Below are 455994 nucleotides of genomic sequence, written 5' to 3'. Positions count from 1 at the left end.
TATTAACCTTGGCACCTAACACAGTTGAGTATTCACGTATATTTGTTATGAATTTGCATGGTTTACATGGCATAGGTTTACATGGCCTCTTTTGCTCCCTTTAGTTCCAAGTCTGTACTGAGAGATGACAGTATTGCATAGTGATTTGGAATTCAGACAGACCGCTGCTACTAATTAGCTTTGTGGTCTTAAGCAAATCATGTAAAATGGGACAAAAACCTACCTCAAACGGTTGTTATGTGGGTTAAAAGATACTACATTTGTACTCATCAAGCGAACATCGCATGCTGACTTTCTGCCAGCCTGTGTTGGTAACAACCAGGATACAGCAGGAAGTAAGAGAGCTAAAGGGCCCCCTCTCATTGACGTGTTTAAATTAATATAACACTTCTCATTGGCAGTGTATACATAAACAATACATTTACAGCACAGGTACCTACCTAATAGATGCTCGATAAATGATAATTTGCATTATTATCTCCAGTCCTTCCTCTCTTCTGTGCTCCAGACCACGGTATCCAGTGTCTCTTCTCAGAGGCATTCAATATATCCAAGGTTCATTTTCTTCCCCCAAACACATTCTTGCCTCCTGTGGTCCCAATTTTGGCCAATGGTGACACCTCATTTACAGTTATTAGAGCTAGAACCTCATCCTTTTCCTTTCTTTAAAAAAAATTTTTTAAAACTACTTCGTTGAGATTTAATACGTATACCATAGAATTCACCCATTCAATGGATACAGTTCAGAGAAAGACAAGTATTACATAATATCACTTATATGCAGAATCTAGAAAATAATACAAATGAACTTATTTACAAAACAGAAACAGACTCTCAGATATAGAAAACAAATTTATGGTTACCAAAAGGGAAGCGGTGGGAGGGATAAATTAGGAGTATGGGATCAACAGATAACATGACAATATATAAAATAGATAAGCAACAAAGATTTACTGTACAGCACAGGAAACTTTATTCAATATCTCGTAATAACCTATAATGGAAAAGTTTTAAATATATATATATAACTGAATGACTTTGCTGTACACCTGAACCTAACACAATATTGTAAATCAACTATAATTCAGTTTTTAAAAAGGGTACAATTCAGTAGTTTTTAGCATATTCACAGAGTTGTGCCAATATCCCCATAATCACTTTTAGAACATTTTATAACCCCAAAAGAAACCCTCTACCCATTAGTAGTCACTCCCTTTTTCCCCCAATCCCCCCACCCAACCCTAGGCAACCACTAATCTTATTTTGTGTCTCTATAGATTGGCCTGTTTTAGACACTTCATAAATATGGAGTCATACAATACACGGTCTTTTGTGACTGGCATCTTCCACTTAGCATAATGTTTTCGTGGTTCATCTATGTTGTATCAATACTTTATTTCTTTTTGTTGCTGAGTAATATTTCATTACATGGATATACCACATTTATTTATCCGTCACTTCATGGATATTTGAGTTTACACTTTTTGCCTCCTATGAATAGTGCTACCCTGAGTGTTTGTATACAAGCTTTGCCGGAGACATGTTTTCATTTCTCTTGAGTAGGTACCTAAGAGTGGAATTATGGAAACTCTATGTTTAACCATTTGAAGAAGTACTAGACTGTTTTTCAGAGGGGCTATACCATTGTATACTCCCATCAGCAATGAGTGAGTTTCACGTTCTCCACATCCTTGACAACACATTATTGATCTGTCTTATTGATTATAACCACCCTATGAGTATGAAGTGGTATGTTGTGGTTTTGATTTGCATTTCTTAGTGGCTAATGATGTTGAGCATCTTTTTATGTGCTTGCTGGCCATTTGTATATTGTCTTTGAAAAAATGTCTACTCAGATCCTTTGCCCTTTTTTTTTTTTTTTTTTTTTTTTGCGGTACGCGGGCCTCTCACCGTTGTGGCCTCTCCCGCTGCGGAGCACAGGCTCCGGACGCACGGGCTCAGCGGCCACGGCTCACGGGCCCAGCCGCTTCGCGGCATGTGGGATCCTTCCGGACCAGGGCACGAACCCGTGTCCCCTGCATCGGCAGGCGGACTCTCAACCACTGCGCCACCAGGGAAGCCCTGCCCATTTTTAAATTGAGTTATTTATCTTTTCATTGTTGGTTGTAAGTGTTCTTTACATATTCTGAATACAAGCCTCTTATCAGATACATAATTTGGAAATATAGTTTCCCATTTGTGTGTTGTCCTTTCGCTTGCTTAAGGGTATCAAAATTTTAAAGTTTTAAATGTTGACTCACCCTTTTCTTAAGTTCTCCCCTCCCCTACATCTAATTAGTCACAAATTTTCGCCGATTCTGCCTTAGAGATATCTCTGAAATGTACCCCACCCCCACTGCCGCATACACCCCCCGCCCCCCGTATTATTTCTCACCTGAATGGAAGCAGTAGCCTCCAACTCCTATTCTCTTCTCTACATCCTCCACAGCCCACCCAGTTGATCCTCCCGCTGCCTCCAGGATCTTCCTGAAACACAAAGTGAGCAGGTCAAACTGTTGCAGGAAGGGGGACCCCTTTCAGGGCCCGAGAGCGGGCTCTTGTTGAACACTCAGAAATGAATTGTCCGAGGAGACACACGTGCTGTCAAAGCAGGAGACTTTATGGGGAAGGGGCGCCCGGGGAGAGCCGTGGGGTAAGGGAGCCCTGGAGTACTGCTCTGCCACGTGTCTCGCAGTCTCGGGTTTTATGGTGATGGGGTTAGTTTCCGGGTCGTCTCTGGCCAATCGTTCTGACTCAGGGTCCTTACTGGTGGTGCCCACATCGCTCAGCCAGGGTGGATTCCAGCGAGGAAGATTCTCTGAGGTTGGGAGGACATACAGACTGGTGTCTCCTTTTGACCTTTCCTGAATTCTTCCAGTTGGTGGTGGCTTGCTAGTTCTGTGTTCCTTACCAGGAGCTTCTGTTTAAGAGAACTCGTGCAAATGGTTACTGTGGTGCCTGTCCAGGGTGGGCGGTTTCAGTCAGTGTTTCCCTTAACGAAACCTCTGTTGGGCCAACATTCCTTATGGAGCAGTTCTCAACTCCACCAATAAGAAGTTCTGGAACATTTAAAAAATTCAGATTGCAAGTCCATAATCTGGGCACAATAAATCAGAATCTCTAGGGAAGGAGCCTGGGAATCTATTTTTAGTAAGCCTCCAGGTGATTCTTATTCTCAAAATAGTTTGATCTAGAACAATTGTTCTAAACTAGGGATGATTTTGTCCCCCTGGGGACATTTGGCATTGTCTGGAGAAATGATCATAGTATTTGTCATTAATAACTCACTTGTATTATGCTTTGTCGATACTGTGGATGAAATTTTTTTTTAATATATTTTCAAACTGGTCATTTATAATATAATTAATTATAATTAATTAATTATATTTAATTCTGTATATTTCTTTTATACCTGACCATTTAATTGATCTTTTAAAATAGTTTTTAATTCTTTCGTTGTTTTTGCCATTAATGAAATAGTATTTTCTCTCTCTCTTTTCCAGTTTTGATACTTATTACATTGCATGTCTTATTGCTGTAGCCAGAATTTTCCAAGGAAATTAAATAATATTGACAATATATGATACTCTGGGCTAGTTTCTGACAAATGCTGATTTATTTGGAATAAACACCTTTAAAAAAATGATGTTAAGGAAGGAACTTGTATTTTTACATTTAGTTTTTATTAGAAATGGCTATGAGTTATATGACTGACTTTTCCCCATCTTTGAAGATCATTCCTGAGATCATTTTCAGATTTGATCCACAGTTGTAAAGTAGTATATCAGTAGATTTACTTATATTGCATTTTTCTTGCATTACTTAATGTAGCTATGGTGAGTTTTTATTTCATTACGTGATTTAATTACATCTGCTACTATTCTATTTTAGGTTTCTTTATCTATATCTACTTGATATAGCCCAATTCATCAGTAGTATCAAATGAACTTACATTAAATGATTCTAAACTCCCAATTTACCTATGGCAAAGGTTCTTCTCCCTTCCCCTCCCTTCCATGATAATTCCGGGGGACTTACTTACTCAGGCCAAAGGATACTTATCTTCAAAGAGAGAAAACCAGTACATCAGCCAAATCGGCAGAAGAGTCTCTGCTATTCATTCTGCTGTTGGTTGCGTTGCTCCAGCTGTCAGCGTCCTGGCAGTCCTATCCATGTTTGCTTTCTGCTCCAGCAGTAGTTCCTCTGCCCAGTGGTAGGGCTGGTATTCAGACACTCCCCTACTACCAGCAGCAAGGAAGCTGGGAGGACTAAAGTCTACCCCTGAACCGAATCCTTCCCCTCTCCTCTCCAGGTCCCAAGTTCCACCTGCGTGAAGTTGATCAGATACAGGAATACCCATTGCCTTGCCCCTTGGGCCCAGAGACAATTCCAAAAGTTAGGGGTTTTTTTTAACATATAAATTTATTTATTTATTTATTGGCTGCATTGGGTCTTCGTTGCCACGTGTGGGCTTTCTCTAGTTGCGGCGAGCAGGGGCTACTCTTCGTTGTGGTGCACGGGCTTCTCATTGTGGTGTCTTCTCTTATTGCGGAGCATGGGCTCTAGGTGCGTGGGCTTCAGTAGTTGTGGCACGCGGGCTCAGTAGTTGTGGCACATGGGCCTAGGTGCTCTGCGGCATGTGGAATCTTCTCGGAGCAGCGCTCGAACCCATGTCCCCTGCATTGGCAGGCGGACTCCCAACCACTGTGCCGCCAGGGAAGCCCTCCAGTATTATTCTTGATAACCTTCTCAGTCTCTGCTTGACTTACTGATGGAGTCAGGTTTTTCACTCCATGTTTTATCAATTTTGACAATATATGTTTTTATAGAAAACGGTTTACTTCATTGAGATTTTCAAGTTTGCCAGTATATGCTTGTACTGTGAGTACTCCAGGGCTCATGTGGGTTGCCTCCAAGCACTAGGATGTAAAATTGTCTGCTGAGAACTGAACTGCAAACCCAACTCATTAGGACTATAGTAGAAATGTTAAAAGATTTTAGTTTGTGGACCTCTTTGAGGGTCTGATAAAGGCTATGGATTCTCTCCTTAGAAAACTGTGCAAACTAGGTATAAGGAAAATTATTTTAGGGAGTTCCTATACCTATCTATGGACCATGGACCTATGTCCATGGACTTCATAGTTAAAGAGAGAGTGGCCCCAGGCCTTCCATTGTTAATGTAGCCTTTTCCAATGCACTAACCTATCTGAAACAAGCATGTGTCAGTTATAAGTGGGGGAGAGTCCGTCACCATAGAAGCAGAGACAAAGTAGAGGCAGAGATGCAGTCGTTGGCAGTACCCATCTCAGCACTGTCCGGGGCGTAGTTTCAGCGGCTGGATTTCATATATGCTGGTCTAGCTGGCAAGACCATCCTTGTAAGGGGATGCGTTCATCTGGTTTCCATTCTCTACAAGGCTATTTTGATTACGAAGTGTCCATATCTGACTTCCTTTGTTAGGAGTTAATATGATTGGGCTGTTTTCTAGCCTCAGTTATATTTCTCATTTTTCAATTTGCAAATTGATGCTTGGATTTATGTATCAATCTTACAAACTTGGCTAATGCGAGTCCCTCTATGAGAAATGAATCTGATGACAAAACCAGTGTTCTGAGATGCAAGACTGAGGGCCTGAGGTAACCACACGAGGATAGGGAATGCCACCCCATGAAGCCGCTCAGGGGATGTGCTACAGGCCTCACCCAGGCAGGGCATCCTAACAACATTAGGATGGCCAAGCTAAGCATTCATTCTCTAGACATAGAACTCTCTTAAACCTATCTGTAGATCCCTTTTCTTCGCTCTAATTGTAATGGCTCCCACTTCTTGACTAAAGTTCAGAGGATTATCATTTTTTCATCATCACTTTAAAAATGTACCATCTTATATTTATTTATCAATTCTCTTTTTTTATAGTTTCTAATTAATTTAAATATTTAATTACTTTCTTCCTAATAGTTTTATAGGATACTTCCCCTTCCCCTAAAATCATAAAGTGTCTGTTTTCTTATTATCTCTCTTGTACAGAAGCCTTTATGATGGTGAATTTACCTCTGAGCTGTGTCTCTTCCGTATGGAGGTCCCGCACTGTTTGATTTCCATGTTGGCTTTGTTTCTTCTACACTAGGCTCCTCTCATTTGTATTTTCAGAATTTTACTTCTTTTAGCCTATCTTAGTCTGCATAACTGTCTAGAAGAGCAGAAGGACACATGACAACTAAATGCAATGTGCTATCCTGGGTGGGATCTTGGAACAAATAAAGGACATTAAGTGAAAACTAAGGAAATCTCAATAAAGTATGACTTCAGTTAATAATAATGTATCAGTATTGGTTCATTAATTGTGACAAATGTACCATAAGTAATAGTTGATAGTAGGGGAAACTGGGTGCTCTGTACTATCTTCGTAACTTTTCTGTAAATCTAAAAACTATTCTAAAATAATTAAAAAAAAAAAAAACAACCCAACAACTCTCAGTAACCCCTCAAACACTCATCAGAACCTGTTTCCTCTCATGTGTCAGTGACCTGCCTTGGCTGGGCCCTGGGCCAATAGACCCCACCCCTGGCCACTTCTAAGGTGTATCCTTTTCAGTGAGCAAGACAAATGGATTCCCAGCCATTGCTGGGAACCCACCACTGATATGCAGAAGACAGGATGCTGGATATTTTCCTTTTTTTTAATTTTAATTTTTAATATATTTTCTGTTTGCCTCTTTGGATACACTTTTTTCATATTTCCCCCCAACTTTGTGCCCTGAGAGGCTGACCCACATAGACTGCCTCAGAGAGCATCCTTGTCCTTTGGCTTCCAACTGGAAACACTGGCAGGAGATGGGAGGGAGGAAGGATCGTGAGGTCGGGTTATTGATTCTTGGTTCTACTCCTGCTGGGTCACAGAAAGTTAATGATATTCTTCTACCAAAGTCCACAGCTCCTGTCATGTGACCTGTTCCATTCAGCTACTCATCCAGGTTCCCATAACAGCCCTTTCCCGTTTCTCTTATCAGCCTGCAGCACAGCCTTCACTCAGCACTACGGGTGTTGCCCTTAGAGGTAGCGCCTGGCAACCTCACCGGTGCCTGGATACCATGTAGATGTGCGTTTGCTCCCTTGTCTGTCTGTCAAATCAATGAGTCAGTCAATGAATCACAAAGTATTAAAGTTGCAAGAGACCCTGGCGACAAAACAGCTCAGTGGTTAGAACGCTGGGCACAGTGCTGGGCTCAAATTGTGGCTCCTTCACTTACCAGGTGAGTGATGTGGAGCAAGTTGTTTAAGTTCCGTGAGCTTCAATTCCTTATCTTTAAAGTGGAGTTAATTATATTTTCTTCATTAGGTTGATTAAATGAAAAACATTTTATGCAAAGGACTAAGCACAGTGTCTGCCACAAAAATACTCAGTAAACAGTAATTATAAATGTTATCTAATTAGTTATCTAACCCAGCCGTGGCTAAAATTAGATGGCCTCTTGCAATAGATAAATGAGTAAGGACACACACAGACAGTTAGCAAGCAACTAAAAGGAATTGCCCAGCAAAGTTGTAAACATGTTCAACCTAACTTAGGAAGCAAAGAAATGCAAAGTAAAACAATAGGAAGAGACCATGTCTTGCCTCCAGAATTAGGGAATTGCTTTAATGATATGTAAAGCTGGAAAGGACACAATGAAACAAGGACTCTCAATCATGCAGTTTGGGGCTCCAAAATACCAGAACACAATAGTTTTCAAAATTTAAAATGCACCTGTCTCTGTCCCAGTAATTGTGCTTTTTGTAGTCTAGACCACAGAAACTCACACAAAAAAGTGTGAATAAAGAAGTTTCTAACACCATTGTTTGTATTGATAATAACAACAGAGACAGCTGTTAGGCAGATAGGTAGGTAGGTAGGCAGGTAGATAGATAGGTAGGTAGGTAGGTAGATAGGTAGGTAGATATAAAACTACCTAAGTATCCATCCATAAGGGAACGTCTGACTAAGTTTTGTTCAGCCGTCCTATGGATGGCTAGGTAGCTGTTGAATACAGTCAAGTTCATCTCCAGGTTGTCCACTGCACGAGAGAGCCCACTGAAGTCTCTTCTTGTTCACCTACTACACCAATTCCTGCCTCCTTCCCAACTCTGAATCTAGAGATTCACACACATTCCCCATCTGGAGATAGAGTGTGCACCATTTGGAGGCCCAAGGACCCTGGTGTCCAGGGAGTTCAGGGTATATGTGGGTGACGGTGTGGGTGCTGTGGGTACACAGCCAGGCTGCTGTGCACCCTGGGCAGAGTGGATCAGATTGTGCAGTAATACCCTAACAAAAATATTTTATTTGAGGAAGGAGTGCTTTTTCTAAATCTGGTAAAGGGTAAAGGCAGTTCAAAGCTAGTGAAGGCCCTGTTGACTTCTGTGTGTATGGCAAAAACAAGTTGCAGAGCAATAGGTACAGTGTGATTCCAATTAAGTAAATATGTACATATATGTCAATGCACAGAAAAGACTGTCACTAGGGGCTACTGCTGGACAGAAATATGGGTGGGGAGGGAAGGAAGGAGACTGAGATTTTGCTCTTTTTTCTTTGTACTTTGAATTTTTTATAGTTTGAATGTACTCACATATTGCTTCTGTAATTTAAAAACTAAGTTAAAATCAAGAATAACAACAACGGGACTTCCCTGGTGGAGCAGTGGTTAAGAATCCGCCTGCCAATGCAGGGTACACGGGTTTGAGCCCTGGTCTGGGAAGATCCCACATGCCGTGGAGCAACTAAGCCCATCTGCCGCAGTTACTGAGCCTGCACCCTAGAGCCTGCGAGCCACAACTACTGAGCCTGCGAGCTACAACTACTGAGCCCGTGTGCCATGACTACTGAAGCCCATGCGCCTAGAGTCCATGCTCCACAACGAGAGAAGCTACCACAATGAGAAGCCCGCACACCACAACGAAGAATAGTCCTTGCTCGCCGCAACTAGAGAAAGCCCGTGCAGCAACGAAGACCCAACGCAGCCAAAAATAAATAAATTAAAAAGAAAGAATAACAACAACAACAAAGAAATGCTAAGTGAGTTTCAATAACTATATCCGTTCAGTTGAATATTTCAGTTTACAGAGAGTCCGTAAACTACCTGTGGAAGTTAAGTGAATAAAGCAAGAGAGAAAGTTGAGTATGAAAATATTTCAATAATATATAAGTGAAAAAGGCAAGTCACAGAGCAGTACTATGTTAAGGTCATATTTATGTTAAAATATAGACACATGTATACATACAAATAAAATAAGTACCTGAAAAGACATATCACATTGAAAATAGTGTCTTATTTCTGAGGGATGGATTTGAGTGGTAAGAGGAAACTTACTTCTGAAGTATTTAAATTTCTTATAATGAATATATATTTCATTTTAAAAACTAAATTAAACAATGTGTACCTTATATATGTATGTATCTATCTATATATACATACACATATGCATGCCTAGGAAGATAGATGGGAAATGTTCATAGTTTTCTCTGAGTAATGAGTAATGGGATTGTGGATGACTTTTACTTTTGGCTTTTTTTTCCCCCTTAAATATTTATTTATTTATTTATTTGGCTCCACCGGTCTTAGTTGCCACGTGCGGGACCCTTTTTATATATATATAAATTTATTTATTTAGGCTGCGTTGGGTCTTCGTTGCTGTGCGTGGGCTTTCTCTGGTTGCGGTGAGCAGGGGCTACTCTTTGTTGCGGTGCGCGGGCTTCTCTTTGAGGGGGCTTCTCTTGTTGTGGAGCACAGGCTCTAGGCGCGTGGGCTTCAGTAGTGTGGCACACGGGCTCAGTAGTCATGGAACGTGAGCTCTAGAGCGCAGGCTCAGTACTTGTGGCACACGGGCTGAGTTGCTCTGCAGCATGTGGGATCTTCCTGGACCAGGGCTCAAACCCGTGTCCCCTGCATTGGCAGGTGGATTCTCAACCACTGTGCCACCAGGGAAGCCCCCACGTGTGGGATCTTCATTGCAGCATGTGGGCTCTTAGTTGTGGCATGCGGATCTAGTTCCCTGACCAGGGATCAAACCTGGGTCCCCTGCATTGGGAGCGTGGAGTCTTAGCTACTGGACCACCAGGGAAGTCTCCTATTGGCTTTCTTTTTTTTTTTTTTTAATTAATTAATTAATTTTTAGCTGTGTTAGGTCTTCGTTGCTGCACATGGGCTTTCTCTAGCTGCAGCGAGCGGGGGCTACTCTTCGTTGCGGTGCACAGGCTTCTCATTGCAGTGGCTTCTCTTGTTGTGGAAGATAGGCTCTAGGTGCACGGGCTCAGTAGTTGTAGCTCTCAGGCTCAGTAGTTGTGGCTTGCAGACTCTAGAGCACAGGCTCAGTAGTTGTGGCACATGGGCTTAGTTGCTCCGTGGCATGTGGGATATTCCCGGACCAGGGCTCGAACCCGTGTCCCCTGCATTGGCAGGCAAATTCTTAACTACTGCGCCACCAGGGAAGTCCCCCTGCTGACCTTCTTTTTTCGTGTATTTTTCATATTTTCACCAATGACCTTGTATTTTATAATCTGAAAATAATTTTTTAAAAAACCAAAAGGTTAAAAAAAAGAAAAACCTAATAAAACGATACAGTATGATAACTGGTTGATGAAAGTAAACACAGAGGCCTCCGTGGAAGTGTCCATTAGCTGTGGCCTGGCCGCCGGCCTCTCCACACTGAGCACGTTTTACTCCCTCAAAGCTCCAGTTATTAGGAGCTCCATGTTAATTTATATCCTGACAGAGGCGATTTTCCTCGTCAAGCTGTGGTTTAAAGGAAGGGGTCGCAGACCCTCCCTATAGGATTTACAACCTAAGGCCATCCCTATGAAACCGAGTCTTACAGGAGCCCTTGCCAGGGGGTCGTGCAAGGGTCTCAAGTGTAGGTGGTAACCAGTGCCACCCAATCAGGCCGGCCAGCTGCCACATGAAGGCTCAGTGGTGGATCAGAGCAGTGGTTCTCAAACTCTAGTGTGTGTCAGAATCCCCTGGAGAGCTAACACAGCCCACTGAGACCCAGGCTCCTGGAAGGAGAAAAGGCTCTGGGCCTTTGTGTTTTTATCATGTTCTCTGGATGGTTCTGATCCAAAGTTTGAAAACCGCTGGGTTAATGCCTTGCTAGTCAAGTGTGGTCTGTGGAGAGGGCACATCAGCATCATCTGAGAGCCTGTCGGAAATGCATCACCTCTGAGTCCTCTAGGACCTGGTGGAGATCAGTGTTGCCATTTTAATAAGATCTCCAGAGGATTTTTACGCATCTTACACTTTAAGAAGCACTGGTTTGGATCACAGACTGACTGGGCAGTACATGGGCCCCCAGAACAAGGCTCCAGGCCCAAAGGAGAGACCATAGCTGAGCTGGACCAGCCAACAGGACAGGACAGGGTCACCCATCTGAATTGACAGGGATGGACAAGGAGCTCCCTGGTGGGGAGAGGAAGGAGTGATCTTTTACTCAAGGAAATGGATCCTGGGTCTGGAGCAGCAAAGAAATCTCGGGGAGCAACACAGGCTGGACCACGGCCAGAGGCCAATTACAGTAGACCCCATGGGGACTTCCCTGGTGGTCAGTGGTTGACTCCTCGCTCCTAATACAGGGGCCACGGGTTTGATCCCTGGTCTGGGAACTGAGAGCCTGCGTGCTGCACAGCACAGTCAAAACAAACAAAAGCAATAGACCCTATGCACTCACCCCATTTGCAGGGCCTCTCACTGGCTCTCTGTGCACTTTGCCCAGGTTTCCTGCTCAGGCCAGCAGCTGCCTGAATCCTGAGCCCTCAAACGTTGCTCTTTCTCAGCCCCAGACTCAGCTGGCATATTCGATGGTAAAATCCAGAGTCTCTGTTCTGCAGGTGCTGGTAATCCAGCTTGCACTCACTAGTAGTTGCTCCAAGAAACTTGAAGACCCCACTCCTGCCCCTGGGCCCCTGGGCCCCTGGCCCCTGGGTCCCACCCAAGCATTGGGAGTCTGGGGTGGAGAGTGTATTTGGGAAGCCCCAGGTAGTCCCGGTAGACAGCCTCTTGTACTGGACGCCATCTGCCCAGGGTTCCTCCTTTCGTCCTGCAGGCCGACACAGTAAGATCTCCACTGCTACTTGATGCGGGTCACTGCGCTATCCCTGTGGTTCTATATCTCACCTACAACTTGGAAAAGAGTCCCTTTGTCAATAAGTCTTCCTCGCATTATTCTAATGAGCGAGCCGCCTGTTGGGACCCTGATTAATACAGTCGGGGCTGGGCATGTCCTTTGGGAGAGCTGTTACTCCAAACACAACGGTGCCCACTAAGCTCACCTAGGAGCTCAACACTGGAGTACGGCATGTATAAGGGGCTGGTTTCCATGTAAGAGATGAGTATGGAGGGAAAACGCGCTGTCAGTGGGCACGACCCAACCAGTCACTAGACACCGGAAAGGGAGTGAACATGGCAGATTTAAGCAAAGGCTAAAGGCCGTTTCTCTGCAGAGAGCAGCAAGATTCCTTTCCCGCACAGGTGGGAGGCTGGGTTCCTTCCAGCTCGGAGGTAGTGAGTCTAGAAATAGTCCCGTACTCCTCCCACACCCTCCTCACAGCTCTCCAGGGACCCAGCCGCTAGCTGGTGGGGAAAGCGTTGATTGGGAAGGAGAGGAGGAAGGACTGACACTTCCCATGGTGCCTCGTTTCCACCGCATCAGCTGCCTGACTGTAACTGACCCTGAGAGTGCCGCTGGGTGGGGTGGGACAGAACCCACGGGAGTTGCCAGCTCAGAGGTTCAGAAAAGTCAGCGTACAGATTTCCCTGTACGGGGAGGCATAGGGTAAAACATGGGATCCTAGTCCAGGCAGCTGCCAGACTTCAGACTGTTGGCAACTGGGCAACCCACGCCCTGAGATCAGCCCAGGAGGTGGAAGCCCTGGCCCTGAGCCATGGGACGCTGGCAGCAACAAGGCGAGGCCCCTTCAGGGTGGGAGGGGACAGAGTGCTTGTCAGATATCGGCCAAGGGGCCCGGGCAGCCCTGAAGAGTCCCTGTGGAGTGGGAAAATGAGAGGGGGCTGGGTTCCAGGCAACATGGGTGCTCTAGGCTGGTCCCTGGGGTCTGGAGGTCCTGTGTCCAAATGGCCACAGGGGAGACCTGAGAAGGGGGGCCTGTGACCTGGGCCAAGGGCTTCCTCTAAGCCCCACTGAGTGGAGAAACCCAGGCTACTCTGAACTCTTTCACCATTGGCCCCTGCTCCGTGGAGCTAGCTGCTAAGATAGAGGAGAGAGGAACGAACAAGAAGCAGCAGGATCTCCACCCTTCCTCGCGATCGATCTCAAAGCCGCCCTTCCTGCCTCCCCACCGGGACTGACTCAGCAGACGAGGTGTGGCTGAGTCAGCAGGCAGCAGGTTTCAATGGCTTGGAGCCTGGGAGCTGGGGCTGGCAGGGCGCCAGATCAGAGAGGCAGGTGCTAACCCCAAGATCCTCTGTGCAGCAGTTCCCGCCTCTCCCTCTGTGAGCCCCAGACCAGCTGCCCTGGGACGTGTGCAGACCAGCATGTGCAGCAAAGGGTACAGAGTGTAGGGTGATGATCAACTGTCCTGGTTTACCCAGGACTGAAGGGCTTCCCGGGACAGTGCTAACACTGAACTAGGGGACCTCCCTGGTGGTCCAGTGATTAAGACCCCATGCTTCCAATGCAGGGGGCATGGGTTTGATCCCTGGTCAGGGAACTAAGATTCCACATGCCGTGCGGCACGGCCAAAAAATTTAAAAAACAAACAAAAAAACTGAGTCGGTCCTGGGGAAACTGGGACAGTTGGTCACTCTAGTATAGAGTGATGAGGCCCAGGGATTGAGGTCCTTGGGCAGCTGAGAATGAGGGGTGGCTGCACACAAAGTGAGTAATTGCTGGCCCCGAGGTGAAATCCCTAGGCTTGAGCCCTGGAAACCTGAACAATGCAGGGTTGGTGTTTGTTCCCAGATGCTCTGAAGGACCACACAGCTGGGTGTGTGGGAAACAGTTAGTGGCATTTCTGACCCACATTCCTCCAATTCTGGTTCATTAGTCATTCTTATACGTGAGGAAATGAAGTCAGAAAAAAACATTGAAGATAAAATCGTACATTACGTTGATTTGGGTGTCTTTTCCCAGTGACCCCTGGGTGCTTTGTTCTCTTATCAGCCTGAATTGTGCGTGTTTGTTCTTTGGCTGTGCTCCCTACCAGATTCTTCAGAATCTTGAGTCTGAAGATTTAATATCTAGCATATTTAATAGAGACTCAGTAAATGCTTAATGAGTAATTACATGAAGATGCAATTTAGTTGTTGCAGAACCTAGGAGCCCAAAGGACAGGATGACGTGATGAAGCTGATCATTTTGAAAGATGGCAAGTCAAAACGAGAGGACCGGAATAGACACTGTAGGAAGTTTGGGTTCAAGCAAGCAAACAGGAAGCATTCAGACAACAACCTCACAGTCATCCATGGGGCCTGGTGTTGCTAGATTTCCCGCCAAAGGTTCTGTTTGTTTAGGGTCCTCCCCACCAGCTGGTCTAACTGCCAGGTCTTCTGCCAGCTGTTCATTCCGCCAACACACATTTGCTGGATCCTACTAAGAGGGCAGTGGGCAGGGCACTAGCAGCGTGCTGAGGCTAATAGAAAAGGGAGCTCCCTTGGTGGGGTGCAAGTGTCCCACAGGAATTCAGCCCAGACAGACAGACAGACAGACACACACACACACACACACACACACACAGCTGTAATGCAGTAGAGAAGCTGTGAAGTGTCAGGTGTGGGTGTTTCGTTTTTGAAGGCCATGGCATGACCTGGCAGGTGTAAGTCAGAACGTCTCGAGCAGCCAGAAGGAGGCCATCACCAGTGACTTGGGCCTGCCCCGTGTCTCCCACACCTGTGTCCTTGTTCACCTGTGCTGCTTCTGGGCTTGTCTCCAGATGTGGCTCTTAAATGCCACTGGCATATGTGTGCTTTCAACCTCTTTTGTGCCACCTGATGCCTGCAGCTGACTCATGTTTTACTCACAACGGACTCCACCCTCTCCTGCCCCCACTGACTTTGATGCTTGGTGTTTGCCTCCTATGCCTATGAACTCATTAAATGTTTATGCAGTGCTTCCTCTGTGCAGGCAGTGGACTGGGTGCTGGGCAGTGCTGGTAAACAAGACAAGTGCCTGTGGAGCTCATTATTAGCGGGGAGGAGGAAGACAGTTACCAGTCAGTAACACACTGTGTACTAAGTGCTATGATGGGTGTAAGCACCTGTGGACCTAGGCTGGAGTAGGGGTTGGAGTTGGGCAAACCTGGAGCAGGGAGAGGAGGAGGCCGAAGCTCTGTTTCTTGGTTGTACCTCGTGCCATGCATTTCAGCTTAATATCTTGTCCATCCGTCCCCTGTTACCCATCCCTTCCCTTACCCACTCTTTCACTGGTTCATTTGCAAACTGTTGAAACCCTATTATATGCCAGATACTCTGCTAGGTCCGGGGAGCATGGTGATAAAAAAGACTGGTTCCTGTGCTGCCTTGGACTTACAGGTTCCCAAACGTGTCTTGATCCCCCCTGCCTCAGAACCTTCACACTCACTGTTACCTCTGCTTGCAAGATCGTAGTCCTATTCCACTCAACCCCCACCCCTGCCGGTTTGCCTTCTCCATCCTTTAGACCTCAGCTCAGAGGTCATCTCCACGGGGAAGGCTTCCTTGGCCCCTTGACCAGTTTTAGGCCCCATTATGATACTCTCAGAACAACGTGTCATTTTCTTTCATAGCACCTATTCATTATTTATTAGTGAGACTATTTCATTAATGTTGGTCCTCCCAGTCATCTCTGTCAGAGACTCATTTATTGTAGTATTTACACTATTTAGCACAGGATGATGCATGTAATAAATGGAAATTAAACGGATAGATGGGTGGATGATTGGATGGATGGATGGATGGATGGGTGGATCTTTGGATGGATGGTCGGATAGATGGATGGATGGACGAGAGTTGAGGTGGAATGAAGGCAGGGACCAACTAGGAGACTGACCCAATAGTCAGGGCAGGAAAAAGATGAGAATCAGTGAGTAGGCCAAGGCAGCCCAAGGGGGAACAGTGAGGAGAGGACTGATAGGAGAAAATCTGCAGGATTTGGTCTCTGGTTGAATTTCAGGAGGGAAACAGAGAGAGGAATGCAAGGTGACAACCAGGGTTCTGACTGAGGACCGGGGAGATGGACAACAAAAGAGAGCAAGTTTGGAGGTATTGGATAAAGACGATGACCTCCTGAATTTGAGGTATCTCTTGAGTCAATGAAGTGGAAGTTTTTAATTTTGGCCACTGTGAAAGTTAGGATAATACAGTAGGTCCCCTACATATGAACCTTCAACTTGCAAATTTTCAAAGGTGTGAACATGCCCAGAGAAAGGACAAAGAGAGACAAGAGGAAGAAGAAGTAACTGAAGAACCAAAGAGATTCGCGACGCAGGAAATGGGAAGGGGATTTTCTGTATTTGAGGAGGCACTGTCAGTTTTTGAGGCACAGGACCTGGACGTAGAACGGTACACGAAGGTTGCACAACGCAGCCATTCAGAATGCAATCCAGTGCTACCCTGTCATCTATGACGAGAAAAAAAGAGCTGCTACCCAGACATCACTGGATCGTTTTTTCAAGAGGGTAGATAGAATTGAATCCAGCGAGGAACCAGAACCTGTGCCATCCACGTCAGGTATGAGTGAAATTGCAGCTCGCCCTCCGTCTCCTGTTGCTGACGATCCTTCAGCTCTACCATCTCCCACCTCCTCGCCCTCCTCCAGTCAACTCTTCTTGCCTGTTCACTAGATGTCAGCCCCTGCATGCCAGCTGTTGTACTGTACTACAGTACTTTTCAAGGTACTGTGCTTTAAGAGTCAAAATGTTTTCTTTATTTTTTGTGTTTGTTTTTTTTATGTATTGTTTGTGTGAAGAGTATTATAAACCTATGACAGTACAGTACTATATAGCTGATTGTGTTAGTTGGGTACCTAGGCTAACTCTGTTGGACTTAACGAACAAACTGGACTGATGAATGTGCTCTCGGAACGGAACTCGTTTGTATGTAGGGGACTTACTGTACTAGCTGCTCTAAGAAATGAACTCCACGATATCAGTGGCCTAAAATAATAAAAGTTTTTATTAAAAAACCTTTTTCTTGGTCCACATGATGTTCCAGTGCAGGTATTCAGGGTCAGCATGGTGACATGGTGGTTTAGGGACTCAGCATCCTTCCATCTTGTGGCTCCACCATCTCCCAGGGCCTTAGACCTAAAGGAGGGAGAAAGTGAAGAACACATACCTACTTCTTACCCACCTTGGCTTGAAAGTGCCACCTAGCACCCAAACCCTCTTCCAAACTTTATGAAGCAGAGCCTACCTCCCACCATAAAGCGAAAAATCAAGACTTGCCTTCTCAGACTTACTTGAGTCAAAAGCATGGGCACACAACCTAGGCTCTGGCACTCAGACATTTCTCACCCCCCGGACTTTGATTTGTAAGTTAACTCAAAGAAGCAGCAGCTGAGCAGAATCCATTCAGGTGAGCGAGGCGGTGGCCGGTGTTGAGAGGCTGTGGTGGCAGCTGTCATAGCTGCAGTATCCACTATTCAGCGTCCGTGAGATCAGTGGCTCAAGACGCTGTGCCTGTGTCCTCTGGTGGCTGTTCTATGGCTTGACCTTTGACACTGTTCTCTGCTGTGTTGCCTGGTTGTCCTTTCAGAGATTCCATGAGCTCTTTAATATCTTTTTTTTTTTGCCATGCGGCATGTGGGATCTTAGTTCCCCAACCAGGGATCGAACCCACGCCCCCTGCATTAGAAGCGCGAAGTCTCAACCGCTGGACCAGGGAAGTCTCTCTTTGGTATCTTTTTAAATGAAGGTTTTTTTCTGCATACACATGCCAGAGGTGTTTTCTGTTGCTTGCAGCTAGACACTGGGTCTCATACAGACTGCGTGTAAATGTGCAGATAGCAGTTTGGATACACAGGTGGAGAGCTCTTGGGAGATCTGGGCCAGAGATATCCGTGGAAGGGTGTGAAGACATAGGAGGGGATAAGATCGCTCTGGGAATCCGTGTCATGGCAATGGAAGAGGGCCTGGCCTGGAGACTTGACAAAGGAGCAGAGGAGAAGGGACTCCCGAGGGAAATGCGAAGGAACCAAGTGTTCAGCTCTGTTCCTAGCGCACTGTGGCCCTGCTGGAGTTTGCTGTTTTGGGAAATCAATTCCTAGTCTGACAAAATGAATCACTTGATTTTTCAAGCCTTGTTCTTTTTCAGGTGATTTTCTGCAGATTTTTTAAAAATAAATTTATTTATTTTTGTCTGCGTTGGGTCTTCGTTGCTGTGCACGGGCTTTCTCTAGTTGCGGCGAGCGGGAGCTACTCTTCGTTGCATTGCACGGGCTTCTCATTGTGGTGGCTTCTCTTGTTGCAGAGATCGAACCCCTGTCCTCCTGTGCATTGGCAGGCAGATTCTTAACCACTGTGCCACCAGGGAAGTCCCTCTGCTGCTTCTTTAATGACGGTCTTCTTAAGGCCACCCCAGAAGACTTCTGCCATTATAATGATAATTACAACACCCACACATCCAGAGTGGTAACGTCAAATAGGTGGCATCTGTGATGCCCTTCAAATGCCAACAATCTCTGGTAATCACAACAGGCATTGCTGCCAGTCAACAGCACTGTTTCCCGGTGAGCCCAGACACAGCCTCAGAATCCTTCTCAACCCACTTCTCCAGGCAGTGCTAATAAATTCATGGGAGTTGGCTCATGAGATGAAGCCTACTTGCTAGCTCAGGTCAATAGTTTTTCAGTGTACACAGTGTTTTTATATATTATTATCTTGTTTCCTTTTCTCAACAGCTTTATGAAGTAGTCGCTACCAGGCCTGTTTTATAGGTGAGAAAATTGCTGTCTCATGAAGTTAAATGACTTGCCCAAAATTACACATAGAAATCATGGGAGAGACAGGATTTGAACTCAGAGATCTTGATGTAAATCCTGAGGATGCCGATAAGGTATTCCTCACCTGTGTGTCTTATGGGTTACAGGGATTTTTTTTTTTAATGCATTTCAGGGGACAGAAAATGTCAAGACCAGTTGCTAAGCCTCTTGAGCTGGCCCAGCAGAAAATAATGGCTCATCTAGCTGGGAAATGTGATCTTCTGCTAGATAAGCAGCTATAATCTTAAGTTGGATTTTGCGCAAATGTTAGGTTCTACGTTCTAAAAAGCCATGTATATGCCAACAGAGGGTAGAGGACAGTCATCTTTAAATGTCCAGGAAGGTGGGCCTTGAGCATCTGGAAAATTGGATCATGGGGAGTACAGCCATAGCCACTGAGATTTAGGGACAGAGAATTTTGTCCAATAATTCACAGTTTTAAAACAGTAAGCATGCTCGGTGCTTTAAAAACATATACTAGGCCCAGTGAAAGGTACCAGACCATGTGCGGTGGACACATGGATTAATAGACACACACACCCACTCTAAATGAGAGGCCGGAGCTAAAAATGGCATTTCCCAGACTCCCCTGCCCCTAGAGTACAGGACGTGAATTACTTTCTACCAACCAGATGGCCGTGCATGTGACGTTGGATTATGTCAGGAGGAAAGTGGGACGGATTGTGGGAGAGGCGGCATGGATCTGGTGGCTGCTGGTGGTGGCTTCCTGATTTAGGAAGCAGCTTCTCGGAGATGCCTGCTTCTGAAGCTGCTTAGTCGTGCACGAGCGGAAGGTCCCATGGCTGCACGGTTCTGTGTTGTGGTCTGGGGAGTGCTTCCTGGAGCCTCCTGCTGGTGTCTGTTCCTTGAGACCCTCCACTGATTCTGTGATCTGTCTTTAACCCTGCGTAAAGCTGTCTGTTCAAACTAGCTGGGGTGGATTCTGTGGCCCACAACCTAGAACTCTGACCAACACCCCGCCACCCCCGGGAGGAATGCATCTGCGGGTGGCCGGGTTCTTCCTGGTAACTCACAGGCCTTCCCATAGGCACCTTCTGCGCGTGGAGCAGGCGTGCTGCCCTCCCCAGAGCGTGTCACTGCTCTGGTTCCAGCTGAATGGGTGTCCTTTTCTGAAGCAGAAGCCCAGGTGCCCTGGGAGTTATACAAGCTTCTAGTTGGGAAGGTGGTTACTGGTCCTAATATCCCTGGTAGAAAGGAAACGAGAAGGAAGAAGTGTCTGTCCGGCTTCTAGAAAGAAAGCAGAGAGCTGTGCTCGTTCCTACTGTCCCATGGTTGGGTATAGAGTATGTGTGTGTGTGTGTGTGTGTGTGTGTGTGTGTGTGTGTGTGTGTGTGTGTGCGCGCGCGTGCGTGTGTGAGAATAACTGAAGGACCAGTCCTCTGGGGGAATTCCTTCAAATTAAATACTCAGCTTGCCCCTTGAATTTGTCACATCTCCTATTTGCTGTACTCTGATGCTCTGACCTCTTGGGGCCCAGCTGACTCTGGAGAGACTGCTCTTCCTGGGATTAGCCAGTTCCTAGAGATGTAAGCAACTCACCTGGGAGTGTACCTTTCAACTGCAAACCAACCAATCCAGATCCCACACCCCCAACTACCTCCTCTACTGGGCTCTTCTGCTCCAGCCATGATCTACCTGCCCTAATCACCCGAGGACCGAGGCCCCACTAAGGCAACTAAGGACAGCCCCAAATATGCCCAGAATCCAATGAGATTATTCAAACTAACCAATCCTCAGCCTTCTTACCTTGCCTCACCTGTTACTTACTGAGGAAACCTCAGTGAAGGCTCTTGTCCACACTTCCCCCTCACTGCCTCTGACACCTGGCCGACACTGGGGCTTCCCTTTGTGCCCCCATGGTTTGCCATGCCCCCTTCTCTTGGGATCTGTGGGTTTAACAAACTATTTTTTCAATGGTAGTCATCTCCTGATCTGTTGGCCTTGCCATACCTAAAAAAATAATAAAGCCTAGATTTTAAAAACACTTCTCTGCAGTACCTGATAGGCGGTTGGTAAGGTTAAGAGTAGAAGGGAAACTAAGAGACAGTAAGTTCTGTGGGGTTCATGAAGACTACTGACATTTTCACGGGTGGTCCAATGGGGAATCCATTGAACTGGAAGGAGCACGCTGGACTGGGTGTGTCTACTTGGCAGATACTCAGAAATGTAGTTTGCACTTTAGCTGTAATTTTATTTGTTGTCTTTCTGAACTCCCTTTTGGATTTTGAATGAAGCAATATGGAAGCAACCAGCAAAATAACTCATTTAAGTACATCTTTAAAAAAAAAAGCTAAGATAAAGAAAGACTTTGGGGGACTTCCCTGGTGGCGCAGTGGTTAAGAACCCGCCTGCCAATGCAGGGGACACGGGTTCGAGCCCTGGTCCAGGAAGATCCCACATGCCGCAGAGCCACTAAGCCTGTGCGCCGCAACTACTGAGCCTGCGCTCTAGAGCCTGTGAGCCACAACTACTGGGCCCTCGCGCCACAACTGCTGAAGCCCATGCGCCTAGAGCCCGTGCTCTGCAACAAGAGAAGCCACAGCAATGAGAAGCCTGCGCATCACAACGAAGAGTAGCCCCCGCTTGCCACAACTAGAGAAAGCCCGCGTGCAGCAACGAAGACCCAACTCAGCCAAAAAAAAATAATAATAAAATTCATTAAAAAAAAAAAAAAAGACTTTGGAAAGGCTAAACCAAGCAAATTAGGACTTTGGAACAGTATTGGGGGATTAAGCTGAGAGGGTCAGCGCATGGTCAACATGTGATATCACATGTCCTACACAAGGAAGGTTGTCCAGTTCGTATACTCCATTTCAAGGAATGCAAGTAAGGATTGGCTTGAACTCCATGGAATTTCTAGTATGAAACTGTATTTATATTAAGTGGAAAGTGACTCTTTGCACATAAATTGGTATAATAAAAAGAACTACACGAAAATAAATAAATAAATACAAACACTCCTCTATTCATTCATCCATCCGTTTAAAGAATATCTTCTTAGGCCTCTTAAGTGCCAATCACGATGCTTGGGCTCAAGAATCCAGTGAGGAGCAAATCAGATGCTGTTGTTGCCTTTGTTAAGTGTAATTAGGGCAACAGACATGAAACAAAGAGTCACATCAATCAATGTATAATTACAGAATATCACAAAATGTATGAAGAAAAAAATTACAGAGTATTACGTGAGCATAAAGGAGCAGGATGTGGCTTCTAAACTGAAACCTGAAGCACGGGCCAGGCGAAGAGTGGAGGAGAAGACCACAAAAGGAGAGGGAATAGCATGTGCAGAGACCCAGAGGCAGGAAAGAGGGCGTGTTTGAGGAGAGGAGAGAGGGTTAGGGTGGCCAAAGCATCATGAGTGAGAAGTAGAAGGCATCAGATGGTTCCAGAGAGGCTGGCAGGACTAGATTCTGCAAAGCTTCAAAGGACAGCTTAAGGATTTCGGAGTTCTTCCTAAAAGTAATGACTTACCTTTGAAGGGTTTGGGGCAAAGAGTTATCTAGTATACTATTTTTTTTTTTTTTTTTGCGGTACACGGGTCTCTCACCGCTGTGGCCTCTCCCGTTGCGGAGCACAGGCTCCGGACGCGCAGGCTTAGCGGCCATGGCTCATGGGCCTAGCCGCTCCGCGGCATGTGGGATCTTCCCGGACCGGGGCACGAACCCTTGTCCCCTGCATCGGCAGGCGGACTCTCAACCACTGCGCCACCAGGGAAGCCCTAGTTTACTTTTTTAACAGATCACTTGACTGCTTTGGATGGAGTGTAGGGAGGAAAAAATGGGAGCAGGAAGAAGAGTAGGGAGATACGTACAAAGATGCAGAGTGCCCTGAACTGGGGTGAGGACAGGAGAGATCAAGAAAAGGGAGGCATTTGAAATGTGCTTGGATGAGGATTGACAGGACTTGGTGATGGGTTGAAGGTGGGAGTGATGGAGAGCGGGGAGTGGAGGCTGTGCTGCAGCTCAGTCTAGACCTTGGCCTTCTGGGGCCGTCAGATCCTGAGCAGAAGGGAGGTGGGGCCTCTGACTGTCGGCCTAAACAGCCTGTTTCTCCCGTGTAACCAGCTCTACCCTTACGGGAGAACAGGCCCTGGAGAGCCCCAGGCCCAGCTCCTGAGTCCAGCTTCTCTCTCTAGGGCTCACACACCTGGCAGAGGTGTGAAAGCGTCTATTGCTCCGCTTCCCTGCCTGTCTCTGGAACCTGTGCCACAAGAGGACTCGGACCTGGGACTTTACCTCTGCTGCCCTGACCCCAGCAGAACTGAAGTACCAGAGGGAAGAGGGAGCCGCAGGGTGATAGGACACACTTGTTCTCCTCCCGACCCCCCACCCGCCAGATGCCTTAAAGGAGTCGTCTGGCCTTTTGGAGGGGTGCGGGGCAGGGTAGAACAACTTTTCCGGGACTCATGAAACAGTTTTCCTCCCAGAGAGCACCATGCAAGTAATTGTGTTTTTTAAAAACTGACACCCCACCCCACCCCACCCCCACCTACCAACTTTCCTACCCCCTGCCACCCCTGACTTGGAGAACTGGTTTTTCTGTTGCTAAAGAAACCAGATTGGCTGCTTTTTTAAAAAATCAAATGATCTGAGGTAAAATTTACATACAATAAAATGCACCCATTTTAAGTATACAATTTCATGTGGGGTTTTTTTGTTTTTCCGTTCAGTGGGTTTTTACAAGTTTTGAAACCCATGTAACCACCAGCCAGCACAATCAAGATACAGAATATTTCCGTCACCTCAAACAGTTCCCTTATGCCCCTGTGCAGTCAATTCCTGGACCCCAGCCCCAGGAAACCACTGATTTGCCTTCTCTGCCGTTATAAGATTAGTTTTGCCTGTTCAGGAATTTCCTGTGAAAGAATCAGATGGCACAGAAAATCGCACACAAAAAAGAATTTTTGTGTGTCTGTCTTCTTTTACTTAGCATAACGTTTTGAAAACGTTTCCCTGGTGTTGCACGTATTGGCAATCCGTTTTTATCGCTCATCAGTGTTCCATTGCATGGATGTTCCATTTCTTTTATCTGTTCCCCTGTTGATGGATATTTGGGTTGTTTCTGATTTGGGGCTGTTATGAATAAAGCTGCTGTGAACATTTGAGTACACGTCTTCGTGTGGATATAGTTTGATTTCTCTTGAGTGAAATACCAGACAGTGGAATTGTGAGGTTGTATGGTCAATTTGTGTTTAACTTTATAAGAAACTACCAAACTCTTTTCCAAAATGACCGTTCTGTTTTACAGTTCCACCAGGAGTGTATGAGGCCCCAACTTTTCTGTATCCTTGCCATATTTGGTGTTGTCAATCTTTTTTGTTTGTTTCTTTTTTTTTTTAACTTTTTCTTTTATATTGGAGTATAGTTGATTAACAAAGTTGTGTTAGTTTCAGGTGTACAGCAAAGTGATTCAGTTATACATATACATGTATCTATGCTTTTTTCAAAATCTTTTCCCATTTAGGTTGTTACATAACATTGAGCAGAGTTCCCTGTGCTATACAGTAGGTCCTTGATGGTTATCCATTTTAAATACAGCAGAGTGTGCATGTCACTCCCAAACTCCCTAACTATCCCTTCCCCCCACCCTTACCCCCCGGTAACCATAAGTTCCTTCTCTAAGTCTGTTTCTGTTTTGTAAGTTCTTTTGTATCATTTCTTTTTAGATTCCACTTATAAGTGATATCATACGATATTTCTCTTTCTCTGACTTACTTCACTCAGTACGATAATCTCTAGGTCCATCCATGTTGCTGCAAATGGCATTATTTCATTCTTTTTAATGGCTGAGTAATATTCCATTGTATGTATGTACCACATCTTCTTTATCCATTCCTCTGTTGATGGACATTTAGGTTGCTTCCATGTCTTGGCTATTGTAAATAGTGCTGCAATGAACATAGGGGTGTGCATGTAACCTTTTGGACCATGTTTTTCTTTTTTGTTTCTTTTATTTCAGCCATTCTAGAGGATATTGAGAGGTAATCTCTCAACGTGTTTTATTTTCATTTTTCTTCTAGTTTTATTGAGGTACAGTGGACAAATTAGTAATATATTTAAAGTGTACAATGTGATGATTTGATATACATGTATCTTGTGAAATAAATGAGTCCCACAATCAAGTTGATTAGCACCTCCATCACCTCACAGAGTTGTCTTTTTTTTTTTTTTCTTTTTTGGTGAGAATGCTTAAAATCTACTTTCAGCAACTTGCAAGTATAAAATATTGTAGTATTAACTATAGTCACCATGTTATACGTTAGATCCCCAGAACTTATTCTTCTTATAACTGGAAGTTTGTAACCTTTGACAAACAAGTTTATCTCCCTGTTTTCCCCAGCTCCTGGCAACCACCAATCTACTCTCTGTTTCTATGAATTTGATTTTTTTTTTTTAGATTCCACATATAAGTGAGATCATACATTATTTGTTTTTCTCTGACTTATTTTACTTAGAATAATGCCCTCAAGACCTGTCCATGTGGTTGCAAAAGGCAGGATTTCCTTCCTTTTTTATGGCTGAATAACATTCCATTGTATGTATGTACCACATTTTCTTTATCCCTCAATGGACATTTCGATTGTTTCCGTGTCTTAGCGTTTGTGAATAAATAGTACAATGAACATGGGAGTGCAGATGTCTCTTCCACATAGTGATATCATTCCCTTTGGATATATACCCAGAAGTGGGATTGCTGGATCATATGGTAGTTCTATTTTTAAACTTTTTGAGGAACCTCCATACTGTTTTTCATAGTGGCTGCACTAGTTTACATTCCCAGCAACAGTGTATGAGGGTTCCCTTTTCTCTGCCTCCTTGCCAACTCTCTCAATGTGGTTTTAATTTGCATTTCCATACCAATTAATGATGTTGAGCTTCTGTTCATGTGCTAATTGGCCATTTATCCATTGTGAAATGCCTTTTTAAATCTTGCGCTCATTTTTAAAAGTTGTGCTGTCATTTTATGAGTTCTTTGTATATTCTGGATACAAGTCTTTTGTCAGATACATGTATTCTGTTTACTTTTTCTCCCAGTCTGCTATTTGTCATCTCATTTTCTTAATAATGTCCTTTGAAAATTTTAATTTTGGTGAAGCCCAGTTTCTCATTTTTTTTCTTTGTTTATGTGACTGGACGGCTTCCTTGTGAAGCAATCAGGATCTGCCTGATAGGAACTCTAGGCCTCTTGTAAGAAAAAAAATGAGAGAAAAAGGACTTTTGGTCTACAGGGATAAAGAAATGTGGGTGGGAATTTGGAGGATTCTGGGGGAGGAAGGAAGAATTATGAGGGAGGTTTCAGACGCCAGGACCTTGAACCAAGATAGAGGAAACAATAATAATAGTAGCTAGTATTTATTGAGTGTTTACTATGTTCCAGACCCTGTTGTAGGATCTTGTTTTAAAATTAATTTTGATTGGGGTATAGTCGCCTTACAATATTGTGTTACTTTCTTGCTGTACAGTAAAGTGAATCAATTATATGTATACATTTATCCCCTCTTTTTTAGATTTCCTTCCCATTTAGGTCACCACAGAGCACTGAGTATAGTTCCCTGTGCTATACAGCAGGTTCTCATTAGTTATCTATTTTATACATATTAGTGTATGTATGTCAATCCCAGTCTCCCAATTCATCCCACCCCCTCTCCCGCCTTGGTATCCATATGTTTGTTCTCTACATCTGTGTCTCTATTTCTGTTTTGCAAATAAGTTCACCTGTACAATTTTTCCAGATTCCACATATAAGCGATATTATATGATATTTGTTTTTCTCTTTCTAACTTACTTCACATAATAATAGTACCTAGTATTTATTGAGTGCTTGCTGTGTTCCAGGCCCTGTTGTAAGATCTTCATGTGTATTAATCATGAAATCTTTACAACAACCCTGTAGAATACGTACTATTATTATCCCTATTTTACAGATAGATAGGGAAATTGAGTCACAAGGTAATTAAGTAACTTGCCCAGGATCGTGCAGCTAATAAGTAGCAGAGCCAGGATTTGAACCCATCCAGACTGGCCCATGGCTCTTAACCACCATGCTTTCCTATGACTGCTCAAGCAGGGCTGGTATAAGGCAAGTAGGCTGAAAAATTCTGCCACAGTGGTACTGTTTGAGTGTCCGTTGGTATCCTCACCAGAGTACCACCCAGGGTTCTGTATCAATGAGCTGCTCAGTCATCACATAAGGGAGGGAGCTGACCTAAATTTCTGGTTCCCCCAGATTCAAGGCAACATTTGGTGCCACACAAAAATAGAGGGTGGGGAGACCAAAGCCCTCTGATGCTGCTTGTTGACCTGCCCCCCAGGAGTGTTCTTGTGGGATTTTACCTCTCACCTCCCACATTCCGAAGTCCATTCCCATCCTTGCCGGGGATCTCCCTCAGTCCCAGATATCCCCCCTCTGTTTGCATCTCCCGTCTCTACCTTTACCTCCAGCCTTTTTATACCATTTGGTCGATTGGCCCCATTTGTTCTCCAGTTCTGAGGGACCTCCTCCAGAATCCCACTACCCCCTGCTCACCCCCCACTGACTGGGGGCTGGGAGGAGTGGGGGAATGCGGGATATATTCTGTGCTTCCACTTCTGCAGGTGGAGTTGCTGGCCACTCTTTATAAATATGTGAGAACATACAGTGTAAACATATTTTAAAAGATTACTTGAAGGACTTCCCTGGTGGCACAGTGGCTAAGAATCCGCCTGCCAACGCAGGGGACACGGGTTCAATCTGTGGTCTGGGAAGATCCCACATGCCGCGGAGCAGCTAAGCCTGTGCACCGCAACTACTGAGCCTGCGTTCTAGAACCCACGAGCCACAACTACTGAGCCCACGTGCCGCAACTACTGAAGCCCGCATACTCTAGGGCTTGTGCTCTGCAACAATAGAAGCCACTGCAGTGAGAAGCCTGCGCACTGCAATGCAGAGTAGCCCCCGCTCGCTGCAACTAGAGAAAGCCTGTGTGCAGTAACGAAGACCCAAGACAGCCAAAAAATAAGGATTACTTGAAGAGACACAACTTTTTCCCCACACTTTTTTTTTTTTTTTTTTTTTGCTGTACGCAGGCCTGTCACTGTTGTAGCCTCTCCCGTTGGGGAGCACAGGCTCCGGACGCGCAGGCTCAGCGGCCATGGCTCACGGGACCAGCCGCTTCGCGGCATGCAGGATCTTCCCGGACCGGGGCACGAACCCATGTCCCCTGCATTGGCAGGCGGACTCTCAACCACTGCGCCACCAGGGAAGCCCTCCCACACTTTTTTAAGCCGTGGGAAAAACCTGTATAGTTTGAGATTCTTATAGTATGAGGATAGTTTCTGGCTTCTTCAACCTAGAAAGAATAGCTGTGTCTAAGCATTTGCCGATAAATAGTTGACAATAAGAGAGACTAGAAAATGGGAACTGAAAAATTATACTGTATAATTAAAATATGGCTCTGTCCAAAGACCTGGGTTTAAAAAAAAAAGACTTTAAGAGGTCCAAATCCAGCAAACAGTTAGATGTAATGGAGCCTGAAGGGCTTAAAATGAGAGAGATGAGCTATTGAAAATATTAATGAATTCAAGGCTTTGATAAAGTTTGAAGCTAAGATGAACTTTTAATTGAACTCACCTTTGGTGAGGTTTAAGCGAGACCCCTAGGCCACTATAAGCCATATGTTTCATGAAGATTTATTCTTAATGGAAGAACTCTAACTCTCAATGCAGACACTTTTTTTAAATTTAATAGTTTTAAATTATATTCTTTTCATTGCATGGTAATTATACATGACCGAGTTTCATTTTGAGCCACTTAATGCCTCATCTTCCTAACTGTCATGCAAAATGTATTCGTGCATCACATTAGGATGGCCAGCTTTTGAACTATAGTTACCTCACCTCCGGGTTTTTTTTTTTTTTGTGACGTGGTTGAATATGGAGCAATTAACTCCAGCTAGATGAAGTAGGTCAAAAGGGCCAAGAACCTGCAACTAGATGTGCCCATTGGGCTCTTGGTGTGGAAACCAGACAGCACGTTGTCAAGAGGTGTGGATGGGTCCAGGTGAATGGTTGGCCTCTAGGAACAAGGGTATAGCATGGATGGAGGGATTCATATCCCTGTGTACATAATAACATGCCTCTCTCCCAACATTTCAATATCATTTACTCATGTCACCCCAATATCCTGACTTTCCAGAGCATGGAAGGAATGTATTGGCAAAATAATATAATTGGACATAAAACAAGATAGAGTATGTTATCGGCTATGAAGCTGGATTCCCATGTTTTCTTCTTCTGCTATAAGGTGAACGTCCCATTTTTGCCATTCAATCAGTATAAAGACTAAAAGCAAAGATGCACTCTGAGTATTAGCTTTTGCCCAGGAGGTCCTGCAAGAAGTGGCGGGAGGGGACTTCCCTGGTGGTCCAGTGGTTAAGACTACACACTCCCAATGCAGGGGGCCTGGGTTCCATCCCTAGTCAGGGAACTAGATCCCACATGCATGCTGCAACTAAGAGCCCTCATGCTGCAACTAAATACCCCGTGTGCTGCAACTAAGACCTGGCGCAGCCTAAATAAATAAATAAAAGAAATGGCAGGACTCCTCACCTCAGCACAGGGAATGGGACAGGAATGGGAAAGTAGGAGACGGCACGAGCTGGAGACCCAGGCAGAATCCACAGCTTCTCGGAGAGCTGAGGCCCAGGCAAAGAGATTCAGGTCCCTGTGACACGGGGACTCTGGGTTATACGATCAGCAGCCAGACTGCCTTGTTGCTGAAGGCCCTCAATGCCCCTGGGGCCCCCTAAGTCTTGTCTAGGAGCCTGGGGCAGATGGGAGTCAGAGAGCCACAGAGAGGAAAGGAGGAGAGCAGGGAGCATGACAGGTGCTGATGTGCTCACGAGGGACAGTCAACATGACATGGCTTCCTACCCATCTTCCTTAGCTCACCTTCAGCTGGCTTGAAGAATGTTTGTTTATACTTAGTTTCCTTACCCGTCTAATGATGGGGAGAGGAGGCTTTCCAAGATTTCAGCCGACACAAGAACTTTGTATCAAGGAGCTGGAAGTGCAAGAGAGTGCTGAGGGAGGAGGGATTGAGGAAATTCACCTGCATGGCCCCAGGCCGTGGGCACCTCTGTAAGACTCTTCACTGGTCCTTTTGACACCACCATCCACAGAGTAAAATCTCTGCAAACAGTCTGGCCTTCGCGTATTTAGTATTTTGTAGCAGCTGGGACCTGCCCCCCACCCCCACCCCGTGAGATCGCCTCATTCCACTAATGATTATAGTGGCTTAATTCTTCTGCCATCCTTGGGGCCCAGCCTCCGTAATGATGGGAAGTGGAGGCGTGGAGCCCGTCAGTCGGCGAAGTCTGCCGTGTTTGAGGAACCCTTACCAGACGCAGAGTGCTCTCTAGGTTGTTGGGAATGGCAGGGGCCGGGGTGGCAAAGAAGCCAAAGTCTCCTCTTCGGGAGCCCCCTCCTTGGACCACAAGGCAAGCGTTGCACAGACTTGAGGAGTCTGATGTTGGTGCGTGGAGCACGCTATCATGCTCTGTGCCTCCTGAGTAAAGTTCCATGTCCTTACCATATTAAAAAAAAAAGCTTCACACTTACAGGAGAAGATAATGGAAGGAGATACTGCGTCCTCCAGGAGGTGGAGCTTTGTGCAGAATAGAGTCCCCTCCTTACCGCAGCACACGCCAGGCTGGACCCCTTGCCCTTGAGTGGAGAACAGCCTCACAGGCTTACGTGGCGGCAGTATTCAGGGTCCTTCATCGTCCGGTCTCGAATTGTCCTTCTGGCTTCATCTGCCATTGCTCCCTTCTTTGTTGTGGGGCCACCAGACAACCCTACTGCCCCACTATGGCGTGGGCCCTGCGGGCCCGTATCTTTCCGATGCTCTTCTCCCTTCTCTGCCTGGTGAAGTCTTCTATACTCTTTTTTCCCCGCAGTAATTTTTGTCTCATCTTAAAAAATATTGTGAAATGTGACACACACAGAAAAGTGTAAAAACCATAAATTCACAGCTCTGTGAATTATTATAAAGCAAATATCCAAGTAACAACACCCAGATCAAGAAAGAGAACATTCTCAATCCGCCAGCGTCGCCTCCTCCCACTTCTACTCCCCTCCCCCAAAGGCTCTTCTAATTACAATCCTCTCTCTCCATCATTCTGATGTTTATGCAAACGTCCCTGCGTTTTCTTTTTTCTTTTCACCACATAGGAATGCAACCCTAAATTCTACCGTTTAGTTTTGCCTTTTTTGAATGCTATATAAATGGAATCATACAGAATGTACTCTTGGTGTTTTGTTTCTTTGCCTTAATTTTGTCCTTGTGAAATGCATCCAGGTTGCTGTGCGTAGCTGTAGGTAGTTCACTTACAATGTTGTATAGATTTCCTTTGTATAAATACACCACAAATCGTTTATCCACTCTGCTGTGATAGACATTTGGATTATTTCTAATTTTTGGTGATTATGAATAATGCTGCTGTGAACATTCTTTTGCATCTCTCCTGTTCTATATAGGCCTTCATTTCTGCTGGATACAAACCTTGGAGTGGAAGTTTTGGATCTTAGGATATGCATGTTGTCAGCTTTAACAAATCCAGCAAACTGGTGATTGTATCAATTTATGTTCCCATCAGCAGTTTATGAGAGCAGTGGCTGCTTTATATCTGTACCAACACTTGGTATTGTTGGTCTTTTAAATTTTAGCCATTCTGGTGGGGGTAAATGGATTTAATTTGCATTTCTCTGAAGATTAGTGAGATTGAACACCTTTATATCTATTTATTGGCCATTTAGTATTCTCTATTGCAAAGTTCTTATTCAAGTCTTTCACTAATTTTTTTACTGTGTACTCTTTCCTTATTCTGGAGATATATATATATATATATATGTATATGTATATATGTATACATATATATTTAAAATATACATGTATGTATATATGTGCCTTCATATACACATACATATATATAAAATAAACACATAATAGAATACATGTATATTTTATTCACATACGTATGTATATACGTACATATATAAATGTATATAGTACATATATAAATGTATGTTAAATTATCTCTATATAATATATACACATATACATATATGTATATATAATCAGTTCTTTATGTAATGTGAATGTGATGCTTTTTGTCTGTTACATGTATTGCAAATCTCTCTACCACTCAGAGGCTTGTCATTCTCTTAACAGAATCCTTTGATAAAGAGAAGTTTTTAAATTTTATGTGGTCGAACTTATCAGTCTTTTCCTTACTGTTAGTGCTTTAATTTTCTACTTAGGAAATACTTGTCATGAACATATTTTTCTAGTATCTAATAGGAACTTTAAAATATTTTAAATTGAGATATAACATGCATAAAGTATATACAGTACTGGAGCTCAATGAATTTTTACAGATGTATATACCCGTGTAACCACCACTCAGATCAGGATAGAAATTTACGGCAAACCAAAAGACTTTCCAGCGCCTTTTCCAATCACTTATAACCTCCTCCCTAAGAGAGCCACTGTTCTAAATCTGTTTATCTTTTCTCCTGTTGTTGGATATCTGAGTTGTTTCAGTTTTTGACTATTATAAATAAGTTGCTATGAACATTCTTATACACATTTTTTGTGGACATAGCACAGATTTCTCTTATATATAGATAGATAGATACACACACACACACACACACACACACACACACACACTTAGGAAAAGAATAGTCAGGTCATGGTGTTGACATATGTGTAGATATCACCAGACCTTTTCCAAAGCGATACACCAGCTTACACCCACAAAAGCAATGTAAGAGAGTACCAGTTGCTCCACATCCTCACCAACACTTGGTATTGTCATTCATTTTAATTTTAGCCATTCTTCTTCACGGCTAGTAGTATCATATTATAGTTGAATTCACATTTCCTTAACAAGTAACGATGTGGAATGCCTTTTTATATATTTATTGGTCATTTGTATATCCTCTTTTATGAAGTTCCTTATCAAATCCTTTGTCTATTAAAAAAAATCGGGTTGATTTTTTTTCTTATTGATTTGTGGAAGTTCTTTATATACTGTAGTTATGAGTCCTCTGTTGGGTATATGCTTTGCAAATATTTTTTTCCAGTCCATGGTTTGTCTTTCACTGTCTTAATAGTGCCTTTTAATTCAGAGAAGTTTTAAATTTTAATGAAGTATAATTTATCAATTATTTATTATGAATAGAGCTTTTTGTGTCCTGTTTAAGAACTATTTGCCTACCCTGAGGTCTTGAAAATATTCTCCTGTGTTTTCTTCTAGAAGCTTTATTATTTTACCTTTCACACTTAGGTTCATGATTCAGCTCAAATTACTTTTGTGTGTGATATGAGGTAAGAGTTAAAATTCTCTTTTTCCCCACCATGTACAGTATCCACTTTACCCACTACTATTTAATGAAAAGATCATCTGTTCCCTCATTGAATTGTAAGTCAAGGGATTATATGTATGGGTTAATTTTTTCCAACTTTATTGAGGCATAATTGACAAATAAAATTTGCATGTATTTACAGTGTACAATGTGATGTCTTGATATATGTGTACATTGTGAAGTGATTACCACAATCAAGCTTATTAACATATCCATTACCTTCCATATTTAATCTTTTTTGTGGTAAGAACATTTAAGATCTACTCTCAGTAAATTTCAAGTATACAATACAATATTATTAACTATAGTCATTATGCCTACATTAGAACTTCAAAACTTAATCCTGCACACTGAAACTTTGTACACTTTGATGAGCATCTCCCCATTTCCCCCACCTACCCCAGCCCCTGGCAACAATCATTCTACTCTTTGTTTCTTATCTAAAAGACAGAAGATAGCAAGTGTTGGTAAGGATGTGGAGAAAAGGGAACTCTTGTACACTGTTGGTGGGAATGTAAATTGGTGCAGCCATTATGGAAAACAGTGTGGAGGCTCCTCAAAAAATTAAAAATAAAACTACCTTATGATCCAGCAATCCCACTTCTGGGGGGAATTTATATCCAAAGGAAATGAACTCAATATCTTGAAGAGATATCTGCACTCCCATGTTTATTGTAGCATTATTTACAATAGCCAAGACATGGAAACAACCTAAGTGTCCATCAGTGATGAATGGATAAGGAAAATATGGCATATGCATACAATGGAATATTATTCAGCCTTATAAAAGTAGGAAATCCTGTCATTTGTGACAACATGGATGAACCTGGAGGACATTATGCTAAATGAATAAGCCAAGCACAGAGAGACAAATATTGCATGAACTAACTTATATGCAGAATCTAAAAAAGTCAAACTCATAGAAGCATATGGATCTACTTCTAGACTCTATTCTGTTCTGTTGGTCTATTTCCCTATCCTTGTCCTAAAATCACACTGTCCTAAACTAATGTAGCTTTATAGTAAGGGTTGAAATGTGGTAACTCAAGTTTTCCAGCTTTTCTTTTTCAACATTGTCTTGGCTATTTAGGTCCTTTACATTTCCATACAAACATTTTGGAATCAACTTGTCAATTACTACAATAAGCAGTTGAAAATTTTTTTTCAAGATTACATTGAATAGACTTCTTTAACAGATAGTCTTCCAGTCCATAAACACATTGTATCTCTCCATTTATTTAAGTTTTCTTCAGTTTCTCCTAATGTTTAATAGTTTTCTGCAGAGGTTTTGTACATCTTTTCTTAAATTATTGCTATATTGATATTTTTGAACGCTAATGCAGATCATGTCTTTTTAAAAGTCTCTTATTATGGAAATAAGTTCAACATATGCAAAATAAACAGCACAGTTTAATGAACTCCCATCATACAGCTTTAATGCGACTCAACATCCTGCCTTTCTTGTTTCAAGTATACCTCTGCTCACCACCCACCTCCACTCAATTATCATTTTATTATAGTTTTTTATTCCTGATGTAAAATGTATATACATTGAAATGCACATGTCTCAGCAGTACAAATTTTACAAAGGGATATTCTTGTGTAAAACAGAGCCACGTCTAAATGTAGAACATTTCTACCCCAGAAAATTCCCTCATACCCTCTCCCAGTCAATCTTCCCCAGACTCCAGAGCAACCACTCTTGTGATATCTTTTTCACTTTAGAGTAGATCTGCCCATGTTAGAATCCCATATAAATGAAATTATACACTACAAACTCTTTTGTGTCCAGCTTCCTTCTCTCAGCAAATATCTGTTAAATTCCTCCACTTTGTTGCATGTACCAGTAGTTCATTACTTCTTATTGCTGATTAGTTTTACATTGTATGTATGGATAAACACTCTGTTTATACATTCTTCTGTTGATGGACATTTGGGTTGTTTCCCTTGTTTGGTTAGAATGGATAAAGCTGCTATGAACATTCTTGCACCAGCCTGTGACGTGGACATATGCTTTCATTTTTCTTGTGTCAATACCTGGGGGTGGAATTCCTGGGTCAAAGGGTTTCCCCTCCCTAACATTTTATTATGAAAAGTTTCAAGCATATGCAAAAATCAAAAGTCTTTTATAGTCAGTGAAAACTTGTGTATCCATCGAAACTTATATACCTATTCTACCATTAACTTTGTACTCTACCGGCTTTATCACATAACAATCCATCTTTTCATCACTCTGTCCATTGATTAACCTATTTTATTTTAGTCAATTTTCAAGTTAACTGCAGAGATCAGTACAGTCCTTCCGGATAGTTCAGCATACACATTATTAACTAGAATTTAATATTTGCTTATAGTTTTTCATTTGGATGTAAAATTTACAGTCAGTTAAGGGCACACGAGATTCTTCATGATGCATGTACACTTGCTCAATTTTGATAATGCATATGTCACCCGAACCCCTATCGAGATATAGAATATTGCCATCACCCCAGAATGTTCTTTTACAACCTTTGCATTCAGTCCCCACTTTTGTCCCTTAGAGACAACCACTTTTTTTTCCACTGTAGCTTAGTTTTGACTGTTCTAGAATTTCATATAAATGGGATGATACAGTATTTACTTTTTTGTAAGGTTTTTTTTCACTTAGCATAACGTTTCTGAGATCCATCCCTCTTGTTGCCCGTATCAGTAGTTCATTCTTTTTTTTTTTATTATTATTACTGAGTAGTATTCCATTTATGTATGTACTACAGTTCGTTTTTTCAGCATTCTGTTGATGGGCAACTGATCTGTTTCCAGATTGGGGCTATTATGTAAAAATCTGCTAAGAATATTCATTATAAAATTTTGTATAGAGCATGTATTTTCATTTTTCTTGAGTAAATTCCTGAGTAGAATTGGATGTCATATGGCAAGTGTACTTTTAACCCTAAAAGAAAATGCCAAACTGTTTTCCGAAGTGGTTGTACCATTTTACATTTCTACCAGCAAGTCATGAGAATTCCGGTTGCTTCACCTCCTCACCAACATTTGGTAAATGCTATGTTGTGTGTGTGTGTGGTAAAGTATACATAACATAAAATTTATTATTAGTTATATTTAATATATTCACAGTGCTGTGCAACCATCACTACTATTAAGTTCGAGAACATTTTTGTTACCCCAAAAGGAAATCCTGTACCCACGAAGCAGTCACTTTCCATTCTCCCCTCCCTCCAGTCCCTGGCAGTCGCTAAAATGGACATACAATACGTGGCCCTTTTGTGCCTGACTTCTTTCACTCAGCATAATGTCTTCAAGGTTCATCATGTCGTAGCCCGTATCAATGCTTCGATCCTTTGTGTGACTGAATAATATTCCATTATATGGATATACCACACGTTGTCTATCCATTCATCAGCTGATGGATGTTTGGATCGTTTCCACCCTTTGGCTATTGTGAATAGTGCTGCTGTGTCCACATTTTTGTTTGCACACCTGTTTTCAGTTCTTTCAAGTATGTACCTAGAAGTGGAATCGCTTGGTCATATAATAATTCTGTGTCAGCTGCAGGTATTTTTTTGTAGATATTCTTTATTAGATCAAGGAAATTCTATTACTAGTGTGTTACCTTTTTAAAATTCAAAATACATATTGTGTTTTATCAAAAGTTTTTCTGCACTTCCTGACTTGATCCTACCATTTCCCTTTTTATGTCAATTTGGAAAATTATACTGAATAACTTTAAAAATACTAAACAACTTTTGAATTCTGGAGTCAGCCCAACTTTGTCATGATGTCCATACGTCAGAAGAGCTTGTAGCATCTAAGCAGTACCACTGAGAACCAGTAACTGGCCCTCTGGGAGAAATGGCCCCAAATGCTGTCTTCCTATCTCACTCCTGCCTCGCTCCTGGTGAGCAGGTGTTCAGGTCGGCCTCAGGGGAGCTAGTCTAAATCACTTAGTGCACCATCACTGGACGTGGAGATCCTACTCCTATATATTCTTCAAAGTCTATGCAAATGCCATGGTAACAGGGAAGAGCCAAATCCGACTACATGTTGGATCTGTTTCTTCTACTTTAACCTTTGCTTTCTGCTGCTTTTGTTCACTAAAAGGATACATAATGGCCTGCCTCGGGGAACCCTGCCCCTCTGCCTGAATGTTAAACCAAAGTGCCTTTGTTCAGGGAAGCATCCTGACCCTGTCCACCTGTGGATGGCTGCAAGAAAGAAGAAATTAACACATCCTCTCTGGGAGGCTGGCCATTCCAGGGTATATTTCAAAAACTCATGGCCTTTTTACTTTACTTCCTCATCTCCTCCCACTCTCTTTGCTGTAAAAGAAACTGGCATCCAAACCCCGAATAAAGTCGTACTCCTTTGCCTCAACAGCTCGTCTCCGATTAATTGGGCTGTCATGCGGCGATCAGAGCGAGCTTGGACTGGGTAACACCATCTCCTCTTTAAAATCCTTCCCTATTTCATGTTCTGTGTGATCGCCCCTTCCCCTACTGTCTCCTTTACCAGATTCTAAGCCCTTTGAAGGGAGGGGCACATCGTGGTTATCTTCAGGTTTATAGTTCCTGTCATTATATAGTATGTGTTCCATGCATGTCTAGGGAATGAGTGAATAAATCTTTCAAGAGAAACATAAAGCAGAACAGAAAAAGCCCTAGAGGTCACTAGGTCTTGCAGTGAGCTTTTTTCTTTTTTAAAGCAACAGAACCCTTTTTCCAATTGAACTCCTATGCAGAGCCCACCACTAAGACATACAAATGGAGGTGCTCTGATGGAGGTGGGGGGCGTTGGGGGAAAGCATAGCGCTCGGATCCTTTTATTTATTTATTTTTAAAATTTTATATTTTGGCTGTGCAGCACACGGGCTCTTAGTTCCCTGACCAGGGGGATTGAACCCGCCCCCACCCCCCCTCCTCGCACTGGAAGCATGGAGTCTTAACTACTGGACAGCCAGGGTAGTCCCAGAGCCCGGATCCTGTAACTCCCCCTCTCCCCGCCAGGAGTCCTCCAGGCACATCTCTCCTGAGCTGTAGACCCGCTGGACCACCTCCCTTGAATATTCCGTCGGTGCCTCCAGCATGTCCTGGGCGGGTCTCATCCTCTCCACCGAACATGCCCTCCTTCTTGGGTTTCTTACCTCAGCAAGTGTGTCCTTGACCTCCTTAACGCCTCCAGCTTCCTCACTGCCTTGTTGCTAGTCACTGTGGGTCTGCTTCTTGAACGCCTCTCATTCATCTTTTCCTCTCCATCCTCATGATCTTTACCTTAATTTGGGTCCCAAGCATGTCTCTCCTAGTTACACAAGCATTGCAGAATTACAAAAGCATCCTCCCCAGCCTCTATCATTTCCAATCCTCTCCCAGCCAAACTCTCCTCTGTTCCTGAAATGTTCTTTCTCAAATGCAAATCTGACTGAGTCAGTGCCTTGCTTTAAGCCCCACTATCCACAGGATAAGTACTACTCCTGTTAGCCCCTGACCACGGCTCACCTTTCTTCCCCTGGTTGTTGGGCTCTGGTTTATATTGAAGTTGCAGTTACCCCGAACTTCTGTTCCCTTTCCCGCCCCATCTCTCCATGCCTCCTTCTCAGCCTGGCAAACTCCTACACATGCTAAAGTGTCAGCTCCGTTGTCACCTCGTCGGAAGGCTTTCCTTCTCACCCTGTGTTCCCCTGTATCAGAGCACTTGGCCCAGGGGATTACGATCATCGTGCACTTGGCTGTCTCCTTCACTAGACTGGGAACAGCTCAAGGGCCAACATCTTCCCTGCCAAATCTCCGGTGCCTACCAAAGGGCTGTCACAGACAAGGGATTTCTTAAAATACAAGGGACGTGTATTGCAAACAAAACAGACGTAGCCACACTGACTTGCAGGTGCTTCGCCATGAGGAGTTGCTATTGCCGCTTGCCAGGGGCCTCTGAGTTTTCTCAGTCCAGGCCAAACCTGTGGTAACGGGGACAGCAGCGCTTTCCACTCCGATATTAAACAGAGAGGCAAAGGCTTCTGTTCCTCTGCTGCAGTCCTACCTGGAAACACGAGGTGGCGCTCTGCGGAGGCCTACGGAGGTAGGTTCCGGGTGATCAGCCTGCCCAGCCCAGCAACAGGGGAGCCCCGATTATCCAGAATCAGTGGCAAGACTGACACTTCACCTGTTATGATGAATAGAGCTAACAGATGTTTGCATATATTCATCTATGTGCATATATGAATTTAAGAAAAACTTATAAGTAGCATTTTATCTACGTATGTTGGAATCAGTGCTGGGTTTTACTCCTGGCTCTGCTGCTTCTGGCTGGGTGAACTGTCAAGTTCTGGGTGTCAGATTCCTCCCCTGTGGAATAGAGATAATACTCTGTGAGCTTTAAACGAAATGACGTTTGCAAGGTTCCTGGCATCATTCCTGGCACATGCTAGATGGTTGAGGAATATTCATTTTCCCTTTTAAACGTTTTGTATCACCTTCTATGCCTCCTTGACACTGATTGCTTTCTATTTTTTTTTTTTTTTTTTGTAGCTTCTATACCTGTCTTGTTGCTACTTATTCTGGTCTGGGAACTCCCTGAGGGCAGGACTTGTCTGATTTTTCTTTAACTTCAGCACCCAGCTCAGAGCTAGGTACCTAGCGGGTATTCAGTAAATATTCCATGAAAGGAGGATGACTAAATACAGCAGTCCTCTCCTCATGCCCCCACCCCAGGGTCCTCTTCCTGGGCCAGATAAAAACCTAAGTTATTTAGGTCTAGCGGTGGCTGTTTTTGCATAAAACACACAATTGAGAAAATCTGGTAAAATCTGAGCTGGTACTTTTGCTGCCAGTGATCCCAGAGGCTTGTCTGCCTGCACGCGCCATCTGGAGAGTCTGGAAAGCCTGCCTGCAATCCTGTTAGAAAAGCGGCCCTCCTGGGCTGTGAAGAGGCGTGCAGCTCCTCAAGGTAGACACAGGATCACCTGTTGTGGGCAGAGCCAGCAGGCAGCACGTGCCACCCTGGCTTGGCAGGCAGAGAGGACACAGAGCCAGAGACGGTGGGTGGGCTGGGGTTCCTCTCCTTCTGTTTGGGGGTCTGTTTGAGTCCCAGTAATCCTGCCAGCCCTTCTATTCCTGGGGGAATAGGTCAGGCATCTCCCTGGGAGTCGTTTCCTAGGCCTGGGAGGAGCAGTACATTCCTTGGGGCTTGCCAGCCCAGCCAGGTTGGCAAAGGAGAGAGACCCCAAGTTCCTTCTGGCTGAGGGAAGAACTGAGCAGGTGACCCTAAACTACAAACAGTTCAGCAGGGAGGAGCTCCACTGGGAGCCTTCCTTAAAATCCCTAACTTGGCCAAGGATTTGAATTTTCCCCTGTTTGTGACTTTTTTCTTTATGTATGTGATAGTTCATCTCTTAAGAAATGGGAAGTGGGAATAGAAGATTCTGGAAATTCCCCAAGCTTTTCTAATGCTGGAGCAGTATGGCTGTTGAAGCTCTCTGTTGCAGGGATGGAGATGGGGACAACAAAGATGACAATGGGAGGGAGTTTCCTTTGGAAGGTACCTTTTGTTAGGAATGGTTACTTCTTGAGGGTGCCAGAAAGTAAAGGTCATAAAGACCCTCAAATGCAATGGAGCTTCTATTAAAAAACAAAAAAACCCTTTTTTCAGCATGGAAAAAAAAAGGTTTTTTTTTTGTTTTTTAGGCCACACCATGTGGGATGCGGGATCTTAGTTCCCCATCCAGGGATTGAACCCGTGCCCCCTGCATTGGAAGCACAGAGTCTTAACCACTGGGTCGCCAAGGAAGTTCCAGCATGGAAAAACTTTAACATACACAAGATAAAGAGAATAGAGAGCCCCAACGTGCCCCTCACCCAGCTTCACAAATTTCCAACATTTTGCCCAGCTTGTTTCATCCTTTCCCAACTTTTTTTTCCTTTTTGTTAGAGTAGAAGCTACTCAACTTATTTTAGAAGGCTAATAAGCCCTTATAAGGATCTAAGATAAGGATCGAAGGACTTATGGAGCTGGGAGGGAATCTGGAAATGTTTTGGGGACTTCCCTGGTGGTCCAGTGGTTAAGACTCCGTGCTTCCAGTGCAGGGGGCACGGGTTCTATCCCTGGTCACAGAACTAAGAGCCCGCAACCCGCATGCCGCATGGCATGGCCAAAAAATAAATAAATAAATAAAGTTTTGGTCCAACTTTCTTAGGTTACAGGTGGAAAAACTGAAGCCGAATGAGGAAAATGGGACAAGAAACCAGGCCTCAGAACTCCCAGCATCATAGACTCTTCCAGCTCCAAGCAATGAAAGGCCACAGAACATTGCAGCAAAATCTCTTGTGTAGGAGGGAAAATGTCAGGAGAACTCGGAAAGACCCCACGCTCCTTAGAAGCGCAGTGAAGCGGCTCACACTGATACGGCGCTTCTGAGTTTGTGAAACACCTTCATTCTGATTAGTGCATTTGATCCCCCCAACATCTATGACGGTAGGTATTATCATTGTAAACCCACAGGAAATTCTGGAAGGTAAAGGGATTTAAGTTAGTGGCAGAGCCAGGACTAACACCCAGGTCTCAGAACGTCTTTTCCTGCCCAGGGCCTTTCTCTCAGCTGGGCTGTGTCCCCGCTGGAAGGGGGTGTGCTTTACTGCTGGGCCCCCTGCTCTCTGGACCCCGATGGCCTTGGGCCTCCAAGCGCTAATTACAGCCTCACCCTGAAGAAAAACCACAGAGATGGTGGCTTTTGAAGGGAGGGATCTGTTCTCTTTTATAAGATCTGCTCATGGCTGGTGCCACTGTGGCTTCTGACTCAGACCAGGGTGCAGGGAGTTCCCCGTCAAGCAGGAGCATCTTCCTGCTTCCTGGTTTGGCTCAAGGTGATATAAGCAGAGCAAGGGGAAGAGCATTCCAGAAGGCTTTGGGCATGTGAGACTACAGGTTTGATCTGGAGTGAGTCTTCTCCCTCACTGCCAGTTGGGCAGCATCTTGAGGGGCAGGGGAGGGGTAGCACCATAGCCCTTCAGGTAAAGGGAGGACCCTTTCTGGGGGCTGAAAAAGTCAAGCCAGCCCTGTCTATACTGTCCTGCAAAAATATTGGGCTGGCCAAAAAGTTCGTTCAGGTGTTTCCGTAACCTCTTAAGGAAAACCCAAACAAACTTTTAGGCCAAGCAAATACTATAATACATTCACATGTGCTCTAAGCCCCAAATGCCTACCTTTCAAAGTCTTGGGGCAGAAGCAGAGCCAGCAGAGGAGGACCCTTAGGGGGTGGAGGAGCCCTGTGCTGACTGAGGGCTTCCTGAGGGCAAAGTCCTGCGTGAAGTCCTTTCGTGCTGCTCTTTGCAGACGGGGAAGGCGAATCATCCTCAGAACACACCTGTTATTGCTAGTATTCAGTTAGGAGATGTCTCCGAGATCACGGAGTTGGAGAGTGGCCGAGCTGGGATCAGAGCTCTGTTCTCTCTGGCTCTTCCCACCCTTGCCACCTGGCCCCCGAAGGCAGAACGTAGATCCCCCTTCCTGTCTGCCTCAGCTCCCGGGGAACAAGGCTGTGCCACCACTGCTGCTTGAACATGTGCCCAGGGCTGCCATCCTTGTCTGTCTCCTCCTGATGCTGTCTCCCGGGGCCCCGCCAGCACTCACATGGCCCTCTTGGCCCACCCGTCTCTACCTCTGACCTCCATCACCACTTCTCTTAGGACAGCTTCTTCTCTGTTTATTTAGTTATTATTTTTTTTTTTTGCAAAAGCTTTCTTTATGAACCACATGACTCTGATTAAACCACTGAGATTCTTTAGGCCTCAGTTCCCTCTATCATCTGTAAAATGAGACGTTTGGACCTAAGGACACCTTTTCCAGTTCCCTTCCCTCTCTGCCATTCTGTGATTCTCAGAGAGAAGCCCCTCGCCTCTTCTCTGTTACTTTAGCCCAAAGTTTCACGTATATTTGCCAAGACTTTTAAATTACCAAGCGACAGATGCTCAGTGAACGTGATAAATTGGATTATCGTTGCCAATTGTTCACTCCTTCCCTGTAATGAAGTCATAAATCCACACCTTTTTTCCAGAAGGCTTTACAAAACTTCCCACTAGAGTAGGCAGAGTATATTTCCCTGTCTCGTTGGGATTTGGCTAAGCTAATAGAATGTTAGCAGATGTGACGTGAGTAGAGGTTTTATTTTATTTTATTTTTTAATTTTTATTGGAGTTTAGTTGCTTTACAATGTTGTGTTGGTTTCTGCTGTACAGCAAAAGTGAATGTCATACATACACATATATCCCCTTTTTTTTAAGATTTCCTTCCCATTCAGGTCACCACAGAGCACTGAGTAGAGTTTCCTGTGCTATACAGCAGGTTCTCATTAGTTATCTATTTTATACATAGTAGTGTATATATGTCAATCCCATTCTCCCAATTCATTGCACTCCCCCTTACCCCCTTGGTATCCATACATTTCTTCTCTACATCTGTTACTCTATTTCTGCTTTGCTAATAAGTTCATCTGTACCATTTTTCTAGATTCCACATATATGTGTTAATATACAATATTTGTTTTTCTCTTTCTGACTTACTTCACTCTGTGTGACAATCTCTAGGTCCATCCATGTCTCTGCAAATGAGACCGTTTCATTCCTTTTTATGCCTGAGTAATATTCCATTGTATATATGTACCACATCTTCATCCATTCATCTGTCAGTGGACATTTAGGTTGCTTCCATGTCCTGGCCACAGCTATATAGGACACACCTTTCTCATGACAGATAGCAGAAGCCCAAGAGGCCACACCAAACTCCGAAGCACGTTTAAAACCTCTACTCGCTACAGCACTATTTACGATAGTATGTAGCTGCTGGTCCCAGAATAAGAGGCATGTGGAGCTAACAGGCATGTGGACTCCCCCCCTCAACACCTTGATGACACCATTTGAGCCCCCGAATCCAGCTATACCTGCACTAGATATATCAATAAAATTCTCTGTTTTGTTTAAGTCAGTTTAGTCAGCCATTGCTGTAATAATGCTGTGTAACAAACAATTCCCACATCTTAATGGCCAAAAAAGAGAATTCTGTTGGTTGACGTAACTGAAAAGTCCAGCAGGGTATCTGGCACAGGTCTGGCTGGATGCAGGGGCTGAAATGGTGTCATTGAGGCTCTGTCACTCTCCAGATCTCAAACAGGCTTTCTCCACTCATTCGTGGATTCAATCAACAAATACTGATGGAGTGCCCACTATGTTCCAGATGCTGAGGTTACAGTGGTGAAAAGAGAGGCCTCTGCCCTTGGAATGCTTATGTTTTAGTGGGAGAGACAGACAATAAAAACGGAAGCAAACAAATAAGTAATCTAGTGCCAGGTAGTGATAAGAGCTATAAAGTAAATAAGGTGAGGAAGAAAACCATGCAAATACCTGGAGGGGAGGATTCCAAGTAGCACAGGACCATGAGTGCAAGGGCCCTGAGGGGCAGGATGTGCACAGTGTGTGCCAGGTGTGGTCGGAGTGAGCTGAGCAGTCGGAAGGGAGACTGGAACTAGGCAGGAAGGGGAGTGGCCAGATGGCCTGGACTATTGGAGGTATGGTACAGAGTTTAGAATCTTGTTCCGGTGTTAAAGGAAGCCATAACAGGGTTTCAAACAGGAGAGTGTCATAAATTATAATACATGTGTATTTTAAACCTTGACCCTACATAAAACCTGTTAAAGTGCCAGTTGTTTTTTTTTTTCAACACAAACTATTTAGTAAATAGACTTTAAAGTCTGCTTTGAAGTAATGAGGTTGATATCTTAAAGTTCAATATGGTTTCATTTGCCTAATGGTAATCAAGTATTTAATCTTTAGTTTGAGGGTTAATCAAACTAGGTTATGGGTCTCCCCTCTTATAGCCAGGATTGCTGATGGTACAGTTACAGAAAAGTCATCAAAAGTCAGCCTGCTTGCAAAAGCCAAACACTGTCAACACTTTCCCAAAGTTTCATAACAATCTAGCTTTTGCCTTAGATACCTCATGTCCTAAGTGACACCACTAGTAACACCACAGGCTGGTTTCGAGGTAGTTTCAGAGATGCCAATAATGGACATTTTCCCCATTATGGTCAATTCATGGTCTAGCTTCTTAATACATTTAAAGTAGCTCTGTGTATGTGTGTGTGTGCATGCATGTGAGAGGGAGTGGGGAAGGAAAAAGAGAATCAGTGAAATAAAAGCATGTCTTCTGTTATTTTATAAGGTAAAAGAATTATCTGTTGAACTTGACATCATTTTCATCTGCTCTTACTTTCCTACACTCCAAAAAGTTAGTCTTCTTTTCCAATGAACATATTCTTCGTAAAGTCAAATGAATATGATCCAGTAATTCCACTTATGGATATACTATATCCAAAAGATTTGAAAGCAAGGATTCAAACAAATATTTATACACCAATATTCATAGTAGCATTATTGACAATAGCCAGAAAGTGGAAGCAACCTAACTGTCCATTGACAAGTGAATAAACAAAATGTGGTATGTACACGCAGTGGCATATTCAGCCCTAAAAAGTAAAGACATTCTGACACATACAACAACATGGATGAAACTTGAGGACATTACAGTAAGTGAAATAAGCCAGCCACAAAAGGACAAATATTGCATGATTTCACTTAGATGAGGCAATTCAAATTCATAGAAATAGGAAGTAGAGTTGTGGTTGCCAGGGTCTGGGTGGGGAGGGAAGACGGGTGTGGAGTTTTAGTTTGGGATGATGGAAACATTCTGGTAACAATTGCACAATAATGTGAATGTTGTTAATACCACTGAACTGTATTCTTAAATATGGTTACGATGATAAATTTTATGTTATGCATGTTTTACCACATACACACGAAAGTCAAACGGATCTTCTGCTCCAAAATCTTTCTAAAACCCAGGTCTAGCATAAGTCTGTCTGCTACAGACGCCAGCTACTGCCTCATTAAAGTGCAGTTCATTCCAATAAACCTCAAGGCAAGGCCTCAGGAGCTCTCATTCCATCTTTTTTTTTTTTTTTTTTTTTTTTGCGGTACACGGGCCTCTCACTGTTGTGGCCTCTCCCACTGCGGAGCACAGGCTCCGGACGCGCAGGCTCAGCGGCCATGGCTCACGGGCCCAGCCGCTCCGCGGCATGTGGGATCTTCCCGGACCGGGGCACGAACCTGCGTCCCCTGCATCGGCAGGCGGACTCTCAACCACTGCGCCACCAGGGATGCCCCTCTCATTCCATCTTAATAGCGCTGACAATTATTTCTTTGTATAAACAAGTGTTTAAATATTAGGTAAGCAAAGTCACTTGTGTAAACCTCATTGCTGCTAGGAAATTCACTGGAAGATGTGATCGCAGGCATGGATCCTCATTTCTTGAGGCGCAATGTTAGTGCAGAAGCTCCTCCACAGTCACCAAGGTACAACCCATTCTCCATGGCAGCTTCTTTGTCCCCAGCCAGGCCCAGACGGCCTTTTTACACAGGGCATCATTTCAGTAGCCTTGAAGAGCAAGGCCTCCTCTTTCCAATCTTTAATGCAAGTGTCAATGAGGAAAATCTACGTGTCAGAATGCAAGTTGTCCATGTCACTTTAAAAGCCATAGAAACACCACACTTCTGTAATTCATACTTTTGGTCTAAATCAGCACACCACATTTTTATATCCACCTCCATCACTTGCTGCAATGAAAGCTGGAAACTCTGATACAAAAATCTCTCTCCACAGCCTTCAAGGTTTCTGGTGCTAAATGTCCTTGTAGAGAGCTACCTCCTCAAGGAGGTGTCTAAGAGGATGCCTCGGCCTTCTGGTACCCCTGCCAGGTACCGTGCTATTCGATGGGAAAGATGGTGCGATTTTCTCTCAGAAGTTCATCTTCCACACAGGTGGCAGGTACTTTTGTTTCAGTGAACTCAAAAAACTCCTGGAAGATCTTCCTCTTGTTCTCACTTCTTATCTGCCAGGCTGAGCCTCTTCAAGGGAGAAAGGTGACCTGCTATAGCTGGTGGTTAGGTGATAGTGGCAAGCCTGGTGTGGACAGAGAGAGTGATGACTCGAGAGATGGTGGGGCGGGGGTGAGTGCAAAGTGAGTGAAGGGAACTGGTGGTGCTGAGAAGTATAGACTGCAGGGCAAGAGTGGAAGCAGAGACATCAGTTGGGGGACTGCTGTGTTTTTTAGGCAAGAAATGATGGAGGTTTGCACTAGGTTTGGTGGCAGTGGATGTGGTGAGACATGGTCAGATTGGGGAGATATTTTGAAGGTAGAGTTCTGAGGCTGCGCTGATACATTGGACGTGGAGTGTGTGGTCGAAAGAGAAGACAAGCATGGTCCCAAGTGTTCTGGACTGAGTGGATGGTGAGGCCGTTTGCTGAGATGAGGACTACAGCAGGAGGGGTAGGTTAGGGGGCATGTGGGAAACTCAAAACTTGATTCCAACATGATGATGTGAAATGCCTGTTAGATATTCAAGTGCAGATGTTAGGTAGGCAGTTGGGTATATGAGTCTGCAGTTCAGAGGAAAGGCATGCTGGAGAGATAGACTGGGTGGGAAGAAGAATTCCCAGAATTCTACTTTCTGGGTCAGACCACACCACTCCACCCCTGCCACACCTACACTGAGAGGTGTGAAAGAGAGAGTCTGGAAGGCTCTTTGGTGCCCTCCACTTCCGCACTGGCCGGAGGGAAGACGGTCATGCCTCAACAAGGACAGTTGGGGTGGAATCGTGAGGATAAAGGGTTAGTTGGAGTGAGTTCAAGGGAGAATAGGATGGGAGGAAATGGAGACAGAAAGTATAGAAAATTCTTTTGAGGAGGAGAAAAATGTGGTAGTAATTGTAGGTAGACGGGAGTCAAGGGGGGCTTTTTTCTTTTTCCTTTAAGATGAGAGGAATTCCTAAATGTTGATCTTGCTGATGAGAATGATCCAGTAGGGAGGAATAGATTTGCTGGTTCAGGAGACTGTGGAGGTAACTGAGGGAGCAAATCCTAGGCAAGAAGGGGCAGGAGCTAGTGCCTTCACTGTCAGGGGGCAGAGGAAACAGGAGGAGAAGGCCAAGGACAGTCCTCCCCAGACCACATGGAATCGTACCTCCAGCAAAGTGCAGTCCCATGAACTTCAGGAATGGAGGTCACGAGACCACCGTCCCATGCTGGGAAGGGAGAAACCCCTGACACTCACTATGCCTCCACCTCGTGGCAGCCACTGTTCACCCCACTCTACTAGGAACAGAGTTTCTCAGGAAACTTTAATCCTGACCGTTTTTCAAGAATGTTCTCAGTCGAGCCAAAGCCTGTTCTTCTCCTGATGGCACTGTGTTGGGGAAATACATTTGTTCTGAAGCCCTTCCACGAAACAACTCTAACTTTGACAAAAAGAAGAATTTACTGGAAGCATTCTGAGAGTCTCAGATACCTAAACGTGGGATGGAACGATTGCAACCAGGGACTGGAAGGCACTAGGACCCTCTCCCCACTCGTCAGCTCCCCTCCTTTCTGCACAGGGACTTCATTCACTTTTACCAACCGCCTTTCCAAAGAGAGAAGCATGGCCACTTCCCAGCCTCCTCTGGGAAGTCCTTTCTTTCTTCTCCAGACTGAACTTTGATGTCATTTAGTCTTGTGGCACTTATTCTGCATTTGAATTTTCCGGTGGTTTGTGTCATATCCCCTTACACCTGTGTTAATGAAACAAAACCCCTGCATACGCATCCCCAGACCCAGCGCGGGGCCAGGTGTGTGGTGGGCACTCAGTAAAGTTGGTTGAGCAGTTGGCCGAGTGAGCGGCTGTTGGCCGTCTGCACTTTGCTCTTTGGGGAAATCTGAATTCTTGCGTCTCCAACAGAGAATTGCCCTTAAGGGGCCCAGTTTCACTTGCTCTTACCGAGCACACTTCTGCTTCCTTCATTTGCCTTGTGTCTTATTGCCATTCCATTTAGGGCAGTGGAAAGTCCGAGGCCCTCTGCCCAAGTCACTTGAAGGTCCTATTCAAATAGGGTTTTCTCTTGTACTTCCCCCAAGATGACATTTGGGGAAAGAAGAGATAATTTTACTTTCGCTTTGCCAAGTAAAACTTAACCGAAATACTAATATAGCTTCAGCCACAGTATCAGTCTAATTGTGAAGTAGGCCATTTGTCAAATACTCAACATTACTGGCCATGATAATAATAGGATCCAGTCAACATGTGTCTTGCACGTGTCAGTCCCTGTGCTGGGCCTGCTGAAGAAATCAAAGATGAATAGGCAGCTCTCTTCCTAGGAGAGCTGCCAGCCAAGGGCACCAGACAGCACCACAGCTGCCGTATAAGACACGCCAGATGTGTTATTGCTCGGGCGCAGGGTCCCGTGGAAACACACACTGAGATCTCTCTCGGCTCAGGTGAGTAGGGAAGGTTTGGTTTGACTGGGCCTTGAAGATGGAGAAGGTTCGGCAACACACGGATGAAAGAGGAAAGCCGCTGCCGTGGGAGACAGCAGGAAGAACAAATTCCTGGAGCAAGGAGAGCACGCCACAGAGTCAGGGCAGGGGGCAGGACTGGGGTGAGGTGAGGTCGAGTCAGAGCACGAAGACCCTTCGAGGAGTTTGGGCTCCTCTTCAGAGACAGCAGGAAGCCCTTGGAGGATCCTGATCTGGGGAGCGGGATGAGCAGTGGGTATTCAAGTGAGATCCAGAGAGGGTGAGGAAAGATGGTCTGAGCACACACCTGTCCACACAGGTGTGCAGAAGGGATGAGGGACAAATCAGTGCAGGAGGACATGTTGCACTCAGACATTCTGTCTTATGTGGGCCCATTTATAATTGCCACCTCCCCCTGGCTTCAGCACCCCCTACTCTTTTTCCTCCTCCATCTCCTTTGTGGCCTCTATAACCTTAGTCAAAACCCCACCCCACAAGCCGCATCTGGTGATACCTCTCATCTTCCCTCCCTGCCTCTCAGCTCCCTTGGTCCACAGCTGGTTGTTCTCTCCAGGGCCCAGTTTCAGCCTTGTTCCCAAAGACAACAGGAGAACTGGGGGAAGTCCCACCTGCTTATATTGCTCCTAGGACTTCCAGGAAATTCGTCTCCTCCGATAGGAACCAAGCTCCCACCGGGAGCCCTGTCTCGCTGGGCTACTGGCTTTTCGTGACAGGGAGGGGACTTGCCTCCACTGTGTTTTCTGATTATCGAGGCTTGGCTCCACCAGACCAAGGGAGATGACGGGGCGGGGTGGGGGGGGCACCCAGGTGGCTTCTATTTTCCCCCCTCCCTTTTGTGTTACAATGGTGTTCCCACTGAAGACTGTTGCTCTCTGCAGAGAATTTGCCCCAGCCGGAGCCTTGGAAAAGGGAAGCAGTCATGATAAGCTCAGAGGAGCTAAAGAGTAAACCACGGTGGGAGTTCCCCTGGGCCACCTCCTCCGAAGCAGCCAAAAGCCAAGCAAGTTTCCGCCCAAGGTCTGCCTTTGGGGAAAAGAGAAGTTGACCTCGGCAGCCTCTCCCTGAGGTCATGCACGCAGTCCTCGAGCCAGTCATCAGCCAGGGTGGCCTCAGGCTTCTTCCCTCATATTCCCCATCAAAACTTAACCTTTGTCAGTCATTGCTTTCTGCTTCTTGGTCAGAGCAGGAGGTGGGCTCATGGCATGATGAGATCTCTGCCATCAGGAAGGAGATTAAATGAGGTCTTCTCCAGGCAATCGTGCCTCAACCCACTTAGAAGACTTCTGGCTTCCGAGGATCTAATCCAGAGGATTCTCAGCCCTGCAGTAACCTGATGGTTGTAGAGGTGGGCAGGATCACCCCAAAATTAGAATTGCCTCCCTGATTTTCCAATCCAAAGGATTGTATGAGGATGATATTGGTTACGTTGTACACGAACATGATTGTGTCTATAAGTGACTTTGCACGTGAGTTGCACATTGTGGCCATTTTAAAACATGTCTGCAAATTCTTGACACTCTTCTTATCAAAAAAAGTGTCTGTGTTTCCTTTCCTTGAATTTGAGCAGGCATGTAATGGCTTCTACCACTAGAATATGATAGAAATGATACTCTGTGAGTTCTAAACTGGGTCATAAGAGACCACTCGGCTCCTACATTTGTCACTGGAATGCTTGCTCTTAGGATCTTCAGCCACCATGTGAGAAGTATGACCAATTTGAGATTGCCACACTGGAGAGACCACGCAGAGAGATCCTGAGACTACGCGAAGAGAGCTGCCCGGCCAAACCCAGCTGTTCTAGCCGCAGCTGTTGAGACATTCCAGCTAAACCCCAGACATCGTGGAGCAGAGACCAGTTATCCCTCCTGAGCCCGGCCCACGTTTCACATTCATGAGCAAAACAGATGATTATTGTCTGAAGCCACTAAGTGTTGGAAGCCGATTTGTTAGAAAGCATTTAGAAAGCAATAGACAACATACGTGTATGGATGTGGCAATTCATGTAAACACCATGGCTAGACACGAGGTTGTAGTTCACATATATGTTTGTGATAATAATTGCAACATTGCAGCCCCCAGTACTTTACAACTGGAAGAAGTTGTTAATTAGTTCTTAGGAGGCTTCATACTCTTCCTATTCTTCTTTTCATGACAAACACTAGTAATTCCCTCAGCCCTAGCCAAGACGCCATGCTTCTTCAGTAGAAACTTCTGGCAAAATGAGTACAGTATGGAGAACACTTTCATCAGGACATAGGTGCTTACTAGGTGTGCACAGATTTGGGAAATCATATTCTACTGTCAACCCCCCTCCCCCATCCATCTGCACCCCTCAGTCCACAGTAGATCAGTGTCATATGTGTGCACTTCCAGACTCTCAGAAGCATGGCTCCATGGCCTTAGGATGGGTTCCAGGAAGGATCCCCATATTTGAAGCTATACCTCTGCAACTTCCTCTAATTATTCACTCTGCAGTTCCTTTGATGCAGTTCCCTATAATGTGGCATAGTTTCTTCTAGATTAAAAATTCTTTAGGGGCAGAAAGTTTTCTCCAGCATTTAACACAAACCCCAGTACTCAGTAGCAGCTTAGTGTGTGTTTATGGAATAATTAAGTACACATATGGTAGAGACATGGTTGGACACAGGGTCATGGTTGGACCTAGAGACTGTCATACAGAGTGAATTAAGTCAGAAAGAGAAAAACAAATATCATATAATACCACTTATATGTGGGATGTAGAGAAATGGTACAGATGAACCGGTTTGCAAGGCAGAAACAGAGGCACAGATGTAGAGAACAAGCGGATGGACACCAAGGGGAGAAAGGGAGGGGGTGGGATGAATTGGGAGATTGGGACTGACATATATACACTAATATGTATAAAATAGATAACTAATGAGAACCTGCTGTATAGCACAGGGAACTCTACTTCACTTTGCTGTACAGTAGAAACTAACACAACATTGTAAAACAACTATACCTCAAAAAAAAAAATGTACACATATGGTTTCCAGACCCCACCCATTCTGGCTGACTCCCTCAGACTGTACTCAGGTGAACCCCTGATTTCATACAAAGCTCCTCATGGGGACAGAGCTGCTCAGGAGATAGGGAACCATGTGCTGGTCCTTAATGGCCTAGATACAGGACCCTGGTGAATGCAGACTCAGGTGACAGTGGCATTGAGAAAGGATACCTCCCTTTATCCCCCGCCTGGTTCCTGGTCAGCTACTTGTCTCTGTCCCACACTTTGCTCCACGGCAACACACCCCCACTCCAGTCTCTGCACTTTATATACAAATAATTCTTTTTGGAAAAGACTTTGTCTTTCTTCCACCTATCCTTGAAAAGTGAGTATTTGGAAATGCTCCAAGATAAACTAAAGCAGGCTACCATACTTCAGAATTTTTAAAATAATTCCTTTTCAGATCCAGAAGGTCAGGAATATAGAGCCTTTAACGTAGTTGGCCCCAGTTGTGACATCAGTGCATTTCATTTGTTCAACAAAGATCAACTACCTGGCTTCCCTGGGTCCAGGCTTCGACACTGGCAAGAGAGAGAAAAAAGGTAGACCCTGACCTTGGAAGGCTTAATTGCCACTCTTAAACCACGTGCTTATACTACTTTTCCAGAAATGCTCATCACCATGGGAATGTAATGGTGGGAGAAAATAAATTTTCCCATCCCTGTGGTGGTTCTTACGATGCTTGGAGGAGAGGAAGCCGCCTGCCCTTGGCTTCCTGTGAACCCACGGGCATCCTCTAGGAGGGGAGGGGGCGACTTCCCCAGGGGACATCCTGGAGAAGTGGCTTGACCACGTGTCTGTACGCTCCCTTGTTCTATACAGGTCCCATGTCAGTTTAGAACTCCATGGAGAAAATGCCAAGAGAGGATTAGATGTGTGAGAGATTTAGTGGGGGGAAATGCCTGTGGGGGGGGGACGGGGAGGGAGGTGGAAGAGGCTGGGAGAGCTGTCAGACCACAGCGCAGGGCTGACCTGGCAGAAGAAGAGCCAGGAGGAAGGAAGATTGGGCAAGAAGAGCCTCAGGCTGGAGTGCAGTCTAAGCAAGGCTTCACAAAGCTGATGGCAAGTCACTGAATCAAAGTCACCTTTCGAAGGAGGCTGACCTACAGGAATCGCTCTTCCTATTCCTGCCTTGCCCAGTCATTGACCTGGGACTGCCTGTGGGTAGCGCGGCCTCAGTGCAGAGGCGGGTAGGCAGTAGATTCAGGGCCCGGCACCTGGGGCCCTTAGTCAATTACATTCTCGTGGTATGAGGTCTGAGAGGTGCGTTTTCATGGCCCACAAGTTCCTATGAACCAGCACCCTAAGCACCATCTCTCCCTTCCTTCTCTGGAGATAATTCAGAACTACAAGTTAAATGGATTTTTTTTTCCCTATTTGCAGCTCTTCAGAGACACTGATGCAAAGAATCAAAGTTACTCCATAAGTGGATAGAAAACAAAAAAGTGAATTCCGTTTCTCAAGGGACCCTGCATCATCTCCTCTTTCTCCCACCCACTACTCCTGCCTACTAGCGAGACTGGCTCCTCAGTCGACAGTAAGACGCAGCCAGCAGACAGGGATATGGTTCCCTAACTGCCTTAATTGCCAGGTACTCTGGTGAAGAGACTTGAAATCCGCCCCCAAACCCCCAGTGCTCTTCTTAGCCAGTAATTTCACCACGTCTGCCAGCTGTTTCCCAGAATTGGTGCCAAAGCTAAATAAATGGCAGATTTGCATTTCACTTGAAACTGTGCACTTAGGAAGTTATGCCTTTCCCGGGAAGCCCGATTTCTCATTAGTCCGTAAAAGAATGATGGGGAACCAGGGCCGATTAGGCCCCCACATTGCACCAGGTGTGGTTGTAGGCGCTACAGGGGTCATCTGTTTCATACCTCACCCCTCTGAGGTCAATGTGTATGGTCGCATTTTACAAACCCGGGGCACATAGTAAGGGAGCAGGGATTTGGGGAGGACCGAGGCTGGGTCCTCTGACTCCAAGTCTAGTGTTCTTTCTGGCTCCTAATTTCTATCCACACATTGGACAATTTGGCTGACTTAAGAGGAATTAGAGGGGGACTTCCCTGGTGGTCCAGTGGGTAAGACTCTGAGCTCCCAATGCAGGGAGCCCAGGTTCGATCCCTGGTCCGGGAACTAGATCCTGCGTGCATTCCGCCAACTAAGAGTTTGCATGCCACAACTAAAGATCCCACGAGCCGCAGCTAAGAAGTCCGCATGCCGCATCTAAGACCCAGTGCAGCCTAAATAAATAATTTTTTTTTTTTAAAAAAAGAGGAATTAGAGGTATTGGCTTATAGCAGGTTTTTGTCTTCTATCAGAAGTTCTTGGGTTGTAAAGATTAACGTATTTGAATTACTGTGAGTAAAATGCTGTCAAGAGAGCTTGGAACACCGTGATCACACCTTTAGTGGCTGTGACCACAACTGCCACGAGGATGATGATCCACCTGAAAGTCTAGATCAGGAAATCTATCCTAGGTAAATTCCTTTGGGTTAAGGAGTCCTTTCTAATCAACCTCTTCTATAATCCTGGTGCTCGGGAGTAGAATATCAAGCTACTAATTTCCTAGTGTGACTTTTTAGAGGATCTCTTACATTTAGGGCAGCCATAGATACTAGATTGTTTTGACAGGAGACTGGACTTAGGAAATGAATAACAGAAAGGAAAGGGATGGAGAAGCTTGAACCCCTTTAGTTTTTTTAAATAAATTTATTTATTTTATTTATTCATTTTTGGCTGTGTTGGGTCTTCATTGCTGAGTGGGGGCTTTCTCTAGTTGTGGTGAGTGGGGTCTACTCTTTTTTGCGGTTCACCGGCTCTAGGCGTGTGGGCTTCAGTAGTTGCAGCACGCGGGCTCAGCAGTTGTGGCTCGCAGGCTTAGTTGCTCTGTGGCATGTGGGATCTTCCCGGACCAGGGATCAAACCCCTGTCCCCTGCATTGGCAGCATATTCTTAACCACTGCACCACCAGGGAAGTTCCTAAAATGATCCATTTTAAAGTGAACAATTTAGTGACGTTTAGTATCTTCACAATGGTGTGCAGCCACCACCTCTATGTGGTTCCAAAACGTTTTCATCACAAAATAAAAGCCTGTACCTACTAAGCAGTTACTCCCCTCTCCTCTTAGCCTCCGGCAATCACCAAGTTGCTTTCTGTCTCTGGATTTACTTATTCTGGATATTTCACATAAATGGAATCATACAATATGTGACCTCTTACGTTTGGCTTCTTTCACTTGGCATCATGATTCTGAGGTTCATCCATGCTGTAACATGTATCCGCACTTCCTTTCTATGGCGGAATAATCTTCCACAATTTGTTTATCTCACCATCTGCAGATGGACATTTGGGTTGTTTCCACCTTTTGGCTATTTTAAGTGATGCTGCTGTGAACATTCGTGTGTAAGGATTTGTGTGAGTCCCTGTTTTCAGTTCTTTTGGGCATATACTTATAAGTGGAATTTCTGGGTCATAAGGTAATTCTACATTTACTTTCTTTTTTTTTTTTTCTTTTTGGCCGCGCTGCACAGCATGTGGGATCTTAGTTCCCCAGCCAGGGGTGGAACCCGTGCCCCCAGCAGTGGAAGCGGAATCTTAATCACTCGAGTGCCAGGAAAGTCCCTATAGTATTTAACTTCTTGAGGAACTGCTAAACTTTTCACAGGGGTTGCACTGTTTTACAATCCTGCTAGCAGTGTATAAGGGTTCTAATTTCTCCACATCCTTGAATTTAAAACTTTAAATGCTGCATTAGGGCTTCCCTGGTGGCGCAGTGGTTGAGAGTCCGCCTGCCGATGCAGGGGACACGGGTTCGTGCCCCCGTCCGGGAAGATCCCACATGCCGCGGAGCGGCTGGGCCCGTGAGCCATGGCCGCTGAGACTGCGCGTCCGGAGCCTGTGCTCCGCAATGGGAGAGGCCACAACAGTGAGAGGCCCGCGTACCCCCCCCAAAAAAAACCAACCAAAAAAACCTGCATTAATCACTTACAGGATGAGGAAGTGGCCTCTCTTTGAAACATTTTCTTCTTTCACATGTTAAACTTTCTCTTTCACACAGAGCCTACGTATGAAAGTGACAAGGAGGAAGGATACTATCAAGTGATGCAAACAGAAATTCCACCAGCCTCCAGATACCATGTGTCATATTACGCGAAGCTGCGTGAGTTTGTGCTTCAGACTGCCTTGGTCACTTCCAGGTGAACAAGCTCAAGACTTTGCTCTCCAGCAGGAAGAAGATGACCGACAGCGAGTTTGGCTATATTCACATGCTGGCCCAGGACTACCTGAAGTACGTCTTGCAGATACCGCAACCTGGATCTGGTCCAAGCAAAACATCCAGGGTGTTACAAGACGTTGCTTTCTCAGTCCAAAACGAAGTTGAAAAGAATTTGAAACCATGCTTGGACAATATTGATGTTGTGTCCATAGACACCGCCAGAACAATATTCAACCAAGTGATGGAAAGGGAATTTGAAGATGGCATCGTTAACTGGGGAAGGATTGTGACCATATTTGCATTTGAAGGCATTCTCATCAAGAAACTTCTAGGAAGGCGAATTGCCCCAGATGTGGACACTTACAAGGAGATTTCTTACTTTGTTGCAGAGTTCATAACCAAAAACACAGGAGAATGGATAAGGCAGAATGGAGGCTGGGTATGTGTGATGGAAATATTCTTCGTTGTTCTTTACTTTGAAATAGGAATTGACAGTTTCCTTGCTGATTAAAAAAAAAAAAAACTACGTAAGGATTATATTTTCCTTGGGTAGTTTGTTTTAAAAGTTTTAAAATTTTAAAATAAAATTTCTAGCTCATTTCCAATGAATCTTAAAACTTTATAGTTGGAAAACTCTTGTGGTTTCAGTTTTTATTCCTAACCATGTAAATTGCAGGAGTGAGTTTTGGGGATTAATAAAAGATGCACCTCTCTAATGCATCTTTAGAGTCAGAGTCTAGTCTGAGACCTAGCTCTTGTTAGCGTTGTCATGACAATGTAGAATTAGTACAGAAAGAGTTGGTATTAGATGCTGTTATATTTAGATATTATGTTACAAAAGACAGGTGTAAATTTTTGCAAGTTCATTGCTTACAAATTGATTCTTTTTTCAGTTTTCTAATATGACAAATTCTGGCTGGTAAAGCTTGGTGACTAAAAAAAAAATAATGTACTGCACCACCAGCAAGAAACTATTCAAGAATCTCCAAATAAAAATTCACTTTATTATCAGTGTCTCGAAAAGCTAAGATCGTGCAGGGAGCCTATATTACAACTCATATTGGTAAGGGGCCTTTCCCAGCTGGACCTATATGCTTTTCTTTATATCCCAATACACTGAATACTTATTTTTTACAGCACTTATGTCCTCTCTTCAACACAAACCCTGGCCTCCCCTCTTCCCAGAGCTATCCACTGGTATCAATTCTTTTACATGCAAAACATGCCTGTTGAACATATCCATAGAAAATATACTCAGCACTTCTTTGTAAAAACAATTGTTATAAATTATTAAATACTATGTAACAATACTAATATAATACTAAATAATTTATAGCATTTATAAATTATTTGTATAAATTGTACATGGTATTCTTTTTTTTTCATCCAAGGGCACTTTATTTTTTAAAATTTATTTATTTTTATTTATTTTTGGCTGTATTAGGTCTCTGTTGCTGTGTGCAGGCTTTCTCTAGTTGGGGTGAGCAGGGGCTACTCTTCGTTGTGGTGTGTGGGCTTCTCATTGCAGTGGCTTCTCCTGTTGCAGAGCACGGGCTCTAGGCGCATGGGCTTCACTAGTTGTGGCACAGGGGTTCAGTAGTTGTGGCTCGCGGGCTCTAGAGCGCAGGCTCAGTAGCTGTGGTGCATGGGCTTAGTTGTTCCACGTTAATAAGTATTTAAAAGAGTACTACAGGGACTTCCCTGGCCGTCCAAGGTTAATGAAGACAACGAGCTTCCACTGCAGGGGGCTCAGTCGCAGCATATTCAAAAAAAAAAAAAAAAAGTACTACATACATATACGCTGTTGTATGTAAATGCTGTTGAATGGTTATTTCTAGCTGATGGATATTTATTTAGTTCCAGAGCTATCACAAACAATACTTCATTGAATATCTTTAATCATGTCTTCCCTTGTGTGTGTGTTTTTCTAGGATGGATATTGGGACATAGAATTGCTAGGTCATGGTGTAAACACTTTTTAAAATTTACTAGATTCTTGTCCTCCAAAGTGGTTCTACCAAGTCATGCTCCCGTCACAGCTTGTTCAAATATCCCACACTTCCTCCCTTCCCGGCTGACTAACATTAGGTTATAGTAGTCTGTCATAGTTTCCCTATTCCGCTGGCTTAAAAATATATACCTAATTTACCTTGTTTTAATTCTTGTTTCCTTGATTACTAGTGAGGTTAAACATCTTTTCATATTGAGCGTCTTTACATATGTTTATTGACCATTTGTAATTCTTATTCAGAGAACTGCCTATTTATATCCTTTGCTGTTTTCCTATTATTTTGTCTTTTTCTCACTGATTCGTAGGAATTCTTGGAATATTCTGGACACAAATTATTTTTATATATGTGGTAGATATCTTCTAATTTGTTGTCTTTTAAAACTATAGATGTCTTCGGTGCTTATGTCTTAAACGTTGATGAAATCTTTTACTTGATGTTTTTTGCATTTTGTTGAGGTCTTTCTGCATAACGTTAGGGCTTACTGCAGCCACTCCCCTTTCTCCATCACCTTTTCTTCCTGGAACTCAGCCTGACTTGGGGCTAGACAAAGCATGTGAGATATTTGGTCGTGTTTTTTTCTGGTTGCTGTGGAAAGTTATACTGAAGGACGGGTGGAAATTTCAGCTATTACGCTGTGTAGGTTTCAAGTGAAGGCAGAAGTTTGTTAGCACGGAGGCCCACGTATGAGCATCCTAGTTTACAAGCTCTGCATGAGTTTGCACTGTATTTGGAACACCCAGAAAATGAATAAACGTTACTGAAAATTTTAACTTCTTAATAAATTTTGTAAGCTCCTGGAACTCATAATTGGTGGAGGGTGTGGAATTGTCTCTGAGAAAGTCTAGAAGTGTACTCATCTTTTGGGGGTGGTACAGGTGTAAGTGTGCGTGAGTATGGCAGGATATAAACACACATGTGCCCCCCACACACACATCAGCCTTCACCAAGTCCTTATGTAGGTTTTAAGCTCTTGACTTTTCCACTTGAACAGCTTAGACAGAATAGAAATGCCCTTTAAGATGTCATTTCAAAGCAACCTCAATAGTCCTTTCCCAGCTCATAGGAGACACTGAATCTGTTCAAGACGGGCAGTGCTTTTTTGAATCAGTACAGACCAGCATGGCAAACCAGTATCTTCTTTGTATACTGATGTGGACAAATCTGCTCGAATGAATGAACCTACTCTTGACTGACTTACTTCCAGGGAAAGGGTACAATCCCATGCCTGTGCTAGTGGAGTCAGGTGGCCCATAGGAAGAGAGGAAGATGAGGAGGCATTTTACAACGTCATCAAGAAGCAAGCACCAACGTCTGACTTTCTACCATCCTGGAAAACTCTCCAAAAAAATCACTGATCTCTTGTCCTGTCCACAGTCATTCATATGTGCTTGTCATTGGCTCCAGATTAAAGATGCATGCCTATAATGAGAGATGAGAGGGGCATTTCACCTACACCTAGAGAGTACCCATATTTAATTAAATTTTAAGTGTGCCCAGAGATTTTATGAAAACTTTTGGATCAAGAATGTGGTAGGTGAGGACAGCAGAGATAATAAGAGCACCAACTCTGAATCAGACGGACCTGAGTTCATTTCATGCTTACTACCTGTGTGACGTAAACAAGTTATTTAACTTCCCTAAACCTCATGTGTAAAATGGGGACACTATTGCCGTCTATCTCCCAGGACTGGTGTAAGGATTAAATCAATTAATATTATATATAAAGCACCCAGAACACAGTTTCTACAAATAAGAACTCAATACAAGCTTAGAGCTATTGTTATGATTAGTAGTAGTATTGCCTAACTTCCCTGAATAGATTTAATCTCCAGAAATTATATCATCAACTATAGTTAGATATTAGCCACCATCTAAAACAGATGCCCTAAAGGTTAAAAAATAAGACCAGTGTATCAAAAATGGGGTCATAATCTCATAAATTAGATTATTTATGACATTAAGTGAGTTACTTTCCTTCCTTTCTTCCTCCCCTTTTTCCTTCCCTCCCTCCCTTTCTCCCTTCTTTTCTTTCTTTCCTTTTTTCTTTGCTGCTTCTCATCTCGCTTTCTATTCCTCTTCCACATTTACCGTTATTTCCTCCTGTCCCTCTGCCAATTTGACGTGCTGAAAACGAATAGGCTCTCATAGATCTCACAGGAGAGCTAGTGCTATTTGTTTTTTATCAGTCTTTGGCATTCATGAGGAAAGGCTGGTTCTTAAAAACCATTAGAATGTGCCTGGGATGAAATTCATCTCACCCCTTGGGATTGCCTTTCCTTTGCAGCTAGGTGGCTTTCTTACTTTTGCCCTCTTCAGTTAAGCATTCTCCTGTGCCTGTGCCGGTTGAGTGGAAAGGACACTCAGCCCTCAGCTCCACACGGGAGGAATCATGTCTACCTAATGCACCACCGAATACTGCATGCTTGGCCCAGGGCCTATGGTATAGAAGGTAGCCAACAAATATTTGTTGATGGAGTGATTGAATGAACTAGCATAGAAACTGAGATTTGAACTCTGGTTTTCCCATTCACTAGAAGTGTGATCTTGAGTGAGTTTCAGAAGTAACTTGAAACTCAGATTCCTAATGTAATAAATATAATAAATATTATATTATGTTATATGTAATATATAATGAAGACAGTAATACGTACCTTAGAAGGGAAGTTAAAAGATTAAAGGACATTTCTGTAAGAGTGCTTTGTAAACTGTCAGATATTAATACAACTATGAAGGTTATATGGGAAATTCCAGAAAGTTTAAATATGTAATTCTTAAAACTACTCTAATACCAAAAGAAAGCCCCTTTTGAAAGTAGGGATGTACAGTCAGAATTGGTGCTTTCCAAGTGAGCAGTATATTAAAGTCTGAGTCATAAGAGTTAGGCAAAGTAGGTTGTATTTTTTTATGATCGTCTTGCTTTGAATAATGGTCTGGTGAAGGCAAATAAAAGGACACACAGGCATGTAGACGACTGACTAAGTATTCAATCCGGCAAAGGCATCTCCAAAAGGCGTAAAGATCTAGCAGCAATGAAATACAATCTCAAGAATTCTTACATATCCTTTGATTAAATAGATTTGGGGGCCAGATTCGTCTTGTATTTCTTTTGAATTTTAACTTGAGATTTAAAAATCATTTAATGAAAACTAAGGTGAAACATAGTTCAAGTCTTCCTGTGGGTCCTTCAGGAAACCTAAGTTCAGCTCTCTAACTTTGGGAGTCACCCGTGACCCCTTTCCCTCATACCCTCTGTCCAACTCATCAGCAAATTCTGTTGGGGGCACCTTTGAAATACTGCATATCCAGTGCCTCCAGGCAACTTTCCTCTCTCACTTGACTATGTCAAGAGCCTCCTATCAGTGTCCCTACTTCCATGCTTGCCCTGCGATGGTCTGTTCTCCACATAGCAGTCAGAGTGATTTTTTAAACAACTTGCCTCACTTATTCCATGTTAACACTTTCAGTGTCTACAGAATATCCCTCCAGTTTTAGGCATCATAATTTACTTAAGCCACTCCCAACTGTTAGACATTTGGGTTGGTTTCTGTTTTCCCTTCTTAGAAATAATGCTTCAATACTGAACATGAAGATGGTTTTCCCCCCACATTTTAGAAGACCACCTCATGATCACTTTCTAACACTAGAATGATTGGTTCATATATGAGTATAATTACACCACTTATACATATTGGAATACATATTGCTTTCAGAAGGTTTGTATCAATGGGACAATGTCACAACTTTACCAGCATTGGGCGGAACCATTAGATATAATTTTGAGGGTTTAATAGGCTTAAGATTACAAGGTCAATTTAATAGGTCTAAAAAACAATAACATATATTAAAATGTGAATTTATTTAACTGCTAGTAATGTGGAATTTTTTCCCATATACTTTTTTAAAGACAATTCTGTTTTTTTATACAGCAGGTTCTTATTAGTTATCTATTTTATACGTATTAGAGTATATATGGCAATCCCAACCTCCCAATTCATCCCACCCCCTCTTCCCCCCATATACTTGTTAATGATTTACATTTCTCTTTTTAACAGCGTTTGCCTTTTTTTTTTTTTTTTTTTTTTTTTTGGTACGCGGGCCTCTCACCGCTGTGGCCTCTCCCGCTGCGGAGCCGCCGCGGAGCACAGGCTCCGGACGCGCAGGCCCAGCGGCCATGGCCCACGGGCCCAGCCGCTCCGCAGCATGAGGGACCCTCCCGGACCGGGGCACGAACCCGCGTCCCCTGCACCGGCAGGCGGACCCCCAACCACCGTGCCACCAGGGAAGCCCAGCCTTTGCCTTTTTTAACTATTAAGGGCTTGATGATTTTTCTCTTACATTTCAACGAACTCTTTCATGGCAAATGTAAATAGTCTCCTGGTCTGTTGTTCTTATTTTAGTTTCTTATCGTTTTAAAAAAACTTTCATCTTCATATTGCTGAATTTGTCAGTTTTTTCCTTTGTTCACGCTTTAATATTTATTCATTTATTTATTTATTTTGGCTGCGCCTGGTCTTAGTTGTCGCATGCGGGTTTCTTAGTTGTGACATGCATGCGGGATCTAGTTCCCCGACCAGGGATCGAACCCGGGCCCCCTGCATTGGAAGCACGGAGTCTTACCACTGGACCACCAGGGAAGTCCCTCCTTTGTTCATGCTTTAGTTTAGAACTTTAATATATATGAGGATGACATATTATCTGCCTAATTGTAATAGATGGTGATCATTGTAACAATAATAAAAATCATTTTAGAGTGCCCCATTAACACGGGGTTTGTGAAAATTCTAGGAAGGCGAGCACTGAAGTGCATGCACACCTAGAATGTACGGGAAATGTGTGAGTGTGTAAGGGCAGGGGACAGAGGAAGAAGAGAAGGGGCAGTCTGTCTCCTCTGTTAGCATGTGACAGCATGCATCTCCCAGCATGACTCCACACTTCACACAGAGGCTTAGTGGATGCTGGCTTTCTTGCTCAGTCTTTTCAATGGAAAATCCACCTGACTGGTGTTTGTCTGCACTGCCAGTGATGCTCAAAGACAATTCCAAGGCACTACAGAGTTCTCTGTCAAAGAAATATGCTTGGTTTACATTTTGGTGTTAGTCACACTAGACTGTGAACTACTTGAAGGCATTTGTAACCCCCAGAAATGGAACTTGCTGGAGGTAGAGCAAATGTTTACAGGACGAACATTAAAAAAAAATTATTTTAACTATTTTCTAATCTTCTTGGTGGTGGTTTGAAAATTTACGGAGTGCAAAGAACGGTGTCTGCATCCCAGTAGAGGTCCAAGCACTAAGAAGTCAGGTAACCTTATGTAACTTATTTTTTTCTGGACCTCAGTTTCCTCATTTGTGAAAATAAGAGAGGGCATTAGGCCGGGTGATCTCATAGGTACTTTTCAGTGAGGATGCTCTATAAGAATAGATTATAAATTAATTACACACAGTGTCCGGTTTATACTCTTATTTTAAAAAAAAACATGTCTAATCAAAAAGAGAATGAACTGTCATGGAAACCACAATGTTCTCACAGGCTCAGAGGCACTGATTTAATCTCGCTTTCCTGTTGAGTCCTTATGACTCTCAGCACAATGGGGTTTACAAATATAAATGCATATTTCAATACCAGACATTTGAAAGAAAAAGAGGGAAAAAGAAGATAGATTTTCTGTCCTCTAGAGCTATGCCATCCAGTAGAGCACTTGGCTGTCACTTGTGACCCTTGAACAGTTGCAGTGTGGCTGGTCTGAATTAAGAGATGCCCTGAGTACAAACACACATTGGGTTTTAAAGATTCAGTACAAAAAAAAGTAAAATATCTTGTTTCCATATTGATGACATATTGAAATCGTAACAGTTTATTTATTTACTCATTCATTCATTCATTTATTTTTGGCTGTGAGGCAGGCATGCGGGATCCTAGTTCGGCAAGCAGGGATCGAACCCACGCCCCCTGCAGTGGAAGTGCAGAGTCTTAACCACTAGACCGCTAGGGAACTCCCCAAATCACAACATTTTAGATGAACTAAATATATTTGAAAAATTAATTTTGCCTCTTTTTACTTTTAAAAATGTGGCTACTGGGAATTCCCTGGCGACCCAGTGGTTAGGACTCTGCGCTTTCACTGCAGAAGGTGTGGGTTCAATCCCTGGTTGGGGAACTAAGATCCCGCAAAAAAAAAAAAAAATGTGGCTATTAAAAAAAATTACATAGGAAGCTCGCACTATATTTTTATTGGACAGTGCTGTCTGGAATGGGAGATAGAGAATGATAGAGAATGATAATAGGATGAATAGAATAAAACTGGTGAAAGTACAGAGAAGATTGACTACCTGCATTATTTAAATGAAAGTTTCTTTGCTTTTCATTCCAGCAAACTTAGTCTCCACTAATTGTTAAAATGTTAAATTTGTTCTCTCATAGGAAAATGGCTTTGTAAAGAAGTTTGAACCCAAATCTGACTGGCTGACTTTTCTGGAAGTTACAGGAAAGATCTGTGAAATATTATGTCTCCTGAAGCAGTACTATTGACCAAAAAGGACACTCCATATTGTGAAATCTGCCTAATTTTCTTGAATCGTACACGAAGCATTTGCCAACACTTACTTCTACTTCTAAACAAATAACTTTGATGATATAACTTGACATTCCAGAGTTATGGGAATTTTGTCCCTATTTTAATGAATAAATTGTATGTATTTGTTTCTATACGTAATTTGTGTCCTGCCTGTGGGTCCAACAAAAGGGTAAAGCTCAATACAGGGTACAGAGATTGAATTAAGAGAATGATGACCAGGAAGGTGATGTCTTCGGCAGATTTTCTTAAGGGTGTGTCCATTACCCAAAAATCATTTTCGGTGTCACCAGTCTAGACTGATGATGAGTGAGGTCTGCTTCCCATGTACCTCTGGGCTCCAAGCTTTCTGGAGTCCCCAGTGCCCCTAGATGCTTACGTAGGGTTTTCCACCAATGCCCTCTCTGCCACACTTTAGAGTTGCCATGTAAAGTTGACGAATATGGCAACCAGATATGGAGGAGACTCTGGGATAGTCTGAACAAAGACAGGTAAACGATTCAACATTGGGCCACTGTTAAACTCTCTATTTAAAAATTTCACAAAGTAGAAAATTATGTCATTTATTAGCCCCTGTGTTCTGATTTTTAGGTCAGCAAATCTGGTTGCGATATGGGAGCACAGTACCCTGTTCTCGACTTTCCCACTCTTCCTTTTCCTCCCTCAATACAATATCTGCCCCACTGGGGCTTGCTTTTCCTTTCCTAGGAAGTTGTTGATTGATCCAATAAAGAAACCAGAGCGTTGCCTCCCCAGCAACCCCCTTCAGGCTATGGGCATTTTCACAGGGGCTTTCAGTTAATTCATGCTTTACCTCTCATAGTGATTCTTAACGGTGGGGATTAGGACTCTGGGGCAAGCTAGCAGGGAAATATTTTTGACAAAAGTAGCTTTGGTTACTTATCAAATCACATCTGAGAGGCAACTACCTAGGCCACCTGGGCTTGTGTCTGCAGGAGGCAGGGAGCATTTTCTTCTTCCTCCTTCAGCCAAGTGCCTCCCCTCCCCCTTCTGAAATGTGTTACGTTTTAATTCATTTTTGCATTAATCAGAGCTAAGTGGTGGGAATGAATAGTCATGAACGGACATAAACAGGAAGCATGTGTAACGGTACTGCTACCTGGAATACACTTGCACAAGAAACCACAAACCCTGGCTTTTACACTGCCATGATCTATTTAACAAAGTGACACTGGGATATCACTGACCGTTTCTGTTTCTGGCTTGGTTGGTGACCTGGTCTTTCAAAGTGCAGCTCACTGTGTGTTCTGTTTAGCACTCTGCTTAAAAGAAAAAAGACTTTTATGAACCTCAACTCCTACCTCAAGCCAAACACAAAAATGAAAGTGAAAACAGATCACAGACCTAAATGTTAACTATAAAACTCCAAGAGGAAAACACAGGAGAAAATCTTCACAACCTTGGAGTAGGCAAAGATTTCTTAGCTACAACACAAAAAACCTGAACCAGAAAAGAAAAAAAATGGTAATTTAGAAATCACCAAAATTTTGAAATTCTTTTAAAAAGACACAGTTAAGCACTCAAAGAGAGGGTATGTGAATTATATTTCAATAAAGCTGTTTAAAAAAAAATCTCAAAGCAAGCCATGGAATGAGAGATAATATATGTCACATTATTATCTGACAAAGGACTTGTATCCAGAATAAATATAATACTCGTACAATTCGATAACAACAAGACCATCAACCTAATTTAAAAATTGGCAAAAGGGCTTCCCTGGTGGCGCAGTGGTTGAGAGTCCGCCTGCCGATGCAGGGGACACGGGTTCGTGCCCCGGTCTGGGAAGATCCCACATGCCGCGGAGCGGCTGGGCCCGTGAGCCATGGCCGCTGAGCCTGAGCGTCCGGAGCCTGTGCTCCGCAATGGGAGAGGCCACAACAGTGAGAGGCCTGCGTACCACAAAAAAAAAAATTGGCAAAAAATTGGAACACACTTCACACACAAAAGTAGATGGTCAACAGACATGGAAAAGATGCTGGACACCATTAATCATGAGGGAGATGCAAATTAAAACCACAATGAGACCACTGCACATCTTCCAGGATGGCTAAAATAAAAAAGACTAATAATACCACCCTTGAGGAAGATGTGGAATAACTGGAACTCTCATCCACCCCTGGTGATAATGGTAAACTGTACAACTGCTTTGGAAAACAGATTGGCAACTTCTCATATAGTTAAACACATACTTGCTGTAGGACCCAGCAACTCCACTCTTAGGTATTTATTCAAAAGAAATAAAAACATAGGGACTTCCCTGGTGGAGCAGTGGTTAAGAAGCCACCTGCCAATGCAGGGGACATGGGTTTGAGCCTTGGTTCAGGAAGATCCCACATGCCATGGAGCAACTAAGCCCATGCGCCACAACTACTGAGCCTGCGCTCCTGAGCCCACGAGCCACAACTACTGAAGTCCGTGTGCCTAGAGCCTGTGCTCTGCAACAAGAGAAGCCACTGCAACGAGAAGCTAGCGCACTGCAACGAAGAGTAGCCCCTGTTCACTGCAATTAAAGAAAGCCCGCATGCAGCAATGAAGATCCAACACAGCCAAAAATAAATAAATAAATAAATTTATTGAAAAAAAAATCACTTCCTTACTCTATGGCCCTACAATTTGTTCCAGGCCCATCTTGTTCCTGCCTCAACTCTAGAATCAAGAAGCCCGGGTTGTTTATCAGAGAATATTTAGAAATCAAGATCTGGATGCTAGATTTCATTGCTACTGCAGTGTCACTGCTTCTGGCCCTCTCCCAAACAGAGCTAGGAAATACATGTGTGCTTTTAACATACATATCTCTATTTATTTCTGTATCTATCCATTTGTTTATATATTTAAAATCATGGGTTCATACTGACACTTCGTTTTTTTTTTGGAGTATAGTTGATTTACAATGTTGTGTTAGTTTCAATACTGACACTTCTAATTATCCAGCACCACAGGGTTCATTCCCCAATTCCCTCTTTCTTTATGTGTAACTTGTTTTTCCAACAAGGAGAAACCTGACTCATTATCCATAATATCTTTCCTTATTTGTTCAATTCTAGAATAAAGTTGCTTCACAATTGTTAATATACACCCCTGTGAAAAATAAACGTACCAACTAGAGTGCAATATTTGTATAAAGTTATTTTTGTCTTTGGCCTTACAGTATACAGTCAAAATACTGTTTTCCAAACTTACTTAACTTAGTTTTTTTTCTTCTCCACCCACTTGTTGTGGTTATGCTAATCACTGACAATACAGTTCAGTTTGTTCGTCCCTGCTTGTATTCTATTTTGGCTTCTCTCCACACCCTTCTTGTATGTATAACATTATAAGGGTTCCCATTTCCCCACACCCTTGTCAACATTTATCTCTTGTTTTTTTGACTATAGCCACCCTAGTAAGAAGTGGTATCTCTCTGTGGTTTTGATTTGGATTTCTCTAATGACTAATGGTGATCTTTTTAAGTGCTTATTGGTCATTTGGATATCTGATGTGGAGAAATGTCTATTCAAGTCCTTTGTGCATTTTTAAATTGGATTATATATATATTTTTTTAATTGTTGAGTTTGAGTTCTTTATATATTTTAGATACAAGTCCCTTGTCAGATATATGACTTGTGTGAATATTCTGTCCCAGTCTGTAGGCTGTCTTTTCATTTTCTTGATAGTGTCCTTTGATGCACAGATGTTTTTAATTTTGATGAAGTCCAATTTACTTTTCCTTTCTTGCTTGTGGTTTTGGTGTTATAAGAAACCACTGCCGAAGCCAAGGTGATGAAGATTTATGCCTATGTTTTCTTCCAAGAGTTTCATTTTAGCTCTTATATTTAGGTCTTTGATCTACTTAGAGTTAACTTTTGCATGTAGACATTTAGTTGTCCCAGCATCATTTGTTAGAAAAGACTATTCTTTACCTATAGAATTATCTTGGTACTTTTGTCAAAAAAAAAAAAAAATCGACTATAAATGTAAAGGCTTATTTCTGGACTCTCAATTCTATGACATTTTCCTATCTATCTTTAAGCAAATACCATACTGTCTTGATTACTGTAACTTTTGAAGTTGGAAAGTGTGAGTTTTCCAACTCTGTTCTTCTTTTTCAAGGTTGTTTTGGTTATTCTGGGTTCCTTGCATTTCCATATGAATTTTAGGATTGGCTTATTGATTTCTGCAAAAAGGCCAAGTTTGATAGGGACTGCATTGATTCTATAGATTAATTTGTGGAGTACTGCTATCTTAAAAATACTAAGTCTTCCGATCTATAAACATGAGCTGTCCTTTCACTTATACAGGTTTTCTTTCTTTCAACAATGCTATGTTGCTTTCAGAAGTTTAACTCTCCCTTTGTTAAATTTATTCCTAAGTATTTTATTTTTCTAATGCTCTTGTAAATGGAATTGTTTTTTAAATGTCAGATTATTCATTGTTAGCATATAGAAATCTGTATTAGAGTTCTTCAGAGAAACTGAACCAGTAGGATATATATCTTATATCTTATTATATATACCTGATAATATATCTCCTATTAATATTATTTCCTGATATATGTGTATGCATGTGTATATATATATATATATGTATGTATTGATACAGAACAAATAGACAATATCTATCTATAAAGAGAATATAAAGAATTGGCTTATGTGATTATGGAGGCTAGTAAGTCTGTTCTATGTCTCCTTCTGTTCTTTCTATCCTATTCCACTGGTCCACTGTATATTCAAGTGGCAGTACCACACTGTATATTCAAGTGGCAGTACCACACTGCTTATTTTCTCTAAACTTCCAACAATTTCAGTTTATTTTCTTTACCCACCGAATTATTAACTTTCTCACCTTTTCATCAGATTACTGAGCCTTTCTCCACGCCTAGTTATTCCCTTGAGCTACTATCCTCTCTCCTCCCAATCCAGGTCACATGCCCTGCAAGAGAAAAAAATTCTTGGTGTCTCCACTTCCTCAAGTCTTCAGTTTCTGAAGGAATAGAACTTTCTCTTTTTTTTAAATTTCATTTTATTTTTTTGGCCATGCGGCATGTGGGGTCTCAGTTCCCCCACCAGGGATGAACCCGCACCCCCTGCTTTGGAAGCGTTGTCTTAACCACTGGACCGCCAGGGAAGTCCCGAAACAGAACTTTTATAGTAGGAGCAAGTTCCAGTTATTCTACAGTGAAAATATTGTTCGACCTTGAGCCTGTAATGAACTAACTTTCAGTCCTGAGTTCTCCAGAGGTGAACAGAAGAGACATGCTGATAGTAAGAGAAAATCACTTGCTTCATCAAGCATCTGTCCCGACCATCGGCAGTAAACCAGCTCCCTCCCAGCTACTGGAAAAGAAAAAGAGGAAGGCGTTATTACAGACAAAAAAAAGTCATCTTCCCTTTAGCTAACAGGTCTGTGTATCGTGTAAATTTCTCTATTCGGCCTGCCTTTGCCTTTTCAGGCCCCAGAGAGCCCCAGTACTACACGACACGTGGCACCCAGGGAATCCTGAGTCTTTATATAACTCCTTCCAGTAGTACCGCCGGCCCAGGGAGGTCAGGCGTGCAGATCTGTCACGGCTGCCCTCGACTTGCTGGGGGAGGGGCGTACATTGACCGCGAAGCCTGCACGTAGTTCGGGTACCAAGGGCGGGAGGCGTGGTGCGCCCGGCGACCCGGAAGCGGGGGGCCAGCGGACCCAGCGGCCTGCTGACGGGACCCGGATCGCACCCGCGAGATGGCGGCGGCGGCCGTGAGCAGCGCCAAGCGGAGCCTGCGGGCCGAGCTGAAGCGGCGTCTGCGGGCGCTGAGCGCCGAGGAGCGGCTGCGCCAGTCCCGCCTCTTAGCCCAGAAGGTGGGAGAACGCGACAACAGCCACCGTAACGCCGGACCCGGAAGCCTCCAGGCCTGCGTATGTGCGCAGGCGCAAGCCTCCGGCGCGCGCACGTCCGCCCGGCGCGCGCACGTCCGCCCGGCGCGCGCACGTCCGCCCGGCGCGCGCACGTCCGCCCGGCGCGCGCACGTCCGCCCGGCGCGCGCACGTCCGCCCGGCGCGCGCACGTCCGCCCGGCGCGCGCACGTCCGCCCGGCGCGCGCACGTCCTCTGAGGGCGCGCAGTGTTCCTCTGAGGGCGTGCAGTGTTCCCCTCAGAGCGCGCAAGTCCAGTTGTGGGTGTTGGAACGCTGTTGGGTTCAGTGTTCGCGCCGTGGAGAGTTATGGGGTTTGTGAGGGAGAGGATGGAAGTGGGTGACAGACTGCTGAGGTAAGAGCAGCGTGAGAGCAGAAAGATCTGGAGGGGGAGACGGGCGGACACCTGAGCGCCAGTGTGCCTTCAGTGAGTCTTAAGAGTCTTAATGAATTACAGGGGACTTCCCCCCGGCGGTCCGGTGGTTAGGACTCAGCGCTCCCACTGCAGGGGGCGCGGGTTGGCCCCCTGGTCGGGGAACTAAGATCGCACATGCCACGCAGCGCGACCAAAAAAAAAAAAAAAAAAAAAAAATAGAGTCCAGTCATTGCAGTAAATTGAACAGAGAAAGATGCAATTACTTCAGACGAGGGAGCCCAAAATGGGGTGCAGAGATGCTCAAGGATGGAAGCCCTTCAGTGAGCCTGTGGAGGGCAGAGCCCTGTCTTCGTAGCCTCAGGGCCTAGCCTTCTCATCACTCAGTAGGTGAACATTAAATGCTTTTTTGAATTAATGAAAGAACTGATTCTCATACTTAGGCTGCCCAAGAAGATAGGAAGCAGAAGAGAGAAATTAGGGGAATGAGTCCAGTTTCGTGCCTGTTGGTTATAATACCTCGATTTTGTTACTTTCGGAGACTGACTTGTTATATACTACCTTGTAGTATAATACAAGTTCATGTAATGCCAGTTTTCGTATCAGTAAATTGGCGGACAGATCCTGTCCGGAAGGCACGTGTTTGGGAGACTGGTTTTTGTTGGACGCACGAAGGAAAAAAAATTGATGTCCCGTGAATAAGTAAATGTTAGTAATTCTAAGTCAAACTAATGATCCCTCTTCCCCAGCATCCTGTCTCTGACATAGATACCAATGTTATATTCGGAAATTAGCATGGGAGTTCTTTTCCTTGATGTCCCTTGAAATTAGATATGCCGTAAGAATTTCTTAATTATCCTTCACTAGTCTATCATCCATTAGTTTCTCAAATTCAAGGTTCCTATGGGTTAAAGCAGTAAAGCAAATACAAGCGTTTCATTCCCCTCTCCATATACATAGGTGTGCGGGAGGGGATCTATGCAGATGTTAGCTTATTTATTCAAACTCAGTACTTTTAGCTATATGAGGAAGGCATTAGTTACTTTAGTAGATGTAGAGAAGTATAGGGTCTTATCCTTACTCTCTAGGTGCTTAAAGTTTAGCTAATTAATTCACATATATTGAACTCATACTGTGGGCCATACTTTGCCATGTAGTGGGTTGTAGGAATGAAAAAGATAGGCTTATTGGACTTCCCTCGTGGTCCAGTGGTTAAGACTGCGCTCCCAATGCAGGGGGCCCGGGTTCGATCACTGGTCAGGGAACTAGATCCTGCATGCTGCAACTAAGAGCCCATATGCCGCAACTAAAAGATCCCACGTGCTGCAACTAAAGACCCAGCGCAGCCAAATAAATAAATATTAGGGTAGGATTGTTACTCTGAAGGAGCAGAGAGTCTTCAAGAGGAAACAGACATGTGAATAAAGAATTGCAGTGCTTTGAGATACAGGGTAAAGGTAAACACCAAAGCTGTAGAAACCTAGCTTAGGGGAGGGGGAATCAGAAGGCTTTCTTTCTGTAGGGAGAAGTTTGAGAAATATTTTGTAGTACAAGATGAAGTTTGTCAGGTGAAGGGAAGATAGGGTGGGTGAACATGTGCAGGAATATTTTGGCAAGAGAAGGAAAGACAATTTAACATGGGTTTTGGAACTCTTTAGCTCTGGATTTAATCTGGCCCCACTGTGTTTTAGCTGCATATGGCCTTGGACAAGTCCTCTAATCTTTCTGAGCCTCTGGTTCCTTATCTGTAAAAGGATAATGTCGTCCTTGAAGACCTATTGTGAAGGTTAAAACAGTGTGTTAAGGGATGCATAGAGTGCTTCACATATTTTTGATATATCGTTTAGGAAGAGAATATTGGCAGCATTTTTGGAAAATGAGTTGGGGGTGGAAGAATGAGAAAAAAATACATGGAGACCAGTAAGGGGCTGTTGTGATAATTTGGGTGAGAGGTAATAAAGATGTAAACGAGGGCATGGGCAGTGAAGGTGAGGGGGAAAAGCAGGTGAATGGGAGACTATGTAGTGAGAATCAGCGGGACTTGGCAATTAACTGGATGGAGATTAGAGAGTACTGGAAAAGGGGAGCCACCTATGATTCCAAACTTTAGAGCTGCGGATAAAGGGTTTTGAACATTACTAGGCACAAGGAAGGTAAGAGTTGGAGCAGATTTTGGAGGGGCATGGGGACAATAAAGGTGAGTTCAGTTTGGTTTGTCTATAGTAGATTAGAATTAAAAAAAACTCCAGGTGGGAATAGTAGCCATATAGAGACAGAACCACTGATATCAGTAGATTGACAACTGAGAGCGGGCATCAGAGAGAGAAAAATTCAAAAGCAGACCCATGACTCCCAGTAATAAACACATTTTACTCCATACAAATAAATGTACTCATATAAGAAATCTGTTTCACAACCAGGTGTTTGACAACTCTTACTATATACAACAAACTTTAATATTTTCTATTTCATTTGCTGATTGTAACCCACTGTTGACTTCATGACCAACCAATGGATCAAGGCCCAAAATATCAACATACTGGGACTAGAACAATGTTTTGCCATAGTGCATGTTCAATACAGTAAAGGTATTAAATGATGCCTTTCTCCCAATAATTTAAAAAAAGGCAAATTTATTCTTATTGACACAGCACTTTTTTAATAATTTAGAAGTTTATCAGAAAAGTAATGTATGGTAAAGAAATTATACTTTATGCCATATCTTGACTCCTCAACAAAGTTGAGGAAATTAGTGCCAAGTACTCATTTTGTTTTCCATTCTATCTGCCAATTTGTGACACCTTTATCGTTATATTTACATTGCCAAGTTTTTATAATATTTGTGCTCTGTTCTGTAACTGTAATAAGTCTACTGAGCATTTTCTGTGCCTGATTTCCAAACTTGAAATTCAAGTAAATAGTATTTACAGTATTGTGGTTATATATATAGTGTTCACTACAGAACCAAATTGTAATATTGAATGTGTAAGAAAAGGATATACAATTCAATGTCACTAGACGTGTGTGGCTAGGAGGGGAATATTTCAAGTGTTAATATCAAATACTTTCTTTTTTCTTATGCTTTATAATTGCTCGAAATTACGGCATTCTTAATTTTCCTATTTGGTGTATAAATTTCTAATTTAGCTCTCTGTTCAAGTTTCCGATTGCCTTTGTTTTTCCTTTTTGGCAAAGTAAGAATATGCCTTATCAATAGATTCTTTTTCATTTTGTTTGTTAAAATAAATCCACTTTCTTCTTGAAAGCACTCTCGTCCACTGCTCCCTCTGGTCTGGTTGACTTTGAGTCTGTGCTATAGCCATTGCCCTGGGGTTCCTCTTTCTCTGCTTTTAAGTTACGGCTGTTTTTTGAATCCAGTATCTTCTCTCTTAGACCTCTTCCTTCCTTCTTCTTTTTCTTTATTTTCTTTCTTTATTTTTGGCTGCGTTGGGTCTTCGTTGCTGTGTGCAGGCTTTATCTAGTTGTGGTGAGCGGGGGCTACTCTTTGTTGGGGTGCGCGGGCTTCTCATTGTGGGGGCTTCTCTTGTTTCAGAGCATGGGCTCTAGCCGCGTGGGCTTCAGTAGTTGTGGCTCGCGAGCTCTAGAGCGCAGGCTCAGTAGTTGTGCGCATGAGCTTAGTTGCTCTGCGGCATGTGGGATTTTCCCGGACCAGGGCTCGAACCTGTGTCCCCTGCATTGGCAGGCAGATTCTTAACCACTGAGCCACCAGGGAAGCCCCTTTTGTTGTTGTTGTTATCTTATTAGATTGTATTCTCAAGTAACTTTTGGGGAGAAAATATCTATGAGGGTAAACTCTTTAATACTTTATACATTAGGAAATGTTTTTACCTGATTGAGAGTTTGAATTTCAAGTTTAAAATTATTTTTCCTTGTTCTGCTCAGCATCCATGACCTCCATTCAATCTGAAGACTGGTATCTTTACCTATTATGTCTTTGATTACTTCTTTTCCTTTCTGCAATTCCTGTTAATCAAATAGTAAAAATCCTAGATTGATCTTCTATGTCTCTTAATATTTTTTTTTTTTTTTTTTTTTTTTTTTTTGTGGTAAGCGGGCCTCTCACTGTTGTGGCCTCTCCCGTTGCGGAGCACAGGCTCCGGACGCGCAGGCTCAGCAGCCATGGCTCACAGGCCCAGCCGCTCTGCGGCATGTGGGATCTTCCCGGACCGGGGCACGAACCCGCATCCCCTGCATCGGCCGGCGGACTCTCAACCACTGCGCCACCAGGGAAGCCCTCTTAATATTTTTTATTTTCCCCACGTCTTTGTCTTTTTCCCCTACTTGAGGCTTTCTCCTGAATTGTTTTAATTTTGGTAATGTTAATTTTAATTTCCAGGTATTTTTTAATTCTCTGATTGCTTTCTTTCCAAAGCAGCCTGTTGTTGTTTTATAGATGCATCTATCTTCTTGAACTTGTCTGAGAAAACTAATTAGAATTTTTAAAAATCCATGTTCTCTGAATTATAATGATCTCACTTTCCTGCTGGATCACTCCACCCACCTCTTCTTTTATTTTCATTTATTTATTTATTTATTTTTATTGGAGTATAGTTGCTTTACACTGCTGTGTCAGTTTCTGCTGTACAGCAAAGTGAATCAGCCATGCTTATACATATATCCTCTTTTTTGGATTTCCTTCCCATTTAGGTCACCACAGAGCACTGAGTAAAGTTCCCTGTGCTATATAGTAGGTTCTCCTTAGTTATCTGTTGCATACATAGTAGTGTATATATGTCAACCCCAATCTCCCAATTCCTCCCACCCCCTCCCCCTTTCCCCCTTGGTATCCATATGTTTGTTCTCTACATCTGTGTCTCTGTTTCTGCTTTGCAAATAAGTTCATCTGTACCATTTTTATAGATTCCACATATATGCATTAATTTGTTTTTCTCTTTTTGCCTTACTTTGTATGATAGTCTCTAGGTCCATCCACATCTCTGCAAATGGCACAATTTCGTTCCTTTTTACGGTTGAGTAATATTCCATTGTATATATGTACCACATTTTCTTTATCCATTCCTCTGTTGATGGACATTTAGGTTGCTTCCATGTCCTGGCTCTTGTAAATAGTGCTACAATGAACATTGGGGTGCATGTGTCTTTTTGAATTATGGTTTTCTCTGGGTATATGCCCAGGAGTGGGACTGCTGGATCATATAGTAGTTCTATTTTTAGTTTTTTAAGGTGCTCTTCTCCATAGTGGCTGTATCAATTCCCCTTTTAAAAAATCCTTCTAATTTGTGTTTTGGCTTTCTAAAATGTTTGATGAACCATTACTGTCTGTACATATTTATGAAGGAAGGTGTGATAACTAATGGGGATTTCCTTTGCTTTTTTAGTCACTTTGGAATTCCATGGGAAGAATGGATTCTGTCTGACCTACACCCATGTTCCCCAAGTGTTGTGATCTGCTACTCTTTTGTCTGTAAATACTGTCCCATCCACTCTGTCTTGCAGAAACTAGTCAAATCTCTATCCTCTTGTTATCAGGGCTATCATGGCTTTCTTTTTTGTGTGCTTTTTTACTGTCATATAAGTGAGATTTGAGGAAGAAAGAAAGATAAGTGTGTATACATAGTCTCACACTGAATTTTAACTGATGTTTATTACTGCTTATTCAGCTTCTGATTTACTGTGTTCTGCTTTAAACAGAACAAGATAGACATTTAACTTTCCCAGAAAGTACTTGGGTGCCAAAAGCCTCAGATCTGCCCAACGTCTGGGTTTCACAGTTCCATTTGCTTTGCCCGCTTCAGGCCTGATAATAGCTATGTAACTGCTCGGAAAGGTAGAGTTAACTTCCTTCATTAGCACTGGTTTGGTGTGCTCTATTTACTTAACTTCTGTGTCCCTTTTTATTAGGAATAACTTGACTTTCTGTGCCTGTGTCTTTCTGGCACTCATATTTATGTCACTTAAAAAAAATAAATTTATTTATTTATTTTTGGCTGCGTTGGGTCTTCGTTGCTGCATGTGGGCTTTCTCTAGTTGTGGCGAGCTGGGGCTACTCTTTGTTGTGGTGCGTCAGCTTCTCATTGTGGTGGCTTCTCTTATTGCGGAGCACAGGCTCTAGGCACACGGGCTTCAGTAGTTGTGGCACATGGGCTCACTTGTTGTGGCTCGCAGGCTCTAGAGCGCAGGCTCAGTAGTTGTGGTGCACAGGCTTAGTTGCTCTGTGGCATGTGGGATCTTCCCGGACCAGGGCTCGAACCCGTGTCCCCTGCATTGGCAGGTGGATTCTTAACCACTGCACCACCAGGAAAGCCCTATAAGTCACTTCTGCAGTAACTTTTCCTTCTTAGCTCGGAGAACGGGGAAGAACAGAAAAGGAAGAAAATAAAAAGAGCTAACTTCTGAGACTGGGGAAGTTCTGAAATTATTAAAATTTCTAATGTGAGCAAAGCTCAGCCCGTTTCTTCTGCCTCATGAATGATTAACCTGAGTACAAAGGGAGTACTTTCCCTGGCGGTCCAGTGGTTAAGACTCTGTGCTTCCACTGCAGGGTTCACGGGTCCAATCCCTAGGCGGGGAACTAAGATCACGCACGCCAGCACGGCCAAAAAATTAATTAATTAATTAATTAAACTGAGCAAAAAGGGATGCTTTCCCCCAGGTGCACCTTCTTTACAACATGGCACTTGCTCTTAGAGGGCCTTTGCCTCTCCAGGATCCCCCTACCTTACGTCTTTGTGAACATTTTAACATTCATTTGAACAGAAGAGCTTATAGCAGATGGGACGGAGGTGGGTAGAGCTAAGAGAACTGTATGGCATGTTGTCTGCCACAGGGAGTTTACAGACTGGCCAGGATGCTACATTTAGGGCACACCAAACAATTAATAATCAAATTATGACAACACATAATTGTTAGGTTGTATAGTGACTCTAAACATAGTAAGGGTTCTCTAGGAGTCAGGAAAAGTTAGGCCTTGAGTTGGGCTTAAATGGGTAGAATTTGGCAGGAGAGAAGGCTGACCATCCAGGGAGTAAAGAAGCTTGTGAGAGCTTCAGAGTTAAAATAAAGAAGAGACAGACTCTCGGGGAAGTGGGTGACAGGATTGAAGTCTGCTAGAACGGGTAGATGGGGTTCAAGCTTGAAATTCCTGATGTAGACAGCAGGGCCTCACAGTGACTTTTTTTTTCTTTTTTTTTTTGCTGTACGCGGGCCTCTCACTGCTGTGACCTCTCCCTTTGTGGAGCACAGGCTCCGGACGCGCAGGCTCAGCGGCCATGGCTCACGGGCCCAGCCGCTCCGCGGCATGTGGGATCTTCCCAGACCGGGGCACGAATCCATGTCCCCTGCATTGGCAGGCGGACTCTCAACCACTGCGCCACCAGGGAAGCCCCTCACAGTGACTTTTTAATGAATTGTCACACTGCCAGAGTAGGTGTGCCAGAGAAGTGTAAAGGGATCAGAGAAGTAAGTGTTGGGTCCAGAAGTTCAAGTCAGGCTTCAGGATGCGTATTATTTGACCTATTATATACTAGTCTGCTGTTTTTGTTTGTTTGTTTTTGGATAAAGAGGTTGGAGAAGGCTGAGAGAAAAGGGAGAAAGCATTAAAACTGTTAAAGGGAGCCACTAGTTTTTAAAAGTATAACCTTGGAAATTATAACCGCCATCATTTCCCATTTAGGTGTTTACCCATAGTCAATATCAAAAGTCCAAAAGAATCTCCATCTTTCTGAGCATGCAAGATGAAATTGAGACAGAAGAGATCATCAAGGACATTTTCCAACAAGGCAAAACCTGCTTTATCCCACGGTACCAGTTCCAGAGCAATCACATGGATATGGTGAAATTAGCATCGCCTGAGGAAATCTCTTCACTTCCCAAAACATCCTGGAATATTCATCAGCCCAGTGAGGTCGAGGTTCGGGAGGAGGCCTTGTCCACAGGTGAGTGTTATGGTATTAGAATCCGCACCTTAGGATGCTCTCAGGCTGTGATGGGTTGTTAGACCTCTGATCCGCTTGTTATGGTTGGGTCAGTGGGGGTCACTTTTCCTACAGGGATGAACTTGTATTTCACTTATATTCCAAGACACCGACCTAACCTAGTTCAGGGTGCGATGCCCTCTGTAAACTGTGAAGTGTCAACTGTAATAGTAAGGTATTAAGGTATTGTTGCCTTTTCACAGACTCCTGCCCTGACCTTGTGGGTTGGATTATACATTTTCCCTGGATAATACTGCATTTCCCATGGTTTCAGTTATGGTCTGTATGGTAATGAGTACCTTATTATTAATGCTATAAGCATTTATATCTCCAGCTCAGACCTGTCAACACCTTGGGTATCACATGGTCATCTCCAACACAACATGTTCCAAACTGAATCATATTGCCTCATGCCCACTATCCTGTGTTTCTCTTAGTGTATAGTACCATCACCACCCATCACCGTGCCAGAAATCTCAAGATCATCCTTGACTCTTCTCTTTCCCTCATGTTCCATGTGTGCCGATTGCTGAGCCCTGATGATTTTACTTACTGAGTTATTTATTGAACCTGTCCACTCCTCTCTAATCCCACTGCTACCACTGCAGTCTAAGCCACCATCTTCCCTTGCTTGGGTTATTATAACAGCCTCCTAACTCTTCTTCCTCTCCTCCCTCTCAGTCTATTATCTATGTAGTAATTGAAACAAGATTTCTGAAATGCAAAGCTGACCATTTCTCTCCCCTGTTTAAAGTCTTTCAGTGACTTTCCGCTGCCCTTAGTTTGAATCAAACATTCCTTAACAAGGCTCTTCCTGATTTGGCCTTGCTATTCTTTCCATTTTTACATCTTTCTACTCCCTCACTTTATAGTCTGAGTTTCAGCCACTCTGAATCTCTCCCAGTTTCCCAACCCCATTTTTAAAAAATTGAAATATAGTTGATTGACAATATTGTGTTAACTTCAAGTATATAGCAAAATGATTCAGTCATATATATATGTATATTTTCCATTATAGATTATTATAAGATATTAAATATAGTTCCCTGTGCTGTACAGTAAATCCTCGTTGCTTATCTATTTTATACATTGTAATTTGTTTCTGTTAATCCCATACTCCTAATTTATCCGCCTTGGTAACCGTAAGTTTGTTTTCTATGTCTATGAGTCTGTTTCTGTTTTGTATATAGATTCATTTGTATTATTTTTTTAGATTCCACATACAAGTGACATCATATAATATTTGATATTATATCCATCCATGTTGCCACAAATAGCAATGTTTCATTCTTTTTTATGGCCAAGTAGTATTCCACTGTGTGTGTGTGTGTGTGTGTGTGTGTGTGTGTGTGTGTACACACACGTACACCACATCTTCTTAAACCAATCACGTGTTGATGGGCCCTTGGGTTGTTTCTATGTCTTGGCCATTGCAGATAGCTTCTGTGAACACTGGAGTGTATGTATCTTTTCAAATTAGGCCAACCCCATTTTGCTTTTTCTACTGCTGGACTTTTATACGTGCTATTCCCTGGCCAACAGCCACTTGGGAGATTTAATCATTATCAAGCAGTCGAAGAGCTGGAAGCAAAACAAGCTAAGGTACTATTTTGTACTACAATGCCTCAAACCTGTCTTAGAGGTATGTAGTTTTGATTAAGACTTAAACAGTTGCAAAGAAATCCCAGTGAAGCTTTATGCAATCTTCTCTCAATTTCTGTTCCTTTTCATTTTTACAACATAACCTGTAAAATCAGTATGACAGCATGGGAAGGGACAGAGTCAAGGTCTCATGGTAGTAGGGGGATTATTTACTTTGCTACTTTTTCTCCTATATTATACAGTCCTGTGCTTTGTTAGATGTTTAGACACCAAAAGTACACTCAGATCTACCTCCTAGACCAGATGAATGCCAACATTATAAAAATTTTAAGACAGTGAAACATAAGGGAATGTAGTGTATCTTGGGAGGTAGCCCAGGCTTATAGATAAGGAAAGATAGGAATTGTGGGCTCTGGCATTGCTCACACTTCATCAGCTACTTCTCCAGACTCACGGGCTTATGGGTGGAGCCCAGGGCACTTTCCTAATTCTGGTTGACCATATTAACATCTCCTTCCATGCTTGCATCACTCTGTGATGTCCTGGCTAATTGAAATGCTACTTGGTATCCTCCAGTAACCAGTTTCTCCAGAGGCAGCCCATTGTCTTTGTAGAACAACTCTGCTCCTTGTAGAATATATTCCTTTGGTTGAGCTAAAATGTGTCACCCTGAACCTTCATGCATTAGTTCTATTTCTGTTTAAGTACGATAGAGGGGAAGAGTAAGGAAGAAGCATGATCTTTCCTCTTAATTTAGCTGTACTTCCTGGTTAGGATAAACTCAGTTCAAACAAGTGAGGTAAATCATTTATATATAGGTTTTAGCACATCATTTGGCACATAGGAGCTATTCAGTAAATGGTAACTATTATTAATTTTAAACAAGGAAGGCAGGATTATTCATTATGCAGTCAACTCAATGCTACCTGAGTGTTTAACATTTTGATAATTTCCAACAAACATTTTCTGAACATCTACTTTGTATCAGACACTGTATTAGCTCTGGGACGATAAGGTCCTGGACTTCAAGGTGCTCACACTCTAGCTGGGGAGACAGAAAACATATGTAAGTAGAACGACTATCCCAACCTGTTGTATATATCAAATATAAGTCAAATGAAAAGAATATTAAGAATATAGAAGTTCAGGGCTTGGCCCTGAATGGAAAAAAGTTCACTCACAAAACTGCTTGTTCATTTTTTTTCTCCTCCATACCATTTATTCATGCTGTATTTGTGGGACGGGTTGCTTTTTCTCCCCATGTGTTTTTCTTTGCAGATGCTTGCAATTGGCATTGCAAAGGGTTAGGGAATTATACCTGTAGTTTCTTGCAATTGCAGCCTGGGAGCTAATGCTCTTTGCTGTTGTTTATAGAATGCTCGATTTGCAGTCTCTGCTGTTTGTTATCTCCCAGCATCACATTCTGCACCGTGGATTTTTGCTCACATCAGCAGTTTAGAATGTGGCATCTTCAGTGCTACAGCATAAATCTAGCCTCATCGTGTTTGTGACAAGCTGACTAGAGCTCAGATTGTTCCCAGTATAGCTTATGTAGCCTGCTTATCTTTCTGGTTCACTCACGTTATGGCAGGTTAGAAAAAAGTGAGCTCTGGTGTCCTCAGTTGCAAATATAAGCAAAAATTTCACATGGGCTATTTTTGTATTATGTATATAGCAAAATAACAGAAGCATAAAAGAAGGGGAGGGGCTGCCTCTTTACTGCATTTGTTCTCAAAGTGAGGGCTGCTTGGGCAATTAGATTAGCCAGCAGTCCTTCCACTGAAAGGCCATAATCTAATTCAACGTGGCTTAAGCAAAAATAGGATTTTATTGGCCCAGAGACTGAAAAATCCGCAGAAGGGCTAGCTTTAGATATGGCCAGATCAGAGTCGTTAGGATCTACTCTCTCTCTGCCTTTTGACTCCGCTTTCATCTATATTGGCTTCATTTCTTGGTGCCACAGGTGGCCGTGGTAGTTCCAGGTTCCACAGCATCTTTACTGCTAACAGTCCCAGCAGAAAAGAGCAAGTCTGTTTTCTAACGGTCCCAGTAAAGTCCTGGTCTTAACTCTTATTGACCCGAATTGGGTCAAGTGGCCATCCTGAAATCAATCACTGTGGCCAAGGACATGGACGAGGCTGAGTGACCTAGGCCTGGGTCTTACTTGTCCATCCCTGAGCCACGCACTGTAACCAGGGAGAAAGGATGTGTTGACTGACTGGACAGGTCCTGTGCCCACCTGTGCGGCCCTACCCAAACCACTGAGCTGAGAGTGGGCTGGGAGTGATTCACCACAGGAAAACGAAGTACGGTTTCCAGAACAAGGGCAATGGATACCGGACAGTCCAAAATCAAATTCACCTATGCTGTCAATCATTTCTGAAATTCTATAGAATATAACAGGCTCTTTGCAGTCATAACTTTGTCAGAGCTGATTTTTTATTTTTGATCTTTCTGGAAGCTCTTTAGGAATTCATACCTATGTGTGGGTGCCTGACACATAACTGAAATAAATAAATGATCATAATGAAGACTTTCTAGTCCTCAACCAAAACATTTAAAAATGACTGAATGGGGCAGTGTCAAGGACAGAATCTTTGAACCTGACATGTGTAACATCCCTCTAGGTTGTTCATGATCAGTACTTTTGGGAGGGTTAGGATTGGTTTATTGAAGTCGTTTCCATTAAATTGAGCTCCTTTCTTTCTTCAGTAGGGTTGCATGGCACCTGCAAGAATATAGTAAAGAGAGTGGGTATGAATTTCATCAAGGCATTTGGCAAAGTTGTGATATCCTTGAGGATAGGGTGGAAAAATTTGGGTTGGATCGTAATACTTTATTCAGAAGATATATCGTGAGTGCTCGTCTGTGGGAGGCGTAATGGGGTATGCAGCAGGGAACAGGGTGGACCTGGTCCCTGCAGTTGTGGAGTTAACCAACCTGTTGTCCTCTGGAGGCAGGTTTGTGCCAGCATATCACAGGGCCCTCTCCTTTGTGCTGTCCTGTTCAGCTTTTTGTTGTCACTTAGATGTCCCACTGTCCCTGGATTTCAGCATGTCAAAATTCATTCTTATTGTGCTCTTTGTGTTTTTCACATTTCTGTTAGTAGCCAGTTTGTAAACATAGACTTATTCTTGTCTCTTTTCTACCCATCCAGTTATCAAGTATTACCAGGTTTTTCTTTGTAATATTTTTATCACCTGTCTTTCTCTAATTCCAGTTTTAGAGGATCCTTTGTCTACAGTTTTGATTCTTCGTATCTGTTCCATTGGAATACACTTCCAGTTGGTTTTCTGGCCATATTGCCTTTCCTAAAGTACCTCTTTTTGTACAGGCCACCTACCCTGTTCAAGCCTGTCCCGGTACCCAGCATAGGTCTGTGTGCCTGAGCAGACTGAGGTTCCTGCTAGCTAACTGTTGCCAAGAGAAGGGATACTGGATAAAATGTAAACATTCAGGCCACTGTCTGGGCCGCTCTGTCTTTTTACCTTGACTCCTTCTTCCGCCTGGTGCAGTTCCTCTACTTCAGCCAAAGTAGTCTGCTGGAAGACAGTATTTCGTAGCAATCGAGAACCCAGACTTGGGAATCAGGTAAGCCTGGATGTGAGTTCTACTTTTGCTACTTTCTAACTATGTGACTTTGGGGAGGTTGTTGAACTCCTCTGAGTGTCAGTCTTGTCACCTGTGAGTGGATGAAGCTACCTCACAGGTCTGTTATGAAGCTTGAATGAAGAGTGCTTGGCATATAGTAGGTGCCCAGTAAAGGGGCTCTTGTTGCTGATGCGGATTCTGTTGTTTTTGCAGTGGTTGAGTTGTCATCTGACAACACACTATATGCATTACTGTGAAATTTGGTTACACCTACTGTTTTTCAAGGCTAGAATGTCTTCGGTGTTCCTTCCAGGTGGTATCTTTTAGTCTAGCGCTTAATGTCATTGCCTTTTGAGTCAGACTGATCTGAATTTGAATCTAAGCTTTACCATTTGGGGAAATTACTCAACATCACAAAGTACACATTTTTCCCTATGAAATCAGGGATAGTTGCAGTGGCCACTCATTGTGCTGTTTAGAGGATAAAGTAAGATGATGTAGGTGAAGTGCCCTGTAGTGAACTGGCTCATGTAGTGAGGGATCAAGAATGGCAGTTACTGTCAACAACAAGCTGTTCTCACCTTCTCTAACCCTTCCTTGACTGCCTCCAGTCCTCAAGTCCCTTTCTTCTCTAATTCTTACTCACCCAGCACTTAACATATATCCACCTGTTGTACAAATTCTCCTAGGGGGTATATTTCTTTTCTTTGCTGAGAGACTTTGTGGTATTGTGATTTATAATAAGAAATACATATTTGGTCTTCATCCCAGTTTCTGGCAGAACTCCTAAAATCTTTGGAATTTCCCAAGTAATAAGAGCCATAAAGGTGTCTTGATATTCATAGCACACCCCTTTCAACCAGACCTGAGTTTATGTTGATGTGGTGACTTTGGAAAGCAACCAGGGGAATCAACTTTTGATTAGAGGGTTGGAATTTTCAGTCTCCCCACCTCACTGACTTCTGGAGAGGGGAGAGGGGCTGGATGTTGAATCAGTCACCAGTGACCAATGATTTAATCAATCATGCCTTTGCAGTGAAGCCTCCATAAAAACCCAAAGGATGGGGTTTGGAGAGCTTCCTGGCTGGCAAGCCTGTGGAGCTGCTGGATGCTGTGCTCCCTTTCCCTGTACCTTGCCTTGTATATCTCCTCCTGAGCTGTATCCTTGTACAGTCAACTGGTAATCTAGTTAGTAAAATGTTTCTCTGAGTCCTGTGAGCTGCTCTAGCAAATTAATCAAGTTAATCCAACCCAAGGAGGGAACCTCCGATGTATAGCCTGTAGGTCAGAAGTACAGGTAACAACCTGGACTTGCCATTGGCATCTGGCATGGGGGTTGCAGGTAGGGCAGGCAGTCTTGTGGGACTGAGCCCTTACCCTGTAGGATCTGACACTGTCCCCAGGTGGATTGTGTCAGAATTGAGTTGAATTGTAGGACACCCAGCTGGATGTCAGAGAATTGCTTGGTGGCCCAGGAGAAAAGCATTGGAGACTTGGATTCTTTATTTATTTTTTCAATTAATTAATTAATTTTTATTTATTTTTGGCTGCATTAGGTCTTCATTGCTGCACGCGGGTGCTCTCTAGTTGCAGCAAGTGGAGCACAGGGCTCTAGGCGCTCAGGCTTCAGCGGTTGTGGCTTATGGGCTCTAGAGCATAGGCTCAGTAGTTGTGGCTTGCGGGCTGTAGAGCACAGGCTCACTAGTTGTGGTGCATGGGCTTAGTTGCTCCACGGCATGTGGGATCCTCCTAGACTAGGGCTCGAACCCGTGTACCCTGCATTGGCAGGCGGATTCTTAATCACTGTGCCATCAGGGAAGCCCCGACTTGGACTCTTTAAGAGCAGAGCCCTTCTCCTAAATCACCTGTACTCTTGGTGCCAGCATCATGTTTTTTTTGTTTGTTTTCTTATTTTTTAAAAAATATTTTTTTTATTTATTTATTTGGTTGCGCCAGGTCTCAGTTGCAGCCGGCGGGCTCTTTTGTTGTGGCTTCATGCAAACTCTTAGTTGCGGCATACGTGTGGGATCAAGTTCCCTGACCAGGGATCAAACCCGGGCCCCCTGCATTGGGAGTGCAGAATCTTAACCACTGTGCCACCAGGGAAGTCCCCCAGCATCATGTTGTTCACATCAGACTTTCAGTGAAAGTGTCTTGAGGTAAAGCCAACACTATTATGAATTCAAAGAATGCTTATATAAATTTATGGATGATCAATATTTTATAGTCATTAAAGGAAAGCTGGACTTAAAAAATAATAAGCATCTACCTAGGGGCACTTTAAAAAGTATATCAGAAATAGTTGTTTTATAAGATGCTGTGACACTTTTATTTGGTATTTGGGAATAAAGGGTTCACGTTAGACCTGGGCTGGAATAACCTTGCAGTTGATCTTCTCCCAGCACTCGCTTTGGGGAAGCTGTAGAGTTAAGATCCAGGTGGAATGTTGTACCTGCCGTGTCTGCTGTGTGCCGTTGCACCTGGGTTGGGAGCTATGAGTTGGTGCCTTGGGTCTCTGAGTCTTGACCCATGTAAAAACCTGGTAGGAACTCACAGGTCTCAAGGGGACCTGCACACACCTTGGCTCTTGATGCACCCCATGTGGATGAGGGAGCAAAAGAAGCTGCATGCTGGGGTAGCTCCTGGGCCCAGGAGGAGGTGGAGATGCTGCTCTGTGTCCTTCTATAATGCCAAGTACGCACAGTCATACCGAGACTGAAGTCTGTTGCATCTCCTGAGTCAGAGTGCCCGGTGAAATGTGTAACAGCCTCTGGGTCCCTGCTGCGTTCATAATCCAGTCTGTGGGCATTAACGTACCACGTTCTTCTGCACACTCCACAGGCCTTCGCAGGAGTTTTGGGTGACCTCTCCCTCAGGACAGTTGAGAACGTTGCCTTCGGAGTTAGGCACTGGGGGAGGTGGAACAAACACTAATGGTCCTCGTTCCATCTTCCTTGTTTTCAGAGGGGATCATGGAAGCCCACAGAGGTCAAGTGACTTCCCCAAGTTCATACAGGCAGTTAATAACAATGCAGTGGTCACCCAGTTCTCCTGTTTTCCACTCCAGTGCCCTTTGAAGTGCCATTTCTTTTCTTAACACCTCATTCATTAATGTTGCTTTACCACCTGGACTTTCCTTCTCTCCTGACAGTATACTGCACCAGAACCATTATTCACGGAACAAGTACTGTTGGTAATTGTATGCATGGGAACATCGTCATATTTTCCCAAGGAAGAACTTGCGCTAAGTCACATGTATCTAAAAGTACACTGGTTGTGAAGTTAAGCTTTTTTTTCAGTCATTTTATATTCAAGTAAATGCACAGGAAGAACAGCCTAGGCTTTCACTTGTAACAGGGCCTTTCATATGAATGATAAGTGTACACATGGTAGGCTTCCTTGGAGCTGTTCCAGGATTGTCTATTTTATCTTTTGCAGCAGGAACTTCAGACTATATTCTCATTTCCGAGAGTGGTGGTTTACTTTTTGTTAACTCCAAGCCCATTAAGATGAAAAGATACTTCCTTAGGGATTATGGCCTGTTATTCTTGCCAAGATGCGTTAGCCTGCCAAATGTTCTGTTCAAACATAGTGATTCATTGAATGTACTGTGGAACACTTAAGTGTCATTAAAAGGACTAACCTAGGTGACTTAAAACTCTCTACCTATAGAACTTCAGGTTTTTAAACTCCTTTTCCAATTCAGTTTTTATTTTATTACCTTTAATCAAGACATTAAAATGTTTATTAGGTTTATATGTGTTTCTGTATATGTTAAATTGAGAGAAGAGGCAGAATTTTAAAAATTATTTATTTATTTGGTTGCGCTAGGTCTTAGTTGCGGCACATGGGCTCCTTAGGTGTGGCAGGCGGGCTCCTCAGTTGCAACTCACAGCCTCCTTAGTTGCAGCTCGTGGGCTCCTTAGTTGTGGCTCGCAGGCTCCTTAGTTGTAGCATGTGAACTCTCAGTTGCAGCATGCATGTGGGATCTAGTTCCCTGACCAGGGATTGAACCCGGGCCCCCTGCATTGAGAGCACAGAGTCTTATCTACTGTGCCACCAAGGAAGTCCCGAGGCAGAATTTTTAAGAGGAGTTTGAATTAGAAAAAAATAAGTTGTTTTTAGTTTCGTCTTCTGATCCTTAAACCTCAGGTCGGAGCGGTGAAAACTGGTTTGTAAATAAATACCACCACGGGTGTCCGTGCCCCACTCCTGCTCTCTTCATCGGCAAGTCCTCTCTCCTTTTCTCTCACTCTGTCCTCAAGGGTTAATGGAACAGTTTTGGGGCTGTTGATGTCCTTTTTTTAAAAAAATATAAATTTATTTATTTATTTTTGGCTGTGTTGGGTCTTCATTGCAGCACACAGGCTTTCTCTAGTTGCGGCGAGCGGGTGAAAACAAAGTTTTCAAGTGGTGGAGTGATACAATCCAGGTGAGTTTTAAGGTCACTTTGGCAGGAACATGAGACAGAGAAGTCAAGTGTTTGGACAGGGGTGGCCAGTTAGGAGGTCACCACAATAACCTAAGATAGAGAATTCAGCCCTGACATTTGCCAAGTGGACAAAGGCAGAACTTCATTTCACTTTACTGGCCCAGCTTCCTTGAAATCATCTCTTGTCCTCAGTTTTCAATGGAGAAAATTCCCTAAGTCACTTCCCTGGAAAGAAGAACAGGTTATAATTCATCATAAAGAAACATCCCAGTCTTGTGGCCTTTCAAAATGCTTTTTTATTTTTTTTGACGTGGACCATTTTTAAAGTCTTTATTGAATTTGTTACACTATTGCTTCTGTTTTATGTTTTGGTTTTTTTGGCCACAAGGCATGTGGGATCTTAGCTCCCCAACCAGGGATCAAACCCACAGCCCCTGCAGTGGAAGGCGAAGTCTTAACCACTGGACCGCCAGGGAAGTCCCCTCAGAATGCTTTAATGAAGAATTTTAAAGGGCTGTTTTCACTGCTGACGGCATTTGAGGAAATAGATCCTCTGGGCTCCTGCCCATAAAACGGATAAGATGGAGGCTATCCCTAACCTGTGGTTAGACATTCTCTAAGACATCAAGAGCCCCACGCTTCCCTGGTGGCGCAGTGGTTAAGAATCCGCCTGCCAATGCAGGGGACACAGGTTTGATCCCTGGTCCGGGAAGATCCCACATGCTGCAGAGCAACTAAGCCCATGCACCACAACCACTGGAGCCTGCCCGCTTTAAGGCCCGTGTGCCACAACTACTGAGTCTGTGTGCTGCCACTACTGAAGCCTGCACGCCTAGAGCCCATGCTCCGCAACAAGAGAATCCACTGCAATGAGAAGCCCGCACGCTGCAACGAAGAGTAGACCCTGCTCGTTGCAACTAGAGAAAGCCCGCGCGGAACAACGAAGACCCAACGCAGCCAAAAAAAAAAAAAATTCTATAAGCCTAATGATTGTATGTTGAATGAATGATTGATAGTAGCTGCAAAGAAATGCGAACATAATCTACCAATGTTTATTTTTTTTATCCTCCTCATCATCTATAAAATCAGGTATGTATTAACTAATTATCCACAAATAAGCAAGCAGAACAAGCCAATATTACTATTGGATGAAGTGGGCAGGGAGCTATGAGATGGAAATTAAACAGAAACAAAAAATGTCTTCCTAACTGCCCATCTCATTACTTTGGTTTAAAGCAAATACACGTAATAATATAAGTGTTCTTTGGGTGTAGTGATGCTGGAAGCCAGAATCACTTGTAAGAAGTCCTGGGATGAATTAGTTTATCTGATTGTCTAGACCAGTTGTTTTCACACTTCAAGCCTGACTCATTGGGACTTTTAAATTCAGTTTAGTAGCATTAAAAAACAAACAAACAAGAAAGACATAGAAAAAAACCTTTTATTTAAGTAAAGATTTGCATGTGTGTCTATGTGTATCTGTGTACGTGTACATGCATGTGTATATGTCTGTGTCTATGTGTATATAAAATGGGTCACGGTGTTTTTCTTACTCTAGGTTCCAGAAAGTTTGAAAGCCACTGGTTTATGCATCTACTTCTCAAAAGGGCGTGTATCTTTTAGTTGGCCCCTGGTGGAATATCAGTGGACTCACTGAACAATAGGACAAACAGTACATTTTCTTCAAGTGTTAATTTTACTTAAACATTTTGGTGAAAACAAATGCAAGTTTTGTTAATTTCTCTAACTTTTAACATGTTTTATATGCTTCAACACTATGTTTCTTAGCACTGAAAACTTCTTAACTATTGTGCTTAATTGTGGATTTTGTTAATGGATATAAACCAACCTTGTTTTTCCATGTAAAGCTCTATGTCTCGAATTCTACCTTATTATCAATTTTGCTACCTCTTTGTGTTTGAATATGCCTTTGACTTTCTCCTGAATCTTTGGTGCCATTGTCTGTGGGCATGCCTCTTGTAAATAGCATACAATTGGATTTTTGTTTTTGCACCCAACTGGGAGTCTTCTTGTATCAGAAGGGTTCAGCCTGTCCTCTTTTTGGTGATAACTGGTGTGTTTGGCGTTCCCTTCTGTTACTTGTTATCTTGGTTTCTGTTTTTGGAAAAAGAATTTTTTTTGCCATTTCTTTTTCCTTTGTATCCTTTTTTCTCTTTAGTACTTCATAGTCAGGTATCCATTTCTATTACTGGTTACATTAACATGTTTTTGAACCTCAAATTCTCATTAGCATTATCAATATAGTATTGATTGACTTTTTTACTCCTGTAAAAGATAAGAAAGTGAATGTGCTTTTTTGTCCTAGATTTTAATAAACATAAACTGGGATTTAAAATCAATAGTAATAATTTTAAAATGTGTATCTATTCTTTAAGGAATTTTTTGACATTTGATTATTTTCTTACTATATTTATAAGGAACAGTCATTTAAAGTCAACTCTAAATTTTCCTAGGTTCATGGTTCATTGCTTCTGCTTTTTAAATCATGTCTTCCTCATTCTTGACATGTATTTTTATTAATTTCTTGGTCAGATGGAGTATTCCTTTAAGTAATTTTTTTCAGTATGATCTGTGGGTGGCATATTTTTGGAATGCTTTTATTTATTTTATTTTTATTTATTTATTTTTTTTGCGGTACGCGGGCCTCTCACTGTTGTGGCCTCTCCCATTGCGGAGCACAGGCTCCAGACGCACAGGCTCAGCGGCCATGGCTCACAGGCCTAGCCGCTCCGCAGCATGTGGGATCTTCCCGGACTGGGGCACGAACCCGTGTCCCCTGCATCGGTAAGTGGACTCTCAACCACTGTGCCACCAGGGAAGCCCTGGAATGCTTTTATTTTTGAGCCTGTGTTTGTATATGCAGTGAATTCTTGAATGGCGTAAGAATTCTTGGGTCACACTTTTTTTTTTTTCACTCAAAATTCTAGACCAGGGGTTGGCAAACATTTTTTGTCAGGTGCCAGATAGTAAATATGTAGGCCGTGGGATCTCTGTAACAACAATTCAGCTGTGCTGTTGTAATATAAAATAGACAATATTTGTATAGGGTATGGCAATGTTTCAGTAATACTTTATTTACAAAAACAGACAGCAGGCCAGATTTGGCCCTGGGGCTGTAATTTCTTGACCTGTTCCAGACAATTGATCCATTTTCTTATGGTATTTAGCGCTGTAGATGAGAAGTCTTGTGTCATATCCATTTTTTCCTTAGTAAGAAACTTGCTTTTTTGTTGCTTGGGTTCTTTTAGGAATTTTTATTATCTTTGAAATTTACAAATTTCATACTCATTAATTTTATGAATTCATTGATACTTAGTGGAATTCCCTGGTGGTCCAGTAGTTAGGGCTCAGTGCTTTGATATTTATATTACCAAATAAACCAGCAACACTCCCCATTCTTTCATTTTTCATGAAAAGATCTACATTTTGAAAAACATACCTAGAAATATCTCTCTCCAAAGCCTGCAAAATACAAGTTATATTTCACTTTGAATCTAAGAAGATTATCTTCTGTGAAGAAGGTGTCTGCTCTATTCAGAAACCCAATAAAGAGCTCCTTCAATGATGACTCATTTTCACATCATAAAATTATAACTGGCAGAAAATTTATTATAACATATTGAAATGGGAGAGAAAAAGTTAATATAAAGTACAAACTATTACATATTTTGTCTTCCTCTCTAATCTCTTTTATTCAATTGAATTGAATACAGTTTCAGTGGAAATTCCTATTTAAGTTTAGAGTGCTTAAAAACAAGCTAGATACTTCGTTCTGCATGCAGCGCCTTGCTTATTGCTTTTATGTCTCCTGGCACTGCGCTACAAATCACAAAGCATTTAGGGAACATTCAGACCTCACTGAAATCATAAATCAAAAATTCCAGAGCGCCCCGTACTGACCTTGGATAGCTGATTACTGGGGCAGCTCGGAACACACACGCACACTCTCTCTCTCTGTCTCTCCTCTCCTCCCCTCTTCTCTGTCCCACATACACTTGTACCAAAGCTTCAACATGTCTTCTCCTATGTTCTCACTAAATTGTAGGTCTGTGTGTTAACTGGAGATACGTCTCCAAGTTGAAGAGTTTGAAGACTTCTATGGATTTAAAATTTTGCCTCTTTAGTGCTGGTTCTTAATCTTCTTATTTAGAAACATAATTTTTAGATTGGACAAGTTACAAGTTCCATAGTTGTGATAGAAGCTTTCATTAGAAAAAGTTCTTAGAACTTTCATTAGGTATGCCCCTCTCCCCACACTTGTTCTAGTTGCTCACTGGTAACTAGGTGTCTTTAATAAATGTGGTTGGAAAACTTCTGTTGGTTTTTCTGACCATCTTACTTTTTCCTACTCATTATACTTTTCACTAATCCACATTAAAAAAACTTAAATATTTCTGAATTTGATGGTTATAACAAGCTTCAAGGGAAAAAGAGACTTAGCTGCAGTATAAATGTAAAAAATTAATAAACACAAGCCTCAGTTAAATAGTCAGGAGACCAGAAACGGGGAGCGCTCATGCCCTGGGGTGATAGCAGAGCCCAGTGGGAAGAATAGACTCCTTTCCTGGCAAGGACTCAGCCAATGAAAGGCATGGACTCTTTGTTTCCTATAGTTCCCCACTTCCAGCTTCCTTTTCCCCTTCCATAAAAGTGTTCTCTTTCCCTTGCCGTGGGGAGACTTGCATGTGGCTCACCATGGTTGCAGAACCCTAATTGCAATTCTCTGCAGATCCTGAATAAACCCGTCTTTGCTGGAGAAATATCTGGCAGTCTATTTATTTTGGGTCACCATAAGAAAAATATCTATCAAAATAATGAATGAAAATGATATTATATATTTGGCATATGTGACATATGGAAATATACATAAAGAGGCACACAGGAAACCTGTGTCCCTTCACCATTTTTAAAAAAGTGGTTTTTTGCTATGCAATCTTATGTCTTTGGAAATTTTACTCCATTGAGAATCTGGCTTTCTACAATCACCTCAACAGTTAATTGATGATGGGAATCAATCAAGAATTGTACTTCATTTGCATAGTTTGCTAACTTTTACATTTCTATTGAGTTGGGAGAGTTAGTGAGGAGCGTGGTGATGATATACCTGCACTACCTTGAATAGAAATATTTAACATCGTCTTAAGCTGTTTCAGAGGAGAGGTGAATTAGACGGAGGCTGGGGAGTGGGGGAAACTGTGGGAAGTAAAATAAATAGTTGATGCACGTGGTTTTGCAGGTTTGCCTTTTTGATACTAAAGGAGTATTTTTTTTTAAATAAATTTATTTATTTATTTTTTGGCTGCGTTGGGTCTTTGTTGCTGCGCGCAGGCTTTCTCTAGTTGCGGCGAGCGGGGGCTACTGTTTGTTGTGGTGTGCGGGCTTCTTGTTGCCGTGGCTTCTCTTGTTGCAGAGCACGGGCTCTAGAGCGCAGGCTCCGTAGTTCTGGCACATGGGCTTAGTTGTTCTGTGGCATGCGAGATCTTCCCGGACCAGGGCTCAAACCCGTGTCCCCTGCATTGGCAGGCGGATTCTTAACCATTGCGTCACCAGGGAAGTCCCAGGAGTATGTTTTTATTATTAGAAGTTCTTGCAGAAAAATGTTCTGGAGGTTGTATGTTTGCATTCACATCCCTGTGTATGCACACTCACTGAGTAGATCACATAGCCCCAGAGTGTTGCCACTGCATAGACCCTGCACACCTAGAGTGCAGTGCTTTATATGGCCTGTGTATCTGTTTTATCAAGCTGCTGTCTGTCACCCCACCACACTGTAGACATATCCACATCAGCTCCCCTTTTGTTTTTGGGTTCTGCCCAGATCCTAACTTCCAACAAGAGGTTTTTTCATTCTGCTGTATCCAGGACTCTTTCTCAGTGCTCTTTTTAAATGCCATTGGGTAACCTCTGGGAAGTGTAGATTCAGACTCTCTGTCAAGGTAAATGTTTGGACAGTATACCTTACAGGTAAAGCTAACATTCACATAAAGAGACAATCATGAGAGACAACGAAGGGAGAACTTAGAGGCTGAAAGGAAACTGTGGAACTCAAAGCAGTGGTCTTCTAGACCTATGATCAGGGCCTCCCTTGGACAAAAACACAAATCCTTTTATTCATGAGGTCTGCCTATATTCCTTCCACTGTATTTATCCTCAGGCATTAGCCTCTCAAAAGCCATCATAGCTGTCACACAGGCAAAAAGTTACCCCTGTTCCTTCTCTTCTTTTTAATTAAACTTCTAAAACTTCAGACTGCAGTGGTTTTTCCTTCTTCACTCCTCTGAAAGAAGTTTAGGTCTGTCGCATATTGGTACTTCTGATGGGCTCTGTTAGAGATTATGTGCCTGAATATTCAGGCCCAGATAGAGAAAGAAGGGAAAAGTTTAAATGTGCTAGTTTATTTTCCTTGATTAGAGATGTAATAAAGTGAGGGGAGCAGGGAGCAAGTGTGTTGTAGGCAACTGCTGGAGAGAACTTTGCCAGTGTATGAAGTTTGTTTTAATTTCCAGTTACAAAATGAATAAGTCACAGGGATGTGATATACAGCATGGTGATTATAGTTAATAATACTGAACTGTATATTCGAAAATAGGTAGGAGAATGGATCTTAGAAGTTCTCCACAAGAAAAAATATTTTGTAACTATGTATGGTAACAGATATTTTTATAATTAATTTTTATTGGAGTATAGTTGCCTTACAATGTTGTGTTAGTTTCTGCTGTACAGCAAAGTGAATCAGCTATAAGTATACATATATCCCCTCTTTTTTGGATTTCCTTTCCATTTAGGTCACCACAGAGCACTGAATAGAGTTCCTTGTGCTATACAGTAGGTTCTCATTAGTTATCTGTTTTATACCTAATAGTGTATATATGTCAATCCCAATCTCCCAACTCATCCCACCCCTCCCTTCTCCCCCAGTATCCGTTCTCTACGTCTGCGTCTCTATTTCTGCTTTGCAAATAAGTTCATCTGTACCATTTTTCTAGATTCCACATATAAGTGATATTATACGATATTTGTTTTTCTCTCTGTAACTTACTTCACTCTGTATGACAGTCTCTAGGTCCATCCACATCTCTGCAAATGGCACAATTTCGTTCCTTTTTATGGCTGAGTAATGGTGACAGATATTCACTGGACTTATGGTGGTGACCATCTTGCAGTATATACGAGCATTGAATCATTACATTTTACATCTGAAACGAATACAATGCTATGCCAATTATACCTAAACTTTAAAAAAAAAGAGTTTGTTTTCTGCATTGTAGTGACAGCCCTAGATTTGAAGGGGCAGAAACTCTATGTCTTGGAGCCTTTGTTAGGAGCTGTGGCTGTACCTACACTTCGCTCAGCACACTGCACCAAGTGTAAGCTGGGATGAGGACCCAGGCATCTTTCTTATTAAATTGACTTTGCACTGGGTGTCCAAGGCCCTAGAAGGGTCAAAGTTTGCTTCCTGGATGCTTGCTGCCCAGAGACCTACCATTACATAACATACATGCTCTTCCTGGCCTGTGACTTGACTGAGGTTCTGCTGTGGTTTCTTCCAGCTGTTCCCAAGGCAGGCTTTTCTTTAATAGGTGATTCATTATCATCTTCTTTTTTTCCTAAATTTTACCTTGTAAAAATACCTCAAAGTTTCTGACATAGACATGGCATCCTTTCCTGGTTTCTAATACTAATAGATATTTTCTCCCAAGTTTATTTTCCTTTGTTCATTTCACTGGAAGTATAGAAAGTCAGATAGGTGTGCTGAGGTCCTTATCTTGAATTTTAAGACTTATTTCTTAATAATGGGAATTTGACAAGTTCAGGTTCGTTTCTACCTTGTCTCCTTGTAGTAGAAGTTGTGTATCTTTTGCAAATCAAGATTTTTCTTTGTGAACTGTGGCAGTTATATTACTGATAACATTTTGGATTTATCCATAAAAGTTGCTACAGGATTTTGTTTTTATGAACCGCTCCCTCGAAGCAAACGAAAACCATATCACAATATTTGGAAATCTGCGTGGACTGAACAAAATATTTTTGTGTTTTTTTTTTTTAACTCTAAGAAACTGTTAAGTGCCAGCCATAAAGACATTCTCTAAATGTCCAAAAGAAGTCAGAATTAGGCAAGTAAAAATCAGAAATGGAGCCCAGTGATCAATTATATAACTTTGCCCTTTTCTTTTTCTTTCTAAAATGTTTTATTTGCTCAATCATTTATGCAGCACATATTTTCTACGCCCTCTATGTGCCAGGCTTTGTGCCAGGAATGAGAGTACTAAGTTGGCATAGCCCGAGGCCTGCTTATAAGGGTCAAGTATCTTAGACTCTACAGGAGGAAACACCATGAGGTGTGTAAAGGACTCTGAGAGCTCAGAGTCTGGAGATTTAATCATAGTGGGCACAGAAGGTGAGGCAGCAGTCTCCCAAGGAACTTTATGTTCAGAAGCAGAGATACTGGTAAATTATGAGTAGCTACCCTTTGAGTGTCTTCGTACATACTAAGCATTATGCTAACTGCTTTTATATATGGAACCTCATTATTCATCATGACAACAATATTGTCAGTTTCACAGATGAGGAAAATGAGTCTCAGAAAGGCCATTATTTGTAGACACGCTGCAGTTAAGAGGCAGAGCCAGGAGTTCCTGCCAGGGCTGCTTTCCCCAAAGGCACGCTCTTTGTGACACAGCACAGTGCCCTTCCTTGCTGCCATTGTGTGCATGGCTGAGAAACCTGTCAGTTAGAATTAGGTTTGGCTGTATATGGCAGAAAACCCTAAAGTGACAGTGGGTTACTTGGAAAAGAAGTCTGGGAGTAGTGTTAGAAGTCTGTGGCTGCCGTGGAAGCCCCACAGTCATCAGGGACAAGTCTTGTTTCATCTGCCACATGGTCCAGCATGGCATCTCAAGCTTTTGCTGTCAGCTCTGCATTCCAGGCACCAGGAGGAAAAAGAGGGTGGTGTGGGAAAAAGAGCACCCCTTGTGTCATCAACCCCATTTGTTAGAGCTTGGGCACGAGGCCGTATGTGGCTGCCAAGGAAGCTGAGAAATACAGTCTTACAGTGGGATTCATGGCCTCCTGAATAAAGTCCTAGTTCTGCCACTAAGAAGGAAGGGGAGAATGGATGTTTAGGTGGGCCCCCAGCAGCCTGTACCATGCTCAGACAGAGGCAGGTTGTGACTCGGTTGGTGGTCGTGGGCTGACCCGAGGCTGGAGGAGCCTGGCAGGTCCACATCACAGAGGGTTGTATGTCATACCTAAGGGGTTGAACTTTGTTCTGTCGGTGCTGGGGAGTTGTTGAAGGACTTCAGTCAGGGGAGTGACATGACCAGTTCTGTGTTTCGGAAAGATTGCTCTGCCAGCTGGGGGGATGAAGGCCAAAGGAGTGAGGCATCAGATGGAATCTGATGGAATAGAATAGATGAGAAATGCTGACCACCTGATTGAAGAGGAGGGGTACATGCAGGTACAGGCGGGATGTAGAGCCTGCTGGCCTTGGTGACTGACTGTCTGAGGACATTGAGGGACAGTCTGGCTTTGCCATCTGCGTGTGAGGCTATTAACTGAGGCAGGGGGAATGCAGGAGGGAGAGCAGGTTTGGTGGGGTTCAGGTAGCAGAGAATGAATCCCAGTTGAGGTTTCTCTGGGGCCTCAGGGAGTTTCTAGGAGATAGCTAGTTGGATGTATAGATCTGAAGGTTAGGAAACAGGAGATAGTGATTCAGGAGTCATCAGAGTATGGTTATGGGGTGAATCCTGAGATTACAGACAGGAGCCTGGTAGCTAGAAGATGAGGCTATGACAAATAGGGCCAGACTAATATTAATTCCTCATTCTAGATGAGGTTTCTAGGTCACATTTTGATTTTGAAATTATTTCTTAGACTAGGATAATTGTAAAAGTGGAGAGAAACTGTAAATATAAATTTGGGAAGGGTTAGTTGAAAGGAGAAAACAGCAATCCTTACGTATATGGAAATGAGTATGAATTATGGGCTAGAATTAAGAGACTACAGTTAAAGGTAGTTTTTTTTGGTACCTCTGCTTTTACTGTAGAAAGGGAAGGATAAAATGATAGAGGCATCAGGACTTCCCTGGTGGTGCAGTGGTTGGGAATCCGCCTGCCAATGCAGGGGACACGGGTTCGAGCCCTGGTCCGGGAAGATCCCATATGTCGCGGAGCAACTAAGCTCGTGCGCCACAACTACTGAGCCTGCGCTCTAGAGCCCGAGAGCCACAACTACTGAAGCCCAAGTTCTCTAGGGCCTGTGTGCCGCAACTACTGAAGCCCGTGTGCTCTAGGGCCCGTGCTCTGCAACAAGAGAAGCCACCACAGTGAGAAGCCTGCCCACCGCAACAAAGAGTAGCCCCTGCTCGCCACAACTAGAGAAAGCCCGTGTGCAGCAACAAAGACCCAACAGAGCCAAAAAAAAAAAGAGTGGGGTTTTGGTCTCAGATGGAGCTGGGTTTGTTTACTGGTCCTCTTGTGTGCTAGCCAAATGGACACGAGTAAACCCCCTCTTTCTAAGTCTCTGTTCCTTCGTTTGAAAATGGGTATCTGTTTCACTGCATTGTTATGAAGACGAAATAAAATTTGTATAAAGCTTTTAGTACAATGCCTAGTACATAGTTAGTGCTTGATGATGAGGAGGATCACGACTCTTTTACATGAAATAGCGATTTCAGTCCTGATTGTAAGGATCACTGGGGGTGGTATGTGCCCAGAGTGCTCTGGGGACCCAGGACAGGGTTCTCTTTGCCCGGAAGTGTTTGGGAAGAGAAGTACTATCTGAGCCGAGTCTTTAAGTGTGAATGGTAGTTTGTTATGAGGTTTTATTGGGAGGAAATATATCCTTTTTAATAAGTTTCTCAAAAAAGTGCATTGCCACAGGAAACCTGACTAGTATATTGAAAGTATACTCAATGTATAAATAGATTGAAAAAGTTGGTTAACAGTCTCTGAAGAAATTCATTTGGGTCATCTTATGAGCCCTACTGCTTGAATTTTTTCAACCTTAGAAATATCTTAGTTTTGATTTATCAATGTTTCTGGTTTTGTTTTGAAGAATTAATCAAAAGAGTAATCCTCAATTTTATTTTAATTTCCTCCTTCAGAAAATTAACAGTGGTTAATATATGTTCATTATGGAAAATGTCAAAATATATAATAAGCTTTTGTATGTTTTTTTATTGAAGTATAGTTGATTTACAATATTATATTAGTTTCAGGTATACAGCATTGTGAATCAGTATTTTTACAGATTATACTCTATGAAACGTTATTACAAGATAATGTCTATAATCCCCTGTGTTATATAAAATATTCTGTTGCTTATCTATTTTATACGTAGTAGTTTGTATGTCTTAATCCCATACCCCTAATTTGCCCCTCCCCCCTTTCCATTCCCCTTTGGTAACTACAAGTTTGTTCTCTGTATCTGGAATCTGTTTCTGTTTTGCACATACATTCATTTGTATTATCTTTGGATCCCATGTATGAGAGACATCATATAATATTTGTCTTTCTCTGACTTATTTCACTAAGCATAATGTTCTCTAGGTCCATCCACGTTGCTGCAAATGGCAGAATTTCATTCCTTTTTATGGCTGAGTAATATTCCATTTTATATATATATATATATATATATATATATATATATAAATACACACACACACACACAAACACACACACACACACACACACACACACACACCCCACATCTTCTTTATCCATTCATCTGTTGATGGGCACTTGGGTTGCTTCCATATCTTGGCTATTGTAAATGTGCTGCTATGAATATTGGTGTGCGTGTATCTTTTCAAATTAGTGTTTTCATTTTTTCTGGATCTATACCCAGGAGTGGAGCTGGATCGTATGGTAGCTCTATTTTTAGTTTTTCGAGAAACCTCCATACTGTTTTCCCTAGTGGCTGTACCAATTTACATTCCCACCAACAGTGTACAAAGTTTCTCTGTATGTTCTTTAATCCTTCCTAATTTGTCTTTTATAAAGTGCTTTTTTGGCCCCATTTCTTTTGGAGAATTTATCTTTTTTTTTTTTTTGTATTCATCATTTTCTTTCTGGTTGGTAACAATTATTTATATATTAAATTTAATCATTAGTCTGTAATGTATGCTACAAATATTTTTATCCATTTTATTATTTTCTTTTTAATTTTGTATATGTTTTTATTTTGGGGGGGGATACAGATATTTTAAAATTTTATTAGTGAAATCTGTCAGTCTTTTCCTTTACTATCTTTACCTTTGGCTTCTTTTTAGGGAATCTTTATTCTTGAGAATCTATAAATTTTCATTTTATCCTATTATTTCATGTTTTTTAATATTAAAGTCTTAATCCTTTTTGAATGTGCATTAATGTATAGAGAAGGAACCTAACTTTTTATTGAAAAAATAGCCAGGGGCTTCCCTGGTGGCACAGTGGTTGGGAGTCCGCCTGCCGATGCAGGGGATACGGTTCGTGCCCCGGTCCGGGGGGATCCCGCGTGCCGTGGAGCGGCTGGGCCCGTGAGCCATGGCCGCTGAGCCTGTGCTTCCGGAGGCTGTGCTTCTCAACCGGAGAGGCCACAGCGGTGGGAGGCCCGCGTACCGCGAAAAAACAAAAACAAAAACAAAAACAAAAACAAAAAAACAAAAAAATAGCCAGGTGTCCTAACACCACTTAGTGAATAATATACCCCTTTCTTGCTGGTATGAAATGGCACCATTTTCATGTATAAATTCTTGTATATGTTTGGGTCTGTTTTTGGACATTTTAGTTCTTTACCAGTGATCTGTTTGCTTATTCTGGCACTAGTGCTATGGTGTTTTGATTAACATAGCTGTATAAAGGTTGTTTAATGTATTTTAATACCTGGTAGAATAAGTCCTAATTATTCTTATTTTTAAAAAACTTAGCTGACTATTCTTAACATTCATTTTTGAGGTTAACTTTAAAAATTATTTTGTCAGTTTCTCCCCTCAGATCCTCTAGAGACCTTGGTTGGAATTGTGTCAGATTTTTAGATTAGTTTGGAGAAAATGGATTTCTTTACATTAGCCTTCTCCTGGAATATGGCATGCTTCCCTAATCAAGACTTTTTCTTTGCTCCTTTATAGATGTTTTTGCTTTTAATCATGTTGTTTCTGCACATTTCTACATAAGTGTATTCCTAATCAATTAATATTGTTGTTGTGAATGGAATTTTTTTCCATTATATATATTTTTTATTTTTTTAAATTTATTTATTTATTTTTTTGCGGTGCACGGGCCTCTCACTGGTGTGGCCTCTCCCGCAGGCTCTGGACACGCAGGCTCAGCGGCCATGGCTCATGGACCCAGCCGCTCTGCAGCATTTGGGATCTTCCCAGACCAGGGCACGAACCCGCGTCCCCTGCATTGGCAGGTGGACTCTCAACCACTGCGCCACCAGGGAAGCTGTATTTTTTTTAATTTTTGAATTTTATTTATTTTTTTATACAGCAGGTTCTTATTAGTCATCAATTATATACACATCAATGTATACATGTCAATACCAATCACTCAATTCATCACACCACCACCCCCACCCCCCTGCCGCTTTCCCCCATTGGTGTCCATATGAATGTTCTCTACATCTGTGCTCAATTTTTGCCCTGCAAACCAGTTCATCTGTACTATTTTTCTACGTTCCACATATATGCGTTAATATACGATATTTGCTTTTCTCTTTCTGACTTACTTCACTCTGTATGACAGTCTCTAGATCCATCCACGTCTCTACAAATGACCCAATTTCGTTCCTTTTTATGGCTGCGTAATATTCCATTGTATATATGTACCACATCTTCTTTATCCATTCATCTGTCAATGGGCATTTAGGTTGCTTCCATGCCCTGGCTATTGTAAATAGTGCTGCAGTGAACATTGGGGTGCATGTGTCTTTTTGAATTATGGTTTTCTCTGGGTATATGCCCAGGAGTGGGATTGCTGGGTCATATGGTAATTCTACTTTTAGTTTTTTAAGGAACCTCCATACTGTTCTCCATAGTGCCTGTATCAATTTACATTCCCACCAGAAGTGCAAGAGGGTTCCCTTTTCTCCGCACGCTCTCCAGCATTTGTTGTTTATAGATTTTCTGATGATGCCCATTCTAACTGGTGTGAGGTGATACCTCATTGTAGTTTTGATTTCCAGTTCTCTAATAATTAGTGATGTTGATCAGCTTTTCATGTGCTTCTTGGCCATCTGTATGTTTTCTGTGGAGAAATGTCTATATAGATCTTCTGCCCATTTTTGGATTGTGTTGTTTTTTTTTTTAATATTGAGCTGCATGAGCTGTTTATGTATTTTGGAGCTTAATCTTTTGTCCGTTGATTCGTTTGCAAATATTTTCTCCCATTCTGAGGGTTGTCTTTTCATCTTGTTTATGGTTTCCTTTGCTGTGCAAAAGCTCTGAAGTTTCACTAGGTCCCATTTGTTTATTTTTGTTTTTATTTCCATTACTCTAGGAGGTGGATCAAAAAAGATCTTGCTGTGATTTATGTCAAAGAGTGTTCTTCCTGTGTTTTCCTCTAAGAGTTTTAGAGTGTCTGGTCTTACATTTAGGTCTTTAATCCATTTTTGAATTTATTTTTGTGTATGGTGTTAGGGAGTGTTCTGATTTCATTCTTTTACATGTAGCTGTCCAGTTTTCCCAGCACCACTAATTGAAGAGACTGTCTTTTCTCCATTGTATATCCTAGCCTCCTTTGTCGTAGATTAGTTGACCATAGGTGCGTGGGTTTATCTCTGGGCTTTCTATCTTGTTCCATTGATCTATGTTTCTGTTTTTGTGCCAGTACTGTACTGTCTTGATTACTGTAGCTTTGTAGTATAGTCTGAAGTCAGGGAGTCTGATTCCTCCAACTCCGTTTTTTTCCCTAAAGACTGCTTTGGCTATTTAGTGTATTTTGTGTCTCCGACAAATTTTAGGATTTTTTGTTCTAGTTCTGTAAAAAATGCCATTGGTAATTTGATAGGGATTGCATTGAATCTGTAGATTGCTTTGGGTAGTAGAGTCATTTTCACAATGTTGATTCTTCCAATCCAAGAGCATGGTATATCTCTCCATCTGTTGGTATCATCTTTAATTTCTTTCATCAGTGTCTTATAGTTTTCTGCATACAGGTCTTTTGTCTCCCTAGGTAGGTTTATTCCTAGGTATTTTATTCTTTTTGTTGCAATGGTAAATGGGAGTGTTTCCTTAATTTCTCTTTCAGATTTTTCATCATTAGTGTATAGGAATGCAAGAGATTTCTGTGCATTAATTTTGTATCCTGCAACTTTACCAAATTCATTGATTAGCCCTAGTAGTTTTCTGGTGGCATCTTTAGGATTCTCTATGTATAGTATCATGTCCTCTGCAAACAGTGACAGTTTTACTTATTCTTTTCCAATTTGTATTCCTTTTATTTCTTTTTCTTCTCTGATTGCCATGGCTAGGACTTCCAAAACTATGTTGAATAATAGTGGTGAGAGTGGACATCCTTGTCTTGTTCCTGATCTTAGAGGAAATGCTTTCGGCTTTTCACCGTTGAGAATGATGTTTGCTTTGGGTTTGTCGTATATGGCCTTTATTATGTTGAGGTAGGTTCCTTCTATGCCCACTTTCTGGAGAGTTTTTATCATAAATGGGTGTTGAATTTTGTCAAAAGCTTTTTCTGCATCTATTGAGATGATCATATGGTTTTTATTCTTCAATTTGTTAATATGGTGTATCACATTGATTTGCGTATTTTGAAGAATCCTTGCATCCCTGGGATAAATCCCACTTGATCATGGTGTATGATCCTTTTAATGTGTTGTTGGATTCTGTTTGCTAGTATTTTGTTGAGAATTTTTGCATCTATATTTATCAGTGATATTGGTCTATAATTTTTTTGTAGTATCTTTGTCTGGTTTTGGTATCAGGGTGATGGTGGCCTCATAGAATGAGTTTGGGAGTGTTTCTTCCTCTGCAACTTTTTGGAACAGTTTGAGAAGGATGGTTTTAGCTCTTCTCTAAATGTATGATAGAATTCACCTGTGAAGCCATCTGGTCCTGGACTTTTGTTTGCTGGAAGATTTTTAATCACAGTTTCAATTTCATTACTTGTGACTAGTCTGTTCATATTTTCTATTTCTTCCTGGTTCAGTCTTGGAAGGTTATACCTTTCTAAGAATTTGTCCATTTTATTGGCATAGAGTTGCTTGTAGTAGTCTCTTGGGATGCTTTGTATTTCTGCGGTGTCTGTTGTAACTTCTTTTTCATTTCTAATTTTATTGATTTGCGTCCTCTCCCTCTTTTTCTTCATGAGTCTGGCTAATGGTTTATCAATTTTGTTTATCTTCTCAAAGAACCAGCTTTTAGTTTTATTTATCTTTGCTATTGTTTTCTTTGTTTCTATATCATTTATTTCTGCTCTGATCTTTATGATTTCTTTCCTTCTACTAACTTTGGGATTTGTTTGTTCTTCTTTCTCTAGTTCCTTTAGGTGTAAGGTTAGATTGTTGATTAGAGATTTTATGTTTCTTGAGGTAGACTTGTATAGCTATAAACTTCCCTCTTAGAACTGCTTTTGCTGCATCCCATAGGTTTTGGATCATCATGTTTTCATTGTCATTTGTCTCTAGGTATTTTTTGATTTCCTCTTTGATTTCTTCAGTGATCTCTTGGTTATTTAGTAATGTATTGTTTATCCTCCATGTGTTTGTGCTTTTTATGGTTTTTTCCCCCGTACTGTAATTGATTTCTAATTTCATAGCATTGTGGTCAGAAAAGATGCCTGATATGATTTCAATTTTCTTAAATTTACTGAGGATTGACTTGTCACCCAAGATGTGATCTATCCTGGAGAATGTTCCATGTGCACTTGAGAAGAAAGTGTAATCTGCTGTTTTTGGATGGAATGTCCTGTAAATATCAATTACATCTATCTGGTCTGTTGTGTCATTTAAAGCTTGTGTTTCCTTATTTATTTTCATTTTGGATGATCTGTCCATTGGTGTAAGTGAGGTGTTAAAGTCCCCCACTATTATTGTGTTACTATCAATTTTGTCTTTTATAGCTGTTAGCAGTTGCCTTATGTATTGAGGTGCTCCTATGTTGGGTGGATATATATTTATAATTGTTATATCTTCTTCTTGGATTGATCCCTTGATCATTTTGTAGTGTCCTTCCTTGACTCTTGTAACATTCTTTATTTTAAAGTCTATTTTACCTGATATGAGTATTGCTATTCCAGCTTTCTTTTGATTTCCATTTGCATGGAATATTTTTTTCCATCCCCTCACTTTCAGTGTGTATGTGTCCCTAGGTCTGAAGTGGGTCTCTTGTAGACAGCATATATATGGGTCTTGTTTTTGTTTCCATTCAGCAAGCCTGTGTCTTTTGGTTGGAGCATTTAATCCATTCACGTTTAAGGTAATTATCAATATGTATGTTCCTATGACCATTTTCTTAATTGTTTTGGTTTGTTTTTGTAGGTCCTTTTCTTCTCTTGTGTTTCCCACTTAGAGGAGTTCCTTTAGCATTCGTTGTAGAGCTGGTTTGGTGGTGCTGAATTCTCTTAGCTTTTGCTTGTCTGTAAAGCTTTTGATTTCTCCATCAAATCTGAATGAGATCCTTGCCGGATAGAGTAATCTTGGTTGTACGTTCTTCTCTTTCATCACTTTAAGTATATCATGCCACTCCCTTCTGGCTTGTAGAGTTTCTGCTGAGAAATCAGCTGTTAACCTTATGGGAGTTCGCTTGTATGTTATTTGTCATTTTTCCCTTGCTGCTTTCAATAATTTTTCTTTGTCTTTAATTTTTGCCGATTTGATTACTGTGTGTCTCGGTGTGTTTCTCCTTGGGTTTATCCTGTATGGGACTCTCTGCACTTTCTGGACTTGCGTAGCTATTTCCTTTCCCATGTTAGGAAAGTTTTCTACTATAATCTCTTCAAATATTTCCTTGGTCCTTTCTCTCTCTCTTCTCCTTCTGGGACCCCTATAATGTGAATGTTGTTGCATTTAATGTTGTCCCAGAGGTCTCTTAGGCTGTCTTCATTTCTTTTCATTCTTTTATCTTTATTCTGTTCTGCAGCAATGAATTTCACCATTCTGTCTTCCTGGTCACTTATCTGTTCTCCTGCCTCAGTTATTCTGCTATTGATTCCTTCTCGTGTAGTTTTCATTTCAGTTATTGTATTGTTCATCTCTCTTTGTTTGTTCTTTAATTCTTCCAGGTCTTTGTTAAACATTTCTTGCATCTTCTCGATCTTTGCCTCCATTCTTTTTCCGAGGTCCTGGATCATCTTCACTATGAATTTTCTGAATTCTTTTTCTGGAAGGTTGCCTATCTCCACTTCATTTAGCTGTTTTTCTGGGGTTTTATCTTGTTCCTTCATCTGGTACATAGCCCTCTGCCTTTTCATTTTGTCTATCTTTCTGTGAATGTGGTTTTTGTTCCACAGGCTGCAGGATTGTAGTTCGTCTTGCTTCTGCTCTCTGCCCTCTGGTGGATGAGGCTATCTAAGAGGCTTGTGCAAGTTCCCTGATGGGAGGGACTGGTGGTCTGTAGAGCTGACTGTTGCTCTGGTGGGCGGAGCTCAGTAAAACTTCAATCTGCTTGACTACTGATGGGTGGGGCTGGTTTCCATCCCTGTTGGTTGTTTGGCCTGAGGCAACCCAACCCTGGAGCCTAACCAGGCTCTTTGGTGGGGCTAATGGTGGACTCTGGGAGGGCTCACGCCAAGGAGTACTTCCCAGAACTTCTGCTGCCAGTGTCCTTGTCCCCATGGTGAGCCACAGCCACCCCCCACCTCTGCAGGAGATCCTCCAACACTAGCAGGTAGATCTGGTTCAGTCTCTTATGGGGTCAATGCTCCTTCCCCTGGGTCCCGGTGTGCACAGACTACTTTGTGTGTGCCCTTGAAGAGTGGAGTCTCTGTTTCCCCTAGTCCTGTCGAAGTCCTGCAATCAAATCCCACTAGCCTTCAAAGTCTGTTTCTCTAGGAATTCCTCCTCCCATTGCCGGATCCCCAGGTTGGGAAGCCTGACGCGGGGCTCAGAACCTTCACTCCAGTGGGTGGACTTCTCTGGTATAAGTGTTCTCCAGTCTGTGAGTCACCCACCCAGCAGTTATGGGATATGATTTTACTGTGATTGTGCCCCTCCTACCGTCTCACTGTGGCTTCTCTTTTGTCTTTGGATGTGGGGTATCTTTTTTGGTGAGTTCCAGTGTCTTCCTGTTGATGATTGTCCAGCAGCTAGTTGTGATTCTGGTGTTCTTGCAAGAGGGAGTGAGAGCACGTCCTTTTACTCCGCCATCTTGGTTCAGGGCCTCCCATGATGAAACTTTTTAAAAAGACCTTTTGGGAAGTCTGAGTTCTTCTGCCAGCACTCAGTAGGTGTTCTGCAGGGGTTGTTCCACATGTAGATGTATTTCTGATGTATTTGTGGGGAGGAAGGTGATCTCCACGTCTTACTGTTCCGCCAACTTGAAGCTCCTCCTCCATTATATTTTCAAGTTGGTTATTTTTGTCATATAGGAAGGCTTAGGAACATAGGCTCAAATTTCCAAATGGTTCTATTTGAACCAGACTTCTGGTTCCAGAAGTCTCTGAAGTAATTTTAAAGTTATTTCCTTCAAAATTTTAAGTTCTATAAAATGAAATTTTAGAAAACTTAATTTCATAAGAAACTTGCATCTTTGATAACATGTTTTCAAAGTGAGGTATCTAAGACTAGGTTTTTAAAGGCTGCTATGTTTTGGATGGGCTGAGTAGTTTCACCAATTTCCAGCAGATGTCAGTGTTTTATAAATTTATTAGTCTGAGGTGGAGGTTTTGTCTCCAGTCTCCCACATTTATATATTCTTTAGTCATTTAATTAGCATACTGGGGATATTTGAACTGGAAGAGATTTTGGAGATCATCTAAGTCTGTCCTTTGATTTTGCAGAAGAAAGAACCAGGTGTAGTAGATGGGAAATGACCTGTCCAAGGTCACACAGTCACACAGAGTGAGGCTGAAACTCAGGTGTTCCTGTTTCTGAAACACCCTCTCTCTGAAAGACTGGTAAAAGATAGCCACCAAAACCACAGAGAAGAAAACGTGTAGAGTCCAGTATAGAAGCTGTATTTGGAAGAAAGGGAAGCAGATGCTCTTCCATTTGTTTGGGTAGGTAAATATTAAAAAATTTTTATGAACAAGATGTTAGATTCTTAGATTATAATAATAATTGGGTGAAATGAACAGAAAACAGTTGGCTTTTGTTACCTGAATGTAGAATTATTGGATGTGAAAGTGACCTTTGATAGAATGTCCGATTCTTCATACTGTAGATATAACATCAGAACTTGTATACGGCCAATGGAATAACTCCCTGCCCACTCTCTGCACAGCCTATTTGATTATGTTTAAGAGAAATGATATAAATCATTCAGTACCCCCTGTATCAGAAAATATTATCCAAGAATCTATAATCTTTTCCAGTAAATACAGCAAGTAATAGAAAAATGTTTTTTTATTCTGTCTTATGAGAATTCAGGGTAAAGAAACCAGGGTAACACTTAAGGGCAGCTTTAGACAAAGTTATGAAGTAGGCAAAGTGACAGTTTCAGAGAAATAGCCTTCCTTTAATCAGCTGACTCTTCCCTATCAATATCTGCTTATAGAAAAATATGGGCCATTTAATCTTCATCACAGAGGTGGAAGCTTCCAGGGTACATATGCTAAGTACCTACCCCTCTGACATCAGCGCTCACTGGATTCTGGAGGAGTGAGAGCCCGTGTGGATTGGTGTGAAGGTGAAGGAAGTACCCATGGACTGAGTCTTAAAGATGGGGTGGGACTTCCACAAAGTACAGAGACTCGAAACATGGGACAAGCCTGTGAAGGCTAGAAAGTGAATCTATCAGGACACTTGGTGAAAAGGTGATTATGTTTAGAGTTTAAGGTCAATGAAACGAAGGTAAGATTGAGGGTAGATTTGGGCTGGTTTGGCTTTAGACTTTTTTTTTTTTTAATTTTATTGGAGTATAGTTGATTTACAATGTTGTGTTAGTTTCAGGTGTACAGCAAAGTGATTCAGTTATACGTATACATATATTCATTCTTTTTTAGATTCTTTTCTCATATAGGGTATCGCAGAATATTGAGTAGAGTTTCCTGTGCCATACAGTAGGTCTTTGTTGATTATCTGTCAGATATAGTAGTGTGTGTGTTCATTCCAAGCTTCTGATTTATCCCTTCCCCTCCAGCATTTCCCCTGTGGTAACCATAAGTGTGTTTTTGATATCTGTAAGTCTGTTTCTGTTTTGTAAATAAATTCATTTGTATCATTTAAAAAAATTAGATATCACATATGAGAGATAATCATATGATATTTGTCTTTCTCTCTCTGACTTACTTCACTTAGTATGATAATCTCTAGGTCTATCCATGTTGCTGCAGATGGCATTATTTCATTCTTTTTCATTGCTGAGTAATATTCCATTGTATGTAAGTACCACATCTTCTTTATGCATTCATCTGTCAATGGACACTTAGGTTGCTTCCATGTCTTGGCTAGTGTAAATAGTGCTGCAGTGAACATTGGGTGCATTTATCTCTTCGGATTATGGTTTTCTCCGGATACATGCCCAGGAGTGGAATCGCTGGATCATATGGTAGTTCTATTTTTAGTTTTTTAAGGAACCTCCATACTGTTCTCCATAGTGGTTGTATCATGGTTTTAGACTTTCTGAGGTGGATGCTTTCCTAAAGGTTTATTGTTTTGAAATAATAAGTAGAAAAAAATAGTACAGAGAGGTCCTAAGTAGCCTTCACCCATTTTCCCTTGATAATAATCTCTTACACAAGTGTAGTACAAGGTCGAAAATGGGACATTGACTTTGTACCATCTACCAACCTTATTCAGGTTTCAACATCTACTCATTTATATGTATGTGTGTGCATATTTCTATGCAGTTTTGTCACATGTATAGATTTGTGTAACCACTACAACTATCAAAATACAGAACAGTTTCTTGACTACAAAGGAACGTATTTGTTTTACCCTTTCTAAAGATTTTTAAAAGCTTCGAAGGAAATCCAATTTTCTATGGCTAGGGAGGGCTAGAACTGTGGTGTCCAGAGTCCTGGGTCTTGTTTGCAGCCCAGAGATCTGGCTGACAAGGGCCCTCTCAGGAGTCCCTTCTGACATATCGTTGGTAGTGTGTAGGAAGAGCAGGCAGTTTTGTAATAAATTTTATAAGGAACGAAACCGCTTAACTAGGAATATTCTATGTCGAGTTTTTTTAAGTGGCAGAAAAGATCTATTTGCTTTCTCCCCTGTCTGTAATCTTGAAGATACTGCCTGCTTGTTCTCCGTGATTTCCCCACCTGCCAGTGGAGTTCTCATTTTCCTGAAGACTCAGCCTGGCTCTCTGAAGCCGCGGATCTTTCCTTTGTTTTCCTCTTAACCATCTTTAAGTGTATAAGTTCAGTAGTGTTAAGTATATTCACATTGTTGTAAAACGGATCTCCAGAACCTTTTCATCTTGCAAAACTGAAACTGTGTCCATTAAACAATCCCCCTTTCCCCCTCCCACCTGCCCCTGGTAACCCCCGTTCTACTTTCTGTTTCTGTGAATTTGACTATTTTAGATACCTCATATAAGTGGAATCATTTAGCATTCACTTTTTTGTGACTGGCTTAATTTATTTATTGATTGTGTCACACAGATATACAGGGAATTGTCCTTAAAATTCTCAGAATCACTAAGCTTTGAATCTAAAGAGATCTGGGAAATTGAAGGTTTCCGTCTATCCATTTTACAGATGAGAAAAATCAGACAACCAGACGTTGCCTGAGGTTAGTGAAAAATCGTAGGAAGTTCTATAATTTCTTCTCAGTTTTGTTGAACTTTTTAAGGTCCATCTGATTATGAACAATGGTGAAAGTATCCCAAACTCAGAGCCAAAGTAAACATATAGAAAATGCCATTTGGATAAAGCTACTGCTAAAGCTACTGTTGATCTATTTTCTGCAAAGCATTTTTGCATATCTGCAATAAAGACAGTTTAATTCTTTTTTTCCAGTAAGGTTTATTTGGTCGATATCTGTGAAGATAGGATAAGCTGAAATATAGTTTTGTTTTGTTTTCTTTCCTTTTTTAACCTATGGTAGATGCTCCAAATAAGGGCTTTGCAAACTTTTTCTGTAAAGGGCCAGATAGTAAATATTTGGGGCTTTATGTGCCAAACAATGTCTGTTGCAACCATTCAGCTCTGCTTTTTTAGTGTGAAAGCAGAGCATGGCTGTGTTCCATTGAAACTTTATTTACAAAAGTAGGCAGCAGGCCAGATTTGGCCCATAGGTCATAGTTTTCCAGCCCCTATAGTAAAGTATTGGGACCTTCACTTTCACTTTTTTGGTCTTTAGCGTCTAACTTGCTGTCTCATATAGGAGACAGTTGTAGTTGTTTATGGTGATGGTGATGATTTAGAAAATAATGTGTATCAAATTATCATTTCCTATTGACATAATTTTAGAGTTATTTCCTATATATCTTGCTAGCCTTATTATAGAATAAAAAGCACTTGAGGAAATAACTAACTTTTTTTTTTTTTGCGGTACGCGGGCCTCTCACTGTTGTGGCCTCTCCCGTTGCGGAGCACAGGCTCCGGACGCGCAGGCTCAGCGGCCATGGCTCACGGGCCCGGCCGCTCCGCGGCATGTGGGATCCTTGCGGACCGGGGCACGAACCCGTGTCCCCTGCATCGGCAGGAGGACTCTCAACCACTGCGCCACCAGGGAAGCCCCATAACTAACGGTAAAAAAAATAAATACATTTATTTATTTTTGGCTGCATTGGGTCTTTGTTGCTGCGTGAGGGCTTTCACTGGTTGCGGCGAACGGGGGCTACTCTTCGTTGCAGAGCATAGGCTTCTCTTTGTGGTGGCTTCTCTTGTTGCGGAGCATGGGCTCTAGGCGCATGGGCTTCAGTAGTTGCAGCATGTGGGCTCAGTAGTTGTGGCAGATGAACTCTAGAGCGCAGGCTCAGTAGTTGTGGCACACAGGCTTAGCTGCTCCGCAGCATGTGGGATCTTCCCGGACCAGGGCTGGAACCCGTGTCCCCTGCATTGGCAGGCAGATTCCTAACCACTGCGCCACCAGGGAAGTCCCAACAGCTTCTTTTCAAAGGATCTCTGTAAAGGGAAAGGCCATTTGTAACAGGCAGGATCCTTTCCATGACATCTATTTCAGAGACTTTGTGTTTCAGAGAGTCCACGTGGCCCCCTGCTTTGCTCAGGGCTCGGGCACTCACTTGTGGATATCTCTGGCCTGCACACAGTTGGCAATAGAGAGTCTACCCACCATTACAGGTGGTTTGGGCTAATTGGAAATCTACGTACCATAACTGTTGGAGTATTAGTGCTGGGACTGTTTTGATTATTCAACAAGAGCTAACTTTCAGAGTTCACAGAAAGAGAATAAGTATTATTCATACCCTAAGTATAATAACAACTAACACTTGCTGAACATTTACTAGAGCTTTTACATACCTGCCTTTATTTATTTATTTAGTCACTCTATCAAAGGAGGTAGTAGTATTATTTCTGTCTTAAGGAGAAGAAACTGAGAATTAAGAGAGAGTAAGTAACTTGATTAATGTTTCTTAGCTAGTAAGTGGTAGTTAGGGGATTCAAACCCAGGCAGTCTCTCTAGAAGCCGGCACACTCAATTGCTGTGCTATATAACCTCCAAGGCTCTTGTCCTTGAAACACTAGAAGCCTCATGTTTTAAAAGGTTTTAGCAGAATTTGGTTATATAGGCACATGGTAAAAAATACGAACTGTCCAAAGGATAGAGTGAAAGTGTAAAGTGTCCTTCCCACCCAAGTAAGTCGTCCTGTTCCCTGATTCCTTTCTCCAGAGCCAACCACTGTTACTGTTTTTTTTTCGGATCCTTCCTGAGATATTCTTATAGGGGTTTACCAATATTTATTATAGGTAAAAGAGTGATCGGTCTTTATAATCCATCTTAGCTCAAATTCTGTCCTGTTGTCCTCGATATTTTTCAGGGCTCTCTGGGTTAGGAAGAGGAGGAGGATGTTGTTGGTAAGATACTCAGCAGCTAAGTCACCAAATACTATTCATGTTTCTTATTTCTTTGCTCTCAGCTTTACCTAGAAGAATCTAAATTTCTATCATCTCCTACTTCCTTCATTTAAATACATAGTCGGTGTTTGCAGGGTTTACAAGCTTGAACTTGGAAACACTTAGATTTTAAATATAAGACACACAGAGATTGTCTTACATTCTGAATACCTCATTAGCTGATTAGTGGAGTGACCTGTCATACCTGGGGATCCTAGGGGAACGGATGCCTCACATGGTGTTGGGTGCTTGTCCCAGTGCTCTTGTGACAAATACAGTCCCTGTATTTTGACATGAATGTTAGTTAGGACCTGTGCTAAAAGAAAGGATCTTATAATAACAACACAGAAATATCAATCATATGATAATCGTGTCTTTAATAGATGGTTTTTACTATAGTGTGTTTGACTCTATATGGAGATTCCCAAGTGGGCAGAATACATTGTGACCAAACATAGCAGAAAGAGTGGAGGTGCATTTACAATGAGATTTTTAAAAATAGCTGTCTGCGTTAGGTGGTTTCATTGAATACTCTTTAAGAGCATTATGGATTTGCAGGGAAAGACATTTTTTGAAAACCCAATTTTTATATATAATCAGAACTTGAGTATATTTTATGACTATGAGCACATAAATGGTTTTGTTTACTAGCTTGTATGCTCTCCACTGTTTTACTATGAAGAGTGTGTTGACTTAAAACAAAATGCACCATGTGAGAGTTGCGAGTTAGGTTGTATTTGGGGCAAAATGAGGACTGCAGCCCAGGAGGCAGCATCTCAGATAGCTCTTAGAAACTGCTCTGAGGGGGCGAGGGAGGAGCCAGGATATATAGGAATTTTTCAACAAAGGGCAGGTAGTCGGGAATGTCAAAAGATTATTGTTAAACAAAGAAAACCAGATATCTGAAGTTAAGAAAATTAGCGCTTTTCTATGTATGGGAAGATGCAAGAGTCTGGGCTCACTGAAATCATTCCTTTGATGTGCACCTCAGCTATCTGGGGGCTGTATCCTGTATTTTCACATCCCGAGTTTCCTCAGGGCTCACCGCAGGGAGTGGCTGCAGTCTGATGGCTGCTAGATGGCTTGTATTCTTTTCAGCCCTGGCTCACCAGCTCACGCTGGAGGGCTGCAATCATTGGTGACTGTGACATCCTTTGTTTATTGATATGGCAGGAAATATTCCATTTATAAATTTTCCATTTATCAAGTGATTCAAGGGGGTCGTGCTTCAATCTGTTCTTTCCGAGGCAGGCATTAATGAATTCAAAGCATGTGGTATTGATTTTTGAGAGTTCTACCATAAGAGCTATTAAGAATTATTGATTCTGTATTTTATTTTAGGGTTTCAGCTTCTTCATGTTTGAGCAGCCTGTTTAATGGAAGCGCCCGTGTCTCTACATGGCCTAAGGAATATGCATGCAGCAATTGATTAAGTTGACATTTGGTATTAATAGCTTAGAGACTCTTTACAGCATAGTATGCTTATCCATTTTAGGTGAAGGCAATTTTGACTGATGTTTCATAGCTAATAAGTGGTAGTGCTGGGATTCAGACCCAGGTAGGCTGTCTCCAAGTCTGCACACGCCACCCCTCTGCTCCACTGTCTCTAAGGCGCTTGCCCTGGTCATGTTTCCTCTGTGCCTTTGCCTAAGGCCACTTGTACTTTTGGCAGTAGGCGCACTGTGTGCTGTCAAATCGTGATCCACCTGGGCAGCCGGCCCTCAGCTTCATTTCTTATAAGCTGAATGCCTTTAAGGAGCAATTTGACCTCTCTGAGCACTGTGTATGTTTCTTCACCTGTGAAGTTTCAGGGGAGAGTAGTAATCCTTGCCCTCCTGCCTCACCAGGTAGATGTACTGAGCAGCTGATTTAATTCATCCTTCTATCCCTGGGGCATAGAATAGTGTCTGACAAATTGTAGACTTAACAAGTGTTAGCTTCTCTGCTTTCTTCTCCTCTTCCAGAAGCTGGATTTTGGATGAGTTAGATGCTGCGTAGGATGGTCTGAACAGGTAACTTCTTTTTTTTTTTTTTCATGCAAGGCTATTTTATTGAAGTGCTCTCTTCTTGCATTAAGCTCAATTAGTATTTTTATAGATTATTGCTCCTGCTCTGCCTTCATATAATCTATTTGTTCTTTTTTTGTTTAACATCTTTATTGGAGTATAATTGCTTTACAGTGTTGTGTCAGTTTCTGCTGTACAACAAAGTGAATCAGCTATATGTATACATATATCCCCATATCCCCTCCCTCTTGCACCTCCCTCCTGCCCTCCCTATCCCACCCCTCTAGGTCGTCCCAGAGCATCAAGCTGATCTCCCTGTGCTATGCAGCAGCTTCCCACTAACTATCTGTTTTACATTTGGTAGTGTATATATGTCAACGCTATTCTCTCACTTCGTCCCAGCTTCCCCTTCCCCTCCTGTGTCCTCAAGTCTGTCCTCTACGACTGCATCTTTACTCTTGCCCTGCCACTAGGTTCATCAGTACCATTTTTTTAGATTCCATATACATGCATTAGCGTATGGTATTTGTTTTTCTCTTTCTGACTTACTTCACTCTGTATGACAGACTTCAGGTCCATCTACCTCACTACAAGTAACTCAGTTTCATTTCTTTTTATGGTTGAGTAATATTCCATTGTATATATGTGCCACATCTTCCTTATCCATTCATCTGTCGATGGACATTTAGGTTGCTTCCACATCCTGGCTATTGTAAATAGTGCTGCAGTGAACATTGTGGTACACGTATCTTTTTGAATTATGCTTTTCTCAGGGTATATGCCCAGTAGTGGGATTGGTAACTTATTATTTTTTAATAAATTTACTTATTTTATTTATTTTTTGGTGCACTGGGTCTTCGTTGCTACACGCAGGCTTTCTCTAGTTGTGGTGAGTGGTGGCTACTCTTTTTTGTGGTGCGTGGTCTTCTCATTGCGGTGGCTTCTCTTGTTGTGGAGCATGAGCTCTAGGTGTATGGGCTTCAGTAGTTGCAGCACATGGGCTCAGTAGTTGTGGCTCTCGGGCTCTAGAGCGCAGGCTCAGTAGTTGTGGCATACGGGCTTAGTTGCTCCACGGCATGTGGGATCTTCCCCGACCAGGGCTTGAACCCGTGTCCCCTGCACTGGCAGGCAGATTCTTAACCACTGTGCCACCAGGGAAGCCCTGGGATTGGTAACTTATTGAATATAGTCAGGGAACTAAGATAAATACGGTCACAAGACATCTCATTCTGTCTTTTACTTTCATTCTTCCCTTCATAGTAAATATAACTGAGCTCAGCATCTCTCTGGGGAAGCACAACAGTTCTGCTCCCAGAGGTAGGGGAAAGGATTCGTGCTACTTAATGGACCATGGGCACCTCGCAGTGTAGGATAAGAGCAGGTCACACTGAACTGCATGGGCAGGGAGGACTAGATGGAAGTTTCACTGAGGTTTGTAAGGACTGTTGTGATTAGACAAATTAATAAAAAGATGAGAAGGATCTTACAGACATGGAAAATAGCGTCACAAGAGCAAAAGTGGGAAGTTGGGGGGTGGACTTGTGGGATAACGAGTCCATCCATTTAGCTAGGATCTCCCAAGTATAACTGAACGGGAGGTACTGTTGGAGAGGTGACTGGGGTGAGAGTGTAGTAGGCTCCGCATACCCAGTTTGATGTTATCTTTAAGAGATCGTTAATGACTAAAAGTCCTGGGGCATGGGGAGTCATGATGAAGGCCACGTTTTAGGATGGATTGGGACCGGCAGTGCCTGGAGGTGGGGTGAGTAGTTGGACTTCTGGGAGAAATGGCACCTTCGGAATCACAAGTGGAGCTGAGGACTCTGGCAATAGTGCAGAGAGGTGCCTGGAGAAGGAGTCCCTGAGTCATGAAGTTCCTGAGGAGGACTTTGTGGGAGACATGGCCATGACACCCGACTTAGAAAGAAGAGAGAGGAGAAAGAAATAGAAGGCTCTGCACAGGACATGTTGAAAGTAGGGTTAGAAAGCTCGTTTAACTGCTGGGCTCTCACACTGACTGTTTTCAGCCTTCTCTTTAGTATTAGGGCAAAGATAGTCCACTGGCTGAGCTGATTATATTCTTCTGAAGAACCCAGGATGGGGAGTCTGAATTCAGAGCATCCTAAGAGGTGTCTGTGGCCCAGCTGCTGCCTCCTTGGCCAGAGTTAAAAAGAATGTTTTGTGAAGGTGAACTGAATCCTCAGTGCCTAGCACAGACTTTCAGTCTCAAGAATAAATAAAGGCCTTTGTAGAATCCTCTTTCCTCATTTTTTTTTTGGTCAGTGAAGATTCTGCAGCTCAGCGTCTGTCCCCATCTCCCCACTTAAAGTATCCTTGCCCTGCTGATTCCCTTGTTGCTGAATCTGATGATATTGTCTTGTCCTCACCTTACTCCCTGGTTGGGGAGCTAAGATCCCACATGCCTCATGGCCAAAAAACCAAAAAAAACATAAAACAGAAGCAGTATTGTAACAAATTCAATAACGACTTTAAAATGGTCCACATAAAAGAAAATCATTAAAATATATATATATATATATATATATATATATATATATATATATATATATATATATATACTCATCTTTCAGGTTGGCCTAGAATTCTATTAAAATTCAAGCATGGAGGATGACTTGGAAAAATTTATGGTCCTCAAGGAAATTTTCGATCTGGTAGGGCAGCCAGAGACATATACAAACAGCTGTAGTACAAGGTAGACTTCCGGGAGAGCTATAATCGGAGTACAGAGAGGAGCAGGAATAGAGGCGGCAGCATTAATTCTAACGCGAGGGATTTGAGAACATTGTTTTCTTAGCTTTCTGTTTCCTTCCTTCATTCTCGTCTGCCAGCTGCCCACAGGTGAATGCTCTGAAGTTGTACCTTCTTTTTCTCGTGTGTTGACTCTGATGGAAATTTTCCTGGCTGTCCTTTTGTTACCTTTGCCTTAAAAAAAAATTATGGTAAATAACACATAACATGAGATCCACCCTCTTAACAGATTTTAAAATATATGGTACAGGCTTGTTAATGTTGTACAGTAGATTTAACTCTTCATTTACTTCTTCCCCCAGCCCCTGGCAACCACCATTTTACTTTCTGCTTCTATGAGTTTGGCTCCTTTCGATACGTTCTGTAAGTGGAATCATGCAGTATTTGTCCTTCTGCAACTGGCTTAGTTTGCTTCACTTAATGTCCTCAAGGTACTTCTACGTTGTAGCGTATGACAGATTTTCCTTTTTTTTCATGGTTGAATAATATTGCATTGTATGTACCACATTTTGTCTATCCAGTTATCTGTTGATGGACATTTAGGTTATTAACAACTCTTGGTTATTGTGAATAATGCTGTAGTGAACATGGGAGTACAAGGACCTCTTCAATACCCTGACTTCAGTTCTTTTGGGTAAATACTCAGAGACGTGATTGCTGGATCATATGGGAGATCTATTTTTAGTTTTTTGAGGAACCTCCATACTGTTTTCTACGGCAGCTGCATCTTTTTATATGCCCAGCAACAATGCACAAATGTTCCAATTTCTCCACATCCTCACCAACATTTATTGTTTTCTGTTTTTTAAAAATATGGCTGTCTTAACAGGTGTGAGGTGATGTCTCATGGAGGTGTTAACTTGCATTTCTCTGATGATTTAATGATGTTGAGCATCTTTTCATATACTTTTTGGTCTTCTTTGCATAAATGTCTATTCAAGTCTTTCATCCATTTTTTTAATTGGGTTACTTGTTTTGGGGTTGTAGGGGTCTCTTTGCCTTTAACTCCTAAATCTTTTTGCCCCTACCTGACGAGCTCCACATGCCTCTGCTACTCCTCAGCCTGGTCCTTCTGCCCTATTCCCTCCTCATCACTCTGCTCCTGCCATTCTTCCCTTGGTTTCTTTTTTTTTTTTTTTTTTTTGCGGTACGCGGGCCTCTCACTGTTGGGGCCTCTCCCGTTGCGGAGCACAGGCTCCGGACGCGCCGGCTCAGCGGCCATGGCTCACGGGCCCAGCCGCTCCGCGGCATGTGGGATCTTCCCGGACCGGGTCACGAACCCATGTCCCCTATTTGGCAGGCGGACTCTCAACCACTGTGCCACCAGGGAAGCCCCTTCCCTTGGTTTCTGAAATACACTCAGATCCAACTCTGGCACATTCTTAAAAACCTAGGTCAAGTCAAAGTTGCCCATGGATCCTTCCCTGACCACCCAGCCATGTCGCTGTCCCTCTGCTGAAGTCTCTAGGACTTCTTGTCCCTAACGCTTTTTGGGCAATTGGCAGGCACTGCTGCCTTACGTTGGAATGGATGTTACACGTGTGCATTTTTTATGTTAACTGAACTCCGTCTCCTGAAGGGCAGGGATGTATCTGTGTATCCCCCAGAGGACTTTACAAAGCACTTTTGCCACACTGTAAAGACGCAAGAAACCTAGGAAAAGCTGTGTGCGTGTGTGTTCTGGGTATAATGACGGAGCTGAACTTTAAGCCCAAGAGTGCTCTGGCAACAGCAGGAGGACTTGGACGAAGCAAAGTCAAGTGCACAAGCCACCATTATTCCCAAGAGAGATGAGCAGGGCAGAGACAGGGAGGAAAGATGAAAGTCAGAGACCAGGGCCTCTTAGCAAGTTGGGATTGGAGTAGGCGAGCAGGTTTCCACAAGAAGGTCAGGACTGTAATCTGAGGCGTGCTCTGCCAGATTTTTGCAGGCAGGGGATTACAGGTGTGTGCTGGGAGCCGGAGAGAAGCTGAGCTCACCTCACGGCTCTGCAGGGAGTCGTAACAGCTGCTACAGTGGGGGCCAGCCTAGCTGGCAGTCTGAATACCTCTACTCTGAACACCCTGTTCCAGAGAATTCATGGCTTCCAACCCTGGTATGTCCTTGCCAGCAATGCTGTATGAGTGGTTAGCCCTTGCTAAGCTGTAGGTCACCCAGAAGCCCCCAGGACAGCCCTCAAAAGGCCAAGGCTCAGTACAGGAAGGCTACAGACAGGCTGCTGCGTTGCGTAAGCGATGTGCCTCTTGAGTAGTGCTGGTGCGTTGTGCTCCCTGCAAGGGGCTGGAGGACCATTCCCTGGACCTCACAAAATCCATGGACATCCTCGTGACCTTTATAGCATTCATCACACCTTTCACTGTGGTCAGCTTTTTATAACTTTCAAGACCCTGCCTTCTACCTTGAGCCCCAGCAGCCAGCTCTGCCCTGATGATGCCATGGCCAGTTCTGGTCCCTGTGTTCCCTGGGAGAGTTCCAGCCAGAGGACCAATTATGGGTCCCCATCTTGTACCTTTGGAATGTTCCTGAGTGGGTCGAAGGTTGCTCTCACATGAATCCAGGGAAGCAGGACAACCCGGCCTTCCCTCTCCAGTAAGAGGGGAAATGAAGAGGGTAAGCTTGGTCCTCTTAACAGCTAACCCTCCTTCTGCTCATCGACTTTGAGAATAGCTCCGTCCTTTCTGGCTTCTTTCTGACCCTCTCCCACTCCTTCAGTTGTCAGTGTCCTGGGACAGTATGTAGGGTCAGCTGTATGCTTAAAGAAAGAAAATTAGAGAAAAAAGAATTCTTAGGCCCTATCCCTGGAGATTCTCTTTAACTAGGTGTGGACGGGGCCTGGGAATCTGGCATTTCTGTACAGGTATACATGAAAGAACGGCTAGGGGATGGATGACGGACTTACTAGTTGCTGAGTAATTTTTACTTCTTTCTTTGTCCAACTCTTTACTGTTAGGATTTTTCTAGAGTGATCATGTATTTCTTTAAAAATCAGAGAAAATGATGTCATTAAAAAACAAAAACCAGATCTGGAAGCGATCAGTCTTTTCCAGACACCATTAACCTTCGTAACTTTATTCCTCATTTCCGCAGGGGGACTTGATCTCATCTTCATGCCGGGTCTTGGGTTTGACAAACACGGCAACCGTTTGGGGCGGGGCAAGGGCTACTACGATGCCTACCTGAAGCGCTGTCTGCAGTCCCAGGATGTGAGGCCCTACACCCTGGCCTTGGCTTTCAAAGAGCAGATTTGCCTTCAGGTCCCCGTGGATGAAAATGACATGAAGGTAGATGAAGTGCTTTACGAAGACTCCTCAGCATCTTAAATCCTGATGACCACAGCCAAATAATCAAGGTTTTATGCCAGAGAAAAGCCAAACATGTGTATTTTCCCTTGTCAGAAATTAGTGGAAATTGCACAATAATGTGAATATGGGCTGTAGTGTTTTCAGTGTAATTGTTAGATACCGAACATGAAACCATTTTAAAAAATCAATAGCAGTGTGTGTAATAGAACATTAATTAAAACGGAGGCTATCACCATATGATTTTCAGCTTAACTTTCTGGTATTAATGTCCCAGGTTGATCTGTTTTATAGTTTAAGTTAAATATTTATGAGGCACTATGCTCCAACTCAGAGCGTGAGGGGAAAATAAACTCATCTGTAATGGACACTTTCATTAAATCCTGTCATGGGCCTGGGTCAGTCTGGCACGCATATGGAGATTCAGCAATTATTAAATGATTTATTGGTGTTTGCTTTGTGTACAAAGTTCTCCAAGAATATTATACCCTTTCATCATGGCTTCACTTACTCAACCTGAAATTTTATGTCTGACAGTTTGTGGCTTTTGATGGTTAAAGGACTGAAACCTTTTCCAATTTAAATATTTTAATTTCGGCCGATTTGTTTCCATCTCTGCTGTTCTGTGTGTCAGTCACTTACGAGTTTAAGATCTGATATCCTGTAAGTTAGAAATTATTTCTGTTTATGGGTGGTATCTGCTTTGGAAATGAAATTTGGGCTGAAGGTTGGCAGATGCCATCACAGCCAGGGAAAGGGAATTTTGTGGGGGGAAGATTTGGTTATAACCAGAGACCCAGGGGGCTTCCTGGGTCCTGCTCTCTCACTCACACCCCACATCCTACCTCTCACCAGGTCCTGTTGATTCTGCTTCTGGAAACCCTCTTATATCTGTTCCCTTCTCTCCTCGCCCTGTCGTGCCTTTTGTCCAGTCTCTCAGCATCTCTAAGCTGAACTGGGCAAGAGCCTCAGCCGTGGCTTCCTTGCCTTCAGTCTGGTCCTCTTCATTTTATTTCTCAAACTACAGTCAAAGTGATCTTATCAAACATGAACCTGATCATGAAGGACCCCTACTTGTCTCTTTCTAGCCTTTCTTCTCCCCATATTCTTCTTCTCTACAACTTATGCAAACGTTCACATAGCTCCCTAAACACTGCCAGCTTCTTCTGCCCTTTGTGCCTTGTAAGTGTGCTTTTCCTCTGGCTGCAGTGCTCTTTCCTCTTTTGTTCATTTGGAAGACTCTTGTTTATCCTTCAAGACTCAGCTCCAATGTCACCTCTTCTATGAAGTCTTCCTGTGTTCCTTCACTTGTTTAAGTGGCCCTGGTCATTGTCCTCCTTATCACATTGTCCTACATGTCAAATATTAATGGCCATGCCTACCCCTTCACCAGACTGTGAGTGCCAAAGAACAGGGATAATCTTTATACTTCCCCCTTTCGGTAGACACACAGACAATGGTGGGTGTTAGATAATTTTTTTAAAAATCCAAGGTACTAGAATTTATTAGATTGCTAATTGTAATTTATATTGACATAAAATTATTTAGCTTAGAAATTAATACTTGTTAGTTTGGAGGAAAGACTTTACTTCTTCGGCATTGTTTTCGACTCCAGAAACATATTTTCTAGTTTGTGAAGAAACAATTTATTTAATGACCTGTGTCTCTCCTCATTTGATACTCTCATCCACATGAACAAATCGGTTTTCTAGAACTGGCCAGCATAAGCGCTACATGTGGCCATTGAACTCTGGACGTGTGGCCAGTCTGAATGGAGAAGTGCTGATTCAGATTTTGACTATCTAGTATGACAATGAGAATTTTTTTTGAATGAGTTAGTTGAATACATTCAGATGTGTTTCATTTGAAACATGCATCCCTGTTCATAATACCGTTTGATTTGGTGTTTTATGCACAAAAGTAAAAACACTTAAAAAATGTCAATTGGGCTAAAATCAAACGTTCACAATATAGTATATACAGTGAGAAATGGGAGGGAGACAGAATTTCTACAAGCTGTGAAACCACATTACTGTACTGGTGAGAAATCTTAAGGGTTACTTCAACCATAAGGTTAAGGTGAAAGTTAACATAGCTGACATGGCTGTTGGTCTGAAGTGGTTAAACAGTAAAATTCCTGGACGGCTGCAGGTCTGGAAACTTTAGAACTTTAACACATTAGAACTTAATCTGTGTTGTTCTTCTGGCAAAGGAGAGCATTGAAAAGCCCCTCCCCAGCTCCTCAAGTGCAAACAGAACACAAAATCAACTGGCCAGAAGACCCAGGGGCTGAGATTCAGGAAAGCCCGAGGGCTGCAGGGTCCCTCGCCTGGAAAGAGGACCTTTCCCTAGTGACCATTAATGGGCAGTGGTCATTGCGCAGAGGGTATAGGAAAGGGGAAAAAGCCCTGACGGTGCAGGTGATGATGACACAAGCAGAGGCTGAGAACAAGGCCTCGAATTCAGGAAGAGAGCCAACATGAAAGAAGAATGATGATGGTCTTAGGTGAGGGGACAGTCCAGGCAGAAGAGAAATAGCAACGAGATCTGAACAGAACAATCCTTAGTATTGGGGAATTGGAAATATATGTATGTCTATAATTGCCTGTTCTATAGAACTGTGCTTAATTTAACCAGAAAGTAAACCATTAACTTTAGTTCATCTAACAGATATCAGTAAGAACAGTACACTAATTACAGAATTCTACTAAGTAAGAGATGGATAACTGTGTCTTACGTCTAGGCGTGGGTGACATGGTGCAGAAGCTTATTGGTTTCTGGTCCCAGTTCTTTTTTTGTTTTTCTTTTTCCTTTCAGAGATCATTGAAATTCAGTTAATTACATTGCATTTAGTCATAAGTTAACATGCTTATTTCCTCCACTTGCCTGTCACCTCCCCAAGGAAGATTTTCTGCCAAGTTCATGGTTTACTTCAGTACCTATCACAGTCCCTAGCACAAAATAAATGGCCAATAAATCCTTGATGAAGGAATGAACCAATGTGTTTGTTGCCCTGAGTGCGTGGTGACCTTGCCGGTTTTTACGTTGGTTGCTATTTGCTGCTGAGATTCTCTCCTTTCAGCATCATCTCAGGGTTGGATTATTCTGGAACACATTTTCTATTACTGCAGTTGTAATTCCTTCCTTGGCCAGTCCATATGTGTGTGTTGCATTATCTGTGCTGTTTGGCCTTGTTAATACATTTCTTCTTTGCATCTTTATGGTCATCTTTCCTCCTATGTCCAGGCAGTCTTAGGCCTCCTGCCCTGTAAGAGTGATCTCTAATCCCTGCAAGCCCCTGCCCCAAATATATGTTTATTTATGTGCTTAAAAATAAGTGGAGAGATGTTCAAAATGGCGGAGGACTGAGATGTGGAGATCACCTTCCTCCTCATAAATACATCAAAAATACATCTACATGCGGAACAACTACAGAACAACTACTGAACGCTAGCAGAAGACATCAGACTTCCCAAAAGGCAAGAAAATCCCCGCATACCTGGGTAGAGCAAAAGAAAAAAAACAGAGACAAAAGGATAGGGACAAGACCTGCACCAGTGGGAGGGAGCTGTGAAGGAAGAAAGGTTTCCACACACTAGGAAGCCCCTTCGCGGGTGGAGACTGCGGGTGGCGGAGTGGGGAAGCTTCGGAGCCGCGGAGGAGAGCACAGCAACAGGGGTGCGGAGCGCAAAGCGGAGAGATTCCCGCACAGAGGATCAGTGCCGACCAGCACTCACCAGCCCGAGAGGCTTGTCTGCTCAGCCGCCCGGACGGGTGGGGCTGGGAGCTGAGGCTCGGGCTTTGGTGGATCCCAGGGAGAGGACTGGGGTTGGCTGCATGAACACAGCCTGATGGGGGCTAGTGCGCCACAGCTAGCTGGGAGAGAGTCCGGGGAAAAAGTTTGGAACTGCCAGAGAGGCGAAAGACCTTGGTTTCGGCGTGCATGAGGAGAGGGGATTCCATCCCAGTGTGCCCACAGAAGGCAGAACACCACCTAAGCAAGCTCCAGAGATGGGCAATAGTAGAGGGAGATCAGCTTGGTGCTCTGTGACCACCTAGAGGGGTGGGATAGGGAGAGTGGGAGGGAGGCAGAAGAGGGAGGAGATATGGGGACATATGTATATGTATAGATGATTCACTTTGTTATACAGCAGAAACTAACACACCATTGTAAAGCAATTATACTCCAATAAAGATGTTAAAAAAATAAGTGGCAAATTTCTTTTTAAATAATAATTATGTATGTTAGGAAACATATACATAAAAGGAAAAGATGAGATCATTGAAACAGTTATATCTATAATTTATAATATAATGTACTCAATTTCTATAAAGGAGAGCAACGTGATGGACGTTTTTTGGAAATTTACTATTTTTGAAAACCTTATTTTAACCCCTTTTGAATGATTCAAAAGTCTGGTTCTAATTTCAGTTTATTTTAGTATTTGGTTTTAAGGGCTTCTATAGCTGAAAAAGATGCCTTCCAGAAATAAGCAGATCCACATGGAAGCAGTACTGCCCTTACACTAAAATTTGCCATTCTGTCAGTTTTGCAAATTTTTTAAAAAGTTGAAATTGGGCGAGTAAGTATCCATATTCTTGAGGTGGATTATTCTTGCATATTAATCAGAAGATGCTGCACATTTACTTTGTTAGTAAATGGGTTTTAAACTCATTGAAACTCCTTGAAAGATTTTAAACTGAGTTAGAAAAATTCTGCTTCCAATTTTTTTAGTTGTGCAGATACGAAAGTGTTTATAGGTGTCAAGCATAGTTTATCGCAACATAATCATATAATGATGAAAATATTTCCAAATAACCGTTTTCAGTATGCTCTCTCCATGTCATGTTTCTTTCTGAAAAAAGCTCCTTTCTGTGTCTTAGATGGTATATGACTTTTACCCTGAAGATTCAAATGAGATGTATTTGGTGTGGAGGTGTGGAATGCAGGGAGATATTTGCTTAGGTAGCAATTTACTGGTGACCATTTATAATCATAGAAAAGTCAAAAAGTTTTGAACACTCAACCTTTGTGTAAAAAAAACGTGCAAAACTCATCTTTTTTTTTTTTTTTAGTGTTTATTTATTTGGTTGCACCAGGTCTTAGTCCAAGCAGGCAGTCTCCTTAGTTGTCACATCTGGGCTCCTTAGTTGCAGCTTCTGGGCTCCTTAGTTGTGGCTCGCCAGCTCCTTAGTTGTGGCACATGGACTCCTTAGTTGTGGCATGCAAACTCTTAGTTACGGCATGCATGTGGGATCTAGTTCCCTGACCAGGGATCGAGCCCAGGCCCCCTGCAGTGGAAGTGCAGAGTCTTAACCACTGGACCACCAGGGAAGTCCCAGCAGTGCTTTCTACATGGTATCCAATAGTATATCTTGACAAATGTGCCCAGATATTTTTACCCCTAAATTGTTTTATGAGTACTTCATCTATATTTCCATGGCAGGAAGAACAAGTGTTTTCTACATGGTATGCTACATTTTGGGTTTTTACTATTAAGGAAGAAAAAAGACATAAACATTTAGGATTATATTTAGGGAACATTGTTTAAAGTATATTAGTTAGTAATTCATGATATTAAATATTACTGAAAACATTATGGAGGTTTGTCTTCACCTTCTGGACCCATAGCTTCTGCTAACCACAGTGGCTTCACACTTTTCAATATATATTTGAAGAGTGAGGTTCATCATTACTATGATGAGCACAGATCCCTGATACAAAATATCTTTGTGATCATTTCAAGTTTGGCGGCTCACTTGCTGGCAAATCTCACTGTTCTTTTTCCTTGTCGTATGGCTGATGAATAGCTTTTACCCGTAGCAGAAGTATATCGGCTGTTGTTGCTCGCTTGTGTTTGCATTATTCGAATTATCTTTGTGCTACTGTTTCTTTGCAAGAATCTTTTTAAGCCACTTTTCCATTTTAAGAGGGTTGGTTTAGTAAAAACTACATAATGTAACACATAAATCCATGTGCCTGGAAATATTAAAATAACACAGTACATCTCAGTATGCTGAAAGGAACGAAACACTTCCTTTCACAGTATCCAACAGCTATTTTCTGGCTTGCATACTAACTGGACATGGGGCCTTCTGATGTGCTGGCAGAGTGAGGGGCCGACGTCAGTCTATGTTTTAAGCTTCAGCAAAACTTAATTCCTTGTCTTTTAAAGATAAAAAATAAATATAACTAGAGATTCTAATTTCTTCCCAAGCCCCAGTGGTTCACCTTGCCCACTCCCTGGGGCGTGTCACCCTGTTTGGAGACCACTGCTCTAAGAACATGTCCTCCCAGCTGGATGGGTACAGGGTTTGGTTCTCTGGTCCCTCCATTAAGAGGCGGCCTGAGCTGCAGGGCACTGACTTCATCTGCCCCTCCTCTCCTTGGCTCTTGTTGACCACATATTTGTATCTGACCTCCCATGACCCTTTCATCTCGCTGGTCCCCTGTGTACCAATACTGGTCTCCTTGTCTTCTGAGTGCTTTTTTGGGGCTCTTCTCTTGCCCATAGTGTTTTGAGTACTAGGAGAAATAATTTCTCTAAGTTAGTCCTTGACAAACAGAGTGCCTTAAAGAACCCTGCCACCTAGGAAACAGCAGATGCCTTTCTTTCGGTTCTTTTCCTCTCAGACTTCGCCTGGCTGACCAGTATCCACTGTTTGGGTGCATCAGAGGACTTCTGAGCCTAAGTAAAAGACGAGGAGCACTTTTTAAGTCCCTCAATTCTCTTTGCATTTCATACCTCTGCCCACCCCGCCAGTTGCAGCTGTTTTTCTTATATGTGTCCCATAAATATCCTACCTATACTTTTTTTTTTCACTTGATCAAGATTTATTTCAAGGCCTGAAAACACTGACTAATCAAAAGTGGCCCTACTGCCATTTCTTATAATATATAAACACTTAATATAAAACTTAAAAAATTGTAGACACCATTAACTAAGTCCTAAACCACACACTATAGGTTTTTCAAAAACAATAGTTATTTAACAAAATGTAAGGTGACAATATCAAAGAATTTTCACACTTAATCAGGATATAATCAGTCACAAGCTACTCAAAGAAACACATCTTTTTTACACCTTCCATGTTTGTTTTTAACTTTGTTTCATAGAACCACTGATAACTGGGGCTTCTTTCAAGTATAGGATTTCTAACATGAAATTACATTTTCTAAGTATTTCTATAAATAAGAAATGAAAAAGACACATACTACATTGTTTGCCATAAATTCATACACCAAAAAGTCAAAACAATCCAACTGAATTTATTCCTGCTTCCCCCTACTCCAACATTAGCTTTAGATGTTTTTCTAAATATTATATAAACAGTTTTGTTAAAATCAGTTCTCTCATTTATGCAGATTAGGGGAAAATGGTTTTATAATGAGTTATCTTTAAAATTACCTTCTAGATAGCACTCTTTAGCCTTAAATTACATTGTGTACACACAGCTACAACAGTTTGCATTTGCTCAGGAAACATATAATTACATTAAAAACAAATAACTTTGTATTTCATAGTTTAGTTGGCTCTTAACTAGTTTCCCTAGGGGGGAAACAAGTATTTTGTGTTGTTTAAGAAACTGGTATATATAAATGAACTGCTAGGTGTTCATTTAAACTTTGGGGAAACCTACAGATGAAGTTTTGGATGTTTTTTCTAAAATGCAAGAGATATGCACTTAATCACTCTTCATATAGTGAAGGGATGGGATGGCAGATACAGACGCAGATGAAACTCTACATTTTGTAAATGTAGAGTTGGATATTCTAAATGGAAAAACTGACACACAATTGTTTACAGAAAACAAAGGTTAAGAAAAATGTTGAAGAATATCTACTCTTAAAGAGGGAAGTGTTATACAACACAAAAATGAGACCTAGAGATTCGAAAAACACTCATTTTACTGTTTTAAAAGAAAAACAAAAAACTAATAGGGAGAGAGTCTAGACCAATTAGAACTGAGGCAGCTGTAACAAAAATGGAACCCAGTACAATGATTTGAGCCCTTAAAGGAAATGACTAATTGAAATGAAATTTCACAAGTCTTTATGTCTATAATAATATATAAATGCACAAAATATCAAAAATACAAAGTCTGGATTTTTCCCCTTAGGTTTGTAATAAACTGTCAAACCTCTGCTTAATATAGTTACTTTTATAACCCTTCTGATTAGCAGAGCATGCTACACAGTACATGCATGCTAAAATTTTACCATGAGAATTATAGTTCTCATCTCAAACTAGTGACTTGCCTGTTACCCATATTTATATATATTTCATTTCCATTAAAAAACACTTAAGACCTTTCAAGTGTACATTTTAATCAGCATATTACATAAAAAAGAATCTTGATTTTTAAAATGAACCTTTTTAGTACTGTAACATGATGGGTTTAATTGAACAGTTGGAACATAATATGGTAACTACATTGTACTGTTTAATTCACAGCTGTAGGAAAATGTTTGATTTTTAAAATATAACCAGGATGAGGCTGTAGAGTTATGAGCAGTAAAATATTAGAAAACAGTGAATGAATAAATAAGATGCCTTTCCATCAGTGGCCATTCATTATTTTGCTTTTACGAACCTGGAAGAAATTGTCTTCTTTGAGTTTCAAATGTTCTGGTAAATCTAGTCGTTTCTTAGCTTCCTCAATATCACCTTGAATTGCTGAAATAAGTGACTCTAAAGAATCAAAGTTCTTTTCTGGTCTGAGGTAGCCGACGACGGCCACATTGAGAAGTTCCCCATAGAAGTCCTCTTTGAAAGTATGCATGATACGAGTTTCCATGGACTTTTTCGTATTCTTATAGTATGGGTTCCATCCTATGCTCATCACCATCTTATGGACGTCTCCACTTCCAACACTGACCCAACCATGGTAAATGCCAGTGGATACATCAGCTGGAAGATTATCTATTACTTGTTTAGGAAAGTTAGCTGTAGGGATGCCCAGCTGCTTGGAGCTGTGACCGAAGCCCCGCACCACCTGGCCGCGGCAGAAGTAGGGCAGGTGCCTCATGACGCCGTCAGCTCGGGGTGCGGGCTGCGGTCCAGTCTGCGCGTCCGGCGGAGCCGCCATCGAGGCGGTGCCAGGACCTCCCGGACCCGCTGGGGGACACGGGCGGGAGCTCCGCAGGCCGGCCGGCGGGGCGAGCGCACAGGCGTACAACGGGCCGAGCGGCACGGACGACATGCCCCGGCGAGACCCTCACGCAGCTGACCGAAAAGAAGGTGTTGGGCGACTCAGAGGCTGCGTCTGGGCTCCGGAACGCCGGCGACCTTGGAAGTCCCTACCTATACTTTTAGTCTTAAAATGATATGTTTAAAAAGTATACTTAAGAAGCAAACAATTGTTTCAGTGGTGAATCAGATCCCAAGGAGTTCACTATTAGAAATGGTGAACATCTGGTTTATCACTGAGAAATAATCTCTTTAGGATTGAAATGCAAAAAGTGTTTGTTATTTCCTCTCATGAAAAGAGAACGAGTACTATATTATTCTGAAGATCTGGGTTGGATACTTGTGGACGTTGATGCTGGAGAATAGATAGATCCTATAAGTTCTAAATATTTGCTGTTCCTCAAATCTAACAAGAAGGTAAGGTAGGCAATGCTACTCCCTGTAGTAATGCTTAATATTGATATAAGACCCAGTGGACAATGGAGATAGCGGTGTGGGGAGGCACATCCTCCACTCCATCCTCCATGCTTCCGTGCGTTATCGTCGTAAAATATATAACTCTACTTATATCGCTTGCCTGCTTAACAGCTTTTGATGGTTCTCTGTTGCCCAAAGAATAAAATGTAAACCCCTGGCTAGCATCTAGGACCCTTTATAACTTTATTACAACCTCCCTTCTTATCTCTCTCTCCCTCTTTCTCTCTCAACACACACACACACACACACACACACACACACACACACACACACACCCCTCATTTCTTCTAGACCAATAATTCTAGTTACATCAGAATCCCATATTCTGGGTAAGAGCTAGATTAGATCATTATACAGTTGGCTATTAGAATGCATCTAGAATAAGAGAGCTGTGTTAACAGCACGTAGTTCAGGAATGGGAGATCTCAATGAGGAATCAAAATGTTTTCAAAAGTGACTTATCGATTGCCTGTGGATCTTCTTTTTTTTTAAATTAATTTATTATTTATTTTGGGGGGCTGCACGGCGAGCAATGTGGGATTTTAGTTCCCCGACCAGGGATCGAAACTGTGCTTCATGCTATGGAAGCGTGGAGTCTTTTTTTTTTTTAACATCTTTATTAGAGTATAATAGCTTTACAGTGGTGTGTCAGTTTCTGCTTTATAACAAAGTGAATCAGTTATACATATACATATGTCCCCATATCTCTTCCCTCTTGCATCTCCCTCCCTCCCACCCTCCCTATCCCACCACTCTAGGTGGTCACAAAACACCGAGCTGATCTCTCTGTGCTATGCAGCTGCTTCCCACTAGCTAGCTATTTTACGTTTGGTAGTGTATATATGTCCATGCCACTCTCTCACTTTGTCCCAGCTTACCCTTCCCCCTCCCCGTATCCTCAAGTCCATTGTCTAGCAGTTCTGCATCTTTATTCCCATCTTGCCCCTAGGTTCTTCTGACCATTTTTTTTTTAGATTCCATATATATGTGTTAGCATACGGTATTTGTTTTTCTCTTTCTGACTTACTTCACTCTGTATGACAGTCTCTAGGTCCATCCGCCTCACTACAAATAACTCAATTTCATTCCTTTTTATGGCTGAGTAATATTCCATTGTATATACGTGCCACATCTTCTTTATGCATTCATCTGCTGATGGACACTTAGGTTGCTTCCGTGTCCTGGCTACTGTAAATAGAGCTGCAATGAACATTTTGGTACATGACTCCTTTTGAATTATGGTTTTCTCAGGGTATCTGCCCAGTAGTGGGATTGCTGGGTTGTATGGTAGTTCTATTTTTAGTTTTTTAAGGAACCTCCATACTGTTCTCCATAGTGGCTGTATCAATTTTCATTCCCACCAACAGTGCAAGAGGGTTCCCTTTTCTCCACACCCTCTCCAGCATTTATTGTTTGTAGATTTTTTGATGATGGCCATCCTGACTGGTGTGAGATGATATCTCATTGTAGTTTTGATTTGCATTTCTCTAATGATTAATGATGTTGACCATTCTTTTATGTGTTTGCTGGCAATCTGTATATATTCTTTGGAGAAATGTCTATTTAGGTCTTCTGCCAATTTATGGATTGGGTTGTTTGTTTTTTTTTTGATATTGAGCTGCATGAGTTGCTTGTATGTTTTGGAGATTAATCCTTTGTCAATTGCTTCATTTGCAAATATTTTCTCCCATTCTGAGGGTTGTCTTTTCGTCTTGTTTATGGTTTCCTTTTCTGTGCAAAAGCTTTTAAGTTTCATTAGGCACCATTTGTTTATTTTTGTTTTTATTTCCATTTCTCTAGGAGGTGGGTCATAAAGGATCTTGCTGTGATTTATGTCATAGAGTGCTCTGCCTATGTTTTCCTCTAAGAGTTTGATGGTGTCTGGCCTTACATTTAGGTCTTTAATCCATTTTGAGTTTATTTTTGTGTATGGTGTTAGGGAGTGTTCTAATTTCATTCTTTTACATGTAGCTGTCCAGTTTTCCCAGCACCACTTATTGAAGAGGCTGTCTTTTCTCCACTGTATATTCTTGCCTCCTTTATTAAAGATAAGGTGACCATATGTGCGTGGGTTTATCTCTGGGCTTTCTATCCTGTTCCATTTATCGATATTTCTGTTTTTGTGCCAGTACCATACTGTCTTGATTACTGTAGCTTTGTAGTATAGTCTGAAGTCAGGGAGCCTGATTCCTCCAGCTCTATTTTTCTTTCTCAAGGTTGCTTTGGCTATTCGGGGTCTTTTGTGTTTCCATATACAAACTGTGAAATTTTTTGTTCTAGATCTGTGAAAAATGCCCTTGGCAGTTTGATAGGGATTGCATTGAATCTGTAGATTGCTTTGCGTAGTAGAGTCATTTTCACAATGTTGATTCTGCCAATCCAAGAACATGGTATATCTCTCCATCTATTTGTATCATCTTTAATTTCTTTCATCAGTGTCTTATAATTTTCTGCATACAGGTCTTTTGTCTCCTTAGGTAGGTTTATTCCTAGATATTTTATTCTTTTTTTTGCAATGGTAAATGGGATTGTTTTCTTAATTTCACTTTCAGATTTTTCATAATTAGTGTATAGGAATGCAAGAGATTTCTGTGCACTAATTTTGTATCCTGCTACTTTACCAAATTCATTGATTAGCTCTAGTAGTTTTCTGGTAGCATCTTTAGGATTTTCTATGTGTAGTATCATGTCATCTGCAAGCAGTGCCAGCTTTACTTCTTCTTTTCCAATTTGGATTCCTTTTATTTCTTTTTCTTCTCTGATTGCTGTGGCTAAAACTTCCAAAACTATGTTGAATAATAGTGGTGAGAGTGGGCAATCCTGTCTTGTTCCTGATCTTAGTGGAAATGCTTTCAGTTTTTCACCATTGTGGATGATGTTAGCTGTGGGTTTGTCATATATGGCCTTTATTATGTTGAGGAAAGTTCCCTCTATGCCTACTTTCTGGAGGGTTTTTGTCATAAATGGGTGTTGAATTTTGTCGAAACCTTTCTCTAGTTCTATTGAGATGATCATATGGTTTTTCTCCTTCAATTAATTAATATGGTGTATCATGTTGATTGATTTGCATATATTGAAGAATCCTTGCATTCCTGGGATAAGCCCTACTTGATCATAGTGTATGATTCTTTTAATGTGCTGTTGGATTCTGTTTGATAGTATTTCGTTGAGGATTTTTGCATCTATGTTCATCAGTGATATTGGCCTGTAGTTTTCTTTGTTTGTGACATCTTTGTCTGGTTTTGGTATCAGAGTGTGTGGCCTCGTAGAATGAGTTTGGGAGTTTCCTCCCTCTGCTATATTTTGGAAGTGTTTGAGAAGGATAGGTGTTAGCTCTTCTCTAAATTTTTGATAGAATTCACCTGTGAAGCCATCTGGTCCTGGGCTTTTGTTTGTTGGAAAATTTTTAATCACAGTTTCAATTTCAGTGCTTGTGATTGGTCTGTCCATATTTTCTATTTTTTCCTGGTTCAGTCTCAGAAGGTTGTGCATTTGTAAGAAATTGTCCATTTCTTCCAGGTTGTCCATTTTATTGGCATAGAGTTGCTTGTAGTGATCTCTCATGATCCTTTGTATTTTTGCAGTGTCAGTTGTTACTTCTCCTTTTTCATTTCTAATTCTATTGATTTCAGTCTTCTCCCTTTTTTTCTTGATAAGTCTGGGTAATGGTTTATCAATTTTGTTTATCTTCTCAAAGAACCAGCTTTTAGTTTTATTGATCTTTGCTATCGTTTCCTTCATTTCTTCTTCATTTATTTCTAATCTGATCTTTATGATTTCTTTCCTTCTGCTAACTTTGGGGGTTTTTTGTTCTTCTTTCTCTAATTGCTTTAGGTGTAAGGTTAGGTTGTTTATTTGAGATGTTTCCTGTTCCTTAAGGTAGGCTTGTATAGCTATAAACTTCCCTCTTAGAACTGCTTTTGCTGCATCCCATAGGTTTTGGGTCACTGTGTTTTCATTGTCATTTATTTTTAGGTATTTTTTTATTTCCTCTTTGATTTCTTCAGTGATCTCTTGGTTATTAAGTAGTGTGTTGTTTAGCCTCCATGTGTTTGTATTTCTTACAGATCTTTTCCTGTAATTGTTACCTAGTCCCATAGCATTGTGGTTGGAAAAGATACTTGATATAATTTCAATTTTCTTAAATTTACTGAGGCTTGATTTATGACTCAAGATATGGTCTATCCTGGAGAATGTTCCATGAGCACTTGTGAAGAATGTGTATTCTGTTGTTTTTGGATGGAATGTCCTATAAATATCATTTAAGTCCTTCTTTTAAAAGTCCTTCATTTAAAGCTTGTGTTTCTTTATTTATTTTCATTTTGTGTGATTTGTCCATTGGTGAAAGTGGGCTGTTAAAGTTCCCTACTATGATTGTGTTACTGTCGTTAGTATTTGCCTTATGTATTGAGGTACTCCTATGTTGGGTGCATAAATATTTACAATTGTTTTATCTTCCTCTTGGATTGATCCCTTGATCATTATATAGTGTCCTTCTTTGTTTCTTGTAATAGTCTGTGTTTTAAAGTCTATTTTGTCTGATATGAGAATTGCTACTCCAGCTTTCTTTTGATTTCCATTTGCATGGAATATCTTTTTCCATCCCCTCACTTTCAGTCTGTATGTGTCCCTAGGTCTGAAGTGGGTCTCTTGTAGACAGCATATATACAGGTCTTGTTTTTGTATCCATTCAGCCAGTCTATGTCTTTTGGTTGGAGCATTTAATCCATTTACATTTAAGGTAATTATTGATATGTATGTTCCTATTACTATTTTCTTAATTGTTTTAGGTTTATTATTGTAGGTCTTTTCCTTCTCTTGTATTTCCTGCCTACAGAAGTTCCTTTAGCATTTGTTGTAAAGCTGGTTTGGTGGTGCTGAATTCTCTTAGCTTTTGCTTGTCTGTAAAGGTTTTAATTTCTCCATCAAATCTTAATGAGATCCTTGCTGGGTAAAGTAATCTTGGTTGTTGGTTTTTCTCTTTCATCACTTTATGTATGTCCTGCCACTCCCTTCTGGCTTGGAGAGTTTCTGCTGAAAGATCAGCTGTTAACCTATGGGGATTCCCTTATGTGTTACTTGTTGCTTTTCCCTTGCTCCTTTTAATATTTGTTCTTTGTATTTAATTTTTTTTTTTTTTTTTTTTTGGTACGTGGGCATCTCACTGTTGTGGCCTCTCCCGTTGCGGAGCACAGGCTCCGGACGTGCAGGCTCAGCGGCCATGGCTCACGGGCCCAGCCGCTCCACGCCTTGTGGGATTTTCTCAGACCGGGGCATGAACCTGTGTCCCCTGCATTGGCAGACAGACTCTCAACCACTGCGCCACCAGGGAAGCCCGGTATTTAATTTTTGATAGTTTGATTAATATATGTCTTGGTGTGTTTCTCCTTGGAGTTATCTTGTATGGGACTCTCTGTGCTTCCTGGACTTGACTAACTATTTTGTTTCCCATATTAGGGAAGTTTTCAACTATAATCTCTTCAAATATTTTCTCAGTCCCTTTCTTTTTCTCTTCTTCTTCTGGGGCCCCTATTATACGAATGTTGGTGCCTTTCATGTTGTCCCAGAGGTCTCTGAGACTGTCCTCAATTCTTTTCATTCTTTTTTCTTTATTCTCTTCTGCAGTAGTTATTTCCACTATTTTATCTTACAGGTCACTTATCCATTCTTCTGCCTCAGTTATTCTGCTGTTGATCCCTTCTGGAGAATTTTTAATTTCATTTATTGTGTTGTTCATCTCTGTTTGCTCTTTAGTTCTTCTAGGTCCTTGTTAAACGTTTCTTGTATTTTCTCCATTCTATTTCCAAGATTTTGGATTATCTTTACTATCATTATTCTGAATTCTTTTTCAGGTAGACTGCCTATTTCCTCTTCATTTGTTAGGTCTGGTGGGTTTTTGCCTTGCTCCTTTATCTGCTGTGTGTTTCTCTGTCTTCTCATTTTGCTTATTTTACCGTGTTTGGGGTCTCCTTTTCACAGGCTGCAGGTTCGTAGTTTCCATTGTTTTTGGTGTCTCTCCCCAGTGGCTAAGGTTGGTTCAGTGGGTTGTGTAGGCTTCCTGGTGGAGGGGACTAGTGCCTGTGTTCTGGTGGATGCGGCTGGATCTTGTCTTTCTGGTGGGCAGGTCCATGTCTGGTGGTGTGTTTTGGGGTGTCTGTGTCCTTATGATTTTAGGCAGCCTCTGTGCTAATGGATGGGGTTATGTTCCTGTCTTGCTAGTTGTTTGGCATAGGATGTCCTGTACTGTAACTTGCTGATCATTGAGTGGAGCTGGGTCTTGGCGTTGAGATGGAGATCTCTGGGAGATTTTCGCCGTTTGATATTACGTGGAGCTGGGAGGTTTCTTGTGGACCAGTGTCCTGAACTTGGCTCTCCCACCTCAGTGGCACAGCTGTGACGCCTGGCTGGAGCACCAAGAGCGTGTCCTCCATGCAGCTTTCTGTCCTCTATTTCCACACAGGCATTGCAGTCTACTTTGATATCTGAATGTTGAGTCTGATCAAGGAAGCTGTAAGTTCCACTTGCATGAGTTCTTTGAGCAGTTTACTTACTCTGGAGCATCAATCCTTGCTGAGACAGGCAGAATCATTCGTCCATGAGCTGGAGATGGCGAAAGGGGGTGCTGGCTTCTCCCACGCTATCCGCAACTTTGTTGGCAGGTCAGCCCTGCCCTGTGGGCGGCAGGCTGGGTGCAGCTGTGTGCCGTGCGAGTCAGCACCGCTGGGCCCGGACGGCCACTGCCAAGGGGTCTGGAGCGCAAGGTTCCTCGGTCCCGGGGTGCACAGTCCGCTCCTCTGTGCTTTGCCTGGTGGGAGGCTCGGAGTTCTCTCGCTCCGGACGCAGGGGCGGGGCGCGCGGCTGTCCCCTCCAGATGCGGGGTGCCCTATTCGCTCCTTCCTCCTCCTGCCCGGGAGGCACATGCATGGGTCTGGTCGCGGCCGCCGCCTCTGCCGTTCGCGGGCTGGCAGAGCGTCCCCGCCCCACCGCGGGTGCAGCCGGGGGCTGGGGTGAAGCGAGAGGGATTCCCCTCTGTGAGTTCGGGCTTCCCCACCCGGCGCGGACCCGGGAATCGGTCCGCTGCCACCGCTCAGGGTGCAAGAAGCACTTCACGGCAGCGCAGCCTGTGCCGCCGGCTCCGGCTGGAGGCGGCGGTGGCGGCGCGGCTCGCACGGGAACTCGAAGCGTGGAGTACTCACCACTGGACCGCTAGGGGAGTCCCGCCTGGGGAATCTTGTTACATGCAGATTCTGATTCAGTAGGTCCACAGTGGGACCTGAAATTCTGCATTTCTAACAAACCTTCAGGTGTTGCTGCTGGTTTGCTGTGCACTCTGAATAGCAAAGCCCTAAGCTGTGCTGTTCAGGGTGGCGGCCCCAGTCGCATGTAGCTCTTTAAATTTACATTGTTTAAAACTGAATAAAATTTAAAATTCACTTCTTTGGTCACACTAGCCACATATCAAGTGCCTACTGTATTGAATAGCACAGGGATGAAACATTTCCAACACCATAGAATGTTCTATTAGACAGCACTGTTTTCTAGAGCACTGTTTTTCAGACTGTTTTCTACAGGTCACCTACAAAATCAGAATCTCTAGGGATAGGGGACTGGAAATTTGCATTGTAAACAAGCACCCCAGGGGGTTCTTATGCATGCTAAAGTTATAGGAAAACTTTTACAGAGTTGTAAAGTCTGATGTTTAGAGATAAGTCTAATGTGGGAATAGGTAAATATCAGAGACAGACATGGAGAAGCAGCTCAGCTTAAATTGGAATGCCCTTCTTGTCAGCCATGGGAAATATGTCCAGTTGTCTACAAGTGCAATAGGTTTCACCTGGTGGAGCTGACCTCTGACACCAAAGCCATGTAGGGTGGAAGAGGTATAAACCGGTCAAGCCAGGAGTGTTCTGCAGGTGTGCAGCCTGTCCCAGATGTGTTCTCTGATCCCACATGCCTCCTGGTCCACCGGGTGCTAACATCTGGTGCGGACTAGAGGCTGCATTCAGTTTCAGGGATGACTCTCAACCCAGGTTAGTACAATCCAGAAATAGTTCTCTTCTTTTTCTTTAGATCTTTTGGATCTCCCTTTTCTGTGCAGGAACATATTTTGGGCAGATCCTCTAGTTTTTGGATCACCTTCAGATATAAAAAGAAGTTCCATTCTCAGGTTTCAAAAAATTCAGTCCAACCTTATATCAAAAGTTTACTTTCTCATCCAACTCCATGCTTGTTTCTTTCTTCCACTTGTGGGGAAGTGGGGAGAGGTCTCGGTGTGGTATTTCACTTCCCTTGCTCCTTTCTTCCGGCGTAGAAAGTTCTGACAATGGAGGAAAAGGACAAAGCTCACCTGAGTGGGTGCTGGTGTAACCTGGCCATCAGTGCCTTCTGCATGCCAAATGCCCACTACGGGCTATCTTTCATAGAGGCACTTTGTGAGAATCTCTGCTGGGACTGTGTGCACCGATCCACTCTCCCGCTGACCTCTGGTAGCCTCCTCCCAGCCCCTGCCCTCCAGAGGCACAGGGAGGGCAAGGAAAATGACACAGCCTTCTCTATAGCTGCAAAGTCCCTTATTTCAAAGAATCGTCTTAATCTCTTATCTTTTCTAATACAACCTGGAGATGGATGACTGTGGTGGCTAGTTGAAGAACCATGCTGGCTACCTTTTACCTGCTGGTAAAGCCGGCATGGATATGTGTGTTGGACACCTCTTGTGCTGCTCCTATGTCCTCTGGGGCTGTGTTTTCCTCCAGCCATTGCTGCAGCAAACTGGCTGCCTACAGGTGAAGACAGCATCTCTCCTCACCTGCAGGGCTTCCCACCCCGGAATGTCCTGTCTGAGTAAGACCCTTGCAAGAGCCCTCTCAGTCACCCTGGCGCATGTGCACACTTTGCAGTACGGGGAAGTCAGCATCCCAAGGGGCAGCGCTTGACCAGTGCAGGTCAGGAGCCCGTCGATGAATTCTCTCCACTTCCAACCTTTGGGCAGACAATTCTGAGTTCTCTTCTGCATTGCTCCTCAGAGGATCACCAGGCTAGTAGCGCTGAACTTCCGTGACCTTTCTCTGCTTCCTCTTCTCAGTCCCCCGTTCCTGTTTCTCGGGCCACTTCCCCAAATATACTTCTGCATGCATTTCCTTGTCCCAGGGTCTGATTTTCAAGGGACCAGGCTAAAACAACATGTCCATCACTTCTCTTTAGAATGTGTAGATACCTGTCACCATTGTCCCTGCCATGGAGACTGCAGAAATTCCAGGGACAAGGAAAAGCCCCATGGAGCAACATTTCACACATGGTAATTGTACATGGATAGCTGACAGGTACAGACTGATCACTGAAGCGGAACTCCATGGTGGTTAGTAGTCTGCACGGCATTCCTGTTGATAGAAGTTCACGTTCTTGTTCTCGTTTTTGAACGTGGGTGATGTACAGTGGACAGATCAACCTTGATTTAGTTGTTGAAGAGAGCTCTCCAAAGGCAGGAGGTAAATTGGAGTCTACTGTCTGAGGTTACTTTGTGTCTGACTCTATCAGCTATGGTCCTTTACTTCAAGCAGAGACCGAACTTAAGTAAGAGCAAAAGAGATATTGGAAGGAGCAGTGGGTGCTGTGATGAGCTGCCTGATCCCCTGTTAGGACTGAAATATGCTTTGCTCCAGCTGCCAGAATGTTGGCTGCTGGCACCTCAGAGCTGAGGCCCTCGCCTGGAATTGCTCTTGGCTAAACAAAGTCATCTTTCCCAAGGTTAGCGCCCCTTCTTGGTGACAACCCATACCCAGTGTCTGGTCATTGTAGAGGTACGAAGGCCTGGCTCCTTGCTTCAAGGCAGGCCGCCACTGAAGGGCCATCCCAGCTGCAGCTCCCATGGGACTGGCTGAGGCCTGTGTGCTGTGCACAGCTGCATTGCAGTTCCAGTTCTCTCCCTGCCCAGTTCTGTTTCTTTCCCTCCCTCAAAGCCTTAGAGCATTCCTCGGTAAACTTCCAGCACACCAATCTCCAACTCACTTTGTTTCCTGGGAAATCTGATACTGGGAGTTCACAGAACTGAAGGAAGAACTAAATGCACGAAGGACAGAAAACAGGGCAGCCCTGGGGATCCTAGTGGCAGAAACTTGTAAATCCTTTAGAGGGATGTCAGGGCATCTCTGCTCAATATTCACATTTCTGGGAGGGAATATATGATGGGCTTGTTAAGGTCAGGAAGAAGGGCCCTGTGATTGCAGCCCCATCAGAACTACATGAAGCAGCAGACAAGAAGGAAACACAGTAAGTGTCTTCTGGACCACGGTATCTGGAGTTTCCTTGGAGGAAGAAGTTGAATATGTTGGCTGAGGACTGGAGCTCTAAACAGAGGGTGCCACGGCTCACAGGTTGCCAAAAACAGGATTGCCCCTGACCCTGGGGCAGGAGCAAGTGGAAATAAAACCCCGGAAACTTTACCCAAAGTCCATCAGGGTGCATCACCGCAATGGGAGACAGGTTTGCTGACTGGTTCTTGCTTGCTGGGTGGCTTCTTATAGGAGGAACAGTGTCCCTCAGGTGGACTGAGAATCCTGGAAGTTCTGCCAGATTTGGTGGAGGGACCCTACCTCTGGGGGATGCATATGTAGCAGGCTTTTAAGGAGTGCTTTCTATGTACCAGGAACCACCAAACATTAACTTTCTTCTTCCTCTTGAGTTCAGAACCAGCTGAGAGACAGACACAGGGCTCAGACAGAGGGTAAGTCAAGTATCAGCTTTGTTTTTTTAAATTTTTATTGGAGTATAGATGATTTACAATGTTGCATTAGTTTCAGGTATACAGCAAAGTGAATCAATTATACATATACATGTATCTACTCTTCTTTTTTCTTTTTTTTTTTTTAAAGAATCTTTTCCCATGTAGGCCATTACAGAGTATTGAGTAGAGTCTCCTGTGCTATACAGCAGGTTACTATTAGTTATCTATTTTATATATATTAGTGTGTATATGTCAGTTCCAATCTCCCAATTTATCCACACCTCCCACACCCCCATTATCCTCTGGTAACTCTAAGTTTGTTTTCTACATCTGTGACTCAGCTTTGTTGATAGTGGGTGGAGGATGGGGCTTGGACGTAGGGCTTCCTAAGACTTGGCTCCTGCCTGGCTGCTCCCGCCCTCATCCTCAGCCAGTCATGAGTACAACTGGCCAGACACCCACAGGCCCTCCGAGCAGGGCAAGAGCTCAGCGTGTGGCAGAGAGCACTTTTTCTATGGGGAGACAGGTCCAAAACAAAGAAACCAGGGAAGGCTGAATCCTTCAAACTCCAAGGTCCTTCTGTGAATCCTAGCAGCCAGTGGGGGGAGGAGGAAAGGAGAGAGGGCAGGAGTATTACTCTGGCTGAAGTCTCCCACCTGAGCCAGGGACACGGAAGTGCAGGACAGCTACTCCCCATGTATGTACATACACTAACATATTCAGGGCCTTGTCCCTCTAGGAGGTAGGACTGTGCCCAATTCACAGAAGAGGAAACTGAGACCAGGATCATATTCCAAATAAGCGGAGGCTCAGAATTTGAACCAAGGCTTCCCTGATTTTAAAGCCCATGCTCTTTTCACCACCCCGTGCCCCCATCTTCATTTAGAATGCTGGAGAAAGGAGGTGCTCCTCGATCTCTTCCTGAACGCTTACAGGGAGCTCTCCTGGGTCCTGGGGCCACCAGCTCAGTTTGGGCTTGGTTGCTTGAGTTCCCTCGAGTACTTGAGTCCACGAAGTTGGGCATGTGGCAGATTGGAAGAGACAGTCACCTGGTGTAAATGGGAAGACTGGGAGAGGGGTCCCTTCATGTGGAGCTGGACTTTGGTCTCCCCTTCAGGACCTACGCCTGGGGGCCAGGCCAGGCTGTCATCATAAGGCCAAAAAGGTGGCTATAGTGGTCTCACCGGGCCTCCCACTGGGGAGCCCTGGGCCCCGTGAGGGCAGCTGCTGTAGCTCAGCCCCTCCAGTTGGGTCTGTAGAAATCAGTTCGTGAAATCAGCTTTTTCCAGGACTGGGCCAGCTGGGGTTTCTCTGTCAGCTCAGATATGCCTTTCTGTTTTGTTCATTTGTTTGTTTTCTCTATTTTTTTGGATGTGCCGCATGGCATGTGGGATCTTAGTTCCCCTACTAGGGATCGAACCCGCGCCCCCTGCAGTGGAACCTTGGAGTCTTAACCACAAGACTGCAGGGAAGTCCTACAGAAATGCCCTTTTGGCTTACTCCTCTCTGACCGCAAAGTGCCAGCACTCAGCCAGTCCTCAGTGGGCTGCTTCCCCCAAGTCTGTGCTTTCTCTCGATTTCCTTAGAAGCCTTTCTGTCATCCACCAAGTGGTTATGTTCCTTGCTTTCCAGTTTCTCTATAGATGGTCCAACCATTACACATCTGCATTCCCTCCCCTTATCTTTCTCTCCTTCCTTCCCATCTCCCTCCCCTCTCATCCCTTTGCTCCCTCTCTTTCCTTCTCTCTCTCCCTCTTTCTTTGTCTCCCTCCAAATCCGTCTCCCATCTCTACGTCTCTCCCTTCCCCTCTCTTCTTCCCCAACACCCTCACTTTGAACCCTAGGGGGACGGGGCTTTCTGCAAAGGAAGGGTCCTTGTCACATGATTATGAGACCTCCAATGTTACCTAGCGGAAAGCAGTACCCTGAGTATGTTCTGCTAGGGACTAAGGGACCATAAAGGAGTCCTGAATATGATGGAAAATCACTGGAAGGTGCTGGACTTGGGGCAGATGCTGCAGGGGTGAAGGTGGGTATCTGTGCCCCCAGAATGAGAGAGCAGGTGACAAAAGGAGAGGGGTTCCATACCTCATTTTAACCTCTTGATAGTTTTGCCCAGACCTAGTCCTGCCAGTGTTATTATCACCTGTAAATGCATTGATTTCTACCATTGAATCCATCCATTTTTTAATTAAGACTTAGATAAAGTTTTAAAAAAAAATCCCATCCACATTAGGCACTAGAAGGGAAATTTCAGAGAATGAGATGATCAGATTTCTAAGCTTATTGAAAACCTATAGATAACTGCATGGCTGCTCATGCCATTTTAAAAAAACAAGTGCGGCTAGGCGAGCCACTTAATAATGTGGGAATTGTCGGTGGTGCGGATTGTGGACAGAGGATGAGCTCACCCTGGGCAGCTGGCATTGGCTGTCGCGGAAATGAACCACTGTGGCATGCTGCAGGCCAGCTGCACGGGGTCACACTGCAGATGGAGCCTCACAGCTTCTTAGGACCTGCCACCGTGCAGCCAGCCACCCTGCAGGCAAAGTGTCCAGGTCTGTCCAAGAGCAGTAGAACCCAAACTCATCCCGTCCGGTGTCAAGCCACACCCTGGAGCTCACTCTTGGATTAGCTATAGGTCTGCAGAGGCATTTAATCCTTACCACAATCCTGAGATACATATTATTACCCCTATTTTCCAGGTGAAGAAAATTGGTGAGCACAGGAGGGAGGGAATTTAAATACAGAACCACAGGATGAAGCAGCAGAGCTAGGGCTGTAGCCCGGGTTTTCCAAGTCCTGGTCATGTGCACCTTCTGCTCTATCAGGCTACTCCACCACCAAAAACAGTCTAGATGAGGAGCAGTTAAAGGAGCCATCTTTTGGCCTCCGCGGTAAATGTGTGAGAGTTGGTAGGTGAAAGGGGCATGTGGAACATAGGAGTTATGAGTATAGACTCTAAAATCAAGCTCTGTGGGTTCAAATCCTGGCTCCCCCACTTAGGAGCTGTGTGACCTTGTATAAGGTACTTAACTTCTCTGTGCCTCTTTATAAAATGGGGAATGGTAATAATATCTACCTTGTAGGTTTGTGGTAAAGGTTAAAAAGATAATGGATAAAGCGTTGAATACAGTGCCTGGCACACAGTAAGTTGGGTAAATGGTATATATAGCTTGAGCCCACTTTTAGAATCAGAGGAAGTCTGTGAAAGTGCCTTGTATAGTGCCTGTCTCATCTAGGTGATCAGGAATTTCCAGTACCTCCCTGCCATCTTTCCTCTGGTTTTGAGTCCTTATAGGCCCTCCCTGCAGTGGACTAGGATGCTGCAGGTACCAGGTTAGAAGAGCTGCATCTCAGAATTGACCCCTGACTATGCAGTACACTAACTGTGACCCTGCAACTCGCCTGGGCTTCATTTTCCTCAGCTATAACATAAAGGGATAAGGACATAGCTAGGTTTGAGCAAGTGTGTTTCGTGAACTTCTACATCACAATCACCTCAATGGATTGTTGAAAATGCACATTCGTGGGCCTTTCTCCGTGTTGACCAAATCAGAATCTCTGATGGTGGGGCTCTAGAACCTACATATGTAAAAAGCACTCCCCACTCTGTGTCCTGGCCCAACTCTCAGGGATTCTGATATAATTGGTCATTAATAAAATAATGAAAGTAAATAATAAAATACATTAATAAATTAAAATTTAATTTAATTTTTATCTCTGGTTGTTGTACAGATTTTTTGTTTCTTTTTGGTTTTTAACAGTTTTACTGGATGTGCCCAGATACGGTTTTCTTTGTACTTATTCTGTTCGGGGTTCATAACACTTCTTTCATCTATGGTTTGATGTCTTTGGTCAGTTTTGGAAAATTCTCAGTCATTATCTCTGTAAAAATTACTTCTGTTCATTTGCTCTTTCCTCTCCAAGACTCCAATTACATGTGTGTTGGACCTGTTTGCCATGTCCCATTTTGTCTTATATACTTGCCTCCCCATCCCTGTTCAATATTTTCCATCTATTTTTTTCTCTCCATTCTTTCAATCCAGATATTCTCTAGTGACTTTGAAGTCTCTAATCCTTTCTTCAGCTGTGCCTAATTCACTATTATACTCATCTATGGAGTTCTTAGTTTCAGTTATATATTTTCAGTTCTAGAATTTTTATTTGATTTTTAAAAATACATTTTAATCCTTTACTAATATTCTCCACCTTGTCCTTCATTTTCTTTTCTTTCTTTTTTTTTCTTTATTTATTAGGATTGCAAAATGGCTACATTCTATCCTATTCTCTATCATTCTATCTTCATTTATTATTAGCTGGAAAACATCTAAAAGGTGCAACTGCCACTCATCAACTATTTGATTAATTGAGGTATAGATTTTACAAGAGGCAGGATAAGTGCTTCAGTCAAACTTACAGATTGGAACTCATTATTAATCCTTATTGTGATGACTAATACTTTTAAAATTAATTTTTATTGGAGTATAGTTGCTTTACAATATTGTGTTAGTTTCTGCTGTACAGCAAAGTGAAATTTGGATTTCTTTATGTCCTTCATTTTCTTGGACATATTACTCACAGTTGTCTTGAAAGCCTATCTGATAATTCCAATATTGGCATCTCCTTGGATCTCTTTCTATGTCTATGTTTTCTCTTGGTTTTTGGCCCTTCACACCTCCTAGGATACTTTGTAATTTGCTTATCGAATGTCAGATATTGTGTATGAACAATTGTGAGATAATTTGAGACTCTGAGAGGATCTACTTTTGCTTTTGGAAGTTAAGGGAGGGGCAGATCATCATAATCCAGTCTGGGTTGAGCAGATTTGAAACTAGGCTTTAGTCTTTGTGAAAAAGGCTCTCTTTCTGGTTAGTCCTTATTCCTAGGTTTCAGATCCTAGTTGAAATCTTGGGGTGTGTACCAGGATACCCCGTCTTGCCCTGAGCCTCCATTTTTCTCCCCCAGTTTGCCGAGACGACAAAAACACTGTTCAACTTCACGCCCTGTTGGCTGCTGGTTTCTATCTTTGTTTCTCCTTCTCTTGGCTTCTTCACTGATCAGTTTCTACAAAACACAACTTCTCAGCTTTTAGGATTTTCTTAAGAATCAGCAAATGCTTCAAGGCCAAACGCTGTGCCCAATGTCAGGTTCACCTCCTGTGATTTCCTTCTCTGAGATCTCAGTGCCTTGAGATCTTGCCACATTTGCTAGCTCTCTGTTGTTTTGTAAACAGAATTTTTGAAAAACGTACTTTTGTTCATAGTTTCTATTTGTTTGCAGTAGAAATGTTGATCTGTATAAGTTAGCGTGCCATAGAACGAAACTCCTTGGTATTGTTTGTCTGATCTTCTCGGGGGTTTTAGTGGGAGAAGCACTGGACAGAATCAACTCCTTGCTAGATCATAAGAACCACCTGAGGCCCTCGTTTAAAAGTCTCATTTCCTGGTCCTGACTTAGGCATACTGAATCACAGTCTCCAGGGGAAAAGACTGGTAATTTGTGGTTCTAACAAGTACTTCTAACAAAGGCACATTTTGGAAACACTGAACAAGTGACTCTAGGGTCCTGAGCACTTTCCAATTGTATTCTGCTTGCCTAAGCTTATTCCAGTTACCCCAGTGACCCTACCTACCTACAAATAACCCCTGTGTATACTGGTGAGAAAGAGCCTGGCAGAGAGGGCAGGGTGCTGCCTTTTTACTACCCCCTCCAAATTACTTTTGCACTCTGCACCTTCAAGAGTGGGAGCTTCCTTTTGCTGAATTATTTCCAATTTCTTCCTTAGACGTTTTAATCAGAGATGAAAAATGACTGGTCTTTTGCCAGCATTTCAGTCTAAGAGGAAGTTATTTGCCTCTTAGAAGTCCATTAATTTGCAATGGCTTTAGCGCAGAAGGCAGTGTGATAATGTAGAAAGGGACCTGCAATCTGGGGATCAGGGATGAGCCCAGGGTACTTTGGTGGCCTAGGAGTTGTGGGCGTCCCTACCACCACCTCTCCTCCCTGCATTAATGTAAGCTCCCTTTGCCTGCTTGACTATATCTGTTTGTCATCCTCCAATTGCCAGTCGTAAGACTAGAGTACAGTGCTGAACTTCACCACTGACATCCTTTTTAACCCTTGCTGGCTCCTCTGCCATCTCCTTGCTGATTCCCTGCCGTTCTGCTGAGTCCCCCAATAACATTTTCCTGCATTAACGTCTTCCCCTTGTTTTCTCTTCCTTAGTTCCTTTTTCTCTCCTTCTTCCCTCCTCTCCTCCTTCTCCTCACACCACTCCCCCTCTTCTTCCTTCTCCCTATTCCAGAATCAGAACAGGGGCTGTAGTATCCTCTCGTGTACCTTCCCTCTATCATTCCTCACCAGAGCTCTCTCCAGAACCACCTCTCAGCAGATGGGAGCTCAGGCAGGAGGATAAAGTTGTCAAATTCCTTTTCTCTGGACTGTATGGTAAGACCAGTTTCCCTAGTTCTCTCTGGCTCAGGAGGTCACGTCCCACTTTGGAGGTCTCTCACTGTCCTAATGCATGGACTATGCAGTAAATGCTACCCACATCAATAGGAAAACAAGGAAATATGCCCAGTGGAAAAAGGGAAAAGGACATGAAAAGGTAATTCATAAAAGAAGAGACACACCATCAACAGATGAATGGATAAGGAAGACGTGGCACATATATACAATGGAATATTACTCAGCCATAAAGAGAAATGAAATTGAGTTATTTGTAGTGAGGTGGATGGACCTAGAGTCTGTCATACAGAGTGAAGCAAGTCAGAAGGAGAAAAACAAATACCATATGTTAACACATATATATGGAATCTAAAAAAAAAAAAAAGAGGTTCTGAAGAAACTAGGGGCAGGACAGGAATAAAGACACAGACGTAGAGAATGGACTTGAGGACACAGGGAGAGGGAAGGGTAAGCTGGGACGAAATGAGAGAGTGGCATGGACATATATACACTACCAAATGTAAAATAGATAGCTAGTGGGAAGCAGCCACATTGCACAGGGAGATCAGCTCTTGCTTTGTGACCACCTAGAGGGGTGGGATAGGGAGGGTGGGAGGGAGACGCAAGAGGGAGGGGATATGGGGATATATGTATATGTAGATCTGATTCACTTTGTTATAAAGCAGAAACTAACACACCATTATAAAGCAATTATACTCCAATAAAGATGTTTAAAAAAATAATTAAACAATGAGACACAAATAGCCACAAATATGTGAGAAATATTTAATTTCATATATCATCGTAGAGCTCCAAGTCAAACCATGGGAGTGCTAAAAACTAATCAGAACAATGATATGAGTTTTGGCTCTGCTGCAGGGAAATGGACACTCTTATATACTGCTGTGAGAGTATAAGTTTTTCAGTCTTTCTGGAAAGCAATTTGGCAAAATGTAACAGATATCCTATAATGTTCCATGACTTTTGACCCTGTATTTTTACTTTCAGGAATTTATCCCAGTGAAATAATGTAAGCTATTTGCCCAGAGATATAAACAAAGATGTTCAGCATGGGGCTGTTTTCATAGTGATAACTTGTGTTATCTGGTGAAATATAGCCACACAATGATGGGGGCACATTTATACCAATCATACACTGCATAGCCGTTTAAAATATTGTTGATGGGGCTTCCCTGGTGGTGCAGTGATTGGGGATCTTCCTGCCGATGCAGGGGACACGGGTTTGTGCCCCGGTCTGGGAGGATCCCACATGCCGCGGAGCGGCTGGGCCCGTGGGCCATGGCCGCTGAGCCTGCGCATCCGGAGCCTGTGCTCCTCAAAGGGAGAGGCCACGGCAGTGAGAGGCCCGCGTACCGCCAAAAAAAAAAAAAAAAAAAAAAAAAAATATATATATATATATATATATATATGTATATATATATATAGTTGATGAATGTTTAAAGAGCAGGAATGTTCAAGTTCTCAGGTTTTAAAAAAAACAGGTTACAAAGCAATATGTCACAATAATTGCATTTTGTGGGGAAAAGACAGCAATTGCATTTTGTAGGAAAAAAAATCAATGGAAGAATATGTACTAAAATGTTAATATGGCTATATCTCTGTTTGTTTTATCATACACAAAAATCAAAGAAACATGATTTATTAAAGACAATAGAAAGAAAGCAGTAATACTGATCACTAGAGTGTAGGAAGAGTGGCTTGCATTCTAGTCCTGAATTTGCCTCCTGTGCTTTGAGAGGCTTAGAGCAGGTCACCTTTGTTCTTTCAGGGGCAGTTTCCTTATCTGTAAAATAGAGGCAGCCCTTGCTCCATGTAATAGCATTCATATGTGTTTAGGACTTTCCTGACTACAGATCCTTTTTTTAATCCACAGTTTGATTTTGTCCTCACAACTGTATCTTGCAGGATTGATCAAAGGAGGTCAACAATTTGTAGGCCATTGGCTATTTTATTATCAGTTGATAAATGAGAAATCCATCATATTTTTATGTGCTGTATTGCAAAGAAAGTCTTCCTAAAGATCACGAAGGGCAAGGCTTTGAAGGAACTAGAATGGCCTGGTGTGGTAGCCGAGTTAAAGCTGGGCAGGATCTGGGTGGCAGATGGTCCACACTGTTGGGTCTGTGGTCAGTTACTAGTTGAGGATGGAGAGGTTGGTAGCAAGCCATGGCCAGGACTGGAGCAGGCCAAAGAGAAGTGTTGGAAAACCTAGAAAGTGATGATGGAGAAAGCTCCTCAGGGTGCAGGGATTGACCCAGGAAAGGTGGTTTCACTGGAGGTCCAGCTCAGGGTCCAGATATAGGACTTGAAGGCCGTAAGAAAAGAGTTGGAGCCAGCCCAGCAGGACGCAACTGGGCAGAGGAGAGGCTGGAGATTTTTAAGGCTGGGAGCAAGCATGGCAGGCCTCACTGGGGAGCCCAGAAACAAAGATCTGACACATGCAGACTTGTGTGCAAGTTGCAAGTCTGCACTTATGCAAAACCAGCAGCAGTGGAGAATGGGTAATAGATGAACCAATCTACAGATAACCTGGAAAAATGAACTCACTTAAGTAAAAATCGAGTGGTTAACCTCCTGCTCACTAACAGGTTGGAGCCTAATCTTTAAAACTGATGTCCCTGATCTCAAGGTGCCTTAGGTGGTAATATGAGCCATGACTGACATGGTATATCTTCTCCATAAATACATTTTCCTCTAACAAAAAAGTATAGCTTTCCTGCCCATGGGGCCACTTTTTGATGCTGAGTGTGTCCTGAACTGAACTCCTCTGTTTATGGAAGAGGCGCAATATGAAACTGCAAATTGACTCTTCTATCACAATCCTTTTAATTACTGCACGTACCCAATTTTATTATCCAATTATGGGCAAGATTAAAGTTCATCAGACTACTTGTTTTATGTGAAATTCCTTCATCTCCAAAAGATCACAGGAACATTAAAGAACAAATGAAACAGTCGGTTGCAGATTACACAGGTTGATTTATCATTGATCTTCCATGAACAGCAAAATGGCTCCGAGATTTCTCCCAGCCTAATAGGCCTATGTGTACAGTGTACTGTATATCTTTTCATTTCAGCCTTGAAGAAAATATGATATATCCCCGGTGGGAGTCATAATTTCACAGAATGTATACTGCTTACGGCTCCACAGTGCCCAGCCAGTTTGTTACAGCAGATGGATGAGAGCTCACTGTTTCATGAAATTGCTTTTGAATATGTGCAGAATGACCTTTTCCCACTCTGTCCCACGGAAATGCATTAACTCATTCTACACGCCATGGAAAAATACGAACCACTCTCCTGCAAGGCCTGGTTGCACATCTTTTTCTATGAAACGTTTCCTGACGTGTTCCCCACCACCAAAAAATGTCATTTCCCTGAAGTTCCCTTCCAGACAGAAAAGGGGAAGGAACAAAGGCATCTACTGGGTGATATTACCAAGGTCACACAGCTGGTAGGTGGTGGTACCAGGATTGTAATTCAGGTCTGGCCGTCTCCAAAGCTCTAGCTACTTCCACACCCCTGCAGCACATTATTTTTACCTGTTCTGTGGCCTTTATCCCCTTTTCCTTTTTATTTGAGCAATTGGAACACATTTTCCAATTCATCCCACTCCCCCCACCCCCTAGTGTCCATTGGGAGATTGGGATTGACATACATACACTACTACATATAAAACAGATAACTAATGAGAACCTACTGTACAGCACAGGGAACTCTACTCAATGCTCTGTGGTGACCGAAATGGGAAGGAAATCCAAAAAAGAGGGGATATATGTATACGTAGAGCTGATTCACTTTGCTGTATAACAAGAAACTAACACAACATTGTAAAGCAACTATACCCCAATAAAAATTAATTTTAAAAAAGATAATTATATGAGGTTATGGAGGTGTTAACTAACCCAACTGTGGTCATCATTTCACAATATATACTTGTATCAAATCACCACTTTGTATAACTTAAACTTATACAATGTCCTACATCATTTACATGTCAATAAACCTAGGAGGGGAAAAGAAAATTAGAGCATCTATGTATTTCCCTTAAGAAATTAGTATTCATTGAAAATCTAATAATATGGATTTATGGTTGCATCTGGGGAGAAATTAAAGGAATGAATAATCTAAAAAAAACCATTGGAACCCATTTTCCTTCTGTCACAGTGGGAGCTCCAGGTATTGCTTTCTGTCCCCTCCTCTGCCAGCAGCTCCTCAAGCATATCTTGCATTTGGAAGATACTCAGTGTATCTTCCTCAGAACAGGATATAAAGTCCCTTTTTTGGTCTTAGGGTAATGTTCGCTCTTTTCGTAGCCAATTCACACTCTCCTTTTGAGATATTAAATACTGACATATAAGGCTAACTGCTATTAACACAGCTTATGCAGATGATCAGGGGATGATAAAGGGAAAAGTACTTGGCTTATTTGTACTAATATTTATATCAAAATAAGAAAGAAATATTCATGAGTATTATAGTCTCATTTTCTACAACTGGTCATAGCTGGCATTTATAATTACCTTCTTTCATTACTCATTCAATATTTCCTTTGCCTTCAGCAGACGCCCTACGTGGTGGATCTAGGCCAGGAATTGGCAAACTTTTTTGTAAAGGGTCAGATAGTAAACATTCAGGCTTTGAGGGTTATAGAGTCTCTCTCTCAGCTACGCAACTCTGTGGTTACAATGCAAAACAGCCATAGACAACACATAAACAAATGGGTGTTACGATAAAACTTTATTTACAAAAATAGGTGGAGAGACAGATTTGGCCTGTGGGCTACATTTTGCTGATTACTGCTTAGGTCATTAGCAGTCCTGCCTGAATTGGGTTGTTGTAATAGTTTTCCAGTTAACAGAGGGGAACTCTTGCAAATTGGGATGATTTAGTTGGCTCTGCAAGTCCTGATAGCTAGAAATGTACATCATATAGGGCTTGCACTGGCTGCATGTCACAGAAAACTTATCTAACAATGGCTTAAACACACAGGAATTTCCTAAAGAAGCCTATTCAGGGCCGGCGCAGCTGCTTAAGGGAGAAAACAAGAGTCTAGGTTTCTTTTGGCCCTCTGCTTTGTCATTCTTGACCTGTGGGTTTTATCCTCATGGTTGCAAGATGGCTGCCTTTCCTCTAGGCATCACTTTCACATCCCAGGCAGGAAGAAGTTAGAAAGGCACAGCCATTTGCCAGGTGAATTGGTTTTGTTATCCCTAAGGTCCCACACAGCAGACTACTGTTGACATATCACTGGCTAGTCAGATTCACCAGGTCACTTCTACCTGCAGTGGAGTTGGGGAGATGTTTTAAATTAGACATATTGACATGCTGAACAAAATCAGGGTTCTATTATTGGAATAGAATATTGAGAGAATCAGTGTTGGATAAGCCGCTAGCAATGTCTATCACAGCTAGGAAGAGAGAGATGATGGGATGGTGGGGGTGGGGGGAGGGCATAAGGACGAGAGCTCAAGGCCACTGGTACCCCAGTTGTACTCATTATAAAGCTGAAGTGTCATGTCAGGAGTTTCTAAACGGTGCTTGAACTATTTTCACCTCTTTCTAAATGGGTCTTCCTTGACTCAGCAAATACCCCAAATGTTTCCTGCTACTCTAATTTGTACCCTCATTTGAATCTCCTTCTTTACAAATACCCAACTCATGAGACCATAGCATTTTCCTTCATTTATAAACAATTCTTTCTGGCTGTTTAGGAAAGAAAAGGAGGATAGTTTAAAAATACATAATTACTCAAAGGCTACATTAATTCTACTCGGATGTCCCAGCAGGGAACTCCATCCGGGAGAATTAATGAATGCCTGACCTACAGAACTGTAATGAAAAAAATGTCACAGGGGACCAACGTTTTGATTTATTGATTAGAAGGGGGTTTTCCATGCTCTTTTGGTTTAATTACACACTCGAGAAGAGGCAAAGCCGACAGAGAGAGACAGAAGAGGCAGAGACTTAAGGGAGCTGAGAGGTTGGAAACTGCTGTGTTGCATTCCCCCTTTTGTAAAGCTGTAGCTATTGGAGCTTGTGGGCAGAGACTCTAAGAAAAGGTGACTTGGGGGAGAAAGCCAAGAAATACATAAAAAGAATCTCTGCTGGTGCTTTGACAAGGAGATTGGTGGATGTAAGCACCATGGTCCGTCCTGTTGAGTGAGCAGGCTGGGTGCCGGGGCAGGTAGGTGCAGAGCGCACCTTATGTGCACACCCATCCTGAGAATCCTGGGATCGTAGCCTGGCTCCCAGAAACCCTTGTCCTGAGCATGTGCTGGGCTTTCCAAGAGCAGTAGTAGAGAGGCCTTTTGGGACTAAGGCCCGATCTGGGGACAAAGGGATCAAGATTTCTCAATTCAGAGGCTTCTCAATCAAGAAACCTCCAAGATTTCTCAACCAAGGCTGCCCTGTGCTCTTGGAGGAATGTCTGAATAACTTGGAAACCATCCTGAGGTAGGTGCTATGCTCTTTTGCGTGTAAGGCTGAGGGTTGCCCTCCTGATGGATGCTAAGCCAGACCTAGGAAGCTTGTCACAGCTTCCTGTTGGGGTGACAGTGCCCTCTGGGATCCTCCGGCTGCTTCTGTGACCTCCTCTCAGTCCCTCCAAAGTGCCAGGTCCTCCCACCTAAGCTGCCACACACGTCCCTCTCCTGGCAGGTGCTCTTTTCCCCTCCCCGCCCCTTTAATCCTAGGCTGTTTTTGATCTCCCTGCTCACCCATCAGAACTCTGATGTCATTTTCTCCAGGAGGCCCCCAAAACTACACCAGGTCAAGGCCTACTGTTACACACTCTCTAGCTTCTGATGGTTTTTTTTTCCAATTGAAAAAATGCTATGTGTTAATATATATGAAACATAAAATTTACCATCTTAACCATTTTTTAAAAAAATATTTATTTATTTGGCTGCATGAGGCCTTAGTTGTGGCATGTGGGATCCTTAGTTGCAGCATGCCAACACTTAGTTGCAGCATGTGGGATCTAGTTCCCTGATCAGGGATCGAACCCTGGCCCCCTACATTGGGAGCGTGGAGCCTTAGCCACTGGGCCACCGGGGAAGTCCCCAACTTAAGCATTTTTAAGTGCACAGTTCAGTGGCATCAAGTACATTCACACTGTTGTGCAACCATCACCACCATCCATCACCAGAACTCTGTTCATCTTGCTAAATGAAACTCTACCCATGAAACACTAACTCCCCATCTCCCTCCTCAGCGCCTGGTAACCACCCTTCTACTTTCTGTCTCTATGAATTTGACTCCTCTAGGGCCCTCATGTAAGTGGAATCATGCAGTATTTGTCCTTTTGTGACTGACATTTCACTTAATGTACTGTTTTCGAGGTGTTTCCATGTTGTAGCAGGTGTCAGAATTTCTTTCCTTTTTAAGGCTGAATAATATTCCCTTGTATATATACCATATTGTTTATCCATTTATCTATTGATGGACACTTGGGTTGATTCCACCTTTTGACTCTTGTGAATAATGCTGCTATGAACTTGGGTGTACAAATATCTATTTAAGATCCTGCTTTCATTTCTTTTGGGTGTATACCCCGGCATGGAAATGCTGGGTCATATGGTAATTCTGTGTTTAATATCTTGAGGAACCCCCATACTGTTTTTCCATAGCAACTGTACCATTTCTACATTCTTACCAACAGTGGACAAAAGTTGCAATTATTCCACATCCTGGTCAACACTTGTTTCTTCCTGGTTTTTTTGATACTAGCCATCTGCATGGGTGTGAGAGGGTATCACATTGTAGTTTTGATTTGCATTTCCCTAATTATTAGAGATGTTGAGCTTTCTGATACATTTTATTTCTAGCGTTTACTGCAATTTGTGATGAAACATTTATTTGTGAGATAACTTGCTTCATGTCCATCTTTCCCATTAGGCCCCGAGTCCTATAAGAGCAGGAGCCATGCCTGGCTTTGCTCACAATTTCATCTACAGAGCCTTGCTCACAGCTTGGCACACAGTAAGCACTTTACCTAAATCTTTTCCTTAATCCTGTGAGGCAGTGTTTACAAATCCCATATAGATGAGGAGGCTCAGAGAAGTTAAGTGACTTACCTGAGGTCACACAGCTGGTAGGGGATGAGCTGGAATTCATACCCACATCTCCCCACTTACAAGCCTTGCTCCTTCTACTAACATTCCTGAGGGAGTACCACACAGCAAGCCCGTTTCAGAGATGGCAGGTGGCCTTCATCTGAGCACCAAGGGCTTTGTCGCAGTTGAGCAGTACTGTGGATTTGCTGTCGGCAGCCTCTCTCCTGGTCTGGATGATGTTTCCTGCCTTCTCTTGTGCTGGTGTAGACTGGATCCTGACTCCAGCTGGTACATGAGGACACACATTAGCCCCCTGTGGAGAGTTTAGTTAAACGACTGCTTAACACTGTTGCCTTGGCATCCATGTTGTGGGCTGAGCCTCCTGCAGGGGCCGTGAGCTGACAAGAGCCCCTCCCTTGAGAGCACGCCCCAGGTAACAGCCCACAGTCACACGTGAGTGTCAGTTCCTGACATGACTTCCCCAAAGGGCTTGGTGATGAACAGTCTCTTGTTCCTCCCAGCTCCTTCCCCTTCTGTGTCCCTTAGATCAGAACCCCACGGAGCTTGCCAAAGCCCTGCTCTCCTGCCTTAGCCTGGGAACCCCAGAAACACTCCACCCTGAACCCTAATAAAGGCACGTGCCCCCGATCTTGCTGCTCACACTGTCTGCACCGTGCCTTGACCTCCCCTTGGGGTCCCTCCAGGTGTGCCACAGACCACCCCCAGGACCTGGGAGGAGTAGACTTCTCTACCTCACCTTCCCTTGTGGCCCTTTGAACCATGGCTTACCATCCAGCACCCCACCCAGGGCTCTACTAATGGATGTTAACAAAGTGTCAACACCCCTTTTCTCCAGCCAGTCTGGCCTTTAGGGGTGTTGAGCCAGACTCCTCACCTTTTCCTGACTGCATTCTTTCTCTACTTTCACCCTCTGGATTCAGGGCACACCCAGTGCCAGCAGGACGCCATCCTTCATGGCTTGTGACAGTTTTCCCCCAGAGCCGGTCCGTTCCACCATCCTGCCTTCCGTGGAGACCTTTGGCTCACCTCCCATGTCCTCCATGGGACTCAGCAGCTGGGACTGTGTCCCTGACCCCAGACCATTGTGTCCACCTTTTGCCCACCTACTCTGGTTGCCGGTTCCATGGTGGCCCAGGGACCGTTGTTGCCAACAGGGCCCTTCCTGCCAGGGGAAGCCTGACCTTCTGTGCCCAAGCAGATGGCACTGGAATGTGGTGAGCTCCCCTCAGGGCAGGGAGAGGAGAGGAGGGTTGGACACAGGGACTGGGTATTACTTGGAGCCACTTCTTCACTGAGATGTACCAGGTGCATCCTAAGAGCTCTGGGGAGAGTGATTGCACTGCAGCCAGATGGGCTCTGAAGGGACCGGCATGGGCCTGTGTCTCGTGGCTGCGGAAGGACCAGGATAGGGATGGAGAGGCCCAGAGGGTGGATGAAGGAGAGCCAAGGAGAGCATCTGTTCTCATTCTTGCTGTCGCTTTTCTAGCCCCTTCCCTTTCACGCTGTTATTTCAACCCCCTTTGTGTAAAGTCATGCAGCTAGTATTGCCGAGTGTCTACTATGCTGCAGAGCAGGTGCTCAGCTCTGGGGCGCTGTGGTCGTGCCTCGTTTGAATTCCAGTCCACCTGGGGAGATGCACTAGGGGGACACACCATCCATCAGACAAGTTGAACGTTCACCCCACAGCGCCCTGAGGGAGCAGGACATGAAGCGGTGGTGAAGGTCCACTGCAGGGCGGTTTGACTCTCGGGGAGCTCAGAGAAGGCTTCCTGGGGAGACCACACCTAAGGAGCAGTCTGAGGGCTGAGCAAGAGTCAAATGGGAGGAGAGGGACGAAGGGTGTCCCAGGCTGGGGAACAGTGTGCGAGGTCTTATTGTCGGAGGGAGAAGAGCGAATTTGAAGGACTCAAGAAAGGTCAGGGTGGTGGAAGTGGAGAGATGGGGTGGTGTGGTGAAAAGTGAGGTGCTCAGTTGACTTCTAAGATAAACTCCAGGGCGGGCAGGGGTTGTAGGACGCTGTTTCTTTTGTGGGCTGAGAGGATGCACGAACAGGGGAGGAAATCAGCCAGTGGTGGGGACCATCAGCATCCCGCTTGTAGTTCATGCTTTTATGGTGCTTACCTGTGCCAGGCATGGCTCTAAGGGTGCTGTGGATTCTCCTTAGGAAAGAATGAGCAAAGGGCAAGGCAGCAGGGTGGATTCACAAAGATCTGCACGGTTTTCTTTGGAGTCATCATAAAGGGAAGTCCAGCAGCTTCACGGGCATGCTTTACATTCCTCCACACTAATTAACGGGGTCATTTTACAAGTCAGTTTGGATAGTCAAAGGCTGGACTGAGGCTGAAATGATTTAATAGATGGGAAAGCCAAGATGGCTTGAATGCTTTGCCTTTTACCTACAATTTTTTTTTTTTTTTTTGCGGTACGCGGGCCTCTCACTGTTGCGGCCTCTCCCGTTGTGGAGCACAGGCTCCGGACGCGCAGGCTCAGCGGCCATGGCTCATGGGCCCAGCCGCTCTGCGGCATGTGGGATCTTCCCGGACCGGGGCACGAACCCGTGTCCCCTGCATCGGCAGGCGGACTCTCAACCACTGCGCCACCAGGGAAGCCCCCATGACTTGTTTTATTAGAGAGCAGAGAAATCGTGAAGCATGCCATTTTCTGCTGCATTCTACCATGTTATTTTTCTTTTTCCTGGGTGAACTGCATGCCTTTTCCTAATATTCTAGCAGACACCTACTAATAGACTACATGAAAAATGTTAGAGTTTTATTTCAGGTCCAATTTTTTCGAGTTTTTTGAAGGGCTTTACAGGAAAGAAGCATGGGTTGTTGTCTCTGTGCGTGACCTTGATGAAAGATGAAAAGCTCTCTCCTTCTAGGAGTCGATGTATGATTTAGGATTCTGGGAGCAAGAAAGCATTCTGCACACAGAGAGGTATCTGGCTAACATCCCACCTGAGTTTCCCAGTCTGTGAAGTGTGAATGACAATATTGTCTACTGCCCAGGGCCACGGTGCGGATTAAATAAGGTGATTCAAGCGAGAACCTAGAGTGGTGGTGAGCGCTCTGTGAACTTGAGCTGTTAATTACATGCATGTTGACATGGGGCACATTCATGGACACTTGCAGGTGCATGTTCATATTGACACAAATGTGCACATGTGTGCATGCACACGCACACACATGCAGGTTTGCTGAAATTCCCAAACTGAAAAGTAGTTTTAGGTGGTTATTCATTTGTTTGTGTGGGGCTTGAATGGAGCAAGGGCGAGTTTGACTAGAAGTAATAAACCCACCATCCAGCCCATCCAACAGACGTCCAGCTACGACCTCAGGTGGCTTCCTGCTGACTCCCAGGCATCTTTGATCTCCCACCCAGGCTTGAGTGACCATGTTGGCCCCTTGGGATCAGAGCAGCCACTCCAGACACTTGAACCATCACCATGACCTGCACTGGCAGTCACGAGGCTGAATGTGGTGGCAAAAGGAGCCGAGGAGCTGTGCCCTCTCAGGCCCCCTCCTGCCCGGATGGACACCAAGGACAACTACCTGGTCTGCTTTGCCTTTGGTCTCTCTGGCCCCTCTGCCTGGGCACCCTCTCCACACCTACCCTCAGGTCCAACATCACCCATATTCCAAGGCCTGCCTCAAAATGCCATCTCCCCCTTCTCACCTCTTCTGAACCTTTTTATTTAGACCTGTCTTATAGATGTTGACATTTCTTTTGTGTGTTGTCCCCACCAGAGCTCCCCTAGGAGGCTGGTCTTCCCTGAAGCCCCACATCAAGCTGGGCCCAGGTAACACAATGACTAGAGCTGCTCCAGGTGTCTTGTCTCCACACAGTAGCTCCCCAAATTCCAGCTGGATCCCGTTCCTCCCTTGCTTTAACCCTTCACTGATCTCCAAGGCACTCAGGATGGGATCCGTAGTCTTTCTTAGGCTGCCTGGTTTGACCCTCCATCCTTCTCCAGCCTCACTTCCCAGCAGGTTCCCTCCCACCAGGCCCCAGACATGTTCTCCAGCACGTGGAGAAAGCCAAGCTCTTCTCTGCCGCGGGGCCCTTGCACATGCTAGGCCATCTGCTTGGAGTTTCCCTCCCCTTCGCCTGGCCACCCCTATGCAGCCTTTAAGTCTGAGCTTAAGTGTCACTTACTCAGAGCAGCCTTCCCTGATGTCCCCTTGTCCTACACGCCGTTCAACTCAGATGACATGTACTTATCATTCATGACATTCATGACTGTATGTAAGTGCATGTTTGTCTTTGTGATGGTTTAAGTCGGGCATCCGTAATAGAACTCCAGGAGGGCAGAGTCTGTCTTGTTTTTTTTTTTTTTTAACATCTTTATTGGCGTATAATTGCTTTACAATGGTGTGTTAGTTTCTGCTTTATAACAAAGTGAATCAGTTATACATATACATATTCCCATATCTCTTCCCTCTTGCGTCTCCCTCCCTCCCACCCTCCTTATCCCACCCCACCAGGCGGTCACAAATCACAGAGCTGATCTCCCTGTGCTATGTGGCTGCTTCCCACTAGCTATCTACCTTACGTTTGGTAGTGTATATATGTCCATGCCTCTCTCTCGCTTTGTCACAGCTCACCCTTCCCCCTCCCCATATCCTCAACTCCATTCTCTAGTAGATCTGTGTCTTTATTCCTGTCTTACCCCTAGGTTCTTCATGACTTTTTTTTTTCTTAAATTCCATATATATGTGTTAGCATACGGTATTTTTCTTTCTCTTTCTGACTTACTTCACTCTGTATGACAGGCTCTAGGTCTATCCACCTCATTACAAATAGCTCAATTTCGTTTCTTTTTATGGCTGAGTAATATTCCATTGTATATATGTGCCACATCTTCTTTATCCATTCTTCCGATGATGGACACTTAGGTTATTTCCATCTCCAGGCCACTGTAAATAGAGCTGCAATGAACATTTTGGTACATGACTCCTTTCGAATTATGGTTTTCTCAGGGTATCTGCCCAGTAGTGGGATTGCTGGGTTTTATGGTAGTTCTATTTTTAGTTTTTTAAGGAACCTCCATACTGTTCTCCACAGTGGCTGTATCAATTTACATTCCCACCAACAGTGCAAGAGGGTTCCCTTTTCTCCACACCCTCTCCAGCATTTATTGTTTCTAGATTTTTTGATGATGGCCATTCTGACTGGTGTGAGATGATATCTCATTGTAGTTTTGATTTGCATTTCTCTAATGATTAATGAAGTTGAGCACTCTTTCATGTGTTTGTTGGCAGTCTGTATATCTTCTTTGGAGAAATGTCTATTTAGGTCTTCTGCCCATTTTTGGATTGGGTTTTTGTTTTTTGCTATTGAGCTGCATGAGCTGCTTATAAATTTTGGAGATTAATCCTTTGTCAGTTGCTTCATTTGCAAATATTTTCTCCCATTCTGAGGGTTGTCTTTTCGTCTTGTTTATGGTTTCCCTTGCTGTGCAAAAGCTTTGAAGTTTCATTAGGTCCCATTTGTTTATTTTTGTTTTCATTTCCATTTCTCTAGGAGGTGGGTCAAAAAGGATCTTGCTGTCATTTATGTCATAGAGTGCTCTGCCTATGTTTTCCTCTAAGAGTTTGATGGTGTCTGGCCTTACATTTAGGTCTTTAATCCATTTTGAGTTTATTTTTGTGTATTGTGTTAGGGAGTGATCTAATGTCATATTTTTACATGTACCTGTCCAGTTTTCCCAGCACCACTTATTGAAGAGGCTGTCTTTTCTCCACTGTTCATCCCTGCCTCCTTTATCAAAGATAAGGTGACCATACGTGTGTGGGTTTATCTCTGGACTTTCTATCCTGTTCCATTGATCGATCTTTCTGTTTTTGTGCCAGTACCATACTGTCTTGATTACTGTAGCTTTGTAGTATAGTCTGAAGTCAGGGAGCCTGATTCCTCCAGCTCCGTTTTTCATTCTCAAGATTACTTTGGCTATTCGGAGTCTTTTGTGTTTCCATACAAATTGTGAAATTTTTTATTCTAGTTCTGTGAAAAATACCCGTGGTAGTTTGATAGGGATTGCATTGAATCTTTAGATTGCTTTGGGCAGTACAGTCATTTTCACAATGTTGATTCTGCCAATCCAAGAACATAGTATACCTCTCCATCTGTTTCTATCATCCTTAATTTCTTTCCTCAGTGTGTTATAATTTTCTGCATACAGGTCTTTTGTCTCCCTAGGTAGGCTTATTCCTAGATATTTTATTCTTTTTGTTGAATGGTAAATGGGAGTGTTTTCTTGATTTCCTTTCAGATTTTTCATAATTAGTGTATAGGAATGCAGAGATTTCTGTGCATTAATTTTGTATCCTGCTACTTTACCAAATTCATTGATTAGCTCTAGTAGTTTTCTGGTAGCATCTTTAGGATTCTCTATGTATAGTATCATGTCATCTGCAAACAGTGACAGCTTTACTTCTTCTTTTCCGACTTGGATTCCTTTTATTTCCTTTTCTTCTCTGATTGCTGTGGCTAAAACTTCCAAAACTACGTTGAATAAGAGTGGTGAGAGTGGGCAACCTTGTCTTGTTCCTGATCTTAGTGGAAATGCTTTCAGTTTTTCACCATTGAGGAGGATGTTGGCTGTGGGTTTGTCATATATGGCCTTTATTATGTTGAGGAAAGTTCCCTCTATGCCTTTCTGGAGGGTTTTTGTCATAAATGGGTGTTGAATTTTGTCAAAAGCTTTCTCTGCATCTATTGAGATGATCATATGTTTTTTCTCCTTCAATTTGTTAATATGGTTCATCACATTGATTGTTTTGCATATATTGAAGAATCCTTGCATTCCTGGAATAAACCCCACTTGATCATAGTGTATGGTCCTTTTAATGTGCTGCTGGATTCTGTTTACTAGTATTTTGTTGAGAATTTTGCATCAATGTTCATCAGTGATATTGGTCTCTTGTTTTCTTTTGTTTTATGACATCTTTGGTTTTGGTGTCAGGGTGTTGGTGGCTTCATAGAATGAGTTTGGGAGTATTCCTCCCTCTGCTATATTTTGGAATAGTTTGAGAAGGATAGGTGTTAGCTCTTCTCTAAATATTTGATAGATTTCACCTGTAAAGCCATCTGGTCCTGGGCTTTTGTATTTTGGAGGATTTTTAATCACAGTTTCAATTTCAGTGCTTTTGATTGGTCTATTTATATTTTCCATTTCTTCCTGGTTCAGTCTCGGAAGGTTGTGCTTTTCTAAGAAATTGTCCATTTCTTCCAGGTTGTCCATTTTATTGGCATATAGTTTCTTGTAGTATTCTCTCATGATCCTTTGTATTTCTGCAGTGTCAGTTGTTACTTCTCTTTTTTCATTTCTAATTCTGTTGATTTTAGTCTTCTCCCTTTTTTTCTTGATGAATCTGGGTAATGGTTTATCAATTTTGTTCATCTTCTCAAAGAACCACCTTTTAGTTTTATTGACCTTTGTTATTGTTTCCATCATTTCTCTTTCATTTATTTCTGAACTGATCTTCATGATTTCTTTCTTTCTACTAACTTTGGGTTTTTTTTCTTTCTGTAATTGCTTTAGGTGTAAGGTTAGTTTGGTTATTTGAGATTATTCTTGCTTCTTGAGGTAGGATTGTATTGCTATGAACTTCCCTCTTAGAACTGCTTTTGCTGCATCCCATAGGTTTTGGGTCATTGTGTTTTCATTGTCATTTATTTTTAGGTATTTTTTTATTTCCTCTTTGATTTCTTCAGTGATCTCTTGGTCATTTATTAGCGTATTGTTTAGCATATTGTTTATTGTATTTTTAAAAGTTTTTTTTCCTGTAATTGATATCTAGTCTCATAGTGTTGTGGTTGGAAAAAATACTTGATACAATGTCAATTTTCTTAAATGTACTGATGCTTGATTTGTGGCCCAAGATATGATCTATCCTGGAGACTGTTCCATTCGTACTTGAGAAGAAAGTGTATTCTGTCATTTTGGATGGAACGTCCTATAAACATCAATTAAGTCTATCTGGTCTGTTGTGTCATTTAAAGCTTGTGTTTCCTTATTTATTTTCATTTTGGATGATCTGTCCATTGGTGAAAGTGGGGTGTTAAAGTCCCCTACTATTATTGTGTTACTGTTGATTTCCCCTTTTATGGCTGTTAGCATTTACCTTATGTATTCAGGTGCTCCTATGTTGGGGGCATAAATATTTGCAATTGTTATATCTTCTTCTTGGATTGATCCCTTGATCATTATGTAGTGTCCTTCTTTGTCTCTTGAAATAGTCCTTATTTTACAGTCTATTTTGTCTGATATGAGTCTTGCTACTCCAGCTTTCTTGTGATTTCCATTTGTATGGAATATCTTTTTCCATCCCCTCACTTTCAGTCCATATGTGTCCCTAGGTCTGAAATGGGTTTCTTGTAGACAGCATATGTATGGGTCTTGTTTTTGTATCCATTCAGCCAGTCTATGTCTTTTAGTTGGAGCATTTAATCCAGTTACATTTAAGGTAATTATCGATATGTATGTTCTTATTACCATTTTCTTAATTGTTTTGGGTTTGTTTTTGTAAGTCTTTTCCTCCTCTTGTATTTCCTGCCTAGAGAAGTTCCTTTAGCATTTTTTGTGAAGCTGGTTTGGTGGTGCTGAATTCTCTTAGGTTCTTCTTGTCTGTAAAGCTTTTAATGTCTCTGTCAAACCTGAATGAGATCCTTGTCGGGTAGAGTACTCTTTGTTGTAGGTTCTTCCCTTTCATCACTTTAAATATGTCCTGCCACTCCCTTCTGGCTTTCAGAGTTCTGCTGAAAGATCAGCTGTTAACCTTATGGGGTTTCCCTTGTATGTTATTTGTTGCTTTTCCCTTGCTGCTCTTAATATTTTTTCTTTGTATTTAATTTTGATAGTTTGATTAACATGTGTCTACTTCTCAATTTTGGGATGATTCATTTTCTATTCAGGTATTCCGGAGCTGCAGGGTACATCAAGTTGATTGTGGGGATTTAATCTGCTGCTCCTGAGGCTGCACAGTGAAATTTCCCTTTCTCTTCTTTGTTCGCACAACTCCTGGGGTTCAGCTTTGGTTTTGGCCCCACCTCTGCATATAGAGGCATCTGTTCCCACCCAGACAGGATGGGGTTAAAGCAGCAGCTGATTAGGGGGCTCTTGCTCAACCAGGCTGGGGGGTGGAAGGGGTACAGTAGTTATAATTGGAATGCGGGGCGAGCCTGCATGACGTTGCAACAGCCTGAGGCGTACAGTGTGTTCTCCTGGGGAAGTTGTCCCTGGATCACGGGACCCTGGCGGTGGCGTGCTGCACAGGCTCCTGGCAGGGAGTGTGGATAGTGACCTGTGCTTGCACACAGGATTCTTGGTGGCTGCAGCAGCAGCGTTAGCATTTCACGCCCGTCTCTGGGGTCCGAACTGATAGCCGTGGCTTGCGCCCATCTCTGAAGCTCATTTAGGCGGTGCTCTGCCTTCTGTGGGCAGATGGGGAAGGACTCCCCTCTCTTTGTGCACCCTGAAACAGTGGTCTTTTGCCTCTCTGGTAGGTCCAGACTTTTTCCAGGACTCCCGGCTAGCTATGCCGCACTAGCCCCCTTCAGGCTGTGTTCACGCAGCCAACACCAGTCCTCTCCCTGGGATTTTATCTCCGAAGCCCGAGCCTCAGCTCCCAGCCCCCACCCGCCCCAGCAGGTGAGCAGACAAGCCTCTCAGGCTAGTGAGTGCTGGTCGGCCCTGATCCTCTGTGCGGGAATCTCTCAGCTTTGCCCTTTACAGCCCTGTTGCTGTGCTCTCCTCCATGGCTCCGAAGCTTCCCCCCTGCCCACCCCCATCTCTGCCAATGAAGGGGCTCCCTAGTGTGTGGAAACTTTTCCTCCTTCACAGCTCCCTTCCAGAGGTGCAGGTCCCGTCCCTATTCTTTTGTCTCTGTTTTTCCTTTTTTCTTTTGCCCTACCCAGGTAAGTGGGGAGTTTTTTGCCTTTTGGGAAGTCTAAAGTCTTCTGCCAGCGTTCAGTAGGTGTTCTGTAGGAGTTGTTCCACATGTAGTTGTATTTTTGATGTATTTGTGTAAGGTGATCTCCACATCTTACTCCTCCACCACCTCGAAGGTCTCCCCTTTCTTTCCTTTGTGCTTGGTACAGTTTAACTTGCTCACATGGTGCTGCATGTGAAGGCCTTGCACCTCTGTTCCACGTCTTCTTTATCCATTCCTCTGTTGATGGACTGCCACAGGTCGTAAGTCAGAATTTCTTTTTTTTTTGGAGTATTGTTTTAGTTTATACTTTACAGCAAAGTGAATCAGCTATACGTATACATATATCCCCTCTTTTTTGGATTTCCTTCTCATTTAGGTCACCACAGAGCACTGAGTAGAGTTCCCTGTGCTATACAGTAGGTTCTCATTAGCTATCTATTTTATACATAGCATCAATGGTGTATATATGTCAATCCCAATCTCCCAATTCATCCCACCCCCCTTTCTGACTTTGTTTCCATATGTTTGTTCTCTACGTCTGTGTCTCTATTTCTGCTTTGTAAATAAGATTGTCTATACCAATTTTTCAGATTCCACATATATGCTTTAATATACGTTATTTGTTTTTCTCTTTCTCACTTACTTCACTCTGCATGGCAGTCTCTATGTCCATCCACGTCTCTACAAATGACCCAATTTCATTCCTTTTTATGACTAATATTCCACTGTATATATGTATCACATCTTCTTTATCCATTCCTCTGCTGACAGACACTTAGGTTGCTTCCATGTCCCAGCTATTGTAAATAGTGCTGCAATGAACATTGGGGTGCATGTGTCTTTTTGAATTATGATTTTGTCTTGGTATATGCCCAGGAGTGGGACTGCTGGGTCAGATGGCAGTTCTATCTTTAGTTTTTAAAGGAATCTCCATTCCTCTGTTGATGGATTACCACAGGTCTTAAGTCAGAATTTGTATCTTGCTGCATAAAGACTGTGCCTCCTCAGCTTTCTCCTTGTGGGTCCTGTACATCTGTCATTGATGGGTTGTATTTCCAAGGCTAAGGTTGTTCATGTGTAGGCTCAGCTTTTCAGATGGTGTTGGCAGGTGGTAGATGGAGTGCAGTAGGGGGTGGGAGGGGAGAGGGGTTGAAGAGATGGAGAGTCTGAGAGCTTGGCATCAGGCTCTGAAGGTTAATCCCAAAATTAGAGGCCTGTAGCCTTCAACTCAGAAAAGAAGATAGCCCCATTCATCCCATTCTTGTGGGATAGAAATCCTACTCTTCCCATGAAAGAAAGGGTTAATTTCTATTGCATCTGGCCAAGGGTCCCCAAAGTATCAGAAAACTAAAAAAGATATAACATAGCCAGAGAGTAGAATCAAGGCCTCTTGATTTATACTCTGATGATAATAATAATCACTATCATAGAAATAAATAGCATTTTTATCATACAATAGCCTACAAAGCACCATCTGTGTAAATCACCTTATTTCACCTAATTTTTTTTTCCTGCTTTCAGGTTCTCTGCTTTCCAGCACTACAAGTGAACCTGTAGAGATGAGAGTCTGCCAGGTCAGCAATATGTTACTATTTTTACCTGATTACTATGTACAGAACATTCAAAGCATGGGTCTGGTCCCTGAAGGATGAATTTACAAAGAATGCATTTAGTATGTTGTCAAACCTGAATTTCAGCTATGCACACCTATTTATAGTGTCAGCCTCCATTTTAAGTTCATTAAGAAGAAAAAATAAATTTATTTAATGCAAAGTTAGTCCACATTTAGGACATAGATGTGAGAATGATTTACTTTTTTATTCTATTTTCTTTTATATATATATATATTTTTGGCTGCATTGGGTCTTCGTTGCTGTGCGTGGGCTTTCTCTAGTTGTGGCCAGCAGGGGCTACTCTTTGTTGTGGTGCACAGAATTCTCACTGCAGTGGCTTCTCTTGTTGTGGAGCACGGGCTCTAGGTGCATGGGCTTCAGTAGTTGCAGCACATGGGCTCAGTAGTTGAGGCGCACGGGCTCTAGGGCACAGGCTCAGTAGATGTGGTGCACAGGCTTAATTGCTCCACGGCATGTGGGATTTTCCCAGACCAGGGATCGAACCTGTGTCCCCTGCATTGGCAGGCAGATTCTTAACCACTGTGCCACCAGGGAAATCAAGAGAATGATTTTCTGTCTGATGTAATTCAATATACTGGCTCCTAACTCACCAAAAGATGGCTGAGGTCTACATGAATATTTACATTTAATCAGACTAAGGCATCCCCTACCATATTTTTGCTGGAGAAAGAGAAGTTAAGAAGAGAAGCTAGTCTAATCTGCATATGAAATCTGGCCAACATAATATGTATTCCTTGTTCATTATCACTTATGTACAATCAGAGGCCAATTTTTCTTTCAAAAGAAGCCCCACAGCTGAGTTTTCAGCTTTTGCCAGGCCTCTCTTGAAAACTATTGTCAAACGAAGGAAAAAGCACTTTTCTATGCATAATTGAGCTTATCTAGAAGTGTTAAGTCTTTGCAGGGCAAATGGGAAGAGTGTGTGTGTGTGTGTGTGTGTGTGTGTGTGTGTGTGTGTGTGTGTGATGGGTAGCAAACTCAAACTGGTATGATTTAGTGAAAGGGCTGATTTATGTCCACTCCTGACCTGAGAACATTAATTGCAATATTCAGACAGGGTTTCTAGTTTATAAGAATATTTGAAATGGGGGTGAGGAGAGAATATTTTGTCTCCACTTTCAGACCTCCTGTCCCTTAGTAGTGGTGGCCTGTGGGTTCACAGGGTGACACAGGGAAAGACAGACTGACTTGGCTCATTGTCTATTAGGGCACTTTATAGACTTTTAGGATGTCTGCTGGCATCATGAGGGCAAACAGCACAGTGTCTCCTGCTTAGTGGAGTACACTTTGATCAAAGTGTCCATAGATTAAAAACCCCATCATTGAAACTAAATGAAGCAAAACAAGATGTAAAATGTACAGTCCTTATCAAAATTCCAGCTGCTATTTTTTTTTTTTTTTTTTTTTTTTTTTTGCATTACGCGGGCCTCTCACTGTTGTGGCCTCTCCCGTTGTGGAGCACAGGCTCCGGACGCGCAGGCTCAGCGGCCATGGCTCACGGGCCCAGCCGCTCCGCGGCATGTGGGATCTTCCCGGACCAGGGCACGAACCCGTGTCCCCTGCATCGGCAGGCAGACTCTCAACCACTGCGCCACCAGGGAAGCCCCAGCTGCTATTTTTGTAGGAATTGACAAGCTGATTTTAAAATTCACATAGAAATGCAAAAATGCACAAAACCTGAAATAGCACACCCTCTCCAAAAAAGTCAGTGGAGAATTCACACTTATCAACTGTAAAACTTACTCCAAAGGTACAGTAATCAAAACAGTGTGATACTAACATAGGGATGAACATATAAATCGATGGGATATAATTGAGGATACAGGAAAAAAGAAGCCCCTCACATTTATGGTCAATTAATATTTGACAAGAGTGCTAAAACAAATAAGGGAACGAATACGTAGTCTTTTCAACAAATGGTGCTGGAACAACTGTATATCCACATGCAAAGAATGAAGTTGGACAGCTACCTTAAAGCATATACAAAAATTAACTTGAAAGGAATCAAAGACTTAAATATAAGAGCCAAAGTTGTAAAACTCTTAGGAAAAAACACAGGAGTAAATCTTCATGATGTTGGATTAAGAAATGGTTTCTTAGATATGAAACCAAAAGCAAATGTGACAAAAGAAAAATAGCTATATTGGACTTTATCAAAATTAAAAATTTTTGTATTTCAGAGGATACTATCAAGAAAGTTAAAAGACAGCCCATAAGATGGAAGAAAATATTTTCAGGTCCTATATCTGTAGGGGGACTGGTATTCAGATCTCTTACAACTCAATAACAAAAAGACAAAATCCCAGTTAAAAATGGCAAAGGATCTGAATAGACATTTCTCCAAATAACATATACAAATTGCCAATAAGCACATGAAAAGATGCTCAACTCACTAATTATTAGGGAAATGCAAATCAAAACCACAGTGAGATACCATGACACAACCACTATTTATTCTGATCAGAATGCTCTTAATAATATTTCTATCTTTGGAATTAATTTAGATTTTCTTTATGACTTAAAATATGGTCTATTTTTATAAATGATCTAAATGTAATTGAAAAGAAGGAATATCCTGTATTATCATGGGACAGGGTTGATATATAGCTATAAGATATACTTCATTGATTATGTATTAAGGTTTTCTTTATCCTTGCTAGATATTTTCTCATTAATCTGTCTAGGTCAGAGGAAGGTGTTTTAAATTCTCTTATTATTAGTATGGATTTGTCTAGTTTTCCTTTTATCTTCTATAGTTTGTGGTTTATTAAAGTTTCTGCTATATTATTTTGTGCACAGAAATTTATGTACAACTTCATTATGCATTATCACTTTTAGCATTATAAAGTATCCTTCTTTGTATTTTTTAATGCTTTTAATCATTTTTTTTTATTCCAGTTGCTTGTTTGTTTATTTATTTATTTTTGACTGCACTGGTTCTTTGTTGCTGTGCGTGGGCTTTCTCTAGTTGCGGTGAGTGGGGGCTACTCTTTGTTGCGGTGCGCAGGCTTCTCACTGCGGTGGCTTCTCTTTGTTGTGCAGCATGGGCTCTAGGCATGCGGGCTTCAGTAGTTGTGAATCGTGGTCTCTAGAGCACAGTCTCAGTAGTTGTGGCGCACGGGCATATTTGCTCCCCGGCATGTGGGATCTTCCTGGACCAGAGCTTGAAGCCATGTCCCCTGCATTGGCGAACGGATTCTTAACCACTGCGCCACAAGGGAAGTCCCAATGCTTTTAAGCTTGAATTATAGATTATTTGACACAAAGATCATAACACCTGCTTTCATTTTATCTTTACCTTAAAATTTTTTTTACCCTTTATTTTAACTTTTCTGAAGTGGTTTTGTGTATGTGTCCCTTAAAAAATCATAAAGTTTCATTGGCTTTGTTAACTGATCTAAAATCTATATATACATATAGATTTTTAAGTGAGTTTAGGTTATTTACATTTATTCATATTAGTGAAGGTTTGGTTTCAGTTGTCATGTTGTTTTGTGTTACATTTACTGTAAACAAATAAAGTTACTTTCTCTTTGGCTTACAAGTACCAAAACCTAAGCAGCAAAACAAAGTAGCTTAAGCAAAGATGTAGGACTTTTTGGAAGGTCACTAGGAAAACTCATAGAATGTAAGGTGGAACTAGAAATCAGGGCAACAGATTAAAGGAACTTTAATAGGGGAGATTGGTTCAAGATGGTGGAGTAGAAGGACATGTGCTCACTCCCTCTTGCAAGAGCACTGTAATCACAACTAACTGCTGAACAATCATTGACAGGAAGACACTGGAACTCACCAAAAAGGATACCCAACTTCCAAAGACAAAGGAGAAGCCACAATGAGACGGTAGGAGGGTCACAATCACAAAAAAATCAAATCTCATAACTGCTGGGTGGGTGACTCACAAACTGGAGAACAATTATACCACAGAATTCCACCCACTGGAATGAAGGTTCTGAGGCTCACATCAGGCTTCCCAACCAGGGGTTCTGGCAACGGGAGGAGGAATTCCCAGAGAATCAGATTTTGAAGCCTAGTGGGGTTTGATTGCAGGACTTCAACAGGACTGGGGGAAACAGAAACTCCACTCTGGGAGGGCACACACAAATTAGTGTGTGCCTCAGGACCCAGAGAGAAGGAGCAGTGACCCCATAGGAGGCTGAACCAGATGTACCTGCTTGTGCTGGAGGGTCTCCTGCAGAGGTTGGGGGTGGCTGTGGCTCACTGTGGGGACAAGGACACTGGCAACAGAGTTCTGGGAAGTACTCCTTGGCGTGAGCCCTCCCAGAGTCCACCATTAGCCCCACCAAAGAGCCTGTAGGCTCCAGTGCTGGGTTGCCTCAGGCCAAACAATCAACAGGGAGAGAACCCAGCCCCACCCATCAGCAGACAAGTGGATTAAAGTTTTACTGAGCCTGACCACCAGAGTAACACCCAGCTCTACCCACCACCAGTCCTTCCCATCAGGAAGCTCGCACAAGCCTCTTAGATAGCCTCATCCACCAGAGGGCAGAGAGCAGAAGCAAGAAGACCTACAATCCTGCAGCCTGTGGAATGAAAACCACATTCACAGAAAGATAGACAAAATGAAAAGGCACAGGACTATGTACCAGATGAAGGAACAAGATAAAACCCCAGAAAAACAACTAAATGAAGTGGAGATAGGCCACCTTCCAGAAAAAGAATTCAGAGTAATGATAGTGAAGATGATCCAGGACCTCAGAAAAAGAATAAAGGCAAAGATCGAGAAGATGCAAGAAATGTTTAACAAAGACCTAGAAGAATTAAAGAACAAACAAACAGAGATGAAAAATACAATACAATAACTGAAATGAAAACTACACTAGAAGGAATCAATAGCAGAATTACTGAGGCAGAAGAACGGATAAGTGACCCGGAAGACAGAATGGTGGAATTCACTGCTGTGGAACAGAAAAAAGAAAAAAGAACAAAAAGAAATGAAGACAGCCTAAGAGACCTCTGGGACAACATTAAACACAACAACATTCGCATTACAGGGGTCCCAGAAGGAGAAGAGAGACAGAAAGGACCTGAGAAAATATTGAAGAGATTATAGTCGAAAACTTCCCTAATATAGGAAGGGAAATAGCCACCCAAGTCCAGGAAACACAGAGAGTCCCAGGCAGGATAAACCCAAGGAGAAACACACTGAGACACATAGTAATCAAATTGACAAAAATTAAAGACAAAGAAAAATTATTAAAAGCAACAAGGGAAAAATGACAAATAATATACAAGGGAACTCCCATAAAGTTAACAGCTGATTTCTCAGCAGAAACTCCACAAGCCAGAAAGGAGTGGAATGACATATTTAAAGTGATGAAAGGGAAGAACCTACAAGCGAGATTACTCTACCTGGCAATGATCTCGTTCAGAGTCGATGGAGAAATCAAAAGCTTTACAGACAAGCAAAAGCTAAGAGAATTCAGCACCACCAAACCAGCTCTACAACAAATGCTAAAGGAACTTCTCTAAGTGGGAAACACAAGAGAAGTAAAAAAAACCCCAAATAATTAAGAAAATGGAAATAGAAACATACATATCAATAATTACCTTAAATGTAAATGGATTAAATGCTCCAACCAAAAGACACAGACTGGCTGAATGGATACAAAAACAAGACCCATCTATATGCTCTCTACAAGAAACCCACTTCAGACCTAGGGACACATACAGACTGAAAGTGAGGGGATGGAAAAAGATATTCCACGCAAATGGAAATCACAAGAAAGCTGGAGTACCAATACTCATATCAGATAAAATAGACTTTAAAATAAAGACTGTCACAAGAGGTAAGGAAGGACACTACAGAATGATCAAGGGATCAATCCAAGAAGAAGATATAACAATTGTAAATATTTATGCACCCCACATAGGAGCACCTCAATACATAAGGCAAATGCTAACAGCTATAAAAGAGGAAATTGACAGTAACACAATAATAGTGGGGGACTTTAACACTTCACTTACACCAATGGACAGATTATCCAGACAGAAAATTAATAAGGAATCGCAAGCTTTAAATGACACAATAGACCAGATAGATTTAATTGATATTTATAGGACATTCCATCCAAAAACAGCAGATTACACCTTCTTCTCAAGTGCACACAGAACATTCTCCAGGATAGAACACATCTTGGGTCACAAATCAAGCCTCAGTAAATTTAAGAAAATTGAAATCATATCAAGCATCTTTTCCAACCACTACGCTATGAGATTAGAAATAGATTACAGGGAAAAAACGCAAAAAACACAAACACATGGAGGCTAAACAATATGCTACTAAATAACCAAGAAATCACTGATGAAATCAGTAGGAAATCAAAAAATAGCTTGAGACAAATGACAATGAAAACATGATGATCCAGAACCTGTGGGATGCAGCAAAAGCAGTTCTAAGAGGGATGATTATAGCAATACAAGCCTACCTCAAGGAACAAGAAAAATCTCTAATTAACAATCTAACCTTACATCTAAAGGAACCAGAGAAAGAAGAACAAACAAAACCCAAAGTTAGTAGAAGGAAAGAAATCATAAAGATCAGAGCAGAAATAAATGAAACAGAAACAAAAAAAAACAATAGCAAAGATTAATAAAACTAAAAGCTGGTTCTTTGAGAAAATAAACAAAATTGATAAACCCTTAGCCAGACTCATCAAGAAAAAGAGGGAGAGGACTCAAATCAATAAAATTAGAAATCAAAAAGAAGTTACAATGGACACCGCAGAAATACAAAGCATCCTAAGAGACTACTACAAGCAACTCTATGCCAATAAAATGAACAACCTGGGAGAAATGAAACAAATTCTTGGAAAGGTATAACCTTCCAAGACTGAACAAGGAAGAAATAGAAAATATGAATAAACCAATCACAAGTAATGAAATTGAAACTGTGATTAAAAATCTTCCAACAAACAAAAGTCCAGGACCAGATGGCTTCACAGGTGAATTCTATCAAACATTTAGAGAAGAGCTAACACCCATCCTTCTCATACTCTTCCCAAAAATTGCAGAGGAAGGAACACTCCCAAACTCATTCTACATGGCCACCATCACCCTGATACCCAAACCAAACAGAGATACTATAAAAAAAGAAAATTACAGATCAATATCACTGATAAGTATAGATGCGAAAATCCTGAACAAAATACTAGCAAACAAAATCCAACACATTAAAAGGATCATATTCCATGATCAAGTGGGGTTTATCCCTGGGATGCAAGGATTTTTCAATATACACAAATCCATCAATGTGATACACCATATTAATAAACTGAAGAATAAAAACCATATGATCATCTCAATAGATGCAGAATAAGCTTTTGACAAAATTCAACACCCATGATGATAAAAACTCTCTAGAAAGTGGGCATAGAGGTAACCTACCTCAAAATGATAAAGGCCATATACAACAAACCCACAGCAAACATCATTCTCAATGATGAAAAGCTGAAAGGATTTCCTCTAACATCAGGAACAACACAAGGATGTCCACTCTTGCCACTATTATTCAACATAGTTTTGAAAGTCCTAGCCACAGCAATCAGAGAAGAAAAAGAGATAAAAAGAACACAAATTGGAAAAGAATAAGTAAAACTGTCACTCTTTGCCGATGACATGATACTATACATAGAGAATCCTAAAGACACTATCAGAAAACTACTAGAGCTAATCAATGAATTTGGTAAAGTAGTAGGATACAAAATTAATGCACAGAAATCTCTTGCATTCTTATACACTAATGATGAAAAATCTGAAAGAGAAATTAAGGAAACACTCCCATTTACCATTCAACAAAAAGAATAAAATACGTAGGAATAAACCTACCTAAGGAGACAAAAGACTTGCAGGAAACTATAAGACACTGATGAAAGAAATTAAGGATGATAGAAACAGATGGAGAGGTATACTATGTTCTTGGATTGGCAGAATCAACATTGTGAAAATGACTGTACTGCCCAAAGCAATCTAAAGATTCAATGCAATCCCTATCAAACTACCAATGGCATTTTTCACAGAACTAGAACAAAAAATTTCACAATTTGTATGGAAACACAAAAGACCCCAAATAGCCAAAGCAATCTTGAGAAAGAAAAACGGAGCTGGAGGAATCAGGCTCCCTGACTTCAGACTATACTACAAAGCTACAGTAATCAAGACAGTATAGTACTGGCACAAAAACAGAAATATAGGTCAGTGGAACAGGATAGAAAGCCCATAGGTAAACCCACACACAGATGGTCACCTTATCTTTGATAAGGGAGGCAAGAGTATACAATGGAGAAAAGACAGCCTCTTCAATAAGTGGTGCTGGGAAAACTGGACAGCTACATGTAAAAGAATGAATAGAACACTTCCTAACACGATACACAAAAATAAACTCAAAATGGATTAAAGACCTAAATGTAAGGCCAGATACTATAAAAACTCTTAGAGGAAAACATAGGAAGAACACTCTTTGACATAAATCACAGGAAGATCTGTTTTGATCCACCTCCTAGAGTAAAGGAAATAAAAACAAAAAGAAATAAATGGGACTTAATGAAACTTAAAAGCTTTTGCAAAGCAAAGGAAGCTACAAACAAGATGAAAAGACAACCCTCAGAATGGGAGAAAATATTTGCTAACAAATCAATGGACAAAGGATTAATCTCCAAAATATATAAATAGCTCATACAGCTCAATATTATAAAAGCAAACAACCAAATCAAAAAATGGGCAGAAGACCTAAATAGACATATCTCCAAAGAAGACATACAGATGGTCAAGAAGCACATGAAAGGCTGTTCAACATCACTAATTATTAGAGAAATGCAAATCAAAACTACAATGAGGTATCACCTCACACTGGTTAGAATGGGCATCATCAGAAAATCTACAAACAACAAATGCTGGAGAGGGTGTGGAGAAAAGGGAACCCTCTTGCACTGTTGGTGGGAATGTAAATTGATATAGGCACTATGGAGAACAGTATGGAGGTTCCTTAAAAAACTAAAAATAGAACTACCATATGACCTAGCAATCCCACTACTGGGCATATACTCAGCGAAAACCACCATAATTCAAAAAAACACATGCACCCCAATGTTCATTGCAGCACTACTTACAATAGCCAGGTCATGGAAGCAACTTAAATGCCCGTCGACAGAAAAATGGATAAAGAAGTTGTGATACATATATACAATGGAATATTACTCTGCTGTAAAAAGGAATGAAATTGGGTCATTTGCAGAGTCGTGGGTGGACCTAGAGAATGTCATACAGAGTGAACTAAGTCAGAAAGAGAAAAACAAGTATCATATATTAATGCATACATGTGGAATCTGGAAAAATGGTGCAGATGAACCAGTTTGCAAGGCAGAAATAGAGACACAGATGTAGCAAACAAATGTATGGACACCAAGGGGGGAAAGCGGGGGGGCAGTGGTGGTGGTGGGATGAATTGGGAGATTGGGATTGACATATATACACTAATATGTATAAAATAGATAACTAATAAGAACCTGCTGTAAAATAATTCAAAAAATCCCACCAACTTTAATAAGCAAATTGACAGAAAACTGGTGTGGAGCATGGCAGAGATGGCAGGGACAGAGAGAATGGCTGGGAGTAAGATTCTGGGTGGGTGGGTAGGGACTCGTGGAAAAGTACCAGGTCCCTACCCACCCACCATTTAATAGTCAAGGAGGGCTGGAGAAGTTTTAAGAAGGCTATCTATGTGCAATTTAAACGTTTAATCTTTTAATTAACACAGAAAATGAGGGTCAAATTATGCTCTCCTCCTATGTTTTTATAGTGGTAAATTATACATAACATAAAATTTACGATCTTCACCATTTTTAAGTAAGCAGTTCAGTGGTATTAAGTACATTCATGATGTTATGCGATGATCACCACCGTCCATCTCCAGAACTCTTCATCCTCCCAAACTAAAACTCTGAATCTGTTAACACTAACTCCCCATTCCCTCCTCTCAAATCCCTGATAATGCCATTCCATTTTATATCACTATGAATTTGACTATTATAGGTACCTACATAAAAGTGGAATCATACATATTTGCCCTTTTGTGTCTGGCTTAGTTCACTTAGCGTACTCTCATAAAGATTCATCCATGTTGTAGCATGTGTCAGAATCTCATTCCTTTTTAAGGTAGAATAGTTAATATTCCATTGTATGTATATACCACATTTTGTTTATTCATTCATCTATTCATCCACTGATGGACATTTGGGTTGTTTCTACCTTTTAGCTATTGTGAATCATATTGCTATCATGGGTGCACAAATATCTGTTCAAGTCCCTGCTTTCAATACTTTTGGGTATATACACAGAAGTGGAATTGCTGGATCACATGGTAATTCTATGTTTCATATTTTGAGGAACCACCATTGTCATGTGCAATTCAAGTTGTTGGCACTTTTGGGCTTTCCAAGACTCCAAACCTTCACATTAATACCTCCTCACATTGATACCTCCTTCTCTCAACACTTTAATGCCATCCATGATACCTCCTTCTCTCAACCTCTGTAGCCAATCCCTCACCATTGATTTTACCTCCAAAATAGCTCCTTCCTCAATCCATCTAGTTCTTCTCCGTCTCCACCATATCCACGGTGGATTGAATGATCTTTATCTCTCTCTGGGTCTCTTCACATCCACCATTGTCTTTCTACAATCTGCTGTTTACACAGCAGCCCCATACAAAAGAGTATATTCCATTTATATGAATTATAAGAGCAGGCAAAACTAGTCTATGGTGAAGGATTTCAGAACAGTGGTAATTGTGGGGAAAGGATCAGGAGGTTGATGAGTTTAAGCAGTGGTCTCTGGGGAGATGAATTGCTCTATATCTCATTTGGATATTGATTATACTGGTGTTTACATTTACATTTCATCAGTCCGTATGCATTTTTTTCTATAGGTAAGTTATATCTCACTAAGAGAAATTCACATCTAACCATGCCTTTCAACACTTTGTCATCCCATCGCCAGGCTCTCCTTTCCACCAACACTGAAAATACTTTAGTGTCTTCTCTCTGCTATCCGGTTAAAGATCACATAGAGTTTTATCCTGGCCTGCATGTCCTGGTCCTCCTACATCTCTTCCCCATCTCTCCTTACACTTATCCTACCTTTCTGCATCCCATCTACCTGGCATTCTTTTGTTTCCTTGGCTCCTTCCTGCTGTAGCGTTTTAGGATATGCTCTTCCCTCTGCCTGAATTCTCTTCTGCCTCTTCCTATTCATCCCTCAGAATTTAGGGATGTCATTCACCCAGCGAAGTCTTCCCTGACTCTCCGAGTTATGAAATGCTTTCAAGCCTCATGGATTGTTCCTTTGGGCTCCGGACGCGCAGGCTCAGCGGCCATGGCTCACGGGCCCAGCCGCTCCGCGGCATGTGGGATCTTCCCGGACTGGGGCACGAACCCGTGTCCCCTGCATCATCAGGCGGACTCTCAACCACTGCGCCACCAGGGAAGCCCCCTTTATTTGATTTTTGTCCCTCTTCTCTGAGTTCAATGTCTGATTTTACTCATCTTTTTATCCCCAGGACCTATCAGAGTTGCCTGGTGCATAATAAATGGTCAATTTGAAAGACTAAAAGACAGACAAATTTAGAAGGAAAGAAAGTAAGTAAGAAAGAAAAAAAAGCAGATATTTTGAGAAAGTCAAGGGAAGAGACTGTTCGGCATTTGAAGGAAAAAACAAATAGAGTGAGATGTGAGTGATACAGAGAAAGCCAGAGGAGCAGGGCATTTGAGTAAAGGTGGCCAACGAGAATGCAAGGCTGCAGGAATTCACAGAAATCTTTTTATTTTATTTTTTAAACTTGAAGTAGAGTTGATTTCCAATGCTGTGCCCATCTCTGCTGTACAGCAAAGGGGCCCAGTTATACACATACAGACATTCTTTTTTTATATTCTTTTCCATTATGGTTTATCACAGGATATTGAATATAGTTCCCTGTGCTATACAGTAGGACCTTGTTGTTGATCCATTCTGTATATAATAATTTGAACTGCTAACCCCAAACTCTCAATCTATCCCTCCCCCATCCCCACCCCCTTGGCAACCACAAGTCTGTTCTCTATGTCTGTAAGTCTGTTTCTGTTTTGTAGATAGGTTCATTTGTGCCATATTTTAGATTCCACATATAAGTGATATCACATGCTATTTGTCTTTCTCTTTCTGACTTACTTCACTTAGTATGTTGATCTCTAGTTGCGTCCATATTGCTGCAAATGGCATTATTTTGTTCTTTTTTATGGCTGAGTAATATTACATTGTATATATGTACCACATCTTCTTTGTCCATTCATCTGTTGATGGACATTTAGGTTGTTTCCATGTTTTGGCTATTGTAAGCCGTGCTGCTATGAACATAGGGGTGCATGTATCTGTTTGAATTATACAATAGTTTTGTCTGGGTATATTCCCAGGAGTAGGATTGCTGGATCATATATGGTAATTCTATTTTTAGTTTTCTGAGGAATCTCCATACTGTTTTCCATAGTGGCTGTACTGACTTATATTCCCACCAACAGTGTAGGAGGGTTTCCTTTTCTCCACATTCTCTCCAGCACTTGTTATTTATAGACTTTTTAATAATGGCCATTCTGACCAGTATGAGGTGATACCTCATTGTAGTTTTGATTTCCATTTCTCTAATAATTAGGGAATTCACAGAAATCTTAAGAGAGGGATTGGATTCCCCTAAGGGCCTGAAAGAGAGACTTTGAGTCAATTTTATCTAAATCTCAAAGGACAAGATGACCCTAAAATGAGGTTACCATGCAGGTGAAGTTTTTAGTACAGAACAGACTCTAAATAAATGTTAATTCCCTTTGCCCCATTCTGTCTCTTCTGGGAAAGGCCTTAAACTGCATCACTGTGGTACCTTCACTCCTCATTTGTCTTTCTTGTCCCACCAGAAACAGAGAGAAAAAAAGAACATGCTACCTGACGTTCTTCCGGACAAAAACTTGCCATGGTTTCTGTCCATCCAGGACAAATCTCAAAAGAACCACATTCATAGTCTCAAAAATGTTTGGGAATCAGATAGGGATATACATCACCATCAGCCAATCACCAACCTTCATAAGCTATTAATTGTTTTAAATCCTTTTCCTTTAAAAAAATCTATGACTGCTTTATGTTGGTCAGTTACTTGCTATCTTCATTTGTTTAACATCTGTCTTCTGTCAGACACTCCTTAACAGAGCTGTACTTTTCTCTGAACAGTTCAATCACAATGGAGTAAAACAGAGTAGCTCTGAAACCAGTTCAGCAATCTCCTCATGCCACTTGTGTAGGTTGTTATGTGTCATTGCTGGTGCCCAGACTGGCAGCCCATTTTAGGGCACAGAGCAAATGTTTGCCAAGTTCTTCCCATAAGTTAGGCCCTTGATCTCACATTAATTTTGTTTTTTTCCCCTCTTTTATTTTTATTTCTTTATTTTTTAAATTAATTTTTATTGGAGTATAGTTGCTTTACAATGTTGTGTTAGTTTCTAGTGTACAGCACAGTGAATCAGCTATACATATACATATATCCCCTCTTTTTTGGATTCCCTTCCCATTTAGGTCACCACAGACCACTGAGTAGAGTTCCCTGTGCTATACAGTCAGTCCTCATTAGTCATCTATTTTATACATAGTAGTGTATATATATCAATCCCATTCTCCCAGTTCATCCCACCCCCTCCTTCCCTCCTCGGTAACCATACATTTGTTCTCTATATCTGTCTGCTTTGCAAATAAGTTCATCTGTACCATTTTTCTAGATTCAATATATAAGCAATATTAAACGGTATTTGTTTTTCTCTTTCTGACTTACTGCACTCTGTATGACAGTCTCTAGGTCCATCCACGTCTCTGCAAATGGCACAGTTTCGTTCCTTTTTATGGCTGAGTAATATTCCATTGTATATATGTACCACATCTTCTTCACATTCACTTTTAAAAGAGGTAGGGCTCTGCTACAGACCTTGATTGTCTAGTCAGTGGTGTCCTTAGGGGACATTTGACAATTCTGCAGACATTTTTCGTTCCCATAACATGGGGAAGGTATCACAGGCAGAGATAGTGGGTAGAGGTTAGGGATGCTGCTAAACAGCTTACAATGGACAAGACAGTCCCCCACAACAAAGAATTATCCAGCCCCAAATATCAGTAATGCTGCTCTAAGGCTTGGAGTGTGCGTGTGCATGTGCATATGAGTGATTGGGGCCAGGAGTCTTGGCAGGCTGGGCTCTCAGGGCTTCAACATGAGTAAGCAGGTAGTACCAGTAAACACTAACTTTGCAGTAAGAGAGATGAAGATATTAAAGAGGAAATTTGAGCTTCGCAAGTCAACATGAAAAAATTTCCTATTCTTAGTGGAAAACATAACACTAAAACTATGAAAACCACCACTGTGGTTTTCCAGGTTTGTGTAGAAAAACAAAACCAATATAATAGTCTGTCCATTCCATCACCCATCTCCATTTGAAGCTAGGAATTCTTTTGTTTAAAGAAATGTCTAGACAATTACATATCAGTTATTTTACCCACTGTGTGGGACATTTTGGTTCTAAAGTAATGATGTTTAATTACTCTCAAGGCACTATGCTAATCTCTGAGTGAGGTGTACTGAAAATTCAGCTGTTGATGCTTAGCAAACATGATTTGCAAGCATTCTCAGTGATGTTATTTCAGACAGAGGCTCATTAAATTCTCAGTGAATAACAGAAACCTCAGTGTAACAGAACCACTTTTCCAATGCTTGATATACTTGGGTATGTGGTTTAATTAAAAATATATCCATTCAGCCTCAAATATCCATATTTGATTTTTCCTTTAAAAGGACCCTAGATTTAGCGATCATCTGTGATAAGGATAGTTATTATATTAACATTTGATCCTGATTGCCCATCGAGCCAAGGGACGTGTCTCTAAATTCACTCATGCCTTTTGCACAGGCATCTAAATATGTGAGAGCAGAGGGTATGGGTTGGAAAACAGGGTGTCCCATCAGACCCTCCCGAGATTTCCCACTGTCATTGGCCTTGTCAGCTTGTCCTTGGGTATTTGATAACCCTCCATGGTTGGCTACTTTGTATCCTGTTTCCTCTGCCTGCAAAGAGAGACTAGGGCCAGGACCACTGCTGTTGTTGATGGAGTTACTCTCTGCTTTTCCACTGCTGCTGCCTTTCTTTATCACTCCCTTCTCTCCCACTCCACGATAGAAATCCTCAAAGCCAGGGAAGCAGGCCTCTAAACATAAGCCCAGCCATCCAACTCAAACTCAGACGGCTTGACTTTGGCAAGTACATTTTGTGATTGGGCTTCATCTTCCAGCTTGCCCAGGACCGCAAGGTGACCTTAATGAGAGAGTCTGGAGGAGTCTCATGCCAGTTAGAGGTTCTGCCTTTTCAGAATTAATCCTAGGTCAGCAAAACACTTCAGCTGCACGCTCATTCAGGTAGACACAGCAATCTCTAGTCAGCCCTCACCTTGACCACCAGCTTTCTAGCCCTTCAATTCTTGTAGATTGTTGCCTGGGTCAATCAACCTTCCTGCTTTTCTCCCCAGTCTAGGACTTATCTCTCCCCACCTCCTGGTTCAGCTCTCACTTCTTGCATTGGACCCAGGATTCTCTCTCTGCATTTTCCTAGCAGGCATTCCACAGATTACAAGAATACTCTCAATCTGGTTCCAGCCAGATTTTCAGCAAGCTCTGATCTCTATGTCTTCTGCCTCTATCCTCTGCCTCCACCAACCTTCCTATAGAATGCACGATTTTATGAATCTCTGTAAACATGTAACCCACATAAGAGCTGGGGTTTCAAGTGGCTCAGTATAAGTCAAAGTCATACTCAGCAAAATATATCCAGCAGCCAAGAGCAGTCTTGAAAAACTGCCAGTATGCTCCTCTCAGTGGAGAGCAACAGGGATCCAGTAACAGGGATCCAGTGAGTCGTCCACAGAAATTGTGTTTTTTTTTTTGAAGTAGAAAAGAGTAGCTTCTTTAAAAAATAAATTTATTTATTTATATATTTATTTATTTATGGCTGCATTGGGTCCTCGTCGCCGTGCGCGGGCTTTCTCTAGTCGCGGTGAGCGGGGGCTACTCTTCATTGTGGTGCGCGGGCTTCTCATTGTGGTGGCTTCTCTTGTTGTGGAGCACAGGCTCTAGGCGAGCAGGCTTCAGTAGTTGTGGGGCATGAGCTCAGTAGTTGTGGCTTGCGGGCTCTAGAGCGCAGGCTCAGTAGTTGTGGTGCACAGGCTTAGTTGCTCCGCAGCATGTGGGATCTTCCTGGACCAGGGCTCAAACCTGTGTCCCCTGCATTGGCAGGCGGATTCTTAACCACTGTGCCACCAGGGAATTCCCTGAAAAGAGTAGCTTTTATTGCTTTGCCAGGCAAAGGGGGCCACAGTGGGCTAAGACTTCAATGCCTTAGTGGGCTAATGCCTTCAAGACTGTGTGACCCACCCTGGAGTGGGTAGTGAGCAGTTTTATAGTGTTCAAAGAGTAGGGCGTGATCAGCTCTTGGACAGTTCTCAGATTGGTTGGCATCAAGGTGAAGTTTCAAGAATCATCAACCTTCTGGCTTCAAACAGTGTAGGGTCTATGTTCTTGTGGTCAGCAGTTTTCGTCGGGTGGAGGTCTGCTTCCCGTAACAACAGCTTAGAAATGTGTGTCAGGCCTTTATCTATATCTTTCAGGGAACTGGGAATTTGGCGATTCTGCTATATGGCAGAATTAGTTTTTACAATATCACCTTTCCTGGAGATGATGTGTAGTTTCTGGAATCTGGAGAGGGGACATGCGTCTAGAGGGCTGTCCAGCAGACTTAGGGGTGGTGATGGCTTCTGGCGGTTGCAAGTCCCAGGCTTTGTACCTAATCCCCAGCTTCGCCTTTGCAGGTAGTCCCTTTATTAGTCTCTCTTCAAATGACCCAGCTCGAATGTGTCATGTGTGTCCTGATACAGAAGTTAATCACATTCTCCTCTGTACCCTCATGGATCTTGTACACACCCTCTGCTCGAGCACATACCACATGGTCTTGTAATAATCTATTTTCAATGCTGGTCTTCCTGAGAAGACTGTGAGTTCCACAGAGCAGGGACAATGTCTTGCTAACCACTCTACCTCTAACCAAGTAACTGTCTGGGGCTGTTTTTGTGAATGTAGGAGGAGATAAGGAGGTCAGCCTCCTCCTGGGCAGATGGGAGAGAGCCCCCTGACAATCCTACCAGGTCCATTCCATGCCTGAGCATGCATCTCCCACAAGGCAGGAACGGGGGAGAAGAGTGATTGAATCATAGGTCTAGGTTCTGGGAGCAGGCTCCTGCCTGACTGTAGCAGTACAGTTAGTGCACAGACCCAGGAGCCAGACTATCTGAGTCTGAAGCCTGACTTTGTGTTTTTTGTTTTTACTAGCTGTGTGACCTTGGGGAAGTTATTTAACCTTTCTGTGCCCAGATTTCTATATCTATAATATGGCCATAAAATAGACCCCACCTCATAAGATTCTTATGTAGATTGTGATAGATACCATATGCTTGGCATATGATGAGTGATTAGTAATTGTTAGCTTAAGAAAGAAATAAATTAACATACTTGGTCCCAGGATAAAAGGTCTGGGATGTCAGGTTAGCTTTATTGCATTACCTTGAATAAATCAGTTAGCTTCTCTGGGGTCTTAACAGCGATTTTGGGGCGAAATTTTACTAATTACTGAACAGTTGTATCAGAGCAAATTATTCCTATATTTTTGCAGGTGGAATCATCCATGTCATATCCCGCCCCCCCCCACCCCGCGTACTGCCAGCCGGAAAAATGGGAACTTACCCCCTGAGAGCGCTGGGAGGTGGCGTCTGCTTTTCTCTCCACTCCTTCTTTGCTCTTCCCGTGGGAGGGGTGACCTGCCTAATAGGTGAGGTTTGGAAAAGTGCCACCGCACAGGTGTGTCGTTGCCTGACCTTCTCCATAGCTCTCTCTATTTTAGAATCTTTCTATCACTGCCTTCTCTCTTCTTCTCTGCCTCCTACACGTGATAAGTAACCAGAGGCAGGCTTTGCCCCTGTGGGGGCGTGGTGGGGTTGGGGATGGCGGAGAGACCTGAGGATATTATTCAGATATTCAGATACTCTGCTTGCAGCTGGAGGGGAAAAAAGAGCACTTTGCCCTTGGGTCCAAGTCCCATTTTCTAATTTTATCCAACTGTACCAGCAATAAAATTTCTGTGTCTGTCTCTCACAATGTGGAATGGAGAGAGGTGTGATTAACTAGCACCCTGAATCTTCACCATATGATGGACTGACTGGGAGCCCCTAACAAGAAGCTGTCAAAAGTCAGTGACCACAGGGAACTCTACTCAGTGCTCTGCAGTGACCTAAATGGGAAGGAAATCCGAAAAGCAGGGGATATATGTACATGTATAGCTGATTCATTTTGCAGTACAGTAGAAGCTAACACAACATTGTAAAGCAACTGTACTCCAATAAAAATTAATTTAAAAAAAGAGATACAAATTTCCAGTTATAAAATAATAAGTCACAGGAATGTAATACATAGCGCAAGGAATATAGGCAATCATACTGTAATAATTTTGTGTGGTGACAGATGGTTACTGGACTTGTTGTGCTGATCATTTTGTTATGTATTTGATTGTTGGATTACTATGTTGTGCACCTGAACCTAACATAATGTTGCACATTAACTATACTTCAATAAAAATGTATATAAAATAGACACGTAACAAAAAAGTCAGTGACCACAATCGTACATGGCAAGATTTGACTGGTGCAGCTGGGTTGAAAGGTTTAGTTAGACTGTTTGCTATTTGTGATCTGCAACGGGCTTACATCATGACTGATGTTTGTACGTGTGTAGTCGCCTTAAATAGATGCCGGCTAAACAAACTTCTTTATTACAAGTGAACCTCGTGGATCAGTTGCTTACCCAAGCAATGCTCTGCCTTGTGTCCATCTTAAGGCAAGATGGGCTGGCCTGGAACCTCCTCTTAGCATGCAGAAGTCTAGTCTCAGGCCGAGGTAGAGAGTCCCGGGAAGATTTTTCTTAGGGAATTGCCTCTGAAAAAGCAGCTTCAGTCCTTGGGAACTTCAGAGTCCCACATGGAGAGGGCAAGGGCTTTGCTTCCTCCTAGATTGCAGAGTAGGGGTAAGACCCTTCATGGTGTTTTTACTCTGGTCCCTGGGGCATAAGGCTCAAGTGCGCGTGCTCTGATTTCTAGCTTTTACAATTTATGTACTGCTGAACATTGAGGGGTAGAAGGTAAATGTATTTTTGCTTGTTTTCCACCTTCATCCTCTTTCTTAGCTCTGGTTAAGGGACTGGTAGCCAGGAGAAATTAAACCCTGCTGGAACAGGGAAAAGGTTGGTGGAAAGGAATGGTTATACTCCCATTGAAATTGAGAAGCTTAACCAAGGCATGGGAAATTAAAAGCTGGAAAGGCACGATTCAGGGTAGAGCATGTAGCAGAGGGCATTGCCTCTATTCAGGGTTCTAGGGGAAGCCCCAGGGCTGAGGGACAGTTGGCCTTCTGCCTGGTTTGGGAAGGGAAGGACTTGGGAGCACAATTACACCCTTAATGAGGGATTCCTTCCACTTGAGTGAATGCTCATTGATGGGGAATTCTAGACAGCCAGTGTAGACGGGCCAGCATCCTTGGCAGGGCTGAAACAAAGAAGGATTTCACTTTCCTCTTGTGATTTTTCGGTTTATCCAAGAGGCCACTACATCTCTACTTGATCATTTGCCGACAATAGCAAAGTGGGTCTGGGTGCCATTGGGCATGGTTCCCTGGGGTAACTGCTCTAGGGTCTGAGGGTGACTATGGTTGAGGGCTGGTGCTGTGATAGTTTTCTGTATCCTATGGACACTTGGAGTCTAAAATGTTGCACCTACAAGAGCTTCAACCACTCCAAAAATAGAGAACCCAGACTTCAAGATGCTGAAAGAAACTTCTCTCCACCCAGACTCTGGGTGAAACCACCATGGCTGGAAATGTCAGATTGAGGGACCAGGAAGAGAAAAATTTGTGAGAATTTGCACAAACTTCAAGTTACAAGGGAAGCGAACTTAAATTTTTGGACTTCAATTTTTCTCAGGAAATAAGAAATGAGAAGGGGTTCAGAATAGTTCCAGCTAGGGCATTATCTATGGGACTGGCATTGTAATTCTTGGAGAAATTCTGTATTGTCACTCGTACTTGTTGTTTTGTCTCCAAGTAGCCTGTTCTAGACAGTGTGACTTGGCATAATTCAAAATTGGAGCTAGACTAGTGAGTGTATTTTTGGCCTAAAGTTCAGGGTGGCCTGTAGTTAATGTGTTGTTGGGCTCCATTCCAGGGTTCTCTGGGGCCTAAAGCTGAACAGCTCATCACCAGTCCCGGAAGAGAGGTTTGTGTCCGCAGTGTGATGCACACAAAGCAGGAGAGGGCCTGTCCCGATGAAAGGCTGGTCTCTTCTGTCCCACCTCACAGGGGATGATAGCACTCCTGGCTGACCACGTGCTTCAGCGTTAAGGCCACAGAACACGTGTGTAAGAGGAACTGACATTTCCACATCAGGAGTTCCTGACCAGCCTCTTCCCTGGGGATCCTGAGTTATGGAGGGGTTGGGGAGAAAGCACCACCCTTACCATCCCAGGGGAGGTGGGATGACTCATCTGACGGTGAGACTAGAAAAGGGCACTGATTCTGCAGAGCCCACTTTCCCCTCTCCTTGGCCCTCTTTCTCCTGGCAGGCTGCAGGCATTCTGGCATGCATCCTCCTCCACGTGATAAGCCCGCTAAGAGTTGTCCAGATATTCTCTCTATGACTAGGAGGGCATTTAATCCACAGGGAGGGAGAAGAAAGCCCGTTTTATCCATGGGTTTAACTAGCAGCCGTCAGACTGACACAGTGGTGCTCATCTGAATTCTGTGGCATCTCTCAGTTGGTTCAGCTCTACAGGGAAGAGGAGTGCTTTCTTAGCACTCTCAATTCCAACACTTCGTACTATTTTCTTTCATGTGGCCACAGGCTTCTCACAAAGCAATGCTAGAATAGATGTGGTGTTCATCCACCCTCAGCCCTTGGTGACCCTCCCAGCACAGAGCACTCCTCTGCTGAGGGGCAAGAACTTGGAGGGCAGGGAAAGCCTGTCTTGTTGATGGGGCTTCCCTAGAGCCCAGCACAGCCGGCATCAAAGACTATCTGTGGAGCTCGATTGTTCCTTGAAATCGCCAAAGTGGGAAATGTACTCGTCTTCCCTGGAAAGACATTGCAAGGCAGTGAAATTCTTCCAAAGGCTTAACCTTAAATTTCTAATTGGTTGATTAATTTTTCTCATTCTGCCAACTCTTAAAGATGTTTTGAGAACTCATTTTCTAATTAGAGAAGGAACTTCACAGATGCAAAAATAAAACAGCTTCTATGCTGTCCAATACAGTAGTCACTAGCCACACTCCCAATTAAGGTGTGCCGTAAAAATAGTATAAAGGAAAGAAAGTAAAATACCTCATATTAATTTTTTCTATTGATTACATGTCGAAATGATAATATTTTGGATCTACTGAGTTAAATAAAAATATATATTAGTAGTACTTATCTTACCTGCCTTTTTTGAACTTCTAAAAAATGTGGCTACTGGAACAGAGCTGTTCCAGGTGCTGCTTATTGTATAGTATTTTCATTCCTTTCCCATCTTGGACCAGGAAGGGAAACCAGAAAGACACTGAGTTGCTGCACATCTTTGAAGAAATCCTTTTCTTTCTCTGGCCTCTCTTTTTAACACCTGTGAAATTAGAGTAGGCCCTGGAAGGTCACTTCCAAATCCCTGTTTCATGACTTATTATAAAAGAAGGGCCAATTGCCCCAAAGGCTCTATCAGCCGGTATTAAAATACTTCATGTCCACTATGGTACAGCTACCTGTCAGTTGTGGGTACTGACCATAAACAGAGAGATGCTGCTTGTGACAGTGTGGGCTAGATGAACATTACCTGTGATGCCACCAGCCAGTATGAAAATCTTGCCAATGATGAATGCCAAACAGCCTTAAAAAGATGAACTGAAAGGGAAGGAGCACACATGTTCATTTCTCTGCTGATTTAGACATTTTATTTTTTTTAACCTCCACCACTGAACTGTATCTTGACAACAATTAGAAGATGAATCAGGACCACACATTCAGGCAAACAGCTAGAAGAGGTGTTTAATACAACACAGGAGAAGGATGCTGTGTTTGAAATGATGACCCTCTGTGCCCTAATCACTGTTTCTACAAATTTAAATATGATACTCAGTACTGGTTATGGAAACAGCAATTTAAGTGACTCAGTTTTTCTTCATCAGACCTTGCTTAACACAGACTCATTGAAGTGGAAATTGAGTTTGTACATAATTATTTACGGTCTGTTGGGTTTTTTAAAAAGGACCTGTTTATAAGAAGACACATAATGGGCTCAGCTGAGCCGGCTTCTGAGACCAGAATCTTTTCTGTTGGTCTCCTCTCATCAACCCCCTGCTAATGTGCTCTGGTAGAGTTACGTCATTCCTCTCATCTGCCCTGCCAGCTGGCCTGATTTCTGGGTTTATGTCCTCACAATGGCCGTCCTTTTCTTTTTTCTACCTGGCATCTTATGTGGACATTTTAGTGGGATAGGGAACCTACCTCCTACTGCAACTGAAAGTGGGGTCTGGTTGCTCGCTGCTCAAAAGCCAATAAAGAGGCAAAGTTGGTGAAAGGAAAGTTTGCTTTGTTTTGGATGCCGGCAACCTGGGTGGGAGGGCAGACTCCTGTCCGAAGGCCGACTCCCCACCCCTGACAATCAGTGGGCAACAGCTTTTGTAGACGGAAGGAGGTGGGCCACATGCAGAAACAGCACAGGCAGCTCTGACAGTCATCTTGAACTTGGTTATCGTGGTCTGATCAGTGTCATCTTGATTGTTTTAGGTACAGTTAATCTTCAGTTCCAGGGTTGGTTTGTTCCCATTTCCTTGAGGCCAGTTCTCGGAATTGTGGCAGCTTGTGTCATGGCTACAGTCTGGTTATCACACAGTTAACGTCTTCCACCTGGTGAGGGTTTCAGTAGCTATAAGGCAGCTCACAGGATATGGCTCAGAATATTATCCATAGCCCTTGAGGAGGAATGTGCAACTGGTTCCAGCAAGGAACCTTTGCCATCTACGTCAGGTGTGAGTGACATTGCAGCTTGCCCTCCGTCTCCTGTTGGCTGACGATCCTTCAGCTCTACCATCTCCCACCTCCTCTCCCTCCTCCAGTCAGTAACTCTTCTTGCCTGTTCACTCGATGCCAGCCCCTGGATGCCAGCTCTTGTACTGTACTACTGTACTTTTCAAGGTACTGCACTGTAAGGGTCAAAATGTTTTCTTTATTATTTGTGTGTGTTTGTTTTTATGTATTATTTGTGTGAAAAGTATTATAAACCTATTACAGTACAGTACAATATAGCTGACTGTATTAGTTGAGGACCTAGTCTAACTTTGTTGGACTTATGAACAGATTGGACTTATGAACACGCTGTCAGAACAGAACTCGTTCGTATGTAGGGGACTTACTCTATGCCTCACCTTTGCACATATTTATTACTTATTTATTAAACATTGTAATCTACATGGAAGTTAGTTCGAACAACTCCCAGTGGCACATGGCCCTCCCCACTCCTTGCCCATGGACTCAGATACAGATACTCTTTGGAGAGTAAGTTCATAAGGATTCTGAATCATTTGAGCTTTTTCCAGGAACAATTGGTATCTCCATTCCTGTACTATACGTATCTACAACTATACAGTGGATTAGAAACACGTTATAAGTGCAGCACAGTGATTGTAAAGACAAAGAAATAGGACCTGAGTGACTTCAATTCTATCATTATATGAATGCCCGGAGAAATGACAAAAGATGTTGGTCCTCACTGCCAGGAGAAGCCAAAAGGGCAATTATTTTCACCAAAAAGCAGGCAATCTTTCTAAAGCAGTGGGTCAAATAGTGTCTCTGTTTGTTATTATCAGCCATTTTTTCTGATCTTTGCAGAAGAAGAAAAACTTCAGAAGATTTTACCAAATGCAATAGACCTTTATGTTGAATTTTCTGGTGATAACATTTTAGTGAAAATTTTCCATCTGAATGTCTCCAGAGTCAGTCCCAAAGAAAAAAAGACACGGACATTATTTTGATTTCTGGAATTTATTGTGAAATTGGATTTTTAATGAATCTCTGTCTAACTTATACTTAAGATTTTTCCTGACTATTTGTATATCTCTTGCTTCATGTGAAAGAAACTTTTTTGACATTAAAATTTATAAAGGGTGTTCTTTTATCAACTACAAGCAAAATAACACGATAAGTCTGGCTATACTGTCTATTGAATGTGAACATGAAAAGAACATCAATTTTTAGAAGTCATTGACAAACGTGCAGATATTAAGCCTTGAAGATGGAAACCATAATGATATTATTCATTACTGTGACAGGCCAATATGTAGGGACAAGTTTTTCTTTTTAAAACTAGATTAACTAAAAAGAAGTAATCTCTTACATTTGAACTTTTTGTGCTTTAATATTTATTTTATTTCATTTTTTATAGGCATGATTGTATATACGCAGTTCAATGACCATTTTTCTCTCTGGCATTTTTTTCCTGGCTATGATTATTTGTTTCATTTCATGTTTATTGCTGAAAATAATTTTGTCCTGTAGAGGATGGGAGTGTTAACAAAATCATTCACTTGGTGTGTCAACTATACCACTGAGCAGAAGACTAAACATTTAAGAATTCATCAGCCCCATGCCTCTAAGCTAAGAGTGGAGGTCTGACAGTGAGAAGCTTTCGGGGAAGTACCACGAGGCAGAGGCTGAGCCTGACTCAGAAGAGGGCAGGCTAGGGTTGATTTCCCACATTGGACAACTGTACAATGGAGACTACCTTCTGAAGAACTTGTGGTGGTCTCCCCTGAGAACCAGCCAGGTGCCTGTTCTGCAGAGGACATGGCTGCCCAGTCAGTACAGCCAAGAGAGCAGATGGGGAGATGGGTAGGATGATAAGAACCTAAAGTTTTAAATAGGATTGGACTTAAAAAAATTATCTAGGGCTACCCTGGTGGCGTAGTGGTTGAGAGTCCGCCTGCCGATGCAGGGGACATGGGTTCGTGCCCCGGTCCGGGAAGATCCCACATGCCGCGGAGCGGTTAGGCCCGTGCGCCATGGCCACTGAGCCTGCGCGTCCGGAGCCTGTGCTCCGCAATGGGAGAGGCCACAACAGTGAGAGGCCTGTGTACCGAAAAAAAAAAAAATTATCTAAAACTGACCAGAAAGCTATAGGTTTTGCCCTCAATGTCATCAGGGTGTTGATAAGAGAAACAGACAAGGCAGAGTTGAAGGTTGCAGTGATTGGAAAGAAACAAAATTTAGGTTTGTGTCCCACTGAGTTCAGGTTATCAAAAAAAAAAAAAAAAAAGAAAGAAAAAAGAAAAAAAACCAGTTACCTGTCTCCAATCATTCATAATAATAGCAAAATATTTTATAATTTTAAGTTGAAAGCAAGATTTGCAGAAATAAATACATTTTGAAATTTATTACTATAAAGTTGAACACAGTGTCTTATAATTTTAAAATAATCCACATCAGGAACTCTGGCTCCTGTTTGTGATGTAGAGAGCTGAAAAGAGAATAATTTCTACACTTATAACCAAAACAACACTTGAAAACCTACAGATTCACGACTTTCTTTGAATCTACCAGAGACTTGAAGCTGTAGGAAAACCAACTGACTTGAATAATAAGGAAGGAGAGATAGGACATATGCACTGGCTTACCTGGGGCAGATGCTTCTGGATATTTGTAAGAATTCAGCTAAGATTTTAAACAAAATGTTAAAGGCAGGTACAGGCTAGTGAGAGAAGATAGAACCTCTGGGGGCTACAGACATAAGGGAAATTAATACTCACTTGAAGCTCTTCTCCAAGGACCTCAGTGGGTGGCCTCAAACAATGGAATATTACTCAGCCATAAAAAGAAACGAAATTGAGCTATTTGTAATGAGGTGGATAGACCTAGAGTCTGTCACACAGAGTGAAGTAAGTCAGAAAGAGAAAGACAAATACCGTATGCTAACACATATATATGGAATTTAAGGGAAAAAAAGTCATGAAGAACCTAGGGGTAAGCCAGGAATAAAGACACAGACCTACTAGAGAATGGACTTGAGGATATGGTTAGTCAGAAACTCTAGATATTGACATACAGTCCAGCCAGAGGGAAAATATTTGCCACAGCAATCATTAGGAGAAGATTTGTGAAAGATTTAGAACCATCTTTGCCCATTGAAAAGCTCTCAGAAGTTTCATATTTGACAGAGTGTTCAACAGAGCAGTTTATGACCCATCTGTGTGGGACAGAGATCTGTAAACCAATTTCTGGGTTAAGAGTGATGACTTCAGTTTTCTTGCTCAGAAACCTTTCTGGGTGTGGGATTTGATCATGAGTTCATCTGAGGTTTGGACAGAGTCAGTGGATACCAGGCATGCCCTCTGTTCTGGGGCCAATAAGTTGAGTAAGTTGACCATGACCTTGGGGTCAAGTTGCAGTATAGGATTCATTTTGAGTACAGAGGCAGCAGATGGGGAGGGTCTGACCAGAGGGTCAACTTCACACTTGGTGTTTCTGAATCTTGGTTTCTTCATCTGTAAGACCATGCAACTTGTAACTGCCCAGTCCTGCCTCTGCTTAACTCACATGGTTGTTGGGAAACAATTAATAGCAAATGAGGGAGGACTCAAACAAATAAATAATGTAGATGAAGGTATTTGTACATGATTAAATGTTATGCAAATTAAATAATTAATTAACTTGTCTTTCTATTCAACAGTTTTTGATGAATAGTTACTCTGAAGATTTAGAGCTAGAATCTAATGAAGGGCCATGAATGCCAGGTGGCAAACTTTAGGATGTAATCTATCTGCAAGTAGTGGGAAACCAGGTTTTTGGTCAGCCAAGTGCCTTAATAAAAATATTCTTTTAAGAATATTCTTTTAAGAAGACAAGCCGGTAGCCATGTGAGAATTGTGACCCTATCAATTCTGTTTTCTGAATTGATCTTGAATTTGTTCCCCTCTCCTGTCCTATAGACACTGCCATAGTTCATTACTTAACATCTCTCATGTGGAATAGGTATTGCAATTATCCCCTAAATGGTCTTCTTGCCTCTAACCTTGTCTACTCTGATTCATTCTCCATGTGTACATGGAGAATTTTATCCGATTATTTATTGGTTTATTGATTGATGGGTGGATTCATTTATTATTTATTGAGCTCTATCATGCACAATGCCTTGGGAACATGGCAGCGATGTTTACTGAAGAGTAGGTCTTGACATATTGCTGCTCTCTTCACCCATACAATAAAGTCAAAACCCCTAGCATGACACACAACACCATTTCTAACCTGGACTCGGTGCCTCTTACCAGCCTCATGGCTTCTCTGCCTTATAACCTCCCTTGTACTCTGTACACAACTACGTTCTTTGGGGGCTGTGGAAAAGACTCTAAGGTAAGGATTGGGTATGAATTCTGGTTTGGAGATGTAATAGTGCGGTGACCTTGGATAAGTCACTTAGGTTCTCAGTTTACTTATTTGTAACTGGGAATTATATTGATAAAACATACCTTAAATGTCTACTGTAAAAATCAATGATATAGGAATGTAAATTGACTAGCACGGTGTCTTATATCAGTTGGTTTGGTTACAAGTAACAGAACACCTGACCGTAGAGGTTTAAACAAATAAATGTATAGAGATTGAAAGTAGTTTTTGATGTTGATTTAGTGGCTCAAAAATGACAGGGCTGAATTCCTGGACCCTCCTCTCATGCTGGTCACCTCATGTTCACAGGATGGTTGCTGTAGTCGCAGACTTTACATCTACATCCAAGGAAAGAAAGGGGAAGGGACAGCACCTGCCATATTACTCTTCTTTTTTTTATCAGGAAAACAAAGCTTTCCTAAACTCCATAGAGCAGATTTTCCATTAGACCATTTTTTTTTCCGGAAGCATATCACATGGCCTTCTTCAGTTGCTAGGGTGGTTGGGAATTTGGAGAGAAAGAGTTTGCAGACTGGTTGAAACAAATCATGATTGATCATTTGGTGATGGGCACATTGCCACTCTGAACAAATTTGGAATTCTGTTAACAAGGAAAAAGAGTGAATGGTATTGACTAACATTACACATTAGTATTTTCCAAACACATTAGTCATTAGTAGCATTACTCATTAGTGTTTTCAAATCTTTCCCCAAGAAATGCCACATGTTCACGTTGCTAAGTATTTGCACATAGTATGTTGTGTGCATACAACACCCTCCTCCTGCATTGTACTCACACAACTTTGTATTGTGCCTTTCCTCGATACATAAGCCATTTTCCATTTTCCCACATATTCTTTGTCATTTAAAAAATATATTTATTTATTTATTTGATTGCGCCGGGTCTTTGTTGCGGCAGGCGGGCTCCTTAGTTGCGGCAGGCGGGCTCTTAGTTGGGGCATGAGAACTCTTAGTTGTGACATGCATGTGGGATCTAGTGCCCTGACCAGGGATCGAACCCGGGCCCCCTGCATTATTGGGAGCAAGGATTCTTAACTGCTGTGTCATCAGGGTAGTCCCCACTGTCATTTTTAAAGGATGCACAGAGAAGATCCATTACCTGGCTGCATCATGATTTACTTAACCATTCCTCTATGGTTGGAAATGTATGTTATTTTCAATTTATTATTATAGGGAGAGGGGAATTTAGTTTTGCTAAGTTTAGTTCTAGTCCACATGTGTTACACAGATTATCTCATTCAAACCTTGAAACATTCCTATGTGGTAGGTATTATTTCCATTTAATAAATGTGGAAATCTAGGTGCTGAGAAATTAGTTTGCCCTAAGTCCTACAACTAGTGAGGAGTAGAATTAGGATTCACAGAGAAGATGATTTAACTGCAAAAGTTGTGCTTTTTGATTGGAATCCACACTGAGATGGACATTTTTGTGCATGTATCAGTCCTGTTCAGATCCTCTTAGCTTCCCCATCTCTATGGCTCTGGGGCATATAGTCCAGCCTGAACTGCCTCTGTGGTGACCACATCCGGATAGACTCTGTCCAACTTCAGTGCACATCCTACTGCACTTCATTGCATGCCCCAGGATCCCTTGTGGAATCTGAGGTGTGAGACACTGAGGGACCTTGTTGGCATCCACACCTGTGCAGCCTGGAAGTATGAAGGAATTAATGCCTCATTGGGGAGACTTTGACCAATGGGAGATGGAAGCTGGGGTATAATTTCTTCACTTCCTCTTGACAGATGGACTCTGCTGATTCATGGTCATTGTACGGCCTTGTTCAAAGCAGTCTTTTTTTTTTTTTTTTTTTTTGCGGTACGCGGGCCTCTCACTGTTCTGGCCTCTCCTGTTGCAGAGCACAGGCTCCGGACACGCAGGCCCAGCGGCCATGGCTCACGAGCCCAGCCATTCCGTGGCATGTGGGATCTTACTGGACCGGGGCACGAACCCGTGTCCCCTGCATCGGCAGGCGGACTCTCAACCACTGCGCCACCAGGGAAGCCCCAAAACAGTCTTGTGAGATCAAATAATCAGTCTTGCTTAACACCAAGCAATGGGTAGCTCCTCGCCCCCCATGTTGGTTCTTTCTCCTTTTCTGCTTCATTCTCCCTTTTTCCCCCACTCCTGCTTCCTTGATAATAAAGGAGTGGTACATAAATGTTTAAAATTTCACCCTGGCTGTCTGAGCAACCCAGGCTGAGACAGTGCATAGAGTTATTTCATTATTTAGGATGATTTCCTTTGTCTAAAAGGGTTCCCACAGTGGGTTTACTGAATTTAAAAGTATGAATATTCCTATGCCTTTGAGAACTTTATAACTAACTTCAAATCTACCCCCACCTACCACCCCGGCCCTTGGCTCACCCAGTAGATGACTATAGCTGGGGAGGAAGAAATTGTCCTCTACCCTTCTATGTTCTTCTGGCTGATCTAAGAATTAAATTAACATGAGACAGATTAACAAGAAAAAATCAAATGAAAGTTTAATAACATGTATACATGGGAAAGATCCAGGAAAGCTGAGCAGCTCGCTAAAATGGCCAAGTCCCCATTTTAAATACCATCTTCAGCAAAAGACAAAAGAGGATGTTGGGGGTAGTGGTTTGTGACTTCAAAGGGGAGGAAAGCAATTGACCAGGAGATTGAAAAGCAAGTGTTTGGTAAACAAATGTTTGCTGCACCAGCAGAGACAGTGGGACACAGAGAGGGATTTTAAGAAACAGACTTTGCTAGGTCCCTCCCTGTCTACCACACCTTGTTCACACTACGGTTACCTGTGGTGACAGCTCCCTTCTGGAACAGGTCCTCTTTTAGGCAGTGAGGGAGAAGGTCAAATTTTCTTCCTGAGTCTTTTTGGCCTTGATTGTTTTCAGCTCCAAATCATCCCATGCCAAAGAGGCATTTTGGTGTGGCAAATTTTGCTCCCCTACATCTCTATGTCTTTGTCAGACTGGCTTCATTCATTATTGAACTAAGGGTGGAGCTAAGATCCTGCTGGCAATGACTTACAAAGAAGGCTGTAAACAGGAACGTTTATGACCACATACAACCAACACTGGTTCAATGTTAATGTGTGGAAAAACATAATCTTTGCTGAAAGGGAATTTTAACCATTTGAGTTTATTTTCCCTAGGGAAAAATACCCTAGGCACACAGCTTTAAGAGTGTGCTGGCCCTTGGTAATTGCGCTAATTACCTGTGAGCTAATTAGGGACCATTATGTATTCAGAAGTGAGATTTGCATCCTTCAAAATTTGCATTTCCAGCGAGAAGCTCATTCTCTATGCATCATAAGGTGAGTGTTCCCTGCTGATTTCCTTTCCTCATATATAAGCCGGGCTCACTCTGGGGCTGCTATAATCTGAAGTCCATTAAGCAGAACCCGAAGAAGCCAGCAAGAGGAAGGAGCCTTCCGGAGCACACAGATGGGTCTGGGATCTATCTCGTTACAGAAACAACTATTTGGAGAGAGAATTCAGACAGCTTTTTCCAGAGGCTGCTTTTGAGTTTGTTCAGTCATAATCAGAGGCTTTCCAGAAGAAACCAAATATCAGACAACTCCCTGAGTAAGAAATGACCATTGCCAGGGCCCTTGTAAGATTCCAAGAGGAGCCTCTGTATTGCCTGGTGAGGCCTGCCACCCCGTGTGTAACAATAAACATGGTGGCGTGGGGAGTTCCCCAGGGTCTGTGAGTTGCTTGCTTCTTCTCTGCTGTGTCCACTGACTTTCACCATGTGTCTCTGAGTTCCTTTTGGTGTTCTCCATGGACTGAAGCCTTCTCATTTCATGCCAGGGTTGTAGTTTGTTTCCGCCTTCCTAGGAGAAGAGAGGGAGAGGAGAAGGAAAAATGGTCTCCTTCCACTGGCCAGCTCTGACCACACATAGTGGGTTGCAGGACTGTAAGCTTCTCAAGATGGACTCTGTCCCCAGGCAGACACCAATACTCATGATGTGAGCCATGGGCTGCTGCCATGGCCAGGGGAGTCTTGAGGTGTGAATCAGAACAAGATCGATATTTTAGCTCAGCAGAAGTTAGTAAACTCTGCACAGTGTAAAGAAAGTTAGATTTGGGTGCTAGGAGGCTTGGGGTCCTAGTTCTACTCTTTATTGACTATGTGATCTTATCCTTTCCCTGGAGTTGTAGTTCCCAAATGGGTAGGTTAGGATTAGAGTTGGAATAGTAGCTATGTGTCATGCATACAATCACTGCTATGTTCTCTGCTCCTGGAAGATGTTGTGGATCAATTACAGATTGATTTTACCTCGAATCCAGGCTTGGCCTCACAATTCTTCTCCGCAGGGCACTCCTGGTAGCCGTGCGAATTGAGATTGGACTTGGCTTGAGATGCAACCTCTTTCCTCAGGGTCAAATGATCCCCAAAGTCCTTTCAACAAACTGCCTGGGAACCAATTGTTTTTAAGTAGGTTAACATGAGAATTGAAATCTGGTTTACTCTAATAATTTGCTTAGTAAAACTCCCCTCCCCCACTGCCCTAATAACCCTCTGTATTAGTTTTCCATTGCTGTGTAACAACTTACCACTAACTTAGCAGCTTAAAACAATGTTTCCTCTCCTTAAAAAACTCCCATTCATAATCTTATAGTTTCTTAGCTCAGAAGTCCTGGCAAGTTCAGCTGGGTTCTGGGCTTAGAGTCTCACCAAGCTAAAATCACGGTGTCTGTGGCCTGGACTCTGATCTGGAGGTTCTAGAAGAAAGTCTGCTTCCAGGCCCCTTCAGGTTGTTGACAGTCCTGAATTCAGTCCCGTGTGTTTATAGAACTGAGTTCCCCGTTTGCTTGCAGGCTATTGGCTGGGAGCTGTTCTCAGCTTCTAGAGGCTGCCTGCATTCCCTGGCACATGACCCCTCTGTCTTCAAAGCCTGCAGTGGTGCATCAGATCTTCCTCATGCTTCAGATCTCTTTGACTTCTCTTCTGCTTTCCTTCTCTGCATCCAGACAGAGAAAGTTGTCTACTTTTAATGGCTCCTGTAATCAGATTAGGCCCATCTGGTTAATGGCTCCTTTTAAAGGCCAGTGGTATCATATGACATAACATAATCACAGGAGTGGTATCTCATTATATTCACAGGTTATGAAGGATTTGGGAGGTCATTTTAGAAATTCTGCCCACCATATCCCCATGCAGAAATATCACAGATTCTATGTGAACAAAGTTAGAATTAATGGGTTTAACATGATGAGGTTCTACTGAATTAAAGATTTTTCTCTGTTCATTCAACAAACAGTGAAATACCTACTAGTACCAGGCACCTGAAGACAGTAGTCTCTGCCTGCAAGAAGTGCACAGTCTCACCCCAAAACCAAAAGTCCAGGACCAGACAGCTTCACTGGTGAATTCTATCAAGCATTCAAAGAACATTAATACCTATCTTTATCAAACTCTTCCAAAAATTAGAAGAGGAGGGATTACTTCCAAACTCATTTTATGAGGCCAGCATTACCCTGATACCAAAACCAGAGAAAGACACCACAAGAAAAGGACATTATAAGGCCAATATCCCTGATGAACATAGATGCAAAAATCCTCAACAAAATATTAGCAAACCGAATTTGACAACACATTAAAAGGATCATACACCACGTTCAAGAGGGATTTATTCCAGGGATGCAAAGATGGTTCAACATCTGCAAATCAATCAATGTGATATACCACATTAACAAAATGAAGGATAAAAATTATATGATCATCTCAGTAGACACAGAAACAGCATTTGACAAAATTCAACATCCATTTATGATAAAACTCTCAACAAAGTGGGTATAGAGGGAATGTACCTCAACATAATAAAGGCCAATATATGGCAAGTCCACAGCGAACTTCATTCTCAATGGTGAAAAGTTGGGAGCTGTTCCTCTAAGGTCAGAAAAAAGACAACGATGCCCACTCTCACCATTTTTGTTCAACACAGTATTGGGAGTCCTAGGTAGAGCAATTAATCAAGAAAAAGAAATAAAAGGCATCCAAATTGGAAAGGAAGATATAAAACTGTCATTATTTGCATATGACATGATATTATATATAGAAAACCCTAAAGACACCACCAAAAACCTGTTAGAACTAATCAGTGAATTCAGTAAAGTTGCAGGCTACAAAACTAATATACAGAAATCTATTTCTATACACTAATAATGAACCATCAGAAAGAAAAATTAGGAAAACAATCCCACTTATAATTGCAACAAAAAGAATAAAATACCTAGAAATAAATTTGGTTTTGTGTTTTTTTTTTGAGGTACACGGGCCTCTCACTGTTGTGGCCTCTCCCATTGCACAGCACAGGCTCTGGACGCGCAGGCCCAGCGGCCATGGCTCACGGGCCCAGCCACTCCGCGGTATGTGGGATCTTCCTGGACCAGGGCACGAACCCGTGTCCCCTGCATCGGCAGATGGACTCTCAACCACTGCGCCACCAGGGAAGCCCATAGAAATAAATTTAACCAAGGAAGTGAGAGACCTGTACACTGAAAAGTATAAGACACTGATGAAAGAAATTGAAGAAGACACAAATAAATGGAAAGATATTCTGTGCTCCTGGATTGGAAGAATTAGTATTGTTAAAATGTCCATACTACCCAAAGCAAGCTGCAGATTCAAGGCAGTCCCTATCAAAATTCCAATGGTGTTTTTCACAGAAATAGAACAAACAATCCTAAAATTTGTATGGAATCACAAAAGACCCTGAATAGCCAAAGCAATCTTGAGAATGAACAAAGCTGAAGCCATCACACTCCCTGATTTCCAACTATATTACAAAGCTATAGTAATCAAAACAGTATGGTATTGGCATAAAAACAGACACATAGATCAGTGGAACAGAATAGCCCAGAATTAACCCACACACAGCTAATTAATTTATGACAAAGGAGCCAAAGAATATACAATGGGGAAAGGACAGTCTCTTCAATAAATGGTATTGGGAAAACTGAACAGCCACATGCAGAAAATGAAACTGGACCACTATCTTGTACCATATACAAAAATGAAATCAAAATGGATTAAACACTTGAATGTAAGACCTGAAACCATAAAATCCTGAGAGAAAACATAAGCAGTAAGCTCCTTGACATCAGTTTTGGCAATGATTTTTTGTGATTTGACTCAAAATACAAAGGCAACAAAAGCAAAAATAAACAGTGGGGCTGCATCAAATTAAAAAGTTTCTGCTCAGCAAAGGAAGCCATCAACAAAATGAAAAGGCAACCTGCTGAATGGGAGAAAATATTTGCAAATGATATGACTGATAAAGGGTTAATATCCAAAATATATAAACAGCTCATACAACTCAGTAGCAAAAAACCAAGCAATCTAATTAAAAATGGGCAGAGGATCTGAATAGACATCTTTCCAAAGATGACAAACAGATGGCCAACAGGTACATGAAAATATGCTCAACATCACTAATCATCAGGGAAATACAAATCAAAACCACAATGAGATATCACTTCACACCTGTTAGAATGGCTTGTCTCAAAAAGACAGGAAATAACAAGTGTTGGCAAAGACATGAAGAAAAGGGTACGTTGTGCATGGCTTGTGGACATGTAAATTGATGCGGCCACTCTGGAAAACAGTATGGAGGTTCCTCAAAAAGTTAAAAATAGAACTACCATATGATCCAGTAATTCCACTTCTGGGTATTTATTCAATGAAAATGAAAACACAAACTCAAAAAGATATATGCATCCCCATGTTCACTGTAGCATTATTTACAATAGCCAATATATAGAGACAACCTAAATGTCCATCAATGGATCAGTGGATAAAGAAAATGTGGCATGTATTAAAAAATGGAATATCATTCAGCCATAAAAAAGTGAAATCTTGTCATATGTGACAAATAGATGGACAAACAGAGCATTATGCTAAGTAAAATAAGTCAGAAAAAGGCAAATACCATGGAATCTCACTTATATGTGGAATCTAACAACAAACAAACAAACAAAAACAAGATAACCAACAAACACAAAAACCGAGCTCACAGATACGGAGAGCAGATTGGTGGCTGCCAATCTGTTGGAGGAATTGGGTGAAGGGGGTCAAAAGGAACAAAATTCCAGTTTTAAAATAAGCAAGTCATGGGGATGTAATGTACAACATGGCAACTATGATTAATAACACTGTATTGCATATTTGAAAGTTGCTAAGAGAGTAGATCTTAAAAGTTCTCATCACAAGAAAAAAATTCTGTAGGTATGTATGCTGATGGATGTTATCTAGACTTATTGTAGTGATCATTTTGCAATACGTACAAATATTGAATCATTATGTTGTACATCTGAAACTAATATAATGTTATATGTCACTGCACAGTCTAGTGGGGGCCAGTAATCACACAATGTTATAGGGTTATTTCAAATAGAGGTGGGTACAAATATATTGATGCCAATGAATTAGAAGTAACCTATTCTGCTTGGAAAAGTGGTGGGGGAGGTGATTATTGGGGAGTTTGCCAAGAATTTGAAATTTTGGTTGAATATCAAAGGATATAGTTCTGCCCCTCAGAATAGTATTTGGCAAGTTCCTTTTCCTTCCAGAATCCCAATTTCTTCATCAGTTTTATTAGAAGTTTAATTAAGATGATCTCTACAGCCTGTTTCACTTCTCTTGTCATCTGAATTCCAGGTAAATGTGTGTGAATGTGCAGGAGATGGGTGGGGATAAAGAGGATAAGAGAACCCCTGGAGGAATGTCTTGCCTGCCTGTCTCAACTTTCAGTGTCATCTGGGTTCCTTTGTCTGGCTCAGCAGGGAGGTCAGAGATGAGGTCTAGCCATCAGTTAGGATGCAGCAGAAGATGGAATTCAAGCTGTCGTAAACAACGAGGGCTATATGACTAGAAATTCAAGGGCGGGGTGATCTTGAGGCTGACGTAATCCAGTGGCACACTTTCTATTTTCCTGTAATCCTCCTGACTCTGCTCTAATCAGGCTAGCAACAGAGCTCTAGACCTCACATGTATGGATGCAGCCACATCCAAAGAAAGAAATGCCTAGCAACCTTTTCTAGAGTCTCACTGGCCCCACTTAGGACGATCGTCAGGACATAGGAAAACCTTGTGCTGATTAAAGTCCTCCAGGGGTCTTGACCCATTCATTGGTAAGAGGATGGGAATACCAGGACTGACAGACCAGTCAGGATGCACCCTCAAACTGCTACACATCGGGGGTTGGGTGGAATCCACTCCCTGGCTCTGAGTCCTGGCTCCTCCCTCACCTCAGGACATTGAGGACATTGCTCGGGGACCAGCAGTCAATCCAGCTTTGCTAAGGCACGGATGATGGAGCAGTTGATGTCATGTGGCTCCTTCAGGTATCAGAATAGTGCATGCAGAAGAGCCTTGAGGAGATGCACAGCTTGCCCCAAGGCAGTGATTAATAGTACAACTTGGGGCACTGTGGCAGTAGGTCAGCGCCTAACAAAACTGCTTGGCAGTTAATACATGGGGTAAAGCTTAGAGGCCGTTTGAGCAATCCTTCGTAAATAGGTCGTGTTCTTAGAATAAAACATAGACAAATGATACTCAGATAAAGATGTCTTTTCTCTTTAAATCAAACCTTCTTTTTACTCAGGCAAAATTAAAAAAAAAAAAAATCTGAGTGCAGAGGCTCTGCCTCTCCCTGCTCTGGTTCTGCACCATTGGTTCAGTCTCATTTCAGAGATGCAGGAATTTATAATTGCTTTTCCAATTGTCACCAAGTCACCTTAATGGCTTCTTACAAATTATTTGTTGTATGAACAACATTGTTGGAAACCAAACTAAAAAGAAAGTAAAGGTTAACCCATGCTCTGATGACTACAACAAATCAGGCTATTTGTATTTATTTGTGCTCTGTTCAAGCTTTTGCCAATGGCCACACAAAATTTCATCATAGGGCAGTCATATTTATATTGGTATATTGTGAGCATATTCTGTGTTTATTGTGTAATTGTCATAACTATGCTTTTTGCTCTATAATGGATTTCTGGAAATGAAAATCGGTGTCTGTCTTTGACACAACCATGCCCTTTCTCTCTACTGCGTCCCACCCAGATCTGGAATTTAATTGAGGTTAATTCCCCCACCCGTTGTTTTATTTTTGTGTCAAGGGAATGTGTGCTCTCAGGGGAAGGAAAGTATGCTGTCCTAAAGCGGCATGAATTGCATGTCTCCAGAGGAACACCAACTTCTGCAGATTTTTTCCTTATAATCTTGCTATTTTAATTACACATATATTTTTCTTGGCTCTATTATTTAGGAGTTATACCCGTATACTTCCCAAAGGAATTGTGTGGTTTAGAGATAGAGACAGTGTGAAGTCTAATTAGAGATTCGTCTTAAAATAAGATTGAGTCCAGACCCAGGGTAAGGAAGTGAGTGTAAGACAGTGCAGGGGGTAGCACATCCCAGGCATTTCTGCCTTTACTCTCCCTCCCCATGGAAGAAATCAGTAATCAATTAGGATGCTCTTTCACATCAAGCTTAGGTACAACCTCAAAAATCTTTCTTAACACTCTCCTTCAGGTGCCATTACCAATCAGTGATAGTTGACTGTGACATGAAATCTATTTACTGTGTCTGGTATTGGGAAAAGTGAACAGAGATAGGAATGAAGAGCGTTTTAACTTTGCCATGGATAAGCCATATAACCAGAGGCATTCGAAGACTGAATTGGGAGGAGATTGGAAGGGAAGATTTGAATTCAGGAGAAAGTTTAGGTGACTCACTTTACAGAAAATTCCAGTAACCTGGAGCAAGCAGAATTGGAAAGTTTATATGAACAATGTCCCTTGAACCGTTCATGGGATAAAAGGTGGACAAGACATTATGGTTGAGACTTTCAGAGGGCATCCTCCATGGACACTTTCTTATTTTCCTAATTTTACCTCCCTGGTCCTCTTTCTATTTCTCCCACAGCCCCCTTTATGAGAGCTCTGTCACCTGATGGCTGCATCCTTCCTCAGAATACATTGCTCTTGCCCTAAACGTTTACTGGCTCCGAAGCAGGGAGTGAAAAGGCCTAGTCCTGTAGGTTGCGGGTGGAGTGGGTAGTTGGCAGGGTAGGGGTGTGGATACGAATGCTTTGTCTGCAGCTTCTCAGCAACTGAGAATACCCAGGCCATTCTCATTATTAGAGGGACACTGTTTTTGTAAAAATGAAGGGAAGATGAAGTGTTGTTGCAAAAATGATCATATTTTAAAGTTTACATTTTACAGGTGAATACTTCTACTACAAAAATGTCCTATAGCTAACACTGTACAGTGGATTTGATGATGGGCTACACGTCTAATGCTCCCTGGTGAAAGCATCATCTCTCTGTCCTATCAGTGTGCTCTGTGACTCTGTCTCACCTGGAGATGACGTCAAAATATGTACCTTTGAGGCCTTTGGGAAGATATATGGCTGAGCGTAGTGGTCCATCTGACATCTCCCGTGATAGACCCTGCCTTAGACCCACACTCTGGTCTCATTTTCTTAGTGATGATGGCATCTGATTCCTTCTTGAAATGCCCAAGATGAAATACTTTATCACATCAAGTATTAATTTTCTTCCAAAGGCCAGTGTAGTCTCTTGTCAGGAACTTGCCTTTCCATTTGCCCTACTTCTTGTGAAACATTAATCTTGATCTCCTTTTGGCTCTCATTCCAAGGAGCCCCCGTATTAATTGAGAAAGTCCTGTCTAAACTATCTGGGATGGATCCTCAAATAGTCTCTATGTAACCAAATTTCTTCCCCAAGAGTAGGGAGATGTTTCAGTGCATCTCACAGCTAGTGACCATCACGTTACTGTCTTTTTCTTTCTTTAGAGTGTATTCTGTGTTCTTCAGTCTTCTCTGAATAGTATCGTAGTGTCATACAGGAGTGGCTTGTGGCATATTCAAAATTCCCATCTGTCCCTATCATGTTCTAACTCTCCTCTAACCACCTAAGTTGTGATGGATGACGGATGTCTTCAAGAATTTCTATCTTGAACTAACCTTGATAACTACTCTGTTACTTGAATAAATAGAAGTCTGATTTATGTTTCATAAATTCCTTAGGCAGATTTTATATACTGTAGTGTTTCATATTCTATTATGTTTTGGACTGTCAACTTTTTTTTTTTTTAATGAGACTTTGGATAATATGTTGGGTTTGGGGATTGTTGTCAGTCAGATGGGTTAGGGTTCTGCTGTGGTAATAGATAACCCCTAAGTCTCACTTGCTTAGAAGAATCAAGTTTTATTTTTTGCTTATGCTACATGTTCGTCCCAGCTTGGCTGGCACACCTTTTCCGTGTCTCATTCAGGAATGGAGACTGACAGAAGCTTCACTGTCATCTGTTGGTTGCTGGTCACCATGGCAGGAAGAAGAAAGGGAACATGGTGAATTGCATACTGGATTTTTTGTTTGTTTTATTTTGTTTTGCTTTTATTCAGTTTTGGGGGGCGGGAGTATAACTGAAGTGTCATAAACTGCATACACTTAAAGTTTATAACTTCTTGCATTTTGACACGTGCAAAATGGATCAAAATGGATGTATGACACCCTCACTACAGTGAAGAAAGTGAACAATTCCATCACCCCAAAAACACTCCTCATCCTCTTTGCCATCCACACCTCCAACCACCTTTGTCCTCAGGCAACAATGACCTACTTCCAGTTACTTTAGATTTATTTGAATGTTCTAGAATTTTTTATAAATGGAATCATACAGCATGTACTCTTTTTTGACTGTCTTCCTTCATCCCAGCAAATGATTTGTAGAAATCATCCATGCTTTGTGTGTATCAGTAGTTCATTCTGTTTCATTGCTGAGTAGTAGTCCATTGTATGGACATACCATAACTTGTTTATCCATTCACCTGTTGATGGAAATTTGTATTGTTTCTAGTTTTGGGCTATTACAAATGGTGAAAAGAACATTTGGGTACAAATCTTTGTGTAGACATATGCTTTTATTTATCTTGGGTACATACCTGGGAGTGGAGGTTGTCCAAAGCGGTATACCAGTTTACATTTTATGAGGGTTTATGAGGCAGTTTATGAGGGTGCCAGTTGCTCCACATTCTCACCAACACTTGGTATTGTCAGTTTCAAACATTTTAACCATTCCATAGGAGGATATCTCACTATAGTTTGATTTGCATTTTCCTAATGACTAATGATGCTGAACTTTTTTTGTGTGTTTGTTGGCCATGTTGTGCAGTGTCCTATGGTGCTATGCTCCTGACTTTGGGCTGGTATGTCAGCTTGGTAGAATGGCCTGTATCCAATTTTTTTTTCCAATGAAGCTATCAGTCCAGGATCTATGTACTATAGCATCAGCTAGCATCCCTTGCCCTGCTTTGTTTGGTCTGAACCAGGTTAGCCCTTTTATTTCTCCCCCGACCTATGACAAATTTATGGGCTCTGTATTAAAGTTGTGCTCCCACTTTCTTAGGACCTGCATCCCCAGGAATATCTGCAGAGTCTTCTTCCTGTTTCTGTCCTGTCTTGCTGATTTCAATGGTAGATTCTTTACTTTAGACCTGACTTTTACTTCTTTGCCTGCCTCCCTTTTCCATTTGACATCTTTGGGCTGCAATTCCAGAGCTACCTTAATCCCAGGGCTCTATTGGCTCAAACTTATGCCACGCCCCAGAGTTGAGTGTGAGCCCCTCCCAATTCTGGCACCATCCAGGTCCCAGAGGTGTGATTCCTAGCCAGAACCCTGGGCAATCTACTGTTCCAGGGGCATCCAGACAGCCTTGAAAAGAAAGTGATATGAAGTAGGACAGTTTGTATGGTATAAAGAATTCATGTGAAAACTATGGTGACATAACACCCATTCTGTTCACCTCAAAAAGCATTAACCAGACGAGTCCTTTTGAAGTTCCTCCCGTATCTCCTGCCAAGCGTGTCCTCTCTTTGAGCAGTCAGTCTGAGACTTAAATCAGTGCAGAGTTTGGAAGGTTATGGCAGATTCTGGATGATACTGGCAAACAACTGGCGAGATAAATTGGTAGGTGTCCTAGCAGGAGAGCCAAGCCTAACAGCTAAGCGTCTGGCAGATTCAGCCACAGAAACGAGAGGAGCTTATAAAGGGAAGTGTAGGGCTCCAGACGGGGGAATGGGTATGGGCAGGCACCAAAACAGCAACTCAGGAATGAAGCCTCGACCTGGAGGTACAAGCTGAGGTAAGTTGACTGGGACTCCAGCAGGAGCTACCTGTGAGTTCCGGCATTTTGTCCAGGCCAGGCCCACAGGACAGGTGATGACACTGATCCTGTGGGTTGGGGAGGGTGGAAGTGGGGGTGTGGACTTCTCCAGCTGTGGGTACTGATGAATGAGTGAAGGGGCCCCAGGCAGAGTGTAATGAAGGAAATCATGTGTTGGCTTATTTATAGAGGACTAAAAATGAAAATCGCTTCCAGATGCAAACACTCACACTCCTACTAAGGAACCCAAGAAAAGAAGCATACAAATGCCGCTTACAGAGACAGCGTCTTTCTAAAGGTCTTAAACTGTGTTATCACATCATGGAAGTCATGGATGAACTCATATTTCTGGACTCTGCCTGGCATGGCCACCCTGCAGTGTGGACAGGGCTAACTTCAGACATTTGGACCTGGGAGGAGACCTGCCCGCATGAGGTGGGAGGGTGGAGGACCAGCTGTAGCCGTTAAGTCAGGGAGGAAGCCCAGTTGGCAAGTAATATACAGTAGCACTTCTCAACTTCCATGTGCATATACCTGTGGATCTTGTTAAAATACAGATTCTGATTCAGTAGATCTGGGGCAGAACCCCAAATTCTGCATCTCTAACAAGCTCCAAGTGATGCCTGGTGCTGCTAGTCTGTGGTCCACAAGTCAAGTAGCAAGAAAATATGGTATTCAGCAGGTGGCAGCAGGTATGAGACATTCAGGCAAAAAATAGTTGTCAGAGTGAAAGGATGATAGGAGCGTTTGTACAGGTGGTGAAGGATAGTAATATGGACAAAAAGCAGTTGGCATTCAGAGATACGCAGCTGCAGTGTGCCTGTGTGGGATGCTGTGAGTGGCAGCTGATGTGGTGTGGAAGAACATCGACCCTGGAACTAGATGACCTGGTGGGATGCCTGGGTCAGTTCATTCCTACCCATCCGATCTTTTTTTTTTTTTTTTTTTAATTTTATTTATTTTTGGCTGTGTTGGGTCTTTGTTGCTGTGCGTGGGCTTCTCATTGTGGTGGCTTCTCTTGTTGTGGAGCACAGGCTCTAGGCACATGGGCTTCAGTAGTTGTGGCACGTGGGCTCAGTAGTTATGGCTGGTGGGCTCTAGAGCACGGGGTCAGTAGTTGTGTTGCACGGGCTTAGTTGCTCCGTGGCATGTGGGATCTTCCCGGACCAGGGCTTAAACCCATGTCCCCTGCGTTGGCAGGTGGATTTCTTAACCACTGTGCCACCAGGGAAGCCCCTACCCCTCTGATCTTGATCAATTTAGTTAGTCTCTCAGGGAACCAGTTTCTACACTGGTCCAACCCTTAATGGATTATTGTGAATATTAAAAAGCCTATCACATGCAAAGACTCTTGGATGGGTCTAGCCATAGGGCGTGAGAATAGGGACTGCTGAGGATGGACAGTAGACAGGAGACAGGTGATTTTACTGTAAACAAATGGAGCAAGTGGAACCCTCAAACTGGGACAGGAGTGGGGCACTTGTCTTTGGGAATGAGGCGACAGCTCCATAACAGCATCAGGTGAAAAGGGCAGGGACATCCTACCATGTGACAGTTTGGGGCTCAGTGCTATGGTGTGGGGCTGGTCCTGATTAAAACCCTCCTGGCCAAGATCAGACTCAGGCTGGTGGCCAAGGCGAGGGTGGGGATCCACAGGCCACTCTAAGGGAGAAGAGGGGCTAACGCAGGAGGCAGGCCAGCCTGAGTCTTCAAAACAGGCTGTCAGCAGAAAGTCCACTGGGCAGGGCCACGGGTCTTTCCTCCCAATGTGGTCACACTTAGCGCTGCTTCTTCACTTTTGACTCCCTATTGTTCTCGGCTGTAAACCATGCTTATGGAATTGATTCTAAGTGACCATCTTGCAAGGTCATTAAAAAACTGTCTGTGCTTTCTGTCTCTTTTCTTCACCTCTGAATGCTTCAACTCACTGTAATTCAGAACCTTCTCTTTTGGTTTTACTGAATCAGCTCTGCAAAAACTTCTTTTTTTAAATTTTTATTTTTTTATACAGCAGGTTCTTATTAGTCATCAATTTTATACACATCAGTGTATACATGTCAATCCCAATCGCCCAATTCATCACACCACCACCCCCACCCCCCACCGCTTTCCCCCCTTGGTGTCCATACGTTTGTTCTCTACATTTGTGTTTCAATTTCTGCCCTGCAAACCAGTTCATCTGTACCATTTTTCTAGGTTCCACATACATGCATTAATATACAATACTTGTTTTTCTCTTTCTGACTTACTTCGCTCTGTATGACAGTCCCTAGATCCATCCCCGTATCAACAAATGACCCAATTTCGTTCCTTTTTTATGGCTGAGTAATATTCCATTGAATATATGTACCACAACTTCTTTATCCATTCATCTGTCAATGGGCATTTAGGTTGCTTCCATGTCCTGGCTATTGTAAATAGTGCTACAGTGAACATTGGAGTGCATGTGTCTTTTTGAGTTATGGTTTTCTCTGGGTATATGCCCAGTAGTGGGATTGTTGGATCATATGGTAATTCTATTTTTAGTTTTTTAAGGAACCTCCATACTGTTCTCCATAGTGGCTGTATCAGTTTACATTCTGACCAACAGTGCAAAAGGGTTCTCTTTTCTCCACACCCTCTCCAGCATTTGTTATTTGTAGATTTTCTGATGATGCCCATTCTAACTGGTGTGAGGTGATACCTCATTGTAGTTTTGGTTTGCATTTCTCTAATAATTAGTGATGTTGAGCAGCTTTTCATGTGCCTCTTGGCCATCTGTATGTCTTCTTTGGAGAAATGTCTATTTAGGTCTTCTGCGCATTTTTGGATTGGGTTGTTTGTTTTTTTAATATTGAGATGCATAAGCTGTTTATATATTTTGGAGATTAATCCTTTGTCCGTTGATTTCGTTTGCAAATACTTTCTCCCATTCTGAGGGTTGTCTTTTCGTCTTGTTTATGGTTTCCTTTGCTGTGCAAAAGCTCTGAAGTTTCATTAGGTCCCTTTTGTTTATTTTTGTTTTTATTTCCATTACTCTAGGAGGTGGATCAAAAAAGATCTTGCTGTGATTTATGTCAAAGAGTGTTCTTCCTATGTTTTCCTCTAAGAGTTTTAGAGTGTCTGGTCTTACATTTAGGCCTCTAATCCTAAATGGTGTTAGGGAGTGCTCTAATTTCATTCTTTTACATATAGCTGTCAAGTTTTCCCAGCACCACTAATTGAAGAGACTGTCTTTTCTGCATTGTATATCCGTGCCTCCTTTGTCATAGATTAGTTGAACATAGGCATGTGGGTTTATCTCTGAGTTTTCTACCTTGTTCCATTGATCTATATTTCTGTTTTTGTGCCAGTACTGTACTGTCTTGATTACTGTAGCTTTGTAGTATAGTCTGAAGTCAGGGAGTCTGATTGCTCCAGCTCTGCTTTTTTCCCTCAAGACTGCTTTGGCGATTTGGGGTCTTTGGGTCTCCATACAAATTTAAAATTTTTTTGCTCTAGTTCTGTAAAAAAATGCCATTGGTAATTTGATAGGGATTGCATTGAATCTGTAGATTGCTTTGGGTAGTATAGTCATTTTCACAATATTGATTCTTCCAATCCAAGAACATGGTATATCTCTCCATCTGTTGGTATCATCTTTAATTTCTTTCAACAGTGTCTTACAGTTTTCTGCATAGAGGTCTTTTGTCTCCCTAGGTAGGTTTATTCCTAGGTATTTTATTCTTTTTGTTGCAGTGGTAAATGGGAGTGTTTCCTTAATTTCTCTTTCAGATTTTTCATCATTAGTATATAGGAATGCAAGAGATTTCTGTGCATTAATTTTCTATCCTGCTACTTTACCAAATTCATTGATTAGCTCTAGTAGTTTTCTGGTAGCATCTTTAGGATACTCTGTGTGTAGTCTTGTGTCATCTGCAAACAGTGAGAGTTTTACTTCTTCTTTTCCAATTTGTATTCCTTTTATTTCTTTTTCTTCCCTGATTGCCGTGGCTAGGACTTCCAAAACTATGTTGAATAACAGTGGTGAGAGTGGACATCCTTGTCTTGTTCCTGATCTTAGAGGAAATGCTTTCAGTTTTTCACCATTGAGAATGATGTTTGCTGTGGGTTTGTCGTATATGGCCTTTATTATGTTGAGGGTGTTGAATTTTGTCGAAAGCTTTTTCTGCATCTATTGAAATGATCATTTGGTTTTTCTTTTGATTTCCATTTGCATGGAATATCTTTTTCCATACCCTCACTTTCAGTCCCTAGGTCTGAGGTAGGTCTCTTGTAGACAGCATATAGATGGGTCTCTTTTTTGTATCCATTTCGCAAGCCTGTGTCTTTTGGTTGGAGCATTTAATCCATTCACGTTTAAGGTAATTATTGATATGTATGTTCCTATGACCATTTTCTTAATTGTTTTGGGTTTGCTTTTGTAGGTCCTTTTCTTCTCTTGTGTTTCCCACTTAGAGAATTTCCTTTAGCATTTGTTGTAGAGCTGGTTTGGTAGTGCTGAATTCTCTTAACTTTGCTTGTCTGTAAAGCTTTTGATTTCTCCATTGAATCTGAATGAGATCCTTGCCAGGTAGAGTAATCTTGGTTGTAGGTTCTTCCCTTTCATCACTTTAAGTATATCATGCCACTCCCTTCTGGCTTGTAGAGTTTCTGCTGAGAAATCAGCTGTTAACCTTATGGGAGTTCCCTTGTGTGTTGTCATTGTTCCCTTGTTGCCTTCAATAATTTTTCTTTCTCTTTGAGTTTTGCCAATTTGATTACTATGTGTCTCAGTGTGTTTCTCCTTGGGTTTATCCTTTATGGGACTCTCTGCACTTCCTGGACTTGGGTGGCTATTTCCTTTCCCATGTTAGGAAAGTTTTCTACTATAATCTCTTCAAATATTTCCTCGGGTCCTTTCTGTCTCTCTTCTCTTTCTGGGACCCCTATAATGCGAATGTTGTTGCGTTTAATATTGTCCCAGAGGTCTCTTAGGCTGTCTTCATTTCTTTTTGTCCTTTTTTCTTTTTTCTGTTCCACAGCAGTGAATTCCACCATTCTGTCTTCCAGGTCACTTATCCGTTCTTCTGCCTCAGTTATTCTGCTATTGATTCCTTCTCGTGTAGTTTTCATTTCAGTTATTTTATTGTTCATCTCTGTTTGTTTGTTCTTTAATTCTTCTAAGTCTTTGTTAAACATTTCTTGCATCTTTTCAATCTTTGCCTCCATTCTTTTTCTGAGGTCCTGGATCATCTTCACTATCATTATTCTGAATTCTTTTTCTGGAAGGTTGCCTATCTCCACTTCATTTAGTTGTTTTTCTGGGGTTTTATCTTGTTCCTTCATCTGGTACATAACCCTCTGCCTTATCTTGTCTTTCTTTCTGTGAATGTGGTTTTTGTTCCACAGGCTGCAGGACTGTAGTTCTTCTTGCTTCTGCTCTGCACAAACTTTCTAATTGTCAAATCCAATCGACACTTTTCAGTTTTTGCACTATTTAGCCTCTAGAAGGCCACTCATATTTGTTGACGAATCCCCTCCATCCTGAGACTTTTCTGCTTTGGATTCCTTGCCATCATTTTCTCCTGGCTCATCACCCTCATTTTTGGGAGACTTCATCTTGTCATCTACACTCTTACTCTTTTTGCAGGTTGACCTTAAATGTTGGGGTTCTCCAATGGGTTCTCTTCTTTCTCTATAGGATGTTTCCTCCTCTTCTTATTCTTTTTTTTTTTTTGAATATTTATTTGGTTGTGCCAGGTCTTAGTTGAGGCAGGTGAGCTCCTTACCTGTGGCTCGCTGGCTCCTTAGTTGTGTCATGCCAACTCTTAGTTGCAGCATGGATGTGGGATCTAGTTCCCTGACCAGGGATTGAACCCAGTCCTCCTACATTGGGGGTTTTAAAGTCAGGAAACTTTTAGTTGTATATGACAGAAACACCACTCAGTTCATTAAAATTAAAAAAAAATTGGCAAAATGCACATAATATGAAATTTACCATCTTAACCATTTTTAAGTGTACAGTTCAGCAGTGTTAAGTACATTTGTATTATTGTGCAACCAAACTCCAGAACTCTGCATCTTGCAAAACTGAAACTTAATACACATTAAACATCTCCTCATTCCCTCCTCCTCCAGCCCCTGCTAACCACCCTTCTACTTTCTGTTTCTGTGATTTTTGGCTACTCTAGGGACCTCGTATCAGTGGAATCACACAGTGTTTGTCGTCTTGTAACTGACTTATTTCATTTCACACCCTCAAGGTTCATCTATGTTGTAACATGTGTGAGAATTTTCTTCCTTTTTAAGACTGAGTAATATTCGATTGCATGTATATGCCATATTTTGTTTATCCATGAGTCCATTTATGGGTACTGGGGTTGCTTCCATATATTAGCTATTGTGAATGATGCTACTGTGAACTTGGGTGTACAACTACCTCTTCAAGACACTGCTTTTAATTTGGGGGGGTTTGTACAGAGAAGTGGGATTCTGGACTACTCAATTTTTTAGTCAAAAACTAGAGGAAAGACTAAAAAGGAAGATGACCCATGGGCACAGAAACAGGGACACTTGGAGGTGAGCTTCCAGCCAGTGGGGTTCCAGGGTGCTGTCTCTTGTTCTGAGTCTTGGCTCTTTCTTGCATATTTTCTCCTGCTAACACTCTCTTTTCATGTGGTGGGAAATTGGCTTCCAAAGGCCTCAGATTCACATCTTCCCAGCATGGAAACCCCCAGCAGAGGGAGAAAATCTCTCCTGAGACTATATCTCAGTACTATACAGCTAAGAAAAAAAAGCTAACCTACTGCAAATGGCAGAGCAGAAAGAGCTTTGTTTTTGCTGATATACTTGAATTGCTCACCAAAACCAGAATTCACTTCCTCCAGCCATCTTGCTATGTGAGATAATTAAATGTTTTCACTGCTTAGGCCTCTGTCATGCATTACTACTTGCAGGAAACATAATATAATTCTATACTGGCTAACCACAACAAAACCTCATCTTAGAAAAGGAAAGAAGGCAAAACAGCATGCTGTGGTCACTGGTCATGCTTTATAGGAAAAACAACAATTCCCTTCTCTGACAGTGGAGTGAGTCATCAGTCATTGTGACTACCTTTCATTTTGTTCTCTAAGAGCTCTCTTGTCTATTGAGGAACAGATTCAGCTGATGTGCTTTTTCTTTTTGCCTGGAATGCAGATGTGATGGCTGGAGTTGCAGCAGTTATTTTGCGTTCATGAGGGAAAGGCCAAGTAAATCTCAGAGACTTCAGCCCTATGATCTTAAAGCTACTGGATCAATGTCAGCAGCCAGCTACCTCTTGCCTTCTTGTTATATAAGAAAAGTGCTGAGTAAATGTTAAGTTCTCTTTGAATTTAACTTTCATCTTTTTGAATTCTCCATCTTAGCAATATGCCTTGATGTTTTGCTTTATAGTTTCCCTCAGATAGTGCCTGGAGAAACATGAAGCAATAGACCTTGGAGATCAGGCCCTTACCTCAGGTAGCACCATCATAGATGGGCTCACCCACCTGTATCTGTCAGCAGGAGAGGTTTGAGAGAAGCCTCATTCTCTGGCTCCGCCTAGGTCTCAGTCTTATCCTCTATGTGTTTTCTCTTCACTTACATGATGTCTGTGCTACATTTATCTTGGGGTGGAGGAGCTGGCTTTGACACTTCCAAAAACAAGGGATTATCTGATGGACAGTGGTATCTCACTACTGACCACAGGCAGAAAGGAGCTCTCCTGAAATATCCGTGTGCCCGTCTCCTTCCGCTTTTGGAAAAGGCAGCTGGACCTAAGGCTTGTGCTTTCCTTGAAGATCTGGAGAAGTGGTCAGCATATCACAACATTTATACCATCCTGAGTAGGTGTGTGTGTGTGTGTGTGTGTGTGTATGTGTGTGTTCCATTTTGTTAAATTAACTTTTTATTTTGAAATAGTTTGAAGTTGACAGGAAAGTTGCAAGAATATAATGTACACTCACTTCACCCAGATTCCCCCATTATTAACATTTTACTGCATATGTGTTATCATTCTTTCTCTGAATCTCTCTTCCCCATACATTTGTGTGTGTGCGTGTGTGTGTGTGTGTGTGTGTGTGTGTGTGTGTGTGTGTATAAATTCATAAGTGCTTTGTGCTCAGTGATTAAAATGTATTTATGGAGAGGTTCTTGGGAAATAAGTAAATATCTTCTTCCTCATCAAACTTTTACACACAGATTTTTGCATCTACTGATGATTCTTGCCCAAATAATTATCACTGTAGTGTTTTCTAATTCCATCATTTCTTCTACCTTTATTAGTTGGCATTCAACTATAAGGTAGAGCTTTCCCTTTATACATTTATTCATTCACTTATTTATATCAATGCAGACTCATGGATTCTTATTTTATTGAAGGGAATCTAATCCATTATTATCATCAGTTATTTTGATGCTCAAATCTTTCCATCTTTGGTGAGTGGGAGACTTTTCAGGCTAGCTTCTATGTCCTTTTGAGATATGCTCATCATTCTTTGAGTACTTCCTGACTTTCTGGCATATCAAGGTGTTCCAGGTTCATCTTGTATTTTCTTTGTGTCAGCCTTGGACTTAGCCATTTCTTCATGGAGTCCTGCTCTGTTTGGTGAAGAATGGTATTTGAAAGCCAAGATCTGGAAGACCTTCTGTGGTCTGGGAGGTCTTGGCCCTCTTAATGGAAAGAGCTAGGAAATATGTATATGTAAGTACATACACATGCACATATATCATATTAGTTTGCTGGAGCTACCCTGGCGAAATACCACAAACTGGGTGGGCTTAAACAACAGAAATTAATTCTCATAATTCCAAGAGGCTGGAAGTCTGAGATCAAGATCTAGGCAGGGTTTGTTCCTTCTGAGGGCTATGAGAGAGAATCTGTTTCATGCTTCTCCCCTCGCTTCTGATGGTTTGTTGGCAATCTTTGGTGGTCCTTGGCATGTAGAAGGATCACTCCACTCTCTGCCTTTCTTTTCTTTTTAAGATTTTTTGATGTGGACCATTTTTAAAGTCTTTATTAAATTTGTTACAATATTGCTTCTGTTTTATGTTTGGTTTTTTTGGTTGCGAAGCACATGGGATCTTAACTCCCTGACCAGGGATCAAACCCGCACCCCCTGCATTGGAAGGCAAAGTCAACCACTGGATTGTCACGGAAGTCCCTCTGCCTTTATTTTCACATGACATTCTCCCTGTGTCTGTCACTGGATCAGGGTCCACTTTAATGACCTAGTTTTAACTTGATTATCACGGTCAAGAGATATGTGACCAAGTAAAGTCACATTCTGAGGTCCTGGGGGGCTAAGACGTTTATCTCTTTTTCTCCATTAAAAATCATAAATTCACACTGATACTCCAATTCCAATCCACTGCTCCAGGATATATTCTAGTCTTTCTCTTTGCCACCTTTCTTCTTTGACAGTGTGCAACCTGGCTCCAGTTACCTGCAATATCGTGACTTATTTACTGAATTGCTTTCATGTAACCAGTCTCCCAGTCCTGGCTCTGTTGCACATAGCAGTTGACCGGCTCCACTGCCTTCTCTCACAGAGTTCGCTTTTACCAAATGACAGCTGAGTTAGTGAGGGGACTCAAGCACCTCTTTCCTACCTCCATGGCTCTTTGAGACCTCCAATTCTCAGACCCTAGAATTATACTTATTTGGAAAGTAACGTTTATATAGTGCTTTGGGATTTCCCAAGAATGTAAGAATATGTTTTATTTAAATTTTGAGCATCATAAAAACACTGTGAGGTTCATTTTCAGCTCCAATCTAGAGATCAAGAAACCAAGACTGATTTAAACTGTGTTGGCAGGACCAGGACAAGTAGCTCAGCCCACGATTACATCACACTATACATGTAACCCTGCACCTGAATATTATTTAGTATAGACGACACCGAACATTCCACATGATTGGAAAAGATATCTTAGGACCTGGGGACCCTAGAGAGAGGGTGCATTTTTCAGGTGTTTCAGTCAGTTCATTACATTTACATGTCTTCTCTCATGTGTGAAATGAATTATCTGGAGTTAACCTTTACCATCGCTAAGCATACATGTTTGTGATTTGTGCAGAATAGGAGAACTTGAGCTCTGTCTTCAAAATGAAATGGAGGTTTTCCCATTTAAAGTCAAGTCCTTCATTTCTAAATGCTGAATAGGATGGCACTTTTAGAAGAATTCCAGATGGTTAAATTAGGAGACTGATAATAAAAAAAAGAGAGAGAGAGAGAGACCAGCCCAAGATTACTCACAGAGCTTGAAGCCTTTTAATTTGGTTATGAATGAAATGCATTTTCATACCTTGTTCTGAAATGATTGCCAACCTCACCGACAGGAAGCCCTTGGGCATGTTATGGTCCCCTTCCCCCCAAGGCCCCTGGCTGCGCATGACTTCCCTTACAAACATTATTATTATTATTTTTGCCAATTCAAATGAAGTTGTTCTGCTTAGAATAAGAGGCTCTACGAAGCATGCCGGTGTTTTCCTATACAGTTTGTCTTTTTGAAGGGGACGAGTCTGTGTGGGTCAGGGAGGAGGCTGGGGGGCTGTGATGTTTCTGCGCCTTGGGCTTTGCAGACAGGGATCCTCCACCAAGGCCCTTCCCCCAGGTTCCTCTCAGGGTCAACGTCCAACACTGGCATTTGGTCACTTCTCTCAGGGAAGGTGAGGCAGTCCCAGGGGCCGCCAGAAACCATCCTCTTACCTAAGATTCTCAGAGATCAGGTTTCTTCCCTCTGTGTGCTGCTGCTGAAGAGGTGTGAAGAAGTGGGGGGGGGGGGGAGGATGAGGAAGGTTTGAAAGGAGGCACCGTCTCTGTGGTTTGGGTTCATAAGGACCCGCTGCAAATGTCCTCAAGGAATCAAGAGGGCTTTGCTCAGATATTCCCACGTGGAGATGATGCCCACGTTGCTTTGGGAGCCTGGCTTCGGCATCCTGAGGTGGCTTCTGAAGCCAAGAGCTTTATGCTGACTTGCGATATGGCCATGGAGTCCCATACAACTAACCCAGGGACCACAGATGACCGGCCCCATTGAAACCTCTAGGGTTCTAGCAGTAGACAGATTTGACTAGGATCCAAGCCCTGATACTTACAAGGGCTGTAGCCTCCGTGAGCATGTACTCCCACTGGAAAAGCTAAATGGCTCCTAGGCTTCCTTGAAAGACTTCTTTCTCATAGTATGGAATGTTCCCTGTTTCTGCACGTGTGCTACACGCAGCTGTCTTCTTCCAAGTAGCAGCTGAAGCCCGGTTCTTCACTGTACTTCGCAAAACAAAATGAACTTTGTCATTCGACTCTGACCACACTGTCTGCAAAAATAGTACCCTGGTGGTCACTGTATCCCTCTGCACTCATCTCCACCTGCAGGTGTGTCCCTGATGGTTTATTACCTGCCACCTGCATTGTCACTCTCAAGGGCAGGAAGACTGCCTGTTTACTCCCTGCTGGGTTCTTCACTCCCTGAATCAGTGCCTGCCTCAGGGGAGGGAATCTTTAGTTATGGGACCAAACTAGGTATGGACGGGGTTTTGTCTGCAGCTCAGGGAAGGGGGGCATATATGGGATTCTGGGGCCACAATAGATGTATAAAGCCAAAGTCAGGGTTTGGGGTGATCCTAGGTGAGCCCTGGAAATATGTCTTATCCTAGCAGGAGAGAGGAAGCTGGGGCTCTTGTGATCACATTCAGTGCTTATGTTTCATCTTCTTGGTATCTGAGCTTCAGCATTTCCTAAAGAGTAGGTGTCAGAGTCTTAGCAGGGCAAGTATGATGTTCAAATCTCCTGGGTCTCTCGAGGGTCAAAGGGTCAAAAGCTGAAGGGAAGGAACAAGGAGAGTGAAATCAGGAGGAAGACGATAATAATAAAGTGTAGCATTTATTTATCATTTATTTTATTTGTTTACTTATTTGTAATGTATAAGCCAGGTGATGTGTTTTAAGTGCGTTCTGTGTATCATCTCCTTTACTCCTTACAAAAATGTTGCGAGGCGTTGTCTCTTATTACCTCCCTTTTGCTGAGAAGGAAACTGAGACACAAAAAGCATAAGTAACTTGCCTGAGTGTTCGTAGTTAGTTAAGGGCTGAGCTTGGTGTCAGTTCCAGGGGGTCTGGCTCCCAGGTTAGACCAACACATGGGCTCTTTCTTTAGATCTCCACATCGAAGGTCCTACTGTCTTCCACCGAGCAGGCACTTTTCTTTGGTGTAAGTGAGTCACTGGGTTTGGCACAGTTGATCATTTGAAATCGCCAAAACTGGTGATGATATTGGTTAAACTAGAACAGTTCTCAAAAATACACATCTCTTGTCCTGCAACGCTCCTGTGTTGAAATGATTGATTTCAAAGCATCCTCGATTCAGAGGCTGTCAGAACCAGGGGCCCCTTAGAGACCTCCTGGTGTGCCCCTTTGCTCCACTGATAGGAAACCGAGGAGGAGAACCCTGCATCTCCCAGACATTCCCTTTGATAGCGTAGTAGGGAGCCCGTATAGCATGGAGGTTAAGAATCCAACCTCTGATCCACCATTTGCCACATTTATGATCTGTGCAAGTTAGTTAAACTCTGTTAGTCTCTGTTTCTGGTAAAATGAAAACGATTGCTCTCAAGCACGATGCAGGTGCCAAGCACAAAGTCAGCACTTGGTACAAGTAGTTTTAGAAACCTGAACTCTTGCTGCTGTTTCATTCCGGTATCCTCAGCATGGTGGTCCCAACATGGCAGACATAGTTTCTGCCACTTAATGCAAGTTGGCAGAAAGGAGTGGCTGGGAATGTCTATTCTAAGAAAAGTTATTTGTTGTTTATTTGAAATATGAAGTTTACTGGCTGTCCTGTATTTTGATTTGCTACGCCAGGCAATGCTACTGCGTATGGACAACCATCCAAATTCAGTCAAAGATGATGATGCCTGCTTCCCTTCATCCTTACTGGTACCAAGTGAGGTTATCACTAGCACTGCTCACTGGTAACCAGCTCTGCTTAGAAGGAAATCTGATCTTCCTGCCCCACTGTGGTTGGGCAGGACCAGATGACGAGTTCTGGCCAGTGAAATGTGAGCAGAAGTGATGTATGTCACTTCTAGGTCAGAGCATTGAATTGTCTGTGTGTGACCTTCTAGAATTCCCCCGACAAAGTAACTGTAGAAGCAGAAGCGGATTTGGAGCCTCCAGCATCTTGCATCCCTGAGTGTCTATAATGAACTGAACATCCCTGCTGACCTGTAATGTACATGTAGCATGAGGAAGAAATAAAACTTAAGTACCATTTGCAGTAGCCGGGACATGGAAGCAACCTAATTGTCCATCGACAGATGAATGGATAAAGAAGATGTGGTACATATATACAATGGAATATTACTCAGCCATAAAAACGAATGAAATTGGGTCATTTGTAGAGATATGGATGGACCTAGAGTCTGTCATACAGAGTGAAGTAAGTCAGAAAGAGAAAAACAAATATCGTATATTAACGCATATATGTGGAATCTAGAAAAATGGTACAGATGAACCTATTTGCAAAACAGATGTAGAGACACAGACGTAGAGAACGGACATGTGGAGACAGGGGGTGGGGAAGGGGAGATGGGATGAATTGGGAGATTGGGATTGACATATATAAACTATCATGTGTAAAATAGATAGCTAGTGGGAACCTGCTATATAGCACAGGGAGCTCAGCTCGGTGCTCTGTGATGACCTAGTTGGGTGGGTTGGGGGAGGGTGGGAGGGAGGTCCAAGAGGGAGGGGATATATGTATACATATAACTGATTCACTTTATTGCACAGCAGAAACTACCACAACATTGTAAAGCAACTATACCCCAATATAAAAAAAAAAAAAATTTAAGCCAGGAGTTGACAAACTGTTGTCCTACAGGCCAAATCTGGCTCATTTCCTGTTCTTTAAATAAAATTTTATTGGAACGGAGCCATATCCATTCATTTATGAATTATCTATGGGGGCTTTTTTTTTGGTATAATGACAGAGTTGAGTAGTTGCAACGGAGACTGTGTGGCTCACAAAGCCTGAAATATTTACTGTCTGGCACTTTACAGAAAACATTTGTTAATCGCTGTTTTCAGTCCCTTACTTTTTGTGGTGGTTATTACAGCATAACTAGCTTCTCCTAATTGCTTTCTTGAGTACAGTTTTTAAAGCTTGCTAAGTTAATGGGTAAAAAAAAAATTAAGGCAACATTGTGCTTAGTTTACATTTCTTTGATTATTACGGGAGTCACACGTTTTCCTGTTTATTGACTGGTTGACTATCTTCTTTGTCTGTTTATGGCCTCCACCATTTTATCATTAGGGGGTTAGTGATTTTCTTATTGATTTGATTGAGTTCTCAAAGGAGAGAGGATATTAATCCTTTGTAATTTACATTTGATTTATTCTACCAACTATTAGCTTAGAAAGGAGACAGTCCTTTTTCTCCAGAAGTCCAATAAATATTTAATTTTATTTGCTCTAGTTTTTGTATTTGATTTAAAAAATTCTTTTTAAAAAATCCACCAGTAATTCATTTTGGTGCAAGGGAGAAGATAGGGTCTTAAATGAATGCTTTTTTCAAATTGCTAATCAATTTTCCAGCACTATATTGATAAACCTTCCCTTTCTCATTGTTTTTTAACACTCCTTTTATAATTTGATAAATTCTTCCATATGACATGGTCTATTTTAAGATTAGTTCTTCTGTTGAATGAACTATGCTGTATATTCTTGCAAAAATTGCTTTTGTTATAACGTTATGTGGAAAAGCAAAATACAAAGATATATATATGTATTATATGTATATATACATATAATACATATATATTTTTTCAACTATACAAGAAAAGAACTTTACACATAGTAAACATAGACTGGAAGAAAACAGTTCTAAAATATTTATAACTACATTGTTTGTATGAAACTGTATTTTATAGTTTTCTCCTTCTTTCCATTTTTCGGTCACTTTCTAATCTTCTCATATACACAAAAAATGGAAAACTTATTTTATGGGAAAAAATTCTTCCTAAAATGGAATGTTGGTTTTCTAATTTCTTTGACTTCTGTTATATTTACCGCTATCTCGAGAGGTTTTGCTATGGTTCTAAAATACTTCCGTACTTTTTAATTTCTACAAGATCCTATTTACCACCATGTAAAGCTGTTATCTTTCCAGCAGCTGCTGTTCATCACCTCCTTATTTATTCAGACAAGAACTCTTTTACCTTTTTGCTAGTTTTTCAGCACTCCATGCTCTATTGAGGTTTAGATCAATGTTGGCAAGAGCTTTGGCACCTGAAGGAGAAACCATGGGTGGCTGGTTGCAGGAGATAGGAACCCCCAGGCCCGATGGCTCCTGATTCCGCCTCCAGTGCTCCAGACTCACCTCCCCAGCCACCTGCCACATAATCTTGACCTACCATGGCCACAGCTTTCCTCATCAGACACACCCTCAGCCTTCCTGTGCTTCCCGCAGCCGCACCAATCTACCTGACCGCCCTCACCAGAGACTGGAAGCTCTCACACTGTTAACATCCCTGGTATTCCTCTCAAAACTCTCCTACCATCTCCATTCCTAGTTCAAGCCTTCATGATCGCTCGGTTGGATTGACAGGGGTCTCCTTTTCTCTGGTCTAACATACTCTTAAAGCCGGCCAGGGTTTTCTGGTAAAATAAAAGTTGAAATCAGGTTCTTTGCTTTAAAACTCCCCATTGTTGATTTTGTGGCCTGACATCCACTCTGCTCTTGCTGATCACATTCAGTACTTATGTTTCATCTTCTTGGTATCTGAGCTTCAGCATTCCCTAAAGAGTAGTGGCTGGGCTTTCCTGGTGGCGTAGTGGTTGAGAGTCCGCCTGCCGATGCAGGGGACGTGGGTTCGTGCCCCGGTCCGGGAAGATCCCACATACCGTGGAGCGGCTGGGCCCATGAGCCATGGCCGGCTGAGCCTGCGTGTCCGGAACCTGTGCTCCGCAACGGGAGAGGCCACAACAGTGAGAGGCCCATGTACCACAGAAAAAAAAAGAAAAAAAAAAGTAGCTAATAATGCTCAGAGCTATTCTTTTTTTATTTTTTTAAACGTGTCCTTTTTTTTTGGCTGTGCCATGCAACATGCGGGATCTTAGTTCCCTGATCAGGGACTGAACCCGTGCGCCCTGCATTGGGAGCTCAGAGTCTTAACCACTGGACCACCAGGGAAGTCCCTCAGAACTATTCTTTACTGAATGTTTTCATGTGCCAGGAGCTGTGCTAAGATCTTCATGTACATTAGCATATGTATTTCTCATAACTCTATGAGGAAGGTATTATTAGTATGTCCATTCTATAGGTGGGGAAACTGAGGCATGGAAAAATTAGTTTTCCAAGGTCCCATGTTTAATAGTAAGTAGAATTGGGAATCATATCCAGATTTCTCTGATTTTGGAGTTCACACTCTTAGACATCAGGCCATATTTCCTCTCCTGCTTCTTTGACTTGACTTGCACTTTCTGGGTGCCCACGCCCTATGCTGACTCAGTAGAAATCCATACCCACTTGGGACTTCCCTGGTGGCACAGTGGTTAAGAATCCACCTGCCAATGCGGGGGACATGGGTTTGAGCCCTGGTCCAGGAAGATCCCACACGCCGTGGAGCAACAAAGCCCGTGTGCCACAACTACTGAGCCTGCACTCTAGAGCCCGTGAGCCACAACTACTGAGCCCGCGTGCCACAACTACTGAAGCCCGCATGCCTAGAGCCCGTGTCTGCAACAAGAGAAGCCACCCCAGTGAGAAGCCCGCGCACCGCAACAAAGAGTAGCTCCCGCTCACCACAACTAGAGAAAGCTCGCGAGCAGCAATGAAGACCCAACACAGCCATAAATAAATAAATAAATTTATGAAAAAGAAAAGAAAGAAAGAAGTCCATTCCCTCATTTCAGCTCCTTTGGAACCCCCAACCCATGAAGCCAATACCCTGGCCATGAGGAGAAAGGGGTTTATTCAGAGATGGAGGTTGGATGAGGGGTCTTCTGAGGGCTCTGAAAGCTTTGGACTAGGTGATTCATGTGATGCTTTTTGGAACATGGTCTGCCATAACAGTGGCCAGTGCATAGGCAGGGTGTCACGGGAAAACAGAAACATCTTTGGGACATCTGACTGTTGGTTGAGTTTTCTGGATTGTGCCACAGCTCTTTATCAGCTTTCTTGCTTCACGATGGCCAGCTGTGCTGTCAGCCGCGTTTTTGCACCTCCCGTGTCATAAGCCACGTCTGTCTGTTGGAGAGGATGGTGGGGTTAGGGGCTTTTCTAGATTTTCTGCTTTCCCCAACTCTGCCTTCAGTGAAGTCAGTCTGTTAGCTTGACCTCAATGATAATATGAGTATTTATACCACGGGAATCACAAAAGCTACAAATCATGGCTTTCTTTTTCTCATAGAGCCAGCTGTAAACTACTTACCAGAACACCACTGGGTACAATCCACTGGTTAAATGCACAGGCTTTATCATCAGACAGGCCTGGGTTTGTGTCCCAGCTACAACACTTCCTAGCTGGATGACTCTCTGAACCTCGGGTTCCTTGTTGGCAAAACGGGGGTGACAATGGCAACACGGTAGGGTTTTCGTGAGGATTAAATGAGATAATGCATGCAGAGTGCTTAGTAGAGTGTCCAACCCATTGTAAACATTCAATAGTTGATAGTAATTATGATAGCTAATTAATGAGAGTAAATAAATGAACAAAGATGAAGTTAGACAGCCATTAAAATGCCTTAAAAGTCCAAATTGAACAATGCCCTTAACCATATATTATGTGCCATGGAGACACAAACTGGAACACAAAGTGTACAGATTTCCAACAGTATGGATGTGCAGGTATAAGTCCTAAAGTTGCTGGGAAGGGGGAGATGTTAAGAGACTGTTTTCAGTGATCAGTTTCTAGGAGTTTAACAGAAGGAATGATTCTTAGTAGTCGTAACTCATAGATCTCAGAGATAGAGTAAAAGGACCATGTAAGAATGAGATTTGAAAGCAGGCAGACCAGGATACCAAGCTAGTTTTATCATTTGGAAGTTCTGTGACTTTGAATGAGATACTTAATTTTGCAGAACTTCAGTTTCTCATTTATAAAATAAGAATAACCTACTTTGTGTTGTAAGAATTACACGAGCTAATGATTTATATGGGAATGACCTTTGCTCTGTTATAAACCATCCCCAAACCATGATTTGCTTCCTTATAATTTTATGGGTTGGCAATCTCGTCAGTTCTACTTCAGATCTTGCCTGAAATCCCTCATGTGACTGTGTCATCTGATGGCTCAGCTGGGGCTGGAGAGTCCAAGATGGCCTCAGGCACACTTCTGGTCATAGGTGTTGGGTGGCAGCTGGGATGGTTTGGTTTTCTTCCACATCCTCCAACAGGCTGGGCTGAGTTTCTTCACAGCACGGTGGTCTCAGGGTTCCAAGAGCAAAACCAGAAACTGCAAAACTTCTTCAGGACAAGATTCCAGACCTTGCATAATATCCCTTCTGCCCCATACTGTTGACCCAAACAAATCACAAGGCCAGTCCAGATTTAAGGAGAGGGATGTCTCATTGCAGAAGGGCTGGGAGCAAGGAAGGGGATTCACTAGGGCCATAATTATAATCACTTCTCGCACCTATTAACATGCGAATGTTCTCAGCCTTCCCCCTTCCTGCTACTTCCTCCTGTCCCAGCTTAATAAAGATAATATTGTCTTTGTCTTTCCAATTTCACCCATTCCCCTTCTTATAATTTCTGCCTTTCTTGTCTGACTCTCTGGGTGTCTGTGATTTAGAATCAGGAGAATGGTTAGAGATGGAGAACCATAAAAACAGGCAGAAAAGGGGAAGAAAAAGGAGAGACCAGAGCCTATCCCAGTGGTGATGGGTTTTCAGTGCATTCTGTGCAGAAGTGGAGGGTGAGGCTGGGTTAAGAGACTGTAGAACTGCAGAGGGTATATGAGAATAGAGATGGGACAAAAAGGAATTTTAAGGAGTTTATTTCAAATGCAAGTAATGAACAGAACTATTTTAAAATTTCTTTTGACTACTGGCTTGCATTTCTTTGAATGTGCCTTTGCCTGGAAATCGGGTTACACAGGGTCTCTGAGTTTATTTGGGTAAAATACGCAAACGCCTCTTCAGTATGTGAGACATAGTGGGTACTGAATAAATGATACATGCTATAACGATCATAATTACTTCTGGCTGCCACTTCCCTTTTTCTTAGGCTAAATATGATGGTTCTATGTTCAGGTACTTCTTGCCTCCATTTTTCCCCAAGAGATATTACTTTTGCAAGACCCAAAGTAAAAATCTGGAGCACTGCTGCAAGACATTAAATTCAGGTACGGCATAAAGGAGTAATTCCACTTTCCCCCTTCTTCATGCATCATTTAAGGCCATAGATCCTGAGGAAACTGTCAAAAATACAAGCAGCACTAGCGGGGAGAAAATTCACAGGCATAGATTTCTGGAACTGCAGAACCACACCTGTCTTGTTCTCATTGTCATGATATGTGAATTTCCAAGGTCCCTGATTTCATATTTTTCTGTATTTTTTTTTCCAGTGGGACCTTCCCTTTTATTTTTCTACTTTGACCATGATATTTCTAGTCATCTTGGGACCATGTAAGGTAGACTTGAAAATCTCCCAGAGGTAAGAATTTTCTCTTAATTTACAAATGAACATTTTAGTAGGAGTTTCTAATTTTATTTTCAATTTATCACCATATGAAATTATTTTATATAAGTATTTATTCTCTCATTTATTTCGTTTTTTCAGCTAGAATATAAGCCCCATGAGGTTTCGGTCTTTATCTGTTTTGTTTACCATGGAATTGCCAGCATTTAGAAAAATATCTGGTGCAATTGATATTTGTTGAGAGACTAATGGATTTTTCTTCCGAAAAAAAAATTTTTTTTTTACATGGGAGACTTCTGGTACTATAAGTATTGTCAGAACATAATGGGCTAGGTATCTCCTGAACTTCATAAATTTGGGAAACAGGGAAATAAGAGTCAAGCATTAAGGTCAATTCACAATAGACCAGAGCAAAAGGTGCAAAGTCGTCTTAAAAAGACACTGTTTTTAGGACTCACAAGATATGATGTAACATGACTGAATGTACTAATATAGATTATAAATATGTCAGAAAAGAAGTTGGACAGTGGTGGAAATGAACATTAAAAGATAGTGGAGAGGTGAACTTGAGCCATTTCCTCCTAAATAAGGGGGAGAAGCAATCCTGGTCATTGAACTTGAGTGTGGCATTCCCACCAAAGGGCTCTCCCTATGGTGAGAAATAGTCCTCAGGTTATCCCAACTGGATGCTGTGGAGGCCTTCAGATTCATTGAGATTCCTTCACCCAATGAATCCTTGAGATTCATTCACCCAATCTCAAGTTCCTGTTCACTGTGCCACCTTCTGATGGACCTGAACTTCCCACCCAGTTCTGCTTTCTGAAAGAAAGTGTGCTGGTCATAATTACCAGAGGTCTCTGGGCCCTACAACTGTTATACTTCTCTTTGTAACATAACTAATTGGAATTCTGGTGTTATACATCATTCTCATCATGTTGATTAATGGGAGTCCAGCCTCAAGAGTCAGACCTATTCTCCACAAACTGGTAGTTATGGGTTTGAGCCTGTACAGCCAAGGGTCAGACCTACATTCTGGGTTATTTACTATAATGAATGTCCCCCTGTGAAAGCTCTGAAGACACAGCCACCACCATCTCTTAGTGATACCATGGTTTTGCCATGGGTCACTCCCCTTTAATCCAAACATATTTAGGAAGAACTGAAATGGTCTTTGTAACAAACATGTGGCATGAACACTGCCTGTCTGGAAAACCACATCCTTATTCTAATGAGTTCAATATTGCTCCAACCATTTCTAATCTTTTCTTTGAGAATGAAATGACCTTCAAGGCCACCTGTGATAATCTGTCTTTGTATCGAATATTTCATTTAAGTTCAATCACTGAGCCGTGACTTGTGCTAGGTTGGGTGCTACTTACTGAGGGATATGATACGTAGCAAGAGCCCCTCAGAGACATTGGGCCCAATGCCTACAATGAGAGCTCCCATCTTGGTTAACTACCAACTCACCTGACTTGACTTCAAATGATACTTTATTGATTCCAGAAGTTAAATCTGCAACCAAAGATCAAAATTTTTCGCCATTTAAGACATTTTAGCAAATCTACCTCAGTCTCAAAGGGCAATTTCTCTCTAATAAATTTATTTTTCCACAGTGGCAGCATCATTAAAATAGGTTTTATAGCTTATCTTCATGTAGTAATACTTTGGAGGGACATAATAATTCAGATATATAACTCTAGGTTCTTTGTTGAAGACAAAGCTTTCCTCAAAAGCCCTGCATGTATATTCATTCTTAACTCAGTTGTTGGACAGTTTTACTATGAACGTTAGCATTTTCTATTCCTAAGCATATTCTGGTTTTCTTACACAGGTGAAAAGAGGTTGTTTTATATTCTTAATCCTGCTTTAAATATTCAAAAGTCATTTTAAAGTTTCTGAAGGGTGGTCATGGAGATAATACTTTTGAGAAGCATTTACCCAGCGGTTCTTAACCCTGGCTGTGCATTAAAATCACCCGGAGATGCTTTGAAACTACCTGGATAATTAAGTCAAAATCGCTGGTGGTAATATCCTCATACCATCAACCTTATGAAGCTGGTGTATTATTCCTATTTTTTTCAGATACTGGATCTCAGAGAGGTTAAGTAAATTGCCAAGGTCACACTCAGATCTCTACTATTGCAACTCCATGTTCTCTGCACAATGTTGCCTCTTTCAATTCTTAATAGAGCAGTTTGACAGGGTAAAGTGCACACTTCCAGTGATTTTGAGGGGGCAGCAGAAAGATAAATTCATAACCACCCATTGTTTGTAAGGTGACTACTTAGATGGCTCCTTGCTAGGAAAAAGCATTGAGAGTTTTTGTGGTGAACGACTGATTATTATTGATGAGCATAGAGAGGGGTGCCGTGTAGAATGCTGGGTTATTAAAGCTTTAGTTTCAGTTCAGGTGAATCATACCAGGAAAATATGAGTTTGTTTGTTAGTACGTCCAATAAAACGGCTGGGATGTAAAGAAATTTGATGTCGAATATTGCAACTGCAAAAACGGAGGATTCAAATCCTGAAGAGGCACTTTTCTGCTGAGTCCTGATGCCTCTGATCCATTTTGGAGCAAGATGTCCCAGGTCTCCTGAGGACATGGACAGGCTCCTGGGCTCTGTGAGTGGGAATTTCAGGTGGGAAGTAGCAAGAATTCTGTATAGAGTCAGGTTGGAAATAGTCATCTGTGATGTAGTGAGAGGTGGAATGCATCTCCAGGTGTGCAGGGATGTTCCTTTAAAAGACAAATTTTGCCATAAATGGCACCTCATTTATTATAATTTTTAAATAGAATTTATTTTGATAAATACTGATAGCAATTTTTTCAAATAAAAAGACCATATCAATTATATGTTCCGCTTAACCTTGACTAACTGTCCGGGTTAGAGTACCATGTTTGTAGGTATAACATTTCCTGATAAGATAGTGAGTACCAAGGAAGCAGATCTCATTCATTCATTTAAAAATGTGTTGTAGGAGAGGCAAACATCTACCTCTACCCATATTAGGTTTTCAGCTTAGATTCCTTAAAAATAAAGGCAGATTAATAAGAGAAAAACTGTTTATTAACTCATGCAGCATACATGGGAGAAAACTGATTGAAGAGTAACTCAAAATAGTGGCTTAGAACTCTGGCTTATGTAGCATCTTCAACAAAGAACAATGAGTTTGAAGAGAAATGACAGGACTAAGGAAAGAAGTTTTAGGCTTCAAAGGGCAGCAAACTGTGGAAGGTAATATATGGGAGGATACTAGTGCAGTTAGGTTTCTTTGCAGATTCTCCTGGTGCTGTCAAGAGTCTGGCTTCAGTAAAAGTAGAATTTATATCCAGGCTTTAGGCAGAAAAAGAGGAGGTTAGAGAGAGCTTTTCATAAGTTTACTGCTTCTTTCTTTCTTTATTTTTGGCTGTGCTGGATCTTGGTAGCTGCGTGTGGGTTTTTCTCCAGTTGCAGCACTGTGGTGCGCGGGCTTCTCATTGCCGTGGCCTCTCGCGTTGCGGAGCACAGGCTCTAGGCATGCGGGCCTCAGCAGTTGTGGCTCGCGGGCTCTAGAGCGCAGGCTCAGTAGCTGTGGCGCACGGGCGCAGCCACTCCGCAGCATGTGGGATCTTCCCGGACCAGGGCTCGAACCCGCGTCCCGTGCGTTGGCAGGCAGGTTCTTAACCACTGCGCCACGTGGGAAGCCCAGTTTACTGCTTCTTAATATGTTTACTGCCAGCTTAAAATAATTTTTATGTTTACTGCTTCTCAATATGTTTACTGCCAGCTTAAAATAATTTTTATGTCAAAGAGACGTATTTTGGGGTGACATATTCTGGTTTCCTTTAGTGTTTTGAGTGTCTACTCTGATCCTACATTGTGCTAGGTGATGGGAAACAGTATTCCAATGACCTGGTCCTTATGCTCATAAACCAGTGAGGGAGACAGACAAATGACCAGTACTTGGGCAGGAGGGACTGGTGGGAAGGAGAATGGATCAAGTATAGGTGCAAGTGCTGGTGACTTTGGCAGCAGGAAGTTGAGGGAAGATGAGTTTCATTTTCTCTGATGGAGGAGGTGAGATGAGGCTAGTTGTCAAATGTCGTGACAGAGTAGAAGGTCAGAGAAAGAACAAGGTTTGAAATAGCAGCTATGGAGAAGAAAGATAGGACAAAGGGAGGCATAACTTGACTTTCAACAATTTTTTTTCTCCTAGTGTTTTTGAGCCAGCAAAGATAAATAAAAGGACTTGAATTCTCTTTATTTTACCAAGAAATCAACAATAACCTTTACGTCTGCTTCTGGAACTCTGTCCCTTGAAACCAAGGTCAAACTGAGAACATTGTACAATGTCTCATAAAAGCAAATGCTCTCAAATAACAGACATTGTATCACCTAAAGGCTTTTGGGTATAAGAACAGGACTGTCTTTTGGGGACACTTTAGTTCTTTAACAAAAAAAAAAGGGAAATCAAACCTTTCACATAGATGATGCACTTAATGAGTACCAGGTGCTCTCATCATTACAGCTGCTTTCTGAGACAGGTGTTACTATCTTCTCCTTTTACAGATGAGGAAACAGAGGCATAGAAGATTTACTCAAGACCAATTATTTTTTAAGGGACAGACCCAGGGTCTGAACTAAGTTCAAAATCTTTCCGTGATAAAATATCCATTCAGTGCATTTGATATGGGGGGTGAGGGGAAATCCCTGGTTTCTATCCTTGTTCTCTCCATCCTGTAAACGTTTTCCTGTAGGTTTAATGAGACATTTTATGATTATATTTCTTTTTTAAAAAATTTATTTATTTTATTTATTATTTTTGGCTGCATTGGGTCTTTGCTGCTGTGTGCGGGCCCTCTCTAGTTGTGGCGAGTGGGGTCCACTCCCCGCCGCGGCACACAGACCTCTCGTTGCAGTGGCTTCTCTTGTTGTGGAGCATGGGCTCTAGATGCACGGGCTTCAGTAGTTGTGGCACATGGGCTCAGCAGTTGTGGCGCACGGGCCCAGCCGCTCTGGCACGTGGGATCTTCCCAGACCAGGGCTCGAACCTGTGTCTCCTGCATTGGCAGGCGGACTCCCAACCACTGCGCCACCAGGGAAGCCCTATGATTATAGTTCTCAACAGTTGATTAAGCATGCATAGATCTGAATATGCTGATGTAAGCTGTTTAAGTCTTAAAAGATTTTCTTGGGAAATATCTCTTCAACTAAAAAAAAAAATGAAAAAAATGATATTGGGACAATTGGCTATCCATATGGAAGGCAATCAAATTAGACCTCTAACTTGCGCCATACATCAACACAAATTCCAGAAGAACGCAAGTGTTAAATGAATAAAGCCACACCATAAAAGTTATAGAAGAAAATGAAGGATTATTTATAACCTGGGGATGGAAAGGCCTTCCCACACAAGATGCAAATTCAGAAGCTGTGAAAGAGAAGATTGATAGACTTGATTACATGTATGAGGAGGTAATTACAGCATTGTTTATAATGGTGAAAAATTAGGAACAATCTAAAGATTCCTTAATAAGGAACTATTTAAATACATTATGGAACGTTTACATCATGGAGGAGTAATGCAGCCTAGCAGTTAAATGCATGGCATTCTGATGCCAGGCTGCCTGAGATTGGATCTCATCTCCACCACTTAACTAGCTATGTGTCATTGGGAAAATTACCTCACTCCCTCAATTTCCTCATCTATAAATTAAGCATAAGGATTTCGTTTATCTCATAGAGTTAGTGTGAGGATTAAATGAATTAATAATGTAAAGCACTTTGAACAGATCCTTACACATAGTTCCCTCTACCTAAGTACTAGCTACTTTATCACAGAGCACTTAAAAAAAAATGAGGTGGGCCAATGTGCAATGATTCAGTATCATCTCAAACTATTATGAAGAAAGCAGGATAATGTATAGAGTGTGGTTTCGTTTCAATAAAAATATGTTCATACTTACATATGTGTGGATGAAAAGGAATAAAGAGAGAGACTATGGAATAAGACGACCCACCAAATTATGAATCGTTGTTATGTCCAGGGAGGGCAGTAGGAGGGTTTGCAAAGGAACAGTCACATTTTATGCTTCGTAATTTCATATTACTTCAGTCTTTTACAAAGAGAATGAGGTTACACACTTTGTGTTAAGGGAAAAAGGAAGAAAGGAAAAAGGAAGAAGGGAGGGAGGGAGGGAAGATGTCTTTTAACTCTCTCTGTTGTCAATATAGGGTAAAACTGATAGCATAAAAGCACAAACACCTATGGCATGGGGCACTGCTCCCCTCTCCTGACACAACTCCTAGTCTTAGAAGTGAACCATGGAGCATAGGACCTGGATGGAAGAGGGAATAAACTAGAAACGGGTAGGGCAAAACCTGTGGTCCAAATAATCTTTATGACTAATAAAAAAATCGAATCTAGACAGCTCACACATAAACCCAGGCATTAATTCATATGGAATATTGAGTTACATTTTGAATAAATCAATTCTTTTTCTAAGACCGTTAATGTTCTTCTTAAAACATCTTTCCAGATTTGTACATGCTTTAAACAAGAAGAGGATCTTTCTCATAAGTTTCTATGCTAGTTACACAGAATAAGATGTGTTGTATGTGTGTGTTTAGTCACTCTGATAGATTGCCTTGGTTAGTCATTTTCTTCATACCTGCATAGAAGAGACATAATTTAGAGACACAAACTCATTAGATGGAAAGAACCCAGGATTGGGAGGCAGGAAACCTGACTAGTTAGTCCTTTTCCCAATTACGACAGTTATTTGTGTGTTCTTGAGCAAATTATGGAGTTCTTTAGCTGTAAAATGCAAAGATTAGACGAGTTCTTATATGATAAATTTGGTCTCTTCCAGTTTCAAAAATTCCAAGATTTGCCATGCATTTTTATTTTCAAAATCAAAAACAAAGCAGTCACTCTTCAGAATTATTGCAATGAGAAACCATCTGCTTCTTATCAGGTTGTCTATTAGGCTTAATTAATAAAAGTATAGTATCAGTGTGGGAGGTGTTGGAGGCGATTATTTAGAAGACTGTTCTTTCCCCAGTGAATGGTCCTGGCACTCTTGTCAAATATTAATAGACATATGGGTGTATTTCTGGACCCTCAATTCTACTCTACTGATCTATATGCCTATCCTGTACCAGTGCCACACTCTCTTGATTACTGTTGCTTTGTAGTAAGTTTTGAAATTGAAATGTATGAGTTCTCCTACATTCTTCTCCTTTTTCAAAATTGTTCTGGCTATCCTGGGTTATTTGCAATTCCATAAGAAATTTAGAAAGAGCTTGTTAACTTACCTAAAGAAGTCAGCTGGGATTCTGACAGGAATTGCTGTGATACTGGAGATCAGTTTGGTACCAGTGTTATATGGGATGCCTTTCCATTTCTTTGGATCTCCTTTAATTTCTTTCAACAATGTTTTCTTGTTTTAGAGTATAAGTTTTTCATTTCCTTTGTTAAATTTATTCCTAAGTATTTCATTCTACTTGACGCTATTGTAAATAGAGCTGCTTTCTTAAATTTATTTTTGGATTGTTCATTGCAAGTGTACAGAAATACAATTGATTTTTGTATATTGATCTGGTATCCTGCAACTTTTCTGAACACATTTATTAGTTATAGCAGGGTTTTTTGTTTTTTTGTTTTTTTTAACATCTTTATTGGGGTATAATTGCTTTACAATGGTGTGTTAGTTTCTGCTGTATAACAAAATGAATCAGTTATATATACACATATGTTCCCATATCTCTTCCCTTTTGCGTCTCCCTCCCTCCCACTCTCCCTATCCCACCCCTCCAGGCTGTCACAAAGCACCGAGCCAATATCCCTGTGCCATGCGGCTGCTTCCCACTAGCTCTCTACCTTACTACGTTTGTTAGTGTGTATATGTCCATTACTCTCTCTCGCCCTGTCACAGCTCACCCTTCCCCCTCCCCATAACCTCAAGAGCAGGGTTTTTTTGATTCTCTAGGATTTTCTTTTTTTTAATTTTAAAAATTATATATGTTACAAATATTTCTTCCCAATTTGTTCCATATATATATATATTTGTTGTTGTTGTTTATCTTTTGGTCATGCCACACGGCATGTGGGATCTTAGTTCCCCGACCAGGGATCGAACCCATGCCCGCTACATTGGAAATGTGGAGTCTTAACCACTGGACCATCAGGAAAGTCCCTCTAGGATTTTCTATATATCATATTATGTCATAGGCAAAAAAATAGTTTTACTTCTCCTTTTCCAATCTGGATGCCCTTTCATTTCTTTTTTTTTCTTTAATAATCCTTTCATTCCTTTTTCTTGCTTAGTTGCCCTGACTAGAACCTCCAGTACAAATGTTGAATACAAATGGTATGAGCGGACCTCTTTGTCTTGTTCCAGATCTTACAGGGAAAGCATTCAGTCTTTCACCACCAAGTATGAAGTTAGCTGTGGGTTTTTTACAGATGCCCTTCATACCTATTTATTTTTTCCCCTTCCTTCCTTCCCCCTTCCTTCCTTCCCCCTTCCGTCCTTCCTTCCTTCCTTCCTTCCCTCTCCCTTCCTCCCTTCCTTTCTTTTTTTGGTGCTAATATAAATGGTATTGTGTTTTTAATTTCAAATTCCAATTTTTCATTGTTGGTATACAGGAAAGCAATTGACATTCCCTCCAGCAATGTATTAGAATTCCAATTTCTAAACATTCCTCACCAAGATTTATTTCCTTGTATCCTATACTAACCTTAGAAGTTAGACAGCGGTGGTTAGTAGCACTTTTTTTTGTTTGTTTGTTTTGCGGTACGCGGGCCTCTCACTGTTGTGGCCTCTTCCGTTGCGGAGCACAGGCTCCGGACGCGCAGGCTCAGCAGCCATGGCTCACGGGCCCAGCCGCTCCGCGGCATGTGGGATCTTCCTGGACCGGGGCACGAACCCGTGCTCCCTGCATCGGCAGGCGGACTCTCAACCACTGTGCCACCAGGGAAGCGCGAGACAATCTATTTTGATATAGTGTTTTTTTTATTATCATGTGCTTTGAATACAGTTTCATCAAGCCTTGGAACTATGAGTTTGTTTTATTAAATATATGTAAAACGTCTGCCATATAATCTGTTTGGCAAAGTTAATCCTCACTGTAAAACCAGTCAGTCAGAAAGTTCTTACTGTCCGTTGTGACAAACATCTGATGTTTTTTTCAATTCAGTCAAACATGCTAATGAGGATCTCAAGGGCTATTATAAATACCACTGGAAAAAAATTATAGAACCCATCTTGTGGGATAGATAATAAAAGCAGAAAAGTCAGGATTAAAATGCTGCAGAACTAATGTAATTAATTCATCCATTTTATAATGTTATAAAAAGAAGATCATAAATCGATATGCAGTTTCTCCTTACTGAATTTGCAATCTGGCAATGTTATATGTACGCAAAAGGACATTTATGAAACAAGTCTGGTAAATGTGTATGTGTCTGTGTATCAAACATTGGTTTTCTGCTTTGAAAAATAATTAAATGAGTTAAATATAAAGATGAGAAATAACTCCACTAATTTTATGAGACAGCATGACCCCACTTTCTCCTTACACGTTAACTGAGAGAGAAAGCTAAACACCACTAAAAACTAATCAGTCTAGAAGTTATGATACAATTTTTTTTTTTTTTTTTGCTGTTAGGAGATGGAAAATACTACAGATTTTTATGTTGAAATACAACGTGAGTTGAGGACTACTTGGGGAACCCAATTTTGATGCCCCACTGGTCTGAAGAGACCCAGAGCAGGGTAGAGGGACTCTCCAGGGCCTGATGGGGGGACGGCACCGGATCTCATGGAAGACATCGGCCAGTAGCAGCTTTGAGTGAGGTGGCTGAGCCTCCGAGCTGGAGGAATGAGAGGCAGCAAGGGTGTGGAGGCTGGAGCCTGGCCCCTGAGGACAGGTGGCGCCTGGCCCAGCATCTCCTCCCCAATTCCCTCTGCAGGGTTTTCTTTTGCTGCTTGATTATCTTCTGCATATCTTCTTTTCTTAACAATGACTCTAAACTTCCTGCCTTCATCTCTCCCTGTTTTCCTCATACTGGGTGTTCTCAGTTCAGTTTGAGGTTTTCTGTCAGTCTGCAGCTTCAGTGGCTGGCCAGCTGCCCGTGAACTTGGTCCAGAGCCTGGAACCCATGCTTTTTTTTTCTTTAACATCTGTATTGGAGTATAATTGCTTTACAATGATGTGTTAGTTTCTGCTTTATAACAAAGTGATTCAGTTATACGTATACATATGTCCCCATATCTCCATCCTCTTGCGTCTCCCTCCCTCCCACCCTCCTATTCCACCCCTCCAGGTGGTCACAAAGCACCGAGCTGATCTCCCTGTGCTATGCGGCTGCTTCCCACTAGCTATCTATTTTACGTTTGGTAGTGTATTTATGCTGGAACCCATTCTTATTCTCTTCCACCGCGCCATTCCAGAGAGGGATTCATCTTACATGGGTGGCTGTCTCCCAGCAGGTTCAGAGTCTTAGAGACCTCTCTGCTCCTGCCACCCCTCTTCAGAAGGTACGAGTGTCTCCCACGCCCCCCAGGCCCCCAATCTCCCAGATCAGTGCAGCCGTGTGCTCTGCAGGCTTAGCTCACCCACACCATTTCTCCCTTACAAATACAAACTACATCGTATGGTCCAGTTACACATGCGTGGCCAGATTTCCTTTTCTTTTCCCCTTCTCCTCGTCTTCCCCCTCCCCCTCCCCTGCCACCCATGTCCTCCTCTTCCTCCGTCCCCTCCCCTTTCCTTCCTTCTTCTCCTCCTTCTTCTTCATCGTCCAGTCCCTAGGGCCCTGACTGGCCTCTGTGCTCTCACCGCCGCCCTTTATGGTGTAGTCCAGAGCCTGTAAACCAGAGGCCAAGTGCCCAAAATTGCAGACAGCTTTGTGCCCACAGAATATTGATCCTCACGGTATTTACATTGACTAAAAATTCATCACCAATCTTTGAAAACATGGAATCTCACCTTAAAATCAAAACTTCTTCTGACTTTTGAAGAATCAGATTTGCCAACATTGGGCCACGTTCTGCCAGCAGGAGCTGAGCACCAGCTGCTCTTTAGCCAGGGCACAGTCTCCACCGCCCCTCACCGTGCCCGAGAGGCTGACCCCAAGGTCAGCAGCGCTGTGCGGTGCTGCGGCCCCTCCCATGGCCTGCTGTCCTCTGTGGTCTCACCACCCAGCCTCTATAGCATTCGTGGTTACAACCTTTGATTCCACACACAGTGAAGAGATTCGCTGCTCCTGGAATTTATCCTGTGATTGTGCTCATCTCCAGGCCCTTGGCTGTGCTGTCTTTCTTCCTGCTTGAATCTTCATTTTCCCCTCTTCACCTGGCTGGCTCCCACCCATGCTCTTAGACGTCGCTTCCGTAGAAAGCCTGCCTTGGTCCTCTGGTATTGGGTTAACTGCCCTCCCCGAGTCCTTTCATCCTGCTGTGAACTCATCTCTGTCACTCTGTATTATCAGGTCTGTCTTCTCCCCCACCAGATTTTGGGCATCTTTACGGTAGGGACATGTCTTGTTGACCTTCAGGCCAGGGGCTGGCAAACTATGGTCCACAGGGGAAATCTAGCCTGTGGCCTGTTTGCGTACAGCCCTCATGCTAGGCATGGTTTTTACATTTTTCAAGAGTGGCAAAAAAACAAAACAGTATACGTGAGAGAGACTCTATATGGCCTGCGAAGCCTAAAATATTCATTATCGGAACCTTTACAGAAAAGGTTTGTTGATCCCTGTTCTAGCTTACCATCTGGCACCGCTTATGTACTGAATAAATGTTACTGAATAGACAGCTAGTGTCTATTCACTATTACACGGATACATGGTATCCGTAGTAATACACATGTACTTGAGATTCTAAATTGAGTGGAGAGATAAGGATATTGTATAGCTTATCAGTATATGGTTACTTAAGCTCAGTTTTTACCTGTGCCACTGGAAGCATATCCCACTGCACTTCCCTTCCCCACGTAAGAGCTACTCCTCACAGGAGACATTTGTATCTGTCTGTCTCTCGTATATATATACAATCGGAGAGAGAGGGAGAGATTAAGAAACAGCACATTTTATTAAATGACATGATTTAGCCCTTGCCCACCTCTCTGACAAACTGTACCACATTCATCAATTTACATTATTTATACTAGCCAGCTTTCTGTTTCTCTCACACTCAGCCATCCCAAGTCTGTTCTAGCCACAGGACCTTTACACTTCCTGTTCCCTCTGCATGGAGCGCTCTTCCTCCAGATCACTGTACAGCTCGCTTTTCTTCAACATTCAGGTTGCAGCTCAGACATCATCTAGTCAGAGAAGCTTCCCTCCATCGCATGACCCTGTTTTATCTTTTTCAAAGCACAGTTCACCATCTGAAGTTTTCTTATTTCTTTGTTTATTTATTTATCCTCTCTCTCTCAATTTCTTTCCCCACAAAGAATGTAAGCTTTATTAAAGTAGACCCAGAGTTTGCCTTGCTTAGCTGCTATATTCCCAGCACTTAGACCTGTGTCTCGCATGTGACACATTCTCAATAATAGATTCTAAAAAATTCAATTAGATAGGAAAAACTAAGTGCATGACATTCATGTCAGCTTCTTTTCTGCAAAGCTATTCAAGGACTGACCCTGAGAGTCAAGCCTCTGACTCAAGAAAAATGAAAACGTCATGTGGCCAAGGTCCATTGTGTTAAAGCCTGGCTGATTGTTGAAGTGTGAGTCTTGTCACTGGAGAAAACAGGTGTCTTTGAGAATAAGCCACACGTGCAGATGTGAGACAAGGCCATGTCCCACTTGGCAGGAAATCCTGAGAGCCCAGGTTACAGAACAGCAGGAATGAGGTTCCCGGGGGGAAGCTCTGAATTAAAGAGCAGTGCTGGCTGGCAGCCTGGCAGGCTGCACGTTCTCAGGACAAGCATCAAACCCACTAGCAGATAAACAGCATTAAATGAAATGAAAAGGGGTGGTAACATTTGCTGGTCAGCTAGGGCATGAAGCATTTTCAGGCCCCTTAAAGGCATGTGGGGTAGGGGGAGGGAGGGGGGAGGGGGGCTACTTTGATCGTTGACTTAGAGTCACCCCTCCCTCCAAGGCTGACTCCAATTCAAACCCTGTGTCTCCTTTGTTAAAATAGGAAAATGATTTTGCCTAATTGAAAACTCTTTTGTTCTCATTGTTCTCCAGAAACAAATTTCTGAGAAAAATATTTTTCCAATAGAAGACCTGTAAAGGTGGGTAAGAGTATATAGAATCTCATTCAAGGAATGGAGAGTTGTGGTCAGTTGGTGCTCATTTAAATGACTTTTAGATATTTAGCACCAAAGAGAGTATAGGTTAATTGAGAAAACACGCCCTCAGTGCATCTAATGCAGTTTACTCCCTCCTTCCTGAAATGCTTTCTTACTTGGTTTCTGACACTCTACACTCTCCTGGTTTTCCTCTTACCTCACTGCCAGCTCTGTCTCTGTCTTCTTAGCTTGATCCTCCTTTTCTTCACCACCTCTACATGTTGGAGTGTCCCGAGGTGTAGTTCTTAGATCTTTGCTCCCTTCTCCCTGCGTTTACTTCGCTAGATAATCTCATCAAGTTTTGTGGCTTTAAAAAGACTCTCGATAAACCAACGATTTCCAAATTTACCTCCTCAGCCCATCCCTCTTTTCTGATCTCCAAATTTGAAAATGCAACTGTTTTCTCTATACCGGCAACTCAAGCGTCCCATAGATATCACAAACACCGCGTTTCCGAAACAATTCTTTATTTACTTTCCCCCACAAATCTGGTCCCACCTGGAGACATCCCTTCTTTCCCATTTCCATAAATGGCACACCATTCACATCACTGTTTAGGTCAAAAATCAAGACATCTTTCTCAATTCCCTTCTTTCTTTTATATCCCGTTACGGGTTGACTTGTGTTTGCCCCCCATTCCCTGCCCTCCTTCTCCCCACAAGAGAGATGTTGAAATCCTAACTACTACAAGTACCTCATATTGGGGAGGGGAAATTTCTACCTCTACCCCTCTTGTGTTCTTGTGGCTGGACTACTAATAAAATTGACGCAAGACATTAACGAGAGAAAAAAAACAAATTGTAATTCCTGCGCACACAGGTCTCATAGAAATGGGACCTAAGAAGTGGCCAAAGCAGGCAGCGTTTATACTTTTTAGACAAAGAAATAATAAATTTGTGAGGAATTGACAAGACAAAGAAACTTTGAGTGGTTAAGTAGTGAAGAATCTAAACTGAGTTTGGGCTTGGGAGAGTATATTAAAGGCATAACAAGGTTTGTTTATACAGGGTTCTCTGCGCCAGTTCCCCACCTCTGGCAATAAGGGTGTCCTTCTACCTCCAGGTACAGGGAGAGCACCTTTCACATGAGAGATTTATTTCCCGCTTTCAGGGAGGCAGAGAGGCAGGTCAAAGTGTCCCTCTTATACCACTTGTTTCTTAAGTAACTTTAATTTAAAATAATCAATATGCCACTGAAGCAAATTTGGGGGCAGCCTGCCCTGGGCACCAACACTCAGAATGTGACTTTACTTGGAAATTGGTTCCTTGCAGATGTGCTTAATTAAGATGAGGTCATACTGGAGTAGGGTGGACCCTAATCCAATATGACTGGTGTCCTTGTGAGAAGACAGCCATGTGGAGACAGACACAGGGGAAAAACCATGTGACAGTGAAGGCAGAGATTGGAGTGATACAACGGCAAGCCAAGGAATGCCAAAGGTTTCTGGCAAACCACCAGAAGCTACGAAGAGGCAAAGAAGGATTCCCTTACAGGTTTCAGAGGGACACCTTGATTTCAGATCTCTAGCCTCCATCCAATACTAGGAGATGATCAATTACTGTTGTTAAGCCATCCAGCTTATAGTACTTTGCTGCTACAGCCCTGGGACACTAATACACACCCCACGGTCCACCCACCCGCAGGTCTTCTTGGCTCTACCTTCCAAAGGTAGACTGAATCTGGCACCTCTGACCTCTATCACCACACTCCAGCCCATGCCTTGGTCCTCTCTCTTCTAGACTGCTGCAGTAACCTGATAACTAGCCTCCCTGCTTCTACTCTTGCCCAAGCCCACCACAGACTATTTTCCGTATTTCAGTTAGAGTGCTCTTTTCAAAAAGCAAACCAGGTCATGTCACTCCCTTGCTCAGGACCTGCCAATGGCTTCTCATTGCATATGGACAAAAATCTAAATGCCTTACCCAGGCTTATAAGGCTCTGCCTCATCTGGCCTCCAGCTTCTTCTCATCTCCCGCCCCTTCCCCTATTGCTCACTCAGGTCCCACCACATTGGCCTCCTTGCTCTTCCTATTATACCCCAGCCGACTCTAGCCTTGGGGCATCTGCACTTGCAGTTCTCTCTGCCTGGAATACTCTTTCCCCATATTTTCATGGTTTACTTCTTTACCTCATTCAAGTTCCTTCTCTTTCCCACAGAGAAGCTGTCTATGCCTATCTGATCTTAATTAGCCCCCTAACACTTTACCTTGCTTTGTTTCTCTTCCTAGCACACACCTCCACCTGAAATTATATTTATTAATTGCAGTGTTGAATTGCTAGGGCCTGAACACAGTCTTGCATGTGGTCAGTGGTCAGTGAATGAATGAATAGATGAATGAATTCCAGTCTTGTGCCCAAATTCAAATATGAAGTTAAAAAAAGGGCTCTCATGCCGTCATTCCTAATTAAAGTTTTCCTCAGTTTAGAGGGAAATTTTAGGAATGATTATCTCTTGTGGTGAGGAAACATTTGCCTGAAGTTTGGAATTTCTTCGAATTCTCGTCGATTCCTCTTTGTTCTGTTAAATACAAGTAAAATTACATTAAATATCTCTGATTTTAATAACACAAGTAGCACAATCTCAGTTTCTATATGGCAAAAGGAGCAGTATTTGAACTGGTCACCAATACGGATGAGACTTACATGGGGGGATGGATTTAGGGGAGATGTTGGGGGTTTGTTTTCTTTTTATATTTTTAGTTATCTAGGTATTACTTGAATGTTTATAATTAGTATATATAATTCAAATAAGATGATATGATCATTAGTCTTCAAAAAACCTTTCCAACAAGATTTTAATGACAGTGTGTCACAAAATCAAATGTAAAACAGTAAGGGTTGTGCTTGAACAAGCTGACGTAAGCACCTGCAGTCTTAAGGAGGAAACATAGGGATGGTTTCATTTTATAGGATGTAGGAGAATCAGAAATTACTTTCTTCACTCAGACCCGTATTTCACATCCAGGCAAGCTGGGACTGTCTTTGACTATTAAGCACATAGATCTATAGAATTATGAAGTGGGAAAAATTTTCCCAGAAGTCTGTGAATTTCAATCCCATGCATTTCCAAAGAGACTTTATTATTTTTTCCTTCTTATTTTATTTTAAAACTTTTATACAATTTTTAAAGTTTACACTCCATGTACGGTCATTACAAGGTATCGGCTATATTCCCCACGATGTACAATACATCTTGGAGCCTATCTTACACCCAACGGTTTGTACCTCCCAAGCGCCCAGCCCTTTCTCGCCTTCCCCACAATTGGTAACCACTGGTTTGTCCTCTATATCTGCGAGCCTGCTTCTTTTTTGTTGTATTCACTAGTTTGTTGCATTTTTTTTTTAAGATTCCACATGTAAGTGACATCATACAATATTGAAAGGGACTTTAAAATCTGCCTTTTGGAACTTTGTTCCCATAAAGATGGTTTGGATTTGACTTCTTCTCAGACGCAGTCTTCTTGGGGGGAGGCCTTTGGAGGGACACAAGGCGCCCTTGGAGCCACGTGGAGGTTTAGTGCCTCTGCCTGGTGGTTGTTTGGGAAGCTCCAGCAGGAACTGGGGGTTAAGAATGGGGAGAGGAGAGGGAGAAGAAGAGGCCTCCAGGCAGAATCAACAGTGGGAGTGAAGAAATGAAGCCCTAGAAGTTTATGGTCTATTCCAGGAACGCCAAATAATCTCAGCTTGTGTGGGCAGCTCAGGGAATGGGAGAGAAGGAAGAGAGATGAAGCTGGACACACCAGGAGGGATCCTGAACGCCGAGCCAGAGACTTTACGTTTTGTTCTGGAGGCCGTGAGCACACCCTAAAGAGAGAATGATACAAGACCTAGGTTTCAGAAAGAGCCCTCTGGTAACCGAATGGGGGGGCAAACGTTGACGTTTTCCCCTCTTAGGGTTTTCAGCTGGGTCTGATTATTAAACGGACATCCGACGGGAGAAAGCCTGCAAATTGATATTGTTCTAGTGACAAGGGAGCCCTCAACTGGAACAGAGACCCAAAGAAATGGCAGAAGCGACAGGGTTTTATAGTAGCTTGTAAAAAAGGGGCAATTGTGGAAAAGTAACTCAAGTATGTGGGAGGCTAAGGGGAGATCAGAATTGTTTTCACAACGTCTGTTTGTTTAGAATTCTCTGGGTCTCAACTTCTCGTCCTTGATGATAAGAATGTTACTTTCTTTTTGGTATAGGGAGGACATCTTTCATGTAGGAATTTCATCTCCTGCCTTCAGGAATAAAATGGAGGGTCAGAGTGCTTTTCTTGCATGTGCTTTTTCTCAAATGCCCTTAACCCCAAATAATCAATATGCTAAAGTGGTATATTTGGGGGTGACATTCTCCGGCCTCTCTCAGCTGCATGGAGAAGGGAAAAGGCCCGAAGGAGACCAGATGCAGGGCAAACTGGTCAGGAGGCTGCTGCAATGATGCAGGGAAGAGAGGATGAGGTCCAGAGCTTAGGGCCATGGGGGTGAGAAAGGTAGGAGGGGTCTGCAGATGTGAGACTGCAAAAGTATCAGTAGAAGTGATTGGATATGGCAGAGGTGGGGAGGAGATAAGAAAGAAAGGAATCAAAAGATGGCCCTGAGAGTTGCAGCTTGAACGATATGTCAGCAGGGCTGACCTAAGAATTTTATAAAATGATCCAACAGTTACTATATAAGGAATGAGTTCCTGGTACATAAAATCTGTAAATGTTCTTTTCCTGCATGAAAAGTTTCATGTTTTTCGAGACCTGTTACTCCCAATATACAGATGGGAAACCGGCTGGGGAGAATGTCCTTGCTAGCTATTCCTGGGCAACGTGGTCTTATACCAGGTGCCACCTCTCAGCCCCAACTAGGAGGGCCGCTTCAGGAAACATCCACAGAACTCCAGAGGCAAGTATTGTACAGCAATCCTCTCAGGCATTCATAGAAAGTTGCAGGTTTCCTTTGTAAACTTTTCAGTGACACCGTTGAGATTCAGCTAAGCCATGCGGTGCCCATAAGTTTTTAAGCCAAGTTGTGAAATGTGAACTGTTGGTCTCTATTCCCCAGGAAGAGACTGTTATCGGTAAAAACAGATGTGGTAGTTGCAACATTTAGATGAGATACCAGTTTCTGCTAAAAGGCCCCTGGAATCACTATTCCTTTTGATTCTGGAAGTGCACACCAGTGAGAAAGCTTTGCGGTAATTTCTCAGGGGACTTTGCATGAGCGAGTGAGTGTTCCATGTTGAAGACTTAAGAAGAACCTCCCAACTCCTTGAGCCCCTGTCTCAGAGCAGAGAAATCAACCAAGGCTCTGCACCAACCTTGACTATGTTTGAGTATTTTGGCCAGTCCGTATCGGATTTTTTTCAAAGTGGCCTCAAAGTGAGGTTTACCCAGACCGACTAACCTGATCTCCAAGAATTCCATGGTCTTCGGAGGGTCAGTTCTGGCGGCCTGATCGTTGCTCCTGTGATTCTTTCCATCTGGAAACTCGCCTCTCCCTTCTCACTGCCTATTTGGATCCTTCCCAACCTCAAAACCCGTCTCATAAACTCCATTTCTTGTGAAAACTTCTCCGCTTGGAATTTATCCATTTCTTCCCTGGACTTATTAGAGTTGTGTGTATATGCCCAAGATAGCCTTTACTAGTGTGCCCTGCTACCAAGAATTACCAGGGGGTAACTGGACTTGAAGCCTTGAAGGGAGGGACTGTGAATTCACTTCTGTTTAGGAATTTCTGTACCCCATGCCGTTCCTCTCCACGGTGGCCAACACAGTGCCTTGCAAAACAACATCTATTTTGTTGAGACCTTAGTCTGATTTTACATGCAAAAGCTCATGTAATTCTCAAAACAATTCAAGGAAGTAGATGCTGTTTTTATCTTCATTGTACCTACTCTTTGATCCAGCAATTCCATTCATAAGAATGCATCCTATATCTATCTTTGCACATATGAAACTGATTCATGTACAAGGTTATTCATTCCAGCACTAATTGTAATGAAGAGTAGACATTTAACCAGAGGACGGATTAAACAAAATATGGCAAATATATACAATGGAATACTCCCGTGGGTATTGAGACGACTTTGGCATATAGTATGTAAAGGTCTGCAAGACGTATTTTCATTTATTTATTTATTAAACTCTTTTATTTTGCACTGATAAGGCTTTCACAGAGAGCTGTTGATGTACACCCACTTTAACATTAATTCTATTCAACAGATTTCCTGGGCAGTTGCACTGCAGTTTGGCTGTACTTCTAATTGTTTAATGAAACATCCACCTGAATATACCATAAATACCTCAAAATCTAACACGCCAAGAATGGCTTCATTTCTTCAGCACTGAAAACTACTCCTTCTCACCTGATCTCTGTCTCTGTGAACAGCTTGACCCTTCAATTTATATTTCTAAATGAAAAACAAATTATATAGGTGTTATATATATTAGTTTTTCTGTAAAAAAAATAATGTATTTTTGCATATATTTGTTGATCTGTGCATAGATTATCTCTGAAAGGATATACAAGAAGTTGACGACACTTGTTCTCTCTGGGGAGAGGAACTCAGAGCCAGGCTGCCTGAGGTCAATACCCTTTTGGTCTGACATGGTCCTCACACCTCCACCTGGGGGTCATCCATCCTCAATGTACTGATATCTCCCCACCTTGAACTGGAACCACACCACTACTCACGGTGGCTTCAGGTGCTTTATTTTTACATCTAAAAGAGGTTGCGCTAGAGAAATTTGTGTGAGAGAATCATTCTGTAATTTAGCAAAATGCTAAAATTCCTCCTTTTGAAATAAAACCTAAAACGCTGAGACTATGCAGCAGCATATTAAAGTACAAAGGCAGTGGTACGTTCTGTGTTCATAGACACTTCTAAGCTAATCATAGGACAGTGTTTAATTATGATCTGCGCAAGCCTGAACCTCTCGGATGTCTGTGGAAAGTGAAAGGAACCCCTTTGTGCACCCCTGGGTCCCTTCCTGCCTGCCACCATGTTTCCTCTTGTGCTCAAGGGCTGGTGTCCGTGAAGCTTTCCTCTGCAGGCGCTCCAGCTGAGCTGTCAGCCTCCTGGGCTTTAATGCATAGCGATGGCTGCTATTTTTGTTATTTTCCATCTCTTTGATGTCGGTCCATTGCCCCTCCTGCCGGTTGCCCTTCTCTGGTCTTTAGTATTTTAATTAATGTTGTTTAATGATACTCGGCCTCCTGAGGCTTTTAAAGGGATGAATTCAATGGCACAGACTCGATGAATGAATTCTCCAGTCTTCTGCTCACTTGTTACCCAGAGCTTCACACCCAGGGGCACACCCGATCATTTCCAAGGCATCAATAATTCCAAAAGAGAGTTCTTTTAGGAAGAAAGGCCTGACAAATGACTAACTTTTATTTCGTGGTTCCAGTTAATTCACCTCATTAGCGACATCCATGGAACATAGGTTAACCAAATGCAGCCTAGTAGCCATGATGCCTTCCAGGAAGAGTCACGTTCAGCCGTATCCAGCCGTGGCCCTGTGTCTCATCTTTTTCCCTTCAAAGAACACACGTGTGACACACCGTGCCGCACACTACACCGCCATTCCGTTCCCCGGCTCCCCTCCCTCCTCGTGGTGACGAGGGTGTTCTTTCAGCATCTGTGGGTCAGCTCTCCTCTGTAGAACCTGCTCTCTGTCCTGACCTTTTGGAGCTACAGTGGTGTCCTCGGAGCCTCTGGCCTAACGGGGCTTCACGTCTCGGGGTCCCCTGGGATTTCTCCCTGTCCTCAGCCTAAGTGGCCTCTCCTTCTGCTTTGATTCCACCTCAAATTTGTCATCTCTTTTCTTTAGACTGTACCCAATCCCATGCTCCTTTGTCTCTTCACAGCTATCCGCTTGGCTCAGGCTTGAGTTGCCCCGCGGTTAAACTATTACAATCACTGGTTCCCTGGTCCAGCCCCTCCCTGTAAACATCCCCCAACCTGAAATCCTGTACTGTTGATACCGAGCAGGGCCCTGTGGGGCTCCTGGGCACAAAAGCCTTTCTGTGTCTCCCATTTCTTGATTACAGAATATAGGCTTCATTCAGCCTCCATGACCTTCCCTGGGTTCCAACGGGCAGATTCAAGCACTTGTTAATTAGGGAAGGGAGGGGATGTGGGACCAGGGAGAAACAAACAGTCAAGAGAAACAATAGTGCAGACTTGGGGCAGAGTCCTGGTGCCCCTCCAAGGGATACACACAGCAGTATCTCCCAGCTGTTTTGCAGATGCTAAAACCCCCACCAGGTGGGAGAAGTTAGCCGTTAATGATGGTGTGCTGCCCACAAGCATGTAGACCCCAGACCAGTTGGAACCAGAAGGTTGATGATGCTGACACCCGGTTACCTCACCACCAACCAATCAGAAGAAGGTCCATGAGCTGATCACTACCCTCTCCAAGCTGGGACACACAGTTTTGAGGGCATTAGCCCGCCGTGGCCCCCTTTGCCTGGTGAAGCAATAAAGCTATTCTTTTCTACTTCACCCAAAACTCTGTCTGAGATTTAATTTGGTGTCGGGGAACAGAGGCCAGATTCAGCTTCGCTGTTCCTATTACCCAGAAGATACATGCTCGCTGAGCAAATGAACACTGCCCTGAAAACTACTACTATGGAAAGTCATTGATTCTGTGGAAATAAACACAGACGGCCCGAATGGAACCAAGCAAAGGCTATTTTTTCTGAACTTGCCGCCGTAGGGGAATCAGCCTCATCCCTTGCGTTTGGCAGAGACTCAAACGCGGGCAGAGGAGTGGATATCTTTGGAGTGGGCAATAGGGAAGGCTTCAGGTGTGCCCTGAGGGGAGGCTGTTGGCGTGGGGATGCGGGAGAAGCGTGGCATCCTCTGTGATCAGTTAGGGGTTCATATCGGGCCTTCCCCAGTTGGTACTAAGTTGGAAGTGGAGGCAAAAATGAGAGAAGCTGTCGGTTATTGCTCAAGCCTTGAGCGTCTGGGGCTGACTGTTATGCCACAGGTTGTGAGTCAGCGCTGTTTTGGTACAGGGTCTGGCCATTGTCTCTTTGTACGTTCAGCCTCTCAATTCTGAAAGGCACCTTTTCCTCCCATATTTCAACATATCTGAACTTAGGTTATTTCTGATATTGTACAACATGGCGTTATTAAATTGACACGGTTTTTTTTCTTTCTTTGTAGTTCATAAAATAATGGTGCATTTAAAAACGAATGACACCTTAGATCTGACCAAACAGAACATTGTGGGGGAAAACTATGATAGATTTTGCCCTCTCAAGAGTTCACAACATAGCAAAGGAGAAAAGATATCCAGGAAAAAGTGATATTGCAATATGCATTTTAGGCAACCTTATGTGATTCATTATGAAAGCATTGACCCAGACAATTGAAATCGTGGAGGTGGAAGAGAATTAGGATCTGAGTCTTAAAGACAAGGAATTGCAGAAGCAGGAATAGCAGTGACTTACAGAGTGCCTACTGTGAGCCAGACATTATTCTAGATGAAATACATAAGTTATCTTCAGTATAACAAAATGAATTTGGAAATCCAGAGAAAAGGGAAAGGAGGAGGAATTCTTTCAGGAACAAACAACAGAAGCACTAATAGTACCATAAGTAATAAAGGTTTTAATTCTCTCACATTACAGGGAGTCCAAAGAGAGGCTGTCCGAGGATGGTGTAGGGGCTTCATGATGTTGTGAGGGTCTACCTCTCTTCTGTTCTTGCTGTCGGGTTGCTCAGCTGTCTTTAATGTGAGAGCTTGTCCCCCATATGGCTACCAGATGGCTTCTGTAGCCCCAGGCATCACAGCTACCTTCAAGGTGGGAAGGTGCATGGAGGAACAGTACCATCTGCATCTACTCAGTTAATAAGGAGAGCCAAATCTTTCTTGAGTGCTTCTAGCAGATTCCCCTTAAGTTGCATTGTCCGGAGCTAGGAGACATGTCAACTTCTACCTTTTAAGGGTGCTGGGAAGTCATGTGTTTGGCAAATGGAACAAGAGTGGAATGCTGGGATTAGGTCAAATCACCATTAATCGCCAGGTCTGGGAAACTGCTGTTCCAAACAAAATTGGGGTTCTGGGTCTGAGTCAGGAAGACGGGAAGAATATCTGTTGTACAGGCAACTAAGAGTGACTTCCATTTTATGCGAGGCAGGGACCCACCACTCCTTCTCTATTCATGCATCTACTGATGGGCACTTAGGTTGCTTCAATATCTTGGCTATTGTAAATAATACTGCAACACGTATATCTCTTCTAATTAATGCTTTCATTTTCTTCAGATAAATACCTAGGAGTGGGATTGCTGGATCCTATGGTAGTCCTATTTTAATTGTTTGAGGAGTCGCCATACTATTTTCCATTGGCGGCTGCACCAGTTTACATTCCCACCAGCAGTGTACAAGGGTTCTTTTTCTCCACATCCTTGCTAACAGTTACTTGTTGTCTTTTTTATGACAGCCATTCTGACAGGTGTGAGGGGATATCTCATTATGGTTTTGACTTGCATTTCCCTGAAGATCAGTGATCCTGAGCATCTTTTAATGCACCTGTTGTCCATCTGTATGTCTTCTTTGAAAAAAATGTCTATTCAGATCCTTTGCCTATTTTTTAAACAGGTTGTTTGCTTTTTCGATGCTAAGCTGTATGGGTTCTTTGTATATTTTGGATATTAATTCCTTATCAGATATATTATTTGTAAATATTTTCTCCCATTCTGTAGGCAGCCTTTTCATTTTGTTGATAGTTTTCTTCACTGTGCAAAAGGCTTTTAGTTTGATGTAGTCCCATTTGTTTATTTTTGCTTTTGTTTCCCTTGCCTGAGGAGACATATTCAAAAAATATTACTAACATTGATGTCAAAAAGTGTACTGCCTATGTTTTCTTCTAGAAACTTTATGGTTTCAGGTCTTACATATAAGTCTTTAATCCATTTTGAATTTATTTTTGTTCATGATGTAAGAAAGTGGTCCAGTATGATTCTTGTGCATGTAGCTGTCCAGTTTTCCCAACACCATTTATTGAAGAGGCTGTCTTTTCTTCATTGTATATTCTTGCCTCTTTTGTTGTAGATTAATTGCCCATATGAGTGTGGGCAATTATTTCTGGGTTCTCTATTCTGTTCCGTTGATCTATGTGTCTATTTAGGGCCAGTACCATACTGTTTTGATTATTGTAGTTTTGTAGCATAGTTTGAAATCAGGGAATGTGATGCCTTCAGGTTTGTTCTTTTTCTCAAGATTGTTTTGGTTATTAGGGGTCTTTTGTGTTTCCATACAAATTTTAGAATTACTTGTTCTGGAATATACACCCTTTTGAAAGGGTACATTAGCTACTCAGATCCAATGGATTGGTTCCATGCAAAAATGTGGCTGCAAAAGAGCGGAGTCCCAACCACTGTCAGGGAATTCCACCGTCTGGCCTTTTATAGAAAAGTTTTGCTGACCCATGTAGCAGAGCAACATGGAAGGTAGAGCCAGCACATCCCTCTTCAAATCCTGGCTCTGGAACTTACTAGTTGGGGTGCTGAGAGGACCACAGTGGACCTTGTTTCCTCACCTGTGGATCTGGGATAATAAGCTCTCCACACATAGCCTGTGAGGATCAGTGGATAATAAACGTGAAAGCCCTTTGCAAACGGCGGGCTGCTGTGTCAATGGTAAGGACTTCCATTTCTCCCTTTCTGTTGGGCTTTTTTTTTTTTTTTTTTTCTGTTGGGCTTTTAGGATTGCTCCAGTTCCTTAATTTTGTCTTCTCCGGTTATTTCTTTGACTGTGACTAGAGCTATTAAAACCTGCAATTTGCAGGCAGTGCTAATGCTAATTTTCTACTCAACCTACCTTTCTGTAGGCTGTCAAATGACAAGGATATTTTTAAATAAGCATGAATTATGTAAAAGAATTGGTTCATGAATGAAGCCCACAATCATATTCTACTCCAAGAGTTTAGAAATTTCCAGTTTATATATTCTCCTTTCAATGGAGAATATTGCCCATGACTCATAACTATATTTAGATTCTGCATGTACCTTCTTTGGCCAAATACTCTCTTTGGTTATAGCAGCAATTGTGTGTATGTTTTTAGGAAGAGAGCCTCTGAGAACTCACAGGAGGGTGTGCTGACCTGGGTCATTAGCCAGACCCCAGGCGTGCTGGCTGCTCAGCAGCTGAGCTGGTGAGTATAAGAAACAAGGAATCTGATGTGGCAGGGCTTGCAGGGAACAAATAGTCCAGATGATGGGGTACAGACTATCGTGTATACAGGTTTAGTTTCGGGCATAGCTTCTCTGCTCAGGACTGAGACATTTGTAGAGGCCGCACATATTGCTGGAGGTTTGCAAACTGATGGCCCCTGGGGCTGAACAAAGCCTGCAGACTTGCTTTGTTTGACTTACTTGGTGGAGCGCCTGTATTTTTTTTTTTTTTTTGCGGTACACGGGCCCCTCACTGTTGTGGCCTTCCCCGTCGCGGAGCACAGGCTCCGGACGCGCAAGCTCAGCGGCCATGGCTCACGGGCCCAGCCGCTCTGCGGCGTGTGGGATCCTCCCGGACCGGGGCACAAACCTGCGTCACCTGCATCGGCAGGCAGACTCTCAACCACTGCGCCACCAGGGAAGCCCGCGCCTGTATTTTTATACATTATTTAAATGTCTTTAGGTGAACTCCTGATTTATCCCTCCCCTCCACCTTTCCCCTGTGGTAACCATAAGTTTGTTTTCTATGTCTGTGAGTCTGTGTCTGTTTTGTAAATAACTTCATTCGTATCATTTTTTTAGATTCCACATATAAGTGATATCATGTGATATTTGTCTGACTTACTTCACTTAGTATGGTAATCTCTAGGTCCCTCCGTGTTGCTGCAAATGGCAGTATTTCGTTCTTTTTTACGGCTGTGCACTACTATATATATGATAGATAATCAACAAGCACCTACCATATAGCGCAGGGAACTCTACTCAGTACTCTGTAATAACCTATATGGGAAAAATATCTGAAAAAGAATGGATATGTGTAAATTATAACTGAATCACTTTGCTGTACACCTGAAACTAATACAACACTGTAAATCAACTATACTCCAATATAAAATAAAATATTTTTTTAAATGTCTTTAGGTGAAGATGCTTGTTCCATCTCAGCTCCCGACCTCTTAACTCCCTAATATATTGTATATAGCTGCTGGAACCTCTGCAAACTTTGGGTTTGCAACACGTCACTAAGTAACGGCAGTCTTCATTGTCAGGTCGATGACATCATGGCCTCATTGGTTCCAGTGAGCCCCTGGGAGCCCAGGACAGACCCTGACCCCTTCTCTTCCCATTTATTCGGGGAGAAGGTTTGTTAAAGCCAGATAAGGAGTCGGGGCTCCAGACGAATGGACAGAGGTTCAGCAAAGGGCTGTAATATCTGCAAGGGAACCAAAGCGTGTGCAAGAGTCGAGGGAGGCCCAAAGAGCCAGAAGGAGCAGTAGAAGAGGAATAATGTTGGCGCCTCTCCGGTGGGCCCACAGCTACCCCACGAGGCACGCTGGGCACTGGACGGAGACAGGACCCTTGTTTCCAAGTGCCCCCTGCTGCTGGAGCTGACCTGCTGCCTCCTGCTAGGTCTGGCCTGGATTCTCTTGGGAACCCAGGCAGGCTAAAGCTGTACCCTCAGTTGAGAGGGTTAGAAATTTGCAAATGTTGGCGGCAGGACTGCATCCTGCTTGGGATTGATTTTCCCATTCCCATTCTTCATCTTCCTGCCCTAGCTTTTCACTTAGCAAGAAATAAAAATTGACTGCATGTGTATGTGTGTAAAGGCTCGATTATCATTTGCAAATTTGCTAGACTTCCAGCCTGAGGATCCTTTGCACCACTGGAGATGATGGACATCCATCTTTTGTTCCTAATTTTATTAGGAAAGTGACAAATGCAGGAGTTTCTTTTTTTAAAAAATAATTTTTATCGGAGTATAGTTGCTTTACAATTGTGTTGTGTTGTGTTACTTTCTACTGTACAGCAAAGTGAATCAGCTCTATGTATACCATTTATCCACTTTTTTGGGAATGTCCTTCCCATTTAGGTCACCACAGAGCACTGAGTAGAGTTCCCTGTGCTATACAGCAGCTTCTCATTAGTTATCTATTTTATACATAGCATCAATAGTGTATATATGTCAATCCCAATCTCCCAATTCATCCCACCTTCCTTTTCCCCCCTGAATGCAGGAGTTTCATAACCCCTTTTTTTGTGTGTGCACTGGACCCCTCTGGCAGTCAGGTGAAGTTTATGGACCCCCTTCTCTGAATCAAGAGTTTAAATGTATAAAATAAAATACATAGGACTGCAAAGGAAACTATTAAACTAGTTATTGAAATATTACTACTGCACTAAATACTAGATACAGTGGCAGGTCTAATAAATACCATGATTTCAAAGCAATGAGAGGCATAAATACTATTTTGAGAAACCTGCAACAACTGTAGTATGATATGAAAATATCTGTGATTTCTATTAGTGACAAAGTCATAGGTAATTCTAATACCACGGTGGTTTATTACCTACATTCATAATTGCAGGAAAAGCTAAATTTCTGTTGGAGGTTAGTGAAAATAAAGGTGTAATTATTTTACCCATCTAATGCATAGATTAACAAATATGATTGAGAATCCTTGCTAGTGATTTCTCTTTAAGTCAGATGGCAGTTTTAGGCTGAGGTCTGGGCATCATTTTCAGGAAACATCCCTCAGTTTTTATTTTACTGAGTGTTTTTAAGATGGGTATTAAATTTTCTTTTCAGAATCTATAGAGATGACTTTTTAAAATTTGTTCTATTAATATGATGAATTGTGTTAATGGGTTTCTAATATTGAATTCTCCTTCCTGAGATCTGTCTTCCTAGATTCTCTACCCCGGTAATATCCAAACCCCCTTTCTCCTTCAGCCCATGCATGCCTGTCCTGATCAATTTGTGTTACATTCCTAGCTGTTTCTCCCTGGTGCAGGGCTCTCTCCTTCCCTTGAGATTTCTGACTGCCCCATCCCTCCAGAACTTCTGTCCTAATCTTTGGACAACTCACCTATACCCTAGAACCTAGGAGGCTACTCCCGTTTTGACTAGTGTTCTCATATTAGCTAGTAGGGTCTTCATCTGAGGGTTCCGTCCTTTTGGAGGTGAGTACTGGTAGGTAATTTCTGGATTTCTTATTTCTTAGTCCATCCATGTGCCCCTGGGTTGCTCCCACACAGCTGTAAGACTCTTGATGTTGTTGGCTTACCCCCAGCTGCCCACATTCTGAAGTTCTTGGGAATATGTTATCAGCTAGTTTTTTGTTGTTTTTGTTTTTTGGTCTGTGCCACGGCTTGCGGGAATCTTAATTCCCCAACCAGGGATTGAACCCGGGCCCCCAGCAGTGAAAGCAGAGTCCTAACCACTGGACCACCAGGGAATTCCCGTTATCAGCTAGTTTTAAGATGTTGCCTATGGCTTTTCTTTTGTTTTTATAGAGGGATTGGGGGAGATATATATTTAAGCGGCATCTTGCTAGCAGGAGAGATCTTCAGTTACCATTTTAAATCCTTTAACTGTTCATTGGTCTACTTATTTCCCCTCTGTCAACTTTGCCATTTAAATTTTTTTCCAGAAATGTGTTCATTTCATGTTTGTTTTCAAAGTTATCTCTCATTATATTTTAAATCTCTGCTGCTGTGTGTAATTATTTCCCCCTTTTTATTCTTGTTTTGTTCACTTCATCCTTTTTCTTTCTCTCTCTCTGTCTCTCTCATGGTCAGTTTCACCAGAAGTCTTTCAACCCAGTAGCTTTACTGGATAATTAATTAATTGTCTCTACTATTTTCTAGTTCTCTCTCTGCATTAATCTTTATTATTTCCATCCTGCTTTTTTTTTCTTTTTCTAGCTTCTTGAGTTGAATGATTTGTCTATTACTTCAACTTTTCTTGTTTTCTTATAAAAGTACTTAAAACTAAAAATGCCCTTTTGCTTTATCCATATCTCACAAATTTTGACATATAATATTCAGTCATTCAGCAATAAGTATTTCACAATTTCCCTTATGATTTTGTTTTGTTTAATAGTATACTTCTAAACTTGCAGATATATAGGTTTTAAGAAAATAAAATACAGCTTCTGTTCTTTATTCTTAATTTTATTACATTATGGTCAGGGAACATCCTCAATTCTTTGAATTTATTGGAGCTTCCTGCACAGCCTAAAATGCACCATCTACCAAATCTATGTGGGTTCAAAAGAATGCTACATTTCTGTTGGGAATAAACTTCTCTACATATTTAAAAAAATTTAAGTATACTCATCATGTTATTCAAATATTCTGTATCTTTGCTTATTTCTTAGTCTCTTGAGCAATCAGTTTCTGAGAGAGAAATGTTACAATCTCCTATTAGAATGGTTGATTTATTTCTCCTCATATTTCTATTAGTTGTTGCACTGTTGTACATATTCTTTGGGTATCTTGTTAGGTACATGTATCATCTTCATCTATTTTTTCTTTTACCTGTGTATAATAGAAAGCTTTGTTTCTTATCATGTTTACCTCTAAATTCTGTTTTGTCTGATACTGAACTTGCTTTCTCAGCTGGGTTCATCTTTGCCTGGTATCTTTTCCCCACTCCTTTTTGTATCATTTTGTTAAAAATGTGTCTGTTGGAGACCATATGTTGCTGAATGTTATGTTTTATTGCTCCTCTTTCTCTTTTTCTTTCTTAAATTCAATATGAGAGCTTCTTGGTTGGGTCAGTTTACTCCATTTGCATTTATTGTAATTAATGTAAGAGTAGTAGAACTTTTTCTGCCCCCCTGTCTTTTCTATTTATTTATGTATTTATTTATTCTATTGAACATTCTCTTCTGCTGACTTTAAAATTATACATTCCCCTTTTATTCCTATTCTGTTGTTCTGATGCTTGTTCCTTTTTATCTTTGGAAACTCCTAGGATTGTGTGTGTGTGTGTCCTTTAATTTTACCACAATGTCTAACCGTGTATTTTCCCCCTCCTGCCTATTCTGTTCCATACTCTTAAGAGTCATCTATATCAAGAATTTACATAGTTGAATTCTGGGAAATTTTTAGTCAGTAGATTTTCCTTTCCTCCATTTGTTTCTTTCACCATTTCAGGCTGCTGTTAGGCAATAGCTGATACTTTAATTTCTATTCTTCATAATTGTGGTGGTTTTAAAAACATAGCTCCAAAATTCTTTGATCCCGAGAGGTGAGGTCTATGTCCTTTCCACTTGAATCTGAACTCTGTAACTGCTTGACCAACAGAATGAAATGAAAACAATGCTGTGCCAGTTTTGAGCTTTAACCCTTTCATCTCTTTATCGTCATTTTTGGGATCGAAAGGGTTGAAGTCAACAGAGTGTTCAATCTGCCATGTTTAATGTTCATTGGAAGTCTCTTCCTGGTCAATTTTCCTTCTTTATAATGATAACTTTCACCTGAAATTTTACTTTAAAAATTTTGACCCCGTTAGATTTTAAACATGTCTGTTTTCACCAGTACATAATTGAAGTAAAAAATCCAACTGATAGTCTCTAAGTTAAATATATGGGTTTAATTTGTTTACATTTTCTCTGATTTCTGTACAGTATACTTATTTCTTCTATCTTATTTTCTATTTTCTATAGTGTGATTTATTTATTTGTTTCTCCTTTCCTGCCTTCTCTTGGATTAGTAAAGTTTTCTTTGTCCCCCATCTCTCCCTTTCTTTCTCTCCCTTTTGCTAATGTGTAAATTATGCCTTGCATTTCTTTTTCCTTAAAATTTTAACTTATATCCAAAAATTGATTTTTTTTCCTCAAAGTTTAAAATAGGTAACTGTAGGGCTTCCCTGGTGGCGCAGTGGTTGAGAGTCCGCCTGCCGATGCAGGGGACACGGGTTCGTGCCCCGGTCCGGGAAGATCCCACATGCCGCGGAGCGGCTAGGCCCGTGAGCCATGGCCGCTGAGCCTGCGCGTCCGGAGCCTGTGCTCCGCAACGGGAGAGGCCACAACAGTGAAAGGCCCGCGTACTGCAAAAAAAAATAAATAAATAAAATAAAAAATAAAAATAGGTAACTGTAACTTCCATTATCTTTTTGATAATATTGACCATAGTTTTCTTAGAGGCTTTTCTTTTTTTTTTTTACAAAATTGCTTTATTATCTTAAATTTCCCAGGACTGAATGATCTCTAAGTTGTGGTAAATGTCTGTCTTTTATGGCATCGGTTGTCCTGATGTGTCTTGCAATTTTAGTCTGTGGTTCATGGGGAGGAACCATTCTTGGCCTTTTCTGTTCTTTGTCTCCTACTCACCTTCTTTATGGCTAGAAGCTTTATAGTGACCTCAGCTTTGCAGCTCAAAACCTGGACTTATGTTAGAAGCTTGAAGCTCTTATTTCACGAGGACATTTCAGATCTAGTTCTGGAACTGATGGGTAGCTTGGTCCAAGTCGTGCCTGAGTAAATGGCTAATCCCTCCTGCTAACTTGGGCAACAGCTTAATGGAGAATACAGCCAGGGAGCTGGGCCAGCTTCTTTGAACCTTTGCTCGTGGGTAAGGGAGCCCCGCCTCATTGTATTCCAGCTCCTGATTTCACAAGCCCGGCTTGACATCAGCCCCCTACTGAAGTTGAATATGGGCTACTTCTGTCTATTAATGGCCTTGGAGCCCAGAAGGTCCACAGCTCTAGCCCTGCCCAAGGCTCTGTATTAACCTCCTATTTCTGGTCCATCAGGATGTTTATCACTTTTTTTTTTTTAATACAACAATGTTTAAGATTGAGCATTGCTTCAGTTTGGAGCAGAGGATTGTGTTTTGTGTCTTACAGTGCAAACTCACAGCACCATCTGGAACAGAGTTGAAACTTGGAAATTTTTATACTCTTTGGCTCACCAATTAAAAATCTAGGAATTTATCCTAAGGACACAATTGGATAATATGTGTACAGTGACATTCATTAGTTTTTTTACAATCATAGTGAAAAGCTGGAAACAACCTATATGTCCACCAGTAAGGGATTCAATAATTTATGGCATATCACTAAATTATGATATAGTAATTCCATAGAATAACCCTCTAATTAGAGACTCTAATTTGGTAGCTTTGGCCCTCATTTTTCTTTCTTTTTTTTTTTGTCTGCATTGGGTCTTTGTTGTGGTACACAGGCTACTCATTGCAGTGGCTTCTCTTGTGGAGCACGGGCTCTAGGCGCGCAGGCTTCAGTAGTTGTGGCACATGGGCTCATAGTTGTGGCACATGGGCTTAGTTGCTCCGTGGCATGTGGGATCTTCTTAAACCAGGGCTTGAACCCATGTCCCCTGCATTGGCAGGAGGATTCTTAATCACTGTGCCATCAGGGAAGTCCCAGCCCTCGTATTTTTTTAAATAAAAGATCAATAGATGTTCTTATTTGCCTACAAGATTAAGAACCACTGATAGGAGAACGTCTAATATTCTGGAAAGTAAATTATTTTTAATTCCAGGATCGCAGTTTGTTTGTTTTTTTAAGATTTTTTTTGATGTGGACCATTTTTAAAGTCTTTATTGAATTTGTTACAATATTGCTTCTGTTTTATGTTTTGGTTTTTTGGTCACGAGGCATGACCTTAGCTCCCCGAGCAGGGATTGAACCCTCACCCCCTGCATTGGAAGGCAACGTCTTAACCACTGGACCACTAGGGAAGTCACCAGCAGGATCACATTTTGCATAGGGACCTTCTAAGCCAGGGGTTGCCAAACTATGGCCCAAAGACCAAATCAAGCCCACTGTCTACTTTTGTTGGCCTATGGGCTAGGAATGGATTTTACATTTTGAAATGGTTAAAAAAAAAAAAAAAGGCAAAGAGAGAATAATGTTTCATGATATATGAAAATTATATGAAATTCAAATATTGTAAACTAGCTCCACCCATTCATTTGCATATTGTCTATGGCTGCTTTCTTGCAGCAGTGGAATTGAGTAGTTGCGAGAGACTGTGCTCTCTGGTATCAACTATTTACTATCTCCCCTTTACACAAAGTTGGTGACCCTGTTCTAAACTATTTCTCTCTCTTGCCACTGACTTGACAGTAGCTGTGTAGTCATTGGTGCAGGGGTATGCGTGTGTAGGGGGAAGATCATTTTTCCTTAGTTTGTAGCTGAAAATAGTTCATCCTGCTCTGAAGTCTGAATATGTTTCCCTTTATTCCACAAAATTCAAAATAGATGCACCCAAAGAAGGTTCAGAAAATGATTACCAGGATGCTTAGAAGAAGTAAGGCAGCATTCTGCTTTTGTTGTTTTGATTAAACCACCCAAGGAGGAATTGGACAGAAAGAATAGGTTTCAAACTGAAGGTAGTGTTGTCCTGTTGGTGGGCCATCCAGCTTTCCATACCAGAGGGAAGAGCTTTTAAAGCGACGTGTGATCAGAGCTGCAGGTTCCTTCAAGTTCCACTTGTAGAAGCTGCAGCGTTGCATAAAAGGACGATTCTGGAATGACTTGTTTGTCATTCAAGCTACTTGTTTGTCTCATTTATGTTGGAACTTTGCTCTTGGTATCGGACATTGGGCATGGTCTTTGTATGGGCTCTCGCTAGCTTTTCTTCCCCAGGCCACATGGTTTCAGCACCCTGCCTGCTTCATCTCTACCCTGGTCCTGTCTCAACATCACTACCCTCCCAGTATCAGGGCCCCATGAGCCTTCCCATGTGTCCTTCAGGGGGAAACTGAAAACTAAGGAGCTGCTAGAATGTAAGATACAGGATGTTAGAGGTGAAAACGCCACAGTGATCTCTCAGAAAGGGGGTTGCAAGACAGAAGAGAGCTGCAGTGCAGATCCAGATCAATGCTTTTAAAAGGCAGGAAATAATCAGCAGCAGAACTGCAGATGGAAATGCATTTTGAAGCTCACACTAATGGGATATCAGCAGGACCCATGGACACCATAGTGATGAGTACTGTTATTGAAAGCCTGAGACACAGAGTCTGGGGGGGGGATGGGAGGTTGAGAGAGGGAAGGAGAGGGATGGAGATGGGGAGGGATGGCACAGAAAAAAGAAGTCTTGGGGGATGTAGTACCTTGTATGAGAAATAGGAGTGGAGATGGAGGAGTTTGGAGTCTGATATAGGAACCAACAGAGTTCTCCCTCACCTCCGCTTTGTTCTTTGTCACCAGGGGAAGTAATACACACCCCCAGGGCTGCTGTGAAGCATACAGCAGACCCTCCCTGTGTTAGCCTCTTCTTCCACCTGCCAGATCACAGCTTGTGACATATGATGACCAGGACTTTTGCAGAGCCTGTGGAATCTTGGGCTGAGTCCATCAACTCTGTAAAGTCTGACTTCAGTCATGTATGCCTTACTGGAAGGTACCAGAAATGACATTCTTGGGTGTCAGTGACCTCTTCCATGCAATGGGTCAAGAGAGAGGCATTTTTCAAAGCAGAAATAGAGACACAGATGTAGAGAACAGATGTATGGATACCAGATGGGGAAGTGGGGGTGGGATGGATTGGGAGATTGGGATCGACATATATACACTGCTATGTATAAAATAGATAACTAACGAGAACCTGCTATATAGCACAGGAAACTGTACTCAGTGTTCTGCGGTGACCTAAATGGGAAGGAAATCCAAAAAAGAGGGGATATATGTATATATATAGCTGATTCACTGTGCTGTACAGCAGAAACTAACACAACATTGTAAGGCAACTCTACTCCAATAAAAATTAATTTAAAAATTAAAAAAAAGAGACAGAGGCATTTTTCTTTCATTTGCTTCTTATGTAGGGGACTCAGATGTCCCTGCATGCTATTAAGGCTGGCTGAGGGATTACCCAAGGAGCACGTGCAAACTAAATTGTTACTAAGTGAGAATGAAAGCATTATGGCATATCACAGGGATCACATCTCTGTTGCTAAACACACAGCCTCATCTTCCACAGCTACCCATCCATGCTTCCCAGATTCAGAGGTGCAAACAAAGTCCCCTCTTCATCTGTGGTATGCAAAGGCCACTGGTGCCTAAACAATATCATTGCCAGTGTTTTCCAATAAGGCTTTGGATGTGGAGAACATCCCAGACAGCTTCACTCTCTCAACAGGGGCCCCTCTTCTGTGTGAGCCATCTCCCATACCTTCTTGGGAGGGTGTCTCCCCCACTCCACTGTGGCCAGCTCAAGATCACTTCCTGCCGGGAGCCTTGCCTGACCTCCCAGGGCCAGCACACCCTCCTCTGGGCTCCCAGCACCCGCTGGGATTGATTCCCTCACGGCAACTGGCACGCTGGATTGTGATGCCCCGATTTTGTGTTCCTCTCTTCCTCTAGTTTCTGAGCTCCTTGAGGACAAGGACTATATTTTATTTGTCATCTTATCCAATCCCTGGGCCATGAGCCGCTACTGGTCCGCAGCCTGTTAGGAGCCAGTCCGCACAGCAGGAGGTGAACGGCGGGCGAGAGAAGCTTCATCTGCCATCCCCATCGCTCCCCATTGCTCGCATTTCCGCCTGAAACATCACCCCTCCATCCAGGGAAAAATTGTCTTCCGTGAAACCGGTCCCTCGTGCCCAAAAGTTTGGAGACCGCTGCTCTAGAGCAGTGCAGTGGAGTCACCAGAGTCTAAGTTGGCAGGTGTGGGGTGGGGCTGAGATGCTGTGTTTCTACTGAGCTCCCAGGTGATGCTGAGGCTGCTGGCCGGGGGAGCCTGCTCCGGGTAGCAAAGTCTCAATGCCCAACAGTGCCCAGGCTAAAGCAGGATCTCATTCAGTGTTTGTTAACAGCATAAACGTTCTGGGATCAAGTGAGATATCACATATACTTTGAGAACTGTAAAGCATTTATGAACATATTAGGAACAGAGGTGGCTGTGTGTATATACATATATATTTAAAAATAAATAGACATGCTACCATGCTTTTAGCTGCTAGAATAGCAGCTGAAAAGGAAAAGCTACAGACTAGTTATCTACATGGATTAAAACAAAAAACAGAGAACAAAAACTGGCCGACATTTTTTTGGTCTTTCATTAGCTGATTGAATTGGCTTTGTATTGTGGCCCTGGAGACTGGAGTGTATTTGGACCTAGTCTGTGTATCGTATGTTTCTATGTATGGAGAGCGGTATTTCATTTCCGTTCAATTTTAAAGACGCAGTCCTCTTTAAAATCGATGCGAAGTTACTCCACTTCAAGAAATAAGGGAAACAGAGATGAGTCCTGTAAAGTGACTGGAACATGTTCAGTTGTCATTTGAATCCCCTGCTCTTGCCCATCCACTCAGGTGAATTTAAAATCGGCAGATGGGTCCGGATTTTCAGCTGGGGTTACTGCCGAACAATTCACACAGTAGGAGAATCTGAACAGAAAAGATCATCAATGGCTCCTTCCTTGGGCCCCTCCTCCCTCTAGTGTCTGAGGACTGGACATAGTCAAGGTCTCTGAGGCTGAACGGAAGCCCCAACCGAGGGTCCCACCCCGCCATTGTTCTTCCAATGGGAAGCTGGTATTTCTCTATTGGCTGATGCTTTCGGCATGGGTTAGTACCTAGGTTGGTGGAGTTGAACAAATTGTCCCAGATGGTAAAATCCTATTGACAGAATTCAGCCCCACCAGAGGGGCTGTTCGAACACCAGTAGGCTTCAACACGCAGCATCTCAGTTTGGCTTTGAGATGGTAAACTCCGGGGTCAGCTTCCTTGGATTCACATTCTGGCTCTGCCACTGGCTTTGGATGAGTTATTTAAATGTTCTCTTCCTCAGTTTCCTCATCTGTAAATGAGGGCAGCCCATAACTCACCACCTGATAGGATAGCTATGAAGAATGATTGAAATAATCGATACAAACCGCTCGGCACAGTGCCTGGCATAGTAAACTCAGTCCGTATTCACTATTTTTATTACTATTTGGATTTCGGCTGCTTGGGTGTGCAGCTCAGATGTGTATAGCTGCTGCCTGCCAGGAGCTGAATTAATCAGGATGTTTTCAGCGGGGAGCAGAACACTTGATCCACAGTGGCTTATGCAATAAAGACATTTATTATCTCACATAATGAGAAGTTTAACCTAGGACAGGCTCCAGGGTTGGTTGATTCAATGTCCCAGTGTTGTTATCAAGGACACACTGTCTCTGTCTCTCCTCTCTACCAACCCCGGTGAGCAGGTGGCTGGATCTTTGGGCTGGTTCCCCTGGTGGGTACAGGAGGGTGGCAGCAGCCTTCAGGACAACATATATTCTTTCTTGTTCACAGCCAGCTACAGAGTTTGAGAGACCTCTCCCTATACCACAGGACATTCACACTTCCCTTCAGTCTGATTAGGTCTTGTTGTCCTGAACCAATAAAACTGCCAAGGGGCTGACACATTACTCAGCTTAGATGAGGCACGCCAGAGTTACCCAAATAGAAGAATCACCTGCAGAGCTCATGAAGTTCAGATTCCCAGGCCCAGTGAGTCTGACTCACTAGGGATGGGGCCCAGGCATATGCATTCCAATGAGCACTCTAAAGGATTTCCGTGTAAAGTGAAATGTTGAGCTTGGGCTCATCAGGGTCCATCTCTGGAGCTAAGCATGAGTTGGATCTGGAAGCACAGAGCAGTGTGGGTAGATTCCAGAACAAATCATGCTCCGCCAGGAAGGAAGAAGGCGGGAATGGCAAAAAAAAAGCACCCTCTGTAGCATGTGGGAAAGATCAAGGATCTAGGGCCCAGGTACTGGAGTCCACTGGCTCGTGGAATAATTTGGCAATGCCAAAGGCCTTTCACTCATTCATTCATTCAGCGTCTCTTATTGGACACTTCCTAAGGCCTGATGTGGTGCTAACCAGTGTACTTACTGCAGTGAATAAGCTGCGCACTGTCTGGTGGGGCACGTAGACATGTGAAAATAAAAGGGGAGGGGCCAGCCCTGGTGTTTCCCAGATGCACGGATGACCGTGAGTGTGGGCTAAAGGAAGAAGTTACCTGCACACATTCTTTTCTCTGACAAAGGGCCTCCGGAACAGAAAGAGTCGATGAGCTGGTGCACCCTCCAACTGTTCTGTCTTTTCTTTTCCAAAGATGGATCACCTCAGAGAAACCAGGAGGGCAGAGTTCTTATGTCACGGAGACAAAAGCAGAAAGGCCAAGAGTTCTGTCCTTGACCCTGGGGAGAGGACTCAGCTCCCGACAGTGGTGGGGAGATGCGAGGTGATGGGAGTGGAAGTGCTTTGCAGACTGTGAGCTCCTCTGCACACCTGACGGATGGTTATTGTTGAAACAGAGCGTCCTCTTGTCTTGCTCCATTTTATAAGCCTGACTCGTATGTGGGAGTTGAGAAATATAGAGAAGAGAGCCCAAATGTGTATTAAAGACATTTTTCATCCTCCTCGGGTCTGAAAGTGTCCTCCCCAAGAGAGACAGCCAGCACCACAGGTTTAGTAATGAGAGTAACAATAATTATGACATTTATGGCTCCTGAATGCTTTATATCTTCAAAGCGCTCTTACATGAATTATCTCATTTGATGTCTGGAAGTGGGTGATGTCTGATGGTGTGACGCTCAGAATCCTTCTGCATGGACTGTCTGACACCTCCTTGTGATTTGCACCCCGCCCCTGGGGGCGCCTAGGTGCTTCCCTCTCTCCCCCTACCCCACAGACAGCTGCCCATCTCCTCTTTGTGGCTGCTGTTTTGTTTGAAAATAACTTCTTCAAGCTCTCAGCTCAGACAATGTTTCTGACACTGTCTCCTCAACTGATTTCCCTTGACAATTTCAACGCCGTGTCAAATTCATCCCAGGCTAGAGAGAAATGAACTAGGGGTATATTTAATGTGAAAAGAGACTCTGAGTATAAGACACCCACTTTTGCTAAAAATCCGTTTAGCAAATGATGTTTGACAAGAGGGAAAGGGAGAAACACTGCCTTGCGTCCTTTAAACATTCTCCTTTCCTAGAAGGTGCTTGGAGCTGTTTCCTTTAAAGCTTCAAATCTCCTGGGAGACAACTGCTCTGTCGGGGTGCCCCTCCCCGTGTGATTCTGTACAGGATGTTTTGCTTCCTGTTTCCAACCCATCTGTCTTTGTTTCACTGCAGAAACCAGGGCACCAAATCTGGAGGCTTCTGGCATGAGACTTCCCTCCACACCTCTTGGTACCTGTGAAATGCCAAATGGACCTGCTCGTCAGGTGACGGAGCAGGTCTAGATGCTGCTGTCTCAGGAAGGGTCAGGACAGCAATCAGCAATAAGCTGTGCAGCCTGCTTCTAGACCAGAACCTTCATACGGGGCATGAGGAAAGCCGAGCCCAGCTGTCTTCTGTCTCAAGGCTTCTTCTGGTTATGAGGCTGCGTAGTGAATAGGGGAGACACCGTGGCTACGTGCCCACCTGTTTATTGCCCACAGTGAATCTGCTGTGCCCCAAATTTCTAGGTGAGTCTCACTGGACTGGCACTTGTACACAAGAATACAACTTGCGCCTTCCTTGGTTCTCTCTAGTTCCTCCCTAGCGCTCTTCCTGAGAAGTCCCACAGTGCTGCTGACCCCAGGTTCATGGGATCCACACCCCAGTTCCCTATGTCCGTAACAGGCTGGGTGGGGGAATCGTGTTCCAAACAATCCCATTTGGAGCCTGTCCCTCAACTGCTGCCGGCAGCCTCCTGTCTAACTGGTGTTCCTGCATCCGGCGTCTCTCCTATAGTTCCTCCTCCATATCATCATGAGTATAATTTTTATTGATCACAAACCTCATCATTTTACTTTCATGTTTAAAACATTTTGCTGATTCCTCAGGGGCTATAGAATAAAGTCGGAACTCTTTCTCATGGCGTTCAAAGTTACCTTCCCTTGCTTCTACTACCACTACCATGACCACTGTCTTTATCACTACCAACTGTAACTAAATTCATTGTATTCCCAAACCTGCCCCTCCCGCAGCCTGCCCTACTTTATTGAATGGTTCCACTCCATCTGCCTAAATGACAAATCTGTAATCTTGATTCTGTCTTCTTCATCCCTTCCATCAGTCCTGCAGCAAGACCTGGCCTTGCTCTCAGATCCCACTTCTCTTCACCTCCTTGGTAACCACCCTAGTCCCAGGCCCTGGAACCCTGCCCCGGACTACTGCAGTGCTTGCTTACTGGTCCGTGGTCCTGACACTCCGTTCTTCACAGAGCAGCAAGAGTAATCTTTTAAAAACGTAAATCAGATGATAACAACCGCAAGCTCAAAATCCTCCAATGGCTTATTTATTTATTTATTTATTTTTGCAGTACGCGGGCCTGTCACTGCCGCGGCCTCTCCCGTTGCGGAGCACAGGCTCTGGACGCGCAGGCTCAGTGGCCATGGCTCACGGGCCCAGCCACTCCGCGGCACATGGGATCTTCCCGTACCGGGGCACGAACCCGCGTCCCCTGCATCGGCAGGTGGACCCCCAACCACTGCGCCACCAGGGAAGCCCTTTAATACACTCTTAATAGTGCAAGTGTCTAGCAAGCCTGGAAATATTCTGCATCATCTGCCCCTGCCTTCTTCTCTGGTCTTTCCTTCTGCTCCTTTCCATCTTCTCACAGGGCTCTGGCCACTCTGGCCCCCCTTCAGTCTCCTTGACTCACTGAGCTCGGTCCAGCTTGCAGGCTCTGACTGAAGCTGTTACTAATCCTCATCTTTCACAGGATTCACTCGGCCAAGCACGTCATGGAAACCAACAAGTCCCTTCTCTCAGGCCCTTTTCGTCTCATTACCCTGTTTTCATTTTCTTCAAAGCCCTTATCACTATCTAGAGTGTTCTTACTTTTTAATGCATGTGCCCGTGAATTCTCCATGTCCCTTCCCCTGGGATGGAGATGTCTGGTCAGAAAGGATGTGGACTGGCGTTTGGTGTTTGGCACTAGCCCATAAGTGGTAGCTGAGGTCACATAAGGAGACCATACGTCATGAGGAGAGGAAAGGACTGAAAATTCCATGCTGGAGAGCACTGAGATTCGCAGTGTGGAACGAGGAAGGACAGCAGGGGAAGAGCAGTCATTTCAGTGGGAGGTGGCGGCGACTCAGGAACCCAGGGTTCTTCTTCCGTTTCGTGGCTCTGTTCTACATCCAAGCCCCTCTCCGTGCCACCGGTGGAAAGGGAAAGAGGATGGAGCTTTGTGCGTGGGAAACACCTTGCTTCAGCCCAGCTGGCTAGAACTCAGCCACAAGCCCTGCCAAAGCGTAAAGGAGGCTGGGAAATGTGGCCTCTGAACCCCCAGAAGGACAAGGAACTGGGGTATGAGAGTCTGCGGCATGCCCTTTACACAAAGAACCATCTCGACGGACGAGGTTGTATCAGTTGAGACGTACGAATGTTCTGCCTCCTTCAACAGGTGGCTGGTGACAGTCGTGGCTGAGATCTCAGAACTCAGGATGCCTTATCTGACTGCCCCGTGGGCCTACAGGATCTCTGATGTGGCTGTATTCTTTGCATGATCGGGTGAGAGCTTCAAAACTCCTTTCGCTAAAAAGAATCATTGTGTTCTTGGAAGGGGAGCTGAAAACAGATTTCCTCCATTTTAGAGAAACAAAGACAAGACATGATTATTCTGCCTATGAGCCACTCTTCAACGTTCACCCAGGAACAGCAGCTCAGGAGGAGTCATTGAATCCTGCTGAAACTGACTGGGACCTGGGACTTTTCGCTGCAGTGCTGCAGTGCTGGCACCTGGACACACCTCTCCTCCAGCAGCAAAATACAAAGAAACTGTAAGGGACTAAAAATAACTGCGTGCATGCGCAGTTGGGGCAAATTCTGGACAAAAGATACAGAGACACACACACACACAAAAAAACCCCACTGCCACTTCTGAAGAGCCCAGAGCAAAAACTGGGTGTTGGGAGCAAAAGCAGGGTGGTGCGCATGCCCCCTGCACACAACACCACCTAAGGGGCGGGCAGAACACCTAAGCCCCCCCTACCCTCACCCCATATGAGGAACAGGCTCACCCCCCTTCAGGGAGCGGGCAAGCAAGGGAACCTGTTGTTTGTTCTCGTTCCCACCCGCTGCCGCAGAGGGGCCGCAATAAAGCCTTGCCTGAATTTCTTGTCTGGCCTCTAGTCAATTTCTATTGACTGGGTAAGGCCCGAGAACCCTAGTCGATATCACCCTCATGCCTCAGAGTCCTAAAACTGGGAAGAACAAACATGAACGCATGCTCTGGCCAGGCAGGTGAAGTGAAGAAGAGAAAGCAAGCCAGGTGTGAGATGTAGGAGGTGGCGACTGGGTGAGCAATTTGTAAATCATGGAAACTGAGTTTTAAAAATTCAGGGAGGGCGGAGCAAAACATAGCTGCAAGGCACACACCTACCAGTGGGTGACCTCTGCTTTTCCACACCTTCGCCTCTCTCTCTCTCCTTAAGTCCTTGAAACTCAGGCTATTTAAGGCTCACTGAAAGACAGTGGTTTTCTAAGACAGACCAGTAGTTTCTCAGCAGGCAGTCTCCTATGAACACCGCTTCAGACGAGCTCCTCTTGAGCCCGAGAAGATCATTAGCTGAACATCTGGTCCTAGTAGCCCCCAACAGCTGCACCCACGTTCAGTTCAAGCATTGTCCATATGGGTGTCATCAACCTCCAAATTGACCCTCAGGGTCTGGTTGTGAGAGGAGACTGCTAAGTGGTGTGGAAGGAGTTCACAGGGGGTAAATTGAGAGGAAACTCCCATCTGTTTGTGGACCACAGGCTTCTGCGGACCCAGCTGCGTATGACCGGCCCTGAGAACAGTGCAGGCAGACCAGCTTAAGTCCTGAGGTTCACCGTGGGTGTCCACAAGCCCAGCAAACATTGTATGTGATCACCACTGCAGCAAAGTGAGCCCGAGGACAGGGGAACCCAAAAGGGGAACCCAGACGGCAGATGGCAGGAATTATGAGCGTTATTATGGGTGTTGTCTTAGGCAAAAAAAAAAAAACAACAGTAAATGTATAGTCTCTCTTATACTTGAAATGTAAAAATCTACCACCTGATTTTCTTACTATTTTTTTATTGTGGTAAAATACATATAAGATTTACCATTTTAACCGTTTTAAAGTGTACAGTTCCATAGCTTTAATCACATTCGCAATGTGTACAGTCATCATCACTACTTCCAGAACTTTTTCATCACCCCAAACAGAAACTCTGAACCCCTTAAGCAGTAACTCCCTATTCCCTGGAAACCCCGAATTTACTTTTGTCTGTATGGACTTGTCTACTGGGGACATTTCATATGAATGGAATCATATAATTTGTGGTCTCTTCTGAGTTTTGAGAAGCTCACCTTTATAAAATTTCCCTATTTATTCTCACTTGAGAGTGGTGATAGGTTGATCATGGTCATGTCATGGGGATGCAGATAAATGTGTGCAGGTGAGAGGAGAGATGTTACTTCCGGTTGTAAAGGGTCAGGAAAAAGTCCCTAAAGGAGTTGGCACATGTAGTGGATCTTGAAGCAGTCAGGGTGACAGCAGTGATGGCAGTGAGGCAGGTGTGCTTGACGGAGGGAAGAGTGTGAGACCCGACACACTCTTCCCTCCGAGTGTGAGCGAGGGGGAAGATGCAACGCAGGGGCGTATCCTAGTGTGGGGTATGCAAAGGAAAATAGCAGGAAATAATGTTACACAGGTCGTGGGGGCCTTGAGAATCAGATGAGGAACTTGGACTTTATGTTGTAACTTTAAAGGGGGAACCAGTGCAATTTTCTGAGCAACAAAGTGGCAGAATTAGTTATATGAGTCTCATTAGGTGTAAATTGAGTGAATCACTGATCCATAGACCAACCTGGCGCTTCTTCCGGAACCAAAGCTCTCTTCCAGGAACGTTAAAGTTAACGATGGATGGAATTTCTGGGCACTAGGCATGAGGTACTTTATGCAAATGCACAGCCTGACCCATAGTAGGCGCCCGGTGGCAATTCACATCCAAACATTTCTTTCTAATTACCTTGAGGAAGCTTTTAAAAACAGACCACCACCTTCTCAACCCAGTATGATTTGGGTGTCCTTATGAAAAGGGGAAACTTGGACAGACACACACAGGGGACAGTGCCAAGTGACAATGGAAATAGAGGTTGGGGCAACGCAGCTGCAAGACGTAGAAAGCCTGGGATTGCCGTTGACTCCAGCAGCTATAAGGGACAGGCCAGGAACAGATTCTCCCCTGCAAATGTGGGAGAGTAAGGCCCTGCTGACCCCTTGACTTTGGATTTCTAGACTCAGAATTACAAGATAATAAACGTCTGTTGTTTTAAGCCACCCATTTTGTGGTACTTTGTTATAACAGTCCTGGGAAACTAATATGCTAGTCTCTCCTCCTTCCTTCCAGCCCTGGTGCCCTTCCTCCCGTTCAAGTCTCTCCTGAGCGCTGGGTTCTATCCCTCCCAGCTTCTCAGAGATCTCACTCCTTGAAGTAGCTCTCTGACCCTCGGTATTTTCTTTCTTTAAAATAATTTTTATTGGAGTATAGTTGCTTTACAACGTTGTGTTACTTTCTGCTGTACAGCAAAGTGAATCAGCTATGTGTATACATATATCCCCTCTTTTTTGGATTTCCTTCCCATTTAGGTCACCACAGAGCCTTGAGTAGAGTTCCCTGTGCTATATACAGCAGGTTCTCATTAGTTATCTATTTTATACATAGTAGTGTATGTATGTCAATCCCAGTGTCCCAATTCACCCCACCCCTTTGCCCCTTTTGGTATCCATACATTTGTTCTCTACATCTGTGTCTCTATTTGTACTTTACAAATAAGTTCATCTATACAGTTTTTCTAGATTCCACATATAAACAATATTATACGTTATTTGTTTTCCTCTTTCTGACTTCACTCTGTATGACAGTCTCTAGGTCCATCCACGTCTCCACAAATTGCACAATTTCCTTATTTTTTATGGCTGACATTTTATTGTATATATGTACCACATCTTCCTTATCCATTCCCCTGTTGATGGGCATTTAGGTTGCTTCCACATCCTGGCTATTGTAAATAGTGCTGCAGTGAACATTGGGGTGCATGTATCTTTTTGAATTATGGTTTTCTCTGTGTATATTCCCAGGAGTGGGATTGCTGTGACCCTCTGTATTTTCAACTTTCCCTCTCTCCTGACTCTTCCTCTACATCAAATTGTTTCACCCTCTCTCATCTGGAAAGTCTCCCTTAGCCCTCTTCCCTTTATCCATGGCCTTCTTTTACACTTTATTTCAGAATGATACTTCTCAAAAGAGAAGTTGACACTTGTGTCCTTCTCCTCACCCCATCCGTTTTTTGAACCACTTGAATTCAGTGTTTGAGTCCATCTCCAAAATCCTCGTGAAAGTCCTTAATGGTGTCTGCTTGCCAGGTCTCATGGCTGCCTTTCTGGACCTCACTGGACATTGAATACTCTTGATCAATCTCCTAGAAATGCTTTTCTATTTTGACTTATATGAACTCTTTTGGTTTTTTTCTTATCTCTCAGAGTACTATTTTTTTTTTTTGGAAGTTTGCAAGTTTCCCTTCCCTACTCAACATCAATACATTTTGTGATCTCTCTAAAAGTCCTCCAAAGTCTAGGCAGGGCTGCTCACAGACTTGGATTCTGGGGCTACAAATCAGAGAAGGTAGTCTTAATCAAGATGGCCAGCAGAGGGAAAAGACCAGTGAAGTAAGCCTAAGTCTTCTAGGTCCTTAGAAGACAGTCTGAAGTACAGTAGGGCAGATGAGAAGAGACAGGACTGGTAGGTAGGTGAGACTGTACAACCCCAAGTTCATGAGCCAGTGATTCCTTTGTCTCTCCAGCCACAGTGCTGGTCACTAAGTAATTGTTGAATCAATGCATATTGCTTGTTACACAAAGTCAATAGGCAAGTGAGGCAGGTACTCAGTGATGACCAAAGATGAGGCAGAAAAGGCCACAGCTCTCCTTTTGTGGCCATCAGCACCATAGTGTAAGGGTAGACTCAAGTGGCTTAAATAGATGTTACGAGTGAATGTTGCTGGGATTCTGTCCTTAACTCTCACCTCACCAACACACAGACACACAGACACACACACACGGACCAATCTGCACTCTTGTGGCTTTACCCATCATCTATGACTGGCCATCCCCAGCTGTGGCCCTCAATGTCAACATCTGGTTGCCATTTCCTTATTGGAAAAGGCGTTCCACAGACAAATAAGCTTGGGCAACATGAAATGAAGAAGATGTCTTTGTTGCAGGATATCTTGGAAACTTAATATGCTACAGTGCCTTGAGGGTCTCCAAGATGGGGGTATAGTCTAGGATACAGAATACAGTATTCCCAAACTCAGTTACTCAGTCTCCCTTTGTAAGGCACAGGCAATAATATTTTGTGAAAAACTTTAATTCCAGCCCAGCCTTCTTCTCCTGTGATTTGCTCCATACGTCTAGCTGTGTAGATTTCTCCCGTATAATGTTTTGCAGGAACCTCAAAGTAGACACGTTGGAAACCAGCCTCCTTGTTCTTCAGTGCTTTCCTTCAGCCATTCCCATGGAATTGTCCTCCTCCCAGTTACCAGAGACCTGGAACGAGCATCCTTTACTTCTGCTTTCCTCTCCTGTCTGTGTCTATTTTAATCACTGCCTTCACTAATTTAATCTGATTAATAGGTTTCGATTCTTTCTCCTTTGCCTCTCACCTGGTGGCTTCCTAAGTGGTGTTCCTGCCTCCAGACTTACCTTTCTCAAATCTGTTTTCCAGACCTGTGTCTCAATGATCTTTCTATAACACAGAGCAAGTCCCCAGTTACACCCAAGACCCCTCCGCGACTCTTTGCTGCTTCTGGGCTGAAACATCTGCCTATGTTCTTTAGCGCGGTCCCCCTACCCTGTCCCAACCCAGGCAGACCTCCCCAGCCTCTCCCCTCCACGTGCACACTTCAGCGGTTCTGAACTACATATAACCCCCTCCTGCAGGAGGCCTCAGTGATCTTCATTCATCCCTTGACTGTTCCTTCATCCATGTAATCCTTTCCTGTCTCTCAACATGCAGCTCAGGGGGCTGGGAAGTCTTTGTGGTTGGCATTCCACCCCTGGTCAGGTCTAGTGCCACTTCACCACGCTTGTCCCTGGTGCCAACTCTATGCAGTAACGACTACGTAACATTACTCATTTCTGTCTCCAGATAGACTTTGAACCCCTGGAGCTCAGGGACCTTGTCCTAAGTAACCTGTGTGGTCTGCATGCTGGCACTTAGGAGGAACTCAGCCAATGATACTTGTAACTGCTCTGCAGCTCCATGGTGTTACCAAGCCGAGGACCTCCGAGCAGACAGATAGCCATTGGTCTTTCAGATGCCTGGCTTTCACCTTCTGAAATCTGGTCTTTTGCATTGTATTGATACACAGGGAAACGGACAGTGATTTTACTGAGCTAAGAGGATGTGGATATTTCCCACAGGTTGACCCAGTTGAAAGTTGTAACGGCCGGAGGAATCTCTGTTCGTCTACTCAGACCAGACCTGGGCTCCCACTCGTGAGTATTGCCAACAAACGTGTCACTTCCCATTTCCTTAAAAAGCTCCCAAACTCGGGCACAGTTTATAGTCTTGCTTCACTTCTGCTGGAGGAGTTCACCACGGCAGATTCAAGCTGGGGAAATTGCTAACTTGTGTTAAGGTGAAGAAAATCGTTCTGATGTATTTAAACTCGGGAACTGAATCTTCAGGAATCTGAATTGTGATGATTGAATTGATGAATTGATGAATCTGAATTGATGAATCTCAATTCAACAAGCTTTTAGTAAGCACCCATTCTTCACCATGTGCTCAGCCCAACCCCCGGTGGGAGATGGATGCCCAGAAAGGGGTGGGATGTGGTGTCCACCCTCTGAAGCTTGCTATCTAATAGGGAGGCCTACAGGGTGAACTACTACAGACAGTGGAGGGAAGGGGAGTGCAGAGAGAGGAAAGTTCTACAAATGGAAACAACCCATCTGAAGGTTCTGCATGGTACAAGATACTGTGTAGGGAAGTTAGGGATAAACGGGCTCTTTTAAACCCGTTAACGACCAGGATTCTTGCCTTCCCCAATCAGTAGAAATTGACTAGAGGCCAGACAAGAAATTCAGGCAAGGCTTTACTGGGACCCCTTGTGCAGCAGGGAGGAGTGAGAGCAAACAACAGGTTCCCTTGATTGCTCGCTCCCTGAGGGGGGGCAAGCTTGTTTTTTATATGGGGTGAGGGTAGGTGTGTGTCCAGGGGTCGGGCCAGGGGGTGACTTAGGTGTTCTGCGACCCCTTAGGTGTGTTTTGTGCAGGGGACATGCACAGTACTCTGCTTTTGCTCCCGACACCCAGTTTTTGCTCCGGGCTCTTCAGAAGTGGCAGTAGCATTTTGTTGTTTTTTTTTTTTTGGTCTCTTTGTATCTTTTGTCCAGAATTTGCCCCAACTGCGCATGCAGTCAGTTACTTTTAGTCCCGTACAATTTCTTTGTATTTTGTTGCTCGTGGAGAGGGGTGTCCATGTGCAAGCACTGCAGCACTGCAGCACTGCAGCAAAAGGTCCCAGATCCCAGCAAAGGGCCCCAGGTCCCAGCTTATCTCAAACTCATCTCAAGGGCACAGCTAGTGACAAGAGAGCAGGCCAGAGAAAGTGAGCATTTTAACATTTTATCCATCTCAGGGGTGTGGTCCCCCTTAGAATCTCAGGGTGTGATGCAGATCTCAAGATTGGATTCAGGGGCAGTAATTATATGAAGCTTATGTGCCGCCCCCCACCCCGCTATCTCAAGCTTCTCTTCCTACAGCTCCCATTCATATGGCTCATACAATACCATCCTTTTCTGCTGATGTATCATGTCTGCAGTGCTTGGAATATGGTTCTCTCGAAGATATAGAGCCAGCCGCTGGCAGCAGCAAACGGCCCCTCCCCAGGGTACTGTGAAATGTGGTTGCATATTTGTTGAGACAATATATTACCCATTGTCCTTAACTGTACCCAGAGACATGCAAACCCGTCCCCAACAGGTTTATTTTTCTGTTAAACAAGACGGCAGTGAAACATGGTATAAAGCAGAAGAGGATCTCCCTTCTTTGTCTAAATGGCTCCAGAAAGCGATTGTTGGGGAGCTTTTCCTGAACCCCCAAGGAAGAGATGGACTTGACCTTCAGAGGCCTTAGCATGAAGATCCATGTTGACACCTTGGTCTCATACATAATTCAAATTAAAACACCACAGAACCATAAAAGCTGTGAGAGAAAGTCCCCCCAAATTCTGATTTTTCCTTTTATGATAATTCAAAGTTCCTTTTTGGAAATATCCATATTCTTTAAAAAATTATTTTCTCCATTTTTTTTACGTCTCTGCCTTGCCCATCTGCTTAGTAGACCTCGTGGGAAACCCAGTCCTGTGGGTGTGCTGACATAGTGCCTATAGCAGAGGGAGCGCTTAACTCTCCTCTCAGGAAGGACCCACCTCTGTGTCTGCAGGAGCAGACAGTGAACCCATCCACTTCCGGAACTGTGTTTCTTCAGAATGGGTGCTGGGGACAGGGCCTGGCTCATGAGGGGTTGGGGGAGACTTGCCTAGGCAAGTGGATACCTCAGCCCCCAAGGCTAATGGAAAGGGAAGATGAGTTCGGATTCTGCAGGACTGGAGCCTGGGAGCATCGTCCGGGCTGTAAGCGGCCCTTGGAGAGAAATCAAGGTTTATTAGATAATGATTTGGGGTTGATTTTGACCTATCCCTGGCTGGCACGGCCATTTCTGTGTGTGCGTGTGTGTGTGTGTGTGGTAGGGGTGCTCCGGTGGGTGGGGCGTAAGGACAGAAGGTGCTGTGTCATCATGGACATCTTGTTGCCGGGTGAATGGACCATTCAGAGCAGCACCCAGCAGCTGGAAGTTCTGAGGTCAGGGCTCAGCATCCTGGTCCCCACCCAGCCTAACAGTTATCAGCTGGGGACGCCAGGCAAGGGAATGGAGGTATCATTTGTGTTGGACTCAGAAATGAAGGTGAGGGTCAGGGAAAGACTCTGACCTGATGGACATAGGATGTCCAGGGCTCTCCTCAGGTGCTAAATCTTTGGCCACAAGGGTAAGGCTATGTCCTCCTCTCAGGTGGAGCTGTGGTTCCTGATCCTAACGTGCCCTGGCCTCTAGGGGAAGCTCAAGACTCCACATGAGTAGCCCCTGGAGAGTAAAACTGACGGGTCAAAGGCAAGGTCACGTGATTGGAGCATACTCTTAGGGGCAGAGCGTTCACAGAGAAGATTTTTAAATTCTATTTCTTTTTAGATTGTTTCACTCTCATTTGCCAATGCCCAGTGTTCTTGATCTCTCATTTGCTATCAGAGACAAAAAGGGGGCAAATGTCATATCCCATGCCCTAGTAGAGATGTCTGCAATAGGAGGTCAGAGTCTCCAGCAGACCAGGGAAGACAGATGCTGATAAAAGCTACAACTCTGGTGACAGAGTCTTGCCCCGTGCAGAAGGTCTGAAGCCCAAGGAATTTTAAAGGCAGCTATTTTCAATGGTGGCCTGTAAACGCACATCTTAAATAGCAGATCTTGCATATGACCCAACATTGAATCTATTAAAATGGCAACTGCAGGCTTATTGCTAAAACCTTTACTGATGCTGCTTTGGCTTTAAAAAAAAAAAAAAAGCCTTGTGTGGTAGCCACAGTGCAGAATTCCAGTCCCCTATCAGTAACATCTGCTGATTCTGCCTTCTGAGCAAAGTAATCCATGCCCCCCTCCCCTGGAGGCTACAGTGGAGAAAAGGAAGCATGCAGGTTGGGAGGCTATGTGACCTCAAATGCCATAGAATGCACTTCACCCCTGCTGGCAAGCATGGAGAAAGCCTCCAAGGGGACCCCTTGCTCTGCCATTTTGTAGCCTTACTGCACTGCTTCTAATGACTGAATTTCCCAGCGGGTCTGTATGAGTCATAGGTCCCGAGGTGAGGCGCCCACCAACTCTGACGACGCTCCTGGCTGTGGGAACAGCCGTCAGAGACAGTGTCCAGCCAGGTGTCTGGAAGACGATTTATAATATGTACTTGAGCAGCCTGGTGATATTTTATGAATCATAATGTCAGGTAATCTAACAGTAATATATTTGCAATAGGGCTCACAATTTTCAATTTTTAAATAAACATTTTAGGGGTTGACTTTGGATTCCTTTTTTAAAAAAAAAACATTATTCTCTAGGGAATTTCTTCTGTTTTATTTCTTTTTTAACCAACATTGCAATTGTAATCTATGCACCTATAAGGAATTCCAAGCAGATCTCATTCCACAGAGACAGGGACTATTATTCTTGTTTTGGATCTGGGGGGGGGGGGGAAATGAATATTTCAAATGGCATATCTGTAGGTAATCAATGAGTAAGATTTTTGATTGTTTTGTTTTTCACATTTTTAAGATGCCTCCTGCATGCTTTGAATTGCAAAGTCTTTTCGCAAATGCTGTTGCCTTTAACTTCCTCGTCAAAACATTTCCGTGCAATAGATATTATCTTTATTTTATGGATGAGGAAATCAGCTAGGAAGTTTCAGAAAGAGGCAGCTTTCCTTTTTTCTCTTTCCCACCAGCATACTCTTTCATGTACTTCTTCATCCATTCCTTTGATCGGCCAATCATCTCTGAGTGTCTGTCTTCTATGCTCCCAGCCTTGAGTTAAACGTCGGGAATGGAATCCAGAGGCAATAACATAGTGTTTGCCTTTGAGGACCTCCTCACCGGATGGAGAAGTCAGATGGCCAGTCAAGAATGTCAGTTTAATATGCTAAGATAATTGAGAATCATTTTTTAATTTAAAACTGTTATTCAGTACACATTCATTGAGCACTTATATAATTCCATAAGAGACGCTAGAGAGATAAAGGTGAATAAGACATGGACCCCTCTGTTAAGTATCCCAGTCTAGACCAAGAGGGGCGTAGAGAGGCAATACATCTTCTACTGCAAACTCATGTGTGCAAGAAATATACCTCTGTGTCCATGAGTCAACTTAGTTCTGTTTTGGCTCATGTTGTGGGAGAGCCGAGGAAACTTAACCTCAGTCAAGGGTATTTAACAATGAGAGAGTCTTCTAGATAGGCAAGGGGCAGAGGAATGGCCAAAAAGAAGGAAGTGTGGAAAGTCTCAGAAAAGTGGGAGCCACGGGTCCAGAGAATTGCAGATGTTTCTGCAGCAGTATGCAGAGGCAGAGCTGGAGTAGAGGTGGGAGCAGATGGGGAGGAAACAGCTGACAGTGTCTGAAACACAGAGAATCCGAGAAGAGGGGGCCAGAAAATGTCTTCAGGTTTGTTAGTAACAGACCACTGGTGGCTTTAGGTCTATAACAATGTCTGCCCAGCAACCTTCATCACAGCTTCTCCACAGCCCCCATTATACCTGTGAAGGTACATCGAAAATAGAGATTCACTCCCCCTACGCCTAGGGCTGACAGACATACCTGTGTCTGAATCTGGGTGGAGCTCTACTAATCGCCGAGTCAGTAGAGCTGGGTCAAGGGACCCCCACCAGGATTCCCATGGAAGTCCTGGGCTATGCGGCATGATGCCAAGGCCACCTGAAGGCTCATGGAAAGATGGTACCCAGCTGCCTCCTGTATCTTTCTCTTGATCCAGTGACCAGGGATTGTGCCACCTAGAAAACTGCCCACGGCCCGCGTGATATATGAAGTGTTCCGGCTCTTGTTTCCTCATGGGCTGCCCGCTACTTCTGCTTTATTGACAGCAAACTCCCAGAAAAGAACCCTGTGGTAAGTAGGAAAGGAAGTGACACATCATATCGCAGGAAGTGCAATTCCTGAAAGAGTGGGAAACCTCTGAAAGCAGTCAGTGTATGCTAGGAACAGGAATTTCAAAGTTCCCCCAGTCCGTGATATTAGAGAAATGGCATCCAGGGTTGAAGTTTCACTAGAGTTCCAGTAGATAGACGTTGTCTGGAATCTGGGAACTACACTGGGATCTGCACATGTCCATTTATCTTCGACTGTGATCTAAGGAAGGCATTTGGCTATTTCAAAAGGAGACAGAAAGTCAGATCAAGGGCAGTCTTCCCACCTTGTTTGCTTACAACCATCTTCTTTGCTAACGATCATATCTTGCCTGTCCCACTCCTTCAACAAACGGGTACCTACTTCATCTCAGGGATGCTGTCTGTTCCTGGGATACAGAGATGAGCAGGTTACAGGTCTGCCCTAGAGGATCCCACGGCCTAGTGAGGGGGGTGACAAGGGGAGAGATGAACGCACTAGGGCATGAGAGTGCCACATGGATGGAAATGGGTTCTACCAAAAAAAGCCTTGCAAAATAAAGGATGGGGAACGGCATCTGAGAGACACAGAGGAAGACCCCTCTGACGATGATCTGCTATAAAATCCAGAAAAGAAATTGCACAAGAGTCTCTGGCAAATTCAACCCGAGGTAGAACTGCAGTATCATCAAGGCTTTGAGGCAAGAGCCCCATCTGAGGCCCTAGCAAATGCCAGGGGATTAGGGGAGGCTGAGCTGAACATTCTGGCTTCATGTTTCAGGCAGCACCCACTGCTCAGGCCCTCTCTTGACCCTGTTGAACTATTTGTAATTCCCTAGAAAGGCCTTGCTTTTGTCTCATCTCTAGGATTGTCAATAGGTACCCTCCCCCTCCACCACCACCACTGACTCCTTCCTGGCCCATCTCTGAAATTACAGGTCAGACGTCACTAACTTTGGGTTACCATGGCTCCTGGGACTTCTTTCCATCTATTTCTAGTAGACCACACAGTTTACTGCACATTGATAGTTTTGTTTTTTTAATTTGTCTATCTTCCTTGTTAGACTTTGTTCTTCTTACTAGCAAAGGATGCCTTTTATATTTGTTACAGCCGCTCTCTGTGGTCATGCCAAACCCTTCACGTGCAGTAGCTCATGTATGGTCACATGGTCCTATGTCCACTCCTACCCTAGATTCAGAAGCTGAGACAGAGAGAGAGCAAGCAGCTTTCCCTTTCAGAGAGTTGCCAAGGGATGGAGCCAGATTTTAAACCCGTGTTCCATGGACTGCAAAGCCTGTTTTCTTTGCCACGAAGCTTCCCCCTTTCAGGAGGGTCTCAGACGTTACAGAGGGGACTGTTTTGGAGTCAGTGGGCACAGAGACCAGCCAGGCATGGAAACCTTGTGGGGCTGACGTGGATGTGGGGGACAGCTGGGCTGGAGATAGAGGTCTGTGGAGCTTATTTCTGGAACAAGGGTTTCCCTCTCATTCCTCTGGGTCAGGCAAGGAGAGAAAAACCCCATCCTACTTCCTAAGCTCCAGGAGTTGTGAGGCCAGGAGATTCTTAGTTCAGGAAACACATCTGGATCTGAATGCTGATTCTGGGGCTCAGGGGTCCTGCTAAGGTTGATAACATGGTCCCTAATATTGTTGGGGTCCTCTGAAGGAGTTCAGGAGCTCCCAGTCCTGGACTTGAGTAGCACAAGAGTTCAAGGTCTCGGGAAGACTTTACATGCCTGTTATTGCCCTTAAAGACATCGTTTCTTAATTTCTCCACACGGAGTCTTTGCCTGTCCCACTCCTTCAACAAATGGGTACCTACTTCATCTCAGGGGCTCTGTTCGTGGGATACAGAGATGAGCAGGATACAGTTCTGCCATGGAGGAGCCCACAGCCTAGTGAGGGGGATGACAAAGGAAGAGATGAACACACTAGGGCATGAAAATGCCACATGGGTGGAAGTCCTGGGCTCTGTGGAATCCCCGAGGAATCCCCACACGTGTGGAATCATGCGTCCCAGCTTGGATGCAGGCAGGGATGTGATAGTAGGAGATCAAGGACAGCTTCCTAGGGTAGTGAGTAAACTGAATCTTGGAAAAATATGATTTGATCCAGAAAAGAAGTCAGAGAATCAGAGACATGGAAGTGAGAGGGAGCCAGTATCTCATCATAGCTGAAATTTGAGAAGTATTCTGGAGACTGGTTGGAAATGAGGCTCTGCTTTGATTGAAGGGAGTCTAGGATGCCTGGTTAAGATCCCAGAAGTTCCCTGAATGCAGTCAGCTCCTTTTCTTTCCTCTGAGATCCTGCTGGACTTGAACCAGTGTCCACCCTCTAGCTTAGCCCAAATTCCCATCAATAGAGCCCTGGCTCTAAGAAAACCTGTCTTATCTTGCACAGATTCTTAATTTTTTCTGCATTGTGGACTCCTACAGCAGTCTCATGAGGCTATGGACTTTTTTTTTTTTTTTTTTGGAAATGTGAGAGTATTTTCTAAACTTTTTATTTTGAAATAATTTTAGATTTACAGAAAGGTTGCAAAGGTAGTAAAAGAATTCATGTATGCCCTTCCCAGATTCCCCTACTGTTAACAGCTTACATAGCCATGGTATAGATATCAAACTAAGAAATTAACAAGGCTACATTACTATGAACTAAACTCCAGATGTTACTCAGATTTCATCAGTTTTCCACTAATCGTTTTTCTGTTCCTGGATCCCATCCAGGATACCACATGGCATTTAGTGGAATCAAGTCTTTTGTTTTTTGTTTGTTTTTGTTTTCACTTTAGCTTTCCAGGGCATAGTAGCATGGTCGGGGTTTTTTAAATTTTTTTTATTTAAAACTTTTGTTTTTCTTGACGTATAGTTGATTTACAATGTTGCATTCGTTTCTGCTGTGCAGCGAAGTGATTCAGTTATGCATATGCATACATTCTTTTTTATATTATTTTCCATTATGGGTTTATCACAGGATATTGACTATAGTTCCCTGTGCTATACAGGAGGACCTTGTTGTTTATCCATCCTATATATAATAGTTTACATCTACTAATCCCAAACTCCCAATCCATCCCTCCCCAACTCCCCTTCCCTCTTGGCAACCGCCAGCCTGCTCTATGTCTGTGAGTCTGTTTCTGTTTCATAGATAAGCTCATTTGTGTTATATTTTAGATAGTGGAATCAAGTTTTTAAATGCATAAAATAAAATACAAAGGACTACAGAGTTAACCAAATGTATTAATATATAATTATAGAAATAATAATAATATAATAATATTAATAACAATTAATTAATAAAAATAATAATAATTATGATATGAAGAATATGAGATATAGTCATTTCGTACTTTTTTATTAACCCATTAAATAACGAGGAAATGTGTTTAAAATTCAGGAAAGTTAAAGTTAAGTTTTATTTTTTAAAGACATAATGAACTGGTTGTGGCTTAGCTTGAATTGAACGTTTTACCCTGGGATAATCTTTGACTCACGTCTTTCTCATATTAATCAACCAGCAATTGCAGATAGAGGGAATGATGGAAAGCCACATAGGTGACTAGATCATCCCCTGGGAGTGACCAAATCGCACAACCTCATCAACTTCTACCAGGTGCAGGCGTGCTCAATCATTGGTCGGCTGTGGCCTTTGCAGGCAGGAAGATTGAGATCCAGGGGAGAGTTTAATATCCACCTTAATTTCAAAGTAGTGGGAGTGTAAACTATATTTCTAAATATCTATGACAACTGATTTGCCTTATAAAAGTATCTGTGATTTCTACTGAGGACAAAAGTTACAGGTATTGATAATGAGACTTGTAACCTACATTTAAAATGGAATTAAATGCTAAATTTAAGCTGGAGGTAAGTGAAAATAAAGATATAATTTTTTTTCCCAACCACGTTCACAGATCCCTTGAATTCTTTCCACAGAGTTTCAGGCTATAGAAACTCCTGGAAGGTAAATTAGGTAGCCCAAGGTTAGAGTGAACCCAAACTATGTTTTGTGAAGCTACAATAAAATGTAATTTGAATCAACATTTTAAAACATGGAGAATTCATGTAAATACCCAAATATGAGCTTCTCTTGAAAAATTAGAGCTCTTGCATCACTGGGCTTGCATCACAGCATGGCAGCAGCCGGCTGGGGCTGGTAGAGGCCAATCCTGGATTCGGTTAGGTTGTGGGAAGTCTAGTCTGCCTCAGTCCCACCACTGAGCCGAGGGTCACTTGTCCTTAACCATCTTTCTTTCACTGTGAAGGTTTTCTAACGCTTGCCTCATTTATTTACTTTACTCATTTATTTATTGTTTGGTCCCTATGGGCTCTTATCTTAGAGTTTGGAAGATAAGAGGAAGCTCCCAAGCCCTGAAACATCTTATACATCAGGTCCAGTGCTGGGTGCTTTACTTAGGGTATCTCACTGAGTTAAGAAACCTGGGTCCTACCCTTGACTACATCACAAATTGTCCTTTTGACCATAGGCAAGTCATTCATCACTTCTGGGCCTCATTTTTTCCCATTTGAAAAAGAGAAATTCTGATTTGATGGTTTCTAAGGTCCTTTCCACCCCTCACATTCTTCCAATCCAAATTCTCTACTCCCAGGGGCCACGTCTCACTCCAGGACATAGCTGGTCATGGCACCAAGCACAACACCTGAAACTCAGTTGTTCAATAACTAAGTGATAGATAAATAATCACATTACATTAGAAAAGATAAGAGGTGTTGCGAAGGTGTATTTTTTATTTTAATTAATTAGTTAAATTATTATTATTTTTTTTGGCTGCATTGGGCCTTCGTTGCTGCGCGTGGGCTTTCTCTAGTTGCGGCGAGCCGGGGCTACTCTTCACTGCGGTGCAGTGTGTGGGCTTCTCACTGTGGTGGCCTCTCTTGTTGTGGAGCACAGGCTCTAGGCGTGCGGGCTTCAATAGTTGTGGCTCACAGCCTCTAGAGCACAGGCTCAGTAGTTGTGGTGCACGGACTCAGTTGCTCCGCAGCATGTAGGATCTTCCCAGACCAGGGCTCGAACCTGTGTCCCCTGCATTGGCAGATGGATTCTTAACCACTGAGCCGCCAAGGAAGCCCAAGGTGTATTTTTTAAAGTAAAGTTCTAAGAAAGAAGGGAACTAAAATATATTTTTGAGTACCTGCTATATTCCAGGTCCTGTGCTAAGTAATTTAAGTCCATTATCTTGTCTCAGTATGAATGTGAAAGCTGCAGCCCCAGTAGCTGTATCTGGTTCCCGTAAGGCCTTGGAGGTTTGTTGATTTTTGTCTTCCTGTATCCCTTCCCCTTTCGTTGTGGAATGGTTGATTCTGTCAGTAATGATACCCCATCTCCTTCCCCACCCCCACCATCACCAAGGGATAGACATGTGACCCAAGTGATGCCATTTAGACTCTCTTGCCTGGGAATATGAAGACTGACACAAGGAAAGCAAGCTTCCTAGTATTCCTGCAAAAAAATTCCTTTTAAATTAGAATCAATTCTGTTGCTTGAAGTCAAAGGATCCTGACAGGTAAGTATGGATAAGTACACAAAACTGTGATAAAGGTTTTTATCAAGCTCTGTTCCCTAAAGGAGTAAATGAATTTTTCCATATTCTTTTACCTTAATGCACTTGGAGATAACACGGAAAGAGGCAACTTAGAGTACGGCTATGTCCCAGGACCAGAGGGGAGAAAGCAGCTGGTGTGTGTGTTTGGACTCAGCTTATATGGGATGTATAACTGACTTCTGCCCCTGCCAACCGGCCAGACTATCTATCCACCTCCCTACAGTCCTAAAGGAACAAACAAAAGCATTCCTGAGAGTTCCACATGAATCAATTGCTTTTTGGAACTTATTCTCATACCACTCTCTCTTTCCTCAAGCTGTCATTTCTTTGGTCTTAGGAATAAGAAAAACCAAGTGTTAGAGTGATATATACGAGGGCTTCTGAGTTTAAGGATGGAATTGCTCTCCGTGGTTCCTGCTGAGCTGCCCTGCTCTTAAAATAAGGTCTTTTGGAGAGGGCAGGGCAGGCACAGGAGTGCCTTAATGGTTTTGTCAGTAAGAGCAGCTAAGAGTTAACAAATTCTGTCCACATCTGTAAGAGATCTGAAAAGACATTCTTGCCCTGGAAGAAAGAATTTGAACAGTATTTTTCAATTTTGAGGGAAGATAGTAATAAGACTTTTTTTTCCCCTTGGCTTGATAAATGCTGTTTCTCTCTCTGCTCATACTGTATAATTCAAATGTTGCTGGAGGAACATCCAAGACAAAAACCTTTGCATGGAGACATGGGTGTATACTTTCTTCCCACAACAAACACGCTCATTTGCTTATAAGACATAATGTTTCTGGGCTTCCCTGGTGGCACAGTGGTTAAGAATCCGCCTGTCAATACAGGGAGCACGGGTTCGAGCCCTGGTCCAAGAAGATCCCACATGCCATGGAGCAACTAAGCCCATGCGCCACAACTACTGAGCCTGCACTTTAGAGCCCGTGAGCCACAACTACTGAGCCCACGTGCCACAACTACTGAAGCCCATGCGCCTAGAGCCCCTGCTCCACAACAACAGAAGCCACTGCAATGAGAAGCCCATGCACCGCAACGAAGAGTAGCCTCCACTCGCTGCAACTAGAGAAAGCCTGTGCGTAGCAATGAAGACCCAACACAGCCAAAAATAAATAAATAATAACATTTTAAAAAATGATATAATTTTTCTGAAATATGTAGCCAAGCTTGAAAAAAGGGAGAGAAGTCCCTAGGTTCTAGGAATGAAGGAGGTCACTTGAGCAGATGCAGTGGAAACCCTAAGAGGTAGGGGGACCAGATATAGGTACTGAGGGTTCTAATATTTATACTGGGACAAAACCTGTCCCAGTATAAATATTAGGCATGTTTGAGGCAGTAAACTGTATAAAGAACCTGAACATGCTAGGATTACACTATAAAAAGAAGCAATAGAAATTCTATCCACTAGCCCAGAGAAACTGCAGGCGAGCTTGCTACACACCTGGGGCTCTGAGTAGAAACTGAAGTCCCAAGCCTATACCTTACATGGTATAGGTTATGGGTTTTTACTATCCACCAGATGTGTAAACTGTAAGCATCAAGGATGGACAGAATTCCTGGGGCTCCAACAAAATAAAATATCCTTCTGTAAGATACGTCCAAAATTATGGCATATGGGCCATCTCAGGGAAAAAAACAATATCTAGTAAATATGAGCTCACAATAATAAACTACAAACTGCATAAGGAATTGGATCACTGTGAGGTAAAGCAGATACAACAAAAAAATAGGATTTTTGCCCAAACAATTAGAAATATTAAAACCATTTGAGACCACAAAATAAATTTGTTTAAAGTGATTAAAATAATGGAAGAACTAAACAATACATTAAAAAGTATATAGGAAAAAACAGAACCTACATAGATAAAATACATATATAGTCATTAAATTTACAGTCATTAAACTGAAAAACACACTGGATCAGTTAAATAGCAGTTTAAACAGAGCTAAAGAAAGAATTAGGAAACTGGAAGATAGATCTGAGAAACCCACCTAGAGTATAGCACAGAGTTTAGAGATAGAAAATATGAGACATAAAAGAAAGAAAGAGAAGATTCACATGTATTTAATAGGGGTTCCAGAAAGAGTGGGCAGAGAACATATTTGCAAAAATAGTAGATGAGAAGTTTCCAAGTTAAAGATACAATTCTGTTCATTGAAAAAGTGCATTGATACAGAGCAAGATAAACTCCATAACTAGTCATAGCATAATGAGATGACAGACCAGAAACAACAAAATGTCTTAAAAGCAAAAAAGTCATTAAACTAAAACCAATGCAAAAAACTTCTCATAATTAGAATGACAGAAGACTTCTTTTCAACATCATTAGGGACTATAAAAATTTAAATGTTATTCTTCAAAGTACTGAGGAAAAATAACTGACAACTTATAATCCCAAACCTGGGTAAGTTATTATTCAAGAGAGAGAATATAAGAGAAAAATTTCAAAGTCTGAATAAAAGGTTACTACTTATAGATCATTATTGAAACAAGTACTAAAGAATATAATACAATATGAAAAACACTGGGTGCAAAAGAACATTTGGGATATAAGAAGCTATCTAAATAAGCATTTATTGTCAAACTAATAATATCAAAAAGAACTAATTTTTGGAAGGCTAATAAGAAAGTAGAACTAAAGTAATATAAAATCGTGGTATCCAATGTGGCAGCCACTAGCTACATATGATTATTGAGCATTTGAAATGTGACTAGTACAACTGAGGAACTGAATTATTTATTTTTTAAATTACTTTAAACTTAAAAATTAAAGTAGTATAGAATATTTTTTCATCAAACACATCTTCATTGTTTTGCTAGGACTGCATTTCCTATTCACCATGGTATCATGTAAGATATTATTGTGTTGTCATGTGCGTGTTGGACACATGCCTTGTTTCAGATATAAATACAAAACACACAGACTGACCTGGTTAATATCAAGTATATAAACACCTTGTTTATCTAAGTATCAATGGATAGATTCACTTTAAGTAATTTTTTATGCATGTATGAAGCCTTGTAATGTGTGAGATGATTTTGTGCAGGCAGCATGAATTACAGGATTTGAATCACCTTTCACTGGGAAGTTTCATTCTGTAACAGGGTCTCCTCTGGGCCTGGAGACATCTAATGGCCTGGGAGACCCTTTTGTAAGACTAGTCCTTGTCCCTCTGGCCAAAATTATCCAGGAGCACAACACACAGGCCAAAGGAAATTGACCCCAAGTTCCAGCAACACCTCTTCCTAGCTATGTGGCTTTGGGCAAAGTTTTACTAGCTCTGAGCCTCAGTTTCCTCATCCATGAAGTAGAATGTCCTGATCAAAGTGCTGCGGTAGGAATTAAATGAGATGGTATATATAGAGTACAATGCCCAGTGGCTGGCACACAGTAAGTGCTTAATATGTGCTGAATCTTTTTCTGTTCCCTTTCATTTCCTTGGAGAAAAGCAAACTCATCAGCTAAAGGAAGGGACTGGAATAGACCTGATTCCCCTGTGTTCTTGGTCTGGTTATAGACCCTGGAACAGGCTCCCCCTGATGCGGAACAATGACCAAGCCTGACCCTGTGTCCCTACCCCAGCCCCAGGCTGCACAGGGCCTTTGTTATGGCCTTGGTATACTTTAATTTCCCTTGGATCCCAAAATGGCCATTCCAGACAGGCCTTCTCCCAGCCAGCCACCCCCGGGGATGGCCATATGGAAGCCTGCATTTGTCAAATGACAGATTTAATGAAAAACGAGGCACAGACTCACATGCATTAAAGAAGTAACTGAGCTTTGGGGGCTACATCACACAACAAAACCAGTTCTGTGCAGCCAAGCTCAGTGAGATTGATTTCTTTAAGCCCTTCTTCTTGCTCCGATATATCATCTCAGGAAGTCAATATTGTGGCGTTGCCTTCTGAACAGTACCCTCTTCTGACCTTATATGAATTGTTGGAGGGGAGTCTGGGAAATTTCTCCCATCGAGTCATTTCCTTGTTAATCAGAAGCCAGCTTCTTTGTTGCTTTAATGCAAGAAAGACTCAGCTTGTTGAGCCAGCCAGCCTGGATACTTCTGTCAACATGACATACATAGATCTGAATATGAGATCAACTTTAGGCCCCAAGAGCTGTCTAGGGAGGGAAACTGAAATAATGGGAAAGTCAAGTTTTCGTGCATCGTTTGTCTATTTGTGGTGAAGGTGGTTTGAGAGACAGTAGGGGGAGAGACAGAGAAAGTGTTTAGGCGTAGCCTGGGGGATGGTAGAACAGGGCAAGGCAGATTTACACCTTCCTGGAGGCCGCACGAGGTCTGGAACCAGCTTTGGATGATCTTAACCTTGGCTTTATTTTGTCACACAGAGGAGCCAGATCCGGGGAACACAAGTCACATTAAACCCACGGGAGGGGCTTCCCTGGTGGCGCAGTGGTTAAGAATCCACCTGCCAATGCAGGGGACACAGGTTTGAGCCCTGGTCCGGGAAGATCCCACATGCCGCGGAGCAGCTAAGCCCATGCGCCACAACTACTGAGCCTGTGCTCTAGAGCCCGTGAGCCACAACTACCAAGCCCACCATGCCACAAATAGTGAAGCCCACGCACCTAGAGCCCGTGCTCTGCAATAAGAGAAGCCACCGCAATGAGAAGCCAGCTCACCTCAACGAAGAGTAACCCCTGCTCACCACGACTAGAGAAAGCCCATGCGCAGCAAATGAAGACCCAACGCAGCCAAAAATAAATAATGATAAATAAAATAAATTAAAAAAAACCTTTAGAAACCCATGGGAGGCCAAGTATAGTCCAGCAATGCTTTCTTAATTTGTTATTGGAGAGCCTGGACCAGTGACAGGGAAGGTGTGCTCAGGAGACAGATTGCAAGTCAGAAGGATGCTTGGTATGTGTGAAGTTGGAGCAAAGGGAGCAGGATCTTCTTGTGGAATTGCAGGTTGAGGCTGTGATAAGAGTCTGGAATGTTCTCCTTCTCCTTTGTTTTTTCTTCTATCCTTCCCGCTTCCCTTTTATCGCCCCGCCCTCTCTTCCTCCCTCCATTCAGGGGTTAATGAGCTTTTCATCACGTGTCTGGTCATTGCCAGGCACTGCGAATATACACATCACCGTTTCTATCCCCAGGAGCTCATATACAATCTAATGGGGAGACAGGTAAGGAAACAGAGGATACGGAACACACGTGCTAATAATGGCTTCTTCGCCTTTAAAGCAGGTGGGCTCGGAAGGCTATGGTGAGGATTCACCAAGTTAGCCATGAGCACAGTGCATGGCTCACAAGCACCCAGGAAGAGTTGGCTCCTGTTGTTTTGATCCCTCGTCTTCTTTATCTTGATGAACAAAGAGCTATGGGCACATAGCAGAGGAGAGGGGTGTTCTCCAGGAAGTCAGGAAAGGCTTTCCCTCTGGAGGGAATCAGAGCCGGTGTGGAAGGAAGAGTGGGTCTCCCCTGACTGGAGAGGGGACATGAGGGTCCCAACCAAGAAACCGGAGGCTGGACACTGCCTTCCGTGAGTGACAAGGGACAGTGAGACAGAGGAGGGAGGGGAACAAGGACAAGAATAAAACAGAGATGAGGTCAGATTTTAATGAGCTGTGCGGACTCAGGAACAATGGAGGCTTTTAAACAGTGAAAGCATGATTGGATTTGTAGAAAGTTAGCACTAATGATGGCACGTAGCTAGGGTTAGGTAAGTTGCAAAAAAGACGAATTAGGAGGTACTTTCAATAGAGCAAGCTTCAAGATGATGGGACCCACACCGAGGTTGTATAAACGGAGATGGAAAAGAGATGCTAGATCTATGAGATGTTGAGGAAGCAGATCAATTAGAAAATGATTACTGATGAAACCCTGGAGGTGAATAAAAGGAATGGTTGAGTCTATGCCTTCAGGTGCTTGGAAGGATGGTGGTCTCTTATTTATTATTTATTTATTTATTTATTTTTATTGGAGTGTAGTTGCTTTACAATCTTGTGTTAGTTTCTGCTGTACAACAAAGTGAATCAGCTATACATATACATATATCCCCTCTTTGGGGGATTTCCTTCCCATTTATGTCACCACGGAGCATTGAGTAGAGTTCCCTGTGCTGTACAGCGGGTTCTCATTTGTTGTCTATTTTATACAGAGTATCAGTAGTGTATATGTCAACCCAATCTCCCAATTCATCCCACTCCCCCTTCCCCCGCCCCCAGTATCCATACGTCTGTTCTCTACGTCTGTGTCTCTGTTTCTGCTTTGCAGATAGGTTCATCTGTATCATTCTTCTAGACTACACGTATAAGTGATATTGAACGATATTTGTTTTTCTCTTTCTGACTTACTTCACTCTGTGTGATGGTCTCTAGGTCCAGGATGGTGGTGTCTTTACCCAAGATAGGCACTGAAGGAGAACAGAAGTGTAGGAGGGGAAGGTGATTTCAGCTTGGAGGAGGTTACAGGTGCTAGAGAGACATCAGGTGGAGATGGGGTGACGATTGAACATGCTGCTTGGGGCTTGTCAGTAGGCACTCCTGGAAAGTCCTGGACACTAGAGGAAGTGGAAGACAGACAAACAACTGGGGTTGTTCAGAGAAGAGATCCCAGGTTAGGACACTGAGAGAGTAACACAGAGAGGCAGGAAAGGAAGACGAGAGGGCAGGTGTGATCAAGTAGCACAAAGGCGCAGTGACATGAGGACTGACGAGAGATGACATGTAGTGTCTGGGGTGATGCTTTTCAGATAGGTCTCACTCCTGGATAGATACGGACAAGTACTAGTGACTCATCCAACTTCACTTTTCTTAAATTCCTTATTAGTCAACAAAAGCTTTGTTGGCTGCAATAGAGCTTCTTGTCCACTCTACTGCCTGGCCCAGTGGTGTTTAAACAAAGGTTGAACAATGGGATGTTACAATTTTCAGCCTGACAGCCTGTCTTCCTTGAGGCTGGTTATTAAGATTTCAGAAGCTCCTTCATCCATCCAGGAGCACACTGATCTCACTTTAGGTGGATGGCTTCCATGGAAACTCATCTCATTGATTTGTTAATCATTTCTCTTTGTGCTAATGTCAGCAAGTGACCCGTCCTGGCTCTGTCTCCCCACTCTGGCTCTGATCTTTGTGGGGTGTGGTGACAGGTGGGGTGGGACATGCCCATCCCTGGCTATAAAGGTGGCCATCCCTTCCACACTATTTGTACGGCCTTGTGAGGTAGAGAGAAAATGGTCTCCATATGGAAATCATGTAAGAGGACCGTGCAGCCTGGTTTTAAACCCTGGCTACCCCACGTTTGGCGTGTGGGATGCCTGGAAAGTTATTGAAATGCTCTGAGCCTCCACCACTTCATCTATAAAATGGAAATAAATCCTAACTTATAGGGCTATTGGGGGAATTCAATGAGGTGAGATGAAACGTAGAGCAGAGCAACCAACAGCTTGTAATTATTGAACATTTGGATTGTTTCTAATTGCCATTATGACTATTCTAGAAACAGTTAACTTGTGAAGGAGGCAGTTGAGCTCATTCAGAATCTCTTCCTGAAGGCTCTATTCTTTGACTCATTAAGGTTTTACTTTAAAACAGGGAAAGGGAAGAAAAGTCACATAAGTTTGCATGGGGCTGTGATTATAAATACTGTAAGGGATGATAAGCCTTAGATTGGAAAAGTGAACATGTAGCCTCGGATCCTGTTTCCCACTCAGGGGAGAAAATTGTCCCAGTCTCCTGCCTGTCACTCCCCACCCAAGGACCAGATCAGGTGTCATCCCTCCATCCTTATCTCTTTCCCTCCTTCTCCTACTTCGCTCCTTCCTAACTCCCTCCTTTCCTCTTTACCCCCTCCCTCTAGGGATCCACGCTGGAGAATCTAAGCCGATCACTGGCCCGTCCTGCACTTTGGGTTGAGAAACTGTGGGGTTTGGGGGCTGTTTCTCTGTGAGACTGACCAGTTGTTGACATTTATTTTGACTGCTCTCTGTAATACACCTTTATTACCGTTTTTTGTTTGTTTGGCCACGCTGCACAGCATGTGGGATCTTAGTTCCCCAGCCAGGGATTGAACCCATGCCCCCTGCATTGGAAGCACAGAGTCTTAACCACTGGACAGCCAGGGAAGTCCCTGACCATTCTTCTTTTGAGAATTGTTTGGTCTCGTCTTTTGCCCAATTGACTTCCTATTTAGAGTGTTTGTTTGTAATAGTTTTTTGGTAGTTGTTTTAGTGGGAATAGTTTCTGACATATTTTTCAGAAATTTTCCCTGTTTGCTTTTAAGTGGGCAATATACACATATATACCAAATTTAAAACACTCAGAAGGGATCATAGGGAAAAGAAAGGATCCCTCCCCCTTCCTTGGCCCCCCATCACCTACTGCCCTTCTCTAAAGGCAACTAGTGATACTGGAATCTTATATATCCTACCTGAGATATTGCATGCATATCCAGATTATAGGTACATATATGAATATGTATGTATATGTGTATATATATTAATTATATGTATATATGTGTGTATGTGTGTATATATATGTATATATATATTACACACATGGTATATTGGTTTACACCTAGCTTTTTCACTTAATTAATATCTTGCTGGTCATTCCATATCCGTTTTTAAGTAAATTCTTTTAAATGGAGATGTAATTGACATATAACATTATATTAGTTTCAAGTGTACAATATAATGATTCGATATATGTGTGTTTTGCAAAATGAACACCACAATAAGTCTAGTGAATACCCATCACCACACCTTGACATCCTTGTCAAATATTAGTTGATTATATATGTGTAAGTTTATTTCTGGGCTCTCTATTCTGCTCCATTGATTTATGTGTCTGTTTTTATGCCAGTATCATATGCTTGATTATACTATGAATGTGAATATGAATAATATGCATATGAATATGATTATGAATAAGGTTACAAATTTTCTTTTCTTGTGATGAGAAATTTTAAGATCTACTCCCTAACAAGTTTCAAACAAGCAATAAGGTACTATTAACTACAGTCACCATACTGTACATTACATCCCCAGGACTTATTTATTTTATAACTGGAAGTTTATACCTTTTGACTGACTTCACCCATTTCACCCTTCCCCCCACCATTTCTGGCAACCACCAATCTGTTCTCTGTATCTATGAGTTAGGTTTTTTGTTTTTTTTTTTTAGATTCCATATATAAGTGTGACCATGTGGTGTTTGACTTACCTCGCCTAGCATAATGCCCTCAAGGTTCATCCATGTTGCCACAAATGGCAGAATTTCCTTGTTTATTGTGGCCAAATGGTATCAATATCTCATTTTATACACACACACATACACACACACACAGATATTTTTTCTTTCTGTATTCATTCATCAATAGATGGACACTTAAGTTGTTTCCATGTCTAGACTATTGTAAATAGCGCTGCAATGGACATGAGGGTGTAGATATCTTTTCAAGTTAGTGTTTTCATTTCCTTTGGATAAATACCCAGGAGTGGAGTTGCTGGATCATATGGTGGTTCTATTTTTAATTTTTTGAGGAACCTTCATACTGTTTTCCATAGTGGCTGCACCAACTTACATTCCCACCAACAGTGCACAAGGGTTCCCTTTTCTCCACATCCTCGCCAGCACTTATTATGTCTTTATCTTTTCGATAATAGTCATTCTAACAGGTGTGAGGTGATATCTCATTGTGGTTTTGATTTGCACTTTCCTGATGATTAGTGATGTTGAGTACCTTTTCCTGTACCTATTGGTCATTTTTATGTCCTCTTTGGAAATATATCTCTCCCTCTGTTTATTTTATCTTTGATTTCTTTCATCAGTATTTTATAGTTTTCTGAGTACAGATCTTTTGCCTCCTTAGGTAGGTTTATTCCTACATATTTTATTCCTTTTGTTGTGATGGTAAATGGGAGTGTTTCCTGAATTTCTCTTTCTGATATTTTGTTGTTAGTGTATAGGAATGTAAGAAATTTCTGTGCATTACTTTTGTATCCTGCAACCTTACCAAATTAATTGATTAGTTCTAGTAGTTTTCTGGTGGCATCTTTAGGATTTTCTATGTATAGTATCATGTCATTGGCAAACAGTGACAGTTTTACTTCTTCTTTTCCAATTTGTATTCCTTTTATTTCTTTTCCTTCTCTGATTGCTGTGGCTAGGAATTCCAGTACTATGTTGAATAATAGTGGTGAGAGTGGACATCCTTGTTTTGTCCTGATCTTAGAGGAAATGCTTTCAGTTTTCACTCTTGAGAATGATGTTTGCTGTGGGTTTGTCATATGGCTTTTATTATGTTGAGGTAGGTTCCCTCTATGCCCACTTTCTGGAGAGTTTTTATCATAAATTGGTGTTGAATTTTGTCAAAACCTTTTTCTCCATCTATTTAGATGTTCATATGGTTTTTATTCTTTAATTTGTTAATATGGTGTATCACATTGATTGTTTTGTATATACTGAAGAATCCTTGCATCCCTGGGATAAATCCCACTTGGTCATGGTGTATGATCCTTTTAATGTGTTGTTGAATTCTGTTTGCTAGTATTTTGTTGAGGATTTTTGCATCTATGTTCTTCAGTGATATTGGTCTATAATTTTCTTTTTTTGTGATATCATTGTCTGGTTTTGGTATCAGGGTGATGGTGGCCTCATAGAACGAGTTTGGGAGTGTTCCTCCCTCTGCAATTTTTTGGAAGAGGTTGAGAAGGATATGTGTTAACTCTTCTCTAAATATTTGGTAGAATTCGCCTGTGAAGCCATCTGGTCCTGGACTTTTGTTTGTCATGAGATTTTTAATTACAGTTTCAATTTCATTACCTGTTGGTCTGTTTATATTTTCTAATTCTTTCTGGTTCAATCTTAGAAGGTTGTACTTTTCTAAGAATTTGTCCATTTCTTCCAGGTTGTCCATTTTATTGGCATATAGTTGCTGGTAGTATTCTCTTATAATCTTTTGTATTTCTGCAGTGTCAGTTGTAATCTCTCCTTTTTCATTTCTAATTTTATTGATTTGAGTCCTCTTCCTTTTTTTCTTGATGAGTCTGGGTAAAGGTTTATCAATTTTGTTTATCTTCTCAAAGAAAAAGCTTTTAGTTTTATTGATTTTTGCTATTGTTTTCTTTTCTTCTGTTTCATTTATTTCTGCTCTGATCTTTATGATTTCTTTCCTTCTACTAATTTTGGGTTTTCTTTGCTCTTCTTTTTCTAGTTGTTTAGGTGTAAGGTTACATTGTTTATTTGAGATTTTTCTTGTTTCTTGAGGTGAGCTTGAATTGCTATGAACTTCCCTCTTAGAACTGCTTTCTTTGCATCCCATAGGTTTTGGATTGTTGTGTTTTTGTTGTCATTTGTTTCTATGTATTTTTTAAATTTCTTCTTTGATTTCTTCAGTGATCTCTTGGTTATTTAGTAGCACACTGTTTAGGCTTCATGTATTTGTGTTTTTTACCATTTTTTCCTCTAATTTATTTGTAATCTCATAACGTTGTGGTTGGAAAAGATGCTTCATATGATTTTAATTTTCTTAAATTTTCCAAGGTTTATGAGAAAACCATAATTCAAAAAGAGTCATGTACCAAAATGTTCATTGCAGCTCTATTTACAATAGCCCAGAGATGGAAACAACCTAAGTGCCCATCATCGGATGAATGGATAAAGAAGATGTGGCACATATATACAATGGAATATTACTCAGCCGTAAAAGAAAAGAAATTGAGCTATTTGTAATGAGGTGGAGAGATGTAGAGTCTGTCATACAGAGTGAAGTAAGTCAGAAAGAGAAAGACAAATACTGTATGCTAACACATATATATGGAATTAAAAAAAAATGTCATGAAGAACCTTGGGGTAAGACAGGAATAAAGACACAGACCTACTAGAGAACGGACTTGAGGATATGGGAAGGGGGAAGGGTGAGCTGTGACAAAGCGAGAGAGAGGCATGGACATATATACACTACCAAACGTAAGGTAGATAGCTAGTGGGAAGCAGCCGCATAGCACAGGGAGATCAGCTCGGTGCTTTGTGACCGCCTGGAGGGGTGGGATAGGGAGGGTGGGAGGGAGGGAGATGCAAGAGTGAAGAGATATGGGAACATATGTATAACTGATTCACTTTGTTATAAACCAGAAATTAACACACCATTGTAAAGCAATTATACCCCAATAAAGATGTTAAAAAAATAAATAAATAATGAAACAAATGCAACAAGGTAAAATAAAACCACAACAGGAAAAAGAAAAACAAAATGTGAGGGTGGGGGAACAAGCCAAAAGGAGACAACAATAACAAAGTATAAAGAATAAAATAAAATTAGAAAAATAAAATATTTATTAGAAGAAATAAAAATATAAATGAATCAACAACAATGAATCAACAAGGTAAAACAGAACCCCAATCTAAAAGAGGAAAAAAAAAAAAAGCCTTGTCTATGGTTGTGTGGTTTAGGTGGGGGTGGAACTCATGCAGGGGAGGGGTTTAGGGTGGGGTGGACCTTGCAGGGTCGGGGGTGATGTTTGAGTGTGGGGCGGGGCCTAGGGTCAGGACACAGCAGCCAGAAAAGGCCTTGGGGCGGGGCCTAGGTGGGGAGACGTTCAAGGGGCGGGGCCTCTGCTTAGGACCTGTGTGGAAGGGGAGGGGCAGCACCAGGAAAGGAGGGCCTCTGGAGTTGGAGTTTCCAGGTAAGGCCCTGGGTGAGGGTATGTGGGTGGGGTTTAGGCCCAGTGAGTTGGAGGGGGTCTCCGAGTGTAGATGTAGGGCCCTGGGTGGGGGTGTGGGGCGGGGCTTGGGTTCTGCGTGGCAGGAGGGAGGCTCCGAGGGCAGAGGTTTAGGCCTGGGAGCCCAATAGGCTCCCTGGTGCCTAAGTGGCCAGGGAACGCACTGGCCGTGTTCCCTTCCGTTACTTTACACTCCTCCCCACTGTCTCCCCCAGGGTCTCTCCTGTCCCCACTGGGCCCCTTACCATGGGTGGGTCCTGCTGGGTGTAGGAACTCCTCCCCAAGTGGGCAGGGGAAACCTGGCCCCTGGGAAATTGTCCCCCAATTTCCCCCTTTGGGCGTGGGATCCCTTCCCCTCCCCCTGCCACCCCTCAGGGGCGCCAGTCTCATCCCGCCTCCACTTCTCCTCCCCCCTCAGTCCTCCCCATGCCCCACATCCTACCTGGTCGCTGGGGGTTCTTCCCATCCCCTTAGGTGTCTGTGGTCCCCTACCAGTGCCTGGTAGGTGCCCTAGTTGTGCGGAGACGTGAATTCCGTGTCCTCCTAGTCCGCCATCTTTTTCCACCCCCCCATCTTCTTTTAAAGTAAAACTCAAATCCCACTTTCCCCAAGAAGCCTGTCCTCAGCTCTCTAACCCATTTGCTCTTTCCTTGTACTTTTATTTAGAACCACGTCCCTGAGCTCTAACCACGCCAACAGCCCTCAGTCCCCTTTAGAGAAGACACCTTAGAATTCTTTCTATATTCCCTCTCCCCTCTCCCAGCTGCCCACACAGCGCTGGATACACGGTAGGCGCATTTGGCTGGATGAAATGATCACTCAGACAATTCAACAATTAATGCTTCGTCCCATCACCATGGCTGTGAGAGTCCATTTCCCACTGAAATCCCCACTAGCTTTTGAAGGCGAGCAGAAATCAGAGTGATTTGCCTTTTCCAAGCTCGCCATACTTGTTCCTTTTCCATGATTTATCTTCAGGAATCCAAAGGAGCAGGAGGGACCTGGCTGTTGATTACAAAATGGCTGGGAGACAAGAAGGAAAGGGGTGTAGAAACCTGGCAAACAACCCTCATTGCTGAAATGTCAAACCGACTGAAGTCAAGCCCATTAATCTTGTTTTATTGCAAGATTCAAAATCGCCATGCTACGGCAGCCACAGAATTGATGGATGGGTTTCCCTACGTTCATCTAGCACCTCGGCTGCCTGAGAAACCAGATCTCAGATGAACAGGGAGAGGAAATTAAAATGGCCTTCTGAGGTTCTTCGGTAACTGCTAGTAGGGAAAGATGGGGCATTCAGGGTCTCTGGCAGCCAAGGTGCTTACACTTGGTTTTCACTGCATTTTTTGGTAAGCAAATCAAAGAAACAGCAGTGCTGAAGCCACCATGGTAAATCTTCAGCAACTTCTGCTCCAGTGAGGGGGCGAGAGTGGTCACAACCTGGCTGCCCTGTTGCTTGAGGCCACCAGGCTGTGATCTTGTTTGACTTCTTGCTGATGAAGTAGGTGAAAGATGGTAACGTCTGGCTGTTTTAATTTGCAATTTTTTGATCACTGGGGAGCCTAAATCTTTTTCCATATGTCAGTTTTCTAGTCGGATTTCCTCTTTTGTAAATAACCATTTTCCTTGTGCCCCTAATATAATTCATAATTCAGTTCAGCAGTTCCACATTGATTGTGGGCCTATGTGCCCAGCACATTCAGTGCAAGATACACAGATATATGTATGTTCCATTTCCTAATACAGTGCAGGGATGGGGATGGCGAGAGAGAGAGTCAAAACCAAAGTATCACTTCACTGCAATATGGCTAATAGGGATACTTCCAGAGTATTTTCCCTGGTTTTGCTGTGATTTTTGTTATTTTTAGAGAACATAGAGGTATTTGTATTTTTTATGTTGTGCATCATATATCTTGGAATCGCCTGGTCATTATCTTTGCTCATTCTTTTTCTGTTCTTCTGTTGTTCTTGTCTTTGTTAATTTGTAGAAGCTCTTTAGGTATTTTGGAAATTAATTCTTTGTCTTTAGAAGTGCCACACATATATTTTCTAATCTTTTTATTTAACTTTATTGCATTTTTATCATGCCAAAAAGTGTCATTTTCAGAACATTCTTTAACATCATATATTGATAAAATAACCTCAAAATGGACTAAAGACCTAAAGGTAAGACCCAAACCATAAGACTCTTAGAAGAAAACATAGGCAGAACACTCTTTGACATAAATCGTAGTATTGTTTTTGTGGATCTGTCTCCTAAAGTAAAGGAAATAAAAGTAAACATAAAAAAATGGGACCTAGTCAAACTTACAAGCTTTTGCACAGCAAAGGAAACCATCAGCAAAACTGAAAGACAACCTACTGAAAGGGAGAAAATATTTGCAAGTGATATGACAGATAAAAGGTTAATATTCAAAATACATCAACAGCTCATACAACTCAACAGCAAAAAAACAAACAACTTGATTAAAAAAATGGGCAGAAGATCTGAATATATTTTTCCGAAGAAGACATACAGTTAGCCAACAGGAACATGAAAAGATGCTCAACATCACTAATCATCAGGGTAATGCAAATCAAAACCACAATGAAATATCACCTCACACCTGTCAGAATGGCCATCATCAAAAAGACCAGAAATAACAAATGTTGGTGAGGATGTGGAGAAAAGGGAACCCTTGTGCACTGTTGGTGGGAATGTAAATTGATGCATCCACTGTGGAAAACAGTATGGAGGCTTCTCAAAAACTAATAATAGAACTACCATTTGGCACAGTAATTCCCCTCTTGGATATATAACAAAGAGAGAGAGAGAGAACACTAATTCCAACATGTACATGCACCCCAATGTTCATACCAGCAAATTGCCAAGATGTGGAAGCAACCTAAGTGTCCATCAACAGATGAATGGATAAAGAAGATGTGGTTCATATATACAGTGGAATATTACTCAGCCATAAAAAAGAATGAAATTTTGCCATTTGCAACAATATGGATAGACTTAGAGAGCCTTATGCTAAGTGAATTAAGTCAGTCAGAGAAAAACAAGTACTGTATGATATCTGAAAAATAAAATAAATTAGTGAATATAACAAAAAAGAAGCTGACTCATAGATATAGAGAACAAACTAGTGGTTACCAGTGGGGAGAGGGAAGGGGGAGGGGTAAAATAGGGGTAAAGGGTTCAGAGGTACAAACTACTATGTATAAAATAAACAAGCTACAAGGTATATTGTACAACACAGGGAATATAGCCAGTATTTTATAATAAATATAAGTGGAGTATAACCTTTAAAAATTGTGAATCACCATGTTGTACACCTAAAGCTTGCATAATATTGTCCATCAGTTATACCTCAAATAAAAAAATTGTCATTTTGATGTAGTCAGATTTTAAAATATTTTTCTTTGTGATCAGTGCTTTTTACCTTTAAGAAATAATTCCCTACTCTCAGCCTATAAAATATTCTCTGATGTTTTCTTCTAATCCATTTCAAACTTTTTCTCAGATGTAGAAATTAGAAACAAATAGGATGAATTAAAAAAATTTTTAGTACTTAAGAACTTACGGTGTTGGGTGGAGATTGTAAATGTCCTAAATATTTAGACAGGTTTATCAATAAATCCGTGAGGACCTTTGAGAAATTTTAATGACTTATTCGTGTTTCCTTTTGCTTTTGACCCTGTCTGTTTTAGGGGTGTGTGAGTGTGTGTTGTGTCATCTTTATACATACTCATACCCATACAGACAGTCGCATGCATACACACACACACACACACACACACACACCCCTGAAGAATAACTATCCTTGAAATGGATAAATTTCTTATCCTACAACTATATGTAATATTGCCAATATACTTAAAATTTTTCCTGTACTGTTACTAGAATCTCATTCTCATATTTAATGATCTATTTTGTATTTCTTATATTGTTAAAAGGTTGACCAGAGGCTTGTTCTGATTGTTCTGTTTGCCTTTAAGAGTTGTAGCTTTTAATAACACTGCTATTACTACTACCATTCTTACAGAAACAGTAACTACCACTTCAAACTCTTAAGATTCATTCATCCTTTATCAGTTTTTTACCAGACACTGTGCTTTAAGCTTTACCAGACATTATTGAATTTAACTTTTACAACAACCCTATAAAAATGGCACTGTTACCCATATTTTACAGATGAGAAACATGGGAAAATGGATCACAGAGAAATTAACCAGATATTCCAAGGTTGCAGAGCTGTGTGTGTTGGAGTGAAGACAAGCAACCCAGGTCCATTTGACTTCCCCTTTGGAGCCCTTTAAACCCTACATTTCACTGCTTTTCTCTTTTTTCTTTTCTTCTTATTCCATTGCTTCTTTATTTCAGTTATTTTTCTGGTATTGTTTTATTTCTTTTATTTTCCCTTGATGTGATTTTCTGTTACAAAAGTGTTAAGTTCATTCTCGTTTATTCTCCCATCTCTCCCTGTCTCTTTCTGTCTCTCTCGGTTTCAATTTCCTCTTTGTCTCAGCAACATGCAAGACGTTATCCTTAGTTTCTAGATGTCTGAGTATTTTTTCTTTTTAATATCCATTTGAATTTTTAACTTATTGCATTGTGATCTCAAAGTATTATCTATAAAACTTCTGCCCTTGTGTTTATAGATATGATTTAGTATGCAATCATTTTTTGCTTATAGACCAGGTATGTATACTTCAAAAGAAAAAGTAATCCATTTGTGGATTATGAAACTTAGTATAAGTCTGTTATAGGTACTGCATTTATTGTGTCTTTCGTTTTTTCTATGTCCTTATTTAATCTCTTGTCTACTTGCATCTGTAATAGACTGATAACGGTAAATTACCTTCTCCCTCCCAAAACAACCAAAAAAGCACATTTTTGTTTCATTTCTTGTGCATTTTTATAGTATTTTGCTGTATGTGCTTGCAAGTCTTATGTAAAACTTTTGCTTTTAAGCACTGCGCTGTCCAGAATTCATCTGGCTGTTCCTTGGTTTGAATTTGACAGGCATATTCTGGCCCATGAATTTATTTTTAACTTTTAGAATCTTTCTGCTGCAGAAACATATCTTATGGACAACTTAACGGTAACTTTAAAAAAAATACAATCTTTAGTGAATTCCCTGGTGGTCTAGTGGTTAGGACTCGGCACGCTCACTGCTGTGGCCCGGGTTCAATCCCTGGTCGGGGAACTAAGATCCCACAGGCCGAGAGGCACAGCCAAAAAGAGAAAAATTGTACAATCTTTAAATAGCTTGGTAGGCCACTTACATTCATTTTTATAAACACCACACCATGTTTATCATCTGTCATCCCACTTTATGTCTACTTGTCCTCTGTCTTCTCTTTTGATTTTTGATGTGTGTTTTGATAAACGATTGTTTTATACTTCATTTTCTGTCTTAAAGAATTTTAAAAAGTAACCCTCTAATTTTTAAAAAATAATTTACGATCAATGAGACATTCCATGAACATTCTTACAGCTACAGTCAGCATTTCTAAACTTTCTAAACAAGCACAACTTTTAACTCCCCTTTATAGCCTATGAAAGATGAATTTTACAGGTTTTACTTCTTTTCCTTCGTCCTCCTTTCTCATCCCTTTCTCATCCCGTCGGAACATAGATGGCAGGCTGGGGCCCCACAGCACATGGGGCTGCTGGGGCGGAAGCCAGGATTAAATGTGTCATGAGTCCAGGGAAGGAGGAGGCTGGGCCAGATCTGAAAGCAAGAGCAGGGATGATGCAGCCACCCTCTGGTGTCTCTGGACCCCAGGCTGCCTTTCTTTCATTGTTTCTCCCCCTGTCCAGGCTGAGTCAGTTCCTGAGCTTCCAAGGCCATCCTGCCTGACTCGGCATGCCTGCCACCTTGAAGCATTGGCAAGGCACGGAGACAGAGGCGTGGCCCGTAAAAAATGATTTTCCTTAGGAAGGGAAGGACCATGAATTCTCAAATCTCTGCAAACATGGGATAATTAGGTGGTCCAATGGTTTATGAATTTAATGCAGATAAGTGCAACTTAATGCACGGCGACAAAAAATTTAAATTGCTGATACACATCAATGGCTTCTGATTCCTTGGGAATGTTCGGGAGATGAAAAGGTGTGCTCTGGGCTTTAATAAGAGAGAGAACTGTATAATCTCAGAGCACAAGGGGGTCTTTGAGGCATCAACTTGCCCACAGTGAATCCACACTCTCATCTTCCCATTGGTCTCACCGAACACACAGTCTGCGGCAAAATCGTAGATGTATATTGTTGTCCATTCCATGTGGATACAAACTATTTCCATTCCTATTTTCTGAATGGGATAGGAAAGAACATATTTGCCAAATCAGTGACCACATACCATGTACCTGAAGCCATATTAATCTGTCCTAACAAAGAAACTACAGCTGTGATGAGGGTTATCACTTGCAGTTGTCTCTAGCCATCCTCCAGGATACATGGGCTTTCTGCAGAGGGGCCATACTTAAGAATTACCTGGAGACATGCGGGTGACAACACCTCTGCTCCTACCTGAGGGTAGTACTTATCTCTGCCTCCTTCCCAGGGATGCAATATGATTTCTGATTTATTCTCTTGTCAGGATGGGGTTATTTCAGAGGTTTCCATTTGGCTTTTCCTCTAGACAGCTAGTACCCCACAGGCCAAGGACCCAATGAACTGCTGAGTGTTACAATCCCAATTATGCACTTGGGGACCAGGAAAGTGATCACTGTATGAGTCTGTGGATGTAGCGTACCCTCCATAACCTGGACGTTGGGAAGGGATCTGTTTATTACCTGGCCCCCATATTTCCCTATCAGCAGGGCCATGATGAAGTTTTTGGTCTCTAGGGATCAATGTCAACTGTGACTAACAATCCTTGAAATATCTGGGCGTTCTCCTCTCCTTGGTATACAGCTACCTTAGTACATAGTTGTAGGTTCCTTTGTGAAAGGACAGGAAGATTATTTGATGTGCATACTTGCCAGAATGTTGCGGGATCCTTCCTTTTGGGGACCCAGCCACCTGTTACATCCATGAGTTCTCAGTCTAAAATTTGACTCAGGTACAGAAACCAGGCAAAAGTTGTTGCATTGTACATTGGGGCAACTTCTGTCAACCTACTGGTCATCTAGCCTTGAATTCTGCTGCTGCTATAAGCTGGCCAGTACCTTTGTTTATGGCCCATACATTTGGCCTCTAGAGATTCCATAGTCTATTATGGGTCATGGTCCCATAGCTACTGCTCAGTCCTCACTGGTCATTACAATAATTGCAACTTCTTGGCTTTTGGTGGTTAAGCCCCCATGCCCTGCATAAGCCAAATTCTGTAACAGCCTCTTTTGCTGTCAGCCCTGGCCTACAGAGGAGACCCCTGCTGGACTTAGTGCAGTGGGGGCACATTCCTTCTGGGTTTGGTAAATAGTGTGTTTTCTCGTCTTCGTATAGAACCGAATCCTCTGCTGGAGGTTCCAGTCAAACTGGGCAAAAGGAGAGGTGAAAATGCAATGTACGCTTAACAAGACTTTGCTGCTCTTAGACGGCTCTCTGGAGCAAGCAGTGGTCGTTAGAGTTGCATTCTTTTGGACCCAAATGACCAGGCCTTTATACTCCCACCTCAGTCACAAGGTGAGAGCTGCACAGGGAAGGGCATCTCGGCAAGGCAGGTCTCTGCAGCAGAGGTGGCCCTGGAGGAGCTGACAACCACAGCTGTTTGCTGACTCCTGGCCTTGCAGTTGGGTAGGTCCTTCCTGGAAGGGAGAGTTGGGCAGTGCATCTCGGTGTCTATTACAAACCTCTTCAGCTTTCGTCCCTGATGGTATTTCTGAAGCGCCTCTGGGATGCGGTGATGATGCCTCTGTTGGCCGTTCCCCTGGACTTACGCTGGAAATGTAGAAAAAGTTCTGGGCCCTGAAGGTGTCAGGTCTGAGAGGCACTATTGGAGAAGTTACAGATGTAACAGGGCTTTGAGTTCTGGGAGATAAACCTGGAAAGCTCCCCCGGTTGGTGGGTCCAGGCATGAAAACAGGAACCTTGAAGTTGGAGCAGAAACCATCGAGTCAGGGGACAGTGACATGCTAAGGCAGGTGGGCAGTACTCTGTGGGCGAGGGGAGCCGCAGAAGGGTTCTGAACTTGGGGTGGCGTGTCTGGAGATGTGTTATAGGAAGGGTTTTCCAGCAGCCTATGTGGAGGATGCACTGGTGGAGACTGTTATCGGGGGACCAATTAGGGCAGTTGCCATGGTTCATGGGAGAAATAATGAGCACCTGAACTGAGACAGTGATGGAGGTGGGGGAGGGGTGGAGCAAGGGGAATGATGGGAAGGACATTGGGAGGTAAGGATGCCAGGGCAGGTAGACATCGCACGTCACACGTCTGGGAGCAGCGGGTCATTCATCCCACTCTCCAATTTCTACGTCTGGGCACATCATTTTCACTGGGTCATTTTCCAAAGCATAAAGTTAGGTGAAGTCAAATGAGGGAAAGGAGCTGCAATGTTTCTATCTCAGAGTCAGGGGAATCAAAGAGGACTGGCAGATGGTTGGAATTTCATGGCTGTTTTCACGCTGCTTCTTCCCCTTCTGCTGTCCTCACCCTGGGATCTCCTTCTTTCTCAGGCTCTCAGGCCTTTGCTCTCTGATGAGCCTTTCTTCTGAAACTTGGTTTTCCCCACCTTCTGGGGTCCAAACAGCTGACAGAGGGGGGCCGGGGCCGAATAGATAGCCAAGGTCTTCAGAGGGTCATGTTTAGTTCCTAACCATCCCTAAGCTCCCGGCTCTGGTGGCGTCACATGCCCTGGACTCATGGTTCACACCTGCGTAGAGCCTGCAGCGGCATTGCCCACAGACTCTGGCTGAAGGGCCCCTGGCCCGGGGCCCAGGCTTTACAGGGCCTTGCCCTAGCTCTCCTCTGGCTGTACCTTGCTCTAAGGGGCAATGAAATTGTGACCCCCCCCACCCCACCACATCACTGTTCAAGTATTCAGGACCTCAGAATTCCCTGCCCCGATGGTCCCCAAGTCTGCAACCAGAGTCTGTATTGCTTTTCCCTGCAGCTGTCCCCATGATCCGTGCTCCTCTAGGTTTATGGGGGTGTGGACAGAGTTCCACGTGCAGACAGGGTTGTCTGCATAAGTGTGTGCCAGGCCTCTCCCAGTGCAGGAAGGAGCTGGGGCAGAGGGGAAGGGTGGGGCAGGCACAAGCCAAGGCCCTGTGTCTGCATACTTGTTCTAGACCCTGCGAATATTAGGGGCAGCGCTGCCCTAAAGAAGGGCTTCCCATCTTTAGTGATATGGACATTTCGAGCTGGATAATTTTTTGTTGTGGGAACTGTACTGAACATTGTAGGATTTTTAGCACCATCCCTGGGTCCACCAGACACCAATAACACCGCCCCGATCACAATAATTAAAAACGTCCCAGACATTTCCAAATGACCCCTGGACCGTGGGGAAGGAGGCAGGCAAAATTACCACCAGTTGAGAACCACTGCCCCGGGATGATGAGTTGGGTGTAGTTAGTTTGGGGTCATTCTAGTTCAATAAGACCTAAAATTTCTAATTCAAAGAGACCTTTGGGACTTTGCGTAAACAAGTGACTTAGCAAAAACAGAATCAAAACTATTTTAAACGTGTATCCAAGTTCAATATAAATAATTTCCCTTGGCATATGCAAAGAAGGTATAGTAGTGCCTGCTGTATGTTTTCTGGTTAGGGGTTGCTGTCAGTGCCGTGAACAGCAGCCCCTGTGACCGAGGACTCTGTCCAAGGACATCATCCTGTTTGGCCCCCCACGAACCACTGTGATGTCACGTCTGCTCGTGGCCTCTTGAGCTCCACTTTGGGCTTGTTGAACTGGCTGCAGTGTACAGAGGTCATCCAGCCTCCTGCTGCATCTGGATCCTGACCTGTGACTCAGACCCCAAGGATTCTTCTCCTCAGCCACAGGTCAGCACGGCACAGCCTCTCTTTCTCTGAGAATTGCACAAAACCCCATGGTGCAGAAATGCCTCCCAGCTAGAGCGCTGGTACTAGGATTGCCTGACTCTAGCTACTGATCAGTCTCTGCTTTCTTAGGCAGTTTTAGGCTTCTGGTCAAATGGCTACTAGATAAATCCTTCCCCCGCACCATGTGACTTTCCGTCTAAGCATCCTTTACTAAGGTATCCTAGATGTTCAGATTCTTAGAGACTTGTTGTAGCAACGGCGGAGCCGGATCAAAGGCGTTGACTTTCCCTGGACTGGGCTTGCCCCTTATTGCTTTCTTCTCCTTAGGAGATACTTCTTACTGGTCCTCCCAGATAGCGCCCGGGGTTTACTGTAGCCCTGACTGGAAATACGCACCTTTCCCCGATGGAGGTTCTTCTTGCTTATGGCCCCTTCTGCCTGCCCTGCTGAGTTTTGGGAAAATCATAGCCACCTTCCTTGTGGGTAACAATCTCCATCTCTATTCCCCAGCCCCCAGAAACCATCTATGCTACTTTGAAGGTGGACATTCACCCATTATTTATCATCTCCAGAAGGTAGAGAGTATGTGTGTCCTGGTCACAGACACGACTTCAGTGCCTGGCACACAGAAGGCTCATGGTAGACTCTGATGTGTAGGTTATCTATTGGAGTGAGCCCTTGGAGTCTTATGATGGAATAATGACTATAGCAGTGGTACTGGCTAAAATCACTTTGGGTTTCATCTGCTTTCAGGTCTTTGTAATAGACTTTGGGAGACTCAAAGTAATGAATGCAGTGGCTGGATTTTGAGGCAGTGACCACGTGCAAGAGGAAAACCTCATTGTTTTAACATTTACCTTGTGTGGGCCCTGTTCTAGGTGCTTTACAGACTTGGCCACGTTTAATCTTCATAGCAATTCTACAAGTAGCTTTCACCACCTGCATTTTAGAGACAAAGGAGATTCCGCGGAAGTTGTAAGCACGGTCCTTGTCACAGTATTGGTGGCGGAGTCAAGATGTGAGCTCAGGCCTGTCTAACCAGCCTGTGCTCTTTCTCATCTGTGTTGCTGTTTCCTAGATGAAGTAGAGAGACTTGGAGCAGCTGGGGGCAGACATGGGGTCAATGTCCCCTCAGGGTCCTCACCCCTCAGCGTTGGCAGAGAAAGGGCATCTCCAAGGAAATGGTAGCTGTTCTTTCTATGTAGATAAAGGGGAAGAAGAATGCTATTATTTTTTATTTTTTAAAAGGAACAAATAAGACTGAAGTTGAAGCCAGCAACAATGACCAAGGCCATCACCAGGCAGTCAGGGGGGAAGGTGAATCCTATGAGCGGCTTTGGGTCAGGGATAAGGGAGCTGCATGAATCCACTCTCCTCAGTGGCTTGTCATAAAAGCGTGGCGGTTGGACTGCATCGCCATTTGAAGTGGCTTATCAGTGAACATCTTCTGCTCCTTGGTTTCAATATATATATAAGCTCTACACGAAGAAAAGAATCCAAGTACACAAGTTTACGGATTCAGTCTAGATCCACGTGTCATCACCATGGTTGTCTTGTGCACTTAAGAATCTCACTTTCAGCTCTTTTTAATCTCACATTATTAAAGGAGACATCAAGTGTAATTAGCAGCCCCTCAAAAGCACATCGGCTTTCTCATCCTTGAAGAAAGGTTGTTTAATTAATTTGAGCACACCGAGAATCGAGTTATAGAAGTACAAGCAAGCAAACCCACAAAAGAAAGATCTAAACAGGGGAAACTTCTTCAGTTTAACAGCGAACTTATCCTTTGGTCTTCATAATTAAGAGCCCAAACTCTTGTAGACACCATTTCTTATTTTTTTTTTTTTGGTTTCTCTTTTTTTTTTTATGATAGTTGCTTTACAACGTTGTGTTAGTTTCTGCTGTACAGCAAAGTGAATCAGCTACACGTATACATATATCCCCTCTTTTTTGGATTTCCTTCCCACTTAGGTCACCACAGAGCACTGAGTGGAGTTCCCTGTGCTACACAGTAGGTTCTCATTAGTTATGTATTTTCTACATAGTAGTGTATATATGTCAATCCCAATCTCCCAATTCATCTCCCCCCACGTCCCCCCCTTGGTATCCATACATTTGTTCTCTACGTCTGTTAGAAACCATTTCTTAATGGCCTATTTGGTCCAAGCTCTTACTAGACCCTTGAAATCGGTTTCCTCATCTCATCCTCATGACAGCCCTTGCACAGGAGATGTTATTTTCCCCATTTCCTACAAGAGAGAACTGTGGCTCAGTAACGTGCTTAAGGTCATGGAGTTAGTAAGTAAAGAATCTGGGATCAGGCTTCCCTGGTGACGCAGTGGTTGAGAGTCCGCCTGCCGATGCAGGGGACACGGGTTCGTGCCCCGGTCCAGGAAGATCCCACATGCCGCGGAGCGGCTGGGCCCGTGAGCCATGGCCGCTGAGCCTGTGCGTCCAGAGCCTGTGCTCCGCAACGGGAGAGGCCACAACAGTGAGAGGCCCACTTACCACAAAAACAAAACAAAACAAAAAAGAATCTGGGATCTTGCAAAGTCTGTCTAGTTCCAAAGCCCAGGCGGTCCACACTGTACTTAGCAGCCTCCCTCAAGGTCAAAACTTGGAGACGTTAACTAGACATGTGAGTTGCACAAACTGCTTATCTCTGTGGGACCAACTTCCCCCAGTGTAAATTGGAATAACAGTCTCTGTCTCTACCCGCAAGCGGGGGTTATGAAAATGAAAAACGGGGCAATAGGTGGAGATACGTCTTCAAAAATGGTAAGCCTACCTTATAAGTATACAGATATGCTTTCATTCCATGATCAAAGAGAATTGCATTTCTCTCCACTCCATCTAAGTCTATAAGCATTGCCAAGGCTTCTCAATGTATTTATTTTCTTGTTATTTCATTCAACTGGAAAATATTTCCTTAATCCTCCCTTGCTGCCTGGCAAAGCTTCTCTGTCCTTTCGGCCTGCACTCTGTGGTGCTGACACCTTCAGGAAGCCTTCCCTGACTGCCTTCTCCATTTCCTTCCCAGCCCTGGCCTCTGTCATAGCTCTTGCCACTCTGCACTTTGTCTGTCTTTCCACACATCACTAGACCCAGAGGTCCTCCGGTGCAGGAGCCGTGGTCTCGTGTCTTCTGTCCCCGTGGCAAGGAGTAGGAAATATATTGCAGTGCTCTGAGGAGGTCTGTTGAACCTAACTACATGGCGTGAAACTATCAAGTCTGAGTTTCTGAGACAGACTTCCAGACCTGAACCCAAGAAGCATCAGGGAGAAGCCCCCTGTCCCAAATGAGCCCGAGTGGAGAGTGAGGCTGCAGCTCTGCTCTGCCCTCCTGCTGCTCCCACTGAGCTCACCCAGCTACGGGGGGAAAACCATCCTGAGGGCATTCCTGAGTTGCAGGACTTTCTTTTTTTTTTTTTTTTTTTTTTGCGGTACGCGGGCCTCTCACTGTTGTGGCCTCTCCTGCTGCGGAGCACAGGCTCTGGACGCGCAGGCTCAGCGGCCATGGCTCACGGGCCCAGCCGCTCCACGGGATGTGGGATCTTCCCAGACCAGGGCACGAACCCACGTCCCCTGCATCGGCAGGCGGACTCTCAACCACTGCGCCACCAGGGAAGCCCAGGAGGACTTTCGTTTTTAAAACCAGGACAGTCCCAAGCCAACCATCCCTGGACCTTCAGTGCTCAAGCTTTCAGGTTGTTCATCCTAACCCCAGGCCCAAAGATGACTCTGCTTGAGGGAGGGCTGGCTACTACAGCAGGGAGCCTGTCTGCTATCGCAGCCAGCACACAGAGAGGCCTCCGTCTCACCATTACCGGGTAGCATGGGCACCAGAAATGAGAGCTCCAGCTGTCAGAACCCGAATCCTAGAATCTTCTTAGCCAGACACTCGGATGTCTGCTCCCTGGGAAGGGTTGGCTCCAGAGCTGCTGTTTCAGAGCTGGGAGGGCATCATAGAAGTTCCTCTTCATCGGGATCCAAGAACCAGGAAAGGCTTGTGTGGGGGATGATGGGCTCACAGCAGAGATGGGGACATTCTGGGCTTAGAATGAAGAAAAGTAGATGGTTGCTGGAAGAGGAACTTTGACATGTAAGAGATTTGGGGAGGGGACATTGCGAGAGAAATTCTGAGACTAGAATGATGAAAGGGACCAGCTGCTGAGTTGAGGAGAGAATTCTGAGACCATAACAGGGTTGGGGAGTGGAAGGAGGTCTTGTTTAGAGCTTAATTAGCAAAACAGGAAGTCTGCGAGGGGCAGAGTCAGGGTTGAAGGGATGAAATACGATTGCAAGGGGGTGTCTAAGGGTCCAGCAGAATTATCTCCTTAGAACGGGGTTTCTCAACCTCAACACCACTGGTATTTTAGGCAAGATAATTCTTTATTGTGGGAGGGTGTCCTGTCCTTGTAAAACACTCAGCAGCTTTCATGGCTTCTACCCACTAGATGCCAGCTAGCACCTGCACACTCCCATACATTTCTCCAGACGTTGCAAGTGTCTCCTGGTGGAAGGCGAGAGCAAGAACACCCCTGGTTGAGGACTTCCTGGTGGTCCAGTGGTTAAGACTCTGTGCTTCCACTGCAGAGGGCACGGGTTCAATCCCTGGTTGGGGAATCAAGATCTCACATGCAGCACGGAGCGGCCCAAAAGAAAAACCAACAACAAAAAAAACACCATTGGTTGAGAATAACTGTCTTAGATGGATCGTGGCCACCTTCAACTTTTCGAACTCTTTGCAAGCTCTGGGTATATCACTTGCCAGTTCTGAAGAGGGGGGTGGGACATGGGCATCCTCTTGGAAAACATCCTCCGTAAAAGTTAATGATGGGGGCTTTCTAGCTTCTGTGCTATGCTGAGATAATTAAGGAAGGGTGTGATGGGCACCGTGGCAGCGTTTCCCTGCTGGGAAGACAGTGCCATGCAGATCTGCTTAGATACTTGCTATTCTGAGCGGGGCTTGGTTCAGCCACGGCTTTATTTACAGCTGCAGGTCCCTGGTGAGGCTTTTCGAGAGAGCACATGGGGGCTCTTCTCCAGGAGGGAGCGAGTGTCTCAGAATAAGGGTGGAGCCTACGCTGGCAGAATGAAGCAGCCGGCTGGCTGACGCTTGTTCTACCATGGGGCTAATTTCGGAGGCTGCTTCTTCATTGTGGATCGGGATGGAAAACACTTTGATCACTTTAAGCCTTTGTCCTGGTCATTCTGTTGCATCCGCTTCAGACCCTACTGGTGGGTAAACATTTGATGTCGGTTCTTAAAACAGGGTAGTGCAGAGCAGAGGACAGGAGACCCCCTATCCCTCATCAAAATCTGCATAAAAGTCAGCAAGAAATGCTAGAACATAAAGGAACAGACAAACAGGGATGGTTTGGAAGACAGGAGATGTAATGGAAGCAGAGGTGGCTGTCAGAGCCCCACCTGTGTCTCTTCAGCTCTGGGCATTATGGTCTAGTAGGGCTGATTTCCATCTGCCAGTCTCTGCATCCCTCTGCCTGAGGGCTTTTGTAGATGGCAGAGCCTGGGACAAGCTGGAAGTACTGGAGAATTAGTGCCTTGCTTCAAGGAGCCCTTAACGAATGACTGAAGGCAACTGGGGTATACCCCAGCTCCCTTGCCCCTTCTGGCAATACTCTGACACAAGTATTTTACATTGGCTCTATGGTTCTGGGTTAGGATTAATATCCAGTTTTCTCCTTATCCCAGTAGGGGTTTTGCACGCTAACACACTGTTTACTGGTTACTTTTTCTCCCCTATCTCACTTCCTCCCTCCTATGACTGCATCCTGGAATCACCTCCTAAATAAACTATCTGCACTCACACCCTCAACGTAAAGTCTGTCTTTGAGGAAACCCAAACCAGCACATGGACTGAATGATGATAGACGAAGACCTGGTGTTTACTTGTTCCAAGGCTCTGTCTATACGTAGACAGAAGGGTGCATACGATACGCAACGTCCAATGTGCTGGCACACAGCACATGTTTGGCCACGTGCAAAATTTAATTTCCTTAAGTTTTTTATTTAAGTTTTTGTTTTATGTTTTTTAATTAATTTATTTATTTTTAAAAATTTATTTTATTTTTGGCTGTGTTGGGTCTTCGTTGCTGCGCACGGTCTGTCTCTAGTTGCGGCGAGCAGGGGCTACTCTTCATTGCAATGCACGGGCTTCTCATTGTGGTGGCTTCTCTTGTTGTGAGGCACGGGCTCTAGGCACGCAGGCTTCAGTAGTTGTGGCACACGGGCTCAGTATTTGTGGCTCGTGGGCTCTAGAGCGCAGGCTCAGTAGTTGTGGCGCATGGGCTTAGTTGCTCCGCAGCATGTGGGATCTTCCCAGATCAGGGCTGGAGCCCACATCCCCTTCATTGGCAGGTGGATTCTTAACCACTGCGCCACCAGGGAAGCCCAGATTTCCTTGAGTTTCATTTTGAGGTTGGTTGGCTTGATTTCTCATAGTGAAAGCAAATATAAGCTCTAGATGGCAAAGATTTTGTGTAGATTTGTGCATTCTCATTTGCACTGGCTTTTATGTCCAAACACATTTTAAGGGCTCCCATTTCAGTGTAGACTGGCATACAGTTCTTGCAGCTGTAGTGAAGGCTGACGTCATGGAAATGACCTAAGCCCCTGTTCAGGGGTGACAAACAGCAAGGTTGACTCTGGGTTGAATATTTATCTAGATCCCTGTGGTTGCTGTTGTTTTTAAAGAATTGTTTAGATTTAACATCAGAAACATTATTTTATGTCTCTGAGATTTGAAATTATTTTAAAGTCTTGGGTAATATTTATTAATTCCATTGCCTTTATCAGCTAAGAAGAAAACCTAGTTACACACCTTTTGCAATACACAAGGATTAAAATTATTTAATGATCTCCCTGAGTAACTTTGTGCCAACACTAAGAAGAACCCAGGAGAACACTGCACCTCCACTTACCCACGTCACTTCAGCTATCTCATCACTGACGGATATGGTTGGAGTTTTCAAAACAACCATAATATTTGTTAATTAGTTTCTAATTTAAGAAATGCATGCTTGTCATAGATGTAACCTGGATCTTAGCCAAGAAGGCTGAGATTTAGAGAAAATTAGTTTAACCTTCTAATTCCATATCCATGGGAATTCCAATGCCCGTCTCCAGATTTCTGAAAATTCCCAGGGGCGTAAATTCTCAGTCACATACGGCTCTAGTTTCCTGCTTTTGCTGAACTTTTGTCCTCGTGGGCTTCTTACCTCCCATGGCTGGTCTCTTCCCTGCTCTGCACACTCAAATATGAAATTCATCTCCTGTCCCTGATATCCTGCAAAAACACACAAAGCGTTTATGTATGTCATGGACTTTATCAGATGTTCGTGAAATAGGAGTTCATGTTATACCAAAGCAAACAAGTACAGTAAGCCCCCTACATACGAACCTTCAAGTTGTGAACTTTCAAAGATGCGAACTTGCTTTTGCATGTCCAATCACAAAAGTTAGTTCATGTGTCTGGTGTACATTATCACGTGCGTGCATCCTCTACAAGTGGTTGTGGTTTTGTGTACTTTACTGTCCAGTACTGTATAGAGCACAGTAGTACAGTATCTTTATTTCAAGCCTAGGATGTCCAGAAACAAGAGTGAAACAGCTGGTACTACCGTACTTTTCAAGGTACTGTACTGTAAGATTAAAAATGTTTTCTTTACTTTTTGTGTGTTTGTTTTTTAGGTATCATTTGTGTGAAAAGTATTATAAACCTATTACAGTACAGTATGATATAGCTAATTGTGTTAGTTGGGTACCTAGGCTGAGTTTGCTGGACTTACGAACAAAGTGAACTTATGATTGTGCTCTCGGAATGGAACCCGTTCGTATGTAGGGGACTTACCGTATAAAGATGAGGATGGGACCTACCTGTTCTTTTGGCAACTCTGCCCCAGGAAGTTTTCACTGGCTACTTTTCTCCTGTAATCCTGGTGTCTTTTCACCTGCCATCATACCTGTATCTCTCCCTGCTTCTTTCTCTGTCCTCCACACCTTTGCCCCTTACTCTTAGGACAGGTTGTAGCATCACTTCCCCTCTCCCATGCCCTTCCCTGCAGGAGGATGACGTGCCCTACCCTGTAGAGTGGCTGTGTCACGTGCTTTGGCCAACGACATGTGACACAGGTAATGCGGGTTACATCGGGCAAAAGATTTCAGAGTCAGATCATGGTTCATCAGCTCTTTCTCCTCACACTGATGACTGGCAAGGTTCCAGAAAGAAACTGCTCTGGAAGCCTGGGTCTGGGGTACAGGCAACAGGGAGCTTGTATGCTCAGTGCACTTACCAATTCGAGGAAAATATCCATATTCTCTGGATTTTTCTTATGTGACCAGGCCATCTATGACTAAACATAATTTTTTCCCCTTCATTTCTAATTCCTTTATCTTCTTATTTTAGCGATGGTTTAGAATCTCCTGTGAAGTGTTGAGTAAACTGAGGGTAGCAAGAAACTCTGATACATTATCAGCCTCAGGGGAGGCCTCCATAAGTGTAATGACTGCAGCAGGCTTTTTGTAGATACCTTTTATCAGATTAAGGAAATCCTCTTCTATTCCTAGCTTTCTACATGTTTCTAACATAAGCAGATACTGAATTTCACCAAATACTTTTTCTGTGTGTATTTGAAATGATCATGTGACCTCTCTCCTATTTCTCCATTAAAGTGGTGAATTATAATAATTAATTTTTGAATGTTAAAGCAACCATACATTGCTAAAATAAAAAAAAATTCATATATCACTGGATTTGAACTGCTATATTTTATTTAGGATTTTTGCATCTATATTCATAAAGAGTTTGGCTTATATTTGATTTTTCTTGTAATGTCCTTCTCAGGTTTTCTATCACAGTTTTACTGGCCTCATGAAACGAGTTGGCATTCTTTGGACCCGGGCTTGGAATTTTCTTTCTGTAAGTCTTCCATTTCTTTTGGTTCAGTTTGGGTGAATTGTGTTTTTCTAAGAATTTTTTCTTTTTAAAATTTTAAATTATGACCACAAGATTCTGCAAATAACTTTTACAACTTTTTAATGTTTGTTAGGTCTTTTGTGATATCCTCTCTTTTATTCCTGATATTGACCTGTGCCTTCTCTCTTTTTTCCTTGATTAGCTTTCCTTTGGGAGTAACGGGTGTATTCGTTATGTCTTGCTGCATAACAAATTACCCTAAGTCTCAGTAGCTTCAAACTAGAAGCATTTATTATCTCACACAACTTGTGTGAGGGGGTGGGTCCTGGGGATGACTTAGCTGGCTGTCTGGCTCAGAGTCTCCCTCGAGGTTGCAGTCAAGGTGCCGTCTGAGGTTGCACTCATCTGGGAATGGACCTGAAGGGTCTCCTTCCCCGTTAGCTAAGTCACATGCTTGGCGTGTCATTGCTGATCGTTGGCAGGCGGTTCGGATTCCTCAAGGCTTCTGTTCTTCGCCATGTGAATCTCTCTCTAGGGCTGCTGGAGTGCCTTCACAACATAGTAGGTGACCTCCGCCAGAGATAGGGATCCAAGTGACAGCAAAGTCTTGAAATCACACATCATCAGTTCCACTTACTCCTCTCATTGGAAGAGAGTTAAGAGGTACAGCCCACACACAAAGAGAGCAGGATTAGGGTCCACTTTTGAGAAGATTGTCAGAGAATTTGTGGACACATTTAAAAGCCCCTATAGAAAGATATCGATTTTATTAACGTTTTCAAAGAACCATTATTTTGCTTTGCTGATTCTCTTACAGATTTCGTCCTCTATTTCATGAATTCCTATTATTTGCTGTTTCCTCCTCTCCACATTTCACCAGTGTAACCAAGTTCCTGCAGTAAATTCATTCCATCGGACGCTGATACAGGTCTGATACCCCTTTGAATATTTGGAAAAAACAAAACAAATCAATTATACGCCCCTCATCTCTCACTCACACACACACACACACACACACACACACACACACACACACACATTTTGTTGATTTGTTCGCAGATTCAGGAGGTTTATGAACCATGGTTCTTACATTGGTAGAATGTGAGTTTTAAGATGTTTTTCCAAAGGGATAACTTACGGTGTTGAGTCAGCCACACTCACTCACTCATATTGCCTCCCGTTAACACCAAAAGCTCAGACTTCTGCTGCAGCTGGCCTACCCCAGGGAGCCAGCCTGTGGTCCTGGAACCAAAGTCCTCTCATTCCATACGGGAACCAGAGGCACGACCTTGGCAAATGAGGCTGCCATGTCAAACGTTTGGGCTGGACACCTCAGATATTGCCAGATATTGAGCATTTTGCCCCGAATGCTACTAGCAAAATATTCCTATAAAACGAACATTTTTCAAGGTCAGTCTGTGTCTTTAGGGGCTCAGTGCTTGGACCTCAGCCATGAGGCTCCCCTGACCAATTTGAAAGTGTAGCTTTTTGCTCTGTGTTGGAATAAATGTTCACCTTGCTATAAAACATCGGTTCTCTTTCGGGTCTAAGTAATTTCCCTTCCCTTCTGCTTGCCTACCTTTGAGGTGTTAAGAGCGCGCGTGGCCAGAAGAGTGGTCTTCTGCCCAGTCTGGAAGCTTGGCCAGAGGAACTGGTGTTCTTGTGTACTGAGGTCATCTTTCAAAAGTACCAGACGGTTTTTCGTCCTTCTCACCCAAACGTGACGTTTCCTGGCAGCCATTCCACCACCAAAGTGCCAGGAAAGGGGACGACAGATGCCTCCTAAAAGTACAGGATAGGGGATGTCTCTATCAGGGAAGAAGGAAGGGGAAAGCCCACCCCTTCTGGCCTCAAAAAAACTGCGGGAGGAAGGAGGCTGTCAGAAGCAGGTGAGTAAGTAGGGAAAGAGGTGTGTTCTGACCCTCTCCCAGCTGAAGTGAGGAACCTCCCAGCTAAGCCTCCAGAGGCTTCCTCAGCTCCTGGGGCTGGCGCGGGAGGGCGAGGACAGTGTCCACTTTTTCCTGGTTCCCCCTAGAAGATCCCAGGGATTGATGGCGTTGGCTGGGAGGCTTACTCGGGGAGACGGGTGTTGCTGCCTTGTGGTGAGGGACACTGTAGCTGCGGGCCAGATGGCAGATCATCTCGACCAAGAACTGGCCATGCAGCACAGCTAGACCTCAGGGGACACGCGGTCCTAGAGAGGATTGACTTGGACTCCAGATAGCAGGACTGCCGAGCCCAGACAGAACCAAGGAGGGCAGGCTTCAGCCTCTGGTGCCAGCAGGGCTCCTGTCGATCAGGTGGACAGCGGCATCCTCATACAGACTACAGGAGCCGGAAGGGACCGTGGGCCTGTGGCCCGTGTGGATCCGAGGTCTTTCTCGTCACCTTTAGGTCACACAGACCAGCTCTCTTGTATCAACACCTCCAGATGCCCTCTTGGAGATAAGCGAGGTGAAAAGGGATTAAAAAGTACAAAACGTTTATCCAAAAGAAGCTGAGTTCTCTAAAGAGACTGTTTTACATTATTAGATCAGATTGAATTTCCTTACATCCATCGTGGAAAATGAAGAAGTTATGTTTTCTTTGCAAATCGGAGTGCCGCTGGTAAATTTGCAAACCTGATACGAATTGATGCACAAAGATGATAATTTTAGCTGCTAGAAGCAAGGCTGCAGAGTGGGACTGGTCTGAGCTGAGCTGTTCTCGTGTCCTTCCGCATGGGAATCGGTGTCAGAATGAGGGGGACTAGACTGCATCTGTGGAGAGCGGCTTTTCTTTGGTGGGAAAAATAATTAGCCTGGAGGTAGCTTTCATCCAGTTCTGCTCCAGGCCGATTATTATGAAGGGAATGAGTCATCTCATCAAGAACACACCAAGGACTTCTCTGGCAGTCCAGTGGTTAAGACTCTGCCTTCCAGTGCAGGGGGTGTGGGTTCAATCACTGGTCGGGGAGCTAAGATCCCACATGTCTCACAGCCAAAAATACCAAGGCATAGACCAGAAGCAATATTGTAACGAATTCAATAAAGACTTTAAAAATGGTCCACATCAAAAAAAAAAATCTTAAAAAAGAAAAGAACACCCCAGTTCCTTTCTTAGGACCTTCCTCCCTCCACAGGGCTTGGAATTTGGAAGGAGATGGGTCAAGTTCAAGCTCTGGCTCTGACTGGGTGGGCAAGTCGATAGAGTTTCCTGAGATTCTGTCTATCAAATGGGGATTGAGACATGTGTACCCCTAATCCTCGTGGCTTCAGAAAGAGCTGATGGAGGGTAACAGAAAGTACTTTTTATAAACCGAAAAGTCCTAATCCGGTGCCCATTCCAAGCTTCCAGATGCCTTCCTTTTCCTGCAGTTTCCTTTTTGCATCCTGCATATTCCAGGCTTTTCCTCCGGGCTCTGTTCTGGCCTTCGGCTGAGCAGAGGTTTGTTCCTTTGTATCAGGTCCCGTGCTGGGTCCTGGAGATCTTGAGGCCAATAGATCCAACATCTCCCCTCGAGGAACTTCTTGTCCACTCTCAGGCACTGTCCTGCCTTCTCCTGGCAGGCGACTTTCCCTTTGGATGTTACTGGTTATGAATTCTCCTTGGTAGAATGGGCTTGAAGGTGGGATTCTGTAACTAGAGTAGGCCCTTCAGGAAATGGGTCCAACGTCTGAGATATATGACTCGTCAGTTTTTCAGTAAGTATAATGCCCTAAACCAGGCTCATTTGGAGTGGAATCTGGAGGGCAGTGCCCTGGATCTTAGGATGCGAATAGCGGGCTTGGGTGGCTCACCTGGGTCAGCAGGTGCTGAGTTGGATGGCGAGGGCAGCTTACCCTCTTCTGTCCCAGGGGTCAGCCTTTTTATCACCCACAGGCTTGCCTGTCACTACCTAGCTTCGAGCCCTTCCACCCAGACTTGTTTTCCTGTTGGCATCCTCAACAGATATGGCGCGACCTATTTGGTTGGAAACCCAGAAAAATTCTTTCATTCACTCTCCTAGCACACCCTTTCCTGAAGACCTAGATTTCACAGGGGGCACAAAACTAGGACCAAGTCAGAGAGGGAGACAGCCTGGAAATAAGGTATAGACTCAGGGAACTGTTGATGCTTCCGCCTGAGCCCACAAGGCAGTCTGGAGGCAGAATTCTCTCTTCTTTGGGGGAGTCCATCTTTTTTCTCTTGAGACCTTCAACTGATCAGACGAGGCCCCCCCACACACATTATGGTGGCTAATGTGTTCTACTCAAAGTCCACTGATTTAAGTGTTAATCTCATCTAAAAAAATGCATTCACAGCAGTGTCTGAATCAGTGTTTGGGCAAATATCTGGAAATGGTGACCTAGCCAAGTTGACACGTAGAATTAACCATCACGTAAGTTCAAAGAGGCATGGCTTGGCCAGGGTGGCAAGCCTGGGGCTCTAACACATAAGGAAGGTGTTAATAATGGACATCAATGGGAAGCCACCCTTCCCCCATCACTGCATCATGAAGATTCAAGGAAAGGAAGTACCTTTTGGAGCATAACCTCAAAGCCTGGCTTTACAGAACATTCTGGAAAAGATCTAGAAAACTGAAGCCTAAGATGAGCTTCCTGTTCCCACACTTGGATGAAAATTACTGGGTCATTCTTGTTGCAGTTGGTTGTAGGGTGGATGTTAGCCCACACAGTACTTCTTTTTTTTTTTTTTTTTTTTAATTTCTGCTATGTTTTGACATTTCAATCTATTATCTTTTTTTTTTTTTGCTGCACCACACAGCATGTGGGATCTTAGTTTTCCGACCAGGGATAAAACCCGTACCTCTTGCAGTGGAAGCATGGAGTCTTAACCACTGGACCACCAGGGAAGTCCCAGTACTTCTTTTTGAATTAGAAGAAAGACTCCCTTTCATGGACAAATCAGAAAATAGCCCCTCCTGGGCAGCTGGATTAGAAAAGGGTAACCCTTCTGGGCAGACAAAGGAGCAGGTGCCTACGTTCTCCTGTGGGTGTGGCCTCAGCCATGGAGCAAAGCCTGGTACATGAAGTGCACGCTGGTTTCCCAGAGTGACCTGCTTCCTCAGTTGGGTAACTTTTGTGCACAATGCGACCTGCATTGGTGGTTGGTAGAGAGACGCGCTGATAGTGAAAGGACACCTAGAGGTCGTCTAGTCCACCCACTCCTGTCTTGGAGATGGAAACACTAAGTCCTAGAGATGGACAGAAGGTGACTTCATTCATGCAATACCTCTTTAGCAGGACAACGGTGAGAGGACACAGCAGCTCCCAGAAGGAGAGCCCTCCGTCTTGCCAGCCTGGTCCACCCTACACCAGGCGTGAAGCCAGCAGGAAGGAGAGACGATGACACCCCTCCAAGGACTCCAGGCCTGATGTGGATCCCAACTGTTGACAAAATGCAGGCTGGCGTCAAGGATTTGGGGGGACAGCATCTTTGCTGACGGTTCTTTTCCTCCTCGTATGTGTGTGGTAGTGGACGCATCTCATCTGCGTTGTAAAAGTCAACTGCGTTGACTTGTTTTACAGACCTTCTGAGCACCTACCGTGTCCCTGAGAGTCCAAGGCGAATAAGGCAGAGTCTCTGCCACCAGGAGGTCACCGGATATTCATGGCAGGCACATGAATAGGCAAGAATGGCACAGACTTCCAAGGCGACCCATGGAGCATTGTGGAAGCAATGAGTATGTGCCTTTAGCTGACCCACCCCTGGAGCCAGAGGGGTCCGAGTAACTCGTGCATCAGTCTTTTGAGAAAGAGTTCATCAGAGCAGATGAACGTGTACTCTAGGAAGAGAAGCATAGATTTTTCTCAATTGCTTCCTCTCCCTCTCCCCTTCTCTGTCCCTCTCCCCACCCTTCCCCTCCCCTCTCCTCCTACCCTCTCCTCTCCTCTCTTCTCTTCTTTTCCTTCCTCCCTCCCTCTTTTTCTCCTTTCTTCTCTAAGACACAGATGAAAGAATACTCACCTCTCAAAATCAAGTTTGCCAAAGCAGTGGTCTAATTGGGCCCTGGGAGATTGGTCAAAGGGTGTTGTTTTTCTGGTAGATCCTCACGAATGGAATTCTTATTAGTCTTCCAGTCTCCTTCATTAACATGCATTTTCTCTCCCTCTCTGCATCTTGCTCCCAACTCCAGGGCTGCTGAGCCCAGCCTTTGTCTCTGGGACTCAAATGCCGATAGGCTGTACAGTGAGAATCTTCAAGAGTGTGTGAAGCCAGGCACGCATGTGGTTAGTCAGAAGAAATGGTTGCTGGAAATGCTGGTCCTCAGAATGACATCTGCTGGGTGGCCTCTCAGAGGGTGGGAGCTGCTTCCCTCCCAAGTCAGGCTCTGCCTAAGCGAGGCTTAGTGATGGAAGCTACTGTTTATTACCCACGAACTCTGCGCCAGACCCTGTGTTCCGTGCCTTACCCAAACCACCTCCTCAGCACAACGTGTGGCAGGAAGTGAGCATCCTGGTCCCTACTGACAGATGAGAAGAATGAGGGTGAACAAGGTCCAAGAACATTCCAAGGTCACACGGAGGGTAAATGGCAGAGCCTAGACCTGAATATGGATCTAGGTGACACACTGCCTGTTACAGGTGCAGGCAAAGAATAAAGACAGAGACAGGTACATTCTGCCCCCACCCACCCCACCCTTGGGTGCCCGAGGTGGCACGGAGCAAGACAGTCATGGTTCTGGAACTTTTTCTCCCAAGGGCTCCAGGGGCTCAAGAGAGAACAGGGCACTGCCTGTCCCCAGCCACCACAGCAAGGGTCCCAGGGAAAAACCATGTCTGTGGCAGGGAATAGTCAAGTGGACAGATGACTTTGCCTCTAAGCTGGACCGTTGTTTAGGGACAGGATTGTCCTCCTAGGGAACACCGGCCATCCCAGGTGCTGTGGACTGAATTGCGTCTCCTCCAAAGATGCTGAAGTCCTAACCCCAGCACCTGTCAATGTGACTTTTATTTGGAAACAAGGTCTTTGTAGATGATCCAGTAAAGACGAGGTCATCAGGGTGGACCCTAATCCAGTATGGCTTGTGTTCTTATGAAAAGAAGGAAGTTGGACACAGAGACAAACACACACAGGGAGAACTCTGTGTGAACACAAGAGTGGAGATTGGGGTGATGATTCTACAAGCTAAGGAGCCCCAACGATTGTCAACAAACCAGAAAAAGCTAGAGGAGAGGCATGGAACAGATTCTCCATGACAACCCTCAAAAGGAACCAACACCGCCAAGACCTTGATTTTGGGCTTTTAGCCTCCAGAACTGGGATACAATACATTTCTGTTGTTTAAGCCACCCAGTCTGTGGTACTTTGTTATGACAGCCCTAGGACACTGATACACCAGAGCTCCTGGGGTGTGTGTCCTGCATTCAGCCCTGTAGTCAGACCTGGACTGAGAAACTCCAGGGAGCCCTGGTGCCATCGCCTGACTTGAAAGGACCCAGCATTGCTGTCTGGTGCCAAGAGAGGCCAGAAGGTGCACAGCCATCATCAGGACTGGATCCCTGCTGTGTTAAGTAAGCACTGTAGCTCATCTTCCAAGTGGTGGGGTCCCTGGTTACAAAGAACCAGATGGAAATCCAATTGCACTCTCAAGGCTGCTACAGGGGAAGATGGTGTTTGTGTCCTGTGCTATTCCAGGGATAATTAGCATCAGAAGATTAGATTCATAATGCCCCATTCATTTTCTCCGCTCATCACTGGTGTCTGGTGGAGAATTGGAATTCTTAATCCCGCACGCTCTAAGTGAATGCATATTGAACAGTTTTGACAGCTTGGAAATTTCGTTGCAGGTACTTGATGACTTCCCATGTCAGGATCAATTTGCATCCTTGTTTTTTCAGCTGATTAGGTCCCATCCAATTTTCTTGAGCCAGGGTTTCAGAGAATCTGGCGTCTTCCATCTCTACCATGAAGGGATGCAGGGTGGTGATGGTCCCAGGGAGGCTGGGTTTGAGATCGGATATCCAGAATCACTGAATCCACCAGGACTCCTCTTATGTTTGCTCAAGGAAAAAACAGTGAACTCTCTCCTAAAGAAAATTACACAATGCAGCTTTGGCCCAGAGATTCTGGGAGAAGTCAGCAAGAACATACACAGAGCTTCTAGCTTGGACTACACAGAGGACAGAGGATGAAGAATAAAGGATGAGAGTGTGGGTGTGGCTCCTGTGCACACCCCAGCTCTACCATTTCCCTCTCTATAGGACCTTGGGCCAATTACTTGCACTTCCTAAGTTTTCCTCATCAATAACGTGGGGATCGTTGTAATAGAAACCTTATACGGTTGTTGTGAAGATTAAATGAAATATTACATGTAAAAGTTCTCTGCTTGGTGCCTACAGCATAGTAAGTGTTCAATGAATGTTAACTTTGAAGCAAAGTTCCTCACGGAAAAAAGACAATTCCTCTTCCTTCACCTTCCTCTCCCCGCTCCTGCGTCTCCTCCTTTTTCCCTGTTCTTTATCCTCAGTCAAAGAAAGTCTACAGCACGGTCCAGCAGAAATGCAGGAAGAGCCACATGTGTCGTTTTGTTTTCTAGTAGCTATGTTAAAAAGGTACAAAAAGAAAAAAACAAACTGGAAGATACAGAGAACAGATTGTTGGCTGTCAGAGGTCAGGAGTCGGGGGGAGGTGTGAAATGGGTAAAGGGGTTCAGGAGGTGCAAACTTTCAGTTATAAAATAAGTCCAGGGGATGCAATGCACAGCATGTGACTATAGTTAATGATACTGTATTGCCTATTTGAAAGTTGTTTCAGAGAATAGATCTTAAAAGTTCTTATCACAAGAAGAAGATTATAACTATGTGTGGTGACGGATGTTAATTAGACTTATTGCGATGATCATTTCATAATACATGGAAATATTGAATCATTATGTAGCATACCTAAAACCAATATAATGCTATATGTTAATTATACCTCAATAAAAAAACAGAATTTGGAAAAAAAGGTACAAAGAAACAGGTGAAATTAATTTTAATGACATATTTTATATAAAGCAATATAGTATAGATCATGTAATCAGTGTAAACATTATTAACGGGATACTTTATATTGTATTTCTCCTACTGTGTCTTCACAAGCCAGTGTGTATGCTATGCTAACAGCGCATCTCACTCCGGACTGGCCACGTTTCAAGTGTTCAATGAGCCACGTGGGGCTACTGGTTGGGATACTGGGCAGTACAGCTCTAGACGTGCTGGAGCTTGTGATTCCCCTAGAAATTTTCCACTTGTTCCCATTATCTCAATCTCCTGGCCTTCTTGTGCTGGGGTGACAAGGACACATCATGACTCTCAGGTGAGTCAGGAGCTTCCCTCGGAAGCAGTAGCCAAGGCAGGAAATTCTGTTCCCACTGCAGACACTGCCACCTGGTTTTAGGTGCTCAGTGAGACAACTTAGCCCTTGATAGTCTGGGGATCAAGAGATGAATAACAGGGCTTCCCTGGTGGCGCAGTGGTTGAGAATCCGCCTGCCGATGCAGGGGACACGGGTTCGTGCCCTGGTCTGGGAGGATGCCACATGCCGCGGAGCGGCTGGGCCTGTGAGCCATGGCCGCTGAGCCTGCGCATCCGGAGCCTGTGCTCCGCAACGGGAGAGGCCACAACAGTGAGAGGCCCGCGTACCTCAAAAAAAAAAAAAAAAAAAGAGATGAACACACACCATCCTGACTCTTCATGAATTCATAGTATAGTGGGTGGTCTATGTGCAAAATAATTACTGTTCACTGTCATAAGAGCTGTGATAAAATTTCGTTAAAGTTGTTGATGAAACTTGAGAGAAGGGTGATACATGTAAGATAAAGTTAAAAAATGTAAATTCTATATATGATCATGGCTATTAAAATTCTCTCGGTTGCTAGAAATAGAAACCTTAAGCCAAAGGGTGCCTACTACTACTAAGCATGTTATATGAAGAATTTAGAGGAATTATGCAAATCAAGGAAATCCTAAATCCCAGTCAAGGATGCAGTCAGCTTTCGCAGACACACTGGAGCAGCGTTAAAGATTCAGGCAGATCTTTCTTATGTGTTCTGCTCAGCATGCATTTTTGATACTTCGCTTGCCCTGCAGTCCAGCTTTCTTTCTCTAGTTCACATGAAGGAATTCAGTCACTGGTAATGGCTCCAGAATGTGTCATCCAGACACAGAGAGCAGACAGGCTGATATTTCGATATCTTAATTCGAATTTGAAATTGGTGAGAAAAGACTTTGATTCAGCTTGAATCCAATAGAGCTTGAGCTAGGTAGCCAGGAGACAGGGCAATATCGTGTAAACACGGCTTCCTCTTCTCCATGTAGATGGAGGAGAACAAAGTCCTTTTCCAGAAAAATAAGAGAAGGTGAGTGAATCAAGCAATAGATGTTCACTACATTCTTCCCCTTGACTTCCCAGCATACAGGCTTACACGCATGTGCAAACATACATGCACACATCCTTTTCCCTCATACATGCAAATAGGGCTCTAGCTCGTGTGATTCACCAAATTCCTTTTCCCCTATGGGAGGTGAGCTGAAGTCCCATCTGGCAAGGAAATCTAACACGATGTTGACCCTCTCTTTTCCAGGCTCACAGTCTTTGGGGATTATCCCTTCTTCTACTCATTTTCTTTGTTTTTTTTTTTTTAAGATTTTTTTGATGTGGACCATTTTTAAAGTCTTTATTGAATTTGTTACACTATTGCTTCTGTTTTATGTTTTGGGTTTTTTTGGCCGCGAGGCATGTGGGATCTTAGCTCCCTGACCAGGGATCGAACCCACACCCCCTGCATTGGAAGAAGTCTTAACCACTGGACCACCAGGGAAGTCCCCTTCCACTCATTTTCTTTTGAAGGTGATTTAGAGGAACAAACGAGGCAACGGGAAATCCCAGGATGCCCAGACTCCTCTGGCCTCTCCCAGACATGACATCTCCTAAGCACCGTAACTCTACCGTTTTCTGATCAGGACGCTAACTTTAGCTTTATGATGAACCGGCCAAGTTGACCGCTGCAGTTTAGCAAGGTATATGATTATTTGATCCTCAGCTGCCTCAGATTTCTGGTGATGTCCATAAAAGGCCTTGTTTCACAGAGTCACATACTTTATGCTATTCTCTATCAATTTTTAGAATGGCTATCTTGGACTGGAGTTTGTATCTCTCATCTTGTACCATAAAGTCTAAAGAAGTAACTGAAACATGCTAAAATCCTATGAAATTACTGTTGAATCAAGTCCCAAGAGCAAATAGGCAACAGTTTCACTAATTATGTCACTATTTCATGGAAAAGATTGCCACCTTCCCAGACAAGGATAGGAAAGTGAGCATGTTACTGACCAGAGTTCTTGACCTTCTCAATAAATAGAAATTGATCAGAGGCCAGAAAAGAAATTCAGGCAAGGCTTTATTGGGACCCCTGCTGCAGCAGAGGGGAGCGAGAACAAACACCAGGTTCCCTTGCTCACTAGCTGGGGGGGGGGCGAGCTTGCTCCTTATATGGGGTGAGGGTAGGAGTGTGTCCAGGGGTCGGGCTGGAGGGGTGGCTTAGGTGTTTTGCCCACCCCTTAGGTGGTGTCGTGTGCAGGGGACATGCGCCGTACCCTGCTTTTGTTCCCGCTCTTCAGAAATGGCACTTGGGTTTTTGGTCTTTTTGTATCTTGTTGTCCATAATTCGCCCCTACTGTGCATGCATGCAGTTATTTTAAGTCCCTTATAGTTTCTTTGTATTTTGTTTCTCAAGATGTTTGTCCAGGTGCAAGCACTGCAGCACAGGGTCCCAGGTCCCAGGTCCCAGCCTGTCTCAAGCACATCCTCACTTCTCTCCTCACCACACTCCTTTTAAAATCCTGATAATTGAAAATCTCCACTGCTCGCAGCAACTTCTGCATTAGTTAAGCTTCGTTTGGTCAACAATAGCAGAGATGGACCATGGCTAGCTTAACTTAAAGAGGACATTTGTTGCTATGGCCATGCCTTGAGATGGACAGGGACCAGGGCAGATTCAGTGGTCCTAGTTGGAGGGCTTCATGAGCCTTCACTCTGGAGGACTCTAACATAGCTCAGTTTAAAGGTGCTCAGGTGCTGCGTCTCTCAGTACAAGATTCAGACCCTTGGTAGGGATGATTAATGGCTTAGCTTGAGTCAGATGCCTACCTGTGGCCAGTGAAGCAGAATCACCTAGTACAGACATAGCTGAGGGGTCTGTTCATGTCGATCGGGTCCAGCTCCTGGGGAATGGGCAGTTGTGGTGAGGTCTACATAGACTTAAGAGTTAGATGAGCTTCACATGATTGTTGTTATTTCTCTTCTAAATCTTTACAAGAAACTTTTTGGCTTTTTCCTTCAATTTTCTAACTATAATGTATTTGCGAACACTATAGATATAATCCACTCTATCACTAAATGGAATTCCAAGCTTTCTTCCACTTTCTTTTTTTTTCTTTTTTTTGCGGTATGCGGGCCTCTCACTGTTGTGGCCTCTCCTGTTGCAGAGCACAGGCTCCGGACGCGCAGGCCCAGCGGCCACGGCTCACGGGCCCAGCCGCTCTGCGGCATGTAGGATCCTCCCAGACCGGTGCACGAACCCGTGTCCCCTGCATCGGCAGGCGGACCCTCAACCACTGCGCCACCAGGGAAGCCCCCCTACTTTCTTTTAAGCTTCAACTTCTCCACTCGTGTATTTAATTTATCTGTCTGTCCACAGGAAAATTTTGAGTAGTTTTTGCAAGAAAGTTATCTGAGTGATGGGATGTATGGTCATGTGTTTATCTGTGATGTCATTCTTTGCCTTCTCTCATTAAAAAATTATTGTATTTAGATTTCTTTTCCCCAAAAATGTTCTGCAAAAAACTCTCATTATCTTCTGGAATTTAATATTGTGAAGGAAAAGTCTGAGCCAGCTGATTTTCCTTCTAGGAAACTAATTTCTCTGCCTGTGTACTACTTTGACTTTTTCCATTATCTTTGAAGGTATTTTTGTTGTTGTTGTTATGGTAGTGGGGGGGAGGGATTGGGTTTTTTGTTTGTTTGTTTGTTTGTTTTTTGCAGTACGCAGGCCTCTCACTGTTGTGGCCTCTCTCGTTGCAGAGCACAGGCTCCGGATGCGCAGACTCAGCGGCCATGGCTCACGGACCCAGCCGTTCCGTGGCATGTGGGATCTTCCCGGACCGGGGCACGAACCCGTGTCCCCTGCATCGGCAGGCGGACTCTCAACCACTACACCACCAGGGAAGCCCTGTTTTTGTTTTTTGATTAAAGGAAAACTAGGAAAGTTGGAACAGGTACATTAAGTCCCCCACATATGAACGAGTTGCATTCCCAGAGCACATTCGTAAGTCCAATGTATTTTTAAGTCCAACAAAGTTAGCTTAGGTACCCAGTTAACACAACTGGCTATATAGTACTGTACTGTAATTGGTTTATAATACTTTTCACACAAATAATACATTAAAAAACAAATAAAAAGTAAAGAAAACATTGACTCTTTCAGTACAGTACCTTGCAAAGTACAGTAGTACAGTACAACAGCTGGCATCCAGGGGCTGACATCGAGTGAACAGGAAAGAAGAGTTACTGACTGGAGGACGGAGAGGAGGTGGGAGATGGTAGAGCTGAAGGATCGTCAGCAACAGGAGATGGAGGGCGAGCGGTGATGTCACTCACGCCTGACGTGGATGGCACAGGTTCTGGTTCCTTGCTAGAACTAGATGCACATTTGCATCTTTGAAAGTTTGCAACTTGAAGGTTCATATGTAGGGGACTTACTGTATTAGGTTTTCCTTCCAGAAACCTACAGTAAGAATTTATATGAGTACTAAAAAGACACCGTCAAAACTAAAACCCCGGACAATAAAACAGATTTCCAAAATACTGAGCTCCGAGAAGTCTAGTCTGACAACTTCTACTTTCCCGATGGGCAGTGTGTACATGTGTACATGAATATCAGGGGAAGAGAAGGTGGGTGGAAGATGAGTGGTGGGGTGGCTAGGAGGTGTCAGGAGAGTTTACTGAGAAAAAATGTAAATGAAAGCTGACTTGAGAAATAAAGTATTTCCAAGCAATGTGGAAGGCCTTGTTGAGCTCGGAGGTCACACACCTGTAATGACCCTAATCTGCATGGTTATTCAGTTTTCTCCAACAGTACTCAGAAGCCAAGGTATTGGACTGGAAGAAGCAGGCAGTTGGGTGGATACAGGCTAGTATTTTTCTCAGTAGGTATGAGAAAAGGGCAAGCAGGTCCTCTCACAATAGTGAGAGGCCCACGTACCGCAAAAAAAAAAAAAAAAAAAAAAAAAAAAATAAAGAAGGTTATTAAGAATATTATTGGGACAAGTAAATAATTGGAATATGAGTGGTTAGACTAGATAAAATTATAGCCTCAATGTAAAATTTCTTGAATTTAATATCGGGACTGTGGTTACATAAAAGAATATTGTTATTCTTAGGAAACACACACAAATATCTTAAGGGGGGAAGGGGCATGGTGTCTGCAACTTGGGAGAATACATCTGTAACAAATATTGGAAAAAATCAGTATTCCTAAAAATCAATTCCTAAAAATCAATGCAAATAACCCAATAGAAAAGTGATCATATAATATACACAGTAAATAACAGAAAATATACAATGAAAAGATACTCAACTCTCTCATAAAGAAATACAAGTTAAAACAATAAGACACCATTTTTCACCCATAGAGTGGCAAAATCAAGAGAGTTTGGAAATAATATAAAGTGTTGACACTTAAACAGGAAACGGTAGAACTATAAAATGATACAGCTGCTTTTGAAGAACAGTTCACCCACGACCCATATGTACCCAAAGGGGCAGGTACAGAAATGCTCACTGCAGTCGTGTTTAAAGTGAAAAACTTGAAACAACATAAATGTATATAGGAATATGGGTGGAAACTCAAGTCATTTCATTGAGTGACAAGTTGTAGAATAAAATTATATGTGCTATTAAAATCAATAACAATTAATGTACTACTAAATGATATAATTTTATGGATCTATCAATATATATCAAAATTATGTAAAATCAAGGAAAATGTTCTTACAGGATATGCATCAAACAGGAACTCAGGATGGAGAGGGTGAGGTCTGATCAGTGAGAACATCAGCTTATCTGCAATGTTTTTATTTATTTATTTATTTATTTTTGGCTGCATTGGGTGTTCGTTGTTGCATGTGGGCTTTCTCTAGTTGTGGCGAGCAGGGGGTCTACTCTTTGTTGGGGTGCCGGCTTCTCATTGCGGTGGCTTCTCTTGCTGCAGAGCATGCGCTCTAGGCGTGCGGGCTTCAGTAGTTGTTGCATGCAGCCTCGGTAGTTGTGGCGCACGGGCTTAGTTGTTCCGTGGCATGTAGGATCTTCCTGGACCGGGGCTCGAACCCATGTCCCCTGCATTGGCAGGCGGATTCTTAACCACTGCACCACCAGGGAAGCCCTATCTACAGTGTTTTAATTTTTGAAAAGAGAAATGTATTCCTATACTGCTTGTGTAATTAAGGATTACAAGTGTAATTAAGAATTTCATATATAATTGCACATTAACTTTAAAATGTAGGCAGCAGCCTTTACCTCCCCAAGATCATTTATAAATCAATTTTTGTTTCTGTTTCGTCTGTTAATAAGTCAGATACCACTTACTGGAGGATGGTCCCCTCTGTCATTCTAGCTTCTATTTTTACTCTTCCCTGGCACCTCTGGACCTTCTATTTAAATCTGTAATATTGTGATTTGGAAATTAAATTCAAGTGAGGACAAAACAAAGGTGCTTCTGAATTCAAGTAGCTTGGGTGTTTACCTTTCCCCTGTTCAATTGTGTGTGCACAAGAACCTTCTCTGTCTTAACCCTGTGAGGAAACCGGTGAGAAACCACATGAGGGTATCACTGCGGGGAGTCCACACAATGACACAGTTTGGCAGCTCTGTTCTTTGAGGGACATTGTGAAATAATGATATTTCTCTTCCCAAGCCTGATGACTAGAAAATGTGAGTTTCACGTGGGACCTGCATCTCCCGAAGAATGGATGTGATGTCCTGTATAATTCTTTTTTTTTAAACACCTTTATTGGAGTATAATTGCTTTACAATGTTGTGTTAGTTTCTGCTGTATAACAAGGTGAATCAGCTATATGTATACATATATCCCCATATCCCCTCCCTCTTGTGTCTGCCTCCCACCATCCCTATCCCACCCCTCTAGGTGGTTGCAAAGCAATGAGCTGATCTCCTTGTGCTACGCGGCTGCTTCCCACTAGCCATCCATTTTACATTTGATAGTATATATGTCAATGTTACTCTCTCACTTCGTCCCAGCTTACCCTTCCCCCTCCCCGTGTCCTCAAGTCCATTCTCTACATCTGTGTCTTTATTCCTGTCCTGCCCCTAGCTTCATCAGAACCATTTTTTTTTTAGATTCCATATGTGTATACCCTGAGAAAACCATAATTCAAAAAGAGCCATGTACCACAATGTTCACTGCAGCACTATTTACAATAGCCAGAACATGGAAGCAACCTAAGTGTCCATCGACACATGAATGGATAAAGAAGATGTGGCACCTATATACAATGGAATATTACTCAGCCATAAAAAGAAACAAAACTGAGTTATTTGTAGTGAGGTGGATGGACCTAGAGTCTTAACTTCACTTCATACAAAGTGAATTAAGTCAGAAGGAGAAAAAGAAATACCATATACTAACACATATGTATGGAACCTGTATAATTCTTGATGGACTTAAAATATCCCTGAAAATTCTAAAATAGCATCATGGAATATGAGAATTCAGAGAGAACTTGCTGATTCTCAAATTAAATCATCTTGAGTGTCTTACTGTTGTTGCTTGTTCATATGTTTGTTTTTAATGGAGAAACTGAGGTCCAGAAGAAGGAGGTGATGTCTCAAAGTCACAGAATATTTGAGCACAGTGGAGGGCAGATCCCAGCCCTAATCATCTCCTACAACGTGACCATGGCATTTGTGTGGCATGACGTATGTCATGCACCCATTTTGTAAATTAGACGATGGAGTGAATGGAGGAAAGGAAGTTTCCTGCTTTCTGTTATTATATCTGCCCCACAGGCCATAACAGTATGACATAGTCTAGTTACAGCAGGCATTTCTCCCATGGACATTGCCCGCTTAGGAGAGTGGGGCCGGCAGAGGGTCTAGATTGCCAATATTTGTGACCTGTATCAGGAGGGGCTGATGGCAGGAGACCCTAATGAAAACTGCCAAGATAAGGCATTATCTTCACTGTCAAGCATAGAATTACAAGTAGTGTTTTTCTGGTCATCAGTTACTTATACAGTTTTCCCCAGTCATTCAGAAACTTGGTCCTCTACCTCACCAGGGGACAGGGGAGACTCAGAGCGAGGAACGAATGCTTTTCTGTTCTCACGTGCTTGAGTTTTGCTGCTGTACTCCTCATTCTGAAGGACGAAGTGTGCTAATGACCAAACTTTAAGAGCTGATTCAAGTCTGATGTGTTCCATCTCACCATTAAAAAAAAAAAAAAAAAAAGTGAAGCCCTACAGCCAGGTCCAAAAAGGGAGCTGTACACTACCATATGATCCTGCAACCCCACTTCTGGGCATATACCTGGAGAAAAGCATGGTCCAAAAGGATACATGCACCCCAGTGTTCATAGCAGCACTGTTTACAATAGCCAAGACATGGAAACAACCTAAATGTCCATCAACAGAAGAATGGATGTGGAATATATATATATATATATATATATATATATATATATATATATATATATATATACACACACACACACATATATATATACAATGGAATATTACTCAGCCATTAAAAAAGAATGAAATAATGCCATCTTCAGCAACATGGGGTGGACCTAGAGATTGTCATACTGAGTGAAGTAAGTCAGACAAAGAGAAATATCATATGATGTCGCTTATATGCAGAAGCTAAGAAGAAATGATACAAATGGATTTATTTACAAAACAGAAACAGACTCACAGACTTAGAGAACAAACTTATGGTTACCAGTGGGGAAGGGGGGGGAGGAGGGATAGTTAGGGAGTTTGAGACTGACATATACACACTGTTATGTTTAAAATGGGTAACCAACAAGGACCTACTGCATAGCACAGGGAACTCTGCTCAATATTCTGTAACAACCTAATTGGGAAAAGAATTTGAAAAAGAATAGATACATGTATATGTATAATTGACTCACTTTGTTGTACATCTGAAACTAACACAACATTGTTAATCAATTGTACTCTAATACAAAATAAAAAGTTAAAAAATAAAACAGTGTGCCAGAAGTTAAGATTAAAACAAAACAAAACAAAAAGGTAACCGTACAGGTATAGGTGTGGGCAATGCAACTGAAAGTTAGCCACTGTCCAGCTGTCTGTACATTTAACGAGTAAACATGTGATTGGATTCTGAAGACACCCACATGGTGTGAAAGTGCTGTGGAGTGTGTGTGGTCTGGAAACAGAAAGACCAATGTTCTGACATTTACTGACATATCTGACATTTACTCACTGCTTACCTTTGGTTTTCTAATCTATAGAAGGGCAATAACACAAGGTCACTGCCAATCCTTGGTGAGCTGAAGAAAAGTGATTAGGATGGGAAGAGGACCAAAACCCACCTTGCAGGTTCCTTTAGGAATCAGGTAGGGTGACTTATTTAAAGGACCTAGTGCTTAAGATTTTCATTACGTGGTTAGGACAAGTTATGGTGAAGAGTCCAGTAGAAGCACACAGGCTTGAAATCAAGTTTCACTTAGGTACGTATCAGATATTTAGATTTTCATTTAGGTCATTTACTTAGTTGTATGACCTTCAGCAAATTCCTGCCCCTCTTTGAGTCTCCTCATGGGAAAATGGGGATTAAAGACCAATCTTATGGTACTGTTTAAGGTCCTACTGCAGCTGCATTGAAAGAGATACGGTTCACTAAGTCTGTGAGTCTGTTTCTGTTTTGTAAATAAGTTCATTTGTATCATTTCTTTTTAGATTCTGCATGTAAGCGATATCATATGATATTTCTCTTTCTCTGACACCTCACTCAGTATGACAATCTCTAGATCCATCCATGTTGCTGCAAATGGCATTATCTCATTCTTTTTAATGGGTGAGTAATATTCCATTGTATATATGTACTGGGGGGAGGGTTGGCGGGAAGGGATAGTCAGGGCGTATGGGATTGACATGTACACACTGCTATATTTAACAGGGATAACCAACAAGGACCTACTGTATAGCACAGGGAACTCTGCTCAGTGTTATATGGCAGCCTGGATGGGAGAGGAGTTTGGGGGAGAATGGATACATGTATATGTACGGCTGAGTCGCTTTGCTGGGTACCTGAAAAAACATTGTTAATCGGCTGTACTCCAATATAAAATAAAAGGTTAAAAAAAATAGAAACACAGTTCAAAACAAGAAAGGAAATTGTCTACTCTCCCTACCATATTTTAATCACATCTCCTTAATGCTATTCATCCAAAAATGTATTAATCTGATTGATATTGTTTGAATGTCTTCTAAGTGCCAAGCCTTATTCTGGGTTTGGGGGACAGATCTGTTTATAGGAAGTAATCTTGCCTTTAAGGAGGTTTATATTCCAGCAGGCAATACAGAAAGCTGAGGTGATGATGAGACATTCTATTGGAGTCATCACGACCATCTCTTTCACTAGATAGAGTGCTCCTGGAGGGCAGGGACCATCCAAGCTTTTTCATCTCTATGTCTTCAGTGCCTACCCCAGAGTGAGCAAATAGTATCTAATTGCTGAATTAATAAATATAGGTAATTCTGGACTTATGCCAATAATTGGGCCATATCTTGACCCTGCAATCCCACTCCTGGGCATATATCCAGAGAAAACGATGGCCTGAAAGGATCCATGCACCCCACTGCTCATTGCAGCACAATTTACAATAGCCAAGACATGGGAGCAACCTAAATGTCCATCAGCAGAGGAATGGATGAAGAAGATGTGGTACAGATCCACAACGGAATACTACTCGGCCATAAAAAAGAACAAAATAATGCCATTTGCAGCAACGTGGATGGACCTAGAGATTATCATACTGAGTGAAGTAAGTCAGACAGAGAAAGAGAAATATCATATGATATCCCTTATATGCAGAATCTAAAAAGAAATGATACAAGTGAACTTATTTACAAAACAGAAACAGACTTGCAGACTTAGAGAATGAACTTATGGTTACTGGGGGGATGGGTCGGGGGAAGGGAAAAAGAAAAAGAATTGGGCCATATCTTCCTAGCTAACTGAGCTATTGAGATCTTAGATGAGCCCAGAATTTTGGAACCTAAAAGAACCTCAAAAATCAAGGAGTCCAGTCCCTCATCTATAATTTCAGTTTCTTCTACAATATTCCTACAGTTGATTTCATGAAAACGGGTAAGAGTTCCTAGGAATGGAGGTATCATGAGAAAACAAGATGATGTTATTTTTGCTAAATTTTAGATGTGGTAGAGATGGAGATTTAAGAACCACGGGCTCCAAGGAAGCCTGTGACCCGTCTCAAGCTGACATCTGTTGGTGGTGTTCCTGTCCTTCATTAGTACAGATAATGTGACATGCAATTCAGACTCTGTTACAATGAGCACTACGGCAACCGGAATTTTTGCCTAATGAAACAATTGCCGAGCTTCAACCCACAGCCCTCTGATTCCACACACCAATCATCCCAGCAAACTCAAATAAAAGAATCCGGACAGTTCACTGAAATTCACTGTGATCCTATTTGTCTCAGAATTCAAACCACATTAAGTGGGGATGTGTGACAGTTCATCTGGGCTCCTTTGCTTTGGCTTGCTGTGCGAATCAGGAATTGATACCAGGGCAATATTTAACCCAGTGGAACATGAGTAAATACATGGAAACAACATCCAAGTCCTCCTCAAACTGCTTTGGCAACGGTGAGATTGAGGACAAGTCATGAAAGTGCTAAACACAAATAATTTCAATTCTTTTAAATGCTTGCTGGTTTCAGAGCTCAGCTACTCAATATTTCTCCCATAGCATCAGCATCACAAGAAATTAATATATGTCCTATGGTTGAAGTTTTTCAAGTCTTTCCCATTTTCTCACTCCCTCCTGTTCAGGGACCATGTGAAGCTTTGCGATATGAAGACTCAGGGGAGCTTGGGAGGGCCTCTGGGATTATGGAATCTGTGATTTTAATGCCTCGCATGAGAAGATGAGTTGTTAGGTCCCCATTTCATAGGGACAAAGCCAGATGGCAGAAATTAAGATTTGGGGATTCAGGGAACAGCAACACATGTTTATGCTCTTGAGAATAAGCTTGGGAACATCTGGTAAGGACATGGAATGCATCTTTAGGGGCCAGGGTTATCCTATTCACTAGAATGCAGAAGGGCAAAGTGGACGCTCTGGAGACACAAGCTTGGGTTTGTATCGCAGCTCTGCTCCCTAGACGTTGAGTCCCCTTAGCCTACAGACCTCCCCTGATTGCCTCCCTGTAAGATCACCTGTAAAAGGGAGGAAACTCCAAACTCCCAGGATGTGGGAGGATTGCTGGGAGAAGATGGGCTAATGCATCCACAGCAGCCAGCTGGTGCCTGACACGGACTCCTACTCACTGTGATTCTCTTCCCCCTCAAGGAGCACTTGGGTTTACCCATGTGCACACGGAGTCCCTGGAAACAGTACATTCAAGCAACCAGTCTGGGGGCCCTTTAAAAAAAGAAGCATCTACAGGAACAGTTATGGGAATGATTGATTAACTTTAACCAGTACAATTCATTATGAAGGCCAGGAGGGAAGATATTCCCGTGACAAATTGCTCGGCTGTTTTTTTTTTTTTCTGTCTTTACACGAACACATTTGTCAGCACAAGAGGTGGAGAGAAAAATAAACGAAAGAAGTTCTAATGTCAAAGAGACCTCTGATTGATTTAGTTCTGCATGACTTTCTCATTCAGAATGAGACAAGGTAGTCTGTACATATGAGGATAGCCCTTCCCCAGGACAGGAGAATGGCCAGGTAACCTCAGGAGGTGGCTCCGGAGTATCGTCCGCCCAGCCCTCAGCTTCTGTTCCCCCCCCCCACCTCTTTTTTCAGCAGGGATGCTGGAAGAAAAGAGGGAGGGGGCAAAGATAAATGAAAGTAGTATTTCCTTCTTTGACGATGGCCTGAGTGTATGATGGCTAAGAACTTCAGCTTCAAAGTTGGAGAAATCTGGATTTGAATCAAGTCCAAGTTCAAAGTTGATAGCTGTGTAACTTTGGATCTATTTACAAATCGCTCTGAGCCTCAGTTTCTGCATTTATAAAATGGGCATAACAATACTTGCTTATTAAAGATGGGGTAAATACTGAGTGAGGCAAATGACATGTATCGATGTCTGATATTCTATTCTATCATTCTTCGGCTTCTTTGTATATCGTATGTATCCCCACTCAATTATAATTAGGGTAGGAAAACTATGTGTTTTGTTCACCCCTGTATTCTCAGCATCTAGGACTCTGTCTAGCACATAGCTGGCACTTTATTAAGATTGATTAGATGAATAAAGAGTTTAGCCCAGTGTCGTTATATAGTAAGATCTCAAGGTACGATGGCTTTCAAACATGCAGTGGAGGGGTGAAGGAATCTTTGAGATCTGAGAAGCCAACTTAGATTTTGCTTTGAAAGGCAGCATAGCAGAGTCAACGAGAATGTGAACTCTGATTCCACAACACCTGGGTTTAAATTCCACATCCCCACTTTTTAACCTTGGGTGAGTTACCTGACCCCTCTGGGCCTCTGTCTCCTCAACTGTAAAACTGGGTTGGCAATAACAACAGTACCCACTTCAAAGAATGGTGGTGCACACGAGTGTGATGCTTGGCTCATTGTAAGAGTCTACTGTTCTTAGTTGGTCGTGGATGGAGTGAGCTGACACGAAGAAGGGGCATAACACAGCTGGAATCATCAAATCCCATGGGTCTTGAATGAGCGTCAAAAGTCACGGCCAACTAGAGTTCCAGAGGTGAGACCTGGGGCCTGGGCTGGTGTCAGGTCTGTGTATCCCATCCTGGGACTGAGGTTCACTGCAGTTCCAGTCCCGTGGCAGGTCTGGGGAGGGTCCTTCCCTGTGGACGAGGCCTCCTTAAAGGCACAGGGTCTCACACTGGGGTGGGCACCACGGAGAGCACAAGGTGATCCTCACTCCCAAGGAGGGCTTCTTTGAAAGCTCTTGTCACCTAGCTCACCACCCCGCACTCCGGGACTAAGAGCCTTTTATTACAAGATCCTAGGACACCTTTCCCCTTCTATGCGCGTGTGCCACGGGGGTGAAGACTTGCTCCATGTGTGTCTCTCCTGACAGACTCAGATCATGAGGCCAGGACCTGTGTCTGACTGTTCCCTCCTCTAGGCCCAGCAGCCGGCACTGTCCCTGGCACATCATATGGCTTCAATAAACCGTCTGTAGAAGGAAGGAAGGAAGGAAAGAAGGAAGGAAGGAAGTAAAGAAGGAAGGAGGGAGGGAGGGAATCAGTTTATGGGCAAACAAGGAAAGTCTAGGAACACGCAACATGTTTGGCTGATTTACACTTCCTGGGCCACAAATGTGCCTCTTTGCTCTCTCCCTCTCCCTCTCCCTCTCTCTCTCTCTCTCTCTCTCTCTCTCTCTCCCCCCACCCTCTCTCTCTAATTCGATCCCTGCCGCTTGCATTTCAGTAATAAAACACTTCGGGTATAACCTATGCACCCGGATTTCCCACGCAGACTCAGACACACAGGAGGTGGGTGCACTTGGGTCAGGACGCCCCACAGAAGAGCCCCAGCTGTGACCACAGGCATTTGCAGACCCTGCACGAGGCTGGCTCCCACCTGACGGTGCCCTTCAGACCCGCACAGAACATCCTTGTGCCCAAAGGTCTGGGGCCACTCTGAGGGGAGATAGGGAACCAGGCCGCGAGGAGCCAGAGCCCGAGCCTCGGGAAGTCTGGCCCATAGCTTGCAGCCAGCACTGCAGACAGTGATTTATTTCAGAGGGATGTGTTTGCCTTCCAGCCGCACAGCCAGGGAAGCTTCTCTTCTCCACTGGCCAAGCACGTGCACACCCTCCACCCACACACAGACCCTCACACATACACCCACACATTCACACAAACATAAACACGCTCTCTCACACCCATACACGGAAACCCACACACGCCTTGGGTATGCTAACACGCTCACACGCATACTTACAACCGCATGCGGTGCACACGTGAATTATCCTGGCCAAAGTGAGGGAAGAGAAAAGATGAAGCCGTGTCCTGGCCTTTCACCTCCGCCCTCACGTGTGTGGCCCTCCTTGCTGAGCTCTGAGCCCTTCCCATTAGACAGCTGCTGACGCTGACAGGCCCAGCTGGGCCTTGCGCGCCTTCCCGGTTGGCCAGGCCTCCCTTGGCCAGGTCTCCCCAGTTGCTGGCTGCAGAATTCCTCACACCAGCCCCTTTGGACCGTCCCTTTTCATCCCTCTGTCTTTTTTTTTTTTTTTTTTAATAATAGTCATGAGCATTTATTGAGCTTTTTTTTTTAATATTGTTTTTTATTTTTTTTCTTATTGGGGTATAGTTGCTTTACAATGTTGTGTTAGTTTCTGCTGTACAACGAAGTGAATCAGCTATACGTATACATCTATCCCCTCCCTCTTGGACCTCCCTCCCACCTCGCCCCCATCCCACCCATCTAGGTCATCACAGAGCACCGAGCTGAGCTCCCCGTGCTATACAGCAGGTTCCCACTAGCTATCTGTTTTACACATGATAGCATGTATATGTCGATCCCAGTCTCTCAATTCATCCCCCTCCCCGCCATGTCCATACATCTGTTCCCTAAGTCTGCGTCTCTGTTCTTGCCCTGCAAACAGGTTCATCTGTACCATTTTTCTAGATTCCGTATACATTCGTTAATATATGATATTTGTTTTTCTCTTTCTGACTTACTTCACTCTGTTTGACAATCTCTAGGTTCATCCACGTCTCTACAGATGACCCAGTTTTGTTCCTTTTTATGGTTGAGTAATATTCCATTGTATATATGTACCACATCTTCTTTATCCATTAGAGAAATGCAGATCAAAACTACAATGAGGTATCACCTCACACCAGTCAGAATGGCCATCATCAAGAAATCTACAAACAGTAAGTGCTGAAGAGGGTGTGGAGAAAAGGCAACCCTCTTGCACTGTTGGTAGGAAGGTAAATTGATACAGCCACTATGGAGAAAAGTACGGAGGTTCCTTAAAAAACTAAAAATAGAATTACCATATGACCCAGCAAACCCATGCCCTGAGAAAACCCTAATTCAAAATGACACATGCACCCCAATATTCGCTGCAGCACTATTTACAATAGCCAGGACATGGAAGCAACCTAACTGCCCATCACCTCTCTGTCTTTCCCAGCAAGTGATAAACTCCCTGGCCTCCCTGTCCCCTCCAGCTCTTCTGCCCACTGCCCCCCCCCCCCGCCCCCGTCCCAGCAGGAGATGGGCTGCAGGGCCTGGGGGAAGGAAGGAAGCGCACACACGGGCCTCAGAGTCGACCGACAGGTCCGGTTCTTGCCTGCTCGTTTTCTGTCTGTGTAGATTTGGGCAGGTCTGTCAGCCTGTCCTGATCTTGAATTTCCTCATCTGCAGACCATGACCCCTTGAATCTGGGATCAGTAAGTAAATGAGATATGGAGCAGGACAGACACAGCGGGCGCTCTGTACCTGTTCACGTCTTCACTCTGCTCTCTCTTCCCCAGGTGAATTCCTCCATCTGCACCTGGGTCCCTCTCCTTCAAAACACGAACCTTTCTGTCTGCTTGGGCTTCTGTCCCTTGACCTGTAACCAGGCCATAATCTTCTGCTTCCTAAAGAAAGCCTCCCTTGGGCTTCCCTGGTGGCGCAGTGATTGAGAGTCCGCGTGTCGATGCAGGGGACACGGGTTCGTGCCCCAGTCCGGGAAGATCCCACATGCTGCAGAAAAAAAAAAAGAAAGCCTCCCTTGACGACGCCTCCTCCATAACCCACCCCCTTCTCATCATTTACTCTACAGTAATTTCCCTGCATATGAACACGTTCCATTCTGAGAGCGCGCTTGTAAGTGCAATTTGTTTGTTAAGTCCAACAAAGTTAGCCTAGGTACACAGCTAACACAATTGGCTATATAGTACTGTACTGTAATGGGTTTGTAATACTTTTCACACAAGTATATTATGTCTGCTGAAATAAACATAGATACTAGGGATCCAAAGAAATCATAAAGACCACACATAATACTGAACTTGGTTTTAACCAACGTGGTCACAGTGCAGTAATTGGATTAAAAAGATGGTAACTGAGTTTTACCTATCAACCCAATATCTCTAATATCTAATGTACATTCCTATTCAAAATTCTTCAGAGTGAAATTATTTTATGGGCTTGAAATATAATTTTTAATGTCTTTATTGAATTTGTTACAATATTGCTTCTGTTTTATGTTTTGGTTTTCTGGCCACAAGGCATGTGGGATCTTAGCTCCTGGACCAGGGATTGAACCCACAACCCCTGCATCGGAAGGTGAAGTCTTAACCATTGGACCACCAGGGAAGTCCTGAAATATTTTATTCTAAGGTTGCATATTCCAAGAAGTTCTGCACTAGTACCAAAGAAATTAACACTTCTATTTTTTACTGGTACGGTACTACTGTGCTCTATACATTACTGTACAGTAAAGTACACAAAAGCACAACCACTTGTAGAGGATGCACGCACGTGACAATGTATGCCAGACACGTGAACTAACTTAGGTGGTTGGACACGCAAATGCATGTTCACATCTTTTTTTTTTTTTTTTTTGCGGTGCGCGGGCCTCTCACTGTTGTGGCCCCTCCCGTTGCGGAGCACAGGCTCCGGACACCCAGGCTCAGCGGCCATGGCTCACGGGTCCAGCCGCTCCGCGGCATGTGGGATCTTCCCGGACCGGGGCACGAACCCGTGTCCCCTGCATCGGCAGGTGGACTCTCAACCACTGCGGCACCAGGGAAGCCCATGTTCACATCTTTGAAAGTTTGCAACTTGAAGATTCGTATCTAGGGGACTTACTGTATTAATACAATATTTACAATATTGCTCTTCAGCTCCTGCTTCCTCCTCTCCTGCACATCACAATGAGCTGTCCACCTACTCCACCTCCAGTCTCTTTAAATGACACTTGCTCATGGCTTCCCTGGGGTCTGCTGTGCCCAATTCAATTGCATCCCCTCCAGGCCTCCTGGTGCTGGTACCAGCACCGCCCCCTTCAGCTGGGGGTAAGGGTGGAGTAGTGCGTGGCCAGAGCACAGGCCTGACTTCCAATCCCAGCTCAGCCACTCACCAGCTGTGCCACCTTGGGTCACTCATATTCCCTCTCCAGGCCTCAGTTTCATCATCTGTGAAATGGGGCCCCAAGGAGCACCTGCCATACTGGGCGGTGGTTTTGAGAGCTACATGAGGTAATGCACGCTGGGTGTTTCCCATGTAACAAGCGCTCGATCATCATTATCTCTTATTTTGACCCTTCAAATCTTCCCCTCCCCAGAACCTTGAACCTCCAACCTCCCCTGGTCCTCCTCATCATGTCTTTTTTTTATCCTTTCTAGCCACACTCGCACTACTGATTCCTAACAATAATTTTATGTCCAGGATGTAATGAATCTTCAGGGAATTTCAAAAACTGCTACAAGTTGAAGTCAATTTTGAGACAGCAAAGCAACAGTGTTTGTGTGAGTTGAAGTGCGGTGGCTGGTTCCAGCCAGGAACTCCAAAGTTTTCCTGATTTTGGAGACGGGTATATTTTTCACGTAACACACTATCACTTCTATGTGACGTCATATGTACCTTCTCCCTCTTCTTTCCGATACAAGGAGTAGTGAAGACATAAACCAATTCCAGGTACAGCAAAATCTCAATAATTCAGGCTCACCCTGGAGAAAGCCAAGGGCAGCTATGGCCAAGCCTGAATTCTAGAGGAAGGAAGTGGTGTATGCTTTTTAAAAAGGTACATCCAATATTAACCAAGTATTGACTTTTGCTAGTACCTGGGGGGAGGACTCTAAATTAATGTAGGATTAAAATGACGTACAATGGCATATTGCAATTGATTTGTCGTCTTAGGGAGAATAAACATTTTCTTCTACAAGATTAGTTATAGTGGTCCGTGCGTGCTTGCCGGCGGTCCTTGTTCTCTCCATGTACGTGACGGACCCGCGGCCACCCCCGGCCGGCGCTGCAGGCCCCCAGGAGCCTGGCCCCGAGGTGTGAGATATTTCAGTCAAAGGAAGAAATAGCTCTTCTCCTAAGATGGAATCTGTGGTTTGCGAATGTGGTTGATCAACTTGATATGTGGGCCAGGTGGTGCCCTATGTGATAAAATGAAAAGAAGAGGCAAGATGACGTCATTTTCCCATATTGTGAAACCAAAAACAAATGCCTTTTGTGAGAGCAAGCTAACAGACCCCTGACGCTGCAAAGAGTATCTGTTTGAAGAACTTAACAGTAAGATAGAAGTACTTTCAAGCTGAGGCCTGCACGTGTATAAAGATCTAAAATACATATTGAGGAGGCCTGATCATCTGAATCTCATTCAGTCGAGGAAGCGTGGCTATGAGTTGGGTCGTCTTCATTCTGTGGCCCTTGACTTTGTGTGTGGGGCATATAGGTGGACACAGTTTGTTTTCTTGTGAACCTATTACCTTCAGGATGTGCCAAGATTTGCCTTATAATACCACCTTCATGCCTAATCTTCTGAACATTATGACCAACAGACAGCAGCTTTAGCGATGAAGCCATTCCACCCTGGGGTGAATTTCGATTGTTCTCGAGATTTCCGGCCATTTGTGCACTCTATGCTTTTATTTGTATGGAATACGGACATGTCACACTTCCCTGCCCTAGGCTCTGTCAGAGGGCTTACAGAGTGTTTGAAGCTCATGGAGATGTTTGGTGTTCCTTGGCCTGGAGATATGGAATGCAGTAGGTTCCCAGATTGTGATGAGCCGTATCCTCGACTTGTGGATGTGAATTTAGCTGGAGATCCTACTGACGGAGCCCCGGTGGCAGTGCAGAGGGACTATGGTGTTCGGTGTCCCCGAGAGTTGAAAATTGATCCTGATCTTGGCTATTCTTTTTCACACGTGTGTGATTGTTCACCTCCTTGTCCAAACATATACTTTAGGAGAGAAGAACTTTCATTTGCTCCGTATTTCATAGGATTGATTTCAATCATTTGCCTCTCTGCCACATTATTTACTTTTTTAACTTTTTTGATTGATGTAACAAGATTCCATTATCCTGAAAGACCTATTATATTTTATGCAGTCTGCTACATGATGGTATCATTAATTTTCTTTATTGTGTTTTTGCTTGAGGACCGAGTAGGCTGCAATGCATCTAGCCCTGCACAGTATAAGGCTTCCACAGTGACACAAGGATCTCATAATAAAGCCTGTACCATGCTTTTAATGGTACTCTATTTTTTTACTATGGCTGGCAGCGTTTGGTGGGAAATTCTTACCATCACGTGGTTCTTGGCAGCTGGGCGGGTAGTGAAGCTATTGAGAAGAAAGCATTGCTATTTCACGCCAGTGCCGTGGGGCATCCCTGGACCTCCAACTATCATCCTTTTAGCGATGAATAAAATTGAAAGTGACAATATAAAAAAAAAAAAGATTGGGGCTTCCCTGGTGGCGCAGTGGTTGAGTCCGCCTGCCGATGCAGGGGATACGGGTTCGTGCCCCGGTCCAGGAGGATCCCACATACCGCGGAGCGGCTGGGCCCGTGAGCCATGGCCGCTGAGCCTGCGCGTCCGGAGCCTGTGCTCCGCAACGGGAGTGGTCACAACAGTGAGAGGCCCGCATACCGCAAAAAAAAAAAAAGAAAAATTACTTATATTGTTTTCTTAATTCATTTTTTCAGAATACTTAGGCAAAATTCAATCCAGGTCCAGTCCATCTGTATGCAAACTTTGGATTTGTGGGTCTGAATTAATATTTTATCATAAAACTAAAAAGCATTCTTATACCCAGCATGGTATAGTCTCTCTAACGTTCTCCAAGGTCTCGTCAGAGACCTCTTTCCGTGTTTAGGTGTCAAGATATTAATTGCTTTTGCCAAAGTGCCGTGACTCATGTTTAATCACTTTTCTTTAATGACTCAAGCTGGGAACTCAGTGATGTTTGTGAGTGGCAGGATGACATAAAAGAAGCTGGGTGAATTCTCTCTTCACCATCCTCCATGGTATGATTTCACTAGCTCAGGCTTCTGCCCAAGTAAGCTATCATTCATTTACTTCATGGCGAGGAATGCCTAACGTCTCAGGGTTGAAAAAATTATGTCGATGTTGTGCTTACACAAGAACAGATGACGGGACAAATGGAGCAGAATAAAAAGTCCAGGAAACCATATATACTTTCAACAGACTAATGTCAAAGGGGGAAAGATGAATTTTCTAATAAATAGCACCAATCAATGGATATACAAATGGGAAAGAAACGTATCTTAACCCCCTACCTCATAGCAGGTATAAATATCAATTCCAGAAAGAGTACATTATTTTTTTAAAATATATTTATTTATTTATTTTTGGCTGTGTTGGGTCTTTGTTGCTGCGCGGAGGCGTTCTCTAGCTGTGGCGAGTGGGGGCTACTCTTCGTTGCAGTACGTGGGCTTCTCATTGCTGTGGCTTCTCTTGTTGAGGAGCACGGGCTCTAGGCGTGTGGGCTTCAGTAGCTGTGGCTCGCGGGTTCTAGAGCGCAGGCTCAGTAGTTGTGGCACACGGGCTTAGTTGCTCCGTGGCATGTGGGATCTTCCCGGACCAGGGCTCGAACCCGTGTCCCCTGCATTGGCAGGCAGATTCTCAGCCACTGTGCCAGGGGAGTCCCCCCAAGAAGAGCACATTATTAATAATGCCATTTGCTGCAACATGGATGGACCTAGAGATTGTCATACAGAAGAGAGAAGAGATTGTTTCTCTCCGAAGTCAGTCTGAGAAAGAGAAACATCGTATGATATCGCTTACATGCGGAATCTAAAAAGAAATGATGCAAATGAACTTACTTACAAAACAGAAACAGACTCACAGACTTAGAGAACGAACTTATGGTTACCAGCAGGGAAAGGTGGGGGGAAGGGATACGGAGTGTGGGATTGACATGTACACACTGCTGTATTTAAAATGGATAACCAACAAGGACTTACTGTATAGCACAGGGAACTCTGCTCAATACTATGTAACAACCTAAATGGAAAAAAAAATTTGAAAAAGAATAGATACATGTATATGTATAACCGAATCACTTTGCTGTACACCTAAAACTAACATAACATTATTAATCAACTATACTCCAATATAAAATAAAAGGTTAAAAATATAAAAAAAAATTTAAAAAAAGGAGTACAGATCTAACCATGAAAAATAAAATAAAGCTTCTTAAAGAAAGTATACAGCATCTTCATGACATTGGAGTCTGCATAGATTTCTCAAACAGGACTCAAATTGCCAATCATAAGAAGAAAATGATAAAATAATTTTATGTTAAAATAGAGAACTTCCATTGATCAAAAAGGCACCGTTAAAAGAGTAGAAAATGTAGCTCACAGAGTGGAAAATCGTATTTATAATGTATATCTGACAAATGACTCATTTCCAGAATTTGTACAGAATGTCTACAAATCAATAAGAAAAAGACAAAAACCTAATAGAAACTGGCAGAAATGTGGACAGGCACTCCACAAAATATGAGATCTAAATGGTCAATAAACATACAAAAAGGTAGCAAGTCTTATTAGTGACCAGAAAAACGCAAATTAGATACACAATGAGATACCACTACACACCGAGCAGAATGGCTCAGATGAGAGACAGACAGTATCAATTGTTTCATAGGATGCAGAGCCCGTGGAACTCCCATATATACTGCTGATGGGGCTGTAGGTTGGTAGAACCATGTTCAAAATCTTCTTGGCAGTGTCTACTAAAGCAAAACATAAGCACATCTCATGATCCAGCAGTTTTGCTCCCAGGTATACCCATTACAGAAATGCACATACAAGCATATTCACAGCCCCAAACTGGAAGCCACCCAAATGTCCATCAACTGTGGAATGAATAAATAAATCGTGCTATATTCACAATCAGTGCAATGGGAATGAGAAAACTACATCCACACACCACAGCATGAATGTTTTTCACAACATCATGTTGAGTGACACAAAAGAGGACACACTGCATGAAACACATTCACACAGAGCTTTAACAGGCAAAACTAACACGTGCCTTTAAAAGTCAGGACAGTTCTTCTTTGCAAGTTTTCGCTGGAAGGGGGCCTGAGGGAGGTTTCTGGGGTGCTTGAATGTTCTGGTCTTTGATCTGGGTGCTGATTACACGGACGTGTTCCCTTTGTGAAGAAGCATCAAGCTGGACGCTTACGATCTGTGCGTGAAACTGACAACTTATAATTCACGCGTAGAATAAAATCTCACGGCATGCTCTTTTATCAGGTTTCAGTTTATTTTCGATTATATTTGGAGAGGCAGATGCTTCAAACCAACCATTATACATTAACCAAATTTTACACAAGCCATTTGAAAAAAGATCTAAAAATGTGCTTAGTGATTGGTATTATATAACAATGATTAAGCACCAAGAGTGTGCCGAGAGCTTTTCAGAACAAACATAGAAAAGACGAGTCCCTGCCTTCACGGATACCCATTCCTTTAGAGTCTTGCGCATAAAACTTCACCTAATACTTCACACCCCTTTACTCATAAGGCATAAATAAGGAAGTTTGTTGCATTTCTCATTGTTACTTAATAAATATGTAATACCCTTTTCCCCAAGTATACCAACTATTCCTAATATTTTTGCCTTTAAATACAAATTTCCAAAGTACAATATACAGTCTACTCTGATTTGGTATTCACACAGTCGACCACAATATTCTTGCAGGTTGGTTATAATATGAAGCATGTTGAATTTCAACATTCACACATTTTGATACCACTTAACAGAATCATTTACTATTGGCAGAGCTTTTTTTGTTAAGAAAACGAGGTGCCATTGCTCTTAGATTGATAAACTGTAAACCAAAACAGCACTGCCTTGATTCCAATAAGGGTGTCAGAACTTACGGCACATTCAGAACAGTGAGTTCTGGCACATCTATCAAGCTAGCCTTGCAGATACCAACTACGTAGCTACATGCCCTAAGATACTAACAATTTATGATCAGCTAGTAATGGGTGACATAAGTATGATTTGCTTGACTTGTATTTTCCGTTTAAAGGAGAGGATACTGGCGTAAAATATCTGAAAACTGTGAGCTGGGAAATTTTTTTGCTTCTCTGCAAGGCTGTGTTCCAAGCAAATTCAGAATGAAAAAGAGGATGAAATGATTCCAACTTTAATCATTGGCTAAAGAGATCTAATTTCAGAACAATCCCTTAACGACATCTGATTGTTCATTTTTTTAATGCAAGAGAAATGAAGTGAGTTTTGATAGTGTAGTGATTTTTGGTTTCGGCACAAGAAATCATACTTCACGTGAAAATGCCAGAGAGCGTGGTAGAAGTTGGCGCCCACTACAGAAGTCAGGCCAGTCCCTATGTCACCTCCAGGGAGCTCACAGCAGCAGGAGATTAGAGGCAGGTGTTAGAGGGATGGGTAGATGCTTCCTTCCCGGCCAGACTCTGGTCTTGACCCTTTCTGCAAACAGGATGGAGGAACTGGAGTGAGTCTGGGGTCCAGGGAAAGAAGGTGTAACAAGCTTGGGATCAATGCAGAGAAAGGACCCAACTGTGAACTTCACCTTATCTAGATTCCAAGGCCCCAAGCCTCCATCAGGGTTCAAGCCGTGGATAATCCCTTTCCAGAGGAAACCACCTTGCCTTTGGGCCACCACTGTGTGGTTTCCCAGGGGTATTATCGGGTCTGGATGTTTCCATTACGTGGCAACGATGCTGAGCTGAATTTTAAAGCTACACTGGACTTAGAGCAAGATTAAATTTCTTTCACAACCTCTCCAGATATGAAAATAGTAGAAGAAAATTCTACAGAGTCCCTTCTCTTCCATGCGTGGGGTGGGGCTTCTAATCATGCCCTCCCTACGGAGCTAGGCACATGGCCCCAACAGGGCCCATTAGGAATAGATTCACCCAAGGGCAGTGGCAATAGTGGTTTGGTCCATCCACCATGATCCTACCTGGCAAATGAAGGAGTCCGAAAGGGATTTGACACATTTTTCTTATCCTGGGTAACTGCATCTCCACTTCTCTGCCAATCATAGAGCAAGAGATTGGGAACAACCCATCTCTGCTGCTCTCGTGGCTTAACCTGTGATAAAGGTGACAGTGGCAGGACTGGGATGTGTTCTAGAGCCGTACTGGTTGGGAGGAGAGCTGGGATGGCAACACCCAACTCCCGAGGGTATTCATCTAGAATCCCTTTTGGGGTGAAAGAAACAACCTTACTGAATGTGCCCAACCCCAAACAGAGCACCAAAAGACTAAAATTCTGACAGTAGACAGTAATATATATATTTTTTCATTTTCAGTGATAAATCCTCAGTTTTCCATACTAAGGCTTAAATTGCAGTCACCTAGCTGAAAATCTGTACATACACGTGAGACTAGAAATAGGTGACATGAAGACGTCTAAAAACGAAGGTTCACTACAGATGAAAGCATCCATCCCTTATTTATTAACAACATGAAATGTTCTGACTACCCTTTACAGTGAACAATAGGATTCGACCCAACAAGCTAAGCATTATTTGGAAGATTTTAGGATGGAAGCTGAACGCCTATTGCTTTAAAATCTGAGATGCTTCCCAAACCTCTCTTTCCGGAGTGCATTATATCATCCAGAGTGATGATTCTTACCACCAGCATTTATTTATAATCCACCTTGTTCTCAGAAGAATTAAGGTAGCTAGTTTCTGTCAATCGTTTTCCTTTAACCTGTAACAAGACAGTAGGATCAAATGCCGAAAAGGATTCTTTCCGTCCAATTATGTCAAAGCACCATTCAGCAGGCGGAAACTGAGATCAAATTCTAATGAAATTACAACGGCTTCCTTACACTGGAGAAACCTTGCTCTCAAGTTATTTAACAGAGATGACAATAAACCAAACTTAGGTATTTAGATAGACATTATAGATAGATAAACGGTTAAATAGATCATTTTTTTTTTTTTGCACAGCTGACAAGTATTCAAAACTCTGGAGTAGGTGTTGGGGTAGTTGAGAATACCTCACAGCCTTTGTCGTATTATTGACAAGCTTTCAAAAAATGTTTAAAGCCGTTGGAAATGGTTGGTATTAGTGGTGCACGGAAACCGTGGCTTATAGTTAGAATGTGAAGGTCCAGCCATTGTCTCTACTCTTCAAGGCACAAGGACAAGTTCCAAATTCTTCAACTCATGTGTGAGAAGCAGAGCAACGGGTACCACCAGGAGACAGAAGATTGAGAGGAGCCACACACCAGAGCAAGAATGGGAGACCCTTTGGGATGCCGTGACTTTCCGATATCGATCGTACGTCGTGAGCAAGCAACTCTCCCACGCCTTGAGGTGGGCACAGGAAGGTCTCCTGGCCTGAATACCTTGGCCTATGGAGCAGAGAGCACACTTCACGCCATGCCTGATTTGACAGTCCAGCACCTTCCTACCCGGGGCACCAGGAAGAAGGTCCAGAACGTTGCCATGAAGATGTGCAGTGAAGACTGTAATGATGACAGAAGGGCAAGAATGAAAAGTCGGTAGCCCTTGATAAAAGTCAGCAGAGAAGTAACCCCCTTTATGGATACATACCCTGTTTCTTTGCCAGCGATGGTCTAAGAACATTAAGGGAAAGAGAACCCATGCTTTTTTTTTTTTTATTCTCATCTTGCTATCTCCCTTAGCTTCCCTAAAAAAGGCATGGATTAACCATCTCCTCTATAACATATTCCCCGCCATGAAAGTTCATCAAAATGGAAAGAATCCAACCAATTAATCTTCCTCTGTTTTTTTTGCTTGGAATTCAGTTTGTATCTACTGGTAGTCCATTACATTCTTTTGGTAGGAAAAGATATTGCACTCTTAAAATTCATCCATGGAATTAAGTCAAAGCTAATAGGTAGGTAGATCTCTCTCTAGAATGTATACTTTCTGAAGGCCATCGTCAGTGTTTGCAGAAAAGCCTCTGTGATTTCTATTTCAACAAACCGTGGCCCCACTGGCACGTGATTTTAAACTACAGAGGGAGACGTCGGTCGTCATGAGCCGTAGGCAACGTTGCGCGTCCAGCGGCTCATGATTTCATCGTGCAGATGGGCACGACGATGACCAGGATGACTGTGCACGTCGCTGCAGCGATCAGAGCAGCGATCTTGCAGACCTTGGCTCGTCTGAACTCGGCTTCTTTCCTTTTCAGTAATGAGTCGTAGCCTGGAGTATAAATATCTTCCATCCAGTATTCTAAGTTGTTTGGGTTTAAAGATTCTTGAGTCTAAAAGTGAAGAGAAGATGTTAGAAATATGGTGAATACGTGCAACAGGTTCAAGACGTTCCGACAATCATCACCCCTGAAGCATCTCAGGGCTGTCTGCAACTTGCAGGGGAGATGACCGAGGAGCCCAACGCTGCCCACCAGCCCCTCCCGAGGTGGACCACCAAGGACTCGGGCTCCCGCACATCCCAGATTGTACCTGCCCCTCTCCTACTACAAAGGTCATGATGGGGGACTTCCCTGGTGGCGCAGTGGATAAGACTCTGTGCTCCCAATGCAGGGGGCCAAGGTTCGATCCCTGGTCAGGGAACTAGATCCCATATGCATGCCACAACTAAGAGTTTGTATGCCACAACTAAGGAGCCCATGTGCTGCAACTAAGGAGCCCGCCTGCCACAACTAACAGTGCAACTAAATAAATAAATAAATATTTTAAAAAAAAACAGGTCACAATGGTCTTGACACAGGAAAACCCAGGGAATTCCTGGGAGCAAGCAAAATAGGGCCGAGAAACCAGCCTCTACGCCTCAAGGGTGTACGGCCAAGAACAGGCTGGCCCTGCTGCATGGGAAGCAGGGAAAGTCGCTGAAAAATATTCTCCACTAACGGTCCCTAAGAACAGAGGTGCCTAAAGCAAGGCTATTGTACTGCTCTGATTCGGTTCCCAGTTCTTCAGTAAAGCCTCACTGAACAATCAAAGGCACCTCCCAGATAAGCAGGTCAAACAAAACATAAAAATATTTCCATTTCAAACATCTGTCAGGCCACTGCTCACAGGCCAGGTCTACAGACCAGGGGCAGGCCACCCCCAGGCCAGGTGCAGGGTCCCCAGTGGGAGAGACCCCCACCCACTGCCATTTGTCTCCCAGCCTCCCTGAGATTAGTGCCTGTCTGCAGGAGAAGTATTATAGTTCACCTGTTATCACCCAGGAATCCCATTCCCCGTGGATGGCTATGATCTATTTCCATAAAGAAAGGCAGTGTGTTCTCATCTCACGGCAAACATTTAATAATGTGACTGTCACATAAAAGCAGCAACACATTGCAATTCCAAGTGAGGTCGTCTGAATCTTTGAAACACAAGCAAGATATCCATTTTGAAGATTTTCTCAGATTGTTTAATGCTCATAAAGGTGGGCATGTTACATATCACACACACACACACACACACACACACACACGCACTATGTACTATGTTATTGGAATATTGATTATTCTAACCCCTATTAGTCATTCTCCACCTGTCCTTTCAGAACCATTCTCTGTTCTTTTCTGTCTTGCTCTGTACCCCCAGGAGACCAGCCAATATGGACACATCCCAGGTGGATTCAGTCAGTGGGGCACAGGTCCCCCTGCTCCCTCCCTGATGGGCCACAGTTCTATCAGGTACCTGCTCTCACAGCTGTGGGTCTTGGTGGGTTTCAGAAACAGCTCCCTTTCCTTGGCCTTCAGATCCAAGGGCAGCAACAGCCTCTCCCTCATGCTGGTCCCTGGGCGCTTCACGGGCTCTAAACCCTGCCTACACCTCCGCCAAGAGTCCCCTCCTTCCCGCTCGCATCACCCGTGAGTATGCCATCTGCTTCCTGCTGGGATGCGGACGACCCACATGCCGTGGACTCCTCTGGCTGCTTTATTGATCTCCTGTTTTGTTCTTGTTTTGTTTTGTTTTTTGGCCATGCGGCGCGCAGGATCTTAGGTCCCTGACCAGGGATAGAACCCGGGCCCCCTGCATTGGGAGCACGGAGTCTTACCCACTGGACCGCCAGGGAAGTCCCTGCTCTCCTGTTTCTAATGGCCTCCCAGTACAGGGGCCGGCAGACTCCAGCCCAGGCGCCAGATACAGCCCAGCACCTGCCTTCGTACAGCCTACCAGTTAAGAACGGTTCTCACATTTTTAAATCATTGAAAAAAAATAAAAGGAAAACAATAGTCAGCGGTATGTGAAAATCATATGAAATCAAATCTCCGTGTCCCAAAATAATATTTTGTCGAAACACAGTCATATCCAGTCATTTACAAGTTGCCCATGGCTGCTCGAGACAATTATTGGCAGAGTTGAGCAGTTGTGATGGAGACTGTAAGGCCTGCAGAGTCTTAAAGCAGTTACTCTCTGGCCCTTTAGAGAAGAGTGTGCCAATATTCTAGAATATTCTGTACAACGTTACATAATGAAAAGAGAATGGGACTTCGGGGTCCCTGAAATCCTCCCAGGTCCCCTTCCTCACGGAGGCACAATGTTCAAAGACTTTTCCAATTATTCATGTTATCTGGAAGGGCGGGGAGGAGCGGTAGGCAATGCTGGCCATTGCGAGGACCCACACCATGAGAAACAGGACATGCTCCATGATGGAAGAGTCCTTAAAACGCAGGATTGCCTGTTCAGACTTTGCAAGAAGCTCCTACTCCAGCACTTCCGCTAAGTCCCAGGAGCCACGGTCTCCCTGAGTTGCCCAGGGCACTTCTGCTACTGCCCAGCTGCGGCTGTTAGGACAAGTGTCCTTATGCTTGGGCTGCAGCTCTTTGCCCAACACAGCTCTGTCCTCCATGGGCACTTGGGATCGGTCTGTTTCCCTGGGTACCCTAGAGGGGAGCCAGGGAGCCAGGTGGGCATGTTAAGCTGGGGACTGGTCTGCAGGGCTGGGTGGGTTTGGGTGGAAGGCTGAAGGGGCAGCTCTCCCTGCTCTGACACTTTGGAGACAGGCTCTGACCAGGGAGGCTGAAACACCACCTCTTCTTCCCGGTATTCCCAAGGCGGGCCAAGGAGTGAGCAGTGTGTAAACGACACATCAGATTTTGTCTTTTTCCCTCCAGCTCAGACAGAAGGAAACTGGCTTCCTTTCATAGGTAGCTATGCTTTAGGGGCTGGGATTCATCCTGTGAAGTCTATTATTTTTAATTACTTTTTCCAATAACCGCAAGCTCTCGTGCCACCCAGTGGGACACAGGGGGCATCCTCGGTTGTTAATTACTCCCGCTGAGCGCTGGAAATGGAAACGGGGCCTGTACCTTTGCTGCACCCTCAAGTGGCCATAGATGGCAAATTTACATCTTGACGCCATGGGGCCCCAAGAAGATGGTCCAGATGCGGAAGCTGCCCTAAGACAGTACCTGGGTCTCTGCAAAGCGATGAAAACAAGTAAGGTGGTGCCTTTCTGCCTTCACCTTCTGCCTTCCTGATACCTGTTCTGTTTTGCTGCAAACACCCTCGAAAGGCTATCGAACTCTTTCCTGTCTTATATTTTTTTGAGACTAGATACACTATCCTTTGCATTTTTAAGTGATGTCACCTAAAGCTCTCTAATCTAAAGACCTTTTAGTTTTTATAATTTTGCCTTTACGCTTCCTAAAAATTGGCACTTTAAAATTGCATGTATCTGTAGGAGCAAAATCTCCCAGACTCTGCCTCCCAAACTTTAAAAAGATGTTTCTCAGTCTTTGACTCATCCAATTAACCTGCTCCTGTCAAGGTCATCCCATGATACTGGTGAAACATTGATTATTCCACCAGGTGAGCCATTCACACCTCTGGGCCTTTTGTGACTCGCCTGCAGCTCGTGGCATCCTAATACCCACAGGTTGCGGTGTGGTAGCCACAGCAGAGCACTGGGACCCTCCTGCAGGAGAAGCAAATCCTATCTAGACTGCTTGCCAGCAAGATGGTGACAGGAGAGGACGTGGCCTGAAGGGTCAAGTGGTGTGCAGCTGGCATGGGGACAAAACATGCAGGAGGTGACAGGGGCCAGGAGTACCTCTGAGGTGGTCCTGATATCACCACCCACTTGACTCTCAAGATCTGGCCAGAGATGTCCCTTGCCATAATTGCTGTCATTTAGGGCCCAACATAAACAAACGTCACTGCAGTCATTTGTGTGACATGAAGCTCTACTATACTGTCATCAACAGAAAAATGACATGGTGGAAAGGCAACATAGGAGGAAGTACAGGAGTCTTATTGCCAGATAGTCCATTATGAATTTAGACTTGTCAGACCTGCAGCAAGTTCTTGTGCTTCTCGGGGCCTCGAGTTCCTCATTTATAAACTTGAGATGAACATCATCACTCCCGCCTGCAGGCCACTGTGCCTTGCGTGAGAGACCGTGATTAAAAAGTCCCATACGGGGCTTCCCTGGTGGCGCAGTGGTTGAGGGTCCGCCTGCCGATGCAGGGGACACGGGTTCGTGCCCCGGTCCGGGAAGATCCCACACGCCGCGGAGAGGCTGGGCCCGTGAGCCATGGCCGCTGAGCCTGCGCGTCCGGAGCCTGTGCTCCGCAACGGGAGAGGCCACAACAGTGAGAGGCCCGCGTACCGCAAAAAAAAAAAAAAGTCCCATACAGAGTGGATCAATTTCAGCATCATTTCAACAGCGCCAAAATGCCTTATCGGTGCCTTCTTAATGCCAGGTACTTTAAATACATTATTTTCATTTCTGACAGTGACTCTGAAAGTTAGATATTATTATGGACATTTAACAGGTGAGGAAACCAAAGCTCAAACAGGTGAACATTCCAGGCCACACAGCAAAGGAGCCTGGCTTAGAACCCACACACTGCGGGAAAACACATTTCTTTTCTCGCCACTGCACGGCACCTCCTGCAGCCCTCCTGGCTTTAGGGAGAGGCCATTTCAGGGGAGACCCTGCCCTACCACCACCCCCCCACTGGCATCTCTCCAACTGCCCTTTAAGTGGTGTGGACCTGCCGGGACCCGTACGTGAGTGGTGGCGTTGGGATGATAGCCTCGCCGCCCACCAAGCTAGCTGGCAGGTGGGGGCAGGGTGCTTCCTGTGCTCCCGAGGTGATGCGGACACACAGAGAGACGCAGTATGGATGGAACCAGGTGGAACTGCCCACCACAATGGAAGTGGCCAACACCCAGCCCTGCCTGTGGTTGAACGGAAAGCATGCCCTCCAGCCACAACTGTATTCACAGAGCTTCCGGGGACGGTGCTTACCTGGGACTGCTCCGTATGGAAACATAATCCATAGCTCGGCTCCCACAAATATGCTTTTATCCCACGTGCTACATGGGGAAGGAGAAATCAGCTTGTGTTTCATTAAACAGTTGGGCTGAGGTCTTGTGAGCAAATACGAGAATCTGCACTTGGTATGGGGTCTTAAACGTATCGTTAGCAAATCGGATGGCCAAAGTCGATCAATCAATCAAGCAAGCATTCCCACTGCTACACGTTTACGAAGCCATAAGCGAAATAGCAATCTCCTTGCGAACAATCTCTGCTCTACGATGTGATGCAGGTTCCGAATTCCACGGTGGGGACCCAGGGAGCTGAAGGTGAGGGAGCGGGCCGGTTAGGGCATCCGCTATCCATTCCTGCATCCGCCAGGGTGTGGCTGGGCTCCCCCCACCCGGGGCAGTGAGAGGCTCACCTGCAGGTCCAGGGCTGTCAGCTTGCCCTTCTCGCCCGCGTTGCGAGCATACTCCTCGATGGTCCAGGAAGGCTGGCCCCGCTTCACCTCCGCCAGCTCCGTCAGCCGCATGTCTGTGTACAGAGGGTTGTTCTTCATGTGGGCCTTGAGGGAGGCGGGGTAGGGGTGAGGGCTGAACACCTGCTCCACCAGGAAGCCGTCTTTGGGCTGCTTGGGCAGTCGGTGCTGCGGGGGGATGTCATACTGCCTGTCTGCCTGCAGAGGGGCACAGAGGAGTCCAGAGAGCGACACAGATGCCGTCAGACAGCCCACAGTGCCAGTGGGCAGACACCAGCTTTGCATCACCGGGCTCTGCCCGGGTAGCAACATGCAGTTATTCACAAGCAAATAGAAAGAATATCTGGACTGGGGGACATTTACTAGGAAAAGCTTATGACATTGATAATACTCAAACGACCCAACATTGCTATGCCAGGAAGAGATGATTTTATCTAACCCTCATACCATGACTACTATCATTAACACGCATTGTTCAGCTAAGGAAATGGAGCCCAGAAAGACTCAGTAATTTACCCCAAGGTGCACAGCTGCCAACGGGAGGAGCTGGCATTTAAATCTATCATCTGGCTTCAGAGAAGCTTTGCTTAACTACTGCATAGTACCCCCCCCCCTTTTTTTTTCCTTTTTTTGTCGCACCACGCGGCATGCGGGATCTTAGTTCCTCGACCAGGGACCGAACCTGCGTCCCCTGCAAAGGAAGCGCAGAGTCTTAATCCCTGGACTGCCAGGGAAGTCACTGCCCCCTCTTTCTCTTACCAATTTCTACCTGGTACTGAGGAGTAAAAGATATGGGGTCCTTCCCCCTAGGAGCTGGCTGAAACCACTGATGCCACACTGCTTCTCTGGATGGAAGAAGCCAAGCCAGAAAGCACGTGGTGGGAGCCTCTAGTGATTTTCAGAGACCTCTGCGTGGCCTTCAAGACAAGGGAACAGTGTGGACCACAGTTTGGAGGCAGGAAGGTGCCCAACACAGCTGCCATCACTTACGTTCTCAGTCCTTGAGGCCCTCAGATCTCCACATAGATGTCACGTCCTCCAGAAGTACTCCCTGACCAAGACCGGGTCAGCGCCCATCTACGTGACCCTTCAGACTGTGTACAGAGCCCGCGGCCAGCACTGTCCCACTGAACTGTAACTGCCTGTTTGTCTGTCTGTCTCCTCCGCCGGACTGTGAGTTCCCCGAAGGCAGGGCACAATAGTGAGCACCTTTTATTTATTTATTTATTTTGCTGTATGCGGGCCTCTCACTATTGTGGCCTCTCCCGTTGCGGAGCACAGGCTCCGGAAGCGCAGGCTCAGCGGCCATGGCTCACGGGCCCAGCAGCTCCGCGGCATGTGGGATCTTCCCGGACCGGGGCACGAACCCGTGTCCCCTGCATCGGCAGGCGGACTCTCAACCACTGCGCCACCAGGAAAGCCCAGTGAGCACCTTTTAATCGCCCGCTCAGCAAAATCATACCACCAAGGAGAAGGCACTCCAATCTTTTTAAAGGGATGGATCCCAACATCATGGAGTCGTGCACATGAAACAGAGAGCCAGAAGAGCTGTGGGTGTGAGCAACAGACAAAGAGAAAGGAAACATAAGAACATGAGTGAGGGACGGTGTGGATAAGCAAGAGGTGGGGAATGGGCTCAGGTGTCAGGAAAGGGAGAGTTTATGTGTGAGCAGCTGATGAGATAACGTGTGTGAGTGGGAGTGTGCGTATCCTACACGTGGATGGGGACCAGAAGCACGCTCCCAGCTCCCAGCAAACTAGACCCATCGGCCCTTGCTCAAATACAGTATAACTCGGAGCCCTTCCAAACCATTAGGACTGCTGATGCTGCTACAGAGAAAGCAGGATAAACTTGGCCAAATCCAAATAAGGAAGTGAGGTGTCCTCTTCTTTTCTAGCTCATCAAACCCAAGTATCTTCTAAAAGGTGTCACTGAGTTTATTCATTCAGCTCATCACCACTACCGAACACCCAGAGGGCTCCCACGGCATGCAGGGCCCGTGCCGAGCTGGGGGCAGGGCAGGTGCCAATAATAACAACAAGGCATCCTAACTACAATGAACTGAGGGCTGACTGTGCGCGTCTCCTGCTGTGCTCGGGGCTGAACACGCGATATGCCATTTCAGCTCCTCGAGAACATCGGTAAGGCTATAACATTATACTCCCCGCCGTGGATGCGGAAACTCAGCTTAGAGAGGTTAAGGAACTGGCCCAATGTCACACAACCAGGAAGTGGCAGAGCCAGGATTTGAATTTGTTCTCGCTTCTGAGATGGAAAGTTACCCGCTGCCCACGCTTGCCTCCCTGCTCCTACCGTGGAGGCGTTTGCGTTCTAACATGGCAGTCGGTATGTATACCTGAGATACTTTTAAAATAAAGGTTGGTATCTACTCTGTCGGAACAAAGAGGATGAAAGGCAGGCGATCAGAGACCAGCAATGATCTTGGGAGGCTTTCAGAGGCTTACGAATGAAGAGGCCTTGAGGGGAGCTGGGTCTAGATCAGCACCGAGGACGTGGACAAGACACTTTTTTTTTTTTTTTGATGTGGACCATTTTTAAACTCCTTATTGAATTTGTTATAATATTGCTTCTGTTTTATGTTTTGATTTTTTGGCCACGAGGCATGTGGGATCTTAGCTCCCCGACCAGGTATCAAGCCCACACCCCCTGCATTGGAAGGTGAAGTCTTAACCATTGGACCCCCAGGGAAGTCCCTGGACAGGAAACTTTGGATGGAGGAATCACGTGAGTGAAGGTTCGACAGTGGGATGGGGCCTGGCCATCCTAGATGCTTCATCAGTACTTGCTGAACGAGTGACTGAGTGAAAGAGGGTGGCACTTTTGAGGAAAACCAGGCAGACGTATCAAGGTGGAGAAGGGCCCGGTCCAGGTGACCTGGAGCCCTCCTGTTGGGGAGAAGGACATGACATGCCCAGGCTTTGAGTGGCCGGGCTGAGTGGCTTGAAACTTCTTGCTGAGCAAAGGGGAGTCAAGGAGGAGTTGGGAACAGGACGCACTGCACACCCCCGAGTGGAGTTTTAGGAAAGGGAGCATAGCAGTGGTGGATGGGATGAGATGGAAGTGGCGGCAGAGGTGGGGGGGTGATGAGCGAGAGAGACCAGTTACAAATGTGCCCCCAAAGCCCAGGTGGGAGGTGGGAGGAGCCTGGACTTGGGGGAGGGAGGGTGGATTTAAGCGGAAAGAAACATCACAAAAGATAAATCCACAGGTCGAGTAGCCCAGCTGGACGTGAGAGAGCCAACGAGGGAAGTCAGAGGTGAGAGACGCCCCTTCAGTTTGGGGAATGGCTAGAATGGCGACCCCAGAATGGGTACAGGGAGAGGGAAGCCTGGCTTTGAAGGAACAGGAAATCTAGCTGGGACCTGCAGATTTCAGCCCACGGCAGACATCTGGGGGAGCTGGCCTTCAGCAGTTTGAGATTTGGGAGCAAAGTTCAGAAGGGCCCCAGGGTTGGTCCCCACCATGGCAGGCATCAGCCCAGGGATGGTGAGAGCCACACATCGGGAGGCAGAAAGGAGGTCACAGAAGGAGGCCCAGTGAAGACCGCTCACCCCAAACACTAGCAACTTTGAGCTGTGCATTTCAAGGGGTCTTTCTCAAGCTTATTTCTGGTGGTTTCTGGGGGCTTTGACATTTTATGGGTTGGACGCATGGCTAGTTCAGTTAAACTTGATATATCTACAGAAGTGTCAAACCACTGGCGTGCTCTAAATGGCCATTTTCAATGCTCCCCAAGACCCAGGGCTCCAGGAACCTGGCCAGACTCTAGCAGCTAATTGACACGACAGCAGCACCAGAGGAAAAGACCCACAGCTGGGCATCTCGTCGGAGTGTCGGCCCATAATATATTCTGATTTCTGTCCAACACCACGTGTTGTAAGTGGCTACCGAAGAGAACAGTGGCCGGCACAGGTACCAGAGGTTCCTTCGGGATCAGAAAAAAATCACTTCTTATTTTACTCTCTTTCCCTGCTTTGGACCCTGAAAACTTCCTTAGGGCTCCATTTTCTAAGCTTGCCCTTCTTGGCATTCGAGGGACTCAGCCCCCTTCTCTGTATTCAACGTCTGCAGCCACACCTCTTCACTCCCTCTCTGATGACTGGTCCTCCGAGCCCTCAGGAGGCCCCGTGGTCTGTCCACTGACCTTTGGAATCAGGGAAGGGAATTGAGACGAGCAACAAGTTGAAATGGCATCACTTTGGCCAGAAAGGGTTCAATGGAACCTACTTAGAAGGAGAAACAGCGGCCACAAGTACCGCTGAAACAAATCATCCCTAGTGCAGGGGACGAGAAGAAGAAAGAATGTGAGTATGTGTGTGTGTGCTCACTCCAGCACTGACAGAAAGATGCTGACTATAAAGGTAAAAACGCTCACGTTCCCATAAAACTGTAGGAAAAAACCTCAAAAGCAAAGAAAGACATCATATTAAGAGTTGCCATCCTTGGGCGGTGGAACTGTGAATAATTTCCTTAATTTATCTTCTTTTCTTACGAATCATCTATTGATCTTAAAATGAAAAAAACTCAAACTTTTAAAAAGGAACACCACGCGTGCCACAAAGTATATGAAAGGGGCATAGGAGCCAGCTCGCTTTTAAGTCATTCCCCTCCTTTGCTTTGCCTGCACCCTGCCCTTTCAGAAAGGACGGGAAGAAATCCCTGGTGATGCTTGTCCACTCTGCCATGTTCCCCATTCTATGAAAATCAGGTCTCGAACCACCAGTCCAATATCTGAGCCATGCTTTCTCCCATCGGCAACACAGCAGCGTGTGCTCCTCCGGGCTGATGGACAATTTGGCGGGACCAACCACCAGGCTATGCTGTCCTCTCTGCTCTAACGTGGAAGGTCTGGAAGGATTACGAGCACAAGAAGGGCAGGCCTCTTTTTCGTGTAATGGAAGCTTCCAGGCTTGGGAACAGACCAGGGCTATATAGTAAGGCTGCTGCCTAGTTACGCGAGCTTACATGCGCATTACCTCTTTAGATTTTCGATGCCAGTCCTTACTTTCCCCAGGGCCTCTGTCTTTCACATCCTCCTCTCCGACGCCCACGCGGTTGGTGTAAGTGATGGTGCGCCAGTCCCTGGGCGAATTGGAGATGCTGGCGATTTTGGACTCTGTGGCGCTGTTTTCCTCCGTCAGGGACCTGGAGGATGGCCTGGTGAAGAGGCTTTTTTTTAACGCCTTGACACGAAGGCTTTCGCTGTTGCTTCCGCTGGCGTCTGAGGAGCACCAGTCGGCCGAGTTCTCCAGTTTGGGCCCGTGGGAACCATTGTGTGCACGGAACATCCGGGGAGAGGCGCTCTCATCGGACGGAGCCTCGCTGGTCAGGGAATTCAGATCTATCTGCACACTCACCTTCTCGGGCTGCTGTATCTTCTGATCCAGCTTACTGAGCTTGCCCAGGACCTGGGAGATCTCCTCGCGGACACCCGACAGCGATTCGAGCTTCCGTTCAATTTCACCGATCCTGAGCACCAGTTTGCACACGCTGGTCTTCAATTCCTCTTCCGAGTGGTGGCTGTTTTCAGGCCGGTTGCCCTTTTCTCCTTTGCTGCTGGGGAGCCCGTTGGCGATTTTGGTTAGGTTGTGCTCCGGTGAACTGTCACAGTCCGACTTGTGAAGCTGGGACAAAGATCCTGTGCTGTTGTAGCAGGATGACTGCATCACTCCCGTCGAGCCACTGATGCTCATGTCATCAAGAAATCGGAAAATGTCACTGATGTCATCACTGACGACCTCCGAGTCGTCATCTGACTGCTTCATGGCGTGCCTGTCACTGTACTTGCCCTGCCCAGAGGCACACAAGTCTTTGCATTTCTTGGGCTCCAGGACGTGCTGCTCGGTCTGGGTGCCCACGCTACTGGTGTCTGAGCTGAGCTGCCTGCTGGTGCAGCTAATGCTCTTGTCTTTAAACTTTTTGACCGGTTCATGCTTCTCCAGGTCAACGGAGGACGAGATCTCTTTAGATTTGAGCCCGTTTGGCTTGGCCGCGTAGCCGACGGGGAGCATTGGCTGTTGCTCCTGCGGCATGAGGTAAGCTGGGCGCCTGTCTGGGGTTGGGAAGTTGGCGGTCTGGCTGCTGGGATTTGGATAGCGGAGCTTCTCCTCGGAGGGATTTCTATTGAAAAAGGACCGTTCAAAGTCAGGAACTTCTTCAGTGTTTAGGCTCCAGCTTTTGGCCGGCCAGGGGGTCTGCTTACCCGGCCTCCCGGGACAGCGCCTGGCCTCCTGGGTCCCCATCACTGGAGTGGGTCCAAAATACGTGGAGGCTTGAAGGTCATCTAAGCTCTCGTGCTTTGCCCGCCTTTTGTCAGGAACAGGGGAGTACTCGGGATTCAGGTACTGGCTGTTGTAGGGCATCTCAAAGCTGTGATTGGGGAAGGGTGTCTTGTGGGACTCCTTGCGGCCCTGGGGTTTCCCGCGCTCGCCCTCAGCCTTGTTGGCGGGGCTGGCCAACTCGGGGGACACAGTCATCAGGTTGTGAAACTCCTCTTTGAAGATGTTCCTTTTCTGGACGCAGGACTGGACCACGAAGGGCTCCTCATTAGAGATGAAAGTCTCCTTGATGCCCTGGGTGAGGGGCAGGGAGTCCTGATCGGACATGGACTCACTCTCGATGTTCATGGGGAAATAGGTTCTCTGCATCTCGCAGGGCTGAGGGCTGGCCACCGAGTAGGGGGCCAGAGCCTGCAGCCTGTCCAGGGAAGCCGCCCGGTTTTTCACATCTTTGCTGACCCCCAGCAGGAAGTTGGGCTCGGAGGCAGGTACAAACTGCGGGCAGTCCTTGCAGTCCATCTTGCGGCATTTGGAAGACTGGCGGGTGGGGTAGCCCCGGCTGAAAGGCTGGTCGCTCAGCTCGCAGCTGAGGGACTCACACTGGGCTGCGGTGCAGAGTTCCGTGTCCGAGCGGCCCAAGTCAAAGGCCGCCTCCTTCTTGCGCATCTTCTGCCGGCCGCTGGGGAGCTTCTCTTTGGCTGTAGCCCCGTTCATCTGGATGAGGTTGAATATCGTCACGATATCTGCCGCCACCATGATTTTCTTCGATTGCTGGTTGTTCACGGTGCATTTCATCTTGTCTTTGAATAACGTGGCTGGAAAATTGGGATCGAGACAAGCCGTGTAGAAGAGGACGCTTCTCAGTTTGGAGAGCTGGGACAGATCAAAACGGGTGCACAGGGATTTGCACAGGTCCTGGTAGGAAACGGTATTTTGCTTGCTGTCCAGTTCCTCCAAGATTTTCACCAAGAAGAGGGAAGTTTCCTGATTGGTCTCCATCATTTAGAATTTCAAAGCCTCGCTGATGACACTGAAACTTCGAGTCAGCTCTACGGGGTGACAATATTGAAAAAGAGAAGCGGGGGAGAAAGGATTATAAACACCAGTGGAGTTTTAAGTCAAGCTGGTTATGAACCACATAAAGAAATGCAAGGAAAAACTTTTTAAGGTTTAAAAAATGTCATAAGTGCTTTAAAAATATTTATAATATACTCTGTAATTCGCTTCCCAGTAATCTACCTAAAGAAATTATTGACTATGATTTTGCATAAAGATGTTCATTATGTATATGTACAACTGATTCACTTTGCTGTACACCTGAAACTAACCCAACATTGTAAATCAACTATACTCCAACAAAAATTTTTTTAAAAATAGTTACAATTATAAAAAAATGATGTTCATTACAATGGCATTTATAATAGTGAAAAAATAAAACATCTTAAATATCCAAATATTAGGGGAACGCATAAATAAAACGGGTTACCATATACGATGATTTCTTACAAACATTAAAATTATATTAGGGCTTCCCTGGTGGCGCAGTGGCTGAGAGTCCGCCTGCCGATGCAGGGGACATGGGTTCGTGTCCCGGTCCGGGAAGATCCCACATGCCGGGGAGCAGCTGGGCCCGTGAGCCATGGCCGCTGAGCCTGCGCGTCCGGAGCCTGTGCTCCGCAACGGAAGAGGCCACAACAGTGAGAGGCCCGCGTACCGCAAAAAAAAAAAAAATTATATTAATGTACATCCTTACAATGCAATACTACTCATCAATAAAAAGGAACAAATTACCAGTACTTGTAAATGACATGGATGAATCTCAAATGTATTGTGCTTGAGTGAAAGAAGCCAGACTCGAAGGCTACCTATTCTATGGTTCCACCTTAACGATATTCTGAAAAACAGATCCGTAGCTGCCCGGGGCTGGATGTGAGGCAAGGTGCTGGCAAAACGGCACAGAGAAATTTCCCTGGATGATGGAACTATTCCACCTCTTGATTGGAGGGGTGGTTGCATGCCTCTATGCATTTGTCAAAACTCACAGAACTGTGCGCTAAAGCGTGTGAATTCTAGCTGTGTAAATTGTACCTTAATTATAAAATTACACACTGAAGACTTTTTATGACAAAAGAAAACTGTGATACAATACTGAGTGAAAAATGTGAAAATAAATATGTTATGTAGTAAGATCTTAATTATACAAAACTACATCTTCTTGGAAATGAAACTGGAAGAAAATAATATACACTCCAATGTTAATGGTGGTTACCTTCGGATTGTAAATACGCATGTTCTTTCTGAATTAGTCATCTTTGTTTCTCAATATTTTATTATGCAAATTTTCAAACATACAGCAAAGTTGAAAGAATTTTATTTTTTTAATTAATTAATTAATTTTTTTTTTTTTTTTTGGTTGAATTGGGTCTTCGCTGCTGCACGTGGGCTTTCTCTAGTTGCGGCGAGCGGGGGCCACTCTTCGTTGTGGTGTGCGGGCTTCTCATTGTGGTGGCTTCTCTTGTTGCGGAGCACAGGCTCTAGGCGCACGGGCTTCAGTAGTTGTGGCTCGCGGGCTCTAGAGCGCAGGCTCAGTAGTTGTGGCGCACAGGCTTAGTTGCTCTGCGGCATGTGGGATCTTCCCAGACCAGGGCTCGACCCCTGCATTGTGTCCCCTGCATCGGCAGCTGTACTCTTAACCACTGTGCCACCAGGGAAGTCCTGAAAGAATTTTATAGTGAACACTCATATAACCACCATCTGTATTCCACCATTAACATTTTACTATATTTACTTTATCACATATCTATCCATCTAACCTTCATGAAGCCATCTCGTTTTTTTTTAAAGCACTTCAAACTAAATTGCAGACATCGGTACACCTCCCCCTAAAGATTTCACCATGCATATAATTAACCCAAGTTCAATAATTGTTTACAGTTTCTCTTTTAATATAAGATTTACATACAATGAAGTGCACAAAACTTGAGTCTATTTGCTGAAGTTGTGACAAACGTATATGCCTGTGTTATAAGCAAAACCCCTACAAAGATCTAGAATGTTCCCTTGCCCCTTCCCATTCAAGCACAGTTCTTATTTTTTACAGGTAACTCTAATATTTTCTTTATAATTTCCCTTCTTTTCCAAAATTCCTACCATGACCACGTATTATTCTGTAATCACCAAACAATAACTAACCTTATTTTGAAATGGGAAGAAAAATCTACATTAACATATCTTGGATGGAAAAATGAAAAACATCATACTGAAAGCTTAACAAAGCTTAAGGGAAAGTAAAGCTCCTCATGGATAAATATGGACCCAGGTTCTGAGATTTACAAGGAAACATCAAATCACACACGTTACCCTCCCCCGTCACACCCTGCTTAGAAAAGGCATTTTGACGATTGACCTATTGATTTTAAATTTGACTCAGGGCCTCCCTGGTGGTGCAGTGGTTGAGAGTCCGCCTGCCGATGCTGGGGACACGGGTTCGCGCCCCAGTCCGGGAAGATCCCACATGCCGCGGAGCGGCTGGGTCCGTGAGCCATGGCCGCTGAGCCTGCGCGTCCGGATACTGTGTTCCGCAACAGAAGAGGCCACAACAGTGAGAGGCCCATGTACCGCACCAAAAAAAAAAAAAAATTTGACTCAGCCCACACACAGCCAGACTATTTTCTAGGGAAACAGTGTCTGTGGTGGGGGGGGGTGTTAAATTTCAGTTGCTCTGGACCATGGGGTCTCTGTCCACCCTGAGGGCAGTGCTCTCCATGGGCATCTATACACATTAGTGAGCTCTCTCCACGAACGTCTGCGGGGACATGCAGAGACCAGTGGTTTGTATGGAAAAGGCAATGAAGCCCCGAGAGGCTCTGTTCCTGCCCAGAACAAGTCACAGAAAACCCACGTCTCCCCACGCAGCTCTCCCTGCCCCGCCCCAGCCGCCCAGTCCGTGTGATAGAAGCCCTGCATGTCAGGATGTTCTGGTTAGTTAAAGGTGGGGACAACCTGCCACGCTTGATCTGCAAGGAAATAAATAGGCACAGAAACCAGCGTGGAGGACAAAGGAATGTAATTGAGGGAAGAGCAGCTACCACTCATGCACATCATATTTCATAGTCTGCTGACACAAAGCACTTTCAGATACTCTTTGCTAGAATTCTCATAACAATCTCAGGAGGATTCTTTCACTATTACTCTCCGACAGATGAGGAAACAGGCACGGAGCACTGAAAGCAGCAGCTAGGCGCAACTAGAATCATCAGAGCTGCAGCCCAACCCCACTTGCCCGCGAGACTGTCTCAACTTTCTGTTCTACTCTGTGTGGCTAAAACTGTATTAATCCCAGGTCCAAAGAGAACTCGGAAAACCAAGGCCCAGTGTCTCCTGAAGTGAAAAAGGGAAGCACAAGGGATCTGCTCACCCTGAGTCATTTTCTATGAAGACTGAAATTGAGGGGATTATGAATGGCCGGGAAGACAGGCAAGTGCCCCTGTGCAAATGGGCACATGGCCACAGGCCTGGTGTGTGTGCATGTGGTGGTGAATCACCATAGAGAAACTCCATGTAGATTTTCCACACTATGCTAACGAAAGCCATAGAGGACTAAGGAGCAAAAGAGAGGCTCAGAGGAAAAGGCAGAGTTCTTGGCTCTGTGACTGTAACAGGATCCGGCCTGCAGCACGCAGCCCCTGGCAGCTACCTCTTCTGGCCACACGAACAGCTCTGTGGTGTGCGAAGAGCACTCCCTTTTCACAGATGAGGAAACTGAGGAAGGGAGAGGGAACTTGAGTTGCCTGGGGTCTGCCATGGGGCTAGGGCCCCAGTAGACCACAGCCCAGGATGAGGGCATGCTGTGGGATGCGTAGCAGGCTCCGTCTCATGCCAGGAGGAGCAAAAGCATTGCCACAAGGGACAGATGTGAACTGGTGGAGGCGGCGGGCTGAGTGGGACAGGCAGTGCAGCCTGACCACCTCCTGTGTACTGGGGCTTTTTTGTTTTTTAGTATCTTTATTGGAGTATAACTGCTACAATGGTGTGTTAATTTCTGCTTTATAACACAGTGAATCAGTTATACATATACATATATCCCCACATCCCTTCCCTCTAGCGTCTCCCTCCCTCCCACCTTCCCTACCCCACCCCTCCAGGTGGTCACATAGCACTGAGCTGATCTCCCTGTGCTGTGCGGCTGCTTCCCACTAGCTAGCTATTTTACATTTGGTAGTGTATATACGTCCATGCCACTCTCTCACTTCGTCCCAGCTTACCCTTCCCCCTCCCTGTGTCCTCAAGTCCATTCTCTAGTAGGTCTACGTCCTTATTCCCGTCTTGCCCCTAGGTCCTTCATGATCATTTTTTTGTTTGTTTTTTAGATTCCGTATATATGTGTTAGCATACGGTATTTGTTTTTCTCTTTCTGACTTACTTTACTCTGTATGACAGACTCTAGGTCCATCCACCTCACTACAAATAACTCAATTTCGTTTCTTTTTATGGCCGAGTAATACTCCATTGTATATACATTGCCACATCTTCTTTATCCATTTATCTGTCGATGGACACTTATGTTGCTTCCACGTCCTGGCTATTGTAAATAGAGCTGCAATGAACATTGTGGTACATGACTCTTTTTGAATTATGGTTTTCTCAGGGTATAAACAAGACGAAAAGACAACCCTCAGAATGGGAGAAAATATTTGCAAATGAAGCAACTGACAAAGGATTAATCTCCAAAATTTACAAGCAGCTCATGCAGCTCAATATCAAAAAAACAAACAACCCAATCCAAAAATGGGCAGAAGACCTAAATAGACATTTCTCCAAAGAAGGCATACAGATGGCCAAGAAGCACATGAACCGATGCACCGGGGCTTTACAGGAAACGCCCGCAACAGCCTGGAGAGGTAGGCACCACCACTCTGCACCCTCTGCTGGAGGCGTGAGCAAAATGAGGCCGGAGGGATTACACGGACGAGGAGGACCTGAAGCCGAATCGGTAGAAGGCCAAAGCCCAGGCTCTCATCTCAGTGACAAAAGGGCAAGGAAGGAACATCGGCCCGAAAGCTCTGGGGGCTGAGTGAACCTGCCGTGGAACGTGTATATGTGTGTACACACAGCGACGCCCACGCACACACACACTCATACCCTCACACACACAGCCGCACACACGACTCTCGGCCACAGTTCACACACGTACACACGCCCTCACTGCCACACCCACGTGGAGAGGCACACACCCCCTCTCACCCACACCCCTTCTCTCTCTGGGCTCTCTCAGCCGAGCCCTCAGGGCTTGAACATTCTTAAGCTCCCAGCACAGCCCGATGTGCATCTGGGGAAAGGCCAAGGCGTCCACAGAGCCCCCCTCCCTGGTGTTTGGACGCCCACCCCCAGCACACCGCCTGCAGCGACCGGTCTCTGCGGAATCACGGGATGCACCTGGAGGCGGCAGGCGCCACTCACAGGGCTGCACAGCCCCTCCCGGGGCAGGAGAACACGCCCCCCCACCCTCCCGGGGCAGGAGAACACGCCCGCCCCCTCCCCGTTAAGGCGCTGAGACGTGGCTGGCCGGGTCCCACCCCAGCCCGCACTCGGGAGCCACCTGCTGAGTAACGTGCATCCACCCCCAGGGGCAGGAAGTCCGGCCTGGGGAGCCCGTGAGCAGCCGGGCTTCTGGAATTCAGACCCATCAGGACCTCATCAGGACCCCCAGTGGTCCCCAACCGCCCGCCCAGCTCAATCCTCACAGCCCAGGCCTCCCCTGCCTGCATCTCCTATGTCCACTCTGCATTTCCCCCAGGGAGGCCTGTGCCCTCTCACGGCCCACACCCCGGGAACCCTGCTTCCCTTCCAGGGCCCGCCTCCAACAGCCTTGCTTTCCCCCAACCTCTCACTGATCTCAGTTGGAATCGGTTGCTCCCTTCTCGGTGCTCAGCGGACCTCTGTCCGCACCTTGGTAATAGTGTTTCTCACACAGGAAAGACTTGCCTCAGATGGTTTAAAACATATTGAGATCTGGCCCCCCAACCCCAGACCGACCAATTAAATCAGAATTCCTGGGAGGAGTCCAGAATCTCGGGAGTTGTTAAAGCCACCCAGGTATTTCTGAAGCGTCGGGTTTCAGACTGAGGGATTGAGAAACCCCATTTAGAAAGTAAAGGGGCTGGCATTAAAAGGAATGAAATTGTGCCATTTGCAGAGACGTGGATGGACCTAGAGACTGTCATACAGAGTGAAGTAAGACAGAAAAAGAAAAACAAATATTGTATAATATCACTTATATGTGGAATCTAGAAAAATGATACAGATGAACTTATTTGTAAAGCAGAAATAGAGACACAGATGTAGAGAACAAACCTATGGTTACCAAGGGGGAAAGGGGGGTGCAGTGAACTGGGAGATGGGGATGGACATATATACACCACTGTGTATAAAATAGATAACTAATGAGAACCTACTGTACAGCACAGGGAACTCTGCTCAATGCTCTGTGGTGACCTAGATGGGAAGGAAATCCAAAAAAGAGGGGATATATGTATACGTGTAGCTGATTCACTTTGCTGTACAGCAGAAACTAACACAGCATTGTAAAGCAACTACATTCCAATAAAAATTAATTTTAAAAAAGGTTTCAAATCTTTAACGAATTTCTGAGTAAAATGTTGACTGAGCTTAAAAAAAAAAAAAAAAAAGAAAGTAAAGGAGCTGGGTTTTGCAAGAGGCAGTGCAACCTAAAGGTTGAGAAGATGGGCTCACAGATTCCAGCCCTGCTCGTCACTAGCTACACGACCTCCAGAAGGTCACCTACAGTCCCCAACCTCACTTTCCTCACCTGTAACAATGGGGTTAATTAACAAGCTCATGTACAGCACTTCATAAAGTGTCCTCCAATGACACCCCTTCCACAAATGACAGCAGTCGTTCATGGAACAGCGGTGGCAGTGGGAAATCTAGTAGTTTCCGTGGGTTTCTGCCTCACAGCACCTCCTGCAGGTTAGGAAGTAGGACCACGTGAGCATTTTGGGGAAATGATTCCATTCTACAGAGAGAGCAAGACACACCTGTGCAAAGCAGCATTCTGGCCTCCCTAGTTTTCACATTTTCAATCTCTTCAAAGACTTTTAGGGGCTTCCCTGGTGGTGCAGTGGTTAAGAATCCACCTGCCAACGCAGGGGACACAGGTTCGAGCCTTGGTCCCGGAAGATCCCACATGCTGCGGAGCAGCTAAGCCCGTGTGCTGCAACTACTGAGCCCACGTGCCACAAGTACTGAAGCCCACGCACCTAGAGCCCGTGCTCCGCAACAAGAGAAGCCACTGCAATGAGAAGCCTGCGCACCACAACGAAGAGTAGCCCCCACTCACCGCAACTAGAGAAAGCCCGCATGCAGCAACGAAGACCAACGCAGCCAAAAAAAATAAAATAAATAAATTTATTTGAAAAAAAAAAGACTTTTAGTTTCCCACTGTAGAAAACTCTGTCCTCAATCATGTGCTTTCAGGGATCCGCATTAAACCCGTGAGTTACTGCCTCTCTGGATTACACCTCAAGAGGAGAAGAACAGGTTGTGCGCAGAGTTCTTTATTCATCTCTTTTTTAAATAAGAGGAAAGTTCATAAACTGATTCCATGAGGAAGGTCTGAAGGCCAGAGGTTGGAATTATCCACTCAGAATAAACAGGGGTGTCCTCTCAGCCCCCTTATCACACGTCACTCTAAGACCGGGCCCCCCTTGTCACCTTCCTGATGCCCACCCCGGGCAACTACCTTGAAGATTCTGCAGCCCTTCGGAGCTTCACAAACCGTCTGAGCAACAGTGTGTACATGGCACTGTGCAAGGGACCACGGTGAGCACCCAGGCTAAGCCCCTCGCCTTTACAAACTGGAAAACGGGGCCTAGGGCCAGCATTTTTCAAAGCCACCTGGAGAGCTACTGGCAGAATTGGCCGCAGGACGCAGGGCTTCTGACACCTTGCCTATCTTCACAAATGTCTGTGCAGAAACGCCAGTCCTGGCTGTCAGGTGCCAGAGAAGCATAAACAAGAAGCCGGGGACCCGGAGGGAGTGCGAAGAATCCCAGCCACAGGGAAAGGCCAGCATCGCAGAGGAGGCACCATCTGCAAAGGCCTCGAAGACTGAGGAGGAAGACGGTGTTTCATGGTCTGGAGGAAGGAGACAGGGGGCAGATTCCAGGGCAAAGGGCAGAGGCGTGAAGGTACAGCGGGGCAGAGTCTGACTGTGGAGCTGGGCAAGCAGGGGGCATTTAGAGAAGGCAGGGCGCTGAATGGCTGGGAGTCTGGACTCGATTCTGTGGGCAGTGGGAGCTGGGAGCACCAACAGAGCAGGTGCTGGAGAGGCCGGGCCTGTGGCTCAGGTGGGCACCTGCCCACAGGGTGCACAGACCGGGGTCCACATTCTCTTCCTGGGCAATGCTTCCTGCACGTACACAGCCAGGAGGACCACTCCAGGCTCTTCCAGCTCCAGATCCATGGCTCTTTCCACCACACAGCAGTCTGTAGGTTTGGGAAGGGCAGAAAACGGATGCCAGATTTTTTTCCCACTACCTCATGACACTGTGTGTCTTTCTCATGTCATGCTCCAACTGTGACAAATGTAGCTGTTCCGTGTAAGAGGCTAAAGTGAATGTTCACCTTTTCATGACCTTCTGCATTTTTATCTGCTCAAAGCCTTGACATCGGATGTTGATCAAAACAGAGCAGAAGAAAAGGACACGATTTAGGGATATAACTTGCAGGATTGCTGCATGAATCTTTGGACAGAAGACAAGCTCTCTGAATTTCATTTCCACCAACTCCCTTAAAGGTTTCATCTTCCCTTCTGCCAAGAACTCCAAAATCTGATGAGAACAAATGACACCAACCTTGAACTGGATTAGCAAAACTCGGTTGTGAAGTGTTCTTTCTTTTTTTAAATTTTTAATTAAATTAAATTAAATTATTTATTTATTTATTTTTGGCTGCATTGGGTCTTCGTTGCTGCGCGTAGGCTTTCTCTAGTTGCTGTGAGCGGGGCTTCTCTTGTTGCGGAGCACGGGCTCTAGGCGAGCAGGCTTCAGTAGTTGTGGCACGTGGGCTCAGTAGTTGTGGCTCTCGGGCTCTAGGGTGCTGGCTCAGTAGTTGTGGCGCACAGGCTTAATTGTTCCACAGCATGTGTGATCTTCCTGGACCAGGGATCGAACCTGTGTCCCCTGCATTGGCAGGCGGATTCTTAAACACAGCACCACCAGGGAAGTCCCTGAAGTGTTCTTATTAAAGCTTTCCCATATGCCATGATATATCGATCTTTCCAGCACTGAAATAATGGGCCAAGATGGAACGTGGGCACAATGTTCTCACTTTACACTCATGAATAGCACAGTAAAGCGCATTTCTCTGTAGCATTTGTGTAATTCCAGCCCAGATACTGACCTGGCTTGTTGTTTTGGATTTTGTTTTTTTTCCAGGATGGTGAATGCTACTGTGATTCAGTGAAATTCTGGATTCAATGAAACTACGAAAGGAAGGTATTCCTCTAGGAATCTAAAATTTATGGATGGGAATTTCTACCTCCCCTTGTGTCACCTATGATACATTTCAAACGGAAAGGAGACCCCTTTCTCTCTTAATGGCAGTTTTCCTCCACAAAGCTGCTAAAGAGGGCAGCATAGAGATGGGAAAGGGGCTTTGCTCCTCTTTGCCAAGATGTATCCCCACAGAGCTCAACCCTAGTGCAAAGCCCTTGATTAAGAAATCAAGACATGAAGCATTTCCCAGGTCTGGCAAGAAGGCAAGCTTGGAAAATGGGACGAGCTTCCCATTATGAACACCTAGAAATGCTGGATAAAATATGATTTTTTTTTCTTAATGTGTGCAGCTAAGCTTGCAAGGGAGCAAGGTAATCTCCAGGTGCCAGAAACAGAGACAGGATTGAAAATCACAGAGCTGGTGCAGGAGCTGCTCTGGGGGAGCTGGTGCAGGAGGTTTCTACTAAGTTAGAATAGAAGCGGCCCTCCATGAGATGGTGAGTGGGAAAGATGTCTGCAGAAAGACGGGACCCTTTAAGGACTATTCTCTAACTGTAAGTGAGAGTATGAAATAGAGGGAAAACCTGCTTATGAGCACAGGAAGCAAGGAGACTCGTCAGCTTCTGCCTGGGCTCTCGGTTAGATGTAAAACAGGGCTTAGAATGTAAAACAGGGCTGATGCCTTAAATACGTTAGGGCTCAATTTATGCTGCTGGATGGTTTAAGGTCTCTTGAGTTAAGAAATTAATGTGCAAATAGGTTCTATGTTGGTGATATCTTTGGATACAAGCAAAACAAGTGCAAAACTGCTCCGAACAATCAAGGGTGCCCCAAAGAGAAAAGAAGCCACACTAATGTTGAATACTATTTTTAAAAATTACAACACGAGGAAATACACAACAGTAACAGTCAGCAGACACAAAATAATCAGGAGGATTAGAACTTCAAGAGCATCACAAAATGGAAAACAATCTTTAAAAAGCTATAAGTATATTTTAAATAAGTAAAGATATTTAAACATTTTGGAAATCCAAATTAAAGAAGATGTGAAAAAATGAACATATGCATCTGGTAAAGAATGAAACACTACTTCTAGAAATTAAAAATAATCATTGAAATAAAAATCACAGTGGACAAAGCAAATTACATATTAGACATAAGGGAAGAGAAAATTGTTGAACTGGAATATATATCTAAGGGAATTTAGCAGTATGCAGTGCAGAGAAATAAAAAGATTTTTAAAATATGAGATTGAGCTTAAAAGGCATAGAGCAAAGGAGAAGTTTTAACAAATGTCAAACAGGAGTTCCAGAAAAGATAAGAACAAATGGTGGAAAGTCAATAATCAAAGGGATAATGTCTAGGGAATGCTCCAGAATTAAAAACTTGAATTCTCAAAGTGCAACATACACTCCAAATAAGGCATATAAAATTGAATTCACCTTTAGACACCAACACACATCATATTGAAATTGAAGAACACCAGAAGCGAAAAGAAAGCCTTAAAATGGGAAGGTGGTAAGTGAATTACCTAGAAAATGGTAAAACTAAAAACAGATTTTTAAAGAATAAAAATAGAGATCAGAAGACATAGGCATAAAATCCTTAAAGTGCTAAGGAAAAATAACTTATAGTTTTACAATTCTATTACCAGATAAACTATTATTCAGAAATAAAGAAAAAATTATAATTTCAGACAGTTTGTCACTCACACTCCTCATTGTAAAAGCTATTAAAGAAGCTCCTTCAGAGAGAAGGAAAGTGAGCCCAGATTAAAAAAAGAGGTAAACATATAGTTAATTCTGTATAAAACAATTACTAATTTTAGAGGTAAAATGGAAGGGGCAATGATCAGGGTTAAAACTCTCTAAGTACTACCTGTATTCTCCAGAGGAGAAAAGGGATGTTAAATACATTTAATGTTAAGTAAAAAAATGTATATTAGAAAAAATTTATGCATAACCACTAATAGAACAGGAAGAAATTGTAGAACTTAACGTAAAACTACTGAACCAGTGTACAGAAAACATGGAATAAATAAAATTCAATCAATTAATAGAAAGAAGGTAGGAAAGTGGGAAATAAAGAAGCAAAGACACATTAGGACAAGTAAAAATTACAAATAAGATGACAGAAATATTTCCAAATACAACATACACAGAAAATGTACATAGGCTAAATTTACTGGTTAAAAGACTGTGACTCTCAAATTGGATTAAAAAAATTTTTTTAAATATTGAAGTCAAATGCTACCTATAACAGACATACCTAAACATGTTGTCACAGAAAGGATGAAAGTATGCAGATGGTATAAGATAGTATCAGTCAAAACCAAATCAGAATATAGTTGGTATCTGTTACAGGCAGAATGGCGTAAGTGTTAAAGGTCATGACTCCAGAGCTAAATTGCCCAAGTTTAAATCCAAGCTCTTCCAGTTACCAGCTGTGTGACTTGAGCAAGTTATTAGTCTCTCTGTCTCAGTTTTCTCAGCTGTAAAATGGGGATGATAATAGTATCTATCTCATGTTATACGTATTAACGTCTGGCAAACATTAAGCAATTTGGCAATATGGATACGGCTCAAGATAAACAAATCCTACTGCCATCCAAATCCACCTCTGGTTATGTTGCTTATCTATGGTTACCACAGATAACCATTCACATGGGCTCAGAAGGAGGCAAAACTGTTTATTAAAACTCTTTTTAATAGTAAAATAGTACAGTGGAGGAAAAGATAAACTTGGGGTTATTCAAATAATTGATAATATACAGCAACTAATATGAATGCATTTATTTAAAATAAATTTAAGGATAAACTTCAAAAACATAAAAATGCATGGAAAAAGAAAATTGCAAATGGACGTATATCATTGATATAATTTTTTTAAAAAAACAGAATGTTTAGGGATGTATATATAAAAAGGAAAGTACAAAAACATATATGGAAATGACATATACCATGTCTGGCAGAGTGGTTTCCTTTGGAGAGAAAGAAGGGGAAGGAAAAATGTGGTTTAACACCTAAAATTAAGGCCCAATATTATGTGCTGTCTTGACATCTGGTGAGACCTGGAGGGTCTCGAATGATCTAGCCACAAGCTCCTCTCCCTACTGTGTTCCCACAGATAGGATCCCCTGGCCAAATTACCATCCTCATCAAAGGGACCAGGTGGTTCCTACTTATCCCTGGGTAGCAGGTTTGATACCCTGCCAGACCAGGGATATTCAAACAAGCCAATCACATCCTCCCACAGGAACCAGGGGTCACCTCACCCTCTTGTTACTATGAAGCCTGCCCCTCTCAGACCCTGCTTGTTCACTCTGCTCCCAAGTCAATCCCGGTGTGGCCCTGTGTGATGTGCTGTGTCCTCCCCCCAGACTGTGAGTCTATGTGATTAACAAGCTGCTGTCAGTCTCATCTTCCAGAGTCAGATGTCCGGCGACCATTCCCATAACCCTAGGGACAGAATCCTCCTTCTCCAGTGGGGTGAATAGCTGGCGATTAAACAAAAGGAGGAGCAGGTAGAACTTGAACTACCACATAGTCTTTTCTTTAAAAAAAATAATAAAGCATGGAAGCAAAAATGACAAAATGTTAACACCTATTTAATCTCCATGGTACGTGGACATCTTTTAGGTTATTTTCTGTACTTTTCTGCATTTTAAAAAATATGTGCTAATTTAAAATGAACATCAGTTTTAAAAACTAGATAAACAAGTTCCCACTTAGACCTGTCAAAACAGAGCCAAAAGAAAATTTTTATAAATAAGGCTGTAAAGGTAACTATTAAGAAAATTGATGACAGTTTTTTGTTGTTGCTTATGTTTTGCTGATTTTGCATTTTTATGGTGAGAGGCCTGTGTGTTAAAGGGAACGCTAAATAGCTATTTGCTTTATTTTAATTAGTTAAGAATTCTGGGTCGAAATGGCAATCTATTTGGATAGACAAATTTTAAAGCCTACTATACAAAGCGCCTATAAGTATAATTTGACAGGTAAATCAATGGAACAGAATAAAAGGACAAGAAGCATACCTAAATGTAGCTAAGGATTCATTCTATGAGGAAGGTGGCATTTCAAGTCAATGAGAAAATAATGTTTTATTCAGTAAAGCATGTTACTGAATAGTTAAGTAATAGTTAATAGTTAAGTATTATTAGAAAAATCAGTTAAACAGTTGGTAAAAAATTAAGTTAGCTCTCATTCTTTGCCATATACAAAAGTAAATAACAGATTATATGTAAAGAAGGAAATCTGAGCCAGGATTAAATAATCTGAAGTTGTGAAAAGATTTTTCCACACAAGATTCCAAAAGTTGAAATCATGATGAAAAAGATTCGTCAACTTGGATAAATGAAAATGACTTACCTTGTCAGTAAACATCACAGAAATTGAAAAAAGAAAAGAATGCAGAAACTTTTTGCATCTTATAGAAAACTTTAAATATTAATACGAGAGAATGAACCGCCCCAAAGACAAGGAGTCAATATTCAAAGACAGAAAGGCAAAGGAAAAAATGGGCAACATCCTAATAAACAAAGAAAGTAAACTAAAACAGCAGTTTGTCTGACTGCCTTATCGTTACACATCTAAACAAAATAAAAATGATATTTTCTTTCTAAGGCGAAGAAGCACCAAAATGCTATGGAAGTTTTGCCTGCTGAATTGGGATTGGTTAAGAAGACTCAGACCACTGTTGGGGAGAATGTGGGAAAGTGGGCCCTCCCAAGCACTGTTGGAGAGAGAGAAATTTGTGTGATCCTTCCAGGAAGTAATCTGCATTAAACTTGAAATATGCACATCCTTTAAATAAAACAAATCCACACCTGTAGGTACTTATCTAGAGGAAATAATCAGATATGTGTAAAAACAAGTGCTACGAATATTCTCTTTAATGTTGCTTATAATAAGAAAAAATCAGCAATAACCTTTGTAGCTAACAATTGGTTATATAAAATTGCAGTCATGCAGCCACTAATAAGCCATGTTGCATAGAAATACATATTGACATGTTTAATTTTTAATGATGTACTCTTAAGTAAAAAGTGTGCTTCTAAATGGCATATTGTAATAGGATATAAAATTATCTATATGCACACCCTATATACCAAAATGTTAATAAAAACTATCTCTCAGTGCTTTTTCCTTCCCTTTGTTTTAGGTCTGTATTAGTTAAATGTTCGGAATATGTGATTTTCTAATAAAAAATAAAGAAGAAAAGATGTGTAGGCAAACCCCAGCGATGGAAACTTGGGGAAGTAAATTATTATCTCTGATCTTTGGTGTTCTCACCTAGAAAAGTAAGATATCAATTCCTCCTCCTGGAATTACTAACAGGGTCAAATGAGACACCCATTTATTCGTTCAAAAATATTTATTTTGTAACTGGAATGTGTCAGGCATGGTTTTAACTACTGGAAATACAGCAGGGGGACTTCCCTGGTGGTCCAGTGGTAAAGAATCTGCCTTCCAATGCAGCAGACGTGAGTTCGATCCCTGGTCGGGGAACTAAGATCCCACATGCCACAGGGCAACTAAGCCTGCACGCCACAACTACTGAGCCCACATGCCTCACGTAGAGCCTGCATGCTGCAAACTACAGAGACCACACGCTCTGGAGCCCACGCACCACAATGAAGAGCCCACACGCTGCAACTAAGACCCAATGCAGCCAAAAAAAAAGAAATGAAGTAAAATAAATTTAAAAAATTAAAAAATAAAAGAAATACAGCTGGGTATTCAAAAAGACCAAAAAAAAGAAAAACAAAAACACCTACCCTCATGAGCTTATATTCTAGTGGGGAGACAGATAATAAGCAAAATAGATAAGTAAAATGAATAGTACATTAGATGGTGGAAAATGCTATGGAGAAAAATAGAGGAGGGGTTAGAAAGCATGGGGCCAGGGCTGGGGGCTGCAATTTTTAATAAGATGTTCAGAGAAGTCCTCAGGGGAAAGATTACATCTGAATGAAGTTCCCAAATACCTATTTGGGAAACCACAAGCAAACCACATGCAGAGGAAAGCAAGCATCCCAGGCAGAGGGAACAGCAAGTGCAAAGGTCCTGAGGCTGAAGCATGACTGGCGTGTTTGGTTGGCCAGGAAGGCACTTTATACAATATGATGCGCAAATAAACACTATTTATTAGTTTATTGTCTCTGATATAATATTTAGCTCCAAGGTGTTTATGTTCTTTACCAAAACATCTCCAAAAATAGCTCAGGCACCACTCATGTTCCATTTTACAGTGAAAAAATAATGCGAGCTGGGAGCATCCTTAACTTCCCCTCTATCCACCTAAAATCATCCCTATGTCAGCCTCCCTCCTGACCTTTGACTTCCCAGGAAGAGATGAGGCCCTGGACCAGATGATGACTGTTGGGATGAAGAGGTACAGACAGATACCATTTGAGGGAAGTCAAAATGTTTCCTAACAGTATAAGAATCCTCTAGTTCATTTCTCATTTAGGAAAGTTTTTCCAACCCTCCTTGCATGTATTTTCCTATACATGCCGTTTGGGAAAAATGGTATGCCATTTTTCTATGATTTGTCTTAATTTACCTGTTTATTTTCATTTCATTATAAATGTAAATGCATAATCTAGATCCTGTGTGTGGCTGTCTTATAACTGCGGTGGCTATGTGGTCTCAGTGACTATTCACACTTTGGGGACAGTGTTGAACTTTTATTACCGTGTTTCCGAAACTGCAGTCGATGGAACCTTTGGCCTCTGTTGAGTTCACTGTAGAGAGGGTAGAGTTTTAGGATTCAAGAAACACTGACCAAGGTGAAGATCTGATCAGATCTGATCAGATTCCCCAGAAAAAGTTAAAGTTACACCTCTGGTTCTGCAAAGTTCTGTGGCTTCCCAACACTTAGGTGGCAAATATCGATCATCTCAGAGGCTGTGCTGTATTCGTTTCCTATTGCTGCTGTAACAAATTACCACAAATATAGTGGCTTAAAACCACACAGATTTATCATCTTAGAGTTCTGGAGGTCAGAAGACCAAATGGGTTTTTAAGTCAAGGTATCAGCAAGGCTGCACTCCTTCCAGAGGCTCTAAGGGAGAATCTGTTTGCTTGCATTTTGAGCTCCAGGAGGCTGCCCAGTTTCCTTTGACTCACGGCCCCTTCCTCCAGCTTCAAAGCCAGCAATTACATCATTCTGAGCTCTACTCCAGTGGTCACATCTCCATCGCTAACTCTTCTGTCTCCTCTTCCCCGTTGGTAGACTCTTGTGATTACTTTGAGCCACCTCGATCATCCAGCATGATCCCCCCATCTCAAGATCTTCATCACATCTGCAAAGTCTCTTTCGCCACGTAAGGTCACAGATTCACAGGTTCTGGGGGTTAGGACATGGCCGTCTTGGGGCTGGGTACCTCTTTAATGGAGGGCCTGAATCCCTGACCACCAGTGCACACAGGCAAGGAAGGAAGTCTTGTCCTCTCCACTTTCTTATATTTAGGGTTGACATAGCTGGAAGGTTTGCAGTCCTTCTCAGAAGGCAAATGCTTTGCTCTAATTGATCAAATAAGATCTGGTTTGCCCAGCCTGTCAGGTAGAACCCTCTACTGACTGGCAGCTGAGGATAATGATAATTCGTGATGTTGATAAGGACTCTCTTGTACTGTAATCCTGAAATACATCCTAAAACCCTGGACACGGGGAAGGCCATACTGTCACATCCCTCTCCCCATTCTCCAAGCTCACAGCAACCCTGACCCATGCCTGCCTGGGCACCACGGCCCCAAGACAGGGAACTGATCCTTCCGGCGTCCTCCAACCATTCACTTCAGGACCTAGCTGCAACCGCCCTGTATCCTTCCTATTGATGGGGACGAGGTCTCTGACTCGCATCTTCCCCTTCCTCAGGCAACTCCAAACAGCACTTGTAACCGTGGGGGGATAAACAGGGGCCCAGGCCTCAAGCCCAGCCATTCTGCCCATGCAGATCAGTCATAGGCCTGAAATCTACATTTATAAAGATCCCCCGGGGCGGGGGGATGAGTTGGGAGATTGGGATTGACACATATACACTATTGATACTCTGTATAAAATAGATAACTAATGAGAACCTACTGTATAGCACGGGGAACTCTACTCAATGCTCTGTGGTGACCTAAATGGGAAGGAAGTTCAACAAAAGAAGGGATATATGTATACGTATAGCTGATTCACTTTGCTGTACAGCAGAAACTAACACAACATTGTAAAGCAACTATACCCCAATAAAAATTAATCTAAAAAATACAATACAATACAGTACAATAAAAGATCCCCAAGAGGCTTTGGTACTGTCCTTGCCCTGACAGTTGCCTGGGAATGCTGGACTAGACACATCTTGGCACTGATGCACCCTGGTACTTTAAATAATTTCCAATTGGCTCGTGGGCTTCTGGAGTTAAGCCTCCTTATACTGAAGTACAGAAGATAACGGATGTCCCCTTCCTCGTTCCGGATGCCATCTTTCAGCTAAGGATCTTTCCAGTGGCCACACCGTACTGTTGACTCAGACGGAGGTTACCGGACTGAATCTTTCCATTTTTCATCATGCGGCAGCTACAGAGCCAGGCCTCCCCCGCCCCTGCAGAGGGCCTCTGAATCATCCGACGCGATGCTCATTCCCTCCTCCACAGGGACAGCGTTATTGCACTGCCCAGCCTGTGCCAGTTCCGTGCCGGTCACTGGGGCAAGACGGGGACTGAGACACTGTCCCACTCCTCCAGAGGCCCACAGTTCGGTGGGAGAGGCAGAGCTGCACGAGGTATGCTCAACACGGCACAGGAAGTGCACCCGTGGCGGCGGGACAGATAGGGAGAGAGGGCCCAGAGCCAACTACCCACCGCACCCATGCCCACTCACTACCCATCTCCATCCCCCCCAACCCACCCGCCAGCCACCTGCTCTCCATCCTGCACCCACAATGCCAAACGGCTTTCCATGTTCTCCAACCTCAACTCCAGGCCCCATTCCCGTGTCTCTTGGCTGGCCTTCTCACGACCGTGGTCAACCCTCCAGGCTTCCAGGAGGTTCTAGAGCCCTTCACACCCACAGGACTCCCATCAATCCCTACTGGCCTATTGACCTTTTTTGGTTTGTTTTCTCAGCTGTTTACCTGAAGTCTCCTTAAGTCACCGTAAAGCTTGCATGTTTAGCATCCTGCATACATTTTTTCTTTCTCAAAATCCCAGTGATGTTACAGAGGCCGCAACGTGGTAATCAAAGCACATCAGCCACTGGAAGTCAAAACTGCTCGCCAGGACACAAGGAGAAAGGCAGGAGGAGAGGGCACAGCAGGTGGAAGGGCTTCTGAGGAAGGCTTCCACGGCGGAGAGGAGGTGGGGGGCTCGCTGGCTGACAGCTTTTGTAGGCCACCGTTCCTACAGGCCAAGCCAGTAGAAAAGCCTGCCGTGAAAGCTCCCGTCGGCTGAGAACATGGGACAACAGGGCTCCAGAAGAATCACACAGTAATCGTGCTCAACACATCACGCGCTAAAGATGGCATTAAATGGTGTCTGTGTGTGTGTATGTAGTGCATTCAGCAGGTAGTTCTCGAACTTGGATAAAAAAGGAAACAACAGCATGTCACGGCCGTATGACACTGGCCCTGCAGCTCACTCCACTAACTCCCCTACATTTCATTCCAAGCTCACAAAATAGCTCCTTTTTTTTTTTTTTTTTTTGCGGTATGCGGGCCTCCCACTGCCGTGGTCTCTCCCGTTGCGGAGCACAGGCTCCGGACACGCAGGCTCAGCGGCCACGGCTCACGGGCCCAGCCGCTCCGCGGCATGTGGGATCCTCCCGGACCGGGGCACGAACCCGCGTCCCCTGCATCGGCAGGCGGACTCTCAACCACTGCGCCACCAGGGAAGCCCAAGAGCTTCTTTTTATTATCTGCCTTCTAATGGGCATTTCTCCCTGACCGGTGAACACACTTAACGATTCACTTTCTTCCCACTAACCTATTAAGCCAGCATTTTATGTCTTATGCGTCAGGCCTTTGGTTATCACGGGTCCTACTCTAAAAGACTGGCCTGGGTATATTAGCAAATGAACTCTGCAACCAGCAAAGATGACAACACATGCCTCAATCACACCAAGGTTCTAATCGCCATGAAGCCCTGTCTCAGCAACCTCTGGCCTTCCTGGATAACACTGCTATGCTGATGTGTTCTGATCCCAGACCAGCATTATCCTAAGCTCTTTACACGTTGCATCCATCAGGATAGGCTAGGTTATGCTGCAGCAGGACTGTCCCCAGATTCCAGTGGCTTAAAACACCAGTGGTTTATTTCTTATCCATGGACATGACCAAGGTGAGTCAGCCAGGGGCTCTGCCCCACATCACCTTCAGCCTGGGGCCCAGTCTGAGGGGCAGCCCCAGTGCAGCTTATGGGATCTTAGCTCCCCGACCAGGGATTGAACCCAAGGCCACAGCAGCTTGAAAGCTCCAACTCCTAACCACTGGACTGCCAGGGAAATCCCATGGAACTTTGACTGTCCTGGAGCAGAGGAAAAGGGAGAACAAAGAAGTGAGGCATCTGCTAACCCTGAAAGCTCCCAGCCAAACAAGGCACAAGGCCACATCTAATTTCATGTGGCCAGGGAACTGCAATCCTCCATGTTCCCAGAAGGAGAGACAGTCAGACTCTTTATTAGCAGAATAATAACCACCATACGCGTGTTGCTGCTGACCTCTTAGAGCAATCGGTTCCCAACTTGAACTAGTTTAAAGGTTTTTCTTGCAATGAGCCGAAATCTGTCTGTGCTAGGCAGCAACAAGTCTATCAAAGTCCCTGCCCTCCTAGGGTTTATACTGCAGTCGTTCCATCCGTTAGTCCCTGTTCGGTCAAAATAACTTGACTCCCTCACTTTCTTATCCATGCAGCAGGCATTTACTAAGTACCTACGTACCTGCCAGCTACTGTGCTCTGTTTAGGAGCTTTCGGGCTGGAGACGTCCTGATCTTTCTGGAGCCCACGTTGTAGGGGGTTAGCTAGCCATCGAAGAGGACCAGGCGCCAGATCCTCCTTAATAACACAGAACTAGGCGACCACAATAGTTCATTTCAAACACTCAAATGCCACATTCTGGAGAGACGGCTTCTAGGGATTCTCTTAACTGTTCTGGGGTGCCGTAAACGGTTCCAGGAGGGTGCTTCAGACATCACCTTGGGAATGAACAGGCTGCCATGTCCCACCCTCATCTTTAATCTGTTTCATATACTTAACTTTCATATAAGATTTAACTTAAAGAGTTCTACTCTTAAAGAGCTCTACTCTTAGAGAGAGAGAAGGAGGGGGAAAAAACGAATGGTCTAGTCTGATGCTCTGTCATTTTATATAAACATGCAGAAAAGTTAAGTAACTTACCAGGGTCATAGCGGGAAGTTAGAAGCATACCTGAGGCTGGCCACCAGCCGCCTCTGCCTGTCTCTAAACTCCATACCCCTCTTTTTTTTTTTCCAATTTACACCAAGTCTGCAGGTAAGCTCCAAATGTCAGTGGGAAAAGCTAACCAGTGGGCTTTAGCAACACAGCCCCAGAGGAATCTGGAACCTTTCCCGGCTACTTTGAGAACACACAGCACCACTTGGCAGAAGCAGGGAGCAGGGTCTTCCCCTTCCTTCTCTTGGTTATCGAATCCCTGCCCCCGCAAGCACAAAGCCACAGATGCAACACTGCCTTCTGCTTCACCTTTGTCAAGATTTGAGAAGGGGCTTATTCGGGGACTCCTGAGTGAGAAAACCCCCAGACCAGTTCTGTGTGCAGTGGGTAGAGACAGGACAGACATCTTAACCTCACAGAGGCAACTGAATGTCTCGGAGGGAATATCAGAGGGTTAATAGCTACAAAAGCTTTGGAAGCTGAAAAGATGTATCAATTTTGTCTCTAGCACTGGCCAGGAAAAAAAAAAAGGACTTTATATATGTAAAATTCAAAAAGAACACAACACCAACAAAGAAACCTTTGTCTGTCTCCCAAGTATTAACTGCTGTACAACACTTCCTCACCAAACTCATCAGAAATGCAAATACACTGTTTGAGCTATTATTTCCCTGGCCATTTATTTGCACACAGACTCAGATTTATACAAACCTCTCAGACACGCACAATAAAAATCAGACTCTATTGACCAGACATTTAAGGTTTTCCTTCCAGGTTCCAGTAACCTAAGAAAATCTCTAAATGTGTTCTTTCTGCAGACTCCCCCTTCTGTCTCCTGCTCTACCTTCCTCTGATACACAGAAAGCAAGCCCCTAACGGGGAGGTGTACAACTCTCCCTGCAGCAGCAGACACCCTACTCTCTTGAAGCTCCTTCTGTTATTGCAACCGTCCTCAAAATACTGCTGCGAGGGTCGCATTCCAAAAGACATCCTGCGGCCACAGCTGTCTGCTGTCTTCTACCTGCAGAGCGGACTCCAGGGATGCTGGTGGTCATAGAAATGGGAAGGAAGGGTCATTTACCCAACTTCTCCATCTGGGGGAGGCGGTGGCGACAGTTTGTTTGCTGGAGAAAGGGGTGCATACCTGGCTCGATACCCTGCTGCCAAACCACTCCTGGCAACTCTCTATGCCACGCATAATATCGCAGCCAGCTGGGGCAGTGAAGCTCCCAATCACAGCCATGAGGGCGGCAGCATGGACTCTGCCCCTTGCACAAGACAAATGGGCTAGAAGCCTCTACGATAGATCTCTATTTTTTTTTTTTTTTTGATCTCTATTGTTTATCGCAGAGACTCTGGATCCCCCAGCTGAGGTCTTCCGCAAACGATACTTAATTCCCACTAAAAAGTATGCCTGAACCCAACCACCTCACACAACAGTTTAATACGGCTACAGTCTTCCAGCAAAACAATGCTGGATTGGGCACTGTTCCAGTGAAGCGGCTCAAATGCCGCCAGAAGCTCCCGGCACCCTTGAGAGAGTAGACAAACGGTTACCCTGGCTGGATGTGGTAGCCCGGAGGAATACTCGCTTAAAGAGGGAGGGCGGAACAGGTAGGGAATGCTGCAGAGGTACGAGGTAGACAGGGTGTGAGTGCACGCTCCTCACCCGCCAGGCCTGGCTTCTGTGTTTCTGGCAGGTGAAGTTGAACATCCTTATCTCCTCGGGAAGAACAACGATCCCATTCCACGTCAACGTGACTGGAAATCTCAATTTAAGAATTGGAGGCACTGGTCGGTCCAGCTGGGGTTCGTCCAGCTTTCCGTCTTACTTTGCGCCTCTGATGTGTCAGGCTTTTTTGCACACAGTGCTCGCCTATTTAACCCTCAAGACACCGTTTTCTACAAGGGAATTTTCAGCCATGAAAACTTGCCCCAAACTGCATGATCCTTTCCCGTTGACTCGCTTAACGAAGCCCCGATCTCTCCACCAGGTTTGGTCAAGCCCAGCACCGCACACACACCTTGCCCATCACAGCGCCCAACGCTGCGGCCCGCAGTGCTCCGGGGCCGAGGGGAGGCGGGGAGGTGCGCCCGCAGCCCCAGACCTCACACCCCGCGCGCGTGTGCGGCGAGCCGCGGGCACACGGCGTACACACCTCGCACCGGCACACTCAAGTACACGTGCGCTCCCGTCCCCCGCCCGTCCCGGGCTCTCCGAAGTTACCTCCGAGGCTCCCCCGGCGCCGGGCCCACGCCGCCCTGCGGGGCTCCCACTTCTTTCCCGCCGGGGTCAGCCCGGCCTCAGACGCCGCGGCTCGGGAAGACTCCGGAACCCGCCGGGCCCCGCCGCCTCTCGGACACCCCGGGGTCCGCACCAGAGGCCGCACCCCGGGGGCTGGGGCGGCTGTGGCGTCGGCCGCCCCGGGTCGGGCTCTGCCTTCACCTGCGCGGCGCCCACCGGGCTGCGGCCGGGACTGGGGCCGGCGCACGGCGGCGAAGGCGGGCGCTCGGGCTTCTCCCGGGCAGCGGGCGGACGGCACCGGCTCGCATGGCGCTCTGGCTCGCAGCGGCCCCGGGACGTGGCCTCAGCCCCCGGGCGGCCCCAGCCGCGGTCTTTGTGTCTCGGCCGGCGCCGCCGCGTCACGGGCGTGCGGGCGGTGAGCGGCGCGGGCCGGGAAGCGGGCGGCAGAGAGCTCGGCTCAGCTTCCTCATCTTCGCCCGCCCGGGGCGCGCTGGCAGGCAGGGTGCACGGGCAGCGACTGCGCGCACCCGGGGCACGGAGGGGGCGGGCCCGGGAGGGGCGCGGCAGACGCGCCGAGTGGCTGCCTGTCTGGAGGCTGCGGCCGGGTAGGGCGGGATGGGGGCCCAGCCAGAGCTCGGGGAAGGCGACGTCCGCTCGGTCCCGGGTCGCGGCTGCAGCTCTGGGGGTGAGCGAGCCGAGGCTGTGCGCTGGAGGGAGCCCGGCGGCCGGAGCCGCCAAAGGGGTTCGCGTCTCCCCGCTCCCCTAAGCTGAAGGTGACTGCGGCCCCCAGCGGCCAAGCAGGGGCGAACGGCGTCCTCGCTTCTCCTCTTCCCCGGTGCACTCGGCTCACCCTTCCCCGGCCTCCGACTCCGCAGTCCTTTGCAAGGCCAGGGCAGAGTGGTCACTTCGCTCATTGATTTTCCCTCTTGGCTGCACTGGGCTTAAATGGTACCCAGATTGGAGCGACTGGCAGTCACGTGATCACCCCCCTCCCCAAACACGCACAAATACACAAACACACACACCCCCAAGCCCAGGGTTTCCAAAAGTCAAATTGGATACATCCATTAGAACTGGAGGCCTTCTGCGAGTCGCCCGGCGCGCTGCAGTGGGGCTGAAACGCAGCAGCCGCCTCTGGGGCCACCATCTATACGGATCCTGTCCCTGCGGCTGGGGAAGCTCCAATGAACAGCACTTTGGGTCCCCTCGTCAAGAAAAGAGCAAAAGGAGTGTAGTTGCAGAACCGACAGACCCCATTGCAAAAGGAAAGCAAAGGCCCCTACCGAGTCGCGGAACAGAATGGCTGAGGAGCTTACCTCCGCGGGGACAGAGCCCTCTCCCAGGGCCGCAGTCGGTGGCTTTTCCGGGAGCGCAGCCAGGATCCCAGCTCAGACGTTTGCTACCTGTGGTCTGAGCGCCGGCCCCGGGGCGGGGGCGGACTCAGACGTGTTTCAGCCTCCCTTCTCGCGCTGCCTGGATGTCGCTGGCGACAGCGCTCTAAAAGTGAACCTGCTAATAAATGGATACTTTAAATAATGCCTGATCGGGGTGATACGTGCTGACTACTTGATTTTCTCAGAGCTCCTCACTGCCCGACGTTTAAAATCCATTTGCCTCTTAGTACCTCTCGTGAGGCAAGTTGAAACCCCTTCTATAGAGAGGGGGAAAGGATCTGAAAGGGTAAGGGTGGGAGCAAAGTTTGTCTGATTCATTCTACCTTGCCCCGGAGATTTAAAAATCTTAAATAGTACTGCCTGTCTTTTGTTGCAATATTGTTTTTGGCAAAGAGAGACGTAAGTCCAAGGAATAAAGTGTGTCAAGGTAAGAAGTCTAGTGATAGCTGAAGTGACCTTGAGCCTCTCAGGATCCTCATTGCTCCTTGAGTTCAGGGGAAAATTATTTGAGACCTAAGCAAATTTATATATATATATATATCAATAAGTTTTACTTTTTTCTTGTTCTTTCTCCCATTTCTCCACAAAATACCACCATAGACACTAAGCACTGGGAGGAAAAACCAGAACTTTGTAAAGGTGAGAAGGGACAAAATGGACAAAAATGAGAAAAGGTGAGAAGGGACAAAAATCTTCTTTTCTCTTTAGTTCAGCTGAGGCAGGCTAGAGATTGATTTAAATTTTTTTCCAGAAGAACTGTTTGGAAACCAACGTTTTAAACTTAAAACAGCGTAAAATGAACATGCGGAGTGTAGATCTCAGACCCTAACATCACTAGATTCTACCCAGAAGGTGGCTAGTTGTATCCATAGTTACAAAGGACTTTCCCTCCTGGCTCCCAACTTCCCTAAGCCTGTCCCAGAAGCCTTGGGAGGTAGTCCTCTCACTTTCTGGTTGGCCACCCGCTTTGGCATTACTCTCTGGACAGAGGCTGGAATTCTATGAGTCCCTTTACTTTTCTACAGACACAAGGGACATCCTGGTACCCATGCCATCTTGCCCTCCTGGGGAAGAGTGAAGGTCATTTCTCTGCATCACTCACTGTGCCAGAATGATACCAAACCGTAGTCACCATTTCTCTGTGGACCCAAAGCATAAAGTTGGGGGAAAATGATATAAATTCATAACACTACACTCCCAGGGTAAGTAAAATTCTGTTGCTGCTGTTGGGTTTTTTTGTTTGTTTGTTTTTCCTTTTCTCGTCTGGAGAACAGAAGGAGACAGAGGAGGAGATGGGGGACTAGGCACCAGACCACAAACAGAAATGGAATCAGCACCCGGAAACCATCCAGCCTCCACTTTTTTTTTTTTTCGGTACGCGGGCCTCTCACTGTTGTGGCCTCTCCCATTGCAGAGCACAGGCTCCAGACGCGCAGGCTCAGCGGCCATGGCTCACGGGCCCAGCCGCTCCGCGGCATGTGGGATCTTCCCGGACCGGGGCACGAACCCGTGTCCCCTGCATCGGCAGGCGGACTCTCAACCACTGTGCCACCAGGGAAGCCCCAACCTCGACTTTTCCCCCACTTCTTATGGAGTCCCTCCCAGATCCCCACATTGCATTTCTTAATATCATTGGTAAAGATGTGAAAACCCAACATGGTGTAAGAGAAACAACCCTAAATTTGGAATCTGAAGATCTGATTATAGACATCCATCAAATGATATAAACTACCTGTGTGAACATGGACAAATTACGTGGCTTGTTTTCTATCCTTTAACACTTGAAATGTCGGATTTTACTTATGTTTAATATATGGGCTGAGAAACATGGTTTCCCTCAGACAGAATCCGAGCTTGATTATGAAACCTTCAGCAGTCTATGGGGATCCCCGTGACCCAGTCTCAGTAAAGTATCCTTGTCAATGAAACACAGTCCAGCAGCCAAAAGAAATGTATCATTAATCAAGTCCTTCATCCGAATTTCTCAGGGACTAACATCTTCCTCGCTGTGTCTTCTGTAATTCCTTCTTACCTCAGCTGTTTCAGAGTCTCTTTCTCACCGATATCCTCCAGATACTCTCTAAGTACATAGCATACATCTTTCTGCTTCTCCCCCTTCCTTCCCTTACTCTGCAATGTAGATCTACCTATTTTCTCCTCCTTCTAGACAGGGAAAGGGAAAACTGTGGTCGAAATCAGAATTCTCTTTAGTGATAGAGGTAGGGGAGAAGGCTGTGTATATTCACACATTAATACCTTTTGGTCCATCATAATTAGATCTCCTCTGGGTACATTTTAAGTATATTGAAGTATTAGAAAAAGGCACTGGATGTGGTACCATTAGGCAAACATTTTTATCTCCAGCTCACCTGCTGACTTGACACACACAGTTTCTTAACCTTTTCTGAGTTTCTGTTTCATCATCTCCAGAAGAGGAATAGGAACTTTCATAGGGTCATTGGGAAGACTGAACAAGTGCAAAGTTGGAAGTATCATAATAGGCACTCAGCAGATGTTTGTGGCTTTTCAGATGGCAGGAAGGAAAGAAGAAAAGAAGGAAGGGAGGGAGGGAGGGAGGGAGGGTGGAGGGGAGGGAGAAGGGAGGAAGGAGAAGGCCTTGCATCTTGTGCGTCTAGACAAAATCTTGTTTGTACCAAAGAAAAAGAAATTGAAGCACAGGGAAACTGTTCCCTCCTCTGGCCTGAAAGGCTGAGCTGTAATCTACTTCTAGATCCCGAGAGGAGATGTTGCTTTGCTGGCCTGACATCATGCCCCTGGCATGGGTGCCCCATGGCTAATGCTTCGCACCTCACTCTCTGATTCTCCTCTGAGCAGCCCAAGAATCCTGTATCCTTACTGCTCCTGTGTATTCCAGGCTTTTCACCTGCCAGTACAGAACTCAGTAGGCCTCGCCCTGAACCTGGTTCTTCCTAGATCCCATCCTATTAAGGCTCACTTGTCCTGCATCAGAACTGACAACTTAAAAAGATATCTATCGAGCAGAAATAAATCCCAGAGATCATTTCAGACGTTGGTTTCAAACTATAGGAAGACAGTAGTCTCTACTTCACCTCCCAAAGAAAGCCTTTCTGATGTAACATCTTTTCCCAGGGGAATTGCAGCAGTGGCAGGGATTTCAAGTACAGTGACAGGCTTTCAAGACAACTTGGAGGTGTGGGTGTGGGGTACACAGTCACTCCCCACCCCCAATTACTTCGCGGTGAGTTACATGGGTAGAGACTGTGTCAGCAGCTTACCAGTCATGAAATGAGGCCCAGAGGAGCTGTAAACTTCGAAGTCAAGCTGTGAATTAGTAACGGATCTGAAACTGGGACTGAGGTCTTATGAATCCTCCGCCAGTGTTCACAGTGGGCTGCGGCCCAAATGTCCTGAAATGCTGCCGGGGGCGGGACGGGGCAGGAGTTGTTCTCAGGCACCGCCATGCTGCCTAGGAGCTTCCCTGACTCAGGCTGCAGACCAGGGCCTCTTCAGACCAAGCTGAGTCTCTCAGCACCCGTGGTCATTTTCTGAAGCCTGGGCCTTAGGTTGGACATACCCTAGTCGAATATGAACCCTTGGGTTCTACTCTCCGCTTTGCATGTGGCCCCTTCCAAGCAGAAGCTGTTGCGGTGGGCTGTTTGCCAGGTGGAAAGGACATTTGTTAACTTCTTTGGCTCCCCAGATTCTGAATTCTCTTCTTATTTTGGAGGAAGCTGACCCTTCGTGAAACTTCAATACCCCCTCTCCTCCCGAACCCCGGCGGATAGGGCATGTGGCTGAAGCTTGGCCAACCCAACGCTCTTGCCTGATGCTACGAATCTGAAGCCAGTGATGGTGCAAAAGAATCTGGTGACAGTCTGGTGACTGTCCTCTGTGCATCCCAGAATCCTTGCAAGCTTCTCACGGACGAGCTGAGGAAACAGAGGCCCGGAGAGTACAGTGCCTTTCCCAGGTGACACAGCCAGAGAGGAGAGAGGTGGGCCCGAGCCCAGACCGCCTGCCTACTTGGTCAGTGCACACCAGGCAGCTCATGCCTTGTGCACCGTGGCCCTGTGCCCCATGCAGGAGAGGGGGCTGCAGGAAGCGCTCTTTGCCTGGTGAGTTCAGCTCCCTTGTGGCTGGATGCTCGGAGCCGGACCTCATCCTGGTCTGCTGTCTGGGATTTCTACTCCCTTGGGGGTAGTGACCTCTAGGGTGCAATGCCCTGAGTTCAGTACTGGGAACAGCAGAGCCCTAAACAAGGCTTTGACTGTGATTCAGGCTTCACCCCACCCCCAGTTTCCCTCAGTGCATTTCCCAAGCCTGATTTTCTGGCCTTCCCACTCATTCAGTCAACTCCTAGGATCCTTCCAATAAATTCCCTTCTCACCCATGTAGACCAGAGTCAGGACCTGAGGTTGGCAACCCAGAGTCCTGACTGGCAATGAGAGGTTGGCTTTCCACTCTTGGAAATTCTCATACTCTGGAAGTCTCAGGGGTGTCCAGAAGAGAGTCCCTGAACCCTGTCCTAACTGCTAGGTTTTATCCCCTCAAAGAGTGAGGCTTCTGTGAGTGAGGGGGGAAGGTGGTGGGAAGGGAAAAGGAGTTCTGTCCATGGTTTGAGTGGTTTTTAAAAATTATCTATTATTTATTTATTTTTCGCAGCACCATGTGGCAGGTGGGACCTTAGTTCCTCAACCAGGGATGGAACCTGGGCCCCCTGCAGTGGAAATGCAGAGTCTTAACCACTGGACCACCAGGGAAGTCCCTGAGTTTTTTCATTTCATTGTGTGAGACGGGAGAGGAGAGAGACCAGGTGCTCTGGAACAAGGGTGAGTGGGGAAACCAAGAACTTTTGGGCATCGCGGTCTGGGGGACACAGTGCCTCCTAATTGCCTACTGATCTGCAGGGTCCGGATGAGATAAGAGTCACGCATTGTTACAGAAAAACTATGACTCCTTCTTACTGAGACCATAATTACACAAGGATGTTTAGACAATCCATAGATGTTATTGCTTATGGTATAAGATGAGAATTGAAATAGGAATCCCCAAGGGAAATAATTAGGCTTCTCTTCTATTTCCTTTCAACAGTACCCAAGTATCTGACAGCATCCAATTTACTTGGAAAGCAAAAGGATGACTTTTTGTGGATTCTGATCACTATGTATCTCAGGCAGTGAAACAGTGCCTGAAACATAGTTTGGGGCTCAGTAAATATTTTTCAAATGATTTAGGTGTTCTTAGAAAATTATTTAACATGAATCTCATTCGTTTTTAAGTCCCCAGATCCAAGTAGAAGGACTGGCACACAGTATGTGCTCAGCCTGTCTGTAGAATCAGCTCTATATTTCCACAGTGTTTTATCTGGGCAGTTCCCAGCCCAAGCTTGATGTTAACCTCACAGTATCCTCGTGATGTCAGGGAGCAGGGGTTTGGTTTATATGTTTGTTGTCTTATCATGACTTGACAGACAGGAGAAGAAAGCCACAGCGCTATGTATGAAATGACTCCACCAAGGTCATCCAGAAAGTAGGAATTCTCTAATGCTGATCTAACATTTTCTCCACTTGACTGAACTTCAAAAAGAAACTGGATTTCAATTCAGCCAACCTAAATAATATTTCCTGACAAAGAGGAGTTCATTGAAGGGAAACTCATTGGAGAAGAGTACTTAAGAAAAATCCATTTATGCTATACTTGAATTGCTGGCATTTCAGGTGCTATTTTGTGATCGGATAAAGGCTGGCCTCTCTAGCTGAAAGTCTGGTAACTAAGCCTCATTCTGAGATCACATTATTTCCCTGGAGTTATCTGGATCCTTGAGATAAACAAAAATATTTTTAGGGTTGACACAAATGGGCATGCCTCCAGGTTTCTACCGAAATAACCATCTCCTTTATCATGTCAGGGATGTCAGGTTACTGGACAACTTGAATCATCCAGAATTATCAACCAGCTAAGCAAAAAGAAAGGCAGCTTTGTGAGCACTGGATCACAGCGGGGTATGCACCTGTTTATTCCTTGAAAACACCGAGTGCCACAATGTGCCAGGCCCTCTGTTAGCTGCCCCTGAGTGCAGAGATGTCACCAAGAGCTGACAGTCATTTGGAATTTAGTACATGCCAGATATCAGTTCTGAGTCTTACCTTACTTAATCCATACAAGAATCCTGTAAGATGGATAATACTATTATCCCCATTTACAGATGGAAAATTGAGGTGCATAGAGGTTAATTACTTCCTGAGGTCACAGACCTGGAGCAGGGATTTGAGCCTAGGTAGTCTGACTCTAGAACCTATGTTTTGAACCTTTACACTATACTGAGATGAGTGACATATGGCCCTCAAAAGTCTCACTGTCCACTGGGAAAGACAGATGCCAAGAAGCCCTTATAATTCAGGGTGATCAGTGAGTGCAGAATGGCATGGGGACACCGAGGAGGCGAGGCCATCGAGGAGTCATGGGAGTGGTACTTTGTTTATTGTTAAATAAATTGTTTAATTTATTGTTTTAAATAAGTAATACATTTACAACAGACAACAGTGCAAAATTTTACAATATTCTAAAGATACCAACCAGTTACCCTGTCTGGAGACAGCTGACTCACCAGTTTCTTACTTGTCCCTCCAAAGACAGACTATGAAAATAAAAGTAAATCAGCATAGTCTTTTATTTTTTTACACAACGACAACATTCTATACACGTTGTCTTATAAATTAATTTTTTTCACCATCAACAAGATATTTGGGGGATCAAACATCTATCAAGCTCCCTTCTTTTTTTAAATTAAACTTTTTATTTTGAGATATATGTAGATTTGCATGTAATTGTCTTATTCTATTTTATGGTTGCATAATATTCCATTGTACAGATGACCATAATTTATTTAATGAGTCTCCATGAATGGATATGTAGGTAATTTCAAAAGTTCTACTATTAAAACATTGATACAATGAATATTCTTGGTCAGATGATTTCACACCTTTGAGAGTAAACATCTGTAGGATAAATCCTCAAAAGTAGAACTGATGAGTCAAAGGGTAGATGTAATTTAACTTATCAATATTAAAAATTTACCCTGCATCTCAATAGATGCAGAAAAAGCTTTTGACAAAATTCAACACCCATTTATGAGAAAAACCCTCCAGAAAGTAAGCATAGAGGGAACTTACCTCAACATAATAAAGGCCATATATGACAAACCACAGCCAACATCATTCTCAATGGTGAAAAACTAAAACCATTTCCTCTAAGATCAGGAACAAAACAAGGTTGTCCACTCTCACCACTGTTATTCAACATAGTTTTGGAAGTTTTAGCCACAGCAATCAGGAAAGAAAAAGAAATACAAGGAATCTAAATCAGCAAAGAAGAAGTAAAGCTGCGACTGTTTGCAGATGACATGACACTATACATAGAGAATCCTAAAGATGTTACCAGAAAACTACTAGAGCTAATCAATGAATCTGGTAAAGTAGCAGGATACAAAATTAATGCACAGAAATCTCTTGCATTCCTATACACTAATGATGAAAAATCTGAAAGGGAAATTAAGGAAACACTCCCATTTACCACTGCAACAAAAAGAATAAAATACCTAGGAAGAAACCTACCTAAGGAGACAAAAGACCTGTATGCAGAAAACGATAAGACACTGATGAAAGAAATTAAAGATGATACAAACAGATGGAGAGATATACCATGTTCTTGGATTGGCAGAATCAACATTGTGAAAATGACTATACTACCAAAAGCAATCTACAGATTCAGTGCAATCCCTATCAAACTACCAATGACATTTTTCACAGAACTAGAACAAAAAATTTCACAATTTTTATGGAAACACAAAAGACCCTGAATAGCCAAAGCAATCTTGAGAAAGAAAAATGGAGCTGGAGGAATCAGGCTCCTTGACTTCAGACTATACTACAAAGCTACAGTAATCAGGACAGTATGGTACTGGCACAAAAACAGAAATATTGGTCAATGGAACAGGATAGAAAGCCCAGAGATAAACCCACGCACATAGGGTCACCTTATCTTTGATAAAGGAGGCAAGAGTATACAGTGGAGAAAAGACAGCCTCTTCAATAAGTGGTGCTGGGAAAACTGGACAACTACATGTAAAAGAATGAAATTAGAATACTCCCAAACACGATACACAAAAATAAACTCAAATTGGATTAAAGACCTAAATGTATGACCAGACACTATAAAACTCTTAGAGGAAAACACAGGCAGAACACTCAATTACATATATCACAGCAAGATCATTTTTACCCACCTCCTAGAGAAATGGAAATAAAAACAAAAATAAACAAATGTGACCTAATGAAACTTAAAAGCTTTTGCACAGCAAAGGAAAACATAAATAAGACGAAAAGACAACCCTCAGAATGGGAGAAAATATTTGCAAATGAAGCAACTGACAAAGGATTAATCTCCAAAAATTACAAGCAGCTCATGCAGCTCAATATCAAAAAAATAAACAACACAATCCAAAAATGGGTAGAAGACCTAAACAGACATTTCTCCAAAGAAGATACACAGATGGCCAACAAACACATAAAAGAATGCTCAACATCATTAATCATTAGACAAATGCAAATCAAAACTACAATGAGGTATCACCTCACACCAGTCAGAATGGCCATCATCAAAAAATCTACAAACAATAAATGCTGGAGAGGGTGTGGAGAAAAGGAAACCCTCTTGCACTGTTGGTGGGAATGTAAATTGATACAGCCACTGTGGAGAACAGTATGGAGGTTCCTTAAAAAACTACAAATAGAACTACCATACGACCCAGCAATCCCACTACTGGGCATATACCCTGAGAAAACCATAATTCAAAAAGAGTCATGTACCACAATGTTCATTGCAGCTCTATTTACAATAGCCAGGACATGGAAGCAACCTAAGTGTCCATCGACAGATGAATGGATAAAGAAGATATGACACATATATACAATGGAATATTACTCAGCCATAAAAAGAAACGGAATTGAGTTATTTGTAGTTAGGTGGATGGACCTAGAGACTGTCATACAGAGTGAATTAAGCCAGAAAGAGAAAAACAAATACCGTATGCTAACACATATATATGGAATCTAAGAAAAAAAAACAGTTCTGAAGAACTTAGGGGCAGGACAGGAATAAAGACACGATGTAGAGAATGGACTTGAGGACACGGGGAGGGGGAAGGGTAAGCTGGAACGAAGTGGGAGAGTGGCATGGACATATATACACTACCAAATGTAGAATAGATAGCTACTGGGAAGCAGCTGCATAGCACAGGGAGATCAGCTCAGTGCTTTGTGACCACCTAGAGGGGTGGGGTAGGGAGGGTGGGAGGGAGAGGCAAGAGGGAGGAGATATGGGGATATATGTATATGTATAGCTGATTCAGTTTGTTATAAAGCAGAAACTAACACACCATGGTAATGCAATTATACTCCAATAAAGATGTTAAAACAAAATAAGAAAAAAAAATTTTTACCCTCCATTTAGATTATACAAATACACACTCCCCACAGAATAGAAAAACTTATCCGCATGATTTCAATTTGGGGAACAATTTGACATTTTCTTCATGGCTTGAATAATGGTCAGATTTTCTGAATTTTTGTTTGCTGAGCATAGACTTCAAACTATATCAGTTTATACCTTTTAAATGTGTTACTTAGATTTTTTTTAACTGCTCACTTTTTGCTCCCTTGCTCTGTCATTGACTGAAGTAAGCTTTCTTAGTAATCATATGTTGTTGTCTGTTTCACCATTCAGTTTCCATAGTTTTTGCTTTATGAATGTCCCTTCCACGTTATTTGGTACAGAGATATTCCACCTTGTCTGAATTTAAGATGGTAACCTTTGCTCTTTTCGTTTGTTTGTCTCTATTTTCTCAGTACGCCTTTGTCCAGTCTTTAATTTTCAACTTTTGAAGTTACCTTGTTTTAAGAGAGTTTTCAAATGTCACTTCACCCCAAGTGAGAAAATAAGCATATAATGAAAGAAACTCTAATACTAGGAAGCATGACATAAAATACGACAACAGAATCAAAACTAAAACGTAGGTCATATTAATCTTTGTGAGTATTTTAAACTTACTTATTAAAGGTTGGATTACTCTGCAAAATTCAACCATCAACTCTCCCAGGAGACACTTGGAAACTCTGCTAAAACAAGGTGACTTCAAAGCCATACTGCATCAGAGCGTGATTAGGAAGATCAAATGAGAAAATTAAATTACTGAAACCATATACAGTAAGTCCCCTACATACGTACCTTCAAGTTGCGAACTTTCAAAGATGTGAACGTGCGTTCCAACCGCATAAATTAGTTCACGTGTCTGGCGTACATTGTCACGTACGTGCATCCTCTACAAGTGGTTGTGCTTTTTAGTACTTTACTGTACAGTACTGTATAGAGTATGGTAGTACAGTATCTTTATTTCAAGCCCAGAAACAAGCAAAACACCAGCGGTGTTTATGTCCAGAAACAAGCAAAACACCAGCGGTGATGTATTGATAGCTGGTACTACTGTACTTTTCAAGGTACTGTACCATGATTAAAATGTTTATTTTTTGTGTCTGTTTGTTTTATATGTATTATTTGTGTGAAAAGTATTATAAACCTATTACAGCACGGTACATACTATATAACCGACTGTGTAGTTGGGTACCTAGGCTAACTTCGTTGGACTTACAAATTGGACTTACGAACAAATTGGACTTACCTAGGCTCACAAATTGGACTTAAGAAGGCACTCTCTGGGGCTTCCCTGGTGGCGCAGTGTTTAAGAATCCGCCCGCCAATACAGCGACACGGGTTCGAGTCCTGGTCCGGGAACATCCCACATGCCACAGAGCAACTAAGCCTGAGAACCACAACTACTGAGCCAGCAATCCAGAGCCCGCGAGCCACAGCTACTGAGGCCACGTGCCACAACTACTGCTCTGCAACGAGAAGCCCATGCACCGCAACGAAGAGTAGCCCCTGCTCGCCACAACTAGAGAAAGCCCAGGCGCAGCAACGAAGACCCAACGCGGCCAAAAATAAATAAATATTTTAAAAAAGAGTTCCTGATTAGCTTGTGTAATATTTAAGATATTTGTTTTATGGTCTCATCTAGTAGCATTTATTTACCAAGAAGAAATATTTTCTGTAACAGCTGACATTTCTTAGGAACTCCTTTTAGTCTACCTGCTAATATAACCAGATTTGAAAATATCTGTCATGAAAAAATGAATAAAACACATTTTAGTTGGGATAGAGACTCCCTCTTTTTTTAAACGTGTTGAGCAAAAAACTTAACTGAATATTTTTACCAAAACTCCTTTCCAGTGACAGAACTGACCTATGCTAGTGAAATGACCTCCCCCCATCAAAACTTTCTGTTTTGAAAGTGCTTTCTTGTCAGCTCCCTGCTTTGATCCACACAGCAAATGGGGTAGCCCAGGTTGTTTGGAGACCACTCTGACCTGAATTTCATCTCTTCTCTCTTTGTTTTCAGTTACTACAGTGCCAAGAAGCAATTACGTGCCTGCAGGATCGATGGCTGGGGTAAGGGTGCAGGGAGTCCATTGGAAAGCAACTCGAACGTTCTGTTTAGTTCCATTTCATGCTTACGCGTTCAAAAAGACTTCTTTAAAGACTTTCATTATCTTGCTGTCCTTATGAAAGTGATACTTGGACTTCTGCCTGAATGACAAAATAAACTTATGTGGAAAGACCCACCTCTTGCTCCGAAAACATACAAATGTTGCATAAAATATAACAACAAAAAATTTTTGAAATATAAAGCCAAGTTCAAAATCAAGAAAGAAAAGCAATACCAGGTGCAGGAGATGAAATAGACTATAAGAGTTGGAGGGATGTGCTGGAATAGAGCAAATTGTCTGTCAAAGACTCTGGCTTGAATATATCCCTTAGAACAGGGGATGGCGAACTACGACCCAGGGGCCAAATTCAGCTCACAGCCTATTTCCGTACAGTTTGGGAGGTAAGAATTTTTTCATGTTTAAACGGTTACAACTTAAATGGTTATATTATAAGTACCCTTGATTTTGCTTCTTGGTCCAAAAAGCCTAAAATATTCACTATTTAGCTCCTTGCAGAAAAAGTCTGCCAACCCAGCCTTATAATACCAATGCCCTCATGGGCACAGTCTGAGTCAAGGCCTCCAGCCCAGCGGGAGTCTGTATGTGAGCTCTCTGCGTAGAGAGGGGAAGCCCCCAGAGGGGCTTCTCCACCTGTGCACAGAGGTAGAAAGACTGCCCACAAGTTAGAGGTGTGTGTAATGACAGGCCCTACCTGCGTCACGGAAGATGGAGGCTCACCCTTGAGAGTCGAGGAATCTAAGCCTGCCTGGACTGTGCATATGGGGATGAATTTCTACACCCATCCCCAGGATGGGTGTAGAAATTCAGATCAGACTTAGTGGGAGAGGGGTGGAAGGGTGTACACATGGGGCATCCTTCCAGGCATCTCAAGTCTCTGATTCCATTTCTCTGGTGAACATTCCCTGTGTCTTCCTAGGGAGAGACCTGGCTGCCTGTGTCCTGTGCAGAGGAGTAGACAGAGGGTGTGGAGGGTCATCTGGTCTCCAGTCTGAGTCTCCCCCATCTCCCTCTTTTCAGCCCTCTACCTCTTCTCTTGTGCCTCCGAGTGCCAGCCTCTCCAGGTTTTGTTGGGTAAACTGGCTCTCACCTCGGTACTCTCCACAAAAGAACAGTTTCTTCCCTGGGTTAGATCACTTACCACTCCCCTATTTCCTTTCTTTTTCCAAAAAAAAAAAAAGTGTTTTTTCAGCTGATTTCCCCTCTCATACTCACACTGTTCTTTGGAATCTGTGCCTTTTTTTTATTCCCTTACCATCATTTTAGTGGATTTCATAAGAGAGAGGGAGATAACCTCATATGGTCAATAGACCATCTTTGTCCGAGTTCATTGCGAACTGAAAACCTTAAAATTGTTTTAGAGATTTTCTGAAATGGCTCTATGGTGTAAATATATTGTCTAGGCTTTAAACATCGAATATATGGTTGTTTCCTTTTCCACTATAACATATTTAGGATTTTCAGTTTAATTAAAGCTATATTTTTAAGTTATCTTTCAAAAATTATTTTTAATTGCACAAGTAATGTATGAATATATTCTCTATTTATAATTGATTCTTTTTCTTCCTACTAGTCTCTTCCTTATTCCTGCTGGAATATATCCTGTAGCCATTCTTTCAGGAGCATCTGTAGGTGGCAAGTTTACCTGAGTCCTTAGAAAAGTGCCTATATTTCGTTCTTCCTGTAGAATGATAATCTACTGGATAGACCATTCTAGAAGCAAAAGGTTTTCTCCCCTCCCTCAGCACCTTAAAGATTTTCCTTCATTGTCTTTCATCCAATGTTGCTCAGGTAAATGTGATTCTCATTCATGCATAAATCTTCTATCTTTATTTCCTGGAAGTTTTTAGAATTTTCCTTATTTATCCTTGAAGTTTTGAAATTTCACTACAGTTTGTCCAGGTGTTGTCTGTGGGTTTGTTTTCTAATTCATCCAACTCAACAAACAGTAGACGTTTTCAATCTGAAGATGAATGTCTTTCTATAGTTGTAGAAAATTCTTAGCTTTTTTTTTTTCCAGATCTTGCATCCCCCCCACCCCAACCCTCTTTCTGTCTATTCTCTTCTAAAACTGTTATTAGAAGGATTTTTTAATTTCTGGATTTATCCTTCATGTCTTTGAATATTTCCTTTATCCTGTCACTTTCTCCTTTATCCGTGACCTCAGAGAATTCCTCAGTTCAATCTGCAGTTCATTGATTCATTCTTCAATTCTATTCATTCGGCTATGCAACTCACTAATTGGAATTTTTATTTTAGCATTTATGTTTTTATTTCCAAGATCATTGTCATAAATTTCTTTCTTATATCATAATTATATCTGCTCTTTGGGTGGGGGGAAGTTCGAGGCTATTTTACTTACACAGGAAAGCCCTCTCAATGCAGGGGTGCATAATGGCGCAATCAGTGAAAGACCAGGGCCCAAACCAGCACGGCTGGCCCGCTGAGACGCACAGCGGTACAACTATAAAATCCAAGTCCATCTAAGTTCCAGCTGAAGTATGGTACCAACCTGAGAGTGGTTGTCCGCTTTGGTTTGAATATCAGTAGAGACTCTTTCGAGTCATGTGGCTTCTGAGGTTTCCAGGGCATCAGGAGTACCCCCAGAATTCTCCTAGCTAGTTAGGCTCATTTAATCAGCTCAGTCTCAGAATAATACCTGAGCATGAGGACTCTGCTCCCAGCTTCCCTGCCAGCCTTTTCCCTACCCCGTCTTGCCCTCTCTCCCCATCCCCACAAAGGCAAGAATGATACCCTGTGGCAGAAGTGGACCCACGCCCGTCACTTTACATCCAAAGTCACAGCATGGCAGCGTGTGCTACCTTAGGATTAAATTCGTCCTTTTTTTGAATGTCTTGTATCTTTTGCACGAGTTGCATGGCTCTTCTCAACTGTTAGCTGACTCTCATCTTATTAGCTGAGACTCCTAGTTAGCTGATCTGCGGCTGGCCCGGGAGGGGTCGGGGGAGAGGAAGAAGCATTCCTGCAGTCTGCACCGTGCTCAGTACAGTTAGGCAAGCTGGCCAGGCTCCCAGCGCAGTTTGGTCATCTAGGTGTGCACGTTCCCAATTCTCCCAGGAACAGGCTCTGCCTGTCCTTTCCAGTCCAAGTACCTGCAGTCATTCTTCCCACTGGAGGAAAACATAATTCCTGCTGCTTGGGGAAAGGAGAGAATGTTTGTATGGGGTCAACCCGCCTGACTCTCTCCCACCCCCAGCTTCTCCCACCTCCTGACAGAAAGCAGCCTCAGTACTGTTCCCACCTTTCTGTGCCAGCACTCACTCACCCCTGGTGTCCTGAGCCATCTCTTCTGCTGTCACAGGCTTGCCTTGCTGGCTTCCTGACTGGTTTTGTTTTTTGGAGTAGAGTTGCTTACAATGTTGTGTTGGTTTCTACAGAAAAGTGAATCAGCTATACATATACATATATCCCCTCGTTTTAAGATTTTCTTCCCATTTAGGTCACCACTGAGCACTGAGTAGAGTTCCCTGTGCTACACAGTAGGTTCTCATTGGTTATCTATTTTCTACATAGCAGTGTATATCGGTCCTGACCATTTTTGATCTTTCAGGGACCCTTCACAGATTCAAGGCTGAGAGCATCCAGTGTTGTTTACAAGGGTGACTACACTTAAAAAAAAAAAAAAGAAAAGAAAAGGCTTTTCTATCATTTCTATGGAGTTTGTCGATGGGCAGGGTGGACGCAGGGTCAGAGCAGAGGACTGCCCAAGTCAAAGGCATTAAAACCAGTCTTCACAGAGGTGTTTTTAAAAGCCAGTTTAAACCTAAATATCTTATTTAAATAACATCTGTTTAGGGCCCTTAATAGCTTTTCTGTGTGACTTGGGGCAAATCATTCTACCTCCTTGATTGCATTTTTTCACCTGCAAAACGAAAGACGTAGACAAGATTATCTTAAGCTTCTTTCTCTCTGAAATCCTATATTTATATTTTAAACGCAGCTGCGTGTAACCAGTGCAGTCAGGCTTCCTACCTCCAGATTCCCATAAACAATTCATAGCTTTCCTATCCTTTATTGTTAAGGAAAATCACATGATCCATTCTACCCTTCCTAGTCCCTGCGTCTGCACTTGGCATTACATTAAAACTCATTAACTTGGATGACACTAATTTAAATATATGATAATTCAGTGACTGGACCAAAGTTTATCTTTGTTTAGTAAGACATGACTTCATCGCAAGTGCAGATAAACAGTATCAATAGCAGCGCCAAACCAGTGTTCAGTAGCCTTAAGAAGTAGCTATTTTTCAAGTCCCTGTGAGCATTTGCAACATATGCATTTATATCTACCCGGAACCAGCTTTTAACCCAGAGCATCAAACCAAATCTCCTGATGGTCAGGACTCTTGTCTGCTCTAAGCCTGGCTTCTTTCCCATTGGCACTGCTGTGTACTTGCTCCGTACTTTTGAAAATGGGAAAAATTCCCTGCCTCGTAAAAGACGGAGTAACCCATGTTGCAGTGGAAATGAGATAGTTAGACAGAGACACTCCGGTCCTGCAGCAGCATATAGAGAATTTCTAACTGCAGCTGCTGCAGCCTAATGGAACGGGTACAGCAGACTGAAGAGGGAATCTCTAATTAATGAGGGAGAAGCCCTTCCGGGTGGCATTTACCATCACGGTCAGAGCCTGGCCAGTCATTTCAGCAGAAAGCCTTGCAGCTTTGGAGGAGAATCCTGTCTTCAGGATGTACACATGTCACAAGTGCCGTAGGTGATGTCTAAGCCCACTCCTAGTTGAGAAATATTACACTGATAAGAAGGTATTATTAACTGGTAGTTAATAAGACTCACCCTGCAGTGATGCCTGGAACTTATCTGGAATTTAATAGACAGGTGCTTAAGTTAATAGTTTGCTAAACTGTGTGATTTATATTCTTACTATTGTTAGTGAGATATAGCTGAACTTTGTGAACTCAGACAATATTTGCAACCCAAATCCTTATGTCTGGAGCGGACAGAAAAGTTAAAAGCAGCCCCTTGCCAGGAATTGAACTTGGACAGAGAGTCTGTCCCTTTTGGAGCGTGTCAGCCCTCTCTGCAGGAAGACAAGGCCAGGTGAGCTGATTCAAGTTTACTTGTGCTGTAAATACGGTGCGTGGCAGCTGTTCCCCTAAAGGGAAACTTTACAATTTCCTGGGAAGAGGGAGATTTTCCAGATTCCCTAGAGGAAAGAATTCATTGTCAGCTAACATCACAAGCTACCCTGGGTCCAGATGGGGTAGTCACGGTAAGGATGCCGAGTGGAGGGGGATCACATTGGGCATTTGGCTTCTTTTACTGTATAAATCTGAGGGGGAGGACGTCCTTAGAGACTGGGCAAACTTGTGAGCTGAGACGGTAGACCCTCAATGTCCCTATTAGCCAGCCACCGTGTCCCCAGTCTGTTCCACTCTTATGAATTTATAGCAGTCAGGAGTATGTTGTTAGATTTCTTCTCACTTGTCCCATTTTCTATTCTAACTCCCTTCAGTGTCTCAAGTTATTTCCATAATAGTCCTCCCCACCACCACCACCTTCAAATTCGCCTTAGACATCAAACTTTGCAGGATGCTTGGAGATTTCTTTACTGTTCCATGAATCTGAAAGTAAACGACCCCATCAGAGAACACTGCGATCATCAGGGAAGTGATTCTCTCCTGGTAAGATGAGACTGAGAGCCCCTGGAAAGAGATCACGGAGCTGGTAAGCTGGGAATTTCTGATAATGGGCAGCTGATCCTGGCTGGCTGGGATTTCGGGCCAAGAAGTCTGTCCTATCACAAATCAGACCCTCCTCCCCAGAAGTGTCAGGCAAGAAACTTGCCAGATGCTTGAAATTTCCATACCAGGGGCCCAATTAACAGGCCAAACTGAGAATTTTAAGTCTGATTTATAAAAAGCCAGAGTAGGAAGCCAAGAGTGACATTTCCCCAAAGCTGTCCACCACGATATCTGCGACCGCTTTGTCTAGGATAGAAAAAAGTTTCCAGTGTTAAGAGAAGGGTTCTGAAAAGTGTGGTACGCTCTCTTAGATGGCATGTTCTTCAGTCGCTAAACTCAAATTAATGTGGTATCTGAAAAAGAAAAAAGTTTATGGTGTGCTATGCTTAAAAACTACAAAAGGAATTATACACGTTACCATGGCAACAAAGAAAATACCTTTGCATGAGGACAAGGATTGGGAAGTATGGAGTAGGAAGGGAGATAAGAGTTGCTAGTTTTTGCTATAAAATTTTCATTAAAAGTATTACCTTACTCCAAAAAAAAAAATTTTTCCTGTCACACCATGGTACGTTTGCTTATTAAATCCCCTGAGCTGTTTCCTGAGCTCTATGTTCTCAGCATACCGCCTGCAATTAAAATTTGTTTTGTGTTTCTTGACCTTGCTGGGAGCACTGCTTTTTTTTTTTTTTTTCCATTTTTGCGTTACACGGGCCTCTCACTGTTGTGGTCTCTCACTGGAGCACAGGCTCTGGACGCGCAGGCTCAGTAGTTGTGGCTCATGGGTCTAGTCGCTCCGCAGCACGTGGGATCCTCCCAGACCGAGGCACGAACCCGTGTCCCCTGCATCGGCAGGCAGACTCTCAACCACCGCGCCACCAGGGAAGCCCAGAGCACTGCTTTTTATATGGCTTTGATCTACTTAGACATTAGACCCTGGAACAACGCATAAGGAAAGATCCAGCCAGTCCCAAGTGACCTGGTTTGACGGTGCCTGCATTGAGTTTCCACAAACTACTATTGATTTTGATTTGTGACTTCAAAAAATTCCGCCACCATGGGCAGAAAAATAATAAGTAATAAATCCATCCCCCAATTGTAATGACAAATGTGACTAGGAAATTGCTAATAACAAGGCAAACAACCTAAACTGGGCCATCTGCAGGCCCCTTCCTGCTTTGGAGCAAGAAGTTACATTTGTTGCTTTATTAAAAATGGCCCATGGCCTGATCAAGCCACTGACATGTTCAGAGAGCGTCGGTGACTGCTCCCCACTGCTGACCTTGGTAAGGCAGACCCCTCAACCCCGCTGTCGTGGGCCTCCCAGTAGGCGCCTGTTGGTCCCTGGGTGTGCCTCTCTCCATTTGAGCCAAAGGGCAACTCTCGGCTCTTCACGTAGATCCTGTGCTTTCCCCGCTCTGTTCTGCTGGACCTTGTCACTCCTTCCCCTGTGTGAGACCCATCCCGGAACCTCATTGGACTGTATTAGGAACCCAATGTGGTATCTCTGTGAATTCCCCATCCTGACATGAGCAACCTCTAAGATTCAATCTATGGTTTCTGAACACAGGCCTGCTGTTGAAGTTTATGACTTACTTTTCTTACTCTTGCTGGAAAGCTCTGCTTTTCATCACGAGTGGGATATGTTCAGGCTCTAAACCCCTCTGGAGCCCCAGCGTGCTGGCTTGCACCCCTCCTTGGAGCACTCGTTGAGTACTGCACTGAGCTATAATGATGGGTGTCCTCCGGGTAATTTCCCCAACCCACCCCAACATGACCTGGTTTTATTCATCTCTGAATCTACAGTGCCTCCCTAGGCACACAGTAGGTCCTCAACAAATATTTATGAAATCGAGGTGACTAGTCCAAGGAGGCCACACGTTGCCTTGAACCATGCTAGGAGCAGCCCCCTCTACAGCTGTGCCATCCTCGTTCTTTCTTAACCTCCCTGTCCACCCTACCCCAAACTGGATCTGTCCATCAAGACTCAGCTCATGGGCTTCCCTGGTGGCGCAGTGGTTGAGAGTCCGCCTGCCGATGCAATGGACGCGGGTTCGTGCCCCGGTCCGGGAAGATCCCACATGCCGCGGAGTGGCTGGGCCCATGAGCCATGGCCGCTGAGCCTGCGCGTCCGGAGCCTGTGCTCCACAACGGGAGAGGCCACAACAGTGAGAGGTCCATGTACCGCAAAAAACAAAACAAAACAAAAACCTCAGCTCAGACACTCTCTCTTTTTATTTTTTTAAAGATTTTTTTTGGACACAGATCATTTTTAAAAAGTCCCTACCATAACCGCTACAATATTGCTTCCGTTTTATATTTTAGTTTTTTCTGGCCATGAGGCATGTGGGATCTTAGCTCCCTGACCAGGGATCAAACCCACACCCCTGCACTGGAAGGTGAAGTCTTAACCACTGGACCACCAGGGAAGTCCCCGGACACTTTCTCTTTAGCATCACCCCTGGTTTGCCTCTCACCCACAGCCTGCTGTCCTCTTCCCTCCACTCTCACAGTTTGGGTCCTGACTGCAACCCCTATCTTGACATAATCACTTGTATACACTTATTGTTTAGTTAGTCGTTTATTCAACAAAAATTACCGAGCACTTATTGTGTGCCGGATGAGTGGAGATAGAAAGATCAAAGGTACGTGTATAAGTAGAAGGTTGTTTGGTAGGTATGGATTCAATACAAAGGGATCTTAATATACATGTTAGGGCCCTTTGCATGCAGTCACAGGATCTGAATCTGGATAGCTTAAGTGAAAAGAGAATTTTTTGGGAAGGTTGTGAGGTTGCCTAAAGGAAAGAAAGAAGGCTGGAACGTCAGCACGGACCATACAAGTGTCTGGCATCCCAGGTGCAGGGACCGCCGCTCCTTCAGTGCTTTGTTTCTCCCCTTATAATTCACCTTTAGGGAGGGCGTGTATAAAGAGCCTAGCAGGCATTCTCTGACAACTAGAGAAGGGCAGGGTCTAAGCAAATTAACCCCCAGGACAGTATCCAGTGGCAGAGAAGTAAAAGCTGGCTGGTATTTTCAACAGAAGATGGCACGGGTGCTGGACAGCCATAAACAATTCATGTCCATCTCAGTGAATATGCTCTGATAATTTAATAACATGAAGTTAAAACAGCCTGGTGGGGCTTTCCTGGCGGTGCAGGGGTTGAGAGTCTGCCTGCCCATGCAGGGGACGCGGGTTCATGCCCCGGTCCGGGAAGATTCCACATGCCGTGGAGAGGCTGGGCCCATGAGCCATGGCTGCTGAGCCTGTGCGTCCGGAGCCTGTGCTCCGCAACGGGAGAGGCCACAACAGTGAGTGCGAGGCCCGCATACCAAAAAAAAAAAAAACAGCCTGGTGTGTCCAGTTCTGTAATTGGGTCAGTTCTGCCACTTATGACTGTCGCGATAAGGCTAGTGTTAAGGCATCCCCACCCCTGCATGGTGCTGGGATGGGCACTGCCCAAGACTTGCATCTCCTTCTTTATCCCAACTAGACAGTGCGGTTCCTGCTAGAACAGGAACTACATAAAGTCCATTCCTGAGTCCTCCCACTGTCCAGCAATGATCTGTGCTCAATGAACATGCCTTTGCACAACTGAACTGGGACAAAGCAAGGGTTCCTTACCTGGATGACAGTTTCCCATCTTCAAACCTCATTCTCCATCTATTTTGAGAAGATGGATACTCCAATCAAGAAGTTCATTGAAAGAGTGAATCAAAACTTCCTGGTTGGGACTTCCCTGGTGGCACAGTTGTTAAGAATTTGCCTGCTGATGCAGGGGACACAGGTTCGTTCCCTGGTCCAGGAAGATCCCACATGCCGCAGAGCAACTAAGCCTGTGCGCCACAACTAGTGAACCTGCGCCTTGGAGCCTGCAAGCCACAACTACTGAGCCCGTGTGCTGCAACTACTGAAGCCCGTGTGCCTAGAGCCCGTGCTCTGCAACAAGAGAAGCTACCGCGATGAGAAGCCCGCGCACCACAACGAAGAGTAGGCTCCGCTCGCCGCAACTAGAGAAAGACCTAATGCAGCCTAAATAAATAAATAAATAAATAAACAAAAAGCTTCCTGGTTGTTTCCACGGAAGAGCAGCTCCTCCGCTGGGTTCCGCAGAGCACCTGGCATGTGTCATACTCCTTAATGGGTCAATAATGGGACGAATCACAGAGCTCTAAGGGTAGCTGCCAATGTTGGAAAGTGATTGTCAGTGCATTTGGGGAGCAGCGTCTACAACTACAGCCCTTCTCTGAATCTGACAATTGTTAAAAAGGACAAAAGGATTCAAATGACCAAATTCAGAGCCATGAATGGGCCTGGATAAAGCCCTCCACTTGCATGCTGTATTTCTGTTGGTTACCCAGGCTCTTTGGGGAATAATTTACTTTGAATGGTGACCCGAATGATCTTCCCCTACCCAGGAAGGTCACACCTTCACCATTCAGAAGCTGCCAGCTCTTGGGAACCATCAAGTGTATTGAACAAGTTCTAGTTCTTGCTTTGTCCCTGTTGGCTGTGTGACCCTAGGTGAGTTACCCAACCTCTCTGAAAGTGTTTCTTCCTGCATACATTAAGTGATTAAACGCAATTATCAGGCCTGGAGTTCTGCAGATCTCTTTGCTGTTGCCAAGTGTGAAAAACCAAGATGTTTCCAGCGCTCAGGTTTCAAATCTGAAAGACAAAAACACAGAGGATGCTTTGAGGTCAGAGGTCAACAAGACTCACATCAAACACCTTATGGTAATGACGTGATCTTCCTGTCAACACATTCTGCATTCAAAAGGCAGGAACTGTTTCTGGAAATTTATTGTGATTGACTTGGGAAATTATAATTTAGATTGAATCTCTTCAAATCATTGCTTCTGAGATGTTGCTGCCAACATTCATAACTGTGTTTCTCCTTTATCCCAGGTACCCTCATTCCTACATATACATTTGTAAGAACATATATATGTCACACATCTATCTTATATTTTCCCCCTAATCTGAAGCTTAAACGCCTATGGGATATCATCAGGCAGCATTTCATAGGTCCCAAACAGCAGGCATTTCCTGTTAAATTAAGTTGGTCGTGGAATTTATTATGTTAACTAAACCAATGTCCTTGCAATTTCAGGGAAAATTCTGTCTGTTGTCTCGGCTCTCTGTGGTGCTGGCAGTCCTTTTCTGACCACATCACAGTAGCCCCTGCAAGGGTTCCCGCCAGTTAAAAAGATGCAATTTGATGGTAGCGTCCTCTTCTCTGCTGCCAGCAAAAGGGAATGGAGGCTTCATTCTCACAGACAGAACTAGGCTTTTTCACACTTATTAATAATCCGCATTAGAACGGGATGCGTTCTTTGTCATTTGACTTGGTTTGTATAGAGCTATCATGTTTAATGCCTTGTTTATAAAATCATGAGGTGATAAATGAAGGGAATGTTATAAACCATTCTCAGCAGACAGAATCATGGACAAGAAATACAATAGTATGTTCTGTTTCCAGGAGGAAATATACAAACTCCCTAGGTCTATGGAATTAGTTCATTTTAAACATGTATTTGTTTAATGAATAGGTGGTATATGTGTGTGTATGAAATTTATAGGGTCCTAAAGGTATGCAGGGTACGGTGCAAAGTACCTATCTGATGGAGTATGGCTCTTATGCAAATTCAGCACACAATTTCCTAAAACTGATCCCCAGCTAATCCGTTTACTTCTCTAGGGGCAACTAAGGTTACCAACTTCTTGTATGTCCTATGGCTTGTTTTACCGTTAAGGAAAGTAAGGCTCAGAACAGCAAAATGCTTAATCGAAAGCCACCCAGGGAGTTTTTTGCTACAGCCAGACCAGGGCCCCTTCTCCTCTGGAACACATTTGCACCCACAATATGTAGCTGTCAGCAAGCCCTAGGCAAACCAAAGACATTCTTTTCTTAAAAGGCAAACCAGAACTTTCTAATAAAACAGAAGGTTGAGGAAAACATTCAGACAAAGCGCCTGTATCTGGCTGAATGTTCAGTAAAGGCACAGGATATATATTCTGAAAGAGAAGTGTAGGAAATCTATTCTAATGGCCTCAGCTGACAGTGGAGGAAACTGAGGCTCAGATAGGGAAATAAATGTCCATCAAATAACTGTTGAGTGGGCCTATTTTCATGAACTCTGAGCAGTGCTTTTGACTTTGCAAATGCAGCCTAAGTTCCCCCTCACCCCAGCCCAGTCATTAGCTCTGGGTTCCCCTGGCTGTATCTGGGGCATTATGGCTGAGTTATACTGGAAAATGCAGGAGCACATTGATTTCCTATAATGGTTTTATCTATAGAAACTTGTGAGGACATCTTTTGGCCAGAGGATTTGGCATTGAATATCTGAAAATCTTGAACTGTCCCAAAACACTGCCTCCCAATTGAGACCAAATAAACCTTTGCTCCTCCAGAAAAGCCTTTTCTGCACCTGCAGACTGTAACTCCTTGACCTTTTCTTATTATAAGAGGCATCATGTTGGAAATGGGTTGCTAGACATTCAGGACATCTTACTGTTTTCTTAGTAATGCAAGCTATAGGCTTCAGAAAAAAAACAATCACAGAATCAAGCTTTGGAGAGAAGCTATGTACTAACAAGGGGATCTGTGTGAAGTTTTCTCCTATCTTTCTAATTTAGATTGTATTAAGACAATGGAATTACAGAGACCCAAAGGGAGATTGAGAGCAAGATGAAAATGTAAATACAGTGAAGCCGCGGACGCTTGTTCCCTGTGCTGGGGAAGAGGCTAAGTTTTTTAAAATGCCCCTACATGCAGTACTTCTACAGTCCTTTCTCTTCTGAATCTCACAATAAACCTGGGAGGCAGGAATTCTCACCATTTCCATTTTAAAGCTGAGAAAAATCAAAGCCCAGAGAGATCAAGTGATTTATCCAGAGTCACACAACAAAGAAATGACAATCCCAGAATTAAACACAGGGTTTCTGGCTTCCAGGTGCCATTCTTTCTGAACACCACCCCACCTCCAATTTCCCTTTTCACTCCTTCTCTAGCTCCTTTGTTCAATCCTTTCCTCCTTACGCTCACTGAAATTTAGGCATCCTTGTAGTTTCTCTCCTAGGAGCACTTCTCTTTTCTCTCCTCAAATGATTTTGTTTACAATCCCTTTTATAGTTTCAAGCAGCACCTCTTTGAAGACCCCCTATCACTACCACCACCCCAAGTCAGTATCGAAAGTTCAAAACCCTCCTCTGCACCCATATCATAGATTCTGTGGGTCTCTGAAAAGATTCTGGGGTTCACACATCAGGTGGGAAGCCTGCCAACCTGGCAGAAGACCTGAGGCTGCAGCCCTGAGATTAGGGCTGAAGACCAAACCTGCACAAGAGGGTCCTCCTGAGATGACCTGCACAGTCAGACAGGAAAGGGGCTGATGAAGGACCTTTTCCCCAGCTGTGGCTTTGAAGGTCATGACATGGAGTCGCAAATAACGTAACTCCAAATTTTCCAGCCTTTTGTAGTTTTCCAGGTGATTTTTATATCCATCATATTATTTGGTCTTTACGTCAGCTTTGTAAAGTAGAAGGCATAGAAACTAGTACTTTCAGGTTTATAAACGAGAAAACTGAGGCTTCAAGATGCTGGGTGACTTGTCCCAGGTCTCGCAGTTAGTAACAGGCAGTGCTGTAAGGCTGGACAAATCCAGTCTGGTTCTCTACCCGTGCGTGGCCCACTTCCTTGCCTACCTAACTCCTCTCTTCTTTGTTATGTTTCATTAGGCAGATATTATAAATCCTTAATGGAATCTATAGGCTCCAGGAAAAAGCAGGGGTTAGCCAACTTTTTCTGTAAAAGACCAGATAGTAAATGTTCTAGGCTTTGCAGACCAGAGTCTATCGCCGACTATTCAACTCTTGTTTCAGCCTGGGAGCAGCTATAGGCAATACATAAATGAGCGGGGAGATGTTCCAATAAAACTTTATTTTAAAAAAACAGGTGGTGAGGACTTCCCTGGTGGTCCAGTGGTTAAGACTCTGTGCTTCCACTGCAGGGGGCACGGGTTCGATCCCTGGTCGGGGAACTAAGATCCCACATGCCACGAGGCGTGGCCAAAAAAAAGGGAGGGGGAGCCAGATTTGGCCTGCAGACTGTGGTTTGTCAGCCTTTGGCCTAAAACCCTGCAAGATGATATTTGCTTCCCCAAGATCTGCCTCAAGGTCTGCCCCTACTTCCCTCGTTGCCTCCAGACCAATAACAAAGGCCAGGCTTCAGCATGACCAGAACAGGGAAATAGGGTTCCTACTCCAGGAAGACACAGTGTGCAACCTCAAGACATTTCCAGACCTGGGTAATCCGTGCTGACAGGAACTGGGGGAGCAAATGGCCCAGGGTCTTGGGCAGGGAAGGGGGGGGGTGAGGAGAATATAAAGCTGCCCTGGGGGGAATTGGCTGGCATAGAAGCACCACCTCGCGAAGCAGCGTTTAATGCTCTCCTAAGGTCATGGGGAACAAGTCAAACGTGCTGCGGGCATGTCTCCTCGAAGTTGGTTTTTTTTTTTAATTAATTAATTAACTTTATTTTTTATTTTATTTTATTTTATTTTTTGCAGTATGTGGGCCTCTCACTGTTGTGGTCTCTCCCGTTGCGGAGCACAGGCTCCGGACGCGCAGGCTCAGCGGCCATGGCTCACGGGCCCAGCCGCTCCGCGGCATGGGGGATCCTCCCGGACCGGGGCACGAACCCGTGTCCCCTGCATCGGCAGGCGGACTCTCAACCGCTGCGCCACCAGGGAAGCCCTTAATTTATTTTTTTTTTAACATCTTTATTGGAGTATGATTGCTTTACACTGGTGTGTTAGTTTCTGCTTTATAACAAAGTGAATCAGCTATTCCTCGAAGCTTCGACACAACAATAGCCGTCAGGAAACGAAGTAGAGATACTACATCAGCGTGGGCAGCATACTAACGAGGGGCCGGGGAGTTGGGAGAAAGGGAGAACCCATCACATGATGACTTCCCCGGAAAGGTGCCGAAGGCAATCAAAATCCGCTGACGGCAGAAGCATCTTTGAGACGCTCAGCGGCCACCGTGATCTCTTAGCCTGGATTGACGGTACACAATTCTGCCATAGAACTAGGCGATGGAGGTGACAGTCAGCATAAAGAGTAAATGGAGGGGATAGAATTGTCACATAGCAAGCACCCCGTGGTCAGGGGCGAGATAAGCGTTTCCCCCAGTCCTTCTCCAAAGCGACTTGTGCCTATTTACCAGAGTAATTCTGTGTGTGCACTTTTTTTTTTAATTACTTAATTCTTATTTATTTATTTGGCCACGCTGCACAGCACGCAGGATCTTCACCAGTTAGGGATCGAACCCAGGCCCTCTTGCAGTGGAAGCCTGGTAAGGAATCCAAAATGCTGTCAAGGGTCCCCACCTTCCCAGTTAGGCGTTTAGGAGATGAGTTGGAGCTCGAGCCCAAGTTCTCTCACAGTGGATCCCTTGTATCCACAGATCTACCCTCCAGTTATTTTTCCTGGTTGCAAGTATATAATTATGCTGCATAGCTGGCAGAACTTCTCATTCATTCCCTGACCTGTGGAGGAAGAGACAAAATAGGAAGGACAAGCAGAAGCCCCGGAAACAGCCTTTCACTCCAACCAAGACAGCAAATTAGAAGCCATACCACCTCCTGGGTGAAATGGCAAATACTAGTGCCACCCTCCAAGATTCCAAGAATACAAGGGTGGTGGTTTTCATCATGTCTCTGTTATTCAATTCATCCATGTGTCTTTTGCAAAAAAATAGAAGGATTTAGTAGGTGCTGGTGGACGCTATAAACCAAGCCAAATGATAGCCCCAATTGCAGCTGCTGTGCTGGATGTGGTATCTTTACCCAAAGACGTAAACACAGCTTCGGGCACTAGGGATGTGGTTATTGATCCGGCACCTATGTTCCTTTCAAACCCCATCAGTAAAGAGAATAAAAACCAGCTCACCTTTCTGTGGGAAGGACGAGAGTTCACATTCACCGCCTCGCTGTAGGGCCCATGGTAACCCTCTTGCTCTCTGTTGCAACAGAGCCCACAGAGATCTTGATTGTCTTGACATTCACAAAACATCCTGATGGTCCACTATGCGGATGACGTCAGGCTAACTGGACCTGATGAGCAGGAAGTGGTGCATATTTGAAAACACGTGCTGCCGGAATATGGAAGATAAAATCCATGGAAATTCAGAGGATGGTCACACTGGTGCAGTTTCCAGGCATTTTGTGGTCTGAGCCTTGCCAGGCGTTCCCCTCTAAGGTGGGCTGTTAACCCTTGCACCCTCTACCACCGAGAATGAGGTTTGGTAGGCTTTTTTGGATTTTGAAAGCAGCATACACCCAGCCCTTGGGAATATTACTCCAGCCTGTTTCTCAGGCATGCTGGAAGGCTTCCAGTTTTGAGCAGGGCAAGAGTGAGAGAGAGGATTCTCTAATACGTCCCAGTTTACATTGACATCCATTTGCACCAAGCTCCGTATCACTCAGGCCATAAGGCTGGAGGATTCAGCTGGGCTAGAAGAACCTGTGGTGGGTAAGAGTGCTCTGCGGAGTCTCTGGCAAACCTTATGGGAGAGATGTGGCTCAGAGCCCTAGAGTTCTAGATCAAGGCCATACTATCTGCAGCAGGAAGCCGCTTGCCGTCGGAAAAACATGGCTAGCGCGCAGCTGGGCATGCCTGCGTTTCTGACCATGGGTTGCAAGGGACTATGGGATTAGAGCTAAGTAATTGTAAGCTGGTATTTTTGGCTGCGCTGAGTCATAATGGAGGTTATATATTCAGAATCGAGTCCAAACAGGTTCAGAGGTGGCCTCGATGGGAAGCCCAAAGCCCCAAGTCTCCTACCTGTGACTCAGCTCCTCAGCTGATACCATGGCCTAGGGCAGGGGGCAGGGGAGGTTAACTGATTAACTGATGGAGGAAGAAAAACTCGGCCCTCGTTTATAAATGGATTGGCTCGCGCAAAAACAGGAATGCTGCCACCAACGTCCCCACTCAAGGGTGGTGCTGAAGGACATCCGTGAAGGGAATTCCTCCCAGCGAGCAGTGCTGAGCACATCAAACCTAGACATCGGGACTTCCCTGGTGGTCCAGTGGTTAAGACTTTGCCTTCCAATGCAGGGGGTGCTGGTTCGATCCTTGGATGGGGAGCTAAGATCCCACATGCCTCAGGGCCAAAAAAGCAAAACGTAAAACAGAAGCAATATTGTAACATGTTCAGTGAAGACTTTAAAAATGGTCCACATCAAAAAATCTTAAAAAAAAAAACCATAGACAGAGAAGTGGCCTGAAGTTAGAGTGCACGTCAGCTTCTGAGTAGGGACAAATGCTTGGCTAATTAGTCAGGGGTCTGGAAGGAGCAACATGGGGAGAGCAGAGATCAGAAAGACTGAGGAAGAGACCTGAGGACAGACCTATGGGAAGAGTCTAGAGGGTACAGAATTTGTCTTACATGAAGCCGGTGCAGAGGAGGCATTCAGCTAACTGCCAAGGGGACAGGCTGCTGTATCCTGTGAGTGGTAGCCAAGGTCTCTTCAACCATCCCAGACCTTGGACAATGAGCTCATGGAGGGAGAGACTACAGAGGCAGGTGTAAATACTACAAGTGGGCACCACCGCATGGGCTCTCCCTCATCAACATGAATCCAACTACAGTAAGTCCCCCACATACGAACAAGCTCCGTTCCGAGAGCGCGTTCGTAAGTCCAATTCGTTCGTTAAGTCCAACAAAGTTAGCCTAGGTACCCAACTAACACAATCGGCTATATACCACTGCTTTTACGCTTGCTTCCAGACATCCTGGGCTTGAAACAAAGGTACTGTACTACTGTACTCTCTACAGTACTGTACAGTAATGTACACAAAACACAACCACTTGCAGAGGATGCACACATGTGACAATGTACTCCAGGCTCGTGAACTAACTTACGTGATTGGACATGAAAATGCACGTTCGTGATTTTGAGAGTAAATGCCAAATTGGGGACACCTGGAGAATTAGGGCTCTTTCCTCCAGAGAGAGATACATGCAGTGAACCAAGGGCCATTCTGGTGCTATGCCCCCAGCATATAGAAAGTTCATGTTTGGGAACCAAGAGGCAGAAGTAGCAGTGGCCTCTCTTATCATCATTCCCAATGACTTTCTTGCAAAACATATGCTTCTGTCCCCATAGCTCTAAATTCTGCTGGGTCATAGGTTGTGGTTCCCAGCAAGGGAGGACTTCTGCCAGGAATACAGTAAGGTTCCAGTTTCCACTGGAAGCTATGACTACCAGCTGGTCACGTGGGGCTTCTCAGGCCAGTAGACCGGCAGGCAAGGAAAAGAGTTACCACATTGGCAGGATCACTGTCTCTGATTATCACTAGAAACGAGGGTTGTGGCTACACAATGGGGTCTGAAAGGTGTATTAAGGAACCTCTGGGACTCTCTGAGATGTTCTTGGTGCTTTTTCACCCAGGGATGAATCGTAAAAGGGCAAATGTAGCAATTACCAGCCTTGAGTGTGCCTAGTGATGGACATTCTAGCAGTAACGGTAATTAGATCGTTTGCATCAGTTCTAGACCCTGGAAGTTATTTTTGCATCGCTCATTTAATTAGCAAATATTTATCAAATGCCTTTATGCACCAGGAAATGTTGTATTGGAAACTTGAAGGTGAACAAGGTAGTCCAAATTCCTGCCTTCATGGTACCTTCAATTTAGTAGGAGAGATGGACAAGAAATAACTAAATACAGTAATAGGTGAAATGATTACAGTTTGTCAAAGAATCTGGGAAGGAAAAAAAACAAATGTTATGACAAAGAATAACAGAGTGATTTACTTGGATGAGGTGGAATGATTACAGTTTGTCAAAGAATCTGGGAAGGAAAAAAAACAAATGTTATGACAAAGAATAACAGAGTGATTTACTCGGATGAGGTGGTAAAGGAGAGCCTCTCTGTGGAAGTGACATCGAAGCTGAGACCTAAAGAATTAGAAGGAACCAGTGATGTGAGGAGTCAGAGCAAAATGCCCCCGCAACGGGAAGAGCAGGTACAAAGGTCCTGAGGCTGGAGTGTAGCATGTTTCACAGAGAGAAAGGAGGCTCCTGTGCCTGGAGCACAGTGAGACGGGCTAAAGAGAAGAGCAGGAGCTGGGCTTTGAGGTGGGGTTAGGTGTTTGGAGTTTATCCCTAGGACAGTAAGTCCCCTACATGTGAACCTTCAAGTAGCGAACTTTCAAAGATGCGAAAGTGTGTTCGCATGTCCAATCATGTAAGTAGAATGGTACATGAAGGTTGCAGCAGCCATTCAGAATGCAATCCAGTGCTACCGTGTCATCTATGACAAGAAAAAAAGAGCTACTACCCAGACATCGCTGGATCATTTTTTCAAGAGGGTAGATAGAACTGAATCCAGCAAGGAACCAGAACCTGCACCATCCACGTCAGGCATGAGTGACGTCACGGCTCGCCCTCTGTCTCCTGTTGCTGACGACCCTTCAGCTCTAGCATCTCCCACCTCCTTGCCCTCCTCCAGTCAGTAACTCTTCTTGCCTGTTCACTCCATGCCAGCCCCTGGATGCCAGCTGTTGTACTGTGCTACTGCACTTTTCAAGGTACCGTACTGTAAGATTCAAAATGTTTTCTTTACTTTTTGTGTTTGTTTTTTATGTATTATTTGTGCGAAAATTATTATAAACCTATTATAGTACAGTACCATATAGCCGATTGCATTAGTTGGGTACCTAGGCTAACTTTGTTGGACTTAACAACAAACTGGACTTATGAACGTGCTCTCGGAACAGAACTTGTTCATAGGTAGGGGGCTTACTGTACAGTGGAAAGCCATTGATGTTGGGGGGTATGGGAGGGGAAGCAGTTTCCTGATCTGGTGTACCTTGTAAATCACCCAAGTTGCTAGGTAGAGAGGGGTCCTTGGCTGTAACAGGAGCTCAAAGGGTGGGAGAGGCCCTGCTCCCATGGGGACCGAAGCATCCCAAAGCGTGTACCAGCCCAGCTGGCTTGGATCCACACTCCTGAATTGCAGCTGTCGCTGCAGATAAGAGCAGGAGTACATTTGACAGTTCTCACAGATGCAATTCTGATTTAGCCTTTCCAGAGCCCGTTTAGGTTGGCATTTGAGTAATGAATACCAGGAGTGTTCCACCCAATACAGCGAGGCAGGTCGGAGACGTTTCTAAAATGCAAATCAGATTAAAACCCTGGCTTAAAACCCTTCATTGCATGCTGGATAAAGGACACATTGCCCGGCATGAAATTCAAGGCCCTTCAAGGTGTGGCCCTGGGTGCCATTCTTGCTCTTATCTGCCACCACTCCCGGCCCCATTCCCCCAGACCTTGAACTTCTGAGCCCCCTGAACACATTATGTGGGTTCCATGCCCCCAGGACTTCTCTTTCCTCTTCTTCCTTGGCTTTTTGGGCTCATGCAATGTAGGATGGGCAACTCACGCGAGGACTTTTTCAGTTGTAACCCTGGAGTCCCAGTTTGGGAAACCTTTCAGTCTGGGGCACTTCAGAACAGTGGGTGTGGCTATGAATTTTGTGTGTAAACTGGACTGGGCCACAGGGTGCCCAGTTATTTGGTTGAATGTTCTTTTGGGTGTGTCTGTGAGAATGATTTTGGATGAGATTAACACTTCTATCAGTAGACTGAATAAAACAGACTGCCCTCCCTGGTGTGGGTGGGCCTCGTCCGATCAGTTGAAGGCCCAGAACAAAAAACCCTGATTCTCCCCCAAGTAAGAGAAAATTCCTCCCGCCTGACTGCCTTCAAACTGGGGCATCAGCTTTTTCCCACCTTTGGACTCAAATTGAAATATCGATTTTTTTTTTTGGGGGGGAGTATAGTTGCTTTACAATGTTGTGTTAGTTTCTACTGTACAGCAAAGTGAAGCAGCTATACATATACATATATCCCCTCTTTTCTGGATTTCCTTCCCATTTAGTTCACGGCAGGGCATTTGAGTAGAGCTCTTTGTGCTATAGAGTAGGTTTTCATTAGTTATCTATTTTATACATAGTATCAATAGTGTATATATGTCAATTCCCTTCTCCCAATTCATCCCACCTCCTCCCCTGCCCCCTTGGTATCCATACATTTGTTCTGTACACCTGTGTCTCTATTTCTGCTTTGTAAATAAGATCGTCTATACCAATTTTTTCAGATTCCACATATATGCGTTAATACACGATATTTGTTTTTCTCTTTCTGAGTTACTTCACTCTGCGTGACAGACCCATTATTCTTAATCACCATGTTCTACAGGTCCAGGTGGGGAGAGAAATTTGCACACAAAATATTATACACTGGGGGCTGGGGATCTGAGACAGTAGAATAGAGAATAGAAAACAGGTTTAAAAGACTGAATGGGGGCTTCCCTGGTGGCGCAGTGGTTGAGAGTCCGCCTGCCGATGCAGGGGACACGGGTTTGTGCCCCGGTCTGGGAAGATCCCACATGCCGCGGAGCGGCTGGGCCCGTGAGCCATGGCCGCTGAGCCTGCGCGTCCGGAGCCTGTGCTCCACAACGGGAGAGGCCACAACAGTGAGAGGCCCGCGTACCGCAAAAAAAAAAAAAAAAAAGACTGAATGAATTCAAAATGACTCCTATTAACTCTCTGCAGATCCACTATTCAGGGGCCACTTTCCCCATCTCTGCCTCACTGGGCCTTTGTAGCAAAAAGGTCTGATTATTTCGTGTTATTGTATGCTACATTATCCCCACCACCTCATCACCTAGCACACTAGACACAGTAGACAAGAGGGAATTTTGTTGCATTTGATTTCCCTTAAGCCCAGTAGGTATATTGCCAGGCGATTTCAGAATAAATCTCGCAGCTCTTGGCATCGCATAGGAAGCCCTTCCAGATCCGGCCCCTGCCCCATCTTCAGCCTCATCTCTGGCCACACATTTCTCCTCCAGCTGTACAAGCACCCTCACCTTTCCCAGACATGCTGCTCTTTCTCCAAGTCTTCCCTTTCCCTCTCCCTCCAAGTCCTTCATTCAGTATTAATCACATAGTACTGTAATTATTCATTTGCATTACTGTGTCTCCTGCTAGATGGTCAACTCTTCAAGGGGAGGGGCTTGGTCTCCCTGGAATCAATCCTCTGCCTCCTCCCAGGAGATCCCATGCGGGATTTTCTCTGGAAATACAATGGAATAGGACAGAAGCTTGGAGATGCCAGAATGGAGGCAGTAAATTCTGAACAGAAGAAAGAAGGCAGCCTGGCGTGGGTCCCTGAGGTTCGGGACTGTTGCAGAAATGTGAAGGTGTACATTACTTGGTACCTCTACTCTACTTGCGGTGGACAGGAAGCTATCAGGACCCCTGGGCCAGCTCAGAGCCCACCACTCTCGCATATGCATTGGAATTTTCCTCCCAGAGTTTTGCAGGATGGAACATTCAGGAGCTCTTTGATGGTGGGAGATGAGTTTCTCCAATCTCCCCTCAGGACTGAATTATTCCCAGGAAACAGGACCATGGAATTATTGGGATCTTAATGCTTGTGCAGTAAAGGATGAACCTTACCCAAAAAAAGTTTGGCCCTTTGCCCCCAGCTCCTGCGACGGAACCTTTAAGCTGTGGAATGTTAAAAGAGGTTTTGTTTACCTTGGGCCAAGCCAGAGAGTCTACACCAACACCGTGATTCATGGTGGGGGCCATGGGCCACGTAATGTCAGCTTGACCTCTGAGGCTAGAGACTAAGTTTGGCTGGACCAGTGGTCAGCCATGACTACAGCTCCAACTGCCCAATAAAAACTCAGGTCTCCAAGACTCAAGTGAGCTGCCCTCACTGGCAAAACTCCATGCATGTTGTCACACATCTACATGACTTCACGGGGAGAGGACACCCGGAAACCCCAGGCCTTACATTCTGCTCTATGTGCCTCTTCCCTTTACCAATTCGAATCTGTATTCTTTGCTGTAATAGGTATAACCATGAGAAAAACAGCTTTGCTAAGTTCTGTGAGTCCCAGTGAATCACTGAACCTGTGAGTGGTCTTGGAGACCTGCTAAACTTTCAGAGCTCCTGTTCAGTGCATTTCTTTCCTCCATCTAAGGGGGCACCATGGGGTCAAAAAGATATGATCTTTGAAAGCCTTGAAAATAGTCTCCCAAACCAGGAAATAGTGAGCCACATTGGAAATCAGGTGGCTGGCTGGTCCCTGGAGACGGATGATTGTACAGATAACAAGGCCAGCAATGACCGGTGCATGGGACAGGGACAAGGTGTGGCAGTAGAGCTGTTGGCGCCTCGTGCTCTAACTCTTAGAGGGCCATGACCCATGGAACACGTGCTGGCAATAAACAGGTAAATCCCAGATGGCGATCACACTGGAACTCTTTGTGGTGGTCTTGGTATTGGTGGAGCCCTGAGGCCCTTGGAGAGGAAATTGGTCATACTGATGTCATTACAGTTGACTTTGGGTCAATGGGAATAAAGAACATACTCTTTTGTTAGGAACAAGCATATGAGACACTCATGAAATACAATCCAAAGGAAGCTCCCAGCCTCTGTGTCTAAAAACTCCATAAGCAGAGGATCTGATCAAAATTCCAGGAACAGGGGATGAGGCAGGATAGATGGCTGGTGAAGCCAATAGCAGTGATGGTAGAAATTCAGTGAAGTGGAGGACACAGGAAAGAGTAAAAGTAAGGATTTCCAGCAGGGACCAGAGGGAGCGCGGTCAGAGTCAACCACCTTGTAAATCTGATACCAACCAACGTTCTTGGCCTTCCCCAGTCAACAGATATTGATCAGAAATTCAGACAAGGCTTTATTGGGCCCCCCCGCCTTCCCTTGGGGAGAGCTTGCTCCTTATATGGGGTGAGGGTAGGGGTGCGTCCAGGGGTCGGGCCGGAGGGTTGGCTTAGATGTTCTGCCCATCCCCTTAGGTGGTGTTGTGTGCAGGGGGCATGCGCAGTACCCTGCGTTTGCTCCTGGCTCTTCAGAAATGGCAGTTGGGTTTTTTGGTCTTTTGTATCTTTTGTCCCGAATTTGCCCTAACTGCGCATGCACGCAGTTATTTTTAGTTCCATACAGTTTCCTCGTATTTTGTTGCTGGAGGAGAGGTGTGTCCAGGTGCCAGCACTGCAGCAAAGGGTCCCAGGTCCCAGCCGGTCTCAAACCAAAACAGCTAAGTACCAAGAGGAACTGTGAGAAGCAGATGACAGACCGCGCCAGACTCTGGTAATTTGGGGAAGGCCAGCAGTGCCCCGTGGGGTGCACGCTGCCAGTGCAGACCAGGCGTCCGCTGGCAGGATGGCTCATCCCTCTGCACCAGCATTTAGCGATGTTCTGGCCTGGTCCTCTCCCTGTGGGTATCAGCAGACGCAGCTGCAAGCAGGTACTGCTGTCAACTAAGAGAAGCTAGGGCTAGTCGCAGCTATTGTTTTCTGTAAGGCAGATCAGAGAGGAAATGTCGGAGGTCCAGCCAGCTTAGGGCCTTCCTAGAAAGAAGTTCCTTCCAGGAGCGATGCCCGGGATAGCTGATCGTTTCATTCTGGCTCCTGAGGACAGAGTCAGAAGCCAGCCGTGTAGAGAGCCCACGGTCTCCACGGGAGCTTGCATTGTAGTCTCGGTTTCTGTCTGTTCCTGGACTTAGACTGCTGAGGCTACCAGGAGGTTTGAGTGAGTTTCACGTCACCAACTGCAGAGCACAAAACTAAGAAGGGAGGGGATCCCTTCAGGTAAAGTCCAGGGAAATCCAAGCCTTAATCCTCGGGGGAGGTGTTGCGGATAGAAGCTCCTCTAAAGCAGCTAGTTTAGAGGAGAACTCAATGCAGAATTCAATGCAAATAATTTTACGGATGAGAAAACTGAGGCACAGAAGGCTTAACTCACCTCCCGGCTAGTGGCAGAAATGGTCACGTTTGGGAGCAATGTTCCTGACTTCACAGGCTGCCTCTCAGCATCGACAGCCCCCTAAGCTCTGTGGAGGTGGGGGGAGGAGACGGGGCTGTGGGGACAGGAGGGACACCTCTGATGTTGGTGAGCAGAGAGTCAGGGCTGACTTTGCAATCACACCGCACATAGAGCCTTTTAAGCAGTGTCAGAATCAGGCAAAGGAAAGTGCTTGTCACCCCCTCAGGGGCAGCAAGGAGCTCCATCGCGGTGCGTCCAGGTCAGAGTGGCCGTGGCATCACTTGTCCTCTCCGAAGGGTTCAGGCAAGGTACCAAATCTGGCCTCCCAGCCTGGCTCCCCTGGTGCAGGGAACAGACCCTCTGTGACAGCCAGCAATTGTTCTAGACAAAAGCTACTACCCAAGTGAGTTGGTCAGGAGCTGACGGCACAGGGCTTCCCCACGGGGAAAAAATGCGGACCCTTCCCACAGATCACTTGCTCCCTGCTCCCTGCGAGGACCTTTTAAGCTTCATCCTGTTCTGCTAAGTGTGCACCTCCTGAGCCGTGCGTGCTGAAGTGAGCAGAAAATGAGGCTCAGAGATGTTCACCTTAGCTTCTGTCTTTGGTGGCTTTTTTCCTTTTGGGTTCATGAGGCTTGTGTGCACTTTGCCCTGGCGCAGGTCATGGGGTCAAGACTGTCGAGGTTACAGACCTGCCCCTGTTTCTTCCCCTCCTTAAAGCTCACCAGCAACTAGGGGATGCTGCCACCCGGCAGTGGGAACTGCCTCCCATGGAGCAATTAAGCCAGTGAGCATCAAACCGTGATAAAAGAAGACTTTGCAAAAAATAAAAATAAAACATATAAAACTTCCAGAGCAAGAGTGAGCAAAATAGTGAGTCTTCCAAGTTAAGCAGATGTGGTAAAACACGTTCATTTGATGTTTGTTTGGCTAATGAGAGCAAAAGCTTAATATACATTATAGGTTTCTCTTTCCTTCTTCCACTTGCTAAATTGTTGGTTGGTTTAAAAAGGAAATTATAAGAGCATGTTTAAATCATGTATCAATCATGTTTAACAAGGAAATTATAAGAATATACTCTGCTTGAAATAGAGACACAGACATAGAGAACAAACATATGGATACCAAGGGGGGAGGGGGGTAGGATGAACTGGGAGATTAGGATTGACATATATACACTACTATGTATAAAATAGATAACTAATGAGAACCTACTGTATAGCACAGGGAACTCTGCTCAATGCTCTGTGGTGACCTAAATGGGAAGGAAATCCGAAAAAAGGGGATATATGTATACGTAGAGCTGATTCACTTTGCTGTACAGTAGAAAGTGACACAACACTGTAAAGCAACTATACTCCATTAAAAATTAATTTAAAAGAGTGAAAACTATGAAACCATAAAGATTCTAGAAGAAAGAAAAAGAATATACTCTGCTTTAAGATCTGAAAATTCATGTATCCTCGACTGAGTGAAATATATACACATATTTTTTTTATTAATGCATTGTCTGTCTTATCCAGGAATTAAGAGGTTGTAATTTATTGGCAATTATCTTCAATAGTTTTAGTTGTGTTAAGCTGAGGAGGCTTAATGAGTTCAAATTTATATGTAAAAGGAACATTCAAGTCTCTCAGAACTGATTTCTAAGACTGAAGTCTCCTTAAGGATGCCTTAGTCACCCTTGGCCTATATAATTGATCTTTAAGTTATAAAATGAGATTTTCTCTTATTTTAGAAAAAGTGGGGGAGGAGGAGGAGGAGGGATATTTGGAGGAAAAGGGGAGGGGCAGGGGAGGGGGGAGAGACTCGGCAAGGATCTCCCTTGCTTAGAGAGTTGAAAGGGGATCAATTTCTAGATGCCTCAACTCCCATTCCTAAAATCTGCCTGAGAACACGTCGGAATGACCATGGAGAGTTTTCCTTTCCCAGCTTCCCTTTCACAGTGGCTTTTTTGACAAAGAAGAAAGGAACGCCTTCGCCCATTCTTAATCTTACTACTGTACATTGCGCCGAGCTGTAAAAAACTGCGGGTGTCAAAGAGACAATTTAAAATACTGCCTTGGGAACATCTCCTTTAATCAAAGCACAGTGGGCTTGTCTATGGCCCAGTCTCTGTCTGCAGGTCTTGGAGGCATTTCTATGAGGGTGAAGTAAAGCATTAGAACCCAGATGTGTCGGCCTGTGTTAGGATGCTCTGAAGTGGGATATATTGCAGAGACAGGCAGTGAGAGGGGTTTCACCTCTTCCATCTCCCAAATACTGTCCAATAAAGGATCACTCTTGAGGGAGAATCCCCTGAGAACAGAACAAAAAGCCCCAGAAAATGTGTTTCCTCCCGGTATTTAATGGTAAATGATTATTTCCAGATATATTTATGTCTGAAGGACAGGGGCAGCTGAGTGATGCTGATTCTTTTAGGCATGACTAGAATGCTTTCTGAGCTACCAGCATTTCTCAATATCCATTAACGCCACCTGCAGATAAAAACATTCTGTGATTTTTCAGATTTGGTGCACTTCATTCTGTAAGGTAGTGAAACCTATTCTAACACATCATATCACAAAATGTGTTATTTCATTTCATAAAGTGTTTAATATTTTTCTATCTCCTTTTAACAAACAACAGAATTATGTGCCAGTTGTCAGGTTGATTTATGCTCACACTTTCATTAAATACATAAAAAAAGTTTGCTTGTGACACCTAACATAATTAATCATTTCTGATTTTTATACATGATTCTTATTGAATTATTTCAAAAAGCTCGACACCAGTGTTCAATATACAAGCACATACTTTGCAAATACCATGCTTCATACACCTTGCTTCAAAAATAACAATATTTTAACTACACTTTACATTGTATATTAGTAAATAAAGAGTAATAATTATATTATATATATATATATCATTTTGTTATTGATTGCTTTTGGTAATATATCCCACTAGATGTGCTGTTTAAGTTCTTTCTCAATTGTTCTTTTAAAAATAATGTTCTTTAAAACACATTGAAAAATGAAGTTGGTGTTCTCTAATTTTATTAAAAGAAGAAAGTAAGCTTGAGTTGACTAACTGGTTTGCCAACAAGGATTGACTTTGCTCTTTTGGTTATATGACAAATATCTTCCATCAACTTAATACACTAACTCTGAAGTCCCAAGATGTCCACCGAAATTAAAATATTTATAAAGCAGGTAACAATCCAAAAATGGGCAGAAGACCTGAACAGACATTTCTCCAAAGAAGATATACAGATTGCCAACAAACGCATGGAAGGATGCTCAACATCATTAATCATTAGAGAAATGCAAATCAAAACTACAATGAGGTATCACCTCACACTGGTCAGAATGGCCGTCATCAAAAAATCTACAAACAATAAATGCTGGAGAGGGTGTGGAGAAAAGGGAACCCTCTTGCACGGTTGTAAAGTAGTACAACCACTATGGAGAACAGTATGGAGGTTCCTTAGAAAACTAAAAATAGAACTACCATACGACCCAGCAATCCCACTACTGGGCATATACCCTGAAAAACCATAATTCAAAAAGAGTCATGTACCACAATGTTCACTGCAGCTCTATTTACAATAGCCAGGACATGGAAGCAACCTAAGTGTCCATCGACAGATGAATGGATAAAGAAGATGTGGCACATATATACAATGGAATATTACTCAGCCATAAAAAGAAATGAAATTGAGTTATTTGTAGTGAGGTGGATGGACCTAGAGTCTATCATACAGAGTGAAGTAAGTCAGAAAGAGAAAAACAAATACCATATGCTAACACATATATATGGAATCTAAGAAAAAAAAGATTCTGAAGAACCTAGGGGCAGGACAGGAATAAAGACACAGATGTAGAGAATGGACTTGAGGACACGGGGAGGGGGAAGGGTAAGCTGGGACAAAGTGAGAGAGTAGCATTGACATATATACACTACCAAATGTAAAATAGATAGCTAGTGGGAAGCAGCTGCACAGCACAGGGAGACCAGCTTGGTGCTTTGTGACCACCTAGAGGTGTGGGATAGGGAGGGTGGGAGGGAGACGCAAGAGGTAGGGAATATATGTATACATATAGCTGATTCACTTTGTTATACAGCAGAAACTAACACAACATTGTAAAGCAATTATACTCCAATAAAGATGATAAACAAATAAAGTAAAATAAAGCAGGTAAAATAGTAAAGACATTTTATAAACTAATATTGTGTTGACAAAATTATATTGAAATTAAAATTTCAATTTTCCCAATCCTTTCTGATTAAATAAGGTGCCTGTAAGTGAAGGGGTGACATCATCACTTAATACAAATTGAGAAAGCTTTTTAGTTATTCCTCCCAGAAATTTAAATAAGGAATAACTTTGATGAAAAGGTAACATGCATTTACAAAAAGGTAGTTCTATTTTTAATTTTTTGAGGAACTTCCATACTGTGTTCCATACCGGCTGCACCAACTTACATTCCCAACAGTGAACAAGGTTCCTTTTCTTCCACATTCTCACCAACGCTTGTTATTTCTTGTCTTTTTAATAATAACCATTCTAGGAGCTTCCCTGGTGGCACAGTGGTTGAGAGTCTGCCTGCCGATGCAGGCGACACAGGTTTGTGCCCCGGTCCGGGAGGATCCCACATGCCGCGGAACGGCTGGGCCCGTGAGCCATGGCCGCTGAGCCTACGCGTCCGGAGCCTGTGCTCTGCAACGGGAGAGGCCGCAACAGTGAGAGGCCCGCGTACCGCAAAATAATAATAATAACCATTCTAACAGGTGTGAGGTGATATCTTGGGGTTTTGATGTGCATTTCCCTAACGATTAGTGATCTTAAGCACATTTTCATATACCTATTGGCCATTTATATGTCTTCTTTGGAAAAATATCTATTCAGGGTCCTTTGCCCATTTTTCATTTGGGTTATTTGGTTTTTTTTGCTATTGAGTTGTATGAGTTCCTTGTGTATTTTGGATATTACCCCTTTATCGGATATGTGATTTAGAAATATTTTCTCCCATTCTGTAGACTGACTTTGCACTTTGTTGATTGTTCCCTTTGCTGTACAGAGCTTTTTAATGTGATGTAATCCCACTTGTTTATTTTTGCTTCTTTTTTTTTTAACCTGTGCTTTTAGTGTCATGCCAAAAAAATCATTGCCAAACCAAAGTCAAGGAACAATTTCCCTATGGAAAAAGGAGTTTTATGGTTTCAGGTCTTATATTTAAGTCTTTTTATTATTAATTTTTTAAATTTAATTTTGGCTGCTTTGCGTCTTCGTTGCTGAGTGAGGGCTTCCTCTAGTTGCGGTGAACGAGAGCTACTCTTTGTTGTGGTGCGCGGGCTTGTCACTGCAGTGGCTTCTCTTGTTGCGGAGCACCGGCTCTAGGCATGCAGGCTTCAGTAGTTGCGGCTCGTGGGCTCTAGAGCACAGGCTCAGTAGTTGTGGCGCACGGGCTTAGTTGCTCCGCGGCACATGGGATCTTCCTGGACCAGGGCTCGAACCCATGTCCCTTGCATTGGCAGGCGGATTCTTAACCACTGTGCCACCAGGGAAGCCCATATTTAAGTCTTTAATCCATTTGGAGTTGCTATTTGAATACCTCAGATGGTACATCCACTCCACCTCACAAAATGGGCCTGTGTAAACAAGAAAATGGCCCAACTTAAAATCGTAAAGAAAAGAGTTATCATGTTTATCGAGACATTCTGTTTTTTTTTTTTTGCGGTACGCGGGCCTCTCACTGTTGTGGCCTTTCCCATTGCGGAGTACAGGCTCCGGATGCACAGGCTCAGCGGCCATGGCTCACGGGCCCAGCCGCTCCGCGGCATGTGGGATCTTCCCGGAGCGGGGCACGAACCCGCGTCCCCTGCATCGGCAGGCGGACTCTCAACCACTGCGCCACCAGGGAAGCCCCATTCTGTACTTTTTAACGGCAGCTGTGATCTTTACTCTGTAATCTCTCTCTAATTCTCCCCAAAGTGGCTCTGCCAGTGGCCACTCCCAGGCTTTCTCAGCCAGTAGCTGGATGTACAGCTCCCATCTCAACTTCCATTGATCAGAGCAGCCACTGAATACAATTCATACTTGGACTGGCCACGGGACCTGAGGCTTTTCTGAATGGCAATCCTGAAGTTCTGCAAAAACTGTAACAGTGATCCCATCTAGGCCAGCTGGCTGAAGCCAGGAAGGGGGAACAAGGTCTGCGCATACCCTAAAAAATAATGAAAATAAATAAATAACAACCACCATAACAATGGTAAACAAAAGATATTCTGAGGTTATGGTTACATGTCAACACTTCAGTGAGACCACAAAAAGGTTAATGCTATTTTAGAGACATTCATGGAAGCCTTGGTTCCAGAACAAAGGAGGGGTTGTTTGGGACCTCTCTGTGCTGGTCAGATCACCGCTGCACCACTGTTTTAATCTGGGTGCCTCAGTCTGTAAGCAACCCTGACAAACTGAAGTTTCCTGATAAATTCCCTCCACCACTGCCATTCAAACACATGGGTCACTGCAGGGTCAAACCGGGGTGAGAAAGAAGTGGGTTGGACTGGGGCGTTATTGCAATTCTGGAATTTACAAAATCTTTGACACTGTATAACTTCCTTGAACTGTAATAAGCAAAATGACCAATAAAATCTATCTCCAAATGGCCTCTGTCTCTGCTATTGTTAAAATTACCCAAGAACTCCAGAAGTGATCAAATAGAGGTCCTGATGGACAGAAATTACAGGGTGCTATACTTTAATTTAATGGAAGAAACATTTTCTGTTAAGTAAATAGACTAAGTGTTAAGACTGTGAGTCCCTGAACTTGGAAGTGACCGTCAGAGGAGGTCTGGTAGAAGGGCAACTAATTGAATGAGGTAACCCTAACTCTAACCTGGTTTGCCCTGGCTGCCATATTTCTACTTTTTACCTTGGGTGTGGGGGTGAGAACAGAATGGGTCTGGCAATCAGCCACCCACCTTCCTTCTCTGCGTGGCTTCTGATGCCACCTAAAAGCATGTCCCCTCCGTTCTCCTGTGGTGGTGGCTTTGGCCCAACACACTACCCTCTTTTCCTAAGCAGCGCACACAGAGGGATCACCCAAGAAGAGAGCAGTGGAGACACGGGGAATGTCTGCTCTTATCTAAGCAGGGAGAGACTGAGCAGAGGTGGGACATTGTGCTACTTGGTGGCCTGGAGAATGAGGGACAAACAGCCTCTCTCCCTCTCCCTCCTCAGGGCCCAGCACCAAAGGACTAGGGAATTGCATCTGACTTGACAAGGATGAAAAGGCCAGAGCGATGTCAGCCTACCTGGTGTTTACTAGGCTCCTAATATGGGCCCTTTACATGAGGCCCTTGATACTCTGAGGATTAGACACTTTTATAGGGCTATATGGAATTCTGAAGGCCATGAAAAGCCATGGGTGAATCCAGCATGGGGGTGACATCGGATTTGCAATTTAGGGACAGCTCTGGTGCGAAGGTTTAAGGAAGGAGAAAAAGAGAACTTCATATGTCTGCCTGGTCGCCCTGCCCAGCAACCAGGGCAGGGAGAAGGGCAGGGCTTTGGAAATGATGCTTTCTCCAGGAACGAAGAGCTTTGGTCAGTTTGAAACATCCCCTAGACCCTGTTTCTCGGGGCTCAGTATCTGGGAGGCAACTTGATAAAGGAGGTATGGCCCAAAGCAGGGTTGGTCTGATCCACCTGTTGACCTTGGTTCATTTGCAAATCAGCCTAAATAAGAAGACCCTCAAAATTAGCCATGCTTCATCCAGAAATATCCCTAAACCCCCAAATCCTTGTTAATGAAGCAGGTACTTGGACAGGCATATGGCCGAGAGAGAGGCTGGGGATAGGAGAGAAGGTATTTGCATTTCATCAGTTTCCATCTTGGTTCTACTCAATTTTCCGTGTGGGAATTTTTAACTGACTCCACCTAAGCTTCGAGCGATTTCTAGCTGCTTAACAGATCCTAAAAGGTCATCTTACGTCAGGCAGGAAAGGCCTCAAACCAACTATAGAGCCCATGAACCCCAGAGGCAGAGCAGCTCAAAGAGGCTGCCTAACCTTGCTTTGTATGTTGAGTTTGTCCTCGCACCAGTACTTCATCTTCTGTTCATTTGCAGCAGTGAAAGGGACAGATGATTAAGTACTATTGGGAGGCACGGGAATTCATCGGAAGGTGGGCTTGCTTGCATTAAGCTGTATTTATAACATTTTGCAGTTGAAGACAATTGAGCAGCCAACGAAAATAGCCCAAGAGGGAAACCAAAGAGATTTAAGATGTCTTGCTGGACAGTTCTTGACAAAGCTCCCAGACCAGTATAATCTGGTATAATCGCGTTGAAAATGCAGCCCTTTCCATCCTTTACTGGAAGGTAAAAGAGAAAACAGCCCATGACTGGTCTTATCTGCATGATGAGTGGTGTTTACAAAACACAGATTCATTGTGTAGCAAGAGATAACTAGTAGGCGCTTGTTTGCAGGTGTAAAATTTAAAAAGAATCTGCAGAGACTTCTCTGGGGGTCCAGTGTTTAAGACTTTGCCTTCCAATGCAGGGGGTGCGGGTTCAATCCCTGGCCAAGGAACTAAGATCCCACATGCCTCGGGGCCAGAAAACCAAAACATAAAATAGAAGAAATATTGTAACACATTCAATAAAGACTTTGAAATTGGTCCACATCAAAAAAAAGAAAAATCTTAAAAAGAATCTGCAAACATCAGAAACACAAGGGCTCCATTCCCTTCCACCACCACTCATTAGATTGGTCTAAGGCAGGCTGTGAGCTGGGTCTGAAGAATCCCATATAGATAAATCAAGAAACAGTGGATACGCCCTTTCAAGCTGATCAGACAAACAAGGGAAAAGCTCATTTTTTGGACATAACCTGAAAGTCCACTTGAAAAGGCTTGAGCACATTATGGGTACAGTAGGGGCACGGATAAGAAAGGAGAATTCTGGGCTTCCCTGGTGGCGCAGTGGTTGAGAGTCCGCCTGCCGATGCAGGGGACACGGGTTTGTGCCCCGGTCCGAGAAGATCCCACATGCCGCGGAGCGGCTGGGCCCGTGAGCCATGGCCGCTGAGCCTGCGCGTCCGGAGCCTGTGCTCCGCAACGGGAGAGGCCACAACAGTGAGAGGCCCGCGTACCGCAAAAAACAAAAAGAATACACATTTCTGTGTGTATTTGGTTTTCCTGAAGTGGAACCTATCTGGCAGATCTTTTAAAGATACAGTCTCAAATGTTTTAGAGTTTAAAACGTAAGGCAGTTTCAAGAGAACCCAACGCATATAGTTTCGGCTCGATTACCAGCAAACTATTAATAGCTTGTCTGGCTGTCTGCAGAAACTGGCTGGGAAAACTCTGCAATCAGATGCCTTTCACACCCCCTGTGACTGAGCTCTGACCAGTGCAGGGCTGCTTGTACTTTCAGGTGATAGAAAACACCCCCACAAAGAGAAAAGCCAGACCTGTGTCCACGCCAAAGCAAGCCACACAGGCAGAAGGCGTTCACGAGGCTGACGGTTTTCTTCACAGAGCCACCCTGAGCCAAAGGGCTCCCCCAACCTTCCTCCCATTTCAGAGCTCCCAGTCTCAAGATGCTTGTGGATTCCTCAGGATCCACGGCCTCCGTTTGAAAAATACTTCGTTAATCATTAAATCCTGTCACTTAGGAGGTGAGGAAAGCAGAGGTAGACATTTGACACTGAAGAGCAGCCCTGCTTATAAAGGGACATTTATCAACCAGTGTTCAGTTAGGAAAACTGGAACCACTCTAGCAATTTCAGAGGGTCAGAAGGGAAGGAGTAGCAGAGAGAGAAAGCGGAGTCCGCTCGCCCGTGGGAGCTGCAGGCAACTAGGAGCCTAGAGTTACCAGATGTCACTCACGCTGGAGCGGAGCCCAGGCTCTGTGCCGCTGCTTGAGCGGAACCCAGGAGCCTGCGCTGCCTGGGGGCTGCTGTTGCCACTTGCTGGTGGTGACTTCAGATGCAGGGGGGGAAAAGGCATCTCCCTCCCTCCTGAGACAGAGACCAGCAGCCCCTGGCAGCCAGGAGCGGGCCTCGGACTTCTCCTGTGAACACGAACCCTTTCACAGAACATCCACATCAGACAAGGCCATCACTCTGGCCAAGCTGAGGCAAGACACAAACACGACCGCTCCACCATCGTGGGTGAACTTGGCCAACACAGGAGTACTGTTCAAACGACAACATGAGCAAACATCCCCATTCTGGCTGATGCGAGCATCTGCTGCTTCTTTACCAAGGACAATTTGGGCCTCACACTGCTCGTCCGTCCTTCTAGATCAGATTTGTTAAGACACCCAGTCACGGAATTACCCCACTTCCTGACAGCATCTAACCCAGAGCAAGCTCCTCTCCCTAAACTCTCCCCCAGATCACCTGCCACAAGCCCAAACCCTAGAATCGACGCTTTCTTACACTCTCAACGGAGACGCCCCCAGTTCCCTTGTGGTCACCAGGTAGTCTAGACAATTAAACAAGCATTGGCTAAGAACCAAGGTTAATAGCTTATTGATGTGTTACCAGAACACTACAAAAAAGAGGTAGGTGTATGGGATGAATTACACAATGCTTGTTTCGAATCACCTGGAACTGTCCTCTTATCTCTCCTCTTATTTCTCAACAGTTTTCCTTGTTTTTAATATCCTTTATCCATTCCATCTTAGTGCTGAAATCATGTCCACCTCACTAACTCAATTCTCTATCGTATCTAGTCAACTGCTGACTAGCTCTATTCTCGTACCATACTTGCATAATATTGGCCTATGTCGGATACCAGATGAGGTGCATTCAGTTAAAGATGGCTCTAGGTCTCCACCCAAATCCTCCACCCAGAAGGAAGAATGGAACGCTCTGTGTTGTAATTTTGCATGACTAATCCAGGACCTGGCAGCCTGGGTCAGTTAGAAATGGAGCTTGGGCTGCAATCAGCTCTAGCTGAACCACGCAGAGAGTGGGAAAAGGAAAAGGGTGATTCCCAAGGAAAGCTAGAGAAGCTGTGACCAGAATTAGGGAAAATGGAGCCGAGCAGGGAAAAACCATGCGTGTCCACTACAGCACCCTTAACCGCTATTGCTGTTCACCTACCTATTTTGAGTGAAAACCTGTGCATTTTGGGGCTTCTTTCCTAATACCAGAGAAAAACGCCCCAATGCCACTTTTTTTCCTTGTCATTGTCACCAACAGCAGCACTGAGCCAGGTCTGTCATGGTCACCTCATGGTTTTTGGAGCTAACAGATTCTCAAAACTGCTGGTGCAACCCTAGCCCCTCCAGTGTAACATGGGGTCTGGTTCTACATATTTATATATTTTATTTTTGAATGTTTAGTATTTGGGCTTATAATTCAGAATAAGGTATAGAACTCCAGAAGTCCAGGATAACCCTGGAAAGTTGAGGACCAATGAGGAATTTTTTTTTCCTAGACATATTGCAATATTGAAATTCCCTCTCAGCTCTCCAGACCAGGTAGTTGGAGCCAAGAGGCTCTACCAAACGATTCGTTTAGGAACTTGACCACCTGGAAGGTTTTATTTTTATCCACTTACCCAACAAACACAGGAATGAAAGCAATAATAGGTCATTCGATCATTACCAGAAATCATTAATATGCATGAAGACACTCCCTGTTTCTTTCTCTAGGACCGAGGGCTAATCGTGGCTTTTAACAACCACTATCTCTGTGAACTAAAAGATGCGAACCACCCAAGTATTAAGTCCATTCTGAATGCCCAGGGTGCTGAGGCCTACTTTGGAATGAATTAAACTGACTTAAAGAAGGTCCATTCATGTGGAGACAGGTGAGGCCGACGGCCACCTTATACATGAATGGGTGTAAGGAACGGGTTTTATCGGGGAAACGTACAAGCTAGTACGATGAGACATACAGTCCCCTGCTCTGTCCTCATCCATGGAGAAGTACAAACGGGCAGAGCACATCGGGCAAACCCTGGTATGCTCCAAGGGTAGGCCCTGCCTTGGCTACGTCATCTGCACAGTGCCAGCACGAGAGCAGCCTGGCATGCAGAGAGAGGAAACGCCAGTGCACGGGTGCCATGCTGTCCGAGTTCACACACCAGATGCTAGAACTTGGTGACTTTGTAAGAAGTGGCGTTCTAGCTTCAGGGACACAGGAGCCTCAGTTCCATGGGAAACTAAGTGTGTGCCCAGCCTCTCAGCTGACGGCAGGTGACCTTCAGTCCCAGGTAGCCCACTTCCAGACAACTTGAGGAGGGCTCTGGGGGTGATCAGTGAACAATTCTACCTGTCTCTCCACAACTTACAAGGCACAGATTCATCTCCAGCTTTTTCTTAGTGGAAGTATTGAAGAATCCGTTCATCTTGAGGGAGCATAGAAAACGGAATTGAAACTATTCTGTGCCTTTTGAAAACAAGAATGCAGCCATCGTTAATCTCTGCCACTGACTTGGAAGTTAGCATCCTCTGAGTTCAAACCCCGTCACTTGGCAATCGGTGAAAGAAAAAAATGCATCTTAAAGTACATCCTGTTAAATACACAGAGGGATGCTGGATTGCTCAGTGCCAAGGGTCCTGTGACTCCTTCCTCAAAGTCACGCAGCCAATGGGACATTGACCATCACCCTGGAGAATTAGATTTGCTAGTCAGCCCCAGGCTATGTGCCTAACATTCAAATAGCTTTGGGATCTCAGTGACTAGGCTTCCCAAAGACAGGCATGATGGAAAGGCGCTCACAGGACAAAAAGAGTCAAATGTGCGTTTGCTTTACATTACAACTGAAGAAAATTGAGAATTTGCTTTTTAAATTATTGTTTTTGCTGCCCAGTTGTAAACTGTCCTATTCTTTTAGTATGAATATATATTGTTAGAGAGGGTGAAATCGTTTTCATATATTTATTGACCATTTGTAGTTTGTGAATGATTTTTTTTCCTGCCTTTGGCTGTCATTTTCCACTTGGAGTTTTCAAAAGGAAATTGTAAGCATTCCTTACATATTAAAGTTATTGGCCATTTCTTTGTGATACAGTTTGCAAGGATTTTTCCTAGCTTGTTATTTGTCACATTTGGTATCTGACACACAAAGGTTGAACGAGTTATTAGCTGGGTCTATCACCCTTTTCTTTTCTAATTTCTACCTTTGTTTTATGAGTAAAAAGTCCTTTTAAAATAAAAGTTATGTAAGTAATTATATTTCCTTCTAGTGATTTTAAGGGTTTGTTTGAGGGGTTTTTTACATTTAAATCTACCTGAAATTTATGTTAATGTATGGGAGGAGATCACAAAATCTATTTTTTCAAATAGTTATCTGGTTATTCCTAATCTGTTTATTGACAAGTTCTTCCTCTTCAACATAAAATGCTACTTTTGTCATCTAATGAATTTTTATATATACCTGATCTGGATCTGGAATATTCTATTGCATGTGGGATCTTAGTTCCCCCACCAGGGATCGAACCCGTGCCCCCTGCATTGGAAGCTCAGTGTCTTAACCACTGGACTGCCAGGGAAGTCCCATATCCTTCCCCCTTTTTAATTTTTACAGCCATTTATATGCGTAAATAAATATTTTATATCAACTTTAAATAGTTTGGTAAATTTCCCTCCCAAAAATCCCACTGAAATGGGAATTGGAATTATAGTAATTGTATTAACTAATTCTGATAAATTAACTGGTTTTGCAATCCTATAAAATAATATCGTTCTACTTCTGTAAGTCATTGTTCATGACCTTGTTTTCCTTCTCATAGACCCTAGAATGTTTTATTATTCTCATAGACCCTAGAACGTTTAATTCCTATGGTATCTATTTTTCAATAATTAATGCGATCTTTTATTCTTTATATTATCCAAGTTATTAATGCTCTTATAAAGGAAAATAATTAGGTTTGGTATATTTATTTTATAACAGGACACATTTTGAAATCTCCTTTTAGTTCTAAATGCTTCACTTGAGTCTCTTGAGATAACTTGGGGTCATCAATTTAATAGCTATTTAGGCAAAATATGTAAAAATTGTAACTATAATTGAAAGTTTAAATAGTTTTATGATTTAAAATTAAATACTTTCACCTGGATTACCTCCTTTAATTCTCACAAAACTTATATGAGATAAAATTTAGTGTCCTTATTTCACAGATGAAGGAACGCAGGCTGAATCGACACCACTGGCAAATGACAGCATCGGAACCTGAACGCAGAGAATTGGTTAAAAATCTCAATTACATATATTTATACGGAGTATTATACATTTATTGTACGTGATTCTGTAGAATACTGTCTAATTTAGTGTTTCTGGACTGTTTTTCACTTCACAGCACACATAGAAAATGAAAATATTGTATGGGGCTGAGTGGACAACCAGCTTGCAGCTCTGGCCCTCTAGACACCTATGTCTCAGGACATCTATAACCCATTTAAAGCACTGCATTTGGGATGCTCTGAATTACTGATGTGCAAAGACACCCATGTTGCAGTGTTACACCACAGTACGTCCCTGTGAGGAATAAATGAATAAAAACATGTAAAGCCCTTATTATGATGCCTGGGATATCAAACGCCCTCAGTAGTAGCTGTTATTGTCCCTTTTCTTCTGCCCTTAAGTCTGTACAGAGCAGGCCTCTTTCTTATGTTTCAGGAACGTCCTTTATCAAAAAAAAATTAAAAAGTAACTGTGTGCACCAGAAGATTGTTTACCCACCTAAACAGCCCTGGTTCTTCAGACAGCATGATCAAGTACATGCCATGCAAACCTGGACCCTCTGCTTTATTTATTTATTTTTTGTAATGCTCATAGAATATTTATTTGTAATATCCCCAAACTGGAAACAAACCAAATGTCAATCAACACTTAAAGGACTAGATAATGGTATATTCATAAAACAAAAATTACTGCAATGAAAAGGAGTAAACTAGTGACACATACAGCCACGTGGCTATATCATAAAATAAGTATGCTGTGTGAAGGAAACCAGATAAAAAAGAATAAATACTGCATTATTAATTTTTTAATAAAATTCCTAAAAATACAACCTAATCTCTAGTGGTAAAAATCAGAACAGTGGTTGTCTGGGATAAGAGGGCAAAAGAGGTGGGAAATACTCGAAAGGAACACGAAGAAATTTCGAGGTGATTTCATGTGCATTTGCTTGATTATGGTGATAGTTTTACGGATGTATACATATGTCACAACTCATTAAGATGCACGCTTTAAATATTGGACCCTCTACTGTAGCGTCCACATAAGATGCCTCAAATCCCATCCCGTGTTCTGTGTGGATCCCGCCCAGCGCGGCCCCACCCCAAAGGTCCCAGGCATTTCCAAGTAGATTCGATACTCCGGTTGGTCCTACTTGCAGCCTGTTGCTTTCTCTGGACTCTTGTTCCCAGATTCTGCGGCTACCTTCCTCTCTCCCCACTCGCCGCCCCCTACCCTGGCCCCAGCTCCTAACTCCATTTTCATGCAGTCTCACTAACCATCACTGGTTGGCTTTACCAGATTTTGCTAAAGGTTTGGAGTAATGGAGGGAGATTACAGCAAAGTACAGGCAACAGATTAAATCTAACACTAGACTTTAATGTCCTAAAAATGTATCGACTATTCCTCTGATGGGCCTTCCTGAATCGTAAGGAAGAGACCTGCTCTGTGCGCATCTAAGGGGAAATTACAGCCACTCCTGAGGGCTCCTGGCCTTCCAGGTATTATAATAAGGTCTTTACGTGTCTGTACTCATGTATTTCTCTTGCTGGGTATGATCCGCTGACTGTCACCTTTTTGATACACGCGTCTTCTCATTTCCCCTTCTCTCTCTTTTCTGTGCTTGAGATCCCCTCAGTCATTCCAGCGGCCAGAAAACAGCTCCCAAACTCTGCATCCTTTATTTAGGGAGCCGTGTATTCCTCTTTTCTTTCCCCTCCTGCCCAGGGGAAGGGAAGCCTCCTCTTCAACTCAGAGGTCCATTAGGTGATCTTTCTGTATAAGGATCCATCACCTTTAAATAAATTAGGCCACTTCTAAGTGTACAGATGCAGATACAGTGCTTTGGTTCTGAATTGCTTTTTCTTCCTTCTGGCTACATAAGCCTCCTGCCCCACATTGTTTCCCCGTCCTGGGCAAAATCTTATTTGTCCGAGAACCTCTCTCTGGGGCGTCCATGGCTTATCTCCTGCCACAAATGGGACTGCTGCTTCCACTCTCGGGTGCCAGCCCCCGTACCCCTAGTAAGTGCAGAGATGGTGTGCAGTCCAGACAAGGTGGGAAGAAAAGCCCCCCCATCCCCCCTTCTCTCTGCTCCCCCGATTTATCCAGACTGACCTTCAGGGACCTGTTCAGATCACAGCCCTCCTGCCCCGCTATCTGTTACTCACTTACCTGAAAAGTTTTCTGCAAACTGCTCCTTCAAGATGCAAATAGCTTACACCCAGGGAAAGCTGCATAGAGCTGGCCTACTTCCTGAGAAGCTTCCTTCTTAGCTTTGGCAGATAAGGAAATGTTGGGATCTTTGAAAGTAATTCTTCTTAGCTGAATACAACTCCCGCTGGTGGAGTGGGGAGGCAGTGGTCAGAGGGCCTGGTGTGGACCCGTGACCTATTCTGGGCCAGGCCAGGGGATGCCTTTGTCCTCGACCTCCTGACCTTGAAGCCGGCTCCTTCAGGTGACTGTCATAAAAGACACATTCCATCCCTGCCACCTTCCACCCCAGCCAGGCACCGGTCACTCTCAGCCTGCTCAGTCTAAACTGCAATTCGTGGCCAACAAAATGGAACTTTCTTCAGTCAGGCCCATTGGTGGACCATTTGCCTAGACATACCCTGTAGGTCTGATACCTGAAACCCCAGAAAGAAAGAGTGAGTCACCTAAAGTTTTATGCTTCGAAGCGGCGAGATGGGTGTCACACCCAGGTGCGCTAGCTTCAAGTCCTGACCTCTGTCCGGCACGCCTCAAGGCCTCCACCTCTCCTAGCTGATGAGAGGGTTTCCAAGACAGGCCACCTTCTTCCAGCACAGCCTTTCCCAGCATGGCACCCCTCAGCCCACTCTCCAGTGCCCTGGGCCCCCGATGGAGGACAATGGGCATGCCTGTTCCCCCAGGTCTGTCCCCATGTCCTGGTTTTCCTCACGTAAACAGGCACCCTTCACATGCCCATTCCCTTAGGGGTCTGTAGTCTGCTTTATCTGGTAAACCAACCTGTGCTCATGTAGAAACTGGGACCGACCAGTAGCTTAACAAAGCGTTTCATCTCCCAAGAAGGATGTTGATACAGAATTTTCATGACATTTGGACTTACAATCACAGGATCAAAGAATCCTAGGGTATGACAGCATGGAGGGACTTCAGCGATGCTATAGACCAGTACATCCATGTTCCAAATGGGGAAACTGAGACTCAGGAGGGGAAGTGACTTTTGCAATGGTTTTCCATCATAATGAAGAAGTAGAGCCCATGGTTCCTGATTTCCAGGCCAGTGCTTTTCTTACTGACTCAGATATCAACTGAAATCAGAGAGGGCTCTGAATGCCCCAGGAGCTGGGTGGGGGAGGGGTATGAAGACACATCCACAGACAGAAGGACCCTAAGGAGAAGGAGGTATAACATTAGTTCAAGAAGAGTGTGTTTTGTTTAAAAACAAAAAACAAAAAATTTTTTAAATTCTAAAACTAATGCATGCTTTTGTTTTAAATATAGAAGAGTATAACATGGAAAACAGATCTCCCTTCCCCAGAGGCATTCACTACTCAGCTGGTGTATCCTTTCAAACATTTTTATCCATAAATAAACATATACATATTTGTATATGTTTGTGTATTTGTTTACAAATGCGCATATAGGTACATACATTCTTTCACAAAAGAGAGCTCGTATTATACACTCTATTCTGAGATTTGCTTTTCTGCTTTACTTAATGTATTCAGTACATTTTGTCTACGTCAACACATATAAATGTTCCTCTTTTTGAATGTCTGCTTAGTAATCCATAGTGTCGATATATCCTAACTTATTTACCGTATTGATGGATATTTGCGTTGTTTCTAGTTTAAGGAAGTTATAAAGAATGCTGCAGTGAGAATCTCCGTATAGATCTCTGTGCGTTGCTGAGATTCTGTAGGATAAATTTCTAAAAGTGGAAATGCAAGGTAAGAGAGATGAGCACTTTCAATTGTATTTTTTAGAGTGGGCTTTCCTGATCTCCTTTTCTAGCCCGCCACCATCTGCTGACCTTCTCCATCCCTTTACTCTGCTTTTTTTGGTTCTCCATCTGAGACGATATACATTTATTTATCATTCATCTTCCCTTCTGGAAACTCCTGACAGGAGGGGCTTTCGCTGTCAGTTCACAACTGCAGATGTTCACTGGTGTGATCCAGGTCTCAAACAGTGTCTAGCACATAATAGGTGTTAAATAAACATTTTTTCACTCATTTATTCCTTCCTTCATTCACTAAGTGTATATTGAGCACCTATTACATGCCAACACTGTTCTAAAGCACTGGAAATACATCACTAATGAAAGCGGACAAAAATCCCACCCTGTTATTCAGTGAATGAAGGGCTCATTCTAGTGGGGGAATATTTGGGGCTGGAGAACACTTTGAACTCTTCAGAGCAGACTGTTTTTCCTCCCCAGTCTAACAAGACTCTGTTGGATTGCCGCATCCCTGCGGGAAAGCATCACACAGACCCACACTGATTCTAGGTCTAGAGGTGGTCTCTTCCTGCGTACTTGCTACACCAGACACGTGCCGGGGGGGTCAGCAAACAGATCATCAGAATGTTCCATTAAGGCCAGCTCTCCCAGTAATGACAAAGAGCTGGATGAGAAAACTGTTATGTTGCTGACATCTCTGACATTTAATTTACAATAATGATGTTCGCTCGGGCCAAAACATCTACAATTAAACCTCTCACTTTAAAATTTAATATCAAATTGCACTTTCTTGAACTTTTGATCAGTCAATCCATTAAAAACTAGCTGTAAAGTGGGCAGCAGCTGACTCCCAGAAAATCACAGATGGAAAAGGTGAAGGACGGGCTCAGAGAAAGGGAGGACAAGCCAGGCAGGTGAGGGTCAAGGCTGACTCCTTGAAGCTGGATTTTTTTTTTTTCTTTGCGGTACGCAGGCCTCTCACTGTTGTGGCCTCACCCGTTGCGGAGCACAGGCTCCGGACGCGCAGGCTCAGCGGCCATGGCTCACGGGCCCAGCCGCTCCGCGGCATGTGGGATCTTCCCGGACCGGGACACGAACCCGTGTCCCCTGCATCGGCAGGCGGACTCTCAACCACTGCGCCACCAGGGAAGCCCCGAAGCTGGATTTCTTGAAGGCTCACATCTGCCAGCACGTCCACCCCAGATGCTGAGCCAGACCTGAACCAAGGGGCAAAGACTGGCACTTGTTCTTCTCCCACTCTCTAATCTGCTGTCCCTTTGGAGAGGGTCACAGTGTGCACCAAGCCAGGCAAGGGTGCATGGAGTGGTCGAGCCATGTCAGGTAACTGGTTATGATGGAGGTCTGGTTTGAAACTCCAGCCACTCCCAGGACTGGAGCCCTGCTTGTGATGGGAAAGCTGGGGTCACTCAGTCCTCCCGAAGAGGTCAACCATTGCACAATGGGAAGAATCAATAAAAATGAAGGAGTGGCACCATTTTGCTGAAGGTAGTGAGGCTTCTTTCTTTTTTAGATTTTGTTTTATTATAGAATATGTGTTCAGTTTTTTTTTTTTTTTCAGTAGAAAACATAGATAAGCAAAACCCAAAACAAAATCTGCAAATCACACTGCAGCACCATTTACAATAGCCAAGACATGGAAGCAACTAAATGTCCATCGACAGATGAGTGGATAAAGAAGATGTGGTACATATATTCAGTGGAATATTACTCAGCCATAAAAAGATTGAAATAATACCATTTGCAGCAACATGGATGCAACAAGAGATTATCATACTAAGTGAAGTAAGTCAGACAGAGAAAGACACATATCATATGATACCACTTATATGTAGAATCTAATTTTAAAAAGATACAAATGAACCTATTTACAAAACAAAAGCAGACTTATAGATATTGAAAACAAACTTATGGTTACCAAAGGGGAAACCTGGGGGAAGGGATAAATCCGGAGCTTGGGATTAACATACATACCCCACTATATAAAAAATAGATAACCAACAAGGACCTACTGTATAGCACAGGGAACTCTACCCAATATTCTGCAATAACCTATATGAGAAAAGAATCTAAAAAAGAATGAATATATGTATATGTATAGCTGAATCACTTTGCTGTACACCTGAAACTAACACAACATTGTAAATCAACTATACTCCAATAAAATTAAAATATATTCTTTTAAAAAAAACCTACATATCACACTTGATCTGCCATCAAGAAAAAAAATACGTGGTGAAATTTTTATGATATTCTTTCTGGGATTTTTATCTATGCAAGAACGTGTGTGCATGTTGTGTGTGTGTTTGCATATTTTTATTTTTTAATTTTTTATTTTTTTTGTGTGCGGTACGCGGGCTTCTCACTGCTGTGGCCTCTCCCGTTGCGGAGCACAGGCTCCGGACGCACAGGCTCAGCGGCCATGGCTCATGGGCCCAGCCGCTCCGCGGCATGTGGGATTTTTCCGGACCGGGGCACGAACACGTGTCCCCTGCATCGGCAGGCGGACTCTCAACCACTGCGCCACCAGGGAAGCCCTGTGTTTGCATATTTTAACCCCAAATGGGACTGTACTGTGGATACTGCTTTATAACTCAAGGAAGTTATTTTCTTCATAATATTCCTGCACATTTAAGAAAGCTCTTTCCTCTAGTGGTATAATATATATAATTGTGTTGTTGTAGTAAATGGGATCTTTTTTCCATTAAGTTTTCTAACAAGCTCTTGGTCTGCAAGAAAATATTGACTTTGTATATATTTTTAACCAGCCTCCTTACTGTACTCTTGTTAGTTCTAATAGATTTTTAATTAATTACCCTGGGGTTTCCACATACAGAATCGTCTTGGCTACAAATAAAGATTATTTTTAAATTATGACTTTTATTTTACTTTGAAAGCTTAAGTGCATAAAGAAAAATCAATTTTCAAAGGAACATGGCACATGAGTAAATCTTGTAAGCATCCCCCTGCTTTGCTGTATCTGAAATCGTATTGACAGCCCTGTTTGGGGTTGACCACAGGACACCCTGCATTCTGGGGCTGGACAGAGTTTGTCTCCAAAAAAATAACCATAGACTTGTGACAGGTGAGTAGAGAGCCTTGAATGTTCACCAAGTACCAGAGCTAAATTGAATGCTGACCTGTGCTTTCTGGAGAGCCAGCAATGGGGGTGATTATCCAAAAATGGAACCAATGGTCTGTGCCACATAAACGTGTGTCAAAGAGGATTTTTTAAACCCGATTTCCCCATTTAATTTTATGAAGTATTTTATTCGGAAAGAGAGGAGAAGGAATCTATTTTGAAGCACTAGTAATGGAAGATTTTTTTCTGGACACTTGACCCATTTTTTTCCATTGAGTTGGTAGTCTTTTTCATCTCAGTTTGTAGCTTTCCCTCTCTCTCTTTACGATTCCCCTTTTCTCTCTCTACTTGAGCATTTCCATGAGATTCCCATATGTTGCACTACCCACCCTCTTTAGAAACAGTCTACCCCACATCTCCTTCTGGCTACAGCTCAAACACAGCAAAGCTTTAGAGCAAAACTCCTTTAAAACTTTATCCTCCAGCCTACAGCTCCTCATCTCCTTGGATGAGTCTCATAGAGTTGCAGTCAAGATGTTGGCTGGGGCTGAGGAATTTCAACTAGGTAGTTCTCAACAGCTCTTAAATTCCATGGCATTCTGTGACGCGTTGAATAGCCCTGAATAATTCCCACAAACTGAGTTCCTCGGCAGCACACCTGTCTCTGCTCCGAAGCAGTGACTAACCAGCCCAACCCTCCAAGCAAAAGTAAGCTTTATTGATGTTTCTCTATTGCCCTCTTGTGGTCATTCCTCATATTGCCGCAGTTCTAAGAAAAAGATGGAATTCATTTGGTATTTACAGGAAAAAAAAATACAGTGCTAAATACAGTACATCGAGCAGTGTTTGCTGGGAGTAGTGGGAGATACACATTCATGCAGTTTGCCTCTGTAGACTTTACTCTTTCCGTAGACGTAAGACACTCTGCCCAGAAGTGTATTCTATTTTGTGGCAGTGTGTGGTGAGGCACAGAACTGGATCACAGATCTGACTTTATTCCTTACACACGCCACCCTCACCACCACCAGCATCATCACCACGACCACTGTCACCTCCATCATAACCACTACCATAATCACTGCCAACACCACCCAAAGGTTGAAGCTATCAGACCACGTAGACTTTTGAAATGGAAGTTAACAGAATCAACAGCAAATGGAACAGATTAGCTATAAAATAATATTTGTAGAGAGCTTTTCATTTTGCAAAGAATTTTCACAAATACTCTTATGGAAACCTTGCGATAGCCTTAAGAGGTGAAGTAAGTACTATTACCATCCTTGTATTTACTTTGCTTTTGAAATTTTTAATACAGAAAAGTACAAAAGGTAATACAACAAACACCCACATATGTGCCACCCAGAATTAACAAATGCTAATATTTTGTCATATATACTTGAGATTTTTTTAATTTAAAAAAAGGAAAAAGGAATACCCCAAGATGAAATAGAAACCCCCTTCCATCCCTCCCCATCTCCATTTCCCATCCTCCATTCCCAAAGGTAACCATTTGTTTTACAACTTTGTATTCAGTGGGTGTCTTTATCATCTTAGTATGTACATTTATAGTATATTTAATACACACAGACATAAATTCATATGTTTCCATAAGCCATACAGAATACCATTTTCTGTGTGTTTTTAGTGATACATAAGTAGTATCAAACTGAACAATCTTCCAACTTTTTTTTTTCACTCAACAGTATGTTTTCAATACCATTTCATGTTGCTGTATAGGGAGCTATTCTATTTATTTCTAACTGTTGTAAAGTATTCTCACATACTACATTTTGCTTCTCTCTTTTCCTGCTGATGGACATTTAGTTTATACCAATGTTTTATCACCACACACAATGCTGCAATGAACATCATTACCCATGTCCCTTAATATCACATCGTATCACAAATGAGAACGCAGAGGCTCTGAGCGGGGAGACCATGTGATTTGCTCACCCTTGCACAGCTCCCAGATGGCAGAGTCAGGACGCGATTGCTACCAAACTGTTCTGCACTCCAGGCGTCTCTGTGCCTGTTCCCAATGAGACTGGAGTACGACCAATATCTCATAAAAGAAGCTGGGAAAAAAGTGACTGATTCAAGCTATGAAATGTATCTAATCTTGACAAAATAGAGGTTCTGAAAAGAACGTAATTTAATTTTTTTAAAGTAGAAAAAATTAAAAGAGTTGGATTTATCCAATTCCATCTGTTATGAGCCGAACTGCATCTCCCCCAAATTCATATTTATGTCCTAACATCCAATATCTCAGAATGAAACTCTATTTGGAGACAAGGCCTTTAAAGATGTAACTAAGTTAAAATGAGATCACTGAGGTGAACCCTAATCCAATATGATTGGCGTCCTTATAAGAGGAGATTTAGACACAGACGTGCACAGAAGGACTGTGTGAAGACACAAGGAAAAGATGGCCATTTACAAGACAGAGAGAGAGGCCTCAGAAGGAACCAACCCTGCTGACACCTTGATCTCAGACCTCCAGCCTCCAAAACCATGAGAAAATAAATCTGCTGTTTACACCACCCAGTCTGTGGTGTTTGTTACAGCAGCTCCAGCAAACTAATACAGCTTGCAAGAGAGCAGCTAACGGGGGCGGCGGGGGGGGGGCCGGGGGGGGGTAGATACTTTGGATTCCAGTCAGTCAAGATGCAGCCTTGGTAATAGTGAGGCGTGGTCCTCCAGGGTCCACCACAGCCCGGATGGAATACCTAACAGAGGTTGCCAGCCCTCTGCTTTGATGACAGACTCCCAAAGCAACTTGTGGTGATTACTAATCGTGCCTTGATACTCAGAAGTTGGTGGAAATGTCCATGTCCCTCGATTCTGTAAACCAATCAATCCACTCTGGTAGGTAGAGTTTTCAGGATCTGATCCACCCAGAGTAACAATGTGGTTTGCCAACGGCTCAAAGTGTAGGAAGCGCCTAAAGTCTAGCTGACAAGCCAGCCTAGGGCGGGGCTCTATCTTTTTTTTTTTTTTTTTTTTTGGCGTTTTCACATCTACCTGCTAGAGCTGAAGTTCAGGGAAGGGGATATTTCCAACCCAGGTGTGATGGTTAATTTAATATGTCAGCTTGACTGGGCTAAGAGATACATGGAGAGCAGGTAACATATTATTTGTGGGTGTGTCTGCAAGCCTATCTCAGGAAGAGAATAGCATTTGAATAGGTAGACTGAGTAAAGAAGATTGTATACCAATGTGGTGGGTATCATCCAATCCATTGAGGGACTGAAGAGAAAAAGGCAGAGGAATTTGCTTTCTCTGCTGGAGCTGGGACATCCCACTTCTGACCTAGGGCATCAGCACTTGTACTTATTTTTTTTTTTTTAACATCTATATTGGAGTATAATTGTTTTCCAATGGTGTGTTAGTTTCTGCTTTATAACAAAGTGAATCAGTTATACATATACATATGTCCCCATATTTCTTCCCTCTTGCGTCTCCCTCCCTCCCACCCTCCCTATCCCACCCCTCTAGGTGGTCACAAAGCACCAAGCTGATCTCCCTGTGCTCTGCGGCTGCTTCCCACTAGCTATCTATTTTACGTTTGGTAGTGTATATATGTCCATGCCACTCTCTCACTTTGTCCCAGTTTACCCTTCCCCCTCCCCGTATCCTCAAGTCCATTCTCTAGTAGGTCTGTGTCTTTATTCCTGTCTTGCCCCTAGGTTGTTCATGACCATTTTTTTTTTTTTAGATTCCATATATATGTGTTAGCATACGGTATTTGTTTTTCTCTTTCTGACTTACTTCACTTTGTATGACAGACTCTAGGTCCATCCACCTATCTACAAATTTCGTTTCTTTTATGGCTGAGTAATATTCCATTGTATATATGTGCCACATCTTCTTTATGCATTCATCTGTTGATGGACACTTAGGTTGCTTCCATGTCCTGGCTATTGTAAATAGAGCTGCAGTGAACATTTTGGTACATGACTCTTTTTGAATTATGGTTTTCTCAGGGTATATGCCCAGTAGTGGGATTGCTGGGTCATATGGTAGTTCTATTTTTAGTTTTTTAAGGAACCTTCATACTGTTCTCCATAGTGGCTGTATCAATTTACATTCCCACCAACTGTGGAAGAGGGTTCCCTTTCCTCCACACCGTCTCCAGCATTTATTGTTTGTAG

The 455994-nt window shown here is 43.5% G+C and overlaps 4 protein-coding genes, 1 long non-coding RNA gene and 1 pseudogene across 21 annotated transcripts; 3 read left to right on the top strand and 3 right to left on the bottom strand.

Moving 5' to 3' along the window:
* Positions 1–55996: 55996 nt before the first annotated feature.
* On the top strand, positions 55997–65553 carry BCL2A1 (BCL2 related protein A1). Its single transcript, XM_079912628.1, has 3 exons — positions 55997–56195; positions 56839–57436; positions 65430–65553. Exons 2-3 carry the CDS (start codon positions 57017–57019, stop codon positions 65535–65537), a joined length of 528 nt encoding a protein of 175 aa, XP_079768754.1. The 5' UTR covers positions 55997–56195; positions 56839–57016; the 3' UTR covers positions 65538–65553.
* Positions 63713–71315, bottom strand: LOC307181789. Of its 3 annotated transcripts, XR_013827047.1 has the most exons (5): positions 71179–71315; positions 70795–70913; positions 70423–70509; positions 66789–66860; positions 63713–64768 (listed from the first exon to the last, which is right to left on the bottom strand). It is a non-coding gene; the product is annotated as an uncharacterized lncRNA (long non-coding RNA). The 3 variants fall into 3 exon arrangements; XR_013827049.1 differs by lacking the exon at positions 63713–64768 and having other exon boundaries at positions 66732–66860; XR_013827048.1 differs by lacking the exons at positions 63713–64768; positions 70423–70509 and having other exon boundaries at positions 66730–66860.
* LOC307181787 (5-formyltetrahydrofolate cyclo-ligase) lies at positions 71179–334537 on the top strand. 10 transcript variants are annotated; one of them, XR_013827041.1, is made up of 11 exons: positions 71179–71421; positions 79502–79763; positions 169034–169086; positions 230518–230606; positions 278213–278287; positions 283386–283519; positions 305943–306035; positions 320564–320638; positions 321453–321563; positions 322222–322524; positions 333683–334537. XR_013827041.1 is itself a non-coding variant. In XM_079912625.1 (6 exons), exons 1-6 carry the CDS (start codon positions 71305–71307, stop codon positions 283429–283431), a joined length of 699 nt encoding a protein of 232 aa, XP_079768751.1. In that variant the 5' UTR covers positions 71179–71304; the 3' UTR covers positions 283432–283875. The 10 variants fall into 10 exon arrangements, 4 of the variants coding, with proteins under 4 accessions (XP_079768751.1, XP_079768752.1, XP_079768750.1 ...); XR_013827045.1 differs by having other exon boundaries at positions 71179–71478; XR_013827046.1 differs by lacking the exon at positions 333683–334537 and adding an exon at positions 326754–327001 and having other exon boundaries at positions 71179–71478.
* LOC307182167 (riboflavin kinase-like) lies at positions 131140–131730 on the bottom strand (the record flags this gene model as incomplete). The annotated part of the gene is made up of 1 exon (XM_079913393.1): positions 131140–131730. The coding sequence occupies one exon, from the start codon at positions 131728–131730 to the stop codon at positions 131203–131205; it is 528 nt and encodes a 175-aa protein (XP_079769519.1). The 3' UTR covers positions 131140–131202.
* A 14691-nt stretch (positions 334538–349228) lies between the features above and the next one.
* Positions 349229–350747, top strand: LOC307182356 (frizzled-3-like; annotated as a pseudogene). The gene is made up of 2 exons: positions 349229–350323; positions 350710–350747. The product of its transcript is annotated as a frizzled-3-like (transcript).
* Positions 350748–351875: 1128 nt separating this feature from the next.
* Positions 351876–394406, bottom strand: MINAR1 (membrane integral NOTCH2 associated receptor 1). Of its 5 annotated transcripts, XR_013826942.1 has the most exons (5): positions 392994–393108; positions 367550–369900; positions 362495–362749; positions 362062–362129; positions 356972–357109 (listed from the first exon to the last, which is right to left on the bottom strand). XR_013826942.1 is itself a non-coding variant. In XM_079911963.1 (4 exons), the coding sequence occupies exons 2-4, from the start codon at positions 369851–369853 to the stop codon at positions 356912–356914; spliced, it is 2757 nt and encodes a 918-aa protein (XP_079768089.1). In that variant the 5' UTR covers positions 369854–369900; positions 394328–394406; the 3' UTR covers positions 351876–356911. The 5 variants fall into 5 exon arrangements, 4 of the variants coding, with proteins under 4 accessions (XP_079768089.1, XP_079768087.1, XP_079768090.1 ...); XM_079911963.1 differs by lacking the exons at positions 362062–362129; positions 392994–393108 and adding an exon at positions 394328–394406 and having other exon boundaries at positions 351876–357109; XM_079911961.1 differs by lacking the exon at positions 362062–362129 and having other exon boundaries at positions 351876–357109.
* Between the last annotated feature and the right edge of the window lie 61588 nt (positions 394407–455994).

Source organism: Stenella coeruleoalba (genome assembly GCF_951394435.1).
Source record: "Stenella coeruleoalba genome assembly, chromosome: 2".
Classification (NCBI taxonomy): Eukaryota; Metazoa; Chordata; class Mammalia; order Artiodactyla; family Delphinidae; genus Stenella; species Stenella coeruleoalba.
This window is presented reverse-complemented; position numbering and strand designations above follow the sequence as displayed.

Bases quoted from the DNA above. Each gene is read 5' to 3' on its own strand.
- MINAR1 (XM_079911963.1), bottom strand. From the start codon at position 369,853: ATGATGGAGACCAATCAGGAAACTTCCCTCTTCTTGGTGAAAATCTTG. The intron at 362,750-367,549 runs GTAATGCGCATG...GCCCCTCTGCAG, and splicing joins GGCATCGAAAATCTAAAGAG to GCAGACAGGCAGTATGACAT. The intron at 357,110-362,494 runs GTGAGCCTCTCA...CTTCACTTTTAG, and splicing joins TGACAGCCCTGGACCTGCAG to ACTCAAGAATCTTTAAACCC.
- LOC307181787 (XM_079912625.1), top strand. From the start codon at position 71,305: ATGGCGGCGGCGGCCGTGAGCAGCGCCAAGCGGAGCCTGCGGGCCGAG. The intron at 79,764-169,033 runs GTGAGTGTTATG...TCCTGCTTTCAG, and splicing joins GGAGGAGGCCTTGTCCACAG to GTTCTCTGCTTTCCAGCACT. The intron at 169,087-230,517 runs GTCAGCAATATG...TTTTTTTTCCAG, and splicing joins TAGAGATGAGAGTCTGCCAG to TGGGACCTTCCCTTTTATTT.
- BCL2A1 (XM_079912628.1), top strand. From the start codon at position 57,017: ATGACCGACAGCGAGTTTGGCTATATTCACATGCTGGCCCAGGACTAC. The intron at 57,437-65,429 runs GTATGTGTGATG...GTTCTCTCATAG, and splicing joins TAAGGCAGAATGGAGGCTGG to GAAAATGGCTTTGTAAAGAA.